At 47.6% G+C, this 500,232-nt stretch overlaps 2 protein-coding genes, 1 long non-coding RNA gene and 1 pseudogene across 11 annotated transcripts; 3 read left to right on the plus strand and 1 right to left on the minus strand.

Moving 5' to 3' along the window:
* The first annotated feature begins 47,689 nt into the window (after nt 1-47,689).
* On the plus strand, nt 47,690-54,039 carry Tnfrsf17 (TNF receptor superfamily member 17). 3 transcript variants are annotated; one of them, XM_052197035.1, is made up of 3 exons: nt 47,690-47,996; nt 49,034-49,192; nt 52,090-52,473. In XM_052197035.1, exons 1-3 carry the CDS (start codon nt 47,882-47,884, stop codon nt 52,266-52,268), a joined length of 453 nt encoding a protein of 150 aa, XP_052052995.1. In that variant the 5' UTR covers nt 47,690-47,881; the 3' UTR covers nt 52,269-52,473. The 3 variants fall into 3 exon arrangements, with proteins under 3 accessions (XP_052052995.1, XP_052052993.1, XP_052052994.1); XM_052197033.1 differs by lacking the exon at nt 52,090-52,473 and adding an exon at nt 53,611-54,039 and having other exon boundaries at nt 47,691-47,996; XM_052197034.1 differs by lacking the exon at nt 52,090-52,473 and adding an exon at nt 53,641-54,039 and having other exon boundaries at nt 47,693-47,996.
* Nucleotides 54,040-56,889: 2,850 nt separating this feature from the next.
* Nucleotides 56,890-454,871, plus strand: Snx29 (sorting nexin 29). Of its 4 annotated transcripts, none has more exons than XM_052197692.1 (21): nt 56,890-56,993; nt 73,675-73,736; nt 75,850-75,902; nt 97,060-97,184; nt 122,501-122,681; nt 125,982-126,052; nt 126,987-127,235; nt 128,811-129,183; nt 139,383-139,513; nt 144,029-144,104; nt 145,778-145,857; nt 172,923-172,986; nt 174,145-174,273; nt 237,216-237,298; nt 290,444-290,550; nt 342,704-342,820; nt 365,441-365,496; nt 369,255-369,336; nt 414,496-414,636; nt 436,069-436,208; nt 451,641-454,871. In XM_052197692.1, the coding sequence occupies exons 1-21, from the start codon at nt 56,987-56,989 to the stop codon at nt 451,768-451,770; spliced, it is 2,457 nt and encodes an 818-aa protein (XP_052053652.1). In that variant the 5' UTR covers nt 56,890-56,986; the 3' UTR covers nt 451,771-454,871. The 4 variants fall into 4 exon arrangements, with proteins under 4 accessions (XP_052053652.1, XP_052053653.1, XP_052053651.1 ...); XM_052197691.1 differs by having other exon boundaries at nt 56,891-56,993; nt 145,775-145,857; XM_052197693.1 differs by lacking the exon at nt 365,441-365,496 and having other exon boundaries at nt 145,775-145,857.
* Nucleotides 176,368-176,681, minus strand: LOC127695493 (40S ribosomal protein S27-like; annotated as a pseudogene).
* LOC127695494 (uncharacterized) lies at nt 293,314-294,670 on the plus strand. Of its 4 annotated transcripts, XR_007979991.1 has the most exons (4): nt 293,318-293,454; nt 293,765-293,888; nt 293,920-293,950; nt 293,982-294,670. It is a non-coding gene; the product is annotated as an uncharacterized LOC127695494 (long non-coding RNA). The 4 variants fall into 4 exon arrangements; XR_007979989.1 differs by lacking the exon at nt 293,920-293,950 and having other exon boundaries at nt 293,314-293,392; XR_007979987.1 differs by lacking the exon at nt 293,920-293,950.
* Nucleotides 454,872-500,232: the final 45,361 nt, after the last annotated feature.

Here is a 500,232-nt window from a genome sequence, read left to right on the forward strand (position 1 = left end):
ACCACAGTAATACCACACTGCACCAACACAGCTGGCTTCCCTACACTGTCTGCGCTGAAGGCAGCCGGGCAGTGAACTCCTGCAAAAACCAGTTGTTCTGGTTTCTCCAGGGATCAGGGAGGTTTCCCACAGCAACCCTTTCTCCTCACTTAGCATGCTTCCTTTCTATAATAATGATGAGATGAAGCGATAGAACCGCAGTGTCATCTGGGGCTAAAGTACAGGCAGTGTTAAAACAAGTACCTCTCCCTGGTCTTTAGTATTTCAAAGGACCGTAGCTCTAAAATAGCATCTAGGACGAGCTATGCCAAGCTCTGACCCAGTATTAGCAGAAACGAGCTCTTAAAAGATATCTAAGGGTGGGAGATGGCTTAGCAGTTAAGAGCATGGACTGCTCTTCCAGAGGTCCTAAGTTCAATTCCCAGTAACCACATGGTGGCTCACAACCATCTGTAATAAGATCCGATGCCCCCTTCTGATGTATCTGAAGACAGCTACAGTGTACTCATATAAAATAAAATAGGTAAATCTAAAAAAAAAAAAAAAAAAAAAAAGCAAGATGTCTACGGAGAACATTGCCGCCCTGTAAATAGTGTTCTGGAAATAGCCGTCACCATCACTGTATGCGCTGTACCCCTTCTTTACACGTACAAGCACTTAGAGAGCACAGAAACAGCCTGATAGTCATTTCTGAGTCATTGGTGTATTGCTTGTCATGTTGTATGCCCAAGAGCCTGGCTTTTATTCTTCTCAGGTATAACGGCCCCAGACCTTAGCACGACTGACTCCATGATGGAAGTACCATTCAGGCTGTAACACTCAGCACATGGGCAGCAGCACCTGCCAAAATGAGAACAAAGGCCTAATCCATCAAAATCCATGGCTCTGGGTAAGTCATGTGCCAACCCTGCTTTGTGAGAAACCCACCACCACCAGTCCTGCTCCCCTCTTACCTGAGGGCAATCCGAAGGTGCTCATCCATGACTGTCACAGATGAAAGATGAAACCAGGTATGTGGGAGTTGCAGTATTAGTTTAACTGAAATTATTTGGGCCCAAGCCCAACTATTTCAGCCCAGAAAGCAGAACTGATCAATCTGACCCAAGTTCTCAGATAGGGAAGAGTAAAGTCCACCATCATCATACACATGGACAATCACTGTATTTCTACTACTGGGCATGCCCATGGTACCATCTATATAGAGAAACTGAGATTTTCACTATTGGGAAAAAGGACATTAGGGAATCTTGGTCTTCTTAGATTTGGCTTCCCCCACAAATTTCTGCCCTCCACCGTGGAGGACATAAAAAAGATGACTCTCTTGAGGCAAGGGGTAATGGGCCACTGACCTGGCTGCCTGACAAATGGCCCTGAGACCAGTGGTCCTATCGATATCCTGAGAGTTTAGCCCAGCCTGGTGCTGCTGAGGCTCTATGGTAAAGAGGATAAGGACAGCTTAACCACAGGTTATGGAGGACACCAGAGGGAAAGCTCATCCTCCCAGATACAACTGGCAGGACACTGGTAATTGACTTTCACCAGGCTACTCAGCTGGGCTCCACAAAACCTTCTGAGTTGCTCATACCAAGGTTTGTTATGCCGAGACCAGACAGCCTAGTTCAGGAGGTCTCAGCCAGATTCCAGGTTTCTTTTTTGTTTGTTTGTTTGGTTTGGTTTTTCAAGACAGAGTTTCTCTGTGTAGCCCTGGCTGTCCTGAAACTCACTCTGTAGACCAGGCTGGCCTCAAACTCAGAGATTCACCTGCTTCTGCCTCTGCCTCCTGAGTGCTGGGATTAAAGATGTAAGACAACACAACCCAGCCAAGGGCAAGGTTTGTGCACAAGTAAATTCAAAACAGAGCATCCTCACCCAGGAAGGGGCCTGGATGAGAGAACAACACCCCAGAAAACTCTGAAGACTGACTTCACTGAGATTGGCCTGCCAGGGGAGGATAAAAGTACATGCTAGTTTTTATAGCTACCTTTTCTGGGTAAGTAGAAATGTTCCTCACCTGAACTGAAACTGCTAAAATAGTAACTTAAAAGTTCTTCCAAAAACTGGTCCCAAATGTGGCATTCCCTTAGCAATGGGGTTCAAAATGGCCTATCTTTCGTAGTAAAACCTGTCAATAGTTAAATCTTTACACATGAATTGAAAAATTTATTGTGCAAATAAACCTCAGAGTTCTGGACAAGTAAAAAGAATAAATAGGACATTAAAAGAAATTTTAATAAAACTCTTATTACAGTTCAGGGAAGTGTGGATACACCTTTTTCCTTTGTTTCATGTCCACTGTAACCCATCTGTCGCAGTCAGGATTTCTATTCCTGCACAAACATCATGACCAAAAAGCAAGTTGGAGAGGAAAGGGTTTATTCAGCCTACACTTCCACATTGCTGTTCATCACAAAAGGAAGTCAGGACTGGAACTCAAGCAGGTCAGGAAGCAGGAGCTGATGCAGAGGCCATGGAGGGATGTTTCTTACTGGCTTGCTTCCCCTGGTTTGCTCAGCCTGCTCTCTTATAGAACCCAAGAATACCAGCCCAGGGATGGCACCACCCAAAAGGAGCCCTCCCCCATTGATCATTAATTGAGAAAATGCCCCACAGCTGGATCTCATGGAGGCACTTCCCCAACTGAAGCTCCTTTCTCCACAGTGATAACTCTAGCCTGTGTCAAGTTGACGCACAAAACCAGCTAGTACACCATCTATATCGGATTTACCCCTGATCTTAGTTAGGGTTTTACTGCTGTGAACAGACTCCATGACCAAGGCAAGTCTTATAAAGACAACATTTAATTGGGGCTGTCTTACAGGGTCAGAAGTTCAGTCCATTATCATCCAAGTAGGAGCATGGCAGCATCCAGGAAGACATGGTGCAGAAAGAGCTGAGAGTTCTACATCTGAAGTCAACTAGGAGAAGACTGGCCCTCTTGTGGTTAAGAGGAGGGTTTTATTGCCCACTCCCACAGTGATAAACTTCCTTCAAGACCACACCTCCTAATAGTGCCACTCCCTGGGCCAAGTATATTCAAACCACCACACCCCCTGTGTAGTTATGTTTGGAATTCCCCACTACTTCCAAGGCTCAAAGACCAGCAGTTGGCAGAACTCTGTAACCATTCCTTTCTCAAGTCCTCACAGGCCCTCCAGTTCTCCATATAGGCTATTCATCGGGCTATCTGAGAAACCCAGCTTATTTGAGTCCATCTGGGTTAAGTGGGTAGCCACAGGGACGCTGGGTCTAGCCTGGAAAGGACCCCATGGTGATTCTCCCCACACCTACCCTGTGGCTCCAACACTCCATGGCTTGCACCGTGGATCCTCCACACCCATATTAAGAAAGTGAAAGCCACAGATGCTGCTGCCAAATGGACTATCTGCACTATGGACCCGTGGAAATTAAGGTTTCCTTGGACTCTGGGCTCTTCCACCCCCTCCTCTTCTACCTCCTCAGCCTTGTGTTTTATATGAATACAGGGTTATGGTCCAACCCCCACCCCTTTCAGGCCTGGACTGGAAACTGGGGAGACAGATACAGGGAAGTTAATGAGGCTACTGACCAGCAACCCATATTTATCTTGACCTTTGCACATTGATGTCTACTTTTAAGTGTGTGGTTATAATGAAGAAAAGGTTTATGAAACTAAGGCTTCCTGAAAAGATTCTGGCCTTTGAGAAACAGGAAAACCCTGGGAACTCAAACTCTATGCCACAAGAAAGAACCCTAGGGATAAAGTTAATTATCCCCAGCCAGAAGTCAGCCAGGATTGCTGGTTATACTTAGATACCTGGCCTCTGTCCTACCTAGGGATAGGAACTAACCAGACTATCAGCCCATTGACTGACAAAACTCACAGTGATTGGGGGCAGCCCATATTATAAGAGGACCATAGGGGCTGAAATTTGTCTAATAACAAACCTTTAACCTAGGCATTTCCCTATATTCTGATGCCTTGCTGATTAACTCATCTGAAGACAGCAATATTACTGAGCCCTGAGACTACTTGGTGGGCATGCACTAATGGCTTGCTACATGTTCCTCTTCTGATGCTTTCCAAACTAAGTAGACAGGTTGATCAGGACCCAGAAATATTAAGTTTTCCATTTCTGAATTAAAACAACAGTTAGATTCCCTTACAGAAATGATCCTATAAAATTGGAGAGGCTTAGTTACTTCTCACAAGATAAAGAAAACTATATATGGCTTTGAGAGAAATCTGTTGTTTCTATTCTATTCTAATTGATTAGGAGCAATTTAAAAAATCTTGCCAGTGTTGGAAAAAAAGCTGAGAGAGAAAGAGAGAGAGAGAGAGAGAGAGAGAGAGAGAGAGATCAGATAATTAGTACCAGTCTTAAACTATATGGTTAATTATATATCAATTTAGTAAATTAATGGTCCTTTGGACCAACTACAGCTCTTTAGAGCAGGCTAAGTACACTATTTGACTCATTCGCTGAGACCAGTGACTCTGATAAAAGTACCATCCAGGCTGTAAAACCAGGTTCAACAGTGCCACCCTACAAAATGAAAACAAAGACCTAATTCATCGAAGTTCATAGTTCTGGGAGAGTCTCCAAATGGACTACCCTTGCTTTTTAGCTTCTGTAGTTCTGGGACTGGCTGTTCTTGTTAACTGAGGTATGTCAACACAGAACATGTGCTCCAAAGCTCACCTTGAGAAAGGCACAGTGACATACTGGGACCCCAGAGATCCAAGTGTGCTCACTGACCAGCTAATAAACACTTTCTGTTGGCTGGCACCCACATGCTAGCAGTCTTCTCTGGCAGCAACCCCACAATACTAGGGCTCCTTGCATGTTTTCATAGACCCACTGTCACCACTCAGCTGAGCCCAGAAATGACTGATAGCTTGTCGTGTCAACTGTGCCACTGCCTTGCAGAAGTTTCAGCTGTAGCCAGGAGTCTTTGTTACATCTGTAATGCCAGCACTCATGAGGCCAGGATAGGAGGATCGCAAGTTCAAGGTCAGCTCCATGCATGTAGCTAGATCCTATGAAAATAAAATAAACCTCACAATTGGATACAGCTCTGAATTATTACCTATTCACAGTTGCTCAATCCCAGACTTTCTTGAGTTGGCTTCTATAACATTTTGACATGCTAGATGGACTTTGGGCTCATTATAATGTTAAAACCATACCTGCCAGTGCCATATGACATATGAGCATACCCAAATCTGGGAAGAAAAGAGGCAGTGCCCTGATTCCTCACAACACCTTTGTTCTCTATGAAACACCCTGGTAAGAGCCACACCTGGGCGTGGTGCCTCACACCTGTCATCTCAGAACTGGGGGAAGCACAGAGACCAAAAGTTAAAGGTACCTATGCTAAGTATTCTGTTCAAGGGCAGTCTGGGCTACATACTTGGGAACTGGCTTAAGAAATCAAAATATGGCAGACATAGTAGCACCTCTCTTTCATCCCAGCACTTGGGATGCAGAAGCAGTCAGATCTGTGAGCTTGAGGCCATCCTGGTCTATGAGTTGGGTAGCCACCAGAGAAGACTGCCTGGACGTGGGTTTAAGCAAATAGAAAGTTTTTATTAGCTAGCCAGCAACTACATTGGGTGTTCCAGACCCCAATGCACCCTGAGCCTTTCTTAGGCAGAGATTTTAAGCACAAAAACCATGTTCTGGGTTGACATACTTCAGTTAACAAGAACAGTTAGCCAGCAGAAGAACTACATAAGCTAAAAAGCAAGATTAGTACGTTAAAAGACTTTTACAGAACTACGGCTGTGGGTGGATTAGGCCCGTGTTTGGTTTTGGCAGGTGGTGCTGTCTACATGCTGAGGTTTACAGCCTTAATGACCGTGACTCCACCATGGAGTCAGTTGTGCTATGGTCTAGAGCCTGTTAGGATGGCAAGGCTACATAGCAAGACTTTGTCTTAAGGAGGGAAGAAAAGGGAGAAAGAGAGGGAGGAAGCAAGCAAAAATATGGCCTGTAAGATGGCTCATTTGCTAAGGACACTTATAACCAAGCCAGATGATCTGAGCTCAATCCCTGGAATCAACCTGGTGGGAGGAGAAAACTGACTCCCCCCAAGTTGTCCTCTAACTTCCATACCTTCACTGTGGCAGAAGTGTAGCCCCCATTCAACAGGAATAAATAACAAATAATTTTAAAATTAGTTTAAAACACGCATAACAGCTGTGTGGTGATGGCACATGCCTTTAATCCCAGCAGTCAGGACACGGAAACAGATCGATATCTATGAGTTTGGAGCCAGCCTGGTCTGCACATAGTTTCAGAACAGCAAACTACACAGAGAAAACTTGTCTCAACACACCACCACCACTAAAAAATAAACATAAAAAAAAAGACAAATGCATAACATAAAATGTACTGTTTCATGGGTTTTTGCTGTTTTGTTTATCTTGTTTTGTTTTAAAATGGATTCTTCTGTTTCCTGTGTGTCTTAGGTAGGTTTCCATTGCTGTGAAAAGACACCATGATCAAAGCAACTCTTATATATACATATTTTTTTGTTTTGTTTTGTTTTGAGACAGGGTGTCTCTGTATATCCTGACTGTCCTGGAACTCACTCTGTAGACCAGGCTGGCCTCGAACTCAGAAATCTTCGTGCCTGTGCCTCCCAAGTGCTGGGATTAAAGGCGTGCGCCTCCACTGCCCAGCGACCAAGGCAACTCTTATAAAGGACAACATTTACTTGGGGCTGGCTTACAGGTTCAGAGGTTCAGTCCATTGTTAGGGAAGAAGGAAGGATGGCAGTGTCCAGGCAGGTATGGCAGGCACTGGAGGAGCTGAGAGTTCTAGCTTCATCTGAAGGCCACTAGGAGAAAAGTTGGCTCCCATGTGGTTAGGATGAGGGTCTTATCGTCCACCTTCACAATAACACACTTCCCCTAACAAGGCCACACCTACTCCAATAAGGCTATGCTTCTTAATAAACTGCCAAGTCTGAACCAAGTATATTCAAACCACTGCACTAGCATAGCCTGAAGCTGTGTATCTAAAAGTGGTCTTGAACTCCTGATGCTCCTGTGTTGAGTGCTAGGATTACAGGAAATGCTGGGGTTGAATATAGGGTTTTATATATACTAGGCAATCACTATCAACTAAGCTACAAAAGCCAGCCTCATTTTACCTATATTTGTTACAGTTCAGTGGTATCAAGGAAAGCTGGGCCTGGTGACTTACCTAGCAAGAAGCCTGGGTTTAAACCCACAATATTGCCTTCCAAAAACACAAGGGCAGTCTGTGCAATTTATTGAGATGCTGCTTCAATAAGGTAAAAGTAAAAACAGTTCAGATGGTATAGCTCAGTGATAAAGCACTTATATAAGACCTAGGTTTAGTATCAGGGAGATTAAAAAAAAAAACAGAAGGAAGGAAGAGAGAGAGGAAGGAAGGAAGGGAAGAAGGAAGGAAAGGAGGGAGGAAGGAAGGGAGGGAGGGAGGAAAGAAAGGAGGGAGGGAGGGAAGGAAGGAAGGAAGAAGGAAGAGAAGAAGTGAGGGAGGAAGGAAAGAAAGGGAGGGAGGGAGGGAAGAAGGAAGAGAGGAAGGGAGGGAGAAAGGGAGGAATGAAGACAATTCTCAATCAATCAATCCAGGTTTGGGTCTTTTCTGCTGTCCTCTCTCTGTGTAAACCAGCCTTTGCTCAGGCCTTGGGGGACACTTACTCTTTTTTATTTTTTTTGAATACAACATTGTTTAGAATCAAAAGTAAAACTATAGTGCCAGAGAAATAAATGGCTCAGTAGTTAAGAACATTTGCTGCTTTTACAGAGGAGCAGAGTTCAGTTCCCATCACCACTTCTGGCAGGTCACAACTGTGTGACACTCTGACGCTCTAAGGGATCTGACACCTTCTTCTGACCTCTGAGGTCTCCACACTCATCTGTATACAAAACTATACACAAACCCACAGACATGAGTACTATCAGATTTTTTTTACTCTGCAGTGGTAGAGAACAGAGCCTAGTTCAAGGACCTAGGTCCAACCGATAACACGTCCCCAACCAACAACCCCCCCAAAAAGGGCAAAACTTCTGAGCCAAAAAAATGCTGACACATACATGTAATCCCAGAATTTGGGAGACAGAGACAGGCAGATCTCTGTGAGTTCCAGCCCAGCCTTCTCTACAGAGTGAGTGTCAGTCCAGCCCAGACTGTATAACAAGTCTGTATCAAAAAACAAAACAAAGAACAAACAAGAGCTTGGAAGATGGAGGTAGGAATGTTGAGTGTCCAAAGTCATGCTTGGCTAAATATCAAGTTGGGAGCCAACAGGAGACTCTAGTTAAAATAAGCAATGACGGGCCGGGTGGTGGTAGCGCATGCCTGTAATCCCAGCACTCTGGGAAGCAGAGGCCAGCCTGGTCTACAGAGTGAGTTCCAGAGAAACCCTGTCTCGAAAAAACAAATATAAAAAACAAATATAAAAAAACAAAACAAAAAAAAAAGCAAGCAATGACAACAAAACCCAACAATTGTGGATCAGTAATACTATATTTCTATATGACTATATTTCCAGGTACTTGGAAAGGTGAGGCAGAATAATTACTTGGAAGCAACAGAAGTTCAGGCAGAGCCTTGTCAACATCAAAAATGTGAACTAAACTGGGTGGTGATGGGACACACCTTTAATCCCAGTGCTTGGAAGGCAGAGGCAGGCAGATTTCTGAGTTTGAGGCCAGCCTGGTCTACAGAGTAAGTTCCAGGACAGCCAGGGCTACACAGAGAAACCCTGTCCCCAAAAAAACAACAACAACAAAAAAAAAAAATTGTGAACTAGGATGGGTGAAATCTGATCCAGGTTGTAACCCATGCCTCAACAAAGTCAGGGGCAGCATGGATTCATAGTCAGCCTGCACAATAAAGTTCCATTTCAAAACTCAACCAAAGGTAAAATGTGTGAGGACTGGCCCACCTTTATAATCCCTGCACATGAGAGGCTGAGTGTTAGGATGAGGAGTTCAAGATTACCCTCAGAGATGTAACCAGTCGATACCTAAATGTGAAAATATTTGTCTTTTGACATTGGGTGGGGGGGGCTGCATCCTGTTACAGAGCACATTCGTTATAGCTCAGCCTCTTGGGACTGTGATTGAGGTCTCATTATGTGTTCTTAAAATATTTGTTTCTTTATTTGCTATATGTACATGTATGTCTCTGTATGAGAGTTTATATCCATCATATGTTTGCAGCAGCCTGCAGAGGCATAATGTGGGCTCGGATCCCATAGGACTGGAGTTAGAGATGGTTGTCTGGGGATGTTGTCAGTGCTGGGAACTGAATCCAGGTTCTGCTGGTTAACAGCCAGTTTTCTTAACTTCTGAGCCATCTCTCCAGCTCCATCACTATGTGTCTTTGAGACCTGTGTAGCATGAGCTGGTCTTAGTTTCTTTATCTTTTCCTTCCTATTTTTTTTCTTTTAGTAATAGTGTTTCCATTTATTATTTATTTTCAAATTACAGATAATTTCAAATTCTTCAGTAGGCAGATACTCCCATTGTAAACATTGTATACATTGTAAATTTTAAAAAACCTCAAGGCACATAAGTGACCCCACGTCAGATGGGCGGTGGTGGCGCACACCTGTAGTCCCAGCACTTGGGAGGCAGAGGCAGGTGGATTTCTGAGTTCAGGGTCAGCCTGGTCTACAGAGTGAGTTCCAGGACAGCCAGGGCTACACAGAGAAACCCTGTCTTGAAAAAACCTAAAATCCAAAAAAGAAAAAAAAAAAAGTGACCCCACGTGATGAGCTCCAGAGGCCAAGCCCTGCCCCCCAGACTTCCCTAACGGCTTTAACAGCAGAAGGCAGGAGAGTGGTCAGGCCTGACCCTGCAAGAGGAAAAAAAAAATCCCACCAATCCCTGAGTGCCCTAAAATCAGGCCACATAATCCCTCCAATCCCAGGCCGCACTGGAAAGCACACACACACACACACACATCCTGCCTCCAAAGAAAGACTATATAAACCCCGCCTGCATTCTGTTCAGTTCTCTGCTGCTTCTCTCCAGCAGAGGCAGCTGCCAGCCTGGGTTTTTTTCCCCTTACAATAAATCTGCCCCGGGGGCTGGAGAGCTGGCTCAGCGTTTAAGAGCACTGACTGCTCTTCCAAAAGTCCTGAGTTCAAATTCCAGCAGTCACATTGTGGTTCACAACCATCCATAATAAGATCTGACACCTCTTCTGGAGAGTCTGAAGACAGCTACAATGTACTCACATATAATAAATAAATAAATAAATAAATAAATAAATAAATAAATCTTAAAAAAAAAAAACCTGTGTGAGGTTTGCTGTACTGTGTTTTGTTTTCCTTGGCTTTTGTCAGGAGCCTTTCCTACCTGCTCTGTAACGCTTCCAAGTGGGACCCTCAGTTCTAACCTTTTCAAAAATAAATAACAATAATACAAATCATAATGCAGTGCTTAGGGTCTGTCTTAGTCAGGGTTTCTATTCCTGCACAAACATCATGACCAAGAAGCAAGTTGGGGAGGAAAGGGTTCATCACCAAAGAAGGTCAGGACTGGAATTCAAGCAGGTCAGGAAGCAGGAGCTGATGTAGAGGCCATGGAGGGATGTTTCTTACTGACTTGCTTCCCCTGGCTTGCTCAGCCTGCTCTCTTATAGAACCCAAGAATACCAGCCCAAACGTGGTACCACCCACAAGGGGCCCTCCCCCCTGATCACTAATTGAGAAAATGCCCCACAGCTGGATCTCATGGAGGCACTTCCCCAACTGAAGCTCCTTTTTCTGTGATAACTCCAACCTGTGTCAAGTTGACACACAAAACCAGGCTGTCTAGTCCAGAAGATTTTTTTGGTAAGCACCAGGCATGGTGGTGCATGCCTATAATCCTAGCACCAGTGAGGCAGAGAGGCAGAAGGATCAGGTGCCCAATGTTGTTCATGACTATACAGTAAGTGTGAGACTAGCCTGGGATATCTAAGACCTTGCCTGAAATGGAGAAACGAGATTACAGTAAGAACACTTAGCTTTTGCTACTTTGCGAGTTCTTCCTTTTTCTACTCCTTTTCTACCCTCTCAACCCCCTAACACTAAATAGGAGAGAAAAAGGATAGAGGGGAAAGGGGGTGACATCACCATTAGACCACTTCTTGAAGTGGAAATTTCTGATTTCTTTGGAAACTCAGTTATGTCAAACGATGTTTTGCTGGAGCAGACAGATGGGAGACTGTTTTGATGAAACTGACACAGATGAGAAGCTGTTTTGCTGAAACAGACACATGAGAGGACACATGATGTTTAGAAAGAATATAATTATGATTCACAGACAGTGGGAGGAAGCTACTGCATTGGTTCACCTTGCTTTGCTTTGCTAGCCTATGATGACGACACTCTTGTTGCTGATATTTGCTTGTTGTGACTGATGAATAGCCCCAAAGATATTTCTAAACAGGTCCACATCCCCTTTTGTCCGATTAACCTTTTTTCTCTAGTACCTCTCCTGGGTGGTGGGCTTTAGGGGAGGTTGATGTTTTTAAGAACCTTTACTAAAGAATGTTTTGAAAAATCTAAGCCAACAACTTCCTCCTGATTAGCAGCACTGAGTTCCTTGGGGCAAGTTTGATGTGTGCTGTCAGAATGTCTACTTCTCTATTCTTTGCAAACAATTACTTAAAATCTGTAGCCAACAGCAAACAAACAATAGGCCACTTCTCCTCTTGGGTCCTTAGCATTCATATACCCTCTGAAAAGTCCCCAGAATTCCAACTGTCACTCAATTGCAGAAACTATCTGCACCTGGCAAAATCATGCCCCTACCAGAGCATGAGGCAGATCATAGTCAGCTGCTGTGGGCAATCTGAAGCAGCCCCATATCCCACACCTGGGATTAAAACAAAAATATATTCTTATAATATTTCTGTGGGGTTTTCTTGTTTCTTTTTGTTTGTTTGTTTGTTTGTTTGTTTTTAAGAAACCAAAATGCCAAAATTGTTGCTACAAACACAGGCCATGAGAAGCCTTCCTGAGGACCCAGCAGCTTCTGAATCTTTAGTTCAGTGCACTGGCTGTGCCCTCCTCAGGCCCCATAAGGATAAACCAAGGTGTTCACTGTGCAAAGAGGAAGTAAGGACAAATCCTGAGGTACAGAGGAGGTGGTTATAGATCTCAAGAAGTGCTGGGCTCCCCATGGAGCTGAAGGTTGAGAACCTGACCGTGCACTGTGATGCAGAGGATCCTATGGAGACTGGAGTGGATCCTACACCTCCAGGCCTTGAAGTCAGACAGGGATCTTGCAGTCTCAGAACTGAGAGGCTTGGATGTTTGGAGAAAAAACTATTCAAGCAACTATGGTGAGAAGAGCAGGGGAGTTGAAATTAATCCATCCATCCTGCCTATCATTTTTAAATAAGTGTGCCTTTACTTAAAATGTGTGACAGAGTCAGGATAGCTCAGGGTAAAATGGGCAGACCCAGACAAGCCTCAAAGGTAATAGGAGATAAATATGATCAAAATATATGTGCATGAATATGACATAGTGAAAACCATTATTATGTATGATTGATATAAACTAATAAAAGTTTGAAATTTCACAGCTAGAGAGATGGCTCAGCTGTTAAGAGTGCTTTCCAGGTGTTTCTCAGAGCTCCCCCCTGGCCACACAGCCCCAGGAGCTGCCTTGAGGTTTAGCTGAGTTTAGCTGAGTCTGCCTGCCTTCTGGGTCCCTGAGAAAGGTACAGCTTTCCCTTTTCCATCCTCTCCTTCTGCCTCTCTATTAGATGGCTGCCAGAGCCTGCGTTTGCTTCTGCCAGTCCTTTCTGCTTCCTTCCTTCCTTCCTCTAACCCTCCCCACTCACCTTGTGGTGTTTGCCCACGTGTAGCTGGCCTCTATGCTGGCTCGCTCAACTGGCTTGGCTTTTTTCTTTTCAGTCTTCGCAAAGTTGCTGACACTTACTACCCTGGGATCTCTCTCTCTCTCTCTCTCTCTCTCTCTGTCTCTCTCTCTCTCTCTCTCAATTTTAATTAAAAACTCTTAAGTTTGGTGCTGATAAAATGGCTCAGTAGTTAAGAGCACTTTCTGCTCCTACAGAGGACATAGGTTCAAGCCCCATGTCAGGGGCTCACACTGGGCTGCGACTTTGGCTCCATGGGGTCCAGGGTCACCACAGGGACCTCAGCCACAGGCTGCAGACCCTCGGGATACACATGTGCATACGTTTAAATGTTTTAGATTTATTTTATGTGCATAAATATGCACAGGTATGTCTGGGAAAGTTTTTTTCTTTCTTGTTCTTTCCTCCCTCCCTCCCTCCCTTCCCCCTACCTCCTTTCCTCCCTCCCTCCCTCCCTTCCCCCTACCTCCTTTCCTCCCTCCCTCCCTCCCTTCCCCCTACCTCCTTTCCTCCCTCCCTCCCTCCCTCCCTTCCCCCCTACCTCCTTTCCTCCCTTTCTTCTCTCTGACAGGGTCTGTCTATGTAGCTCAAGCTGACCTCAATTTCAAGATCCCCTGGCTTAAGTCTCTGCTACATAGTGATAATTTATTATAATTTCAGAAAATGTGGCTTTCCAATCAGAATGGCTCCCTGGAGGTGTGTGTGTGTGTGCTCTGCTGTTTAGGAGGTGGGAATATATATATATATATTTAAAGGAGAAGAAGAGGGTGGAGAGAGCCAGCATGTGCATTGATATCAGGTTCAACAAGCACAGTGAATTATCTTAGGCAGAGGGCTAAAGAGCTGTCAATCACTCAGCAATATATACTCTGTGCTGGGCTGTGCTGGGCTCGCACCACTGTTTTCAAAAGCCTACAGTCAATGTAAACTAACTGCTTGAGTGTCAAATACAATTACAAAACAAGACAAGTAAATAAATAACAAAAAATTAAAAATGGAAAAATAAAATAAAACCCCAAAGTCAGGTTGGAACTATCGCTCAGCTACAGAGCCCTTGCTAACATTCAGGAGGCCATAGGTATGATCCCCTAGCACTACAAAAACAGCAGAAAAACTAAACCCAAGAACAACACCCACAAAGCCCTAGGGGACAGGAGAGAGCGCAAAGGTGGAGATTGTGTGCTGCTTTTGCAGAGGGCTTGAGCTTAGCTCTCAGCACCTGTGACTCCAGCTCTACAGAGACCTCCGCCCCCTTGGGCATCACACTCACATACCCTCCCTAGACACATACTTAAAAGTGTAGCTGTCCATCAGCCATGGATGAACTGGGTACCTGAAAGGGAGGCTGGAAATGAAAAAGGACAGAGTTGGGGGTAAGACGAAGGTTTCTGAACAAGGCTGAAAGTTTAATTTTCAGCTCTGCTTTTGTATAGGGAACCCCACAGATCCATCCTTTGTTTCAGCTGGATTGAGTAGCAAAGCAAACTCAGCAGGTGGTCAACTCCTCAAAGCTCCTGAAGAAAATTGCAGAAATTGCAAATGCTTTGAGGCCAGGCAACTCCACCTAGGTTGTAAAACTGAGTGTGGGGAGGGGGCTGGGGGTGTTTAGCTTACTCAAGTCTCAGGAATAATTTCCCCTTTTTTGTTTTTTAAAGATGAGCTGGACAAGGACACACGTTTTTTTTCCCTGATCCGGTCTAGGGTAGAGTGGCTAGGCGGCTGTGCTGTCCTCCATCTGTGTCTATGTTGCTCCTTCTTACCTGTCACACGGAGGGCAAACGCAGCTTTTTCGTGTTTGTCTCTGTTTCAGATTGATAGGAGCTCAAGAACATGGTTACCCGTCTCTGACCACGGCCTTCTATAGCACACTCTTTTCAGTTCAGCCCAAAGCCCTGAAGGACGTATGAAGATGCACTTGGTGCACTTCTTCATAGCAGTGAATAACTGTCACGGTGAACTGCTGAGCTTGCTGAAGGCTCCTGTGTGAAGGCAACCAACCTGTTTAAGACACAAAGTCAAAGGTCAAAAACAACAGGATTAGAGTTGTCTGCAGGGATGTCCCAGGTATTCAATTCAGCTGCTAATTCGCCAAAGACCAAACACAAGGTCTGGCCACCGGGTGTATGGGAGGTGGCTTTGAGAGTCGATAGAAAACACTCTCCAGTAAGAGTGGAGACTACACTCCAGGTTAACTCAGCTGGCTGATAGGGATTTTGAGCCGTCTTCATCATTGGTATCATAATCATTAGAAGGTTCAGGGTCTGTGTCCACTTGACGAACCTTCAAGCAGCCATTGGGCTCCATATTCTTTTTGTGAGAAAACACAGACAGAACCTTGCCCCCATATTAAATACCTGATTAGGATCATGCCATATAAGTGGATCCTTCCATTTCACCTAGGCATAAGGATGCCTAGTTGTAGGGTGCCATAGACACTCAGCAGAGAGTTCCTTGGCATGCACATTTTAAAATTTTTTTTAAACCTTTTCTTTTTTATTTATTTATTTATTATATGTAAGTACACTGTAGCTGTCTTCAGATACACCAGAAGAGGGCATCAGATCTCATTGTGGGTGGTTGTGAACCACCATGTGGTTACTGGGATTTGAACTCAGGACCTCTGGAAGAGCAGTCAGTGCTCTTACCCGCTGAGCCATCTCTCCAGCCCCATTTTAAAATTTTAAAAATAAAAAGCGCATGATTTAAATAATGTGGTATATGGGGATATAATCTCCCCTTTTTTGTTTTTTATGAAGATATTATTTAAAGTTCTACGGTACCTTGCCCTTGAGAATTATAAAGAATCCCAGTAATATGGGTAACATTAAATTGTTGACAAAACATCTCAAATGCTTGACTGTAATAGCCAGTTCCATCATCTGTCTTAATCTGGTTTGGAGCACCAAGCATAGAAAACCAATGCAGGCAATGACTGATTACATGTTTAGTAGCTTCTCCTGTTAAAGCAGTTGTAACTAGAAAGCCTGAAAAGGTGTCAATAGTCATGTGTACATATTTTACTTTTCGAAAATCAGAACTGAGTACCATTCATTTGCAATAATTGATTAGGTTTAAGTCCTCGAGGACTAACACCATAGCTGGGCGGTGTTGGCGCACTCCTGTAATCCCAGCACTCTGGGAGGCAGAGGCAGGCGGATTTCTGAGTTCGAGGCCAGCCTGGTCTACAGAGTGAGTTCCAGGACAGCCAGGGCTACACAGAGAAACCCTGTCTCGGAAAAAAAAAAAAAAAAAAAAAAAGAATGAACAGAGGACTAACACCATTATGTGCTGTAGGTAGAAACTGAGATCATTGAGGACAAGTGTTTACAATTTGAAGTGTACATTCTCCAGAAAGACCAGATTGTTGTCTCAAGCTATTACTGTTTTGATGATGTAAAGAATGAAATTGTTTGCCTAATTGTTCCTGTGTAAGGCCTATAATCTGCCTGGTGTACAAATCTGCTGTGGCATTGTCTAAGAGGGTCTGTCCAGGCAACCCAGTATGAGCTCTTAAATGTCCTATAAAGTTAAGGAATAGTATGTTAACTTAAATTGAGTTGCTGCATAAATAATTGAGAAATTTGACAATTAGTATCTAAAAAAGGAACAATTTCAAGCAATTGTAAGCCATGAGCTATATATTGGCTATCATTACACAAATTAAAGCTTGATTTTTCAACATTTTTTTTTTTTTTTTGGATTTGTTTTTTTCGAGACAGGGTTTCTCTGTGTAGCCCTGGCTGTCCTGGAACTCACTCTGTAGACCAGGCTGGCCTCAAACTCAGAAATCCGCCTGCCTCTGCCTCCCAGAGTGCTGGGATTACAGGCGTGCGCCAACACCGCCCGGCTGATTTTTCAACATTTTAAAAACAGTGACTATAGCATGTAATTCAATTATTTGTGCTAAAGTGGAGGGAAACTCAAGAGAATAAACATGTGATCTAATTGCATATACTGCTTTCTCATTAGATGAGCCAACTGCAAGCAAGTGTGTAAGCACTTTCTTTATTAGCTATATATGCAAACTTACAGGAAATACAAAAGCATGCATAGAAGCAAATATAATAACTTGTCTTTCAGATGATGATTATCAATTTTTTTTTTGGTTTTTTGGATTTTGGTTTTTTCGAGACAGGGCTTCTCTGTATATCCCTGGCTGTCCTGGAACTCACTCTGTAGACCAGGCTGGCCTCGAACTCAGAAATCCACCTGCCTCTGCCTCCCAGCGTGCTGGGATTACAGGCGTGCGCCACCACCGCCTGGCAGATGATTATCAATTTTGCCTAAAAAGTTTGCCATGCAATAGGCCAAATATCAGTATGTGCATGTACAAACTCTCTCTCTCTCTCTCTCTCTCTCTCTCTCTCTCTCTCTCTCTCTCTCTCTGTGTGTGTGTGGGGGGGTTGTGAGTGACAACACTATACAAAGAGAAATCTGGCTTCTGGCCTTTTCATTTTGTTTGTTTGTCCTGACTGTCCTGGAATTTACTCTGTAGACCAGGCTGGCCTCGAACGCAGAAATCCACCTGCCTCTGCCTCCCAAGTGCTGGGATTAAAGGTGTGCGCCACCACTGCCCGGCTGTCTTTTTCATTTTCTTGTTTTTCTTTTCTTCTTCATCTAGTGTTGGGGACTGAACCCAAAGTCTGCCATATTCTAGCAAATGTCCTGCCTCTAATCAACCACCACCCTCTCTTTCCTGTCAGTTTTAGGACAGGGTCTCTAACTTGTTGAGGCTGAAGCTGAGTTTCTCCTGTCCCCAGGCACTGGGACTATAGGCCTGCACCATCAGACCCAGATAGTCCTACTCTCAGACTAAACTAGTTACACCTGCTTCACAAATCCCAAGCAAGTGAATCAGGGATCTAAATTGGTTGAAATTTTTGCTTTATTTTAATTATGATGATGATGATATCATAGTAATATCATACCACATAGTCACTATGTAGCCCCGGGTAATCTCAGACTTGATATGTAGACCAGGCTGGCCTTGAACTCATATAGACCCACCTGCTTCTGCCTCCTGAGTGTTAGGATTGAAGGCCTATATCACTGTGTCTTGCTGCCTTTTAATTTTTAAGTGTATAGCGTTTAATTAGTTAAACCTCTTTGGCTCTCTCTGGCGCAAGAACTCTCTGGATTCATGAACACACACACACACACACACACACACACACTCACACATACACACCAGCTAATTTTGATATGTCTTGGTTAGCTTAATGGTTGGGCACTTCTAAACTTCCCTGTGGTTAGCAAATACTCCCTGTTGGTTTTTTCCACATAAGTTGTCTGCCTATGGCCACAGCACAAGTCACCTGTCTGCCCACTGTGTGGGCTACAGGGATGCGGTGGACATGTGGGCCGCAATGAGATTCACCAGGCCAAACAGTTCCACGTGGGGCTGTATTTAAGATGGGGAAAGGTGTAGCAGGTGGGAAGAAGGAAGGAAAAGAAAGAGGGGGGGGGGAGAAACACTACCCAATTATATACAGGTGATGACATAGATTACAGGTAAAGGTGGGCCATTGAATTCTGGGTATATGACGTGTTGCCTTGGCAACAAGCCTATAGTTACACTGTCCTAATTGTCACTTATATGATGTCACAGGTTTCGCAGGTCTTGGTACCAACACTCCCCCCTGACATTCCTGAATTAACATCTTTTAAAAATCTATATTCCATCTCTGCTACCCCAGACCCAATCGGGGGAGTGGCCCCTAGAGCCATTTTCCCCGGATTTTTTTCATGACATCTGGCCTTTAAATCTGTTCTCTTTTCTTCCATGTCATGGTGAGTCTCCTCTCTCCCTTGGTCCCTTGCCTGTGCAATCTAAAGGTCCCCGCTACCATCTCCCTGCCCAGCCATTGGCTTTACAGCAATTCTTTATTACCAATTAAAACCAGCTGGGATTAAAATCCCTGGACCCTCAGGCCTGGAAGAGTGGCTTTTGGGATCCAAAATAAAACAAAGCATTAGAACCAATTCCCAACAAAGTGCTCTACTAAGACATACATTCCCAGCCTGAAAAAATTGTCTTTTTACAGCTATTAGAACACAAAACACCTATCTGGAAGATGGAGTGCATTATTTAAATTGTTCCCCACAACCTGCTACATTGTAGCATTACACCTGTGGAAAGTTCTATCTTCTCCAACTTCCTGGCTACTAGTTCCTATCAACAGGCAAATTACCCTAGGAGTTCATGAATAATACCATGTCTGGGTCAGGAAGCTGCCAATGGGAAGGCCAGAGTTCTGCTTATTCATGCTGTTATTGTTAATTTAGGTTTTGGAACTGAGACCTTCACACATACTGGGGAAATGCTAAAAATCCACAGCCCCAAACTCTACTTTTCAAAAAAGCATCCTAAAGCATTCCAGGCATCCTCCCCTGCCTGCCCCTTCACCACACTTGGGTAAACCATATCCCAGAATGCCAGCTCCCGCTTTGAAAGATGCTCACCCAGATCTACAAGGCAGTTAGGGATTCCAGTCACTCACGGGGACAGATGAGGAGCAAGCAATATAATCAGAGCAACCAGGAGGTTTTTCCTCCTGGTCACGAGAGCCTTTCCTCAGCAGACTGTGGTCCAGTTCTAACAGCTGTTCTTGCAGTTGAGTACCTGGCATCTGTTAGTGATCCCTGATGCTTTTTAAATGCATGTTTGTAAGCCAAGGAGGCATCCTAGCACCTTCGGCAGCGATGGAATGTGACAGATGTGCCAGTAGCCACATGGACTGTGGCTACTGAGTGCTTGAAATGTGGCTGAAGACTCTGAAAAACCGAATATCTATTTAAATGAATTTAATTTATTTAGATTGTTAACGCGTGGTTGCCAGTGAGAACGTCGAAGGAGTCCAGCAAAATAGGAAAGGCTCCTTGGATTGAGGCGGCTGGAGGGAAGTGTAAGCAGATGTGCTCCTCGACTCCTCCTCCTCCTCAAACTTAGGGTTCTACTCAGGGGCCTGGGAAACCCTGCATTATTCAATTGGTTAGTCCCTGTCTCTCTGCCCCTAACCTATGCTTGTCATTTTTCTTTGGGGGAGAACAGTTCCATGTCTATTCAGAAGCAAGCAGTACTAATTGAATCCAGACTGTTATGAAGTTAAAAAAAATACAGGAAGGTGGAAGGAGACATGCAGGTGAATGGGGAGTGGATACATTATATAAATGCATGACATTGTCGTAGGATGAAATGTTACGGATGTAGCTAACTTGGTTCTTTCCATTCAGACAGGGAGTTCAGTTCCCAGATGCTTATAAAAAATTGGTTGTAGCAGCATGTACCTGTAACTCTAGAGCTAGAAAGATCCCAGCAACAGGATTGCCTAAGAGACCCTGCCTCAAGTAAATAAGGTGGAGAGTGATATGTGAAAGAAACCTGGCCTTGCCCTCTGGCCTCCACATGCACAGAGTAGTTAAACTGGACTTGGACATACAGGTCAGTAGAGTGCTTACCCGACGTTTATGAAGCCCTGGGTTTCATCTCCATTGCTGCACAAATAGGGTGCGATGGTGAATGAACGTTGTCTTGGCTCTGGGGAAGAGACAGGAGGTTCAGAGGTTCAAGGTCAGCCTGGACTGCCTGCAACCTTCTAAAAAAAAGTTTTAAAGGTAAATTGTGTGTTATATATTTTATCAGCATATGTTTTTTAAGTCAGGAAGAGTTAACACTACTACCAAACTTTTTTTTTTTGTTTTTTTTGTTTTTTTTGTTTTTTGTTTGTTTGTTTGTTTTTTGAGACAGGGTTTCTCTATGTAGCCCTGGCTGTCCTGGAACTCACTCTGTAGACCAAGCTGGCCTCGAACTCAGAAATCCGCCTGCCTCTGCCTCCCAAGTGCTGGGATTACAGGCGTGTGCCACCATGCCCGGCTCACTACCAAACTTTTTCAGTTAGAAGTTTTTACCCTGTTCCTTGAGGAAAAGGCCTGAGAATGAGTCATAAGGGAGAAAAGATCTGTCACGAGTTCCTGACCAGAGGAGGGGAAGCTGTGGGGAAGGATGGCAGAGTTGCTAGTAAATGCTTCTGGCTTGGTGCTGTGAGGCTGGCGGCAACCTGGCTCTGTCTGGTAGACAGTATTGGCTTCCAGTTTTTCAGGTTTTGTTTTGTTTTTAAGGAAGGACCTTGCTATGCAGCCCAAACTGGCTTGAACCCACAGTTCTTTGACAGTGAGAAATTCTGGACATAAAGAGTCCAGAGACTGACTGATCTGAATGAGACTAGGAGAGGTTGGGATGTTGCAGGTCAAGGGGACAATTTCCTTATTTTGGGCTAGCCTTAGACCCTTGAATAGCTTTAGATCCCTGAATATAGCTTTAGACCCTGCACAGCTTTAAACTCCTTGTCTACCTCTGTGTCAGAATATCCTGTAACTGGTAGACACATCCTTTGGAATATATTAATTTAGCACATCTCTAGCTTCTACTACCTTAGAAGGTGAGAATGTCATTAGATAACGTCTGAAGCCCACGGGAAAACGTCCCCATCTTGCTGTAACCACCTCTCTCATGTTCCAATGTATTTGGAATGTATCTTGATTTATGACTTTCTTTATTCTGTCACTATGAAAACTCTATGGACTGCTTCCACATGAGAACATGAAATGTGTGGTACCAAGATCTGTGTTCCCAGGCCATGGTCACTCAAGTTTGGCTGTAGAACAAACTCTGTTCTCTTTGAGGTGGGAACTGTGTTTTCTGTTCACTTGCTTTTTATTTTTCTGGTTGATTCTTCCCAGCCTCCCACCACATCCCACCTTGAAAATAACATTGTGGCTGGGCGCTGGTGGCACACGCCTGTAATCTCAGCACTTGGGAGGCAGAGGCAGGTGGTTTTCTGAGTTTGAGGCCAACCTGGTCTACAGAGTGAGTTCCAGGACAGCCAGGGCTACACAGAGAAACCATGTCTCGAGGAAAAAAAAAAAAAAACCAAAAGAAAATAACATTGTGACCTGAAGATGAATCTCAGTTGTCAGAGTGCTTACCTGGGAGGCACAAGGCCCTGATTTCAGTCCCCAGCACCACAGACACTGGGTGTCCTGTCAAATGTCTGTCACTCCAGCATTTGGGGAGTGAAGGCAGCAAGATCCTTAATTCAAGGTCATCATCGAATATTCAGTGAGTTTAAGGCTAGCCTGAGCTATTGCATGTTACCAAAGAAAACAAGGAAGGAAGTAGCATGTCTTGGAGCTGACACATCTTATTAACTACCTAGATAAATAATGTGAATCTGGAGTCCAGCATGGTTACATCTTATAAGTTAATCATAAATACTTTGAACGGGGTCCCGCCTTCCTTCCTTCCTACCTGCCTTCCTTCCTTCCTTCCTTCCTTCCTTCCTTCCTTCCTTCCTTCCCTCCTTCTTATTTTGATATAGGATTTCACTATGGAGGCCTTGCTGCCCTGGAATTCTTTATGTAGACCAGACTAGCTTCAAACTCCCAGAGATCTAACTGCCTCTGCCTCCCAAGGGCTGGGATTAAGACCATACACTACCATGCCTGGCTTGGTTTTGTTTTCTGGTTTGTTTGCTTTTATTTTTGGTTTTTGAGACATGGTTTCTTTGTGTAGCTCTAGAACTCATGCTCTTGACCAGGGTGACCTTGAAGTCAATGCCTGCCTCTACCTCCTGAGTGCTGGGATTGGTGACTGTAACACCACTGCCCTGCAAATCCAATGGGTGGCCTCCAACCCCTCTCTCCCTTGTGACAGACAGGGATAGTTACCATTTTACTTATGAAGACTAGCCATGTTTTATTTAAAAAACCAAAAAAAAAAAAAAAAAAAAAACAAAAACCCAAAAAACAAAAAATAAACAACCAAAATCTCCCTGTGTTAAGGCCTGGGTAAGTGCTGCCTATCTAGGCAGCCATTTTATGCTGTTACAAGGGAACTTTATCATGTACTATTACTAGGAACTTCTTCATGCCAGACTTAACTGTTAACCCAAATTCTGTTATGTTCTATGCGTCGGTGTTCTTGGAAACCAATCACAATAGAGGTCATTTAGACCTGCTTTGTATAGATAGCCACAATAAGCTTGAACCCAATACCTCCCTGGGATTTGACATCCTACTTGGCAGGAAGAGATATGTTCCTAGTTGGCAAGTTGGGACATGAATACTAGGCAAGTCAAGTTGCCCAGCCACAGCTGAATAATCTAATCAATGAAGACAGTGTAAGTGTCCCACAAAGACAAGTTCCTAGGGAAGTCCCCTATCCCTAAATCCTGATTGGTGGAATAACTTGGCACAGATGTTTGTGGATTTCAGGCTTAAAACCTCTGTGGGATTCTGGATTGTGGTCACAGTCTAGCTTCTGAGTCCAGGAGGTGTCCATGATCAACCAGTCCTGGGATGAGTGCTCAATAACTACCCCTGTCTGAGTGAGATAGTGTTCGAGTGGTTGGGGGGGCAACTCCTGGACTCCCACACCCTGTGTATCTCAAACTCATGATCCTCTTGCCTCGGCTTCCCAAGGGATAGGATTTCATGGATAAGCCAGCATACGTAGCCATGCATGTGGTTTTAGTTGATACATGTTACATATGTATGTATTTATGGGACACAGTGTAGTATAGATTAATTGGTTTATTCCTATTCCTGTTAGCTTCCAAATGAATGCATCTCAGACTATGACTTATTTGTTTAGCTTTTGCACAGTTACTGGGGGATTGCCCCTAAGTCTATATTTCTATTGGCTAGACTGTCTACTTCCCAACTGCCTTGCTCAAGTACCTGCTGTTTGAATCTAACCCAGATTGCTTCTGCTCCAGCAGTCTGTCCTGTGTGTGTGTGTGTGTGTGTGTGTGTATTTCACTTGGTTGCATGCTCCCAGTCTGTCAAGTTTAATGGAGACTTCCTGTCCTCTCCGTCTTCCTCTTTCTTCACTCCTCTTTTTTTCTCCTTGTGATCCCTACCTGTGACCCCAGCCTAGTAACTCAAACTCCACCTCTTCTGTTCTCCCCAGGAACTGGCTATAGCCACCTTTATTTAACTAATAGTTTTAAGTTGAGGAGCAAAGTTTACATAGCATCGCTTGGTGTCCATAATCATAGTATTTGGATACACAGCAACTCCAGACCAGTCCCAACAGTGTAGCACTTCAGTGCATGTATGACATGTGTAACGACCAGATCAGGATAAATTAGTATAGCTGTCCCTCAGACATTCGTTGTATTGTTAACATTAAAAATACTTTTTGTTTGTTTTTTGCTTTTTGTTTGTTTGTTTGTTTGTTTTTTAAGACACAATTCCTGGAACTCAGTTTGTAGACCAGGCTGGCTTTGAATTCATAGAGATAAACCTGCTTCTGCCTTTTGAGAGCTTGACCTAAAAATCTCTTTTTAAAAATTCTATTCAGCCAAGCATAGTGGTGCATACTTGGGAAGTACTTGGGGGGCAGAGAAAGGCCGATCTCTGAGTTCTAGGCCAGCCTGTTCTACAGAGCTAGTTCTAGGACAGCCAGGGATATGCAGAGAAACAATATTTCAAAAATCAAAAACAAAAAGCTATTCATTTATTGTATGTTGGTGTGCTGCATGCGCATGTGCTAGCATGTGTGTGGAAGTAGGATGGCAGCTTGTGGTGTCCTCCTCCTTGACCGTGAGGGTGCTGGGGTTGAATTTAGGTCCTCTAGCATTGCTACTGTTGAACCATCTCTCCAGGGCTCCTACACATTTTTTTTAGACAGGGTCTCCTGTAAAATAGTAGTAAAAAAGCTCACTACATTTCTGATCTTCCTGTTTTTGCCTCGCAAGTATTGAGATTGCAGGTACGTACCACCAAATCTCTTCAATGTGGTGCTAGGAATCGACCCCAGGGTTACAAGATGAGCCCTTTACCACCTGAGGCACACCCCCAGCCCACATTTCGGGGCCTTTCTGTCCACACTGTCTAATACTTCTTAGTGCTAAAGCACGGCTTCACCAACCATTCCCAATGTTGTTAGGAGGTGGCGTATTAGTTTAGTGCTTAGAAACACATTTTTACTTTTTACTTACCCCCTACAAATATAATTACATTCTGTTTCTTTGAGGTTGAAATTGTGTTGTCAGATTAGCCCAGCTGGTGGCTGCTAATCCTCAAGGCTGTTACTAAATACTGCTAATGTTACTGAGCTAATAACAGCACCACAGTGAGACTAAGAGCTGATCGCCTTCATTTCCAGCAGGGTGATTAGAAGTTGTTAATAATTGCCGGGCAGAAAGACTGGCTGATTTCCAATTAAGAGACTAGACAAACAGTATTCATTGATACAGTTTGTTTGTTCATAATAAATGTACTGCTTCTATAATCTAATTTCTAATTAAACCTAGGTTTAGAGCATGGTCATTTCTGACACGGGATCAATATTTGCATAGTTGTTATTCAGTGGTTTTTTTTTTTAAGAAGCATGGGGTGCTTGTCTTCACTATGCCATCTGTCACTCTCGAGGGGTTAGAGATGGATACAAAGACTGTAGGGCTGGAAGTTGGGTCTCACCTATCATGTACAAGGGCCTTTGTTTGATTCCCAGCATCACATAAATGAGATATGGACATTCATTCCTCTAATTCCAGAACTCAGGACATGTGTTACAGGTGACCCACTAGAGGTAACACTCAGACCCAGTTTATAGACACATGAAGATCTTCAGTCCAGCTGATTAGGAGCACATTCAGGTATTTGGGGACCTACGTGTGGCCCTGAATGTCTAGAGCACAGGGTTTTAGAAGGCAAAGTCCCAAGTCCTGTCGTCTCTGTCAGAAGCTGCATGGAGGTTCTGCACAACCTGCAACAACCATGCAGTTTAACCGAAGCTGAGAAGAGTTAACTGGGGCATCTTGACATTTGGCTCCTAGAATCAAGGTGGGTAGATTTCCGTTGGCTTCTCCATCAAGGAGATCCAATTCTAGTTAAACCTTAAATACCCTCAGCAAGAAGTCAAGATGGAGGAACCTCTGCACTGTCTTTCCCTATCACATGCGCCCTCAGGAGGACCAAAAGTTCAAGACCATCTTCAGACACAGAAAATCTGAGGCCAGCCTGGTCTACATAGTGAGTTCTAGGACAGTCAGGGCAACGCAGACAGAGCCTGTCACAACGGCAGCAGCAGCAACAGAAATAAACAACAACCCCTCTTGTCTGTGGAGCTGGGCCCTATGTCAGTGCTCCTGGCTAGCCAGGATGAACCAGAGAGCCCCATGCTCACCCAAATGGACTGCCCTGCAGCCTTGGCCATCGTTCCCTTCCTTGTCCATGGCTAATGTGCCATCCTGCCTCCTGACATCAGGACCTTAGACATATCACTGCACGTGCTGGGCAAGGCAGCGTTTCAGGAAATGTCTGCAGGGGCTCCAGCACAGCTTCATATGGGATCTGCTGACCCTCCGTGTCCAATCACTGACAGATTCACACCCTGGACGACATTTACCACTCTCACTGGCCTCCCAACATCATGACATTCCTCTCAAATCTTCCTTGTCTGACTGGGATTCTCTAATTTTTCCTTTTTTTTTTTTAAGCATGGTGGTGGTTAGTTGTTGTTGTTGGTGGTGGTTTTTTTTTTTTTTTTTTTTTTTTTGGATTTGTTTTTTTCCAGACAGGGTTTCTCTGTGTAGCCCTGGCTGTCCTGCAACTCACTCTGTAGACCAGGCTGGCCTCCAACTCAGAAATCCGCCTGCCTCTGCCTCCCGGAGTGCTGGGATTACAGGCGTGCGCCACCACCACCCGATTTGTTATTCTTACTTATTATCACCATCATCATTAATTAGTTTGGGGGCTTAATTTTTTTGTTAAGTTTGATTTCTTTTCTTTTTTGAGAGCTTTCTATATCTGCACTATTCCTGTTCCCTCTCTTCCTTCCAAACTCATTTTCTCCATCCCAAACTCAAGCTCACGGTCTTGCTGGGTGGTGGTGATGATGGTGATGGTGATGATGATGATGATGATGATGATGTACACCCACCTTTAATCCCAGCACTCAAGAGGCAGAGGCAGGTGGACCTCTGTGAGTTCGAGGCCAGCCTGGTCTACATATCAAGTTCTATGCCAGTCAAGGCTACATATTGAGTCTCTCTCTCTCTCTCACTCTCTCATATACACACACATTCATGCTTTCTTCTCTAATTATTACTCCTCCATGTATATACACACATATATACACAATGTAACCTACTGAGTTCCTTTAGTTTTATTTCTGTGAACGTGTATGCAGGGTTGACCTGGAAGAAGTTAATTCTTTCTCTCTCAGCAGCCATTGACCATCTGAAAGGCATGAGACTGTAGAATTTCCTCTGTCCATTTCAGCACCTCAGCTGGTGTCATCATGTCGGTCTTGTACAGGCAACACACTGTTGAGATTTTAATGGGTGTGTTTTTCCCATAATTCCTAGGGGCTCTATCTAGCAACACGTGTTCTAGGCTTCTGGCTCTTAAGTCCTTGTACTCCTCCTTCGATGATTTTCCGTGAGCCTTCTGAGTAGGGCTTGCACTGCAGACCCATCAGTTAGATTTGGGTATTCCACAGTTCCTTACTCTACATTTTGACTAGTTAGGAATGTTGGCAACAGTCTCCATCTGATTCTCTGATTAAGGACAAGAGCTACAGACTGGGCCAGTGCATAGGGTGTAAACATTTTTTAATTTAGATTTTTATTTCTTTGTGTGAGTATGTACATGCTTGTGTGGGCATGTACGTGCTTGTGTGGGCATGTATGTGCTTGTGTGAGTATGTATGTACTTGTGTGGGTATGTATGTACTTGTGTGGGCATGTATGTACTTGTGTGGACATGTATATGCTTATGTGGGCATGTATGTACTTGTGTGGGTATGTATGTACTTGTGTGGGTATGTATGTACTTGTGTGGGCATGTATGTACTTGTGTGGACATGTATATGCTTATGTAGGCATGTATGTACTTGTGTGGGTATGTATGTACTTGTGTGGGCATGTATGTACTTGTGTGGACATGTATATACTTGTGTGGGCATGTATGTACTTGTGTGGACATGTATATACTTGTGTGGGCATGTATGTACTTGTGTTGGCATGTATGTACTTATGTGGGCATGTATGTACTTGTGTGAGTATGTATGTACTTGTGTGGGCATGTATGTACTTGTGTGGGCATGTATGTACTTGTGTGAGTATGTATGTACTTACGTGAGTATGTATGTACTTGTGTGGATATGTATGTACTTGTGTGGGCATGTATGTAATTGTGTGAGTATATGTACTTGTGTGGGCTTGTATGTACTTATGTGGTCATGTATGTACTTGTGTGAGTATGTATGTAGTTGTGTGGGTATGTATGTACTTGTGTGGACATGTATGTACTTGTGTGAGTATGTATGTAGTTGTGTGGGTATGTATGCACTTGTGTGGTCATGTATGTACTTGTGTGGTCATATATGTACTTGTGTGAGTATGTATGTACTTGTGTGAGTATGTATGTACTTGTGTGGGTATGTATGTACTTGTGTGAGTATGTATGTACTTATGTGAGTATGTATGTACTTGTGTGGGCATGTATGTACTTGTGTGGATATGTATGTACTTGTGTGGGCATGTATGTGCTTGTGTGAGTATGTATGTAGTTGTGTGGGTATGTATGTAGTTGTGTGGGCATGTATGTACTTATGTGGTCATGTATGTACTTGTGTGAGTATGTATGTACTTGTGTGGGTATGTATGTACTTGTGTGGGTATGTATGTACTTGTGTGGGCATATATGTACTTGTGTGGGCATATATGTACTTGTGTGGGCATATATGTACTTGTGTGGGCATGTATGTACTTGTGTTGGCATGTATGTGCTTGTGCGAATATGTATGTACTTGTGTGGACATGTATGTACTTGTGTGGGCATATATGTACTTGTGTGGGTATGTATGTACTTGTGTAGATGCGCGTGGCCATAGTGCTCCTGTGGCCAGAGAGAAACCTTCTCTTTCCACCAAGTTCCACCAAAGTCAGGTATTCATGTTGAGGACAGCACCTTTACACGATGAAGCATCTCACCAGCTCCTGGACATTTTAGCGGGGCAGTGGTGGTGCACGCCTTTAATCCCAGCACTTGGGAGGCAGAGGCAGGCAGATTTCTGAGTTCAAGGCCAGCCTGGTCTACAGACTGAGTTCCAGGACAGCCAGGGCTACACAGAGAAACCCTGTCTCGAAAACAAACAAACCAACAAAGACATTTTAATATAAAGGCTTAAAAATTTAAGCCCTCTGGTTAAAAGAAAGAAAAGCACTTAGGAAAAAAGTAAGATTTCAAGCAAGAAATGTGAGACAGGGTTTCTCTGTGTAGCCCTGGCTGCCTGGAACTCACTCTGTAGACCAGGCTGGCCTTGAACTCAGAAATCCGCCTGCCTCTGCCTCCCAAGTGCTAGGATCACAGGCGTGCGCCACCGCCCGGCTGAGTGTGGGCTTCTTAAACGAGGCTCACCCCTTTAGTCTCCCTGCCCTCTCTGTGTGCACTTTTGATGGATGGTTGATTTAAAAGAACTCCGACACAGTGGGTAGAGGCTTGCTTAGCATGTGGAAGGAAGCTCTGGGCTCCTTCTCCATCCTGAGTACCTCATAAAGCCAGGCTGTTATTTGCTATAATCTCAGCACTTGGGAGACAGGGAGGCAGGAGGGATCAGAAGTTTCAGACCCACTGGAGATATGTCTTTGTCCACATAACTAGACATGTCTGAGCTTGGGTTTGAACCCTGTGATGGATTGTTGAAGAAGGATATAAGCCAGGATATAGTTGTATTCTTGCAGCTTAGATGATAAAATATGTGTGTAGAGAGCCTTTAAAAGACAGAAACCATTCAGGAGTAATGAGGCTCCCCTGTAGTTCCAGCACATTGGAGGCAGAGGCAGAAAGGTCAGGGGTTCGAGGCCATTCCCAGCTACCTATTTCAGTGTGGGCTACATGAGACTTTACCTGAGAATACAACACAATAAAGGTTAGAACCCTAGTTACGGGCATTTCTAAGAGCAGGGCCCTAGGTTTTCTGGCACCTCCCATGCTCTAGGAGGGCTCTGCTTCTGGACATGGGGTTATCAGTTTCACTTCCTGACAGCTAACTACAGTACAGTACAGGCTCTCTAGACTTCAGCTGCCTCTTCTACAGACAAACATAAACAGAGCTCTCACCGGCACCCAAAGCTGGTGATCTGAGAGCTATAAATAATAGAGTTGGGGTTCTGCTTAGAGTGAGAATTCTCATGAGAGGACAGTGCTAACAGCCCAAACTTGTCAACCTTCCTCTTTGCTGATGTCCAGACTTGGTTTCTGCTGACCCTTGTGTCTTGGCACAGTGAGTGGGAACAATGCCCTCCTGAGCCTCTGGCAGAGATCAGCAAACTCATTGTCCCCATGGTTAGGCAGAGCCAAGAGTCAGATTTCAGCCTTAGGACTGTGGCTTACAGAGGCAGAGCTAACTTTATGTTGTGCCTGTGTATGTGGGGCTCATCACAGAACCCCTCAAGCAGGTTGTCATGAAGGTCACAGGGTCCTGTATGTGAAGGCTGCTGAGTATAGTCTTCAGTAATGCAAAAGTGTTAAATGAAAGCACTTTATGATGTGATTCAAGGAGGGTTTATTGCTTACAACTTTAAAATAAATGATTTTATTTGTTTTTATCGTATGTGTATGAATGTTCTGCTTGTTTGTATGTATGTGTAGCACATGTATTCTTGGTGCCCTTGGAGAATTCTCACTCCAGGCAGAACTCCAACTCTATTAGGGGCCAGATCCCTTAGAACTGTCAAGGACGGTTGTGAACCATAGGAGTTGGTCCCCACACTCTCCCTGGTTGAGAAGGTTTCTGTCACCATGCATGTTCTCCAGGTTAGCATCCTGTGAGTTTTTGTCTGCGCTCTCGAACACACACACACACACACACACACACACACACACACACACACACACACACACGCGCGCGCGCAGCTCACTGTAAGAGTTTCGGGTTTACACATGTGTGACTCTGCACAGGTCTTTTACATTGGTTCTTGAGACAGAACTCAGGTGTGAGGCTTGATTGCAAACACGTTTTCCTGCTGATTCATCTCCCTGGCCAGTTTGTTTTTGAGATAGGATCTCATTACAGAACTCTTGCTGGTCTGGAACTTGCTATATAAACCAGACTGGCTCTGAACTGCTGCAGCCCTCTTAGAATCCTGACACTACAGGCATACACTACAATGCTCAACCCCAGAGATACACATTGGAATACTTCCACTTAACAGACGCAACCCTGGCACGTGAAGAGGGAGATTGCTTGGCTGCTAAAAGAGTACTTGCTGCTCTTCCTGAGGACCTGAGTTCTGTTCTCAGCACCCAAGCAACACAGTTCACAGCTGCCTATAACTCCATATATAACAACACACACACACTTACACACTCCATAGCATACACATACATATACACATACATACATATTTGTTCATTTGTTTGTTTTTGAGACAGGGTTTTTCTGTGTAGCCTTGGCTATCCTATAACTCATACTGTAGTCGAGGCTGGCCTCGAAGTCACAGAGATTGGCCTGCATCTACTTTCTGAGTGTTGGATTAAAGGTATACACCACCAGAACCACCCAACAAATTTAAAATAAAAGCTCTCAGGCCTTTCTTGGAAATAGTTTTAGGAGTGTATCTAGAAGTAATGAAAAAGTGAGCTTGTCCTTGGCTGGTCCTGAGGTGTGGGATAGGAGGTGAGGCTCAGGTTACTTTGCAGGGTGTTGACGCTGCTACTGCCTGGGTAGCACAATGACCTAATGGTATTCTCCCCTTTTCAAAGGGCTGCTATTTATCACAAGGTCTATGATTCTGAGACTTTCATGGATCAGTGAATGTCCCAGTCGTCCGAGTGAGGAACTGTGGTGGTTAATCTTGGTTGTTGGCCTAGAAGAGGGAACTTCAGTGGAGGAGTCACTTTGGCCAGTGTCCTGGAGGCTTTGCAGGATTGCTAAGTGATGGAGGAGGGCCCTGCCCTCTGTCAGCGGGGCAGCCCTTGAGCAGGCGGTCTTGGGTTGGATAAATTAGGTGTGAAAATACAGGGAAGGAAGCCACTAAGCTGCCTTCCTCTATATTTAACTACTTCATAATTCTGTCTTGATTTCCCTGACCAGGGATTATAGACCATAAGTCAAATAAACCCTTTCTTCCCCTAAGTTGCTTTTGGTCAGGGTTTTATCACAGCATCAGAAGGCAAACTAGAGTAGAAATAAAGTTAGTTGTCGATTTTCAGCTGTGCATGGTGGCTCATATCTCTAATCCTAGCAGTTACATTGTGCTGTGGTTCCAGTGTGCTGTGGTTCCAGTGTGCTGTGGTTCCACTGATAAGTGGATATTAGCCTAGAATACCAAAAACATAATCCACACAGCAAATGAGGTACAAGAAGAACGGAGGAGTGGCCCCTTGTTCTGGAAAGACTCAGTGTAGCAGTATAGGGCAAAACCAGACTAGAGCAACACACAGCGGGAGACGGCCATGTTCTGTGGCCTGGTTTAGAGCTTTCCAATGTTCCATGGTCTGCAGCACCACCTCCATCTCAACTGCTACTGTCAGGGTCTAGTGCTGTCACTGCAGTGCTAATGGATGGTGGTAGCTCGGACTTGCAAGGTCAAGACTACAAGACACAGAAGCAAGCTGGGTATGATGGTATATACTAGGTTTGTGGGACAGAGACAGGATTGACAGTAAGTTCAGGCTGCCTCCTGTGTCTAATAAGATCTTGTCTCTGAGACCAGCCCAATGAAAACAGCAGTTAGGAGCTGGCTTCTTGGGTAAAGTGCTTACTTCAAAACCTTGAGTACCTGTGCCACCAATATGGCTCCTCAGGTAAAGGTGCTTGCTAGGACCCATGGTTGAAGGAGAGAAAGAACAAGTTATCTTCTGACCTCCACACATGTACAAAAATAATTAAGTATGATACGAACACCAACAACGAAATGAAAAGCTGAATTTGAATCCTCAGCACCATAGAAAGGCTGTATGGTGGCACCTGGTGCTAACCCTAGTGCTGTCAGGAGGACACAGGACAGTGTTAGTGGTTTGCTGCCCAGTCAGGCTAGTCCCTACTGTGAGCCAAAAAGATAAGTAACATACATCCCTGCACACACACACACACACACACACACACACAGATAGAGAGAGGGGGGAGGGGAGAGGGAGAGGGAGAGAGAGAGAACGCAAGACCAAAATTCAAACAAGCTAGAAAGCAAACTGTGAAAGACTTCCGTGTGCCACATATGAACAGACCCATGGGGACTCACCTTAGGCACTGCTGCCACCAGGAGTCCAAATGAGTAACTGTCTGTACTAAACCCATATCTTTCCCAAGACTCACTGAGATTCCCTGTAAACAGAGTTAGGGACCAGTCACAAAGCTCTCTGTGTTCTAGCATATGGTGTGGCTATCATAGGACATTCCCAGATGACAGATGATCTCTCTCTCTCTCTCTCTCTCTCTCTCTCTCTCTCTCTCTCTCTCTGTGTGTGTGTGTGTGTGTGTGTGTGTGTGTGTCTGTCTCTGTCTCTCTGTCTCTATCTCCCTCTCTCTCTTCTTTTCTTTCTTTTTCATTTTGGTTTTGGTTTTTTTGAGACAGGATTTCTCTGTGTTGCCCTGACTGTCCTGGAACTTGCCTTTTAGAAGAGGCTGGCCTCAGACTCAGAGATCAGTCTGCCTCTGCCTCTTGAGTGCCAGGCTTCCCAGTGGTTTCTTACAACACCACTTTTAACAGATGGTTTGTGACCTGACCACAAATGTTTGAGGTTTATACTTTCCCTTTTTTGTTGTTGTTGGTTTGTGACAGGGTCTCATGAAGCATAAGCTGACCTTGAACTTGCTGAGACTGGCCTTGAATTTCAGATCTTCCTGCTCTATGGAATCTTTGCTGAGTACAGGAAATACATGATGAGCCAGTGTAATTATAAACATTATCAGTGATTAGCTATACCTCACTGGAGTGGGGAAGTGGAGGTGCACACCTTTAATCCCAGTACTCAGGAGGCAGAAGTAGGCAGATCTCTGAGTTCGAGGGCAGCCTGGTCTACAGAAACAGTCTTAGGATAGCCAGAGCTACAGAGAGAAACCCTATCTTGAAAAACCAAACCAACCAACCAACCAATCAACCAATTAAATACACTTCATTGGCCTGACCACTCCATCTCAGCTGTTCCATTTTTCCCCCAAACCCAAGGTTTCAGTCTGCTACCCTCAGAGTCATGGAAATCCTGCCTCAGCCTCCTGAGAATTGGAATTATAGTCATGAGCCAACATGCCCAGCCACCATCATCTCATCTAATATTTAAATTAAAAACATATCAATATTGGATGTGTGTATTTACAAGTTGTATCCATGTGGGACTGTATGCAGGACATGCATCTCTTTCCTTTTTTGCTGAAAATCAAAATCAGGTCAATGACCCTGCAAGACAAGCACCTTTACCCACTGACCCCCTATCTATCTATCTATCTATCTATCTATCTATCTATCTATCTATCTGACTGACAGGATCTGTGGCGGTTTGAATGAAAATGGTTCCCATAGGCTCAAAGGAAGTGTCACTACTGGGATGTGTGGCCTTTTTGCAGGAAGTGTTTCACTGGGGATGGCTTTGAGATTTCAGAAGCTCAAGCCCAGCTTAGTACCTCACTGACTCTCCCTGCTGCCTGTGGAAATCTCAGATTCCTCTCCAGCACCATGTCTGCCTGCCTGTTGCCATGTTTCCAACAGTGACGATAATGGACTGCACCTCTGAACTAAACCAGAACCAACTGAATGTTTTCCTTTATAAGGGTTGCCATGGTCACGATGTCTCTTTACAGCAATAGAAACCCTATCTAAGACAGGGCCTCTGGTAGCTTAGGCTGTGTGATGGTTTGTATATGCGTGACCCAGGGAGTAGCACTATGAGGTGTGGCCCTGTTGGGGTGGCTGTGGCCTTGTTGGCATAGGTGTGTCACTGTGTGTGGGGGCTATAAGATCCTCACCCTAACTGCCTGGAAGTGACTCTTCTCCTATCAGCCTTCAGATGAAGATGTAGTACTCTCAGCTCTACCTACACCATGTCTGTCTGGATGCTGCCATGTTCCTGCCTTGATGATAATGGACTGGACCTCTGAACCTGTAAGCCAACTCCAATTAAATGTTGTCCTTATAAGAGTTGCCTTGGTCATGGAGTCTATTCACAGCAATAAAATCCTAACAAAGACAGGCTGGACTTTTAACATTTAAGATTTATTTATTTATTTATTTATTTATTTATTTATTTATTTATGTGTGTCTCTGTGTGTGTCCGTGCATGTATGTGTATGCATGTGTTGTTGGTATCTGTGGTGGTCAGAATAGGGTGCCAGAGTCCCTGAAACTGGAGTCACACACAGCTGTGAACTGACAGATATAGGTGTTAGGAACTGAGGTCATCAACAGGAACAGCAAGTTCTAACTGCCATCTTTCCAGCCCTAGCAATTGTTTTTAAAGAAAAATCATCTTCTTGAGTGAATGAGCTAGATGGCTTAGTGGATACAGGGGCTTGCCACAAAGTCTGATGACCTGGGTTCAAGTCTCATAATTTATATAGTAGAAGGAGAGACCCAATTCCTACAAGTTGACCTCTGACTTCCATGAGTATTGTGGTACACACACACACACACACACACACACACACTTTAAAACTTAGAAAGAAAGAAAAAAGAAAGGAAGGAAGGAAGGAAGGGAGGAAGGAAGGAAGGAAAGGTCACCACAAGCTAACCATGATGAAGCTCACCTGAGACTCCAGCACTCAAGAGCTCAGGAGTTCAAGGCCATTTTTAACTACATAACAATTTGAGGCAAAACTAGATTCAAAGACAAACACTGAAGAGTCATCTGCTTAAAGAAAAGGTAAAGCCGGGTGGTGGCGGTGGCGGCGCACACCTTTAATCCCAGCACTTGGGAGGCAGAGGCAGGTGGATTTCTGAGTTCAAGGCCAGCCTGGTCTACAGAGTGAGTTCCAGGACAGCCAGGGCTACACAGAGAAACCCTGTCTTGAAAAATAAAAAACAAAACAAAAAACAAGGAAAAAAAGAAAAGGTAAGTGTATGTGTGTTTTTTTTACTTTCTTTTATTTTATATTTTTTATTCTTTGAAGCCTCCATACATTTATACAATGAATATTGATCATGTCCACCCACCACCTCCCTCTTCCTTCATGTTATTGTTTTTTTGCTTTAAAAAAAAGATTTATTTATTTTATGTGTATGAGTACACTGTTACCATCTTCAGACACACCAGAAGAGGGTATCGGATTCCTATTGCAGATGGTTGTGAGCCACCATGTGGTTGCTGGGAATTAACCTCAGGACCTCTGGAAGAGCAGTCAGCTCTCTTAACTGCTGAGCTATTTCTTCTGCCCAGTTTTTGATTTTCAAGACAGGGTTTCTCTGTAGCATTGTCTATCCCAGAACTCTCTCTGTAGAACAGGCTGGCCTGCAACTCACAGAGACCCATATGCCTTCTGAGTCTTGGTATTAAAGGCATGTGCTGTGGCACCCAGCAAAAAGACAAGTTTCAGTCTGGCATGGTAGTGGTTCATACTTCTAGCCCCAGAACTTGGAAAGCTGAGGCAAATGGACTAGCCTGGGCTACATAATAAGGCCCAAGCCAATTTAGGCTATCATGTAAGATCCTATCTTGAAAAAGAAAGGAAGGAAGGAAGGAAGGAAGGAAGGAAGGGAGGGAGGGAGGGAGGGAGGGAGGGAGGGAGGAAGGGAGGGAGGGAAGGAGGAAGGGGAAGGCACCTATTCATTCTGAGAAGAGCATCAGAGGCTTCATAGGTTTTGACGAGCCCAGCATTCAGGAATTCCTGGATTGAAGCCCCAGCACCACACTTAAGGAAACAAGTAACAAAGGCTGTTATGTTTTTAAAAGCTGCTTTTGAAACAAGGTTTCACTGTGTGGTCCCAGGGGTGGGCTCCTAGGGACCAGAGCCACAGGCTCCGTCTTGTCTCGCCTGTTTCTTTAGAGTTTCAGCCTTGGAGTGTTGGTTCAGAAATTAAAAAAACAAAACCAAAGTCTACTGAGGCTTCTCAGGGCTGCCGTGGTCCCTCCCCTGTCTCAGGGCTATGATATGGTTTGAGTGTGTCCCCAAGGGTTCATGTGTCAGAAGTTTAGGAAGACATAGGGCTCCACTGGACATCACTCCGTCAGTGGACGTGTGCTCCGGAAGGGATTACGGTAGCCTTAGTTATTTCTCTAGAATGCTTTGGAAGCCTGGCCCTAGCATTCTCTGACGTGTCTCAGCAGCGCTAGTGCTGGGCTTGGCCCCGTGCTCAGTGCTCCTCTCCAGGGACAGAACTACAGCGCCTCCAGACTCATCCAAAACTGACGCCCTAGAAACTGTATGCCCTGTTTGGATCAACTTTTGTGTTGTGGGTGGGCCTGGTGCTGTTTGTATGTTGATGCTAATTCCGCTCTCCTGGGAGGGGCTGCGGACAAGGAGTGGGTTATATTCAGGTGACTTCTTGTGAACCATTCCCCTAATGAATAAGAGAGTCAATCACTAGGTGAGTAGGGGGACTTCCGGGTTGGACAGAGAAAGAGAGGAAGCAGGAGAGAAGTCTTTTTCGGACAGGCATAGCATGAGGACAAGATGTACCTATAAGTGTCTCTCCCTTTCAATGGCGGATCTGTGAGGATTCGCAGCCACGGGAGGATTTAGATTTAATAAGGCTTACAAGATAAGGATCTTAGTTGTGCCCAGCGATTGAGTTACCATTGTTTCTGAACTAAGTTTGTGTTGCATTTTCCTTCACACGGGGGCTCGTCTGGGTTCAAGAGAGAAAGGAATGGTGACAAAGCAGGAGTTTGCCTGAGGTGCACCTCAAGATCAGGGAGGATTTGAAGCTTGGGGCTGGCGGGATAGTGACCTCCCAGTGGGAACTTAGCAAGCTGGGTGGGAGCTCCGGGCCAGACAGTCTCCATGAGATAAAAACAGGTCCGCCATTGCCTGCCAGTGCATGACCAGCCAGGTTGCAGGGGCAGAGTTGCCAGCACGAGCCCAGGAACATTAGGGTTTTTATTTTTTAATATTTTCCCGCAACAATTTTGTGTTTTGACTTAAGTTGTTTGTGTGTGTAGGGATTGTGTGCGTGTGTATGTACAGATACATGTGTTCATGTGTGTTTGTATGTGTACAGATACATGTGCTCATTTGTATATGTGTGCGTAGGGATTGTGCATTTGTGTGTGTGTAAGCCAGAGTTTGACCAATGTTAGGTGTCTTCCCCAAGTTTTTTCCACTTTGTTTGTTCTTCAGGACAGGTTCTCATTGTATATTCCTGGCTGTTCTGGAACATGCTCTGTAGACCAAACTCACAGAAAAACTCTTCTCTCTGCCTCCAGAGTACTGGGATTAAATGCGTGCACCACCATGCTTTTAAAGATAATTTTTAGAGATTTATTTTTAAATAATTTTTTTTAAAATTTTTTTTGTAATTTTTGGTTTTTTTCAAGACAGGGTTTCTCTGTATAGCCCTGGCTGTCCTGGAACTCACTCTGTAGACCAGGATGGCCTTGAACTCAGAAATCTGCCTGCCTCTGCCTCCCAGAGTGCTGGGATTACAGGCGTGCACCACCACCGCCCAGCTTAAATAATTTTGTAAAAATTAAAAATGTTTTATTTTATGTGATGAATGTTTTGCCTGTATGTATGTATATATGTATGTATGTATGTATTATGTATGCATGTACACCACACACACATGCAGTGTTAGCCGTGGCCAGAAGAGGACAGTGGATCCCTGGAACTGTAGTAACTGACAGCTGTGAGCCACCCTGTGGGGACTGGGAATTAAAACCTAGGTCCCCTGAAACTGCTGAGCCATCTTTGTAGCCCCTTTAAAAATTATTTTTAATTATGTGTATTTTTTGGTTGTGTGTATCTGAGTAGTAGAGCCCACAGAGGTCAGAGGTCAGATCCCCCTGGAGCTGGTACTGAGATCTTCTGGAAGAACAGCAAGTACTCTTGGTCCGCATCTCTATCCTCAGAGCAACACAGTTTTATAAACAAGGTGGTGTGTGTGTGTTTAGTTGATGCATCAGGATGATGATATAATGATATTGCACAAGGATAGATGCACCTCACCACTCTCAGCCTGAACAGAACATAGTAGAATCCACTCCAGAGTCATTCTCAGGTGTTAGGTGTCAGCTGTCATTCCCAGCTCTAGCAAAGCCAAGTGATGCTGTCTGACCCTCTGCAATGGGAGAACATCCAGAGGATGCTGGTGTTTTTTTTTTTTTTTTTTTTTTTTTTGCACCCGCAGAAGTATTGCATTGAGAAAGCCAGTGAAAGACCATCTATGGGTCTTCTCAACGGGAGCAAGGAAGTGTATTAGTCAGGGTTCTCTAGAGTCCTTTTATGGGCAGTCTCTATACAGTTAGGGAATTTGTTGATGACTTACAGTCTGTAGTCCAACTCCCCAACAATGGTCAGCAGCAGCTATGGACAGAAGTCCAAGGATCTAGAAGTTGCTCAGTCCCACTAGGCAAACAGGCAAGGAAGAGTGAGTCTTCCTTCTTCCAATGTCCTTATATATCTCCAGCAGAGGGTGTGGCCCAGATTAGAGGCGTGTGCCTCCACGCCTTTAGATCTCCATCTATGCTTCAACATCTCCATGCTAAGATCCAGGTCAGAAACTTGTATCTCTGAACCTCCAGATTAGGATCATAGGTGAGCCTTCCAATTCTTGATTGTACTTCATTCCAGATATAGTCAAGTTGACAACCAGGAATAGCCACTACAGCAAGGCAAAGGATTTTAAGGTGAAGACCTTAAATGTATATGATTACACAGAATAGTTTGAAACACTAACGGTTGGCCACTAATGTTAGTAACCACCAAGTGCAGTGGCATGCTGTAATCCTGTGCCCTGCAGAATATAGAAAGATTTCAAGTTCAAGACCAGGTTGGGCTCCAGAGTGAGACTTTATTTCAAAAAATCAAAAGTAGGATTGATTGTGGTGATACACCCCTAATCTAAGCACCCAGTAGGCTGAGGCAGGAGGATTGCCACATGAAGAAGGTAATCCAGGGCTACACAGCAAGATCTTAAGAAACCAAGAGGATGGACCCCATGGTGGATTCCAGGCTGACCTCAAACTTGAGATACTCCTGTTTCAACATCCAGAGGAATGACATAAAAAATGTCTTTATAGCTGGGCAGTGGTTGTGTACACCTTTAATCCAAGCCCTCAGGAGGCAGAGGCAGGTAGATTTCTGAGTTTAAGGCCAGCCTGGTTTACAGAGTGAATTCCAGGCCAGCCAGGGCTACACACAGAAACCCTGTCTCCAAAAACCAAAAGCCAACCAAACCAAACCAAACCAAAACATAAAACAAAAACAAAAGCAAAAAAACGAAAAAAAAATTGAAAAAAAAAAACCCAAACCAAAAACCAAAGAAAACCCCAAAGCAAACAAAACATACATACAATAAAATAAAAATAAAACCCAAAAGACACAAAGACAGCTACAAACTTCTTTATGGGTTTGAGAAAATGACTCAGTTGTCAAAGATACATGTGGCACTTGCAGAGGACCTCAGTTCCAGTGGCTCAGGACCATCTGTAGTTCTAGATGCAGAGGATTCAATGCCCTCTTCTAGCCTAGAGTATATTGCAGTGCTGACACACACACATACACATACACACACACACACACACAGAGTTTATTTAGACAAGGTTTCTCTGTATAGCCCTGGTTGTCCTGGATCTACTCAAGCTGTAGATCAGGCTAGACTCGAACTTACAGAGATCTGCCTGCCTCTCCCTTCTGCGTGCTGGGTTAAAGGCATGCACCCACCATGCCTGGCTACATACATTTTTTTTTTTTTTTTTTTAGGGACAGAGAAAGGCAGGGGGGATGGGGAAGGAGGGAAGAGGGGAATGGAGTAGGAGCAAGAGGAGGAGAGAAGCAAGCAAGAGCTACATACATATTTTTAAAATCCTTTCTTCATAGAAGGGATTTTAGGAAGACAGCTCAGTGCCATAAGTACTTGGGGCGGGAAGTAAAGACTCAAGTTAGGGTCTTTAGAACACACAAAGCTAGCATAGTAGAACACATGTGTAACCCCCAAACTCCTATAGTAAGATGGGAAGCCGGAGATATCCCCAGAGGGTTTGGGGCCACCTAGTGTTTATCCCAAGATTCTCAAGAGAACCCCAGTTCTACAATTTTGAGCCAAATTTAAAGGAAGCTTTAACTAAATCCTGACCATGATGGACCCTGGTCAGGTCCACTCTCTGGAATCCCATCAAGTAGTGACAAGTCACATGTTGTAGGGGTTTTTTAAGGGCAAACTCACATGACCACCATATTTCCTATGTGTCTTTTTCCAAGAACTATAACTCCCAGCATTCCAGGAAGCTATCTTGCCCTTTGGCAGGTGGGGCTTACAAGTTGAGTTTCACTTCCACATTCCCCACTTGAGTTACATCCTTGGTTAAGTCTTCAACTCTATGATGGGTACTTGTTTATATCGGGATCTAATAACCACCAGCTTCGTGGTACCGAAATAGGAATTCTCATTTAGTTAAGGTATCAATGATGCAAGATCCAACAGTAATTAGCAGAAGCTGGAGGGCCACAGGCCCTGTGATAGCTGACACATAGTATTACTATGTAGGAAGAGCCTGGAAACAGAGGCAGAGGGGGCACTAGTCATTTATTTCATCTCTTTTCCTTTTCGTTGTGGGCTTGACCAGAGTCCATCCTGGTCAGAATTTAATTAAGGTTTGATCTAAATTTGACTCAAAATTGTGAAACTGGTTTTTCTCCCGAGACTCTGAGGATTAGCACTAGCCTGGTGCACACAGCTGTGAACAAGGAAGCATGTCTCAGAGCAGAAGAAGGTGGATTCTGCCCAGGGTTGCTTGCTGACCTCTGCAGTTGTGCCACAGGACATGCACATCCACACATTTTCATTTTTTCAAGATAGGGTCTCTGTAGCCCTGGCTGTTCTGGAACTCACTCTGTAGATCAGGCTGGCCTCCAACTCAGAGATCTAGCTGTCTCCGGCATCCAAATTAAAGGCATGTCCTGTTGTCGTCCCACATATGCACACTCCATTATGATACATACCAAAACATTTTCAGGGAAGACTTTTTGGTAGGTTGTCGTCCAAAAATAAAATTAGTCTCAAAGAACCCAAAGCCTTGGCCTCCATGGGCTGCTAACCCCTAGACTGGTTAGCTTCTTCAGCTTCAGGCTTCGGAGAGACTCGTGGGTCTGGAGTTGGAGGAGATGAAGTAGATAGGTTGGGATCCTGGGTAGGGAGGGAGGGTTCTCGGAAGTTCTGCTGAGCCTCTCCTGTAATGTTAAGTCAACCTCCAAGACCTCTTTCTCCCTTTCTTCCTGCTTCTCAGATCTCGCCTGCCCCTCCGAAGCTTGGCTTGCTTGTGGGTCTGGAAAGGCTAACTGGTGCTGGAGCCTCCTCCAGGCTCTCTCCAGTTTCTGCAAAGCTTCCCTTTGAAGTTCAGCTGCTTTGAACTTCTCTCTGCATCTGAGGATGTGCCATGTTCTATCAGCCCTTTAGAATTTGTCAAAGTGCTTCATTTTGATCTGCAGGATGCCCCAATCGTTCCCAGTTATGAAGGCAAACAAATCAGGAAAGTTTGAGTTTCTCTTTCAATCACTGACTTCTCCCCATGACTCTTCTTTCTCCCACTGTAAACACCACAAGACCATGCGTGGATGCTGAGAACCACATTGGCATCATCGGGTTATCTGACAGGTTGAGAAAAGCCCTCCCATCTAGTATGGACCACTGTATTCTATGCATGAGACACCATGGGACAAGTGAGTTCTTCTTAGATGTTCTTCCTACCATATGGAGTCTTAACATTAAAATAGGGCTGGTGGCCGGGCAGTGGTGGCGCACGCCTGTAATCCCCAGCACTCTGGGAGGCAGAGGCAGGCGGATTTCTGAGTTCAAGGCCAGCCTGGTCTACAGAGGGAGTTCCAGGACAGCCAGGGCTATACAGAGAAACCCTGTCTCGGAAAAACCAAATCCAAAAAACAAAAACAAAAACAAAATTGTAAAAATAGGGCTGGTGATGGCTTAGTGGCACTTGACCCCAAACCTGATGAGCTGAAACACACACACACACACACACACACACACACACACACACACACTCACACACACACACACTCATACACACAATCAATCAATTAATGTAAAAACAACATTAAGTAATAGCTAGGCTTGATGGCACAGGTCTATAATGTAAATAATTGGGCGGTTGAGGCTTATGAGTTGGGCTACAGAATGAGTTTGAGACTAGTGCAGGCTACACAGTGAAAGCTGATCTCCGACAAACAAAAGCCTAAAGACGCCCATGGTAACAGGGAATCATGAAAATGCAATTAAGGAGCAAATAGGCTAAAGTGGACAGAGAGAAGGATGCGAGAAGGTAAGAGGTACGGAGACTCCAGTATCAGTGCGGTCCTCTAAGGAGCAGTTGCCATGATGGAGCGGTACTGTGATGGATTTATAGAAGGAAACAGCCAAGAAGAAGGATGAAGGGAAGAAGGCAGTGAGGAGGAAATGGTCCTCAGATCTCAGTGAGGAGGGGAAGGAGGGAAACTGGGTTGCACTGGGCTAGGAACATAGCTCAGTGGGATCATGTTTGCCTAATTTATACACAACCTCAGGTTCAGACTTGGCATTTGCTATCAGACAGACAAAGGAAGATAAACCTGGGCCAGGGCTGAGCTCAGTTGCTAGAGTGCTTCTTGGCATGTGGGGTGCCCTGGCTTCAAATCCCAGCACCACAACAATCTGGCATGATGACATAGGCTTGAAGCCCAGCACTGGGAGGTGAGGTTAGAGAATTAGAAGGCAGTAGCTGGGGAGAGTGCTTAGGGGTTAGAGCGCTTGCTCTACAAGCCTCCAGTTCCAGTCTTGGAAGGCAGAGGACTGCCAGGGAAGGCTTGCTGCAGAAACTCTCTTCCAGCTCTGGGATTGACTGAGAGACACTTCCTCAAAAGAACAAACAATATGTTGGAAGCAATTGAGAAAGATTTCTGGCAGCAACCTTAGGTCTACACATGGTCCTACACACATGCAAACGTGCATACACATGCATATATGCTCTATACACATACACATAATAAAGAAGGGGGAAGAAGAAGTTTAAGGTCATTTTTGGCCACACAGATATTTTAAAAACCAGCTTAGGGGGCTGGAGAGATGGCTCAGCAGTTAAGAGTACTTACAGGGGAACCACATTTGGTTCTAGGACGTACATCTGGAAGGCTTCCTCTTTTTTCCGCAAGCACACATCACATGCCTCCTCACAAGTAAATATAAAATTAATCTTTAAAAATAAAATTGGCTGGCTGGTGGTGGCACATGTCTTTATTCCCAGTACTTTGGAGGCAGAGTCAGGCAGATCTCTGAGTTTGAGACCAGCCTGGTGTAAAGAATGAGTTCCTGGATAGTCAAGGCTATACAGAGAAAGCTTGTCTCTAAAAACAAAAAGGGGGTGGGTATATGGCTCAGGTGGTAGGGTATTTGCCTCGGGTTCATGAAGTTGGGCACAGTAGTACATGCCTGTAATCCACATGGAGGTGGAGGCAGGAGGAGCAGAGGTTCAAGGTGTGATGGCTTGAGTACACTGGACTCAGGGAGTGGCACGATTAGGAGGTGTGGCTTAGGTGTGAGCCTGCTAGAGGAAGTGTGTCTCTGTGGGGTGGGCTTTGAGGCCACCATGCTCAGGCTTCTCTCAGTGTGGAATGAGAGCCTCCCCCGCTGCCTGTGGGGTCCAACCTTTTCCTGACTGGCTTCCTATCAAGACGTAGAACTCTTGGTTCCTCTAGCACCATGGATGCGGCCATGCTTGGATACCGCCATGCTTGGATACCGCCAGGCTTCCCACCATGACAGTAATGTGTTGTAATAAGTATTTAAATCCAGGCCCGAGGTTTCTATCCTGCCTTAGCTATTTAAGTTCCCAGATGAAACACACGCACAAAGTTTATATTTTCTATAAGCCTTCAACAGTACAAAAGTTCGGCTATGCTGTTAGGATCTACTTTCCTATCAATAACCCCGAGTTATTACTTACTGTGTTCATCTGGGCAGCTCTTAATTCCAATTGGACAGCCCATAGGTCCACATTTTCTTTACTCCTAACCCATGGCAGCTTCTTCTTCTTCCTCCTGCCTTCTTCCCCTTGTGGTTCTCCTCCGATCCCAAGCCTGGGGAACCTTAAACCTCACCTATGTCCCTTCTGCCCAGCTACTGACTATTGGCATCTTTATTTACCAATCAGAAATAACTTAGGGGCAGATTCTAGGTCTTAGGGGCCTGCACTTAGCATTACAATAGACAGGAAAGACAAAACCTCAACAGTAATGCACTGAACCTCTGAACTGTAAGCCATCCCCCATTAAATGTTTCCTTTATAAGAGCTATCTTAGTCATGGTGTCCCTCCACAGCGATGAAACCCTAAGACGGAGGTCGTCCTTAGCTCCATAGAGAGTTCAGGGTCAGCCAGGGATACACAAGGCATGTTCACTTTTTTTTTTTTTTTTGAAATAATGATTTAGAGAGCACCGCTCAGTGGGGAGGAAGTCTTCCTACAGACCCCTCCCCTTCCCTGAGAGAGCAGCGACTCCCAGGCTCATTGCCTTCTTCCAAGTGAAACCTTGGTTTGCCTGTCTGGCTGTAAACAGAGCAGGCATCTGGTTGGCCATGTTCAGTGCCTTAGCCTTTCAGTCACTGACCACACATGCCATGCTTCTTCACGGCTATGTTGTACTTCATGGCAAGGTCCTGCTGATGGACTCCTGCTCGTTCTAGGCTTCTGTGAATGCATCTCACTGAAGTCAACATGCTCATACACATTACTTCAGTTCCCTAAGCAAATGCATGGCAGACACAAGAGAGCTTTCTTAGTTTAGTTTACTTTTGAGTGTGCTTGTCTCTGTGTGTATGCACACACACGTGCAGATCATCTCAGAGTCCATACTGGGTGCTTTGGGGCTAGAGCACTAGGTGCTTGTGTGCTGCCTGAGGTAGTTGCTGAGAACTGAACTCTGGTTTTCTGAAAGCTGCTACACTGAGAGCTACAACAGTGCTTTGATCCCCTGCCTTAGTTAGGTTTACTATTGTAAGGGTTCATAATTCACTGAAGAATGATTCATTGATTCCCTGACTCAAACAGTATGAGACAAAGATTCTCCCTTAGCTGAAGCCCTGGTTCTATCAGCTAGGCTGTAAGCCCACATGTCCCAGCTGGAGTTCTGTATTCTTATGAGGGTATTGGGATTCTAACACTGGTCCTCACAATTGCCCGAAAAGTGTCCTTAACCATCGAGTCATCTTTTTAGGCTTAGTGTACACTACTCTGTCCCACAGAGTACCCACCCAGGCTTGCCACAGGTAAGCCACACAAGCCCTTCAAGTTTCCAGGGTAAGGAGATGGCACAGATACATCTATTTATTTACTTATGCTTCTCAAGCCAGGATTTCTCCAGGAAACAGTCCTGGCTGTCCTGGAACTTGCTCTGTACACCAGGCTGGTCTTGAAGTCACAAAGATTCGCCTGCCTTGTATTTTTAATTTTTTTAATTTTTTTTTTTTTTACTTTATGTGTGTGGGTGTTTTTCCCACATGTAGATCTGTGACCTTGTGTGTGCCTGGTATCCACAGAGGCTAGAAAAATGCAGTGGATCCCAAGGGACTGGAGTTACAGATGGTTACGAACTACCGTGTGGGTGCTGGAAACCCAACAGGTTCCTCGGCAGAGCAGGCAGTGTGCTTGCTGAGCCATTTCTTCAGGCCCTAAGGTAGTCATGACAAGGTGGCTTCAGTGTAGTTCAGTGGGTCTTGGATGTATTACCCGTGTGCTTTTACCCCATGCTTTGGTGGAGGCACACACCTTTAATCCCAGCATTTAGGAGGCAGATGCAGGCAGATATCTGTAAGTTAGAGACAAGCCTGATCTACAGAGTGAGTTCCAGGACAGCCTGGGCTACACAGAGAAACCTTGTCTCAAAAACTAAAACAAAATATATATGTTTTGTTTTGAGACAGCATCTTGCTGTGTAACCCAGGTTGGCTTTCCACGTGAGACCTTCTTGTCTCTGCCTCACAGGGTGTAGGATTGGAGGCAAGGCTCCATGACACTCAAGCTTGAATCCTTAACCCTGACTTCACAGATCATAGATGATACGACATATGTGAACAAGTCATCAACTCGAGTCTCTAAGCACTTTCTAGGGCATGGTAAAGGTTCACTTCTTTTTGAGGATGTATAGTGGATTGTTGTTTTACTTTGTTTTTGAAACAGGGCTTTTCTATGTTGCTCTTATAGATGAAGCTGGCCTCAAACTCACAAAGACCCACCTGCCTCTGCCTCCAGAGGGCTGGGAGTGAAGGTTGCACCCTCACGCCTCTTAGGATGACGCTGATTGTCATGACACACTGCCCTCAAATGATCCTCCTTTCAAGCTCCTGCTTTAACCCCAACTTCCAGAGCACACCTGGTAGTCATCGTTGACAGAGACCTCCTGTCTTTCCTCTGTTGTCAGCCGCTGCCTCCCACTGGTTCCAGCCTATAGTTTGTCTTCCCTGTTGACATTAAGTATGCAACGGATGCAGTCCTCATCTTGCCTGTCTCTTGTCTCATGATACAGCCCCAAAACAGATGATCTATAAATGGCTACCGAACTTTTGGCTTGATGCCCCAGGGTAGTCCACATTGCAACTGTTACCTGGGTGGTAACTTTCCTCTATAAATAGGTGGTTTCTGTTTCAGGAATGGTTTGCCGTGATATACCCCTCTGCTGCCCCACCCAGGCCTCTTAGAAACAGAGGATCAGAAAGAGGTATTCAAATCCTCCACCACAATACCTACAGCCCTCCTAAGAGCAGTCAGGGTCTTTCTGTCCACCTGACTTGCCGTCCACGCGGAACTCACGGAGAGAATCTGCTGTCCTTCCTTGGTTTTCTGTCCGCTCTTCCTGTTTTCGTTGGTGATCCAGTCCCTCATGGCTCATCGGTGCTTCCGCAGTGAATATTTTGACAGTCTGCTGCATGCTTGCAAACCGTGTCACCTGCGATGCTCCAACCCTCCTGTGCCCTGTCAGCCTTACTGTGATCCGAGTAAGTGCGGCCCTCAGCAGTGGCTTGTTGTGGGAAGCAGTCTCCTTAGAGAACACTGTTAGAGAGGAGATGGGGAGGTTTTTTCTTTTTCTTTTTTTTGTTTTCCTGAATCAAAACCAGAAAAGATAAATAATCTAAATGTCTCCTGGAACAAAAGAATTATTCAGAACTAGACTCAATTTTATTCTTCAGCTTTGAATTAAGAATTTAATTTAAGCCGGGCGGTGGTGGCGCACGCCTGTAATCCCAGCACTCTGGGAGGCAGAGGCAGGCGGATTTCTGAGTTCGAGGCCAGCCTGGTCTACAGAGTGAGTTCCAGGACAGCCAGGGCTATACAGAGAAACCCCGTCTCGAAAAAACCAAAATCCAAAAAAAAAAAAAAAAAAAAGAAAAAAAAAAGAATTTAATTTAAAATTCTTTAGTATTTAGAATTTAAAAGTCAATCTTGGAGAAACCAGGAATGGGTAGTGCATGCTTCTAATTCGGTGCTTCTAACTTTCCTAATGCTGCAGCACTTTAATAGTTCATTTGTGGTGACCCCCCCCCAACCACAAACCGATTTTCATTGCTACTTCCTAACTAGTTTTGCTACTGTTATGAATCATAATGCAGGCTATTTGATATGTGACCCCCATGAAAAGATTGTTTGACACCCCTCCCCAGAGGTGCCGTACCTGACAGGTTAAAAACCAAACAAATTTGAGGTGTGCCTGGCCTACGTTGTGAATTTCAGGGCAGCTTGGGCTAGAGTAAGGTCTGGTCCCATAAACAACAAACGAAGTTGAGCTGTAGGTGAGTTGGTAGAGCGCCTGGCTAGCACAGCCCTGGGTTCTGTCCTCAGCAGTGTGTGTGGTCACAGTGCTGCAGATCTGGAACTGCAGCCCTTACATAGGAGGTGGGGAAGTCCAAGGTCATCCTTGGATATGGCTGGGTTTGGTGCCTGCCTGACTGTCAGGAGACGTTGAGTGTTGGAGAGTCCTACGTGGTGTGAGTCCTGAGCTCTGGCTGTGTCTCTCTGTGACATTCTTTTGATAAAGGCATGGCCAGTTCAGTGAGAGAGACGTACACGGTGCTCTGGATCTTCCTGGGCCTGACCTTGGCCCTCTCTTTGGCACTTTTCACACTCTCGTTCTTGCTGAGGAAGATGAATCCTGAGATGCTGAAGGACAAACCTCAAAGCCCAGGGCAGCTTGACGGTGAGTCTTGGAAGCTATTTCTGTAAGGGTGGCTCTTCCAAGTTTCATTTCCTTTTTTTTTTTTTTTTTTTTTTAACTTTGGCTGTGTTGTTGTTAAAGCACTTTCAAATGTGTTAGTGGGTAGTTATTTGAAATTTAGAGCTGGGAGTAGTGGCACACGCCTGTCATCTTAGCACGTGGGTAGTGGAGGCAGGAGGATCAAAGGGGGAAAGGGGTCAAGGTCATGCTTAGCTATGTATTGACTGTGAGCTCAGTTGGAGTGACAGAAGACCATATCTCAAAGCAAACATCGGCAATGACAACAAACCAAACCCACTAACTGTCCCCCAAACAAAACAGAACAGAGAAATTGTAACATCGACACCTACTTTGCAGTCTCCTTTCAATGCCTGCTCCCCCTACCCCCCCCCCCACCCGCCCCACCCAGTTCTCTTGAGACTTCTTTGGAAAGTGTCTTTGACTGAACTTAGTGCACTGATGAGATACTGTGTTATCACAACTGGACCACAGCCAAGGACTTTCAGGCTAAGGGTATTTGGCAAGATCTGTGGTCTTGGTTTTAATAAATTATAAGCACTGTTTGCCTGTGTTTTACTGCCCAGCATGCTAAAAATGAATAACCTGGTTCACTAACCATCTCAAGGATAATTATTAAGCAACAGAGTACCAGTCTCAGGGAAGTAGATGCTTGACTTGAGGGCCTCTTAGGCTAAAAACATTTTTATAGCACTGTTCTCTGTGATTTGCTTCTTAGACACATAGCAGCCACGGTCTTGAATTCTTTTTTTTCTAACTTTTTTCTTTTGGTGTGTGCGGTGCATGGGTGTGCACATGAGGTGAGAGGAGGGCTTTGGGTGTCTTCCATGGGTGTGCACATGAGGTGAGAGGAGGACTTTGGGTATCTTCCTCTATTGCTCCCCTCCCTGTTGCCATGAGACAGGGTCTCTCAGAGAGGCAAAAGAAACAAGTGGTGTCAGCTTTGAGGCCTCGCTCCTCCTCCCTCTGCCACTGGGAGGTTACAGGCATGTGCTTGTTACCATCCTGCCAGAGACTTAAGCTCGGGTCCTCACGCTTGCAAGCGCATGCGTACCACTAAACCGTGCCCTCAGCCGTGCTCTGTGTCTTAGACATTTGCTTCCCATGCACGATCTGCAAAGTGCCTTCCGTTTGCTTTTCCTGAGCCGCAGGAGTGGCTAAAAAGGTGCTCGCTCTTTCCCCAGTGCAGTCTAGTTGGCAAAAGAATGCATTTTCACTTTTTTTTTTTTTTTTTTTTTTTGGTTTTTTGGATTTGGTTTTTTCGAGACAGGGTTTCTCTGTAATGCCCTGAACTCACTCTGTAGACCAGGCTGGCCTCAAACTCAGAAATCCACCTGCCTCTGCCTCCCAGAGCGCTGGGATTACAGGCGTGCACCACCATTGTCCAGCTATTTTCATTGTTTTTAAAGTTATGTATGTGTATATGTGTGTGGCTGAGAGTGGTTTAACAAAAGCAGAAGCCCCGTGGCCGACTGACCTGGAATGGCCAATGGGTTGATACAGAACTGGACCACAGATTAGATGTCATCAGGAGGGGCTTCAAATCTAGGGCCAGGTTTTGTGCATGTGAGCACAGTGCCTCTGGTTGGCAGAAGAGGGCATCAGATCCCCTGTAGCTGAAGTTATAGGTGGATGCTAGTGACTGAATCTGTCCTCTGGAATAAAGTTACTGACTCTTAACCACTGAGCCACCTCTTCAAACAGAGAATGAAAAAAATTTTTTAACATACAAATTGTGCATATAAAAAGTACCTGACATAATGTTCTGAATCCAGACACAGGGAAACAGTGCCTACAGTCAAAGGCATCCATACTTTGACAGTTAACCTTCTGGTGATAGGGTCTCTCGTATCACACGCTGGCCTTGGACTATGTATCACAGGGTTACCTTGAGCTTTTCTGATCCTCAGGCTGCCACTTCTCCAGGGCTGGCTTTGCAGGTATGCACCATCAGGCCTGGTCTGTGAAGTTCTGGGGACTGAATCCAGAGCCTCTGGTGCATGCTAGGTGAGGGAGCACTCTGGCATTCCCGGCCCTGCTCCACCTCACCCTGCTGTGCTCCACCTCACCCTGCTGTGCTCCACCTCACCCTGCTGTGCTCCACCTCACCCTGCTGTGCTGAGGGCAGTTGGGATCTAACCCTGCTACTTGAAGTGCTCCAGTGCTATCCAGTCATCTTGTCACGTACTGGCTCTACAGACTGCAGCTCTGGACTTCCGGTCATCTGCTTCTCATTCCCCCGCCTCCTTGCCTCTGGTAACCACCACTCTGCTGTTGTTCTCTAAGTGGCTTCTTTCTCTTCACATGGAAGTTAGGTCAGGCAGGCTTTTCCTTTCCACTTTTTGCGTATTTCTAGAGCAACTCTGACTTATTTATTTTTATGTATGTGGGTGTCTGGCCTCATATGTTTGTGTACCGCTTGTATATGCATTGCCCCCAGAAACCAGGGTCCCCTGGGACTGGAATTACAGATAGTTGTGAGCCACCAACTGAGTGCAGGGAGTTGAACCCATGTCTTCTGCAAGGCCGGCAGAGCTGTTAGCAGCTGAGCCATTTGTCCAATGCCCGGAAGATGCTTTAGAAGATAGTTCCACAGTGAAATGTTGAGAAGTAGAAACTTAATCATCTCTGTGTGAGAGAGGGTGGTGCATGCCAGAGCATGTGCACGAGGGGAGAGGGCGGTGCACACCACAGCGTGTGCCTGAGTGGAGAGGGCGGTACATGCCACAGCATGTGCCTGAGTGGAGAGGGTGGTGCATGCCACAGCAGGTGCATGAGGGGAGAGGGCTGCGCACGCCACAGCATGTGCACAAGGACAGCTTCCAGGAATCAAGTTTCATCTTCTCCTTTGTTTGAGGCAGGCTCAGTGTCCAGGACGGCTGATTTTCAAGCTTCTGAGGTGATGCTCCTGTCTCCAACCTACCCTCACTTCAGGGCTGGGGTTACAGATGCCTGCTGCTGCACCCCATTTTTTGGTGTGGGTTCTGAATTCAAGTCGTCAGGCTTGTGCAACAAGTCCTTTGTTTGGTTTTCCAGATAAGATTTCTCCATGTAGCTCTGGCTGTTCTGGAACCTGTTTTGTAGACTAGGCTGGCCTCAAACTCAGAGATCTGCCTGTCTCTTTCCCAGGGGCTAGGAGTAAAGGCAGGTGCTACCACAGCCAGCAGGTGCAGCAAGTGCTGTTAAAACCTATTCTTCACAGATGTGTACTGGAGACAAACTGTGCTTCTATATAGAAATAAAAGGAAATTCATTTAAAAATGACGCATCTAGGAGTCTGGTCTTCACCTGTAACATCAACACTCAGAGGCTGAGGCAAGCAGCAGTTCGCCAACAGTTTGAAGCGTGTGCTGGAGAGATAGATGGCTCTGTGCCTGAGAGTCTGTGTGGCTCTCTTCTCTCAGGGTTTGGCTTCTAGCATCACAACCTTTTGTTACTTCAGTTCCAGAGGATCCAAGAATGCTTTCACACCACGCATATACATGGTATACACACATACATGCAACAAACACTGACACACATTATAGAATAACACAAGACAGAGGCCAGCTGACAGTGATGTCTAGGCTACACAAACACAAACAACATGCTGAGAAACGCTCTGAAAGATGCCATGCTAGGAAAAGTAGGCCACAACAGACAGCAGGGCCCATCTGTAGGGCTGGCCAGGTGTCCAGTAGATAATGGACCCTGCTCCAAGCCTCTTTAGGTTGCTGCGTTTGAGCCACTCCCATAAGCTCTCCTAATGTTCACAGGTGCACTGTGATGTGACCCATCCCCTCACAGCAAATGAACTTAAAAAGTACCTTCCATATTCTTTTGCCCTCTGGTATTGGAGACTGACCTTGGGGTCTTTTTGAACATGCTAGCTCCAAGCTCTTCCTGCCATGGCCTCCTGAGTGGCTGGATTACAGGTAGATGCCACCATGCTCACCAGTGTCACTCACGGGATGATGACTCTGCTTGTGTAAGATGAGGTCAGCTCTCATAACTTCCAAGAGCCGAATGGGTAGTATGTACATGACTGATCCCGTTTGTGGCCTTACCAGCAAGGGCACCTGTCATGTGCTCAGAGCACTCAGATGGTAGCAATGTCCTGGACTCCAGCCCACTGTCTCCATGTCCCTCCTGATGTCACATTTTGTAGTATTTATAAAGTCTGGTTGTGTAGATTCTCATGTGATATATCCTGAGACTTAAACATGGTCAATGTCAGATTTTAAAGCTCCTTATTCCCGCACGGCTGCCTGCCTGAGGGCCCTGCTTGGCTGGAGCTCAGCTGGTGACTCCCGGTGTGGGCTGCACTCGTTCTTGGTCTTGTGCTGCTTTGGGTCCTGCTGTGTCCTGCCATGCACGGTGTGACAGTCCCACTGGGCTTTCAGGTGAATGCCTACCTGCTTCTGTACCATCAGGATCCGTTCAGATGGACAAGGCCATCGATGAGCTGACTAGAAGCAGGGCTGGTGAGCAGAGGACTCTTCCCCGCAGCCTGGAGTATACAGTGGAAGAGTGCACCTGTGAGGACTGTGTCAAGAGCAGCTCCTACGGCGATTCTGACCATTTCTTCCCGCTTCCAGCCATGGAGGAGGGGGCAACCATTCTTGTTACCACGAAAACGGGTGACTACAGCAAGTCAAGTGTGCCATCTGCTTTGCAAAGTGTCATGGGGACAGAGAAGCCAACTCACACAAGATAATGAGCTTTCTAACCGGTGTGAAGTTGCTTGAGAACCTTCTGTCAGGAGAGCTGATGCTTTAGATGTCTTTACGATGACCATTTATCAACCAAAAATACAGCTTTTTGTCCTTTAATCCTGGTTTTATAGTTGAAATTTTGTTTATTTTTATTTTATTTGCATTGGTTGTTTTGTCTGCATGTAGATGTGAGGGTGTCAGATCTTGGAGTTATAGACAGTTGTGTGCTGTCATGTGAGTGTTGGGAATTGAACCCAGGTCTTCTGGAAGAACAGTCAGTGCTCTTAACCACAAAGCCATCTTTCTAGCCCATGGCTGAATTTTTTGATTCTCTAAACCAAAACCAGGTGGTGGTAGTGAATATCTTTAATCCTAGCACTCAGGAGGCAGAGGCAGGCAGATCTCTGTGGGTTTGAGGCCAGTCTGGCCTAGACAGCTAGTTCTAGGACACCAAGGCTACAGAGAGAAAGCCTGCCTTAAAAAGAAAGAAAGAAAGAAAGAAAGAAAGAAAGAAAGAAAGAAAGAAAGAAAGAAAAAGAGAAAGAAACAAAGAGCTCTCCACTATCTATAGCTTCCAGAGTATCAAATTTTACGGAGGCACCCACAAACATGGTAGGTATATTTGAGGACAAACTCGATTCTCCTGATGGCCAAAGAAAGCAAAATTGTCCCATGTTTTTCTGTAAGTAGAAGCCAGACTAATTCTGTGTGCAATGCAGCAGGTGTTAGCATGCTCATACAAATGCATGTGTTACTGCTAACTGTGACAAACATGAACATGTGCAGGTGTGTGTGGGCTTAATGGTGCCAGAGACTGATATAAGTCACTCTGCACATACAAAATACTATAAGGAAGCTAGACCATTATTACCTCCACCTTATAAATGTTGTCAGGACTGAGGGTTGTCTTAGTAGTAGACAGAATACTTGCCTAGCATACTCAAGGTACTAGGCTCAACCTCCAGCTTACACATACACAGACACACAGGCACACACATGGGGGGGGAGTGAAGAGAGAGGAGAGAGAAGAAAGAGAGGAGAGAGAGAGAGAGAGAGACTTGAGTGAGTCCGAGCAGGGTAATAGCCAGTGAGTGAATGTTTTAATTTGTGAAACTGTAAGAAGACATTTGAGGCTTGGTAATGTGTGAAGTATCAAAATACATCATTTTCCTTACAGGCTGGCCTTAAGCTCTTGATTCTCCTGCCCCAGCCTCTGGGTCAGGAACGCAGGAATGCATCACCTATTCCACACTTGGTCTGCCTCATTTGTGGAGTTGGAGAGTTCCACATTAAGATGAGAGAGTGCTGGCTGTGTCCTCACAGGGCGGAAGGTGGAAGACTTTAACTGAACCTGTGTGAAATCTCTGTGGGGCTGGAGACCGCTGGCGAGGGGCAGCCTGCATGGCTCAGTTACCTCCCTGCCCTTTCTATCATTGGACTCAACTCCAGGGTGGCACAGGTGTTCTTCCGCTGAGCTGCAGCCTCTAGCTCTTCATTATTTCTGACCAAGAGTCTAAGTTCCCCAGGCCAGGCCACTCCAGCCTCAGCCTCATACCCAGCAGGGAAAATAGTCTTTCAACTCCAGCTTTAAAAGAGGGCAAGACCCTGGACTTCATAGTTGCTGTGAATTTAACTCTTGAGTTCTTTCATCATCCAACCACTTTTCCTCTCACTGTTGCCCAGAGCCCATTACAATTCATTCTCAATCTAGAAACACACACACACACACACAAACACACACAGACTTGAGGTCTCCCAAGTGCCTCAGGCCATAACCTTCTTCTGTGAGTGTCAGTATTAAAGGTGTGCACTATCAACCAGGATTGCAAGTGAAGTTTTTCTACACTTGATCTTAGCCAAAAGGCTGAGAAGCGATAAGTGAAGTTTTTTGTTTTTTTCGAGACAGGGTTTCTTTGTATAGCCCTGGCTGTCCTGGAACTCAGAAATCCGCCTGCCTCTGCCTCCCAGAGTGCTGGGATTACAAGTGTGTGCCACCACCACCCGTCTAGGTGAAGACGTTTTTCTTAAAGTCCAATTCTGACTGCATCACCGTGCTTAAATTCTTGCAGTGGTCTTCCATTCCTGCATCCATCACGAGGCAGGGACGAAAGTACAAACTCTCCTGCCTGCAAAAGGGCGCCCCCAGCTTTCAGCATCCCCAGCTTCTCAACACCCATTTCTCACTTATCCTGTGTTCCAATCGACCCTTCCAGGGATGGACTTTGACCTGTTCCCTCTGGAACAGCTATCCTGGGCTTGGCCTAAAAGGGATTGCTAATCTGCTACACTGGCCCATTACACACATACACTGAGACACACAGACTGTGGTGCTGGAGACTGAACCCAGGGTTTGTACATGCCACCCCAACTACTGGACCACTGTCCGCAACCCTGTTTTGACTTTTTATTTCGCGAGTATAGAAAAGTTACCCTGAGTAGCTTTGAATTCACCTTTTGTTTTTGTTTGTACAGAGTTGAAGCTTGGGCCTCATGCAGGCAAGGCACGTGCTCTGCCAAGCTACATCCCAGCTCTGGAACTTGTGAAGTTCAGCTCCTGACCCATCCTCTTGAACGCTGGGATTGAAAGCCTGTACCACCAGGCCCTGCTGGCCCATGACTCGTTTCCTCTCTCTTCTTTCTGAGGCAATCTCAAGCAGCCCAATCTAGTCTCGAACTCACTATGTAGTTCAAGGCTGACCTTAAACTTCTGATCTGCAGCCTTCTCCCGGGTGCTGGTTTGACCGACATGCAACACACTACAAGCTCTCGGTACACTTATCTCTTATCCCAGTCCGAACCTCAGTCTAAACGGATGTTTTCTTCCTGGCTCGGGGATTGGGAGGCATTTATTTTGTGAGGTGAGGGCGCTCTTCCCTGCCACCCTGGGGCCTCGATTCGCCGGAGTATTTTGGTTCCGGGTCGGGAGGCGGGCCCTCGGAGTGCTCCTACTTCCGGGGCGGGGCCAGCGGGCGGGGCGCGCGTTGTCCCGGCCTGTGTGGAGCTCGGCGGCTGCAGACGAAGCGGCGGCGGCAGCAAGGCAGGCGGCGGCCCCGGGAGCGGCAACATGAGCGGTGAGTGGCGGCCCCACTGCTGTCACCCGCCCGGTGGCGCCACTGCAGCCGCACTCTCCGGGCCCGGTGTCCTCACACGCTGCAGACCCCCGCGGGGTCGCTGGCAGGCTCGGAGCCCTGGCCCGGAGTCTCCGGCACCGCTCCCACTATCCCGGGGCTGGTGCTCCTGTCCCTCCGCCTCATCAGTGACAGCCAACTCCTAGAGCAAGGCTTGCTCCCCAGTCCCTCCCAGCTCCTCCCAGCTCGCCGATCCCTTTGACAGGTTTCCACACCCCGGATTCTCAGATCTCTGGTACTTGCCTTAGACCCTCTTTCTCCCGTGACTCTCCTGGGACCCAGCTCCAGTTACCAGCCCCTGGTTTTCAGTCATTCTCTGTTCCAGGTCTCTTTTACCCAGTGACTCCTCTTTTTCTAAAGGCAAAGAGCATCTCTAGATCCGACACCCCTGTCACACACAGCAGCTCCGGGTCCCCAGAGGTCTCAGTTAGGGCAGCTTTGTCTTCCTCCCTTATTCCCTACACCTATGTCCCCAGAGTTGGCCCATCAGCCTCGCAGGGTTGTGCCTTTTGTATTTGGGCTGTTGGTTCATGCTCCAGTTCTGTCCATTCGTCGTCTAGCTTATTATTTGAAGTCTCTGGTTGTGTCCTGCAACCCTTTCCTTCTTGCCCAATGCTGAACCTAAATGGGGCTGATGCGTTGCCCAAGCCAATACCACCAGCAGGGAGGTGGAGCTGATGGAGCCTGGAAGTGAGAGGCAGGCTTGTGCTCAGTGATCTGAAGTTTAGTCCCTTGATCTGTGTCTTCACGCCTCCCTCTGAAGAGTCCTGATGATGTTTTGGTGCTAAGTCATTCCTGGGTGTTGCGCGTGGAGATGGGAGTGACTCAGGAAGGGACTGTGTTGGCTGTTGCTTCTCCTGCTGGACACAGGAATCTGGATTCCCTTAGGAGGACCCGCCTACCCTCATAGTTTGTTTTTTTTCTCACTGTGCAGTTGAATTTTAATCTTTGCATCCAGTCTCTCGACTTTCAATCAGGTGTTTGATGGGGTAGAGAGGGCGCTAGCACAAAGGAGCACCGGGGCAGTCTTTATTTTCAGCTTTTAAATTATTTCTGTGCATCTTTTAAAAAATGCTAGATGGTTTTTGTTGTTCAAGAGCAAGGTTTAAGGAACTGTGGTCTTATTGAGGGCACTGATGGAGGGGTTTCCAGTTTACCTTCATCTGCCAAAGCAAATTATGGGGTCTAATTTAAGGTTTCAGATCCTTGAACACTAATGATAACAAAAACGTGTGTGCTGGCATCCACCAAAAGGTGATGGAGTCTGTGGTTCAAACCCTGGTTCTACCACATAAAGCGGTATAATTTTAACTAATTAATTTAGTATGCGTATGCACTTGTGTGCTCGTGTGTATGTGTGTGCAGGTATGTTTGCATGTGCACATGTGTTGGAGGGCCAGAAATCAGTTTTGGCTGTCTTTTTGTATTGCTCCCTTATTTGTTGAGATAGTCTTGCACTGGCCCCAGAGCTCACCGTTCCAGCTAGACTGTCTGACCCTAGGGTCTTGGAAGTCCTTCTGTGTCTGCCCACCAGTACTGGAGTTGTAAGATGTACTGCATGCCAGGCCTGGGTGCTGGGCCCCTGACTCTGGGCCTCACATTTGAGCAGCAGACACTTCAGTGACTGAACCATCTCCCCAGCCTTTAAAGCTGTGTAAGGTAGAACAACTAAGGCAGAATTTGCAACAAAGCAAGGAGACACAATAGCATCTGCCTCCCAGATTAGTAATGATTTTTGCTTGCTCAGCTAAGTGATTGGTGTTAAGTCTCTTAACAGGGCTCATTGTTACTGTTTCCATAAAAGCCAAGAGAAGACTGGGGACAGGCTTGCTTCTTGGTCTCTCTGGGACAATGGTGGGAACCAGGCAGTCTGAAATACTTTGTGATTCTGAGGGATAAACCTCATTTATGATGAGCTTGTGTCCTCTCAATAAAGATACCCTTAGTTTTAGCCTTTTCCCTTTAATGTGACCAAAGGGCCTGTCATAAACCCAGATGTCTGGAGTAGAAATTCTTTTACTTTCTTTAGAGGAGGAACTGAAATTGAGAAACCAAAGGAAATTGTCCAGTTTATCTTTCACTGAAACAGTATCAAAACTCTTAACTCAAGCATTTGCAGCCAACTGAGGACCTGTGTTTGGCCCTGGGACCCACGTGATAGAAGGAGAGCTGACTCCTGCAGGTTGTCCTCTAACTTCCACAGAAACGCTGTGGCATGCACCTGGATACACAAGATAAATAAATACAAATGTAATAAAAATTCAAAGGAAGTTTCAGGAAGTTTAAAAAAATCATTAGGTCTAAAGCATGTAAAAGAGACCAAATGGCCTTTTTGGAAAGAGTAACTGGAGGCAGGAGCCTCTCCTCCCTCCCCAGTGCAGAGTACACACCACTCTGGATTTTCCTACTGTGTGTTTCATGTAGATCCTTTGTCCCTTTGTAACTAAGTGCTGTGTCAGGGTTCAGCCTGGATTTGGAGTTTATTGCTTCTTGAAATAATTCAAGATTCAGAAGGGTGGGAAGGCTAGTGTGAGGTCAAACCCAGGCCCTGTTCTGCTAACATGTGCTTCATACTGTGTCCAAGCTCAGGGTACTTTTGTTTCTTGAAGACTATGGTTGAAAAGGACCCCATCCTACCTGCCTTGGCATTGGTAATTGATGCTTAATGAAATTAAGTGTAGGAGAATTTCCATTCTTGTCAGGAAGTTCCTCCTGCCAGGCGCGTGGCAGTGGCTCATGTCTGTATGGCTCCCAACACTGGGGTACGTTTGATCCCAAACACTGGTGTTTGAGGTCAGCCAGGTCTGAAGATCAGGCCCCGGGCTAGCTTCTGATGCACAGTGTATACCAGTCTCAAAACATCGGTGTGGGGGCGAGGGTGTTGTGGGGGAGGGTCACCTCAGACACTGCAAATGACATGACACTGTGGCATTGGGTCATGAACTCTTGTTACCTTACCCCTTTGGTAGTTATAGCTGGTTGCTACTTCATCTGTGTCCCTGCCTACTTCCTGCCTCTCTCCCAGGTACCATGCCACTGCAAATACATTTATATGTATTGCTTATATTATGTTTAAAAAGTAATTCATTTTGTAGTCCTGTTAGAAACCAGTGACGTCTCAATAACACTAACCATCTAATGTTCACATTTAAATCTTTCCTTTATAATTTTGTCTTATGGTGTAATCTTACAACTCAGATTTAAGGGTGGCTTTTCTCTTAAATAATTTAGCTCTCTTTGGAAGATAATTTAGTTTTGTTTCTTTCTTATTTTGGTTTTTAGAGACAGGGTTTCTCTGTAGCCCTAGATATCCTGGAACTCACTCTGTAGACCAGGCTGGTCTTGAATTCTGAGATCCACCTGCCTCTGCCTCCTGAGTGCTAGGACTAAAGGTGTGTGCTACCACTGCCCAGTGGGAAAGAGATTTTAAGGTTTATTTTAATGCTGTGACAGAACTGTTCAAACCTCACTGTGATCAGTATTAGAAACACTCTATTACTCTAGAAAGACAGGCTGGGCTCATTAGCAATTGCTCATGTCCCTCTGCTCAGTCTTAGACAGCTAATATATTTTTCTGTCTCTGGAATTTTTTCTCTTATTCTTTTGAGATAATATATTGTGTAGTCCAGGCAGGTATTGAATTTAGTATGTAGCCCAGGATAGCCTTTATCCTCTGATTCCCCTTGCCTCTGCTTCCCAAGTGTGGGGGTGCATGCCTGGCCCTCGGGATTCTCCTGCAGTTTGTATGTTATACAAATGAAATCATAGCACTTTTGTTTTCGTTACCTCAGTATAATGTCCTCAGGGTCCAGCCACGGAGCAGCCTGACCCGTAGTTTATCCTTACTGTGGCCAAGTGGTTGTGTTGCACGGGTATTGCTCCCCTTGTCTTCGTGCAGCTGCTGGGCTTTGGGGGGTTTGCACTTGGTTCTTAGACAGATGCTGCTGTGGAGCTCACATCCAGTCTTGTGTGAATCTCCACTTTCCATTCTTCTTGGGTAATGAGGGGGAGAGCGGCCTTGCATTGTATGGAAACAGCTGAGGAGTCTAATCTGCTCTTCTGTCCCAGGGCCCCATGGTAGCCCGAGTTGGCGTGGGTGTGAAGAGACACTTGTTTGTGGTTTTGATTTGCATTTCCGAATGCCTAGACTTTCTCAGCACAGCCTCTTGTGCCCATGTCTTCTCTGGAGAAATGGCTGTTTCTGTCCATGGAAGTTCTCATTTGAATAGTTTTGTCTGTGTACATGTGCACCATGTGTGTGCCTGGGTATGTCAGATCAGAAGTGGGGTCTAATTTCTTGGAGCTAGAGTTATAACCAGTTTTGAGCTGCCATGTAGGTACTGGGGATTGAACCCAGCTCCTCTAGAGGCTCAGCCAGTGCTCTTAACCACTGAGCCATCTCTCCAGCCCTCAGTCAGTACTCTTAACCTCTGAGCCGTCACTACCGTCAGCCCACTTTTCTTTCTTTCTTGTTTTTTTTAAATTCATGGGTGAGGCTTTCTTTCTTTCTTTTTTTTTTAAAGATTTATTTATTTATTTATTGTATATAAGTACACTGTAGTGGTCCTCAGACACCAGAAGAGGGCATCAGATCCCATTACAGATGGTTGTGAGCCATCATGTGGTTGCTGGGAATTGAATTCAGGACCTTTAGAAGAGCAGTCAGTGCTCTTAACCCCTGAGCCATCTCTCCAGCCCCGTCAGCCCACTTTTCAATTGAACTATTTGTCTCTTAATGTTGACCTGCCAGGATTCTATGTAATTTCCAGATATAATTACTTTATTGATATGCTTACAACGTTTCCCTGCCGTTCTATGAATTGTCTTCTTACTTTCTTTTATTGAAATAGGGTCTTATGTTGCTCAGGCTGGCTATGAACTTGCTGTGTAGCTGAAGCAGGCCTGGAATTTCTGTTCTTCCTGTCTCCATCTCTTATGAGATATAGAATTGCAGCTGTGAGCCTCCATGCTGAGCACAGCTTACTCTATCTATCTATCTATCTATCTATCTATCTATCTATCTATCTCTATCTTTTTTATTATTATTATTATTATTATTATTATTATTATTATTATTTTGGTTTTTTCAAGACAGGGTTTCTCTGTATAGTCCTGGCTGTCCTGGAACTCACTCTGTAGACCAGGCTGGCCTTGAACTCAGAAATCCGCCTGCCTCTGCCTCCCAAGTGCTGGGATTAAAGGCGTGTACCACCACCACCACCACCACCACCACCACCACCACCCCCCCCCCCCTGGCTCCTATCTATCTATCTATCTATCTATCTATCTATCTATCTATCTATCTACATATCATCCTTTGAGGTATAATGTCTTTGTGTATTTGTGTATATGGAGGTCAGAGTTCAACTTCTGCCTTTCTCAGTCCCTTTCTTCCTTTTATTTTGAGACCAGATCTCGTACTGAACCTGATGTTCTCCAGTTAAGCTAGACTGGCCGTCAAGCCTCAGGCATCTACCTGTCTGCCTCCTCAACACCAGTATTATAAGTGTCATGGCACTCACGGAGGTCAGCCTCATCAGTGCTGGGACCAAAGACTTGTGCCACCACATGTGGCTAGTTTTATTTATTTAAAAATGTGCATCCTCTGGATTAAATTCAGTTTCTCATGCTTGCACTTTACTGAGTGAGACATGCTTACAGTGTCTTTAAAAAAATGGTTTGTGTTTGTGTGTGTGAGTGTGAGTATGTGTATGAGTGTATAAGAAAGTGTGTGTGTGTGTGTGTGTGTGTGTGTGTGTTGTGTATACAGGTGCCATGGTACACATGCGAAAGTCAGAGGACAACTTTGTGGAATCGGTTTTTTTTTCCATTTACCTTTATGTTGGTTCTGGAGATCAAACCCAGTTTTTCAGACTTGCACAGCAAACACCTTTACTCCCTGAGCCACTCTGCCTGCCCCACAGTGTCTTTTTTTTGGAAGACAGTGTCATGCTGTGTAACTAAGGCTGACCTCAAAGTCCAGATCTTCCTACAGTTAGAGCCTTCTGTCTCAAACTTGCCAGGGAGGCCTGCTCAGAGTTCCCTCCTGTAAGCTCTTTGCAGTTGTCTTTGAAGGACAGGTGCCCCTTTGTCCTGTGGAATTTTTTTTTTTTTTTGCAGGATTTTTCTGATCGTTTCCTTTTGGTGTGGCTTAACATGGTTTTCAGTTTCTTGTCCATCCTGTAAATTAGCCATTAGACTCTGCTCTATTCTTGCATGTAAAGTGTTTGAATAGAAACAGAAGAAAGATGGTTCAAGGCAGAGAACATTATGTGCAAGTATCCAGGAAGTATAATGCACACACTAGGTAATATACACGCTAGATAGATTATGCACACACTAGATAATAGTTTATTACCAGTCCAAAAACAATGAAGATACCCATTGGTGCGTAATGTGTAAACACCATGTGGTATGACCTCACATAGAAAACCTCAGCATTCTTAAAAAGAGCATAGACTTCTTCACAAGTCACCGTGTATACTAGTTGAAATGTCAGTGTTCTGCTAGAACAGTATGATGCTGAGGATGCTGTGGCTCGACTGGTTTAGTGTGTATAGCATGAGACCCTGAGTTCCATCTCTACCTCTACGTAAGCCGGACTTGGTTCTGCACAAGTATAGTCCCAGCACTCAGGAGGTGGAGGCCGAAGGATCAGGAGTTCAAGGAAATCTGTGGCTACATACAGAGTTGGAAGACAATCTAGGTTACATGAGGCTCTGTTTTAAAAAGAAAAAGCAAAAAACTATGCAGGCTATACAATTATATGTAAAATATATGCTTCAGTGCAACTCACCATACATCCAGCACAGCCATTGTAGATTCACATTTGCCTGTAGAAATAAACAAAATGCCAGGTGAAAGATACCAGGAGGAAAAGACCCACTCTCGGGTGTCTCTTAGGGAGGGAGTGGTCAGATGGTTTTCTGGAGAACTCAGTAGGCAGAAGCCCTCCACTGCTGGCTTCTAGAAGCTAAAGGATTCTGACTTCTAGACTGCATGTTTGCTCTCCATGGGAGAGCAGAGGTCATTATTGTTCTCAAGCACTATCCTTTGTCCGGGTGCACGAGTGCCTTTCTCCAACAATAGCTCTCAGGAACCCTAGTGTTAGGAAAACGCTGGAATCCCAGTTCAAAGGGTGGGAAGGTCAGGGCCCAAGAAGTCACTGAACCTCATAGAGCAGTTTGCCCGAGAGATCACCGCTGCTCCTTATGTGTGTACATCTTGGCAGTTTCTTATTTTTCTGGAAAGTTGAAGGTCACAGGTGTCTCCTTGGTTGTTGGCTGAGCCCTGTCCAGAAGTGATTTGTTCTTGGAATGAGCTGAAACAGTGACTGGAAAAAGAATGTTTGTGGTTTCATTCAGAGGCTATTAATATCTTTCCTCTTCATGACGTCACAGGGATGGTGAATTATGGGAGAATGTTAGCACTCCAATGTCAGAAGTGTGTAACACCTCTGCAGTCCGTGGTCTGGAGTAGTGCTGATGACCACCCCTGCTGCTGCATGCCTCGTTTCTGAACGCCTGATGAGAGCCAAGTTGTTAGCACTCTAGAAATTTGGGGCTAAAGCTGGGCCTGGTGGCACACAGTGTAATCCCAGCAGTTGGGCAGCAGAGGCAGATGAAGCTCTCTGAGTTGAGGCTAGCCTGGTCTATGTATCAAGTTTCAGGCTAGTGCTACATAGTGAGAGAGAGAGAGAATGCCTAAAGGATTGTAAAAATGAAGACATTGGAAGGAAGGATGGAGGGCAGTGCTGTGGCTCAGTGTGTAGCGTGCTTGCCTAGCTTGCCTGAGGCTCTGGTTCCACTGATAGCATGGCATAAGCCACGAGTGGGGTGCACACCTGTAACCCCAGCACTCAGAGTGCAATACAGGAGGATCAAAAGGTCAAGGTAAGCCTGGAATAAACGAGACACACCCATTAAAAACAAAGGGAAAAAGAAATCAGATTGAGGAAACCCTTGATACCAGCCCAGGTCATTTTATCATTACCATAGAATTTAGTTTTACTTTCATCTCTAATGTTTCCAGATAAAACGTTGCTCCATGGACTGGACACTGGACAGGTTTATGGGCCGGCCGCACAGTCCTGCAGCAATCCGTTTTGCATGTCGCACACATTTAACTATGGATTGCATTGAGGCTTAGCCCTCTCCTCCTCCTTTCCTTTTCTTCTACTTTCGTGTTGTAAATAGTGGTGCGCAGGACAGGGAAACGGTCTTTTTTGTTTGTTTGTTTTTGTTTTTGTATTTTGAGACAGGGACAGGGTTTCTCTGTGTAGCCCTGGCTGACCTGGAACTCATTCTGTAGACCAGGCTGGCCTCAAGCTGTCTTAGGGTTTTATTATTATGAAGAGACAGCATGACCACAGCAACTCTTGTAAAGGATCACGTTTAACTGGGACTGGCTTACAGCTGGGAGGTTTAGTCCCTTACCCTCCTGGCAGGAAGCAAGGCAGCATGCAGGCCGGCACAAAGCTGGAGAGGTGGCGGAGAACTCTATGGATTCCCAGGCTGCACGGACAGAGTCTGCCACACTGGGTGTACCTTGAGCATAAATGACCTCAAAGCCCATGTCCACAGTGACACACCTACTCCAACAAGGTCTCCCCTCCTAGTGGTGCCATCCCGTTGTTCAAGCATGTGAACATATGAGTCTGTGGGGGCCATACCTATTCAGACCACCCCGGTGGCCTTCCTGTCTGCCTTATGTCTCTGACGTGATTTCCCAGAGCTGGCACTGATTGCTTCTGTGCCCAAGCAGTTGTACTAGTATGAAATGCTGCAGGGGGGGGTGAGGCCCAGTGGCAGTAGTGGCAGGCCATTCAAAACACTCCTTGGATAGCAACGTGGTCTGTCCCTTTTCCCTCAGCAAAGGGCTGTAGAGCGTTGGTGCCCGTTGAAATGGTGTCAGCTTAGGGGAAAAGACTGTGCTGGCTCTTGGTGGAATGTGGCAGAAGTTGTTAAGGTGAGGTCTGCAACATGGGACTATGTAGAGTTGTGTAATCAAAAGATTTAGGGCTATTTTTTTTCTGGCATCGGGCTTATCTGGATCCAGGTTCTTAGGGAGTCAGCAGGACAATGCTTCTGTCCAGCTCTCCTTTCGGAGGTAAGAGGACTACCAGTAGCTCTTGGCTGCCATCCTGTCAAAGTGACGCCAAGTCAGGAGTACTCCAGGGGAAGGCAGTGTTGGCTGACTGTGGAGCCATCCTGTGGCCCATCCTGTGAATCTGGTGGGCCAGATCTGTATCCTGCACTTAGCCTAGAGCTGTGTGTGTAGTCTGCCTTGGTAGACTGTCTGTGTGGAGGAAATACAAGTGTGTGGCATCAGCAAGACTTTGTGTGTGTGTGTGTGTGTGTGTGTGTGTGAGAGAGAGAGAGAGAGAGAGAGAGATGTCTGAGTAGACACCTTAATGGGACAAAATTTGCCTACATTTTACTCCAGAGAATCTGGAAGGGCTGAAAGATGCCGTTCACTCAGGTAGGAGAAGCTGTGTTTGGGCGAGAGATTGGGCAGTGTGAAGCCTGTGGAGGTGAGGTCCTTTCCTTGGCTCTGTCTGGCCCAGGTGTTTCTTCTGCCAGCTCCCCTGCCTGCCCGCCTAGGAGGGAACCTTTTTTCACTTTTGAGATTTATTTTATGTATGTGGAGTTTTTGTTTGGTTTTGGTGCTTTTATGTCTGCATCAGATGATTAAAGAGGCCAGAAGATCATCTAGATCTAGAACTAGAGTTACAGGTGGTTGTGAGTTGCTGTGTGGGTGCTGGGAATCAATCCTGGGTCCTCTGGAAGAGCAGTGCCCTTAGCCTCTGAACCAGCTCTCCAGCCCATTTATCTTTCTTTTCTGAAACAGTCTCAAGTGGCTTAGGCTGGTCTTGACCTTGTTATGAAGCTGAGATGGCCCTTGAATTCCTGATCTTCCTGCTCTAATTCCTAGAGCTGGGATTTCAGGTTGCACCTACAGTGTGGTACACACATGATGGTGATTGAGCTCAGAGTTTCCTGTGCGGAAGACATTCCCAGGTCCTCCATTACATTTTCTCTGCCTGTGTCTATATAGCTGAGATTCTGCCTTTTCTTCCCTCATCTCTTTTATTTTTATTTTTTAAAGCAAACAGTCCAAGTGACTGTGATGGCTTGAATAAAAATGGTCCCTACAGGCTCATATATTTGAAACTTAGTTACCACTGAGTTTGATGGATATGGAGGCTTTGTTGGAGCAAGTGTGTCACTGGCAGAGGCTTCGAAAGCCTGTTCCATTCCCCCCCCCCCCCCCCCCAGGGCTCAGGATGTAGCTCTGAGCTATTCCTCCCAGGCCATGCCTGACCACACTCCCTGCCGTGATAGTAATGGACTAAAAGTGTAAACAAGCCTTCAAGTAAATGCTTTGCTTTGTAAGAGTTGCCTTGGTCGAGGTGATCTCTTCACAGCAATAGAACAATGACTGAAACAGAAGTGTCTAATGGATTGGGGTATTGCTGTGACAGGCCTGACCATGCTGCTTGTTGGTGGAAGGTGGACTTTGCACTAGAAAAGCAGTTGAGTACTTTAAATGGACCTTACTGGGCCATCCTAGTAGGAGCATGCTAGTAGGAGACAGCAGTGCTGAGAGATCCAGCTTCAGAAGTTTCAGAGGGGACAGATGTTAGTATGTGATCTAGATGTGTGTGTGTATGTGTGTGTGTGTGTGTGTGATATTTTTTTTCCCCCCCAAGACAGGGTTTCTCTGTGTAGCTCTGGCTGTCCTGGAACTCACTCTGTAGACCAGGCTGGCCTCGAACTCAGAAATCCGCCTGCCTCTGCCTCCCAGAGTGCTGGGATTACAAGCGTGCGCCACCACCGCCCGGCGTGTGTGTGTGTGTGTGTGTGTGTGTGTGTGTGTGATATTGATATTTTGGTAAAGAATATGTTTGCTTTTTGCCCTTGTCCTAAAAATCTGCCTGAGGCTAAATTAAAGAGTTTTGGATTTATGGTATTGTCAGAAATGTCAAGACAGACTAGTATTAGTGGTCATTAGGACTTTCTCTCTTAGGCAGATCTGTAACAAAAAGGAGCAAAGAGAGTGTCTAAGGTTTGTTGTTTTTTGTGTTTTCTTTTTGTTGCTGTTTGTACAGTTTGTGGAGAAAAGGAATACTAGAAAGAATAAGGGGGTTAAGTCCAGGGCTCAAGGAGATAAAAGGTTGAAAAAGCCCCAATGCTAAATGAAATAAAGGGAGTGTTGACCTCAGGGCAAGACCCCACCCAACATAGCTTTACTTCTTAGTCATTCGACTGTTGTGCCTTTGACTCTTGGGATTGTCCTGAGCACTTCAAGCTCTTCAGCTGCAGGCTCAGTCTCCACTTACTTGTACTTGGGATGAAGAGGAAGAGGAGAGAGGGAGGGGACAGGGTTTTTCTTTGTAGCTGTAGCTGGTTTAGGACTCATTGTGTAGCTCAGGCTGACTCCAAATTCATGGCAATCCTTCTGGGATAGTTTACGGATTCAAATGTGCACCACCAAGCCCAGAACCTCTAATTCATGATGACAAAAATACAAGAATAAGGAACAAGAGCCAGCTATGGTGGTGTATGCCTTTAATCGCAGCACAGGGAAAGCAGAGGCAGGGGTAATCTCTGTGAGTTTGAGGCCAGCCTGGTCTACAGAGTGAGTTTCAGGTTAGCCAGTACCCCTGTGTCCAAAACAAGCAAACAAGTCAACAAAAGTGTCCAGGGGCCTGGGCATGCGTTTCACTGGACAGTACTGACCTAGCATGCAGGAGACACATCAAGCCTGCTATCCTAGCATGCTACAGGTACAGTGGAGACCAAGATCATCCTCTGCCCAGCCAGCTCCTGACCTACCTGGGCTAGATGAGACCACACCTCTAGAAAGAAGATTCCACCCCCTCCTGCTTTCCCTTGCGAGGGGAATTGGCCTTGGGTGTGAGGCATTACTGATGTCTACACAGTAAGGCCCCTCAATAGTTCCTGAACCCTCATACTTTAGCACTGTGTGCTTTTCCATAAGGACCCTGACCACCAGAGAGGCAGGTGCTCTCCCTAGGAAACCAGATGTGTTTAAGAGGGACTTGAGGGTACAGCTTACAGCACCTTCCTTGGGAACAATCCTCCTGTAGTAGTTTGATTGCATTGAAATCCCTTTGGCAGGCCTTCCCATAAAATATTTATCAGTATGATGCAGAGTTAGCTATTACTTTATGTTGAGCAACCAGCACCATTATAATGTGTGGCCAGCATGTCTGTTCTGTTCTAAAAAATGTGTTTATCACCTAAAGGAAACCCTGCATCCACAGAGACGTTGTTCCTAATCTCTGAAATCAGCCCTGGTTTATTTGCCTGCTCCTTCCCAGTTTGAGGAAGATAGCTCAAGCCCTCACTTTCTCATTCTTGTCACCAAGGTGGCAGTAGGACATGGTTTGAACTATCAGGAGTCTAAACAGGACATTAAACCTTACTTCTAACAGGACAGGGACAAGGAGAAGCCACAAGGTGCTATTTGAATTGGGTTGTGGCATTTCACATGAATATGTGACATGGTGTGTGGAGCTTTAGGGGCATTCTCTGGGGTGCCGGTGAAGGAACCCAGGAAAAGCGTTCCATCACTGAGCCAAGTCTCTTCATTTTGACAGTGATCTATCTATCAGCAGCTGCTGGCTGATGTTGTCCCTGGAGATGGCAGGAAGACCAGGGTTCACCTCTGGGGTGTAACTGAGCAATGGCTCAGGTTTGCAGTGGGCTGTTGTTACAGGTGTGTCATAGATGGATGTGGTGCCAATGTAAATGTCTTCTTCCTCAGCCTCAGTTCTGTCTCTTGAGTGAGCTCTTTCCTCTTCTTGGTCAAGGGTGGTGTAGACTAGTCATTTATTGTGGCCTACAGTTGGGACTTAACTCAGTACTCTTCCTGTGTGGTTGTGATCTGGGAGCTGGAGGGCTTTTCTGGGCTCTGGTGTGTGTGTGTATGTGTGTGTGTGTGTACACTCTGTATTCTCTGGTTTGTCACTGTAGAAGGTGAGGAAACACCTTGTGTTTCTGCCTGCCAGTCTGTGCAGGCAGACTGTTTGGATACTGTAAGGCTAGTGCTCACAATATCATGCAGGAACCAGTGTCCAGAGAGGGGAAGCGACTGCCCTGTCACATGGCCAGCAAATAGCCCAGCTACGATGAGGACTTGTCTTGTGACTTCCCTGCTGAATGCTACATTCTTCTCAGCCAGGGGCCTATCTCTACTTCCTGCTGCTGCTATGTGGCATTGGAGTCACCTGTTTGTCCTGTGTCCTGAAGACTCTCTTCTCATAACTTTTCAGTTATAAGATGGCCACAGGTGCCCTGCTGAGGTCAAGATAGTCTAACTGGGATTCATGCCTGGGGAGACCACAGGCAGGGAGCAAGTCCCTAAACTGAGACCTGCTCAGTCTCAGAGTGTGTTTTCACAGGGCGCATGAGGACCTGAGTTCCGGGACCTAGCACCATGTGAAAAAGCGAGGCATGGTGGAGTATACTCATAATCTAAGCACAGGGGAGGCAGCAGTAGGTGGAGCCCTGGCGCTCATGGGGTGGCCGACCAAACCCAACACTAAGGCCTATGGTCCAGTGAGAGACCCTGTTCAAAACAACAGACAGACTCAAATAGATGGCTCCTGAGGAATGACACCTAGGTTGACCTTTGGTGCCCAAATGCATATGCACACACACGTGTACTTGAACACGCACAAGCATACATACACAAGTGCACACAGTTAAGACACTTTTCTCCCTTTCTTTTTATTTGTTTTTAGTCTCATAAATTTTTGTTATGAGAAAAGCACAGTAGCAGCATTTTTAGGGCGAGCTGTCATTTCTAGTTGTTGATGTCTAGTGTGAGGAGTAGAGCTTGGACGAAGGAAGGAAGAGAGCTGTTCTTTCCTTCCTTGCGGTGTTGGGAGGGAGGGGCAGAAAGCAACCCTTCTGTTGAGTAAAGAGAGCTGTGGAGAAGCACATCTGTGAAGCATGTGCTGGGGCATCTGCACGGCCATGACCTGCGCTTCCAGATGCTCTCTTGCCTGGTGAGGATGTGGTGTAGGCTTGACCTTATCAAAGGCTCTTCCAGAAGAAGGACTTGTTTCCTTGAGTGCCTCTGCTTCACCTCCAGGCCTGGAGGCAGGCAGCCGTCTTGATGTGCTGAGTCCAGCACAGGCGTTGGGGAAGGGGGCAATGCTGTCCATCCAAATCACACTTGCACCAGTCAGTGTCCAGGTTAAAGCAGAATCTTAGCCTGGAGCCTGCTGCGAAGGACCCTCTGTGGCCAGTCTGTCTGATGATCCTCCTGTCCACCCTCACCCGTCAGCTTCCAGGGCTGTCTTCCGGTCTTTCCTGCCCTGCCTGCCCCTTGCCCTCTAGTCCTGGAAGACAGAAGCCGAGCTTGTCTTGCCCCAGCCTCTCTCCTAGCTGCTTGCTCTGCCTGGAATGGACCCTTCCATGTGTTTCCATGGCTGCTCCCTCCCTCCCTCCCTCCCTCCCTCCCTCCCTCCCTCCCTCTCTCCCTCCCTCCCTCCCTCTCTCCCTCCCTCTCTCCCTCCCTTCCTCCCTCCCTCTCTCCCTCCCTTCCTTCTTTTTTCCTTCCTTCCTTCCTTCCTTCCTTCCTTCCTTCCTTCCTTCCTTCCTTCCTTCCTTCCTTCCTTCCTTCCTTTCTTTCTTTTTCTTTTTTTGGTTTTTCAAGACAGGGTTTCTCTGGAATTCCCTCTGTAGACCAGACTGGCCTCAAACTCAGAAATCCGAGTGTCTGTGCCTCCCAAGTACTGGGATTAAAGGCATGTGCCACCACTGCCTGGCTGCTGCTTTTTTTTTTTTTTAATAAATGGCTCTGCTCACATGTGTGCAGAGACCCCCTACACTGTGCTGACCTCTGTGGCTTCTGTTTTTCTTCATTGTTTCTTCCTGTCTCTGTCACTCTCAGTGTGCTCATGCACTGATTCTTCCTAATACATGTTAGCTCCGTGAGAAGGTGACTCTACACCATTCCATGTTCATGTCTCTCACACACTTCCTGCTGAGCAGTTCCATCCGTGCTCAGTGCGACTGCTTTGTGGCTGGGGCATTGTTATCCATAGTCTTAACTTTGTTGATAGGTGCCACCCTGCCTCTTGTGGGCATCTATACCATCTGTTAGTGGTTTGTCTGTTGCTGAATGTCCTTTTCCCCAGACCTTTTAATAAAAATTCTGGGTGTATTTTGTTCTTGTGGGAATTATTTGGGAATTCATTTGACTGCAAAAAAATAGCTCAAGCACCTATGTAGGTTTGGGCAAACGTGGCTTTTGACTGGTGAGGATTATTTGTAGTATTGGCTTAGCAACTCAGCACACCCAGGAGGGCACCTTTGTGATTCTCTTGGCATTTCCTCCAGGCATGCGGTTTAATGGGTAAAGGACTGCTCTTCTTCGTCCAAATGCTTAAGACTCAGGTGTGAGGGTGGAGGAAGGCTCGAGGCCGTTCCTACCATTTTACAAGGTGCAACTTAACAGAAGCCTCCAAGCACATTCCTGCCTGATTCTCATTGGCCAAGCTATTGGTGCATGTTCATGTTTGAGATGGTCTCAGGTAATCCAGACTGACCTCCAACTCTGTGTGTAGCTGAGGCTGATCTTGAACTCCCATCATTCTGTTCCCACCTTTCAAGTCTGGGATTACAGGTGTGCCCACCATTCTGGTTCATGCATACTAGGCAAGCATACCAACCGGGCCACATCCCTAGACATCACTGACCAACTGTGTAAGGTCAGCCGTGGCTGCTGAAGAGGGGCAGCTAGGTAGGGAAAGGAACTAAAACTGTCTAAGCCTGGAACTCAGAAATCCGCCTGTCTCTGTCTCCCAAGTGCTGGGATTAAAGGCGTGCGCCACCACTGCCTGGCTCCAGGACACATTTAATAATGTGTGAAGCCAACTCAGCTTTGTGTGTGTCACTAACAGCACCCCGTGAGTAAAGGCCAGGGACACTTGAGTTTCCTGCAGTCCCAGTAGTGTCACAGCCGAGTAATCGGGACCATTCAGGACACGACAATTAAGTCTGGGGAAAGTGCTTTCTGAGATGGAGTGCGTTGCAATGATAATCATTGCTGTAGATTGTTGGTGCCTGGTTTGGCTACTAATTTTGTTAAAGATAAACAGACTGATCATGTTTATGGATAGCCATACACTATCATGTCAGATGTCAGAAACTTTTTTTTTTTTTTGAAATTAAAGATAGGGTCTTTCTATATAGTCTGGATATCCTGGAACTTGCTAGCTTTGTAGACCAGGCTAGCCTCGAACTCACAGAGATCTGCCTGCATCTATTTCTAATACATTTGTGGTTGTCTTTACTCTGCAACACTGTCTTTCCTTAAAATGTGATATTCGCACATATTCTTCCGAGAAAAAAACTGTACAGTGCATTCTCTGTGGAAGATACACGCTTAGACATACACGCAACACAAAAGCACATAGAATCACAACGTGTTGTTTAGGAAAAACAAGATAATTTCGCAAAATGATGATCTACCTTGTGAGTGCTGGAATTAAAGACACGTGCCACCATGCTCAGCATCTCATGCCAGAAAGTCTTAATCAGAGTCTAATTGTCAAATAGAAGTAATTAAGCCCCATTTATTCTAGGGTCGCAGAATGATGACAGAAGGCAGTTCCTGCTGGAGCGGCTGCTGGACGCAGTGAAGCAGGTAAGGACGCACACCACAGCCTTTGTGCGAGTGTCCAAAGCCAGCACAGACGTCAGCTCTTCCCTCTCATGCACACAGGCTTATTTTGTGTTTGGGAATGGTTTGTGTGTTTGCTTGTTTCAAGGCTGAGTATCAGCACCAGGTTGCGGAGGCTGGCTTTGAGCTCTTGTCTCAGCCTCGCATCCTGGGATTACAGGTGTGTACCACCACCATGGCCAGCTGTAGTGGAGAAGGAATGACAGAGCAGGGGAGGCAGAGAGAGTGGTGATGGAGGAAGTCGCTGGTGTGGGGTTCCAGAATTTTCAGGGGACTCCATCCTTCAGCATTGACAGGCTTCACTGCAGAGTGTGGTTCCCAGCAGGCTTGTTTTAGGGCAGCTCTTCAGAGGTGCTGGCTTGGACTTGGGACCCTAAAAGTGTGAACACAAGACCCGAGGCCTAAGCCACACCCAGGGGCCTCGGTTGCCAGCAGCTGTGCTGACTTCCAGCTGGGCTGCCGGACTGTTGGTGCTGGCCTGCCTGATCCTGTAGTGCTCGCTGTCATCACGGTCCACCTTGTGCCTGGCTCTGTGAGTGCTTTCAGTGATGTCTTTCAGCACTGCATGGAGGAGCTCCTGCGATTGTTCTCACTGGAGAGATTAGGGCACTGAAACTCCAAGATCAGCAGCTCACTTAGGCCGTCACGGTCAGTAAGTGAGAGAGCTAGCTCCAAACCTCAGATTTGAAGTGCCCCCTTTTAGGAAGAGAATATTGACATCTATTTCTCTGTCATTATAAGAAGGGAACTAGTCTAATAGCTATGGGGGAAATGTTGAAGTGGGCTCAGAGAATCTAGTGCCTGCACAAAACTTGAGGAGCCTGATGTGGTGGATGGGTCCGGGCAGTTCTTTTCAGCTGCCAGCCTTCTGAGCGCCACTTTGCTGGGTAGATTCTAAACTCGATGTGGGTTAGAGTCATCTGGGAAGAGGAACCTCCATAGAAAAAGATGTCTCCTTCAAATTAACTGTAGGCAAGTCTGTAGGGCGTTTTCTTTATTAATCATTGGTGTGGGAGGACCCAGCTCGCAGTGGGCAGTGCCACCCTTGAGCAGGTGGTCCTGGTGCCATAAGAAAGCAGCTTCAGCCAGTCCTCGAGTCCCCCATGGCTTCTGCTTCAGTTCCTCTGACGTCCCTCTACGAGGCACTGTGATATGGAAGCTGAGATGAGGTAAACCCTTCTCCCCTCAGCTGCTTTTGGTCAAGGTGTGTATAGGCCTGAGGCAGTCCTCTTCTTCCCTGGTCTGGCTTTTCCTCTGCACAGGGATGCTGGGTGAACTGCACTTGTGTCACGGATAGTTTGGTCTGTGTTTAATCTGGAAAATGAAAGAAGGGGCAGGACAGGGAAGTGGTTCAAACAGCTTCCAGGTAGCACTTGGACACAAACGGGGGCTTCTGCTCAGAGCCGCTGAGTTATTTTGATGAATTGAACTGTTGCATTTATCTTAAATAACAGCCATCTTTACTGATATTTGTTGATATACCTATCATTTACCAGTAATTAAAAAGTACACAGGGACACAGAGTGAGGCTAAGAGTAAACAACAATGGAAGAGGTGGTGGGTGATGGTGAAGGCTGGGGGGCGGGGGAACGGGGGATGCCAGGCTTTGTGGCTAAGGTGGTCAGGTCGGCTCTATAGATCTGCTTTTGAAAAGGTGGCTTTTTGGTTCCCTCAGCCTGGCAGAACCACTCAGCACCGAGTGGCTGGTCTGAAGGCCACCTAGGCAGTTGTCCTTTGACATGGCTTACCTACATCTAGGCTCTGTCAAGATCATCAGCGCAGAGGCATAGAGGTTCTCGGCGCCATCAGCGAGGGCGCTGTGATATTTAGCTGCTGTTGTTGCACACCTGACCCTCGTCCACTCACTTCTCCCAGTCAAGAGGGAGACCAAGGCTTCCTTATAGAGGAGCCTGGCGCTGCCATGCTGGCTTCCGACCTCTGAAGCAGCAGCGTCTGGGCCACTCTGACGCTCCCAAGGCCCTTCTGGCCCCTGTCTCTGTTGTATGTACCTCAGGCTCTGTAATGTCTGCCATTTCAGCCATCCATCGGCCCACCTCAGCAGTCTCTTTCTCCACAGTGCCAGATCCGCTTTGGAGGGAGAAAGGAGATTGCCTCAGACTCGGACAGCAGGTGAGTATGTCACTCCTTTGTCCTCCTCCTCCTCCTCTTTCTTAAATCTTTATTTAGTTGTCCTTTTGAGACATGGTTTATTATGTAGCCCATGCTATTTTTTTTTAAAGTTTAGTATAGTGTGTATGAGTGCTCACAGGCCACAGTCCATGTGAAAATCAGAGGACAGCTCTCAGGAGACGGTTCTCAGGTGCACAGGCCTAAGTGCCTGTACCTGCACACCCATCTCACCCTTCCCCTACTGTTACTGGATTCGACCTCCTCTGACTTAGCTTTCCCAGCCCTGGGTCTGCAGACATGTGTCACCATGCCTAGCATATAGGTTGTTTTCTAAACCTCTTCACCATTAAGGAAAAGGTGCCAAGAAATGGAGGCTGCTGTGCATGCCTCTGCAGCCAGGAGTGGGCTGCTGTCTATGCCTCTGCAGCCAGGAGGGGCTGCTGTACATGCCTCTGCAGCCAGGAGGGGGCTGCTGTGCGTGCCTCTGCAGCCAGGAGGGGCTGCTGTGCGTGCCTCTGCAGCCAGGAGGGGGCTGCTGTGCGTGCCTCTGCAGCCAGGAGGGGGCTGCTGTGCGTGCCTCTGCAGCCAGGAGGGGGCTGCTGTGCGTGCCTCTGCAGCCAGGAGGGGGCTGCTGTGCGTGCCTCTGCAGCCAGGAGGGGGCTGCTGTGCGTGCCTCTGCAGCCAGGAGGGGGCTGCTGTGCGTGCCTCTGCAGCCAGGAGGGGGCTGCTGTCTATGCCTCTGCAGCCAGGAGGGGGCTGCTGTGCGTGCCTCTGCAGCCAGGAGGGGCTGCTGTCTATGCCTCTGCAGCCAGGAGGGGCTGCTGTCCATGCCTCTGCAGCCAGGAGGGGGCTGCTGTGCATGCCTCTGCAGCCAGGAGGGGCTGCTGTCCATGCCTCTGCAGCCAGGAGGGGGCTGCTGTGCGTGCCTCTGCAGCCAGGAGGGGTCTGCTGTGCATGCCTCTGCAGCCAGGAGGGGGCTGCTGTGCGTGCCTCTGCAGCCAGGAGGGGGCTGCTGTGCGTGCCTCTGCAGCCAGGAGGGGGCTGCTGTGCTTGCCTCTGCAGCCAGGAGGGGCGGTGCAGCTTCCATTGTGGGTGGAGCCACCGCCAGCGACGTGCTTCTAATTCCTAGCTTCTCCTTCTAGAAATCTGTTCTACTTGAAGTACCTTTCTATGTAAAGTTATGTCCATGATGATTTACAGTTGGGAAAACTCAGAAACCTAAATATTCAGTGATTAGAAAATAGATGGTCAGGTATAGTGCATCTATAAGATGGAGTGATACTCAAGCCAGGCTGGATGGCTCAGCTCTGTAAGCTCAGCTACTTAGGAGGATCATGAATGCATGGGCTGTATGGCTATGTTGTGAGTTCAAGGCCAGCATAGGCAGCTTAGCCCCCGTCACACAAACCAAACCACCAAACCACCACCAAAAAATAGCCTGATGTTAGAACACATTTCTAGTCTACATGAGACCTTGTGTTCAATTCCTAACCCCACAAGTATAGCAAAGAAGCGAAAAATGATCTTCATAGAATTTAAGTAGGAAGTGCATGTTCTTAGTTAGGGTTTTCCTGCAGTGAACAGACACCATAACCAAGGCAAGTCTTATAAGGACAACATTTAATTGAGGCTGGTTTACAGGTTCAGAGGCTCAGTCCATTATCATCAAGGTGGGGGCATGGCAGCATCTAGGCAGGCATGGTGCAGGAGGAGCTGAGAGTTCTACGTCTTCATCTGAAGGCTGCTAGTGGAAGACTTCTAGGCATCTAAGGTGAGGGTCTGAAGCCCACGCCCACAGTGACACACCCACTCCAACATCATGCCTCTTAATAGTGCCACTCCCTGAGCCAAGCATATACAAACCATCACAGCACGCATATGTAGTAATTTAAAAATTCTGCATGTAGGGCCCATGAGATGGCTCAGCAGGTAAAGGTTCCTGCCGCACAGCAGATGACAGACACATCCTAAGGACCCACGGGTGGAAGGAGAGAATCAGCTGGTTGTGCTCTGACTGACACACACCATGGCATGTGTGCACCTACAGACACACAGACACATATGCACATAGTCAGTTTAATAGAATTTATGTTTGTAGTAACCATATCTATGCCACAGCAGCAGCGAGAGCAAGCTGTAAAAGTATCCGAGCACACATGGTGCTGAGCAGCAGTTACAGCAAGGCTCGCTCTCTCCACCCTGCCGCCAAGATCGGAACAGAAGTGTCTCTCAGGATAATGACAGGATTTTAATGTTTCCTGATATTTGTTCAATATATTAATATATTTAATACTTGTTCAATATATTTTGCCACGTGTCCCTTTAATGGTGAGAGAAAGCCCTTAAGCTTATCCGCGACACTTGTGGCCTGGGAAGGGCTAACATATTGTCCACATTTCTCATGTTGGTTAGTTGCCTGCTCTTGGCCCAGCTGAGGTCACAGGTGTCCAGTCTTCCTAGAATTGCTCTGTGATGTCCTGTGCCCTGTGGCCCGGGGAGAGGCCATGGGCACTCTTCCTCAGCCTCTCCTGGTTGAATGTCTAGTCCCTGCCCTGCGAGCCTGGTCTCCCCTTCCCCATCTTTCTTCTGTGAGACTTTACCAGCACGAGCAGTGCCCAGAGCCTGGTGCAGGTGGAGTGCCGCCTCCTCTCTCCCTCCCTAGGTTCCCCTCTGCTACACTGAACGTCTAACATCAGTGTATCTCCGTGTTTTCTTGAGTCTCTTACCTGTCTTCTTTCATCACACTGCCAGCTCTGAGCCCACAGGGATATTTGGCTGTATTGATTGTTGATATATCTGCACAGCCTGATGCTGTCATGATCCCTTCTTACCTCTCATGCTGTCTTCCTGGGCCCTGGAATACCTTGTCCTCACCTCACTCACCCATGGGATCTGTCCAGAAATGTTTGAGTAACCCATCCCCACAGCTGAGCTCAGCAGATTTCTTCATGCACAGCCATAGCACCTAAGGTGTATCTCAAGGAATGTGTGTCCTGTCATCCTGTAGTGGGTGGTCAGTGTCCATGACATCTCCAAGCCTGTGAGCTTTGAGGGTGGAAGGGTTGCTTCGTATTTATTTAGTGTGTGTAGTATGTGTGCACTGAAATTTGAAGACCATTTGTAGGAGTCAGTCTTCTTCCACGGTGGGATCTGGGAATTGAACTCATGTCGTCAGACTTGGTAGCAAGCATCTTTACTTGCTAAGCTATCTTTCAGCCCTTGTTTTTATTTATGTATTTTAAATTTTTGAAAATTAATTTATTTAGATTTATTTACTATATGTGAATGTTTTACTTTCATGTATACACGCATATCATGTGTGTGTGTGTGCCTGTTGTTCTGAGGTCAGAAGAGAGTTGAACTAGACTTAAGGCTGATTATGAGCCGTGTGTTGGTGCTGGGAACTGAATCCTCTCCTCTGTAAGAAAAGCAAGTATTCTGACTTGCCCCAGCTCCTGGCGAGCCCTTGTTTTCCTTTTATGATAAGATCTTGCAATGCAGCTCAGTCTGGCCTTGAACTTGTGAACTTTCTGTGTTCACCTGCCCCCTGTTGCACAGGCCTTGGGGCCTGCCAGACTGTGGGATGTGGATGTATGCTTTGGCATTGTACTGTTGCATAGTGTTAACTGATGCTTTCCTTTAAGGTTTGGAACTTAGGGTCTCCCTGTATCAGAAGGGCCTGAAGGCTTGTAAATTCATGATGGTGATTTCAGATTCCCACCTTGGTGTACAGACAGATTGAGCAGAGCGTGTTCGCTTGGAGAGCTCTTGCTTGGCTGAGCTCTGTCTCCTCCTGTCCCATTCTCCCAGTGCTGGGCTCACAGGATGATCATGGAAGCTGTAGTTTCAGTAAGCATCACCTTAAAAGTTTAAAATAACAGGAGAGCTGATGTGCTGATTCCAGCATGTGATCCCAGCGTGTGGGAGGTGGAGGCAGGAGGATTATCAGTTTAAGTTATTTTGCCTAGATTGCAAGTTCAAAACCAGTTTGGGCTACATGAGGCCCAGTCTCAAAAAACAAATAGACTAAAGAAACCAGTTAGAAACTGGTGAGTTTTGTGAACTTGAAGCTTCTGTCTAGTGGTTGTTCTGAGTCCTGGCCCAGTATGCAGTTAATTAATAAGTGCTTACCCCGCCCTGACCAGGGTGGCCTGTCTGTGTGATGTGTGCATGTGGTGTGCACACGTATGTGTATTTATTTTCTTCATCTTTGAGTACAATGTCCATTTGTAGGAGGTGATTGAGGACATTTTCTGAGAGGCATCTGAATACGTCAGATGGATGTGTGCCTATGTAACAGCTGCACCTTTTCTTATGTGAAATCTTAAATCTTTGCTGTCGGGAAGGCTCATTAGGGGAAGGCTCTTGCTGTGGCCCATTATGACCTGGATTTGACACCAGGAATCCACATGGTGAAAAGAAAGAAAGAACAAACTCTCATAATTGTCCTTTGATCTATATACATGCTCACCACGGCAATGTGTGTCTGCCTACACACACACACATACACACACACACACACACACACACACACACTCTGAAAAACAAAAAGTTGACTTCTTCTGTTCTAGCTGTTCCTTGTGGCTAGGTGTGGAGAATACTGGTCATCATGGGCTGTTGCTTGGCTGCTGTGTTGTTACTGTATCTTTAGGACAACCTAAATGCAATAGCATCTTGCCTTTTCTGATGATAAAACAGACCCAGAGAGGGAAAATAACAGTGCCCCAGGCAGTGTGTGTCAGTGTTTCAGTTCCTGTGACAGACTTTCCAAGAGAGAGATTCTAAAAGGAGACAACACTTTGACTCATGGCTTTAGAGGTACCAGTTCCCAGTGGCTGACTGTATCTGGGGCATGGCGGTACAAGCTGCTCACTCCTGAGCTGGGAAGCAGAAAGGGCTCCTGAGAAGGGACAAGGGACGGGGCGTGTCCTTCAAAGACTGCCCCAGTGACCTACATTCTCCAACTAGGCCCTGCTGCTGCCTAAGGTTTCTGTGACCTCCCAGTAGTGCTACCCAATTACATATCCATTAGTGGATCAATGCTTTGACAAGGTCACAACCCTTTTGATCCATTCATTTCCCAGAAGTCCTAGGGTATCTGCTGCCATGGGGATCAGGCATGAGAGTACTTCATGTCTAAACATGACACTTAGACATCATGGGTGTGTTAGGATTAGAGTTGGACCCAGGGTCTTGAGCTCTTCTGTATCTGCCAGCTCTCCATCTGTGATTTCAACTGCAGACACAAATATTAGAAAGGCAGGGGATACAGCTCAGTGGTAGAATATGTGCTTAGTTGTGTCAGGAACATAAGAGTTCTATGCCAAGCAACGCATCTGTACTGAACATGTCCAACCCTCCCTAGGCATACTCAGTAACAACTGTTTGACAGCATTTACATTAAGTGGGTATTATAAACAATTCAGAGAAGATTCGAAGTTCATGTGAAGAGGTGCAAAGATGTCACACAGACACTACACCAGCCTGTATGAGGGCCTTGAGTGCCATGCATTGCTACAACCACAGGGTCCTGGGAATGGCCCCTCACAAATACTGAGAGGTGACGATGTAGTATTGTCTCTCTGTAGCTGCTTGCAGGTCTCCACTGCCCGATGCCTTTTTGAGCTTTAATTCACAAAACATATCATTTCCTTTTTTCCCTTTGTAGCCAGATTCTCGGCATACTTGCTGGAAATGGAACATTGTCCGTCTTTCTCTGGAGGTCCTCCTTAACTGTCCAGTACCAAACATGCCGACTTTATTAGACCCCAACTCAGAGGGCTTGCCACCTCCTCTCCATCCTCCTCATCCCCTTCTTCCTGACATCTGCCAAGAGGTACAGTTAATGAAGCCATCTGAGGCTTCAAAACAGCCGAGTAGTTGACAGTGGGCTTTACTTCAGAACTCTGTCCAAATGTGGATTCTCTGCCACCTGTCTGCTCCCCTGTCACACCCCCAGCATCCTCCACCTGTCTGCTGTCCTGTCACACCCCCAGCATCCTCCACCTGTCTGCTGTCCCCTGTCACACCCCCAGCATCCTCCACCTGTCTGCTGTCCTGTCACACCCCCAGCATTCCCCACCTGTCTGCTGTCCTGTCTCACTCCCCAGCATCCTCCACCTGTCTGCTGTCCCCTGTCACACCCCCAGCATCCTCCACCTGTCTGCTCCCCTGTCACACCCCCAGCATTCCCCATCTGTCTGCTCTCCCCTGTCTCACTCCCCAGCATCCTCCACAGTCAGGGAACTCAACTAGATCAGTGGCAGTTCTCTGCTCTGTCCAGTGTATTTGGTCTGGGACTCCAGCCTATGAGACTGTGCACTTCAGGGTGGCCATTCCCTCCTAAATGACTGCTTGGGACACCTTCACAGGTACATTGAGGGGTGTGTTTCCATACTGACTGTAGATCTAGCTATGTTGACAGTGGGGTTAACCAGGAGTGGTATAGCTGGACTGTAGTAAGCTCTTAATTCCCTGCCTGAGGGTGTGTTGGCACTCAAGGTCCAGTTAGGAATCATGCCCCTTCTCTGTGCCCCCGGCGTCTGGCTTATCCAGCCTGAGCATTTCCTGGGCCTTGCTTATTGTGAGGAGGTGCCCAATGGGAAGATGTTCATTTCAGAGCACCCCCAGAGAACCCTTCCCCTTCGGGAATACAGGCTGTGGTTGCCCATTTGCCATTCAGCTTATGACAGCTGTCCATCACATATTGATGTAGAAAGTGGACCTCAGAGTGGTTGTACCAATTTGCAGCCCCACCAGCAATGGAAGAGTATTCCTCTTTCTCCACACCCTCTCCAACACCTGCTGTCTCCTGAATTTTTAATCTTAGCCATTCTGACTGGTGTAAGGTGAAATCTCAGGGTTGTTTTGATTTGCATTTCCCTAATGACTAATGAAGTTGAGCATTTTTTTTTTTTTTTTTAATTTTAAAAGAATCTTTAAATTTAATGGGGTTCCATACAAACATAAACCACAGTGTTATTAAAACATTATTTTAAAATATTTCATTGCTCAAGGGTCTTCCCCATTTTCTTTTCTATTAGCTTCAGAGTGTCTGGCTTTATGTGGAGGTCCTTGATCCATTTGGAGTTGAGCTTAGTACAAGGAGACAAGGATGGATCAATTCGCATTCTCCTGCATGCTGACCTCCACTGCTGGTGGGGTTGCAAATTGATACAACCACTCTGGAAATCAGTCTGGCGGTTCCTCCGAAAACTGGGCACCTCACTTCCAGAGGATCCTGCTATACCACTCCTGGGCATATACCCAGAGGAGTCCCCAGCATGTAATAAGGATACATGTTCCACTATGTTCATAGCAGCCCTATTTATAATTGCCAGAAGCTGGAAAGTACCCAGGTATCCCTCAACAGAAGAGTGGATGCAAAAAATGTGGTATATCTACACAGTGAAGTACTATTCAGCCATTAGAAACAATCAATTCATGAAATTCTTAGGCAAATGGATGGAGCTGGAGAACATCATACTAAGTGAGGTAACCCAGACTCAAAAGATGAATCACGGTATGCACTCACTAATAAGTGGATATTAACCTAGAAAACTGGAATACCCAAAACATAATCCACACATCAAATGAGGTACAAGAAGAAAGGAGGAGTGGCCCCTGGTTCTGGAAAGACTCAGTGAAGCAGTATTCGGCAAAACCAGAACAGGGAAGTGGGAAGGGGTGGGTGGGAGGACAGGGGAAGAGAAGAGGGCTTACGGGACTTTCGGGGAGTGGGGGGCTAGAAAAGGGGAAATCATTTGAAATGTAAATAAATTATATCGAATAAAAAAAAAAAAAGAAAGTGGACCTCAAATAGACAGAAGGACAGAAACCAATTGTGAGCTTTGAAGATGTTTGCTTTGGCTCTCAGAAATGATGGCTGTTGGAAGACTTCTTTCCAAGTGACTCCAGGCACTTTTCTGTGTGTGTGTGTGTGTGTGTGTGTGTGTGTTTTAATGGAAAAACAGGTGATCACTGCCGCTTCTTTCTCTAGTACTGGGTAAAGAACTCGGGGTTCCACATATGCCAGCAAGTACTCTACCTCCAAGTTATCCCCAGCCCTAACTCGGCTTCTAGCTTAGGTCTCTTCCCACATTAGTCTTCTCCAGGGCTTTAAGAGCCGGAGTCTTCTAGGGGACAGTAGAGGATTAGAAGAAACTTGGAATTTTAATTTTCTAATTTAATCTATTCTTTGACGGTTTTATAAAAGTATGAAATGGATTTCTTTCTTTTTTTTTTTTTTTTTTTTTGAGACAGGGCTTCTCTGTATAGCCTTGGCTGTCCTGGAACTCACTTTGTAGACCAGGCTGGCCTGGAACTCAGAAATCTGCTTGCCTCTGCCCCCAAGTGCTGGGATTAAAGGTGTGCGCCACCACTGCCTGGCTTTGAAATGGATTTCTTCTCTCCCTTCTTTCTTCCCTCTGTCCTTGCACTCCTCCTCCTCTCCCTCCTCCTCCCTCCCCTTTCCTCCTTCCCTCTCAGAGTCCTCTTCGTTCTGTTTTTTTTGTTTGTTTGTTTTGAGACAAGGTCAAGTTCTGGTTGGCCTAGGATTCTCTATATAGAGCAGGCTGTCCTTGAACTCACAGAAATCCATCTAACTTTGCCACAGAATGCTGCAATTGAAGGCGTACACCACGCACCTGGCTATTGTGTATCTTAAATTTTTAAAGTTTATTTTTCTCTTATGTGTATGGCTGTTTTGCCTGCATGTATGTCTATGCACTATGTGTATACCTGGTGTCTGCAGAGGCTGAAAGGGTGCCAAATCCCCTGGGACTGGAGTTTCAGGTGATTGTGAGTCACTATGTGCGTGCTTGAAATAAACTTAGGTCCTCTGGAAGAGGAGTCAGTGCTTGTCACTGCTAAGCCATCTCTCCAGCCCAGATAAGACGTGAAGAAGGCCAAGTACCGCCTCCATGTGACTGGCCCACCCTCTGATGTCCCAGGTTATTACTTACTAAGATCTGTATTCTCTGAATTCTCTGCTGCTGCCTCGGACCCGCTGGGCCTCTAGCAGCTGCTCCCTCTACTTCCACATTGTGACCGTGTTCCCTGCCCACACCTTCTCAGCATAAAGTCCCTCCTCTGTCTCCCTGGCCAGCCATCTTTACCAATCAGAACCAACTGGGGGTGGGACCCTGCCAACAAGTCTTTGGGGAACCTATTAGAACGAGAATCCAAGCAGCTACAGCTGGTGACCAGAGTTAAAACCCTGAGACCCACATAGCAGAGAATCAACTCGCACGATTTGTTCTCTGTCCTCTATGCATGTGTATGCATATACACACAATAAATAAATGTGATAAATAAAACAAACTTCCAGGCAAGACTGAGGAGTTCAGCTCTGCCTGAAGCATGAGTCCAGCTGGGTTGGGTGACCGCATTTGGAATCTTTGTTAGGACAGATGCTATGGGGTGAGTTTGTTCCCTCAGAGTTCATGTACTGGGGACCCTAATTCCTCAGTGAGAGTGTGTGGGGAGGTGGCTAGGCTGTGCGGGTGGAGCTGTCGGCCTCAGCCGAGGAATGTGTCTGCTGTGGGTTTCGGTCCTTTCTATAGGTGGCACACGCCTCCTGCCTTTCTTACTCTCTTCCTCAAGCTGAGGCAGCAGGAGGTCCTGACCTTGTTCTTGGATTTTCACCTTCTAGAACCATAAGGCAAAAATAAACTCTTTTCCTTTGTAAATCACCCAGTCTCATAGCAACAGAAGATGAACAGACAGTGCTGTGTCTGCCAGAGATCTTCAGGAGTAATTAGTAACATGACCTAGGGGATGTTTTGACTAATGAGAATTTGAGGCCAGGACCAGAAGGAGGCAGGTCTTTTTCCAATCCAGAGGCTGGCACACCAGGAATGGCTCCCTAGTAGGGATGGCCTGGATGGCAGAGTAACCGCCAGCTGTTCACTCAGGGATCTCCGCTCCCTGCTGGGTGCGGGCTGGAGGGCCTGGCCGAGGAGCTCCAAGACCCTGTTGGCTTTGCCTATGTGTTGGGATGACAGTCCATTTGATGGCACTATGCAGTCTGACAATGATGGTGGCAAAATTATTAGTTTCGCCTTAGGCCAGTGGTTTTCAACCTGAGATTCAAGATGTGTTTGGTGGGGGTGGAGGTAAGGGTGGGGGTAGGGCTCAATGACCCTTTTGTAGGGGTCACCTGAGACCATTGGAAAACAGATATTTACATTACAATTCATAATAGTAGCAAGTTTACAGTTGTGCTGTAACAATGAGCATAACTTCCTGGTAAGGGGTCACCACAACTGGAGAACTGTATTGAAGGCTTGCAGCACTAAGAAGGTGGAGAACTACTACTGCCTTAGGCTGTAGCAGGAAGGAGGAGGGATGGTTGCTTTGCCACAGACATGAAGGCTTCATCATGACCAAGATCAGTCTGGAGACTTGGCTAGTGGAGGGGAGAGTGGAGCCAGGCCTGGTTCCCAGCGTGGTTCTCCGGTGGGACACACATCTTCCCTCTCTAACTTCTCTGTGCTCCCCAAGTGAGAGGTTAGTGCCGCTGTGCTGCAGGCGTCCAGTGCTGCTAGGTTCCTTTCAGGTCCTTCCCAGGCTCAGTAGTGTTGGGGGGAAGACTTGGCTTGGTATGAAGTGGAACTAAATGAAATGGCAAATATTTGATCATTTCTGACCTACAAAAATGTTAGCTTGTTCAGAAGATTTCAGAATAAAATGTTTCTTATAGCTCAATCTTTAAATGGTGCAGGTTTCAGTCGTCCGGCCCTGGCAGAGTCAGAATGGAATCCTTAAATCACTTACATTTATGCATGGTCTGTAATCTGTCACATGGAGCTAGTCACAGCAGCAGTTCGTCAAACCGAAGAGAAAAATGCCAGTGAGTCCTCAGGTGCAACAGAAGCCGAGATGCTGGGCGGGACTTCCTGTGGCTCTGGAGCGCTCTGAGTTTGGAGTTGACTCAACACCCAGTGTTTACCAGTGGATCTGCATGTGTGGTAGGGACAGACAGAGGCAGAGGGGGTGGAGCTATCTGAGGGTTTGGTCTTCTGAGGCTGCCACAGCAAGATCCAGAGGGTCTCCATGCCAGCGGGAACAGCATTCGGAAGTGTAGCTAAGGCTTGCCTTTCCCTTCAGACAGGTCCTGTCCGAGAATGGAGCAGCAGCCACTGCTGGACTTCCTGTCCCAGCAGCTTCTCAGCCCTGTCTGTCGCTGCTGTTGGTTCATCTTTGTTTCCCCTAAGAATAGATGTGTTCTGTGGCTTTAAAAATGTCTCTCGTGTCCAGTCTGCCAGTCACACTGGTGGTGCGAGGCTTTAGTAGCTCAGACTAGTTTGCCTTCTTCTCCTCCTCCTGCTGGCTGGGAGCTCAGAGGCTGGGCCCATGGCTGTCCCCTGTGGACAGCAGAACACAGCTGGGAGCTTTCCCTTCAGATTGAGAAATGAGGAGTGCAGGGCACTAAAGAGCACGGTGTGGACTGCGGTGTGGACTGCGGTGTGGACTGCGGACCTGACCCAGCATTGCCCAGTCCACACCATACTCTAAGTTTGGGCGGCTGCTGATTTGCCTGTTTCCTCGTCTGGGGATAATACAGTAGTTAGGTGGGGACTGTGTGCATGCGGGATGTTCTCTCTACCTGTTGAGGAACTGAAAATAGCCGAAACAAAAAAAAACAAAAAGCACTTTGCGGGAGGCGGAAAAACAAAGCAGATGTTGTTCTCTGTGGTTTTTTTCTTTTTTAAAAAAGATTTATTTTTTTCTGTATGAGATTTTATTTATTGTTTGCATGCATGTCTCTGCTGTGTGTGTGTGTATGTATGTTGTGTGTGTGTGTGTTGCACAAGGAGAAAATGAGAGGGAGTCGCCCCCCCTGAAACTGGATTTATGGGCAGTTGTGAGCTGCCTTATGGGTGCTTGGTAATCAAACTAGGGTCCTCTGCCAGAACAAGGCCTTTTAATTGCTGAGCCATCTTCTCTCAAGCCTCTTTGTTATCTGTCTGTCTGTCTGTCTGTCTACCTATCTTCCTTCCTTCCTTCCTTCCTTCCTTCCTTCCTTCCTTCCTTCTTCCTCCCCCTTTCTTTCTTTCTTTCTTTCTTTCTTTCTTTCTTTCTTTCTTTCTTTCTTTCTTTCTTTCTTTCTTTCTTTCTTTCTTTCTTTCTTCCTTCCTTCCTTCCTTCTTCCTCCCCCTTCTTTCTTTCTTTCTTTCTTTCTTTCTTTCTTTCTTTCTTTCTTTCTTTCTTTCTTTCTTTCTTTCTTTCTTTCTTTCTTTCTTTCTTCCTTCCTTCCTTCCTTCCTTCCTTCCTTCCTTTCTTTCTTTCTTCCTTCCTTCCTTCCTTCCTTCCTTCCTTCCTTCCTTCCTTCCTTCCTTCCTTCCTTTCTTCCTTTCTTTCTTCCTTTCTTCCTTTCTTTCTTCCTTTCTTTCTTCCTTTCTTTCTTTCTTTCTTTCTTTCTTTCTTTCTTTCTTTCTTTCTTTCTTTCTTTCTTTCTTTCTTTCTTCCTTCCTTCCTTCCTTCCTTCCTTCCTTCCTTCCTTTCTTCCTTCCTTTCTTTCTTCCTTTCTTTCTTTCTTCCTTCCTTCCTTCCTTCCTTCCTTTCTTTCTTTCTTTCTTTCTTTCTTTCTTTCTTTCTTTCTTTCTTTCTTTCTTTCTTTCTTTCTTTCTTTCTTTCTTTCTTTCTCTCTCTCTCTCTCTCTCTCTCTCTCTCTCTCTCTCTCTTTCTTTCTTTCTTTCTTTCTTTCTTTCTTTCTTTCTTTCTTTGTTTTTTTCTTCCTTCCTTCCTTCCTTCCTTCCTTCCTTCCTTCCTTCCTTCCTTCCTTCCTTCCTTCCTTTCTTTCTTGATAGGGTCTTTTGTAGCCCAGGCTGGCCTTGAGCTCCCTATGTAGATGAGGATGACCTTGAAGCTCAAGCCTCTACCAGATGAGTGCTGGGATCCCAGCACTTACTAAGTGCAGGAATTGACCCAGGGACTTACATGCATGCTGGGCAGCACATCACTAGCCACATCCTAGCCCTCAGAAGGTGTGCAGGGGTATCCTCCATTTTATATGTCTGTGTTCATCCATGACTCTTTAATGTGTCACCTGTTGCCTACCAGCCTCTTTTAGTTGAAAATGTTAACTGGATGCTGTATTCTTGTTAGCTTGAGCAGATCTGCTGGGCTTGGTTAGTTGGGTCTGAGGTCTCCCACACATAGGCTTTTTATTTCACTTTGACTTTATGTCGATGATGGGACCAAGTGTGCCATGCTTGCCATGTGGGCACTCTGCCGCAGTGGTGAGCCGCTAGGCCTGCATGCTTTTGTCTTATTAACAAAATTAGAAGAAAATTATTCTGTACATACAGTACTGGGGTTTAATCCAACACCTTAGGCATGTTATGTCGGTGTCCTGAGTTAGATCCACAGCCCAGGCTAGTGTTGAACAAGTGGCTTCATAGCTCCTTCTCTCCAAGCTAGTAATACAGTAATACAACCATGTATTAGCACGCTCGGCTATGAGGTGATTCCTTCCTAGAAAAAGATTATTTTTAGCAGATGTAGAGCTCTTGGATATTTAGAAATCTGAGCACATCTTCACATCTAAATTTAAATAAACAAGTATCTCGGGTGTAAGGGACAAGTGCAGTGAGCAGGGTGTGAGCCGCAGTCCCTCCTCACCTCCCTGTCCTGCTGCTGGAGGTGAGAGGCAGTCAGCCTGCAGCTCTGGTGTCGGCATACCTTCAGGACCCCAGCACAAGTCACTGACAACTGGCTGTGTAATATGGACTGCGTTAGGCTCTCCTGTAATAGACAAATGGGAGGATAGCGATTCTCTCCCTTCCGAAGACTAGCTGACACTTAGCTATAGTGGCGCTTGCTGCTCAGACCTAGAAAGAACTTAATGGATTTGACACTTTTGCTGTGTAGATCAGGCTGGCCTTGAACTCACAGAGATCCACCTCCCTCTACCTCCTGAGTGCTGGGATTGAAAGTGTGCCACCATGTCCAACCTGCATTTTTATTTTACACCAAGGATTGCACCTCAGTGCCAATGAGAGGCCAGAAGACTGTTCATCACCCTGTTGTTGAGGGCTTTGTTGGAGGACATTGTACTCACTGGAGACACACCACATGGCAGGGCAGTTGTCCTCAGGACACTGAGTCTGGTCATATAAATTGTGGTGACAATCATAGTGACCTACAATAATAATTAGATGGTGTAGAAGTCACTGTGGTATTAGTGTGCAAACAGGTGGGTTCAGGGATTCTGGGTTATTCTTGGGCAGAGGTAACACACACTATGAAGGTGTAAGGAAAGGGTAAAGTGGATGGGCGTATGGACAGACATGTTGTCTGTGCGTCTCACCTGTTCTGGGTGCTGCAGCAGTTGGTTTTCTGTCAGATTGGCATAAGGTAGGGTTATCTGGGAAGAGGGCGCCTCAATTGAGAAAATGCCTCTATCAGAGGCAAATCTTTGGGCATCTTCTTGATCAATGACTGATGTAGAAGGGCTATCCCCCTGTGGGCACTGCCACCCCTGGGCAGGTGATCCCAGGTCACATATAAAAGCAAGCTGAGCAAGCCATGGGGAGCAAGCCAGCAAACATCACTCTCTTCCGTCTCCACGGCCCTTCTCTGGCTCCTGCCTTAAGGTCTTGCCCTGACTTCCGTTTCCAGGGGTTGCTGTCAGTCAGGGCCTTTCCAGGAATAGGACACAGACTAGGATAGGAAGTGTGGAGGTTAATCTCAGTCATCCAGCTGACAGGATCCAGGATCACCTAGACATGGACCTGGGGCCAATTGGGCTAATCTTGATTAGGTTAATTGAGGTGGGAATGCCCACCAGTTGTGTGTGGCACCACTCCCTGGGCTGGGGTCCCGACTGTGTGAATAGAATGGTGAGCATTTGCTGTTGTTTTCTGCTTCCTACCTTGGATGCACTGTGACCAGCTGCTGTAAGCCTGTTACAGTGTCTTCCCCATCATCGTGAGCTACACTGCTGAACTGTGTGTCCAGATAAGCTTTTTCTCCCTTAAGTTGTTTCTGTCAGGGTATTTTATCACAGTAACAGGATATGAACTAAGATAGGAACTACTCAAGCCCTTGTGGTAAGGGTATTATTACTATTATTATTGCAGCAGAATATTATATGGTCTGGACTTACTTTAACTCCTTGTGTGGCTAAGGATGACCTTAAACTTCTAATCCTCCTGCCTATACCTCCTGGGTGCTGTGATTAGAGGCATGTGCCAACATGCAGTTTATATGTTCCTGAAAATGGGTTTCATGCAACCGAGCCACATCCCCATTTTCTACCTTTGTCCACTGTGAACTGATTTTTTTACAATGATGTCATTTGTATGTACTGCTCGGAATTCCAAAGGCAGTGTTTATTCGGGTCGTGCTGTATTCTGGTCGTGCTGTAAAGCTGTTGGAAAGAAAGCCAAGACCGATGCGGTAGTAATCGGGTTCTTTGTTTCTCTTGGGTCAGTAAGATGGCTAACATGGTGAGGCTGGGATCAGCTCAGTCTGTACAAACATGAGGACCTGACTTCTAATCGTCAGTACTTATGTACAAAGCTGGGAATAGCATTGTGTGCCTGTGACCCAGCATTGGGCAGACAGACTAGAGGATCCCTGGAGTTTGCTGGCCAGCTAGCCTGGCAGAGTCACTGAGTTCTAGGTTCCGTGAGAAACCCTGTCTCATAAGGTAGACAGTTCCCAAAGAGTGACAACTCAGGTTGGCCTCTGGCATCTGTATGCATATAGATCTGTGCACATGTATACACAAACACACACACAGAGCACACATGTGCACACACATGTATGTACATAAACATACTGTACTGCCTGGTTTTGTGTGTCATCTTGACACAGGCTGGAGTTATCACAGAGAAAGGAGCTTCAGTTGGGGAAGTGCCTCCATGAGATCCAACTGTGGGGCATTTTCTCAATTAGTGATCAAGGCCCCTTGTGGGTGGTTCCACCTTTGGGCTGGTGCTCTTGGGTTCTATAAGAGAGCAGGCTGAGCAAACCAGGGGAAGCAAGCCAGTAAGAAATATCCCTCCATGGCTTCTGCATCAGCTCCTGCTTCCTGACCTGCTTGAGTTCCAGTTCTGACTTCCTTTGGTGATCAACAACAATGTGGAAATGTAAACTGAATAAACTCTTTCCTCCCTAATTTGTTTCTTGTTCATGATGTTTGGGCAGGAATAGAAATCCTGACTAAGACACACACAAACAAGCCAACATACATAGCATACATATGTACACAAACATAAACATATACATATATACACATACACATACCCACACACACAAGCACACACTTGCACACATATACATACATGAGTACATACATGCATTTGCTGTTGTTTTCTGCTTCCTGGGCATAGGTATATTTTCTCAATTGAGAGTTTCTCTCCCAAGTGACTCTATCTTGTGTCAAGTTGACATACAACTAGCCAATATACACCCTTTTTCTGTACTTAAAATAGTTAATCTTGGGCTGTTGAGATACAGCAGGTAAAGACACTTGCTACCATATCTCACAGCCGGAGTCTGACCCTTGCGACCCTTGGGAACCAATTGCTCCTGACCTCCACATGTGTGCTGTGGCATGGGTGGGTATGCATGCACACTAAAATAAAATGGAATAACATACCCTTTGATGTCTTTGATTGTGATAGTTTTATTTGGTTTTGTAAGCATCATATTGCATATTTATTTTGTGTGTAGCATGTGCATACTACAGCACATGCATGGAGACGAGCAGACAACTTTGTGGAGTCTATTGTCTTCTCCCTCTGAGTCCTGGGTATTGAACTCAAGTCTTCTGGCTTGGATTCAGGCGTGCTTCCCATTGAGCCATGTTGCTGGCCTGAAACATGTTATTCTCTATTGGTATGTTGTTTGTATATTTGCTTTTTTAAAAACCTCACGTAATTTATACATGTAGGATATGGCCCATTTCAAATGGTCATCATGTTTGTGACCTGGCTTGAGCAAGGGTGGTTGACTGACACTGTCTTGCCTCTATGCTACAGCTATATTGTTTGTTGGTTGATTTTATGGGTGCTATTGACTCAATGTTAATGTCCAATCCAACACATTGCATTAGGGATACAAATGGGGATAATCTTGTTCAGTTTTGAGGTTGCATTTAGTTTTCTCAAAAAGGTCCCAGTGTGAGTCTTGGATGTAGGTCAGTGTTCCTATGTAAATATGCTTGAGGCCTGTGGGATCATGAAAGGCAGCCTGTTTTCTGGTTAAGCTAGGTTTAAAACCCTGGAGACCCAGCAGATAACTCTGCACGGGACGGTAGGCATTTGCCACGCTCCTAACACCTGACTTGAGGCTGCAGCTCTCCACTCCATAGGTCTGTGGCCATCAGTCACATAAGGGCAGTGCCCCAAGCCCTCCACAGGTAGACATGACCACAGATCATGTAGCCTCAGGACAGATCCCCATCTTAATGAGGTACCTAAAGGCTTGAAGGGCTTAGCTAATTAAGTTCTCCTCCCTGCAAAAGGTATTTAACCTCAGCACCCCTGAGAGAGTGGGGTACGGTTTTACTCATCACAACTCTCCACCATGACAATAAATGCTTTAAAACCATGGCCAGCCTCTTCTCATCCAGACCTACTGTGGTGAGGAACAGTGGAGCAGGTCTTCCTCTGAAGACCTCTCAGCCGTCCAGACACAGTCTCCAGGGCTCCACCAAGCCAAGCCACCTGTTGAACAAGCCAAGGACTCTCTCATTCCCATGGGACCCAGCCGGAGCTCTTGTCCCCCCTCTTTTCCCTTCCGTCCTGGGCTAGAGCCAGCCCTCGGGCCCCCACTCTGTTCTCAGCTCTTTCAAAGCATCACAGCAGTGTCTGTGGTGTCCAACAGCTAGAACCTGCCTCCATGCAGCCTGGGGACCTTGAGCCAATTCCTGCAGTTCCCCAGGGATCCCAGACTGTGCTTCCCCACCTCCAGAGCTGGGTCCCTCGGCTTCTCACAGCCCAGCATCATTGGTGAGGGGTGCGTGCAGTCAAAACTTCCGTCCCACCTTGCCCAGCAACCCAAGCCCTGGGCTGGATGCAGATCACCATTTTAACCGACAGAGGCCTTAAGCTTGATTCCTAGTACTACTACTTGATTCCTCCACACCTCTACCTCCTCCACCTCCTCCACCTCTTCGTCCACCTCCTCCACCTCCTCCACCTCCTCCTCTACCACATCCACCTCCTCCACCTTCACCTCCACCTCCTCCACTTTCACCTATACCTCCTCCACCTCTTCCTCCATCTCTTTCACCTCCTCCTCCACCTCCTCCACCTCCTCCTCCACCTCCTCCTTTACCTCCTCCACCTCCTTCTCCATCTCTTCCACCTCCTCCTCCACCTCCTCCACCTGCTCTACCTACTCCACCTCCTCTACCACCTCTACCTCCTCCACCTCCTCTACTTCTTCCACTACCTGGGTATGTACCATGGTGTATCACCATGCCTGGTTTTATGTGGTAGATTGAACCCAGCTTTGCACATGCTAAGTAGTGCTCCATTGCAAAGCTACAGTGCATTTTAGCTTTTCATCCCATGAACAGGTAGCTCTTAAGTACAGAAGCCTGGGTGATGCTTTTGGATTTTTTGTTTTGTTTTTTGTTTTGTTTTTGTTTTTTTGTTTTTTTGTTTTTTTTGTTTTTTTTGTTTTTTTTTTTTTGATTTGGTTTTTTCAAGACAGGGTTTCTCTGTGTAGCCCTGGCTGTCCTAGAACTCACTCTGTAGACCAGGCTGGCCTCGAACTTAGAAATCCGCCTGCCTCTGCCTCCCAGAGTGCTGGGATTACACAGGCGTGCGCCACCACCGCCTGGCCGGATGATTTTTTTTTTTTTAACTGAAACATCTACTGTTATTAAGGACCTCACTCGTTTAGAACATGCCCCAACTCATTAACTTGGATGTAAATTGGGTGTGATAATTTCATTGAGACAATCAGCCTTCCACAGAGAAGTTAAAGAACATTTAGCAGAGTGAATTCTGGGAAATACAGACAGCTAAGCAGATGCAGCCTGGAGGGAAGCAGGTGCTATTTGCTGTTGCGCGGATTAGCACCTTACCTGAAGAGGCAGGGAGCAGTCAAAGCTTCCCTGATGTGGTTACATAGGCAGCTCTCTGTGTGCGTCCATGTGACGTGTTAGACACAAGCAGACATGTGCCTGGGTAGGTCAGACCGAGGGGCCCACAGGGCCTGTTGACATGGCCTGGCCTCTGACTTGGTGTCATGCTAAGTAATTACAGAGCAATACTACCTGGGTTTTTCTGCTGTGTTAACTTAGTTGTGACCTGTGTGTGTTGGGAGCCAGGGCTTCTGGTGCCAGTGAACCCTAGGATTGTTGCTTGCCTGCATTCCATTCTCCTCAGGGGCCTGGTTTTACCTGGAGCTGGCCATGCAGTTACTGACCTATGCTTTGGAGGCAAGCAAAGTGCTAGGAATTGTTGAACGGGTGGTTGAGTTTCCCGAGATTCATGTGAAGCCGGAGGCTCCACCTATAAACACTGTAGAGCTGTTTTTCCTAAGATTGGGTCCTGGTCTGGCTCCAGTTTTGGTTTCTGTGGATTTCAGGTAATTCTGTGTCTGCCTCAGCTTTCAGGAAGCCCTCAGATACTTGCATGCCTGCTTGAGTATGTGGAGGAGTGGCAGATACAGAGCTAATGTTTAGGAGTACTTCTGCCCCACAAAGGGATGTCTCATTGTGGGCGGGCCCTGAATCCTGCGCTTTGTAATCATGGAGAAGTACAAGGGGGCAGGGGTGGAGCACATAGTGGGTACCAAACCCCTGCTGGCTGCAGATGCTCCAGGAAAGACAAGCTAAGAAGCCAGGAGTTAGGTGTGGAGATAATAGAACCTTCCTAATCAGGTCTCATAATGTTGTTGGGCAGTTACTGAAGTAGGTGTGAAGATGTTTCACCACCCACAGGGTGATCACACTTGCACAGGACTGGGGCAGGCATGGTGATGGGTGGAGCTAAATGCTGGGTGGTCTAATGGCCTTTGCACTGGGCCCCTCTGTCTGCCTTTGTCACAGTGAGGTCATAACTCCAAAGTTATTACCATCTGGTCACAGAATGTTGGCCTGGGCTTACCCATTTCACTCCCCGTGCCACCCCAATTTAAAGTCTTTTTGTGTGGTCTCTGTCCTTACTTTTCCCCCTCAGAGCAGTGCAGAGGCTCTAGGATGGGGCCTCTCTGTCTCCTCTAGCCTTTGTGTTTGTTCCTTCTCTCTTAAAACTGTCCGTCCGTCTGTTTGTTCGTTCTTTACTTACTTCCTTCATTTTTGAGGCAGGTCTCGCTAACTAACCTTGTCTGGCCTGAAGTTTGCTATGTAGACCAGGTTGGCCTTGAACTCACTAAGATTCACCTGCCTCTGCCTTCTCAGTGCTGGGATTAAAGGTGTGCACCGCAGTGTCCCACCTTCTCTCCCACCTTTGTATTACCAGAGCTCAGAACAAGGCCTGCTACCTAGGAGCTCCAGTGGCTGCTCAGAGTGGAGCAGCTCAGAAGACCCGGCTGGGCACAGGCCCAAGAACTTAGGGAGAGCCTGAGAATGTGGTTGCTCTGCCCTCATCTCTTCGTGGGCATGTTCTGAATCTCCCATTTCTTTGCTTATTGAGAAATTCAATTAAATGCACAGCAATTGTAATTTAATCGAAAATGTTGTTAATTCTAGATAAGTATCCACGATATAATCTCTTTTAATACAATAAGGAACAAAAGGAAGAATTCGCATGGCAGTAAGTACCAGGCCATGAAATTACAGTTTCCAGTTGGGCTTGCTGGTAGATTCAGCCTCTGAGAATGTCATCTTTTGTGCTTTGTAAACTATGGAATGGGACTTAAGAGTTGAGACTTGTGGATTGGATGTTGTTAACTCCAGCCCTTCCCCACACGACTGATTTGTTTTTAAATTGGCTTTGCACCACCTCCTGGTTGGCACACCTCCTGGTTGGCACCCTTTCTGTGGTTCCTCCAGCACTGGTCCTGATGGTATGTATCCCTGACTTACGTGATTCATACATGAGTGGGGGTGGGGCTTTCAGAGCTCCCCAGGTCTGCACATCCAGGTGTCACCCAAGTCACACCTGCTGGCTCGCCTGAAGCTCTGGAGCCCACTGTGCTGCTGCTCCCTTCCCAGGTGGATTGATGAGTCCCTGCTTCTTCTCAGGGTGACCTGTCTGTGTGCCCAGTTTGAAGCCGTCCTTCAGCATGGCATGAAGAGGAGCCGAGGATTAGCACTCACAGCTGCAGCCCTCAAACAGGCAGCAGGCTTCGCCAGCAAAACCGAGACAGGTACTCAATTCCACTTCTGACTTGTGGCTAGTTTAGTCTCTCCATAGCAGGCTCGTGTGTGGGCCTGGGCATGTGCTGTGCCGAAAATCCCTGGAGTGAGACACAGAAGCAAAGTCACTGCTGACTGCTCCTTAAGTGAGCCATTCTGTGTACGTGATTCTCAGAGCCACGTTTCACCAGCTCCTCTGGGTTTGGTGGCCTACAGCCGTGGTGCTTATACTACCAGTGGGGCGGAGGGTAGCAATTATTGGGAAATTAATAATCTGTTTTAATTTGATGCATGGAGATAGTATGGCGTTGCATAATTAAATGTGTTCAGCAGCACCAGAAACCCTGCAGGTCTCAAAGCTCAGAGTTCTGCTGTTATCCATTTCAGTGTTGTAAAACACTGTCCCTGAAGATAGGGAACACTTGGTGCCTAGTGGGACCCTGCCCCTTGGGCGGTCTTAGATGTAGCTCTTTTCACTTCCTAGAAGTAGCATAGGTCTTCGCTGCTTCTGCTGTGTTGGTGAGGAAGCCGGCCGGCGAGGATTCTGCTCTGGCCTTGAACTTGGAAATTAATTGTGTTATACAGAGATTGCCAGGCCTGAAAGGCAGGTTTTTTGAGACCCTCCTTGTGGGCGACATCTCTAGTTCCTGATTCTTCTTTGTCCCCACATTGATGCACACATTACTGCTGAGGAAAAAACGTTAGCCCTCCTTACACCAGAAAGGCAGAGCAGGTGCACGTGGTGGGCGTGTCTGTGGGAGTCCAGCTGAAGCCTCTCTTCTCTGAGGCAGGGGTCTCCTGTGTCCCTTGAACACACATTCTTGTCAGCTGCTTTCGTGACACATGGCCTCACTGGAGGCCGGTGGGCTGCCTGTTGGACTTTCAGCCTCGGGCTTGGCCTTGCAGTCCTCTTGCCTCAGCCTCGCTGGTGTTGGTGACAGATGTGTGCCACCACACCTAGTTCTAGGCCTTCTTTCCTTCCTTTCTCTCAGCTTTTCAGCAAACCGTTGATTCCTGTTTATCTAATGAGTAGCTCATTTTCAGAAATGAATGTTCAAGATCAAGAGACTGGGTTTGGGGAATTCCTTTCAGTGCTGAATTTCACACCAGAATGCTAGCACTATGGAGTTGGAGGCTTGAGGATAAGAATTTGAGGCTAACCTGGGCTTTGTTAGATCCTGTCCCAAAAACCAAACCAAGACAAGACAGGTAAGGGGGAGGCTGATCCTAAGAATCTGGTGCAAAGGCCTCAGTGACTGTCAGTGGGCTTCTGCCAGCGGCCTCGCCCACCTTGTTGCTGGTGTCAGTAGTTTATAGTGTGGCCTGGAGCTCTCCTGGGATGCATCCTCTGCCGCCTATTCCTGCTTCCTAAGGGGGAATTAGTGTTTGGGCTGCTTGGTAAGATTTCCCTATGTCTGCTGAGCCTCCTTTTCTGGTTCCACCTTGGCTTGTTAGATCGTTACCTTAATCTATGGGGCAACCAGCGAGGTCAGCTGCTGGCCACAGAGGCAAGCTGGATCTGGGGTGAGTCTGACCTTGTGGGAGCTCAGCTGTAGTGCAGCACACAGGCAAAGCATGGGCTTCTGAGGGTGGTTGGCACCTGGGCTGGCAGGCTCCTTGGTAATGCGGACTTGCATTGCTCCGATGACCTGTCCTCCTCCAACACCCTGAGCTGTCAGTTTCCCTCACCTCCTCCCCCTGCTCCTCTTCCTGCTCCTGCTCCTGCCCCTGCCCCTGCTCCTGCTCCTCCTCCCCCTGCTCCTCTTCCTGCTCCTCCTCTTCCCCCCCTCTTCCTCCTGTTCCTCCCCTTCTCCTCTTCCTCCCCCTCCCCCTCCTCCACCTGCTCCTCCCCTTCTCCTCCTCCTCCCCCCCTCCTCCTCCTCCTCTTCCTCCTCCTCCTCCTCCTTTTCCTCCTCCTCCTCTTCCTCTTCCTTTTCCTCCTCCTCCTCTTCCTCCTCCTTTTCCTCCTCCTCCTCTTCCTCCTCCTTCTCCTCCTCCAGTTCTGACCTCTCAGCCACACAGGGAGAGAGCCTTTCCTGTCCCTCACACACTAGATTTTTTGCCTCTTGCTGGTAGACTCTGATAGCCAGGAAAGCCCTGAGGCCTTCGTAGCATCCCAGGTGTCCCCACTTGCTTCGACTTTGGCTTTGCATGAGTTCCCTTCTGTACCTTGGAAGGTTGGGGCACAGGCTCTGCTGTTTTATACTGAGTTGGATGCACAGCTGTGCCAACTAGAAGCTGGAGACAGAGCAAGTTGGCTTAGCCTTGGGGGGTGGCTGCCAAGGCTTCGTTGTCATCTCTTTGTTGGCTGCTTTAATTAACCATTCACTGGCTGCTAGACTGGCCTTGGCTCATTAAGACCTCTTTCCTTGCAGGAAGTGATTAAGAGCCTCCCAAGGGAGGGGGGCTGAGGTGGTTTCTCAGCTGAGGTCAGGTCAGTGGCTTCTTGTGGTTGGTTGGGGAGCCAGGGGAGCGGCCCTTTATAGATGTCAGTCCCTGCTCCCCAAGACAGAGCTTAGGGGTTGTGACCAGTGGCTGAAGTTTGACAGGGTTTGACATCTATCTCAGTGACTTGTCAGATGGGCACCAGTGGGGACATCTCCCAGACTCTTGTTTCCTCATTGTAAGATGAGGTGGTTGCAGGCCGTGCCTCACAGAGGGGTGGTCAGGCATGTGAAAAAATTCCAGGTCCAGGTTCAGGCATCCTGCATTTCAGTCATCTTCTGAGTATTTGATACTGTCCTTGTATTATGAATAATGGTGCAGGCTTAAGTTAGCCCATGAGGCTGCTGTATCAGCTCTGTTTACAGATGAGAAGCATGGTCTTCCCCTGCTGGGTACTAGCTCAGTGATGGCTGTTTGTCCAACATGTGCGAGTTCATATGTTCAATCCCAGCACCATAAACAAAACAAATTCATTTCCCTCTGATGACAGAGAAGCTCCACCTCAGAGTAATGACTGAAAAGAATGATCTCATTGGTAGAGAATGTAGTGTGCCTGCCAAGGATTTGGTCGTCTGGGCTTGGGTGTATGGATGGCTGGGCTTAGTAACTCATTTACATATGTATGTGTGTATGTGTGTGTGTGTGTGTGTGTGTGTGTGTGTGTGTGTGTGTATGTGTGTTCTATCATTTACTGTTTGTTTGTTTGTTTTTTGAGACAGGGTTTCTCTGTGTAACAGAGCCCTGGCTGTGCTGGAATTCAGTCTGTAGACCAGGCTGGCTTCGAACTCACCTGCCTCTGCCTCCTAAGTGCTGGGAGTAAAGTTGTACCCCACCACTCCTGGCTTACTTTTAAGTTTCTAACACTTAAAAATTGTGGATTTCATGTTGCTATAGAGATTTGTACTTTAACTTTCAGCCCGCTGTTCCGGGCCTACACTTGCTCTGTGGCTGGGTTGGAGCAGAGCACACTGGCTTCTGCAGGGTGGGTAAAGGTGCTTCCTCATTCTCACCATGGCCCACCTCCCTGCTGCCTCTGAAAGCTTGCTTGTGATAGTGTCGGTGTTGTCTGCTGTCCTCGCTGTCAGGATCAGGAGGTGGGAGCTACTACTGATCCCACAGGTCGGTAGTTCGCTGCTGTCTTTCAGATCATGGCCCAGAATAAAGGAAGTAGATTTGAGTACCTGAAGTTTCTGAGGACGCCTTCCAGATTCCCTCTGTGACCTGTCCTGAGGGCTGAGTGAGGATGCAGAAGCATTGTGTGTCTTCCTGTTCATGCATGTGTGGAGGACAGAGGTGGAGAACGGCAGATGTTTCCTCTATTGCTTTCTTGCTTTCTCTCTCTCTCTCTCTCTCTCTCTCTCTCTCTCTCTCTCTCTCTCTCTCTCTCTCCCCCCAAGACAGGGTTTCTCTATATATAGCCCTGGTTGTCCTAGAACTCACTCTGTAGACCAGGCTGGCCTGGAACTCAGAGATTCGCCTGCCTCTGCCTCCCAAGTGCTGGGATTAAAGGCGTGCGGCACCACCACCCGTCTCCTCTATTGCTTTCTATGTTACCAGTTTTCTTGTTTTTGAGATGGGGTCTCATTACATCTGGTGCTCACCAGTTGACTAAACTGGCTGGCTTAATGGTCATCAGGGATACTCCTGCCGCTCTCTACCAGTTCTGGGGTTGTAACACCTGGGTAGCTGCTTTCCTTTCTTTATTGTGTGTGTGTGTGTGTGTGTGTGTGTGTGTGTGTAGATGCATGCAATGGCTTCAATATATAGGTCAGAAGACAATTGTGGTAGTTGGTTCTTTCCTTTCATGCAGGCTCAGGGCCTGAACTCAGGCTCCTGGTAGCAGGTACCTTTACCTACTGGTCCATCTTTTCATGTTGAAATAGGTGTTTCAGCCCACAAATGACTTTTTTTGAGGTTGTTTGGGATTTGAACTCAGGTCTTCATGCTTGAACAGCAAGCACTCTTCTTACTGAGCCAATTTCCTACCCTCACGGTGTATGTTTATAACCTCAACTTTGGTGAAGGGTTGACTATAAGGTAGATACACAAACACGTAAAACGCTGCATGCAGTCTCGCTCTTCTTAAGCCATGTATGTTCCGACCACTTGGGTCATCACCCCAGCCTTGCCAACAGTGCCCCTAGCTTCTCACACAGGCCTTTGTGTTTTCTCATTTTGGAAGAAACATCATAGTCTTATTTGTGTGGACTTTCAGCATTGCTTTGTGAGTTCTGCTGGGCTGTGAATCCCATAGCTGATCCACCTCCCCCGATGGTCAGTGCTTTGTAGGCTATTGATCTGCTTTCCCACGGGATGCTCTGGGCCACTGTCACTCTGTAGCAGTGTCCCTGGGCTGTTTGCGTGTTTGTGGTTTTGGGGTTTTGGAGGTAAAGCGATGAGTCATGGGGCTCACATACCTGAGCTGGAGACAGAGGTTTTACTTCTGTCAGCAGGAGCTCTTGTACCAGACTTTGGGGGTTCTACATCCTTTAATCCCTGCACTGGGGAGGTGGAGGAGGTGGATCTCCGTGAGTTCAAAGCCAGTCTGGTCTACATAGTGAGTTTCAGGACATAGCCAGAATTTCATGAGGTGACCCTATTTCCCCTCTCCCCAAAAGAAAGAGAATCAATAGAAATCAGTTTATTCTACAATAATAGATGTAAAATATTAAAATCAAATCCAGTGATACATAAAAAGAACGTGCGTCATTACCTAGCTGGGTGTGCTGGGTGTGCTGCTGGGTGTGCTGCTGGGTGTGCTGCTGGGTGTGCTGCTGGGTGTGCTGCTGGGTGTGCTGGGTGTGCTGGTGTGGCCCAGTACAGTCCTCAGCTGCAGCAGATTCAGAAAGAGCATATGATAAAATGCAAGCTACCAAAGGACAGAAACTCTTAGCAGTGTGTTCCCCAGCAGAAAGGAATGTTCCCAACCTTATGAAGTCCTCTGAGATCAGGATCATGACACACAAGCCCACATTTCCACTGTAGTTTGGTGGCATATGGCAGATCTGCCCAGCACAACAAAGCAAGAGAAGAAAAAGGAAACTTCATTCTCTGCAAAGGCTCTGTGAGGAAGGCAAAGAAAGCCTGGCTGTAGAGCAAGGCCTCACCTCAGGAGAAGAAAGGCAGCCAGGTGGGAAATGGACTGTAAGTCACTTCTGTGCAGAAATGAGAGGACCTGAGTTCAAATTCCTGGGACTCACATGCCAAAAGGCCAGGTGCGGCACTCCTGTGAGGAGCTGGAGGTGCGACCAGAAAATACCCCAAGCTCATGGGTCAGACAACCTGTCACATACAACCTATCAGTCACACATAGCCTGTTGCACACAGCAGACAAATAACACAGTAACCCTGCCTCAAACAGGTGCAAGGCTGTTTTCTGACCTCCACATATATGCTGTGGCACATAGCATTCATACACACCTAAATACATGTGTCTGTGCACACGGATACATGTATATTACATGTAAATAAAATTTTTAAAAATTTTAGAGAAGAGGAAAGAAGTATAAATATAAAAACTCTATAAATTATTACAGTTAATTTAGTAAGGTTATTACATACATGATTAATAAACAAAAAGTAACTGCATATCTGGGTATCAAAAAAATTAAGAAGTATTTTTAGATGCTACTTTTAACAACATAAAAAAGTCTCAAATATCTAGAAATTCTCAAGCAACAACACTCATGGATGCCATAAAACACTAAGAAACCACAGGACATCAACAAAGCAGGGCTTCTTAAAGGTCACAGGCTGGAATGTTCACGTTTACAAGCATGTTAATTAGTCTTGTTTAGTTTTGGACCTGGGACTAGGGACTGAGCTGCATATTTTATCTAGCAGAGCAGAGTAGCCTGGCCTCCTGGTCCTCCCAGCAGAGCAGACCTGGCTTCCTGGTCCTCCCAGCAGAGCAGACCTGGCCTCCTGGTCCTCCCAGCAGAGCAGCCTGGCCTCCTGGTCATCCCAGCAGAGCAGACCTGGCTTCCTGGTCCTCCCAGCAGAGCAGACCTGGCCTCCGGGTCCTCCCAGCAGAGCAGACCTGGCTTCCTGGTCCTCCCAGCAGAGCAGACCTGGCCTCCTGGTCCTCCCAGCATCTCAGTCCCTGCCTTGTACACCCTGCCCTCAACCTTGACTTTTCCAGCCTAGGGGTTGGGCTGCTGTTACTCCAGAGGCTCCTTCCTATATGATCCAGATATTTTGTGCACTCTCTTCCTCCTCCTCCTCTCCCTCTTCTTCCTCCTCTTCCTTCTCTTCCTTCTCTCTGCACAGGCACCCTTTCTTTCTTTCCCTCCTTCCCCCCCAGCTCTCCATGGCCAACTCCTCTGGCCTCAATCCTTGGGGCCAGTGAACTCGCCAGAGAGCAGCTTCCCAATAAACCTGCCTTTAATATATTTTAATCTGGCTTGAGTTGGCTCCTTTCACTGGTGGAAAAATAACCTAGTCTCAGGTTGATCTCCTAATTTAATGCAATCACAACTATGGTTATAACAGTGATTTTTTTTGATGTATGTGGAAATGGACAAGATGATTCAAAATGCAGAAATCAAAGAACAGTCACAACAATCTGAAACAACAAAGTCGAAGATTTACACTTACCAGATAGAAAGACTTCTCTTAAAATTACAGTATAGGAGACAAGGTGCCATTGCTAAAATCACTTACTAGTAGGACATAAACATTGTGTGCTGGCTAGGATTATGTCAGCCTGACACAAGCTAGAGTCATCAGACAGCAGAGAGGAGGGAGCCTCAAGTGGGAAAATGCTTCTGTAAGATCAGGCTGTAGGTAAGCCTGTAGGGCATTTCTTAGTGATCCCTGGGGGAGGGCTTAGTCCATTGTGAGTAATACCATCCCTAGGTTGGTGCTCCTGGGTTCTATAAAAAAGCAGTCAAGCAACCCAGGAGGAGCAAGCCAGTAAGCAGCACCTCTCTATGCCCTCTACATCAGCTCCTGCCTCCAGGTTCCTTCCCTGTTTGAGCTCCTGTCCTGACTTCTTTCAATGATAAACAGTGATGTGGAAGTGTAAGTCAAATAAATCCTTTCCTCCCCAAGTTACTTTTGGTCATGGTGTTTCATTGCAGCAAGAGAAACCCTGACTAGGATATATGGTGTACCTCTCCTCCTAAGGTGCCAATGACAAACCAAGGCAGGGTTCTGCTAGATTCATTTGGGCCTCCTCACAGAGCACAGGGTATGGTCTACTTACAGGGGTGTAGGTCCTTCTCTCTTCACACCGAGGAGGCCATCCTGGAAAGCCTTTATCCAGGAGGGATGAGGGGTTCCTCACAGCTAGTGAGATTGAGCCCCCTTCACTAGTTTTCCTCCCCAATATACTGTAGCCCCTCCACATGTAATTAAGGCAGAATAATAAAGAACAGGTAGTGGGAGGCTGAAGACTCAGGTGAGAGGCTGCTGACCCTTCCACTGCGCTCTGAAGGGATTTAACAGTCAACTCCCCACGGTGCTAGTGTTGGCTAGGAGGACAGTCACAGCAGTGCTATTGGCACAATGGTTCAAAGACTATCAAGATATCATGTCCAGAAGAAAAAAAATGCCTGGACACTTGATTTATGACCAGAGGGATGTTTCACGGCAGTTGAAGAATAGTTAATAAATAGCTCTCCATCAGTTAGACGTCTAACTGATGAATGGAAGAATAAAATTTCAGGATTTTATTCTCACACACATGATTCTCAACCAACTCTGACAATCCTTAGCAAGGACTTGTTAAGCAGATCCAGCAGAAGCCAGCTGATGTGATGAAAGGTGAACTAGGCTGTGAACAGGGGCTACTCCGTTCATCAAAAGATTTTACTAATGCTGTTGGGTAAGCTTCAGAGTGGAGGGAGTGTGCAGAGCCTGTGTCCAGAGGGAAGGGTTGTATCTACAGTGTGTACAGAGCTCACGTAAATTACAGGAACGGAGCCCAAGAGGGAAATGGGCCAAAGTTTTAAAGAACGTTATAAAAGAGGGTCTCTGGGTGGCAGACAGGCCTAAGAAACAGGGTACAAAAGTATTAGTCATCAGGAAATGACAAAACCCTGAGGATAATAGTAGGTGTCACATGATTTTCTTAAACTTTTATCACTTGGAACTGTGGTTTATCTGGCTTTGTAAAACAAGGTGCAAAATGCTTGTTTATTTATTTTTCCTATATCTGGTTAAGTTTGTACACAGTGTGCATTTTTCTTCCTCAAGTTTAATAATTAACTCATAAAGAACTTGTGACTCCTCCCCCCTCACCATGGTTATGATTTGTTACTTCCAGTCGTGTGACTGCCTTTAGGCAGATAAGATGGCGGTGTTTCTCAGTGGTTTCCATTCTCGGCTGTGGAATGGCCTGTGGATGGTTTTGGATCTGAGTGAAGTGCTGCTGGACCTGCGGTTTCTTTGTATTAAGCGTCCTGTCGCTCTAGTTCTCACCTAGCTCTTTACTAGGTGGAGAGCTGTTCGGAGTTTCTGTTTGGGAGTTTGGCGAGTTCTATAAGGAAGATGCCTGCTGCTCTTAGCATTTCAGATCTGTTAGCTTGTAATTGCTCATCAAAGTTTTGAGGGCATGGCATTTTTAAATTAAAAATTGGCAGCTTGTTTATTTCAAATGGAAGAAGCGTATTGCTTGTAGTTCTGGGGTGGAAAATCTGAGGTCAGATTTTCATATTTTATATGAAAAAGTGATCATATTTCAAGTCAGGACTCATGGCCCTGGGTAGAGCCAAGTTTGCTTTTTATAACCACCCTCTCCAGAGAATTCACTTGGGGGGTCCCAAGAAAACTATCAATGCTTTCCAAAGACAGTGCCATCCATGACCTTACCTCCCAACATGGCTGCATTGAGGCCCACGCTCTCAAGACATGAGCTTTGGAAACACTCTCAAACCACAGCCAAGGCCCAGCCACTGCTTATAATCACGTCTCTTAGCAACATGTGCTGTCAGGCTGCAAGGTAAGTTGGCAGATAAAGGTGCTTGCCAGCCAGCCAGACAACCTGAGTTTGATTCCCAGGGACCTACAATAGGGGAAAGAACACCTAATCCCACAAGTTGTCTTCTAACCTTCACACGTGAGCAATTATTGCACATATGCCAACTACCTTCCTCAAGTAACCAGGTAAAAACTGTTTAAAGTATGATCCTGTTTGTCTACTAAAGGACACATAGCAAACAACTCCCATGTAGCAGAAGAGCCCTGTCCTTACAACTTCCTACCCCCACATTGAAACACACACACATACACACACACACACACACACACACACACACACACACCACAAAGCATAGAAAACATCTCTTCATAGAAGCGTAGTTTGTCAGAGTGTCCCACAGTATACCCTTTTGTCCACACATCTTTGCTTGCAAATGTCCATTGCAATGAGTCATTGATTTGGCTCCAGATCTTTGGCTTCAGTGACACCATCCATATTGGATCCCCATGGGGACTCCTCCTGGTTATCCTGTTGTTGCCCTGTGTCATGGAGATTCTGCAGCTTTGGATCAGTTTTCAAGCATCTCATTCAAGCATCTCAGTGGTTCAGAGATGATACAGATTCTGGGGTGGGTCCATTCAGAGCCCTGGACCTGGGCCTAGGTCTGGTGGCACTTAAGCAGCTCAGTATGGCGCTCCCTTATCCATATCAGCAGGGTGAGCTCTCCAGCACTGCTCCAGCTAGGCCACCCACCGTCTCCAGCCGCAGGCCGCAGCCCCAGCTCTCCTGCCCTCGTGGCCTCGGGGCCAGCTCCTCTGTGCTGCCCAGTCAAGGCTTGGGCTGCTCTCCCATGTGCTGTAGCCTGTAAGGGGCTAGTCCAGCTCTCCTGCTCTCACACCCCCGGGCTGGCTCGCCTGTGCCTTCACTGTCTGGGCCAGCTCCACTGTGTTGTCAGGTGAGGTGCAGGGCCTGCTCTCCTGTCCTCAGGTCTTCGGGCCAGCTCTCTCAACTACCACAGGTATGGAGGGGACAGAGGAGAGGCATCACCCCCACACCCATGCCACCTCATGGCTAGTTCTCTAATGCTCTCTCGGCTCCAGGCTGCCTCACTCGCACCCCACCACCAGTCCGCTCTGCTGTGTTGTCAGGTGAGGTGTGGGGCCTGCTCTCTTGAGTGCTGCATCTGGTGACAGACAGGGCAAGTTTTCCTGTGCTCCTGACCCTGTGAGCAGATTTTCTGACTGTTGGATGTGTCAAGGGGTGCGGCATCACTGTGTGTGCATGCTACCTTATGTCAGACCAGTGGAGGGTCACCCTCCCACAGTTACAGCCTTGGAGCTGGCTTATCCACGCCTGACACCAAGGCCAACACCACGGAGCTTCTCTGCTGACTGCTGTCATCAGTGAGAGTGGGGGGGGGGGGAGAAGAGGGGGGAGGGGCAGCTCTTTAGAACTCAAAGCTAGTAAGGGGTGGGGCAAGTTCTGCACAGCCCCTGGACATCCATGTGGTCCCCAGCCCAGCGGTTGTGCTGACTGTAGATGTTCTCTAGTTCTCTCTCTATGAGCTATGGATAGCAACATGGACTATGTAGCAACAGACCCAGATGTGGCCCTCAGTGGCAGCTCTGGCTGGGACCTCACCATGGCCCCAGGCGGTGGGCTGGCCACTCCCAACAGGCTCCGCCTCCAGGCTCCAGTTCCATCTTTCTTCTAAAGCTCCAGCTGCTCCACTTCTCTTTTGTTAAGGACAACACCACCAACAAGCTCTTTTTTTTGCCCGTTGCCTTTTTTTTATTCCCCCAAATTGTTCATTTATTTTTATTTTTTGAGACAGCATTTCTTTGCAGCCCTGGCTTTCCTGGTACTCGCTCTGTAGATCAGGCTGGCCTTGAATGTTCTGAGATCTGCCTGCCTCTGCCTCCTGAGTGCTGGAATTAAAGGCATGAGCTACCACTGCCTGGCAATTCATTTAGTTTTATTCTATGTACATTGGCATTTTAACTGTATGTAGGTCTGTGTAAGGGTGTCAGAATCCCTGGAACAGGAATTACAGGCAGTTAAGCTGCCATGTGGGTGCTGGGAATTGAACCTTTGTCCTCTGGAAGAGCAGCAGTGTTCTTAACCGCCGGAGCCATCTCTCCAGCCCCCCACTCACAGATTCTTAATTCAAAGTATCACATATATGGCCCCAACACCTCTTGCTTCGCTCTGAAGCCTCACAGGCCAGTCTGCTGGCTGCTTTGATCCTAGCATAATCTGCCATGTCCCTGTGGTAGCCGATTAAGCTCCAAACACTTATGGTTCTTCTAGTCCAGAGTTCAAAGTCACCCCCAGTCCTTGGAAAACATTATCAGGTCTGTCACAACAGCATCCCCCCAGTCTCGTGGCAATTTGAAATTTCTTTTTTTTTTGTTTGTTTGTTTTTTGGTTTTTTTTTTTTTTTTTTTTTGGATTTGGTTTTTTCGAGACAGGGTTTCTCTGTGTAGCCCTGGCTATCCTGGAACTCACTCTGTAGACCAGGCTGGCCTCGAACTCAGAAATCCACCTGCCTCTGCTTCCCAGAGTGCTGGGATTACAGGCGTGCGCCACCAACTGCCCGGCAGTTTTGAAATTTCTAACATGAGGGACCCAGAGTAGTGTCAATGAAGCCATTGAGGGTGTCTTCAGAACTGCAGCTCGGCGCCCCAGGAAGGGTGCTGCTCAGGTTTTGTCAGTTAGGGATGAGTTAAAGTCATCTGGGAAGAGTGAATCTCAGTTGAGAAAGTGCCCCCATCTTATTGGCATATAGGCAAGCTTATGCACATGTTTTTTTTTTTTTTATTATTAATGAGTGATTTGAGCAGGGCCAGCCCTCTGTGGGCAGTGCCATCCCTGGATGGGGCCTAGGTGGTATAAGAAAACAGGATGAGCGAGATTTGGAAAGCAAGCCAAAAAACTTTAGTCCACCATGGTCTCTGCTTGACTTCCTGTCCTGACTTCTTTCAGTGGGCCATGGACCAAATAGACCCTTCCTTCCCCGAGCTGCTCTTGGCCCTGTGTTTTATGACAGCAGTAGAACTAAGTAGGAACTAAGGCAGCCAGCAGGTAGCCGCTCTAGGAGTCCTGCTCAGGTCTCTGAGATGCGATTTTGAGGTTCTGGCACTGATTATTTGTGATGGCATGCATGTTGTTCCGGAAAGACGGCCTCCTGGTGATCAGGACTCCGAATTCAGGAGCAAGTTGGTTAAGCAAGCATATAGAGCAACTGTTGGCCACTTAGGGTGGAGATCAGCTTTGTAAATAATGTTTTATTGGAACACAACTCTTTGGGTCAGTTACTACAGAGACCTCATAGCCCATGTGTGAAGTGTTTACCTGTTGGCCCTTTGCAGAAAAGAACATCCCATGTGTGTCTTCTAGAAGAAAGGACAGGAGATCTCACTTTATCTTACAGTGCCATATTCAGTTGCCTGTTGTCCCTATTCCCCTTGAGATGGTAAGCTTTGTGAAGACAAGATACCATGTGATTATACTTTTTCTCGGGTCTTTGGCTCCCAGCAGAAAATACAGACTCTTCAGAAAAACTGTGCTTAGTGAGTGGCACTGTCTTGCTCGGTTTCTGAGGTCTGTTGTATCAGGATCGCTCTGGAAGGTGTAGTTGTTTCTTTCTCGTTGCTAGGACAGAGTGCCTGAAGGAAGCGCCTTAAGAGAGGGTGTAATTATTTTGGCTCATGCTTTAGAGTCCCTCAGTCTGTCATAGCGGTGAGAACACATCTCTGCAGCCTCTGTGTCCATCTGCTGGGTCCTGTGCCTGACAGGCTCCATAATCTCAGAACAGTGTCATAGCTGGTGACCAGGTGTTCAGACACACTCTGAATCATAGTTGGAAGTGATGGATTTTTGAACAAAATAAAAATTAATTAAAAGTGTTGCAGAACGTTGCAAAAGCCTGACCTGTAAAGGACTGGCCGCATCAGCCAGTTCCCTTAGCGCCGGGCTGTGGGGAAGCTCTGAGTCACCTGGCAGCTTTGGTGTTTTGCTGTCTGTGTTTATCCTTGGCTTAGATGTCCTCTTCAGTACTAATGGTCGCTTTGTATGGTAGCAGGTCACAACAGGGTGACACACACAATCAGACATGCTGCAGACACTGTTGCTGACTCTACCACCTGTTAAAATGTAATTTTCCAGAAGGGTAGCCTCAGGTGTCAAGGGCCTTCTAGTCTTGAAGCCGGACCTTGAAGCACTGTCTTGTCCTGCTCTGCAGCGTGGCAGCGGACGCATTGTCTGATTCTGTTTCTCGGCGCAGCATTCCCACATCTCCACACTCCCTTTCGTCAGTCTTCAGATTTATTGCCCCATGTTTCTACCTGTTTTGCTTCAGTTCTGTTTCTCTCTGAGACCAGGTGTTGCTGGGTAGCCTTGGCAGTCTCAGGCTCCATGGACCGAAGGCTGGCCTTGCACTTGTGATCTTGTTTCCTCTACCTGTTGAGCTGTTGGGATTTTGAATATGGGCCGTAACCTGACTCAGCTTGGATTCTTGGTGAGAACTGCTGTCTGCGCCTGTCCTGGCAGTGTTTTCTCAGGCACAGGTAATGTCTTGAGCTCTTCTCCAGAGTGGCTCTTTTCAGATGTACTGCAGTCCTATTAGAGCCCACAGACCAGAGTCCTTGTGACTGCATAAGTGGCCTTCTCCGTGGTCTCCCAGAAGCTTCTGGATCTATCTTCAGCCTTTTCTCCTTCCCCTTTGCTTCCAAACTAACTCCTTACAAAGCTGTGCTGTCTAACACCTCGTCCAGCTCCAATGCTTTCTGCATATATATGGCTTTGAGGGTCTTCTTAAACGTTCCCGCATAGCCCCGGCTCCCGGGACATAAAGGTCTTACTAGTGCTGGACAGAGCGTGCTCTCCTTGCTGTGCTTTAAAGGCCTGGCTCCTCCAGCTCCGCCTGCCTCTGGCCTCTGCACCTGCCCCCAGGCTGCTCTGCACAAAGAACAGGCCAGACCCTGCAAACTCCACTCCTGCTGCTGCTCCTGCCTTGGGACCCGAGTCTTTCCCATGGTGCAGCAACGGGAGTGAGTGCTGGGCTCTGTGAGGAACGACACACTAGCTTTAGGCCTACCAATGAAAGTGGTTGAATCCTTCACTTTTAAAATTGTGGGGTTTTTGTTTTGTTTTGGTTTATGTGTGCTGGCATTTGAGCCTAGGCCTTGTATGTTAAATAAGAGTATACCCTTATCTGTATTTTGTGTAGTATTTCTGATTTCTGTCTTGAAATTCCTTAGGTTTGGAAATACTTTCCCTACCTTTTTTATCCTTTAAACATACAGTTACATCAATACTTCCTGAGACTAGCTAGTAGGGTTCAGAACCTTTAAAACCATAGCAAGGAACACATCATTTTTCCCTTCTCTTTCCTTCAGCCTCTTCTATGTTATTCTTCCACGTGCGTGTGCGCACACGCACGCATATAAGTATAATTCACTGTGTCTGTGTAGTGTTACTTGTATGTATATGATTTCAGGGTTGACCACTTGGAATAACCAGTTCTGGTCTTGTCCCTGGGGATAGTGACTCTCTGGAGGGATTAGCAGCCTGTAGATCTTTGTCTTGATTCTTTCCCTTTCTGATATATTGTGTATATAGTGTTGCTGCTTGGGTCTTGTTTAGGCAGCCATTTTGTTATGGTGAAAATGTTTTTCCTGTCTTAGTGTCTTCTTTCCATCCCCCAGTCCTTTTCCAAATTTCTGATGGTTAATGCAGATGATCAATTTGACAGGGCCTAGAATCTCCTGGAGATGAGCCTCTGGGCATGCCTTGGGGGGTTTTCTTGCTGACCTTAGATGAGTTAGGAAGACCCACCCTACTGTGCATAGCACCTTTCTAAGAGCTTGGGTATAGACAATGAAAAGGAGGTAACTGAGTGAAGTAGTACCGCTGCTCCCCTAGTCCTGATGGATGCAGTGACCAGCTGTTAGACAGAACCCCCAAACTGTGAGCCACAATAAACTTTGCCTAGGTCTGACACACTGAGGACTGGGTCAAAATCAAAATGTCAGTGTATTTTATCATAACAACAGGAAAAGTAGAACACCCCAAGCCTAAGCTACACAGAGAAACCCTGTCTCAAAAAAAACCAAACCAAAACAACAACAACAACAAAAAAGTTGCTATGACCATGGGAAAATAAATATTTGTGCTTTTTGGCTTTTAGTTCTTTTAATATTTACCCAGAAATGGAATGGCTGGATGTCTGGGTAATCTTATGTTTAATATAAAATTTTGTTTTATTTATTTATTTGCATGCTGTGTACATACACCATTGTGCATGTGGAAGTCAAAGGGCAACTTGTGGGTGAGTTTTTCTCCTTTACCCCCTAGGTCCTGGGGGTCAAACTCAGGTCATCAGGCTTCTGCGGAAAGTACTTTTGCCTGTGGAGCCATCTCCACCTCACTGACCTTTTTAAAAATAAAAACATTAATTTGTGTGTGTGTGTGTGTGAGTATATGAGTGTGTAAATGTGTGAACGTGTGTGTGAGTGTGTGTGAATGTGTGTGAGTGTATGTGTGTGAGTATATAACTGTGTGAGTGTGTGTGTGAGTATGAGTGTGTGTGTATGAGTGTGTGTATGTGAATGTGTGAACGTGTGTGAGTACATGAGTATGTGTGTATTTGTGTGAGTGTATGTGTGTGAGTGTGTAACTGTGTGTGAGTGTGAGTATATGAGTATGTGTATGTTGTGTATGTGTGAACGTGTGTGAGTACATGAGTGTGTGTGTATGTGTGAATGTGTGTGAGTGTTTGTGTGTGAGTGTGTAACTGTGTGTGTGTAAGTATATGAGTGTGTGTGTGTGTGTGTCTGTGTGTGTGCACTCCTTCCTCCACCTGGGGCCCAAGGTTGTCAGGCCTGGCAGCAGGCACCTTTGCCATCTCTGGCCTCCCCGTGTTCAACCCTTTGTTCCCAGTGCGGCCTCACTTTGCTCCCCACCAGCAGTGCAGTGGCTGTGGTGCTCCACGTCCTCCAGACGCTCAGTTCAGGGCATTTCTGTCGTGGCTCCTGGTCACTTTCAGTGCAGCCCTTTCTGGAGAGACTGCGTGAAAATCTCCATGAGAGAGCACGCCACGCTCATTCCTTTCTTCTTATCAGGTCGCAGTCTTTCCTCATCCTGTCTGCACGTCATTTTCTTTGGCATAAAAAACCCCCACAAAAACTAATAGCCATACAAATGGACATCGTAGCGGTGAATTACGTAAACTGCTCTGGCTCCTGGCAGGTGTCCACTGGCTGCACCAGCCCAAGAGTTCTGGAGTCTCGAATGAAAGGCATACACACCAGCTAATTTTGATATGCCTTGACTAGCTCAATGGTTGGGCACTTCTAAGCCTACCCGCATTTCCCCTGTGGTATTCCTGGCTTAACACCTTCTAAATCTACATTTTATCTTTCCTGCCCTGAGACCTTCTGGCCAGCCTCCCCACCCCCGGACCCCCATAGAGCCGCTTTTCCTTTCCACCTACATTGCTGGATGAGTTTTCTCTTGTAGCTCTTAAATCTGATCCTTCTCTCTGAGTCATGGTGATTCTCTTGTTCTTCTCCTCCCTCCCCCCCTCCCTCTCTCCCTCCCTTCCTCCCTCCCTCCCTCCCTCCCTCCCTCCCTCCCTCCCTCCCTCCCCCCTCCACATATACACACACACCCTTGCCCACTCAATCCAAAGGTCCTGCCTCTATCTCCCTGCCCAGCCGTTGAATGTACCCCAGTCAATTCTTTATTGCCAGTTGCAGCCAGCTGTGGGCAGGGACCCTCAGGTTTGGAAGCACAGCTTTTGGGAGCTGAATTAAGACAAAGCATTAGAACCAGTTCCCAACAGGGCATGGCATGCTATCTCCAAACGAACATGATGTGCTGACTCACTGTGGCCTTAATGTATACTCCTTAGAAATTTCACGTTTCTTTCCTTGACCTCCCTACCCAGTTCCCCTGACTATGCCTCTGCAGTCCTGAACCTGACTTCTGTGAGGCTTCCCAGTGGTGTGTGTGGCCTGCTCTCCTGTCTGGTGCTTTTCCTGGAAGGGAAGGAGCAGGATCTAGGCTAACTTATTACTGCTGTAGCTTAGAGTCTGTACATCATAGAGATGACTGAGGACTGTGTCAAAATCGTGACTTCGGGCAAAGTGCTAATTTTCCTGGGAAGCTTTTCCCCACCTTTCTTTAAGATACTGACTTCTTAAGCCTGGGTGGGGATTTTTGAAAATGGTCCATTGCACTTAAATCAGAGTTTACATTTTGCTTCTCTGAGTCCCCCCATGGGCACTGATTTAATTTCTGTAGAACACTGTTTCTGAGGAAGGCGCATGTGCCAGGAAAACCTGGCGTCCTCTTAGTTTAATGGGGAAGTCCACTTTGTGTGTCTCTGTGGTGCTTTCAGTTCCTTCTTGGGGTTTAATTGTTATTGTTATGAACTTGTAAATCTACTTCTAGTGAAAGAGGCCTCAGAAGGATGTCTGCTGACTGTGTGGAGAGAATATCGAACTGTGTCCAGGGTTACTAACAGAAGTGGTTAGCAATGGTAAAGAATGCCTGGCCTTATTTTTTAAAATATATACCTATATACATATATATATACATATACACATATATACACATATACGTATATATGTACATATATAATGAATATATAATGAATCTATATGTGAATGAGAGTACACTGCTGCTGTGTTTAGACACACTAGAAGAGGTCATTGGATTCCATTACAGATGGTTGTGAGCCACCATGTGGCTACTGGGAATTGAACTCAGGACCTCTGGAAGAGCAGTCAGTGCTCTTATTCACTGAGCCATCTCTCCAGCCCCCATGGCTGGCCTTCTTGGGAGAGCTATTGGGATGCTGTCCCTCAACTCATGGGCCCTAGACTGTGAAGATGTTCATGGCGCCCAGGGAGGGGCCTTGCCATCTAGGTGGCATAGGGTCAATGCCGATGCAAGGAAAATGAGTGCGTGAGTGGGTTCCAGTATGTTATGTTCTAGGTGCTGAGGCAGGAGGATTACTAGTTCAAATGAGATCCTTCTTCTGTAAAGAGGAGTATACCTCAGTGGCATGTGCTTGCCTAGCCTGTGCCTGGTTCAACCCCTAGTGCTGAAGCAGTCTGTTATATCTGGACTAGTGTCTCTTGGGGGCTGTTGTGACTGCTGACTGTTTTAAAGGCATTTTTGATGTTTTATGAAGGCTCACATTTGATTCCTGACGTGTCAGTTTTGGGGGACATTACCAGCCTGGGTTCCTTGGATACTTTACTCCTCTCAGTATGACTATGTCTCTTCAGAGGTCAAGTACACATCTAAAAGGAGATGGTCACAAGCTTTAGAAGCCCTGCTTTTTGCGGCCAGGGATAACCGGTTAGGGGGGTCAGAGTGCTTGCTGTGCAAGCTTGAGGATCTGAGTTCAAATCTCTATCGTCTCTCTGTGTAAAATGCTGGGTATGGCTGTGCATGTGCCTGTCATGCTAGTACTTTGTTGGGCAGAAACCAAGCCCTGCTGAGGCTTGGTGCTGGCTACCTGCCTGCGTTGTTTCAAGTTCAGAGAGAGACTTGTTTCAAGGACTGAGGTCGAGTGTGATGGAGCAGGGAGTCTCTCTCCTCCTTTGGCCTCTTTGTGTGTATAATGCCACACCCACATACTCATATACAACTCACATGTACCACTTACATGTTGCACATACCAAAAATAACACACACACACACACACACACTCATACATACACACACACACACACACACACACACACACTCATACATACACACACACACACACACACTCATACATACACACACACACACACACACACACACACTCTTACTTTCTATAGAGTTCTCAACATGTCCCCATTTTTTCATAGCCATGAGAAGGAGTGAAGAGTTGTGTGTGGTGGCAGATGCCAGGAATGAAGCAGTGTAGATGCTCCGACACAAAGATTGTAAGTCTGGGGGCTGGAGAGATAGATGGCCCAGTGCTTCCAGAGACCCTGAGTTCACTTCCCAGCACCCACATAGCGGTTCGGAGCTCTCTGTAACTCCAGTTCCAGGGAACACAACACTCTCACACATACATACATATATATGCAAAACACCAAATGTACATGAAATTGTAAATAAATAAACGAATAAATGAATTTATAATGCAAGGCCAGGTTGGTATAAATATAGCAAGTCTCTGGGTTGTATGGGAGGCATATAGAGAGGAAGGAAGGGAGAAGGGGAATGAGAGAGGAGGGGGAAGGAGGGGGAGAGGGAGGGAGGGAGGGAGAGTATGTGTGTATACATGTGTGTAAGTGAGGGGGGGGGAGAGAGAGAATAGCTAGATTTGGTGATGTACTCCTCTAATTCTAACACTTGGGATGTAGAGGCAGAAAGATTAGGAGTTCAAGGTCAGTTTCAGCTATGTAGTGAGTTTGAGGCCGAGCTGGAATACATATCAAGTCACATACTAGCTAGGGCTACAGAGTGAGAGACAGTCTCAAAATAAACATAAAACAAAACAACAGTCAAGGAAAAAAAAAAAGGAATTAAGCTCTCACTAATATACATATTGTAATAGAGAAGAACCTTCTGAAACATTTCACTGAGTCATAAATGGTCAAATACCATATGATGCCACTGAGGGAGGCACCTGGAATAGGCAAATTACAGGCAAGCAGGCGAAGTTACCAAAGGCCAGGGAGGGGGAAGCTGGAGGAGTTATTTAACGGAGGAGTTTCTGTTGATGAAATAGAGAGTATTGCTGTCTGCAAGACCCTGAGTACACAGTGCTATAGGACATACACTAAAAGCGGCCACATGGGGCTGGTGAGATGGCTAGATGCTAACACTTCTTGCCGTGCAAGCCTTGACCCGTGTTTGATTCCTGGAATTTATGAGGTAGAAGAAGAGAACTGACTTTGTTTTGTTTGTTTTGATTTTTGAGACAGGCTTTCTCTTTGTAGCCCTGGCTGTTCTAGAACTCACTCTATAGACCAGGCTGGCCTTGAACTCAGAGATCTGCCTGTCTCTGTTTCCTGAGTGCTGGGTTCAAAGGCGTGTGCTGACAATAGACTCTTTTAAAAGTTATTGTCTTTTTAACACACACACACACACACACACACACACACACACACACACACACACACACACACACACTCAGTAAAATATAATAAAAATTAAAAATGGTTAAGAATGGTGAATTTTAGCCGGGCGGTGGTGGCGCACGCCTGTAATCCCAGCACTCTGGGAGGTAGAGGCAGGTGGATTTCTGAGTTCGAGGCCAGCCTGGTCTACAGAGTGAGTTCCAGGACAGCCAGGGCTATACAGAGAAACCCTGTCTCAAAAAAACCAAATCCAAAAAAAAAAAAAAACCAAAAATAGAATGGTGAATTTTATTATGTGTACTTTTCATGGATTTATAAAACTAACAAAGGATCAGTTTGATGTTGATAGACAGATTTTTACTATTTGTGATTCATATTTAAACTGTAGCCCCTCTGCTCTAGACACAGCCTTGCGGCCACCTGGAGGATGGTGGGTGACAAAGCTGTGGTCCCTTCTTGGGCGCCCTGCCTGCTGACCCCTGCTCATTGGTTGGGCCCATCCTGGGCATGAGCAGCAGTTCTCCCCAGCTCTTAGGCTGGAGAGCAGTGTGGACCCCCCTGCCTCAGCGTAGATGGCGTGTTTGGCTGTGTGCTGACTCCTAGTGTCGGATGCGCGCCTCTGAGTTTACACTGGGCTACGCCCTTCTTCCCAGGTACCCCAGGAACAGTCAGGCACGCCCCTGTTCTCTCCACTTCTGCTTCCTCGTAGCTTTCTAGGGTTGCCTATCCTGGCTTGTTCAGAGTCTTCATCTTCTGACTGTGAAACCCAGAGGTGCAACTGACCTTGGATGAGCCTTGGAGCCAATACCTATCCTGTCTAATCATGCAAGAGAAAGATGCCCTTTCCCTTTGTTTACAAGGGGCCAGGTCCTTTGGGTGATGCGTTGCTTAATTTGTACAGTGCTTTACCCTGCTCAGTGTACCCCTGCAGGTCTCTGTAGGAGAGCTGCTGGTCAGTGGGTTGTTCCATACGCCTGGAGGAGTGCTGTGATTCAGGGGTATCAGTGTAGGGCTCATCAGATGAGCAGAGACCAAACTCCATTTCATCACACTAGCTGTGTTCTGGTTCAAGTGACAACACTTTAACAAAGGACACTTTGGTCCTAGAGATTCAGCATTTGAGCTGTGGCTGACACTAATTGAGTCATCTTATATGCACATTTTACATGTTATTTCAGTGTGTGTGTGTGTGTTCATGCACATACATGTGTTTGTGCAGGCCAGAGGTCAGGTGTCTTCTTCAATTGCTTCGTGTCTTATTTTTTGAGAAAGAATCCTTCAGTGAAGCGGGAGCTCACCGATTGGGTTAGAATGGCTGACCATTGGGCCACAGGATTCTCCTGTCTCTGATTTCCCAGACCTGGGATAACATGGGCGCTGTTGTACGAGGTGTTAAGTCGGTGTCTCATTGTGGAGCTCTGGCTGGCCTGGACTTTATATAGAGACCAGGTTAGCTTTGACTCCCAGTGATCCACCTGCATCAACCTTCTAAGTGCTGGATTAAAGGCATGTACCACTACATCCAGCTGTACCTGGCTTTTTTACATCTGAGCTAAAGTCTTCTTGTTGTTAACCAAGCCCATGCAAGCCCACTGAGCCCATGCAAAGTATGAACTTTTGGCATTGCCAATGAAAGCCAAGACTTGTTAGAAACTTCCAAAAGCTGGTTCTGTTCGTCAGCTACAGACATGGTCTCCGGTAGCGGCCCCCCCCCCCCCCCCCCAGCGCCCTTCCTGGCCCTTCCTTGCTGCGGTTACTCTTGGCACTCTGGCGTGCTTCTGGAACTTTCCCCACACTTCAAGACAGAGCACTGTAGACTTCAAAATTAAATTATAGGCGCTGCTTGCAATAAGAGGCAGGTGAGCTGTACTTTAAATAGAGCATATTAATTCTGGAGTGGAGCCCTGCTGGGATAATTCTTATCATCAGTGGCATGCTGACTGGCTTGAAGAGGCTCCTCGTGGTAAGCAATTTGCAAACTGGAAAGGTGAAAACAGGCTTTACAGGAAAGTGTTCCAGTATTCAAGGTCACAGGGAGGGCACTGCAACTTTTGAGCAGAATGTGAGTTACTTGAAGGGTAATGTGCTCCTCAGAGTCCCCTGCCTTGTTAGCAGAGGGTACTGTGCTCCTGAGTCCCCTGTGCTGGTGTTTGAATGTAGCTTTTCTTGGATGCGAATAAATCTCTTGCAGATAGGGAAGTGCTGACAGGCCAAAAAATGACTCTACCTGAGTCCAGTTTGATGAACCAGTGAGTTTTTTGGGTTACTCCCAGAAGCATGGCTGGCTCAGGGGAAGCTGTATCACAGAAAGTTACCCCAGTATAGGTGATGACTCAACAAAGCTGCATCCCCGGGGCTTACTGTGCAACATTCAGGCAGCTCCACTAAAGTCTCCCTCCCCTCTCCCCTCTTCCCCTCATCTCCCCTCCCCTCTCCTCCCCTCCCCTCCCCTCCCCTCCCGTCCCCTCAGCAGGTGCTTGCTGCCTTCATCACTTTGGATGAGGCCCTGTGAATCTTGTAACTTTCTTGAGCTTCCTAGTCCTTGTAAGTCTTCAGTCTCGCTCCTTCCTGGACAGGATGGTTCAGTTTGTAGGAAAGAGCAGAGAGGCAGAGAAGGGTCTGCAGCCTTTTCTGTGTGGTTGTATAGTCCATGGGTTTCTTGTATGAGGGCTGAGAGTGAACTGCTCTTTCTCTTTCTTCCTGAGAAGTTTTTTCAGAAACATGAAGCCAGTGCAACGGTTCAGCGGAGGGCTCTGGTTACCAAGCCCAACAATCGGAGTTCTGCCTCTGGAAGCCACATGTTGGAAGGAGAAAACTTACTCCTGCAAGTTGTCCTCTGTTGTTTGCACACATATATGGTGGACACACACACACACACACACACACACAATATAAGTAACAAAGTTAAATATCCTAGCAGGGTGACTGGGTCCCCAAATCCTTACACATTTATATATCCACATTTAGGTGCTGCTGGTCCAGAAAGGGGAAGAGACGGCGACCCAGCACCTCCTCTTAGCCCTGGGCCTGGGTTATCTCATGTCAGGCTGCCATTGCTGGGCTCACATGTGGGCCTTGTGCTCCACACTCTACCTGCCCTTCTCTCCAGGCGGCCCGTAATCCCAGTCCGCCTATTCTGTGCTCATGGGATAGGAAGCAGGGTTAGCATGATTCTGTGCCTACCCAAGGCTGCATAGCTGAGTGATCGCGTCCCGTTTGTCCTGTGTGCTGGATTGGATGGAGTCCTGCTCTCTCTCCTCCACTGGAATGCCGCAGCTAGCCTAAGTCGGTTAAGCCGGAGCAGGAGACTGAGCTTCTTAATCCCGTGTAGCTTTTGCAGCTGTGCATATTTGCATTCCTCTGGCAGAAAACCTCAATGACTGCGTCTCAGTGCTGGAGGGATGGAAGGCTCAATGGTTAGGAGCACTGGCTGCTCTTCCAGGGGACCTGGGTTTGATTCCCAGTACCCAGCTCACAATTGTCTGTAACTCCAGTTCTAAAGGATTTGGCATCTTTTCACAGACATACATGTAGACAGAACATCAAAGCGCATAATAATAATAATAATATAATGATATAATGATAATTAAAAAATGTTAATAAAAAAGAAAGCTGGGTTTGGCCCTGGCTCTGCCCTGGTAGAAATCAAACAGTTGTAAGCATGCTCATTTTGAAGGTGGCAGAGACAGAATATGGTTTGAGTGGCTTCGTTTGGCACCACACTCCTGCTCACCTGTGCTACTTAGTAACAGTTACATTAACAAGGCGGGACCTGTCCCTGCTTTGCCTTTGCAGAGGCAGCCTTGGTTTGAGTGAGGTCAGTTATGGAATGTTTGGGCAATGGCTGGTGCAGTTAATACCCAAGAGCTGGTGGCCGTCGTTGCAGTACTGACCATAGCGTGAAGAAGTGTCGATGAGCCAGTGCTGTGAAGAAAGCTGACCACAAAATGAGGAGCACCCTGGGATTTCAACTCCCAAGTGATGCGAGCTTCTGGATAAGGAAGGTAGACCTGAGGAGGCGCCGGTAGGAATGGCTCCACACGCCTTATTTAGCCTTCCCATGGCCTTACATTTGTTCCTGTCCTAATTAATACCAAGTAGTTGGCCATTGAGGAAGCTCTCCTGAGGATCTAGAAAGGAGGGTGATTATTCATGTTCAAGGATGTTTTCTTTGTGAGAGGAAGCAGCACATTCTTTGTAATCAAGATAGAGCAAAATTGTATCCTACCAGGAAGCCGCCAGAAATAACACTCAACATTGAGAAGACTGAATGAATAAGTAATAATACAAAATTCTTCCAAGGACTTTCGAATCTGGGAAATGTTCATGATTTAGGGAAAACTGAATCAAGACACAGAATTGTACGAATGTATGTGTGCATATATAATAATATACCACCTAATGTAGTTTATTGTTGCTGAGGTGGGGTGGGATCTTGCTATGTTGCCCAGGCTCACTTTGAACTTGCTTGGCTCAAACTCCAACTCTTGCCTCAGCTACCCGGTTAGCCAGGGCTGCGGGCCCATGGCCTCCTGTGTGGCTTCCAGAGCTCTCTGCTCATAGTCCTGGGAGCTGCAGCTCCGGGCCAGTCTCCCCGGCCAGCATGTCAGGATGACAATGGCAGCCTGGTTCCTGCTGCTGCTGCAGGGTGGCAGCTGCTCTGTCTCCCAGCTCCAGCTGCTGGCTTCTTTAGAAGTGGCCACATCACTCTAGTCTTTGCTTCCCCAGTCACGTGACCTCTCCTGTGGCTCAGTCTCTGCCTTCTTCTGAAGACGCATGTTGTGTCCACAGGAATTGACATTTTCAGAGTTGCCCGGAACGACAGCTTGCAGGCTTCATGACACACTGCTCCTTCTCTCCCCAGAGCCCGTGTTCTGGGTCTACGTGAAGGAGGTGCTCAGCAAGCATGAGCTGCAGCGCTTCTACTCCCTGCACCACATCACCGCGGACGTCGGCCGAGGCCGGGCCTGGCTGCGCTGCGCCCTCAATGAGCACTCCCTCGAGCGCTACCTGCACATGCTGCTGGCCGACCGGGCCAGGCTCAGGTATCCGCACGGTGGCCCTAGAACCCATCCAGGGAGAAGGGGCCTCCCCACTGCAGCCCTGCTGGCACTCCCTTGGTAGGAGGGCAAATGCCACAGGACTAGAAGGGACCCTGTGTGGCACCAGGAGCCAGCACTGCATCAGAGCTTGCTGTGATCAAGGCTTGGGTACAGACAGCTGTTGCCTCAGGGCACAGACTGCTCCTCACTCTGCGGAATTTTAATTTGGGATTCTTTAGTGTACTCAATTCCAAACGGACCAAAAGATATGGAAACTTAGTTTATTCTTTTGTTTATTTCAAGACAAATTCTTACATGTAGTCCAGGCTAGCCTGGAACTCACTGTTATAGCCCAGGCTAGCCTGTTTCTCTAGTGATGGAATTAAAGGCCTGTGTGACCAGGCCTGCTCAGAGTATGAGACATCAGGGATGGAAGTACTTTGTTTTTTATAAAATGCTTCTTATTTTTTAATCATGTGCTATTTTTTTCTTAAGCATAAAGTTTACTCAGGTCAGCTTGTGGACTACAGTAAGCAACACTAGAGACAACTCAGGTCTGAGTTGGCCTCTTTCTTTCTTTCTTTCTTTCTTTCTTTCTTTCTTTCTTTCTTTCTTTCTTTCTTTCTTTCTTTTTTTCTTTCTTTCTTTCTTTCTTTCTATTTTATTTTATTTTATTTTATTTTATTTTATTTTATTTTATTTTTTTTGGTTTTCTTGAGACAGGGTTTCTCTGTATAGCCCTGGCTATCATGGCACTCTCTCTGTAGACTAGGCTGGCCTTAGACTCAGAAATCCGCCTGCATCTGTCTCCCCAGTGCTGGGATTCCAGGCGTGCGGCACCACTGCCCAGCGAGTTGGCCACTTTCATTTCTTCATGTTGTTACTTGCCTGTGAGGATGGTAGACATCAGTTTGTGTCACCTGATGACCCAAGGAGCTATGATCAGTCCTCTCTGGGGCCTGGGTAACTTCCATGTTAGCATGACCTAGACTTGACGCTCGGATTCTGTTAATGCAGTAAGCTGGCTTCTGAGCTCTGTGGCAGACCCTTGATCTCAATCCTGCCAGTTTCTGCAGGCTCAGGTCCCCCTTCCTGCTTCTGTGGTTCCCCACCCCCACCACCTTCTTCTCAGCTTTACTCTTGTCTTTCCTGGAACTCTGGCCACATACTCCTGCATGTTGGCAGAGGCTCCATCCTGTGCTGCCTGCATTCCCCTGTGATGTAATTCTACCAGGGATTCTGTGGGTGCTCTGGGATTAAAGACAGCTGGACATTGCTGGCCACACAGACATGTAACTCTGAGTTCAACTCCCGGATCTCATGGGAGTGGAAGGAGAGAGAACTGACTTCTGAAAAGTTTCTGTGGACCCCTACATGTGTGCCAAATTCACATACATCCTACATACACATACATATATAATAATAAAAATAAAATTAAAATAACAAAGAAGACAGTTAAAACCAACAGTAACTACAATCCACATAAAAAGAGCTAGCGCAGTAGTGCGTGCCCCAGTGATGAGGAGGCAGAGGCAGGTGGATCCGGGGAATCGTGGGCCACCCAGCCTAGCCTACTAGGCCAGTGAGAGACCCTGTCTCAGAGAAGGCAAATGGATCCTATGGAATTAAACGGGAGGTAGTTCTCCACCTCTGTACGCAAGCACATTCGTGGACACACACACATACACATTCTCTCACATACTCACACACACTCTTACACTCTCACACAATTCACACACACACACTTTCACACATGTTCTCTCACATACCCATACTCACACACATTTTCTTTCACACATTTTCTCCCCCCCACAGAGATTTTCTCTCACACATACTTACACATAACTCTCTCGTACACATAACACTCTCTCATATATACACACTCTCTTACACACAGACATGCACTCTCACACACTCTCTCACATACACACTCTCACAATCCCCTCTCTCTCACACACACACTCTCTTTCATTCTTTTTCACACACACACACACACTCTCACATATTCTCTTATTTTCACATACATCTTATATACAAAGTTTTCTCTCACATATACTTACACGCTCTCACACACAATTTCTTACATATACACCTTCTTTCTCACACACACACTCTCTCACACACTCTCTCTTCCCCACACACTCTCATACACACTCTTACATACATACACACTCTCATACACACACTCTCTCACACATATACACTCTACACACACAACACTCACATATATTTTCTCTCTTACACACTCATACACACTCTCATAAACACTCTCACACACATACACACTCTTTCTATACACACACATACTCTCTCAATCTCTCATACACTCACACTCTGACACACTCACACTTTCTGTCTTTCACACACACTCACACACTTTCATTCTCTCTCATACATACATACATACATACATACATACTTCAGATGGATTTACATGTACAAAAGCTAGTTCAGGGTTTTAGCTGATCCCACTTTGCTGTGGAATTGAGTGTGATGACAGTGCTGACCTGACAAGGTTTGTAACCTTGCTGTCATGCTCCCTCTCCTTGTCTTCAGTCATATCAGCAGCTTCTCTTCGCCATCTCTTGCTGGACTGTAGGCCACTCAGTACTGAGTGAGTACTGAGGCTGCATTTACAATTTTGTTACCTGGCATTGAGGAGTCCGGTGGTTTATTGCCTAACAAAGTCATATAAAGTGCTTAGAAATTAGACTTGGGAGATCCGCTTTTAAGCCCTGCTGTACTGTTGATTGTCTATATTGCCTTAGGTTCCTGCAGGCTTCCCTGACCAACCCCAGCTGCTACTGAAGGTCACAGGAGCCCTTTACCCTCCCAGCTTTTCCAGGACTAACTTGTGTGGTTTGTAGCCCAGCTGTTATTGTAAGTGGATGCCCTGTTGATGGAGCCCTGAAGCTCTGTAATTGCTTCTGAAATGATCTTTTCTTGCATTAGCCAGTCAGGGGAGCCCTGTTGTGAGCCTGGACTTCCTGTCTATCTCAGGGTACTTTGTTGAGTGAAGTCCATCCCCCAGCCCTCTTCAACTTTGCTTCTCTATAAATACAGCTGCACATGTCTATTTCAGTCCTCAGGGTCTCCGGGGACTGAGAAGGAAGTCAGGGTCTGTGCATTCAGACCTTTGTTTCTAGTGAGACGCTTCAAAGCGGAGAGAGACCAGATTCCTTCTGGGTGACAGACTAGGCCTGGTGCTTGTTAGGGAGCCAGGTAATGGCCTCACTGGCTAGTGACTGGGTGCTGAGAACCACCTTCCTCTAAGAGTCGTCCCCTTTCTTTTTGCTTTTGCAGCACATTCTATGAAGATTGGTCTTTTGTGATGGATGAAGAAAGGTCCAGCATGCTCCCTACCATGGCAGCTGGTAAGCCTGCTTGAGGCCAGGGGCACTGACAAGCTTGCTGAGGAGAAAGCTTCAGGAAGCAGACTCCGTGATGCTGTGTGTCCTCTTACAACTGTGTTGCTTTTTACGTTGGGCCAATTTATCTAGACTTTGATTTGACCCTGTGCAGAGATGCACATGGTTGAAGAGTGTGGCTTGTGGCCTGGCAGGTGAACTGTCAGGAACTGGGGATTGGCTGACTGCCTTGCCAACGGTTTTGCTGCATGTCAGCTGACTTGTGTCGCCTCTGTGAGGTGAGAATACTGCTGGCATTGTAGGAACCTTTTTGGGGCTTTGAGAGCCACAGAAGATAAGAGGCCTTGTATATGGCTTATCAGAGTGAAGCAATGCTGGGTTGCTGTGACTGTGGCTGAGAAATCACATTACACTCTTCTGCTTCTAAAACCTGACCTGGATCCTGCATTGAGGGCTATGCTAGGCTCATCTAGGGGCGAGAGAGTCGGGTTTTAGCCATGGTTTTCTCTGTAGGTTGTAGACTGCAGTGTCAGTCTCGGCTACAGTACCTATGATGCCTCGTTTGGTGCACTCTGAGCTCTTGAAGTGTTGGTAGGGAAAGTCTTGAGGACTCACAATCCTGAGAGGGTTACCGTTGTCACCATTGTTCAAAGAAACTAGAACTCAGGGAGATGACAAGCTGATAGGTGGCTTTCTGTGCCTCAGCCCAGGCAAGCCCCTCTCCAGACCTCCCACCATCAGCTTCTCCTAGGTGCCTCTTGATGTCTGTCTTCCTGGCTCGTTCACATGAACTTCTGTCTACCAGTGCAGGTTCAGATGGCTTTATAGGTGCTGAAGACGGCCACTTGTCCTCTTGTGTCCCTTGTAGACTGTCTTTTTGCTGGGGGTGTGACCATATGACAGCAAGTACTGCAATGTCCCCTCCCCACTTTTTTGACAGGTCTGAACTCCATACTCTTTGCAATTAACATTGACAACAAGGATTTGAATGGGCAGAGCAAATTTGCTCCCACTGTCTCCGACCTCTTAAAGGAGTCAACGCAGAATGTGACATCTTTGCTGAAGGAGTCCACACAGGGCATGAGCAGCCTCCTCAGGGAGATCACAGCATCCTCTGCTGTCTCCATTCTCATCAAGCCAGAGCAGGAGACTGACCCTCTGCCTGTCATATCCAAGAACGTCCATGTTGGTAAGCCAGAGGGGGCCCTGGAGGTGGCACAGTCAGTCGGGCCAATGAAAAGAAGATGAGAGGAGCAGAGAGAAACCCCTGATGCTGTCACTCCTCGGGGAGCGAAATCTGTGGGTGTTTGTTTGTTTGTTTGTTTGTTTTAATCATCTGTCACTGTGAGCAGGGCCTAACAGGAAGGAAGGGTAGAGAAGCCATATGTGGCACATGCATATGTGGGTGCAAAGGCCAGAAGTCAGTGTGGGCCATCTTTTTTGGCTGTTCACTTTGTTTTTTTGTTTTTTTGGTTTTTTGGTTTTTTTTGTTTTTGTTTTTGTTTTTTTTCCCCTGAAACAGGGTTTTTCTGTCCTGGAACTCACTCTGTGGACCAGGCTGGCCTCGAACTCAGAAATCCGCCTGCCTCTGCCTCCCAAGTGCTGGGATTACAGGCGTGCGCCACCACCACCTTGCTCACTTTGTTTTGTTTTGAGACAGAATCTCTGTCTGAACCCAGATCGACTAGACTGGCTGGCTGTTAGCTCCAGGTCTCCTTGTGTGGGCTCTTCCAGGGTTGGAGTCACAGGTACACACCTCCATGCCCAGCTTCTCCCAGGGTTGGGTCCAGCCTAAGTCCTTCTGCGTGCGCAGTCGCCCCCACCCCCGCAGCATGGCACCTTAGCAGCCACACAGCCCTGAAGAAGATTCACACTTCCTTCCCCAGCAGCCACCAGCTGCCTCCAGTCCCCTCCTCCTCAGCCCTGGAATGTTGACTGACTTGGTCTTAAGGCAGGTAAACACTGACCGGACAACCTGTCAAGTCCAGCATTGTATAGCACCCCTCCCTGCCTTCTGGCCCTTACACTGGTTCTGCTCTGTTGTCTGGTGTCCTCTGAGCCTCAGGACGTGGGGTTGGGGTTGAGGTTGGTAGGGTTCTGCAGCTGGTAGTAGATTGGGTCTCCAGTGCCTCTGCCTTCCCTAGCATTTGCTGCTTTTTTAGAGGGCCTGAGTGTGGCTCCTAACACCCATGGCTCACACACCCTACCTTTAAAAAGAGTTTAAAAAAATAAACAAAATTAAAAAGTGTTAAGCAGTGGGGGCCAACATAAAACAAACTCAGTGGTACTTTTTTTTGTTTTTTGTTTTTTGTTTAAATCTTACAATGTCATTTGCTAATTTATTTAGGTTTTTTATTTATTTATTTTTATTTTTTTGCCTTTGTGGGTTTTCTGTGTGTCTGAATGAGTATTTCTCCACGTCTGTGTGTGTTTCTTGTTCTTATTTTTTGGCTCTTCTTTTCCTATTTGTTTGTTTTTGTCCTATTCTGATTAGTTTTATTTTCTTTTATTATTAGATGCCTGTTTGCTTTCTGAGAGAGAAAGAAAAGGCATGGATTAGAGTTGGGGAGGATCTGGGAGGAGCTAGGGGCATTATAACCAGGGTATAATGTATGGGGGAAAAAGTCTTTTTAGAAAAACCGTAAAACCCCCACAGAATCTGATTTAGCCTTGGTTTATTCTTGGTGTGACAATAGACCTTGCTGCCCCATGGGAGTGAGGCTCGGTCTTCCTCTGTCTCTTACCACAGCTTTTCTTTTGCCAGACACCCGATGTAAAAGGGAGCGGAGAAGGAGGAAGAAGGTGACCAACATTGTCTCTTTTGATGACGATGAGGAAGAGCAGGGCCCTGGGGACACTTTAAAAAAGATGCCTGGGACTGCAGAAAGCTCGGAGGAGAACTCTGACCGATCCTCTGTCAACATCATGGCGGCCTTCGAAGGCCCGTTTGGGCCAAATTCCAACGGTAGCCAGAGCAGCAACTCATGGAAAATTGACTCTGCATCTTTGAATGGGGAGCTGGTGTACCAGAAGCTTGACGTGAAGAGCATTGACGATGATGTGGATGAGAACGAGGAGGATGTGTACAGGAACCCATTAGGGAGGGGGCACACGGACCACGCGGAGCCACCAGACAGGTGAGTTCTGCTTGAGCTCTTGACGAGGGCGGTGTATGGTGTTGTATGGTGTTGTACAGTGAGGGAGCTGTTTTCTGTGGAGGCAAGCAGAATGAGTGAGTGTTGGGGGCTGGGAAATGGCCCAGTCGGTCCAGCCCTTCTGTGCAAGTGCAAGCTGTGCAAGCCTGATGACAACCTGAGTTCAGATCCGAGCATCCCAGCTGTGTCCCACCTGTTATCCCAGCACGCCGGGGGATGGGAGGCGGGTACCACTGCACGCTTAAGTCAGGTAGAGCAGGACAGATCCTGCCTCAAACGTGGTAGAAGGACAGCATGGCACTGTGACCCTTTAATAGAGCGCCTCATGCTATGGTGACCCCAACTATAAATTTATTTTTATTAAGACTTATAAATGTAATTTTACTCTTTATATGAACCATAATGTAAGTATCTGTGTTTTCTGATGGTCTTAGATGACCTCTGTGAAGGTGTCCTTCAACCCCCAGAGGATTGGGATCCACATAGATTTAGAACCACTGACCTGAGAAGAGATAACTGTCTTGTGTAACAAAGACAGCTTCAGAACTGTGGCAGGGCTGGTGCTGTGGCTCCATCAGGAGAGTGCTTGACTGGCGTGCTCAGAGTTCTGGGTTTGTGCTCTAGCACTGCATAAGCTGGGTGTGGTGGTGCGTCTCATCAGGGAGGCGGGCAGGAGGAGCAGAAGTCCACCATCAGCACCCTGGCTCACGCGAGACTATGTCAAATAGAAAAACAAGGAATGCTGAGACCAGCGCTACATCAGCGACCTTCAGCCAGTGTGGCACCACTTTCGGTCAGTGGGCATCACTTCTGTCTGGTTTGCAGAGGAAAGAACCAAGCCGCACACGGAGTGGTGTCACCCAGGCCAGCTGTTCCTGCTGCCGGCTGCTCTTCACGGCTCTTTACAGCTGCACTAGCCAGTTAAGCACTGTTTCTTCTCAGCTCTAGAGTACATGTGTAATCATGACTGACTTCACAGTTCTTCCTGGTAAAGTGTGGTGTGAACAGGTGTGAAAGTGTCCTTCTATGGGACTGAGACGCCGCGTGCCCTTCATGCCCACAGGAGGCCTCCAGTGCTGTGCTTCTCATGTTCATGTTGGCATAATATCAACTTTTTTTATGTCTTTGGAGATTATTCCTGTTTAAAAAGTTTTTGGGGCTGGAGAGAGTACTCAGCAGTTAGTCAGACTTGTTGCTCTTGCAGAGGACGCACGTTTGATTTCCAGTCCGCATGTGGTGAGCTACATCTGTGAGACTGTTCCCAGGGGATCTGATACTCTTTTCTTCTGCTCTCTGTGGGTGTCAGGCACCATGCATGTGACACACATATACACATGAAGGCAGAACCATCACACACATAAATAAATAAGTGTAAACTGTGACAAGGTCATTCCCACGCATGTATCGGCCATCCACCTGCGCTCACCGCGGATGCTCCCCATGTCGCAAGCGCCAGAGGAAAGAAAATTTCAGAATTCAGATTGGCAAAGAGGTTAGCCGTGCTGGGAGTTACATCCACATACACTGCTTCCCAGAACTTACTATTTTTCATGTTATTACATAATTCAGTTGTTTTATATAAAGGTCACCTTTGCTGAACCATGAGATTCCCAGGTTAAATTCTTATTCTGGAACCTGGGAGAGCATTCAGGCTGGGATCAGTGTTTGGGTGGATTTACGCTGACAGGGCTGTCCTGTTAGCCAGGACCTGACAAGAGCAGAGGAGCCCATGGACTTGGGCTCACAGGGCTCTCCCACGTCTCAGAAGTGAGGCACTAAGGCTCCCGGATCTGAGCTCACACCCTGGAGCCTGTAGGAAGGCAGCATGCAGCCTTATGATACAGGGCCTCCCGGAAGCCTCACAGGGTCTGCAGGACCTCCCGTGCCCAATGGGTCTGCTACTGTCTAGCACTTACTCTGTTTGTTCTTGTTGCTGTTTTGGGGTAGGATGTAGCTCAGGCTGGCCTTAGACATATTATCCTGCCTCCAGAATGCCATCTGTATAAGGCTATTTTCTACTCCCAACTATTTGTCCAAGTCATTTCTCAGCAGCAGTGTTCACGTCCACAGACTATGGTAGTTTGAGCCTGGGAGCAAAGTCAGAGCCCTCTTGCTTTAATCAGTTCTGTGAAATAACTGGTGCCTTGTGTTCCTTCACCACGTCAACTCTGCCTATATGTCGCAGCCTCTTTGCTTCTGTTTATTTAGAGACAGGGTATCCTGTAGCCCAGGCTGGCCTGGGCGGAGATTCTGGTGTGTATCTCTATGCCTGTCTTGTTCTGAAATTTCTTTTTCTTGATTTGGGAAATTGACACACAGGATTATGGAGTGTGGGGAGTTTAACTCTATAGGTAGACTGGTAGAGGGAGTCTCAGTTCAAGTCTGGAGGCAGTTTGCTGCCAAAACTCCGTCTTTCTCTGGAGAGGTTGGTGTTTTTCTATTGCAGTCTCCGTTGTTCAGTTGAGGTCCATCTAGTTCAGCAGGACAGTCTTTTAGCTAAAACTCTACTGATGCAAATGTTAATTTTTTAAAATACCCTCACAGCAACTTCTAGCATAGTGTTTGACTAAATATCTGACAAAGTTTCCCAACCAAGTTGGCACAAACAATCATTGAAACTACCTTTAGTTCTGAGCACCGTGGAGTGCCACTGCATTCTGTGGCTCTGTAGATGATGGCTGGGAGTCGATGCCTGAGATCCAGGTATCTCTCTTCTTACCCCTGGCACCAGTGCTGAGCAGCCTGGAGGGGGAGCCCACCTTGTAAGAAAGGGTGGCTATTGGCATTGTGATGTGTAAAAGGCACAAAGCAGTGTTGGGTGACCTTGGGAGCTGGGCCTCCATGGACCATGGACAACCTCTCACCGGTGTACAGGGGCATCCTGATTGAAGAGTCTGCAGAGCAGCCTGGGGAACAGCTGAACAGTGATGAGTGGCTTATCGAGTAATGCTTGGCTTCTGGGTTAGGCTCATCCTCCAGGAGGCCTAGGGTCTGCACACGGTGGTCGTGGAGGGAGTGTGCCAGGCTGGGGGCTCAGCTAGGCTTGCCACGGCTTCTGGCAAAGTCTGATGCTTGCTTGTTTTTAGGGTGGCCTGGTGGCCCAAATTTGGGCTTTCTCTGTTGGTAATTTACCATTTAATGATAAAGAGGGTGCCAGATCCCTCTTTATCCAGTATCTGTCACACTTGTTGGCCTGCCTTGCCTTTTGTTTTTCTAAGAGATAGGCAATGGCTTTATTATGGAAAGGAGTGTCTTATTCCTCGTTTGTGCTCTGACACCAGTAAAGAGATGAGTTTGGGGGGTGTTGGGGTAACAGAGTTACAAGCATGAGCCATGCCCATCTTCTCGGGACTAAGCCCCTCCGACCTCCTCGGAGTGTACAGTAAGAGTGCCCTGAGCCGTAGCCAAGGCTAGCCAGCCGCTTTGCGCTGGACCCAGACTGGCTCCACAGGCCCCAGTTCCAGACTGAGAAGACACCTGCACAGGCAGGCCTGAAGGCTGTGCATGGGGCTGCTGAAGGCCCTGGGGGCAGAAGATGGTTAACAAAATATCTGAACCTGGGTGTGAATCTGCCCTGAGGACTTTGTCTCAGCTCCGGAAGAGATGAGCAGCAAGATTCCAAAGTTCTGTTCAGAGAGGCGGAACACCTGGTTTGACCTTAATATGCCCCAGGCCCGAGCCTGCGAGGACTGTGTCCTCCTGGGCCCAGAGCATAGACCCCAACATGGTTTTGTTCTTAGAACTGGTTTTGTATAATTAGTTAATTAATTTTTTTGGTTGAGGAGAGGCTCTTGGGCAAGTTTTGTCTTGTCTGTCTGTTTTTGCAGTATTAGGGATTGAACTCAGTTTTCTGTAGCCCTGGATTTCCTGGAACAGGACAGGCTGTTAGTAGACCAGGTTGGCCTTAAATTCCTAGAGATCTTCCTGCTCCTGCCTATGAGTGCCGGGAATGAAGGAGTGAGCCAGTTTGCTCACTGTGAACATCCTCAGTGAGGGGTGTGCTTGTCTGAGAGCATGGAGATGAACCCATACAGTGATATTGATTAGGAACCTGTAAGAAGCTTACGTGGACTTTCACTGCAGCCATGTAAATGAGGAGGCGTGGCCGCACTGTAGACCTAATGGTTGCCTGTTGCTGGGGTGATCTAGTGGCCCACATTTGGGCTTTTTCTGCTGGTACTTTAACCATTTCCCTTTATTCGGTATTTACCATGTGTTGGCTACCGAGCTGTGCTTGGACTTTAACATTGTCTAGATTTTGAAACAAGTATTTTGTTTTAATGATAAACAAGATTTTCTGTTATTTTTTTAAGTCAATCTTAAATCTTTTTACATTATTAGTGTGTGTGTACACATGTGTGAAGATATTTGTAAAGACAATTTTCTCCTTTCATCATATGGGTCCTGGGGTCAGACTCGGGTTATCAGACTGGACCACAAGCACCTTTATTTGCTGAGCCATTTTGTTGGCCCCTTTTTTTATGCTGAATTTATTCCCGTGCCATGAGTTTTTATTTCTTCAGTTTCTTTCTTCTGGGATATCTTTTTCTTCTGCGCAGTCTCCTCTTCTGGCTTTAGAACAGTCTGTCCTTCTCAGTGAGGATCACCTCGGTGTGGTAGGGGAGCTCATGTGTGGGTAATCCGGCCATGAGCTCTGTGGGTTTGTCGGCGTGTCTCAGGTGCCTTGTTCACCTGGGTGTGTTCAGTGACTAGAGAATCTAGTCTGAACCCTTAAGTTCAGCATCACTCTCTGCATTTTTAAGCACATGCAGCAAAAATTCAGCACTCTGCTGTGGCCACCGTCCCTGCGTCCAGCCACACCGACCATCTCCACCCACCATCATACCGCCAGAATGATACACACTGCTTCTTTAAAGTGACATCTTTCAGATACTTGGTGGCTTTGTGGATATGCATACCCTTGATGGCTTAGGCAGTATCCCAGGTGTTTCCCAGATGTTCTTAAAGTGAACACAAACATTTGAACCTCTTGATTTGCATGATTTTGTGGGGTTTTCTGGGTCAAGAGAGTAGTGACCATCTTCACAGGTCACCTCTGGCTGCTTACGGGAAGAACTTGTTGGCCCTTTAAAGCCGATCCAGGCATCAGCTGAGGCAGTGACCCTCAAGGCCCCCTCACAGCTCTCACTTTACTTTGTCTCACCCAGGCTGCTGGGTAAAAGAGTTGCCTTTGAAACAAGAAGAAAAGTCCACGTTTGGCCTTTTGGATGTTTGGAGCTAGGATTTATTGATCCCACCAAGTGAGAACAAGGCCGAGTTTGAAGCAAGCTTTATTAAATACTGGCCAGGACAGTGGACACTGGTCAGGCCCATTCCTGGGGTTCCCATAGGATGGCAATGAATTACGTTAGTCTGATACTTATGAAGGCAAAGCCCTCAAGCTGTGTGCTGCTCTCCTTCATCAAGTTGTGGGCAGCGATACGCCCTGATGTACTTACTGCTCGTGTAGCTAGCTCCTCCTACAGGATCCATATGTATGTGTAGCTCCTCCTACAGGATCCATATGTATGTGTAGCTCCTCCTACAGGATCCATATGTATGTGTAGCTCCTCCTACAGGATCCATATGTATGTGTAGCTCCTCCTACAGGATCCATATGTATGTGTAGCTCCTCCTACAGGATCCATATGTATGTGTAGCTCCTCCTACAGGATCCATATATATGTGTAGCTCCTCCTACAGGATCCATATGTATGTGTAGCTCCTCCTACAGGATCCATATGTATGTGTAGCTCCTGTACAGGATCAAGCATATCCTGTATGGTTGGGGCAGCCAACCTTGTTGATAAAGGGGAGAAGTCATGATTTGTCCTCTCACATGACAACAGCCCCCAGCATTCCAGGAAGTTGTCTGTCCTTGGGCAAGTGGGGCTCTTAAACACAGCAGTTTAAACTTAAAATCTAATTTTAGCTCTCACAGACTGGCCAGTACTGCTTCTCTCTGAAAATGTGCCCTGCCTGCATGCTACTTTAAACTGCATGCCCCTATATAAACTGAAAACAGGACCACTCCATGGTATCCTTAAGAGAAAGGTTATTGTAGTTGCAAGGGAGAGAATAGTCAGAGGCATCTGGAAGAGTTCAGACCAGAGAGAGAAAGAGAGAAACTGGACCTGGCTGGTTCTCTGTGAGGCGGAGGAAGAGTAAGGGATGGAGAAATCACATGGAGAGAAGCGGAAGCAGGAGACAGAACAGCCAGGTCATAAGAAGGGTGAGGAGGCGGGGGAGGAGCAACTCTGTTGGTGGCGTGCAGGTGGAATGCTGACAGGCGCAATAAGTATATGTTAATTGGAGACCCTTAGGTCCCTTTTGCTGAGGTAAGGAAGTGGCCTCTTTTAGTAGAACGGGCTTTACAGGTTCCTGAGGAACGCTGACTGGCTGCCAGAAAGCCTCCTATAGTCAAGGTTGAGCTGGGCCTGGGCTCCATTTTGGACTTGTCAGTTGGCTTTCCCTTTTTGGGAGCAACCACCTGCAGCATGAGGCAGGGGTCAGTGGCCAGGGTGAAGGTAGGAGCTGTCCCTCTTCCCCCCTCCCCCCATCTAAATGGCCTCATGCTGGTCATGGAAAGAAGCAAACAATTCACTCGCAAGACTCTGTCAGGACTGTTCCCTGGGTTTCTTGTTGTCATGAGCAAGAAGGTAGATATTCATAGTCAGTATAACAAAAGTTATACATTATTATGTTGCGTTTGGGATCGAGGCGAAGAAAACTCACTTCAGAGACAGAAGCTTAAAAATGAAAGCATTATTTTCTGTGCATAGGGAGGTGGGCAGCTGGTTTGCAGGGTCTGAATCCCAACCCTGAAGAGAGACTGACAACATTTTTAGAGGGTGGGGACAGAAATGGAGGTGGAGCAGGATGCATTGTTGCATTGACACATGGGATAAACAAGGAAGTTCAAGTAGGTGACTGGGCCTTATCCGGGTCACCTGGTTCCAGGATGCTTGAGTGAGCTTTGGCAGTCAGGTCCCCTCCTGGACTATGTTCCAGAATTCAGAACGATGAGGGAACAAGGAGCAGGCAGGCCGCATGAAGTCAGTCAAGTCAAGACAGCCAGCCCCCCGCCCCCCAAGTCAATCAAGTCAGACAGGCGGCACGTTTACTAACCTACACTTTAGCTTAGGTGATGGGATAACAACACCGACGACCCTCGGTGCAGCCTTCACTGGCTAACACACAATCGTGCAGCATCTGAGGAGCAGAATGGGATGGTTCTGTGGCCTGGGAACACGAACTCGGCTTTGGCCTTGCCAGCAAGATGGAACTTGTTCCTGAGGTGGACTTGTGAACGGTCTCCTAACAATCATGCTGAGGGTCCTCACCCAAGGTTCATACTCTACATTTCTAACCACCTGAGCCTATCGTCCCAAGGTTGCTCACCTGTGCGACGTAGCTTAGTGCGGGGTCAGGTCCAGTCTACAGCTGAAGTCAGGATCCCGAAGGAGACTTTCCAGCCACAGGGTAGATCAGGGTGGTGTCTCTCCAGATGTGCAAAGAAGAGCATTGCTCTTGGTCTCTGCTTGTATACTGTGCAATGGGTCTCTTGGGGTTCTAGGACTCTGTCATGTTGTCTTGAGTGAGTGATGTCACTGGGTTCTGGTAATCAGGTGCAGCCTTGGGTGTAGTAGATATCTGACTAAGTGATGTTTACTTGTCTAAAAGGCATTTTTACAATGCTTATAACACCTACCCAATGCTAGCCCCAGCTAGATTTGGTTGTTGGATTTTTAAAGGCTTGTAAAGAAACACTACCTATAAGAGTGTGCTACACAGTCTAAAGTGTTTACAGAGAAAATGTCTTGATAAAGGATGCACGTAGAGGCTCATGCAGGTGGGAGGCTGGGCATCATTGTGGTTTGCTTTGGAAGATCTCAGCCTGGGTGCTGTTGTACTTGGTCAACAGGTGATATTGTTTTGAGACAGGGTCTCACTATGTAGTCCAGGTTGGCCTTGAACTCATCACAGCCTTCTTCCCTCTACCTCACAAGCATTGGGACTACAGGTGTGAGCCACCATACCTGTGGTCAGGGTCTTTCTCTTTCTGTGCTGCTGCAGATTAAACCTAGAACTTTGTGAATGTGGACACTGCACCACTGAACCATGCGGTTGTGACTCAGGACTTTGTTATGTTTCCCAGGTTAGGCAGTTTCCTGAGTGGTAGAATTTTAGGTGTCTGCCACCAGACTCTGCTAAAGTACATAATTTGGGGCTGGGGAGATTTATGACTTGCTGGTTAAAAGCACTGTCTGCTCTTCTAGAGGACCCAACTTCAGTTTCCCGCACTCACTTAGCAGCTCACAGCTATGAGGAAAGAGTAACACTACTGAACTGAGCTACTCCATGGGTAGAACGAACGCTTTATTGGGGAAATTCAAGATTGCTGTGGTTATCTCATAGAGCATAGCAAAAGACTGGGAAAACATCACCAGTTTGTTAAGAGAAGGCTTGGGAGGGAGCCTGGAAGTTAGGGTGGGGGTTCCTGTAGGTCAGGACATCCTGGGAACTAGGAGGGGGATTTGATACGTGTTAATAGGGACAGAGAAGGGCAGTGGAGACTCTTCCTGACAGACAGAAGACTGCCTCACAGATTCGGAGGAGCTCTGCCTTTAGGGCTTTGCCTGCCCACTAGCAGATGGTGTGTTTAGTTTACTGAGATGATCCCAGACTGTCATTTTGGGGAATCCACTTTAGACTTAATGGCAACACTCTGTAACTCCAATTCCAGGGGAGCTGACACTTTCTGGCCTCTGGGTATTGTGTCAGACATACACACAGGCAACAGACCATACACATACGCTTTTTAAAAAGTTTCAATTACATAATTTGATTTTCTACCCCCCACCCCCTTACTTGATGTAGTAGTAGGTGTGGTGGTGATCTGCCGAGTTTCCTTTCATTCTCAGTGCTGGTGCGAGTGTAGACACTGTAAGAGGACCAGAAGACCAGGCCGCCCTTAGTTCTGTACAGCGTTCCCCGAGTCAGCCCGGGGCACCTGGCACTGCCTCAAGCAAAGAAGTAAACAGCCTTTCCCTGTTACCTCAGGCCCAAGTGGGGGAATGGCCAGGGGTTAAATTCTCACGTGGGTGGTTGGATTTCTCTCCTGCAGTTCCCATGTCCCATCCTTCTTCCCCGAGTTATGGTGGTTTTCTGTCTCTCCTCCTGTCTCCTGTGCCCTAGCTCACGGAAATCTAAGGGTTCCACCTCTTCTCCATTTGCCCAGTCATTGGCTGCTGACATCTTTATTGATTGATCAAAAACCAATTGGGGACAAGGACCTTCAATGTTTGAATACACAGGTTCCTGATTAAATCAAAACATTAAAACCAATATCCAACACACAGGAAAGGAATGAGATCCCTTAGTAAAGTCAGGGGTCTGAAAGGGGGCCATGTTGTCTACTGATCAGGGCATTGATTCCGTGGTGCATGTTTGATCTCAGCAATCAGAATATCTAATTTCTTCTTCTTGTTTCTTCTCTTCTCACAACTACCTAACAAACTGCGATCAACAACAACCAGCAACAACCTACAGCAACCAACATCCAACCAACAACCCACCAACAACCAACCTCACCTCTCAGGCCCCAGCATTTATACACCCTCTGAAAAGTTCCAGAATTCCAAACATCATACATTTGCAGAAACTATCTGCAGCTGGCAAAAATCACACTTCTGCTAGAGCAGGAGGCAAATCATAGGCATAGCCCCACATCTGAGATTAAAACGAAAACAGATTTTTGTAATATTTCTGTTTTTTAATGAAACCAAAATTTTAAAATTTTCACTATAGTGTATACCATCATGGTTGGCTACAAAACACCCTTTGTCTTAAGGGTCTTCCTTCTCGGCCTCCTGCTCTGCTCCACAATCCTGAGCTGAGCCTTCCGCCTTCTTGCAGGGTGATGTGACTGATGTCTGTGTCCTCTTGCAGACTATATGCTCCAAGAGCATGTGATAGCCATTGATTGTCTCTTTGCCCTTGTGGTGAACATAGTACCTGCTTCCAGGAGACACTCAGCAAGCGCTCGTAAACGAGTCCTTAAGTCCTTTCCGAGCTCTGTGGTCCTGAGTTTAGCCCCATCTAGGCCTTGAGAGCTGAGGAACCCAGATGCTGTAGTGTGTCCGGAGGCCTTGTCATGCAGCTGTACTCTCTCTCCGTAGGACGCTGGATGGGAGCGCCTGCCTTCCCCAGGTACATGGCTGGGCCCCGCTGCAGGTGCTCCATGGAGACGCTGATGCAGATCCTGACGTCCTCTTCCCTGTCAGTGGAGTGGGCTCCTATGGTGCAGCAGGTGGGTGCCTCTTGTCTTCTCCAGTAAGACCCGCCGCTCCAAGAACCCGACGGGGTTTGAGTTATCCTTACAGGTAGGAATAGGTAGGACACCCCTCCCCCCCAACAGTTTGTTGCTATTTTTGCTAAACTTGATCACATCAAAGTTAACCACAACTAGTGACCATTCTTTTGCACCTTCAGAGATGGGAGAAGCCACCGGAACTCTGTAAAGGCCCCATCTAGCACCTGTCCTTCTCTTTCTGTGTGTGCTTCTCTTTCTGTGTGTGCTTCTCTTTCTGTGTGTGCTTCTCTTTCCGTGTGTGCTTCTCTTTCCGTGTGTGCTTCTCTTTCCGTGTGACCTCTCCGGAGTTACTTCTTCCTTTGCAGCTGGTGGATTCTGGGGGCTCACACTGGGTTATCAGCTGGCAACAAATGCCTTTGTATACTGAGCCATCTTGTCAGCCGTGGCAGTTTTTATTTTGAGACAATGTGTCACTAAGGCCCCTCATGTTGCCTTTCAACTAGCTGTCTTCCTGCCCCAGCCTCTCTAGTGGCTGGGGTTGCAGTTTATGCTAACAGCTACGGCTTGGGGCTGTTTTTTTAATTACCCATGTGAAGAAGAAATGTGTAGAATATGTCTTCCGAAAGCGTCCATATCCCTAGTTTACCTGTTACTTCTTGCCAGTGCTGTTGCAAAATGGCTTCTCAACAAGCCTGCACTGGCTCCTTTTGCCACCACCAGGGTTTCTGTCTGTTCTTTTTATCAGCCAGAGCAGATACGGAGAACAGTCAGATTAAGTCACTCCTGTGCTCTGCCCCCCACCCTCAGGATAGTTTGCTGTTGTTACTGTAGCCATTAAGCAGCCTCCAAGCCGTGGCAGCCCACTCCCTCTCATTCCCTGCTCCCTCTCAGTCACGCCTTGCCTTCCCTCTGCTTCTGCTTCTCTCACTAGCTCGCTCCCCCACCTTCTGTACCCGAGGTCATCCCTCAGGTTGTAGCTTAGATGTCACCTTTTTTTTCCGTTTTCTTTTTGAGACTTGGTCTTGCTATGTATCCCTGGCTGGCCTTAACTTGTGGCAGTCCTCTTGCCTCTGTCTTCTGAGTTTTGGAACTAGAACACATGGCTTTCTTGACAAATAACACTTTTTAAAAAATGCCTTTTTTCCCCACTGCTCCCTTCTTGGACAGGTCAGGCTGCATGTCTCCCACGGTGTAGCCATGAAAAGCTGTCTTCATTGTTCTGATGGAGATATTGTGTATAACTAGACGGTGCCTGTTCTAGTCTGTGAGGGTCACAAGTCCAAGGCCATGCCTGTCTTCCAGTGTTACGAGTTTGACACTGGTCAGTTCTGAGTCCTCAGTTGGCACCATAAGTAAACTCCTGCCTGGTGGGTGGGTGGGTGGGTGGGCAATAGTTGCAGGTGGTGGAGAGAGGCTGCAGGGCAAGGATGCAGAGCTCCGGGAGAGTGACACCCACACAGGACACAGGGCAGACAGGGGCAGGAGAGCCAGGAGGTCAGAGGGGCACACTTGCGATTCAGTGAGCCTGCCTGCTGAAGTGAGACGGTCTTAGCTCGTGTTGAGCAGCTGCTTCTACTAACGCCGTGTTCCTGGTCAGTCAGCTAAGCCTTGGGGTCTGGGTCTTTTCCTACTAACGCCATGTTCCTGGTAAGTCAGCTAAGCCTTGGGGTCTGCGTCTTCGTTTGTGAAATTAAGATAATACCAAGCGCAGTGGTAGAGAATTTTCCCAGCTCCCGTGTTCTGTCTTATCACCGTACATATAATAAAAGCTGCCAGTGGCTGTTCGTGTTCTGAGTGCCAGCACATTTGGCCCACCACAGTGTTGGCTGTGTGTATGTTTGTCTGTCAGTCACAGAGGGTCAAGTCAGTGCTACATCTGGAATGACCTTTATTCCAGTCATGTGTGGTGTTGGACTCAGTCATGGCTGAATTTCAGCATTGAGGAGGACTGAGCTGAGGTCGCCTCCTGCTGAAGGATTCTTAGAAGACACTGAGCCTTCTTACCAGAAATTAGCACTTGTGCACAGTGAGGGATAATTTAGCCGACACCAGAGATTTTGGATATTTTGTTTGTTAGTTCCTGTGAACTGTAACAAAGTTCTTCGGGACAATCAGCTTACAGGAAGGAAAGGTTTATTTTGGCTTACAAGAAATTTCATCCCACGTGCAGTTGCTCCATTGTCTTGGGCTTGTGGTAAGGCAGAGCCTTATGTTTGGGAATGCAAGATGGAGGAGGCTGCTTACCTTATGGTGGCCAGGAAATGCAGAGAGCTAGGAAGGGACCTCGGTTCCAGTATCTGATTCTTCAAGGCCACATCCTGCCTCTTAGAGTCCTCACATGTGCACTATGAACTAGGGATTAACCACGGGCCTTTGCCAGGGACTGCAGCCTTAGCAGATTCACCTGGCTCTGTGGTGGGTGAGGGCGGGTGCCCCTGAGCTGAGAGTCCAGAGGAAGTAGGGTTATAAGGCCCAGGGGTTTTGTAAGTACAGGCAGCTGCTGGGCCCAGGAGGTCTCAGTAGAACTTCCCGATGAGCCAGAATTTAGGGCTCAGGTTTCAGCTAAGTGAGGGAGTTTGAGAGTTGCCATTTTGAGAGGTAAGAGTTATGTACTACACTTTGTAGGATTACCCAAAGGTGCAGGGGCCAAAGAGCCACTGGTGGTCACATATGTAATCCTTGGCCTCAGGAGGTGGAGGCAGGATTGTTACAAATTTGAGGCTAGCCCAAGCTACAGAGTGAAATCTTGTCTATGTCAAATAATTGTTAAAACGATAGATGATAGGCCAGACAAGTATCATAAGCAAATGCTTGTAATTCCAGCAGTCAGAAGGTGGAGGCAAGACCCTGTCCTCCAGCAGAGCAGAGCAGAGCAGAGCAGAGGAGAGCAGAGCAGAGAGAGCAGAGCAGAGCAGAGGAGAGCATAGCAGAGAGCAGAGCAGAGCAGAGCATAGCAGAGAGAGCATAGCAGAGAGAGCAGAGCAGAGGAGAGCATAGCAGAGAGAGCAGAGCAGAGGAGAGCATAGCAGAGAGAGCAGAGCAGAGAGAGCAGAGCAGAGGAGCAGAGAGAGCAGAGCAGAGAGAGCAGAGCAGAGAGAGCAGAGAGAGCAGAGCAGAGAGAGCAGAGAGAGCAGAGAGAGCAGAGCAGAGAGAGCAGAGAGAGCAGAGAGAGCAGAGAGAGCAGAACAGAGAGAGCAGAGAGAGCAGAGCAGAGAGAGCAGAGAGAGCAGAGGGAGCAGAGCAGAGAGAGCAGAGAGAGCAGAGCAGAGAGAGCAGAGCAGAGAGAGCAGAGAGAGCAGAGAGAGCAGAGCAGAGAGAGCAGAGCAGAGCAGAGAGAGCAGAGGGAGCAGAGCAGAGAGAGCAGAGAGAGCAGAGCAGAGAGAGCAGAGAGAGCAGAGCAGAGAGAGCAGAGCAGAGAGAGCAGAGAGAGCAGAGAGAGCAGAGCAGAGAGAGCAGAGCAGAGCAGAGAGAGCAGAGGGAGCAGAGCAGAGAGAGCAGAGAGAGCAGAGCAGAGAGAGCAGAGAGAGCAGAGGGAGCAGAGCAGAGAGAGCAGAGGGAGCAGAGCAGAGAGAGCAGAGGGAGCAGAGCAGAGAGAGCAGAGCAGAGCAGAGCACAACAAAACGGGAAGAAAAGCCCAGAGTGGCTGCATGGCCGGACTGCGGTGGAGGATCAGGGCCCTGCACTGTAGCCAGCAGTATCTGCACTGTTAGCCTCACTGCTAGGGAGCAAGGGTGAGAGAGGTAGTCACTTGGTTTCCCAGCTGATGCCTCACAGTCCCGGGATAGAAACTGGCTCGTGCCCTTAGGTTACTGGAGCCAGTGGGGGTTGACTGGGATGTGCTGCCAAAGGTGAGAAAGGATGGTCGTCTCCAGGCTCACATCCCTTAAGCCTAGCAGAGGCAGAAGCAGAGGCTCAGAGGGTTGTCTCATTCAAGTTTCATGAATGAGCAAGGGTTCCGCTGAGTGCTACACTCTTCCTGCACGTCTACCCCCAGGTCTGCAGGTCTGCAGGTCTGCACTGGTTCCGGGGAAGAAGGCCTGAGCAGCAGCTAATGCATCTGCAACAATCAGTAACATTCATTGCCTGTTCTAGGGATTCATGGCCTCACTTCCTTTCTCAAATGCTTAGTGGCTTTTGGCTTAGTAGAAAGTGTCAGAATTCGCCAATGATGAGACACTGCTGCCCTCTAGTGTCCACTACAAGCAGGAGCAATTTGCTTAACAAAAACCGGATTCTGCTGTGGACTTTGGGAATACTTTCCCTTGCTTCAAGGGTTTTTTGTTTGTTTGTTTTTTCTTTTGTTTTTCCCAAATCAACAAACAAGGCACATGTAGCAAGTAGTGCTGAGTCTTAATGATGCCTCCTTGAAAGAAATGGGTTGTAGATGAAGCCTGTGTGTGTGTGTGTGTGTGTGTGTAAGAGTTTAAAGGTGGGTAGTAGGCCAGCTGAGCACCTGGGAAGGAGAAATGTAGTTGAAAATAAAGCCTCACCTTCTCTGCGTGACCTCTGCAGATGCCCCTGTGGGAAGTCTGGAGAATGGAACAGGAACAGAGGACCACATAATCCCAGAGCCTGGCCTTCGGTACAGGTCAGTATCAGGACACCCTGCGCATTGGTGGATTGGGACTGCCGTTTCCGTCTCTGCCTTTTATTCTCATTTGAAGATAGGCGTTACCTGTTGGAACTGATGACTGAGGTTTAATCTCATGTTTGTGCTCAGATGCGCAGCTGTTGGGCTCACCCAGACAAAGCGCTTTATGATGCAGTGTCCGAGCTGGGTGGCCCCTTAGTGGCAGAGCAAATGTTCAATGTGCATAAAGCGCAGGGTTCTATTCTCAGCACAGAAGGGAAAACAGCAGCCATCGAACCTCATCGCACGCCCTGTCCTTGCCAGAGCTCTTCAGCCTTACTGAGTTCTCTGCCCCAGTTAACTAGTTCTTTCCCTAGTTAAAGTTTGTTAGTAGTTGATAATGGTGCTTATCAGCCCTAGTGTTAAGTGATGTCTAGGCCATGGGGAAAGAGGTACTAGCTGTTAAGTAATTAGTGTATTGCCTGGCAGCTTGTAAGTGCAGAAGGCTTTTCTCTTTCACATTTAAAAAAAGAAAAGGAACAGGAGAACCAAGTGTCCTGGCTGCGTGCAGGGAGCACTGGTTGCCCTGGGCTCCCTCACATCTCTCATCTCTGCTGCTCTTCTTCTCTCTCTCTCTCTCTCTCTCTCTCTCTCTCTCTCTCTCTCTCTCTCTCTCCACAGTCTTAACTTGGTGTCTTGAAGTTAGCCGTCTGTGTGCTCGACTTAGTTTCAAGGTCAGGGGGATCTCGCTGCCCCACACCTTGCTTGGTGCCATGTCACCCAGAACAGACAGGATTCTGAAAACGACACACGTGAAGGGCCTGACACCCCTGAGCCCAGTCTCATAAGGGATGGTGTCACTGCTCCCTTCCGGGCCTCCTTTCTTCTTGTGTTTTCTGAGCCGTTTCCAAGTGCAGCAGCCATCATGGAATGCGAGCCCTGGCCGTGGGGTCTCCCTGCTGCTTATGGACAAGCCAGTGCTGCTGTTCATTAGAAACTGGCTGTAGACATGCACACAGCCCGGTCACCTGCAGCATTATGCACTTCAAGCCTCTTTGAACACCAACCCTGATTACAGGGATGCTGGAGCCTGCTGTCATGACATTTCTATATCCATTGATTAATGCACAGCCTGGTTCTGTTTGTCCTCATTTAAAGGCATCTTATTTAGAATCTACAAGAGATGTAGCCTTGCCTAGCATGCATAGAGCTCTGAGTTTGATCCACAGCACCCTATAAAACTGGGTGTGGTGCTTGGGAAGTGAAGGCAGAAGGATCAGAAGTTCAAAATCATCTTTGGCCACATAGCAAGTTCCATCCTCGGATAGTCTCATGAGAGACTATCAGAAACAAATACTATTTAACTAGGAAAAGTGACAGCAAAAACTACAAGAATGTGAAAAAACAGGCCACTGAAAGAACGTGTGTTCACAGCTACAGCAGTTGCAACAGGAAGGCAGTGGTTTCTCGTCTGACCCTAGCTGCACTCATGCCCACTGAGTGACTCAGACTTTGCCCTTATGAGTGAGTGGCTTACAAGGGGTATTTGACTTGGTTTTGGAGTTACCCCAAAGTTCAGACCCCGTGGGGCAGCTGCGCTGTTTCCCCAATAGATTCCTGCGAGCGTCGTGAGCACTGAAGTTGTGTTTTGGGATGAGTGTAACTTCCTTCTGTCTACTTTCTCCCAGTAGGGAAGCCAGTTCTCCAGGCCGAGGAAGTCCTCTGAGCAGCTTGTTACCTTCTGCCTCGGTGCCTGAGTCCATGACAGTCCGTAAGTACTCTCTGAGGCTGGCATGTGTGCCAGCAGAGCATCTCTGAGGCTGGCATGTGTGCCAGCAGAGCGTCTGTGCTTGTTCTGTACAGGTGTGCACTTTGCAAGCAGGCATGAAGTTAGTGTTTACTTTCTGTGCACTGATGGTGGTGTCTGTAGGCTTGCAGACTATGGCAGATTGTGGTGCATGGGGGTGAGTCTGCTAAAGGATGCAAGGACCCTTTTTTAAAATTTTACTTGATATATATTTTTTATTTACATTTCAAATGATTTCCCCTCTTCTGGTCCCCCACTCCCCGAAAGTCACATAAGCCCCTTCCCTCCCCCTGTTCTCCCACTTACCCCCTCCCACTTCCCTGTTCTGGTTTTGCCTTATACTGCTACACTGAGTCTTTCCAGAACAAGGCCACTCCTCTGTTCTTCTTGTACCTCATTTGATGTGTGGATTGTGTTTTGGGTATTCCAGTTTTCCAGGCTAATATCCACTTATCAGTGAGTTCATACCATGATTGATCCTTTGAGAGTAGGTTACCTCACTTAGTATGATGTTCTCCAGCTCCATCCATTTGCCTAAGAATTTCATGAATTGATTATTTCTAATGGCTGAATAGTACTCCGTTGTGTATATATACCACATTTTTTGCATCCATTCTTCTGTTGAGGGATACCTGGGTTCTTTCCAGCTTCTGGCAATTATAAATAGGGTTGCTATGAACATAGTGGAACATATATCCTTATTACATGCTGGGGAATCCTCTGGGTATATGCCCAGGAGTGGTATAGCAGGATCTTTTGGAAGTGACATGCCCAGTTTTCTGAGGAACCGCCAGACTGATTTCCAGAGTGGTTGTACCAATTTGCAACCCCACCAGCAGTGGAGGAGTGTTCCTCTTTCTCCACATGCTCGCCAACACCTGCTGTCTCCTGAGTTTTTAATCTTAGTCATTCTGACTGGTGTAAGGTGAAATCTCAGGGTTGTTTTGATTGCAAGAACCCTTCTATGTCTTGTGGTTTCTAAGCTACCTTCTGTGTGCAGCCAGCGGTAAGACACTCTTCTGACTTGCCTTGTGACTCTGGACAAATTGGTTTTGCTGATGAGACAGTCTAATGACCAGGTGGTACAAATCATTTCTAGCTCCAGTTCCAGGAAAGTATTAGAGACACACAGGCACACACACACACACACACACACACACACACCAGCAATTGCTTAACAAGATGGAGGCTCCATGACTAGGTCAGCAGGTGGGGGTGGGGCTGTGCCCTGACGGGTTGGCAGAGGGGTTGGGTGAGACTCCATGGTCATCAGAGGCCAGAGTGCTTCCTTCCCTGAGTAGCCGCTGCACTTGTTTTCTGCGCTGTAGCCATCTCACCCGTATCCGTCCTGGCGGGAAGGAGAGGGGCAGGGGGCCGGCTTTCTGTTTCCATATCCCATTCAGAGATCCACACGTGGATAGTGTAGCAATCACTTCTCTCTTCCTCATCAGCCTTTGGGTGAAAATTAGCATTTCCTTCAAACACCAAAGTGCAACAAACCCTCAGCCCATAGTGATGGTGGCAGATGGAGAGTGACTTCACCCAGAGAAGTTACAGGCCCCTTTAACAGCACTCCAGGATGCCATTTCTGCTTTGAAATCTATTAGTTATCTGAGGTGACATAGAAACTTACATCTCTGTAGCCATGTTCCCTGTGAGCTGAGGTTTCCCACAGTCCCCTGCTCCAGTGTCCTCCCTCCCCTGGCTGCAGAGCAGGAACTGCTAAGGTGACATCTGTCGTGGTAGGGGTGAGCATGATTGTCTGTCCACTTCTCCTAGTGGCCAGGCATGGTTCCCAGGCCCTTCCCGGCCTCTCTGTAGTGCGGAGGATGGAGCAGGTGAACTGGTTCTCTGGGGGCTGCCTTGGGTCTTGTCTCTGAGCCTCCCAAGCCATTTCCATCCCTGACAAAGCCACCAGCTTGGCCTGTTCCTTCTCCATGAGCACACTCTGTGACATCTCTGAGCTGTGCCTGCAGCTGCGATTCAGCCTGTCTTGTTTATATTCATCCCCCCCCCCCCCCTTTTAGAAAGTAATCCTAGTTGTTTTGGTCATCTTTGGCTTGAGACCCATCAGGAATTCCCAGCCAGCCTTCTGAAGGAAAGGCCCACATTAGTGCGTCGTTTGACTCTGGGTGTCTGGTCCCTGTATAGGCTGTGTGGAACAGTTGTGGGTTGGTGGGGTAGCCTTTGTTTTCTGGGGGTAATTTCATGTGGGAAGGCTTCTCTTGTCCACTCTGTTCCTGCAAGATGAGGACCATGGTTCTTTCAGAGATGTGGTGCTGTTCCCTGCCTCCACCCACCCCTGCTTTATCTGTGAGAGGGATAGGAAGGGCCTCTGTGTAGCCCTCCAGGATTAGTCTGCCATAAGAGAGGATTACAGACCGAGATGTTTCTGCGAATTTCTTTTCCTGTGTGCTTGTGAGCATTGTCTCTGGCTTCAGTAGTAGCTGATGCTCAACACCTCTCCTTCTTGGTTGTTCCAGCAGGGATTCCCTGCATTGTCCTGATCCTTGTCTTCTCGCCGGCAGCAGGGCAGAGCCACCTGTTGAGTCTGTGTGCCTGTGATTACTTGGTTGCTCTTGGTAGTTGCTGTGATGCCAAAGAAAGGTGTCTTTGTCCCCTGCTACAGTCTTCTGTGCTCAGTGGGTAGCAGTAGTTGATATGAAAGACCTTGGTAGGGCAGTGTGGATAAGCACCCTTGGCCTTGGCCTGCAGCTTACACATATGTAATATATATATAGGAAACACTCAACAGCTGTGCTGCAGTCCCTGCCTGGTCCCTAACTCTTCCCACCTCCACTCGCATGGTGGCTGCCAAGCCTGGAAGCAGCAGAACCCTGGTGGGTCTTGGCTGAGTTTGCAGGGTTTTGAAATGTTGCCTTTCTTTGTAAAAGGCCAGTGTCACAATCACCCTTGGTGTTGAGGGCCCAGTAGTGCAGCCCTCAGCACAGACAGATAATGAGGGCCCTGGAGGATGCCCTGTAGATCCTGTGCGTGCCAGTGAGTTGAGAGCAGTCACTGCATGAATACACACACATATACATACACGCTGCACACTGAACACATGTGTGCACACACACAGAAAGTAAGGATTACAGGGATGCTCAGCATGTGGAAAGCACACTGAACGTTGGAGCCTCACTAGCAGGCACTGAAGGCTGTGGCTGTCGGCCTGTTGGAAAAGCCACCCAGACTGGATGCTTTCCTGCTGCTTAGACATTTCTTTATGTTTATGTCAGCTTTACTTCATTAGCCTCCTGTTTAACAGCCGAGTGTCTGTCTGTACATTTGAATTAATGTTTTTGTTGGAATATGTGATGTAAGCTGTGTTTAAGAAAGCACTCTTTTTCCTGGTTTATGGCTGTAAGCGGCCTTGCAGCACCCTCACCACCAGGGGGCACTCTGGCCCCCTGCTCACTAACTTCAAAACAAGTTCTGTGTTGGTGTTGGGCTAGCAGTGGTGCTTACTCTGGTGGGTTTGTGAAGGGTAAACACATACATACAAGAAACATACTCAAAAGGGTGTGTACATTACATTTTGAAAAGACAGACTGGGAAAATGTATCTCAGAGTTACACATGTTAAGTGTTTAGTAACGTGTAGGTGAGACTGTTAGTACCCTTAAAGGATTCATTACTGGACAATTATTCCAAACACAGTGTCTAGGCCTCCAAATGGGTGGACATGATTTATTTTGTTTTAATGGCAGTGTACCTACCATTACAAGCCTCTGAAACTCCCTTTCCTGGATGTGTACCCTGAATCTTCTCTATACACTTGAACAGATATGTTTCTTAGTTGGGGTGATTTCCACCCCAAGGGGATATGTGACCATGCCAGGAGACCCTGGACTTCCCTGCCTGGCATGAGAGTGCCTTTGGCAAGGCATGACCATGGTTATGCCACTGGCAGCAGGCTCTTGGCATACCCAGTGTCCTTGTGAGTGGGGGCCGGGATACCGTGTGTCTGCTGAAAAACTGAGGGAAAGAACGGACCTATTTGAAATGATAAGGCTCTAGGGACTGCTCAGCATTCCGTGGGTGTTTGCTGTCCCTTCAGCCCTGTCACGCCGGCTGTGAAGATATCATGGCAGCTGCAAATGCAGCAGGGTAAGCCCCTGAAGGGCCCAGAACGGGTGGTCTGAGTGTGGAGTCACAGAGACGGCCTGAGCACCGGGCTTCCTGCCTGGTGCCACTTGTCTTCCATGAGGATGCGAATGTACTGGGAACCCGCCCAGTGGCCACGTGCTGCTGTGCCCATCACCAGCTGCCTTTCTCCACTCTTGAATTACTTTCTTTATTTGGGAGCTGAGAGCTGTGGGGAGCCACTCAAGCTTCCCCCTGTTGTTGGTGGACAGCCCTTTAGCACCAGGGGGCGCTGTAGGCTTTGCTCTCCTCTGTCCTTGCTATCCATTCTCCCCTCCCCTTGCACAAACCTTGGGGGTTTTGTGTCTCGGTGTCTCAGTTGTGGGTGTCCAGTGCTGGTGCCTTATTTCAACAGTCAGGTGGGGTGGCAGAGGTGATGTGCACATAGCTTCCTGTAAGGCTATCACCATAGTGATGCCTTGCCCATGGCTTTGGGGGGGGGGGGTCTGGTCTCCTTTAGAAGGGAATAGACTGCTAACTACAAGTTGTCTCTCCATTGCTGCCGTTGCTTAGCCACAGATATTCACATGGCTTCTGGACCCTGACCACTGCCTTCCCGTTCTTTCCTGGGGTCCAGGTTGTCAGAGAAAGGGGGAGAGAAGCAACTCGACTGCTCGTTGCTTTGTCACTTTTGATGTGGAGCCATGAGAGAGGGGAAGAGAAAGACCCTTGCTTGTGCCCTATCTGTGCTAAGCAGTCTGCTTTCCCCTTGATGTCGTGGGAAGGGATTCCCAGTCTCAGTGAGGCAGTCTGGCTTGTTGCCTGGCAACGCTGTTCCAAACACTGGACAATCTGAGAAATGAAACTGAGAAGCACCATGGCACTCGGAAGCCAGTGGGAGGGCTCAGCATCCAGCCCAGGGCTCGGCTCAGAGTACATCGATGAGATCTTAGGATAACTGGCCGAATGGTGACCATTAAACCGGTCCCAGTCCAAGCCCTGTGTGCCTTAGTCACACAGACTGGGCCTGGATTGCTAACACTGGAGACTGGCTTTCCCTTCTGAATCTTGTTTCCTAGATTACAGCAACTGTCAGAAATTGGAAGGTTCCAGATATGATTTAGACCTCAGTTCTTCATAATTTGTTCGTCTGCTTCCCAAATGTTGACTAAATGTCTGTCACATAGTGGGCACTGTTCTAGGTACTGAAGGGAGGGAAAGCTTTGTTCGAGGTTGTGGGAGGGCTAAAGGAGCCTTTGGAGAGGTGAGGATGCTTACCAAGAAGGGTGGGGTGCAGAAGCAGCTGAGAGAGGTCATTCTCAGGTGTAGTACCATGGACACTGAGGGTGTCTACACCCTTGTCACTATTAGAAAGCATTGAGGAAATGTTAAACAGCAGAGAGGAAGGGGGTTTTCACTAGAGTAGTAGCAGCATAGCCAAAGGGCATGGGGTCTGGGTCTCACCCAATACCCTGCCCCGTCCCTCCATAATTATTTGAGAAAAAAGATGAACTGTACTTTAAACTTATACCTTTCTAGTTTCCTGGATGTGGCAATATACATCTAAGTATCTAAGTATCTTGTTTCAGATACTGCAGGAAAAGGAATCAGAGTCAGCTGGGACCCAGCTAGTGATGAACGTTGTTTGAAGAGAGTATTCTGTGACACTTCTGGTCCTTAGCTCAGGAAACTGTTCTCTGGGAAAACCCAGCTCAGGGTCACCCTGGCTAGACTTTGAGCAGGCCCAGGTGGTTTAAAGTGTCTTCCTTTTCTCCTTATCATCCCAGTGGCTTGGCACTGTATCTACAACCTCTGAAGGTGAGCTGTGGGCAGGGTCCATTCTCACAGACTGAGCTGAAATAGTCTCTATTGTGGAATACTTGGTGTGATGAGCTCTCAGAATTTTGGAAACATGTTGTTAGACTTTCTCACACACATCTGTTTGAGATCTTGAATGCAGTGCGCCTCATATTCTGAACACCTGTCTCCTTCAGGACATGCACAAGGGACCAGTTGCACTGAGGCACGGAGACTGCAGAGCATCATGGGCACCTGCCCTGTCCTGCCCTGCCCTGTCCTGTCCTGTCCTGTCCTGTCCTGTCCTGTCCAGTCCCGCCCCGCCCCGCCCCGCCACCTCCCTGTGTCTGCTGGTCTGTGTCAGCCTTGATGATGCTGTGCATGTGAGGGGCTGGCTTTTAACCTGCCTCTGCTTGCATGCTACTAAAACTTGTGTGTGCTTTCCTATATGTATGTTTATGTGTGTGCACACGTGTGTCAGGCTCGAGGACAGTGTCAGCTCTTGTTCCTCAGCCAGCCTTGGTTTAATTTTTTCTTTTTTTGTGATTTTAATTTAACTATGTCACTTTCTCCTTCCCATTCCTCCCTCCTACCCTCGACTCTCTCAGTTCATGGCCTCTTTGTTCACAATTGTTGCATGTACACACACACACACACACACACACACCTGAATAAATAAGTACATCTGTTTAGTCTGTACTGTTACTTTCATGTGTGTTTTCAGGGCTGGCCATCTGGCTTGTCAAGTAGCTAGACTGGCCATGAAGCAGATCTGAGGATTTCAAGTGTCTTCTCCTCCCCTGCACTGGGATTCACCACCGTCACTCTTGCCTTTGCTTTTAGGAAAGGCCGATAGCAGCTCATCCTCACATCCTCACTGACAGATGAACATTTAGTATGAAGTAGTCTTTTGTCTCCTGGAAGCAGGGGTGACTCACAGAGGGAAGATGTGCTGAGGTAATGATGGAAAGCTAAAGGGATGGAGATGGTGGTGTCCGTGGCTCTGAGGACAATTCCCAGAAGCCCCTGAGCACATCGGCATGGCCCGGCACAGTGATGAGCCTTATTACTTGAACTGGAGTAATTACCCAGGAGAAAGGATTTTGCAAATTTCATGGTGTTGGTGTTTAGTCAGTGACTGAATGGAGAACTTGGGAGCGAACCTTATTGCGTAGAGAGCTCAGCAGTGGGTGTCCTGTCAGCCCTGCGTAGGTGTCTGAAGACTGACTGCTCATGCCCTCCATTGTCTTCTCTAGTGTTCGGCCCCTCTGGAGACAGAGCAGACCGATGGAGGACGGAGGTTCGAAAGTGACTGTATGGGGGCTGGAGAGATGGCTCAGCTGTTAAGAGCACTGACTGCTCTTCCATAGGTCCTGAGTTCAAATCCCAGCAACCACATGGTGGCTCACAATGAGATCTTGCACCCTTTTCTGGAGTGTCTGAAGACAGCTACAGTGTACTTACATATAATAAATAAATAAATCTTAAAAAAAGAAGAAGTGGCTGGCTGAGGCCTGCTGCCTTCACTGGGGACTGAGATGCTTGGCTGGCTTACAGTTGTTTATCCCTGGCCAATACTGTTGCCCAGGCTGTCTTGGCAGACATTGAGTAGCACTGGCAAAGTAAGCTGGGATTTCTGTTTGGGACCTAGTCCCTGCCATTCAGGTTCTCCTACTCTCTGCTCTCGCTTTCCAGATGCTGCATCACCTAGCCCAATCTTCACCCTCAGGCTTTTTAGGGACACCCCCCTCTCTGCTCATGTGTGTACCTGTTTGCTGTTTGCTCAGCTTTCCTCACATGCCTCCTGGTTCTCTGAGGGCAAGGGTCAGAGGTCAGGGGTCATGTCTCATTACTCATGCTTTAGTTCACAGATGGTCCTTGAATTATGATCCTCCATTGTAATATCATAAGCCTAACTTAGCAGGGTCATAGAACAGTGGCACAGCTGCTGCCTAGCGGGGGTGGGGGGTAGGGGGGTGGGTGCAGAGATAGGGTGTTGGAGAGAGAGAGAGAGAGAGAGAGAGAGAGAGAGAGAGAGAGAGAGAGAGAATATCAGAATATCATATGCTGTAGTACTACCCCAGGAAGACATCAGAATTCAGACTTGGGCCTATACTTTCTTTTGGACATGTATTTGCTTTTGCACCATTGCCCAGCAGGGACTGTCAGCACCTTGTCTAGTAACAAGCACCCTGAAAGGGCTAGGGGATTGTTGATTGAGTAAATGAGAATCAGAGCCTACCCCTGCCTCCTGAGCGCTGGGATTAAAGGTGTGTGGACAGTTAGACCCCACCGCAGCCGAGGTGGCAGGAGGGTCTTCCCAAGGTTGAGCTCTTGAACAGTCCTGAGGTCAGGGAAAGCCTTTCCGCTGGCAGAGGGAATTTGTCCCAGTCTGGCACTCTTTGGGAAGTCCTGATGAAAGAGGAGACAGGGTGGGATTGAGGTTGGGACACTCTTCTTTCTCCTTGGGGCCAGGCTGCTGGACTCCACTCCCCTCGTCATTGGAAGCGGCCTGCTCACTGTAGGAGGTGTCATCGCGGGAAGGTAGATGAGCCAGCCAGGGGAGGCGAGCCGGCAGCAGTGCTCCCCCATGCTTCTATTCGGTTGCTTTCCCTAGAATCCTCTTGAGCTCTCGCTGTGGCCAAGCTGATGGGGGCAATGCCTGCTGTTACACACATTGCATTCATTTTCAGCCGAAAGCGAACGCCAAAGGGAAGAACTGGCACTTCTTCTCTGTTGGGAAAATGGACTCCTCTTTCTCTCTATTCACAGGGTTCCCTTTGCGCCTCACTGACCAGAGCGCAGTCCCCTCGCCCTTCTAGCTAAAGGTAAACTGGAGAGCAAGTACTAACCTTCTATTCTGTAGGGTAGCAGGCTGCAAAGGAGAACAGAGAGTCCCAGTGCTACAGTGTCATGTGACAGCTTTCACTGTCAACCGCTGGTTGGCATGCTGTCAAATGGCTTTAGACAGGAAACCCTGGTGAGTGTGAGGCCTTCCTGAGACCCAGTGATACAGGATGAGTATCTTGAGGAATCATGTGGGGCCTGGGAAACTGCTTCTCAGAAGCCAGTGGATGGATAGTCATTTGTTAAGGCATGGAAGGACTGTCACCTTATGACAGTAAGAAAGCAGTAGGGGTATTAAGTCAATACACACTAAATGCCATGAGTCAATTCCTAATTATATTCTTGCACCAACATGGCTGCCTCTGAATAACCTTCAGCCCTTAGCTGAGGAGTGCCCAGCACAGACAGAGGGGTGCAGGTGGTTGGGCATGGAACTCTCTCCTGCCGCACAAGGGGAGACCTGGGTATTCCCATAGTGGGCAGTCATCAGAGTGTTGGGGGAAGTGCTTGGTGCACATGGCTTCAGCCAGCGTTGTAACCCGTCCCGCGGGTCAGTTACTCCAGGGTTCCGAAGGGGTGCTACCTGCGGGTCAAAAGGGGGGGGAGAGAGACGGAGGCCAAGCACGAAGAATGACATGCCAATCTGAGTTGTGTCAAAGCCTCGTTTAATGTTCTGGGGTACACAGGTTTTAAGGCTTCCAGGAGGGGCGTACCCCAAGGCAAGGACAAAGAGGGGCAGAGGTATTCCTGGCATTTATGGCAGGAGATGAGGAGGTTATCTGATGAAGACACCCTCGTCGTCGATGTTGACGCAGACAGGATCATTCTGTAGTTATCTCAAGACAATGGCTAAACCAATACCCATGGGAGAGGCTCTTGTTTGCTTTTCTCAGGGACTTAGCCCTGTCAGCCAAAGTGAGGGTCTCTAATGGCTTCCTACATCTTCTCCTTTTTTCTTTCTTAAGTTGAGGGGTGGCTATGGAAAGAGGGTCGGTGGAGAGCCTGTCTTAGGCTATGTGGTTTTGCCCCCACGTCCAGCACCGCAGTAACTAGGCCCTTTTAGATCCTAGCAGGGCAGGGCCTCTGTCTTAGGCTATGTAAGTTGCATCCACTCCTGGCATCACATCCCACTCCAATGGCTTAATCAGGCCCTTGGTGGGTGTGACGGGCATCCAGGTAGTGGACTCACAATAATCCCGTCATGGAGTCACCCTGCAGCCAAGAGGCAGTGTGCATCTGGCTCGTGGCACCACAATATTTCCCGTCATTGGCTACTCCACAGCTTATGGCCCTCAGCCACTATTAGGAGCTGGAGGTCACCCTCTCTGGCATTGACGTTTCTACTGCTTAGGAACCAAGAAAGCTCTTTGCCTGCAGCAAGGGTAGAGAACTGAAGGCCGATGGTTGCTACCTCCATGTCTGTCAAGGCAGAATCAATCTGTGATTTAACAAAACTGGTTAATCTGTTAAAGGCCCAGGGGCCAAATGACAAAAGAAACAAAAGACCCAGGAGGGGCCCCAAAAGGCTGGAGAGCAAGGTGGAAAGTCAGGGTGAAATCTCAGCATCAGCATATTCTGGCAGCTAGCATGTTCCTTCAGCATCCTGTAGAAAAAACACAAACATACCTCTTCTCTACACTTAGAGTTCCCTGGCATTAAAATTTAAAATTTTTTATGGTATATAGAGATGTTATTCTCCCCTCTTTTATTATAAAAATATTGCAAGTTCTATGGGCTTGTTCTATAATATCTTGTCTTTGCGAATTATGAGGAATCTCAGTAATATGACCAATATCAAATTGTTAATAAGACATCTCAAATGACTGATTATAATAATCAGTTATAATATTTGTCTTAATCTGATTTGGAACATTTAGTATTAAAAAATAACATATGTAATGACTAATTTTATTTTTTATTTTGTTTCTTATGTTAAAACAGTTATAACTAGAAAGCTTGAAAAGCTGTCAATAGTTGTATGTATATTTTTGATTAATTTTTTGAATTGTATTTGTATAAATAATTGTAAAAGTTAAGAATTAGTATCATTAAAAAGAAACAACTTTAAGCAATTGTAAGCCATGAGCTATATATGTATATTATTAATATAAAAATCAAAAGTTTGATTTTTAACATTTTAAAAGAACAGCTACAGCACCCAGTTCAATTATCTGTGCTGAAGCAAGGGGACACTCAAAAGAATAAATATGTGATCTAATTATATGAGCTTTACTCCCATAGTAGATGCATTTTTATAGGATGCATGTATAAATCTATAACAATATAAAAACATGTATTGAGGCAAATTTTTAACAATTTATCTTTTAGATAACAATTATTAATTTTGTCAAAAAGGCTAGTCATGTAATAGATTAACCATTAATAATAATTAATTTGATTGTTTAAAATAAGAAGCAAACATTTTATCATTCTCTTAAAACATTCTTTTTTAAAAATATTTTTATGATTTTATTTTGCAACATTTTATTATTATATCAAATCTTTATTGGAGGATGTCAAAATCGTATTTGGAGAGATTTTACATTAATGTTCTCTTTGTTAAGGAATGGAAGTGAGCATATATCATAAACTGTTGTCAAATACTTATGGTAGCTTTCTCCAAGTTATGTCTCTCAGTATTTGTTTTGCATCTATCTTGAGAACATCAGACGCTTAAATGACAGACTTAAAGCAGTGTCTTAGGCAAAATATTTATCTTAACACCTTTTGAAAATCATTTTCTTAAAAACTTTAAAAGCCCATTGTTAAGAGCAAGCCATTTCTTGAGGAATAACTTTCTAATGAAATTATTTTACAGATCTAAATTTGAACTTTATTTTGAACCATATCTGTATGAATCTGTTAAAATGTTCTTTTGGCCAGAAACTCTCTAAGTGAGGCCTGCAAGACAAAACTGCATCTCTCAATCCTCTGCAGCTTTGAGCAGCTTTGAGGAAGCTCTGAGCTTTGTATTAACCCAAATGTAAATCTCCTGATTTGAGTTTGTTATCTCTAAAGCCAGACCTACACCCACCAGTCCTGTAAAGAGTAACCAGACACCATTGTATGAAGGTCAAATAACAAAAGGAACCTGTAATATCAAAGCATAACTACAATTTGTTGAAAGCAAAACCCAGTTTTAAATAATCTTTTCTCCTTAAAATTAATGGCAAACACATTTTTATATTGTAAAGTTTGTTCATCATTTTGTGTTTGAATGTATGACTTTGTAACTTATTGACGAGACATTATTTTAAATCATATTTCTTATAAGTCCAATCTCCAGGCCAAGATTTACACAAAATACCATGTCAATTTAAAAGCATCTTAGAGGCCTATATTTCCTGGGTTGCATCATGCCATGTGTAGCTAGTTAAGATGGCCCCAACACTGGATCACCAGTTTTAAACTAACCTTTTCTTTTTTTTTAATAACATTATACCTTTTAAATCATAACCAATTAATTTATAACTCTATCGTCAAGATATGTAAAACATTTATACCTTTAAGACTAATTAGAAATAGAAATGAAGCGATCATACAAATCTCATAAATTTAAACCAAATATATATTTTTTTCTAGCTGTAACTTCAGAGGAATAAAGCACTTTGAACCCAATCATCATCATGGTAGAAATTTTTCTAGGAGAATTAACCATTTCCACTTGTCCGGCACCTGGCCCTTTAAGAAGCAGCTTTTTTTCCAGTTGTCTTTGACTCCTATCTTAGAATGTGAGGCACCTCAAATTAGCCTCCTCTGTGTAAACCACAATTGGCAGGACTGCCAGCAAGATAACGCCTTTTACCATTTTTTTTTTACATAAAACATAAAAAACAACCAATCATTCAGCCAAACAAAACAATAGACAACATGAATTGACACACATATAGACAAGTTTTGGTGCACCAAAGACGTACAATAGACAGCGAGGGAACTTGATGTCCCCAAAAGATCCAAATATCTTAACCTGAACTAAGGAGATCTCCAGTAGGTTTCAGAGAGAAAACAGGACGTCTCCCATTTTCTTCTCCTTTCCAGGAGAGTTTTGAAATAGCTTCTAACCATTATTATTATTATTATTATTGATACCACGTCCTACACATGGAAAAACTGCTTTTCTGTAACCTGCTTTTTCTCTTGTTTAAGATTTAATAAGGGGGATGCCTAGTTGAACACACACACCTGTGGAGAGGGATGGGAGGAGAGTCCAGGTCTTACATGCTGCCCATGAGCAGTTTTTCTTCCGCCGCCTCAGCAGCAGTCTCTGACTTCTACCTGCATAGGTCTCCCCTGTCCATTTTTGCCTAGTCCCTGTCCAGGGAGATAGCCCTGGGAGAGCATTTGTTGAGCAATAACCTCATTGGGACTATACATAAGGACTTTCATTTGAGAGAGAATGTCTCTTCCCCAGAGGTTAACAGGCAGACCAGAAACCACGGAGGGCTGAGTAGAGCCAGTATTTCCCTCTGTCCTCCCAAGTCAGCAACTTTGAGCTCTGGAGAGTGTTTTTTTTTTTTTTTTTTTTTTTTTTTTTTTGATTGTCCAATCCCCTGCAGATGGGTCAGAGAGGCTTACAATAGGCCAAGCAGGGGGCCAAGCACATTGCAAGACCACAGTAGAATCGGCACCTGAGTCTAAGATGCCCTCAAAGCTTTTACCATTTATTTTAAGGCTGAGTATAGGACGATCTCTGGTTGTTGCCTGGGCCCAGTAAAGGTCCGAGGAACCTGGCTGAGAGGAGCCGCGCTGTATGCCTATCGACGGGTATAGGGTGGTGGGCCATGTGGAGGGCCTTGTTTTGGCTCTGGCTTTTTCTAGGCATTTGACTTGAAATAAATCTTGAAGTTAGAGTGACCATTTGTCCCTCGTAGCTCCTTTAAGAGGACTGCTTGCTCTCTGCTGCTTTTCTCCTCCAAGTTGGCTTTCTCCCCAGGGTGTCTCTTAACTTAATGGCATATCAGCAAGGGATGAGTCCCTCAGGAGCAGAGGATAAGGAGAAGTTACAGGAGCGGATTGCGGGGACTCAGACCTGTCTATAACGACCAAGGAAGGTTTTGGAGAGTTCTTTTTATGGGAAAGCAAGGTCACAGAAGCTGCCCGCGACAAAGGGTGGAGGCAATATTCAGCAGGGTCCTCATTCGCACTCTGAATGAGCCTCCAGTAACTAAAGAATGTATCAGACATTGGTTCACCTGTACCTGTTTTTAAAATCTTATTAATTTCTTTACCAACCTTATCTCAAGTTAGCGGGTGAATGTCAGGTCCACTTAAAATTAACCAAGGACATTTCTCATGACAAAACAAAAGAACTTAATTAAATCTTTTTTCTTAACTCTTACTCCTCTCTCCCTGAATGATTGCTTGATCTCTCCTATGAATCAAGCCTCTTTAGCCTCTTTTTTTTTTTTTCCCCAATGACAATCGGACGACAATGTTTGGCCACTCACCTGCCCCTCCAGCGACGCACGAGCGATGCGGTCTGTGGGGTCCTTGATTCCTTTTCCCGGGATTTCTCCTCCGTCGTCCGGTAGTTGACCGTACTTCGGGTCCCTGGTTCGGGCGCCACTGTAACCCGTCCCGCGGGTCAGTTACTCCAGGGTTCCGAAGGGGTGCTACCTGCGGGTCAAAAGGGGGGGGAGAGAGACGGAGGCCAAGCACGAAGAATGACATGCCAATCTGAGTTGTGTCAAAGCCTCGTTTAATGTTCTGGGGTACACAGGTTTTAAGGCTTCCAGGAGGGGCGTACCCCAAGGCAAGGACAAAGAGGGGCAGAGGTATTCCTGGCATTTATGGCAGGAGATGAGGAGGTTATCTGATGAAGACACCCTCGTCGTCGATGTTGACGATGTTGACGCAGACAGGATCATTCTGTAGTTATCTCAAGACAATGGCTAAACCAATACCCATGGGAGAGGCTCTTGTTTGCTTTTCTCAGGGACTTAGCCCTGTCAGCCAAAGTGAGGGTCTCTAATGGCTTCCTACACAGCGTGACGAGCTGGATGTGGAGAGTGACGTGGGCTCCACTGTTGCTGACAGCTGTGCTCCGAGCCCTTAGAACCCTGCTTCTGTGACGTATTCTCCAGCTCTCCTATCGTTGTGACACAGTTCCTGACAACAACCGTCTAAGGGACAGCTTACTTTGACTCACGGGCTAAGTCCACTGTGGAAGAAGAGGGATGGTGGCTGGGAGGCTGTGTCCGTGGTGTGGGAACTTGTGCACATCTCATCCACATCCTGGTGATCAGGAAGCAGTGAGCTGGGGTGGAAGGCAGAAAGTGGCCAGTTCAAGGCCCACCCACAGGGATTCATCTCTGCCAGCAAGACCATAGTCAAACAGCCACACTCCGGCTTCAAGCGTTCAGACACATCAGCCTGTGGGGGACCTTTTACCTCCAAACCACATGGTTTTTCTGTCTGCACAAGGCACATCACCACTACCAGGAAATAAGGAATTTGCTGTTTTTGTTTTTTTTTTTTCCCATCTCAACTAGTCCAGCCCTCTCCTTCAAGGTTATCTTGTTGTAAAACTGCCCTGTGCAGAGGTGTACCTGGAAGCTGACTCACAGCGTGCCCTTCTGCTTCTGCCGGGCAGCTTCATATTGTAGCTCAGATGTCGGTGCTGTGATTCCGGGGAGCATGTCTGAGCATGGCTTGGAGGGCTAGGGCTGCTTGCCTGAGTGTAGTTGGACTATGGTGTAGTTAGCTTTTCCTCAGGTACTGTGACAGGATACCTGAGCCAACCTCTTAAGAAAGAGGGTTGTTGGGGAGATGATTCAGCTAGGAAAGTGCCTCTGTACACGTGTGGAACCTGAATTCAGGTACTAGAACCCATAGACAAGCCATGCATCATGACACACACTTGTAATTCCCATAATAGGGAGCCAGAGACAGGCAGCCACCTGAAACTCACTGGCTAGCCAGCCTAGCTGATCAGCAAATTCAGGGACAGATTGTCTTAGGAAATACACTGGAATGCAGTTGAGGAAGATTCCCAGTGTCAGCTTATGACCTCTCTGTGTGTGCACACACACTTGGACACATATGTATTCTCACAATGCAGATACACAGCGCATACATAAAGTTGATGAAGGAGCCAGTGGCTCAGGGAGATGGACTTTCCACCTCAACCCATGGCCATATCCATCTGGAACTTTGAGAGAAGGCTCCAGCTCTGGTGACAGCTGCTGTGATTTATTTGAAGTCTTGGTTGGCCAATTTTAGCACAATGCCAAGGTATGGATATGAGTTTATATTGGCAAGGTCATAGGTAAACGTGGAATTGTTGGCTATGATATTTGAAGACCAATCTGTAACATCTGATTTTTTTCTTTTTTGGATATTTTTATGTATTTATATTTTAAATGTTATCCTCTTTCCTGGTTTCCCCTCTGGAAACCCCCATCTTCTCCTCCTCCCCCTGCTTCTATGAGGCTGCTCCCCCACCCACCCACTCCCACCTCCCCACCCTGGCATCCCCTACACTGGGGCATTGAGCCTTCTAAAGACCAAGGGCCTCTCTTCCCATTGATACCTGACAGGGTCATCCTCTGTTACATATGTGGCTGGAGCCATGGGTCGCTCCATGTGTACTCTCTGGTTGGAGGTTTAGTCCCTGGGAGCTCTGTGGGGTCTGGTTGGTTGATATTGTTGTTCTTCCTATGGGTTTCAACCCCCTTCAGCTCCTTTGGTCCTTTCTCCAACTCCTCTATCAGGGACCCCGTGCTCAGTCCTCAGAAGACAACCAACCATATCAGGCTCCTGTCAGCAAGCACTTGTTGGCATCTGCCATAGTGTCTGGGTTTGGTGTCTGTGTGTGGGATGGATCCCCAGGCAGGGCAGTCTCAGATGGCCTTTCCTTCAGGCTCTGCTCCACTCTTTGTCTCTGTATTTCCTACTGTGTTTTGTTCCCCCTTCTAAGGACAGACACACCCACACTTTGGTCTTCTTTATTCTTGAGTTTCATGTGGTCTGTGAATTGTATCTTGGGTATTCCAATCTTCTGGGCTAATATCCACTTATCAGTGAGTGAGTGCATGCGTGTTCTTTTGTGATTGGGTTACCTCACTCAGGACAGTATTTTCTAGTTCCATCCATTTGCCTAAGAATTTCACGAAGTAGTTTTTAATAGCTGAGTAGTATTCAATTGTGTAAATTTACCACATTTTGTGTATCCATTCCTCTGTTAAAGGACATCTGGGTTCTTTCCAGCTTCTGGCTATTATAAATAAGGCTGCTATGAACATAGTGGAACATGTGCCCTTGTTATATGTTGGGTATATGCCCAGGAGTGGTATAGCTGGGTCCTCAGGTAATACTATGTCCAATTTATTGAGGAACCACCAAACTGATTTCAGAGTGGTTTTTTTTACCAGCTTACAATTCCACCAACAATGGAGGAGTGTCTCTCTTTCTCTACATCCTCTCTAGCATCTGCTGTCACCTGAGTTTTTGATCTTAGCCATTCTGACTGGTGTGAGATAGAATCTCAGGGTTGTTTGGATTTGCATTTCCCTAATGACTAAGGATGTTGAACATTTCTTTAGAGGCTTTCGCTGGAGAGATGGCTCAGTGGTTAAGAACCCTGACTGTTCTTCTGAAGGTTCTGAGTTCAAATCCCAGCAATCACATGGTGACTTACAATCATCTGTAATGAGATTTGATGCCCTCTTCTGGTATGACTGAAGACAGTTACAGTACTTACATATAATAATAAATAAATCTTTAAAAAAAAAAAAAATAAGAGGCTTTCCTCAGTTGAAAATTTTTTGTTTAGATCTGTACCCCATTTTTTAATAGGATTATTTGGTTCTCTGGAGTCTAACTTCTTGAGTTCTTTGTATATATTAGATATTAGCCATCTGTCAGATGTAGGATTGGTAAAGATCTTTTCCCAATCTGTTGGTTGCTGTTTTGTTCTATTGACAGTGTCCTTTGCCTTATAGGAGCTTTGCAATTTTATGAGGGCCCATTTGTCTTTTGTTGATCGTAGAGCATACGCCATTGGTGTTCTGTTCAGGAAAATTTCCCCTGTGCCCATGTGTTTGAGGCTCTTCACCGCTTTCTCTTCTATTAGTTTCATTATAACGTCTGATTTTTATTTGAGTTCTTATTTGAATGTTCTTGTACCATGTATAATGAGACTGCTACTTGAATGAAATACTAGCTATTGAATTAAAAATGGTTAATTTGGGGTTACTGTTTCAAAGGTTTCATTCAATTCATGGTTGGTTGACTATAGTCCAGAACCTTCCAGCAGTTGCATTCTGGACCAAACCATCAACACTTAAGACTTTGGGGGTGAATTAAGGCCTGCTTGGGGGCTCTACGCCCTGTCTTACTAGCTGAACGACCTAGGGCCAGTCCCCACCCTGTATGGCCTCTGTCTCCTCCTTTGTGTTGTGCATATGAAGTCTGCCCTCCTCCCTGCTTCTCTCCCAGAAGAGATTGTCGGAAGCCTTGTGCATTGCTGGGCACACAGATTGTAGCCTCATCTGTGGTATTTCCTGGCCATCTCAGCACTGGCAACTGGCCTGAGATACTTTTTTTTCTTTCTTTATTCCCCTCCTTACTGAAGTAGAAGCTCTTGGTGGCACTCAGGGAGGGAAGGTTGCAAGAGGAAGAAACAGCAGGAAAAGGTGGAATGGGCCTGAGATTGACTTCAAGTTATATTTTGAAGCTTAGTATAGTTTATTCTTTCTCTGGTAGACAAGAAAAGGGAGTGGGAAGGAAGACAGAGATATAAAAAACAGGATGTTAAGTTCAAAACAATGATGTAGATTAAGTGTATGCCCACAGAAGAACATTTTTATTCATGTATGCATGATTTTGTGAGCCTTCTCTTTAAATATAACCAAGTATGGGCCTTGGGGGAGTGTTTATAAAAGCTCTTGAAAGTCTGTGGGAAAGATGTTTTCTAAAGCCAGAAATAACACACAGATAGGAGTATACATGTGTGTGTGTATGTGTGTGTGTGTGTGTGTGTGTATGTGTGTGTGGTGTATGTGTGTGTGTATGTATGGACATGTGACTGTGTATCTGTGCACACCTCCCCCCATCCAGAAGTGCTGTCGAAAGAGGGATCTAAGACCAGTTAGGCTCAGGGTTACCCCCTCCTTCACGCCACAGTTTACTCAGTAGCTATGGACTCCTTTGTGTGAACAGGCCAGTGGCTCTGGGCTGAGTGTCTCTGGCCGCTGTTAGGTCCCTGTGTGTTGAGGTGGGTTCTTGTTCTTGTAAGCCTTGTGAAATCATACCTAGGGTTCCGTGGCCGTTCTGGGTGGGAGTGCACATGGATTTGTTGGCTCACCCGGTTTAGGTTGTGGCAGTGACGTGTAGGATCGTCTCACCCCTTCCTGCTGCCCCACCTCCCTCACTGTTGCATGCCTCACACCCCACAGACTCATGATGGCAAACTGTTCTTTGGTCTGAATGCCTGTCAGTGGGGCAGGAAATTACAGCTTTGAACCTGGTGTTTAGTGTTCTTGGATGAGGCCTTGAACTTATTATTAAAGGCAGTTGACTTTTCTGTCCAGCCCATTTGACGCTCAGTTCCTGGAGCTGAGGGTGGGTTTTAGCAGTGGGCCACAGCGAGCCATCTACTCCTGGGTTAATTCACTTCTTCACCTGACCCGGGATCCATTCAGTAGTTCTCCATGTGTGCTGTGGTCCAGTGCTGCTCCAGGCATCCTAGGATGGCTTTTATTGAGTAGCTATAGCCACCAGACAATAGATGTGTGCGTGTGTGAGAGACCTTAGAGCAACAAGGTCCAGCTGAGGGTGGGAGGAGGCAGACCCTTTCCAGGTCAGAGGACAAAGGCAGAGAGCCACCGGGACCTGCAGGAGCCTGGCAGATGAGGAGGCCGTGCATGAGTGCTTTCCGTGGCTCCTGTAGCTGCATGTATGGCTGCCCTGTCTCCTCTAGCTGCATGGCCTCTAGCTGCATGGCTCCTGTAGCTGCATGGCCTCTTTAAGTCAGCCCGCACCTCTTGCTCCTGTCCCCTAAGGTAGCTGTCATAGCTCCTTTATCCATCAGGAGTCCCTGCCCCTGCTCAAGACAATCAATCCAGATGGTCTGCAGTTTGGGTGGTCTGTGGCTTTGCTCTGGTGTGAGGCTGCAGGGCTTTGACATATGTGTGACACTTTACCTTTTCTCTGGACTCCTGGTGACTCCTCTGTTTGGTGGCTTTGAGCCAGTGTTTGCATTTGTCCTGTTTAGATCTTTGTACCTGATGACTAAAGAAGCGTAGCAAGAATCCAGCCATTTAATTTCTTCCTTAAGGATGGCAATGCCAACTTGGCCTTTGAGCAAATGAGCTTTTAGCTCACAGACCTTGCTGACTGACTTCAGAACTAGGTATCCCTTGGCTGGATGCATCTATTTCCACCTACCTTTCTTCTCCAGGCATAGACAACGGCCCATTCCTTTTGTGAAAATTCTAGACGCTTGGCTCCATTGGAGTCAGCCGTCACCAGTGACTTCCTGGTGCAGATGGGCTGGAGGCTTGTGGCAGCAGAGTCTGGAACTGGATTGGAAATAAGCTGGGGCAGGTTTGTGATCTTTAGATCTGCACAGACCTGAGAGAGCAAAGGTGAACCAGTGGAGGACGCCTTGAGAGGAAGCTGGAAGGGCAACTCGGAGCTGGGGTTCAGGTAGGCCTTTCAGGAATATGTGCTGAAACAGACTGGCGAGAGGGCGAGCAAGTTGATACAGTCAGAAGAAGGGAAAGATCCTAGAGCTCTGCCTCTCCCTCCCTAGTGTGGGGTTTAAAGAAGAGGTCATCACAACTGGCCCAGGACTCTTTTTCTCTTGCTGAAGCTCCTATGTAGTCCCTTGTCTGGATGTAGCCAGAGTCAGGGCCACATGCACAGCTACAGAGAGTTCCCTTTATCTCTTATTTAAAGCAGAGGCAGGATTGAGGTGAACAGCGCGGGGATGGAGGCAACAGGTGCTGCCATGTTGTATGCAACTGGGTGTGTGGGCATGGAGGGGCAGGGCCCCACGGAACAGTCGTAGACCACGGCCCTGCCCCATCCTAAGGGGTCAGAGCCTTAGCCAAGATTATTCCACTAAGCAAGCTGAGAGGCAAAGTGTCTCTGTTCTGGGGGTCAGGGCCTGAGGCTTGGGTGTCCAGAGTGGCACCTCCATCACCTGGCTGCCCTGGGCAGGCTTGCTCTCCTTGCCTTCCGTATGAGGAGAACTGAGGAGAGCGGAAGGCGTGCTTGCTGTGTATTTATAACTTTGATTGCTTCATTTCCCATACTTAAGTGCTATTCTGACTGGGATTCAGTTCATAGAGGAAGTGGAGCCTCAAGTCTTGTTTTTTCCAAAATGGTTCCTTGCCTTGGCAGCATTTGTGGACAAAGCCATCCTTTGTGCAGTGATTGGAAATGCTTTTTATCCCAGATCAATTTCTGATGGTTGGCGCTGACATTTTCCTGTGTCTGACTGGATTTGCTGCTCACTCTTCTGTAGCCAAGCAACTCAACTGCTTTTGCGAGATGGCCATGGCCTTTGGAGAGGCACTGCCGAGCCCGCAGAGCCTGGTGGTCAGGGCCCTGCTTTGGGCTTTGTGTTTTTCTGGAGATTTTTGCCTCAATAAAGAGGCAGGAATCACATTGTTAGGGACTTACAGATAAGGAGCTATGCCATGCTGGAGAGAAAAGTACACAGGAGGGCAGCAGGAGTAAGAATGGTGGCTGGGGGAAGTCACATGGAAGCCGCACTCCCTCACTGCTGTCGGGAAGGCACAAGGGCAGCAGAGCAGTAAGGGTGAGCTTCGCATTCGTGTTCACGTCTGTCAGAGCGGTGGGCCGTTGCCACTATTCCGTCATGGAAGCCTGTGGAAGGCAGGAGGGGTGTTGGCAGCCCTTTGCTCTGGCATGGATTTTAAAAAAGGTTGCCACCACCAGCGTGTCACGTTGTCTGCCCTTGTGAGTCTTGTCCAACACTTTGATGTTTGTGTAAATGCAGGTTCCCTCCTGGAGGCTGGAAACAGTGTGTGGAGCAGGCATGGCCATGCCAGGACGAGGGGACTGTGCCTTCTCACAGCCAGCTTCGGCCAGGCTCCCCCGTGGCTACTGGAGGTGGCCGCCTCTGGTTGAGTGTGTGGTTCTGGGATGCAGTTCTTTAAAACTCACTCATGGAATATAACATCCAGCTGCAAACTGGGATGTCAGTATCCAGACTGTTCCTTTCTGGCTCCAGGAAGCCAGAATTCAGATGCTTCATTGGTCTCTTCTAGGTGGTACATCAGTGGTGGCCTGGTGTGCCCACATTGCCCATTGGATGGTGTTTGACCCTTGGAGGATCTCTTACCTGGTCTGCTGCTCTACAGCGGAGAGCATTTTCAAGTTTCCTTTTAACTTCCAAGATTGAGGAGCACAGGAGCTTAGTAGAGCCCACAACTCCTGCAGAGGGGCCCAGTATAAATGACCGGCACTGTGTTTCCACCTCTGTCCCCTTGGATTGAGGAAGGGACAGGGACAGTAAGAGCCATCAGTAGTCCCTGTTAAATGCCACTGTGTTCTGGGCACCTCTTCGCACATTACCTCACTTAATCCTTACAGGGTTTCTGTGAGACAGTGACTGGGTTTGGCTGGTTCTTGTTGTTGAGAGAGGGTCTTATACAGCCCAGGCTGGTCTCTAATTCCTTATGTAGCCAAGGATGGCCTTGGACTCTTGATCCTGCTGTTTCTACCTCCCAAACACTGGGGTTACTGGCACATGCCACCATATCTTATAAAACAGAGACTATTAAGAAGATCCCATTTTATCTTTAAGGTTCTCAGAGAAGGCCACTAAACCCTAGTGACCTTAGAAGGTCAAGCGGGTAGCTGGGGTTTGAGGGGAATACTTGACAGCAGAGACTAAATCCTTTTTTTTTTTTTTTTTTTTTGGGTTTTGGATGTTTTTTTTTTTCTCTGTATAGCCCTGACTGTCCTGTAGACGAGGCTGGCCTTGAACTCAGAAATCCGCCTGCCTCTGCCTCCCAGAGTGCTGGGATTACAGGTGTGCGTCACCACTGCCCAGCTCAGAGACTAAATCTTATACGTGCTGAAGCTGAGTGGTTGCCCTGTGCTTGAAACCCACCATCCTGGGGGCAATGAAGCACAGTTCTAGCCTGTAGTTTGCAAATGCAGAAACCTGCCAGGGTTGCCTGTGTTCAAGCTGACTGGGGCTTGAACTTAGGGCTGCTGGGCCCAGAGCCTGTTGTTAGCAACTTGCTGTGGATTTTCTTCTGTTTCTGGAATGGAAGCTATTAGAATCTGTATCTGAACTTCCTCTTGCCCTTCACATCTGCCCACCAGGATGATTTCAACCATCATAGGTGGTAGAGATTTGAGGTACTGGGTATTCTGAAGGAACTGCCAGAATCTGTTTCCTGCTCTGTGATTGCCCACAACAGGACGCTGAGACCAGAAACAAGGCTGGCTGGGTAGGAGCTTCATAGCTTCATAGAAAGCGCTGTTATTTATTTCTGTGTGTATGCATTATTTATTCACTTATAGTTAGCATATAATGTAATGAGTGTCATTGTGCCATTTGCATAATTATATATCATTATCTCCTCCACGTCCCCAGCTCCCTTTGCTGCTCTCCTTCCTCTGTTGAAGCAGCCCCTCTGCTGTACGCATTCATCACCTTCTCACCCTACTCATACACACACACACACACACACACACACACACACACAAATCTAGATTCCGCATATGACAGAAAACGTGACATTCTTCCCTTGTAGCTTTGCTGATGGTTTGAGAAGTATGGGTGTTAGATCAGAGTGGCCTCCCTGACCACTCTTCCTTCTGAATCAAACCAAACACTCCGGTTAAACATGCATTGAGAAGGGATCCCAGGAACTGACATGTGCAGATGGTATGTATTCTATTTTCAACATGCATGAGACAAGGTCTCTTAGTTTGGGTTTTATTGCTGTGAAGAGCACCATGACTGCAGTAAGTCTTCTAAAGGAAAACATTTAATGTGGCTGGCTTACAGTTTCAGAGCTCTAGTCCATTATCATCATGGTGGGAAGCATGGCAGTGTGCAGACAGACATGGTGCTGGAGGAGTTGAGAGTTCTACATCTTGATCTGAATGAAGGCAGCCAGGAGGAGACTCTGGGCATAGGTTGAGCTTATATATGAGACCTCAGAGCCTACCTATAGGGTGACATAGTTCCTCTAATAAGGCCACATTTCTCAGTAGTGCTACTCCCTGTAAGCCAAGCATTTAAACACATGAGTCTATGGGGGGCTGTTCCTATTCAGACCACCACACAAGGTTCCTCACGGTCTCACGCTGTAGCTGCTGCGGGGCAAGGACAGTCAGAGAGACCTCTCAAAAGAGGCACGTCCTTACCTGGGCCTAGGTAGATAAGTTCAGTTTTTATAGATGTAAGTGGGAGACCCTGACCAGGAAATCTGGATAACATCTGTGTGTAATAACTTCCATCTTCAAGGAAAGTCTGACGACAGGTTGTGTGTCAGTACTGCAGTCAGGATCATCTGGAGACCTAGGAGGCCTCTGAACCAGACACATGCTGTCGCTGAGGCGGAGCTGGGAAGGAGGGTGGAGCAGGACTGTGCTCACATCGATGAGCGTTCCCTCTGGGAGAGGCAGAGCAGCGTGGAGGGACCGAGGGCTTGTCAGTGGGACAACAGCTGACCTAACTACTCCAGGTCACTTGTGTTGTGCACACTGGTGCTGCAGGTGCCCCGCCATCTCTGGCACTCCAGTCCTTCCTCAGGTACCACACAAGCAGTTCATGAGTGTCAGCCAGCTTTGTTGCTGCAGAGAAGAGAGGAGTAGACAGGGCTGCAGGCAAACACGTGGGGTCCTGCGTTAGGAGAGTTGGTGCCTTGCAGCCCCAGACGGTGGCTGGGGACACCCTTCTCTTTGCTCATGTGCGGTTCAGGCTTAGCCAAGACTTGAGTGGGAAAGAAAGCGAGAGGAAAATGTGACTCCACAGCAGTCCTGGAGTGGAGGAGTAGCCAAGCCTGTGTCCACAGTGCCCACAGCACTGACCTGGCTGGCCTGAAGACTGAGCCCAGAATGCTTTATCCTGCCTGCTCTCCATAGAACAGTGCATCTGTTTCTTCATGTTTCTTCATGACCACAATGGCTGTACTGACTGGTTTTGTGTGTCAACTTGACACAGGCTGGAGTTATCACAGAGAAAAGCGCTTCAGTTGAGTAAATGCCTCCATGAGATCTAGCTGTGGGGCATTTTCTCAATTAGTGATTAAGAGGAGAGGGTCCTGCCCATTGTGGGTGGTGCCATCCCTGGGCTGGTAGTCTTGGGTTCTATAAGAAAGCAGGCTGAAGCCAGGCGGTGGTGGCGCATGCCTGTAATCTCAGCACTCTGGGAGGCAGAGGCAGGCGGATTTCTGAGTTCGAGGCTAGCCTGGTCTACAGAGTGAGTTCCAGGACAGCCAGAGCTATACAGAGAAACCCTGTCTCGAAAAAACCAAATCCAAAAAACAAAAAACAAAACAAAACAAAACAAAACAAAAGCAGCCTGAGCAAGCCAGGGGAAGCAAGCCAGTGAGTAACTTCCCTCGATGACCTGTGCAGCAGCTCCTGCTTCCTAACCTGCTTGAGTTCTGGTCCTGACTTCTTTTGGTGGTGAACAGTGTAAGCTGAAGAAACCCTTTCTTTCATCGTGACCATTCTTGGTCACGATGTTTATGCAGGAATAGAAACCCTGACTAAGACAATGGCACTAGGATAATTTACTTGTTTTTTGTTTTTCCTCTACAGATTTATTAATTAGAATAACATTCTAAGGGCTAGCAGCAGTTTGAATTCCTCCTGCTGCAGCCTGTGAGAGGCACTGCCTACCTGACACCCCAATCTCACACTCACCTGGTGCATCCGGCTTCTGGGATGTGAGGAGGGCACTGCTCCCTGCTGTGTGATCCTTCACACAGAGGCCACACAGAGGCAGCATTCTGGAGCTAGTCTGGGGCCAGCGTCAGATCAAAAATGAAACCTCACTGACTTGTCTTCACATGGCCTTGTGATAGTCATTGTTCCTTCCATTAGGAGCCTACCTTGGAGGGCCTCTTCCTCAGATCAGGTGGGACCTGATCTCTTTGTTTGGGAAGCTACATGATTCTAGTATGCCCTTGATAGATGAATGAGGGGATGAAGATATGAGCCCTGGGCCATTGTGTTTCCAGGCAGAGTGTGACTGGTGTTCAGTGGCTTAGCCCTGCCGGTTTTCTGCCCTAGGCCTTATCCTAAGTTTTCTCTCTGTTTCTCAGGGATGCTTGACTAGGCCACAGATTAACGTCCTTCCTCTTGTTCCTCAGCCTCTCCCTCTTTCTGTTATCTCTAATTCTTATTAATAACTTTTATGGAAAGGCATTTTCTAGCTTGTTTTTGTATTGTGGAACATTTTTAAATCGAGGACATTTGGTAGCATCATTAGTGCCTCTGGTCCTGAACCACGAAGCTGGCCACTGAGCCTTTGCGCCCCCAGTGGTGGCCTCATGGAATTGGTAATGGGCACGGTCCCCCCAGTGGTGGCCTCATGGAATTGGTAATGGGCACGGTCTCTATTCTTGGACATGGCCTCAGACGAGTATTAGATGTGTGATTTGGCCCCTATGCTTCCTAGCAGCCACCACATGGGGAAATCAAGGAAACATGGAACAATGCTGACAGCTCCAGCTCTGGAGATGCAGCTAGCATCTGGCCATGCCTTCAGCACGAGCATAGCACTGACGGAGAGGCATGGCGGGTAGGACATGCGGACGCGTACTGCCATTCCCTATCCCCGAATGCTTTCTGTGTGGAAAGGGTCAGCAGTGCGGCTTTCTCGAGTATTTGTCAGCTGTATGCTAACCCCAGAAGGCAACGTGGAGAGCCAGATGTTTACTAACGATGGACTGTCTTTATGCAAGAATGTAGTTCAGTACTGCCTGATCTGCTGTCTCGGCTGATGAACAGCTGTACGAGGCAATGACTCGCTGTTCACGACAGATGTTGTCCGGGAACAGAGACTTGGGAAAGCACACAGAAATTGCAAGCTGAGTGTGTTCCCAAGGATTTCACCCTTCCTCCCAACATGATATTAGTTCTCATCTCACATTGCCTTTTTGTTTGTGTGGTAGATGAAGGTGACAGTTGAGCCCACTGGGTCTCTGAGGCTGTAAAGGAATTCCCACTAGGGAACAGGGAATTTACCTAGACATGCTATATGTAATGGCATGGACTGCAGACAAGCTTCGGGGGGGGGGGCAGCCTGGCAGGGGTCATTTGCACATAAATGTTGTCTTTGCTTTCTTCCTTCAGATGAACTGCGCCAAGCCATCGTGGCCATGATGAACAGAAAGGATGAACTGGAGGAAGAGAACGGGTACAGTGATATTATGGCTGTGACTTTATTGGACACTCTGTCCCCAGTGGTGGAAAGAATGGATGCAGTCAGTGATCCCTTGCTGCCATAGCTGTGACCGGCGACTTCTTAACTTACTATTGCTTTAAATTCTTGTGTGCGTGTGCGTGTGCGTGTGTAGGCCAGAAGAGGGGACAGAATGCCATGAAGCAAGCTTTACAGGTAGTGCTGAGTTGCCTGACATGGATGCTGGGATCTTAGCAGATTTCTTACTTTTCTTGAAAGGAGCGTTTCAGTAGCCTTGCTGTGGCTTGCATATAAGCTAGGGGTATAGCTATGGTGCTGCTTTCCAACAAGAAGGATGTGGAAGAGGAGCCTCCAGTGACAGCGCTCACTGATGTGATACACACACACACACACACACACACACACGCACGCACGCACGCACGCACGCACGCACGCACGCACACACGCACGCCCTTAAGTGGTTTTTCATATATTCTCAGATATATGCAGCCATTACCATGGTTGGTCTTAGAATAGCTTTATCATCTCAAGAACATATGCCACACCACTTCTGTCTATCTCCCTGCCCATAAAACATCCTTGAAGTAACCTTTAGCTGAGGGTTTATAGTCTGTGCTCCAGTCCTATTCAAATTACGGATATTTGGGGCAACATGACATTTGGATTTTTTTAATTTGGCCAAAACCCAGTGGTCCACTCCAAGAGGTAAATTGTTTTCTTAATTTTCCTCTTCCTTCCCTATTGAAATCCAAATTAGATACTACCAGATGCCACCATGGGAATGTCTGAAGTTGATCATTCTCCCCTCTAGAGTCTATGCGGAGGCGGGGTGGCCAGTGGCAGGCTTGCACGAGGTTATTCACAAGGTGGTTATTCACGAGGAGGTCTTTAAGAGCACGTCTGTGGCCTTTGCTGGCTGCTTATTTCCCCTGATCTCACCTATCCCGGGACCAGCACCAGCGTCGTCCCACAGGGCTGCCCAGCTTAGGCTCTTGGCTTTGGTTTGCTGTCTGCTAACACTTGCAGCTCAGTTAAGGTGTAAGTGCATTGAGTTTGTGCAGAGCTGCGGGCAGCGATGAGCCCTGATCGGGTCAGAACTATTATACAGGTGGGCTGGATGCGCAGCCTCTGACCTGTGCGGGTCTTTTGCAGGTCACTGCGGAATCTCCTTGACGGTGAGATGGAGCACTCGGCGGCTCTCCGGCAGGAGGTGGATGCCCTGAGGAGGAAGGTGACAGAGCAGCAGGAACGTCATGCCACAAAAGTCCAGGCGCTGGCCAGGTAGATGGGGCCGGGCGGGGAGGCCAGCGTGTGAGCCTGTTCCACACACCTACTTTCCCATTTGTCTGTGAGAAAGGTCTTGCTGTGTATGGTCTCCAAGTAAAGGGATTACAGGCATGTGCCCCTCCGCTCACTCGTCCTTCTAACAAGACAGAAAGGGAGTACCAAACGAAGCTACATCTGTGCCTTTTCACCTGATGCACTGTCTGAATGAGGGACACATACTCGTGTGTATAGGAGTCGGGAGTCAACTGATGGGCGTTCTCCTTTTCCTGCCACTCAGTTTGCTCCCTGCTGTCTTAACCACAGCCCATCCTGGGGCTCTCTGTGTGCACGAGCCAATGTGTGCAATATGAATATCCCTCTCCCCTTCTGTACAGAACTCACTCCATCCCAGGCAGGGTCTGCATGGGCGTGTCCCAGCTCCCTCTCCTCTTCTGTACAGAACTCACTCCATCCCAGGCAGGGTCTGCATGGGCGTGCCCAGGCTCCCTCTCCTCTTCTGTACAGAACTCTCACTCCATCCCAGGCAGGGTCTGCATGGGCGTGCCCAGGCTCCCTCTCCTCTTCTGTACAGAACTCTCACTCCATCCCAGGCAGGGTCTGCATGGGTGTGCCCAGGCTCCCTCTCCCCTTCTGTACAGAACTCTCACTCCATCCCAGGCAGGGTCTGCATGGGCGTACCCAGGCTCCCTCTCCCCTTCTGTACAGAACTCTCACTCCATCCCAGGCAGGGTCTGCATGGGCGTACCCAGGCTCCCTCTCCTCTTCTGTACAGAACTCTCACTCCATCCCAGGCAGGGTCTGCATGGGCGTGCCCAGGCTCCCTCTCCCCTTCTGTACAGAACTCACTCCATCCCAGGCAGGGTCTGCATGGGTGTGCCCAGGCTCCCTCTCCCCTTCTGTACAGAACTCTCACTCCATCCCAGGCAGGGTCTGCATGGGTGTGCCCAGGCTCCCTCTCCCCTTCTGTACAGAACTCTCACTCCATCCCAGGCAGGGTCTGCATGGGCGTGCCCAGGCTCCCTCTCCCCTTCTGTACAGAACTCTCACTCCATCCCAGGCAGGGTCTGCATGGGCGTGCCCAGGCTCCCTCTCCCCTTCTGTACAGAACTCTCACTCCATCCCAGGCAGGGTCTGCATGGGCGTGTCCCAGCTCCCTCTCCTCTTCTGTACAGAACTCTCACTCCATCCCAGGCAGGGTCTGCATGGGCGTGCCCAGGCTTGCTGCCCTCTTTCTAGTAGCTCCACTTGAGTGTGCTTGCTGCAAGTGGCCCTGGATTGCGGGTCAGTGCAGGCGTGTGCAGTTGTGTCCTTCACAGGTACTGGGCAGTGTGGGCCTCACCATACTGTGGTAAATGGTGTTGCTCCCAGCTGTTCCTGCGGGAGCAAGGTTATGGGTCTTATAATATCGCAGGAGAAAAATTAGGCTGGTGGGTCATTTTTCAAGAGCATTTCTATAATTGCAAATACTATTAAGCTTATTTTAAGAGGCACTAATTATTTTTTCTGTGATGTCATTTATATCTTATTAAATAAAACATGATGAATTAAAATTCCCTCCTATGAAAGCACCCATTGTTTTCCTGAGTCATTCTCCTGTGGACATGCTTTATCCCCTGCATGTGTGACCGGCTCCCCACTGTTCCTCATCTTGCCTCCCCCTTACTGTAAGGCAGTTTGAGGTTAGCCATTTGTATAGACCTGTGTGTGGTATTAAATTGAATTAGCATATTAAATCGACCACACTAATTGGTCAGTTTAGCATTTGGGCTGTTTCCAGTTTTTCCCATTTTAGGAGATGTTCGACAGATGCCACTTAGGGAAGGACCTCACCCCAGTAGACAGGAAGTGGTGATGTGGCTGCTGACATCACTGCAGCAGACAGGAAGTGGTAATGTGGCGGTTGACATCACCACAGCAGACAGGAAGCAGAGGGCTCACATTGGTACCAGAAGTGGGTACCATCTTCAAGACCCACCTCTTTTCCTTAGACTGTATTCTAAAGGTTCCATAACTCCCCACACTTGCCATACATGGGGACCTAGTGCTAAACACATGATCATGTGGGGGACATTTCTTTCTTTCTTTTTTTTTTTTATATCCAAAATGTGTTTATTGGGAAGGTTCCCACTCATCTTGAATCAGGGGCTTTCAGTGCTGCTTCCTCCTGAAGGAGCATCCTTCTGTCAGCCTTGCTTTTCCACCTGTAGGCTGACAGAGGACAGTGGAGTAGCCAACACACAAGACTACCCTTTGTGCATGGCTAAAGACCGTGGTGATTTTATAGCATCCTGGGCATTTCACATCCATAAAGTAGGAATTGGGGCTCTCACCAGGCGCTTTTTCTTGTGTTTCCTCTTGTCCTCTTCTGGGGAGAGATGAAGGAGACCCTTTGCAAGAGGCATGTTTTTGTGGGGAGGTTGTCACCTCCGGAAAGGCCGGACATTTCATACTAAAGCAGTGACATTAGTTCTTTGAAACTGCTTTTGAATAAAGCCGGGGAGGGGAGGGCCCAGAGGCCGTGCTATGTGGTGCAGTGTGAGTGTTTTCAGCACAGTCCTGTGAGCTCCTCTTCACATTCCAGTCTTTGAACTTCTCTTTGCATCCTGACATGGTGTCTCCAGGAAGTAGTTCTCAACCTGTGGGGCCTTTGTTAGGGTGGTCTAACACCTTTCACAGGAGTTGACCAAGACCATCAGAAAACACAGCTGTTTACATTATGATTCATAGCAGTGGTGAAATAACAGTTATGAAGTAGCAACAAAAATAATTTAAGAGCCGTGGGTTTTTCCCACATCCTGAGGAACTGTAACAAAGGGTCGCGGCATTAGGAGGGCTGAGAAGCACTGCTCCAGGGCATCAGAGCGGCTCAGAGGCAGGCAGAGTAATTAGGTCCTGTTGTGGATTACTCACTGGCCTTCCATCTCTCCTGACCTCACTGGAGTTGTGTGGCGTGCACCGGCTCTAACCCTGATTTAAGTCTTCAGAGGCACTGGTTTGGAACATCAGTAACGGGAGGGCTCTGGTTCCTTCATGTGGTTGTTTGTGTTAGGAGTCAGCTTAGCCTTGAGCCCTGGCTCCATTCCTGGACGGTCTGTTTCTGGGTGACTTGCTCAGCGCCTGCCTGCGCCGGCTTCCCCACCTGTGTGGAAGAGGTCTTATCCACTGATGTGCACAGAGGAAGAAGGCCGTTGGAGGCTTGAGGCACTTGACGAGCCGCTGTGCGTGTTTTATGTTGAGCGCTTTTTTTTTAGCTGTAGTACTCTAGAGAAAAATGTATCCTATACATGGGATAGCGAGGCAGCGGTTCTACATGCCAAGCCTTTTCGGTTATGTGAGAACTGTTTAAGGTGCTTGGCAGTTGGCAGGTGGAAGGACATTTGTAAAACAGACACATTCCGTATAAAGAGAAAGTGGGGGAGACCCCCGTGAGCAGCTGGCCACATCGGTGGGCAAGTGGACCTGCTCAGGCAGCTGTTGCTTGGTGGCTGGAAGGGCTGTGTGGTACAGTCACACTGGGGTGGTGACTATCATAGGCTGGGCCCCCTCTTCTAACCCCTGACCTTAGCCTCCAGCTCAGGTGGCAAGATCTATACCGCAGGTGGCTTAGCGGTTTAAGGTACAGGTTCTGGCACTAGATTTGGGGGCCAGAGTGTGGTTTTGTTCCTAGCTAGTTAGGTAATCTTAGGTCTGATTTCCTAGCCTCTTGAAATTCCTTTATTTGTAAAATGGGAAAAAGAAAACTTGAATGACTAAGAGAGAGACCATGACAGACCATTTTTGCTGGTTCAGTAAGTACACTTTGTATGAAGATAATACATGTTAACTACCATCACTTTCTATTAATTAGGTTACTGAAAGCTTTTCTAATCAAAGGTGCATTCTAATAGCAACAAGACGAAGGATGAAAAGCTAGGCTCTTTCGGGCTCAGATGAGCACAGTCTGTTCTAAGTACCCAGTAAGAGTTCATGTGTGTGCACGCGCACGTGTGCATGTGTGTGTGTGTGTGTGTGTTACCAGCCCTGGGTGCATGGTGGTGAGACAGGAACACACTGAGCAGATTTAGCATTTGCTTATTCCTTTTGCTCAAAATTAACGACGTTGAGCATCTGCTGAGGTTCAACAGAGAGCAAGGACTGTGACCTGTGCAGAGCTTTCTTGGGCCCGTCTGCCACTCACTCCTGATGGGCAGCATTGCTGTCAGGTGCAGTCAAGGCTGTGGAGTCACATCTCTAAATAATTCATTGACTTCCTTCCAGCTGGGAGACAGATGTTAGAGAAGAGAAGACTACATTTACTTGAGAAGTCCCTTTGAAGGAAGTGTTTTGGGCTCTGGTATTGCAGAACACCACAGAAATAACTGCCTCAGAGTTCTAGGAGCCGGGAAGGCTAGGGTTGAGGGACTGTGCCTTCTGGCATGTCAGAACGCAGTGGAAGCCATCACATCACAGAGAGTGGGAGGAAAGGGGCAGTGGATCTGCTCTTGTAACAGACATGTTTAGTGCTACACCATGGATGAGGGCAGAGCCCTTGTAACCATTTAAAAAGTATTTAAATTTTTATGTGTCCAAATACTTTGCTTTTGTGTATATCTGTGCACCAAGTGTATTTCTTGTGCCCATGGAGGTCAGAAGAAGACATTGGATCCCTAGAACTTGAGTTCCTAAAAGTTGTAAGCCTCCACATGGGTACTGGGACCTGAATTTGGGTCTTTAGGAAAAGCCATAAATACCCTTAGCTGCTGCGCCATTTTGCCAGCCCCTGACCAGGTCCTAAGGGTGAACTCTCACCACTGCTGCTGTATCAGTCTCCCACACAGGAATTTAGAGAGACAGGGTCCAGGTCCTTGGGTCACTCTGGGAACACTTCTGTCTCTGCTCATCATGTTAGCTGTCTCTTGTGTGACAAATCATCTCCCAATTTGGTATTCCGAATCAACAAGTGTTTAGAATTTTCCATGCTTTCTATGTGAGCGAGGTGTCTGAGAATGGATTGGGGGTCTTTTGGGAGGTAGAGGTTGATTTGCTGGCCAGAGTTGTGTACTCAAAGGCTTGACTCAGACTGGGGGCTGGTGTCTTCTGTCTGTCTGTCTGTCCGTCTGTCAATAAGAGGCCTAGGGTCCTTAATCTGAAGGCTTCTGTAGGCTGTTCAGTGTGCCTCCCATAGAGAAAGAACATGCTCCAGACGGAGGTCTCGAGGTTTCTGTCTCCATGGAGAGCATGCTGTGTTCTGTGGATACACAGAGCAGTCCCAGCGGTATGGGAAGCAATAATACTAGGCTCCAGGGTCAGTGGAGACCATCTCAGAGGCTGCCCATCACCATCACCAGATTCAGCTTCCTCCTGAGGCTGCAGGGACCTTGAACATGCAGGGCCAATAGCACCTCTGTACCTTCCCAGAAAACCACATGGTTTTCTGAGGTCCTGAGGTATTGATTTCATATGACTTGGGTGCCAGGGAGTTTACCTAACCTGGTCTGCAAGTGGGAGCCTGGGAAATCCAGTGATGTGGTCTGAAGGCCTAGGTCCAGGTTGACAGCTAGGAGCCCCAGGGCAGGAGAGGACCACCCCTGGCTCCAGGAGTCAGGCTGAGAGACCACTGACCTTCCCTGGTTGTTTTGCTTGGCATCCTCAGTGCGAGGATGGCACCTAGTTGTTCTGATCAGGTCCCAGCCTTATTCAGATGCTGACTCTCCAGGAAACACCTTGGCACCGTGACCCCCGGTTAGACCCTCACACTCCACCATGGCTTGCCCTCTTCCACGCTAGTTTTACTCTGCTGCTTTATTCCTTGGCCACCATGATGGGGTCTAGGAAGGGTGAGTGGCTGATGTGTGTGGCTGATGTTCCTGACTGGACAGGAGGGACCTGGGAGTTGGCGGACCGCTGTTCCTTTGAGGGAATATTCTAACGCAGTGTGTAAGTGCACAGTGGGAGAGGGGCACAGCTCTTCCTGAGGATGGCACCCGAGCTGCTGAATCTAGCCTGCCTGAGCCGCTTTCACCTGCCATTCTTTGTTGCTTCATTCAGATTGTAGTTGGCTTTCTCTTAGTACTACCATGTTCTAACTAAGGGTTCATGCTTGTATGTTAGGGGCAAACAGTGGATTGTGTTTTTCTTTGGGCTTAAGTACTTCTGTCATCCTCTTGACAGTTAGCCCACGGGTGTAGACAAGCGTTCTGGAAGACAAACACAGTGAATTGTTTGTCAAGCATCATTTGGAGAGCTGCTTCCTGTCTCCTGTATAGGAGCTGCCTCTGACCCCATTGTCACTACTTCTCTCCTGTGCACTCCTGGTGCACTGAGGTGGTAAGGAGGTTAGCAGTGTGCCAGCTTCCCCAGCCTGCTTCCGCCTCTAGCTCTTCCTTCTCTCAGGAGTTTCATGGAGTGACACACAGCATCCACCTGTCCTCCTCATGTGGGCAGTGCCCCTCAACCAGGGAAGCATTAGCCAGGGGACTCTGCTCCTGAGGCTGTCACCTCCCATAACTTCTTCCCAAGTGATGTCAGTGTGCTCTGGCAGACAGAACCCAAGCTTGTTGCTATAACAGGGAGATCTGAGAGGGAGTCACTTTCCTTCCGTGCTGTTATTAGCCCTGGGCACTCTGGTAGCATCAGCGGGTCTCTCCATGACCTTCACTTTTTGAACGCCAGTGTGTTTCTCCTGTAGGCTTTCCACACAGAAGCATGGTGGCGTATGGTAGCAGCAGCCTGTGTAAGTCCCGAGGGGAAGAGGACTTACACACTCACTGCTACATTTTATCCCTGGAGGAGTCAATGGCCATGACCCAGAGCCCCACCAGGTGACTGCAGCAGGCAGTGAGCCTGGATGTCCCTGCCCTGATTTGCATTGCTAGGAGGTGTGACTGACTCCTCTTAGGTGATTTTGTCATTGTTTTGACCACATGAGCACCTAGAGGGAGGACGGGTTTATTGTGCTCACAGTTTCACAGCTCATTACGGGGAAGGCATGGTAGCAGGATTTCTCTCTTGTCCGCAGCAGAAGGGGCTGAGCCCAGACTCTCCTTCACCCATTCGCTAGCTGGGATCTACCTCCCCAGTGTCATATAGCACCGTGCACCCAGCCGGCCGGTAAATATTCAACCCTATCAGCCTGTGGGGCTTTTATAATTGGGTGTAATGGTGCTGTGTCCTCTGGCATCTGGCCTGGCATGGCTCATTCTTCTTGATGAAGTACCTTCCTTCTTGGTTGTTGCCTTGGTGGTTGATAGTTCTTGATTCTGGGGCTGATCTGGGTGTTGGAGTCCTTTTTTTGTCCATAGCATCTTGAAGCCTTTGGCATTGGCCTCCATTTGGAGGTCAGCTTCCTTGGGTGTTGCCGCCCTGCTTAGTCAGTATGTACCCTCTTATTTATTGTTTCTGCTGGGCTGGTGGCCAGTGAGATCTTCCACAGTGGTGTCTATGTGTGAGATTGAGGTCCTTATGACACACCTTACAGGGCATAGGCGTATGCAGGAAAGACAGACCAGGGACCTCAGAGCCCTGCTCAGATCCTGTCTGGCATCTCAGTCTGGTGAGATTTTGGGCTTTCAATGAAAGCTCTAAATCTCATATTGTCAGGAAGGCTCAAGCTCTGCCTTTTTCTGTTGGTCATTGGAGAACTATAGACTCTGATGTCTGGGACAAGGACATACGGGATATTCTGTATTGACACGTATCTGCCAAGCACTTAGTCCAGCGGGCTGACCTTCTCCTCCTTTTGGCTCTGGCTTGTGTCTATCAAAAGATACAGACTTTTAAAGCCAGGTATAGTGGTGTACACCTTTAATCCCAGCATTCAGGAGGCAGAGGCAGGTGGATCAGAATTTGAGGCCAGCCTGGTCTACAGATCAAGTTCCAGGACAGCCAGGTGAAATGGAAACTTAAGGGTTCTTTGGAAAGTCAGTTGTGTTGCTAAGGCAAACACGTGAAGGAATGTTTCATTGATGTGGACACAGGTGAAGGGCTAAGAAAGAGTCATGAAGGAAAGTTTAGCTGAAGCAGACACAGGAGAAAGGATGTTTTGCTAAAGCAAGCGTGTGAAAGGACACATGATGAAAGATTCTTCACTAACAATATGCATGTATTGGTTTGCTTTACATTGTGTAGTTGAGCTCCATTTGTCAGGACTTCATAGAGAGAAGTGCACCAAAACACTTCTGGTGATGTGCTGTGACTGCTTGAACTTCCACGGACTTGAACTGATTGGCAAGAGTGATTTTTGAGACAGAAGCATGGCTGAGCACGTGGAGGACACGTGCTGTTTGGAGGGTATAGAAAGGACTCACTTGTTCTTCCTTTGCTGATGTTCCCTTCGCTGAGAGAGGCACAGCTGAGAACTTTTCCTGGTGTTCCTGTTGGCCCTGTGCCTCCTGCTGACTTGTGCCCAGGCTGAGGCCTGGCTGTCTCTGCACTGCCGCTGACTGTGTTTGCTACCCCAACTCTACCAAATTGGAGTGCTGGTCTACCTGTGAAGTGTCTGTGAGGAGATCAAACTGCCACTGCTAACCTGTGAACTGAACTGCTGATTTCCAGATAACACAGATGGGAGTTGCTCCAAAGAACCTTTCTAAACAGGTCCATAACCCTGCCCCCCTCCCCCCCATATCCTTTCCTTTTTACTACCTCTCGTGGGTGGTGGGCTATAAGGGAGGTTAAAGTGTTTAAGAACCATCATTAAAAATAGGATTTGAAAAAATTAAAGTTATACAGGAATGACGGAAACTGAACCAGTGAGCAGAAAGGCACCAGCTCAGGTTTAACATAGCTAATTTGGTCAAGGTAATCCCATCTCCTCCCCAGCATGAGTGCTGCAGGGTTCTTGGACTTGCTTGTTACCTGACCCAGGACTGTTCTGCTCACCTTTTGGGAAGTGAGGCTTTCTGGAAATCCTTCAGCCTTCTACTTCAGCTTCAGTTAGTGAGAGCCATTATTCCACTGCCTTCCCTAAGGGCAGTGAGGTGGCCATGGCACTCCTGCTGTGAAGGAGACCTGTTTCTCTACATCTCCCCCCTTTCCTTGCAATTGGCTTTATTATCAGGCTTGATCTTCTCTCATGGTGACTGGTGGGTCTGTAACCACATAACCATGGCTTTGCTGTGCCCAGCCCCTTCACCCCATCTCCCCAGCAGCAGGCATCTCTTGCTTGCAGGCCTGGCTCACACACTCCCTGTATCCAGGAGGTGGCGTCCTTTCCTTTCTGAACTGCAGGAATGAGGGTGGGCTGGAGAGGATCTCCCTTGATGGGCAGCAGTGACTGCAGATGTCCATGGTGGTTCCTCCCCATCCCACTTTGGTTCTTTAGATGTCCGAAGTTAACGTGTTATGCAGTGGTGCTGGGTCGACAGCCCTCAGTGGAATTGATGGGATGTGAGCCGCTGCGCTACTTCCTCTCAGCTCTCTGTGGTTTTATCCCACAGACTGTGACCTCTAGTGACCTTGTTAGTCATCTATTTTGCCATCTTTGGGCTTCATGCTAGCAGATTGGCTGTTCCTTTTTTGTAAACATTCTTGGTGACACTCCTAATGTCCATAGCTAATATAACATACATATAACACAGATGATTTAGGAAGCTAGTCCATAGTTTATGTGAAAGAGAAATGAGCAAGAAGCCATTCTGCATTGGCTAGGAACTTGCTAGGAAAGAGTGACCCACAGCTTGTAAAGCACTAGAGAGGGAGGACCAGAGTGGTTATTTATAACAAATGTGGAATGAAAATGCAGAGTGCAGCAGACCCCAGCGGAGAGGTGGGGCCTTCAGCATCTGTGAGAGGAGACTGCAGGGTCAGATTCTACACCAGTCTTCTACAGATGGCCCTGTGCACTGCCTCAGCCTCTTGGAAGGGATGGTGTCTTCAGCCTCCTCTACATTTTGGCCTGACTGATGCCAGGCATGCCTACTTATGCCACACCTGAAGGGGGCAGCACTGTCACGGAGAACCCTCGCCTCAGCCCTTTCCCTTGTCCCTTTTCTCAGGACCATCGGCCAAAATGCTGCAGAATGTCTACTTAGTCACCCTGTTGACCTGACCCCACATGACCTGAGCACCTGCTGTGTGTCCAGTCCCCTCCCTCTGCCTCCCTCATCCAGGCTACTGGACGCTTTACTAGTTTGATGTGATGAGCCGAGGGTCCTGCCTTTGCTCAGCTGCAGCCCCTGGTCCTTCACTTGCAGCAGAGAAATCCACGTATAAGTTGGGACTTGTGTGTTAGGCCCAAGCATCAGGACAGAGGAAGATGCCCTAGTGGAAACTGGTCACCTGCAGTCTGGTGCTGCCCGAGTTCTTCCAGTCTCCATAGTTTACCTGTTCACTTGTTGACTCTTCAGAGAGCAGCTGCTTTGTGTTAAGCGTTATTGGTTAGAAATAAACAGCATGGCTGAGTGAGCCTAGATGCTAGAATTGAAGAGGGTGGGTGGGTGAGGGTGTATAGGCACAGATGTTAACCGTTTGGCTGACTGTTTCTGTGCTTCAGTTATGGTTAGGTGTAGGTGTGGCATGATGTAGGGCAGGGGTGGAAGAGTTTTGCCTCAGTTTACTTTAGTCTTTGGGTTTTGTTTTTTGTTGTTTTTGTTTGTTTTTTGTTTTTATTTTTGGCAGAAGCTTGGTAGATAGCCCAGGTTGTTCGTAATGTTGTTGAACTAGTGTCTAGCCCAGGCTGGCCTTGAACTCAAGAGTCACATTGCCACAGCCTTGAAAGTATTAGGATTCCAAGTGTGCGCTTCCATTGTCAGCTCTGTGTGAGGCTGGGGTAGAGGGAGGCACCCCAGGTACCCATTTAAGGAAATACTTATTCACACAGCAGCCTCTATTCTGGGTGGATGTGGGATTCCAGATGGCCACTTGTGCCTAATGCTTCTCCTCTGGAAAGCCAGGGTGAAACCGTCTCACCCTTGTAGATTTTTTGCAAGAGCTAACGCTGATATATGTCAACCAGAGGCCCCTGCAGGTGTCCTTAGCCAGAGCTGGCACCATGAAAGTAATTTCTTCCTACATCTCAAGGCTACAGTCACTTTTTGGAGTTCATCTGGCTTGTTGTTGCTCAGGCATAACTAATGTTCTAATAAAGAATTCTCTGGGTTGAAGTGCTAATCGTGCTGCTTAGCCCTGTTTAGTCACCAGGGGAAGCTTATAGAACTAGTAGGTCCAGGCCACCTTCCAGACTAGTGAGGGCAGGCTCTCTCCAGGTGATTCCAGCCTGCAGCCAAGATCGACAGCTGGTGCCCAGATGTTCATGTGCTGCCGGGTACCCAGTGCTGGAGGTGTTCATGTGCTGCCGGGTACCCAGTGCTGGAAGTGTTCTCATTCTGCTTCAGCAGGCTGAGCTGATTGTGGGCATGTCTGGGGTTCTCCTGGGGACGCTCATTGGTCCCCATTCCAGGAAGGTGAAGGTGTTTGGTATTTTATTTTTTTCTTTTTTTGTTTTTTTTTTCTTTTTTAGTTTTTTGAAACAGGGTTTCTCTGTGTAGCCCTGACTGTCCTGAAACTCAACTCTGTAGACCAGGCTGGCCTCGAACTCAGAAATCCGCCTTCCTCTGCCTCCCAAGTGCTGGGATTACAGGTTTGCGCCACCACGCCCGGGTGGTGTTTGGTATTTTTATTTTAGAACCAAATAGAGAGTCAATTTGTTATTGTAATTTCTTTCGGAAGCGTTGGCATTTTTTATTTTTGCTTAAGTTTTTATTTTCAAGTAAGCTATAAACCACTTGAGGGATGGCTTTTTGTTTGTTTACTGATATGTGTGAACTTCAGCCTGTGCCTGCTCATGCTTTGCTCTGTCAGTACTGCATTGCATGCTCACAGGTTAAAGTTGCACACCTGCATTCTGTGGTGGAATTCTTTTTAAGGCAGGTTCTTACTATGTGGTCTAGTCTGGTCTTCGATTCTGATCCTCCTGCCTCAGCTTCCCCAGTGCTAGGATGACAGGTATGTGCTGTCAGGCTCAGCTAGAGCAGAATTTTCTGTCATCTCAGGCTAGTTGACACTTCTTGAGAAAGTTTTTATTTCTGTGTTTTAAAAAAATTATCTTGCAATTGTAAAAGCTGTGGAACAAACCCCAAATGGGAGGAGTCCCAAATCCCACGGACCCAACATAATCACTATCTTCATTCTTAGTCCATTAATTTTCTAGGCTTAGATTTTACCACCTTTAGTTGTGTGTTGCAATTTCTCTGTCATGTGTTTTATATTTTCTTCTGTTTCTATGCCGATTTCAGATTGTGTTTAAGTAGTCCCCTCCCTAGCATATGAAGAAGGCAAGTGTGACTGATAGTCCTTACATGTGAGGACAGAAGATTTCCTAACGACACCGGTGCACTTGGGTACAGTCTCTGCTAGCGCTTTAGTTTGTATTTGGAGGGGACTGGCAAGATGGCTCAGGTGAAGGAGCTCTTCGTTGAGCCTGGTGACCTAAGCTTAATCCCCGGATCTCATGTGGTGGGAAGGGAGAGTGAACTCCCACATGTTGTCCTCTGACCTCTACACATGCTCTGGCACACATGTCTTCACACACATACATACAGATTATTGCTGATGAGGCATTTATGTCAGGTGTCTTCAGGTTCATACTCACTTTACAGAATCTGATCCAGTAGTATACAGCAGCTTTGAAGGAAGTCAACAGTGTTTCTCAGAGTCAGCTCCAGTTACTTGCACAGGGGGTTGCTGTGTCTGGATACACCCCTGTTTATCACCATGTTATTTTACTTCTTCCTGAGTTCTTAGAGTGTATCACAAACATACTGGTTTTCATAAAGTTGTTCATTTATTAATTTTTTCCAAAAATATTTGCTTCCACTTGATTCATAGAGTACAGTTGCCGTAGTAGAATGTCCGAGCATTTCTGAAGGCTCATGATTTGTGCTACAGTTGGGATGGAGTTTTCCCTTGAGGGGCCATACATAGGAAATGGGATCCTCAGTATGGTAGTGTTAGGAGAGGATATGTTTGGAGGGGCCTGCTGGGAGGGCCCTGCTTTGCTGAGCTGCCCCTGAAGAGGTTAAGGTAGCTTTGTAGAGACTCCCTCCCATCTCTATCTCTCCTGACACTTTTAGCAGGAAGCTACCCCTGAACTTGCTTTAAGATATGATTTCCTAACCAGGCAATGTACATCTGCAATCCTAGTACCAGGAGCCTCAGGCAGGAAGATTGCAAATTCTAGGCCAGCCTGGGCTATATAGTAAGTTGATCAAACCCGGGATATGTGATATCCTCTTTGAAAACAACAAAACCAAAAAGCAAGTTGAACGGTTAGTGGTGGCACATACCTTTAATCCCAGCACTTGGGAGGCAGAGGCAGTCGAATTTCTGAGTTTGAGACCAGCCTGGGCTACAGAGTGAGTTCCAGGACAGCCAGGGCTACACAGAGAAACTCTGTCTCGGAAAAACAAACAAACAAACAACAAAAAAGAAGGTACTTGCTGTGTCACCTCAGCGCTGTGTCACCACAGAGCTGTGTCACCTCAGAGTTGTGTCACCTCAGCCCTGTGTCACCTCAGCCCTGTGTCACCTCAGAGCTGTGTCACCTCAGCCCTGTGTCACCTCAGTGCTGTGTTGCAGCAGTGCAAAGCAAATTAATACAATCTTTTTGCATAGGGTCTTACTGTAACCACAGTCTCAGAGCAGGCTGTGAGCGGACTTAGTTCACTGTGAGGCTAAAGCTGTGTGGCATGCCACAGTGTTTGCAGTACTTTGCAGTCACATGAGTGCTGAGTCTACATCCACTTTCATGAGATGGTCGGTGCCTTCTGTAACTAAGATCCTTGTGTCACAGTTTCCTCTGTTTCTTTGGTGTGTAATCTCAGGGATGCCATAGTCAAGGCCCAGGGCTGTAGTGGTTCAATCTGTATAGCTTCCTTAGCCCACCAAGTAGGGCATACTCACTACAGCCTGTGCTGGCACTGCCTGCTTCACCTCTGCTTGACTCCTGATCTCGTGTCTTAGAAGGTGGAGTTTGCTAAGATTCCCTCCGAGGAAGGACGGTGGAGAGGCCAAACTCTTGAACATTGTCTCTTGACCTGAAAATTTGCAAGTTTCTTCTCAAACAAAAGAAGCAGTGAGGCTCTCTCGGAGGGGAGGGTCAGTGTGGGCTTCCTGGGTTCTTCTCCATGTGAAACAATGGAGCATAGCGTTGTCGGGAGAAGGGCAGGTAGGCACTGCCCAAGCAGTCTCAGGCGTGGAGAAAGCAGTGTGATGTCTGTTTGTTTGCTGATTCTAAATTGTTCTCTCAGACTCAGGCTTTGTTGAAGAACTGGAATTCGGGGGGAATGAGCCGGAAGTTGTGTTTGTGTGAGTGTCTGCCTTTGGATGCATGTCCTCACGTTATGTATGTGAGCATCAGACCTGTCAGTACCCAGTACAGGTGGTCCCCACAAACGCCACACCAGCATCTAGTCTAGGCAGTTCATCAAGACCTGGGAAGCCTGCAGCTGTTCCAAGAGGAGTGGGAGAGTTGTTTCTGAAACATCTCTGTCCCACGCGAAAATGCAGACACAGGGGAGAGACAATCACTGGAGCCGGAGATACGGAGATACGAGCCAGCCTCATTAACAGCTTGTGCTTGTTATTCTCCGGGGAGGGAAACTTGGTCACTTCATTAGTGTTTCATTGAGATGCCTTTCCTAACGGGCAGCAGGGAAGATCTAGAGGATGGAATTAAATGTACAGAGCAGTGTGGAGGGATGACAGAGATCCCTGAGAAGGTGACCCATGGGGTGATGTTGCTGCTGCAGAAACAGTGAGAACGAGGGCTGGAGGTTCTTGCTGGGACCACTGAGCTCTTCCTCTGCCCCAAGAGAAGGCAACATATGCAACCTGCTTTTTCTCAGAAAGTAATTTTTCAAATCTTTCCAGTACAGTTTGGCTCACAAGGTGGCAATTTCCGTGTCACTGACATGAAGCCTGGGTCTTAAATATAGTCAGCATGTGAGTGCCCTGCAGGCAGTGACAGTGGCAGTATGACATCACTGCCAAGCCGCTTCTTGTTATTTTGGAGCCAAAGCGTGAGCAACAGGAAGCCTGGCAGAGGGAGAGATTTTTGGGCACAGCAGCCATGTGCTTTAAAGAGGGACAACTGTCAGGTCTAGTGGCTCTGGAATTTTGCAGACTTTGTGTGCTGCAAAGTTTGCATTCACAGCTTTGCATGAAGTGGAGCTGAGGCTCAGACATACTAGACTTTGCTCTCCCGCTAGCGTCCTCCAAGTGCGGTCTGCTTTCTTTGACACAGATGGACCTTTCTTCAGATGCTTTTTCTTTAGAAGATGCAAACTTAACCTCACTGAATGCTCAGCTCCAAGGCCAAAATCAACTTGGAGGTCCCAGAAAATTGCCTGCTTGGCTTTAAAAATCCCAGTGAACCACTTGGGAATGCCAAGGTGTGTGTGTGTGTGTGTTTGTGTAGATGGTCTGCTAAGGAAATGCTAAGGAATAACTTGGGGACTTGAGGTGCCCTCTTCTGTGGGCTCTATAACTTTCTAGTTCCCAGAGAACCGTGGCAGCATCACCTGGGAGAGAAGGGTCCAATACTTCCTGCTCTTTGTGACTTATGAACTTTAAGTTTACATCATACTGCAAATGGACCATAGCAATCTAGTTCCTAACAGACCTTCACATGAGCTCTCTGGCACAGGCATGCATGCATGTTCATACACATACCCCACATAAATAATAAGTGTAATTAAAAAAAACTCACACAGGGCTGGGCATGTGGTGAATGTCTGTAATTCCAGTACTTAGGATACTGAGGTAGGCGGATTCTGAAATTGAGGCCAGCCTGGGCTACAGAAGAGACTCTGTCTCAGAAATCCAAGGACTATGAAGAGTGCTTGCTCCTGTGGGAGTCAGAAGTCTGACGTGTAGAGAAGCTTCACCCTGGAACCCAGCCTCCTGGGTTTCTTGTGATGGGCACCAAGGAGCTCTTCCTCATGCACTGAGCGCTCAGACACTCTGCTGAGGCAGATTTCGCTGCACCCTTGCGGTTTTCCTCACTGTTTCTTTGTCTTTCAAACTCCACAGAGCAGCTCCTCCTCACTGCGTCTTTTGTGCTGCTCTTTTTGGTCTATGTGGTATTTTTCATCTTGTACATTTCTGCCTTTGTGCTCCCCTGGTCAGGGGCTTTGTCTAATTTGGTCAGTGATGAGCCTTCTCAGGCAGGATGTCGCATAGGCACTGGGACGCTGGAGGAGTTGTAGAGTGAGTTAGCATCTGAACACTTGTCCCTTGTTTGTTGTTCTGCTCTATTTTGGCTTACATTTCAGGTCTAGGATAGCTGCTGAATTCCCTGATACTGCATCTGTCTTTAGGCCAAAGGAAGACAGAATCAGAGGTGGGAAATGTGTCTCAGAGCTGGAGATTTAGTGCAGTGAGAAGTGCTAAGCATGCATGAGGCTCTGGGTTCAAATCTCAACACAGCATAAAAAAAGTGTTGTCGTTGTCATCGCCGCCACCTCCTCCTCCTCCTCCTCCTCCTCCTCCTCCTCCTCCTCCTCCTCCTCCTCCTCCTCCTTCTCTCTCGTTTTTTGGATTTGGTTTTTTCACAACAGGGTTTCTCTGTATAGCCCTGGCTGTCCTGGAACTCAGTCTGTAGACCAGGCCCTCCTCCTCCTCCTTCTCATTCCCCTTCCCCTTCTCCTCCTTTTGTCTTCCTCTGTAAGGCTCAACCAGTCTTATCTTACTGAGTGGACCACACGGAGATGGAAATTGATGCAAAATGCACGAGGAATTTTTATTAAAATAAACTAGCATGCTAGGACCGCTTTGCATAAGAAGAGAGAGCGACCCACACTCCGGGCTGCACAGGCCTTATATTCTGTTCTCGGGCAGCCACCATTAGGCACAGTGTGATTGGCAGAACAGTGTTACCTTTAAATTAATTGGTTGATAGGGATGAGGTAGGTGGCCAACGTGGTCAGTCCTTCAGAATGCGTCCTTACCCTTAGGTCGGTCTCCCCCTCCCCTTTGTGGTCTGAGCCACTGACCTTAGCCTCTGACTTTTCTAAAGTTCCAGAGTTAACTCTTTGACCTCCTCTCCCTCCTCTTCCTACCTCCTCCTCCTTCTTTAGAAACATATTTACTTTTATTTTCTCTATATTCGCCTGAATGTACATATGTGCACCATGTGAGTGCCCAGTGCCCAGTAAGGCAGAGGAGGGCATCAGATGCTCTGCAACTGGAGCTACAGATGTTGTAAATCACCACGTGGATGTTGGGAACCAAACCTGAGTCCTATAGCATGCGCAGCCAATGGTCTTAGCCAGTGATCCATCTCTTTAGCACCAAGTTCTTTATGCTAAATTTAAAAAGTATTGTGTATGCATGCATGTGTGTGTACACATACCTATGTGTGTGCATGCATGCGTGTATGTGTGTACACGTGTATGTGTGTGTCTGTGTATGTGAGAGAGCACATGTGGAGGTCAGAGACCATCTTCCTGGAGTCAGTTCTCTCCTTCCATCACGTGATCCTTGGCAGCAGTCATGGTTGCACGTGCCTGGTGATCCATTTCATTAACCCACATCATCTTTTGAGGAGGTTGCAGTTCTGCTTGTCTTCCCTTCTCAGAGGCCTGAGACTGCCTGATGGGGTTACTGCTGTAGAGTAGAGAATGTCAGTGTAAATGAGAAGGGGATTTTGGTGGACAGTGATCTGTACCCTCTGCCAGGCACATAGCGACTACTCATGCGAAAAGTTCACTTGGCTGTGATGTAGTACTGGGAACAGTGCTGTGAGTTCTGTGTGTAAGATTGTCACCACAATGGCTGTCAGGGGTTCACAATCAGCTTTGCCTTAAATGTTTGCTCACTTTGTGTGTGACCTTGTACAAGTGAGCTTGCCTCTGTTTATTTATGTGCCAAGACAGGGTCTTGCTGTGTACTCCAGGGGAATGTGTGATCGTGTGGCTTCAGCCTTCCAAGTGCTGGGGTCACAGGTGCTCAGCACCATGCCCATCCTTGGTGCTTTAAATTTACAAAATAGGTTCAGCAGTCAGAAGGAGTGTCACCCATGGTGGGAAGTGAAGTGAGACCCGCAGACCGTGAGGCTGGTTAATAGGTAATATGTCATCCACGAGTCTTCACTGCTGCCTTTACTTGAGGATGGCTTCTGTGTAAGGACATTCTTCGAGAAGGCCAACAGGAACATTCCAGACAGATAGGGCAGCCTCTGAGAAGGAGAGAGGCACAAAAGAAGAGGCTATCCTGAAGCCACAGGTAGCTTCTAGGACTGTAGCACAGAATACCAGGGTGCATCTGGGGAGTGAGGAAGGGGACCTGGGGACAGTTCCACATGTCCTAGTGAATAGTTGGGTGTGTGTTAGTGAGCTGTGACAGACACTAGAGAAAAGGAAGAAGGGAGATCTACCTTGGCTCCTTGGTATCAGTTTTGTCCATGGGTATGGCCCCATTGCTTTGGGTCTGAGATGGATGTCTGAAAGCAGAGAGGTAGTAGAAGGCTGGGCACAAGGTATAATCTTTAGGGCCATGTCCCCTGTAGCCTGACTTCTCTACCCTGCCCTTGTCCCCTGGTTTCCACACCATGCCCGGGAGTGCCATCAGATTACAACTCTATATGAGAATCAGTCAGTAACAGAGCAGGGCAGAGACTTGGGCTCTGTTATCTTCAGAAACTCCCCAGACAGCACTCCAGGAACAAAGCCTTCAGCAGTGAGTTTTATGGGGCCTTTCATATATAAACCATGGTGGGATCTGGGTCTGTGAACAGTAGGAATAGTGAAGGCCTTCAAAGAGGCATAACAGTGTTCTGATCTGATCTGAGCCCAGGTCTCCCTCTATACATTCCTGGTCCTGAATGGAAGGAAGATAGTCTAAGGGCAGAAGAGGAGGTCGGGCGGGACGGTGAGTAACTCCCACAGGAGAGTCCTAGCTTAAAGCAGGATTGAAGCATTCTAGAGGATAGGGGTGGAACCTACAGCTAAACCCTGGTTTGGGTTGGGTGGCTCTTGGATTAGGCTCTGTCTCCCTAAAAGATCTGTTGTCTGAGTTAAACGTGGGCTACAAAGCATAGGAGGCAGTGCCACAACTTTAGAAGCACAGCCCCTGCGGCATGGTGTTACGGCCAAAATGGTGGCTGATGAGCGAGTTTTTGCTTGATTAGCACCTCTTCTGCCATAGTCAGACCTTTGTAATTGCTAAGGTCACAGTGCAGTGCCAGGAGGCCCCAGGCTGTGAGGAAGTAGCTGTTCCTGGGTCACTGGCTGGGCCTTAGCCTGTGATTTGGGCTCATTTGTGTAAATTGAGGCTAATTTATCTTGACTACTTTATCTACAGGAGGAATTACCTGCCACATAAGAGATGATGATGGGAAGGTTGGATGGAAGATGTGGCAGGGCAGACTGTTTCCCTCATTGCTAACGGGCATGCGACTTTGGCTTGATCCAGGCCAAGATAACTTTTCTTGACTACCTAGCTATTTGGTTACTTAAAAAAAAATACTTGGAGAGTGCGAGATGCTGGTTATTGACACTAGGGCCTAAACATGATAGGTAAGCTCTCTCCTAAGGAGGAATATCCCTAACCCCCAGCAGTTAGTATTTCTCCCTACTGCTTGGGTTTTTGCTGAGGACTGTCTTCAGCACATTCGGATGGGCTGGCTTAACAAGCCTCCGTGGCCCTGCCTGTGGAACTGCCTTGACCCACATTGCCATTGGCCTGGCTTTGCCTGGTTTGTGTTTTGCTTTTTTTTTTTTTTTTTTTTTTTGTTGTTGTTGTTGTTGGTTTTTTTTTTTTTTTGCTTTTTTTTTGTTTTTGTTTTTATTTTGACTAGAGAACCTCATTAGTTATTTTTGTATTGCTTTGGCCAAATTCCTGACAGAGGGCTTAAAGGCAGAAAGGCTTATTTGGGTTTTGGAGGATTGTGGTTGTGCGGCAGGGGAGGAATTGCAAACCACCTCTGTCTGCGCAGCAGAAGCCCGTGGCAGTCGGCCAAGAAGCAGAGAACAACTGGGCTTGAGCTATCGGAGGCCTGTCCCTAGTTCCTTCCAGCGTCCTGGCTCTTCCTCTTAATGATTCCAGAGTCTCCCTGAAACAGTACCACCAGCTTGGAGTAAACATTCAGAACATGAGCTTGTGGGGGGCACTGCAGATTCAAACCATATCAAGAACCTGAAGAACAACCTAAATATGTTGCCTTTAAATTATTGGTGATATATGAATTTTGAGACATGGTTTCATTAAATAGCTTTGGCTATCCTGAAACTCACTATGCAGACCAAGTTGTCTTTGAACTCACAGAGATGTGACTGCCTCTGCCTGCCGAGTACTGGGCTTAAAGCTGTGGACCAACAAGCCTTGCTGAATGAGAAATGTTTTATTATCCTTATTTATTTGCAGGTGTACATGTCATAAGTGCATATGTGGTATATACATGTATGGTGGTGCATGCACATTTGGTCCTCATATGTATGATGCATGCATGTGTGGTGGCACATGCATGTGTGGTGCATATGTAGAGATCAGAGGATAATTTCTTGGAGTCAGTTTTTTTCTTCAACTGTGTGCATCTCAGGTCGTCAGGCTTGGCGACAAGTATCCTAACCTAGTGAGCCATCCTGCTATCATAGTTGCATATGAAAACTAGTAAGGGCTGAAGGGAGGCCCTAATGAGCAGGTAAAATGGAGGCCAATGGTACAATTCTTTCTTAGAATGTTTAAGGCTCTGAGTTCAATTCCTACTACTATCAAAACAGAAGCAAACAGAAGAAAATCTCTATAATCATATTCCATACTACTGTATTGTCAATAGTAAAGTTAGCAACTATTCCCTGATGCTGTCTGTGTCACAGTTTCATAGCGATTCCACTCAGTTGCTTCTGATGTTGCCCTTTAAATGTAGATCAGCCCAGGCCACTTTCTTCCTTCCCCTGACCTGTACATGTGGCCTGGCCCTGCCTGCTCCCTGCTCACTGTCAGTAGCATTTCCTCTGCCTCGACTGGGCTCAACTGTGGTGCCCACAGACCTAAGTGGAGAATGTTCTCAGCCCCCAAAGCACCTGTGCCTTCTTCCCCATTTGTTTTCTCTTCTTAGATTGCCTTTGCGTTTTGTGATATTGTCTCCTTTCTTCTCCCTGACCTCCCGTAGACTTCCTTCCTCTCCTGATGTCAGCTCTGCTTGGCCACTGCTGTGTCCCCAGTGCTCAGTGTGTCCTAGATCCTCAGCCACTGTTGGCTGGGCAGTTGTTTGTGCCCACCTCTGTGTCTGTAGTCTCAACAGCAGCAGTTTAGACTTAGATGCTGTGCAGGTAGCAGTGTGGTGGATTCTTCCCTTTGCTGATGTCATGTGTGCATCACCGTATCCCTCCCTCACTCTGACCAAGAGCTTGTTTACAACCCAGGAAGGAGGGATACGTAGATAAGAGTTATACCAAGGTTTTCCTCTGCTTCTGTGGAGGAGAAAGGGGACACCTTTTGGAACCCCTCCCCTTTCCTAGCCATGCAGCCATGTGTCCATGTCTCCCTTTCTCTGACCTTCATTGGCCAATAGGGCTTCTCTCAGGCTCTTCCTACAGTGTGTTCTCCATAGGGAGTCTGACCTGTACCCACCACGACTTTGTCACTCGCTGCAGTAGGCTGAGGTAAATGTAGCTCACACATACTACAGCACCAGCGATCCCTAACAGACAGTATCTGCTTTAGACTTAATTAGTGTGTGTACGCATGGGTACAGTTGCTTGTGGAGGCCAGAAGAGGATGATGGACCCCCTGAAGCTGGAGTGAGGGGTGGACATGAGTTGCCTGAAGTGAGGACTGGGACCTGAACTTGGGCCCTCTGCGAGGGTGTGATGCTCTGTTAAAGGCTGAGCTGCCCCTCCAGCTCCTAAGAGAGTGTGTGTGTGTGTGTGTGTGTCTGTGTGTGTGTCCATGTGTTAATTTTTTATGTCTTCTGTGCTCCAGATTCTTCTGTCTCCTGTATGTCACTTGGTTAGACCAACAGCAGCAGTGAACCAGGGCTGAGGTTTCCTAGGGTCATGGGAGGTGTCAGGCTAAGTGTTAGGAACAAGGTCCTGCACCTGGAGGTGTGGCTGTGCACCTGGTGGTGTGGCTGTGCACCTGGAGGTGTGGCTGTGTACCTGGTAGTGTGGCTGTGCCTCTGGAGGTGTGACTGTGTATCTGGAGGTGTGGCTGTGCACCTGAAGGTGTAGCTGTGCACCTGGAGGTGTGGCTGTGAACCTGAAGATGTGGCTGTGTACCTGGTGGTGTGACTGTGCACCTGGTGGTGTGGTTGTGCACCTGGAGGTGTGGCTGTGCACCTGGTGGTGTGGCTATGCCTCTAGAGGTGTGGCTGTGCATCTGGAGGTGTGGCTGTGCATCTGAAGGTGTGGCTGTGCACCTGGAGGTGTGGCTGTGCCTCTGGAGGTGTGGCTGTGCACCTGGAAGTGTGGCTGTGCGCCTGGTGGTGTGGCTATGCACCTGGAGGTGTGGCTGTGTACCTGGTAGTGTGGTTGTGCCTCTGGAGGTGTGACTGTGTATCTGGAGGTGTGGCTGTGCACCTGAAGGTGTAGCTGTGCACCTGGAGGTGTGGCTGTGAACCTGGAGATGTGGCTGTGTACCTGGTGGTGTGACTGTGCACCTGGTGGTGTGGTTGTGCACCTGGAGGTGTGGCTGTGCACCTGGTGGTGTGGCTATGCCTCTGGAGGTGTGGCTGTGCATCTGGAGGTGTGGCTGTGCATCTGAAGGTGTGGCTGTGCACCTGGAGGTGTGGCTGTGCCTCTGGAGGTGTGGCTGTGCGCCTGGTGGTGTGGCTAAGCACCTGGAGGTGTGGCTATGTACCTGGAGGTGTTGCTGTGCACCTGGTGGTGTGGCTGTGAGCCTGGTGGTGTGGCTGTGCACCTGGAGGTGTGGCTGTGTACCTGGAGGTATGACTGTGCACCTGGTGGTGTGGCTGTGCACCTGGTGGTGTGGCTGTGCACCTGGAGGTGTGGCTGTGCACCTGGAGGTGTGGCTGTGTACCTGGTGGTGTGGCTGTACACCTGGTGGTGTGGCTGTGCACCTGGTGGGGTGGCTGTGCACCTGGTGGTGTGGCTGTGCACCTGGAGGTGTGGCTGTGCACCTGGTGGGGTGGCTGTGCACCTGGTGGGGTGGCTGTGTACCTGGTGGTGTGGCTGTGCACCTGGAGGTGTGGCTGTGCACCTGGAGGTGTGGCTGTGTACCTGGTGGTGTGGCTGTGCACCTGGAGGTGTGGCTGTGCACCTGGTGGGGTGGCTGTGTACCTGGAGGGGTGGCTGTGTACCTGGTGGTGTGGCTGTGCACCTGGAGGTGTGGCTGTGCACCTGGTGGGGTGGCTGTGTACCTGGTGGTGTGGCTGTGCACCTGGAGGTGTGGCTGTGCACCTGGAGGGGTGGCTGTGTACCTGGTGGTGTGGCTGTGCACCTGGAGGTGTGGCTGTGTACCTGGTGGGGTGGCTGTGTACCTGGAGGGGTGGCTGTGCACCTGGAGGTGTGGCTGTGCACCTGGTGGGGTGGCTGTGTACCTGGAGGGGTGGCTGTGCACCTGGAGGTGTGGCTGTGTGGGTCTGTCTGCCTGCTGATTGTCTGCACAGTCCCTGACATCTGCTCTTCGTGGCCACCAGGATGCCTTTGGTGATCTGTGACTGTCACAGACTATTTCAGTGGTCATATCCCTTACTGTGGCCTTTTCCTTCCTTTTCTTGGGGCTGTTTGCAGTCAGGGACAGTGACTTTGAAAGAGGCCACTCACTTCATTTCCAGGGCTGGAGTGTGTTCTTCCTGAGCCTCCTTTGTAACTCCTCTCTGGGTTTCCATGGTCTCGTGCCCTATGGTAGTGCGGCAGTCCCTAGGCTCCTTCCAGAAGCTTCTGTTCGCTCTCAGTTGTTGCGATGAGCGTTTAAATGTGGCTTTAAGATGTTTTTAATGTGGTTTCATGTAGTCAGGCAGTGTGACAGGAAGACAGACTGTTGGGCTCTGAAGGAGACAGACAGAAGGCGACCTGTCTGACTGTTGCAGTCTTACCCTCCTGCCTCCTCAACTTTTGACTGTTGACCATGACTTCCTCCAGCTAGAAGCCTGAGCTACCAGGAGAGCTCTTACTCAGGAATGTTCTAGTAAAGTGTCATGCACAACTAGATGTAAATATTTCTTATTTTTACAGATTGTGCCATAAATCTCCCTCTCTGCTTCCCCTTGTAACAATTCAAAAAGCACTGGAATTCAGCATTTTTTTTTTTATAGAAAGTTTGGCAGTGTGCTTACTGTATAATTGCCCACAAAGGGAGGGAAACCCCTCCACATTTACTTCTGAGGATGAAGAGAGATTTTCCAGGTCTGAATGGCTTTGTTAGAGTCAGCTGTCCCTGTTCCTTCTGAAATGGGAACTGGCTTTCCAAAACAGAGCAGAGTTGGTTCTAGCAGGCTTTTCTTTACAGTTTTGTTGGATATTTTTCTCCTTGCTGACCAGGGGAACAGAAGACTTGCTCTAGTTCCTGGGTTTGGAGGGTCCCAGACATCACAGCAGAGAGGGTGTGACTGTGTGTGTGCGTGGAGGTGGAGTAAGTCAGGGGCCAGGAAATGTGGGTAGCACCTGGATAATGTATTGCATTTAAAGTCCTGCCCCCTGTGGCCTTCTGCTGCCAGTGAGGTCCTCCAGTCTTCAAGTTCCCAACATTCTTACCCTGCACCACAGGCTAGGGAAAATGTAGTTAAAACAGAGAGGCCTTGAGACCTGCAGGCTCTAATCATGACAGTGGCACTTACTTCATGTCCTGTGTATCTGGTTAAAAAAAATGAACCTCCTAGCTAGTTCCTGGTCACCATTTCCTTATCCTCAGGGCATGAACCCAGAGCCTAGCGTGTCTCAGGCAAGCACATGGGGAGCTCATGGGTGTTCGCTTGAGTGAGTCTTGCCTTCCTCCCCCACCCCACCTTGTACACATCCACCAGTGGCTCTCTGGCTTTGTGCCCCATCTCAGTCTCTCCTGGTCCAGCCCCTGTTGAGCCCACTCTCCACTCTCCATCCCTGCCTGGCTGATTGCGGCTTGCTGCACTATGCTAATCAGAAGCGAGAACTGAATCTCAGGGGGATGTATTTGTAATAGTGTAATTTCGTGGCTCTCTGTACATGGAAATACAGCTTAGCCCGCCACTAGGGGGCAGCTCTGGGCAAGACCCAGAGAATGTGTTCCAGAGAGCACAGGGAGGTGAGCCCAGGACATGGTTATTAGCAGGTGAAGGAGACCTGCCACAGTAATAGACCCAGACAGCTGTTTGCAGGGTGGCAAGCCCCATTCTTGGGCAGTGAGATTATCATTAGAGAAGCCGAGGACTTGGATGGGGCGGAGTGCAGGGACCAGTCGGTGAGCTTACTGCATAAACATGAAGTACCCACGTAGAAATCTGGATATAGTGCCCATCTGTAATAGAGCTGAGATGCAGAGGCAGGGGCATCCCTGGGACTGACCAGCTAGTCTGAATGTGCTGATGTACTCTAGACTCAGTGGGAGACTGCCCCTCCTCCCAAATAAAAGGGAAAAGGACAAAAAAAGAAAAGAGGTGGGAGAAATGTTCTATGGGGTGTGGTGAGGTATGAGGGAAGGGGGTCCCTTAGTGGGCCCATGCTAAGGCATCTCTTCCCCCTGAGGCGCCAGCCACAGGACGGTATGGTATAGAATAGAGTTTATTCAGGGCATGGGGAGGGGAGTTAAGAGGGTAGTAGAGGCAGGGAAAAGGCGGGGGGGGGGGGGGGCGGCGAGAGACAGAGAGAGAGGCCGGTCATGAACATGTGAAGGGGGGAGGGGGAAGGGGCGAGGGGACAGAGAGCAAGAAGACAAGAGAGCAAGAAAGAGAGAGGAGGCAAGCAGCCCCTTTTATAGTGAGTCAGGTATACCTGGCTGTTGCCTGGTAACTGTGGGGCAGAGCTTAGACAGGATGTTAACAAATACTGAAGTTTCACTGAAACTTGGCCATATTGTCTTTTTGTAAATCTTGGGTGTGGGCCTGCACATGAGGTCAGAGGAAGACCTCAGGCATGTTTTCCACACCTGTTCCTTTAAGTTAGAGTCTCTGGGTGGGCGAGGCTGCCTGGCCAGTGAGCTTCTGGGTTTTCTGGGGCCGCTGCAGCATCTCACAGTGGCTCCTCCCCCGTCGTTGTCTGTGTCTTACTAAGTGCCTGGCTGCTTTGCCATTCTGGGCCCAGGCCCACTGCTGCCCTTAGCTTTGCATGCCTGCCGTGCCTGGGGTGTGGGCTTTCTGCTTGGGCATCTCCCCCATCCCTGGCTCTCCTTCCTGTCAGCACTCCTGTTAGGTCTTGCCAACTCCCTCTGTGCCATCTGCTTTCTTCTGGACTGTGGCTGATGCCAGCCTGCTCTGACTTGATGGTTCCCCTCCCTAGTGCTGTCCCCCATATCCTGGCACAGCTGGTGCCATTTCAGGCCCAGCACAGATGTCACTGCCTCAGAGGTGTCTTGTCAGTCCACTCTCCCGTTTCACTTTGGTACCCTGCCTTGTTTTCTTGATAGCAACTATCTGAAATGTTCATCACTTTGACTTGGCCTTAGGGCTTGGCCAGGGCATTTTGACTTTCCCAAAATACCAGAGGTTGGCATGCATTTTCTGTGAAAGGCTAGAGAATGAATACTTCCGGCTGTATAGAACATATGGTCTCTGTCATGACCACTGAGGCTGTCCTAGTGAGAAGACGGCTACAGACAATACATCAGTGAACAGACCCGTCTGTGCATTGCTAAAATTTGGTATATAGAAAGGGGTGGGGGAGTTTATAATAGGTAAATTAATGTGTGGGTAAAGTCACTGAAAACAAAGGCCTAGGAGGCCCGAGCTGGCCCAGAGGCTTCTAGTCTCTGATAGCACCTAGCTGCAACTGCTTTGTTGAGTCTGGGCTGAGTGCTTTAAATAGTGTGTCTGGCGCATGGTAGGTGTGCCCTGAGTGCAAACACTCCTGATGCCTGTTCTGTGCTAGTGACTGAGCTGAGCAGCAAAGTGAAAGGAGACAGTCTTTTTTGGGGGTCCTGGAGGGCAAAGAGCCTGCTCTTCATGAACTTGTTGGTTCTAATGGCAGATGGAGACCCTTAAGCTTCTGAGGAGGCCCTTAAGCTTCCTTTCAGAAGGTGAGAAGACTCTTAGCCATTTAGAAAGGTGATATAGGGAGGCAGCCTTATTTATGTGTCTGTTTATGTGTGTGGGTTCAGAGTTGGTCCTCAGGTGTCTTCCTTTGTTGCTCTCAAACTTAGTGTCACGAGACAGGGCCTCTCAGCACAAAGCCAATGAGTTCCCAGGACCTCCTGTTCCACAGTGCCAGGATGACAGGTACACACAGCCACACTGTTTCCTCCTCCTCCTCCTCCTTCTTCTTCTTCTTCTTCTCCTCCTCCTCCTTCTCCTCCTCCTCCTTCTTCTCCTCCTCCTCTCCTTCTCCTCCTCCTCCTCTTCCTCTTCCTCCTCCTCCTCCTCCTTCTCTTCCTCCTCCTCCTCCTCCTCCTCCTCTTCCTCCTCCTCCTCCTCCTTCTTCTTCTTACTGAGATTTAGACTCAGGTCTTCTGCTGGGAGGAGACCTTACTAGGAATGTGGGAGGGCAGCTTGTTGAAGGTGACAAGAAGAGGCTTGACAGGACAGAGTCCAGCTCTCCCAAGCCTAGACATTTGACTAATGTCCTAGACAGGTGGAAGGTCACTGAGGGTACAGAATTGGAACTTACAGAGTGAGAGAAGCATTTCCCCCGGGTGCAGTGTGGACCACAGAGATCAGAAGATTGGAAGGAGTCAGTTCTCCCAGGATCTGGGGGAAGGGACAGCAGTCTAGACAGTAGGGATGACATGTATAAAGATGCTGAGGATGCTGATGGATGTGGCTGTGCAAGCGATGCAGTCAGGACGAGTGCAAGCAGTGGGAAGAGAGAGGTCCAAACGGAGCTGCTGAGGCCTCTGCAGAAACCAATGGCTCAGTGCTGAGAGCACTTGGCTGCTCTCCCAGAGGATGTGGGTTTGATTCCCAGCACTGCATGCTCACAACTGTCTGCAACTCCAGTTCCAGGGTATCTGGCGCCTCATCTAACCTCGGACTTTACGGCAGGTGCAATGGGTGGGCTTGAGAGATTTTGTAAGTCGGTTCTTTTCTTGCATGACTGTGTGTGGTGTGCTGTGTAGGTATGCATGTCCCCAAGGGTGGACATGTGCACATGCATGTGTGTGAGGACTAGAATTGATATTGGGTGCCATCCCTGATTGCAGGGTCTCTTGCTGCACACACAGCTCTCTGACTGTGACAGTGTAGGTAGATGGCCCTTGGGGTCCTACATCTCTGTCCCCTCAGTGCTCCCCCACACAGGCAGCTGCCATGCCACTGGCTTTTCTGTTTGTGTAGGTCCTAGGGAATCTGAGCTCCAGTCCTCATGCTTGCTAACATTGGAATTATTCACAGAGCCTCTCCCCAGCCCAGTGGAAGTTTAACTATGATGTTTCCCTCTGGCCTGACACTGTCATGACATTTACTGCTGTTTAAAACTATGTTCTTTTTTGACTGATAACTTCTCACTTAGAAGTGAGCAGGCTTCCAAAGCTGAGGCAGCAGCCTGAGCTGTCCTATTTGAGCTGACTTATTTGAACCACAGCGTTTTCTTCCAGGCAGTGGAACTCACACGGAACACATTTATCCATATCAGCTCCCCCCACTGCTATTCTTGAGTTTTCCCTGCCAGGGTATGAATGAACCAAGAACTGGCCATGTTCAGTCTTTTACAGGATGGGTCAGGAGTGTGCAGCAGAACTTTGAGAGGTACACGAACTTCTTGAAATGAGCGAGTGTTAGGAGAGACATTCTACACTTTGTCACTCTGGAGTGCAGACACCCTATCTGCAAACACCTTTTTCCTCAGTGTGCTTTCTAGTGACTAAGTGTCACATAGAGGGCCTGTCAGCTTGCTCAGTGAGCATGAAGAGACACCTCACTGCCATTGTTGCCTCAGGGCAGCTCACTTTAGCATAAGTGCAGGTGGAGCGAGTCCTTGGCTCCTGGACGCTCACTCAGTGCCATGCATTCTGGGAGTTCTGGGGTGTCTTTAAGCACTCCAACATTAAACTAAGCCTGGATTCTCCTTTAGAGGGCTCTGTGTCAGCCAAGGCCACACACTGTCAGCATCAGAAAACAGAATGAGAACTGGGTCGTGTAGGAAGGGTGAATGGGATCACATGACACAGGCACACTTTTTGTCAGGTGTGAGGTCCTCTGTGTGGTTCTTGGTCCGAGACTGTCTTCTCTGGGCAGGTGTGACATGGTCATGGTGGCTCGACTTGCCTTCTTCTCAGGTTTACAGCCAGTGAACAAGACAGAGCTCCTCAGCTTAAGGCCAAGAGCTTGGGTCTGGAGGTGCGGTCAGTCGGTAGAGGGCTTGTCTAGCACGCAGAGTGAGCACTGCATAGAACAAGCTGGTGCGTGCCCCTAACCCTAGTACTGGGGAGCCGGAGGCAGAGGATCAAAAGCTTGGGGGCAATTTTGGCTATATAGTGGGGTTCCAAGCCAGCCTAGGAGAGTCTCAAAAACTGTGTATGGAACAAGTGCAGGGGTTTCTCAGGACATTTTCTAAAGAAAAGGTTTTAGTGAGAGCGTGGCAGCACTTCCATTGTGTCGGGCTCTGTAACTCAGCCACTGATGACATACGGAGGAGCGTATGCATGCGTGTGCTATGCCATTTTACAGAACAGACTTAAGCACTCATATATTTTGGGTTGTGTGTGTGGGATATCCCAATCCTACCCCAAGATCCACAGTGACAGCATTATTAGTAGTGGGAAGAGCAGCAGTTGGAGATAGGAGCCTTGGTTGAGCTGTGGTTAGGGTATCACCAAACTGGAGGCCTCAACTCTCACTAGAACAGATGTTTCTGGAACATCATGTGTGTGACAGATACTGAAAAAGGTACTGGGGCTGCAGAACTCAGCAGGCAGCCCTCACTGTCAAAGAGCAGCCAGAGGTGACAAGGGGCCAGGGTAGGGTGCAGAGTAGCCTATTTCATAGATGTTATCCAAAGTTGATCTTGGAGTACCATGGAAAAAACATCCCCCAGTAGGGTGTGCTTGGCAGGGCATCCATGCCGCGGTATGAAGGAGCCGGCTGGGGAAGAGGAGAGGAGAAGGAGTTGGGGAAGAAGAGAGGAGAAGGAGTTGGGGAAGAGGAGAGGAGAGGAGAAGGAGCTGGCAGGTTCTTAGTTCAGTGCCAGGGCTGCACTGCTGAGGTTTGCATCAGGGCTGCTTTTGATATTGATCTACTTTATCAAAGCCTTTCCCTGTCTAATGTCCAGGTAGTCACTGCAGTTAAGAGGGGGACAAGCTCAAAGCCAGGTGTGGTGGTCATGACTTCAGTTCCAGCACGTGGGAGACAAAGACAGGTGGAGCTCTTGAGTTCCGGGGCAGCGGGGGCTACACGGTAAAGCTCTGCGTCAAACAAGAGGAGCTGAAGCTGGAAAAATTTGTAAAGACAAAGGCCAGAGAATCCGAGAATTGTACATGCTTTTTCTGCCCCAAGTTCTGTTTCTGTTGTTTGTGTGGTCACTCCTACTGTTAGCTGTGTCCAGCAGTGTGTATGGAGGTGTGTGAACTGAGAAGGGCCATGTAGCCGACAGCATGGACTACGGCATAAGTAACGTGGTGGAGGTGTGTACACTGAGAGAGCAGTGCCGCCGAGCAGTACATCATAAGTAACGTAGTCCGAGGCCAACTGCGAAGGTGACAGTTTCTGTCCTTGGTCTAGGATCTCTGCTTTCGGGGATCTGAAGTAGTGAAGGCTGTGGTACGTAGGGGACACTCCTGACATGGCATATGATACCTCATCTGCCTCCAGAGGACCATTTTACTTTTCCCAGGACCCTGCCATGGAATCTCAGTCTCGGCTTACAGATGGCACAGTCACTGTTTCCATTCAGGAATGGAAAGACTGTTTCCCCTTGTTGTCCTGCATCTTGAGAGGACTGATCCCAGTGACCTGTGACTCGTCCAGCTGGCTGTCTTGCTCAGAACAGGAGTCACTGCACAGTTCTTGTCTGAGTTCTGCCAGACACACAGATGGGTCATTCACAGAGAGGGATGGAGGGTCACCTGCCTGGCCATCCAGACTGTCCAGCTGTCCTGTCGTGGAGCTTCTGTGGGCCTTATGGAGGTCTGTGTCCTTCTCGTTCCTTTCTGGGCTTGCTTCTCTGCTTTTGTCCTTGTCTGAATTGCCTCTGTGACCATGACTGCCACCTCTGTCACCTCCACTTCCACCTCCACTACCACCTCCAACACCACCACCTCCACCTCCACCACTTCCACCTCCACCTCCACCTCCAACTCCAACACCACCACCTCCACCTCCACCACCACCACCACCACCTCCACCTCCACCACCACCACCTCCACCTCTACCACCACCTCCACCACCACCTCCACCACCACCTCCACCTCCAACACCACCACCTCCACCACCACCTCTACCTCCAACACCACCCCCCCCCACTACCACCTCCACCTCCACCACTTCCACTTCCACCTCCACCACCACCTCCACCACTACCTCCACCACCTCCACCACCTCTACCTCCTCCACCTCCACTACCTCCACCACTATGACAGTATTTACTACTTGTTAATAGTCTGGTGTTGGGAGGTGTGTTGATTCTGTCACTACCATTAGCAATGCATTTTATGCTTGTGGAGACTCATGGTTATGCAGTGCCTCAGCATCTGTGTTTCAGACATTCGTTCAGTCCTTCCCAAAGCCCAGTGAGGCATATACTGGTGCCAGCATGTTTAATTCTTGAGAGGACTAAAACACTAAGAAATGGAGTCTGTTGCCAGGGAAGTGGCAGAGGTTGGGTGAGCCAGTAGCCAGGGCTGGCAAGCTAGGGTCTTCAGGCTGTCACTTGATTTTTTTCTTAGTTCTCTTCCTCTTATTATTTTGAGACAGGGTTTCACTATGTGGGCTGGGCAGCATGGAACTGACTGTGTAGATTAGATCAGATTAGCCTGGAACTCATAGAGATCACTTGCTTTATCTAGAGAATGCTGGCGTTAAAGGTGCGCAGTACCACAGCCAGCTTCTCATCAGGCTGGCCTTCTGGTGTGTCTGTGTAGATCAGGCTGGCCTTGGACTTTTGCCCCACCTCCCTTTGTTGTTGTTGTTTTCAAGACAATGTTTCCCTGGCTATCCTGGAACTCACTCTGTAGAATAGGCTGGCCTCGACCTCAGAGAGATCTGGTTCTGCCTGTTTCCCGAGTCCTGAGACTAAAGGCATGTGCCCCCATGCCTCCTGGCTCCCACTTTCTTTTTTATAGGGTTTTATCACAACACAAACACATGTGTTGCTTTTTGAATGTCTGTGATGGCAGTGGAGTTAAGTGACTGGCCAGGGGCTCACAAACCACCTGCTGCATCTGCTGCCCTCTCAGAAGCCACTGCTCTCTGCTGTGACATTGCACAGTCACTGTCCAATGTTGCCTTCCTTCCTTCCTTCCTTCCTTCCTTCCTTCCTTCCTTCCTTCCTTCCTTCCTTCCTTCCTTCCTTCCTTCCTTCCTTCCTTCCTTCCTTCCTTCCTTCCTTCCTTCCCTCCCTCCCTCCCTCCCTCCCTCCCTCCCTCCCTCCCTCCCTCCCTCCCTCCCTCCTTTCTTTCTTTCTTTCTTTCTTTCTTTCTTTCTTTCTTTCTTTCTTTCTTTCTTTCTTTCTTTCTTTCTTTCTTTCTTTCTTTCTTTCTTTCTTTCTTTCTTTCTTTCTTTCTTTCTTTCATTCGTTTTTTTTTTTTGGATTTGGTTTTTTTGAGACAGGGTTTCTCTGTGTAGCCCTGGCTGTCCTGGAACTCACTCTGTAGTAGACCAGGCTGGCCTCAAACTCAGAAATCCGCCTGCCTCTGCCCTCTGCCTCCCAGAGTGCTAGGTTTACAGGCATGCACCACCACCACCCAGCCAATGTTGCCTTTCAAGACAAGGTGGTCCACATACCTTGGGAACACCACAGCACTTGGGAGGCTGAAGTGGGAGGATATCTGTGAATTCAAGGCCATCCTGATCTACTTCAAAAGTTTTAGGACACCTAGTGTCTCAAAAAAAAAAAAAAAAGAAAGGAAGGAAGGAAGGAAGGGAGGGAAGGAAGATGGACAAGAGAAGATACTGGGAAGGAAGCAGAGCTAGAGAATCCTGGTGAGGAAGGGTGATCAAATCTCACCTCTCCTCACACCCTCCCCCTCTGTTTCTCATGTACACACACACACACACACACACACACACACACACACACACTCTTCTTATACCTACTTTCACACATACTCTGATATATGCTCTAGAGGAAGCCCTGAGACTGCTACAGCAGGAGAATGCAGAGAAATTGAGTTCCCAAGTGCAGGGCATGTGGAAGACAAAGACCAGGAAGGCCACTGTGATAGAAATGGTATACAGGCTGCCAGGGTGGGAGGAGGAGTCTGTAGGCCTGAGGAGCTCAGGTCCATGTGCTTGCACCCGAACTCTGGAGATAAGTATCTTGGAATCAAAAGACCTTATTGAGCAACCATAGGTTCCAGCTAAACAAAGAACCAGCTCCCTAGACCAGCAGTGCTCAACCTGTGGGTTGTGACCCCTTACAGTCGAAAGACCCTTTCACAGGTGTCACCTAAGACCATCAGAAAACACAGATATTTACAGTAGCAAAATGACAGTTATGAAATAGCAACAAAAATAATTTTACAGCTGGGGGTCTCCACCACTCGAGGAAACCGATTAAAGGGTCGAGCATTGGGAAGACTGAGAACCACCAACCTAGACTACCGTACAGTGCCAGCAGCGGGGCTGGAGCACTGCTGGAAAAGGCCAGAGCCCCCAAAGGTGAAGACACTTCTGAACTTCAGTGAGGGAGCCCCGCCATGCCTAAGAGGAACACCATGAGCGGGAGCCAGCAAAGGAGTGGGGCAGAAGGGATCTTCAAACAGAGGGTGTCTCCGTTCTTGGGTTGGTTGGGAATGAGTCTAGATAATTTATATGCTGTGTGGGAAGGTATGGAGCTGTGTATGTGGCAATGAGATTTGATATTTATTTTTAACATAAATAGATATGTGTTTGCATGTGTGTACTCACGTGTGCATATGCATGCATGACATAGGAGGTGTCAGGTGACCTGTTCTGCTGCTCTTTCCTTTATTTCTTTGAAATTGTGAGTGTTTCTCACAGATTCTGGTTCCCTGGCAGCTTGCAGGCCCCTGTGATCCTCCTGTCTTCACTCCTCAGTGTTGGGACGGCATTGTGCTTGGCCACACCCAGCTTTTGATGTGCGGGGGATCTGAACTCAGGTCCTCGTGCTGTGCAGTAAGTGTTCTTAATGAGTCATGTCCCCAGCCCATAAACAGTATTATTTTGCTTTTGCCTAACACCATTAACTAAATTATCTCCCTTAAGACTCCTTTTCCACCCCCATTCCTTGGCCTTTGTACTTAAATTTAAAATACCTCAGAATTTTTTTTATTGGTATGGAAGCCCCCCCACACCCCCATTCAGGGACTATTAGGTTTCCTTGGTTTAAGTAGCTCTATTGGCCAGAGTACCACAGGAAGGCTACACGGGGAAGCAAAGCATTTTGGGCTGGGTTTGTGCCCTGAACTGCCTCCCATCTCTGTGCTGCTCTGCTGCAGAGTCCACACATCCTGGGCTTGACACAGTCGCCCCAGTCAATGTTGCATTCCTGTGCCGTGGTAGACTGACAGGTCCTCTAGTAGTTTGTGGCTTGAGACCCAGACACCTCTTGCTCTGTTTCCTCCTCAGAAGGGACTTCTCAAGGCTGCATCCCACCCTCCACCCTACCACATCCCTGCTTCATCTCAGCTGGTAGAACTTTGTGGCAATGACATCTTGAGTTATATTTAGAGGATTACATAGTCATCTCTCTGACTTGGTGGATTGCTGTCTGAAGTGCTTCTTTAGGAAGCTGAGCAAGGCACAGAAGTGATGTGGATGCTTTCACAGTAGACATTGACATTCTTTTTTTTTTATTTGATGTATTCTTTATTTACATTTCAAATGATTTCCCATTTTCTGGGTTCCCACTCCCCACAAGTCCCATAAGCCCTCTTCCCTCCCCCTGTTCCTCCATCAATTCCTTCCCACTTCCCTGTTCTGGTATTTCCCTATACTGTTGCATTGAGTCTTTCCAGAACCAGGGGCCACTCCTCTGTTCTTTTTGGACATCATTTAATATGTAGATTATTTCTTGGGTATTCCAAGGTTCTAGGTTATTATCCACTTATCAGTGAGTGTATACCATAACTGATCTTTTGAGACTGGGTTACCTCACTTAGTATGATGTTCTCCAGCTCCATCCATTTGTCTACGAATTTCATGAATTCATTGTTTCTAATGGCTGAATAGTACTCCATTGTGTATATATACCACATTTTTTTGTATCCATTCCTCTGTTGAGGGACACCTGGGTTGTTTCCAGCTTCTGGCTACTACAAATAGGGCTGCTATGAACATAGTGGAGCATGTGTCCTTATTACATGCCAGGGAATCCTCTGGGTATATGCCCAGGAGTCCTCCAGAAGTGCCATGCCCAGTTTTCTGAGGAACTGCCAGACTGATTTCCAAAGTGGTTGCACCATCTTACAATCCCACCAGCAGTGGGATTTCTCCACATCTTCGCCAGCACCTGCTGTCTCCTGAGTTTTTGACCTTAGCCATTCTGACTGGTGTGAGGTGAAATCTCAGAGTTGTTTTGATTTGCATTTCCCTAATGATTAATGATGTTGAACATTTCTTAAGGTGTTTCTCAGCCCTCCGAAGTTCTTCATGTGAAAAATCTTTGTTTAGTTCGGTACCCCACTTTTTAATGGGGTTATTTGGTTCTCTAGGTTCTACCTTCTTGAGTTCTCTGTATATATTAGATATTAGTCTTCTGTCAGATTTAGGGTTGGTAAAGATCCTTTCCCAATCTGTTGGTTGACGTTTTGTCCTTTTGACAGTGTCCTTTGCCTTACAGAAACTTTGTAGTTTTATGAGGTTCCATTTGTCAATTCTTGATCTTAGAGCATAAGCTATTGGTGTTCTATTCAAGAACTTTTCCCCTGTGCCCATGTCCTCAAGGGTGTTCCCCAGTTTCTTTTCTATTAGTTTCAGTGTGTCAGGTTTTATGTGGAGGTCCTTGATCCATTTGGAGTTGAGCTTAGTACAAGGAGATAAGAATGGATCGATTCGCATTCTTCTGCATGCTGACCTCCAATTGAACTAGCACCATTTGTTGAAAAGACTATCTTTTTTCCACTGGATGCTTTCAGCTCCTTTGTCAAAGATCAAGTGATCATAGGTGTGTGGGTTCATTTCTGGGTCTTCAATCCTATTCCATTGATCCACTTGCCTGACATTGTACCAATACCATGCAGTTTTTATCACTATTGTTCTGTAGTAAAGTTTGAGGTCTGGGATACTGAATCCCCCTGAAGTTCTTTTATAGTTGAGAATAGTTTTAGCTATCCTGGGTTTTTTGTTATTCCATATGAATTTGAGAATTGCTCTTTCTAGCTCTATGAAGAACTGGGTTGGGATTTTGATGGGGATTGCATTGAATCTGTAGATTGCAGTTGGCAATATGGCCATTTTAACTATATTAATCCTGCCAATCCATGAGCATGGAAGATTTTTCCATTTTCTGAGATCTTCTTCGATTTCCTTCTTCAGAAATCTGAAGTTCTTGTCATATGGGTCTTTCACTTGTTTGGTTATTGTCACCCCAAGATACTTTATATTGTTTGTGGTTATTGTGAAGGGTGTCATTTCCCTAATTTCTTTCTCAGTCTGCTTATCCTTTGAGTATATAAAGGCTACTGATTTGCTTGAGTTGATTTTGTAGCCAGTCACTTTGCTGAAGTTGTTTATGAAGTTGTTAAGTAGGAGTTCTCTAGTAGAGTTTTTTGGGTCACTTAAGTATACTATCATATCATCTGCAAATAGTGATAGTTTGACTTCTTCCTTTCCAATTTGTATCCCTTTGACCTCCTTATGTTGTCTAATTGCTCTAGCTAGGACTTCAAGAACTATATTAAAAAGATATGGAGAGCTGGGCGGTGGTGGCGCACTCCTGTAATCCCAGCACTCTGGGAGGCAGAGGCAGGCGGATTTCTGAGTTCGAGGCCAGCCTGGTGTACAGAGTGAGTTCCAGGACAGCCAGGGCTATAACAGAGAAACCCTGTTTCGGGAAAAAAAAAAAAAAGAAGAAGAAGATATGGAGAGAGGGGGCAGCCTTGTCTAGTCCCTGATTTTAGTGGGATTGCTTCAAGTTTCTCTCCATTTAGTTTGATGTTGGCTACCGGTTTGCTGTATATTGCTTTTACTATGTTTAGATATGGGCCTTGAATTCCTGTCCTTTCCAAGACTTTTAGCATGAAAGGATGCTGAATTTTGTCAAATGCCTTTTCAGCATCTAATGAAATAATCAATGTATGTGTTTTTTTTCTTTGAGTTTGTTTATGTAGTGGATTGCATTGATGGATTTCCTTATATTGAACCATCCCTGCATCCCTGGGATGAAGCCTACTTGATCCTGGTGGATGATCGTTTTGATGTGTTCTTGGATTCGGTGGGCAAGAATTTTATTGAGTAATTTTGCATCGATATTCATAAGGGAAATTGGCCTCAAATTCTCTTTCTTAGTTGGATCTTTGTGTGGTTTTGGTATCAGTGTAATTGTGGCTTCGTAGAAGGAGTTGGTTAGTGTTCCTTCTGTTTCTATTTGGTGGAATAGTTTGAAGAGTATTGGTGTTAAGTCTTCTTTGAAGGTCTGATAGAATTCTGCACTGAAACCAATCTGGTCCTGTGCCTTTTTTGGTCAGAAGGCTATCTATGACCCCTTCTATTTCTTTAGGGGTTATGGGTCTGTTTAGATGATCTATTTGATCCTGGTTTAATTTTGGTATTTGATATCTGTCTAAGAAATTGTCCATTTCCTCCAGATTCTCCAGTTGTGTTGAGTACAGACTTTTGTAGTAGGATCTGATGATTTTTTGAATTTCCTCCGTTTCTGTTGTAATATCTCCCTTTTCATTTCTAATTTTGTTCATTTGGATACTTTCTCTGTGCCCTTTGGTTAGTCTGGCTAAGGGTTTATCTATCTTGTTGATTTTTTTCAAAGAACCAGCTCCTGGTTTTGTTGATTCTTTGTATGGTTCTCTTGGTTTCTACTTGATTGATTTCAGCTCTGAGTTTGATGATTTCCTGTCTTTTCCTCCTCTTGGGTGAATTAGCTTCTTTTTGTTCTAGGGCTTTCAGTTGTTCTGTTAATCTTCTAGTGTATGCTGTCTCAAATTTCTTTTTGGAGGCACTCAAAGCTATGAACTTTCCTCTTAGAACTGCTTTCATTGTGTCCCATAGATCTGTGTATGTTGTGCCTTCAATTTCGTTAAATTCTAAAAAAAATCTTTGATTTCTTTCTTTCTTTCTTCCTTTACCAAGGTATCATTGAGTAGAGTATTGTTCAGTTTCCATGTATATGTGGGCTTTCCTTTGTTTTTATTGTTATTAAAGACCATTTTACCTCCATAGTGATCTGATAGGAGGCATGGGATTATTTCAATCTGCTTATAATTTGTTGAGGTCTGTCTTGTGACCAACTATATGATCTATTTTGGAGAAGGTACCATGAGGTGTTGAGAAAAAGGTATAATCTTTTGCTTTGAGATGAAAAGTTCTATATATATATCTGTTAAATCCAATTGGTCCAAAGCTTCAATTAGTTTCACTGTCTCCCTGTTTAGTTTCTGTTTTCCTGATCGGTCCATTGGTGAGAGTGGAGTGTTGAAGTCACCCACAGTTATTGTGTTAGGTGCAATGTGTACTTTGAGCTTTAGTAAAGTTTCTTTTATGAATGAGGGCGCCCTTGTATTTGGAGCATAGATGTTCAGGATTGAGAGTTCTTATTGTTGAATTTTTCCTTTGACCAGCAAGAAGTAACCTTCCATGTCTCTTTTGATGACATTAGGTTGAAAGTCAATTTTATCTGATATTAGAATGGCAACTCCGGCTTGTTTCCTGAGACCATTTGCTTGTAGAATTGTCTTCCAGCCTTTTACTCTAAGGTAGTTTTTGTCTTTGAGGTGTGTTTCCTGTATGGAGCAAAATGTAGGGTCCTGTTTACGTAACCAGTCTGTTAGTCTATGTCTTTTTATTGGGGAATTGAGTCCATTGATGTTAAGAGATATTAAGGAGTAGTGGTTATTGCTTCCCATCATTTTTAATGTTAATTTTATACTAGTGTTGTTATCTTCTTTTGGATTTGATGAAAGAAGCTTAATATCCTGTTTTTTCCAGGGTATAGTTTCCCTCTTGATATTAAAATGATGGGAAGCAATAACCACTACTCCTTAATATCTCTTAACATCAATGTTAATGGGTGGAGAGCATCCCTGCAACTGAGGATGGCTCTGGAGGCAGGCTCTGAGTGTTAGGTTGTTTCTAAGGGGATGGGACTCCCTTTTAGGCGATGGAAATGATTTAGATGGGATGGCTGCATAACTCCATGTAGGTGCCTGTGTTTTTGTTAAGTTGGCACAGGGCCATCTGGGAAGAGGGAACTTCAGCTAAGAAAATTCCTCCAATGGGTTGACCTTTCGGCAATTCTGTGGGGCATTTTCTTGATATTAATTTCTGTGGGAGGGCACAGCACATCGGAAGAAGTGCTACTCCTGTGCAAGTGGTCCTGGGTGGTACAGCAGACCGAGCCAGCCGCCGAGATGAAGTTGGCTGCTGCCAGGTTCCTTCCTTGACTTGCTTCACAGATGGACTGAGGGTGAGAAATCTTCCTTTACCAGGTTGCTTTTAGTTATGGTATTTATCACAGCATAATCACAATGTGTATGGTGATGCTACTGCCAGCGGAAAGCAATGCCTCTTCTTTAAAGGACATAGGAATAGTTTATTGTGAGCCAACTGGGAACGGAAGCATTCATGCTGGGCACATGAGAACTGGGTTACCTTACACAATGTACTCCACTCTGGAAGTCATCACAGGGCAGAAGAAAACAGGAGTCAGTGTGTGCGCACTGTCTATCTGTAGGGCGGCAGGCAGGCAGGCAGAGGTCTTTTCCATGGGCTTGGGTACTGGCACATTCTTAGTGTATACAATTGGTAGAAGTTGGAGTTCTTTCAGGCTTTGTGGCTATCCTGAGAGTTTCATGTAGCAGTTATGAAGATCTTAGGACAGATATAGCAGTTAATGATAAATGGCTATTAAGTGCAGTAAAGACCCCAATAGCTCTGCCTCCTGGTCTGCAACATTCAAACCCCTTCAGTCAAGATATCCTGGTTAGCCAGGGCCAGACAGTCTGCAGGCTCTTCTATACAGCCGTGGCTTATTTCAAGAGCTTGGAACAGTATTGGGACTGTTGCTAAGATCCCTCCCTGGACAAATGCGAGCAACATCTGCCCCTCTGCATAAATTCCTAACCAGAAAGAAAAGAACAATTCCACCATGCCTTACCCTGGGAACCAGGGAGTTCATCGGGCCCCCTGACAGAGCAAGCATTGGTGAAGCAATACTGGAAGGAGAGTGGGTGACCTCAAAGTGTCTGCACCAAGCATGGGTGGCTTCCCCATGGCCATCCCAGAGCCCCCTTCCTTAGTCTTCTCCATGGTATGTCCTCTACTTAACTCGTCTGCCATGTGCATGTGGGGGCAATTGAAGGCAAATGCCTGGGAGGAGTTGCTGGTTACTTAGAAGAGGGTCCTTCTGAGCTGGAGAGAGCAGTTATCATACCTAGCTACGGAGGTCCTTGGCAAGCAGACATAGCCATCCTTCTGAGGACAGCAGTGGGTCTATCCGAAGACTTCATTACAGCAACAATACAGATTACATCTTGGAAAGCTGTGATCTTAAAAAGTCAGAAGCATTCATATAGTTTGGAGATGCTGTAGATCTTGTAACTGTAGCTCTCGATGGTACCCAGTGTTGGAGAGGCTGCCTGACACAGCGGTGTAGGTGCAAGCTAGCACCTTGAGGGAGGCCGAACCAAGGCAGGAACCAAGCAGGAGCAGAGACAGCAGCCATGGAGGAAAGCTGCTTACTGGCTTGCTCTCCATGGCTTTCTTTGCTTGATTTTTCTGGGATAGAGTCTTACTGTGTATCCCCCTGCAGTAGGCTGGGCCCTCCCCTCCATATCATTAATAAGAGAATGTCTCACTGTATGGCTGCAAGACAGTTTGATAGAGGTCATTCTTTCCAGCTGTTTTTTAGTTCGTGTCAAGTTGACAGACTAGCACAGGGAGACTAGGCAGTAGGTAGGTGTGATGTGGGCTGCAGACTGATGGGACTGGAAACATGGCAAGTGCTGGGTTCCAGCTTGAATCTGTGCCTTTCTCAGTCTGAGTGTAGCTTCTATTAAGTCTTATGTGCACAGGAACCAGACATTCCGTGCTTCTGGAAAGGCAGGCCTTTAACCCCTGTGAGGCCTGCGAAAAGGTCGTCTTTGTGAGTTTGGGTCCCTGCCACTCTCTGGTGGTGTCACTGCCCTTCTGCTGCTGCTCGGAGTCAACAAAGGGCACCTGAGCTCCTCTCTCTGCTGGCAAGGGCAGGCTTTCCTTACCCTGCTCTGGTCACATTAGCAGCCTTCCCTCGCTTCTCTGCCAACATGGTGCCACCTCCCTGACTGGGGTCATCCCCCAAGAGGTATCCAGAGCATTTCTTCTGTGCTCCTGAGCTGCTGGAATTATAGGATCTGCATGGTAGGGAGTGGCATTTCCCCATCGAGAGATCCCATTGTGAGGACTAACAGTGGGGCCTGAAGAAGGTTTGTCCTGGTTGGACGAAGGCCTTTAAGATTTTCAGGCTTGACCTCTGTCTAGAGTGAAAGAATGAACACCACACAGGCTTGAAGTAGAATGGTTTGTCATTGGATTCTGGCCAGCTCTGTAGCAGTTTCAACTGCAGTTGACCCAGGCTGGGCTTGGGAGAGTAATTAACATGGGCAGATAGACCACCATGTAGGATGCAGGATGATGGACCATAAGGGGTTGATTTCCCACACACTAACACTGTGGGTGCTTTGTGAGTAGTAATGTGTAATGAACAGGCCTGGAGAGAGTATGTGTCATGTGGCCCATCGGGAAGCAGCATAGGACTCTGGTCCTCTTCAGTAAGCAACATGTTGTGTTAAAGAGACTTTTGTGTCTGGCTCTTTTTCTCTTTGGAGGGAGGAAATGGATTCTATAAATCAAAAATATTGTTAGTACTTTTAAAAACCCAGTTCTCTTGGCCCTGAGGTAAGGAGGGCCAGTTATAGCTTAGTGGGTTCTCTCGAGGGATCTAAAAAGAAATTTTAATTTTTTAATTCGATATATTTTTATTTACATTTCAAATGATTTCCCCTTTCCTAGCCCCCCCCCCTCCCCGAAAGTCCCGTAAGCCCCCTTCTCTCCCCCTGTCCTCCCACCCACCCCTTCCTACTTCCCCATTCTGGTTTTGCTGAATATAATTAATTTTTATTTAGTGCTTTGGTAACTTCTAAAAAGAGCCTGGTTTGGGAATATTATTTGGTAGTTCCTCTGTTGAAGGGTACCAGGGCCATCTGCATTATCTCTGTCGTGTTACTAAATTGCTAAGTTTCTCTTGTAAGTCTCCAGCAGGCATTGGCCTCTTCTGGAAGTCGGTCATTATTTGTTATGAACTGAATTCTGCCCCCTATATATTCAAATGCTGAAGCTCCACTTCCCAGAGTGAATATGTTTGGACATAGGACCCTTAATGAGATAAGGTAAATTGAGGTCATAAAGACAGGGGCCGCTGATCCATTGAATTGTCCTTACACAGATAGGAAGAGATGCCAAGGACTCACACCCAGGGAAGAGTCCAGGGGGACACAATGAGAAGATTGCTGTTTTTAAAACAAAATCCAAATGCTCAGTTTACCAAAGGAAGACTCGGGAGACAGAGAATGTGGTGAAAGCCTGCTAGCTCAGAGAGACAGAGAAAGCACCCAGCTTCCTACTCCACTGATGTCCCAGAAGGAAAAAACCTGCTCCTTCATCATGCTGTCTTAAATACCCTTTAGCTCAATGTCCCTCCTTTCTCTTTCCTGGATTTTCCTATGTTCAGTCTCTGTCAACTGGTTGCTTGCCCCACCTCCTGACCTGTGGTTGATCTCATTTACAGAAAGCTCTTGTATTACAAGTGTGGGCTAAGGCCGAGCCACACTACAACAAGAAACAGATTTTTCCAGTTCATAAAATTGGGGTTCACAATGTGATCAAATATCCTGCAACAGAAGATGAAGATCTGTAAGTCAAAGAGAGAAGTTGCAGGATGATGCTTGAGACTTAGACTTCAGTTTTTAGATCTTTGTTTTGTTACAGCAGTGCAATTGGACTGATAGCTCATAGATTTTTATTGGGTTTGGGTCCAAAGCACTCTTCTTTATTACCTTGAGTGTTGGGATAAGCCATAATCTTTCTATGCTCTGATATCCTTTTCTATAGTACCGGGTATGTGTATGTCCCAGGAGTTATATATAATGTATGTCATACATAATATAATGTTTTCTATACAATAATGCACACATTGCTTCAGTCTTAACCATGACAGGGGATTGACCACACTAGGTCTAGATCTCAAGTGCTGATGCTCAGGGTCTGTGACCACGGCAGTAGTTGGTGGGGAACATCTGCTGACTCTAGGATAGTCTGTGTGGGGATTCATCTCAGTTCTGGCTCTTTTGGGTATCGCCATCGCTAGATGATCATAGCACAGTTTAGTTGTGCACTGGGATGGAGTGGAGCTAGGCTGGGTGACTTGTGTTTTTGTAAATGACACCCATGGTTGGATCCTATCTCTCTCTAGTTCCAGGCATGATTACCTTGTGCTCTCTCTCCTCTGGTGTGGGCATATGTTGGGCAGGATCTTACATAAAGATGTCCATCCCAGAAGCAGCCCTCACTGGCCTTCTTCTATCTCATCCCTAGTAGCCTGTCTTGTTTTGGTGCCTGGGATGTGGTGGTGCACAATTATTGTCATTTTATAAACAGCTTTATCAAGATGAGATCTGCCTATATTACAAATCAGCAATGAGGCTAATATTTTAAAACACATTTATGGTGCTAATACATTATTTTTCCTCCTTTTCCTTCCTCCCCATCATTCTCCTTTCCTGTTTTCCTGGGGTAGAGCCCACAATCTTGCTCATGCTAGTGAATGCTGTACCATGCTGGGCCACAACTCTAGCCGTGCTTTTGGCCATTTTTCATTTAGTGGTGCTTTCTAACTTCTGTACATTCAGTCAGTCATGGCGTGATGAGTGCCTGTTGTCAGAAACCCGGAAGCATGGTGGCACAGCACTGGGATAAGCAGCATCACGCGGCATGTTGGCCTCATTGTCAGGACAGCACTGTGTGGCCAAGCTGGTCTTCCCTTTCTCAGTAGGCTGTTTCCTAGCTTCTGAGCAGAGCTCCCAGTGATTACCCACAGTCTGTAGCCCAGGCTCCATCTTCCTACCATCGTGGAGCTGCTGACTGTATTAGTTCCTTTTCCTTGCGGCTATGCCAAAACTCCTAACACAAGCAAGTGTAGGCAGGAGGGCTTGTTTCTTAGATGTAACTGCAGAGATAGTAGTCTAATGGTGGCCGCTGATTTGTGTAGACACCACGTTATCAAAGTTTGTGAATTCAGTCGAACTTGAATGGTGCTTTCTTCTCACTGGAGAGTTGTGTTTGCAAACTGTGCTTGAAATGCATTTGGCTAGATAGACACACTAACTTTTTAAGTTCTTGCTGCAAATCATCTTGAGTGTTGTTATTCTGAGAACTCCTGTGTGTATGGCTTAAAGCAAATGAGTTGGTTAGTTATGTCGCCATCATATCATCCTGTGAGTCCTAGTATGAGGGGAACAAAATATGCAAATACAATATAAAAGGTTGAGCTGGTGAGGTGACTTGGTGGGCAGAGGCACTTGCACAGTATTAGTGGTTAAGCAAATAACCCTATCACCCTGAATTTGGTATTCTGAATCCCAAACCATTGGATATTTTAAGTATGGGTTCCCATGTGTATATATATTCCTGTGCATACATATCCATAAAGTCTCAGAAAAACAGTTTCAAACTTGCTACCACCAACGTGTTAATGAGTGCCTGGAGGTGCCAGGTCCCGCTCGTGCCTGTCCTGCCCACCTCAATCCACACAGCCAGTGCGTGTGTCTCTACGCCAGCTGTGGTGTGCAGTTGCCCAGTTTGCTGCAGGTTTACTCTCTGTGGTCGCATCACTTACCTCCACACGTGTGAGGTTTTTTCTCCCTTCCAGCTTATCTGTGATCGAGTTTGCAGGGGAGGCCTCCGGCAGGCTTGAGCAGGGTGCTCTGTTGATTTCCAATCTGTAGACCCCATTTTCTTGTATCTAAAGTGCCAGGGCATTCATTTGAAGTGTTGCTGTTGGAGGAGGTTAATCTAACTCTCCTTCCTCAGAGGGCACTTGACTCAGAATTGTTCTCTCTCTGAGGCAGGGTGGTTTTCTTAGAATAGATCTTGGCGTTGTCCCTCATGGTCAATATTCCTAGGTATAGCCCCAGCTCTGGGGCAGGTAGTTTGAAATGTTTGCATCTTGTAGGGCGGCCACTCCTGCTGTCTTCTCCCAGGGCTCCTGTCTGTGTGGTAGGTCTTACTTGCCTGTCTCGAGTTTGAACCACTTAGTGGAGAATGCTCATTGTCTGTGCCTTCCTAGTGACCCTTCCTTGCTGCTGTTCATTCCCCAAGTTGTTTCTTGGTTTCCTATGTTCTTCCTCAGTGCCGTGCTTTCTAACCGTGGTGTGCTCTGAACTTCCGTAGCTTGCATCATCTGTACCTTGTCTTTCAACTTGTCTTGAAATAGAAGTCTGCAGTCACATGGTAGTTTTGATATATTTTTATTACCTGTAGATGATCCTCCCCCCTTCTTCTCTTCCTCCTTCCCTTCCTCTTCCTTTCCCTTTTCCTCCTCCATCTCTTCTCATTTTAAGTCAGAGCCTTGCTATGTAGCCCAGGTTAGCCTGAGTCTAACCATTGTAATCCACCCAGCCTTGAATCTGCTATCTTCCTGCCTTGGCCCTCTGAGTGCTGGTCTGCCAGGCATGAGGACCATGGGGACGGGGACCAGAGCTCTGTCTTCTGTCATTTCCAGTAGCACAACCACTCACTCCTTGGACCTACTGGGCTTTTCCCTTCTCCCCCTTTCACTCACTGGCTACTTCTCTCCTCCATGCTTAGCACTGTTCTTCCTTGTTCAGTCACAACTCCATCTCAGTGGTCTTTTCTTATTATGGGACTCTATTACCATGGAAGGGATCCAAGGGCAGAGGGGTTCCCGCCAGTCTGCACCCCACTGCTTTCTGGAGAGGAAGGGCCCTGGTTCCCAAGCAGCCCTTTCCTATGTGCTGATTTGGGGACCTCTCAGGGCTTTTCAAGTAGTCGCCCCTTTTAATCCATCTGTACTGGTACTACCTAGGCCTGTGGCTGCCTTGGCCTAATTAAACTTCAGGGTTTGCCTGGGGGCCCTGCCTCTAGTCCTACTGCAAACACTGTCCGTGGGCTTTGGTCTTACCCATTTATTCTCTCTCTCTCTCTCTCATTTATTTATTTAAAGACATTTTATTTTATTGTGGAGACTGTTTTTGAGGAGACTCCATAATGGGGCAGTGAGGCAGGACTTTAAGCTTTGTTCTGTTGGTCAAACTGTCCACAGGACCTTGCAGGATGCTGGAACTACATAATTACAGGGGTGGTGGTGGAAGAATGGGGACTCTTTGAGGAGAGGGGGCTGTTGTGCATGGACTAACACACTCAGTCTTTCATGGGGAAGCCCTGGGGTTTGCAGTGGGCCAGCAGCAGGTTCTCTAGACACAGGTTCCATGTAGGATCCCATGCTCTTCAGGGTCTCAGGCTCTGCCGGGTGTGGGAGGGGGGCTAGCGTAGATTCCTGCACACAGCTGGAGGCTGACTGCTGAGGCGCCTCCCAGTTGATGAGCACCACACAGTCCCACTCCTGGGCAGGGGGTGCAGTCGCACAAGGCCCTTGCTGCATATGTCATGGCTGGTGAGCATGCTGGAGGCCACAGAGGCCATAGAGTGGCTTCAGTTTTGCTGGATGTTTGAAGTGCATGGGCAGACCAGCTGCAGAACAAGATTGATTTGGCTTCTCAGGTTTTGCAGATTTTCATAGCAAAAGTGTTGCCAGAGGTCTCAGAGTAGGTGGTGCAGTAGCAAATTGCACCCCCCCCCCCACGTCACAACAAGGCTCATTGCATGTCAGCTTGAAGAGTGACCAGTTATTCGTGAAGCACAATTCCTTTTTCTGGCCATGCATGAAGAGGTCTTCATGCTTGGTCACTAGGTGGGCCAGGGATGTGTGTAGAGGCTCCCAGGGACTGTGTGCAGAGGCCTCCAGGGACTGTGTGCAGAAGCCTCCAGGGACTGTGTGCAGAGGCCCCCAGGGACTGTGTGCAGAGGCCCCCAGGGACTGTGTGCAGAGGCCCCCAGGGACTGTGTGCAGAGGCCCCCAGGGACTGTGTGCAGAGGCCCTCAAGCTTGGCATAGGTGCCCTTCTTGCTGCTGATGCTACTCAGCCGGCTGTGCAGCTGAAGCTGGGTGCTGCTGGAGGAGGCCTGGCTGGACATGCTGGGCTGGGAAGACAAGGTAAGGTGGCTGCCTGCACTGGAGACTGGGGCTCCCACAGCCGCCTTTGCTGCTTGTCGTCCCCAGAGCTGGAGCCCAGGGGCACTGACTTTGAAAGCTTTCTCCAAAGGCTCAGAAGGGGAGAAGACATGATGGGAATGGTTTCCAGAGCTCAAGGACCAGCTAGAAGGAGGCTCGTCATGGGCACAAACACTAGTTTCTGAGTGGTGTAGATTCAGGTAGGACTTGCTGTCCGTGGCTTAGGGGAACCTTGGGTTCAGAAGAAGCCATCAGGAATAGGCCGCACGGCTCGCTGTCTTTCTCTGGGGCTGGAGGAGGCTGCACAGGACCACTGGGGCACATCATTTATGGAGTCTGAAGGGAAAGGGACGGGAGCAAAGAATTTTTCCTGCTGATTTGTGGGTGAGTCGGTGGGTTCATATCTGGACCTCCATTGTTGCAGGTCCTGGAGTCCAAGGCTAGCTGTCCATGCAGCCAGTGGTGAAGCTGATGTGAGCCCTTTGAAGGATGGGCTGAGACTTTCTGTAGCGCTCTGACTCCTTCTCCAAGTCAGAGCTGCTCTTGTTCATTTTCACCAGGTGCCTTGAGGTGGGAGGAAGTGAGGGTGCCTCTGTCCTGCCAGTGTCCCTCCGGAACTCATAGGTGGAGGAAGCAGATTTGCTCATCCCAGCGTTAGTTTTGCTCTTCTGCCCAGAGGGGCCACCAGTGAGGTGGAGAAGGAGCTGATCGAGGAGTTTGAATGGTCCGCGTATCAGTTTCCGCCTCTCTCCCCGCTTTCACTCAGCAATTTCTCCTCCCCTCCTTGTCCTCTATCTAGCACGGGTGGCCCCTGTCATCAGTCTGGTGTCTTAGCTGCCCCTGGTCCAAGGCTGAAGAGGAGGTGGTTGGTGGGGGACAGTTGACAGAGTCACCAGCGGCAACACCATTGGTCTGGCAGGATGTTAGATGAGTAGGGACAGGGCAGGGCAGGGCAGCTGGGCTCCACCACTGTTGCTGCCAGTGTCCAGTCGCTGACTCAAGGCCCACTGTAGATGCCATCCATGGCTGTAGTTGCCATCCGGGGATTTGCTTTACTCCTTTATTTATTTTAATGTAGGAATTTAAGATTTAAAAATGCTGCTGCTGTCACTGCTATCTTTCCAAAATCCTTTTCTAAAGAGGCATTTTAAATGCTACCACTAAATCCTCCCTTAATATTAATCCTACTGGACAAAGCACGATGCAAGGAAACTGCCAGAGGGGGCACTGGAAGGCAAGTAGGCAGCTGGTAATGGTCCTGCTGACTATTGAGGATTAGAGTTAGTGTGCTGCTTGGAAGGCAGGTCTGCAGGCCCAGAGCTGCTGCCCAGCCAGAGTGGCATGCAGGGACCCTGTATGCCCCCAACCTGGGCAGGTTCCCCTGCTCACTTTTGGTGGGATAGAAAAATGTCATCATGAGTCTTGCATGCAGATTTTCCTTCATAAAACATGTAAAAATTTTCCTTAACTTTTTTCTTTGGAGACTTTAAGCTGACACTTAGGTTTACCAGATATTCTGGTTTGACTGTGACATTTCCCTGTAAGCTCATCTGGGGGTGCTTTTCCCCCAGCAGGTAGTGGGTGACCCTTTGGAAGGTTGTGGGGCATCTAGGAGGTGGGGTGTGGCTGGCGTGGGTGGGTCTTGCAGGATGTCCCTTTGAAGGTTCTGCTTACCACTGTCTTTACCTTGCTCTCTACTTCCTGCCTACCTCGATGTGAGCAATGTCTACTACATGTTCCTCCAAAGTGAACCTCACCATAATGTACTGAAATTCCTCAAACTGGGAACCAAGTCAGAGAGCCAAAACTAGCTGTCCCTCCGGCGGGTGGTGTTGTCATTACATGAAGATTACCCGTGCTGGAGGCGTTTATATTTTATACATTTGAGTTTATTTTCAGTGTTTTTTTTCTGTATAGACACATTTGGGCACACTTATTACAATGTGGATGTTTGAAGGGTTCCCCACAACATCCTAGTTTGCTTTCTATTGCTGTGACCATGGCCAAGAGCGACTTGGGGAGGAAAGGGTTTATTTCAGCTGAGGGCACATTCCCTCATAAAGAGAAGTCAGGGGGAACAAGGCAGGAACCTGCAGGCAGGAACTGAAGCAGAAGGCATTGAAGTATGGTGTTTCCTGGCTTGTCCTCCAGGGCTTACTTAACCTGTTTTCTTACATAACTCACGACCACCCACCATGGGTGGCCCTGCCCACAGTGATCTGGTCCTTTCCATATCCATCATGAATTGAGAAAATGCCCTCGCTGACTTGCCTACAGGCCTTTTCCCCAAATGACCATGGGTTGTGTTGACAAACAAGTTGACAGAAAGACTAAACACACGTTGCCATTCTTGATACCTGACCCTGCCAGCATCGATCTCCAAGAACAAAGGTGGTCTTGTGCATCCCCACGGTATCACTCCATGCCTGAGATAACCCCCTGGCAGCAAGTCTGTTGTTCAGCAGTCACAGTCCCTCAGTGTGCCTGAGGTGCCTTGTATGGTGATTTCTCACTCAGGAGCTGGACAAGGTTTATGCACTGCCCATGTTGGGCTGCCCTGAGACTGATGCCTGAGCTCCTTTGGTGCACCGTGCTTTGGGTTGGGAGAGCAGGGTTGGGAGAGCCTACGTTCTTGCTTTTAAAGAGGCCGTGACTGGGAGGTAGCAATGTTATGATTTAATATTAAGGAGTCAGAATTCATGGGGCCCTCTGCGGGCAGCCTTATTCCAGAGTTTCATTTCGCTTTATAACAGATGCCATGCAGTCTCCTGGGCCGCATACTCACTGTGCCCAGCTGGCTGCCAGGCGTCCTTTCCATCTCAGGCATGTCTGAAGCCCATGGCGCTAGCTCTCTTTATGCTGGCACCCTGGAGTCCAGAAGCTTGCATCGCTCTATTTAGGAACATCTAGCATACTTTCTCAATAATTTGTCTTCAACTTTGGGGGTTAAAGGGAACACAGTGGAAAGGGCTCTAATTATGTGCCAACCAACATTAGTGACAAACAGATGAAGGAGTCTGATTTTATTTTGCTGTGTCAATTCTTGCAGTCATTAGATGTCAAGGGAAAAGTAATTGTTCTTTAGAAATGTGGTTCCTGTGGATAGATCCCTGGGGCTGAGGGCTGCAATAACAATGAGTGTATCTGAGTGGCTGTGCTGTGATGGCCCAGCTTAAGCCCCCACAGGGAACTGTTTGCATGCACCTGTGCTCCAGGTTCTGTGCTGACCTACTTTTGTATCAAACCCTTGCTTTATTTAGTCCTGAAATTCCAAGCCCAAGACTGTTTTTGGAGCTTGTCACTCTGCAGAGTTTCTGTACAGTAGATGTCCCAGACTGGAATGCCTATAGACAGGCTATCAGAAGTGAGGAACTGTGCATTCTGGGAGATGAAGAAGGGTGTCTTTGGAGGAGGAACTAGGGGAGGCACTTTCCCAGTCTACAGGGGCAGCAGACACTCCAGTGAACCTGGTCATTGCAAGGCTTCCCAGGCAGCTCTTGCTTGTGGCTTTTTCTTTTTTCTTTTTTCTTTTTTTTTCTTTTTTTCCTTTTCTTTTCTTTTCTTTTCTTTTCTTTCCTTTCCTTTTCTTTTCTTTTTCTTTTTTTTTTTTTTACCATTTGTTGTGACCCTATATTCTTTTTTTTTATTCGATATAATTTTTATTTACATTTCAAATGATTTCCCCTTTTCTGGCTTCCCACTCCCGAACGTCTCATAAGCTCCCTTCCCTCCTCTTTTTCCCCCATCTACCCCTTCCTACTTCCCTGTTCTGGTTTTGCCCTACACTGCTACACTGAGTCTTTCTAGAACCAGGGGCCACTCCTCCTTTCTTCTTGTACCTCATTTGATGTGTGGATTATGTTTTGGGTATTCCAGTTTTCTAGGTTAATATCCACTTATTAGTGAGTGCATACCATGATTGATCTTTTGAGACTGGGTTATCTCACTTAGTATGATGTTCTCCAACTCCATTGTGGCTTTATAAAAAAAAACCTGGATCTTTTTTTTTTTCTTTTTTTTTTATTCGATATAATTTATTTACATTTCAAATGATTTCCCCTTTTCTAGCCCCCCCCCACTCCCCGAAAGTCCCGTAAGCCCCCTTCTCTTCCCCTGTCCTCCCTCCCACCCCTTCCCAGTTCCCCGTTCTGGTTTTGCCAAATACTGTTTCACTGAGTCTTTCCAGAACCAGGGACCACTCCTGCTTTCTTCTTGTATCTCATTTGATAAAAACCTGGATCTTTAAGTGAAGCAGCCTTGGCTTGTTTGCACCTAGTTGGAAACTCCTTGCTCTCTCTGAAGCTTACATCAGCCTGAGAACCTTCAGTCCATGGTTCCAGCTCATGCACTGCAATAATATACTCTCTTGAGTAGCATTTCTGTGTCTGATGTGTGGCATCAGACAAGATTGTTGCATCTTGTTGTTGTTGTTGTTATTATTGTTATTATTATTATTATTATTATTATTATCATTTTAAAATTATCCCTCCATTCACAGTCTAGTCTGCTGCCTGTGGTCTCAAGAGGAGGAGATTTGATGAGACTATTACGATTTGTTCCAAAGCCAAGTTGAGTTTTCAGCTTGGTGTTCAGATAGTACTTCTTAGCCTGCCACCACTGCATCAGTGTGAGCACTGGAGAATGAACTCAGGTCATTAAGCTTAGGTTGCAAGCCTTTATAAACCAAGACATCTTCTGAGCCAAGAGATATATTTTAAATTTATATTATGAAGTAATTTTAGATTTACAAAATAGTCATAAATAGAATAACTCCTTTATTTTTTGCTTGGGTCACTAGTTGCTAATAGTATTTTATAATAATTGGGACACATATATCTGTCTACATATCTGTGTCTTATTTACCCACATAAGTGTTTGTAGTGTATGTAGTGAAGTTAAAAGCAAACATCATGATTTTTTTTTCTTAAGCACTCTTCAGACATGGACACTTTCTTACATGGCTGCAGTGTGGTAGGAAGTGAGCGCTGTGCACTATCATGACTGCATATGTGTGTAACATACAGGAAGTGAGCGCTGTGCACTGTCATTATGACTGCATATGTGTGTAACATACAGGAAGTGAGTGCTGTGCACTATCATTATGACTGCATATATGTGTAACATATAGGAAGTGAGTGCTGTGCACTATCATTATGACTGCATATATGTGTAACATATAGGAAGTGAGTGCTGTGCACTATCATTATGACTGCATATGTGTGTAACATATAGGAAGTGAGTGCTGTGCACTATCATTATGACTGCATATGTGTGTAACATACAGGAAGTGAGCGCTGTGCACTACCATTATGACTGCATATGTGTGTAACATACAGGAAGTGAGCGCTGTGCCCTGTCATTATTGACTGCATATGTGTGTAACATACAGGAAGTGAGTGCTGTGCCCTGTCATTATTGACTGCATATGTGTGTAACATACAGGAAGTGAGCGCTGTGCACTATCATTATGACTGCATATGTGTGTAACATACAGGAAGTGAGCACTGTGCACTATCATTATTGACTGCATATGTGTGTAACATACAGGAAGTGAGTGCTGTGCCCTGTCATTATTGACTGCATATGTGTGTAACATACAGGAAGTGAGCGCTGTGCACTATCATTATGACTGCATATGTGTGTAACATACAGGAAGTGAGCACTGTGCACTATCATTATTGACTGCATATGTGTGTAACATACAGGAAGTGAGCGCCGTGCACTATCATTATGACTGCATATGTGTGTAACATATAGGAAGTGAGCGTCATGAACTATCATTATGACTGCAGTGTGGGTGTCACATACAGGAAGTGAGTGCTATGCGGTATTATTGTGTAAGATGCTTGGTATATGTTCGTCAGTTTTTTGTGACTGTGAGAAACGTCTGGAATACACAGGTCAGAGGAAGGAAAATGTACTTTGGGTCACAGTTTCAGTTGTCTCAGTCTGTCATTGTCTGGCCCTGTGGTTTCAGTGTTGTGGAGAGATAGAAAGGGTCCAGGGAGCCAGAGAGAGGTGAAGGACATGGGATCACAGATGTGTCTGTCCAGAGCATGCCCTCTGTGACCTGCCTCTTCCAGTGAGGCCTCCAAGAATGCCATCAGGGCTCAGTGTGTTGGCTCCTGAAAAGCTCTTAGGACGCAGCGCCTTCTAGAAGTCCATCTGCTAGCAAGCAAGCCTCTAACACGGAGCCTTCTGGGGCCCTTCCATCTAAAGCACAGCGCTGCGTGCCCATTCCATCAGCTGAGCTGTCTGAGCCGTGAGTGGCAGTGTTCTCCGCCAGACCCAGTGCTTTAGCGTCTTATCCTTTCTGTCTTGTACTCTGGAAACTCATTGTTTTTCTATTGTTTGTGATCTTGGTTTTTCCTGCTCAGAGGCACATTTTTGGTTTGTCAGCTGTTTCTTTATGATTCCATTTAGGGTGTTTGTTTTTTACAGGCTCTTAAAGGTTCTTCATTTTCTCTTGTCTTAATAAAGGGACAACAACTACCAAGTAGACTTCAGGTCTCACAGGTGGCAAAGCTACTGCCAGAAGGTCAGAGTCAAGGACAGATGTGGCATCTTCTGGCTAGGAGACTAGCACTCACATGTTAAGACAGCAAAGCCAGGTTTGAAGGCCTTGGCACTGCCTGAGAAATGTGAACTTGTCAGTGGAGCCGCCAGAGCAGGGCTGAGTTCATGCAGCCCTGTATGTAATGAATGTGCTGTAATGGATGGCCCTCTGGACCAAGGTGTACACCATGGCTCTGGCTTCTGTAGGCTGTGGCTTTGAAACTATTTTTGGGTGGAGTGTCATTTGCATATCTCTTCTCTAGTTTATATCTCTAGCTAGCAGAATTACTGTTTTTAGCAAAGATAGGTTGCTACGTGGATGTAGTAGTTTCTAGAACTGTATCCTAAGAAAGCCTTGTTCAGCAGGAGACTCCTGGTAGTTTCTAGAACTGTATCCTAAGAAAGCCTTGTTCAGCAGGAGACTCCTGGGACCCCCAGCTGATCGGATAAAGCTGATTCCCTAGATGCAGGGACCTGGGTCAGCCCCAGGAAAGGTGACATATCTGGGGAAGAGGGTTCAGTGCTCAGGATACTCTGAGGTGTGTCATCTACTGTTAGTTACCTTTGTGAGTTACTGGAGCTATTTGGTCTGTTTCCTTGGCTGGAATCTGGAATGGAGGACCCAGCATGCCATTCTGAATAGAATGTACCAGGCTAATGAAGTGAGATGGGTTTTATAGAAGGAGTGGGGAGATGCCAAGGAAAAGGAGAGAAGGCGTTAAAATCCAAGCATGCTTTCTTAGGCCCTCCCCCTTCCCCAGTCCTCCAACCAGAGACGATCCTGCACAGATCAAGTCACAGAGCAGTGGAGAAATTAGAGTCTCCAGGAAGCCCTTGAATGTTATCTTTTTGGGGGAACTAGAAAGAAAAGAAAAATACCCCAAGACTTCTTATATTCAAGCAGGCACTAGATTGTTCTGGGCAGCAGTTGAAGAACAACACTGCTCCTGCTGGGTGTCTGTCCCCATCGTGGTGTGACAGGAGGGCTCGTGGCAGTGAGTGGATGGATGCCAGGGTGTGCCATGGAAGTGCCCTGCAGCTTGGTCCAAGTTCAGACGCCAGGTTCTGCTCCAGGAAATGTGACTCCAGGAGGGCGTGGAGCCTGCTTTCTTCTAGCCTCTCCCCTTCAGACACCACATGTGCTTCATTCTTCTCGGGCAGTGCGGTCCAGCACGGAGGGCCAGAGGTCAGCACTTCCGCACACTTGGGTACTGCGGCACAGTGTGTGGCACTCACTGTCTGTTGTAGATTTCTCCTGTCTTGCAGAATGATGACCACCAGAGTGACCCATGCAGTTGTCATCTCTCCTTAGCTTTCACTCTTATGACCTTGACATTTTTAAAGATGGCAACCAGTTTATTTTGCAAAACTGTTTCAATGGTCAAATTGTCCTAGCCTTGTCCTGCGAGGGCATTACTATGTTCTTTTGTGACAGTCTCTTGAGTTCACAACAATCCCTTGAATTTCGGCAATACCTTTCTTGAGTAGCAAGAGCCTGGCTCCAACTGTGTGATAAATTTGGTTACATTTTTTTTTAATTTCAATTTTTTGAGACATTTTTTTCTGTGTAGCCATGGTTGAACTGGAGCTCACTCTAGACCAGGCTGCCCTCAAACTCACAGATAATCCCGTGTGCTAGGATTAGAGGCTTGTGCTGCCACTGCTACCTGGCTAAATTTGGTTATTTGGTCAGTTCTCCTTTAAGTAATTCACCTCTCCCAGTGGCCTTGGAGCTGTTCAGGAAGGGAAGGGCTTACCTCCATCACACCCCTCACAGGAGTTGGAGGAGTTGGGTTGTCTGTTCTTGGGTGTCCTTGGCCAGTTATCACCTGTGCCGAGAATGTTCTGAGATGATGCCATGGGTGATCATGTTCTGATATGAGGCTCATGGGTGTTTGACAAGGTGTTGAGTTGCAGACAGAACATCACGTATGCCACAATAATGACACAGGTGTCAGAAGGACTGTGATAAGCTAAATTCTACAGTGGTGAGGGGCTTAGACAGCTGCTTGGCTGAGCATCCCTGACAGCTACAAGGCAGGGAATGTGAGGGGCCAGCGGAGAGCACATTTATGGAGGAGTGGGTAGCAGCGTGAGTAGAGCATCCTCTGCCTTTATCTGAGCTTGTCTCTGAGATGGAAACTGGCTGGAATCTATGGCCCGCTTAGGATTGCTCACTGTATTGCAAAGGCAGTATGGAGGGACGGGTCCCTTGTCTGCAGTCACAGCCAGTCTGAGCCCAGCTCTTACCATTTCCCAGGAAAACTGCTTAGCCTCTCTTTGTCACTTAAGCCTGTAGGTATTGACAAAGCCTCCAGGACCCTTCTCTGGCAGCAGCCCTTGCTTCTTATAGGCTCTGGGTTGTCCCAGAACAGTGCAAAGGTGTGACTGCAGCAGTTGAGTAGATTCCAGAGTTAGAAGGCCTTCCTGGGGCCGGGTCTGGAGGAGACTAGCAGTATGCGGCAGTAGCGTGGATAGCATAGTTTACAGAGATCTTGGGCTGCTAGGACTATCTCTTAGCACCATTAAACTAGGTTCCTGCTGTTAAATCCAAAGATGGGAGGAGAAAGACTACCAGGCCAAATCATCATGGCCAAATTAACTAAAGCAAGCAATTAATTAAAGCAAGCTTTTTAAATTCATGTACGTGGGCTAAGGCAGGGTCGCAGAGGTCAACACTGGGTCTGAAGAAGACAAGGCTTATATAACTCAGGGGTAGAGGGCTTCCAAGTGGGTACTTTGGTGGGCTAAATAGTGGGGTTAAGGAGCAGAACATAACAAGGTAGTCAAAACAAGTTATAACAAGCTTTTGAAAGAAAGGTGGACTTGCAAGACATTCATTAGAACTTGAAACAAAGACATGATTGCAGGGTGGTTACAAGGTAGTTAGAACAACCAGCAGTCATAACAGAAGGTGACCTTTTGAAACACAAACATGGCTGCTGTTTCCTGGAACAGGCTGTACAGAGCCATTTGTAGTTAATGTTACAGGTGGGGCATAGTCTAGTCCTTGAGAAACAGGTTTAATCATACACAGGAATGAGCCTTCCATCTTTATTGTAAGGTATTTTGTAAGCCTAAGATGGAGGCAGGCTGGTTCATTAGTGGTTCCTTTGAGGTAGTCCTCATGACTTTGCTTAGCTAGGCCTCTCAACCACTGTCTTCTAGTAGTTGGGTGTGGTTAGATGTTGTGTCTCCTTAGTATCACTGGCTAGTAGAGTTGAGGCACCCTTAAGACAAGCTTTTGTCTGGCTCAGGAGAGCAGATTTTTGTAGGTGTGTCTCCTTGTGGTGTTTTGATGCTAGAATTACCAAATGCACTTAACAGGTTCATTGGTTTTGTTTTGAGTAATTATTCTTTGAATGGTGCTGTCTGGGGCTTCTGGTTGTTTATTCTGACATCCGGCAGGCATAATTGCTTTGACTTGCACACATTAATTACTGTAGTCACTGGGAGCTGGAGGAGAGACACTTGCTGCCACCTACTCCATGATTTACATCTCCCCTGAGCTTTGGAAGGAAAATGCAGGTGGGCAGCAGGCAGATCAGGGCTGGCAGCCAGCTGGCAAGATGGTCTGGAATCCTGTAGATGAAGACCCATGGACTTATCCACCTCTGTGGCTACTGCCCAGTCCTCTCATCCTGGCCACCATCATTTCTTGGCTGGTTGCCTTTTAGAAGTCAGCTGGCATCTGCTGTGTTCACAGCCACTCTGGGTTTCTCACACAGCCCCATGTCCTCCCTTACCCCCTTCCTTGGTTGCTCCCATTCCTTGCCCTGGCTCAGGGACCTTTATGACTCATTCTTGGCTGCAGTCCTTCCAGCTTCTCGGGGCTTTCCCAGCCCCTCCCTCTAGTCTAGTTTTGGGTCTGGCAGCCTGCCGAGAACACTGTTGGAAATGCAGACTTCCAGGCTCTGCTCCACTGCTCTGAAGCAATTTTGCATTTTAATAGACCCAGAGGTGACTTCGTGCACCCAGATCTCCATCCTGATTCTGGGAGTTGTGTTTCTTCTACCTCCTTCAGGTTTGCCAACTTCCACAAAAGTCTTGTAGACTCCTCTCTGAAACATTCTCCCACCCTATATCCTCCTAGACCACTCCTTCTCCTCCTTCCTATCCCCCTCTCATTTTTATAGGGTATATCATAATCTGAAATAGTATTTGGTGACCTGTAAGGCCACAGCTCCTTTGTAAATGTCACCTCAGTAAGTATGGGGACCCATTCTGTCTTATACCTCTAAACCCATGTATGTGAACACTGTCTGGCACTGGCATGACGTCCCAAGAAGTTATTAAAAACTGTACATGTTGCACCAATCCTCAGGGCTCCTTGATCTTTTGTTATTTAGAGAGGTAAACTGAGGCACAGAGAGGACATCTGTCTGTGCAGATAGCTAGATGTGAAGTTACTGGGCTTTGATAACACTTGGACAGGAGGATGGAGGGTCAGACAAGCCTAGTAAACCTGGGCAAGTTGTTTGACTTCTAAAATCCTTACCTCTGTTTCCTATGCGCTGTTTCTAGGCTCAGCATCAGGGGTAAAAAAGCTTCCTAAGATTACCACGAGGATTGTGTATACTAATACATACTACTATACAACTATACACAAAGTTCTGTGGATCCACTTAAATTTAGTCAATTAGGGTGACACTGAGGCTTAGTGGTAACATGCTTGCCTGATATCTGAGACTCTGGGTTCCATCTAAGTACTGCCATCCCCAATTCCTCATAGTTTTAGAGGGTCAGAGGCCTGGACTTGGCTGGCCCCTTTGCCCAGGATCTCATGAGGTTAGGCAGAGTATGGGATGGAGTTGTAGTCAGTCAAGGCTTGCTAGGGCTAACAGGTATTCTTTCAGGCTCAGTCATGGAGCTGCTGGGCGGCCTCTTCCCCTATGATGTGGCTTCCCACAGGCTAGCTGGGAAGCAGAGATGGGAGCCTTCCAGAGAACTAGCGACTGCTGCTCTTTGCTTATAACTGGTCCTAGAAGTGGCGCATAGCACTTCTGCCACTAGAGGGGATGAAGACGTCCACTTGAACCCCAGAAGCATATGTTACGGTTGTTAATAATGGGGGACGTTTGTGCAACACTTAAAATAGCACTTGACATCCAGTGAGCATTGTGTGAAAATTTGGGGACAGCTGTTGTCACTGTCTTCCCTGAAGGACGAAGAGCTGGTGAGAATAGGAGCTGAGGTGTGAAGCCCAGGACGGCCCACATAGTGAACGTCAGCTGCACTGATAGCCAAGTGTCAACCATTGACATATGGTAATCCGAGTAAGGACTAATGTACTGAGCAGAATGATACATTCCAAATGGTGTCTCTGTCTAAAAGTTAAAGTCTTCATTATGGCTGACAAGGCAACTCAGGAAGTAGCAAGCAAGCCTGGTGATTCGAGTTCTATCCCCATGACCCACAAGTTTGTGGCTCATGTGTGTCTACACATATCCATAAAAACAGATAAATATGTTATATGTTATAATAACTTTAAAAGTCATTGGATTTTTTAAATTTTTGTAAATTAGTTGTTCAAACTATGGGAAATGTTTTCTTGGGCAGTGACGTGTGAAGTTTAAAGAAAAAGAAAAAAGAAAGTAAAGAAAAGATGAAGAAGATGTACTCATCAGCTTTCTGTTAGTACAGCAAAACCTGAGACAGTCAACACTAAGGAGGAGAGCAGGTCCGGCCGGGCTCGCGTCCCCATCAGGTTAGGTTTCAGTCATGGATTATTGGTCTCTGTTTTTGAATCTGTACTGAGGAGGTGTTCTCTTGGGAGTACAGCGCAAAGCTGGTCACCTTAGGGCTAGGAGAAAGAGGAAAGGTCTGGAAGGTTCCACTATCTCCTCTAAGGGCACGCTGCCAGTGAGGAAGGCCATCCACTAGCCTAGTGGTTCTGGCCTGCAGTGGTTCTTAGAACTGCAGAGTTCACAGCTCTCTGTGGCGTTAAATGACCCTTTTACAGAGGCCTCCAAAAGCCCATTGCGGCTTGAACAATAGTGAAGTTACAGCTGTGAGGTAGTGATGAAAATCAGTTCACAGCTCAGGATGCTAGGCCCACAGCTCGTCTCAGTTACAGTAGTGAAGATGGTCCAGCCATGCACTGTGTTCACAAGTAGGGATGTGGTCACATTGGCACACCCTCTGTGGTTATGTAAGGTGTGACTACCAGGGAAAACTGAGCCAGGGCTGTGCAGGGCCTCTTGCAATTATCTCCTAACATTCTGCAAATCTTTAACTGTTTCAAAATAAAAATGTAAAACAATAACTGCATCTGGTCATTCCTAGGGGTCAGTAGCCAGTACCCCCACACTAGGCCTTTGTCCTTTCAAGAAAGTATGAGCATGTTCTCACTTGAGACCTCTCATGTCCTAGAGATGAAAGTGTACATTTCCCACCAGGGCAAAGCTGGCTGGATTAAACTGGCATCTGTCAAAGATTTCTATCCAGTGAGCAGATATGTTCACATTGGTATCTCATCATTTGATGGAAATTGGATTTCTATTAAAATTATGTATATTACATTAGGTGCGATTTTTTAGATGGAATCTTAACATGTTGTTAAATAAATGATTCAGTGGCCACTGAAACACTTTAGTGCTGGCCAGAGATTGGATGAGTAGGGCCTGTGTGGGAGGCAGGTGGGATGAGAGTCAGGGGACCAACACTGAAACGGTATCTGCCTGCTCAGCCATCTGTGTGAGCCTGTCCACCCCTGCCCCTTGAACGTGGTCTTTGGAGAGCAAGTGTCAGCTTTCTCCCATACAGATGTGTATATATTGCTTCCTCCCCTAGTCTGAAGATACTATGTGATGTCACGCAGCAGTGGGTGAGAGTGAGCGGTGTGGTGAGGCTGTGGTTACAGAGCCTTACTAAGCACACAGCGAGGTTGGTACATATCAGGGCTAGTTCTCCTCACCCGCCTTTTCAGAGCTTGTTGTTTTGTTTCAGACAATTGCTATGGCTACTTAAGCTGAAGCAAATGCAGTAGCTGTGGACAGGTCCCCGGCAGCCTGACACAGGGTAGTGGGAGGGCTTATTTGTGTTTTCCTTTCTCAAGGCTTCTGAGATTTGTACAAAGTTCTTAGGTGATTCTTGAGTGTCTGGTGTTTCATACATTTGAGCCTGGTGTTCTCTCTTCCAAAACTGACTGCAAAGAACATTACAAAGGAGGTGCTGTCTTTATAGACTGCATTGTAGTGTAGGGCACTGGAAACAGAAACAGGCAATCTCAGGTTTTACAGCTAAGTAGGTGTGTGGCATTGCACTAAGGAATGCTATTTCCATCTGTCAATAGACTGAGTTAGTGTTTGCTGTGCTGCAGTTAAAGAAAATAGCTTGGGTGAAGAAAGTGTGCAGTATGGTCCTACTGTGTACACTGAGCTCTGCAGGAGTGTGTGTGGTCAGGTGCATGCTAGAAGGCATGGCAGCATGCGCCAGCTTTGCTGTTGATTCCTGGAGGACGTAGAGATGAAGCAGATGACAAGGAATGTGATTTTACTTCCAGGCCAAAATGTGGGCGGAATGTGACAGCACTCTTCCCTAGGATGCCCTCACCTGCACATGCCCATGTAGGATAGGGTGGAGAGGAACACACTAATGGCTTCATTCCAACACGTTAGCTTTTCAGCTAATTTTATCTTCTTAAATATGTTCTAATTGTTGGAATATTTTGAAATGAACCTTTTTATTTGTTTAGTCATAGAAGAAATCTAGGTTCAGCCCTTTTTATTGTGAAGCGGTGCGTTTAATGAAACCCTGAAGACCTGAGATGGGAAGTGAGAGGCAGAAGTAGAATACGGACAAGGATCCTCTTGTGCTACAGCTGCTGGGAGACTAAGTCTCCAGAGGGACACAGGAGAGTCTGTCTTGGGGACAGAGAGACCTAGGGTTTCCTGGTGATCCTGACCACGTGATCTTGTTCAGAGACATTATCTGTCTAACTCTTCTCTTACTCAGCTGAGAAAATATAACAGATTCACTGAATTTGTCATGAATGATGGATGGATGAATGCGCATGTGTGTGACTCAGTGGGTCTCTGTGGGTCAAAGCTATGTGGTGGTAGGATGAATAGATCTGTGCATGCATGCGTGTGTGATTTAGTGAGCTGACCCGCTCAAGGTCAAAGCACTGTGATGGATAATAAGGAAATGTCCCTTTCTTCTCCTGGAACCTCATGTCACATGATGAGCCAGTGTCCCTGGGGAATAGATTTGGGAGGTGGGTTGTGGCTGTATCCCAGTGTCTGTTTCCCTTTGCGGGGTTGGAGATGGATTTGGTCACTGGTTCTTCCTGGTGTCCCAGTTCTCCATCTACAAAGTGGTAGCTGTGCTAGTTTCTGGGATGAATGTGTGGGCACACAGTACAAGGCAAGCTGTGTAGTACACAGGAGCTGGTCTCATACGAGTCACCCCAGCTGAACTGTGTTGTGTGTGCCTCTGTCAATGGGGAACTATCCAGCAGACGCGGGGTAGGGGGGAGGTGGATTCCCATAGCACATGCTTACATTCCAAGTCTGTAGGCACAGGAACCAGTTAGTGTTTACCAACATTCCAAAACCAAAGCTCCAGAATGCATTCAGAAGCATGCCCAGTCATTTTCAGTGTTGAGCTGTGAACAGCATAGCACATTAACATTTATAAGATACAAATTGTGTGCTTTTTTTTTTGGTTACACAGATTTCCTTCCCTGATTAGAGTGGAAATTTTTAGTTTTTAAATATGTTTTTTTTAAACATTCTTATACCTGCAGAGAAAACGAGGTGCTCAAAGTCCAGCTGAAGAAATATGTAGGAGCTGTCCAGATGCTGAGAAGAGATGGTCAGACTGCGGAAGGTGAGGCGGAGCTGCGCCCCTGGGGGAGGGGCTGGCTAGTCGCTGGGCAGCTCAGAGTGTATCTACTATATCTGACTTAATAGACAACTGGTGCTGGCGGCATCCAGAGTCACACAGAAAATTTTGCTATATATTCTTGCTAAATGAAAACTGAGTCACATGGCTTAGTAACAGCTGCATGATATTGGGCACTTAGGGACTTTAGGTCTAGAATATTTGTGGGATGGCTGATTGGCATGAGGCCAGGGGTGTAAGCAGCAGAATTCACACAGGTGAGAACTCAGACCTCCCTGGTCTCAGACTTGCCAGGATGCCATTTCAGCTCTCCTGTAGTTTCTTAATCTTTCGCCGTCTCAGTTTTCTCATGTATAAAGTGGGATAGTTGGCAGCAGGCAACATGGATTAGCACAGGATAGGTACTGGGTAATGTTTGGCTGTTACTATTATTCATTATTTTAATTTTGACAATTTTATGCATATGTGCTGTAAGACCCCTGACCTTTGGTAAGTGGTACTTACTTCTAGAAGCCCCAAGTGAGACACCGAGACATAAATCAATTCAAACCCAAGAGGTTTATTTTCCATCACATCAGGGTCAACCCTCAAACAGTCCCTTGAGGCGAGTGACGAGAAGGCGACCCTGAATGGCTATTACAAGCAGCTTTTATACATTTTAGGGGCACAGGTTACATCAGCAAGGTTACAGTTCGAACTTATTGGCTAAGCATATTGACCTTTAAATCTCTTGGCTAGCAAGCATGACATGTGTTTGAGCTCTACCTGGGACTTTCCAGAGGGTCAGGTGACTATCAGTCAGTACATTCTGAGAATTTTTCACTCAAGACTGTTCTTATGGGCAGAGAATGGAACTTGGCCTAGTCTTGACCCCGGGTGGGAGGGGGAAGCTGTAAAGAGGGTGTGGGACTGGAAAACTCCTTAGGGTCCCACCTTCCCCCCTTTCTTGTACAAGCTCCAATCCTGGCTCAGCTGCACTGATCCTATTCTCTCTTTTATGAAGGCTATAAGGTTGTTCAATATACAGGGTATGAAGGTCAACAATAGCAGGAGAACAATTAGGGGTCCTAACAAGGTGGATATGGGGGTGGTTAACCAAGGGGAGGAGTTAAACCAAGACTCGAACCTGTTTTAAGGTTTATACAACTTTGGTACGGTTGTAGGGAGTGCTAAGACTCAGCTCTGGAAGGAAGATGCACCATAGCCATCTCATGGTTTGTCTGGCCTTGCAGAAGAGGGTTGCTCAGGTGTCTGGCTGCTATCCAGTTGGAGTCAGGCATAGGTACTGGTCTGACATGAGTTATGTGAACCCAGGCAGCTGCTCCATCCACTTTAACTGAGGTCGGGGTGGTCAAAGCACCAGGAAGGGCCCTCTCCACTTTGCTTCCAAATTTTCAGCACAATGCCCTAAACATATACCCAGTCTCCAACTTGGTACTCATGTGGAACCTCTGCTGTGTTAAACAGGGTACTAAGTGTAGGCCACAATTCCTGGTGACTGATCTGCAAAGCTTGCAATCGAGCCATAAGATCCTGGCCAGCTTGAAAATTCACTCTTGGGGGGAGGGAGTCAAGAGTCGGGGTCAAGGGAGTGGGGGTCCCATATAGCATTTCAAAAGGGGTCAGGTTAAACTGGTAGGGTGTGGTCCAGGCTCGGAGCAGGGCCAGGGGAAGGAGCACCACCTAGTCAGCGCAAGTCTCCAAAGTCAATTTAGTTAAGGTCTATTTTAGGATTCTATTCATTCTCTCTACCTGCCCTGAGCTCTGGAGATGGTTTGCACAATGGAGCTTCCAATTAGTCACCAGCTTCTCTGCCAATCCCTGACTTACTTTAGAGACTAAAGCAGGACTGGTGTCTGACCCAGTTACCTTGGGCGTTCCAGACCTCAGGAAAATTTCCTCTAATATCTTCTTAGCTACCATGGTAGCTGTTTCCTCCTTAGTGGGGAAAGCCTCAACCCATCCAGAGAAAGGATCCACAAACACTAGAAGGTGTTTGTGACTATATTTTCCTGGCTTAACTTCTGTAAAATCAACCTCCCAATATACTCCAGGCCGTTTTTTCCTAGGTCTTTTGTCCTGTTTACTCTTGGCCTCATAAGCATTCATGTGCTGGCATACCCTACACTGTTCTACTATCTCTCTGGCCCAAAACCTGAGGTCCATTATATATACTGTAGGTCTCTTAACTGCTTGGACAAACTTTTTATTCCCTAAATGAGTCCATCTGTGCATTTGGTCACGTGAGTCCTCAGCTTGTTTTCTGGGGAGTATAGTTTTTCCTTCTTGTGTGCACCACTGCCCTTCCTTCTCTAGGTAATAGTTGGTAGGGTGGCTAGCAATCTGAGTCTTTTCTTCTTCCATATTTTAAGTGAGGCCATCTCTTAGTCCAGTCCCATTTCTCAGTAGGTGTCTCTTGTAGGCCTGTAACTGGGATAGGCTCCTGCATAGTCACTTGATCTGCCTTGTTATTGCCTTGGGCCACTGAGTTTCTTCCCTTTTGATGTCCTGGGAAATGAATAATACTCACAGTCACCAGCTTCATCAGGGCATCCAAGAGATCCATGATTTCCTGCTTGTTTTTTATTTATTTTTCCCTCTGATGTGAGCAGTCCTCTCTCTTGATATTTAGCCCCATGGATGTGGGCTGTGGCAAAGGCATACCTGCTATCCATGTAGATGTTAATTTTCTTGTTGGTCCCAGGTTCCAAGGCTTTGGTGAGGGTAATTAGTTCTGCTTTCTGTGCTGATGTGCCAGGGGGTAGAGGTTCAGTCCAGATGACATTTGTTCAATCCCCCATAGAGAAAATTGCTCCGTCTGTAAACCAAGTAGCCTTGGCTCCTGGCAGGGGTTGGTCAGAGAGGTCTTTCTCTACTCATGGGCTCTTCTTTTGGGCCAGTTAGTTGTGGCCCATCATGTAGGAAGTGTATCTGGACCCCACCCCACCCCCATCTTGGAGAGTAAGTCTTGCCCCAAGAAAGGGTGGAGACAATCTGGGATGACCATAAATGATACCCGGCCCATCCCTATGTCCACTGTTCTTGGGTAGTTCATGAATACATTTGGTGCCAGTGGCTCCTTAGACCCAAGAGTTTTTTTTTTCGGAGGAGGACCGAGTATTGGGCTCCAGTATCCACCAAGAATTGGGTGAGTTTCCCCTCTACTTTCAATTTTACCCTGGGCTGGGGGAGGGGGTCCAAACCCATTTCCCCTAATCACTGTCCTTACCCAGGGCTATCACCTTAGACATTTTGGGGCACTTTCTCCAAGGCCTGGGATTTCCTGCCCCTGGCTTCTGTTTGTTGGGGCACTCTTGGGCCCAGTGGACTCTCTCCTTGCAATATGTGCACTGGTCCTTTTCAAGGGGTTTTCTGTCTCTCTTTGGTTGGAATCTCTCTTCTCCACTTTCCCTAACTACTGTAGCTAAGATTCTCTATAAGCTCCTTTCCTATAACCTTTTTCCCCATCTCCCTTCCATCTTCTTCCTCTCTCTTTCTTTGCTCCTTCTCTTCCTCTGCCTCCCTGTTATGATAGACTTTCTCAGCAACCTACACTAAATCCCTTAATATCCTGTAGTCCCTCTAGCCTCTGAACCTTTTCCTGATATCTCTATTAGCCTGGTTTATAAAACCATAGTCACAGTAGCTTTCTGCTCTTCCTGCTGGGGTCATAGGATGTATACTGACCTAATGCCTCCATGAGTCTCTCTAGAAAGGCTGCGGGTGACTCATCTGATCCTTGTCTAACCTTGGTCAAATTTGTGGGCTGCAGGGTGGCTCCCTTGTGACCTGCCAACGAAGCCTGGTGGTAGACGTTAAGGTGCTCCTTACCTTTGGCTGAATTACAGTCCCAGTCAGTCGGGTAAGGGGCAATCCATTGTCACCAATAGCCTGGTCAATCAGTGGTGGCCCCTTGTCTGAGGGGACATTCTTTCTGGCTTTCTGCGTTGTCCTCTCTCACTCTTCGGTCATGAGGAGCACTCTCATGAGTTGTTGCATACCATCCCAGGTGGGCTGATGAGTAAACAAAACCGTCTCAAGGAGACTCATCAGCCCCTGGGGGTGTCTGAAAGGGGCCTTCTGGTTGTGCAAGTTGAAGAGAAGGGTCAGTATTGCGTAGCCTGACTCCTTTATTCTCTGGAGGCTCATATGCCCTCAACAGGAGAGCCACCATGGTATCAGGGGAGGTGGCCCTCAGACTTTGGGTCTCCGTGGTGGGACCAGGAAGTTGGGGTCTTCTCCCACTTCCATCTCCAGTAAAGGTGGGTATAATGGTCCTGGTCCCATATGGGCTGGGAATCCTGGAGCCGGTGTTGGTGCTGGTGGGGCCATAGGGGCAAGGGTAGAGGGATATGGAGGAGTGTCTTGGAGGATCGATTTCTTCTCAGGTCTGGATTCCTCCTCCCATGTATCCTTCTTTTTTCTGAGGGCCAGAATCTGTGAGGTGGGTCTTGGGTAAAGATAGTCTTTTATCCGTGTGTGTGTGTGTGTGTGTGTGTGTGTGTGTGTGTGTGTGTGTGTGTGGTTATCCTCCACTAGATCCTTCCAGGTAACTATATGGGGCACTTGGTCTGGGTGCCCGAGGGATCCAGGCCTAAAGACTCTTTCCTCTACTGCTTTGATCACCTGCAAGTCAAAGGTGGGCCATTCCAAGGAGCAGAGAGTAACTAACTTGCCCTTCTTTACTATTACTGACAAGTTTTTTCCTCTTTACCTAACTTCCCTCTAGTGGTTAACTAGGATGTTTAATGGGGTAGATTCAGTCTGTCCTGTGTCCAGAAATAACAAAAATAATATCAGTCCAAGTCCAAGAACACAGAGAAAGACAATCATCACACAGACAGTTTGCCCCTGCCCTGGCACAGAAACTGAAGAAGGTTATAGCAAGACTCTGTTGGCTATTGCTGATACCGTGTCTTGCCATTTTCAAAAGGATCAGAGTCCTCCTGACTCCCTCTGAGGGCCTGAAGCATCCTCCAGACTCCCCACGATCACAGTGTTAAGGCACATCTGTCCACCACAGATGACTGCACCAGACCAGAGGCTTTCCAGCTGACACAGTGCTCGAGAGCTAAAAGCGAAAGCAGGAGACAGACAGACGAACACTTAGGCGCCTGTTGCCACTGCTGGCCTCAGTCTTTTTCCCTCTGATCAGCCTAGTCGGTGGTCACTTGGGGGGGGGCTCCTCAAATCCTGGATGAGTCCCCAAATGTAAGACCCCTGACCCTCGGTCAGTGGTATGTACTTTGAGTAAGACACTGAGACACAGATAAGTGTAAAAGCAAGAGGTTTATTTTCCTGCATGTTGGGGTCAACCCTTAACCAGTTCATTGAGGCAAGTGACGGGAAGGTGACCCCAAATAGCAATTACAAGCAGTTTTTATACTTTTTAGGGGCACAGTTTTTTTTTTTAACTCAAGAATGTTTCTGTGGGTGGAGGAGAATGGATCATTGACCCATGGTGGGTGGGTGTAAGGCTGGCAAAAGCCCCTGGGCCCTTCAGTGCTCTGTGTTGGGATTATATTCATCCTTACTTCCTCTCTTAACCCTCTCACTTCCTTCTCTTACCCACATCACTTCCTGATAACTCCTTTCTTCCTGCCTTGTACCCTCTTCTGTTTATGGACCTACAGAATCTGCCTATGCAGAGGCCAGCCTCTGTGGTGTTCCTCAGGAGCTGTTCACTTTATTGTTAGTGGCATGCTGTCTCCCTGAACCTGGGACTCCCCAGTTGACCAGTCTGGATGGCTAATGGGCTCCAGGATCCATTTATCTCCTCTTCGTCATCATTGGGATTACAAGCATAAGTCATGGCACCAGCTTTCTCACACAGATTTTGGGGACTGAACTCAGATCCTCAGGTATGCATGGCAAACCCTTAAAGACCAACCACAATTTCTCCAACTCTGGGCCTGCTTTCAATTTAAAAAAGAGCACTATGAGATGCACTTCTGAATCAGGATTTTGGGAGCACTTCTCTTCAAATGCATGAGCAGAATCCATAGTGTGCAGTTTGCAGCCGAAGTTCCATTTCTCAAGATATAGCTTGAGTGCTCTGAAGCAGAGCTGCATGTGAGCCTTTGGAACATGCAGCCTGCTCACCCTGGTTGAGGTTCAGGAAGATGACCTGCATAATCCATTGCCAAGTAGCAGCACCTTTTCATGCTCTCCTACTGTGTTAAGACACACTGTGTACCTGGGTGTCCTCTCACACTGTAGGATTTACAGGGATGAGCTCGATCCTTGGCAACACCATTTGCCCTGTTGTTGCTTATGGAATCCTGTGAGACTCTATAAGCATCAGCCATGTGCCAGCGCCTGAAACAGGCTTGCACCATAGCCTAGGCTGTAACCCTAACACTCAAAGTTAGGGCAAAAGGTTTGTTAGTTCAAAGCTATCCTGAAATGCATAGTGAGACCCTGTTCCCTGCCCCCCAGCCCTTCTTCCAGATTTGGCCTTTACAAATTGCACCGTGTAGGTACGTACTGAATAGTCACATGGTACTCTATAACTGTGTGTAATAATGTGTTTGGTTGTTTGTTTTTTTTAAAATAGCTGTAAAAGGCGGTGCTTCCAAAGTTGCACAGCAGCTCTCTCCCAAGTGCGTATCTTCCTTCTAACTAATTAGAACTGTCTCCTCAAGCCCTGCTGTTCTTCGCTTCTTCACTGGATGGAGACCCAGACTCGTCCAGTCTGGGCCTGGTGCCTGCAGGCTTATAGGAGTTGGAGTCCCTGAACTGAGAGCTTGGAGGAAGGGGTACCTTGCCCATCTAATCTATGATACCCCTTGGCTTCTGGTATTAGGGAGGGACACACCAGTGTCTGTTTCCTGAGTTCTAGGAGGAAACTGAGAATACATTTTAATAGCATAAGCAAATTTAGTTGCAAGTAAAGTATCTTTTTATTTGTGGCAAAACTAACTAATGCAAATGTGAGCTCCTCAGAGGGAAGAGACTGAAGGTCTTGTCAGCCCCAGTGCCCTTGCACATGACAGCAGGCCTGAGGGCTGACTACACCCTTCATCTTCATCTTTATAATCTTGTTTTAGAAAATGCTTTCAGGATTAAAATGTACATAACACAAAATTAACTATGAAATGCAGTGTCAAAAACCTTTAAATTTACAGGCACAAATCCTCTCCTGCTTGAACTTTTGGCTCCTGTTGTGGTTGTGAGGGGGGTGGGGTGTTCTCCACCGACCTTCATTTCCTAGCCAGGTTGGGAGCTTGTGAAAGCTTGTATCTCCCCTTGCTTTGGCTCTTACTCTGGAGGTCACTTTTGTGATCTTCCTGCAGTGTTACAGCTTTGGCAGGAGGGCCACTGTAACCCCTAGGGACCAGCTTGGCAATTAAGCACCCATTGTAACTTCTCTCGACATTAGACCAACTCTGTTTGTGAACTTGGATTCCTTCCTATTCTCCAGGGACCATGTATGACTAGAGAGCAGAAACTGAACTCTCCATGCTTGTGAGAGTGGGGAGAAATGCTGAGTGAGGAAAGTGCCTTGTGAACGCTGAGCTCGGTCCCTAGAACCTAGCTTTCCAAGCTGGCTGTGGTGGTGCAGCCCTGGAAAGGTGCAAGGCCGGGATGGGAGTCCCTCTGGCTACAGAGGCAGCCAGACTAGCTAACTTGGCAACCTCTAGGGTGGTGAAATGGTTTTGGCCTGAGAATACCTAGAGGAGGCCTTAGGTCACATACTGATAGATAAATCCCCAGCCAGGGTCTGCCCTGTGGCCTGGCCACTCTTTGGACACTGCAGAAGGTGGGTGCTGCTGTCATTCTAGGCACACATAGAAGCCAAAGCCCACAGGGGGATGTGTGCCAGGCTACACACAGTCAGGTTCTGCTAGGAGCCAGACTGACTATGTGCATGGCTGGAGGTTATTTTGGGACTCTGGTTCCTGTGACTGTGGCCATCCATCGACTTCATCAACTACAAGGCATCCTGCAGGCTAGAGACCTGGGAAAAGTTGATGTCCCCACTCGACTCAGAATCTCATGAATATCCCTTTTCCATGGACTGTCTCTTCTCTTCCATCTTAAGGCAATCAACGGGATGAAACCTAGCCATCTTATACAGACAAACAGATTCACTTGGTGCTTGAATTAGCATTTAATCAAATATCTGCATACCTACCATGTTTAGCCATATCGTCAGGCACCAGGTGGGACATGAAACTGAGCATTATTGCCCTCTATCCAGAAAGTAGAAGTCAAGATTCCTGCTCAAAGCCAGGCAGTGGTGGCACATGCTTTAATCCCAGCACTTGGGAGGCAGAGGCAGAGGCAGAGGCAGAGGCAGAGGCAGAGGCAGAGGCAGAGGCAGAGGCAGAGGCAGAGAGGCAGAGGCAGAGAGGCAGAGGCAGAGAGGCAGAGGCAGAGAGGCAGAGGCAGAGAGGCAGAGGCGCAGAGAGGCAGAGGCGCAGAGAGGCAGAGGGGCAGAGAGGCAGAGGGGCAGAGAGGCAGAGGGGCAGAGAGGCAGAGGGGCAGAGAGGCAGAGGGGCAGAGGGGCAGAGGGGCAGAGGGGCAGAGGGGCAGAGGGGCAGAGGGGCAGAGGGGCAGAGGGGCAGAGGGGCAGAGGGGCAGAGGGGCAGAGGGGCAGAGGGGCAGAGGGGCAGAGGGGCAGAGGGGCAGAGGGGCAGAGGGGCAGAGGGGCAGAGGGGCAGAGGGGCAGAGGGGCAGAGGGGCAGAGGGGCAGAGGGGCAGAGGGGCAGAGGGGCAGAGGGGCAGAGGGGCAGAGAGGCAGAGAGGCAGAGAGGCAGAGGCAGGTGGATCTCTTGAGTTTGAGGCAAGCTTGAGTTTTAGGATAGCCAGGGATACATAGAGAAATCCTGTCTTGAAAAACAAAACAAAAAGTTTCCTGCTTACACCCACTAGGTCCAGCAGGTTTTCATTTCCTCCAGGCTTGATCTTCCAGGTGGTTTTTCAGTCATGAGATGCAGGGGTCCCCAGCCTGGGCATCCTGCCGAGCTCAGAGGTGCTGGCCTGGGTGCACAGGCTCTGTCTTCCGCAGTGGTTTCACTGGTCCATATTACCATTTCACTTTATTATGAGAAAAAAAATACATGTTTGGGGGAGGACATTTTTCTGGAGAGCCAGAACCAGTCATAGTCCTTCTCTATAGACAAGGAACAGGGTAGGTGACCTCAAAGAGCCAACTTCAGACCCTTTTGCTCACCCACTTCTTAGCAGTGCTGTGGATAGCCATCCTTGCTATGGGTGGTGGAGAGAGCAGAGTATGCCCTTTCCCCTCCCTTACCTGAGAACCCTCCTCCTTCCTTGGTAAAGAGACACCACTGCCTGAGGAGGGAGCCTGGAGCGGTGATTCTGGAGAAGGGTAAGGCAGGGTTCATTCACGGTGCTGTCTGCCTCTCATGGCTCCATGTTCTTGCTAGAAGTGGTTTCCGAGCCTCTGACATTCATTTGGGGGCTGAAGGTAATGATGATGACTTTCTGGACTGCTGTGTACTCGGGACAAGCAATGAAAGCAGTAACAGGTGCTGGCCGAGTCAGCAGGCGGGCTGTTTCCATTTTAAGGTGGGTTGGGGATGCTTTGAAGCTCCAAGTTGAGGTGGGTCAGGTGAATTAGCAGATGTCTGTCAAATAGTTTCTGAAAGGTGAGTTATTATGGTGATGATGTCTAGTGAACTTCTCTGAAAGCATTGCAGCCATTATCCAGATGAAATTGTGTGTGTGTGTGTGTGTGTGTTTGCGCGCGCGTGTGTGCAAGCTTCCTGTCCTGTAAACAAACCCTAGGAATCAGTTTTACCACCTGCCTGAGGGATCTCTCTCTCTCTCTCTCTCTCTCTCTCTCTCTCTCTCTCTCTCTCTCTCTCTCACACACACACACACACACACACACACACACACACAAACACACACACAGTGTTAATATATTATAATTGCCTGCACTGACTATGAATCTGGACTCTTATTCTGATTCTTTTGCCTTAGCCTCCAAGTGGCAGGGACCACATCCTCCCAGAGGGTGGAAATGTGTGCACAAGTTCATGTGTGTGCGCCCCATATTATTTTTAAAACTTATATTATTACTTTGTGTGTAGGTGTGGGGTGTGTGTGCCGTGACACACGTGGAGGGTAGAGCACAGCTTGTGGAGTCAGCTCTCTCCTTCCATCTTTATGTGGGCTCCAGGGATTGAACTCAGGTCACCAGGCTTGCTCAGCAAGTGTCCTTACCTGCTGAGCCATATTACCCCCATTCACCTCAGGTTTTGAGAAATGCTCTCTCACTGAACATGGAACTGGTTTGGTGAGGCTGGCTGCCTAGTAGGCCTGCTGGATCTTCATGCCTCAGTGCCCCCAGTGCTGGAATTATAGGTGTGTTACTGCGCTCAACTGTTTGCATGAGTATACTTTACTAAGTTCTGTTCTCAGACATGAAAGGGTTGGGTTTCTTTTTTTTAATCAAATTTATAAAAAAAGCCTAGGGAGTAAAACAGCTAATACTGTCTGTATTCACCTCTGGGCATTGGCACATTCGTATTTTCCATACATATTTCAGATTTTATAAAAAAGATTTGTTACAGTTAGATTTATGTTGCTGCAATAAAACACTGACTAATAGCACCTTGGGGAAGAAAAAATGGTTGGTTTGGCTTTTACTTTCTTGTCTTGTCATAGTCCACCTGGGTGAGGCTAGAGCAGGAAGAGGCAGGAACCCGTGTGCAGGAGTTGTGTGAGACCATGAACAGTGCTGCTTCCTGGCTTACTGTCTGCGGGTCACCCACCAGACCTGCTGCGGAGGGGGGGGAAGGGGGGCTGGACATCCCACACCAGTCATCCACCAGACCTGCTGTGTGTGTGGGGGCTGGCCTTCCACACTAGTAATCCACCAGACCTGCTGGGGGGGAGGGGGGCTGGACCTCCCACACCAATCATCCACCAGACCTGCTGCAGGGGGAGGGGGGCTGGACCTCCCACACCAATCATCCACCAGACCTGCTGCAGGGGGAGGGGGGCTGGACCTCCCATACCAATCATCTACCAGAAAAGCTGGGCTGGTGGTAGTGGTTCTTTGATCCCAGTACTTGGGAGACAGGCACGAGGATCTCTGTGTTTTAAGACCAGCCTGGTCTTCAGATGAGTTCCAGGACAGCCAGGGTTACATAGAGAAACCCGGTCTCAAATGCTCCCGTCTGCCCCTGTTACCCCCCCCCCCCCCAACCAGAAACCATCCCACAGACACACCTCCAGGCAGTCTCGCGGAGGCAGCTCTTCTGTTGTGGATCCCTCGTTGGAGGTGACTCTCATCTGTGTCAAATTGAAAAGCTAACTAAATTCCAGTGTAACTGAGAGTGCCTTATGGGTTGTTCTACAGATGTGCCAGGCTCACTCTGGCCCACCTTAGATGCTGTGCAGCTCTTACCTGGGACTTGGGACTTGGTGAGGTGGCAGAGGGATGGGAGAGGGGTCAAGCCAGGGTCGCATGAGGAGGCGGGAGCAGCTCCACAGCAACTGGTGTGAGCACAGGGCTGAGCCATGCCAGGGCTCAGAGACAAGGGGACAGATTCTGATGGAGACGGAGGGGTGGATGGCAGCAGGCCCTCAGCTGATTGCAGTGGACATGTTCAGGAAGCCAAGGCAGCTCAGCACTTGTGTTAGGAGGTTAGATGTTCATTGGCAGGGTGGCGTGGACGTAGTATCTTGACCCCATCACAGCATGGGTGTCATTGACTGGGGGATACACATGTTGGGTTGGACAAGGCTTGGCTATATTAGAAAGAAAACCCAAGCCGGGTGATGGTGGCACACACCTTTAATCCCAGCACTTGGGAGGCAGAGACAGGCGGATTTCTGAGTTCGAGGCCAGCCTGGTCTACAGAGTGAGTTCCAGGTCAGCCAGGGATACATAGAGAAACCCTGTCTCGGGGGGAAAAAAAAAAGAAAACAAAACCCAAACAATAGCAACTTCCACAGTTTCCTCTTGCACAAGCTGTCTGGAAGTAGCTTGGGCTACTGTGTGTGGTTTCTGGCCACAGGCCCTCAAGCTGCATCCCTTATGTCCCCTGTAAGCCGCATGTCCCCTGTAAGACAGTTGTTGCTCTGCCACCACAGAGATGCTTGAGCTCTGGGGTAACGGGCTTCCTTTAAGGAGCGTTCAGACCCTTTCTCCACAATTTCTACCTGAACCTATTTGGCTGGGAAATGTGCTGTCTCAGAGTGCATGTGTGGAAGGAGGGGCGATTTCTAGTGTCAGCAGTCCCTGCTTCTGGTGGTTTGGGGGTCTGGTGGACATTACTTGCAAGGGACGGGCCTGGCTCCAAGCCACTCTTCGTGCCATCATCAGTGAGAAGTTTCAGCATGGGCCCAGGGTCAGTCATACTTGCTCAGGAAGCCAGCTCCCAGTTCCAGAAGCAGCGCATGTACCCTGGTGACCTGGTGACCTGGTGACCTGGTGACCTCGGGGAGTGTGGTGATTTATTTGCTGACCTGATTTTAGCTACAGTTAAAAAACACTTTTCTCTTCCAAGTCATAGCAGAAGCAGTTGCCAGGAAATAGCCAGGATCCTTTGGCTTTTCTGCTTTTCGTTGTTTGTAAGAAAGACAGCCTTGTTCAGCCTGTTCATGCCCCTGAGTGTTTGCCAGTGTGACTGGGGTCTGCCACTTGTGGGTCAGCCTGTCGTCTGGTGGCAGATCCTCTCCTTGTTGGAGGCTGACAGGTGGCTCGCTTTGTTAAATGCCTCTTTGGTTTGGAAACCCTGCTCAGCTTTAGTTCTAATCACACTTTTTCTAAAGCAGCTGGTCATTTTGCTTTGCTTGCGTGTGTAGAGCCTGCACCAGCAGAGTGACTTGTCTCAGCGCTTTCCTTGGAGTGAATGAAACCATTTCTGTAGAGACATGGGTCCGCAGCCTGCGTTACTTCCTCTGCTTGCGCTCTTATTCTTGTGCCCTGCACTTGAGAAGGAGCACACTCTTTCCGCTAGAACTTTTCTACTGTCTGGCACCCCTGTACTCCAGACAGCCAGCCTAGTCCAACAGGCCCGCCCTGCTTCTTCTGTTGTCATTTCCCAGTTTTTCACTCTCAGAAGTTTGGTCATGCTGCCCAGGTGGAACATATTTTAAAAAATTTTTTACATGTGTGTGCCTGTGTGTATATATGTGTATCACATGTGTGCATGACTCCATGGTGGTGAGAAGAGGGTGTCAACCCCCATGGAGCTGCATTATAAGCAGTGGTGAACCTACATGTGCATACTGGGACTGAACCTACGGCCTCTTCTATATCATGGGTGCTCTTAACCACTGGACCATCTCTCCAGGGCCTGCCTAGTGACTTGCCGAAGTCTCGTTGTTTTCCTTCTTGACATATTTGAGAAATCCTTGCCAAGAAGAAAGCTGCTTCAGAGCAGGGCTGTTGTGTTGTTGTGTTTGTTTTTTTCTGTTATCGGGGATTGAACCCACTGTCCTGCAAGCACTCTATTATTACCCAATGCAGCCCCTGACTTGGTTTGGTGTCTTTGGGTGCTTTCTGGAATTTGGGGAGCAAACAGTGAACATGCACTGGCTGCAGAGCATTTTGAAAAGCTACTGTGAAGCAATCCATGGCCCAGGACCTTTGCCAGTTTCCACACAGCCAGTGCTCCTGCCTGCTGGGGCTTTCTGCTCCCTGGGTCCTGGATGGGGAGGCAGAGGCAGCTGAAGGTTGGAGTGAGAGTAGACAGTGAGCTAGCCTGTACTCAAGCCCTTGTCTTGCCTTGTGTGCATGCTTTAGGCTATGTTGCCTTAGTACATGTGTGCCCAAGTGGGAAGTGAGTGTTTGTGGTGTCTGGAGACAGGATGAGGGAACTCACACTTGCTGCCAGACATCCCAGGCCTGGGCTGGACCCAAGCTTCCTCAGTCGCTGAGCCTCTCCTTACAGTGTCATGGTTTTAGGGACCCAGTCTCTTTAAAACTCCTCCAGATGTGCTCAGGCCCTGCACACATTGCCTTGAATTCTTCATGCCCACATTGTGTATCAGGGGCTCTCATCACACTGTTAGCTTCATGTGCCTCCCACTGCTGGGGTGTAAGGAGGGCTCAGTGCTGCTGGGCAGTCGGCCTCTGCTCTTGGCTGCCATCTGTGTAAAGGTCAGAGTGACAGCCAAGGGCGCTCACTGTTAGGTCTCATGGTGGAAGGGGGCCTTGGCAGATCCAGGCCGAGGAATGCTGCAGAGATTGTACCACACAAGAGACCTTAGGCAAGAGGTGTGTGGCGGGGAGGGCTGTGAAAGGCCACCTCTAAGGGAGGGAGGGAGGGAGGGACAAAGGGGGGTGCGCACGAGAGAGAGAGAGAGAGAGAGAGAGAGAGAGAGAGAGAGAGAGAGAGAGAGAGAGAGAGAGAGATAGGTACAAAAGGTATGTCACTCCTAGAGACAGTAGAAATGAGTTGCATTTGGTGGCTGCTGATGACATGGCCGCTAAGTTGCTGAAGGTGGACTGAGGGAGCACCTGAGGGAGCACCTGAGGGAGCACCCGAGGGAGCATCTAGATCTCAAATGTGAGATCCTAGCATTCTTCCCTTTTGTGTATTATAAAAGGTGGGGAACTAGGAAGGGGTGGCTGCTGAGGCAGGAGTGAAGGCAATGCACTATTTAGACTGCTGAGAAGAGGAAGGCCAAGTAGAGGAAGAGCAGGCTGTTTCACTTGATGTCCAGGCTCTGTGGGACCTCTGGGGCTAGGGACATACAGTGGATGCAGGCTGGACCACCTGGAGCTAGCCACTTTGAAGCTGTCCAAGATGCAGATTTTGGAGGAGCACCTGGAGCTAGCAGGTTGGGCGCAGAAGGTAAAGATAGGAGTGTAGGAGGAAATTTTTTTCTTAGATATATATGAAACTTTTAGGCCCATGGTCCTGGTAGTTGGGAGAAGGGGGTCTTAAGATCAGGGAAAGTAGAGGAGATCTCACCCTCAGGAGTAACCAGAAAAGGCAGGTGGGGAAACAGGCTGTTGATTGACAGTACTTATCTAGAGTTCTTTTGACCTATGAGAGGTGGATTCAAGTTGATTCCCTGAGGCTTACAAGAATTTCTGAGTTTACAAAAAGAGATAAGCTCTAGATATAGCAGCATCACCACTGTTTGTAACCTGTGTTGAAATCACATTGTAGAAAAGGCAGTAGACTCACACCTTTGAGTCATAGTAATAGCTTGGGGACACAAAATGATTTTAAGTTAAAAGAATGAACACTTTCCCCTATCCGGAAGGCTCAGTGTGTATAGAATGGACAGGTGTTTTTAGCATGATGAGAAGCACTTTCAAGTCTATACTTAGAAGACAACCAAAGGAAATTTAAAATCCTGCGCTTGTGATTCTAGTAGTCGTCAGTGCTTACAAGAGCTAGGACAGCTCATCAGAACTCCACTGACTGATGTTAAAACTGAACTTCTGAGGTCTTAGTGAAACAATAGCATAGAGAGGGAAAGAAACCCAAAACATTTTTCATTTTTACATATATCTTTAATCACTTATACATTTATGAATTGTATTTATATACCTTACTCAAGACATTTTCTTGGACCTTTATATCTTGCATTTACATATCTTAAAGTATTTTTCTATCCAGTCATTTCCCATGAGGCAGCTGAGGTCTTGGCTGCTGCTGTTAAACTGACAGAGTGTTCACTGATTACTGTCTACACCATCAGGGGTCTGAGAAGGTGAACTTTACCTGAGTGTAGGAAGTGCAGAGCAAGCAGCTCTCATCTGTTAAACAGAGACTCAGCAGCCCTCTGGACACTCACCCTAGGTTCCTGTGTGGCAGTCTTGGTTTCAGTGGTGACAGAGGCCTTAGGCAGCATGAGGGCTCAGAAGACCTAAAAGGCTTTCCTGTAGAGGAGGAACTTGGAGGCCAGCCTGCCTTGTCTTTGTAGAGCAGGGCAATCAGCTTTCCAGTGTCTTGTTTGTCTACAGTTCGGAGACAATCCTGGTGACTGGTAAGGTGAAGGGCATTAGCCATGCTAAGTACTAATATAGTTATAGTAATAAACTTTATGTTTTCATAGTTATGGTTTTAAAATTAAGCTTAAAACAAATAATTAGGAAATGGCCAACTTTGTTTCGTTTAAGTATACTTAATAGATAATGGCTCTCAAGCTCTTTGGAGATCTGCTGAATGTGGCATTTAAAATTGTTCTATGCCAAGTGGTCATCTGAAAATGGTGGTTAACTCACATGACGTGTACTCTTTAACATTAGGGAAGATGGGTGCCAGCCACAGGCTGCTTACATCATCTTCATGAGGTCATCAGCCAAGATGGAGGCTACTTAAAAACATCATTTGCTATTTAAAAATGTTTTTCTGGTAGCTTTATTTTTTTTAAATGAGAGTTGGACCCTAGTTACATACACACACATACTTACATGCAGAGTTGAATCCAAGTTACATACATATATATACACCGTTGAATCTAAGGTACATATACAGTATATTCTAGACAAGAGTTGAAACACACACACACACACACACACACACACACACACACACACCCCTGTTGCTGTGTCATTTGGAACGGGCACATACTAAGCCTACCCCGTCACATACTCTCTCCTCCCTCCTCCCTCCTTCCTCCTTCCCAAAGAGCCTGATGCTAACTGCCGCATAACAGTGGGTCACAGGCCTAGGGGACACAACTTTAAACTCCTCTTTATCTTTTGTTGGCTTGCTTTCTGGAAGACAGAATAAAATTTATCTTCTTGGCTTCTCAGTTATTCTTCTCCTTTCCCACCTGAATATGAATTATGGAAGGATGTTTTTGGGCATTTGACTGTATCACAAGAGCACTAAGCCTAGTGGGAGCAGTCATGAGGTAGCTTGTATCTCATACTCTTTGTTGTATAATTGAATATTTTATCAGGATTTAAACAGCAATATGAGGATCCACAGTCCCCCACCTCTTCTAGTGCTACCCTTAAATGACTAGACATGAATGCTACATGTAAATGCACACAGACAGACCTTTAGGCTCTCTGACACTTGAGCATACTGGGTTGGCTTGTAGACAAGCTGCCTTGTTTGTAAACCCAGTTTTTTAACAATTTATTTTTATGTCTTTTTGCTTGGCTGCATGTTTACGTAGCATGTGCTTGTATCTGTGTTTTGCAGAGCATGTTAGACTACTCAGCCTGGAGTTTAAAGGCTACGAGCTGCTATCTGGGGCTGGGATTTGAACTAGGGTCTTCTAAGAGCAATGAGGGTTCATAGCCACTGAGCCTCTTTTGCAGCCTCTGTAAATCTAGTTCTGTTGTGACATGCCTGCCCCTACAGAGACGGGGGTGGGGGGGGGTGGGGGGGTGGGGGGGTGTCCTCACACCCTAAAATAGATATCATCTAACCTTTGAAGGAATTAGAAGTCCCAGACCTGCCTTGTCTTTTCCAGGTAACACTCAACAGAACTTCTCTGGGTCATCCTTTCCATATCAGAATATTGGAATCACCATGGGCGTGCCTTCTGCATGCACAGGATGGCTACATAGTGCTGGTTATCTGTGAGCACGAAGACCTCAGAGCCTCCTCTAGGGACAGACCATAGCCCTGGAAGTCAGTGTCATCTAGACCTAGACCTTGACTATCCTTTCAGGCACACTCCCACCCACCAGCCAGCCCGCAGTCTGCCTCCTTGGCTTTAGCCCAGACTAGACCTGTGAGGCCTGCGGCTTTACTCTAACTTCCCACACCTTTAGCAGGCAGTTGTAACCAGCTGTGGCTGGATCTCACAGGGCAGAGCCGGCCCTGTGTGCATTCATTTTGTTTCCAGTGTGTTCTGGTTGGTCAGGGGAAGCAAGGAGGGCTGGTACCCTAGACTGGAAGCCCTGCGGCTTAGGGGTGTGGGCAGCAGGAGCAGGGCTGAGCTGTGCTGGAGAGGTAGGCAGGGCCAGAAGAACTGGTCCTATCCAACCTCCATGTTGCTTCCTCCCCAGTGTCACTCAGCCTTGGATTTCCAAGCTTGTCAGACTCTGCCTTTAAAGGGATAGTGACTTTTAGGTACCTAAAATATTTTTCTTTTCTTTCTTTCTTTTTTTTCTTTCTTTTTTTGAAATTTCTGACATTGTTTGAATTTAATGATTCATATTACGAATTATTCATGAAAATGATCTTTTAAGTTTCTTATAATAGCTGAAATTATCCTTCATTAGATACTGACAGTTCCTGTGATGGGTGTAATTATAAAAAATATTCTTAGGCTAGCTATATTCTGCAGTGTTAAAATTACGCAAATGAGCAAGGGACAGGAATAGAAGCTGAGTAGGATGGTCAGATTTCATGGGAGAAGGGGAGGGCACTGCAGGCTTTCTAAAAATGAATACCTATGTGCTTGAGTGTACAGCGAGCATGCCTCCCGCAGTCTGCCGTGCTGCTCAGCGCGCTTCCCTGCCAGTGACTGGCTGCGTGCCACTCTTGCCCACCCATGAATCGTCAGACGGAGAAGGTTCTCTTTCTCTCTCTCTCCCCGCCTTTAGCTCCGTTCACTCAGCATTTTCTGCAAGGCACACTGTAGTAATCTTAGGTCTTGAAGAGTAGCAGTTTGCTGCTAACAGATAGTGTAGGGAAGGGAGAAACAGAACAGGAAGCAGGGCCCTGGGGCTGGGCAGTCACCTGCGTGACAGAAGCTCATCATGTCATCATGCTTAGGGCGCAGGTTCACAGTGCATGGAGACCACCTGATCTGGGGGGATGCTCTCTGTACGTTCTCTAAGGTTCTATATATCTGCCTGTCCTTGAACTTTTGACCCTCTTGTCTCAGTCTCCTGGTTATCTGGATTATTAGACCTGCCTTCTGCCTGTTTTAGATTCACATGTTTGATTCTCAGTGCTGGAGGTAGACATCAGGGCCACATGGCACTCCCAGATGTAGAGAAGCACTCACCACTGGCCACATCCCAGCCATCTGCACTTATTATGCAAGTTTCACAAAGTTGTCTAGGTTGTTCTCAAACTTGTTCAGGCTGGTTTTGAACTTGAAATCATTCGTCATTTTCCTGAGTAGCTTGGATGACAAGTCTGTACCACCATGCCTGGACTTCTCTTGGTATCGTGGAGGATTCGTAGAAAAGAGGAGGAAGGGCTCATTCAGTTCACAGTATCCATGTCTTCACGCCCCATTCTCTGCTTCTCCTCCCAGAGGAGGAGAGGAGAGCTGTTACTGCAGCTGCCACCCCTGGCCCTGCACTCGCATGCGCAGGCACCAGCTGTGCAGTTGGCTCTCCATCGTCCCAGTTTTGACCTAGTCCACTTAAGAAAACTTTAGATAGAGAGGGTGATGGGAAATGGAGGAGGCTCACATTGAAGTATGCCAGCTGCCAGGCACGGCTCCAAGTGTGCTATGGAGTAATCAGTGTTTGTCCTGCACTGCCAGGTGTGATGAGGCTCTTCACTCAGCCAAGGAGGAATAAACTTAGCTAAACTCTCACACACAGGTTAGGGAGTGAGACAATGGTGTCAGCGTCTGGGGGGTGGGGGGAGCTGGTGATGGATGCTTTGGGTAAGGGCTTTGTTTGCCCTTCAAAAGGTTCTTCCTTCCTTCCTTCCTTCCTTCCTTCCTTCCTTCCTTCCTTCCTTCCTTCCTTCCTTCCTTCCTTCCTTCCTTCCTTCCTTCCTTCCTTGTTTTTTGACTCATTTATTTTTCCCTCCCCTCCTTCCTTCTGACAGGGTTTTATGTCTTAAACTTCCTTTCTAGTAGAGAATGACCTGGAATTCTTGTCTGCCTCTCCTCAATACTGAGGTCACAAGCATGCACCACTGCACCTGTTTTATGCAGTGCCGAGGATCAAAGTTAGGGATTCATGTATGCTAGGCAAGTACCTGCCAGCTGAGCTGCATCTGAAGCCACTGTTTGTATTATTTGGATTCTATTCTGTGTGTCTTTTAGATGCTGGACAGGTAGGTGAATTCTGCACGTCTTTATGACATCACTGAGCTGGTGGTAGAGCACAGTTCTGACCTGTGTAGTCTCCTTCTAAAGGGTGCACAGCCCTTGCTGTGTCTCCAGATGACAGTGTCATCTGTTCATACCTCAAGGCCAAAGGCCAGAGGTTGGCAAACATTTTTCTCAAAGTTTCAGGCACAAGTATGCCAGGTAAGGACTGAGGGATGATGGGAGAACCTGGAGGCCATATCTGCATTAATATGTAAATTATGCACATCCATCCCTTGTCCAGGTCCAAAACCAACAGATTGTGTTTGAGGTGTAAGAGGCACTTGAGGTTTCTGTCAGCAGAGAAAGGAGAGATGTGGATGCTTCTTTTTTCTCCTGTGTCCATGCAGGCATTACTAATCAATCAGGATACCTTTCCCAGAATCCCTGTTTAAGCTTGTGAATATTTCTTAGCACAGTGTTCTAGGTGATTGCTTTTAGTTGCTGAGAACAGTAGCTTCTCAGCCTTTTAGCAAAGATTCAGTGTAGTGCTTGAGATCAGGCTCAGTCACTCTATTGACTTCTACCATTGGCATTCTGGTCTCTCTGATTCCAATACTGTAACTCTACATATCCAGTCTTTGCAACAGTTTCTCATGCAAATATGGCCGTGTCGATTCTCTATGTAAAGCTCTTTAGCAACTTTCTTTGCTTTCCAAATAGAATCCAGACTCATTACCAGGACATACAAGATTGTGCCTGACTTGGCTCCTGCTCTTATCATCAGCCCTGACTGTGTCTCTTTTCTGACCTTGCTTTCCTGTCTCTTTGCTTGTGTTACCTCATTTTCATTCTGGGAGCATCCCATATTTTTCCCACCCTTGGCTTGAACAGACCTAAGTCTTGTCTTTCCATCACTCTTGGGAGAGAGCTAGGAGCATAGAAAAATGATCTGGAGTTGGAGAGATAAGTCATCTGGAAAACTGCTTATGTTTCAGACACAGATCTAAGTTCAGTCTTGCACAATAAAGCAAGATAAAACAAACAAACAAACAAACAAACAGCATTGGCTCTTCTGTTAAGAGTACTTGTTGATGTGCCTGAGGCTATAGGGAGAGGCCTGCTGTGTATTCTTCTTCATCTACAGGTGCTTACCTCTCCCTAAACTAGCTCCTCCTCCTCACTTACCAGCTGAGCTTGTGTCACTTCCTCACAGAGCCCTTTCCTGGCTGTCCCTTGGGCCTTGCTTCTGACAGTTCCTTCCAGCATCTTACCTGTGTTCTCTGTAGCACGTGTCATAATGATGTGGGAATCCTGGGTGTCTTTGGGAGCAAAGGAACCTTTCAGTTCTTCAGTGCTTAGTTTGAGAGACCAGGATCCTGGAAAGCCAATGGCCATCAAAGCCAACCAGAGTTTGAGGCTTTCGGTTTCATGCCTCCTAGGTTCAAAGAATGAAATTCTGCATCACAGAGGGTGAGTTTTCTTTAAAAATTATTTATTTTTATTCACATTATAGGGTACTTAAGGGATGAAAGGAAGGTAGCACTCCTGTAGTGGGAGGGACCCAGTATGTACCATTCTCTGCTGTGGCGCTTGTAAGGCTTACTGGATGGAGGAGGGCATGGGGCTGAGCTGTCTAGTTCACTGTTCAGTGCAGGGTTGAAGTTCTTGGGGTTTCTGCAGCACAGCTTCCAGGGAAGACATAAGGAAAACCAGCTTTTGTCCATGATGAAACCAGAGACGTTTCTGGTACCTCTGGCCTCTGGTAAGGATGAGTCCTGGACATTTTGAAGGGCATTTCCAGCTTTTAGCCAACAAAGAGGCTGGTCATCTTTCTTTTTTCTAAGCTGCCAACTTCTGCCCCCGTTCTCATCGCTAATCTGCAGTTATTTAATTTAGTCTTTGACTGGTTTTCAGGCTCTTAGACTCTGAGCTCCATGGTGGCGGGATTCTCATTTATGTAATTTGTGTCCACACACAAAGTACCCAAGCTGTGCCTCACACACAGTGTGTACAGCATGTGTGTTTGGCTGTGTGCTTATCATTTAGGATATAAGTGGTACGTGTAGGGAAGGGACCTGATTTGGACCTCAGAGCACGTTGCCTGTGCCCGTGTTACACATAGAAATGCATGAGTCTACAGGAAAGTCAAGAAGACTTTGGTGGCCCAGGGTCAGTGGAGAGTCATGGGGTCCAGAGTGCATCTGCCAGTGCACAGATGTGCTATATCAAATGAATCACATGACCCTGAGATAAATATTCCTCATATCACTTAAAAACCCCAGAAATTCTCTTTGAGAAATGATGTCTTTTCAGACTGTTTTATGACCTTTCACAGATTAAAGTATGTTCTGTGTTCTTAGTGACCTTTGACCATGGGAACTTAGCAACCTGTGAAGTGGGGATGGTACACACACTATTCCCAAAGGATAGTGTTTGTGGTCAGATTCCGAGGGGCATCCTGTGCTGGTTAGAAGGTCCTCTCTGCAGCCGTCTTCATTGATATCTCAGGCAGCCCCCAGCCTACTCCATAGTGGGCTTGTTGGCTCAGGCAAATGCTTAACTTTTTTTCTAGGATAATGTCCAACAAACTTCATCTAAAAGGGACACAAAGCAGGTGTTTTTTTTCTAAGTTGGCCAGATAGTTCTTTGTCACATTTTCTAAACTCTGTTGTTAAAGGGCCACAGCATTATGTTAACAAACAAGTGTAGCTGTGTACCAATAAAATTTTGTCAACAAAAACTAGAATGAGCCCAGATTTTGCCCAAAGGCTGTGGTTTATATGCTCTTGTTGAAGGTTTTTAAATTAAAATGAAAACAAAAACGGTGTAAGCGTGAGATTTACCGTCCATCTTTCCAATGTGTATTGCAAAAGATGGCTTTTAAAATTGGCCAGAAGCTGCTGTAAAATCTGAGAAATAATGCTAGGTTTGGCTTCCTGTTTAGGCAAAGTCAAACTGTGATTTATCACTCTCCCACCCCCCAAAAACCCTTTTATTTGTCAAGTAAGCATAGCAATATGTTTTAATTAATAAATCCCTCCCAGCAGCAGTTCGCTGCCTACCTCAGTGCTTTATGGTTCCTAGTGAAAAACACAATCCTTGTATTCTAATACGCCGTACCCAACACAGCAGCAACACTATCCTTTGGGAATAGTGTGTGTACCATCCCCACTTCACAGGTTGCTAAGTTCCCACGGACCTCCATGTGGGTTAATCCTGAGTTAGTACTAACGTCTGTGTTCTGTCTTGGCTGGCTGGACCCAGTTGGGCAGCTCTGCTGGCTCCTCTCCCATAGCAGCCGTGCCTCAGGCATGGCATCACCCCCTCCACACTCTCCCAGCGTGACAATTCCCTTCTCCTTCCCTCCCTCCCAGTCCCAAGCCTGGGAACCTTAAAGTCCCACCTCTGTCTACCCTGTCCAGATATTGGTTGTTGACATTTTTATTACCAATCAGAACCAACTGGGGGCAGATTCCCAGAAACTAAGTGTAGACATTCTCCTATAAACAGTTTTGGGGGAAGCATCCTTAGCATTAGAATATAAGTAGCTACAAGTAAGCATATGTGTTCTCTCTGTTAAAGCCTCTTCCTGGTCCCCAGAGGCAAAGACAGGAGCCATCATTCCCATAGCACCAGAATCATAAAGCCCAGGTCCTTGCTTTAGTGGCAGCATGGCTTCTTGCCTTCCACAGGTGCTAGAGAGGTGCATTGATCAGCAGCAGAAGTTCTAGTTTACATTGGGACAGATCAAATCAAGCTGCAGAATGAACAGTTTAAAGAGCTTTATTTAAAGAGGTCAGTGGATCCCCTGGAACTGGAATTAGCTTTGACTTGCCTTTGGATGCAAGGACCTGTGCAAGAACATTAAGTTCTCTTAACTACCAGATCATCTCTCCAGCCCCTAAAGTAGACAGTTTTAATAGGTTTGTAAATTAATGTACAAATGATAGGTCTTAAGTATGTAAATAACCTTTCTTACCATAAGGTAAGAAAAAAATGCAAATCCCAATTCAAACTGAAGTAAAGTCTCAGTGGCTTCAAACTGATTTGGGTTGTATCTTAATTTTTATTGTCAACTTGATACTAGTCTAGGAATCATCTGGAAAAAGGACCCTCAATCAAACTACCCTGTGTCCAGGTGGTCTCTGAGAGATGTTCTTGATTGGCATAGGGCAAGTGGGCCTGGGGTGTTTAAAAGGCTAAACAGCAAGCCAGTAAGCAGCATTCTTTGTGGTCTCTGCTTCAGTTCCAGATGGCACTCTCATCCTGACTTCCTTCAACCATGAACTGTAACCTGGGAAGTGTGGCCCAAATAAACCCTTTCCTCTGCTAAGTTGCATGTGGTCGGTGACATTCATCATTAAATGGAAATAAAAACCACATTAAACTAGTTGTATGTGTGTGTGTGTGTGTGTGTGTGTGTGTGTCTGTCTGTCTGTCTGCCGGTGTGTGTGGTTGTGTGTGTGTGTGTGTCTCTGTGTGTGTGTGTTGGTTCTGGTGAGAATTTACAGGAGAGGTCACTGGGGATGTAAATCTCTATCTGTATGGAAATCATTATGAAAATTCCACATAAATGAAAAGTAGAATTATACAGTGATTTACAGTCCCACTCCTGGGTTTGTAAGAAAAATAAAATCTGTATTGAGGGCTCTCCGCAGGTGTCAGACCGGGAATCAAACCACGAAATGAAATGAGAATAAAAACCCAGTGCAGATTGACTTCATCAGCCTGGATCAGACTTCAGGGAGTCTAATGCCAGGCGGCTCATTGTCAGCATATTTAAAACACGGTGCAATTTAGGAAAAGGTTTCCAGGCAACCGTTAGTCCAATTGCAGGTTCATAATAAAGCTTAAGGAGTGACTGCATAGAACCGTCTTTACAGAGTTCATGTGACTATGAGGGTGCGTTCTATGGCTACAAGGCCTAGAATCCAGTGTGGTCTCTGATGGATAGCACAGAGGTTAGCAGGCCTTAAAATACATGTGTCCTCTCTCCTAAGGGTGGATAATGGTCTAGGGAGGGAAGTGTCTGGGATGAATTTGGGTGACGTCTGTCTCTATAGCAAAAGGTGGGTGAGGTCTGCCTCTAAAGATAGCAAAAAGGTCACCGGGTCATTAACAAAGTCCACTCTCGGGCTTCCGGACAGGAAAACAGGCGTTTTATCTCCTCCACTGTAGGGACAGCTAAGTAAAATTTATGTATTCACAGTGGATTGCCATTCTGCCATTAAACAAAAAAATTCTGTCATACATGACAGCATGGACAGAATGAGAGGACATTACAGTAAGTGAAATATGTCAGTCACCGATAACCTGAGTGTTGTGTGGTGCTGTGCATGTGGCACCTACAGTTTGATCTCAGAGAAGTTAAGAGCAAGGGTAAGACAACTGGGGCTGAGGGGCGAGGAGGGGCTGAGGAGCGAGGAGAGGTTGAGGAGGCTGAATGTAGACCCCAGCAATGGAGCATCCATTCCAAACCCTGGAGAAAATGGTTCAAAGCGTTGTGATCATAAAGAAATGGTAAACATTTGTGAGAGCTGATATATATACACACACACACACACACACACACACATATATACACACACACACACACATATATATATACACACACACATATATATATATGATAATGTTTAACATCAAGAAGCATGCCCATATTGAACATCATATCCCATTAACATATATAATTTTTTATCATGCTTGTTAAACATAAAGGAAAAGGAAAAAAATGAGTAAAAGACCAAAAAAGAAAGGAGAATTCGTTTCCCTCTTAAGCCAGAATGTAAATTGGCTGTGACACGTGGTGGCTAAATAGGATGTTGAATTCAGTGTCATTCAGTGCCAAAGCTTAGCTGTGTCACAGCAGCTCCCTAGAGAAGACTGAGGACTCAGTGCCTCCTTCAGAAGATCAAGCTGTGGACCCCTCTGTAAACCTGTTTAGCTCCTTTATATGTCACGAAGCCTCTTCTATTGCTATGTGGCCATGTGATAATTAAAAGTAGAGTGATATTCTGTCAAGAGTTTTCTTAACCGGGTTCCTTTCTTTTTGTTCATTAGTTTTTTGGGGGTGGGGGTGGGGCTGGGGGCCATGACAGGGTTTCTCTGTGTAACCCTGGCTGTCCTGGAACTTACTCTGTAGACCAGGGTGGCCTTGAACTCACAGGGGTCTGCCTATCTCTGCTAGGATTAAAGGCAGGAGCCACCACTGCACTTTGTCCTACTGTTGTTTTTGCCTGATAAACATTGCAGGGAATGCCCCTGCATGCGTAGTGCCCCCTGCAGTTCATCTAGAGATTGGCATGGGGTTCCTACTCAGAAGGGACAGGTGAAGGCTATAGCTTTCCTGCCTTCCCTTAGGGATTCCCATCTTGCTCCCCAGAAAGACTGTGTCTGTGAAGTGCTGCCCACAAGCAGGGCTTCGGACTGCTCTCACCAAGCCAACCTGTGGTCTGTGTTAGCATGCGCATGGCAGTAGGAAAAGCTCGCTTTTTATAGTTCTAGTTCCTGAGTTGCTGTTTTTTTTTCCTTGTTGTGAATGGAATTTTGTCTTAGTGAAGAATTTGTTCTTTTCTTACATACACTTTTTTTTATTTCTCCCCCATCTATCAGGCATCGTTATCTTCTGCTGTCTATAAAGTAAGGACACAGTGAAACTCTGGAATTAGACCATGGGTAGGAAGAAAGGTTTAAAGTGCTGCAGCTATCTGGGGCCAGGTCAGGTGGCAGAGAGAACCACAAAAAGGAGAGCCTTGACACTATTGAGAGCTTGTGGCAGTGAGAGGAAACTGGAATAGCCAGTGGAGTTAGAGTGTGGGGGTGGGGACTCAGGGTCAGTGCAGCCTGGGACTTCGATCTGTTACAAGTGGATTCCAGGGATGGAAGCCAGGTTATCAGGCGTGGTGGACGGCTGTCAGCCCCAGTCTAGGCACCTTAACAATCCACAGTTTGAGAGTGAAGCCTCTTTGTCTTTGAAGATACCTTAAAAGGGCTTAAGGGCCTTGAGAGGAAAGGTGGTCCAGTGGAAAGCCTCTTGATATTTTTCCTATGGCATAATTACTTCAGTAGTGGATATAGTTTAAAAGAGTGAATCCCAGGCTTAGATTTTCTTTGGAAAACAAAAGAATGGCTTTGTTTTATAATCTCCTAGTGAGCTTCACGTGGGGAGACAAACTTCAGGAAGCCTGACTGCTGAAGAGAGTCCAGTTCTCTACACAGCTACAGAGACTGTTAGGATGAGCGTGGCGTTGATCATGGTGAATTACAACCGCAGGTGCCAGGAAGCCTGTGTGGAACCCGTCTGGTGGTGGTTCACAGTGGTTCCTCTGTTGAGTAGTTGCCAGCGTTAGTCTGGCCTGTGGGACGTTTTCACGATTGCTGATTAGTGTGGGTGGTCCCCTCCCAGGGCTGGTGGGCCTAGGCTTTGGGAGAGAGGCAGGAAGAGCACTCCTCTGTGGCCTCTGCTCGGCTTCCTTCAGTGATGGACTGTGATGGGGAGACAGAGGCGGAACAAACTCTTCTCTCCCCAAGTTGCCTTTTGCTTCTTGCGTCACAGCAGCAGAAACCAAACTAATAGGGAAGGCTTTGAAGCTTAGGCATTCCGTCTCACTGGGCTTTCTATAGTAGTCTCATAGCTGCAACCTACTTTTCCAATCATGTTTTTCCTATTTTAGTACAATTTTATTAAGTTTGAGAATTTTATGCAATGTATTTTGAGCACACTCCCGGTTCCCCGACTGGGAGTACTCTACCCTCACCTTATCTTTTTCAACTCTGTGTCCTTCTTTTCCCTCTGAAAATAACCTGTCCTATCTAATTTGTACTATCCTTAAACTCCTGAGTGTGAGGTGAGCCTGTGGAGTGTGGTCCACCAGCCTCGGGTCACACCCATAAGGAAAGCTGAATCTCCCTAATCTAAAAGCCAGTAGTGGTCAATAACTTGATAGCAAGACGGAGCAGCTTGTGAGCCCCCTCCCTTTCTCTGCGGGAATGTTAGCTGGCTTGATCTTGTGCTGATTTTATGCATGCGGGCACAGGTGCGGAGGCCCATGGGTGCAGCGGTCCTATCCTGTCCTATCTTCCCTAGATTCTCACGTTCAGTTCTTCTGCCCTCGCCACCTCTGTGATGTCTGCGGCTCCTTGGGGCTGGTGTCATGGACGTCTCATTTATGCCTCAGTACTCTGCCGTCTTGTTCTCTGTGCTTGCATAGTTGTGAGTTTCTGCCTTAGCCACTGTCCATTGCACAAAGACATTTCTCCAGTGAAGTCTGGGAGCTGCACTGATCTATGGAGGGAGGTACCGTTTGACAGCTGTGTCCATTTAGCAAAATAATAACAGTAGGCTCCCTCCTGGGACTGGTGTGTGTTTCTAATTTTAGAGTAGGCCTTAACTCTAATCACAACCCAGTTGGTTACCCATTGCTGAAGATACCACACACTTTGGTCACAGAACTTTTAAAATTTTTATTTCTTTTTATGTGACCAAAAAAAAAATCACTGCTCATGAAGTGTAACTGGAAGTCTCTGGTAGCTCCAGAGACTTAGTCCATGTCACCATGGCAGGGAGTGTGATTACACTCCGGCCAGCGTGGTGGGAGGAGTAACTGTGCTTTACATCTGGGTCTCTAGGCAGCGGGAAGAGCTTCAAAGCCTACCCTTCCTCCAACAACCCTGCATCTCACACTCCTTTCAAATTGTGCCACTCTGTGGTGAGCAAGTATTCACATCTATGAGCCTGCGGAGGCCATAGGCTCCCACTGGAAGTGAGGGACCCCCCAACCTGAACAGGAACACCTAAGATGCATGGTAACTAAACAGATACTCCTCCCTCTGCTGGGCTTGGTTCTCCTCATCTGAACAGTCCTGGCTGGGAGCCATGCATAGTCTTGTCTGGGGGGTGCTTCACCTCCCCTTGCCCCCTTGAGCCCCACCCAGGTCAGGTAGTGGTGGGCCGTACTTCTCTGTATCCAGTTCCGCGCACTGGGTGGAAATGTTCTGTGAACTTCAGAAAGCCAGCTTTACTGGGACCTGGTTCTTATGTGGCACCATTCACCTGGATGAAGAACAAGGTCTGATGGCCTGATATGGTCATTGTACCACATGTCTGTTGTTACAGTCCACTGTGAATCATGTCACCATCCTCGAAGGAAACCCTGCCAATCAGTAAGTAGTCACTGCTACCATTCTACTTCCTGTCTGTGATTACACCTGAATATTTCCGGTAGTTGGGATTAAACAATACACTTTCTGGGACTGCATGATTTCATAGCGCATTCACACCGTAGCATGCACCAGGAGGTCAGCTTTCTGTAACTGAACCTATTGTGTTATGGACACATCTTGATTCTTCCTCTTTTTTATTGGTATTTTCTTTATTTACATTTCAGTTTCCCCCCTTTACAGATCTCCCCTTCAGAACCCCCTATCCCCTCCCCTGCCTCTATGAGGGTGCCCACCCGCCTACACTGGCATCCCCTACACTGGAACATCGAACATCCTCAGGCCCACAGGCTGCTCCTCCCACTGACGTCCAACAAGGCCATCATCTGCCACATAAGCAGCTGGAGCTATGGGTCCCTCCTGTGTGCTCTTTAGTTGGTGGTCCAGTCCCTGGGAGCTCGGGGGGCGGGGGTGTCTGGCAGCTTGACACTGTTGTTCCCTCCATGGGGCTGCAAACCCCCTCAGCTCCTTCAGTCCCATTCTTCAATTTCTCCATTGGGGACCCCGAGCTCAGTCTACTGGTTGGCTGTGAGCTTCTGCCTCTGAATTTGTCAGCCTCTTAGGTGACAGCCATATCAGGCTGCCATCAGCAAGCACTTTCTAGCATTCACAATAGTGTCTGGGTTTTGTGGCTGTGCATGGGATGGATCCCCAGGTGGGGCAATTTCTGGATGGCAATTTCTTCAGTCTCTGCTCCACACTTTGTCTCCGTATTTCCTCCTGTGAGGATTTTGTTCCTCCTTCTAAGAAGTACTGAAACATCCACATTTTGGTCTTCCTTTTTCTTGGGCTTCATATGGTCTGTGACTTGAATCTTGGTTATTCCGAGCTTCTGGGCTAATATCCACTTAACAGGGAGTGCATACTGTGTGTGTTCTTTTGTGACTGAGTTACCTCACTCAGGCTATTTTCAAGTTCCATCCATTTGCATGTGAATTTCATGAAGTCATTGTTTTTAATAGTTGAATAGTATTCTGTTGTGTAAATGTGCCACATTTTCTGTATCCATCCCTCGGTTGATGGGCATCTGAGTTCTTCCCAGCTTCCGGCTGTTCTAAATAAGGCTGCTGTGAATGCAGTGGAGCATGTGTCCTTGTTACGTGCTGGGGCATCTTGATTATTCTTTGCTCCACTGATGGGCGTTTGAGTAGTCTACACTTTGAAGTGCTATAAATAACATTACAATCAACATTTATCTATCCGTGTGTAGGCATGCTCTGGGGTTCTGTAGGGTTCTTATGCAGTAGTAGAATTTCAGCCTCACACAGTAACTGTATCCAACTTATTGATGTTACCAGACAGTTTTCCAAAACAGCTCCACCTCTGTACTAGCAGTGGATGAAGGTTCAGGCTGAGAATCCAACCTCCAAGCCCACACTCATTGTCTGCCTTTCCTCTCCTAGGCATCATTGGATGCCTCATTGGGTTTGGTTTGTATTTTTCTTTTGACTGACCATATTTGTTAATCCCAAAGATTTGAGGAGAAAGACCACTTATCGAAATAAATCACCATGGCAAATTAATTAAAGAAAGTAAATCATTAAAGTAGGCTTTTTATCTGTATCTTTCCCTAGAGTGGGGTTCAAGAGATCAACAACATTAGACTTAAGGAAGCCAAGAGTCATAGCTCAAGGGTATGGGGCTAAAAGTGGGAAATAGACGGGGGTACAGCAGCAGAGCAGAGCAGAGCAAGGTAGTCACAGGGAACCCCTGAAACAGAGGCATGGCTGCCAGGTCGTCATGACAATAGGTGATCGTAATGAGTGTTTGAGACATAGGCATGTTGTTGTTTCCTGGAACAGACAGTACAAAATCATGCGTAATTAAGGTTACTGGTTGGACATAACCCACCAGTTTATAGAAACGAAAGTTTAATCAAAACAGAAAAGAACCTAGTTTCTCTTTACTATGAGATGGCTTTCAAGCCTAAGATAGAGGCAACTTGGTTCGTCATACTGAGCACCTTGTCATGTTTGTCATTGCTGTAAATGTTGTTTGTCTTTTTTATTGTTGTGTCTTTTTTTTTTTTTTATTGACTGGCAGGAATAGAGTAATGTGAGTACAAGATAAACAATTTACAGATCTTGACTCTAATCCTATGGGCTTCTCTCTCTCTCTCTCTCTCTCTCTCTCTCTCTCTCTCTCTCTCTCTCTCTCTCTCTGTGTGTGTGTGTGTGTGTGTGTGTGTATGTGTGTGTGTGTGTATGTGTACAAGTTTGTATTTATGTGAATTCACATGTCTGTGGAGGTCAGAGGTCATCTTAAGTGTCACTGCTCAATAGCTTATATCTTGTTTTATTGTGTTTGTGTGAATTGGTCTCTCACTGGGACCTCAGGCTTGTGGATTAGGCTAGACTGGTTGGCCAGTCACCTCCAGGGATTCTGTCTTCACCTTCCCAGCTCTGGAATTCCAGGCATGGGCTCCACGGGTCCCTAGGATTGTACAGCTATTTATGAAGTTGCTTTTTGCCAGTTCTAACATCAGAATGAGTTGCTGCTTAGACATAGAAGCCAATTGGCTTCAGCCTAAATATTATGGGTTCTATGTGAGTTTCTGTGTTGTCCTCCCTGGACCATCTCTCCAGCCAGGACAGAAATCACGGAGGGAGTTGCAGGAAGCTGACTCCTGCTCATTTCTTCCCTCCTTCTGATTGTTGGGTCTCTGGTGTTTAATAAGCCAGGCAGATAGACACAATGTTGAATTCCTCCTCACTGGTGTACCCCAGAATTAGCAGAAGTTCTTAGAGGCCGACTGGCACTGTTCACCCTGCAGTCAGTGTTCATTGTTTCCTGTGTAGGGTGGTCCCAGACCTGCAGTACTTAATCCAAAATCTGGCCAGGGAGCATGATCCAGTTTCCGTATGAAGGTTTGTGGTTTGTGGTGGCCATGTTGAGAGCAGTGTGGACATACAGTATCGTGCACTGGCTGGAATGCAGGGGCCATGCTATGGAACTCATCATCTCTGCCTCCATTTCCTTGTGCCCTCCTTTACTGGTAGATTTCCCCTGCAGAGTCCTGTGATACTCCACAGAGTTCCAGCTCTCAGGTTTCCATACCAAGACTCCACACACAAGGGAGGAATGGGAAACCTCTGGATGGAGAGACTGGCATGGCACACTTCTGTTATTGAAAGGAAAATTAATCAGTGTTCAAAGCAGAAAACTTAAACATAATAAAAGGCGGCTGGCAACATGGGTATGGATATGATCCTTGTATACCTGTGTGCGTTTGGAGTATAGATTCTGACTCACAATCACCGCTCTCTCAGCAGTGTGGGAACCTTAGGGAACCAAATAGTAACAGGTGAGGATTCAGAAATAAATAACAATTTAGGGTTATTGGAAAAGTACAATTTTTTGTTCTGATGGGAATTGTTCCTGCCTGGAAGGGTAGAATATATATGATTTAAGCCTCCATCTCTCACTTTCTTCTTAATATATGCTGCCTCTGGTTGCACAGATGACTCAGAACTGCTTTTCATATTTATTTCCCAGTTCTGTGGGTTTTGATTTTATATCCCTGGCTTCCCCACTTCGCTCCAACACAAATCTCATTAAACAAATACCTTTCCACTGTGCTCTCCCGGTTAACACAACTGCTTGCTTGGACCAAACACCGTGCGGTCGGCTGCTGTCTTAGGGGATACTGTGAAGGTTTGCTTGAACACCGGTGCTTGGGGGTGGGAAAGCTGCCGTAGTCTTCTCAAGTCTCCTCGTTCCTGGCCTTGGACATGGGGCCTTTTTTGTGTGTGTTTTGAAATTGCTGTAAATGTGGATGTTTCCAATTCTTTTGGCTGTCTGGACATTCTTAAATTTTAAATTACCTGAAAAACCTTCAGAACCTCAATTGTGATGAAAGCAAGCAAGAAACAAGAAGCCACCCTCTTGCTTACCATGTCTCAGAAGCCTTATTGATGGATGCTTTTGAGGCATGCAGTTTGTAAGCCACCACAGCAAGTGTGACAATGGCATATGTGTGGGTCCAGGGTTTGGGGACATGGTTTGGCTGCTAGTAACAAGGATATGGCCCTAGTAGCTTAGAACAGTGACGTATTCTCCATAGAGAGACAAACTCATGTAGGCTGCCCAGAGCCGGTGAGCAGTTCTGGCGCTTCACCTATGTTCCTGCTTTATCTTCCATGCCGCTGTGGCTAAGACCCTCACCAGTGTATCTGTGTTTGGTGCACACACAGGAGAGAACAGAGAGGAAAGGAGCTAGGGCTGCACTGGCAGTGCACTGAGGCTCAGAAAGTCACTGCAGATGCCCTCTGCCCCAGGTGCATGGGCTGGTGTCTGAACCCTCAGACTCCAGCAGGCAGTGGGGAGTTAAACCCTACCAGTGCTGATGTTCCACCAACTCTATTTCTGTTCCAAAGGTTGGACTGAGACTCAGAGAAACAGAAACCACCTGACATTGCCAGGCGCTCTGCCTCCAGAGCATGGCGCTCTAGGGTGCCAGGCCTGCTCCTGGTCTTGGTTCTGAGTGCAGGGTGCCTCCCTGGGGGGTGAGGGTTGTCCTGGGCTGCCGTTTGCATTCGTGCATTTCAGTGGAGATTCTATCCTGGACATTTTCTGTCATCAAACACTTTTCTCTTAATAGTCTTAATGTCCACACAGTGAGCATCTCATGCTTCCCTAGGTAGAGGCCGTTCTGCCCGTGACTGGATTCTTGGTGCTGGTGCAGTGGCTCCCAGGCTCTGCTTGTGGACGGGTCCTGATTAGTTCTCTGGGTACAGCAAGAGACAGGGCAGACAGTTCAGGGCTCTTCTTCACAAAGAAAATAAGCATGTTTTCCAGAAAGCAGCATCTACACAGCAGCCATGTTGGCATGCTTCTTACCTCTGCAAGCAGTGTGTGCATTCCCTCAGTTCTTAATAATTAAACTTTACCTTTGGTTTTATTTCTTTTTTTTCTAAATATATTTGCTGTTCTGCTTCTTCTCTTGGGTTTTAGAGTTGAATACATTTTTGTCAACCTCAGTTATTCTAATAGTAATTAGTTTTATTTATTTTCTTTTTAAGATAGGTCTTGTTATTTAGCACAGGCTAGTCATGAACTAAACATTCTCCTTTGTCCTACTAAGTGTTGGGATTATAGGTGGGTGCTATTGTGCTTGTGACATTTAAAAAATGTGCTACTTAAAATTAGATATTTATATTATATACTTTTTATTTCTGATACCATTTCTGTGCCTTTCTTGTGGAAAATATCTTTTTTCCTTAATTTTTCTGTGCAGTATGTGTGAGTCCCTGCTTGCTTTTTTTAAATGTCGATTTTTCATATTTTCCACTGGGTTTTAAAATTAGATCAGATTAGAAAAATTAATAAGGATTTAATTACTATTTTATAAACTATGTGGGTCCTCAAGAGGATTTGATAGTTATTAAACATAAGTGCTTGTCTGTCTGTCTGTCCCATACAATTCATTATTGTAAACAAAACAAGATGTGTGGCTTAATCCTGAGTAGAGAAGCTCCGCAAACAGCTAATATGGTTTATATGAGAGGAGTGTTTCATGATATAATATTTGATAAGAGGTTTGTCCAGATCAAGACGTGGATGGCCAAGGATCTAGTCTTACAAGGATCCAGTCTGTCTCTGGATCTGTCTGTCTATTTTGATTTTTCACCTTTGTCTTCATTTCTCTCTCCTTCCATGTCGGCTGTTACTAATGGGTCTGCTTCCCTTCCTTCCTAGCCAGTGGCAGGCTGGGGTGTAGGAGCCATAGGAGGGCTCCACCTCCAGGCTCACCTGGGAGCCCTGTTAGCCCTCATCTGCTGGCCTGATTCCCTGGTGCTGGGCTGGACTTGGTCTTGGGAGAGTCAGTGGTGTGACAGAACTGGGCACAAATGTTCCAGACAACAGATTATTTTGTATAAGCGCTGTAGCAGGAGAGTATCATGTGAGTGGTGGAGATTGTGTTAGACTCGGGTTTTGGGAGGCAGAGGAAGCTGTCAGAGCTCTGGAGGCACCTTCAATCTTGAGTGTTGCCAGTGTTGGAGATGGTAGTGTATACCTGACTTTTACCCTGGAAATGAATGACCTTTCTCCTTCAGTGGTTAGAGAGCATTAGTCAGCTCAGCCCCACGGGGAGAGCATGGGTCCCAGGAGTTGTGTTATATCTGATTTTGCTGGCTTTTGTTATTACTAGTGAATCCGAATCAAATCCGGCCCAGCAGAAAACGAGGGCATTCTCTCCTTTTGATTGCCTCTTCACCAGCTGATCTCACTCAGGGAGGAAGCAGACAGACATTAGTATGTCAGTGCGGCTGCTGAGCAGGTCGTGGTGGATGTCAGCTACAAGCAGCAAGGGGAGGAGGGGCAGACTTGAGCAAGGCAGTGGGAGTATACCAACATAATAGCTCCCCTTCCCCCCATTTTCGTGTATGTTCAGGCACACATGTACATGTGTGCATATGCATGTAGAGGCCTGAGGTGGATGGTGGGAGCCATCTTTGATTGCTCTGTCACCTTAGGCACTGAGGCAGGGTCTCCTTTGAATGCCGATAGTCTAGTCTTAGTAGCCAGCTCGCTCTGGGGCTGGTAGATTTAATGAAAACAGTGTATCAAAAAGTTGTATTAATCTCCATATTTATTTCCTTGTTCACTGGTGTTTTCTAGTCCTTTGTTTTGAGTGGTACTCTGTATTTCTGAGAGGTCTTGCCTAGCTTGGAGTAAACGGCCATGTGATTGCGGCTTGCTGGGCTGAAGAAAAAGATTCATGGGCTGGGGAGGTAGCTCAGACATTAAATCACAAAGGAAATCTTCCTTGCTGCTGTGAGGTCCATAGGAAACCCAGTTGGCTCGTGCACATCCTAGTAGTGCAGAATAAGAGGCAGGCGAGTCCTTGGTGCTCACTGGCCAGCCACCCTAGCATTCCTGGTAAGCTCGGAGCCTGTGGAAAGACCCTGTCTCAAAAAAGAAGTAGCTAAGATGCCTGAGAAGTGATAGCTAAGGCGATTTTCCATATGCAGGTACATATTCATGCAACTCCCAGACACCCCTATACAAAGAAAATATATAGATGCTTCTGATATGTTCAGGGATGCTAGTGCCCTACTTGAGTCCTTTATTTTGGGGAGACACATGTAGGGCATTAGACTAGGTTGAATAGCTATGGGGTTTAGTTATAGGTGATCTCTTTAGAAGAGTCCACAGACTTGACTAAGGCCTGATTCTGCCTTCCCAGGACCTGAGTGGGTTTATTCAGTATCCATCACAGTAGGGTGCTTCTCTGTGAAACAGGAGAACCACTGTGCAGGTGTGCTGAAGAGTCAGATGGGTTATGTAGGACATAAAACTTTGTCACTGCACAAGCCTGTTCCCAAGGAGGCTGTTCCTGTAGGGTTCTGTCCAGGATGGATGGTGAGAATCACAGTAGAACACTCTTAGTAGGGTTCTGTCAGGACGGATGGTGAGAATCGCAGTAGAACACCCTGGGGAACCCCTAGGAAGGTGCTACTTTGCTCACCTCCAGGCCAGTTGGCTTTGAGTCAACCTCAGGTGAAATGGCTGATGGGTATTTAATAACTATGTTCTTTAAAAACCACACATTGGGCTGAGGGGATGGCTTAGTGGGTAAAATGTTGCTGTGCAAGCAAGCATGGAGACCTGAGTTCAGATCCCCAGAACCCAGGAAAAGCCAGCTGCTGTATCATGTATTCGTGATTTCAGCATTGATACAGACAGGTGGGAGGTGGAGCTAGGAAATCCCCCAAAGGTACCACCAGGCTTGCAAGCGTGCTCAACAGCAGCAAGCAAAAAAAAAAAAAAAAAAAAAAAAAAAAAAAAAAAAAAACACCCATTTCAAAGGTGGAAGCCAAGGACCAACACTCGTGCTGTGAAACATGCATATGCCATGGCACTCAGACGCCAAACACACACACACACACACACACACACACACACACACACACACACACACGATTCTTTAAAACCTACAAGTCTTTTGCTCACCTGTCACATGACGCTTTCCCTTACGTACCTGTCCTGCTATCTTAACCTTAGAGTGGTCACTCGGTATGGCAGGCTCTCATTCTTGGAGAAGCAGGTGTCTGTGAGAGCCCAGGGGAGTAGCAGCCCTGTACCCGTCACCTCTCAAATCTTCTGGGCACAGACTCTATGAATGGAACATGGAAATACACTCTTGACATTTTTTTCCGTACCTTTGGTGCAGGTATACTCCTTCATGCATGCATGTGTCTACACATGTAGTTGTAGGCAAATAAGTTAAATATTTATTTCTCCTTCTGAAACTCATGCCCCTATGTGCCTGAGCTCAGACCCCGAGACTGGTGGGGTTGTCACAGAGCTGTTATGGTGTGCTGGACAGGCGGCTTTGCCGATCCTCTCTGAGCTCTTGTTGCAATAGCTCTACCACCTGCTGTCTGCCTCTTGTACACCTAAAGTCTCTTTTCATGCTTGGTAATGTCACTTACTGCAAGCAAGATTTTGCTATTAGAACAACACATCAGGCTGTTGGGGCACTTTTGTTTGTTTGTTTGTTTGTTTGTTTTGCTTTTTAAAGATTTATTTATTTTATGTATGTGAGTACACTGTAGCTGTCTTCAGACACACCAGAAGAGGGCATCAGATCCCATTACAGTTGGTTGTGAGCCAACATGTGGTTGATGGGAATTGAACTCAGGAACTCTGGAAGAGCAGCCAGTGCTCGTAACCTCTGAGCCATCTCTCCAGCCCTTGTTGGGGTACTTGTAATTAAATAGTAGCTTTTCTTTTTCCTTGTCCCCTTGTAAAAACAGTTTTCACTGAATCTTGGGTTTGTTTAGAGTTCTTTAAAAAAAAAGTTTTTAATTACATATATTTACTCATTCTTGTGAGGGGATGTCAGACCATGGATGTAGAGGTCAGAGGACACTCTGTAGGATTTGGTTTTCTGCTCTACTCTGTGGGTTCAGTCCCAGGGACTGAACTCAGGGCATCAGACATTAGCAAGTACCCTTACCCAGCGAGCTGGCTCACTAGTCTCCATCAACTCTGGTGCTAACTGACATAATCATATATAAACCACTTGTACACAATAGAGGGTTTCTTGGAAGGAAAATGAAGTTTTCAGTGCAGACTTGGACCCTAGCATATGATCTAAATGGAGACTGTCTCTGAGCACTCTGCAGCAGGAGAGTTAGCAGGGAGGACTGTGCGAGCCCTGGCGCTCACCCTGCCACCCCACTCGCCTTTCTCACCATTCGCTCCTGTTAGCTCATTTGAATAGACAGTTTTCGGTTCTCAGAGAGAACAGTCCTGGTTTCCCTTCCAGAGTTGTAGTTTATTAGTGGCTCTAATTATAATGCTTGCTTGATGGGGCCTCAGGTAGGCGCCACCTAAGTGCTCCAGCACAGCTTCAGAATCAGTCAGAAAGCCATGCTTTCCTTACAGGAAAAACTTGTTTTGCAGATCTCACCAGACATGACCACTCAGACATAGTTCATAGCCAACTGAAAGTCTTTATTATAGCTGGGACTGTACTCAGGTATTCAGAGCCACCCACAGTGGGCTGGGCCCTGGCACATCAGTCATTAATCGGGCAAACGCCGCACAGAGCTGTTGCTGGGTTGTGCTTACTTACATTTCTTCAACTGCAGTTCCCTGTTCTCAGGTGTCTCTAGCTCGTCTAGCTTTGGCAGTAGTAGCGTTGGCAGTCTAACCAGTAGTTTTGCAAACCTTGTCAATAGAAATTGTCGCCTTATCTATTTACTCATTTGCCACCAACCAGATGTAACCGGGTAGTGGGCTAGCAGGCTCCCCACTGGTCCAGGGCAGCCTTCTGCTGGGGAGCCTGCTGTGGTTCCCATGGGACCCATGACACTGACCTACAACAGCCAAGTTGATAAGCCAACATAGTGATACATTGGACTTACAGAGATTTTTGGCTATGAATTATATAAATGGCAAACTTATGAAGCAGTTACATCCAAATAGAGCGCACCAGGCTTTACAGCTTAGCCGCACTGTACTGATGCTGTCCCCCTTTCTCTGGATCTTTAACCTTATCCAGAACTTTGCTTACTGCCACCACCCAGCATGAAGAGAAGGCCACACTAGAGGGTAGTGTGGAAAAACATTCAAATTCAAATGGAAAGTATAGCTTCTGTTGAATACGTGCTGTTCTTGTGCCATCATAAAAGAATACATTGTGGGGGAGCCTCTGTAAGTCAGGAGCTGTGTATACATCTCTGCTGTTGTGTCCTGGTCGCTGAGGAGAGCTGCATCTCACCTGTGCACCCTGTCCTGTGAGATTTAGACCCATTTGGGAGGAAATGGCCACACCACACGTGGCTTCAGGGTTTGAAGGTGCTTAGTGTGGAGATAGTTGTTGTTGTTGTTGTTGTTTTTTATCTAACATGTAATACCTGAAGTCATTTCTTTGCCTGTCAGCGGAGTCCGGCTGGTATTCACGTGCTGAGCTTGCATTGCTGCAGCAACCTACAGAGACTGGCAAGTGGGTGTCAGGTGGCTCAGCACTGTGGCTTTTGGTGTGACACAGACCCCTCCCCAGATTCCTCCTGTTTTTCCTGCCCTCTGCTTCCCCTAGGGCTCTGCACTTTGGGTTCCTAGACATAATTAGGATTTTTAGGGAAGAATATCTCTGTGGGCTTTTTGAAATAGCCTCTGGCTTGCCATCTATCATGGTACTGTTCCCAATATGTCACAGTCCTTTTCTTACTGCACTGAGATCTTGAGTTTATGTGGGAATCATTCAAAGCCCAGAATGGCCATGGTGGCTCCGACCTACTTGCCCTGACTTGAAGGAGCAGTGTTGGTTCTGTTGGCTTAGTTGACATAGGCCAAGGTAGAGTCTTCTTTCTGTCTGTCTCAAGTTGTAATCACCTCTAATTATGCTGGGTGGTTTGGAGTGTTCCCTCATCCATAGACCCCCAACATCCGTCCATCAGTCCATCCATCCATCCACCCTCCATCCATCCATGGTGACCTCAACTTTCTGACAGCCTTGCCTCAGCCTCCTGAGTGCTGTTAAAAAATACAGCTTGGTCTTCATGTGGGTCCCCTAACAGCAGGATCAGGGGTTGTCTCTGACTCTGCTGCCTACCTTTGGGTCCCTTCCCCTAACTGGACAGACTTGCCTACTCTAGGAGATGCCCCTAATCCTAAAGCAACTTGATATGCCAAGGGGAGTTGATATCTGTGGGAAACCTCTCCTTTCTGAGGAGAATGGGAGGTGGATGGAATGGGGAGAGGTAAGATGAGAGGGAGGGGCTGGGAAGAGAGGAGGGAGGGGAAGATTGGATTGTTGTGTAGAATAAATAGATTATTAAATGAATGAAAATATAATTAATTTTTTGAGAATTCATGTAATATATTTTGATCACATTGACCCTCCAACTCCTCCCAGATCTGCTCTCTCCACCTTCATCTCCCTCTCCATTCAACTTAAATCTTAAAAATACAAAACAAGAACCCCCCCCCCCCAAAAAAAAACAGCCTAAAGACTATTAAGTACAATTCATGTTGCTTTCTCCTGGGGACAGGGCTTACCCTGGAGTGTGGCTGACCAACCACCATTCAACTGTTAAAGAAAGCTGACTTCTTCTCTCTCCAGAATCTATCAAGTGAAAGTAACTCCTCTCCCCTTTCTGCTGGAATCTTGCCTAGTTTGAGTCTTATGTGTATGTTCACTATTGCTATACGTGCAGCTACCATATTGTGTCTAAAAACCACTATTTCCTTGAGGTCATCCCAGCTCTTACAATCTTTTTGCCTCCTTCTGCTCCTCAGCAAAGATCCCTGAACCTTGGGAGAGGAGTGTGATATGTACATCCTGTTGAGGGTTGTGCCTGACTGCTAAATTCCCATTTTATTTATTGCTGTGACACTGTGGTGGTCTATGCTGAGAGACACCAGCAGTGACAAGGTGCAGGACCATGGTCTCTCATCTCCCTTGTTGCAAGCTTTCTCATAGAACATAGTTAAGTGGGTATATTTGTCTTTTGCTGTGACCAAGCACAGGAGCAAAACAACTTAAAGGAGCAAGTATGTGTTTAGGTGCATGATCTCAGAGGCTTCAGTGCACCATGGCAAGAGGGCTTGGTGGTACCAAGTGGCTCACATCATGGTGGCCGAGAAAAGGGACAGGAAAAGCCCAGGATAAGTTCAGCCCAGAGTCACAAACCCAGAGCCGTGCCCTCTCCAGATGACCCATACTCTAATTTTTTACTGCTTCCCAAAAGGTTGTCATATGGCAAACCCATCAAGGAGTTATGCTGATAAGATCAGGACACCTGATAGAATTCGTTCAGGAATACCCATCACAAACACACCCAGTGGTACTACTAGTCTAACCAAGCTGACAAGTCCAGCCACCATGGAGAACACTCTTAGCTGGTGGATTCTGCGGACCACAGGTGTCAAGGCATGCCCAGCATACCCTCCTCCTGCTTCCTCTGTTGTAAACCACTATGTCAAGGACATGTATTTGTCCCCATCTCCCAGTGCATTCCCTAACTTGGTTCTTTCTTCCTCTACTTTTGTCCACTGATAACAGGAATACCCTTACACATAAGCAGAGACCACTCTGCTTTGGTGTAAAATGTAGATCATATAATCTCCATTTTCACAGAGGATCAGCTCCAACTTCTGTGGCCACACACATCTCACACAGAATGGGAGGCTAGCCTCCAGCAGCCACTATCTGGTGGCTAGTAGCTGGCAGATAGCTTCCTTTCAGAGCACACAGTAGTCCAGGAGACATGAAGGTAGACAGCACAACTTCCACATGCGCTAGTCACCAGCCTCACCACATTGCCTGGAGCCATAATCATGACTCTGCCTATTTCTGGAGTATTGACTAGTAGGCCTACTCCCAGGTTTGTTTGTTTTGCCTTTGGGATATTTTTTTTAAATCAGGTTCTGCTCCTGTACTGTGTGTGTAGAAATCACCTTTGATAGTAATTACAGTGCTGCTTCTTAGACCTCCCCTCAGACCTACAAATTAATAGCCAACAAGTAAAGCCCAGGATTCTGCATTTTAGCACCCCGTTCTTCCCTCTGTTTCTTAGTAGTTTTCATGAGGGTGTTCACAGTTCATCTCGAGAGCCACTGATCTAACAGAGCTCTCTGGCCAGGTCACCACTCTACAAAATGCCTCCCACCACTCCCCATCCTTTTTCTATATCCACTTGGCCTCAGTCTCCTTCTCTGGAGCCACCATTATCTATGCTGTCAGTGTGGCCGCTATGGTCTAGCCTTCTCCACAGGAACCCACCCTCCTTGACTCTATTCTTGGGGCCCTCTTAGGAGGCACAGCTACATGGAACCCACCTTCCTTGACTCTATTCTTGGGGCCCTCTTAGGAGGCGCAGCTACATGGTACTGTCTTATGCTGTTCTGTGATGCCTTGTTTTCTTTCTGCTGTGACCTGACCCTTTGTCATTCTTAAGAATTCATAAGGAAGAGCTTTCAACAAGATTTCTTTTTCTAAATGTATCTTTTCTGCCTTGAAGCGCAGTATACTTTGCCATGACCTTGAGTTTCATGGCTATTTCTTTTTCCTATCTGTGCTGTAGGCATCTCTACAGTTTCAGCCATTATACTTGTCCTTGGACAAGTCCCTGGACCAGGGACATATTTCATAATTTTCACATTAATTATGTGAAGTTCTTTTCACCTTTCTTCTGAACAAAAATCATCTTTTTTAACTGCAAAACTTCTGTAAGGCAAAGGAAACTGTCAATAGGAAAAAATGGCAACCAGCAGATTGGGAAAATACTTTACCAGTCCTACATCCAGTAGAGAGCTAATATCCATTGTATACAAAGAACTTAAGAAGTTAGACTCTAGAGAATCAAATAACTCTATTAAAAAATGAGGTACAGAGCTAAAGAGGGAATTCTCAACTGAGGAAACTGGAATGGCTGTGAAGCACCTAAAGAAATGTTCAGCATCTTTAGTTATTAGGGAAATGCAAATCAAAACAACACTGAGATTCTACCTCACACCAGTCAGAATGGCTAAGATGAAAAACTCAGGGTGCAGCTGGTGCTGGAGAGGATGTGGGGAAAAAGGAACACTCCTCCATTGTTGGTGGGATTGCAAGCTGGTAAAACCACTCTGGAAATCAGTTTGGTGGCTCCTCAGAAAATTGGACTTAGTACTACCTGAGGGCCCAGCTCCACCACTCCTGGGCATATACCCAGAAGGTGCTCCTACATGTAATAAGGACACATGCTCCACTATGTTCATAGCAGCCTTATATAATAGCCAGAAGCTAGAAAGAACCCAGATGTTCTTCAACAGAGGAATGGATACAGAAATTGTGGTATATATACACAATGGAGTACTATCCAGCTATTAAAACAATGAATTCATGAAATTCTTTTTTTGGAGGGGTTGGATTTTCTTTTTTTTCTGTGACAGGGTTTCTCTGTATAGCCCTGGCTGTCCTGGAACTCACTCTTTAGACCAGGCTGGCCTCAAACTCAGAAATCCACCTGCCTCTGCCTCCCAGAGTGCTGGGATTACCGGCGTGCACCACCACCACCTGGTCAGAATTCATGAAATTCTTAGGTAAATGGGTGGAACTAGAAAGTGTCAACCTGAGTGAGGTAACCCAATCATAAAAGAACACACATAGTATGTACTCACTGATAAGTGGATATTAGCCCAAAAGCTCAAAATAAGCAAGTTATAATTCATAGACCACAGGAAGCTCAAGAAGAAGGAAGACCAAAGTGGGGGTGCTTTGGTTCCTCTGAGAAAGGGAACAAAATACTCACAGGAGCAAGTATGGAGGCAAAGTGTGGAGCAGAGACTGAAGGAAAGGCCGCCCAGAGGCTGTCCTACCTGGGGATTCATCCTAGAAACAGTCACCAAACCCCAACACTATTATTAATGATAAGAAGTGTGTACCAAAAGGAGCCTGGTATGGTTGTCTCCAGAGGAGCCCTGCCTGAGTGTTGAAGATACAGAGGCAGATGCAGCCAACCATTGGACTGAGCACAGAGTCCCTAATAGAGGAGTTGGAGGGCAGACTGGAGGAGCTGAAGGGGTTTGTAGCCCCATGGGAAGAAAGATGATGTGGGCCACCCAGATGCCCCAGGATTCCCAGAGACTAAACCATTAACCAAGGGGTACACATGGTTCCAGCCAAAAGTGTGGCAGAGGTGCCTTGTCGGGCATCAGTGGGAGGAGAGGTCCTTGGTCCTATGAAGGCTCAATAGATGCCCCAGCATGGGGACACAAGTGGCCCATTTGGGACTACAGGGGATGCTGGCTCAGAGTAAGTAGGACAGTGTGGACATTGGAAAGAGCTGAGGTTCCAAGATCAGGTACACAGGGTCAGGATTAGGGTTTGGAGTCTCTAGGAACTCCATTTAATTTATTTTAATCTCTTAAACAGCCCCACAAGCCTCCTGTATATGTGCTCTGGTTCCTTAGCTAGCAGGGGAGGGAACACTTGAAAACCTTGGCCAAACGTTACACTGGTGAGTGGAGGAGCTTAATCTTGAACCTCAAGCATCTAGCCTTAGCCCTCTGTGCCTCAGTCTCCATTTCCATCTCTGAGGGCATCAGATCCCCACCACAGATGGCTGTGAAGCCACCATGTGGTTGCTGGAGATTGAACTCAGGACCTCTGGAAGATCAGTCAGTGCTCTTAGCCACTGAGCCATCTCGCCTGCCCTGATGATGTCATCTTGACATGACTAAAAGCAAAGCAATAATATTGGATATTATATTGTAACTCCATAGGATACATAACTGGCCTCACCACATCCCAGCTTGGGCGATAGGGAGGTGAGTGGTGACTTATTACTGCAAGGCCTTTCTATACCCACCTTAGCTCTGAATGACATGGAGACTGGAATTTATTTAGAATAGGTTCAGGCCTTTGGTTATTCTAGTCCCTAACTAGCTCTTACTTAGGCTTATTCTGTCTGCCACATGGCTTGTTGTCTTGGTCTTTAGTATGGGGCCAGCTTCTTCCTCTTCATCTGATCAATCTCATCTACACACACACACACACACACACACACACACACACACACACGCACACGCGCGCGCGCACACACACACACCTTGGTGCCTTCAGCCTCTTTCCTCTTTTGCCATAGGCCATCAGCTTTTTATTAAAACCATCATAAGTTGAGAGAGACTGTATATTTACAAAGTATGATGCAGGCGCTGCTTAACAATTGGAATAACAGTACCAAAGTCTGGATTGTAATTAGATCTCTGCTGGAACAGAAATCAGTATTTGTTCTGATTTGAACAGAGACAATCTTTACACAGTGTACAAAAAGATATCCATTCAATAACTAACCTGATTAGTGACTTCTTTACTGTGGATGCATGAGTCCTTGTACTTTAGAGATGTGGTGTGTTAATTGCTGTGAGGTCTTCTTATCTCAGTAGAATTTAAGGTCTATAGTGTTCTGTTGTTGAGTAGTTTAAGATGCCACATTAGTGGCTATGGCTGATGAGAAAGGCATGGCACACTGGGACTCAGTTTATATGTTATATTGCACAAAGAAGTAAAGTATCTGACTTGCTTGCATAGCTGTAGGAGTTAAACCAGGCCAGCAGGAGGCTGGAACATTGCAGAAGAAGGTCACCTGGTCTATGAGAAATCTTCATGGCTTTTCAGAGTCTACCCCCAGCCTTGAAGGTCTAGACCATGGCAATAGCTCAGTGCGTGAAAGTGCCTGTCACCAAGCCTGGTGATCTGAGTTCATTTCTCAGGACCCACATGATGGAGAGAGAACGGACTACCCCAAGTTATCCTCTGACAACACTCACACATGTATGCCTGTGCACACATGCATGCATACATGTTCTAAACAAAACATAATTTAACTTTTTATTTTTTGTGATTTTTATACAAAATATTATGATCATAATGTTTCTTACCCACCTCCTTATTCACCCAGCTTCTATTCTTTCTCGCTCATAAAAAAATTAAAAACCAAAACCAAACACACAAACAGAAACCAAAAAGGCCAACATTGACTCAAATTTGAAAAAAGCTTATTTTCATGTCTGCCTTGCCCAGCTGAGTATACTCAGTCTTGAACCCCGAGGGAGTGGGGTGAAGAAGGCCAGTGGCTTCATGGCTCAGATGGGTTAGGGGCATATCTTAATAGGCAAGGTCTTGATGTGGAGAGAGATACCTCAGGCAAAGACCTAAAGGGCATTTGGGGTGCCAGACCCTAGGGGCTGTTGACTACACACACTGGATAGTTATCAACAGCTCTGGATTCTGCTCTGCCGCTGGCATTTCTGCTGTTAAAGAATGGAATCCATTTGTAGGTGGAGACATGCCCTTGCATCCTTCATTTAGAGTTAGTCCAGTTTGGTGGACCCATGGCCTGCTCAAGGGGCCACTACTAGAAAGATGGGTTTGCTGTAAGCCACACCAAAGAGGCAGAGGAACAATTCTTTAGTGAGATGATAGGCCTTTCTTCCCAGAATTCCTATCCCTAGTTCAGTCTCTTAAGGAGCTCAGCCATGCTCCTTTGTAGAGTGGCCTGCTTCTTTTGAACTACTCAGAAAGTGTAACTTTTCCTTTCTTCTATTTCTGTTGTAAGCACCCCTTCCTTACACCCGTGGCTTTCTTGTTCTCTAAACCATTCCTCCCACACATGTTGTCTGCCTGCAGCCTTGTGTCTGAGCCCTGCCTAACTCGGGGTGTTTGTCCTGCTGTCCTTCTGTCCCCCCACTCTTCTCTGGGTAGCTGCTGAGATGAACAGCCTGCTCATCTCACCAGCTGCTTTTCTCTTAATCTCTAATAAGATACCCCTCTCACTTCCAATTCAGTTGACAAATGCTTTTATTCATGAGACTAAGAGCCCCAAGAGGGGCCCTTGACTTTTCCAGTAATAAGATCTGCTCTAACTCTGTTACTATTTCAGTTTGTGTGTGTGTGTGTGTGTGTGTGTGTGTTCTGTAGGGCTCTGCACTCCTCCTGTCATGTGGGTTCTGGGGATAAACTCAGGTCAACAGGCTTGGCTGTGAAGTCATCACTCAGTGAGCCCCTTCACCTGCCCTCTTTCTTGTTTTGAGACAGTCCTGAGACAGTCACCCAGCCTCAACTGCTCTGTGGCCAGAGGTGAACTTAACTCCAGATGTGCTTGCCTCCACCTCCTGTGTGGAGATTGCACGGTGCACCACCTCCTGTGTGGGGATTGCAGGGTGCACCGCCTCCTGTGTGGGGATTGCAGGGTGCACCGCCTCCTGTGTGGGGATTGCAGGGTGCACCCCCTCCTGTGTGGGGATCGTAGGGGTGCAACACCTCCTGTGTGGGGATTGCAGGGGTGCACCACCTCCTGTGTGGGGATTGCAGGGTGCACCGCCTCCTGTGTGGGGATCGTAGGGGTGCAACACCTCCTGTGTGGGGATTGCAGGATGCACCACCTCCTGTGTGGGGATTGCAGGGTGCACCGCCTCCTGTGTGGGGATTGCAGGGCTGCACCACTGCCAGTGTTTCCCAGCTTTTCCAAGTCCCTTTTCAAAGTTAAGTGTTTGTATCTGTAGTGAGTACAATCCCACATGACTTAGTTTATAAGAATTGAGTCTGTGTTTCATAGCAAGTTTAGAAACACAGGTTCACTGTAATTTAGTATTCTTTAATCTTATCATACAAAAACTAAAGCGGTCTTGCCCTACCACACTCCTACACTTCTTACTCCCCCAAATACTCTATTTGAATTTTATGTTTTACTGTTTCTTTTAGTAGTTGCCTCATATCTGTGATCAAGACTCACCAGCTACCTATACAGTGATCCTAGGTTCCTCCACGGTCGTGGGGGCAGAAGTCCCAGGGTAGTTAGTGTCAATCTTCAGCTGCCAGGCCCACAAGATGTGACAGATTCTGCTGTGGTGGAGGAACTTGGGGAGAGTAGCCTACTTTGTCTAGGCAAAGTGGGGAATCAACTCTCCAATGTCCTGCTTGTCCACGGTTGGGGCAGGGTCCTGGTGGCAGGTAAGGGAAAGGGCAGTGTTTTGCCCAAGGCTGGCCAGCTCCAGGTGGAGTTCTTCTGTGATCACCATTTTCTTTGGGGAAGACCTAAGGGCGGCTTTCCAGGCGCTGGTATATCTCTGTCACAGGAAGCTTTTCTTAAGCATTACAAGCCATGTTCCCTGAAAAGTTGGAAGATCACTATCTATTAAGTATATTTAAACTAAAACTCTGCTTGTTCCTGTTACTGTTTTAGGCATAACTTTGGAAACATACATACATAGGAGGCTAAATAAAGCTTATCCTGTAATCAGGTACATCAGTCCTTAGCATGACCAGAAGTGCAGCACTAAATACATTAAAGGCTTCTGTCATTTATAAGGCAATTGATCATTAACTTAAATGTTGTAATCATCTTTGACAGTTTACAATGAGTTAGTAGTTTTTATTAGATTAGGATTTTAAAAAATATCCCTTTTAAGTTTGAGCTTTAAAAATAACACTTTTTGAATTGAAGCTTAGTATCAAACTAAAACTTTTATTCATAGATACAGTCCTTAGGGAGACTGGCAACTTTACTGATCCTTTTATACCATTATGGAATACTGAGGTTTCCTTCCCCCCTCCCCCCTCCCCCTTCCCTCCCCCCATGGCTTAGTTTATAACAAATCTCTAAATCTTAAAGTGAACAAAGACAAATATTACTGTGAACCTGAGTAGACGTTAGGAACTTATAAATCTTACTTATCGAACATAGTTTTACTTTAAGCATAAAGAAAGCTAGAGCACGGAGCTGGAGTCAGGGCACAGAGGAAAGACTCCAGGCTGCTGCAGGCAGGACTACTGCAGTCCTCGGGAGGGGAAAGAACTGGGCAGAGCAGAGAAAAGATGTCTCTGGGTGCAGGCCAGAGGTACAGCAGGGCAGGAGCCAGAGAAGCACATTGGTGTCCACATGGAGGGCACAGCAGCCCAGAGGACATAGCAGCTCAAGAGTCAGACTCTGGAATTTGGAATCAAATCTCCTGGGAGGCAGGAGCCAGCAGAAGCAAATGATCCAAACCTTAGGAGAGTTAGATCGCAGCTTGGCTTGGTGTTGAGTGAGGCTGCAGATGGGGGGGGGGGGGCGTGCAGGTGAGTGCATTCTGTGCTCCCCTGCTGCCCTAGCCTACTCCTTTGCTTCCCCACCCCTCCTGCTAGGTCTGGCTCTCACTTTGCAACAAACTTACAGATCCATCAATAGTAACTTAAAGACAGAACATTCACACAGTATATGGGGGAGACCAGTCAAAAATCTGTACAGGGCAGCTTGCAGTATTTTTATAGATTCCAAATAATACTGGGATCTAGGATACTGTTGGTCACCTGAATTAAGATTGAGTATCTAAAGGATTTTGAGGTCAGAATTGATTGCAAAAGTGAATTAATTTGGAGCACTTCAAGTCGGATGCCAGGAGAGGCTGGAGGTTTTGTATGGAAGACAGCATATACCATTCCCATGAATGGAGAAGGGGGACTATCTGATGCCTGTAGTCTGAGGGCTTCCCAGGCCCAGGGAGGACTGAATGAGGACCACACAGCCTTTTACTGGGTCTTCACCTCACTAGACTGGTGATCAAGGTCTAAAAATCCAAGGAGAGACAATAATGCCTGGTATCAGTAATTTCAAATAAAGCCAAAAGGCGAAAACTGAGATAAAAAGCAAAACCTCACCCAAGAGAAAGGGTCAGAGTTGGGTTGCGCAGCCTGCAAGAGTACTAGACTCAGGAAGCTGTTGATCTGCCTCAGGGATCACTTACTGATTGCCAGCTATAGATGGAAGACCAAGCAATAGATTGAAAAGCGGATTGATTGCAGTGGAGATAGGGAAAGCCAGGCTGACAGGGAGCCTGGCGGCAAGGCCTTTATAAGGAACAGTGGTGACAGTGGAAATGTGTTGTGTTTGGCAGCTGGTGTAAGACCCCCAAAAACCGAGGGCGCCCAGCACCCCACACCTTGGAAAGCAACACCCAAATCACTCGCGAGAGACAGTCTCGATGCAATAACTGGAGGATTTCTTTATTCCAGAATTCTGGACCCCGAGTGCCGAATTGCGACAGCTTTTATAAGTTTACAATAAAGCCCGTGAATCACAAACCAATCATTCCTTAGCATGGAGAGCCTGCAAAATGCGAGCCAGTTGATTTGTCCCACTCCATAGTTTTTAGGCCAATCAGTTTAAAATTATCAGAGCCTGCGCTCAGTGGACCAATTAGTTTCCTATTTTCTTGGAGTCTATAGCTTTGTGCACTCCTGGATAGGGGTAATGGTGTAAGCAGTTTACAGAAACAAGATAAGCTTAGCTCATTTCCAGTTACCTTGTGAGGATTCAAGGCCTTTTTGCCTAGCTCAGAACAACGGGTGGGCTCTGGAATGTGACCTTTTACCTAGTTTCTAACAAAGAGCACAAAGAGCGGGCTCTGGAATAGGAAGTGTTTGGGGCTCCTTAGAAGGCTGCAGTTAGGCTGTATTTTCTATTCTTTAACTGGCACTGAGTGGCTGGAGACTGGCTGTATTCTGGACTGTGGGTAGATCATTTGTAAATACTTTTGATGACTCAGTGTGAAGATGAGGAATACCTTTGCTTTCACTCCCTCAACCCACAAAGCACACATCTGCAGCTGACCTCCAGCCTTGGCACTGTCATATAGTAGTTTTGTGGCCGTGTTGTAGTGTCTGTAAATATGCTAAGGCATCAGATAAATGGCCTCATCCACGCGGCAGCCTGTTTCCACTGGAGATTGTATTCACCTTTTCCTTCTGCTTCCTGTTGTTTGGTGTTCTGCTTATTCATCATTTTTGAGTTTCATGGGCCTTGTCCATAGGGAATCCTGCATTCAAACACTAGCTTCCTGTCATTTACTTCCTCAGGCGAGCTCCCCTGCTGCCCGCTGCTAACTTTAGGAGTCTACTTGTTTCAGGAGTTTATACCTTCTCATACAGACTTTTATTTTGCCTTTAAACTAAGAGTTGGGAATACTGCTAACAGCTCCTCCTCCTCCCCCTGCAGCCCCTCTAAGAGCCTGGAATGCTGGGATTGCATACAAGTTCACTGTGGACTGACCCCAACTCCCTGTTTTCAGTGAGGCACCGTAACTCACTCAGTGCAGACCTACCCACTGTTAGCGTCCAGAGCCCTTCTGAAGCCACTCTGACTGTCTTTGCCCGTGTGGGCTTTGATCTCTGTTTGCCTCTCAGGCTGCGGGTTGGTCGGTTGGTTGCCTGGCCGGCCCTGTGGGAGTTACTCCACCTGAGTCACAGTGCACTCTGCTGTGTGTCACGAAATCCTATCCAGGGCTGGGATTCCCTGACTTCTTTGCTGGCCTGATGCTCAGCTTCCGTAGTTTTTGTTGTTTTGTTTCCTCTACAACTTTCCCTTTTCTTCAGGACAAAGATAACTCACATTTTAAAGGAGACGAATTTAAATGAACATGTTCTGTGAATCATCTTTCACTGGAGCCTTTTAGCTTTCCTCAAGTCACTCAAGTGTTAGGTGTTGCTGGTCACGCCTGTGGTGGTTAACATCAACTTAAAGCTCCAGAACCCAGGGCATTTCATTGTCACCTACGGCCTTGCTTCTCCCGCTGGCTGCCCAACCATTGCTGAAGGCCACGTATGTGGTCACTGACTGTCTGAAACTCAGCCATGGGTCACGTGAAGTTAGAACTCCCGCCCATCCCCCCCCCCCCCCCCCCCCCCAGCTTCCACTTCAGCTCTGCAGGCTGCTCCTTGTCACCTCAGCTACCTCAGGCCTTGCCCTGCCTCAGTATAATGGCATTATGGTTAGTAGGCATTCAGGGCTTTGACCTCTCAGCTTGTGCTGGAAATGGAGCCTGGTCCGTGTTTGTGAGACAGGCCACTGAGCATTTTCTCTGTCAGCACTGCGCTCTTGTTCTCTGGGTGTCACTGAGCTGCCCAGCTCAGTCCCAGCTTCTTCATTATTGGGTCTTAAGTACAAAAATGGTGCTCATGGATAAGCATGCTTGGGCGCCATACGCCCCTAGCGTGGCCTTGCAACAACGATGCACTAGTCTCAGATTTTCTCAAGGCTGCTGGATGTCCATCTAAGGAGCCTTTACAGATGGCTCTTGGTTCTGCTTCTGTATTAGGTACTTTCCTGTTGCTATGATAAACACCATGAGCACAGCACCTTAGAAAGGTTTATGGTGCAGAGAGATGACAGAGTCCGTGATGGCAGGGCAGAGGCATGGGCACAGAAATAGTTAAGAGCTCACACCTGTCGCCGGGTGGTGGTGGCGCACGTCTGTAATCCCAGCACTTGGGAGGCAGAGGCAGGCGGATTTCTGAGTTCGAGGCCAGCCTGGTCTACAGAGTGAGTTCCAGGACAGCCAGAGAAACCCTGTCTTGGAAAAAATCAAAAAAACAAAAAAAGATCTCACACCTGCATCTGCACTGAGGAGGCAGAGTGCACACTGGGATTTGCTAGAGCCTTTTGAGACCTCAAAGCCCATCCCCAGCGACACACCTCCTGAACAAGGCCACACCTCTTAGTCTTTCCCAAACAGCTCCTGCAGCTTGGGACCAAATATTCAAATATATGTGTCTAAGGAAGGCATTCCCATTCAAACTCCACAGCCTGGGGCCTGGCACTCCTGTTCTCAGCACAGCCTGGGGCTTGGCACCCCTGTTCCCAGCACACTGGGTAGGCACCACCTCCTGGAATAAGTTTTCTTTTTGTGTGAGAACATGTTTGGCCACCATGGAAGCTGTATGCACAAGCTTGTGTGCTGCTAAGACATTTCTTCTTCCCCCAAGGCTTCTAAGGTGAAACAGTCAAGTCTCCAACTCTGCAGAGCTCCAATAACCTTACACCTTGAAGACCCTAACATTCCTTGTTTTGATGCATGTGTATAAAAGTGCTGTAGTGCTAACATAATTACTAATTGTAATTTCTAATTGTAATTGAAATTATGTATTTCTTATTAAGACCTTTCTTTCTGGAGAAATTATACATATGTGCACATGTGTGTATAAATATTAAATAAATGAAATAAATACATGTATTAAAATGAGGGAGTGTAGTTTCCAATGTATGTTAAAACACTTACCTGAGTGTCTTTCTTTTCCCAAAGTTGTACCTAGTCTTTGGAATGTTGATGCAGAAGTCACAGTCCCTGAACAGAAGCCTGGGGAAGTTGCTGAAGAACTAGCAAGCTCCTACGAGAGGAAGCTCATCGAGGTAAGGTCTGGAATGCTGACTGCTCTGCTGTGGGCCAAGGGAGGCCCCACCTGCTATAGCCAGAAAGGCGGAGCACAGAGAGATGACCCAGAGTACTTGGGAGAGAAGGAAAGTGGCTTCTCTGGACAGCATTTCTTAGGAACACTTGAGCTCTGTGGCAAGTGAGTAGGAGCGGGAACATGAATATGTAGGATTAAAACAGAAGGACTTGGGCCTGAGAGAAGCTCCAGTCAGAGAGAGCTTGCTGGATGACCCTCATGAACAGCCTGCATCCTAGAACTCAGGGAAAAAGAAAAAGCTGGGCGTGGCGGCTCGCTCTTGCAGACTATTGGCAGGGACAAGGGGCCAGAACAGCCTGGCTGGTAAGCTCCGGGCCAAGGAGAGAACCTGGCTCAAGAGAGCATGGCCTTCCTAAAGTCGTCATTCAGGGTTGTTCTGGACCCCACACTTATGCTCAGGTGAGCACAGGAGCAGTTGAAGAAAGATGTAAGGTAGCAAAGAAGAGTGGCTTCTGAGGAGGCGGCAGAACTCGCTGGTGATCCATCAGACTCCCCACCGAGCCCTGCCTGTTGAACCTCTTTAAAGCTGGTGTCTTGGTTCAGCTGTGTGTTCCCCATAGAAGAACATGACAAAGATAACATACAAAGACTGGTTTACCTATGGGCCTGAGGCATACATGCAGATGAAGTCTAGAGTGATACTACCTGCCATTTGCATGTTATCTAGGTAATGAATGGTCATTTGATAACCATATCAGATAACCATATCAGATAACATTGAGTCAATTACAAGCCTCTTGTGGTGGTGGTGGTGGTATATGGTATGATGTGATGTTGTTGTAGTGTGTATGTATGTGGTATATGTGTGTGTTGTCTATGTGTGTACACATATGTGTGTGTACACGTGTGTGTGTGTGTGTGTGTGGTATGTTGTGTTATAGTGTGTGTGTGTGTGTGTGGTGTGTGGTATGTGTGTGTTGTCTATGTGTGTGGTATGTTGTGGTGTTGTAATGTGTGAGCGTGTTTGTGGTATGTTTTGTTGTAGTTTGTGCGTGGTATGTGGTGTGCAATATGTGTGTGTGTTGTCTGTGTGTGCATGTGTGTGTACACATGTGTGCGTGTGTATGTATGTGTGTATGCAAGCATGTGTGTATGGTATGTGGTATGCAATATGTGTGTGTTGTCTGTGTGTATACATGTGTGTACATGTGTGTGTGTGTGTGTGTGTGTGTGTGTACAGGTGCCAGTTACACATGCCACCACAGCATGGGTGTCAGGAGAGCAGCACAGCTTTGTTGCTGAGCCACACCTCCAGCTACAAGTCACCATTTTCCTTGTGCTTTTTTATTTGGTTCCTAAGTAAGAGAAGGGCAGTGATGATACACACAGCTTGAGTTCTAACTCTGGTGAGCTTGGGGGAAGGCAGCTGCACTTTGACAAGACAGCTGTTAAGGAAGGATCGAAACCAGGTCCAGGACAACTCTGTGCAAATGCTTTTCCCAGCGGGGTCTTGAGACAGAGCTGGGTGGTGGCAGTGAGCCCAGGTTACTGAATTCCTAGTTAGTCCTCAGTGGGAACAGTTCTCCCCTGCAGGGTCGTGCAAACCTGTATGGGTGCAGTATTAGTCAGGGATCTCGGGGGAGCAGACCTGAGTAAATAAATGAGTGAATGAGTGAATGAATTTATCGTCTGTCGTAAGTAGGACTTGTTATATATAGTGACTTCAAGTCTTTGTGGGCCAATCTAATAATGGCTGTCTACTAATGAAAAGTTCAGCAATCCAGCAGTTGCTCAGTCCACAGGGCTGGATTTCTTAGCTGGTCTTCAGGATACACCAGAATGACTCTAATGCCAGAGAAGGAATGGACTTGCCAGCGGGAGAAAGCAGGCAGAGCAAGAGTCTTCCTTCCATGCCCTTTCTATAGGCTGCCAGCAAAAGGCGTGGCCAGATGTAAAGCAGGTTTTCCACTTCTAAAGATCTAAAGGTGGATCATTTCACTTCAAATGATTTAATTAATAAAACTTCCCTAAGCCAGGTAGTAGTGGTGTATTCCCAGCATTCAGGAGGGAGAGGCAGGCGGATCTATGTGAGTTCAAGGCCAGCCTAGTTGGCTACAGAGTGAGTTCCAGGACAGACAAGACTACAGGGAGAAACCCTCTTTTGTAAACAAAACAAAACAAAGAGAAAAATCCCTCAGGTGTACCTAGCCACTTGAGTTTTAGTTAATTCCAGGGGTAGGCAACTTACCAACCAAGAATAGCTAGCCTGCCAGTGCATACCAAGTCTCGGAAGGCAAAAACTATGCCCTACCTATGTCAGGAACTTTTTATTGGCAAGTGGTAAGTGAGCTTTGAGAGAACATATTTTTAAATTCTCCCAGGACTAGGCTGTGTCAATTTAGTAATGAATGGAGAGTCCATAAGATAGGGAAAAAAAGGGTTATCAGAGTGGAAGTGGATGGAGTGGGGTCATCAGAGTGGAACTGGGGGGTGGACCTCCTGTTGGGGCTGGTTAGGAGATGCCTTCCTGTACCCACTGATCACTGGTACATGAGTTGCTTTTTTGTTACTATGGTAAAGTACCTAATGGAGGCATGTCAGAGAGAAGAGAGTTATTTTAGCTCAGAGATCACCATTGCAGGAAGCATGGTGGAGTAGCTGACACTCCTCACATCTCCACCAGTTAGAGTTCTTGGTGGGCTGGCAGGAGGTAGAGGTAGAATACTTCTATGGAGACTTTATCAGACAATTGAAACAGTGGACGCACACATGCTGTCTCAGGTTCTCTTCTGACACACACATGCTGTCTCAGGTTCTCTTCTGACGCACACATGCTGTCTCAGGTTCTCTTCTGATGCACACATGCTGTCTCAGGTTCTCTTCTGACACACACATGCTGTCTCAGGTTCTCTTCTGACACACACATGCTGTGTCAGGTTCTCATCTGACACACACATGCTGTCTCAGGTTCTCTTCTGACACACACATGCTGTCTCAGGTTCTCTTCTGACACACACATGCTGTGTCAGGTTCTCTTCTGACACACACATGCTGTCTCAGGTTCTCATCTGACACACACATGCTGTGTCAGGTTCTCTTCTGACGCACACATGCTGTCTCAGGTTCTCTTCTGATACACACATGCTGTCTCAGGTTCTCATCTGACACACACATGCTGTCTCAGGTTCTCTTCTGATACACACATGCTGTCTCAGGTTCTCTTCTGACGCACACATGCTGTCTCAGGTTCTCTTCTGACGCACACATGCTGTCTCAGGTTCTCTTCTGACACACACATGCTGTCTCAGGTTCTCTTCTGACGCACACATGCTGTCTCAGGTTCTCTTCTGACACACACATGCTGTGTCAGGTTCTCTTCTGACACACACATGCTGTCTCAGGTTCTCTTCTGACACACACATGCTGTGTCAGGTTCTCTTCTGACACACACATGCTGTCTCAGGTTCTCTTCTGACGCACACATGCTGTCTCAGGTTCTCTTCTGACGCACACATGCTGTCTCAGGTTCCTGCATGGCTTCCCTGTCATGATGGGCTGTGAGCCATGAGCCAAAATGAAACCTTCCTTCCTTCCCTATGCTGCCCTTCGCAGGCATTTTGTCACAGGTAACAGACATATAAAGGGAGGGCTGTGGCAGATGTAGGGTGATCAGGCAGGGGAACACCTGGGGATGCGACTGTTGCCATTATTCTAGTATCCTAGGGGTTAATGTGGACTCTCCAGTGTGTTCTTTAGCCTATAGCTCCAGGCAGTAGGCTGAGATGTCATGGCCATGGCTTGTGGCCTCCAAAGAGTTACCTGAAGAAGGCCCAGTGCTCTGTGGGTACTGATCACAGCTTTGCAAAGTTAATTGATTTGCTAGATTCTCAGCAAGGAAGAAGCAGAAAACCATATTGCAAACCTATAGCCTCTGCTTGTGCTCTGGGAAGCTGAGCTCACTGAAGGAAAAGGGTTCATGTGACAGAAGAGAAGGGGCAGTCACTGATGGCATTCTAGAGTGAGATGGGAGGTGGGGGAGCTGGCACATTGTATGACAAGCAGTGGCAGCTAATGGACTCTGTGCAGCATTCATGTTTGAGATGGGCCTAGAGGAAGATGAGGATGAGTAGGGGAAGGAGAGGGAGAAAGAGGAGGGTGAGGGGGGTGGCATTGCAATGCCTAGCCCTAGAAGAGAGTGACAATATGTGTAACGGATATTTTGTGTTATTTTATGCTCCAGTGACCTGGAGTGGACGAGACTGGGAGCTCCTTGGGGTTAATGTGGACAGAGCTTTTCTGGCCATAAATCTGTTAAGTACCACGGCTTCAACGTGCAGTTGGTGCTCCATAAATACAACAGCAGTAAGAAACTAAGTGAGTCTAGGTACCCTGTGGAGTATGTGTAAGATACTCAGTGTGGAGCCCCAGATTAGGCTGATAGAGAAACCCTAAATATGGCTTGTGATGGCAGGGATGAGATGTGTAATGGGAGCCTGTGGCTCAGGAGAGTGCACTTGCCTGGTGTGGCTGAAGCACCAGGTTCAATGCCCAGTATGACAATAAAAATCAAGAAGAAAGACAAAAGACTTCTAGGGAGAAAAGGTGCCCTGTAGAGGAGGCAGGCTCTCTTGATGCTCAGGGTTGAGGGAAGCTAGGCTTAGGCTGTAGAGGGCCCGGAGCAGCAGGCTCTGTGTAGGCCTCTGTGTGGGGCTGGCTACATCACAGCTTTGCCAGCAAAGAACCATCTTAGCCAGCCTGGCCTCCTCTTCTGTGCTGTCCTCTGTCCTTCCATTCCCCCTCAGCCTCTGGTGGAGCCGGTGGTGGTAAAGAGGAGGTCCGGATGATCCTTTAACGGCCCTTACTCCTCTAGATTGAGGTCTGTTTTCTTCACTGCATCGTGGCTTTAGTGACAAAGCCATGGAATTTCTTAGATGTGGAGAGAGCAAGCATTCATTCATTATCCTAAAAGCAGGCAAAGATTAAGGAGGCGGTGACCCTGGGGAAGCTTCAGGGCAGAGGCGGAGTCATGCCCTGTCTGGAGCAAGGCTTTGAAGGCAGCTCTGCAGAGGTTAGCCCCTCTCTACAGCTGGTTTGCGTAGTTCCTCCCTCCTCCTCTGGACCTCCAGTAACGATGCTCAGACTTTTCTTTGTAAACCTTCCCCTCTCTCTTGAAGATCTGAAACTTCAGATTTTTTTCTCACTAGAGGTTTTGAAGTTCAAAGACATTGGATACATCCAAGATACATCTAAGACTCTTACTTCTTTCTCTCTTTTAAGTAATTCCTGTGGTTTCACCTAATCTCCCTAGAGCTGGCCAGTCCATTTTGGCCTCCAGGAAATGTAAGATGTGGGTAGCATTCAGATTTTGATCTTTCTTCTTCTTCTTGACATTGACTTCTGGAGTCTGGTGGCTTGGAGGACACTTAATGTCACAAAGTCAGAGGAGTTCTGGTCCACCACTTCCTGTTGGGTCTGTCTGAGCCTCAGGCTCTCAGTGGAGTGTGGCCAGTTGCCCTTCTTGAGGTCTACTCTAGGAATTCAGTAGAGCCTGGTTCAAGCAGGAGGAAGCTCTGTGTCCTCATCGTGGCCGGTGTCTTGGAGGGGCAGAAGTTCCAAGCAGTGATCCACAGGCAGGCGTGCCGCCTCTGCTCAACAGCCGGCAGCAGTGAGCACTGATTCCCAGCTCACCTTAGTCCTGGGGAGGCCATGCTGCTCCGCCTTGCCAGCGCGCTTCTGGTTGTAGCACCTCATCTGAGCCAGATGCACCCACCCTCCTCATAGCTGATCTGCTTTTTTGTCTCATCTGGGTGTGGTGATCCTAGCACCTGGGAGGCAGAGTCAGGAGGATCCTGAGTTTGAGGCCAACCTGGGTTATATAGTTGAGACTCTGTCTTTAAAAAAAAACAAAAACAAAACCAAAAACCAACAAGACATGGAGGAGGCTGCTCAGGTGCCAAAGTGTTGGTTTTGCCTGTGTGGAGGCCTGGAGTCTGGGGCTGCCTCTGACCTGGAGTCTGGAGTACTTAGTACTTAGGAACGAACAGATGAACTTCCACAGAGACACACTGGGAAGATGATCCAATACTTCACTTTTGGACAACAAATAAAAATATTTGTAATTATAGTGACTGATTTCAGCTCCTCAGCCCTCCACTATTTTGAGTCTCTGTTAGCTTTCTCCCTTTACGCAGGAAGAAGCTTCCTGAAGCTACTTCTAGGCCTGTAGCCGGAGTGTCCTGGTCTTGATGTAAGAGGTTCAGGAGATCCAGTGCTGTTGTGTTGGTGCTGGGCGTGCCTGGGGAGGGATCAGAGCTGTGTGAGCGCTGGATAAACTGGCCCTTCTCTACTTGAAGTCTGCTGCTTGAGGGTAGGTCTACAAACTTCAGAGAGAGTAGACAGCTGATATGACCACGGAGTCCTTGCACCAAGAAAGTCTCTCTTGGCTAGCCGGCTCTGCAGTGACTCACCTGTGCCCCAAGACATCTGAAGAGCACGGAAAGGCTCGCTGCCGTCTTCAGCCTCACTTCTCACCTCTCCTAGAACTTGTTCCATCTTCCAGATGCGCATCCTTGCACAGGGGCTGGCGCAAGCTGTCTAACTTGACAACTAACTCGGACCTTGTTCTCACACACACACACACACACACACACACACACACACACACATACTGAAGGCAGGTTTATTGGGAAGCTTCTTGTATTAGTTTGGGTTCTCTAGAGTCACAGAACGTATGGATAGTCTTTATATAGTTAGGGAATTTGTCGATGACTTACAGTCTATAGTCCAACTCCCAACAATGGTCAGCAGCAGCTGTGGATGGAAGTCCAAGGATCTAGCAGTTGCTCAGTCCCACGAGGCAAGCAGGCAAGGAAGAGTGAGTAAATCTTCCTTCTTCCAACGTCCTTATATATCTCCAGCAGAGGGTGTGGCCCAGATTAAAGGCATGTGCCTCCATGCCTTTAATCCCAGATGACCTTAAACTCGGGAGATCTCCTTGTCTTAATCTTCTGAAATTCATAGCCACTATGCTTCAAGATCTCCATGTCAAGATCCAGGTCAGAAATTTATGTCTCTGAGCCTCCAGATTAGGATCATAGGTGAGCCTTTCAATTCTAGATTGTAGTTCATTCCAGATATAGTCAAGTTGACAACCTGGAATAGCCACTACACTTCTTTCAGCCAGGAGAGTTCACTGTCCCCAAGGATTGGGGTTGGGAAGTTGCCATGGGAAAAGTGGGGGTGGGTCAGAGAGAGAGAAAGAGAAAAAGGGAATGCACACAGGGAGGAGGAGGAGGAGGACGAGGAGAGAGAGACAGAGGGAGGGAGGGAGGGAGGGAGGGAGGGAGGGAGGGAGGGAGGGAGAGAGAGAGAGAGAGAGAGAGAGAGAGAGAGAGAGAGAGGGAGGGAGGGAGGGAGAGGGAGGAGCAGGGAGAGAGGGAGAGAGACTTATTTTCACCTTTAAGGTCTCATCTGAAGATGGGTATGGTGGTGGGTGCCTGTAATCCTGACACCAGCAGGCTAGGGCAGGGGCATTATAAGGTTGAGGCTAGCCTGGGCCACTTCTCTGCTCTTCTGCAAACTGGGTTCAGTCCCCAGGTGTCCTTGGCATCCTGTGTCCTGTAACCTGATCCTGATGGGGCAGCTTCTCTGTACTTGCCTTGACTGGTTCTCTGTTTGTCCTTTCCCCAAGTCCCCTCTGCAGCACGCCCAGCAGATGGCAGTAGACGTGTCCCCATCACCAGCATTCTATCTGTTATAGCCCGAGCATCCAGCAGGGCCCCTGGCATGACTGGTAACGCATTTAAACAGCATTTTTGTTGAAGACCACAGGAAAGCTGGATCAAACTGGCTGTGACAGACACAATACATTTACTTATTAAGTCCTGTGTGACTTGCTCAGGCCACTGGGTTATAAATAGCACTGCCATGCCAGCCAGGCTGGAGAAGAGAAGAACTGGGTAATGAACATTTCCTGGTTCTTGTTTTCCTTGCAGTACCTGTGAGCCATGGATTCTGTGTAGCACAGTGACAAGAGGGCAAGAGTCTGGGTCCCCAGGCCGCCGCTTGGAAGGCGGCTTTGCAGTTTTGCTGCCGGGCCCACCATAGTCTTTGTGAAAGGGGGAGCAGGATTTCATCTGTTCAGCCAGGGAGCTGTTGGGGTGCTTGTTGCTGTCTTGCTTATCTTCAGTCCAGGACAGTCTGATTTTAGGCATGGCTAGCTGACTCCAGGAATGTGAGCTCTGCCACTAGGCTGCGGTTTCTTTTCCATCCTTGCCTCTATTATTTCTGGGGTGAATTAATAGCTCTGGGTAATTCCCCTTCTGTTCATAGATGGCTATGATCTCCTGAGCAAACATTTTCTTCCAGATTCACATTCAGAGGAGACAAGGCTTTGCCTCTTTCTTTCCTGGCCAAAGCTTTGATTTTATGCTGGCAACCCAGCTGGGGCTCCGTTCTTACTCTTCATCTGATCACAGGGTCTGGCTTCTGCACTGAGACAGCGGAGAACCCTGTCCAGATGTGGGGAACAGAGCGTAGGGAATGAATGGGCTGTACTCCGAGGGGAAGGGTGCTGTGGAGACTCTGGCTTACGTAAGCTCACAGCGAATGAGTTAGTGAGCAAATGAGCCCTTAGCCGTGAATAGACCTTCTCCCTTCTCCGGTGCTTTTGGGCCTCTTGTCCTACCAGCAGAGTACGCTTCATCCAAGGGTCAGTGAGTGCAGAGACGGGTGGGGGGCAGTATTTGAGACTTTGCCATGGTGTGCCCGTCAGCTTAGGTGGGCTAGGGCAGTCCTGGCTGCAGGAAGAACATGCGCAAGTGTGACAAGCTGGCTGAGAGACTTAGCAGTGAGACAGGGACACTTCACTTCCTCACTGGCAGCAATGGCTGCTCTAACATTACTTTTTAGTCAGCATACAGAGCAGTTGTTTTATCACAGCGTTGTCAGAGGTGTGTGCCACTACCTTGCACACAGTCACTCCTCCACGAACGCTCGATCCTCTGCTCAGCTGTCCTCTGCTCAGCTGTCCTCTCATCTGTTTGATAGGCTTTAGATATGATGTTTCCTTTTAAAATGCTTGTGTGTGTGCTGTGAAGCCAGAGGACTTCCTGTGCCACCTGCCTCCATTGAGACCTGGTCTCTCACTGGCTTGGAGGTCACCAATAGGTTAGACCGCCTGGCTCTGGACGCCCCTCCCCCATCTCCTCCTCTCCAGCCCAGGAATTCCATTCCACATGCCATTCCAGCTGGAAGTTTCCCCGAGGGCTCCAGGGATCACACCTGGCTCTGCGTGCTTGCAGGGAATGTATACACTTTACTGACTGAGCCATCTTCCCAGCCCTGGTTAATGTTTTTCTTTTTTCTTTTTCTTCTTCCTGAACATGCTCTGGTGGGAAGCTCTCCCTTTGCATTCTCTTCTCCCTGCCTCAGTCCTCCCCAGCACAGGCCGGTGGGGACCATGTCTCCACTGCTTCCTGGCTGTTTTCTGCCACTTGATAGAATTCCTTTCTAGACCCAGCCAGCTGTTTGCTTCTAACCCATTTAGGAAGATTTCATTTGTCAGGCAAAGCTGGTGATGTCAGAGTAGGATGGTTGTTCTCTCTGGGTCCTAAGGGCTGTGTGGAGGCTTCTGCCTGCAGAGTTGGCAGCGTTTGGCTTGGGAAATGTCTGGGAAAGTGTTGCCTCAGGGTGCCTGTCATTTCAGAAGTGGCCCTTGATGTGTGACCCTCAGACACAAGCTTGGCTTCTGACAGAGCAGAGTTTGCTTTATCAAAGGGTCTAAAACCCTCTGACATGTGCTTGTCTCTTTTACCATGAGATTGGCACAAAGTGCCGCAGCGTTGGTATTAGTTTATAAAAAGCAGAGATTTGACTGACCATCCCAGGTGTATGTGTGTGTGTGTGTGTATGTGTGCCTGTGTGAGAGACATATATGCAACATCAGGCATGTGTTCAGAAACCTACTCACCTCTAAATGAATGAATGAATGAATGATCTGAGCATAAATTAAATGTGATTGAGACCGCCTGCTTGCCATTATCCCTCTTTTGATTTTTTGAGACAGGGGCTCACTATATAGCCATGGCTGCCCTGGAACTCACTGTGTAAACCAGGCTGGCCTTGAGCTAATAGAGATTCACTTGTCTCTGTTTCCCAAGTTCAGGGATTAAAGGCCTGCACCACCACAATCAGCCACTGAGTACCTACTGTGTCAGCTGTTACACTGTGTGTGCCATTTGATCTTTATACCTACAAGCACAGAGGGTAGGGGTAGAAACTAAGGTTTAGAATGGTTGACTGGATTTCAGGGGTATAACCTTTGACCCAGTTCTGAGGTCCCATCATACCCCAGGTTATCCAACCATTTGGTTTTGTAAAGCTATCACCATAGATGTGAGGACTGTCCCTGGAGGTCAGGCTGTCTTCCACCAGAAGACCTTCCTAAACTACAAGAGATTCAGGCTTGGACTGGAAGCGACTTTTCTCAGTTTATTATAGAGCAAGTTAATCAAATGGATTATGTAGTTCGGCTCATGGCTTGCTTTGATCTAGTAGTTTTGTAGAAAGAACAAATTGAACGTTTTCGTTTAATCCACTTTGGGTGTGTGCTGGAGTGGGTCTAAAAGCAAAGCGAAGCAGCACATGCCTGTGAATCCCAAGTCCACTTCTCCTTCAGGAAGCTGTGCTGTCCTCGACACCCGAGCGAGGTCTCTGGTGGACTGGCTGGTGCACTTTCCCCATGCTTGTTTACCCCACACATGCTTTTGAGCACTTGATGTGTCTTGTTTGTCCCTCACACTCTACACAGTACTGCTCTAGTCCTTATATAGAAGGGACAAAGATACTCTAAGCTATATAACTCCAAAGCTATATAAGCACTCAATGGCAGGAGACGGGGTCAGAGTCCAGACTTGAAGCTCATAGCCATTCTCCATTGGAAACATCCTGTGTCCATATTGCTGATAGTTGTAGTCTGACTCTACATTGGTCATGGTGGGAAGATGTGACATCAGGGCTCTGGGTGTGTACCCAGCCCTGCCACTTCAGCTGCCTGAGTCTTCTCCCCCCCCCCCCCCCCCCAGACAGGGTTTCTCTGTGTAGCCCTGGCTGTCCTGGAACTCACTCTGTAGACCGGGGCTGGCCTCAAACTCAGAAATCCGCCTGCCTCTGCCTCCCAAGTGCTGGGATTAAAGGCGTGCGCCACCACCGCCCGGCCCCTGAGTCTTAAGCACCCTTAATTATAGCCTGAGGATGATCTTTGCAGTTCTCATCCTTTCTCTCCCACTTCTATCTTTTGTCAAGATCTCGTGTAGCTCAGGCTGTCCTCTGTAGCTGAGGGTGACTTTGAACTTGTTGTGCTCTCATGTGCCACCAACAGGGAGTTAAACCCAGACCCTCATGCCTGCGGCAAGCGTGGAAGCAGCTGAGCTTTTCCCCAGCCCCAGGGGAGTCTCGTATTTAATGCTCATCTGTAGGTAAACAATTACGTGCGAGGCTTTCCCCTTCCGGGCACATTCTGGGGTCCTTTTGTCTTATTACTTCCTGGAATAAATTTAGTGTCACTCCTGAGGTGACTGGTCCTGGTTCTGTCAGAACAACCCAGTTGTACCTTTCCCTTGTGCCTCCCTTCTCTGGTAGACTAATGGCTAACCATTCCCTCTGGAGAACAGGTCACCTATGGTTTCTGCAGATTCCCTGTTTTACTCAGGTCTTTCTCAGTTGTTATGGTGCTTCCTATGCTCTGCCCTCTGTATGGGAATTTGGATGGTGCTAGGCTGGGCCAGTAGGAAGCATCTTCCTTTTGTTCCCTGCCACTGCCTGAGTGCCTGCACTCCAGGATGAGGGATAGTTCTAGGCCCCTTCAACCATGACCCAGACTTGCCTGTACCCCAGACTTGCTCCTTTCATTTCTTGGCTTGTAGTTGAGGGCAGCCTGCCCCACCAAGAGCATGCTCTGACCTCTGAACCCAGGCATGGAAGGTGCACAGGAGAAGGGGCTGTCATTCCCACGCTTGCTTCTCCGCTGCTTCCATCCACGATGGACTGAAGGATTCTGAGCACTAGGAACACTGGCTTTGTTTGGACCACGTTGTACTCTGTCCACTGTCAGAACTTGGCGAAGAGCCTGAAGTTTGCAGATTTGTCCCTAGACTTGGTCGTAGAGGCTTCCAGAATTCCTGCATGTTTCTCTCCTCCCTGCTAACCCCAAAACTTGAGCTTGCCAAGTCACCTGAGATGTTTCATTTTCCAGGAAATAACTGCCTCTCACAGCCTCCTCTGTAGTTGATTTTCCTACCATTCTCCTGCCTTTTGTGCAACTTCTGTTGATGGAGGCAGCTGAGTCTCCTGGTGTTCCTGGGACTGTAAAGCCAAATAAACCCTTTCTCCCCTGTGAGCTTTCTGTCAGGGTGTTTGTTATGGCAACAAGTGGAGTTAGGGTAGTAGATTTCTACTTGTTATCACTGTGTTGCAGTGTTGTCTGCTGGTTTGGTTGAGCAGTTTTATCAAAGTCATAAAATTGGCAGTTTAGAGAAAATAGAACCGGTATCTCATGAGGGTTCACTGGATCACAGAGGTCCCTTTTTGGATGTTCTCAGGGGGCAGGGGAGAGAGGGCTCTTTTGAGGACTCTTCACTAGGGTAAAATCTTACTTATAAGTGCTGTCTTTGTGATCTAATCTCTCCCAAGAGGCCCCACTCTTCTCAGAACTTCTCAGAGCTTCAGTGTGACTTCAGTGTGGTTCTAACCACACTGTGCTCTCTCTGCTTGAAAGCATTTTGTTAGGTGACACCTTTTAAGTTATTGTTACTGTTTTTATTGCATGCATGTATGATGTGTGATTGCCAGTGCACATGTACCATAGCATGTGTTTAAAGGTCAGAGGACAGCTCAGGTCATCAGGCATGTGTGGTTGGTTTTGACTGTCACCTTGAATCACAAGGGAAGAGGGAGTCTTAGGAAAATACTTTCCAGGTCTGCTTGGCCTGTGGGCATATCTGTGAGGGATTGTCTTATTTGATGAGGGAAGATTCAGCCCACTGTGACTGGCATTAGCTCCTGAGACTGGACTCTGGATTGTCTGAGAGTGGAGAGGGTTTGAATCCACTTTCTACCTTTGCATGTAGTTGAGACAAGCATCATGGTGGAGTTCCTGTTGCTTTGACCTCTCTAATGTTGACTGTAATCTGGGACTGTGAGCCCAAGGAGACCCATCCTCCTTTAAGTTGCTTTGGACAGGGTGTTTACCACAGCAACAGAGACAAAACTAAATAGATGGCAAGCACTTTTCCTTTTGAGCCATTTTGTTTGTGCTACGTAATCCCTTTCTAAAAGGAACGATAGAGTGTCTCAGAGCCACATTAGAGTGAGTAACTGTTAAATGTCATCTTCCCAGTGAGTACTGTCTAAAATCTTCGCGTGTCAGGGAGAGTCTCAGGCATAGCTGAAGGCTCTGTGTGGGGTCCACAGGAGCGTGTTAGTGCTCCCACTCATCTTTTATACAGCTGTGTGCTGTGTCGGAGGGCTTTGCAAATGGAAAGTCAGACTATCTGGAAGCACTGGACTCCTACTCCTGTACCATAGGTGCTGCCTAGAGCCATGTCATGGCCGATACAAGTACCTTGAAGTTTACAGCCCTTAGCTACCCACACCCCATTGTCTCCCTCACCCAGACTGTCTGCTGTCTTCAATGGCATCAGAAATCTGAAACTCTGGCGTTCTAGAAGTGCTAGGGGCTACAGATAGAAGTATAAATAAATGTATGTAAGCACATATAGAATGCATACATATACACACACATGCATATACATAAAATTATGTGTAACTACTGGTCATATTACCATCTTTGCCTGGCTTCTAGAAAGCACATCAGAATCATTGACTTTTAGCAGGAGTGGAAAACATTTTGCTACCTTCATCTGTTTCCTGTCTCATATTACTATAGCACCACACAACAGTGTTACTGTGTAATCCAGTTGTTTTGAAATGATCACAGACATTCACCTGCAGTATCGAGGAGTGTGGTTTTGTGAGAACATTCTGAAAATCTCCGCCTTATTCAGAATATTTTACTCACAAAGCTGCCTAGATCATCTGTTTCAGCCATGTGGGTTACTAATGCTCCAAGAATGAGAATATAATTAAAATACACTTAATGCTAAAATGCAACTGAACATAATTTTATCTTCAATAATTTAGAAGGCAGTTAAGGAGCGTGCCATGCCTCAGGGCCATAATTATGAACATCAGTAATCTTAGCATGACACTATAAAAAATGTGGTTATATCAGCTTTCTGATGATCTGAAATCTGTGGAAAGTAGAGTTTGCGCATGCAGTGTATATATAGGTCTTCTGAGCCACCACAGAAGTGCTTAATATATGACTTCATAGCTGATGAGCATCAAAAATGGGAGACAGGCAGTGTAAAGTTCAGTTGTCTGAACATTTACCCCCGTGCACAGTGTTGGGGTGGGGGGAAAGACTCTGCCTTTCAGTGTAGTGTGAAATAGAGACATGTAGATAGAAGGTATATTTTTAAAATGTGCTGAATGCATGAGCAGCCAGAGGGAAGTTAGGAGACAAGCTGGGATGCCAGGAAGTATCTCTACTGGGAAGGAAGAGTGTGGCGGCTTGGGGTGAAGGTCTGAAGCAGACTCGGCTGAGGGTGTAAATTTTGTCATATCATCTTTATGATGACGTAGGAGCCAGTGGTGGTAGACTTGATGAGAGGAAGAAGGGATGGAGTAAGGAAATAATGGAAGAAGAAATGACAGAGAAGAAGATGGTAGTGACGGGGTGTAGAAGAGGAGATGGTGAAGACGATATTGTGGTAGAGAACAAGGTGATGGCAGGTGAATGGTGAGGGGCAGGGTATGAGGAAGAAGAGTTGTTTGGGAGTAATAGAGTAATGCAGGGGAGGTGATAGTGATGGTGGCAGGAGATGGAGGAGGAGGTGATGAAGGTGATGGTGGTGAGGTGATGGAGGAAGTGATAGAGTGAGATGGAGGAGGAGGTGTTGGAGGTGATGGTGGCAGGAGATGGAGGAGGTGTTGGAGGTGATGGTGGTGAGGTGATGGAGGAGGAGGTAATGAAGGTGATGGTGGTGAGGTGATGGAGGTGAGATGGTGGAAGAGGAGGTGATGAAGGTGATGGTAGTGAGGTAATGGAGGAGATGATGGAGGTGATGACAGCAGGAGTTTGGGGAAGGGGTGATGGAGGTGATGGTTGCAGGAGATGGAGATGACGTGAGAAAAGACAGTGATAGAGGTGATGGTGCTGGGGCAATGGAGGATGGGGTGGTTGGAACTTACGGTAATATGAGGTGGAGGATGAGGTGATAGAGTAGGAAATGATGGAGATCATAGTGACATGGTGATGGAGGTGATGATGTCAGGGTCAGTGCAGAAGGCTGTGGGAAGGTAGTGATGCTGGTCTCAGCACTGTAGAGTGTTTATTTCTGTGGGGACTGTTTCCATGTAATACTGTTTCATTTAGTCCTCATGCCGATCTGATCATTTAGTGATTGCTGCGTTTATAGATGAGGAAGCAAAGGAGTGAATAAAGAACACATGCTGCAGAGGACGGGAGCGCCGTCTAGGGAGATGGCTAAGTGCGTGAAGTGCCTACTGTGCAAACATTTGGTTAAAGGCTCCTGTCTCTGCTCGCACTCTGTGAGTGATGGCGACACACACTTGCTGCTATGCCCAGCTCTGAGCAGTCAGCCTAGCTGAACTGATGTGGGTTGGGTTTAGTACCTAGAATCTCAAAAAATTAAGGTAGAGAGTCTTAGAGGAAGAGACTTGGCATGCATTTGAGGACTCCACATGTATACATACATGTGCACATTCCCACATGAGCAGATACATACACACACTGAAACAGGCTTTTACAAGACAGGAGTGAGAAGGAACTTTGGGCTGGAGAGAGTTCCCTGCCTTTGTCATCCCAAGAGCTTCAGCTTTGGTATCCTGCCCCTTCAGACATGTTTCCTGGTCTTCACGTTTCCTTTTTTTTTTTTTTTTTTTTTTTTTTGGTGTTTTTGTTGTTGTTGTTGTTGTTGTTGTTTTTTCCGAGACAGGGTTTCTCTGTGTAGCCCTGGCTGTCCTGGAACTCACTCTGTAGACTAGGCTGGCCTTGAACTCAGAAATCCGCCTGCCTCTGCCTTCCAAGTGCTAGGATTAAAGGCTTGTGCCGCCTCTGACCAGCTAAAACTTTTTATCTTTTTGAATTATTTACTTATTTTAGGTATATGACTACATGACAGCTGTCCTCAGACACACCAGGAGAGAGCATCAGATAGGTCAAGGCCTTTATAGATGGTTGGGAGCCACCTGTGGTAGCTGGGAATTGAACTCAAGAGCCATCTGAGGCATCTCTCCAGCCCCCGATCTGCATGTTTCATAGCTGTGCCCCATTCATCCTTTTCTGTGATGTTCTAACAGAGGACTTGTATTTCATTTGCTTTGCCGTCACGTGTCCCATGGGGGTCTGCCATTGTAGAGGCTAGTGTTCCGTCTACTCAAGCATCCTGAGGGCCACGCGTGGCAGGGCCGGGGGCAGGAGAGCACAGGTTGCTCTTTCTCCTCAGCCTTCCTTAGTAATGTTGTGTGGGGCATATTCCTGCTGCCCTAAAAGCGTTCTTTTGTTAAGAAACCATGTTTTTTATTTGAAACTTCAGTTCTGAATTGTTAGCAAACCTATTTTAATTCAGAAAAATAATAATCTTGTGATTCAAGCAGTTCGTTTACTCGCTGCATTCAGTTTGCTGGCTGTTCAGGTGCTGCTGGCTTCAGATTATTTACTGTATTGTGTGTGTCTATGAACATGTGTACCCCTACATGCCTGAGGCCTTCAGAGGTCACAAGAGGACACTGGATCTCCTGGGACTGGAGTTACAGATGGTTGTGAGATGTCATATAGTGTTGGGAATTGATTCCAGGCCCTCTGTAAGAGCAAGTGCCCTTAAGAGCTGAGCCATCTCTCCAGCTCCCCATGTGTTTTTTTGTGTGGGTATCCATCTAAACAAAGGGGAGACAAGATGAGGTGTCTCGTTCTGAGGGCCACGCTGGGCTGGACCTGTGTGACAGGAATGGAGTGGGTCAAGTTGCTACTGTGAACCCTTCCCAGGGTGGCCGGAACCTAAGCGGCGCAGCCCTGGAAGCCTTATTATGTAGGAGTGACTCTGCAGTCTGCTCTTCTGAATGTACTTTGAGGAAGAGCATTGGTGTGGAGACAGGCCGCAGCCTAAGGCAGAAGGGACTCAGTAGAGCTGAGCCCTGTGGGTGAGCCTGACGTGGCCTTGAGAAGGACAGGCTTACCTTGCCTCCTTCATGGTCTTCCCCAAGCATGGTTAGAGCAGGCATTCTGGAGCAGCTCACTTCCTGGAGGTCAGGAAGCAGAGAGACAGCACCTGGCTTGTGGTCCTCTCTCTCTCTTCCTTCCCCAGCTTCTTGGATGGTGCCTCCTGAACTTGAGAGGAACACTCAGAGAAGAGTGCCTTGCCAGTCCCCTAGGTGCCTCTTAATCTGACACATTAACATTTAAGATCCACCATCACATTTTCTTTGTTTGAAAGTTTGCTATTTTCTTATCATAATTTTTGGCATTTGTACTGGTTGGTTTCGTGTGTCAGCCTGACACTTGCTGGAGTTATCACAGAGAAAGGAGCTTCAGTTGGGGAAGTGCCTCCATGAGACCCAGCTGTAGGGCATTTTCTCAATTAGTGATCAAGTGGGGAGGGCCCCTTGTGGGTGGTACCACCTTTGGGCTGGTGCTCTTGGATTCTATAAGTGAGCAGGCTGAGCAAGCCAGGGGAAGCAAGCCAGTAAGAAACATCCCTCCATGGCCTCTGCATCAGCTCCTGCTTCCTGTCCTGCTTGAGTTCCAGTCCTGACTTCTTTTAGTGATGAACAGCTGTGTGGAAGTGTAAGCTGAATAAACCCTTTCCTCCCCAACTTGTTTCTTGGTCATGATTTCTTTGTGCAGGAATAGAAACCCTGACTAAGATAGCATTCATTTTTATTTTCTCAAGGTGCTTTATGAAATGTTACTGTTCTCACTTTTAGTCACCCTCTTGGTGGTTATGCCATTTGCTTGACTTGCTTTTGACACGGGACTCATTTGCTCTCTGAGAAAGAACCATTGCCACTCTGGGACAGGGACAGCCTTTTCATTATTTTCCTTGGGTTTCAAACAGGAAAGGACAACATTCCCAGGTGAGGTCACTTGTCCCTTTAGTCTGTCAAAGCATAGTATTGGCAGCTGTGACCTGTTCAGATGTGACACAGACTTGAATGTATTTCACAGTTTGTTGGATTAGCAGAATCTTGGACCAAAGAGTGCTACACCAGCCTTGGAATCCCTGCTCTGTTACAGCTGAGGCTGAGCGTGGCCATGTCTCAGAGAGACTGCTCCACACTTTTGCCTCTGTATGCCTCAGGAGGGATTGAAGGTAATCCGTGTGTGAGGGTGATAGCTGCCTTGGGCCGCTGTAAGGCATGGCCTGTGAGGAGAAAGGCAAGGCTTCCACATGGCTGCCGGCACTCTGCCAATCCTCCCCCAGAGTTCTATCTTCAAATAAATGAAGGAAGGGCGGGGTGAATAAAAGAAGGGAAAATAAAAGGGAGCAAGGACTTGATAGGGGAGCCCCCACTGGACCTGCTGCAAATGCCAGCCATAGGATAAACAGTAATTGTCTCTGTGCTCATCAAAGCTTTGGGTGAGAGAGCCATGGACACCCAGGAATATCTCTGGGACCACTTATCGCCTCACCGCTGCGGAGTTGCATCCGAGCACCGCATGGCGCTGGGTAAGACTGGAGTTGTGGCTCTGCTCCTAGCACAGAGGGAGTTCCCAGTCAGGCTCTTCTCTTCTCCTCAGCCTTAGCCTTCTGCTCCTGATTGGATGGATTACAGGCAGTCTCTTCTGAGGATGGGTTTCCTCTGTAAGGGTGTGTGGGGGGTGTCATAAGGAAAAGATACTCAGGCCATGCCAAGTCCACAATTTCTCATTCAGTTTGCAGCTGCATACTGCCACAAGGGGTGATGCTGAGTATTGTTGTAGATTGTGGGATCATCTACACCATGCGCCTTGCAGTTGACAGCCCCGGGTACATGGTGGTCCTGGGGAGGACAGACAGGGTCCTTCAGTATAACATATGGATGTGGTTTCTGACATCATGACTGGTTCAGGTAGCAGGGGGATTCCCACCACATGGGTTTTGTGAGTGTTAAGTGGAGAGTGGGCACATGAAGTCCCTGCCTTATAAGGCTGCTCTGCAGTGTTTTCTTGTCCTTTCCCCATGTGTGGTACAGAGTCACAGAGCTTATATATAAACATCTGCTGTGAAAGCATCGAGATCAAGAGGTGGTGTAGACTTTATCTGTGGGAGAATGTGGGGGGACATGTGGGGTCCTGCATAGTCTTGCATCTTGGAAACCTAGAGGATTCTGCAAATGTCTCAAGGTCAGTCTGAACAGCATTCTCCCCCAGAAGCCTTTTGTCAGTGCATGGGTGTACTTGCTATATGTTGATATGGTTTGCTGGCAGTCGAAGCCATTACACTGTGCGTGCCCCGCCAGCCAGCAGCGTGCTGCCACCCTGAGAGTCTCTCATGGTAGCCCTCACTTCCTCCATGACCTTGGCCTTGGACTCCAGGACCAGCAGCTACCTCTGCTCTGAGTGTTGTCCACGTGGTTTTACACTCACTTGCCTCAGCTAACGCCTCGCCACAGTGACGCCATGCAGGGTGTTCTGCTGCCTTCCCGCCAGCTTGCGTGCTTCCAGGCTACTTGCTCAGGACGGCTTCTGTGACCTATATCTACTTCTGTATGTGGCTGTGGTTGGTCACTGTTTTAATCACTTCCCTTTCGAGGCATACAGGGCATTCTGAGGTTCATTCTAGGCTCTGGGATGTGTGTGAGCCCTTATAGGGATCAACTCTGCACCCAGCTCCTGCAGGGTAAGTGGCACAGCTCAACACTCACTGGGCCCTTACAGAAACCAACTTTAGTGCTCAAAGCAGACCTACTAGGTAGGTGATGCTGTCATTGCTGCTTCATGCTGTTGGCTTATTCTGTGGGTGCTTGGTGATGCCTACGCTGGGCACTGCTCTGGGTGCCTGGCATAAACAGCAGTCATAAAAACACATTGGATCCTTGGGGAGATGGAGGTTGCTGCGGTGCCTGTGTGGTAAGGGCTGCTGCAGCAGCAGCAGCATGAGGAGCAACACTCTGGAGACAAGTCCCTCCTCTTCCCAGCTGCAGGGTCTTTGACAGTGCATACAGAATGATTGACTTAATGAGCTCAGAGTGGTGGGGGTCCTAGGCTTGTGAGACTGTGTAGGCAGCCTGCTGTGCCTACCCCATAGCAGACCTGTTAAGTCTGTTGCTTGTAAAAAGGAGAGTGATCCAGTGAGACACAGGCCATGACCTGCTAAGCTTGTGGGCCAGACATGCACAACATTAACCCATAAGAATAGCTGAAGAACCTTGATTTGAAGAGAGAGGAGTGACAGAAAGGTGTCTCTTGGTGCCATTAGTAGAGACAGAAGCTGCATTAACAGAGTTCCTGACTGATATGATTGGTATATCACTAACCTGAAATCCTATGCAGGCCCTTCAGCTGTTTGATGCAAGTCCCTGCTCTGTGCTAGGTTATAGAGTTGCCTTCCTTTTCTAGAGCCAAACATAGTAGGCAGGGGCTAAGCAGAGAGGCAGTAGAGTCAGTGTAGATGTGGCAGGGAGACAGTGGCTTCCCTATGCCCCTAGTGTGTTGTCACAGCACAGGCCCTGCTTTTAGAGAGGTGTGTGTGTGTGTGTGTGTGTGTGTGTGTGTGTGTGTGTGTAGGAGGCATGTAGGTCCTTGTGCTCACAGATAAGCACTAGGGAACCAGAAATGTTAAACACGTAGGACTGTGTCTTCAAAGGGTTAGATGTATAACCTGTTTTCCACCCGGAAGGCTGGGAGTGGAGGTGATTTATAGCCTGGTGACCTTTGCACTATTGTGTGGCTGAGACTATACCAGGTCCTTCCCCAGACCTTTATCATGAGCTCATTTTTCTTGACCAATCTATAGAACTCATCTTTATGGAAGATATCACATATATGTTACAAAAAGTTTGATGTAATCATGTCTTAAACTTTATTGTGAACATGGAGTTATTTATCACCAGGAAGATTTTCAACCAAATTGTGCTGTGCTTTGATATTCCTAAAATAAACTACTTGGGTTTAGACTCTTGATGTTTAAACCAGCACTGGTTACTGAGTCCTGTAGACCCAACTGCCTTCTTCTCTCTCTGAGACTGACCCATGAATGTGTCACAGTCATACGTGCACTTTACTGAGTGAGTCGTCTTCCCCCGGAAAAACTTCTAAACAGACGTCTTAGGCACTCTACCTTCAAAGGCTGGGCTAGCATTCCATGCCTGGGTATTTGTCTGAGAGAAAAGAAAACACATCCACACAAAGACCCACATGCCGGTGATCAGAACAGCTTTACTTGTTTGGGTTTGGGGAAGAGACAGTGTCTCTGTATAGTATTTAAACCTTTTGCCTTGGCTCCCAAGGCATCACAAAAATGGACCCCTGACAAGCAGCTACTTATAGTTGTTGTTGTTATGTGTATTATTTGTATTAGCCCCAAACTAGAGAATCCTAAATAGTCCATGGTGTAGATATATGACTGCTGATTTGTCCATATGATGGGCCGCTCCTCAGTAATAAAAAGCAGTGGACCATTGGCACACACCACTGCAAGATGGATTGCCTAATAGTTATTCTGCTGATGAGTCAGGCCCAAACTAGTATGTGCTATGTGATTCTGCTGATAGAGAATTATAGAAAATACAAACTACTCTGTACTGATGGAAAGCACATCACTGGTTACCTGGGATGCATCATGGGAGGATGAAATTACCAAGAGATCTTTGAGGAAACTTCGGGAGTGATGGATGTGTTCACTGTCTTGATTGTGTTGGTGGTTTCAAAAGCATAGACACATCAGCAGAGAATACTTTGAATATGTGAAATCTGTTGTGTGCCTGCCACACCACAGTGAAGCTACTTTCAAGCGGCACGGTGAGGCTATGACTGCCTTGGGATCCTGGGTATGCAGGAGCCGTGCTTCATGGTAAGAGACACTCACTCAGAATCGTCAGTTCATAATTGTGAGCAAGCAGCGCGAGCTTCACAGGGAAGTGTGTTCTTTCCCAGATAACTCCTGTGGAAAATCGGGAGGTAGGAATGAGATGAGACATCCCTGGGAGATCACAATCCAGTTATGATTTGTAATTTAGTTGAATAGGACTTTGTTTGAAAAGACAGATGTGAAGACTGGTCATATAGTCAAGACTGTGGGACAGGCTACTGGAACACAATCAAGCCTTTTATTTGAAACCCATGTTTTGGGGAGTCCTTTCTATTTTCCTGAGTGTTCTGAGCATGGGAACCTTTTCATCCCGTTAGCTGTAAGGAGGTATCAAGATGGCTTTCAGCAGATTCCAGATTCCATTCTCAAGGGCCAGGGTAGATGGCCAGTGAAAGCCCTTGCCTTTGCTTATACATCTTTCTTTCCAACCTATACATCAGTGTGTGTGCGTGTGTGTGTGTGTGTGTGTGTGTGTGTGTGTGTGTGTGTATCTTTGTGCGTGTGCATGTGCGTGTGTGTGTGTGCGTGCTTACAGCTCAGTGCTTTCCCACAGTCACTGTAAAGGTCTGTAGTAGGCATCTTGAGAAAGTATTGAAGACAACACACACTAATCCTTCACAGGTCTTGTTTCCTGTAGCATTCCTAGACTTCCTGTATGCTTGGGTGTTGTCTGTCTTCAGTTAGAGTGTGAGCTTTGTGGAGGCAGAGACTAACAATTCTGTACCTAGGATAAAAGCCAGCCAAAGATGGGCGCATTTCAGTGAGTGTGTTAGTTGAGCTTAACATTGCAGCTTATCATTGGGATTCACACAATAGAAGAGCCATGCTTTCTTTGCATACAACTTCCCGAAGGTTTAGGCAACGGGGTGGGTGACTCTCCTCAATGAGATCACTGAGAAGCATAGGATTCAGCTTCCCCCTATTTCTCTTGTTTATACAACTGCTTGTCACACTCTACTGTCTTAAGTGTAAGGTCACAAAAGAGTTACTAGGGAATCTGGGAAGTGTAGTCTTTAATTAGTTGTCCTATGTCCAGCTCTTGCTTACCAAGTTTTATTACCCTAAAGCTAAAGGAGCATGGGTGAGGTGGGGTGGAGGGCTTAACTGTCTCCATTGCTGTGCCTGCTCAGTAATTGTGAAGATATTAAGTGAATGAATGTTCCCTGTCTTAGCCCTGTTATCCCTCATTTTATCATAGCATTTACCGTAAGATTAATTTCAGCCTTAGTCATCTCAATTTCTGATGCTTATCCAAGGCTGGTATTGAACAGATGCTTAGAGGAAGTTAACAGGAAAAACTAGCAGCTGAATATCAAGGTTTTTCCTTCTGTCTTAGCCATGGGTAAGAGGGTATTTTGGCAAAAATTATATTCACAAGAACATCTGGCATAAATGTATATGCAAATGAAATGTCCCTGGAGGCAGGTTTTTTTTTTTTTTTTTTTTTTTTTTTTGCCAGGAACTAAGACCCACCTTTCAGGGTAGGTGAGTTGTGCAGTGTAGGAGAGCCCAGTGGGCACCTAATTCTTTGAAGCTTAAGGCTTTGTGTTGTCTCCTTCAAGGTCTCCCTTTGTTGAGAATCAAGTGGTTCTGCCTGGTTTGGAGTCTTAGATGATATCTTTCCAAATTGTCCTATTGTGTAAAACCGTGTGGGCCTAATAACTTCCACAGTAGGGAAAAAAATGGTTCTCTGGATGTGTTTCTACACTCAGAGGATGGAGATGAAAGAGGCTTTGTGTGTTTGCTCCAAGACATTAGAGCTACCTTGGGGTTCTTGTGTCTACTAGAGACCAGCTCAGACATCCAGCCCTGAGAACTGAGCAGATACTGGATTCCTGGACCTTCCATTGTTGGACCAGGCTGGACTACAGCCTGTAAGCCATTCTAATAAACATCTTCTGTCTGTCTGTCCGTCCATCATCCATCCATCCATCCATCCATCCATCCATCCATCCATCCATCCATCCTAGATTTTGGTACCAGAATAGTGTGGTATTGCTGTTACAGACTGTGGAAAGCCTTTGGAACTTTTGGCTAGAAAAAAGAGCACAGCGAACTGTTCTGTAGGAGCTTAGAAGTAAAGAGTGTTGAAAGAAGTACAGACGGTGGAGGCCTTACCTGTGATGTTTCAGAAGGAGACAAAGAATCTACTGGACATTTTGTGTGAAGAATCTGAGGTGTCCAGTCAACTGGAGCTGAAGAATCAGCTGGTTAACAAGAGACCAAAACCACTAACTTAAAGCCTTTGCTTTGCTGGGTCAACTGGGGAAGAATCAACTATGATTAAGAAGAGATCAGCACATTGAAATGAAGTCTTCTAAGAAGTGTTTCCTCAGGGTCAGCTCACAGTTGTCCTCCAGAGAGGACAACGCTGCTAAGGTTGTACCGAATGCTGGCAGCTGAGCTTGTTAATATGAGTCACCCAGGCGGTACTGATTTTGAAGGGGTCATGGAGAGGCTTGGCACTGTGTGGCAGGACTGGAGTTCCTGAAGAGAGGCTAGGAGAGGCTATTTATGAAAAAGTTATCCAGTTGCTGCAGGGTACCCCAGCAATTTTGGAGATTCAAGTACCATGGGATGACTGTGAAGATTAGCAGGAGTGGTGGAGTGGAGCCATCTGGAGCCCAGAAAACAAGTTGTGTGTGCTCCAGAGGGCAGAGCCAGGGAAGTGACCCAAGCTCCGTGGATGAGCACAGAAGATTGTGAGTGAATCCCAGTGAATAATTGGACATTGAGTTATTTATACTTTTAGAGGTTGGTTTTCCTTCGTTCAGATTGTAACTGCGTCCTGGTTCTTCCCTCTTGAAGTAAGAAAGTTTATTTTTGATTTTACAGAAGTTCACAGTTGAGAGACTTTGAATTTCAAAAGACTTTGGATTTTAGAGAGAAAGTGTTTTAAAAGTATTTTTAAAGGCTGTGGGACTTTTAAAATTTGGAATGTTTCTATTGTAATGTTGATATTAATGTGTGATCTTGAAGAAGAAAAAGAAAGAGAAGGTTATGGATTAACAATGATATGTTTGTGTGTCATGTTGACAAGAGGTCATTTGTGCTGGCTGGTTTTATGTCAAGTTGATAACAAGCTAAAGTTGTCTGAAAGGAGGGAACCTCTAGTGAGAAAAATGCCTCCATAAGATCAGGCTGTAAGGCATTTTCTTAATTAGTGATTGATGGGTCGGACCCAGCCCATTGTGGTTAGTAGTCTTGGGTTGTATAAGAGAGCAAGCCATGAGGTACAAAAGCCAGGAAGCAGCGCCCCTCCATAGCCTCTGCATTAGCTCCTGCCTCCAGGGTCCTACTGTGCACGGAGTTCTCTCAATTTCCTTCAGTGGTGTTATGTTACCTGAAAGTTGTAAATCCTTTCCTCTCCAGGTTGCTTGTGGTCATGGTGTTTATTCACAGCAATAATAACCCTAACTAAATAGGACACAGGACTATGGCCTGGTACTTTCTTACCAGGTGGCAAGAATCCTTGCACCTGTGAGCCTAGACAGTACCTAGCACATCTCTTGTGACATGCTGTTTGCTCCCTGAGGCAATATTGTAGTGTTACTGCTCTGGTTATTTTTGCAAGACTTGATTGTGTTTCACTGTGTGACCAAAAGCCTAAGAGGCACGGGTCAGGGATAGGCATTTGTTTGTCTCTTGCAGTTCAAGCAGTGAGTAATAGATGCTCAGGAAAATGGTGCCACTCTCATGGAGTCCCTTGACAGTGCCCTCCAGCACTATAGAAGACTCTTGTGACTCTTGTACAGCTAAGGCAGGGTCAAAGGTGACTTCTTAGGACTCAAGCCTAGCCTTATGGTTTCTAAGCTAATTATTGTCTTAATATCTCATTGCTCAATTACTTCGGGGAGTATCTAGCTAGTGAATGGAGCATGATGTGACTTAGCCCTGTATTTGAAAGAAAAGACACAGGGGCTCAGGCTGGGTGTAGATTTATAGTGGGGGCTCAGCTCCATCGCTCACTGGCTGTGTGGCTTTGGCTGAGGTGCTCAGCCATGCTGAGTCTTGGTTTCCTCATCTGTTGAATATTAGCTGAAAATGATGATGGCTCCTCCCTCTGTGTGTGTGTGTGTGTGTGTGTGTGTATGTGCGCGCGTGTGTGTGTGTGTTTGAAAAGGTGACCATGCAGGAGGATTAATCCAGTGGATGGGCATAGAGAGGCTAGAGCAACAAAGTAGGAAGCACTGCTGAAATCTGTACTCAGAAATCAAAATCAGGGCGCAGGAGAGAGGCTCAGTGATTAAGAGAGCCGTTGCTCTTCCTGAGGACCTTGGTTCAATTCCCAGTACCCACATGGCAAGCTCAAGGCAGTGAGCCACGCTCCTCCGTGGCCTCTGCATTAGCCCCTGCTTCCAGGGTCCTACCATGCAACAGTTCCACTCGGGATTCTAGGGGTTCCAGGACCTTCACACAGGACACATGCAAACAAAAGAAGCAATAGGAAAACTCAAACTGGTTCTTCAGCATTTCCTTCTCTGTGAGCTCTTGAGACTGAAATTCTTTGATTCTCTTTGAAATTGTTGCTTTACCAAAGGGAAAGCAAGAAGATGAATGAAAAACAATGGTGTCTTTGCTCAAAGGGGGTGTCAGTGAGAAAAGCCTGAACGCAGGATGCCAGTCTGTGGAACACCAAACTCCAGACCTTCTGAATACTCCCTGTGTGGCCTCTCAGTTATTTATACACAACACAGCGTTAGCAAGCCATGTTTAACTGAACTACTGTGGGGCTGGTGTCTGACAAGCAATGTGGTCCCTCATTTCCGGCATGTGTCTTACTCATGGATTTGTGGGCTGCACTTGTTAATCTCTGTTTTTCTGCTCTTGGGAAACTGGGTTGGCTGCTAAGAATTGGTGCAGAGAATTAACATTGTCATTGCAGGCTTCCTGAAGCCTCCTGGTGCAGAGTTTTATTAGCCTGGGATGCTCAGGGTGCAGGGTGCAGAGTGGAGAGTCCGCTCTTCAGGCTCTCTGTATTGGATGCTGTTACAAGTTCTCAATTCTGTTGCCCTACACTGGAGCAATGAGTGAGACTGCATTTTGAAATAGCTTGATTTTTGTCCCTCTGATAATTCATATTCTGCAGTCTGACATCAATGTGACTGTGTTTGGAGATAGGGTTTTAAAGAGATGGTTTTAGTTTAACTCATCATGGGAGCCTGGAGGTCTTAAACTCATCACGGCTGGTGGCTTCATAAGAGGGAGAAGCCAGGGGATGCAGAGAAGAGGCCGTTGAAGGTAAAGGGGTCTCAGGAGGAGTCCACTCGCTCTGCACCTTGACCTTGGGCCTCCAGAGCCAAGAGGTTTGTTACAGTAGTCCACAGACTATTTTATATCTAGTAATCCAGGGTTCCAAAAGAAGACAGTAGGTGGGTTTGGTTGATTACTCATAGTGTGTAGAGCCTTGCTTTAGAAGATTGTCATCATTGAAGAAAATTGATCAATAGGTATTTTTGTTTTCTTTTGTTTGTGGCAGGGTCTCAATGAGTAGCCCAGGTGGGCCTTGAACTCACAGTCCTCCTGCCCAGCCTCCTGAGTGCTGGGATTATAAGTGTGTGCCACCATACCTAGCAATGGAATTTTTGGCATTTGTTCTGAGTCAGGTAAAGAACTGGACCCTGCTCCTAAGGAAGGTATATGCTAGGGCAAGATGGACAGCCAGTGCTTAGCTATGTGGACAGCATGGCTAACGTCATCAGGAGCTGGTGGTTTGAGCTGGCCCTGTGGGTGGTTGCTATGGGAGGTCTATCCTCCCAGGTAGGGTTACATCAACACATTTTCAGCTTCAGTGTTTTCAGTGTGTGAAGGGCTTGTGAACTATAACCCCATTGTATCGCCATCTGAATGTGCGGATGGTGAATTCCTCTCCCATCCCTTCTAGAATGTTCTGAAGCAACTACTGTATGCCAGGCACTTATTCCTTCCTAAGATCCCCTTTCAAGAATCCATTTAGAAAACTAGACTGAGGTGAAGAACCCATGCAGGACGGTTCTTTCCAAATGCTCAGATTCTTGATGTAACCAGGGCTATGTCGCATTTCTTTGGATAAAAAGGCTACTGGAATTTTTGGCGATCCTGTACACATTAGCAATAGCAGGTGCATGCAGAGTTCTGTGGCAGCTACTCAGTATTTACAAGGGAGAGCAGGAAAAGCAACAGTTGTACTCTTCCCTGCGTCTGTGCCTCTGCCATGTCAGAAGCAAAGAATCAGGACAGGAGCAGGACTGAATTTGGAATTCTCAGCTTGCTCGGAAGTGTGGCTACCCCCAAAGAGGCCCAGGTAGCTTGTAGCAATGTGGGACCACCCCTACTTCTTCTGCTAGGACACAACTCTCCTCCCTAAGTCCATTTGTAATCTGCCATAGCAGTAAGTATAGTACAATAAAATACCAAAACAGTTGCCCTGGACAAATGCCAGAAACCACGGGCCCTCCCAAGCCTCACTGATTCTGTGTGAAATGTGCCATTGGCTGGCGGGTTAGCCCAATCTGCAGGTCTGCCCTAGTGGAAGAAAGAATGAGGACCATTCCAGCCTGAGTTCTTGAAGCCCTTAGGGAATTCCCAAGAACAAGCATGTGCTAAGGTGTCACAGGCATCTATTTGCATATTATCAACTGGTTTAATTTGACACAGAACCTCTGCTGAAGAGGAATGATTGGAAAGCCAATACATGGATATCAGGAAAGGTTTGCCTCATAAAAATTCGTTAAATACATTCTGGTAGCTCTTCTTTGAAGGTTAATTCTGATACTGACTGTTAAGAAAAAGCCTAATTAATAATAACAGGAAAAACCTGCATTTAAGTAACACCAAGGTTGTGACAGGCTCTTACAACACCAAGAATTCAGTGTGAAGGTTTAGACTTGAGCTTCCAACCTCTGGCCCATTGTTCCCAGGTGCTGAAGCAGATAAAACACATTAATTAAATATTTGGAAGGAACCTTCTGGTTCTTCTTATTTGTTATCTTATATGAGGTTGACATCTTGGCACTTTCTGAGTACAAATGAATTAGATTTACTTTTTTAAAAAATCAGTGGGATTGTATTCTAATTTAATTTTTGTGTGTTTTTTTTTTTTTTCTTTCACGTCTGCCTAGGTATAGGAGCAGTCAGGGCGGGCAAGCCTGGAAGAGTTGGGCAGGAGTAAGCGTCAAGGGCCATGGAGTAGCGCGTGGGCATCTCTCTGGGGCATTTATTCTCACTTGTTCCTGATGGTTCCTGGGTGAATAGTGGGGAGGTGTGCTCCACATCCAGCCAAGTGTCGTGGTGACACACTCTTTAGTGTCTTCATGTGTGAAATGCATGGCAGAAGGACTGTTGCAGAGACTTGTTTTGAACATTTGATAACATGGTTTCCCTGGTTACTGCAGAAAGTTCTGTAGTGCACTGAAGGGACCTGTAGTGCACTGACTTGGGACCTGACACTGTGTTCAGGGAATGGTGGCTCCTTGTGGCCCAGGGCAGTAACTCATCTTCAGTTACCTAGCCTTGGAAGTGCACAGGAGCAGCAAGTCTGTGAGCCAGGGTTGCAGGCGGGTACTGGTTTCTAGAATATGTGGTAGCCAAGTCCCAGAGAGTTTGAGTGGTAACTGAAGGAAGCATCCTGGCAGGTGGCAGAGCCTGGCAGAACTTCGGGGTTTGCCCAGCACATTGTCCAGGAATCTTAGAACCTGTTGCAAGCAGCATCCTGGTAGCAGCACCTCACCCTCCAGGAAGTCACTGAAACTGTGTGGACTCATTCTCTCTCAGGCAGTGTAGTCCACTGGCAGGCGAGTGTGGGCAGTGTCATATTCACAAGGAAATGGTGTCACCTCCCCTCGCCACCCCAGGTCCTGGGGGCTAAAGTCCACTACAGAACACAGCTGTTGCATGTTCACCCACGTAGGGCTTCCTCTTTCCACACCACTGTGCTCCCAGGGCTTCTTCCTGGTCTGTGATTTCTGTTTCCTGTGTGCAGCCATGGGGAGATTCTAGAGAGCAATTTCAATAAGAATTCTAAAGTAATCTTTGCAGAAACTCTGCCTCCTTATAAGTTAATCTTTATTATATTTGTATATTTACAGAATAAAAATAGGTTTACCTCTATCCTGTGTTCCAACCAAAGGAAAGTTCTAGAACACACCTCCCTTCCACCTTTATGGAGGGGGATTACTAAAAAAATACAGTGAAATATTAGCTACTTCTCTCCTTCCCTGTCTGTCTCTTTCTCCCAGCCTGCTTTCTGCTGTCCATGTCCTACCTTTATTCCTCTGGAGTCTGTGGTGTCCTGACTCATCCTCATGACCCACCTGTTCTGTCACTCCCTCCTCTTCCCATCACCTCAGCTCTTCAGACATCACCCCCACTTTTGCTCCCCTTTTGGGTTACCTTTCAGACCCCAATGGTCAGCTATGTTCACATGTCTAGCATGTGTTTGTAAAAGTCTTTCTAGTTGGCCAGATACGCAAGAGGAAGGAAGAGGGAGGTGACCCTTCTGAACCTGTAGCTTCTGGAACCAGACTGTGCTAAACTGGGTCATTCTTCACTACTCTGAGCATGGTGACAGAGTTGTCCCCTGTTCAAGAGAAGAAAAACCCAAGGTTCAGAGAAACCAGATGATGTGATTGAGAATATCTGGCCAGAATTCATCATGGAAATCCTGAGTGCACTGTCTCTTGCTCATTCTGTCACTAGTGTGTTGATGGGTCCGTTTGCTCTCCTAGGTTCCCACTTGGCTTCTATAGTACTGCCCTGGAACATGTGACTTGGTGAGGCCCTTTTCCCAAGCAGGAGAGAAGGTTGCTCTGGGACCACTGTCCACATTCCTTTCAGACCTGTATCCTGGGGTGGGGGTGGGGGGAAGGAATTCAGTGGCAGAGTCTTTGCAGTGCTGCCTGGCTGATTGAAGTGATTTAGGAAAGAATGTGTTTTGCCCAGGACAGTGATAAGCACAGCTACCAAACCAGACACGTCCAGCTTTTGTGTATTTTTGTTGTTCCATAAATGTCCCTTCGTGTGACTTGCTGTTCCTCTCTGTAGCAGGTGGGTTTATTTACAAACCACTGGTTGAATTTTTGGATAGCCTCGTAAGAGAAATGCTGGTTCATCTCTGAGCTCTGAGAACTCTTCAGAAGCTGCCTCTCTGAAGCCACACACTCTAGGGGTGTGGGTCTTAAGACAATGCAGTGCCAAATGCTGACTATTTGGAGTGGTGCTAGGTGGGATACTTTAGAGCAGAGATACAGATGAACTGTCACAGCCAAGGCAATGGCACCTGTCATTTACTGTTGGAAAGACGTCGGGACAGGAAGCCTCAGCACGGCTTTCACAAGCTCTGCCTGTACACATGGGGCTCACTTCAGGGGAGACAATCATAGTGGACCACATGGGAAGTTTCCTGAGTGACAGGCCTACCTTCAGGGATTGTCTCAGTCCCAATTTATAAAGCAGACAGGTGAAGGGATGACTCTAACTTTACCATCCTCTTAGCATTTAGGATGTGGGGAAAATGAGTTCCAGATAGCCCATGGATCTCCTTTGTTTGGCTCAAAAGATTTTATTATTGAGTTTATTGCCAGTGTCAAACAATCAGGGTATTTCCTACTATGTTCGTCGTTGATGGCTCCCTCTCCACGAGCTCCCACTCCCACCTGACATACTCTTTCACTTGCTTTTCCTGCAGGTGTCCCAAGGCATCACTGGCCCCTTGCTTCACATTACCACTCATTTAGTTGTTTTATAACCATGAGGTCTCTTATTTGATTTCATAGGGAAATGTTTGCACATACCATCATCCATTCAGAAGGAAGCCTACTATGATGGGTGTTTTTTTTTTTTACCATGAACTTCTTGTGGGAGAGGGGCCCCTGAGAATGTCTGTGAAGGATTGTCTTGATGACATTTATTAATGTAGGAAAACTTGTCCTAACTATGAGTCAGATGTGGCTGTGTAAGCAGGGGTGAGGGTGGGTGGGCGGGGCTAGGTCCTAGCAGTGTATATTAGTTTGTTAATCTCTGCTCTTGTCTGTGGAAAGAATACAATTGTTGTAGAAATTATTTAATCCCTGCCTGGGGTTTCCACCCTGCCTTTGACCCTTTATTTCCCAGATAAAAGACACACAAAACCTTTATATTTATAATAAGCCTTAAGCAGCACAAGAGCTGGGCAGCTATCTACCCTCTGTGCTATTAGAGTCTACTCTCCTGCAGATAACCCCAAATTATTAATTGCTATGTTTCATCTGGGCTGCTCTTAACTCCAGTTGGCCCTCAGGGTCATGTTCTTTACTCCTAACCCATGGTGGCTTCTCCTCCTCTTCCTCCTTCCTTCTTCCCTCCTGATCTTCCTCCTCCCACCCCAAGCCTGGGAAGCCTAAGGCCCACCTGTGTCTCTTCTGCCCATCTAGTGGCTGTTTGTTGGCATTTTTATTTACAAATCAAAAGTAATTTGGGCAGGGTCACTCAGCATCTATGTGCAGACTCTCTTGTCTCTTGGACAACCTGTCTTGGGGACCCAATATTAACATTAGAATATAAGCAGCATCAGGCCAACCCTCTGCATACAGTTAGCGACTTCAGCTTCCTGACACTTTGACTGCCACACACTAAGGGACTGTGACGTGGAATTTAGGACACTTCTGTTAGGGTGTTCATCAGAGCAACAGGAAACATAACTAAAACACCTCCATGGACAGTGCTATGAGGGGACAGTGCAGTTGATTTATTGCTGTTCCTGTAGGAAATGACAAATTAGAGCAGGGGACGGGCAGGCCACCACTCAGCTGTAGCCGGACGTTAGCTACTTTGTGTGTTTTTTTGTCTTCTACCCTTCTCTTCCCCCTTTTCCACCCATTCAAGCTCCTAACACTAGATAGGAAAGAAGAATGGATAGAGAGGACAGGGGGCAAAGTTATTGTTAGAGTACTTCCTGCTGACTAGGGGCATCATGTTCCCTGGGGCAAGTCTGATCTGTTGTCAAGATATCCAATTTCTTCTTGTTTCTTCTTTATGCATGACTACTTAACAAACCATGACCAACAAAACCAGTCAACTTGCCTCTCAGGGCCCTAGCATTTATATACCCTCTGAAAAGTGTCCAGAATTCCAAACATCACACACAGAAACTATCTGCAGCTGGCAAAATCATACACCTGCTAGAGCATGAGCATCATAGTCAGCTGATGTCGACAAGCTGAAGCAGCCCCACATCTCTGGGATAAAAATGAAAACACATTCCTATATTTCTGTGTTTATCAAAGAAAACAGAATTCCAAAATTGTTCCTGAACTGGGTGGTACTTCCTGTGCTACCTGCTAGGGACCTGCTTCCGAAGAGGCTATCCATCTTTTGTGACTTAGGATGACATCTTTGAAGGCTTTAGACCTGCAAGGGGGTGATTCTGGTTCATGTAACATCCCAAACATACCTAGCTCACCTGTGGTGATAAAGCCTGGGATTTACAGGGTTACAGCCTGCTCAAGCCTGTCCTGTCTGGTACTGGCAGGGTCAATACTTGGTCCCAGGCAGCCTGGGCTTCCTGCTTCTGCCTTCCCCTGTTGGCCTGTGACAGACATTCATAATGACAGTTTGTAGGACTGTGTGTGTGCAACAGTGGGCTAACACTGGGTGTCTAAGAAACCATTATCTAACAGAAAAACTGCGAGTGCCATTTAGACAGGGAGAAAGCCATAATATTTACATTCTGAATAAAATCAAATTAGGCCATCTCTACAGACCCAGAGGCAGTGCTTGCTCTCAGAGTAGCTATCAGGAGTCAACACTGCTTCAGCTTTCAGGGAGAAAGTTCTGGTGTGCAGCTTATTGTGACACGGGCAGAGCCAAGGTATTGAAAATAGAGCCTCTGCCCAGCCTCCTGACAGCAGAGAGCCCAAAATAAATCTGATTGTAGAGCACTTCTTGGCAGGAATTAAAAAAGAAAAGAAAAAGCTCCTATAGCAGGTGGTACAAAGACTCTTGTCTGCCCTGCATCTGTGAGGTTGTTCGGGCTGGCTGGGCCTGCTAGCTTCCACAGGCACCTTTTGTGTTGTCATAAAACAAATTCCTTAAAATCCTGTCGCCTCAGAGAGCAGTAATAGGAGCGACATGTTATCTTTGTCCAGAGTTAGCATTTAGAGTGGTGACATTTGCACCTCTTTGCCTGCTCCTCAGAGACAGCAGGCCATCTTAGAGAAGGGCCAGGGGTGCTTTCCTGCCAAGCTATGCGGATGTCTGTGCTGCTTGAGGACAGCAGCCAGAGTCAATGTCACCTTTTAACCACCTCAGCAAGCTGCAGGTGGTTAACTCCTTGCTCACAGAGGACATGCCTGTCACCTGTCCAGTGTCATCCACCTGATAAAGATGGAGCTGACATGCAATGCAAGGTTTGTCTTCCGTGTCACATTCACCTCACCCGAAAGTTGCTGCATGGAGTTTTTTTTGTTTTGTTTTTTTTTTTGTTTGTTTTTTTGTGAGCCAGAGTTTCTCTGTGTAGCTATGGCTGTTCTAGAACTTGCTCCATAGACCAGGCTGGCCTTAAACTCGGAGATCCAGCTGCCTCTGCCTTCCAAGTGCTGGGATTAAAGGTGTGAGCCACTACTGCCTAGCATTCATAGAGTTCTTTGAAAATAGGTTTTTTTTTTAATTCGATATATTCTTTATTTACATTTCAAGTGATTTTCCCTTTCCTGGATCCCCCTTCCCGAAAGTCCCATAAGCGCTCTTCCCTCCCCCTGTTCCCCAATCCACCCCTTCCCACTTCCCTGTTGAAAATAGTTTTTAACCATGAGCTTTATCAAGGCACAGTACACAGTGTGTCTGTAAGGCACATAGCCTGATATTTGATATACATTGTACTATAAGTTGGTAATTTTGTGGTCACTTTGGGAAATTGGAGAGATTAGGGTAGGCATTCTCAGACTTTTATAGCAATCTTCCTCTTTTATTTTGGAAACAGAGTCTCATGTAACCCAGCTGGCTCCAAACTTCTAATTGTCCTACCCTGAATCACCATGCCTGGGTCAGCAGTGATCTTGAGAACTAGGGTCTTGTGAGAAAAACCTTACTCTATTTCAAAGCCATGCTTTTAATTGACTGGACACTTAACTAGGTCCCACCTCTTAAAGACACACATTTCCCAGAATGCATCCTTGGAGGACAAAAGATGTCTGAGCTGAACGAAGGAACTCACAGATCCTCAGTCTTAAACCAGAAGGGTCTTTCTAGAATGCTCTTAAAGAAGCAACTTCAGATAAAGTTTGATCTAGAAAGTCAGAACTGGCCCTGGAGGCCCACGTGCTTCTTTCTTCTCTGGCCTGATTCTGTGCCCTTCCTCTTTTATGAAGTTTAGCAGCTGCAAAGCTCACAGCCCTTGGCAGTGATATCCCAAGGAAAGGGAGCTATTGTTTTCCTTCCAGCGTCCAGCCAATGACTCATCCTCATGGAATGTCCTGGAAGGATGTTGTGGGCTTAGATGGTCGATATTGACTAGGAACTAAGCATGGGGTGCCCTGTCAAACCTTATGGCAGCAGACAGCAGAGGCCTTTGCCCTGAATAGCTTGTGGGAACTTTCATAGGGGTTTGGCAGGTCTGCATGTTGTAGGATCTAATGTCAGCTGAAATGCATTTAGAATTCTGGGTTTGGGATGGCTTAGTGGATAGAGTGCTTTTATAGCATGCTGACAGCCATGTGCTTAATTCTCAGCACTGTACAAACTGGATGTGGTGATGTGTGCCTGTAATCCCAGCACTTAGAAGGTGGAGACAGTTGAAGCTCAAGGCCACCCTGGTTACTTAGTGAGTTTGAGGCTAGTCTTGGATACAAGAGACTGTCTCACAAAACACCTTTAACCTCCCCCCCTCCCATTTTCTATTTTAAATCCCTTTTAGTTTAAGGACACTGATAAATGTGTTCCCCAAAGGCCTGTGATGATCTAGTCAATGGAATGACACAATGGAATGCCTGCTAGAGGCAGAGAATGACAAAGCATTGGAGAGACACGGGCAAAACTTTATCTCCTCTCTTCACACCCCCTCTTTTGTCTTACCAAACTTTACTCACAAACTGAGTTCTGGGACCCTGTGTGATTGGGCTGACCACATGTTCATAAAGTCATCACTGGATGAGTGAGTCTGTCTGGCCATGGCTGCTTTCACTACCAACATTTTATTAAATATGATTATCTTGTCATGTCTGAGTTTCCAGGCCTTTCAAAGGCAAGAGTAGGTTTTGTTGTAAGGGGGAAGAGAAAGTGTTATAGCGGCCATTGCAGGAAGGCGTGTGGTAAAGTTAGAGACTCTGTGTGTGTGTGTGGGGGGGGGGGGAGGCATGTATATATGCTTGTGGAGTGTGGGGGGTGAGGGGTGGTGCATATGCGTGTGTTTATGTGGTGTATGTGTGTTGTGTATGTGTAGTGTGTGCATATATGTATAGTATGTGTGTGGTGTGGTGTAGATGTATTGCATGTGTGAGTGTTGTGTGTGTTGTGGTGTGTGTATGTGTGTGTGTGTGTTTATATGTGTATGGTGGGTGTGTTTGTGTGGTATATGTGTGTTGTGTCTCTCTCTCTTGCACGCGCGTGCGCGCGCGCGCGCGTGTGTGTGTGTGTGTGTGTGTGTGTGTGTGTGTAGATGAGAAGCAGGAATATGACAGACCTTCCAGTGATGTCTCTGTTGTAAACCCATGTCTGCCATATCTGCTTATTGACTAAGGTCAGCTCTGGACCTGAGCCTTGTCCATGCAGATTTCTTTGCCTGCAGCCATCCCTCCTAGGCACTCCACCAACACTTTGAGAAGCTCCTCCCTCCCTTTGTAGCCAAGAAGATGGACAGCTCATCTGGTTCAGCACACTCCCCTAAGTGACAATACCCGCCCTTCTAGGAAGGACCTTGGTTGAAATTGAGTGTATCTTATGTCCTTCCCACTCTGCTCAGCCTGGGCTTAGCACCAAGGCATGGATGATGTGAGACCCTCTCCAGCGACATGCCATCTCCACCACCTATCTGGATCTCCATTTCTTTTTGACATCAGAAACCAGAATGCTAAGCATTCTCTTTCCACAAGTTTCTTTAAAGACACGTTTTATTGTGGCTCTGTGGCTAAATTTGCAAAGCAGCATATGCGTGTATTAATCTGTCAGTTCTGAGTCATGTGCTAGTTCTGTCCCCAGAATAGATGCCTCAGGAGAGAGACATATCTACAGCTTCCCATGACCTCTGCTGGCATGTTTGTCCATGCCATGGACTCCAGCTTGGATAGGTTTGGGGAGCAGATTGACCTGGCCGTCAGTCTGGCTGGCTGTGTGGTTCTTTCTTTTGGGCCTCAGTTTCTTTGCTATGAAGTGAGGAAGAGCTATGCCATCCTGCTTCACCATGAGGGGCTGAGGTGAGAGTCCTTGGCACAGCTAGTATAGCTCAGCTGTTCTCCTAGCCAGGCACTGACCAGATCCAACTCTGCTTAGCATCTGAGGTCAGACAAGACTGGGTGTGTTTAGAGTATGGCAGGCAGGGACTAGGGTATGGCTCAGTGGCAGAGTACCCCCTAGGTTGTGTGAGGCCCTGGGTTCAACTAAAACCAAGACAAAACCTAGAATGCTGTGACTGTCAAGTATGTCAGCTCTTTTTACTGGCTGGCTTTGTACACCTTACTAGTGTGTGACATCCCACTGAAGAACCTCCTAGGGATATAGTTTCATAAATGGCTTCTAGCCATGGCTGACTTTAATTTCACAATGTAAATACTTAGTTTCTCTGCGAAGAACGGGTATGTGTGTGGGGTGTGTGTGTGTGTGTGTGTGTATGTGTATGTAAAACGGACCTGGCCCTGACTTTGTAGAAACAAGTAAGTTAGTGAATGTGAATTGGTTATCTGTTTCTGCTGAAGTCTGTCTAAAAGTTAGTACTTTCAGATAGTATCTTGCTATGTTATTGACTTGTGGCAGAATTGTCAAACCAGCATGTGGGCGTCAGGTTTTTGCTAGCTACTTCTTGGTTCCTTGACACAGGATGACTGACAACAGAGCTGGCTCCGTTAGAGTGGAGCAGTGGAGTGCTGTTGTGTGGAGAACACAGACAACAAGCAAGTGCAGGAAGGAGGGCAGTCCGTCTCACAGTCTCTAAGTAGCAGCATCCTGGTGCCTTTGCCATTTGCCCCTGTGCTAGAAGCAATGGGGAAAGGTCCTGCCCATGCTCCATACTCACCAGTGCAGGGTGTGCACGTCAGGAGGTGGGGGGCGGATATCACTGTGTTGTTTTAGCAGAGGCTTCCCCCACAGGCAGGGAGAAGATGCTCTCAGTCAACACAACATAGTGCTGGGAGAGACTTCCTCAACCAGGGTTTTTAGGAAGGTCCCTCTGCAGAGGACACTCAGGAAGAAAGCAGGTAGAATGGAGCATGAAGGGGCAGAGTCAAGAAAATAACAGAAGGATAGCAGTGTGGACTTTAGCCAGGTGACAGGGCTCAGCCTGCATGGGTGAGCCTGTGGTAGTGAAGTGTGCTGCCTATTCTGTGACAGGCCTGTCCTATGGAGGGCTGAGAGCTATCATTGGGAGTTTTGCTCTGTTTCATTTGTTTTTCTGTAAGGTTGGTTCTTGCCATTTACCCAGGCTGGCCTTGAACCTGTTGTCCCCCCTTTTTAGCTTCTGGAATGCTGGGATTACAGGTGTGTGCAACTGTGCCTGGCTTGGGGGGTTGCATTTATGTGGAGCTGGAACTGGTCTTCCAGGCACTGGGTATCATGGAAGTGGACTTGACATGAACCATTTGTATGCAGTGTGAGGGATTGGCTGCCCAGGGTTCACAGTGAGATGAGAATTGGTAGATGGCAGGGAGCTTACAGGGTGAAGATCAGGGCAAGGTGCAATACGGTGGGTAGAAGCCATTCTATATCAGGAGTTAAAGGCAGGCTGCTCATGTTCGTTAGGAGGGGATACGGAGAACTGTGGAGGAAAGGGCATTGAAAGTGACAGGTTATATTCACTAAATGCTGGGGACAGGTCCTCTGTGGTCAAAGCATGGAATCTTGACAAGACAGAACAGCAGGCCCCTTTTCTTCATTATAGAAAAAAGAGGTAGAAAGTGCCTCAGGCATATCAGGCCACCATCTGAGACCCCAGAATGTTGATGGTACATCTCTCTGATCTCAGGAATGCTCAGAAGGTTCATGACATATTTGAGAGCTCCTGGTTGCCTCTGCTGAAAAGCATTTCATTGGCTTTAGAGCTAATTCTCCCTGTGTCACATGCTCAGGGTGTTCAAATGCCTGCATGGTCAGCAGCTGCTCTGGTGTGCCTCTTCTTATGGCCACTGTTGTGTTTCTTCTCACCTGCCCTCCCTTTGGTAGGCTGTGTTATAGCCACTGTCCCTAGAAATCCATGTGCACAGTTATAATCTCTTCTTTATGACTCCCATCCCTCTCTGGCATGAACACCATCATCCTCTTTTACAAAGTGGAACTTCAGGTCCAGGAAATTTAGCTGACTGTCCTGGATTTCAAAGTTGGGAATGGGTGTGTGTGTGTCTCCATGAGACCCATTTGCTTTCATGGCTTGTGTCCTTTTTCCCCTCACACTAGCTTTTCTTGTCTTTTAAAAAAGTCTTAGGGTGCGGATGTGTCTGTGGTGTCTATTCTAAGATCCCCCAAAGAAGATTCCGTAGGTCTGTAGAAAGACTGCACAGTGGGCTTCATGCTTTGTGTGGTCAAGCATCCTGGAGACAGACAGGCTAAGGCGCAATGTCCTAGCCACTTTTCCATGCTGTGATCTTTTCATGCTGCCTGCAGTGCCTGGCTCTCTGGTCATTCCGTGAGTGAGCATGGATGGTACCAGGCACTGTGTAAGTGTGCCACAGACGTGGTGCTGAACACAGCCAGAGCCCTGGTCTGCACAAGACCCTGCCTCATGGGAGACATTCTTGTAGAAAGAGCTACAAATAGCCTATGCACAGCTATTTCTCCTCTTGATTTTTGAGAAAAGGGTGCTCCTGATGGGTGAAGACTATCCAGTGGGTGTAGACTCTCCACTGTATGTAGAACATCACTGGGTGTAGAAACACTGGGTGTAGAGTATCAATGTATGTAGACCTTTCCCTGGGTGTAGCTCCTCCACTAGGTGTATATTGTTATTGGATATAGATCAACAACTATGAAAATAGCCTTGGAGTTCTGTTGACTGTGTTTAGCATTTAAACATACCTTTAGGTCAAATCTGTTTCTGTTGTGTTGTACTGCTCTAAATGTGAAACCTGTGAGAATGGAGCTTCAAAATGAGGCAGGCTAAAGTCTCATGCAATAGTCAACTTTATTCAGAGCATCAGACAGTTTATACTCTGCCAACCAGTTAAGAGTCACCTGAATAAAATGTCAATTAGAAGGACAAGCCACATGTGGCAAAACATGCTTTTTTTCTATTGAGGCATATGAATATAACAGTAGCCAGTTGTAATGAATAATCTGAAGCAATCTCACTCTTATCTGCTATACCTGGGAAAGGCACAAAAGCATAAGCCAAGAACATTCCTTGTTTTTGAAAAAAAAATAACTGAGGTCACAAGACTTGTCTTTTCTTGGCGTTTTTTCACAAGCACTCCGGACTCTCCTCTCAGGACTCTATTCTAGGACCCTATTCTGTCATCTCCCCCTTTTTTGTTTTTTACTAGTAGGAGATCCAGAGCTGTTTTGATTTGAGATGTTGTAGATGGATCTAATTGTCATTTGATACATGAGTATCCTGTAAGTAAGTAAATTACAGTATTAGAACAGTGAAAGCGTTGTGTGTAGCACTCTGCCACCAAGAGCAGGGATCCAAACTATGCCCAGTACTATTGGTTACATTATTATACTGATCATAAAAAACCTAGAGAATGACCTTTATGGTCTCTTGTAGAATGTAAACCCATACCTTTCATAGGAATATAAATGTTATGATGTCCTATATAAATAGGAAGTGATTTAAATCCCAAGGAAAAACTAAACACAATCCTTTCTCTAGATGAATGAAACAGTCTCTTAGAGTCCCACAGCCCATTCATAAAGACAGAGTTAGTAAAATAAATTCTCCCTTGGTTTGTGGGGACTTAACATGACACCCAGGTGGGCAGGCTTGACCTCTGATGATATGCTTGTGTACTGGTTGGTTTGGTGTGTCAACTTGACACAAGTTAGAGTCATCAGAGAGGGAGGAGCCTCAGTTGAGAAAATGCTCCCATGAGACCCAGCTGTAATGCATTCCTCAATTAGTGGTCAATAGGAGGGCCCAGCTCGTAGTGGATGGTGCCATTCCTGAGCTGGTGGTCCTGGGTTCTATAAGAGAGCAGGATGAACAACCAATGGGAAGCAAGCCAGTAAGTGGCACCCTTCCATGGCCTCTGCATCAGCTCCTGCCTCCAGGTTCCAGACCTGCTTGAGTTCCTGTCCTGACTTCCTCCAATGATAGACTGTGATCTGGAATTATAATAAGTTGAATAAACTCTTTCCTCCCCAGCTTGGTTTTGGTCATTGTGTTTTGTCCCAGCAAAGGAAACCTAAGACAGCTCGATGTCTCCTTTTGCCCGTTATCTGGAGGTTTGTTATCTTTCTGGTGACTCCAACTGTCTCCTCATCCTCTGTCATTGTCCTTGATGGCCCTTGGCTATAGGAGCCAGAAAAGAATTCATAGTGTTTCAGAGGATCCATCTGTAATGACAGATGTATGCCCCTTCCCAGTTTTCTTCTGGAGAAGTAAAAATAGTGCAGGTTACTGCATCAGCTTGCTTATTTCCTTCTGCGATAGGACCAGGGAGGTTAGTGTGTGCACAAATCTGAATTTATTGCCCGAAATAATCCTTCAACATAAGCAGAATCTGAAATGATATTTAAGAGTCTATGAATTAACTATAATAGATGAACCAAAGCAGTCAGTTCCTCCTGCTGGGCTGGGGAAAAGGAAGTATTAATGGATTGAGTATCTGAACCATGAATCCCTCTTATACCATTAGTTTAGCCATCAATAAAATAAGAATCTGTCTGTGGGATGGGAGAAGGTTGAATAAATTTTATAGTGACAAATTCAGTTCATATGAGAAAATCCCATAGCTTTCCAGCTTGGTAATTATTTCCTATCTGTCTGAGTGACTAGTGCTGCCACCTGAGGCCATGGTGATATCTGTGGTCTGTGGTCTGGGCTGCCTTTGGGGACTTGTCTGGTTGTGTGATCCTCTTGCAGGCAGGATCTGTGTCTGTGGTCTATGCTGCTACTAGACCTGTGTGGAAGCCCGTGCCCCATGCTCCTGCTGACTGCAAAGAACAAGGAAGTTACCTTTGCAGTGACATCAGTAGTTGCAGACAAAGAGTTGAGAAAGAGGGACATGGAAGGCTTCTATGACAAACCCTACCTCCTGCCCCCTGCCACTAAAAGTAGCAGCCTAAACAGGAAGCCTTCAAATTTACATGGCCATTTGTGACATCGACATGGTCCCAGGCAGTGGCACAGACCACTAGGCCACTCGGGGTTTCTGGTAGTAACACAGGCCATGAACTAGCATGGACCTCAGCTCCAGTAGAATCATAGACCCACAATGGTCCCTGGTGGCAACATGGACCACAAACCTCACCATGGTTTCTGGTACAAATATAGAACATTGGCATCAACGGGGCCCTTTGCTGCAGCATGGGCCATTGACACCATCTTAGCCCGTGGCAACAGCACAGGCATGGCCCTTGGTGGCATCACAGCCCACAGCCAGCCAAGGCCTCTAGAGGGTGGTGACATGTGCCATCAGCATGCCTCCCAGCTGCAGCAGGCCCTCGGGCCCAGACGTGTGCTGTGGTAGCGCATGGATCACAGACATGGACTCAGACCTCGCCATGGTCTGCCTCTCTCCAGCGCCTGCGCAGCACTTTGTTCCTCTGTCTTTCCCACCTCTCCACTGCAAACTTGTTGTCATAGTGGATTAGAAACTGCAGTGTTACTCAATATATTTTTTCTTTGTCTAAACATCTTTACATGCAAATACCCATTGCCCTGAGTATATTTCAAGGATTCTGGATTCTGAAGCGTCATGAATAACTATCACAGAGACTCGTCCTGGCTTCCTGTCATCCTGGCTTCCTGATGTTGCCCAGAGTCAGGGTGATCTTGCAGCTAGGCATGGTGTCTGGGGTCAGGATCCGAGTGAGCTGCAGACCACAGCACTCCTTGCCACCCTCGATGCTGGCTGCCTGAACGACATGGGGCGTGCCTGTTGTCCTTGCAGCCTGTGGGCAGTGCCATAGCCCTGCACTCTTCTCCTCCCACCATGGTGGGCAGTAGAGGCAGGTCCACACTGCAGCAGGCCTGCAGGCTGAGGACCAGCCATGCTGTGCTGTGCTCCTGTATCATTCCCATCACTCCTCCACATCCGTAGCTTGCCGTTCTCTCAAGCACGTGGCTCTGTTCTGCCATCTTTCTTTCCAATATCCTGAGTCCACTTTTTAAAGGCATCTTCCCATAGGATCTGCCTGTCCTTTTTTCCCCCTTCCCCCCACTTGTCCCAAGGATACTGATGGCTCTACAGGACCTCCATGGTTCTCTCAGGCTCCTCATAGCTGCTCCTTGGTCCTGTGGCTGGGTGGCCAACGCCATTTTCAGTCACAACCATGCTTTAGGTGTTCATCTTCAGTGGCGATGATGTGCTCCCAGATCTGGTTGTACAGCACTGCCTCCTTTCAGTCCAGAGCTTGTGCATAGAGTAGGTGTTGGAGTTGACCGCCGTGAAGTGCTGGATCTGAGCCTGGATGGTCAGGCCGCCGCACATGAACTCTTTTGCAGTGTTCTTTGACTCTGTAAATAGAATACATCTACAGAATTAAGAGCGGAGGACAGAACAGGGGAGATCAGGGGCTGGGCTTCTCTGAGGGGATCAGCCCAGCAAGGTAGTGTTTTGTTTCTGGTAAAGTATATAGTGGTAGGGTGTCCTTTTGTGAAGGAAGGTGCACATGCTGCTCAGGGTAAAGGCCTGTTCAGTGCTTAAGTAGATAAGACTTCAGCCATGTTCTGCAGGCCCCAGTGGTAGGTATATCTCTGTTTTGCTGATGAAACAGAAGTGTCATGTCCTCACATAGACAGAAGAGCTGGTCTTGGGCACAGGGCACAGTCTACACATGTCCCAGATTTGAAGCCAGGCATTTGCACATAGACTCCATGTTGGTTATTTGGAAAACCGCCCCATCTTGCCTTTCCAATGTGATGTCCGTGGAGCTTGGCCTAAGAGAGTTGTAGCTACTGACTGCATTCGAGCTGTGAAAGGGAAAACAATGCCCTTGTTTCCAGAGCCTTAGTTCAAGACATGTTTATTTAATGCTAATAGCAACTCTGTCGTGTAACTATGCACATGCTATTAATAGCTAGATGTAGAAGTCAAGGCACACAGTGGTTACACAGCATGTAACTGTCAGATGGGGCCATCCAGTTTCCTGTCAACCCTCAAAGCAGCGTCCCTTGCTGCCGCCTATGCTTGAGTGTACTGTGCACCTCTGTTCCTGTGTATAGGTATTTGTGCCCACAGATTACAACTTACACAAATAAACCTACCCTCTTCTCCTGAAGGCGAGAGCCTTCTTCACCTTAGTGGCTCTGCTCACATGTACATGAGGGCTGTTTGGTATCAGGAAGGGACTCTCAGGGGAGGAAAGCAGTCTTTACGTTCATAAAAGTTAATGTTTTTTATTTAGTATCTCTCCTTTGACACTTAGGCCTAATTTATTGAGCTGCTGCTGAAATATTCAGGAGGTCTGTGTGTATTCCTTCCAAAGGAATATGATTAAAAATGCACACCAGCCTCTCCCAACTTCTGGAAGACAGTCAAATATGACAAAGAGCCACATGATTTTAAAGTTTTCATCTTTTTATAAAGAGCCTGAGCTTTCCAGTGTCCTGCAAAATTAATGTGTAAGCAGTACTCGAGGGTGAAATATTTTCTAGAGAAGTCCTGGAATTCAGGGGCATGTACAGTTTACATAACACCCTGGGCCTGGGAACTCATTCCCTAGAATGGTAATCAGTTGTCCTAGGTGGACCCCATGTGGGACTGGCTTCTCTGAAGACCTCTCTCACCTGACTTAAAACCTGGTCAGCAGCCGGGCGGTGGTGGCGCACGCCTGTAATCCCAGCACTCTGGGAGGCAGAGGCAAGTGGATTTCTGAGTTCAAGGCCAGCCAGGGCTACACAGAAAAACCCTGTCTCGACAAAAAAAAAAAAAAAAAAAAAAAAAAGGCCAAAAACCTGGTCAGCAGGCTGGAGCCCATACCTTATAGAATGAGACCAGGCAGGAGGCATCCTGGGGAGTGGCCTAGGGTTAGCTCTATCTCTGTAGGACAGCTCTTGTCCTGCCCTCAAGGCTCAGCTTATTGTCACATTCCCTGGACCCTTCCCCATACTAATTGAGTACCTCTCTTCAATGCTGCCAACCTCAGAGGTTTTGCTGTGCCCTTGGACACACTGCATGCCAGCACTCTGAAACAGGTTCTGATCCACTGAACTGGGCTTAGCATATATTTCCTTAGTAGATATTTGTTGACTGAAGGCCCATGAATTCATGGCTGAATAAGTGAATGAGAAGATAGTTCCAGAATGGAGCAGCATGATACATTGGGCATTGCACTGCAAGGGAGTGGATGAGAGGAGGTTCTGGGTTCTGCTGTGCAGTATTCCTAAGCCATTAGTTCTGGCTTTCTTATGCCTCTACGTTTATCCCCACACCTGGTGGGTGGAGCTGAGAGCCAGAATGTAGATGTCCAAAGAGAGAACAACATGGTTGCTTCCTAAAGCCCATCCTGATGCTCAAGGCCCTCCTGTGCGTAAAGCCTTTGAACAGTGTCAAACATGATGAAATGGCCTTGGCAGTGAACTTCAGAGTGACAGTGGTGGGGTTGGGCTCACCCGTGGGTTGGAGCAGACTGGAGCTGAGCAGCCCTGAGCTCAGCAGCTGAGCCAGGCATACAGAGGGACACTATTAGTCTAGCCACATTCAAACTGCAGAAATCCTCCAATAGTTTCTTTTTTATTTCCTTGGGTTGTACGGAAGCAATGAGGCATCAAGGGTGAGGAGGGGAAGATACATTCCAATTAGGGAAGGGTTGTGGCTGACCAGATGAGGGGCCTGTATCTCTTCTTCATCTGTATGTCTCCCCATAGCCTTCCCCAGCAAAGCTCTACTCAAATTGCAGTTTATTTCCCTCCAAACTTCATCCATCTGTCTGTCTGTCCATCCATCCATCCATCCATCCATCCATCCATCCATCCTCTCCCTAATACTATTTCTGACCCCTTAGTAATAGTAGCTGCTGGGCTGTAGCATTTGCTATATGTCAAAAATGGCAGGCTCCACAGAGGCTATTTTGTGCATATAAGACACTGTTGTGTGGCAGCCAGCCCCCGAGACCTCAGATATTACACTGGATGCCACTAGTGCTGCTCTTGCTTTACAGGGCAGAGATCAGAGGTCTGAAACCACACAGGGATTGCTACAGTAGTAGACACTAAGACCCATGTCACACAAAGCTTGCAAACAGAGATAGGGCACTGTGCTGGGTAGCCAGTCATCATGCATGCCAGTAGACAATGCCCCTTCTGGACTGTTCACAGCCCTGATATAAAGCTCAGAGGTTACCCAGCCACATTGGCCTTCCTTGTGATTGCTTCTCAGGGTCCCAAGCTCTTACAAAGTGTATTCTTACTGGAACAATTTTGGGAGGGTCAGTAGAGGGGAAGGGAGAACCCTTCTGTTCATTCAGCACACAGTTTACTTAGCCTCACACAATGGTGGTACTTAGAACCCATTACAAGCATAAAACACCACATTCAGCCAGGCCTGTGAAAATGGGTCAAGAATTATTTTAAAAGCTGTGTCTGGACTTTCCTTTCAAAAGGTCTGCCAGCCATTCTGGGCTTGTTCACAAAGAGCTGCTATTGATTTCTAAGGATCCTGGGATGATGTTGGCTCTGCTGGGCCTCACCTCCTTCCCAGCACAGAAAGCCTTTTCAAGCCTGAGGAGCTGGTGGATCAGGAGGAGGAAGGGGAGAAGGCAAGGCTTCCATCAATAACAGAAGCCCCTGGGCATGTCTCAGCTAGGCCCAGTCCTTTAACTGGTTTATTCACTCGGCAGCCGACAGGCCCACCCTGGCATTAGCTCATTCTAAAGACTCCTTCACTCCATAAATACATATTGACCATCCTCCAGGCTCTGTTACAAGTACTGTACATCAGCTGGAGGTTCGGGGTTAGCGTTATGGTTTATATATGCTCAGCCCAGAGAGTGGCACTGTTAGAAGGTGTGGCCTTGTTGGAGTAGGTGTGTCACTGTGGGTGTGAGCTCTAAGACCCTCATCCTAGCTGCCTGGAAGCCAGTATTCTGCTAGCAGCCTTCAGATGAAGATGTAGACCTCTCAGCTCCTCCTGCACCATGCCTGCCTGGATGCCGCCATGCTCCTGCCTTGATGATAATGGACTGAACCCTTGAACCTGTAAGCTAGCCTCCATTAAATGTTGTTCTTGTAAGAGCTACCTTGGTCATGGTGTCTGTTCACAGCAGTAAAACTCTTAACTAAAACAGGTAGTAATAGCCAGCATTTATGAAATAACCCCAACTGTAGCTTTCTGGAAGATTAACTGATTAACACCTATCAAGCCTTCTGAAACGTGTGTTGTTATTTCCCCTGTTTTACAAACAAGACTCAACCCCAATAAGAAGAAAGTAAGCTGTCCAAGGTCACAGCATGCGAGGGGAGAGGACGGGTGGGTCTAGTTGGAGCTGCAGATGAGCTGTCCTGGCAGTCTGAGATGATGGTCCTTTGCCTACTGCGGACCCATGCAGCTGTATGGAGCCTCCTTCATTCTCTTGAGGAAAAAGGCCCTGAGGTCAGCACAGTGCTGTAGCTCCTGGCCATTTTGGCTTTCTTTCTCTTGATCAGTTTCTCAGAAACCATGAGGAAAGTATGAGTCTTATCTGCTACTTTGCTGTTGTTTTGGGGTGCTTGGATTTTGCACACCACCAGGCATGCGTGTCCTCTGGGCTGAAAGAGAGGCTGCTCGTCACCTTTTCACGAGGCATGCTCGTGGATTCCCCATGAAGAGTGAAGGTCAACACTGGGGACTCTGTGGCAGCATTCAGACAGCTAGTGACACTAACACCTGTGCCTTAGAGATCTCTGTCTGTCAAGTTAACCGTACAGCTCAGCCCAGGCCCCTCCCATTTCAGTTGGGGTGTAAGGAGGAATAAATCTGCATTTCTCAGAATGGAGCATTCTGTGTAACCATGATCAATTTGGTCATGGGCTATTAGAAAGACAAACCTGCATCCATACCATGAACGGGGTTAGCTTTCTATTATACTTCAACTATCTATGCAGGTTTCACTGCAGAGGTTACCCAGACATGGGTTCAAATCTCCGCCCCGCCTCTTCTGACCCTGACACTGAGGTTTATTACCTTGTAGTGGTCTTTTCTGTAAGGAATGGTTGTCTACCCTGTAGGAAGGGGCACTAGGTACCTAAAGCCTCTCAGAGGCTGGAATACAGGTCTGCTGGGACAGCTGGCACTGGCTGGGTTCATTTTAACTAGGCTGGTGCCGTGTGCCGCTGCTCACAAAGAACTCCAGTTTTCCCAACAACTGTTGCCGACAGAACCAGAAGACACAGCATGTGAAGTTCACTTCAGATGGATCCTGAGGCATCTGAGACGTGTTCCTTGTTGTCACTAAAAGAGCTTCAGTAGTTGCTACTGAAATTTGGGAATTCAATAGTTGCTACTGAAATTCTCAAGCTTAATCAAGAAGTATCTATTTTGCTACTTGAAGGAGGGTAAGGCATTTACTTGACTATGACGAGACAGAGAGCATCGAGGTACAAAAAGGAGCACCAGAGGCTTTTCTTACATTCATAATCCTTTGTGGTTTGTCAGGTAGTTATGGTGCTTTTGGGATCCTCACAGATTTAAGGTCCCTCATAGCCCTGTTGTGTTTGAAGATCATTGTCCTTGATGCTCCAACTTGAAGGAAATGCTCAGCTTCCAGCAGTCCTGAACGTGGCATCTTCCAGGCTCTCCCCTTTCCTCCAAAGTACAGTCACGGTTCATCTGGCCTAGAGTCTGAGGAGACAGTTATGTGTCCTGCAGTCCGTGCTCCAGGACTTATGTACGGCCTGGCCAGCAGGTGCTTACCACGGCAGTCGCCCTGTGAGGGATAGCGAGCCTCCAGACTGCAAGTTCTGGTTCCTTCTGTGACACTTCCCATTTGACTTTGCTGACCCCTTCTTTCTCCATGTTTCTTGACCTGTTATACAGAAGGCTCTCACGTACTGAGCATTTACCTTGCCTCAAAACTGCCGCCATGCCTAAGAACAGGTGTCTTCTCATGAAAACACAGTAGGCCGATTAGGAGATAGTCTGAGTTTCCATTTCGTGATGATTAGCTTCAGGTGTGTAGGCCATTCTCTTTGTCTGTGGGGTGGCTTCCTATGTGTCTTCGTGTCTGTGGACTGCCAGAGTCTAGTGTTGTAGGTAAGGGACCAAGAGTTAGACATGGGGAGAGAGAGAGAGACAGGGAGAGGGAGAGAGGGAGGGGGAGAGGGAGAGAGAACATGGATTTTATCCTGGGCCTAGTAGATACATTGGGGGTATCAAGTAGCAGGTAAGGGTATATGGTGGGTATCAGTCTGCGTGGAGCAGGTGAGAAGATGTCTGCTCTCCTAAATCCAGTCTTGTAGTTCCATTGTGCTGTGATAGATATGGTGCTGTCTGCTAGCCACACTTTCAGGAGGACATGGTGAATTCATGGGCTGCTTTTAGTTTTGTGACATTGGAATCTGTTTGTGACTTACATTCCTTTTTTGAGATTCTCCGAGTCCTCAGAAGTTGCTTCTAGTTTGGAACTAGTTATTTGAGAATCAGTAAGTTCATGTGGCCTAGGTAAGATTTAAGCTGTTTATCTGACTGTTATGTGTAAGAATATGCTCTATGAAGACGAACATGTGAGCTGGAGAGCTTGCCTTCACAGATTGGCCTTGTAACAATGTACATCGTAGCTTATTCCAATCAAGCTCTCTCTCTTTCGCTCCGTTGGCTCCTCACCCCACCGTTCCCCAGTGAAGACCACCAAGCTTTGTGTGATACAGACCACTGCAGTGGCTGCAGAAGGGAGCCAGGGTTTGGCAGCCCACAGTGGACACACTGGAGCCCAGTGTGGTTTGATGTTGGAAGCATTTATGGGACATTATTGCAGCCCTGACTCCCGCAGCACCCTAGGAAAAGACAGTGGTACCTGTCTGAGGCTCGAGTTCGTGGGATCGTATTAGTAAGTCCATCAGCAGAGGTGTGGCAGCTGTGGACTTCCTGCAAAGTCCCAGGAGGTCACATGACTTGCATGTGGACAGTCTACAGGCATTACTGTGATATTGTATGTGCTTCGTGTGAGAGTGACTTAAGCTTTTGTGAAGAATGAGGCAAGTGGGGAATGACTTTCTGAGCGAAGAGATGCTGAGAGACTCGCCGACGTCTCCACCCCTGCCTTGCACACTGCACTGTTTGACAGCATCCTTGCTGCCATTTGCACGTTGTATTTCATATTCATGGTGAGGCTGGCATGTTGGGGACATTGGATATGTGTTGGATCCACAGAGCAAGCAGATGCAAGCATCACGTGAGCAGAATGTGTTCTCTGTTCTATGTGCAGAAGTGTCGAAGAGTAAATAAATACACGCATAAAGTACTAAAAACCCATCATGGAAGTGTTTCCTTCTGCACATTTTGTCTTTGTAATAAAAAAGGGAAGCTCCCCTTTTCTCCTTTATGTGAGATTCATGTCATCACTTCAGTGCACCCATGCCTTATGTCCGTCCTCTAACAGTATGCATACTTTATATATCATGTTAAATACCTGTGACATCATTACGTGCATCCTAACATGTAGTGAATGCTGTGTGAATCCAGGAATGGGAGGAGTCTATTAGGAGGCAGCAGTCAGGCCAAGTGAGGCTGCTTGCAGAGGGGTCTTCCTGAAGGGGTCAGGGACAGTGTTTGAGAACACCCTCTCATGGTTCACCGAATCACATACTTGAGTGGCCTTACATTGGCTACAAACTACCTTATAGCACTTTTATCTTTGTTTCTCCGGGAACCAGCCAAACATGTTGAATAATTGAGTTTGGAAGCTTCTGCGGCTCACTGCAAGCTTGGCCAGCTGCATGTGGGGCTGGTGCAGTCTCAGAGCACCCAGCCAGGGCTCTGATCTGCCCTCCAGCAACTAATTACACAGCCTGGAACAGGCTCTTGAAGCTCCTGTGTTCAGAGTACTGACTGGAAGGTGGGATCAATCCATGTGTCCCTCAGAGCTTTCCTAGGAAGCCGACTGAGAGCATGGGAAGGATTTATTGTGATGCAGATAGAGTCAATGGTGACTGGAGTGTGGCACTTGCTGGGGTGTGTCCTGCCCTGCTGCGAAGGAGCTTGCTGAGGTGTGAGCTGCCATGGCTGGGAAGGTGCTCACTTCTGTTTTCTCACTTGAACCCAGGGACTCAGTGAATGGAATTGCATTTATTCCCATTGCACCACTAGCTGGGGCAGCATCACCACTGACTAGCTTAGGTTTGCAGTGCTAAGTATTGAACCCAAGGTCTTATGCATGACAGGCAGTCTCGCTACCTGAGCTGTGTGCACCTCCAGCCCCAGCAGGAACTTTCTCAGCAAGCATAACTTAGACTACCAAACAAGGCAAACCTTGTACGAGTGTGGCTAAGGTGGAATGGTCCAACGTTGTCATCTTCTGACCATAAACGGCCAGACTCACCCAACTCAAGGAAGGTTGCATGCCACTGCTGCGTGCACAGTGCCATGCACCCAACTCAAGGAAGGTTGCATGCCACTGCTGTGTGCACACTGCATGCCACTGCTGTGTGCACACTGCATGCCACTGCTGCGTGCACAGTGCCATGGTCCCTGGCAGGAGGGCGACTGCCAGAAGCAGGGGGCTCAGCATGGGCAGGGCCACTCCTGACTGACAATGTCCTGCTTGCCTTTCCAGGTGGCCGAGATGCATGGGGAGTTGATTGAGTTCAACGAGCGTCTGCACAGGGCCCTGGTGGCCAAGGAAGCCCTGGTGTCGCAAATGAGGCAGGAGCTGATTGACCTCCGAGGCCCGGTGAGTGCTCCCCACCAGCAAGCAGGCCGAGCCCTGCCACTTCACTCTGCCTGCTCTTCCTGGCCTGCTCTCCCTGCGGCTCCACCAGGTTTCTGCTACCCAGAGGCCCACCTTCTGAGTTAGTTCATTCCTTCTTGGGTCAGTGACCTAGGAAGGTGCAGGAACCAGACAAGCAAGCACATACCCGTGTTGCACCGTGCAGACTGTATCATTAGAGAGTCATGCAGTTGTATGTGCAGTCATGCAGGCACATACCATGTTCTTTCCACAGTGCTGTGCTCTCAGCTGACTTAGAGCCTTCCTCTGTGTGTCTGTGCTCTGCTGCACGGGCAGAGTTCCACAGTGAGGAAACAGGCTTGGGTTTGTGTTCTTGTTCCCATGTGGTCTGCTGGTTTGGAACTTTTTACTGCTTGTTTTTGGTTGTTTTTGTTCAGTGGTTTGGTGAAGAGCATCTGTATAGGACGTGTCACAGGGCTTTTTATGCAGGCTGACATTTTTGCTCGTGCAGTTGTTTGTTGTTGTGGGCTGACTTAGGAATGCTGGGATCCCTGCTTTTTTTTTTTTAAACTAGAGGGTACTAATTCCATCTCCCCAGACACCCCTGGTTAAGAACTGCTTGATAATTTCCTTGGCTCAGTCGTTCTGTATCTGATGAAACAACCTATGATCATTCATGCCCTTTAGATATTCACTTTTTATAACATTTTGAGCTGTGATGCTGTCAGGTTGGATGCTGGTCCTTCCTGCATGCCCATCATAGCTTCATCTTCATAAAACACTTCCATGCAAAATGCCACGTCCCCAAGGTCGGCAGGGAAGTAGTGTGCACGCCCAGGCTCCACTGCCAAGCTCAGCACTCCCCAGCCGTCCGCACTTGGATTTCAACACGCCACTTCCTGTTTCCCCCTTCCGTAACATTTGAGTCAAATACTAAGTAGTGTTTTATCTCTGGACATCATACTTATATGCCTAAAATAAGAAAATGTTATTCTAGCTTGTTTGCATTTATTTGGTTGATGTCCCTGGGAGGCCTGTCCTTTTGTGAGGGGAGGCAGAGGTGGGTTGGTTCTGGGCCACAGGGGGAGGTACAGGATAGAGACTTGGGGAGGAGAGAGAGGGGAAACTGCAGTTGGGATATAATGTACAAGAGAGAATTCTAAAAGAAAGGGGAAAACCTTTTTTATATAAATATTTTTTATTATTTTTATACACTCCATATTTTATTTCCACCCCGCCAACCCGTCTATCCTCAGACTTTTCCACATCCCGTATCTCCTCCCCTTCCCCTGTCTCCATGTGGATGTCCCTACCCCCAACCCCACCTAAACTTCCTGGGGCCTCCAGTCTCTTGAGGGTTAGGTGCATCATCTCTGAATGAACACAGACTTGCAGTCCTCACTGTATGTGTGTTGGGAGCCTCATATCATCTGGTGTATGCTGCCTGTTTGGTGGTCCAGTGTTTGAGAGATCCCAGGGGTCCAGATTTATTGAGACTGCTGGTTTTCCTACAGGGTCACCCTCAGCTTCTTTCAGCTTTCCCTGATTCAACAACAGGGTTCAGCTGCTTCTGTCCATTGGTTGGGTGCAAATATCTGCATCTGACTCTTTCAGCTGCTTGTTGGGTCGTCCAGAGTGCTGTCATGCTAGGTCCCTTTTTGTGAGCACTCCATAGCCTCAGTAATAGTGTCAAGCCTTGGGACCTCCCCTTGTGCTGGATCCCACTTTGAGCCTGTCACTGGACCTTCTTTTCCTCAGGCTCTTCTCCATTTCCATCCCTGTAATTCTTTCAGACAGGAACAATTATGGGTCAGAGTTATGACTGTGGGATGGCCCCCCTCTCCCTCATTTGAAGCCCTGTCTTCCTGCTGGAGGGGGGCTCTATAGGTTCCCTCTTCCTACTGTCAGGCATTTCATCTAAGGTCCCTCCCTTTGAGGCCTGTGAGTCTCTCATCTCCCTTGTCTCTGGTGCATTCTGGAGGGTCCCCTAACCTCCTATCTCCCCAGGTTCAACAAGCTCAAGTGCCCAAGTGAAGACACCTCAGTCCCACTTGGGAGGGAGAAGAAAGCAATCACAAGTGGGGAGGGAGGGACCTGGCTGGGGCTGGGGAGAGGGGTTTACAGCAGCAAGTATCAGTATTCAGATGTCCAACTCTCCCATTTTTAAATAGGTTCCTAAAACTGGGATCCACATGAGGCACACACTTTGTAATTCATTGATTGTCTCTTAGGTTTTTTCCCTCACAATTTAAAAATGAAGGTAAAAGCACCTACCTCATTCCAAGCCCCTTAGCAGACAGCTCAGCCGTGTGTTTTCTGTGCTGTGCAGCTGTCCCCGCCATGATACCATGCTTCTCTGGAGACTGACCAACTCTCCACTCGTAGCAAAACACTAATCCTTTCCTCTCCCTCAGGCGTTGCCAGCCACCATCCTGCCTTGGGAATCTGGCTCTTTTCTTACATTTTGTCTGTTGGGTCCTCCCTCCTCTCTCCCTTGCAGTTGATGGACAACACTGGCTTGTTTCCATCTTGGAGTTTTACACTGGCTTCCCTGATGGCATTGCTGGATGTTGCTTGAGCTTCCTTAAGCTGTTATCTGAGTCTAGATGTATGGGATTGGTTTCGTTTCACTGACTGTGTGATTCTGGTTGAACTGCTTCCTGTCAGCTGTTCTGAAAACTCTGCTGTCTCTCTCCATGATGGTGGCACCCATCTCTTGCCACCCCTAGGCCGGTTATTCTGTGTCTCCGTCGGGTTAGTAGCACCTCTTCTTGATGTTTCTGTAGTGCTGTGAATGAGAAAGAGCAGTGGGTGGTGAGTCTAGATGTCCAGATGCTGCCCATCATCTCCCGTGACTAGAACAGGTCCTCGTGATGCTGCTGTTTCTGTGTCTAGCTCTGAGTGTTCCAGCTCTCAGGGATGGCTGAAGAGGGGACCATGAGCAGACAGGAAGTGCGCACTGGCCCATTTCTTAAAATACTCTCAGTTTGAACTTAGGTAGTGCCCTTGTGTGTCCTTTATGCTGAAAGAGTAAATGGCTAGTGTCACTGTGGATTCTTTCACAGAGAGCTACTTTCACACTTCCTTCTTGTTATGACAGATGAAGACAGTACAGATTATAACTGCTGATCTGAGAAGCTGGCAGTAACTAATTGCTTGTTACTTACTGCCTGTCGTAGGGTTTCCATTGCTGTGATGAGACACCATGGCCAAAGCAACTGCTATAAAGGACATTTAATTGGGGCTGGCTTACAGTTTCAGAGGTTCAGTCCATTGTCATTAAGGTGGAGCATGGCAGTGTCCAGGCAGACATGCTGCAGGCAGAGCCAAGAGAAGACTGGCTTCTTCAGGCAGCCAGGAGGACCCTTCCACACTGGGTGGGCACTAGGACCCCTCAAAGCCCGCCTACACAATGACACACTTCCTCCAACAAGGCCACACCTCCTAATAGTGCCACTTCCCATGGGCCAGCTGTGACTTCCATACTACAGAAGACAAAACAGGCTTACAGGGAGAAGGGGCAGGACTTCATCTGATCTTAGAGACTGGATTTTATTTAACAGTTAAAATTGCCAACCCTTTGGACTCTTTAAAACAAACAAACAAACAAACTTATTTTACAATGTAAGTTACTTTTCTCCTCATTTGTTAAAATGCCTGGATGGGCTAGGGAGATTGCTTAGTGCTTCAGAGCACTTGTTGCGGAGGACTCAAATTTTGTTCCCAAAATCCACATCGTGGTTTATAAACACTGGTAGCTCCAGTTCCAGGGAATCTGGTACTTTTGACCTTTGAGGGCAACAAACATGTTTATAGTGTGCATCCATGCATGCATAGAGGCAAAATGCTTATCCATGTGCACTAAAATAACCAATCTAAAGTAACCTGGATGGAGTAGCTGAGAGGAGGGAAGAATTTTTTTTGTGCCTCAGTTAAAGGGGTACGGTCCATCATGGTGGCAAGGGGGAGGGGCTGAGGCAGAGAGAGGCTGAGCTGTAAACTTCAAGCTCCCTCTCCCACCCGGTGACCTCCTGCTAGACTCCACAGTCCAGAGCTTCTCCAAACAGCCAGGGACCGAGTGCTTCCACACGAGGGCCTGTGAGGCTATTTCACAGTCAATCCAGAACTCTTACGAACTCAAGCATCTTGATGCTTCCTCTTCAGTCCACACACAAAAGTTCCTGCCCCGGCCCAGCATCCTCTGATGAGCCATGTCCTGGGCACAGCACCCTGGGCGGTGTAGACACTCACGGACTCTGGTGTGGCTCAGAGGTCCCCCGGTGTGCTCAGCACTCTGCTGAACCTCCTCCTTCCTTCCTTCCTTCCTTCCTTCCTTCCTTCCTTCCTTCCTTCCTTCCTTCCTTCCTTCCTTCCTTCCTTCCTTCCTTCCTTCCTTCCTTCCTTCCTTCCGGCACTATGCACTCAAAGGCTGCTGCTACTGCTGCTGCTGCTGCTGCTGATGATGATGATGATTTAGTTTCTATTTTAAAAGCTTACAAGCCTCTGTAATTGTTTTGATCACACTGGTTGTTCGGCCTTGGAATTAGAAGCGGCTCTTTGGAAGCATCAACTCAGAGAAGGCAGACGTCGTGAAAACGAAGGAGCTATTCCTTCGTGTGAGGAAGACTGATGGAAATGTGTCTTAGGGAAAAGGCAGCACAGTAGCTGGTGTTCGCCTCAGGACCTCCCAGAGCGCTCACCACAAACCTGGCCACACACAGTGTTCCCAGAAGTCCCTTCTCTAGGGACAGGGTTTCTAGGAAGGAATTCACAACTCTTTTCTGAGAAAGGCAGTGGAAAGGCTCTGAGAGTTCCTCATGCTGCGCTGCAAGTCCTGATACATCCCTCCAGGCTCATCAGAGGTTGCTATGCCCCAGGAGCATGGCCTGGCCATGAGTTGTGGGGCCAAGAAAAAGAGCTCTCATGTGTGACCCCAGGTCATCGGGATAAAATACGGGGGACACTCCTTGCCAGGCCCTCCTGCTGCAGCCTCTGTCCTCTCCTGGGGCCCCTGGGGCCCACTGAGCAGTCTGGCGGTGAACAGCTCACAGAGCTCCTTCTTCTCTCCCTCTCTCCTCTTCTCCCTCCGCTCTCCTCCTTCCTCTCTCCTCCTCATTGCTTCAGTCTGTGTGCTTTTCTCTCCATTTCTCTCCCTACGGCACCTCTGCCTTCCCATGTCTGTCCCTCTTCTCCTCTGTGGCCAGTTCCCTGTCTCTGTCTTCATCTTCCTCTGTGTGTCTTTCTATGTTCATCTCTCTTTGGCTCTGCTGTCTGTCTGTCTCTCCCTTTGCATGAGTGCCCTAGGCCTCTTGCCTATCCCATCCTTTTTGTCCTCCTCCTCCTCCTCCTCCTCGACTCTCGACTCCTGCTTAATACACTTTCACAAGGCACTGTGGTACAGCAAGAATTTCTGTTTAACTGAAAACCCATATGTCCTTCCTCTTCCTGAGATTACTTTCCATGGTGTGTGTGTGTGCTTGTATGTGGTGTGTGTAGTATGTATGTGCATGTGTGTGTTTGTATGTGGTATGTGTTTACATCTGTGTATGTGATGTGTGTCTGTGGAATGTTTGTATGTGTTTTGTGTGTGGTGTGTGTGTATGTGTATATGGAGTGTTTATATGTGTTTTGTGTGTGGTGTGTGTGTATGTGTATATGGAGTGTTTATATGTGTTTTGTGTATGTGGCATGTGTGTATGTGGAGTGTTTGTATGTATGTGTATGGTAGCAGGGTGTGTGTATTTGTGGTGTGTGTGTGTGTGTGTCAGTAGGGTGTGCCAGTAGAGAGGGCATGGTTTCCTTTCCTGAGCTTCTGTGAAGCCCTCTGTGGATGCTCCGGTGCCCATCCCTGTGACTAGCTGGGGCCCTTACCTAAGTGCTTGTGACCCTTCGTGTGGCAGTTATTCTTCTGACTCATCCCTTCATGTCTCCTTTCCCCTGTGGACTGAGAGCTTTTGTGTGACAAGCACTATGTCTTCATGAGTATCTGCTCAGAGCCTGGAGCATATATCATGTGTATGTGACCACACATCTATGGTAGCTATGGTAACATCACTAACCAGGGTCTTCCATTGTCCTGAAAAGTGATTTCCCATCCTGCCACATCACGGACTTTGATAATCTCTACTGTGCGACGCACCAGTTTGCACAGGACATTCCCCCACTGTTGAGATGTCCATCTGATTCCAGAGAAACATGATTAAAATCCAGAGATGACCCATCCCACAGTGTGTAATAAGGTTCACTTCAGAGTGGGCCTATTTCTGCTCCTTTAAAATCTTCAGAGGGACTGACTGTTAGGGTTGGTGCTGCATAAGGACAGAAGCTTAATAAGAAATTCACTTTTTGGCTTGGTGGCAGTTGGCAAATCTCTAATGATATAGTGCCAACTTGTCTGCTGCTGTCCCTCGAAGCTCTGAACATCTAGGTTATAAGAGGCTTTTGAATTCTGTGCTTGGGCATGTGTGTTTTAGCCATCTGCTGCTCTGCAGATTATTCTGAACAATGCTGTTAAGAAAGGCTTCTAAAAGTGTATCCCACATAGAAGCTTAACACAGAAACAGTAGTTTTCGGCCCAAAATCATCTTGAAAAATGCTTGCAGGACCCTCTCTAAATTTCTCCATTTGAGGGAAAAAAAGCCCCTTCTTAGGTAGAGCTTTGTTTTCCTGTCGGGAGACGGGCAACTGCCCTTGTGTTACCATGACTTGGAATGCATAGCAGCACACTCTCCACCAATGGGGTCATTCTGGCTCAGCCCTTCCTCACCTGAAGCCTGTGGTAAGCCTGTGTGCTTATCAGGCATGGGGGGCTGGTTGTTGATGGTGGCAGGTGTGTGAGACCTGACCACTTCAGATAGTGTGTATAGAACCTTGGAAATGTATTTCCATTGTGATAGGAATCATGTGTCTGCTGGCAAGGTGTGCAGCGTCACAGAGCTGTGCCAACTCTGTGCCACCTCAGCTGAGACTGAAGGATGGACTTCTTGCCCTGGTTTATGCTGCAGTCAGTCTCTCACAGTTTCAAATGGCTGCTCTGTGTGGAGTGAGGTTAACTTCAGAACATGTATTGTCTGGTGTGCATCTGTCTGCTTTGACTGTGCTGTTGCTTGTCATAGACACCAAGATGATTTTATCACCCAAAGCTTGAATGGAACACTCTCGGATACTAAAGAATAAAATAAAATATGCCAGCCAAGCACTCGAGACCTATCTTCTTGTTCAGGGATTTTGATAAACTTAGAAAGATCCCAGCTTGTCTTATTTTTATACTTTATTTTTTCCCAACTAAGTGGCGTTCTTTATTTCTACTGTTGAGGAATATCACTGCTGTTGCCAGCATGAATATGATGCCCAAGTCCAAGTTGCCACACCCATCCTGTAAGAGCCAAGCTTGCAGCCAGTGCTTGCTGCCCATGCCCTCTAGGGTGCAGGTATTTTCTTCCTGGGCTATATGCGTGTCTCTGTGTATTTGTGTGTGTGTGCATGTGTGTGTGCGTGTACACAGACACCACAGGCTTGAGCCAAGAGCAGTGGAAGGGAAGCATTCTTACTGAGCTGTATTCCCAGCCCTCTGTTGAATTTTCATTCTGAGGCAGGCTCTCACAACGTTGCTTAGCCTGCCTAGAGCTTTCTTTGAAGCCCAGGCTAGCCTGGAACTTGTGCTCACCGTGTCTTGGCCTCCTAAGTAAGTGGAGTTATAGGTTTGATCAGAAAGCCTGGGTTAATTGCCTTTTGTTAACGTAAGGCTTTATTAAAAAGCAGTTATGAATACTTAAAGATGGAAAATTATAGTCACAGAGTATGATCATGGTACTTATACTCCATAATTTTTTTCTGGAGACTTGATTAATTTTGAAATGTGAAATGTTTGGCGTGATGCACCATGTACATTTCTGTACAGAAAGTAACTAGGAAGCCATATATTTAGGTTTGTTCAACCTAGGCTGGTAGCTGCCAAGGCGGGACCGGCGACTCTCGCATGCACTCTCGCATGGCTTTACCACCTGCCCTTGCTGTTCCTGTCTGCAAAGCTTTTCTTTTCAACCCTTGTGTCTTTTAAAACACTTTCAAATTTTTCCAAATAGCACAATATAAAAAACATATTCTGAAAGAGTTTCAGTAATTTGGAGGGCAGGACACAGGTTCCTCTCTTCCAATGGCCTTGCTGTGGGAACATCAGTGCACATACTTCAGGATGTCTTTCATGCACACACATTGCATAGACTTACGTGCACATGCATATAAGACGTGCTTGCCTATTTTTAACATCTGTGGGATAATGATGCTGTTAGGTTGTTCTGACACTTTCCTGTATCCATTCATTAGCATGTGCTTGCTGCTCGGCTCTGTGCTTTCTGAGCATCCTCGAGGGTCTAAGCCCACCCTCTGAGGCACACCTCAGTGGCAAGGTCTAAGCCCACCCTCCGAGGCACACCTCTGTGGCTAGAGCTGCCTTGATGGCTTCTTACACTTGCTAGTCTTATCATGAAATCTTTTTGCTTCCCTGGGAGATAAAGAAACCCTTAAAAGTGGGTTTACCCTTTTTACACCCTGCCTACCATAAAGGACAGTGTCTACTAACCATGCTTGTGCTGCATGCCACATGCCAAGTGCTATAATAGCAATCCTGTGAGACAGACAGGGAGGCCAGGTGAGGTAGTTGCCCATGACTACCGAGGGAGGGAACCAACAGGCCTCTTGGTTTTCCAGAGCTGTCCTCATCTTTAGATAAAACTAGTACCGCCCACCAGGGAGAGTGGGGTGAGGTGTAAGTTTACAGAGGGTGCCTTCAGATCAGCCGTGTGGGAGGCCACAGCCCTGTGTGCATGCCCGTGTTCTCGCGGAGCATTCTCCTCGTGACACGTAGTGCCACTCAGCACAGAATTGGTTGGTTCTTCTCTGCTTGGCTGAGCTCCTGGCACCTGCTATGGGCTATTAAATATTTATTGAACAAGTGACTATTAATTTCTACTTCTTACCAAGCATCTTTACTCTGGATGCCCAGAACACGCTGACTGAATTTGACAGATACTTAGAATTCCAGCCCAGCGCTGTGTATCAGTCTCGAGCTGACTTGTTCCTCTTGTCATTTTTTTTTACCTTGCTGTCAAGTGTAAGGAGCTATTGCAGCAAGTATTGCCCATCCCTGATTTCTTTGATACCTAAATCGGAACTATTTCTTTTTTTCTTTTCTTTTCTTTTCTTTTCTTTTCTTTTCTTTTCTTTTCTTTTCTTTTCTTTTCTTTTCTTTTCTTTTCTTTTCTTTTCTTTTCTTTCTTTCTTTCTTTCTTTCTTTCTTTCTTTCTTTCTTTCTTTTTTTTTTTTTTTTTTGATTTAGTTTTTTCGAGACAGGGTTTTTCTGTGTAGCCCTGGCTGTCCTGGAACTCACTCTGTAGACCAGGCTGGTCTTGAACTCAGAAATCCGCCTGCCTCTGCCTCCCAGAGTGCAGGGATTACAGGTGTGCACCACCGCCCGGCAATCAGAACTATTTCTATTTGGGTAAGAAGTTGTCCATCAGTCACAGAAGAGCTTGAACGTTTTGTAGTGGCTTTCAGAAAACCCAGAGCTTAGTAGAGGAACCTATGGAGGAGGAAGGCATGGAAAATGGAAACCGCTCAGCCTCTGATCTTGACATCAAGAGCACATGTCAAAGCTGCCCTAAAAGCTACAGGTTAGCTGGCTTGATGAAGGATTCTGGACCTCAGACTCTGAGGCATGCCATCTGATGTCAAGGGTTTCTCTCTTCTATCCTGGGTAGCATGGCTGGACACAGGATCCATGATTTGCTTTCCTCAGACTCAGTGTTCATATCTGTAAATGGGGTCTATTGTGTTAGTCAGGGAAGACTGTGTTGTGCTATAGTAACAAATAGTCCCAATATGTCACGATGAGAAACCGCTGTTTCTGTTTCCATCACGTTCCTTGTCCTTCATGGGTAGCAGGGACTGTGCTCCATGGTTTCCATATGCCCTGACCCAGACCTAGACTAGCTCAAGAAACAAGAGACACTGTCTCTCAAAACTTCTACCCAGAAATGGAATATAAAGCAAGCCCTCTGAAGTCAGAGAAGGGAGGGTAGAATTACTAAGGAGTATCTCAAGGCCTCCAGGGGTGGTGTGTAGCTCCCGAGGGTGTGGCTGGAGAATCCAGTTAGATGGCGCGCCAAGTGCTTGGTTCTTGGGCACTGGGCCATGGTACTGGGGTCAGCAGGAATGATGCATAGTAGGGAATTAAGGCTTGTTTGTTTTGTTGATCTGCTTGTGCTGTGCACATGAGCCGTGCCTCTCAGTTACCCGTGTAGTAGGTCCTGACAGATGACAGAAGAGTCAAGGCAGATGTGGTCTGTCTTGAAAGAGTGCTGCTCTCCTTGGATGGAGGGTTGAGTGCTTTCCTTTGGGATTTGTTTTCAGGCTTTGGCCTTGCTGTGAAAACTTACAGACTGACATAAAATAGAATGTAAGCTGGGAGAGCTCTCTGGATCTGTGGTGTCCATATCACTGAGAATGCCTCCAACAGAAGACCAAGAGAAAGCAGCCTAGACAGGCCTAGACAGGTGGAAAGCCAGCCACCGAGCATTAGATAAGAACTGTGGAGTCTGTATCAAGAAATAGCCCATCTTACATCTTTCTGTCCTCACTGTCCCCTGCCACAGCTGTCTTATCCTTCTCCAGGAATAGCCTAGTGTATCATTGAGAGAAAAGTGTATCTCAGCTGGGATCACTATGGCAGAGTTGGCTTAGCCCACCGCACCACCTAGAACTAATCTGTATGGCCGGAGCAGGCTGCACTGGCTAGCTTGAGTGATTTGGTGTCCATCCATGGGTTAAATCAACCAGTGGGATGATGTCCCAGGAAACAAATGGATGGCAAGCAGCAGGCAACAATAGTTGGCCCCTTTTTCCTGCATCTTCCTTTCCTCAGGAAATGTGGGAGCTCTGAATAGCAAAATGACTGTGCCTGCTGTCTCAGCCGCTAGACAAGAGTAGAGACAGGTAGTTGTCTAGCAGAGCTCGTTTTTGCTGCTTTGCCTTGTGTCAAAAAACACCTTGCATAACAGTCACCAAGTTCAGAAGTGAGGTGTGTCACACCTGGAGAGGTGGAATTATCAAGGGGCTGTTAAACATCCCCATGCAGCCATCTTTAGCAGACCTCACTTTCTGATTGTTGACAAAAGAGATAAAAAATTAGGTCAGTTTCTTCCTGGAAGGGACGTTATTTGTTATATCTGCAAAAATTGTTTTTGCACGTAAGGTCACATTGATAAGTTTTGAGTTTTCTGATGTAGATGTATTCTTTTAGTGGCAACATTCAACCCTCTGTAGCTACTATTCCAGAAGAAAAGAACCCATTAAGTGTGTGTGTGTGTGTGTGTGTGTGTGTATGTGTGTTCATCTTCTCAACACAAACCACCAGACTTAAATTAGATATCTTCTTGGCCACCATTCTTGTCTCCATGCAGAATATCTCCCAGTGAGCTTCATGCTTCCTTTAGGCCTTACACTAAGGATAGAAGGATATTTGTGATTGTGGAGCGTCCCCCTGCCAGCAGATGCCACTGTGTGTCTTGGCGTCTACATGAGCATCAGGTGTGTGGTTCTGTGGTCGTCTTCTCCCCTTGGGATGTCAGGTGCTGCTGCACACCAGGCAGGGATAGAGCAGAGCAGAGCCTAGTTCAGGTACTGATGCGCACTGGGTAGGGAAGGATGAAGCAAAATCCAAAATAGGCCAGTCAGCAGGGTCCTGGTGCAGCAGTGAGGGCCAGGGAGGGAGGAGCTTCTCTGAAGATGTCAGCATTGCAGCTCTCTTAGATGATATGCATGGAAACAACTCATGCACATACGCTTGTTTTGGAGTGAACCTGGCGGGAAATATTAAAAATGAGCCTGCCAACTCTCTGCACTCCTGCTTCTGTCAACCCACCAATTCACTAGCAGGGCTGGACTGTACTCCCAGTGAGTCTCTCCAACTAGCCCATCCCCCCCCCCCCCCCCCCCCAGTGTCTGGCTCAATATCTCTGGAGCCGATAGTTCCTTCTCTTCCATCATTGGTCCCACATTCCAGTAACCACGTAAAGCACTCTTGAACCTTATAATCAGATTTATGTATCAACAAAATCACAACTTACAAGATGCCAATATAATAATTTCAGAACTAATTGATAATGATGAAAGCTTTATCCCAATTATTCTAACTTTATGGTATCATAACTACCTGTGGCTGGTTAAATCCACACTGGTTCATGCCTGCCTCCATTTTCTTCTTCTTCCCCTCTCTCCGCCTCCCTTTTCCCTGTCTAACCACAGTCCTCCTGAAGTCCTAATATAATTGGACAGGGAAAATCCTGCAACATGAATATGCACCTTGGAGAGTGGGAAGGGGTGTTGTTAGGGTGAAGTTTCATTGGCTGAGGTACCTCATTTTCGTGGAGAGGCATTCCAAGTTTAGTCTGGCTTGTGTGAGGCTATCCTTCCTGACAGAGAGGATCTGATTCCAGCTTAGAACTGGATATAACATTTTTGGGATAAGTGCCAATAACGGGCAGTGTGTGGGTTTGTGATATCATTGCTGACTCTCCAAATGTGTGACTGATCCCAAGGCCACACCTCTGGGTCTGAATCCTTGATGCTGCAGGTGACTAGTCACCCCTGAGTGGTAACAGCTGGAAAGAACAGTGCCTGCTGCTGGCTGAAACCAGCTCCGCCCTGCTCTCAGTGGGCAATTCTCATGCTCCATACCAGCTCTGCCCGGCTCTGGGTAGACAGTTCTCCGAAGGCCCCACACCAGCCCTCCAAGGCACCTTTTGCCTCTGCTTCCCAGGACGAAAGGCTGTAACTTGTGCACGGCAGCAAGCTGAGTCTTAACTGGCCTTCATAAAAGCAAAACCAAAGCCAAACTTATTTAGATGAGGAAATAAATCCAAATAGATTATACCAGAGAGCTAATACATACCACAAATACTGCAGAATTTAGAAAAAAAACCCACAAGAGTTTTATTGATTAACCACCTCAAAAATAGCTTTTCTCTTCCTTTTGTGTTCAGGCTTGTTCTCTGTTAGACAATAGTAACATAGTTCAGCTATTCCTCTAGCCCAAGTGAATAAAACCTTTCAAATACTTTGTTTGAAAAAAATTGTTATATAAAAGATATTTTTTTCTGTTGAACAATGGTGCATTCACCACTAAAGTTGTATCTCTAGCATCTTCCTGTACCTGTTTTGTCACTTGTCTCTCCATTATCCATCAATTACCTGTCCATCATCCATTATCTACCTACCCACCCGCCCGCTGTCCGTCCCTCCATCTGTTGTCCGTCTACTACTACCCAGTTTGTCCATCCGTCATTTATTACTCATCCATCCACCCGTCTATCACTTATGCATGTTTCCCATTAACCATCCATCCACCTTCATTTGTGTTTTTGTTATTAGTTTTTAAAAGTTGCAGACATCACCTCACATTTCTTCCTAAGGTTCATGTTGAGCTCTAGCTCGTCCCAGAATGCTTTTCCCAGAATGCTTTTCTTTCCCTGCTCCTTCCTGGTCTCTCCATGCTCCCTACCCAGAGGCATATATTTTTTATTTTATTTTTTCTTCTGTTTTTATGCATATAAAACTGCATGATTATTAAACTTACATCGAGAAAGTTAACAACTTGCATTATACATAGAACAAGTATGAAGGTTCCAAGTTTTACAGAATGGAAAGCTTTTTCTTTCTTTCTTTTTTTTTTTTTCTGATCTTTGTTTCCAATGAGTGTCCTTGTTTCCAAAGTACTCAGTCCAAATGCACAGGTGCAGAAGCTCACTCTTTCATAAAGACAGTGGTTTCCCTGCAACCTGTTTTGTGTCAGGCCTTGGCTTTGATGTTTTGTTTTAGGCCACTCCTCATTAGTGGAGGAGGGTTGCAATTTTCTTAGGAGCTGTGTGGTCTCACTCTGACTGTGTTTATATAACTATTCATGACTTCCTCCCGGGCCCTTGTTACTGGGAGTGGCACTGTAGTATGTTCTTGTATATTTGGATTTATGCAAATGTTGTCTGAGCAGTTTAACTGCACAGGAAGAAGCTAGTGCCCACTCTAAGTAAACTGGATCGTTTACATATGCTCCTTCCTTCCTTCCTTCCCTCCTTCCTTCCCTCCTCCAGCCATCCACTTATCCATCTCTCTATTTGCATGTCTACTCCTTGTCTATGCAGTGCAGACATTGAGTGGGAAATCTCATACATGCCTAATGCCCTTGGGAGCCTGAGAATGCTGCTCCTGAAACCGGCATGATCTTAGGAGGGAAAGTGACCCATCAAAAATACAAAACGCTTCCACTGAGGCTTTTGGGGCTGCACAGAGGATAAAATAAAAAGGCTCTTAGTTGCCACCTCTTTAGTCTTTGGTCTTGAGTATTTTTTAAACCACAAGCATCTGATACCTGTAATTGTCTATTTGCAAACCGGGTAAATTAACAAACAGGCAAGAGCAGAGCCTTGCATATGGTCCAGCCTCTCTGAGTCCTCCTCATGGTTGTGAGAGTGCAGGTCAACATCATGGTCCCTTCTGCAGCCACATATGCCTGCCTGGCTACCCCAGCCAGAAGATAATAGCTGTGCCCTTTCACATTTGCTTCCATAGTCTAAAATGAAGTAAGAAAGCAGAGTGTCAGAGGATTGAAAAATGGTTCTCATTTTTGGCTGAAAAAAAAAAGAGCTAATTGCTTAAGGGAGATTATCTGAAAACCAATGTGTAAGAGAATGACTGCACATAGAGCACTGTGCCAGTCCATGGCGGGGAGAAATGTTCACTGTGGCTGTCACATTTTCTTCTTACCTTTTCTTTTGAGTAATGAACCTGAGAACTTTGAAACTGAAAGACAAATAAACTAGTTTTCTTTGGTTCTTTTTTTTTTAATCCCCAAGCTAACTTATCCTAACCACATATGAAGAATTTTGAATTGCTGCACAGCAGCTTAAAAATTAATTGACATTTCAGAGTGGAAATATAGTTTATATTATGATTCATTCATTTAGTCAGTACCTGTGGTGTGCCAGGTGCTAGACCAGGCTGGTGGGTGTCATGTGAACTGGTTGATATGGCAAACATGGAAATGCAGACTGCTTTCTGAGCTTACCGAAGGGAGAGGGGCAGTCGTAGAAAGCCAGTGTAGAGTGGTGGCACTCTGGGACAGGTGGATGGTAGAGGGTGGCAGTGGAGCTCTGTCAGAGACACTCCACATCAAAGCTCTGAGTACAAACTATGTCAGCCTCTAGGCTCCTGAGAGGCAGAGTGTGAACAGTGAGGGGCAGAGGCGGCAAACCTTTGTGGTATTCTTTGTGCCTATTCTAAAGCCAGGTGCCTGAGCTCAGATCCTGCTGTTGGCACTTAGTGACTTGTTGCATTTTCTTGGACAGCTTTTATGGGCTTGTGTTACTATATGTAGAAGGTAATTGCTTTACAAAGCATAACTGGGACTGGAGAGATAGCTCAGGAGTTAAGAGCACTGACTGCTATTCTAGAGGACTAGGATTCAAATCTCAGCACCTACAGGGCAGCCCACACCTGCCTGTAACTCCAAGATCTGGCACTCTCACACACATACAGGCAAAACACCAAACACCAAAGGCACATAAAATAAAGGTTAGAATAAAAAAAGTGTCACCAAAGCTGGGCATGGGGCAAATGCCTGTAATCCCAGCACTTGGGAATCTTAGACAGGAGGAGTCCAAGTTGAAGGACTCATTTTCTCTGATTAAAGAATTAAAAACAGGCAAAATTTAAATCTTATTGGCAATCTTGGGGAGCCATGCCAGAATTACCACATGATACTGGGGAATGGGGATTCTTTCTTGGGTTCTTAGTTTCATAAATGAATTTAAGAGTGGAGTCAAAATGAAGATCAAGGACAATTTACTTGAGTTTAAAAGAAAACAACAATAACAAAACCAAAACCCTAAGGCAGGCTAGCTGAATATCTTGAAGCTGCCCAGAGTGCGGGGTCCCTGCAGGCTCCACTGCGTGCAGAAATGATATGGGTGAGAGCCAAGAGGGAGACCCACTGAGCTCAGAATGACTCCTTCATCCAGGCTGCTCCACACTTCTGGCGTCTAACCCCCAGGGCACTTTACTTCTTTAGACATTTAAACATAGCACAAAAAGGTTTCCTCATCACAATGATCACAATAAAGCCTAACTCATGTCTACATGGAAATTCCTTGGCCAAAAGCATATCTTTTGCAAGGTACCTGTGACCTCTTCCACAAGAATGGTTTCTGTTGACTGAGAAACAGTGTTCAGGAGTCTGGGGGATTCAGGTGAGGCCTAGCACTGATAGCAAAGGTTATTAACATATCCAATCCCAGTCCTCTGGATGGAAAGAGGCATGCACATTCCTTCCCTTAAAGAGAAAAACCTACACATTCTGGTTTCTATATTGCTATCTATGAGCATATGGGCCCACTTAGAGCATAGGAGGAGAATGGAGAAGAGAAAGGGGGGAAAAGCTGGCATGGAGGTCAGGTATATGGCTGCAGGCATGGAGGTCAGACATGTGGCTGCAGGCATGGAGGTCAGGCATGTGGCTGTAGGTATGGAGGTTAGGCATGTGGCTGTAGGTATGGAGGTTAGGCATGTGGCTGCAGGCATGGAGGTCAGGCATGTGGCCCCAGGCATGGAGGTCAGGCATGTGGCCCCAGGCATGGAGGTCAGGCATGTGGCCCCAGGCATGGAGGTCAGGCATGTGGCCCCAGGCATGGAGGTCAGGCATGTGGCCCCAGGCATGGAGGTCAGGCATGTGGCCCCAGGCAAGGAGGTCAGGCATGTGGCTGCAGGCATGGAGGTCAAGGCATGTGGCTGCAGGCATGGAGGTTAGGCATGTGGCTGCAGGCATGGAGGTTAGGCATGTGGCAGCTCGCAGCCCCATGGAACAAGCTTTTTAGAATGAGTAAGGAAGGCCAAAGTACAAGGGATTGCCCAGACTTAGGCTCTGACAGCATCAGAAAGGGATAGAGCCTCAGGAGGAACAGAGAGGCCTTTCCAAGGCAGAATTATGAACAGTGGGCAAACCCTACTGAACTCCATAGCAACTTCTAGGGACTGCACCAGGGACAGAAGTGATCTCACTGTGAGCCAGGTCCTTGACCTGCTCAACCGGATTAACTTTGAGGAAAGGAGACAGGGCATGTCTCCACCTAGAGGTGGATTCCGTTTTTTACTAGTGTCTGGTGCTCTGTTCTCAAGGGAAGAGTTGAATGCATGGAATTCCTGGCGCTCCTGAGCAGGTGGGCCTGGGCTGTGCTCCTGACACCTGTGCTTCTTCTTGTTTGTTCATGTGAGTCCTCAGAACTTCTCTGGGGATAGAGATGACACTGTGGCCACAGCTGCTGGCCGGAGGTATCTGGGGTGGGCTATGTGAGCATGCTTTGTAGTACAGGGAGCTTTTGCTGGATGGTGATTTCTTGTTATTTTCCCCTTATGACTGTGGGTATGGGTTTGTTTTCTTATTTTGAGGCAAGATCTGTCTCACTCAGTTGCCTGGGCTGGCCTTGAACTATACAGCAGTACTCAATTGAGTACTCACATTGATCCTGGTGGTGTTCCCCGCCACCTGCCTGGATGTTCTAGGTTCCCAAATGAACTGAATGAAACACACACACACACACACACACACACACACACACACACACACACACAGTCTTTATATTTTGATATGCCTAAAACCGTTCAATGGCTGGTTCACTTCCTGACTTCCACATGGCCAGTCCACCTCCCTCTGATATTATTACTTACTAACACCTATATTCCATCTTGGCTGCCCTGGGCCCAGTCGGGCAGCCCTCTTGGGGCTGCTCTGGTTCCTACATAGTGGCTATGCTCTCAAACCCTCACCTTCTCAGGTGCAGTGCCTCCCCTCTCTCTCTCTAGGTATGGCAAGATCTCCCTTGTCTTTCCTCCATCCCTTGCCTGGGGACCCTAAAAGTCCCACCTCTGTCTACCCTGCCCAGCCATTGGCTGCCGGCAACTTTATTTAGCAATCGAAACAAACGGAGGGCAGAGACCCTCAGTGTCTGTGTGTAGACATGCAGATTGTCATGCAATTTGGGGACCCAAATTACCACAATACAAGCAGCACTAGCCCAAACCCACTGCATTGAACTTACGATCCTCCCGTCACCCCCCTAGACACCCTCTGGCATAGCTCCCCCATCAGTCATGTTTTCTGTCCACCCTTCCTGTCTGTACCTATGTCCTGATTCTGCCCAGGGGAGATACTAAAGGAGCTGAGGAAGCTTCTAACGGTCGCCCTTCTCCTTCCCCCTTTCCCCTTCCTCCCTTTCTTTCAGAAGCATATAGGGAGCATGTAGTGGGCACTTGGGGCAGACTCTCTGGTGTCTTCTTAAGTCTGGGAACTGACATGTCAGAGTGACAGGACTCTGGCTGGAGTTCCATCGTGACAGTGAGGATAGAGTGTAGTGCCCACTGAGCGCTCTGGCTCTGGGCTGCCCTGAGCCAGGAGACCTTGGGAGTGGGATCTCCCACCTCATCTCCCACTCTACCCTGCTGTGCATAGCACTGGGGGCTTTTGCTCCAGGAAGACCCAAGAATCTATCTGGTCTGTTTCTCCAATGATGGGTTTTGCCTATTCATGTACCCCATCATTCAACCACCTCATCACTGCCTAGCTCACAGGCCAACAAGGAGCAGCCCCTTTCTGGGCTCAGTGAGGAGGCCACAGCCCAAGCTGGATCTCCTTGGATTCCCCAGGTTTCAGGACGTCTAAGATATGCTTGTGGTTACTATCGAAAGGAAGCCGATTTTTCTTACAAATCTCTCTGTTTGCCTGAATGTGCTGTGGAATTAGCATTCTGGCCAGGCCTGGTAGTACAGACCTACAATCCAGACTATTTGGTGGCTAAGGCAGGAAGATTCCAAGTTCAGGGCCTGCCTGGGCTCTAGGTAAGTTCAAGGCCATCTCTGTAACTTAGTAAGACCTGTCTCAAAATAAAGAGACTGGGCTATAACTTAGTGGGGGAGTGTATGTGGAATCTAAATGGTATCCCCAGCACTAAAAAAAGAAAGAGTAGCTTTTGGCGGCCTAGGGGAGGTTTGGCATCACTTTAGACAGATAGAACAGGTAAACTTTATGTAGACCTTGACCTTGACCACTATAGTTGGTACAGAGCCTGACCTGGTCATCAGCCTGGCTCCCCAAAGGTTCCTAAGGTCATACACAGCCTTTTTTGCCCAAATAGCCTCTCCAGGATTCAGGAAGACACATAATTCCTGGTTTCCTGATCCCTATAAAGCCACAGAGTTAGAAGAAAAGCCTTTAAGCCTGCAGGACTTAGACTCACTGGATGTTCCCAGAAAAACACTGTCCCTGAGGAACTGTCTTCTCTTTCCTTCCCTCTGGTTTGCCCTTGGTGTCTGCTTTGTGGGATGAGCACATTCAGAGGTTCTTCTGAGGTAGGCCCTCTGGGGATGCTGCCTTTAAAACTGTAGCTCTGATGCACAGGTACCTATTATCCTTACAGCCTATGAGCCCTTCCTCAGTTAAGCCTGAAGAATTGTCCCTAGCCTCAGGTGCCGCGGGAAGATACTGGAGGAGCAGTGGCTGAGAGCTGTCCCTCCATCGCTGGAGCTCTGGTTGTGTCTGTCTGCACTGGGGTGAGAGGCAGGGCACATGGCTTTAGAGCCCATCCCACATGTTCCAGTGACTCTGGAACTGAAGGCAAAATCTCTCTCATCTGACTTTCTGCAACTTAGTAAGCTACAAGAGGCCCAGAAGAAGCTGGAGAAAGAATATTTACCTTAATAATATAATAGGTACACAGATTGTCCTAGAATGTGTATCAGTAGAAATATCATTATTATAGAATACTACAGAAATGCTTAAAATAGGTAGTTCAGCCTCATTTGAATTTGCTGTCATCTTCTAGTTGTATTTTGTTCTAACAATATTGACACATAGATATGCTTACACTTAGGGACCACGCTGGCCATATGTATTCCCTCATTGCTTTTGAAAAAGGCCAAGCTTTTATGTATGCTATTAAACTTTTATCAAAAGTACACTTTAAGTAGCTACCACAGTTTTATTTAAGGTTTTAATTGGAAGTACTGTTATTCAAAGTGAATACACTAAGAGGCTGGAAATGTAGCTCACTCAATAGAGTGCTTGCGGAACAGACATCAAGGCCTAGTGTCCCTTGCCAGCACTGCATAAATCTGCAGTGGTGCATTCTGGTAATTCCAGCACCGAAAGGTAGAGGCAGGAGGATCACCCTTGTCTATAGAGAGAGCTCAAGGCCAGCGTAGGCTACTTGAGAGCCAGTCTCAAAACAAATGACACAAAATGGGTGCAGTGATGAACGGCAGTGGCCCAGTTCCACCCCAGCTCCCACAGGGCACGTCCACCATCAATACCTTGAGTTTCACATCTGCAGGGTTTGGATGCAAAAGCAGGCACGGGTACTAGGTAGGTCTCGCCTCTCCACGTTGGTGCCCTAGTTGAATTAGGCTTGCATTTGAACCAGGATTTTTCTCATTTGCAGATCTGTCATTATGTAGAGAAAGTCAACTTATTCTTGAGAAGTATCGCAGAAGATAGCTTATTCTATCTTACAGAAAGTTGAGTCTCTCAAGCTCACTCTCCACCTGCTGTGATAGCTCCTGTCAACTGCTTATTGTGTATTATCTAGGATAGTGCATGCGCTCGCTCCCTCCCTCCCTCCCTCCCTCCCTCCCTCCCTCCCTCCCTCCCTCCCTCCCTCCTCCCCCCCTCTCTCTGGCTTTCTCTCTCTGGCTCTCTCTCTCTCTCTCTCTCTCTCTCTCTCTCTCTCTCTCTCTCTCTCTCTCTCTCTCTCTCTCTCGACATTGTTCTCAGATGCCTCCTTACATGGCCCTTTTTCTGTAGCTAACATTGTTAAGATAGTTCAATAGCTTGCATATATTTTAAGTTCTATAATCAGGAGCACCTGAGGTTTGGTGTGGTGTATGCTGGGGATGGGCCTTCCCCATGCTGGCAAATGCTCTCCCACTGAGCTATCACCTGCTGCCTGAGAGATGATCTCTGGCAAACATTTTGACATAGGGTTGTTGCTTCTAGGTTAATTTTGGCAAAAGGTTCCCTCTTAAAGGATGGCATTTTTTAGGGATCTTCTGCCTTCTGCATATGTTATATCAGCTTTTTCCAGCCACCTACAGAAAGTAATAGTCACAAAAACAGTAATGTGACACAAGAGCCCAGTCCAACAAGACCTTGGATAAGTGAGGAACTTGGTGCTGCCCTGTGAGAGTGGAGTCTGCCTGGCGACAAGGCAGAAGTCCGTCTGCTTCCCGAATCTTCTGAACACAGAGCTCTAAGCTAACTGCCCCCAGAAAATTCCTCACAAACATACCCTCCTCAATCTCCTAGATGAGTCTGAATCTGTCCATCACAGTGTATCCCAGAGAACTGATTGATCAGGACACTGGAACCAGGAAGAAGGCAGGCTAACATTTGGTGTAAAGCCACTTAGGTCAACCAAGGCTTCCACTCACTCCTGCTCCTGACTCCAGAGCTGGGCTGCACCTTCTGGTCTCTTCCAGCCTTCCTTACACGAAAGCCTTGGGACTTTACTTTTTAAGTGGTTTCATTTTCGTTTTCATTAGAGGACTGAAGTGGGCAGACCTGGCTTCCTAGATGGAAGCTCCAATTCTTCATTTCACTTTGAGGGAAACAGCACTAACTTGCCTCAAGTTGTTGTGGAAATTGATGGGCATTGTTGATAATTTCCCCCTCGCATCCCCATGCTCGTCTCTGGTCTAAGTGTATCCCCTTTCTTTGTCTAGATTCTTAAAATCCTAGTCAACTTCAGCCAGATGGTAAGAAGCCCCACCCTGGATGGTGGGATAACATCATCATCATTATCTTAGCAGCTCTCAGCAGCAGGGGCATCAGGCAGTCAGGGCATAGCTATTTTAAGTCCTTGTGCCAGCCCTGATGACTGAGTCCCCATCTCAGTCCAATGTTGGGGGCTAGGGGATCACTGGAGGTCATGTGCTGTCAATGCCTCCTGGGCTCATGGTGTATGACTAGGACCCCAAGCAGTGTTGGTAAGGACCATCATGACACTGTCTGATTTTCATGTTAAACCAACCATGTTTTAACATAGCCCTTGTCAGTCTGGAGCCTCCATGTTCTTTCTGCCTGTAGTTCCCACATACATTATGGGACAAAAGGACAGTCATTTTGAGAGGGCAATAGCTTCTTTTGCTCATATACTGGGTGTGACATTAGTTATACTCCTCACACTGACAATAGATATTTTTTTCATTGTATAGATGATATCTTATATTACCAGTCCTAATTAGTCCTTTATAGCTCCAAAATTACATGCTTTTATATGCCTGTGTTTATCTCAATAGGATTAACAGTGCTTTTTCTGTAAAAATAATTGAGATCATGCGTGACAGCATGTTTTTATGACTGCAGCATCATCCCCAGCCAGCCCTCCATGAAATCTGATTGTCTTTCAGTAGTGGCTTTCCCCCTCTCTCTGAGAGGAAGTGTTTGAGGACAGGAGAGACAGAAGTTTTTGGTGAATGTGCAAACTGGTAACCTATGCATTCCCCCCACCTTACTTTCCCCAACTGCAGGTGCCTGGAGATTTGAGCCAAACATCTGAAGACCAGAGTTTGTCGGATTTTGAAATGTAAGTCCGTGCATATGCTCTTGAGGGGCTTGTAGAGAGTGGACCCTGTTGCTGCCCCACATCCTGAAGTCTACAAGTGATGTCAGAAAGGCCTATGAGATCCACACAGGGTCCATTTGATTGTAGACAGTTTTCTGAGGTCCAGGACGTCTAATATGCTTTATTCTCTCTTGGGCCTTACCATCATTTTAGTTTTGACCTGACACTTCAGATTGGGAAGGTGTTACATAGAGTTTTTACTTTTTACCCCCACAAGGCCACAGTCAGCTGAGCAGGCCAGGGGGTCCTGTGGCCCAGGGTGCACACTCTACTCTTCACCTTGGTACAGCCCCATGCCCAGCCCACGTCTTTGTCTGTGTCTGCACTGCTCTGGTTTTGACTGGCCCTGATTCTGTGTGAATACTCTACTGGGAACTCCAGAGGGAGCAGTTACAGTTAGTCTTTGGACTTTCTGTTTGGTGATCGATAGACTCCTCAGGTCCCTCAGGAACATGGGCCCAGCACCAGGAAGGTCTTCCTCCTTCTCTTCACCTAGGTGTAGTCAGTGGATGCATGTCCAGCCTCTCTAGTTTCAGACCCAGGAATTCAAGGTCCACCAGACACAGCGGGCCTTTGTCTCAACCACAGATGTCCTGCCTCCCTAGGCAAAGAGTCATTCAGAAAAGCTACTTTTAGAGCATGGGAGAGGCAGTAGGTTGGAAAGAACATTTTGTTTACAGCCAGGAGATCTGTGTTAAAATCTTTTCCACTAGACTTACAACATTGTGATCTCAGATAAGCCCCCCTCTCTGAGCTTTAGTGATCCCTTTCATAGGGTGAAAGTCCTGGAACCAGCTTTGTGACGCACGCTAGCAACTGGCGTTAGACTGGTCAGCGCAGGACATTGAGAGTCCCATTTGAGGCTGCCATAGAGGCTGATGTGGTAGAGGAGAAAATGAGGGGAGTGGGAAGAATGACCAAAGTCAAAACTGAGCTTGATCCTCCAGTATATATGCCCCAGCCACAGTTGGAAACAAAGCCAGTTCTATGACTGTTGGGGCTGCATATACCATTTCCATAATAGAGCAGCTAGAAAGATCAGTAATAGCAATGCTATAACACAGTGAAACACAGCATAAGTCGATGCAGATATAGAGGTAGAGATATAGTTATATAGATAAGTAAGTATATAGATGTGGCTACATATCAGATGGGGCACTTTACCAAATAGAATACACCCTGTGTTAGTCAGTTCTTTATTGCTATAACAGTATTTAAGGCATTCAGCTTATAGAGTGAAACGGCTTGTTTGTTTAGAAGGTTTCAATCATTAGTAGGGTAGAACTGTGGTTCTTGGGCCCGTGCAGAGACAGGGTGTAATGGTTCACAGCAAGCTGCCTACCTCATGGTTCTGGGAAGCAAAGAAATTAGGGAAAGACTATGTATGACCCCTAATTCTCTTCCACTCTGCCTTACCTGTTAAAGGTCCTGTGACCTCTTGTTAGGGCCACAAACAGAAAGAGGACCAAGTCTTTAACACATGGGCCTTTGTGCATCCTATGAGTCCAAGCTAGAATAGATGTCTTCCCAAATACACATGAGACAATCTCCAGGTTAGACCATGCCTCAATAAAACTTTAAAACTGAAATTATACTGTTTCCTTTGGCCATGTAGAATAATTTGTGTGATTTTTACCCTTTTGTGGGGACCAACATACTCCATGAAGGAGAGAGATACACCTGTTTTCTTATGCTTTGCATTGTATCTGCCACATTGGAGGTCCTCGCTGGATGCTTGTTTTGTGAACAGATGAATGATAGACGGGAGGAGAACTAGAGGACTGGCAGAGCTGATGTGCAGGAGAGTCACATAGGCAGTCGTTTCCAACAGTGCAGTAAATGATCTGGAATTAGAACATGTGACCCAGTGTAGGTTCACCTACTTTGGCCCTACAGGATTCCTGGCCTTAGCAGTGTGGAGAAAGGAACAGAGGAGGGCGTTGCTGCTCTGGGTTGGGACCTCCTCCTGTGGAGTGCCACTGGATACCCATACCAATGTGATGGCTCAGAATTGTTGATTGTACTTTGAATCCTGATCACATGATCATTCAAGGTGGGGTGCTTGTCCCCCGGAAGGAGATCATCACTTGGCCCAGAGTATACAAGTGCCAGGGCTGCTTACCTGAGGCTTAGTTTGTGTGTGTGTGTGTGTGTGTGTGTGTGTGTGTGTGTGTGAAGATAGAATGCTTTTCACTCTGAAGACTGTAAGAACATGAAGGTCGTGGAATCTTCCACAAACCCCTGGATTATGCTGCAAGCCCAAGAAGCTGACAAGTTCTGAGCAGGGTGCTCAGGGAAGGTTCCTCTCCCTGGAGAGCCATAGGCCCTGCTTTCAGGTTAATGGAGCTGTGGCAGGTTGGGCATTATGTACTCTAAGTCGTACCATAAGGCAGAGCTGTTAAATGACCCAAATGCCCTCAAATGCATCTTAAATAGTTCTCATGGGCATTGAGTGAATTAGTGTACATAAAACGTGGAGCTGTGCAGATCATGTCCGCAGGAAGTGGTTTTAAACTTGAAGTTTCCTGCTCTGACAGTGCTGCAAATGGAGCCCAGGCACCGACTCATGTTGGGCAAGCACTCTCCCACTGACCCGTGCCTCCATGTAGTTCAGCTTACATCTTGCTTGTCATAGACTGCTTGTCCTGGTGACCTTCTCTGTTGCTATGATAAACACCATGACCAAAAGCAACCTGTGGAGGAGGGGCTTACTGGCCTACGTGTTATTGTCCATCATCCAGGGAACTCAAGGCAGCAGCTTGAAGCAGAGACCACAGAGGAGCAATGCTCACTAGCTCGGTCCCCTCCCTCCCTCCCTCCCTCCCTCCCTCCCTCCCAGACCTGTCTACCCAGGGAAGATGTCTAAAGCATACTGGTTCTCTTGCTTCACTTAGCAATTAAGAACATGCCTCTTAGACATGCTCCCAGGCCAAACCGATGGACACAGTTCCTCAACTGTGTCAAGTTGAACACTGAATTAAAGTATGAATGCATCATATACGGTGTTTTGGAGAAGTCTAAAGAGGGTACCTGGCATCTGAGCTTTCCTAATTTATTATTTTCCATTGTCTCTCTCCCAATCCCAAGTCACCTTCAAAACCACAGGTATTGCTTTTGTGAGCTACTGTTTAGAAATGGAGATCAAGGTCAGAAACCAGGTAGTTTGGAGGCAGGTGGGTCCATGGGGTGCTTCAGGAACTGGGTGTCACTGCATATGGCTTCCCAGGCTCCCTGTTACTGCTCCTTTATCAGATGTAACTAAGTTTCAGCTGCGTCCTAGGTCAAGGTCACTTAGCTGGTAAGAACGGAAGATGAACCATTTTATTCTTGAGAATACACTGCATATTTATGTTTATATATACATATTCTTTATATATATATAGCCCTCATATTCATATATATATATATATATATATATATATATATATATATATATATATATATACACACACACACATACATATATATGTATATGCATATATGGATATATCCTTCCTGGTATATTTTCTCTTCTTTTGATCATTCTTTTCTATGTTTCTCTAGAAATTATCTTGAATCTTAGATAATACATGTTTATTTTTTATAAGTATCTTGTTTGAAATGTCTTTTACTGGAGAAAATAGTCCCTTGACCTGATTTTTGTTTTTTGGGTTTTTTTTTTTTGTTTGTTTGTTTTTTGTAAATAAAAATAGTCCCTGTCATCTCTTTATTCCCGTCAGATCAAATCGGGCACTGATCAATGTCTGGATCCCTTCTGTGTTTCTCCGAGGCAAAGCAGCCAACGCATTCCACGTGTATCAGGTAAGTGCCTGGGTTTTGTGTAGGCATCATGGCTGTGAAGCCATGGTGCTCTGCATGTTGGTACATTTGTGTGACTGCAGGAGCTGCCCTGTGAGATGGTGTCTGGCCTTTGGTCGGCAGGGAGGTTTTGCATGGCGTCTTGCCTAGTGCTAGTGGTGCTATTGATCGGTGTCTGTGACTTGATGGCTGTTTCCCAGCAGCCCCATACACTCGGCCTTCAGCATGGCTTCAGCCAAAACCTGGGCCACGTCGTAGTCCACCTTGGGCCTCCGGTCTGTGGCTGAGTCTTGGGGCTAGGTGAAGGATTTGATTTTCATGGCTGGCTTAGTCTGGCTCCTTGTACCCATTGCCACTGCATGGGTTGGCATTGATCTCACTCAACCACATGTCTGAGAGTGGGAAGATAGGACATGATGCCCCAAATGAAGCAAAACTACTCGTTTGTTGTTGTTTTAAGGATATTGGTATATAGCCTAGGCCGAACTTTCAAGTGTGTGGATTACAGGTTGTGCTACCATGCCCAGTTAGGTTGGCCATTGCAAAGAAAGGGCTCTAGATGCTTGATAAGCAAAGAGTGCAGATGTCTCCACTCAGTGCTTCTCAGTGTCTAAGCTCCGTTCACATGACTGCTTCAGGTTTCAGCTCTGCAGGGCCGGTGCATTTGGCCAGATTTGGGGGAATTTTTATGTTTGTGTTTTTAGTTCTGTGTATACCATGGGTGTTGGCCTTTGTCTTACAGTGCTTCTGGTTGGTGCTTACCAACAGTTTAGGAAGCTTTGTGTAGTGTTTTCCAGGGCACTGATAATGGATATAAGTGACTTATTTAAATAATGGTACCACTAGGCATTGCTTATAAGATTTTTTTAAAATCCATATTATTTAGATTCAAGATAATTTATTGAGAAACATATAGAAAAGAATGATTTTTAAAAAGAGAAAAATATGCCAGGGTTGAATAAAATGTAAATTCAAAGGTGTAAAAAGAAAAAAAAAGTGGAAACTGTATTTATTCTGAGGACCAACATGGTCTTCCCAGTGATTTACGCTTCCCGAGGGCTGCCAGCCATTGTGAAATGGAAATGAAATTTGTTATTTTGAGTAATTCCATTGCTAACAACAAGAAAAGATGCTAATTCCTCACCAGAAGCTAAAAAAGAAACCTCCACGTGGGGCTTTACCAGAGAGGAAGGCTGGAACAGACCATCTTCTGTTACATCTTATGGCAGCTTGCTTTGCTTTTCTTTTTTCTTTCCTTTCCTTTCTTTTTTCTTTTTTTTTTTTTTTTTTTTTTTTTTTTTTTTTTTTTTTGAGGCAGGGTTTCTCTGTGTAGCCCTGGCTGTCCTGGAACTCACTCTGTAGACCAGGCTGGCCTCGAACTCAGAAATCCACCTGCCTCTGCCTTCACAGTGCTGGGATTACAGGCGTGTGCCACTACCACCTGATGTGGCAGTTTTCAAGGGAATCTTTTTCAGGCAGCTGAGGGTATAAATGCACATGGTCCCATGCCTGTGAGGAGTCCTGTGCAGCTTTCTCAGGAGAACTGATCCGTCCCCCACCACAGCCACACGCCACACACAGCTGTTTAGATTGAAATTATTTAAAGCCAAATAAACTGAGCTCACCTGCTCCTTGGTCGTACAGGTGTGGCGTTTACTAGCTGTACCTGTGGCGGCCATGTTGTTGCATGGCAGGGAAGATATTTCTGTCAGGGCGGAAGTTTCCAAGGGGCCATGCAGTTGAGAACTGTGCCTCCTAGGGAGGGGAACAGCAGGGTGTCATGTGCCCCTGGAGTTCAGATGGCAGAGCTTTGGGGAGAGTCTCTCCCAAGTAGTGCTTTTGCAAGACCCCAGGGTTAAGAGCTGTTGTTGTCCAGTGTGGGACCTGACTCTCCGACATTACAGTACGATATTGTTATCTACAACGTGTGTTGGCCACTGTCATCACTGCTTTGGAACTCGTGGCCTGTGAGCTGCAGGTAAGAGATGCCTGTCTAGTCTCTGGAGGACAGCTTTGAACCTTCCTGTCTCCAAATTACGTAACACAGGAGGCTCATGATTGAAACTTCACCCAACAGCAGGTGTCAGTCGTTTCACTGTGTATATTTGTACATTTGCCCCTCAGTTATGACACAATTCTGTTTTCCCATGTACCACGACGAGGTATAATTTCTTTAAAAATATAGTTTAAGTAACTAGGAAATGAGTCAGCTAAAAGAATAATACTAAATCCACAGTAATGAAAAGAGCGTCAGGTCCAGGGTGATGCCAGGTGGGCTGGTAGTAATATGAATAGTAATTACCAGCCGCAGGTCCCCTGCCCCACGCTGATTTGCATGCTGTAGGCACTGGCTCCTTCAGTGCTCATAGCAACTAGGTGAGGTAAGACACTCTTATCCCTGTCTCACAGTGAGAGGACAGACAGGGAAGTGTGCTTTACAACATGATTTTGTTGAGGAAACTGCCGCCCTGCCAGATTTTTAGAGATCCGGTTTTACTATTTTAGCTACTTTCCTGGTGCTGTGATCAAATACCCTTCAAAAAAAAAAGCAATTTAGGGAGAAAGTATTTCTTTTGGTTTACAGTTTCAGAGAGACATAGTCTATCAAGGCAGGGAAGATAAGGTGGCTGTAGCACGGGGTGGCTGGTCGTAGTGTGTCTGCACGCAGATTGCAGCGGAGTGTTGCCCTGCTTTAAAGCTTCAAGGTCCACCCTCAGGGACCCACTTCCGCCACCAAGGCTCTCCCTCCTAAGACTCCACAGTTTTCCCAAACAACAAACATTCTGGAGCAGGAGTTCTGTGTGTGCCTACAGGATATTGTTTGCATTCAAATCACAACACCGACTGTGGGTAGAATCTAGCTCTTTAGAAATGCCTAGAAAAACAGCTGGGACAGCTCCCCTTATTCCAAAGGAGGGGTCCTAGCCTGGCTCCGATTTCCTGTAAACACAGTCACCTGCATCCCTGAGGTGATGGGCAGACACCTGGACCTTTGCAGTGTGCACTGTGCATACATGCATGCACACACACTCATGTACTCTCTGCAGTATGCACTGCGCACACATGCACACATACATACTCATGTACTCTCTTTCAGCCTGCTAGGCAGAAAGCCTGCCAGTCAGAAGCCATTGTCTCAGAAGTTGTGTCAGCTGTCCCCCAGTCACCACTCCTGTCATAGCAGGACTTCAGACTTACTCCCTCAGGACATTTTGTTGATGAAATGTCAGGTGTCCGAAGCCTGCTTGGTGGGATGGCTCAGAGATTCTCCAATGCCAGAGACTTGAGGACAGTTTACCTATATCACACACTCACTCTCAGCCCATGCACTCCTGCTAATGCTGGAGAGAGTTCTAGCAGGGCTGGCCAGTCCTAAGGAGAGTGGCAAAAGGCTCCTGCAGGGCACTGGAAGGGAGAAGTGGCACTGTGGCAATTTTCAGGATGGGAATAACACTGGCTTCCGGTGTGTTCCCAGTTTAACGCTTTTTATCCTGAGGATTTCTTACACTTTGGAGCCCACTGATGTCTGGCTGCCAACAGGCTGTAGCCTGAAACGAAATGCTGACACAGCAATGAGTTGGAACAAATCCACAAGAAGCCACCTCGGTGTACTGTGGTTTCTTGTCCTCCCTCCCTCTCATTTTTAGGATATGGTTGTGTATGTGGTTTGATTTCATGTCACTTTCACACAGTGTAATTAAGTTTGCTATCGATCAATAAATTTCTAGCTTATGCCTCTGCAAATGTTTAATTTGATTCTCCAGATAACCCATCTTCCAAACAAGTTGGCCAACTGAGAATGTTTGGAGAATAATCTTGGAGCTTAAAACAACCCACCATCCCCCTCTTCCTTCGGCAAATGATACAGCTACTCAAATGATGCATATTAGCACATATGTTCCAGGCCCCTGAGTCCCTCCCTTTAAAAGTACCTTTCCTCTAAGTGCACCTGGCATCTGTTGTCTCTGTGAGATTAATTTCAGCCTTTGTATCTACTCACCAGAAGCGTGACCCACTTAGGTTTTCTTTGTCCAATGTTGCTTTGTTTCAGCCAAGCCCCTTTCTTCTAGAATAGCTGTCTTTCCTAGAGGCCACAGGTATTGTCATGACCAAGAGGAGAGGTGGTACCCTAGAAAGACTCACTCAGTGTTTGAGATCCCCACTACTGTCCCAGTCCTGCCAACGAAATATGTGTAGCCAGAGTAGTTAAATGTTTATCCAGCTGAGCATGTGTGTGTGGAAGATGCTGGGAAATTGTATTTTTCCCCTATCAATAATAGATCACAGGCACTCAGTAGGCTAAGTGGGGCCTAGGTGGCTTGGAGGGGTGATATTTTTATATTCCAGGCCTTGGGTTTCTAGGCTCCTCTTTCATCTGCTTTCCTAAGATGGTGTGCTTGTATGCCTCAAGTTATCTTTTATCTCAGGCTCCATCTTTGTGTGGCTCTGCAGAGAGAGAGAACATCTGCTAAGTAAGAAAGACAGCAGAGCTGTACCTGGGGATGAGGACTGCAGTGCAGAAGGACAGGCTGCAAGGACCCTCAGCCTCAGCAGCCTGAGAACACGGCATTGCCCACTGGGGGAGAAGCACCACTCAGTCCCATGGCTGAGGCTACTTCCTCCCCCTCGGACCTGGTCCCACCTGTTGCATCTGCTGTGAGTGTATGGCGACATGTGAGCGTATGTGATTTCTCTAGGTAGTACTGGCTAACTTTTCATGGCTACAGGCCATGAGAAATCGCTGTGCAGTTTCCTTTTCTGGAACATTCCCTCCCACAGCACTAAGTGTCTGGGGATTGCCCCAGCCGCTCTTAGAGCACCCACACCTCCTGGAGAGTCTCTCTTGGCTTCAGGTGTCACTGTGATTCTCTCCTGGTTTTATCTTTACAAATAGGGATTATTATCCTTTCTTTGTATAATTTACTTGTCCCTAAACTAATGACCAAGGGCCTACTATATGCCATGTGTTGCTTAAGATGCGCAAGAGCTGGCAGTGAGCCAGACTTGACAAGACTTGAACTTTCCCCTCATGACCCTACATGTCAGTGGGCCGCAGGAGGTAGCCCTCGTCTGCAGAAGGAGAGACAATGGCAGTGACAATATGTAAAGGCTGAGCACATGTAATGTCTGTGGACATGACCCTTTACAGTTTCATGTAACCTCATGAATTTGAGCATGTTCTGATATTGAAAAACTTTGATTGGCACCCAGTGTCAAGCCTTGTATATGACCTGCAAGAAGCGAGGCCCCTTATCCCTGAGGGGCCTCGGGTCTGCAGGGTGGGCTAGACAAACAGGACCCACATGTGGGCAGCTGCAGATGAGGGGCGGTGTCTGGGGGGAGGTTTAGAGGATCCCAGGAGGCTTTATGGGAGGTAGGACGGTGTGATACCTTGAGTTCACTGTCATCTCACGCATGCTCCAACCTGAGGCCCGTGTGTCAGGTGGGGTGTGGGGAATCATGGGTTGAGGAACGTCCACTGGGCCAGGATCTAGATCTGACCTTGCTGGCCTCATCATCCGCCTGTGGCGCGCTCTACCCACATACCTTCCTCATGGGCAGGTGCCATGGAAAGGTTTTGGTTATGCAGTCTCGTGAGCACAGTTCCCCAGAGTCTCTGACCACGCTCCAATTCCTGGACTACTCACTGTCCTTGCTGGCATAGCAGCTGGTACTGGTGACGGAATATTTTCACAGTCTCAGCACAGCAGTGACTGGAGTGTGGACTCACTGAGCCCCAGGGTCAGGAGAAATGAATAAGGAGGACTTCCTTGGCCATCATGTTTAAGAAGATTTAGTCATTTTGGAAATCCTAAGGACACCTGTAAGCAGCTACAGTTAGAAGCAGACACACATGGGGAGGTTTCAGACTTTCAGACTTAACTCTGTCTTAAGGAAGTGAAATGCAATATGTCACATAAGATTGGGTCCCCGGTAGTGTGGAGTGGGAGGTGGAAGCGCCAGGCTCCCAGAGTCCTCTGCTGCCCCGGCTGCCTCTGCACCCCACAGCCTTTTTTCCTATAGAGCTGTGCACACAGATGTCAGGCTAGTGACCTGGCAGCCAGGGCATGGAGCTGGCACAGGGCTTGTTGTGGACACCACTGCCTGCACTGTTTGTTCCTCTGTGCTCTCGGTTGAGTGCGCTTCGGGGATCATTTGCTACATATGTGGCTTGGGTTGGGAAGTTGGGCTTGGGCTTGGACTTGGGCAAGGTACAACTGTGTAATTATTAAATAATAGATATTAGGGGAATGTCTTCAGGAGAATCAAAAGCATATCCAGCCACTGTTGGGGATATGGAAGCGGGAGTGGGCAGCAGGGACATGGCCGTCACTGAGAGATCCCAGGGTGAGAGGTAATGACAGCTTTGCAGCAGCAGTGTCTGCTGAGGGGAAAGAGGCTTCAATGCAGGGACTTCACAGAGGGGCACTAGGGCACCCGAGGAATGAGGACGGGGTGGAAAGCAGAGCTGTATTCACTAAGGTTTTCTGAGTTCTGGTTCAGATTGTATAGTCCATCCTAGAAGGGAGGCATGGCAGTCGAGGTAGCTGGAACCTCTTAGTGCTTGGTGGAGGGAGCTGGCGGTAGCTAGTCACACAGGAAACATAGGGCTGGACAAGAAGGTGTGCCAGGCTGTAACCTTCCCAGTCTCACTCCTACCTACAGAGGTTCCTGCCTCCTGCCTCCAGAGGGCCCACACCCTCCCCAGATAGTACTGCTGAGTATTCAGATACCAACTCTTGTACAAGGCTGGTGCCCTTCTCCAGACCTAAAAGGATCCCGGCTGCAGGGTGGCAGGCAGAGCTGCTGTCTCCTGGGTTCCCTAAATGTTCAAGCACATAGCCCAGGAGTCACTTTCCATCTGCGGGGGTGACGTGTCACTGTGGTGGTGTGTCACTGTGGTGGTGTGTCACTGGGGTGGTGTTTCACTCCCAGCTGAAATGAAGCCTCCTTAAGGTGACTTCCCTAAAAGCTAACTCAGTTATGGGAATGTAGCCTGTGGTTGTGTCCAGCACACGCTAGTCTCAGACCCAGATACAACACTGTGGCGTATGTTAGAATGACGTCCTGTAGTCCCAGGAGGAGTGGGGCGGGACCCCAGCTTGCTGTCTCTTCCTCCATTATCCACCCTCACAGCACCTCCTTCCCTCCTTCCTTTCTGCTCCACCCGCCCCAGTCCTTGGCACAGAGAGAGAACGACCAACTCCTCAGTAACCTGGACAGAGGCGAGCGGCCCGCTGGCTTCTTGGTGTCCCCCTCTCCTGCTTTAGGCTTTCCTGCAGACCTCCTGGCAGCGGGAGCATGTAGGAAGAGCTTCTGGGCTCTTGTTTCTCCTGCAGCCTGAACAGCGCATGAACACTGCACACACTGCCTGCTTGTGAGAGTCATTTTACATGCGTGCATTGCCGTGTGCTGGGAAGATGTTTTCTTGTGTGATTACTTATTTGTTCCTGTTAAAAATCACCTGTGTATTTTTTAATGACTATACTTGTCCTTGTACAGATTTTAACCAGTGTTTGTTTAGCTGGTGACACCTTCACTTTAAGGCAGAAGTACCTTTCAGTGTCATGTTTGGATGACTGCTATAAACGTGCCAAGGTTCCCTGAACTGACCTAGTGAGGAGAGCAAAGGAGTCTCAGGCTACAGCACACAGCAGATGCTTTCAGTTTCTGGAATCTCATCGTTCATAGAAACTTGTTTTGCTGGAGAGTGGGAAGGGGAGGAGTTGTTCCTTTTGGTTGTGGTCTTGGAGTGTGCGGTGTGACACCTACATAGCTTCTGTCCTCTAAGTTTCAGGGACTCCTCTCTGCTTGCTATCATTTCTGTTCCTGAGACTTGGGGCCTCCTTACAGTCAGCTCAGAAGTCGCCCCTGCGCCCATGAGCAGTATTTTAAAAAGCCTGCATAAGCTTGTCTGATGTCTTCCTCATTAGGCGGGCGTTTGGGAGAGCGAGAGGCCGGGGCTGATGCTGCTCATCGTCTGTGGCTGCAGAATAGCACCCACCCCAAGGAGCATCATCAGAGTCCCTGCACCTGCAGTCTGAGGGTGGGGGCTGCAGAAGCAGTGTGGGTACCCGTTAATCCATTGTCCTCCTTGGTGGAGGCTTCTCTTGGGAGCTGGAGTTTGGGACAAGGGTTGGCTGTGGGAACAGGAAACTCTTTCAAATGATACTCACAGGCAGCCTAGTGGAGAAGGTCTAGGCAGTGTGGTAAGTTTAACAAACTCAGTGTCATCAAGGCTCCTGTTTTCTGTGGAGCTGCTGAGGACTCTTAGCTGTGCCACTGGACAGCCAGACTGCAGTAAATCTTGATGTGCAGGTGTAGGCCAACACCCCTCCCCTCAGCTGTACCATGGCCAAGGCCCCTCTGGTCCATGACTGGCCTCACTCAATGTGGGCATGGTACTTTCCGGGTATGTGTCTCCTATACCCACAAGTCCATGGGAGGAGGAGCTCTTTCTGGGCTCGCCATAGGTGGCAGAATGGAGACTAGAGACTGAAGACGTTTCCACTCAGCTAAGAGCAGTTGAATGGCGTCCACAGCCTCTCAGCCTATGCTGAGGTAACCTGGCTGCAGGGCACAGCCACTAGGTTTAGGTTTCTGGTCTGGCTTTCCCATGGTTTTTTTCAGGCACTGAGTATGTATGTAATCATGTGGGCCTAGGCCTGCTTCCTCCAGGGAGGCTCACCTAGATGGTCGACATTGAGGTTCCGCTGTGTGCCAGCTGTTTCCCGTTGACCCTAGTGCCCAGTACAGGCTGGGTTGTTGCACATTTGCTAGACTGGTGGATGGATGAAGTGTTGTAACAAGAGCCTGGGTCTCTATCCACATCGTACCCTAGATTACACGTCTCCTATCCTTGTATGTCTGATGCACTGCCCCCATCAGAGCTGATCTTTTTATCAAATTCTTCATCCCCCAAGGTCCCATCTATCCGCTCAGGTGCCCACTCTTTCCACTGGTTCTTCAGACCTTGTTGCATGCTTGTAATAGGGCCTGCCCTGACTGGAAGGGCTTCCTTGTCCTGGGTATTTTCCTGTCTAGTGATAGCAGAGTGGTTTTGTTTCCATGGAGCCCAGCAAAAGGGGAGGCCCACAAATCAGCTGCTATCAGCAGGCTTTCCCACCATCATCTTTGCACACTGAAGGTGTAAGACCCCAAAAACCGAGGGTGCCCCAGCACCCCACGCCTAGGAAGGCGACACCCAAATAACTCGCGAGAAACGGTCTCGATGCAATAGCATGAGGATTTCTTTATTCCAGAATTCTGGGTTCCACAGCTCTGTAACACGCAGGGGTAGAGGACTGAGGACCCTGTGCAACTGAAGTCATGGGTATTTAAAGGGGAAAAATCACAAGACAAGGGTTGGAGGACACAATTCACAAGGCAAGGGGTGGAGGACCAAACATGCACGGAATGGGGACGTACAGAATGAGGAAGTAAAGAAGGTTAGAGATTATCTGGAGCAAATGTCCTTGGGGCATTGTATAGTTAAGCATTGGAATTAGAACAGGGTGGGCTATCTTTCTCAAGCTGAAAACAGAAAAACAAGTTACTCTGTGCTGGGCTAGTTGTTTAGAGGTCGGAAAACATTGAGTTGGGGGGGGTCTCTCAAAGGCGCCGGACTCCACACCTTACATAGTTGGGCATGAGAGTTTCGGCCAAGTAGGAGTTTGTTTTTTTTTTTTTTTAAGATTGATTTTTTATTTATGTGAGTACACTGTAACCTGTCTTCAGACACAGCAGAAGAGTGCATCAGACCCCATTACAGATGGTTGTGAGCCACCATGTGGGTGCTGGGAATTGAACTCAGGACCTCTGGGAAAGCAGTCAGTACTCTTAACCGCTGAGCTGTCTCTCCAGCCCCCAAGCAGGAGTTTTTATGACTGTCAGAATGTAAAAGTTAGAGAAAGACCTTCTGTTTTTTAGGCATATACTGGGTCCTGGGGACACAGCAGTGAATGTCCAAAATGTGGGACTCACGGTATTGTCCTCTTAGGGTGGGTAGAAAGGTCAAGAACAGAACCTGCCGAGCTTTCTGCATGCATGGAGAGGACCCAGTTAGAAGAGCTGTTGCAGGCATTTTCCTCCACGGCATTCATAACTCATGTAGTTGCTGTCTGAGCTCCTCTGCACCCACAGGTTTGTTTGTGTAGACGCATCATGGTGTGATAGTCTACGCTTATGATAAAAGTTTTCCAGGAGCTCAGCTGGTGGCGAGAATGTTGAGAAGGGATGTGTTGAGGGCCCGAGTTCTACCCTGAGAACCCATCTAAAAAGGCTGGTGTGTAATGTGCATTGTGATTCAGGTGCTGGGGAGCTGGAGACAGGTAGGTCCCTGGGAATTGTTGGGCAACTAGCCTCGCCTGCTTGATGAGTTCTGTGCCTGTGAGAGATTCTGTGTGGGAGGGGGGATGGAACACCAGCTGACTTGTTTATCCTCTGTCCTCCATGTGCACATGTGCACCTACGAATGCACATGAGCGTGTAAACACAGGCACACTTTCCTCTCCAGTCAGGAATTCAGAACCTGGGCTGCCCTGGCCCCAGGTCAGATAAAATTCGCATTAGGATTCAAGTAACTGCCTGTCTCCTGCCTAGCTAGCTATAAGGGCTCATGGAGCCAGATCCTGCTGCTCTGGACCGGATGACCCCTGGTCCGCAGCTGCTCACTGCTGGAGCCCTTGCTGCTCAGCAGATCCTAAAGTTGCAGGAGGCAGTGTGGTGCTGTCTCGAGGCAGCCGCAGGCTGCTCAGATGTCAGCTCCTCCAGTTTGTGTTTATGTGGTGAATGCTTCCTGGGGGCATGCGGCACTGGGGTAATGATTATTTTATTTCTGGGTTTGAAGAAACAGACATGTGGTGGTGAATAGATGCCTTCTGGCTCAGGAGAGCTTCCCTGTGGTCAGCCTTTGAACCTGGAACGGTGCCAGCCTCAGGAGGCCTTCACACTGTGTTAATCTCTGAGCCACCACATCAGACCAGGAGGGCTGGGCACTTTTAGGTTTTGTTGTCTGGAGCTGGGCTTGGAAAGTCTTGCTTTCTTAATGAGGCAGAGGAGGTGGAGCTGTTGCTCCTAGCTTTGCATCTCTGCCTCACCCGCCCTCTCCTAGATACAGAAAAGCTTTTCAAGCCTAACCTTGAGAGGTTATCTCCTTGTGCTGGCAGCTGCCTCCCAAGAGGTGAGCTGTGAGTCCCAAGCTCTGTGCCAGGCTCCCCAACCGTGGCGACTGTCAGACTGCTCTACTGTCTGGAGCCAGGAGAGGCAGCCTGACGTAGCAGCCCTGTGGAAACTGTTTTCTAGGGCCAGAGAGACGAGGCTGTGGAAAATGTGACCTATGCTAAGGACAATGTGACACTTACAGTCCCGGAATGGTAAAGTAGACAGGTACAAGGAATCTCGGCTTTAGGGTCGGAATGCTGCTGGCCCAGCTGACAGGGAACAGGAGCAGGGCAGGGAGCCCAGGAAAGGTGTAGGGAGAAGCGGGCATTAAACACCTTGGGTAGAAGAAGTCAAAAGGAAGACAGGCTTAGCGAAAGGAAGTCATCTGGAGGAAAGTGTCAGTGACTGAGTCGTGTCACCGAATCCACCTCTTCTGTGCTCACTTTTGCACTAATGTACTCATGAAGGAAGCACCAGGCCTTTCACGTATGCAGCCCTCTGTGCTGTCAGACTCTACTTCCTAGCGACAGTCCCAAGTTACTACTATTTCCTGTGTTCCATCTGGGCTGCTCCTAGCGCCCGTCCCTTATCCCATGGCTTCCTCCTCCTCCTCCTCTCCTGCATGTTCTTCCTCCCTATGGTCCCAGGCCTGGGAAACCTAAACCCCACCTGTGTCTCTTCTGCCTAGTCATTGGCTGTTGGCATCTTTACTTATCAGTCACAATTATGGGGTGGGGGGCAGGGTTACAGGGCCTATGTGCAGACTCCAGGCCTTGGGGGCCTGTACTTAATGCTACCATCCTCAGGAAAAGACAAAAACCCTCAACAGAGCTCCCAAATAAAGGAGAGGGACTCTGATGATGGTGGTGGTGATGGTGGTGATGATGATGATGGTGGTGATGATGATGATGATGATGGTGGTGGTGATGGTGGTGATGGTAAGTGATGGTGGTGGTGGTGGTGATGGTGGTGATGATGATGATGGTGGTGATGATGATGATGGTGGTGGTGGTGATGGTGGTGGTGATGGTGGTGATGGTAGTGGTGGTGGTGGTGGTGGTGATGGTGGTGGTGGTGGTGGTGGTGGTGGTGGTTATGGTGGTGGTGGTGGTGATGGTGGTGGTGGTGGTGGTGGTGATGGTGGTGATGGTGGTGGTGGTGGTGGTGGTGGTGGTGATGGTAGTGGTGATGGTGGTGATGGTGGTGGTGGTGGTGGTGGTGGTGATGGTGGTGATGGTGGTGGTGATGGTGGTGGTGGTGATGGTGGTGATGGTGGTGGTGGTGGTGATGGTGATGGTGGTGGTGATGGTGGTGATGGTGGTGATGGTGGTGATGGTGGTGGTGGTGGTGGTGATGGTGGTGATGGTGGTGATGGTGGTGGTGGTGGTGGTGATGGTGATAATGGCAGTAGCTACAGCTGTAGTATTTTCTAAATGCTTCCCATGTGCCAAAAAAGTCACCTCTGTTCTTTCTTTATTTAAACTCTGAGAACACTGACAAGAAAGTCCCTTCTTTGTTTGTTTTTATTGTTTCTTATGTGTGCATGGTGTGTGTGTGTGTGTGTGTGTGTCTGTCTGTCTGTCTGTCTGTCTGTGTATGTGTATGTGTGTGTGCGCGCGTGCGCGCGCGCGCGCGTACGTGTGTGTGTGTGTGTGTGTGTGTGTGTGTGTGTGTTGGAACACAGCTGTAGAGGCCAGAGGACAACTGTGTAGACTATGTCTTTTACTTCCTTGGATCCTACTGACCTAGCTTGGGTTGTTGGGCTTGAGGAGTGACCATGTCCATGCACTCGGATCGTCTCTCCGGCTCTGACCAGAAAACATCACTCACAGCTTCAGGAGGTGAAGACAACATGCCCAGACTCTGTTAAAAAAAATTCTATCATGAAAAATTTGGGAAGCTCCATTGTTGAGAGAAAATTCCGTATCCAACCCAGCTATTTGTCTGGGTCAGGCAGACCTGGGGCCAACAATCCATTTAGTTTGCAGATTCCTTTGGGATCTTACTCTTCCCTCTCCCCTCCACTCTCTTCTCATCCCCTAGACACTCCCAGGTTTGAGACATTGCCTACCATCTCCTTCCCTTGCTTCCCGCCAGGTGCACTTGCTTAATCTTTATAGCACTTGCCCTTTCTGACACATCGAATTTGCTTATGTGTTGAATACTGTTTATTGACTCTGTAAGCATTGCTTTTTCCCCTAGGGCCTTGATCAGTTCATATCACTAAATATTAAATGAATGGATAAGCAGGCATGCACAGATGCATGGGTGAGACTTGGGTTGCATATGCCCAATCACAGGCTAGATGCATGATGGGAAAGATTCTCTTTTGAAAGGACTACAGTGCATTTCTCAGCAGCCAGGATCCAGGATCCAGGATCCAGGGCATGTCTGATCCTATGTTTCCTTCAGACCCCGAGGATAGAGTGCGGCTGCTCTGCTAGCACCAGCCTGCGAGACCTCCCAGGCTCACTTTGCCTTCTCTGTTTTGCACATGACTTTGGTTTTTGTTTAACTGTTTCTCTTATTCCCTCCAAGTGTATATTTTACAAAGAAATTGAAAGTGATCATTTAATTGAACAGAAAGGTTTTATCTCTTGAATGTGGTTCTATCACAGTGATGATGTGGAAGCTGGGACCCCCGGCACCAAGACTTACTAAGCAGCCTTCTCTGATGGGCCTAGAGACCCTGGTGTCTGCACATTATGACTGATGGCATCTAAACATCTTAGTTGGCATTGTAAGTCAGGAATTTTTTTAAGGACCTAGAGGCTGAATTAGAGTCGAAGGCACATGTAGATCACAGCAAGAAGGAGCTGGACATGGTTTATCTTACTCAGGAAACTTTGTGCTTGGTAGGAGGTCCCACCTTTGGGCCATGATTCAATGTCTTTTCTTTTTCTGTCTGAAACTCTGCAGCGAGGAGAAAGGTATACTAAGTTCTTGTTACTAAAGAGTTATATTTAGTGAAGGAAAAGCTATCAAGACATGAAATAAGGCAGGATATCAACTGTGACTAGCATGCATACAGAAAGATAGATGTGTGAGTTGTCTGTCATCCAGTGGAGTACCAGGTAGAGAACCTAATACAGATTGAAGATCTGTATTTAGGGGGAGAACCCCTAAATATGTATTTAGTGGAGAAAATGTATTTAGTGGAGAACCTAATACAGATTGAAGATCTGTATTTAGGGGAGAACCCCTAAATATGTATTTAGTGGAGAAAATGTATTAAGTGGAGAACCTAATACAGATTGAAGATCTGTATTTAGGGGCAGTAATATGGATGAGTCTCCTGGACAGTGCTGAAAGTCAGAGATACGACCAAAGAAGACCAAACCCCACCCAGGTACTCGCATCCACCCAAACCCAGGTGCTCACTCTGTGGGTCGTGACCCGTATGCAGGGGCCTGAAACTATGAGAAATTTGGCAGCAGGAAAGTACTTGTGAATAGCACAATGACCAAAAATTAATTCAGAGCCCCACATGCAATGTGTCCAGTGTGTTTCTGGCAGCATTGCCTGTCACATACACAGGTTCATGTGCCTCAGCCTTGAACACAGCATGCACGTCTGTACTGTGTATGTCACCACTAACTCTGCTGAGACCCAAGACTGTTATATGTTATGAAGAACAGTGCTTTCAAGGCACACAGAAGGCGTTTTGCACTCATAGATACATAAAGGCTTCATCCAGAAAGACTTGTTAACTCCCTCCCAGAGTCCTCAGTTTAAATTAGATCTTTGAATTGTATTGTGTTAGAATGTTTAATTTCAAAGGTTGCTGTTTGGGTTGCTGATGTGAGCTTCATGAAGAACTCTCATGAATTTTAGGTTGAAATTAGGATTTTCTAATACTTATCGAAATGACTCTTGTCCTGCTTCTGCCATTCTGTATGGTATATTTGGCCTGGTCTTGTCAGTGTTCTTATTCATAGTAGCTAAACATTGGTCAACTCTGAAGAGTGTTGAAGATGTTCTAGGCCCTGCTCTATTGAACATTCAGAGAGGATCCCAAGCCTTATGTAAATGCAGACAGCAAACTGGCTCATTAGCAAGTTTGATTTTATCTTTCACAAATGGGAAGATTTTATGTATATTAAAGAATAAATGTTTTTAAATAGGTTTTAAAATATTTCGTGCAAATGTTTAATCTGTAAGTCTATGTTATGTACCTGAATGTTTTGGGTCATGTAGAAAATTCTCAGGCAGATAAGTTCTGCAGATAGAGAGCTGGGGAGCTAGCCTTTATCTGATGCTGGAGGTGCTGCTAAGCTCTCTCAGCAGGTAGTGAGTGCAGTGGGGCTGATGAGGCTCAGGGAAGGCACCAAGACCACAGGACCAACCCTTGGCACCGGCTAGAGACCCATTGCAATGTTTGAATTGTTTCTCACTTTAACACCCCAGTAATCAGTGGCTATGGCCACTTCTGATGGGCCATAGCATCAGGGACCCTCAGACCCTCCAAGCTTACCATGGTTTTAATACATGTCTATTTCCACCTTGGGCTCTACCCCCAAGGGTCACAAGGTCTCTCTGCCATCATTTTAGAGCTAAGGGGAGGTCCTCAGCTAGCGCATCCTGTTGTCATGGTGAAGGGAGAAAAGAAGTTAGCAAGCCATGATTAGGCATTGGAGGCCTCTGCTCAGAAGTGACAAAGTAGCATCCCTCCACAGAACTCATTAGACAATGATAACAAGCCGGCAGGCCCGATCTTCCTAGAGCAGGGCGCTCCTGGAAGGAATCCGAGCCACCAAAGGAACCTAATATAATATAATCTACCTCAGCAAGCAATGCACACTGTAGATGGGTAGATATTATATAGCCATTAAATATAGTTGTAGATCTCGCAGACTAGCTTACAAAGTTATTTATTACACATGCCAAAATAGAAAAAAAAAGTCAGTTGGAGAATTTGTAGTCTACTCCAAGTTTTTCAAAAGTTAAAAAAAAAATGCTTGTAGTAGCATAGGAAATCAAATGGAAAAATGTAGCTATGTGCGTAGCTCAGATGAAGGAGAATCGCTTCTCAGGGTGACCAACTGCCAGCACATAAGACTTCAGTCTGCCTGAGTCACACAGAGGGATTTCTCATTTTAATAACAGCCTGGATTTGAATGTTAAAACTACTTCCCTTTAAATGTTAGAAGCTAAACAGGCTTTTAAAAAAGTAATATGATATTTAAGTTTACAACAGATAGGAACCAAAATATTTCACCAATCAGAGGAAGTATTTTGGTTCCTATCTGTTGTATTTTCTTGATTTTGTTTTTGTTTTGTTTTTAAATATTTATTTATTTTATGTATATAAGTACACTGTAGCTGTCTTCAGACACACCAGAAGAGGGCATCAGATCCCATTACAAATGGTTGTGAGCCACCATGTGGATGCTGGGAATTGAATTCAGGATCTCTAGAAGAGCAGTCAGAGCTCTTAACCGCTGAGCCAACTCTCTAGCCCCTGTATATTTTGTTTTTTGTTTTTAAAGTAACTAGTTTGAGGATACTCAACTTTATTTTCTTACTTTATCCTCAAACTAATTACTTTTTTTAAACAAAAAAAATAATAAAGGAAACAAGATACTAAGCAGCTCAGAATGGCAGCTCTGATCTGTATTTCCAGTACTAAGGCTGACACTGACACAGGAGGATTGCCATGAGTTCTAGACCAATCTGAAGTACAAAGTAAGACCCACATGGGCTTTGTCCCCAAATCAGTTAACTAATTCAATCAGTTTTCATTATTTAATGAAAGGTGAGACTGCCTTTGCTGCAAGATCAATGTGAATCTCTGTCAGTTGATCATGGTGATCTTGGCAAAGCTTTGGTTCCACTCGCACTCCATAATGAAGGGAAATGCAAGGACCAATCTATGCCCACGGTCACGAAAGACAGAACCAACCACAGTGAAGAAAAGGGAGGAAGTCCTAAGGGCTCACTGACACAGCATCAAGTGACTCTCTGACACACAGCCACATGTGTCCTCCTAAAAATGCCCTCTTGTCTGGAAGAAGCTAGTTAATTCCCATAGCAGTGGCTCAAGAATCCCAGGCCTGTGCCAGTGTGGGTCCAGTGCTCGTCCAGCAGTTAGCCACAGTGTAGCCCTGCAGCAGCTCCCTGCCCAGTGAAGACACAAGTTTGCATGTGGAAGGGGCTGTGAATGGGAGTGGGGAAGGAGTTTGGGTTTAATATGCCCTGTTGAATATTCAGGTTTCTTTCCCTTTCTCACACAAGTCTGACCCCCCCCCCCCCCCTGCACCATCATGGGAATGTGATTTGTCCACATTCGCAGCCTTGCCCTACACCAGACACATAATCAAAACAAGGTTTGGAGCTACAAATAAGTTTAATAGAAAATGAAATTAGTCGCTTCAATAAAATCAGCAGAGACAATTTGGACATTTGAAAGTCTTGGGTTAGCTAGCCTTAATCAGCCCCCAGCAGTGCCCGTTCCCAGCGTGGAAGTCTGGTAGGGTGCAGCCCTTGTTGGCAGCAGACAATTTTTCAAAAAGAAGAAAAGAAAGTCAAAAGTTAAAACTGTCAAAATTAGTGTGTGGTTGTCATACAGAAACTGGGAAGTTGGAAGAACTTAGTTCCTTACAAAGAGAGAGTTGCAGTGAGCGCCTGCAGGTCTCTCTTCATTTTCCTCCTGAGATGATCCCTCATCTGTGAAAATGTGCACCCTCTTCTTCACATAGAAATTGCCTCACCACACTGCACCTCATGTCCAGGCCACCACTCCCAGTGTGTGTGTGGCACAGCGGGTGATGGAGCACAGCCCCACCCTGTGCACTCTATTCTGCAGCCTTACTGTCAGGGACGTTTCTGGGAGCCAGAACAACTTTCATGCCTATTCTGGGTTTTTCCTCCTTTCTTCCTATAGATAGATTTCTAGCTGGGGGACCGGGCTGCTGTGTGATATTTTAGAAAGTCAGAGTTCTGGAGAAGAAAGACACAACCCCCCACCCTCAACTCTGTCACAGTGGGCTGTTTATTTATTGACACTTAAAATGACTGCACACGTTTATCCCATGTGTGCAGTGTGTACTGTGTATGCATGTGGAGGTCAGAGGAGTGGGAGCTGCTTCCCTCCTTCCACTGTGTGGGTCCCCAGCCTTGGCAGCAAACACCTTTACATATTCTGTGTATCTGTTTGCTTTATGCGCACAATAGGAGCAATGCTACTGATTCTCCAGGGTCATTATCTCTGTGAGTCTGAGGTGGGACACTCACCTATCCCAGCACTCAAGAGACTGAGGCAGGAAGTTTCTAAGTTCACAGCCAGTGGGGGCTGCACAGCAGTTCCAAGCCGACCAGCTACCGGGTGAGATCTGTCTCAAGAAAGCAAAGTGCTACTGATTACAATAGTAGTGACTGTGGTTCCCGGCTCTGGAACGCTCATCAACGGGCGTGTACTTTGCTGTCAGGAGCTTAGGAACTGAGCAGCAGTGGACCTGGAATCAGACACCTATTTGGAATCAATCATTTCTGAGTTCACGTCTCAAATTTGTCCCAAGATTTGCTCTCTGATAAGTTAACATTTCTGAGCCATAGTTTGTTTCTGTAGAATGGGGATCAGCCACAAAATTTATGGAGGCTTGAAGAAATGACCAAACTGTGATCTGGAACTCACTTACCTATATTGTTATCTGTGTTCTGTACTTATTGTAGCTAGCTATACTGTTGTTCATCACGTTTTGTGTATGTTTGTGTGTGTGTGTGTGTGTGTGTGTGTGTGTGTGCAGACAAGCATATTTCTATATGTGAGCATGTGTGTATCTTTCTCTCAATCTCCACTTTGTATTTAGAGACGGGGTTTCTTCCTGAACCCAGAGCTCATTTGTTTGGCTACATTGTTTGGTTAGTGAGCCCTGGGGATCCATAGGTCTCTCCCCGCTCAGTGCTAGATGGCCATGCACCGCCACACCCGCTTTTGCGTGGGAGAGTGCTGCAGAGCACACCTCAGGGCCTCATGCTCGTGCAGTGGGCGGTTTACTACTGATGCAGCCGTCTTCCTAGCCACACACTTGTTATCTTAATCAGTCCCCCCCCCCAGGAGCTGTGCAGGAGCTAATGTAGATGAAGTGAGGGCTGCCTCACTCTTGGAGAGCAGTGGTAGTGATTTCAGGATACCCTGGGGAAGTGCTCCACGCCCTGCCTGTAATGCTGGGTTGGGACCAGTCAGCAGAGGACACAGTATGGTCCTGTCCAGAGAAAATGGCAGGGCTGGGACCAATGGCAGGAGTTGGAGGAATGACAAGAACCAAGCTATGGTGTCCAGGCTGTGTGGCCAAGAACAGCATCCAGTTCCCTAAGCCCTGGGGCCTATGAGGAGAGGAGGGTGGTAGGTTATTAGATTGTTGTTTCCTTGGAGACTGAAACTTTTATTGTTTAATGTTGAAATATTGATCTACAAGGTGGGAATGGTGATCCCGGCTTTGTGGTATAATGAAAAAAAGTATAACTTTGATGGAACCCATAAAAAGTGAAATAGACATTCTTTCTTTTAAAAAAACAAAACTTGATCTTTTATAAAAACTTCTAGAAAGTGAGTCTGTCCATGTTTTATAAAGAGTAAGTTTTCTCTTCTGAACTGAGCCAAGCCAAGAAGTGGTCAACACAGACCTCTGCCATGGGGAGTGTCTGCAGGCAGTGTTAAATAGTTTGCATCCGTATCTTCTAAGCTCTGCCCTTGTCTTCTGAGCATCTGAGGAGCTGATGATGTTTGGGGGTCGTTGCCATCATCATAAACACCCACAGCTTGTGGGAGCACATACTGGGCCTGTAATAGTACAGGGCCTTAGCCTTTAACTCGGACTCAGATGACTGGAAGGGGGATCAGGAAGGGAGGGTGGGCTCCTTCTAGAGGGACCGTCACTACAGGCCAGCTCCAGCAGCAGGGCATTCTCAGCTGTTAGCCTCTGATAGACAGGCCAGCAATCAGCCCTGCTGTTACTGTGAAGTCCATGTCTAAGACCTGCTTAGTCTAATTCCTCCCTTGACAATGGCAGGACCCTGGCTAGTTCATTGGAGGTCGCATGGAGTAGGATTTAGGGTGGGCTGAGAGGTGAAGGGAAGGCCAGCAGCTCACACAGATGAGACTACCATGCAGACTCACAGGCCGGCAGCTCACACAGATGAGACTACCATGCAGACTCACAGAAAGGCAGTGGTGGAGGGTCTGGCCTTGGACGTGGTTGGGACACAGGGATGCCTGTCACCATTCCTGGGCTTTTGTCCTCTTGTTTCTTATGGATTCTGCATTTTCCCTGAGGAGGAAGGCCCTGGGCAAAAAAGGAGTACTTCCCAGAACTTTTGACTCTGTGCTTCTTGTGCAAAGATCAGTAATGGACTCCATCTGTATTGGCTGGGCCATCCTGCAGTGAGACCCCCTGTGCTTCACTATAGGAGAGAAAGTAGGTAGGGTGGAATGGGTAAGATGCTCCAGTGTACAAGGATGCTGTTAGCCAGCCTTCCATCAGTACAACAGAGAACTGGGGGCAGTCAATTCACGAAGGAAAAGTTACTTGGGCTCATGATTTTGGAGGTTTCACTACATGGTCAGTTGGAATGAAGGAGGAAGAAAGAAGGCGGTAGGCCCTCATCTCGGTTTTGAGGGCATGGCTGGATGCCTCAGATGCCTATGTCTGCCCCACGTCTCCAGAGCTCCATCGGCCATAGTACGACCAAGCCTTTATGTGTGCATTCTAGATCTGAGCTACAGCTCATGAGCCCACTGTGTTCTTCTGGGAAATTGTTTCTCCCAGCTTCTACTGGATAGATAGAGGTCCCAGGATGAGCAAACAATGCGTTGAACCATTAGAAGATGCAGATCTGCTCTCTGGGTGAGTAGTTTCTTCCATCTCCCCACTGTGGTTAGCTGCAGCTCTGAGAACTTTTTGAAATCACAAAAAGAAAGAAAAGGGAGGCGCTGGAGAGGCATGATGCAAGTTAAGAATCCGGCCCCTGTTGCAAAGGACCCAGGGTCAGTTCCTGTCGCTCCCTGGCCTCAGTCCTCTCCGGAGTCTCCTCCTCCTGACTTCCACAGGCACCAGACATGTATGTTGCGCGCACGCACACACACACACACACACACACACACAGGCAAACACTCAGACACATAACATAAAGTAAACAAATCTCTATTTAAAAGTAAAAAGGGGGCACTGGAGTCTACATAGATGAGTCTCCTGCCTCAGCTTTAATTGGAGTTATATATCCTATGGAAAGTCTTCAGATAGGAGGAATGGGCAGAGAAAATGACCCGTTGGCTTCCTTGTCTTTTCCGCAAACAGTTCTAAACCCCAGAGCTGATGAGGAGGTGCTTGGCGCCCCACACCTGCCTCAGTTGTTTTTAACTCTTTCAACTGTTTCACCCTGAGTTTGGTCTGTGCCCCAGGGCCTCTGCCTCCTGCATTTCTTGCTTGCTCTACCCTCTGCCTCATTCCTGGGACCTTGGCTTGGGTGTCCTCACAGCCACTTCCCATGCCTGTCCCCGTGTCCTGTGCCACTCGATGAAGCCTGATGGTGTTATTTCATGCTCTTTGACATGCTACAGAGCAAGAGTTTGAGCCCTGGACTCAGATGCTGTGGCTTCCAGCCCATACCAACTCTGGCTGGGCTTGGGCCTCAGCCTCTCTGAGCCTCTCTGAGCCTCTCTGAGCCTCAGTTTCCTTTCCTTTCAAGTAGAAGCAATCATGGAAATAAGATAATGGAGCTTGCTGACCAGATCACTGCAGCACAGTAAACATTAGGCCGCTGCTTTCGTTTCTCTGTTTCTCTAAAATAGGAAGTAGAGAGACTTGGGCTTTGAGGACAGCTACTTGAACCCTGAGAACTTTAGATCAGGGTGTCTGGTGACCTGGGATTAGGTGTGGTCCAGGCCTAGGAGAAGGAAGAGATTCATCCTTTCTCTTAATCCTGTCTCAGGGCCAGGGAAGTATGCCAAGAAATGACCCCACTCCAGCGGAACCTTCTGGCAATGCTTACAGTGCCAGCTCCTTTTATAACAGCCCCTGGGTGCCTGACAGTGTGGTGCACACCTTTGATCCCAGCACTTGAGAGGCAGAGGCAGGTAGATCTCTGTGAGTTCAAGGCTAGGCTGCTCTACAGAGTAAGTTCCAGAATAGCCAGAGCTACACAGAGAAACCCTGTCTCAAATAAACAAAACCCAAAACAAAACAAAATAAAAACCCATCACCACCACCAACAAAGAAAAACCAAAAACCAAACAGCCAACGGGGCAATTGGACTTTCTCTGCTACCTGCATCTGGTGCTGACCAGCACAATTACAGACAGGCCAGGCAGACTCCCGGATGCAGTGCTGTGGGCCCTTATGCTTGTCTCTGGTGAAGAGAAGTGGGATGTGTCTCTCCCACATTCGGAAGTCAGTGTGGGGGTAGTACCTGGAAGGACCCAGCTGGTACACTGCAGGGTAGAGAACCAAAGCTCTTGTCAGGAGCATACTTCAACCTGGCATGTGTTCCTTAACATCTCAAACTGTTGTCTTTCCAGCTTAAAAAATGACTCCACTTGCTAGAAGGGTAGCAGTGGGATAGTCAAACCATTAAACTGAACAGCACTCTTGACCCCAGGCCTTCTTGCAGCACCCTTGGGAGCCTCTTTGAGCAGAGGTTATATGCTGATGTCTCAGGGATGTGGCAGAGGGATCTATCTGGTCACGGCTTTGGCCACCACATCCTTACAAACCCTGTCGACCTCCTCTGGAGTTCATTGGTTCAGAACCCAGCACAGTCATGAATATTTCTCCCTTGACTGACAGATACTTCTCCATTTGGGGGAAGCAGGATCTGGGCAGTCTGTCTTGATTGCCTTAGGTTTTGAGTCCCCATAACAATGATAGTGTGTCTTTGAGCTTCTGCAGTCGTCCACAGTCTACGGTTCTCCGAACAGAGAATGCCACCTGCAGTGGAGACACTAAGTGCCAATCCCTCTGCCCTCTAGGCCTGAGCCAGTTGGGCTGATGGCTGAACCCAGGACTATTGCGCCCAGTTGATCACTGGGTTGGAGTTAGCCTCAGCCTTGCTCAGGGGGTGGCGGCTGCGGTCAGTTGGGAGCTGGAATGAGGTGCTCAGCCTCAGCCCTTCTTGGTCCCAAGAGTTTTATTTTAGTGAAGCAGATGTGACTCAATTGATCTTCCAGAGCAGCTGACTGTCTCCTTGGCACTGCCCAAGAGTGCTGCCATACCGTGCTAGGAGCCACGCTGGCACAGGCTTTCATGGAGAGCGCACAGACAGGCATTTCTATTCTAGGAAAGAGAAAGAAACAAACAGAAGAACACAGCGCTGTTTTTAGTACAAGGAGTTAGCAGCAGCTTGGCGAAAGGATGGCGCGTGACATTTCCGTGAGCAAGGTGTGCTGCAGCCTGGGAGTGGGGCATGGGCACCTGGCTGCTGGCCTCGCCAGATGCCTTCTCAGGAAGCCGTCATTGCTGCTCAGACAGACCTTGGTCGTCCTGACTGCTCACACAGCACTCGGGCTCAGGACGCAAGGTGGCCGGGCAGCTTCTCAGAGTCCTGCTTTTCCTTGGAAGGACTGTAGACTTCCAACAATTTGCTACTTTGTGAGTTCTTTTGTCTTCCACCCTTCTCCACCTTTTTCCCACCATTTCAACCCCTAACACTAGATAGAGAAAAAAGGAAAGAGAGGCTAGACTGTAGCCTACAATTTGCTACTTTGTGAGTTCTTTTGTCTTCCACCCTTCTCCACCTTTTATCCACCCTGTGAACCCCTAACACTAGATAGAGAGTAGAGGATAGAGAGGCAAGAGGGCGACATTATCATTAGACTCCATCCTGCTGACTGGGAACTTAGAGCTCCTTGAGGCAAGCTTGATATTGGCTGTCAAATTTTCTTCTTTCTTCTTCTTTGTGCCTGACTACTTAACACACCACAACTAACAGCAACTAACAGCACCAGCTAACAACCCACAACCCACACTGCCTCTCCAGGGCCCTAGCATTTATGTATATACCCTCTGAAAAGTCATAGTTGCAAAAACTATCTGCTGCTGGCAAAATCACACCCATGGTAGAACACTAGGCAAATCATAGTCAGCTACTGTGGCTAGTCTGAAACAGCCCCATACCCCACACCAGAGACTAAAACAAAAACACTTCTTATTTCTGTTGTTTTTTTTTTTTTTGTTTTTTTTTTGTTTTTTTTTTTAAGAAACCAAAATTGTCACTATAGCAGACAGCCAACCCCTGACCTGCAGGCATGTCCTCCTCCGGCTACACTGCCTGTCTCCTGACCTTAGCTCAGGCTCTTGCTGCTCTAGGTCTTGCTTCCCTGTCATTGAATACGAGGGGTAGAACAGGATTTATCAGCATCCTACTCGGGCCTGACAGCTGATGTACTAGAGGCTAAAATGCAAGTGGGCAGATAATAAGTTCAGCAAAACTGTGCTAGATGTGGTGATGCCTTTAATCCCAGCACTCGGGAGGCAGAAGCGGGTGGATCACCGTGAGACTGGTTTACATAGAAAGTTTCAGGCCAGGCATTCAAAATAAGTCATTGTCTCAATAAAACAAAAAAACAAAAAAAACCCCACCAAAATCCCAAATAAACAAGACCACGTGTTTGCTGAAATCCTATAACGTAACCAGAACTAGTGTTTCTTCCTCTCTGGTCCCTTTCTCCTGCTCTCCTGCTTTGCATATCTGCTCCACTCCCTCCCGCATTCACTCTCTTACCTCACCAGGGCGGCCACAGGGTGCCACATCTGTGCCCAGTGCCAGGATGCAGCAGAGGGTCTGCGTCCTGTACTCCTGTCTGATGGGGAGAGGATCTGTGCTCGGGCCATCGAGAGGCAGGCCATGCATTGGCAGTGTATGAGGAACCTTGGGACCATGAGCTGCACAGCAGCTTCTGCCTGGTGCTTGTAAGGAGGGCAGGCTCTAGCCACACATCTGAACTACTAGGCAAAGAGCAAGGGGCAAGGGAGGCTGGCAGTCATGTGCAGGTACTGCTCTTTTCTCCCATGTGACTCTGCTGCCTCCCGGAGACAGCATTTCAGCTGCCACTCTCCGTAACTGTCACTAAAAGCACCCGTTTCCACGTCAGGAGCAAGCCCACTTGCTGCCAGTGTACTTGCTGCGAGCATGCTCGCGTTGGTATGATAGATAGGCCTTCACCCATCTTGGGGCACACCTTCCTGGGATCCATGCTGGGCTTCCTTGGGGCTGTCCACAGCTCCACCCTTCAGCTCAGTCCACCCACTGTCAGGTGCAGCCCTGCTCAGTGTGTTCCTCATTCTGTGGTGGTGGCAGCCACAGGGTCTGAGACTGAACCAGTTGTCTGACCCCGCCTGAGGGGTCAGACAGAGAGCCTTGGAGGCTCAGATCTGCTAGTTCCTTCCTTTCCTTCGCTTTGGATCGGTGGCTTCAGAACAGTGGCTGCTGCTGCATGCCCCTCCCCCGGTTCCCTACAGACCCTTGCATCCTTCCATCTCCGCAGTGTGCTTACCTGACTTAAACCTGGCTGGAGTGCTGCACTCTCTCCTCTGCTTTGTCGTCATCATTGTCGTCGTCCCTTCTATAGACCCCTCTCACTCTGTCAGGCCCTGGCTTCTCAGAAATCATCTGATGCTCAGTACCTTTGAGATGGATTTTGAACCTAGCAAGCAAAGGAATGTTTGAAACAATGAAAGGGAGAGGGGAATGGGGAGAAAGTACTTCTCTGAGCCTAGGCTCAGAGTAAAGGCTTCTCTGAGCCTCTTAGCTTCTTCCCTGACCTTTCTACCATTGCTCATATATCATCCACTGGGCGGTTACTGGACACAAACCCTTAAGCTTAGGGAACTACACAAGAGTACCTGATGCTTCCACTATAGAGAAGGATTGGAACCTGGAGGAGTGAAGTGCTTTGTGAGCATGTATGCGGAGTGCTAGCCATCTAGACAGGCAGACTCCTCACTCTTCTGTCACAAATCCTGCCAGCTGGAACCCCTGAGCATGCAGCTGGAATAGCGTCTTCTCTTTGAGATTCTATGCCTCTTGGTCTGTAGGTCCCCTCGTTGATTGATTGACTCGTGGCGCTGAGGGTGGAACTGAGGACCTTGCACACACTAGGCAAGTGTGCACTCTGCCCTCAGCAGCACCCAGTCCTTTCTCCTCCCATTCACTGAGACAAGGAAAGGCCTTTCAGCAGCTGCACCTCACATCTCGAATGCACAGCACAGTCAGTAATTACTGCTTATTATCAGGTGGCATATTTAATGTATTGACCTCCTTTAATTGAATGGGTAATTCAGGATTGATCCAGCCCTTTAAGAGCCACCATTATGTGCTCACTGAGCAGAGAAGAGAGTCAAAAGAGATCACCAAGAACATTTCCCACAGCAGTGCTAGTGGGACTGCTCTGGTTTACAATAGTCGACTGTGAGCAGGACTCCTTACAGGCTTCTGTGGGGCGGGGGTGGGGGGAGAGAGTCCTGGAGACTGTCCCCTGATTGCTGTTGCAAACATTAGGTCAAACCATATGATATCTTTGCTGTCCATAGGGCAGAATCAGCCACATGTGGTAATTGCATGTGTCCTGCCTCTCACTAAGGAACAGTCAGTACCTTTGTCCCCTCATGGTAGGCTTGCAGTGCTTGCCCATCTGCTGTGTTTGCGTGCAGGTGTGCACATCAAGCGCAATGTGTTCTCTGACTCCCTAAGTCCAGTGACAAACCAGTCAGTGCATTTGATCACGAGTGCTCCCAGCGGTCCTGCATACTAATGTGAGCCCCCAGGCCAGCAGGATGGGTGGTAGGTCCTCTGTTCACCGCCCGTTCTTTACCCTACCTTTGTGATATTCTTAGAACTTCAAATTTTATTCTACCTGGATTCTCTCTCCTTCCCTATTCCCAACCCAAGCCAGCTTTTAAGTCCCAATGGATGGAGTATCTCCTCTTCCCTGTCTCCATGGCTTGTTTGTTCCTGCGTCGTAGGGGCTTTGGTTTGGAGAGATACAAGGTCAAGTGTGGTTTGCATCATTTACTGCCACAGCCCCCCCCCTTTGCTGGCAGTGGACCTCAGACAAATAACATAAGAATCAAGTAAATAGCCTAGAGACCCTTAGAGCCAGCCCTGGTTGAATTGGGCTCTCAATGTGAAAGAGATAGCATGTATTTCTTCTGCTTTATTCCATAGGGTCTGTGGATTCCTGTGATCTTTCTTTTAGTAGAACAAGGTTTAATGTTTAAATGAGTACCAGAAACCAGCCCATTCCCTCAAAACTTTGACTCCCAAAGCATTGGGGTAGCTGAATCCAGCCTGTGGAGGGAGGTGTCCATGTGGTCTTTGGGTGCATCCCCACCTTGCTATCTACTGTCAACAGGCACAGACACACATCAATGGGGATCCTAAAAAATACAAAATATACTCTTTCCTGGCATCCATCAGGGAATGAGAACTTTACAGACTAGTTCTTACCTCTGCTCAAGTCTCTGTTTATTAACTATGGAAATGAAAGCCCAGAAAAACCACTGGACAGAGTAGAGATTACACAATTGGGAGGGAGTGGTGTTCACTAACAGCTGGATTGCCTGCCTCAGAAAGTAAATCAATTTCATCCTGTTAGCACCGGAGAGCAGTGGCCCAGGGCTCTAATTGGATGCGTTTTGAAAGCTGCCTGTCTGAGCGGAGGTGCAGCTTTGTGTTTAAGGCAGTCCGCTTGTGCTCCAGTTTTCCAGGAGGTTCCTGAGGTTGCTTTCATGATGTAAGCTTTAGGGTACTTCATTTTACTGAACAAAAGCTAAAACAGCAACTCCTGCATAGGAAAGCCTGCTGCTCCCCTCCCCCTGACCCTGACGAGGGCCCTCATTACCGGCATGCTTGTGAGGAGGGTGGTGGGGAGGGCTCTCTGCCCAAGATTCACGATCCCAAAGTTAGTTACTCATCTCATTGCTGTGCCTAAATCCGGCACAAAAACAGCTGGAGGGATGGTTGTCTGTCTCCCAGTTCCAGGGCAGGTACAGTGGCACAGGTGTGAGGCAGCTGGTCACCTGGCGTCTACACTCTGGGAACAGAGATGGAAACTGTGTTCAGCTGCATCTTGAGTCCTCAGTCTTAGCTCCAGCTCATGGCATGGCGCCACCTGTGCATTTAATGTATATCCCCCACCTCAGTTAATTACTCAATAAGATCCCTCCCAGACTTTCACAGAGATGGGCTTCCGGAGTAATTCTAGACCCTGACAAGCTGACAGTGTTACCTCTCAGGGCATCTAAGATAAAAGCTCCCCAAATCGAATGAGAATGGGAGACCACTGTTATGGAAGGCCAGCATGTGGGCACCGTGAGGAGCAGGCTGCAGCAGTGATGCCATCAGCATTTCTAATAGAGGGACAGATCATCTGGGGTGTTACACAAGCCACCATTCCCGTACAGGCACACCTCCCTCCCTCGCCCTGCTGTCCCTCGCCCCAAGCCCCAACTCACTGCTCTCATTTCCAGTACTGTGGCCTTCTTGTGGCCACAGTGGAGACACCAGCATTTGTCACTGTTTAATATGGCTTAGAAGTGGAGCTCAGAAGCAGAGCTCAGGGAAGGACCCACACAGCCCACGGAAGCAGGTACATGGCTGTGATCTGTTTGTCCAGTAAAGAGACAGTTGAAGAGGAACCGGACAGCCACATGGGGCATTAAGTGTCACGAATAGCAAGGCAGCTGCCATTTTAAACAGAACGTCTACCTTCTTCACTGGGATAGAGGTGTATCTGCAACGTCGAGTGTGGCGTCCTCTGTCGTGGGTAGGAGCACTCCAGGAGCACTGACTGTTGTACTCATTCCTTCAGTCCTTGTAACCCTTGCCTGCCACATGCCTAGCTTAGTGTCATGAACATGGGACCCCAGTATGATAGGAGCCAAGGCTCCCAGCTGCCTGCTAAGCTCAGGCTTCCTTTTCTTAGATGGCAGAAGTGTTGGGGTTTGTAGCTGTGTGGCCACTGTGTGGTGGTGCGGTAGTCAGTGGTGGCCATTTGTCCAGTTGGTCCTTGATGAGCTGGGGGCTGCTAGAGTGTGGCTGTGGCCTGCTCAGTGGTATTCACTGCTCACGACGCCCTATACCACAGCCTTGAAGGCCTGAAAGGCTGCTATACAGCGACTGTATCACTACATCCAGGATGACCACAGCCAACCTGGCTTTGCTGTCTGCCTCCTGCTCTTCCTTAATAGGGGCATAATGTGTCACTGTGGACAGCCACCCACATGGTCTTTCTGGGTTTACTTCTAGGAAGGGCCAGTCCCCAGGTATCGGGCTTTGGGAAGTTCATGAAAAGCCTCTCTTTTGTCATCTATAATATAGGATAATTGCACCTGCCCCATGAAATGGTTAAACAATCTTAAGTGAGATACAACATTGATGAGGTACTTCCTAGGCAAATGACTGAAGCTCTCTGAGACAGTTTCCTTCAGTGATTCTCAACAAGGGTTGGTTTTGTGCCCAAGGGGATGTCTGAAGACAGTTTTGGTTGTTACAGAGGGTATCAGTGTTCCCAGCACCCAAAGAATCCTAGGAAGGGATGTTATGAATACCCTACAGTAATATGAATCTATACCATAAAGAATTACCCCATCCACAGTGTAACAGCGCTGAGTCAGGAGGTACTGAGTGTCCTCTAAGGAACTGCGGAAGGATACGGCTGATGCCATGGGCCGAGCTGTGCAGAAAGGCAGCGGACATGGGCACATGCCCTCCAGATGGGACAATGAAGGCCTTCTCAGAGCACACCCTACCCTGCTTGGAGGCAGGTGAATAACAATAGAGGGGCAGTCAAGGGCAGTCTCTGGAGTGCCCAGCCAGGCTTCGAGGTGCCACCTGCTTCACTTCCCATCCTACGGTGGACTGAGGCGGGAGGAGGGCACCTTACCTGGGACATGGCTCCTGGATTGCTCCCTATATAGCTGTTCTGGCGCCAGGGTGGTAGTGAGGATGTGGTCAGCATGTTTAGGGTGGGCACTGTTGATCCTGCTCCCATAGGTGCTCACAGGCCTAGCCTTCAACATTGAGTGCTTAAATAAAACCATGTCTTATTCTAATGTTGGTTATCATTTCTTTTATTGCTTCCGAGCCTTTTTACTAGTAAGAGTGCTGCCTTAACCTTGGAAATGGCCTCCGGTTTTGCAAATGGCTTAAGTTTTATCCTTCCTAGGGCCCTGAGGGGCATAGACATTGGAGATCCTCAAAAGTAAAGCCCAGATCACGTGACCCAGAGGCAGTGTGTGTTCCCTATAGGAAAGGAAGTGAGAGAGCTGGCGTCATTCCTCTCTGGGCCAGCATTCCTCTGCACTCTGGGAAGCCTGCTCATTCTCTGGAGCAGCTGTTCCTCTCCCACCCCAAAGCCACCAGTTCATGAGACCCTCTGACTCACTGGGACCAGCAGCCAGCTCGGGGGCCAGAGTCGAGTCTTCCTCAGTGGCTGGTGAGACTTTAGTCTACACCCGGAGCTTTCTTTTTTCTGTTTTCTTCTGTGAATGTTTGCATGTATATATTCTCGTACATTCGTGTGTGGTCTGAGGAAATCCTTGGCTTGGTTGTGCCTTCCACTTGATTTGATCCAGGGCATTACTGGTTTCCCACTTCATGTATAGACTAACAAGATTCTGGGATTATCTTGCATGTGCCTCTCGTCTCCCCACTGGAAAGTGCTGGGTCTAGGAAGACTGTGCGTACCTGGCTACAGGCTCTGGGTATTTGAGCTCATGTGCTTTTACTCACTGAGTGATCTCACCAGCTCTACATCTGGTAATTTCTAAAGCACCCACTGCTCTTGGCCTTGTGGGCTGGGCCTTCATACTCAGGCCTGCCCTAGCCAAGGCCACTTCTGCTTGCCTCATGCCCAGTGGACACCATATCAGTTGTGCTATGACTAACCTCTAGGTGGCAATGGCTGCCTGCTCTGTAGGTTCCTCTACCATCCCAGAAAGAACTTACCTGTCTTCTACAGCCCAGTAGCCAGCACCCTCTGAAGTATTCCCTCTCTAAATCTGGGTGCTAGTTAGCACCCTTTCCTCCCTTTGTCTCAAACGATAACTTTCAAACTCCTAATTTTCACTGTGTGAGTGACAGGTGACCTCATCCACTTTGCTGTATAAATTCTGTGCAGAGGGCTGGGGGAGGGTCCACAGGATCTCCTCCCTGGCAGACAGCATCAGAGGGGCAGGCATGGCTTCGGCAAGTAGGTACCAGCAGGGACCCTTCCCATGCCCTCTGTCTGCTTCCTGCCCACCTCCTTGTCCTCCTCAATCCCTCTCTCATCCGTTCATCCATCTCCCTTCCCACCAACTACCTCCCGGGATGTAGAGCTGCCAGGAGCACCAACCGCCAGTCCTTCTCCCAAGAGCTTACTGTCTGACAGAGGTCAGAGGCATTTGCACAGTCACACGTGCCGTTGATGTTAGCGTACCCATTTGTTCATTCACGCTGAAAGGCATCCGTTGAATATCTGTGACTGGCCAGGTATGGCCAGGGTTCTGGGCGGTGGAGAATAAAACTTGTAGACTGGCATTTTAGAAGAGAGAAGGCTGAAAATCCAGTAAATATGCATGGTGCTGACTCATGAAGCCAAATGGAAGATAGGGGAACACAGAAGGAGTGTCGAGGGGAGTGCCACAAAAGCTTCTGCAAGGTGGAGGAATAGGGTGGGGAAGAGCCACGGAGCCACGTGGGCTGAGTTTGGGGAGTGTGTTGGGTTTTGAGGCAAGCTGAGGCTGGAAAGGACCTGTAGGCACAGGGCCCTGTATGGAGACACAGGCAGCAAATGCCTTGGGAAGAGTGCCTAGCAGGGGAGCGGGCCCGGGGGCTCAGTGGACACTTAGTCTGGGCATGACCAGGTCCTGGGCTTTCAGGGCTGCAGGGAAGGGTGCCGAGGCAGGCTAGGGTGAGTGAGGTTGGTGCTGATGCAGAACTCTGTTAATATAACGGGATTGAACCTGGTATACGTGAGCAGGCAGGGATCTGTTGTCCTTGACTTTAGCTAGAGAAACTGTGCTTTCCTCTTTTAAATGTCAAATATTCATATAAGCCATGGTTTGAAAAAGGACTTGGTTGCTTTTCCAAGTATAAGGCACTGAGTGAGGTAGGGCATTTGAAGATTTCTGAAGCTGAAGGTAGCTATTAAATGCATGGCACTTTCTGTCAGAGTTGACTCTCTGGGCCTTAGTTTATTCATCTGCAAAATGGGGATAGCAGTTGTCTTTTGGGGTGTGTGTGTGTGTGTGTGTGTGTGTGAGATTTGCATTTCTCATCCTTCCAGCCCAGGACCCCATAGAGAGAGAAATGAAACTCATTCAACAATATGGAGTCTAGGAGGAAGACAGCATAAACATAGATATAAACCCTGTGCTATGAGATCCACAGACCTGAGTATAGAGTCACCAGAGCAAGTGTTGAGGCCTCTCTGAGCCTTGGTCTCCCCTGGATCATTCTGTGAGGATTATATGAGACACGGGGAATGGCCACATGGCAAACGAAGAGCATTTCACAATCAGGTGGGCACACTTTGGCTTTATATACTTACGCCTAGTAGAGCACCGTGTATCAGTCCGCTACGGCCATAGTAATGTGCTGTAACAAACAACCCAGAGCACTTTACGTGTTCTTGTTCAGATATGTGTGTACTCACTAGGCTGGGTGTGTCTCTAGGCTGTGGCGGAATGAGGTCTTCCCACCTTCTCTTATCCTTTGTGTCTTGGACCAGGAGCAAGTCCTCTTTGACAACAAAGCCGCTTCCCAGTACTCTGACATTCTATGGGCCAAAGCAGATAACATAGCCAATGTCAAATGCACATTCTATTTCTACTAGGAACCCCAGAGTTGCATGCAAGCAGCCTGACTATGAGCTGATTGGGTGTGGTATGTGTGTTGGGGACCAGCTGTGGTTCCATGTCCTTTACTCCCTCCGGGTGTCCAAGTGCCTTTGCACACCAGGCTGGAAGGATGAAGTGGAGTCTGGAAAAGGTGGGGTCTGCAGGATCCTGGTCTGGCTGGGAGTGGGGAACTTCTCCGAGGAAGGCCTTCTCTGAGGATGTTAGTGTTCCTCTTCTTTTAGATAATACTCAATAAAACACCTCTCTTAGATAATCGTAAGTGAAATAGCTTATGCACATACACTTTATTTGGGGGTGACAAGGCTATTTATGAATCTTGGGGAGGGAAAGGAGTTTTCAGGGTGAATGTAAGAGTTTAGAGGACTGGGAATGCTTCATTTGTAGAGAGAGGCATCCCAGAGATTCCAGGTACTTCCTAGGTGGGTTCTTATCAGGAAAGAGGAAGTGGAAGGTTTTCCAAGAGCTACTTGACCTTCCTTAGGTGGTGGGTGTGTGTGTGGGGGTCCCCAAACAAGGTCAGAGAAGGGGAAGCCCTTCTGGAAAAAGGGGTCCACCATTGCACTAAGCTCAGGTGAGCTATCAAGATGCAGTAGTCTTCAAACTTATGTAGAGGATTTCCCACCAACTGGGAACCTGCTTGTTAACTTATCCATCATAGTAGACAGATGAGAGTAAATCTACAAAGTGTGGCCTTCTTGCCCTACTGTCAAAGGTGCCTACGTGATAAGATGTAAGTAGCATTTCTTTCAGAATGATAAGGATCTCTCTCTCTTTCTCTCTCTCTCTCTCTCTCTCTCTCTCTCTCTCTCTCTCTCTCTCCTCTCTCTCTCTCTCTGTATGTGTGTGTGTACACACGTGTGCATACATGTACGTGCTTGTGCATGCATGTGACATGTTTAGCCTTCACAGGGAATCAGGGGCAATGCTGACACTTTCTCTGTCTCTCTCTCTGTCTCTGTGTGTGTGTGTGTGTGTGTGTGTGTGTATGTACACACACGTGTGCATACATGTACATGCTTGTGCGTGTATCGGACATGTTTAGCCTTCACAGGGAGTCAGGACAATGCTGACTGTCATATACTTTCACTTTCCACTTTTTGCAGTAAAGTCTCTTACTGAGCCCAGAAATCACCAGTTTGATAGAGTGGTGGGTTATGCTGGGATCCACCCATTGTCTCCTCATTGCTAGTACCAGGGTTGCCACATGTGTGCTGGGGATCCTGGGTCTTCATGCTTGCACTGGTGGCAGGCACTTCTCTCTCTGAGCTGTCTTCCTAGCCCCTTGTTTCTTCACAGTAGGGAAGTTACAGTGTAAGTGCAGACCAGACATGTGTTTACTGTTCACATAGATTTGATTGACAGGACCTCAGTCTCATGCTCAGAGCTGGACAGTATCCAGAGATCTCAGGCAACAGAAGTCAGGCTGAGTCTGTGTTCATGTCAGCCCTTCTGTAACTTAGGGATTGGCCTTTGAGTAATGTCTCAGTCCACAGGCATCCATCGCAGGCTCAAAAAGTAGAGAGAGACAGGCTGCAAACACACAGCACGTCGCGGTCTGTGAGGACGGCTGGCCACAGGCCCTCGGCCAGCACCACGGAGAGCTTTTTGCTTCCCCACATAGCCCCGGGGAAGGTTTGATAGCTTGTCTACCCTGGCCTCTCTGAGAAGCCTCAAAAATGCCTCCAGGAATCCTCCTTTCCATCCTCCAAAGCTACAGGTCTTCTTTATGATAGTCAGTGTGGGGCAGGAAGGAATAAACGGGCCAGGGACCCCGGCACCATCACGTTGGAGCAGTTTGTCTCTTTCTCTCATGGAGAGAACCCAGAAGCTGATCTGCACGGACTGAAGGCTCTGGATTCGTGTGCTGAGACAGAGTGAGCACACTGGAAGGAAGGCTGTGTGTGTGTGTGTGTGTGTGTGTGTGTGTGTGTGTGTAGGGAAGGCCAGAGCCTCCCTGAGGGCAGCAGCAGGGGAGGAAGAATGGGGCCATTCTTGTTGCTGATGTGGCAACATCAGAGACACTGCCTCCCGGCCCAGTGGACCTGCCCAGAGTGTCACACTGCCTTCCTCAGCCCACTGCCCAGGGTCAGATGCAGCCCCATGCTCCCCTGTGGTTCCCTATGGCTGAAGCCAGTCGTGTGGACGGGAAGTCCTAAAACTGTTCCGGATGGGCAGCCATTTCTTTGTTTTCACCATCTAGCTGCTGTCCAGATGTGCGAGGCTTGCCCTGCGCAGGGAACGTGGTTTAGAACGTATGCCCAGCAGGCAGCTGCCTGTTGTCCTGGCCTGCCCTGGCCCCTCAGTTAGCTTGCTTCACCTTTCAGGCCTGCCTGACTCGGGTGTCATTTCCTCCAGGAAGCCTTCCATGATGCACCATTGCACTGTGCTGCACGCAGAGTCCCTGGCTGCTCACCCCCGCTGCTCTCCATTCTAATACTTCCACCACAGGATAGTTTTTGTCTGTTTGCCTTTGTAAGTGGTGTGTGGGGTCTTTAGAAAAGATGGACAGCTTTGCTGATGGCAGCAAACTTGCTATGTGTTGCATGCCAGCTGGAGTGGCTGGCTCTAAACAAACAGTCTTCGCAGGCAGCTGCCTTCATCCTGCCATGAAACGACTTCATAAACTTGTGAAGGTCATGAGGCTAATAAAAATATCCCCTCTAGTAAGAATGTGCAATTGGGATTACCCCAGGTATCGCAGCCCCAGCTTGTACTAATAATCACTGTTCTGGCCCCCTGGGCCACCTGCTGCGTGTCCTCAAGGCCAGTAAGACACTTGGTACCTAGCAGATGCTCACTCAGCAAGTGCGGGGCAGGCTGCAGTAGGTGAGATTGCCGGCAGAGCACTGCCAGGGGAGTCAGTCTTCCTGCTCCTGTAGACAGAGTCTGAGCTTCTGTCACGTTCTCCCTTTCTCCCCAAAGCCGAGAGAAAGGTGTCTGCTGCTAGACTTCTCTTGCACCTGGAGCAGCATCCAGGCTTTGCTCTGGGGTACAGGGGATAGTTCGCTGTCAGCTACAATAGTTGTGTTTGGGCCTGAGAATGGGGGACCGTGAGATCTTCTGAGGGGAGGGGGCTTCTTTCACATGTCTTCTCCGGGAACACGGAGGCACGGTGCATGGCCTTGTGGCAAATGGCCCAGGCTCTGGCTTTGCACAGGTTCTCAGCCAGTTCTCTCACGGCAGGTAGGCTCTTTGGCCTGGTCCCCAGAGAGCCCTGTGCTAGCCCTGTGCTAGCCCTGTGCTAGCCCTGTGACTGTGGCTGGCTCTGCACTCCCTGTTCACTCTCGGACAGTGGCTCTTTCTTCCTGAAGCTCAGTGACAGTCTTTTTATTATGTGGCCTTGTGAATGTGATATTCTGGTGATCCTTCAGTTCCCTGTGAAGATGGAGGAGGAGACGTGCCATCCTTAGGTGCTGAGCAGATGCCTGACAGACAGAGTAACACTTTGCTTCGGTGTCACCAAAATCATACAGAAGAAGGAAATCTGGAATACATGAAAACGTCATAATGAAAAGTCATAAAGCGTGCAGAGCCATCTTGGTTACCGTTTGGTTGTTTCCTGGTTTTATTTCTGGACTGTGACTGTGCTCCTACATATGTCATTGGAATCACACCTATCATGGATTATAATTGTTTCTTATTTCAACAAAACAAAACACAAGGTCTTACTCGGTAGCCCAGGCTAACACAGCACTCACTGTGCAGCACAGGCTGGCCTGGGAAGTCCTGGCTTCTTGCCCCTGCCTCCCAAATGCTGGCCCCAGGCATGTGTTATCTTGCCCTCCTCTTTGCTCTGCGAGCTTTGATCTGGCAGCTATGCCCCCTGCTGTCTCAGCACTGCTCACACCCTGCTAAATCCTGCCCCCTCCTCTCCTGACACCAGGCCAAGTCCCTACCCCATTGTCTCTCTTGTTCCTTTGTTGAGATAGGGTCTCTGCATCCAAAGCTGGTTTCCAAATTGAGATCCCCTTGCCTTTGCCTCCAGACTTCTGAGCATCCGTATCTAGCTTGTTATCTCTTGGATTTTAAAAAACTTCCTCATTAAAATATAATTGATATATCTAGTATTATTGTTGTGTTCAAAGATACATTACTTAATTAGATATAAATGACTCAATACATTTCTCACCACCTGAATTTAGTATGTATTGGGGTATGAAGGCACTTGCCTTACCAAGTTTCTAGAAGATAATAGACATTAGCTGTAGTCACTGCCACAGGGATTCTCAGAACATACTTATCTTATGGTCTCCGCGTGAGTTCCCTCACCTCAGCCCGGTGTGGCAGCCTCTTGGTGTGCTCTGCTTACATGTTGTCACAAATGGTAGGATCTCTTTTGTGTACATGTTCACAGGCATGCCTCTGCATGTTTGCATGCTGGAGGCTAGAAGTTAATCTGGGATGTCATTCCTTGGCAGCTGTCCACCTTGATTTTTGAGAGCATATCTTCTTACTGTTCTATTGCCAGGAGAAGACACCATGAACAAGGGAACTTATAAAGGAAGGTGTCTGGGGGCTTGCTCACTGGGTCAGAGGGTTAGTCTGTGATCATCATAATGAGGAGCATGAGGGCAGGCTTGCTGCTGGAAGCCGAAAGCTTACATCCTGAGCACAAGCAAGCGGCAGAGAGAGAGACTGGGTCTTATATGGGCTTTTAAAACCTCAAAGCCCACTCACAATGACACACCTCCTCCAACAAGGCCACACCTACTCTAACAAGATTACACCTCCTTGTCCTTCCCAAGTAATTCCAAACAGTTGCACTCACTAGGGGACAAGCATTCAGAAGTGTAAGACTATGGGGGACATTCTAATTCACATCACCACAGACAGCAGCTCTCAGTGACTTAGAACTTGGCAAGAATGTCATTCTGTCTCCACTGCCCTCAAGCAGATTCTATAGATATACTTCACCATACCTAGCTTTTTTTTGTGTTTTGATACTTTGGGTCTTTGTGTACATCTATCAATCCATGGACTCACAAGGAATTCTGCAGCGTAGGATCCTCTCACAGAGAGAGCATGCCCTGGCTGGGACAGCCAACCTTTCACTAAACCAATGCCTTGCTCTTTGTCTCTCCCCCACCTTTGATCAGTTTTCTTCACCTGGTAATTTTTCGTAAGAGTGCTTAATGCACATATTATTAAATATCGTCAGAGTGCTTAATACACATGTTATTGAATATTGTCAGAGTGCTTAATACACATGTTATTGAATATTGTCAGAGTGCTTAATACACATGTTATTGAATATTGTCAGAGTGCTTAATACATATGTTATTGAATATTGTCTTGCCCTTGTTGTTCACAGCAGTGATGGCAGCATTCTGGCTGATGTTGTATTCTTCCAGCTTTGCCTTGGTAATATTTACAGGATGCTCCTTTCAGCATGGTACCTATTTCCCTGATGTCTGTCACACTTCTCATCCTTCTTGTTATAGTTGCGTGTATATGATAAAGCATATTTTCTAAAAGGCCTAGAGAGTGTACATCAGATGCCCCCCCTCCCATATCCATCGTTTTATACATCGTAAGATGGCGCTTGTAGCCGACAGTGACGCCTTGCCTGTTTACATGGGTTCTGGACTTGAGTTAAGGTCCTTTTACTTAAGCAAGTACTTTACTTACTGAGTCATCTCTTCAGCCTTTTGTTTTTTCCGTGCGCAGTCAACCATTAGCCTTGAGCTCAAGTCACCATGCCTCAACACAGACGTTCCTTACCCCGAGACTTTTTCAGGCTGGCCTCTGCTCTAAGCCGAACAACCCTCAGCTGATTCCCCACCCAGCCGGAGACACCATGTCCCTCCCCTGCAGCTCCTTCTCTATTGGAATTCATCAAGGTTCTTTGTACCTTTTTGGGCAAGCCAACTAATTTTTCTTTTTTCTGGCTTTATTCTTTCTGACTCCCTAGTGCCTACCCACAAGGGGGACAGAAAAAGCCACTAGGCTCTCTCTGAGCTAGTAACAGCACATCATGACCAGGGAAAGAGCCCTGATGTGAATGGGGGCTGGAAGGTAGGGCACATGTCTGAAACACAGTGCTTTCAAATCTGGTCACCTCCAAAAGTGAGCCAACAAGCCAGCAGGAGGGCCAGTCTTGGGGACCGGCTGGCCAAGCTATTCTGAGGACACTCAAGTGGTGTTGAGTGTCTAATTGGAGTACAGTGTGTAGACCTGGGGCTGCACTTCTGCCCCTGAGAGACTGTGCTGGCCCATTCCACTCCCCAGGCCGCTTCTGAATCTCTGTTAGAGACCTGTGGGATGGTGCTGGCCGTCCTCAGTAAATAACTGTCGCGTCTCCACCTCCTCTTTTTGTCTCCTTCGCTTACATAACCCAGTGAACTGGAAAGTCGTTTGTCTTCAGCTAAGTTGTTCATCTTCTGCAGCATTTGGCCTCGATAATATCGCTGTCAGTGTGGCCCTATGGTAATTTGGGCATTTTGTTCTAGCACTGAGGACATTACACGTAATAACACATGAAGCCATTTCATTAAAAGGAAAGTTGAGCGAGGATGCATTAACATGGGCTGTGAACCAAAACACAAATCATCTCACTCACTGCCTATTAAGGAAATAAAATGAATTAGGAACCTCAAGCCGTTCTGAAGAGCATCTACTGTCATCTGAGTCTTTAGCATGTGACAGTCCTCATGTCAGTGTCCAGCTGTCTCTGCTTTCCTCTGTGATTCTGGGGTAGCTCCCGGCCCTTCCTTCATCGGCTCTGAGCTTGGTCTCCTCTGGCCTTTGTATCATGTAATAGTGCTTACAAGTCCTCCTTGTTTGCGCCATGGCTTGACTTTAAGACAAAGAAAATCACTGAGCTTTAGAGAACGTCTTATGCAAAATGTCTGGAGCCATAAGTCATTGTCCATGAGTTCCAGGAAGTGAGAGTCAGACTTGTGTTTTCTAAGAGAAACAGGACCTGTGTTTCTCTGGGCCTCTTTGCATGCTCTGGGCTTGGTAGTGTAGAGCTGTCATCCCATATACTTGGGGGTGGGATAGGGAGGAGCTGAGGTAGGATGTCACAAGTTCAAGGCCAGCCTGAACTACAGAATGAGATCTCTGAAAATAAGAAATGAAAGTTATGTCTGGGGTGTGGCACATTGGTTGCCACTTCCTCAGCACGTCTGAGGCCCTAAGTTAAATCCCCGGTACCACGGAGAGGAAAGAACACCGTCATACAGAGCTAAGCATTTGCCTGGGGTCAGGACTTCATATGGGGCAGAAGTTGAGTGAGAAGGGGGGTGTTTAGTGACTGCCCGCAAGCAGGGACAGTATGGTGTTTTGCTTGCAAACCCATAGTTTGTATTTGTGAATCCCTGTCGCATGTGGGCCAGACTCTACATTCTGCTCTTTGTCAAGGTTTACAGCAGTCATTAACTTACCCCCATGAGGTCCCCATCCTGAAATAGCTCTCTGATTTGGGACTCTGGGTGTGTTTGTGACAGGGCTGTATAAATGCCTCGTTGGCCTGCAGCCAGAACAGAGGGTGCCCAGCTCAGACTGAGTCAGAGCCCAGTGTGCATCCTGGGCTTATTTTAGTACTTGCAAACCCTCCCAGGGGGGTTCTGACCTCTGGGGTTGCCGCTGAGCGTCCTGCAAGCAGAGGGCATCTGGAACTGCCCGACCCACAGCAACACTTTCTGTTTGTATTCTCTTGTCTGCCTAGCATTTGACAATTAATTAGGCATGGTAATTACCTGCTTTAATTCTGTGATTGCATATCCTATAATTACCCCTAATTCTGTAATAGGGAAGTTCATGTACACAAAGGCAGAGGATGACAGAGGTGACAGGGCTTGCCATATCTTCAGCTGCCACTGCTCAGCGTCCCTGTTAGGCATGGCTTCTTGGGCCCACCCAGTGAGGCTAGCCTCCACCCCTTCTGCAGGGCAAGGAGCTGAGTTTCCGGGTGAGGGGCCATCCTTCCTGCTACAGTAAGTGCACTGGGGGGCAGCTAGGGTGAGCCAGGCATTCCCTGTGCACAGCTCTGTACCCCATGTCTCTGCCAACCTGCCCGATGTCCCTCATGCTCTGGGCTAATGAGGCTTGTGTTGTGCTTGGCAGGCATTTGACCTGGAACTTCGACCTGCCAAATTAAGCTTGCAGATCTTCATTCTCTATCCCTGCCCAGCCTGCCCTCCCCCACTGTGTGTATGGCTGGTTGTTCGCTGAAAGAAACAACTGACACTTGACAGATGTGTTGATGCAGGTCCTGGACACCATGGTGATCCTGAAGTCACTCTGCTCTCCCCACATCAGCATCACTCGCATTTACCAAACAGAAGATGTGACTTAACTTATAAGAGGTGGCACTGGCGTTCAGACCCAGTGTCCGGGCTGCTCTAGCCTCACCTTATATGTAAGTGGGCATAGCCCCAGCACTGCCCACAGGCTGGGTTCTGGACAGGAAAAAGGCACGGCTTGCTCAAATCCACATCATGCAGGCCCCGCCTTCCCACTGATTCCTACCCTTATCTGTTGCGTGTAGCCATTGCGCTCTGGTGGAGATGCAGGACACTTTAGCACCATCCTCTGCTTAGGTGGGAGGCCTTGCTTCTCCCTAGCTCATAACAATATTGACCATGATTTTTTTTCATAGTAGCTTAGTTTTGCCTCCCACATTTAGATCTGTGTACCCTAGGAAACAGGTACAAGCACATCCAGCTGGAAACACCTTAAATGCTACTCCCTGAAGAGCAGGTAAGCGCTGGTGGCATGTTACCACAGTAGGATATTATGCAGCCGTGTCAAAGCACTAGTGAGAGGGCATGTAGCAACATGGATGCATCTCACATACGTTAACTGAGAAGGGCCAGACATGGTGGATTATCTAAGTATGACCCCACTTATACGAAGTTCCAGAAAGAGAAAAAGAAATACAGGGTGTGTGCACAGCCTTGCAGACGGGTGGTGCTGACAAGTGAGAGGTGTGAGGGAGCCCATGACATTCTGCAGCTGTTCTTGTTTTTAGAACTAGAATGGTAAGCCTCACCCTGATCTTTAATATATATGCAGCAGATACCTTGATAGCATTTGCTTTTGTCACCCTATGCTGTCCTTCCACCCAATGTCCAGCTGGGTCCCTGGGCTTCAGACATAGCCCCTCTTCATAGCTTCATAGATAGCCCCTCTTCTAGTTTCATGTCTGATGTGCGCATACGTGTATGTGTGCCTGTGTGTGCGTGTCCACATGGTATGTGTGTGTGTGAGAGAGAGTATGTTTAAAGCTAGACACCCATGTGAAAGAAAACACAACATTTTTCTTTCTGAGTCTGACTTATCCATTTAACATGATGATCTCCAGTGCTATTCATATTTCCACAAATGACATGATTTTATTCCTTACAGCTAAACAAAACTGAGTTTTTATAGTGATGATTTCATTATCCGTTCAACTTTTGATGGGTATCTAGCTTGGTTCCTGAAGTTGGTTGTGGTAAATAGTGTCTTGATAAAGCAGAGTACACATCTGTGTTGGTAGTGTGCTGGCTTCGGATCCTTCTGGTGTGTCATCAGCTGGGCCATTCTACCCGAGCTTCCGAGGGACCTGCATCTTGCTTTGCACAGTGACTGTAACACTTTCTCTGTCTTAGACTTTGTTGTTTGTTCACCAGGCAAGCCTCTTCTCTCCTTGCCTAGCATTTGACAATTAATTAGGCCTCACCTCAAGCCCTCCACATACCTGTGCCTCCTTGTGCTGTGTAGGCCTTTCTGGGGGCCATGGACTTCCGCAGTGACGGGATCTCAAGTCTGCATTTTCTTTTCAGGCAGTGGTCCTGATGCTGGCCCCAGAAGCACCCACCTATCTTATTTCTTTCCACTGGGGTGAGATGAGTTACTGTATCCATCCTTTAGAAGGGCCTTGTTTGTGTAGAAGAGCCTGGCTTTTCATTCCACCGAGGAATGATTTTCTTGATGGCTCAAGCTGAGGAAAGTTGAGCCAGTCAAACTTAACCTGGGTGGAGGAACCCTTGAAAGTAATTACTAACATAATTGATTAATTAATTAATTAATTAAACAAACCAATGAGTGAATGACTCTTTAACAGTTCTCAGCGTGTATACTCAGTTCTGTGGTATAGAATTCATGAGGGAATCATTTGCACCTCAAGTCTCGCAGGTTTGGATGCCAAGCAGGTTGTTGGGGACCAGCTCTTAGTCAGCTGTTAGAGAGGTTTGATGGTATTTGATTCTATCAGATCAGATCCTTAGATCTAAGGAGAAAAGTGTGAATGGGGAGGTGAAGTCGGGGACTTGTTAGCAAGGATGAACTTGGAGGTCACATTAAGTGCTCAGGAAAGGGCAAAGGGAGGTACCTCTCCCTGCTGCCTCACTGCTGGTTTGTGGTTTCCAAGGGCCCTGTGCGGGAGGCCTTGCAGGGAGTCCTAGAGGAGGAAACATGGGACACTGGGGAGAAGGCAGCTCTGGGCTCAGTCTTCGTTTCCCGGGAAACTGACATTGCCTGTCTGAGCCCATGTCTCCATCTGAAGATGGTCTGTTCCCACCTCTGCTTTGCAGCTTAGCCTGAGGACAGAGGAGAGGCGTGTACCTGAGCAGTGCCCAGCTTGTGGCAGGTGCCAAGTGCTGACGGCCCTGTGATTGGCTGAGGTGTGTTATCTTTGTTCAACCTTGGACCTCCCACGTGCTGACGTCACAGAGGCTTATTTCTTTTAGAGTGGGAGTCACAGAGCTGAGGGCTTCTTCCACATCTGTGTGAGGTAGTGCGGTGGACCTGCCATGGGTGACCGTGGAGCCTTGGCATTTCCCTGCTCCCTGGCTAGCCATGTATATCAGATATAGTAACAGTGGGCACCAAAAATGCACTCTGGATACCAGCAAAGGCAGGAGTGTGGGCATGCTGCTCGTAGCAGGTCGGCTCTGCCATGCTACCGTCGGCCTCAAGCTCCTTGTTCCTGAGACTGCTGCCAGCCTGGCCTGGAAATGTGCAGGCAAGGAATTCCGAGCGACAGTGCCAGCAAGGGTGCTTTCTGTTGTCTTTACTCTTGATGAGGAGTCAACAGCCCAGAGAAAGAGGCCTGGCTTCAGATTTAGGCACGTCTAAGGATGTGAGCATGCATACCCAGCCTGCAGCTCACGTCTGAGGTCTGCAATAGACAGATTGCAGAGTCCTGGGTGGAGACACGGGGCCTGTAGAACTGAGTGTGTCTTCCTGTGGGAGAGGAGGGACAGAAGCCAGGCATCCTTGTAGACGGCTCAGGAAGAACAGGGGAATAGGAAGCACACCTTGCTTCCACTGAGTAAAAAGAGTTAGCTTCTAAATGTATGTTATGAAGACTGCAAACTGTCACTAATAGTAGAGAGGTTTGTCTACATCTGTCTGTAAGGAGGTCTTGATGTAGGGACCCTTGCTTTATGTGAAGTACAATAGTCATTCCTCAGAGACATTGCCTTTCCTGTGATTCTTAGGTGGGATGATATTTTAAGATATCATCTTAGAGCAGCAGCAGACAGAGCAGTAGGATCTTTGTAAGTTTGAGGCTAACCTGGTCTATATTATAGCAAGGTTCAGGCCAACAGCATATGCTTAAGGAGACCTATCTCAAAACAAACAAACAAACAAACAAACAAACAAACAAACAAATAAAAAAGAGCCTCCCATTTCTCAGGTTTCCTTGCCTAGTAGCTGTGTTCTGGAAGGTGCTGGACCCGTAACACAGCACCATCTTGCGATACTCCGGGCAGGGTCCCAACTTGGCTGAGATAAAGTTATGTCCCTGCATGTGCTTATACCATCCAGGTGTTGACTTTCTGTCCTACCAACCAGGCCCTTCGGCAGCCTGGGAGATCTTGGCCTCACTCTCTTTTGCCTCAGATCAGCTCCCCTACTGTGCACTGATCAGTGTGACCCCAGTGTGACTTACAGAACTAGTGTCCCCGGGGCAGCTGTAAGGGCAGTGCATGTGCAACGGGAGCTGCAGCCCTGCTGTCACTCAGGCTGGTACGGACACACTGTGCAGCTGGGCTTGAGTGTCATGTGCCTCTCTGAGTCTTTGCTGTGCCCACTGGTGCTCTCAGTGCCACCTGTCAGTGTGTGAAACAGATGTGGCCCCTGTGTGCACAGAATGATGTGGCCCCTACCTTTACAAGGGTGACGTCAAGAGCTTGGGCTCAGCCTGTCTTCCTCTCCCCATCTTCGGCAGGTCTACATTCGGATAAAAGACGACGAGTGGAACGTGTATCGGAGGTACACCGAGTTCCGGGGGCTGCACCACCAGCTGCAGAGTGCTTTCCCGCAAGTAAGGGCGTACAGCTTCCCTCCCAAAAAGGCCATCGGAAACAAGGTATGCGTCCAGGGGCCAGATCACCGTGTCACTTTTGTCTGCCCTTGAAGACTGCACTCATCACAGGAAAACTGTAATGTTAGGGGAAAGGGGGAAGGGAGCTACCCATGAGCCTCCACCTCAGGGAGGGCACTAGCTCTTCCTGTGGGCAGGCTCCCCCTATTTTGCCAGTATAGCTTCCTATAAAGCACCAGAGAACTAGTGTGCCTGGCTCAGTGGGGGCTGTTCCCTTCCAGTAGGAACTTGACATCACCATGTTGTGTAAATGTGTCAGAGACAATCTGGATGCAGGCAGGCTCGGCTGTGGCCTTCAGATAATAGTCTTAAAAACAGGTCAGTAAGGGCTCAGCGGGTAAACGTGTTTGCTGCACAAGTTTGTCGCACTGAGTTTAGTTCCTGGAACTCATGGTAAGGTGGAAGGAGGTTTGCTGGCTCCCACATGTGCATGTGCACACACAAAGATAGATAATTTACAAAATCAAAAAAGTTTTAGAAGGCCTGGGGAGCTGGCTTGGTTATAACAGTGCTTGTGTTATAACAAACCTGAGGTCCCAAGTGCAACTCCTCAGCGCCTGTGTAGGAATGTGACGCATACCTGTAATCCCAACACTAGGGAGACAGCGCATTAGCTAGCCAGACTAGCTTGTTCACTAGTTCCTGGTCAGTGAGAGACCCTGTCTAAAAATCAAGGTGGATCAAAGGTTGTACAGTGGTATCCACATCACATGCACATGTGTGCACACAAACCACACACACACACATACACACACACTTACAGAAGCACACATATGCAAATACACACATATGCAAAACATGTGCACACCCCCCAAATGCATGTATTCATACACATGTACATATATGTACACACACATACAAATGTGCAAACATGTACATACAAACACAGAATAAGTTGACAACTTGTTTGGTCATGCCTGCTCAGTGCTGTTCTGATTCAGTCTGTTTCAGTCACTGCTCTTGTCATACTCATTTGCATGCATGCAAAGACCGGACTTTCTCAGAGAGGCTTCTTTTATTATGGCTGCTTCTGCCATGAAGGCGGGGTGGCCTCTATTGAAAATGTGTTACTGTTTAGTCGCCATGCAAAAGGCCAGGTCTGGGCCTGGTGCAGCTGCTCAGTCAACTGACTGTCCCAGCAGTTGCCCTCATCCCCCCTCCTGTTAGTGAACGGAAACATTTCCCTACCTGTCTGCACTTTGAACTGCCAAGGGAGCTTGAAAACCACTGTGCCCATAGCCTGTCCCTGGTTTCCTGGTTTAACTCTCCTGGGCACTAAAGGGTCACATGTGGATAGTTCCACATCATAGCCATCAGAATTGAAGTTCAGGACCCTTTGAGCACCTGACAGTGACTGGGGAAAGTATTGACAGGAACCCCTCTCTAGAGCTGGTTCTCGGCGTGTGCTGCCAGCTGGAATTGCTGTATTCTCAGCTCTTAGTCCTCAGAAGACAGAAGCCACATTACTCTGACCCTTCATCTGTCACATCCTCAGGTCTCTCCTGATTTATATACTTCCTCCTCTTGTGATGACAGTGGGCCATGCCGAAAATCTGCAGTGGTACCCCAACTGAAGATCCTTAAGTTAATTGCATCTGCCAAGGCTATTTGCCACCAAAGTTCTAGGAACTAGCTCCTCCTACCATGCATCTTACATCACTAAGAGGATTCTCTGAGGCTGAAACAGCCCCTTCTCCACCCTTGCTTTCTCAGAGACCCCGTCCCCATTTTATAAGTCTTCACTGAGTTAAGTCTGCCAAGAGTGCCAGTCCCATGAGCCAACCTTGCCAACCAAGGCTCTGCACTGAAGAATGAGGCTTCTGCAGTTCAGTCATTTAGAAAGAGCAGGTGGCAATGCTAGGTCTGTTCTGTGTGTAGTGGGGATTGGGAGTGGGTTTCCTCTTTGCCTCTCCACGCAGAAGTCCCCCATCTACAGTGAGTCACCCATGGTCCCTCCATGCAGGAGAAGCCCCTCCCACACCCATTTCTATAGAACAGACTCTTACTCCTTATTTGTGCCTAAATGAACTTGGGGCTGAAGAACACCACCTTGCATAGCTTGGCTCACAGTAGACCAGCTAGGTGGCAACCAGATAGCCAGGTCAGTTTTATATGATGGACACATGGACCTGACAGCTGCCAGCGGCAGCCTCCTCCCTCACCTGCATCTTGTCATTCCTCAATGGATGAAGGACCTTGATCTTAGCCTCACATGAGGTTGAGGTATACACACTCTCTCTTCAGTCCCCTTTGAGTGAAGACTAGGACAGAATTGGGCAATTGCTTCAATTTCCAAGAGTGGACTGAATCAGGTGCCCATAAGGACCTTTTATGATCTCAATTAAAGGCCAAGTGTTTGTGGATTCAGGTGGGCCTATGACCTTAGAATCTGCTTTGGTGTCCTGATGGCAAAATTTCTAGAAAGCTTGAATACAGATTGTCCAGGAAATTCACTATGCTGGGATCTTCTCTTTGACTGGTGTACTTCAAAGGTGACTCACTTGTCAATGAGTAATGAGGGAGAATCCATACATGGCATTTTTGGGGTGGCTGAGTCATGGACACCCAGTCACTGTGAGCCTTGGCTATTAACTGACTCACTCCTGAGTTGCCTGTCACGGGCACCGACCATGGAATAGGCTACAGAGTCTGTTTTTGTGCCACATGAGCGTCTGTATACTTCCCCTACAGTGCTTTTAGTTGTAACAGTGACTGGAGAGTGTGAGGTGGTGGGTCTCAGCAGGAAATCCCCAATTGAGTTCTAACAGCAGAAACCTTGCTGGTCCACTGGAGGCTGCTCTCCCTCCTTTCTCTGCTGGGTAGGTTTTTTCCAGATGTGCTAGAGGCAAGGCAGACCCAGGCCTCATCTATGGCTCCAGGCGTGGGCATGGACTCAGTACTGTCTTGTTACTGTTCAGTGAGCCAATGGGAGCTAAGAACTCTGGGCCTTTCTGAATATTTGATTGGCACTGAGGCAAGGCCCTTAAACTTCTTGGAGAAATTATTCCTTTGAGTGCTCATTAAAACACACAGGAAGGCAGCGGTGCTTGCTGAGCTGGGTGTGTCCCCGTGCAGCACCTGGACCCTGACAGGGAAGTCTGAAAGTGCAGCTGGTGGCTTTTCCAAGGATACTTCCTTGTAGTGGGTGTGTCCCAGAGTATGGGCTGTTGTGCTGCATGGTGGGAGCTTACAGTAAGAGAAATGGTGCCCAGAACCCAAAAGTGCTGGAGAGAACCCCTGTGGAGTGGGAATGTGACGGGGACCCCCAACATAGGCAGTGGCCAGTGTGCCAAAGACAAATCCAAAGAGGAGTAAAAGGAGCCATGCCCAAACAAAGCCAGCTCTGCAGCCCTGCGTGAGCCTGGGGCATCCAGCACAGAGCGGGCCCAGAGGGGCCCAGTCTTCTCTCACATCAGTAAAAGGCACCAAAGGGACTTTAGAGTAGATAGCGTCATCTTGCCAGGAAAGCCATCTCAGGACAGTGACTCACGTGAGCTGAGTCTTGAAGTAGAGGAAGTGAGGTTCTTGGGGGAAACGTCTCAATATCAAAGCTAACACAAATTTTGTAGTCACGTATAAAGAAACAGAAGTGCAGGTGCCCCTGCCCCACATGTCCGCTGCCTGATGCGCGGAGAGGTTAGACTCAAGGCTGTTCTGTCTGTTGCATCTTCTGGCCTGTAGCACCTCCCGGAAGTCTTGTCTGATCTCATGGCTTTCTTTCTCACACTGGATACTAGCTGCCTACTTTGCATTTCTCTGTCCTGTGACGACATGGATAACATGGACAACTGACTGGCTTTTGTGGGCAGAGGAGCACAGAGAATGAACCCATGACAAGTCCCGAGCTTAAGCAGTGGAGAGTCCCTGCATGACAGCTATTTTTCCATCAGTTTCCTTTTTCTGGTTTTGTTTTTCATTTGATTGACAGGTGCTGGCATAGATGCACAGATAGCATTCATTGAAAGGGATGATTGAGTCCCGGGTAGCACTATCTCACCTGCCCAGTATCCTCTGAACACTGGGAAGCTAATGTTAGTGGGACAGTCGATATCTTCAGCAGGCATGATGCTCACACCTGTAGTCCCAACATCTTGGAGGCCTAGTCTACAGGATCCTGAGTTTTGAGGTCAACCTTAGCTTCATAGCAAGTTCCAGGCCAACTGGGCTATATAAAGAGACCCTGTCTCACAAAGCCAAACCAGTTCTGCCTGATGTGGCACTTGGGGACAGCCTTCCCAATTAGCTGGCCATATCTAGCTGTCTTCCCGCTTCACCCCTGCCTGGCTGAGCTAGAGAGCCTTGTATTTATGCCAAGCCTGCTGCTTTTCTAATTGACACTTGACTCTCTACCGGGCATCTGATCTCGTCCACAATGTTTTTAGGCCATTAGATTGCTTGTATATCATTATTTAATCTCCCCCTCCAGCTTAAAAGGCCTTCAGAATATACTTAACCTGTGTTCCATCTGCTGGTTTGCATGTGTTTTTGGACAGCTGATTAAAATGGCACCAGAGAAGAGCCCTTCTAGGCTCTTACTGTCTTCTTGAGTAATTGAGAATAATTGTCACCTTCCCCTCCAGTGTTCCCATTCATACTGAGGGCTGGGATCACAGTCTTTGGGGGAAATATGTATATTTCCAGTGTCTCTGGTCCCCGGCATGTTAGTTATTTTTATTGGCCCTAGCTTTCTGGGCTGCTCAATTGCTATCTTTCTCTGTAGCCAAGGACTCTTTCAGAAGCCATGACATCTAGGGGCAGAGAGTGAAGGGCTAGTTCTACTGGGAAACACAGGCCGAGTGCCTCTGTGTGAATCGGCTGCTTGGCAGTGTCCTGACACCGCAGGCTCTTGTGGGCATGCTGTCAGTGCAGGCTGGCTGCTACATATTGCGCCCGGCATAGCTCAGTACCCTGCCCCCATTCTAGCTTTAAAACAGGTTCAAAGGGAACCACACTAGTTTGGCTTCTCTGGTGGGATGACTATGAACCTCCCCGACACACCCAGGGCTCCTGTGTTTGAATACTTGGTCCCCAGTTGGTGCCGCTGTTCTGAAAGGTGGTGGACTCTTTAAGAAGAGGTAGGTTCCTGGCACAGATGTGACACTTGGAGTCTGGCTCCTGTGCACCTCCTGCTGCCTAGCCTTCCCCACCCTTTTCCTCAGTGCCAGTGTCTCCCCTGTATGTGATCCCAGTAAGCACGGCAACTGCTGGGTCTGAGTGGTGCCTCATACCCTTACCCTTTATCTCCTGACCTCCATGAGGAGAGGCTTTTATTGTATTTGTTGAGGCAGGTCTCCCTATGTTGTAGAGCCTGGCCTGGCCTTACTCTGTCCCAGAAGCTGACCTGGAGTGATGCTTGAGTCTCCATCCTGAGTGTAGGCTCTGGTTTTGTTTTAAACTGGGGTACAGCTTCCAACCTGAAGGTGCTATTTGGAGTATTTCCCCATAGTAAACACACCCCAGCACCCCTGCAAGCCAAGACAGACCCCAGCACCAGGAACATCTTCCCGGCACTCTCTCCACAGTGAACCACAGTCTTGCTCCTGATTTCTAATGACAGACTATCTGAGGCCTGAGAGCCTTATGTGGAGGAATTCTGAACTTGAACTCTCTTGCTTTTTCTTTCCACACCATAGCAGTCAGATTCTTCTCTGCTGCTACATGGGATACCTGATGGTTCTACTTCCTTGCTGTATAGTATTCCCCTCTGTAGAGACCCCCACAGTTAAATATCTTTTGTGTTCCTAGAAGCGTAGGCAATGCTGGCTACGTTTAACCATCTGCTATCATCTATCTGCTCTCTGGGGTCTGCACCCAGAGATGGGACTGCTAGCCATAGGGTGTGTCAGTCTGCCTTTCTCATTTTTGGTTTTGAACTAGAGTATTCTTCTATAGCTTAGGGTGGACCGGGACTTGTGATTTTGTGGCCCATGCCTGGTCAGCACTGAGTTCCTTGATATGGTTCCTTGAGGGAAGAAAAAACGAAGGAACTCATAGAATAAGAAAGCCACCCATCTTCCCACCACCTAGAATCAACAACCATGCACAGTTTGTCGTATCAGCTTCTAAGCTCCTAAAAAAACAGTGCAGATTTTTCTGATAGTCCCCAGAGTACACAGAAAGCTGTAATGAGTAAGCATGTAGCTTCATCCAGATGGAGCGAATGTTAATGTGTAGAACTTAGGCATCATAAATACAGCTGTGTGCCCGAGGGAAGCAGCCCAGGCTGTGGGCTCCTGTGCTCCCCGCCTTTGTGCCTTTATGGCGGGATCATAAACGTGTCATCCTTTTATGACTCCGCATGAATGGCGCACTCCGTGTGCCCTTCCTCAGCTTGTGCTCTTCGGGGGTTACGGGACTGTGAGATGAAGTCATTGCGACATTGTCCCCTCTATGAGATAGTGCCTCACTGTGTTGTATTTTATGTTGCCCTTGAACCCGTGATCCCCCTACCTCAGCCTCCAGCTGCTGGGATGATAGGTATCCCCACCATGCCTGCCCGATCATTAGAGCACAAGTGCCCTGTGCTGCCTCACAGCCTGGGTCGGCCTGGTGTGAAGCCTACTGTGTTCACTTCCGGTGGTGGCAGTGGCTCTGGCCTCTCAGCAGCAGGCTTTGTTTCTGTTTGCCAGCACTGGGTCCTTGCCATATTCCCAAGGACTGGGGGACACTAGCTGTTATGTTGGCCTGTTCTTTGTTTTGTGAGCCTGTGAGCCTTTTCCTGCCTGAGAAGCCTGAGAGGCCTTCCTGAGATCATCACATTGTTTCCTGAGATGTGACTTACCTCCTTGGACTCCTTTTTCCTGGAGCCTGGGCCTTGCCTCCTCCCCATGTGTGCTGTGTCCACACGACCTCTGTTGTTGTAAACACCTATTTACATCTCTGCTTCTCTGCCTCCCGGTCAGTGAGTCCAATTGAGGCAGCCCAGCTCTTGCTAGGATTTCTCAGGAGCCCATGTGTCCCTGGGAGTTGTTTATGTCTCATATAAGCAGAGGCTAGATTTGCACTTCTCTGCATGGAAGAGAAGTCTCTGAATTGTGCTCTTTGAGTGTGCACATGTGTGCAAGTCCATGGACACCAGAGGTCAACCAACTTTGGGTGTCATTGCTCAGGTACTAAGCACCTGGGTTATTTGAGAGAGCGTCTTTCCAACTAACTAGCCAGTGAGTGCTCTAGGGATCAGGCTGTCTCCACCCTGGAAAGATAAAGGTATGCCACCAGGCCATGATTTTTAACTTGGGTCCTGGGGATTAACTCAGGCTCTCATATTCCTGAGGCATTTCTGCCCATAGCAACAGCCATCTCTGCAGGCCCCAAATCATGTTCTGTAGTGATCATTCTTCAAGGAAATACCTTGGTGAATATCCCCCTGTATTAGTCAGATTTCTCTAGAGAAACAGAACTTATTGAATGTGTGTGTGTGTGTGTGTCCATCTATTGATCATTCCAAACATCATGTTATACACAATTGCTACAAAGTTCGACCAGCATACAACAAACAGCTGAAGAAAATCTTTCTTTTATATCTCTCTGGGGTGGACTGGGGGTGTTAGAATGGCTTCAGGGTATGGGCCAGCTAGTACAGTAATGGCTGCCTACCAGCGAAAGGTCGAAGAACTCAGTAGTTGCTTGGTCCATGAGATTGGCTGGGCATCTGAGCTGGGCTTCTGTATACGCTAGTGTCCTTAGGAAGCAGGTTCTAGTGTCAGTGAAGGAGTGAGGGCATGCAGGTACAGAGCATAGCGATCTCTATTCTGCACACAGGCTGCCGGCAGAAGGTGTGGCCTTGATTAAAGGTGTGTCTTCCTGCCTCCAGATCCAGGTTAGAAATGGGCCTTCCCATTTCAAGCGACTTCAAGAAAGCATGGCTCACAGTGTGCCTGGCCATTGAGTTTTAGTTGAGTAGCCATCGCACCAGCCTTCAGTTTGCATCTTGAGGAGCAGAGAGGCCTTTTTCTGGAGAGCTCTCTGTCTCCAGGTTGCAGAAGTGTTAGGCTCAGTCCCCAGAACATTCTCCTCATTCACTTTCACGGGACTTCTGCCTTCTGAGGGAAGGCGAAGTTCTTTTTTTGTGATGAGTTTTGAAGCTCTTTTGAGCCAAGTGCCTGATCCTCATAAAGCCACTGAAAATGGAACTGTTTTGAGTCACAAAGGAGCCTTTGATCTGGCTCCTGCTTTCCCGTGGACCAGGCAGTCTCCTTCCTATTAGCAGGAAATAAACAGAACCCTGGTCACATTTGTAGGGCTGTCCTGCTAAGAACAGCAGCTCTTTGTTGTTAACTATGCACAGGCGCTACATACAAACCATAGGCACTGCCTCTGTGCATACTCTCATTTAATCGTCTCAGCCTCCTGGTGGCCACACCTCGGAGGAGAACATCTGTCTCCCTCCCTGCCCAACTCCTCCCATAATGGTCTTTCTTCTCTGTCAGGGTCAGCTTGAGTCCTCCCTGCTCATAGAGCTCACCCTTTGGCTCCTTTTTCTTAGCTTTGGTATGACTCCAGGGTTAGTAGTTTGTTTCTATAAACGTGGGTACCTCTGTGTCAGGAGAGAGGCACCAACACTTCAGCAAAGGATAATATACTAATAATAATGTTTGCAGTTTAGAGGTGTCACCTCTATGGAGGATGAGGTCAGTATGCAGAAGACATAGGAACACATGGCAGAGCAAGGTCGCAAGAGCCCTTGACGGCCGGAAGAGGACTGAGAAGGCAGGGGGAACCTGGCGGAGCTGAGGACCCTCAGGAGCGTCAGACTCACTGAGGTTGGTCTCCATGTGAGGCCTAGACCAGTGCTGTGGACATAGCCCCAGAGCCAAACTTGTCAGCTGGTGACCCAAAGGCCACATTCCTCCTGAGATCTGCCTTGTGTCTCACAGTAAGGGCTGGGACAGTGATGGTTATGGAAACTATAATGACCGCTGTAGGGACAGAGCAGCCAAGCAGGGCTTTCTCTTGCACTTAACATTTTCTGTGGCAGCCGTTGGTCTATGTCTAGTGCAGAGGGTCCTTCCCTAGCATGAGCCTGTCTGCCCTGATGCTTTCACAGACAGCACCCTGCTGTAATGAGCACATCAGTCCTCACACAGAGGATCTTCAGTTATTTCTGAATGACATAAAGTGGCTAAGTGCTGTGTTGGAAGGGTGGCCCAGATGATAGTGTTGTCTGAAATGGCACAGCATCGAATTTCTTCAACACAAATACAACATATATACACGGACTCACACACGGACTCACACACATGCACGTACGCACACACGCACACACTCACTTTCGTTTGTTGTTATCCAGAGTGGAATTACTCAGCCCTTCTTGAAAGATAGGAGTAGGTATGGAGGTGGCAGGGCTAGCTAGCAGTAAAGTGCCCTTGGGCCTGACCTTTACCCACAGGGCAGCAAAAGTGGCTCTGTGCACTGTGTAATGCCAAGACCTCACTTGGGACAGACAGGTCAGTCTTTTTTGGGGGGAGGTGTTATTTGATATATTTTTATTTACATTTCAAATGATTTCCCCTTTCCTGGCTCCCCACTCCCTGAAAGTCCCATAAGCCCTCTTCCCTCCCCCTGTTCCCCCATCCACACCTTCCCACTTCCCTATTCTGGTTTTGCCCTATACTGCTGCACTGAGCCTCTCCAGAACCAGGGGCCACTCCTCTGTTCTTTTTGGACATCATTTAATATGTAGATTATTTCTTGGGTATTCCAAGTTTCTAGGTTATTATCCACTTATCAGTGAGTGCATACCATGAGTGATCTTTTGAGACTGGATTACCTCACTTAGTATGATGTTCTCCAGCTCCATCCATTTGTCTCAGAATTTCATGAATTCATTGTTTCTAATGGCTGAATAGTACTCCATTGTGTAAATATACCACATTTTTTTTATCCATTCCTTCGTTGAGGGACACCTGGGATCTTTCCAGCTTCTGGCTGTTATAAATAGGGCTGCTATGAACATAGTGGAGCATGTATCCTTATTACATGCTGGGGAATCCCCTGGGAATATGCCCAGGAGTGGTATAGCAGGGTCCTCTGGAAGTGACGAGTCCAGTTTTCTGAGGAACCGTCAGACTGATTTCCAGAGTGGTTGTACCGATTTGCAACCCCACCAGCAGTGGAGGAGTGTTCCTCTTTCTCCACATCCTCGCCAGCACCTGTTTTCTCCTGAGTTTTTGATTTTGGCCATTCTGACTGGTGTGAGGTGAAATCTCAGGGTTGTTTTGATTTGCAATTCCCTAATGACTAATGATGTTGAACATTTTTAAAGATGCTTCTCAGCCATCCGAAGTTCTTCAGGTGAAAATTCTTTGTTTAGCTCTGTACCCCATTTTTTAATTGGGTTATTTGGTTTTCTGGGGTCTAACTTCTTGAGTTCTTTGTATATATTGGATATTAGCCCTCTGTCAGATGTAGGGTTGGTGAAGATCTTTTCCCAATTTGTTGGTTGCCAATTAGTCCTTCTGATGGTGTCCTTTGCCTTACAGAAACTTTGTAATTTTATGAGGTCCCATTTGTCAATTCTTGATCTTAGAGCATAAGCTATTGGTATTCTGTTCAGGAAGTTTTCCCCTGTGCCCATGTCCTCAAGGGTCTTCCCCAGTTTTTTTTCTGTTAGTTTCAGTGTGTCTGGTTTTATGTAGAGGTCCTTGATCTACTTGGAGTTGAGCTTAGTACAAGGAGATAAAGATGGATTAATTCGAATTCTTCTGCATGCTGACCTCCAGTTGAACCAGCACCATTTGTTGAAAAGGCTATCTTTTTTCCACTGGATGTTTTCAGCTCCTTTGTTGAAGATTAAGTGGCTATAGGTGTGTGGGTTCATTTCTGGATCTTCAATCCTATTCCATTTGTCCGCCTGCCCAGATAGGTCAGTCTTTTGGGACGCTAGACCCACAAAGGCCAGGTAGCTTTCTGTCTGACCCCTGCCTTTGCTTTGTCCTTTCTCCCTTTCAGAGAGCCCAGTTTAGAGCACTTCCTGGAGAGTCTCATGGAAGGCCTCCCTCAGGAGCAGCGGTAGACTGGGGTTCTTGGCCCTCTCACTGGGGCCACAGCAAACCCTGCTGTCAGCTTGACTTTGCAGTACTGATCGTACCCGTACCTCCCATACTTCGAATCCAGAGATAGTCCACCCCACCCGTCACCCCTTTCCAGTGGGTGGTGCTGTGCTCTAGTGCTCTAGAGAGCCAGTAGGTGTGCTGCTGCTGAGACAGTTCCCAAGCTGGGCAAGTAGTGGCCATGTCTTTCCCAGACTCTCTTGTGCCACCTCCAAGTCCTGCTGACACCTGCCCCAGGAGAGGACTGTGTCCTATGTCACCCTCACAGGCTGAACCAGGCAGCTTCTCAGAGGCAGGCAGCACACAGGCCCTTCCAGGGTGCTGTTCACTTGTGACCATTCAGCAGAGGGATCTGAGGTAGGAATGAGGAGCTCACCCCGCCCGTGGAGTGTTCAGCCCAGCGGAGATAGGAGGCTGCAGTGATCAGGGGTGGCTCTTGCAGAGGGTCTGAGCTGGCCAAGAGTCAGCGTGAGGACTGCTCAACTGGGAGGCAGTGAGCATGTCACCATTATCTGGGATGTTACACAAGGCTAGGCGGGTTAACACAAGACCTGCGCTGGTCATAGGTTTCACACCATGCAGTGGGTCCCCTGTCCTTTCTTGCCACTGAGGTGAAGAAATGCCTGCCCTCTGTGAAGATTTGAGTTTCTGTGTCCAGGCTCAGGATACCAGTGACCCAAGCAGGCAGATACCTAAAGGAGGTAGGCAAGCTCTTCTACCAAGGCTAGAGGTGGAACAAGGTCAGACCAAGCTGCCCAGGAAGTCTCCCTTGGAACTCTGGTGGCTAGGGCATATAGTTCAAATCCCAAAACCAGTTTAAATTAAGCATCCTGTGGTACTCTGATGTTCTTAAGTAGAAAGATAATGTCATCTCGCTCTTGAGGTCACTGGTGCCATAGAAATTATTCAGAAACCTCTGGTACCAGTGTCTGCCAAGCCAAGACAAAATGTGCTGTGTTACCTGGCCTGTTAATGTCACCCATTCCCCTCAACCCTCGTTAGTTCTCCCTAGTGGGGCCCATTTTACAGATAGGAAAATTAAGAACCTTGGGGCCCAGTCCAAGGTTCAGCCTAGGTTACCTAGTCCAGGGTTTATCCTGGAGTCTGGAACAGAACTATACTTGTCTTTGTTAGCCATTTTTGGTCAATATGGCACTAATGGGACCAATAACTGAAAGAGGAAGATTTATCAGGTCACATGGGTCAATGGGCCTTAGACCATGAGTTCCATGTGTTTGGACAGAACTTATGATAGGAAGACCATGTGAAGGAGGCTTGACCATCATAGCAGACCACAGAGCAGAGGGCAAGACCTGCTGTAAGGCAGGGTGTGTAGCCTGTATAACCCCAAAGACCTGACCCAGTGATCTACTTCCTCTAGCTGGACCCCACCTCTGAAAGCTTCCACAGCATCCTCAAACAGCAGCCGGGAGCCGAGGGTCTAGACCTAGGAGCCTGGGAGGGACATCTTGCATTCATATCAGAGCAGTTACTCCTCTCTGGATATAGTAAACTTTACCCAAGGACTATGTGGTGAGACCTGACATTCAGCCAGCGCTGTAAGTCACAGGCATTTGCTGGGTCTCAGCACCTTCAACTACTGCCTTGTATCCCTAAGTGTATGAGTTTGCAGTTGCTGTGGGCATGGCTTTGCCATAGACCTTGGGATTAATGAATCAGCACAAAAGCCCTCATAAGTGCTGTCCCGGCTCCAGGGAATGTGTTCAATAGGAAGGGCTTTCTGTTTGTTCCTGCATAGCTGTTCCATGACTTAACAATCATTTCTCTGAAGAGGGGCTGATGGGCTCTACTATGGCCATGCAGTGCTCTGACAGTGCCCCTACCCAAGACTTCAGGATCATTAAATGGCTAAAGGTGGGCTAAAATCCCTGGATTGGGATTGAATATTTCTACAACACATGGGCCGATAACTGGGGTGATCACCATGGGAAGATCAGGGATATTCTAACATCTGGGCCTGGCATGTGTGCCCAGCCCATTCCAGGAGCAGGTATGCCTTTTTCTGACAGCGTGGGCTGAACACGGGACATGAAAGCTGTCTGAGGGATCATACTGTGGCGTCGTCAACAGCGTCATGTGGGGCAGAGTGAGTGTTGGGCCGGCAGGCAGGAGTTAGATGAAAAGGTTATCCACCCAAATGGAGGCTCTTGGGTCTGGGGTTGGGCTTGGTGGAAGAGGGTTTGCACAGCATGTGAGGACCTGAGTCAGAGCCCTGACTTTTGGATAAGAAAGTGACTACTATTAAATAAGTAAATAACCAGGCGTGTGTCTTGGTCACTATTCTATTGCTGTGAAGAGACACAGTGGCCAGAGCAGCTCCTATAAAGAAAAGCATGTAATTGGAGCTGGCTTGCAGTCCAGAGGGTTCGTCCATCGTCAGCATTGCAGGAAACATGGCAGCACACAGGCAGAGAGAGTACTGGAGAAGGAGCTGACAGTCCATCATCATCCAGGTCCATAGGCAGCAGAAAGAGGCCCAGTTTGGGCTTTTAAAACCTCAAACTCACCCCCAGTGACACACTTCCTCTAAGGAGGCCACAACTAATCCTGTCAAATAGTACCACTCCCTAAGCATCAGTGCATATGAGCCCGGGGGCCATCCTTACTCAAACCATCACGTGTGCATACGAGCAGTGCAGACTTACCAGAGCCCAAGAGCTACGCCCTGCTTTCATCTGTTTCTCCTGTTACCTTGAAGAGGTAGCTTGGACTCTTTAAAGTATTTAAGAGAAAGCAAGTTTAAGGGCGCCCACCCTGGTCCTCAGCAACCAAGGCCAGGCTTCCTCATTACTCATGGGTTCCTGTGCCTCAACTGTGGCCCACCAGGGTTCGGCCTGTGACAATTTCTGAAGGGGAGTGGGAAAATCTTGCACACGGGCTTCTGCCTGTGGGCAGGCAGACCACCATATCCAACTTGCTTCCAGGACTTCCGTGCCTCTCCTTCATCTGACCAAGGTGACAGTGTTTGAACTGGGCATGTGGTTCACTCTGCATGGACCGCGGGCCCAGTTGGTGTCTTATTTCTGTTCTTGTCAGAGCTGCAGGTGTCAGTACATTGGTTCTCAAGGCAGGTGCCTGTTGGAGTCAGGCAGATGGCCTTCACTGCTAATCTCAGCTGTGCAACTTGGAGGAGTGTCTCAATGTTTCCTCTGCAGTGTGGGGAGCTAGCGCCCTCACAAAGCTGCCGTGAGGGAGGGTGTGCTGAGATAACGGCTCACCTGTGGAATAGCGGGGCAGGTGTAGCTCCGTGCAGTTGGATCTGGTTCCCATCCTTGAACAGAGCAGATGTGCTCTCCATTCTGTCTGTCTATTGAGTGTGGTGCTTAGCACATACCACTGATCCCTTGGGACTGCCGCCTTGCATGTGCAAGCACTTTACTGCCTGTTCTGTCCTTGTGCTGCCCAGCCCCAGGCCTGCAGTCTGTCATCTCTGAATCTGAGAAAAATAGTGGGTCTGGGGTGGAGCATCTGTCCAGACACCAAGCCTCTGGCTCTTCCCTCAAAGGCATATGGAGATGATTTGAGGGATATGGTGTTATCTCGAATCTTCCCTTCTTCTTTCTATCCCAGGCAACATTTACCAGTGATCATCCATCAGAACCTAGCTAGGGCGCTCTCAGCCTAGCCACCAATTTCCATGTATGTGATGAAAGAAGCCATATTCCAGGCTATGGCACGTCAGGCTGTAGGTCTTTGGTATTGCCCTGACCTTTCTTTTAGGAATATTTGAGGACCTCATTCAAATTCCAATGCCATAAAGATCAGCTGAACGAGTGTGTGTGTGTGTGTGTGTGTGTGTGTGTATGTGTGTGTGTGTGTGTGTGTGTGTGTGTGTGTTTGCTTCTGTCTCAGGCACCTCTGCACTCCCTGGAACATAGGGATGCTCCTCTGTGGAAAGAATTCTGTCAAGTCCCAGCGGGCTAGTGCTCAGCTCCTGTCTTCAGCAGCATTCGTTTCCTTTAAGTAAATATCTTTGCACATATATTTGAGATCTGTAATGAGGGTTGTGGCCTTCCGAAGCTGATCTCAGAGCCCAACAGCATATTCTCTAGAGGTGAACTCTAGGTGTGGTGTATGACACTGACACCTCATAGAACCACTTGTAGAATGGGCCTTCTCCCTAGGATCCAGGGCATCAAAGCTGGCCCTTGTCATGGGGCCCTGTGTTGGCCATGATCTGCCTGCCTGTGGCTCTGGTCTAATGTTGACATGCTGGGTGGTTTGGGCTTCCTTTGTGCTCAGAAGGCAGAGATGGCCAGGTCAGATAGTGCCAGAGTTCACCACAGTGGGCACCGCCATGGGCACAGGAGGCCAACTCAGGCTTCTTTAGGATTTGTAAACTCTCTGGCCACCGACCTGTCTTAGATCTGCTGACTTTGAAGTTCCTGCCTCTCAGCAGGGTCTGGCCTATCTGCTGCTCCAGCCAGACCGGACCTACCCTGCTGGCAGGGGAGATTCCAGGTTGTGCCTGGTAAGAGTGAGAGGAAGCACAGGAAGTGACTTTTCCTCAAGAAAGGCACTGCTGCAAGGTGGAGCTCTTCCTGTCAGAAACTGCCTGGAGATGGGTGGGACCCAAGCACACTCTGAGCACAGCCTGTCTTAACTTCACCCTCAGTTAGAGCGATGCCTAATTTAATACTATCCTTCTTTTCTGAAGCTCTAAGTAAAATGGGCCTTTTGGAAGGAATAAATACTTCCATTAAAATATCCCTGTGTGCCCTGCTTACTCAGTGAACTGCTCCACCCATAATTGATGGTGGTGTTCAGACACAGACACCTAAAGACAGCAGCAGACCCATAGGCAGCACCAACTCATTAGTGGCCAGCAGAGATGTCTGGCATTTTATGTGCTGGACTCATACCCAGCCCCTCCCTCCCTCCCTCCCTCCCTCCCTCCCTCCCTCCCTCCCTCCCTTCCTTCCTTCCTTCCTTCCTTCCTTCCTTCCTTCCTTCCTTTTATTAAACTAATAAAATTTATTTTAAGACCACATGAAGCTCAAGAAGAAGGAAGACCAAAGTGTAGATACTTTGATCCTTCTTAGAAGGTGGATCAAAATAGCCATGGCACACAGCCAACTAATAGGCTGAGCATAGGATGGAGCAGCTAGAGAAAGGACTGAAGGAGCTGAAGAGGTTTGCAGCCCCAGAGCTCCCAGGGACTAAACCACCCACCAAAGAGTACACATGGAAGGACCCATGGCTCCAGCTACATATGGAGCAGAAGATGAACATTTTAGACATCAGTGAGAGGAGCGGTCATTGGTCCTGTGAAGGCTCAATGCCTCAGTGTAGGGGAATGCCAGGTCAGGAAAGGGGGGAGGGTTGATAAGCAGGGGTAGGGGGTAGGAGGTTTTTGGAGGGGTAACAAGGAAAGGGGATACCATTTGAAATGTAAATAAAGAAAATATCTAATAAAATTTATTTTAAAATATACAACTTAGTATTGACATTTTTTAAGTTATCAAAATAATTTATTATAGTTAAATGCCTCTTAAATATATATCATATCTTCTCAAGCTAAAAGTAGTATGCACTTAACCAGTTTTTTAAAATCTATTTAGAACATTAAACATGATAGAAATAGAAAAAAATCTGTTATGAAGTCCTCTATGAAAGGAAATTGTGAAAAGTTCCTGATTAGACAGAAACTGTTCCATCTCCAAAAGAGAATACGCAGCCTAACTGTGGCTTCATAGAATGAATTGGGGAGTGTTCCTTCTGTTTGTATTTTGTGGAATAGCTTGAAGATTATTAGTATTAGGTCTTCTTTGAAGGTCTGATAGAATTCTGCACTAAAACCATCTAGTCCTGGGCTTTGTTTGGTTGGGAGACTTTAAATAACTGCTTCTATTTCTTTTGAGGTTATGGGAATGTTTAGGTGGTTTATCTGATCCTGATTTAACATTGGTATTTTGTATCTGTCTAGAAAATTATCCATTTCATCCAGATTTTCCAGTTTTGTTGAATATAGGCTTTTGTAGGAGGATCTGATGAGCTTTTGGATTTCCTCAGTTTCTGTTGTTATATTTCCCTTTTCATTTCTGATTTTGTTACTTTGGATACTGTCTCTGTGCCCTCTGGTTAGTCTGGCTAAGGGTTTATCTGTCTTGTTGATTTTCTCAAAGAACCAGCTCCTGATTTTGTTGATTCTTTGTATAGTTCTTTTTGTTTCTACTTGGTTGATTTCAGCCCTGAGTTCAATTATTTCCTGCCATCTACTCCTCCTGGGTGTGTTTCCTTCTTTTTGTTCTAGAGCCTCCAAGCTGCTAGTGTATGCTCTCTCCAGTTTCTTTTTGGAGGCACTCAGAACTGAGTTTTCCTCTTAGCACTGCTTTCATTGTGTTCCAGTAAGTTTGGGTATGTTGTGCCTTCATTTTCATTAAATTCTAAAAAATCTTTAATGTCTTTATTTCTTCCTTGATCAAGTGATCATTGAGTAGAGCATTGTTCAGCTTTCTTTTATTTAAGATTTATTATATATAAGTACACTGTAGCTGTCTTTAGACACACCAGAAGAGAGGGCATCAGATCTCATGACGGATGGTTGTGAGCCAACATGTAGGTGCTAGGATTTGAACTCAGGACCTCTGGAAGAGCAGAATGTGCTCTTAACCACTGAGCCATCTCCCCGTTGTTCAGTTTTCATGTGTATGTGGGCTTTCTGTTGTTTTTGTTTCTATTGAAGACCAGCGTTAGTCCATGGTGTTCTGATAGAATGCATGGGATTATTTCAATCTTCTTGTATCTGTTGAAGCCTGTTTTGTGATCAATTATATGGTCAGTTTTGGAGAAGGTACCATGATGTGCTACGAAGAAGGTATATTCTATTCTTTTGTTTTTAGGATGAAATGTTTTACAGTTATCTGTTAAATCCATTTGGTCTGTAACTTCTGTAGTTTCAATGTGCCTCTGTTTAGTTTCTGTTTCTGTGATCTGTCCATTGATGAGAGTAGGGTACTTAAGTCTCCCACTATTATTGTGTGAGGTGCAATAGCTGCTTTGAGCTTTAGTAGAGTTTCTTTTATGAATGTGAGTGCCCTTGCATTTGGGACATAGATGTTCAGAATTGAGAGTTCTTCTTGGTAGATTTTTCCTTTGATGAGTACAAAATGCCCTTCCTTATCCTTTTTTTTTTTTTTTTTTGATAACTTTTGGTTGAAAGTTGCTTTTATTTGATATTAGAATGGCTACTCCAGCTTGTTTCTTGGGACCATTTGCTTGTAAAATTGTTTTCCAGCCCTTTACTCCAAGGTAGTATCTTTCTTTGACACTGAGGTTTCCTGTATGCAGCAAAATGTTGAGTCCTGTTTACGTATCCATGTCCTTTTATTGGGGAATTGAGTCCATTGATGTTAAGAGATATTAAAGAACAGTGATTGTTGCTTCCTGTTATTTTTGATGTTACTTTTATGTTTGTGTTTTTTATGTTATTTTTTATGTTAGGTGTTTGTTGAAAGATTACTTTCTTGCTTTTTCTAGGGTGTAGTTTCCCACCTTGTGTTGGTGTTTTCCATCTATTATCCTTTGTAGGTCTGGATTTGTGGAAAGATATTGTATAAACTTAGTTTTGTCACCGAATATCTCGGGTTCTCCATCTATGGAGATTTGCTATGTTTAGTAGACTGGGCTGGCATTTGTGTTCTCTTAGGATCTGTGTGAGGTCTGCCCAGGATCTTCTGGCTTTCATAGTCTCTGTTGAGAAGTCTGGTGTAATTCTGATAAGTCTGCCTTTATGTGTTACTTGATCTTTCCCCCTTACTTCTTTTAATATTCTTTGTTTTGTGTATTTGGTGTTTTGTTGGGAGGAATTTCTTTTCTGGTCTAATCTATTTGGAGTTGTAGGCTTCTTGTATATTTATGGGCATCTCTTTCTTTAGGTTAGGGAAGTTTTCCTCTATAATTTTGTTGAAGATATTTACTGGCCCCTTAAGTTGGGAATCTTCACTCTCTTCTATACCTGCAGTCCTTAGGTTTTGTCTTCTCTTTGTGTCCTGGATTTCCTGGATGTTTTGGGTTATAAGCTTTTTCCATTTTGCATTTTCTTTGACTGTTGCGTTAATGCTTTCTATGGTATCTTCTGTACCTGATAGTCTGTCTTCTATCTCATGTAGTCTATTGGTGACGCTTACATCTATGACTTCTGATCTCTTTTCAAGGTTTTACACACAGAACACATACACACACACACACACACACACACACACACACACACAGGAAAGCAAGCAGTTAGACAATGGTTGCCCCTCAATTGAATTTTATTTTTAATCAAGACAGTGTGGGTTCCTAGGTACTAGATCTCAAGATGAATGGGTGCTAGGAAAGTGTTGGGAGTTCCTCCAGGTGAAAACCCCATCTGCCAAGTCACTGCGCCTATAGGACCTGGGAGAAAGCAGACACTGTTTAGGTGATATCTGATGGATGGGGTGCCCTCTGGCCTCCATTTGGGGCACTTACCCTCCTTGGGCTCTGTGGCTCAGCAATGCTACTTATGCACTACAAAGGACCATCTCTCGTTCTTGTGGCTACAGTATCTCTGTCCAAGCCCAGAACCCTCCACAGTCCCTTCCAGAGCTAATAGCTCCTGTCTCCTTTTGCTGCAGAGCCTTTCAAGCTTGCCTTAGGGGTTTCCCATGCAAATTAGAACCCAGGCCTGAGGAGGTCCATTCACCCTCACCTGACCCATCACCCCTTTCATGAATGCTAATCGCCTAATGTGGAGAGCAAGGAGCAGAACCAGCATCTAGACCCAGGGAGCACAGGTCTAGTGGCTCTGGCTTGGGCTGGAAGATCCTTTCCGTCTTGATCCCACCAGGCTGTGGAAGTTTAGGCCTAGGGCAGTGCTGGCTGTGCCCATCCAGCCCACAGCACTAGGGTTGCACACTGGGAAACTCTTGGACAAGACCTTACTTCCTTTGTGGTAGCCCAAGGGGAGCCCTGCTAGTAGATTCTCCCCAGTTCTTCCTCCCACATAGTACCTGGAGGAGACTTCCCAGAGCACACACATGGTATTGTAAAACTGAAGTCTCAGAAAAACCACAGGAATATCTGTAACTAAGAGTGTCAGTACTGCAGAGCCCTCTTTTCTTTGAGGGATGGACTTAGAGGGAAATAAGTCTTCTGTCACCAGGCATCCTGTTCACGCATGCTCATCCCAGGCTGCTTGGGGGTTCTCCATTGGAGAGTGGAGCACAAGGAGGATTGTCTAGGTACCATCCAATACAAGGCCCCCGTGGGCAGAGTATACCTAAGCCCCAGGTAAGAGATGCTCCTCCTGGCTCAGGAGGAGTGGAGAAGAATCCTTACTCTGTGGTCCAGCAAGGGTGGCACTCTGCTGTAGGCACCACTTTCCACAATTGCTGTGTGTGATCCACCAGACCTAGGCTACGAGTCTCTACCCCTCCACAGCCTTCTACACACCCAGCTTCCACTTTCCCAGAAAGGCCTCAGCTGGTATCCATGCTGCCCACATTTCTTTATCATAAGCCAGGACCCACCCTGGGCAGGAGAGGTAGGCAGGGAATATGAAGAGGAAGCATCAGATCATCACACAGTTCCACGCACAGGTGCAGTGGTGTAGGCCGCTGCCTAGGGGAGCTAACCCTGCCTACCGTGGCCAGACAGACAGGACGGAGTAAGCCCGGGTGAGGAGTGTGGAGCCGTTGAGCCTCCAGTGCACACCCAGGGTGCCACTGTGACTTGGACACTGCCCATTCAGGGCTGCGCCATACAGCTTTAGCCACATGTTGAACCTTTTGTAATCAGTGACAGGTTCCTATTTTGAAAAACAGTGTGAAGATGAATTAATCATGTACTCCAGAGGATAGCAGTGTGGTTACTAACCTTGTATGTCTGTGTGGTTACTAGATGAATTTATGCTGACTTCGTGAGCCATTGCACTGTCAGAGCCAGTGCAATGATGGTCTGTGTTTATTGCTCTGTCTCTGGTCTCTGATGCCGCACTTGGACTATTGTGGCATTCAAGAAATAGCAGCCACACCTGGTGACTCATTCACTCACTCAGTCATTTTTGGAAGCGTACTATACAAAGGTTTTGGGCTACCTTTCCTATTCTTAATAAAATACTGCCCCAGTCATCCTCCCTATAGCACAAGTGAAGCCATGCAGACTGTGCGTAGGTGTGCCCCTTGGCTCGTGCGTTGATTGATGCCCACCCACCTTGGGCAGTGATGGACGGAGATGGAACAGTCTTGCACATAGCAAGTCAGCACGCCGTTCTCTCAGCAGCCCCTCTGCAGTGTCATCTGATGGGTGCATGTTGGACAGGGTTCTCTCTGCGCTTAGGGAGTACGTATGCTGAGTGTACACCTTCTACCTGTGTTCCTAGGATGCCAAGTTTGTAGAAGAGCGACGAAAGCAGCTCCAGACTTACCTACGCAGCGTCATGAACAAGGTCATCCAGATGGTGCCCGAATTTGCTGCCAACCCCAAGAAGGAGACCCTGGTGCAGCTGGTGCCCTTCTTTGTGTGAGTACCTGGCCTGGGGCATGCTCCCCCTTTGCACCTTTAGAAAGTTAGGAGACTCTGTGTGGTTTCCGGGTGCTCTGGAGCCTTGGCCCCTGGGAGCTGTCAGCGGTGCTGAAACACGAACTCCACCCTGGGCGTGGCGCCCGGGAGCTGTCAGCGGTGCTGAAACACGAACTCCACCCCGGGCCTTACCAACCTCGCATCTCGACGCGAGAACATCCTCGATGGTCCTCGATGGTCCTTCGTTCAGGACTGAGTTTACATTTTTTTATTACATGCTTCTGCGTGTGTGTGCATGTGTATTGTGTGCCACAGCTCATGTCGAGGACAACTTGCATGAGTTGTTTTGCGCCCTCTGCCATGAGGGTCCCAGGGTCACCTCAGGCCGTCAGGCTTGGGAGCATGTCCCTTCCCCAGTGAACTGGCTGCAGCGAGGTAGATCCAGCCAAAGCAAAGATGCCTTTCCCTTCTCAGTTTCCGAGTGTTCCCAAAATGGAAGTCCCAGCTCTGAAAAGCCTCAGAGAAAGGCCTGTGGGCCTCCACAGGTGGGTTTGCGAATTTCACTTGAGAGGCCCCTGTCTGAGTCTGTATAATTTGCTAGGACAAAACGAGAGTGTCCTTCAACTGACACTCTTTAAGATAGTGTGCAGAAAGGTACCTGGGCTGCGCAATGCTATAACTAGAAATGGGTGGATTTCTGCTCTGTGGGCTGTGCCCAGAGTTTCCAGGTTGAGCTTTGACCAGACAGACAGAGAGCTACTCCCTGCAAAGATCCTTTTGTTGTAGCTGAGAAGGTCACTCACTGATTTTAGTTCTATTGAAGTTTTGTGAAAAGACATAAGTCTAATGCATTGTGTATTGAAAGATGCCTTTTCCCCCTATTTAAAAGAGATGAGTTGGGACACCGCATCTTCCCACTCTCCAGTTATTAGTAGTTCTATCTTACATCATGAAGAGCGCTAGCTCACCTCTCAGGCAGCTCCAGCCCGGGCATCTGGTGGGAATTAGCCTTTCCCTCTGAGCCCCTGAAGTTTGGGCTTTATAAGGGAGTTCCAGGCCAGGTCCAGAAGGACTGATGGCAAGGAATCTGAGAGAAGGACAGTCCCCAAGGACACCAGGGTACCCAGCTCGCTCCAGCAGTTCAGCGTTCATTCCTACATGCTGGGCTGTAGCTTGTGACAGCTATATGTCAGTGTACCCAGCAGGGACTGCAGGTCCAGGTGTTAGTGCCAATCAGTGCCGAGAGAGAAGTTGTCTATTCATGACTAGCACACAGAACACAGGGTCCAATTTTGTGGGTTTAACGAACAAAAGAATTTCAGCAGAAGATTTGGGGAAGTGGAATTTTGAGTAAGCACTAGGCTAGACTCTGGTCAACTCTAAATTGGGTTTCTTTGAAATTGCAAATTAAACTACCTCTCCTGTCTTGTGAGTAGGTGAGATTGCAGGCAGTTCTACAGGTTGTTCTCATTTTGGAGTTCAGAGAGGCGATCTGCAGCCTAGTCTTGCGCATGTTGTCAGGGATCCCAAGATGTTTTCTGTCTGTGTTACCATGAGTTCAGCATCCTTAATGAAGAGCCTAACCAGAGAGTTCCAGTTACACACACACACACACACACACACACACCTATACACTGTCTCTCACACAGTTACAGATATGTACATACACAGATACACTACACTGACATACACAGACAGATATGTGTGTATACACAAATGCACAGATACAGAAGCAGGCACATATGCACAAAGACACACATAAATACACTTGCATACACATATATGAATTTGTCAACTTAAGAACTAGATCCCTTAAAGCATCACATTAATAAATCTCTGCAACTTGCTCCTTGTTTTTTTTTTTTTTTGTACACACTGTCTTGGGATCTTAAAGGTCCTGTCTAGTGAGTGAATGTCCATGGATACATTTCATAAGACAGCATCACGGTAAGCTGGACCAGCCCCATGCTGCACCTGCCTAATCTCATCGTCCTCTAGGTTCTCATTGGCTGGCTGTTGTGCTCATTTTACTGGTGGAACTGTGTGAAGGCGCCATTAACATGTCAACCCCACAAGGATTTGTAGCAGTTCAAGATATTGCAGTGTGATTACATATGTGAACTATTTTAGAACATGGAAGAGCACAGGTCAGCCAGAAAGGAGACATGACTCTCAGGGCCCCTCCCAGCACATGGGAAGCCTGGGCAGGATGGCAGCCTCATCTAGGTTGGGGACATAGTTGGGAAACCTACAGCCCATGGACAGACCTAATCCTTCTGCTTTTGATGTGAGCAGACAGTGGGGCTTCCTTGTCTGTTTTTTAAATAAAGCAGTCGCCATTGTCAAACAACTAAATACATCAGGTTAAGACATTGAAATAACGCCGGGTTTCTCTTCAACATAAGATTGATCTTGACCTGTCCCCAGCATACGACACTCAGCGTTGGGCACTGGTGACTCTGTACCCCTAGATCCTTTTGTCTCTTAGGTGCTAACCCAGCCTCCTGGCACATACATGGTTCTCTGGCTGGTTTCTTACATGCCCACAGTCTTACACTCACAGGGCCCACCTAGCTCCACAGAGACTCAGAGGTGTGGTCCTGGGTCTTGACCACTCTTCCAGCAGCCCGTCCACATAGGTGATGGACTTGAGATACCCTGTCCCACGCTGCTGCCGTCGTCTGTTCTGCATCTGCTTATGTCATGAGTTTGTCCATCTGCCCTGTGAGCCAGGCTTGGTTTACTCCCTGCTCCAGTGGCCTGTGCCATCTGGAGATGGGGCGGGGACCAGGGCCCATCAGAGCTTCTGAGAGGAGCTGGCTGGTGAGTTCCCTCCTGAATGTGCCTTTAAGTTCTCAGGGTTCTGCAGTCTGGTGTGGGATGGAGGCTGCTGCCCCATATCCTTTGCAGTTGTCAGTGGCACAGCACCCACTGCTGAGGCCGAAAGTAGGACAACAGGAAGAGGGCATTTCTTCTCAGTTTTGGCTTCTGTGCCAGTGTGGCTCATGGGAGTGCTAGAGTTCCCGCCTCCGGGTAGGAAGAAGAAAGACCGCGACTCTCACTGACCACTCAGGAGCCCCACACTGTGCTCTCCTGGTAGATCCCAAGGACTGGGACCTGCTGCAGAGGTTTGCTCAGACCCTGGGGGAGAAGGTGGTGCCCCTAAGGAAGGGAGCCTGGCTTAAGAGTTCTCTGAGGAAGTGGGCGTCGATCCCATGGCACCTGCGATTTGCTAGGCTGTCACTTAACATATCATCATTAAAATGTTTCTTTGCAGTGTAACTCATCCCTTGGAAGCTGCCATGCCCCTGGGAGGGACAGATGGGGGAGACAGGATAAAGTAGGCCACAGCACAGACCCCCACATAGACGTTCAGCAGAAGTGTGGGCCGTGTTTCTCCATCCACTGTCTCTTTTACTCCAAACGTTGTTAAATATAGTTTCTGCTGAGATGAGAAGCCACACTCTCCCAGAGAGCAACTAAGTTTATCCCAGGGTCGCAGGAGACTGCCGTGTGCTCTGCCAGGGCCCACTTGAGCCCACATGGAGGCTTTTTTGCTTCAAAATGTGTTACTTGTACAACTCAGAACTTTTCATCTTGAGTTGGTATGGTGGGTCATCAAGAGCCCTCTAGGCTCCATGGTCCTCAGTACCTCAGAGTTGTCCAGGGCGTCACTGATGCACAAGCTACATGGCCCCAAGTGGAGAGGGTTTAAAAATAAGTGTGCCGGCACTGGCACTGGCACTGGCATTCGGGGTGTGAAGGCTCATGGCTCGTCCTTCGGCAGCACTCCGGTCTCCATTCTTTCCTGGGTAGCTCCTGTCTGACCTGGGCAGGGGCAGCCTCTGTTCTAGGATCTCTAGCTAGTCAGTAGGCACTGGGCAGCGCCTGCCGAGGGTGTGACCCTTGCAGCCAGCCCTCCTGAGTCGCTGTGCTGCAAGACTCCTGTTGCTCTCCTCTCCTCCTCTGTTTTCATCCCCCCCCCCACCCCGTTTGCTCATCCTGCATTTGCAGATGCTGAGTGAGCGGCTTGCAAAGACTGATGTGTCTGTCTGCATAGGATGTGTCCCAGGAGCTGTAAGAAAGCATGCTGTAAAGCACGAATCTGTGCTTATAGCCTCCCTAGGAGGAAGGTGGGCACAGCACGTACCACCGCAGCAGTGCTGCTGGTATTGGCTAGAGTCCTCTCTGCCTAAGGAATTCACTCTAGGCTGTTGGGATGTCAGTCCAGCCCAAGCTAGTATTGCCATTCACTGCACTGGCCACTGTGAGTTACTATAATAGTGACTAGACAGCATAGAGGGTATCCTAAGAACACGTTCTTGTTGGGCCAATCTTCAAGTCTGACTTTGGAATTGAAATCATGAAGACTCCTCTCATTTAGGGATTTGGAGCATCCTTCTTCAGGATGCAGGTTCCTGGGACACTAGTGAGAACGGCTGACTTGGGAGTCACTGAGGTGGTGGTGGTGCCCAAAGAAAGGGGGAGGAACATAAAGCAGTGATGGCCAACGCTGGGCACTGAGACAGGGTATTAGCACCGGTCAGGCCGAGGGGAAACTGAAAAGAAACCATCAGGGTTGAGAGGAGTGTTTCCAAAGTTTCTCCTTTGTATGAAGAAGCTGTGAGACATAGTCTCAGAGCATCAGGATTAGCAAGCTGTCCGCTCCGAGGCTGCCAAGTTGGCAGAGGCCCCCACAGAGCAGATGGCATGCCACAACTGTGGTGGCATCCCTGCCACCACATCACTGTAATGGTGTCCCGAGTCAGCCATCAGGGCCAACGCAGGGGAAGCAAGAACAGGATTGGGCCAACTTGCTTTGGGGCGTGGCCTTTCTCACCCTGCACCTGTGGGAAGCCCTCATTCTGCAGTGAACAGTGTATACAGAAACAGGACCCTTTGGCTATGGGGCCGTGTTGCTGTGTTGAAATGGTCTGTGTAGGCTCGTTGGATCTCGCCGGACGCCCTGAGCAAGGCTGGGGCTTCTTCCCGTGGGGTCACTGAGACCCCCCTGTGCCCTTTGGTGTTTGTGTTGCTGTTACTTCCCCAGATGAGGAAATGAGCAGTGAAGAAATGCAGTGGTGTGCTGGGGGGAGGGGCGGGGAGCGGGGAGCACGAGGCGGGGCGGGCTGCAGAAAGCTCTCACGCTTCTTGGACTGGTTCACCGCGGCCATGCTCAGGGTTTCTGTCAGGGGTCCTCCCGCCACGTCATATAAAGCCTGGTGGGGGCCTGTGGCTGCTCTCTGTCTCCTGGGGAAGGTCCCTGGGGACAGACTGCACTGCTGCAGCCCTTCCAAGTGATGCCCACAGACAGCCGCCTGGCACTGCCCTAGGTCCTACCACAGCAGTGCAGGTCTCAGAAAGAGAGGTTTGGAAAATGAAGCTGAGGAAGATGCAGTGAGGAACTTGGGTCTGGTATTACTGTGGAGCATGGTCCTAGATGTTTGCTCCACGCTGCACCTGACCTGCTCTTCCTAGCTGGCTTGCTTGGGAGCCATAGCTCTTTCATGTCCCTTGTGTGTCCAATAAGCCCAGAGTATGCTAAATGGTCCTAGACCATCGAGACCCGTGATCCGCCAGCCCAGCACTGTAGCTCTGGATCTGTGTGGCTCCGGATAGGTATAGCTCTGGATCAGTGTAGCTCAGCAGCGATATAGCCCAGGAGCGGTGTAGCCCAGGGGCGGTGTAGCCCAGGAGCGGTGTAACTCTGGAGCGGTGTAACTCTAGAGCAGTGTAACTCTGGAGCGTTGTAACTCTGGAGCAGTGTAACTCTGGAGCGTTGTAACTCTGGAGCGGTATAGTCCAGGAGCGGTGGAACTCTGTAGTGGTGTAGTTCAGGAGCGGTGTAACTCTGGAGCGGTGTGGCCCAGGAGCAGCGTGGCCCAGGAGCGGTGTGGCCCAGGAGCGGTATAACTCTGGTGCAGTGTAACTCTGGAGTGGTGTGGCCCAGGAGCGGTATAACTCTGTAACGGTGTAGTTCAGGAGCGGTGTAACTCTGGAGCGGTGTGGCCCAGGAGCAGCGTAGCCCAGGAGCGGTGTGGCCCAGGAGCGGTATAACTCTGGAACAGTGTAACTCTGGAGTGGTGTGGCCCAGGAGCGGTGGTAAGCCACTGCCTGGGGAAGAGAAGTGCTGCTTGGGCTCCTCTTGTTCATACTTGGGAACTTGCTGCAGCAGGGCTGCAGATGGTTTTCACCCACTTGTTCTGGGAAGGTGAATTGAGAACCACAGGAAGCAGCTATCCTGTTGCCACTTGGTAGAAGCATTTAGCACCTTTTCCTTTCAAGGGCTCCATCTGTGGAGATAGAGGGCTCTGGGCTGGGTGTGGCCTGAGGCTGTGCCCTACTCACTAACATGGTGATTGTGGACTTGCCCCTCTACAAGCTCTGTGCCTCCATCTCCCCTTCTGCAGATGGTGTTGTCAGTTGCTGTGCTGAGGCTGAGCCGCACAGGAACCACAGAGCTGCAGTCGTGATGGCACTGGGGTCACTAGTGGGGGCATGCACAAAATCCCTGAGCTCTGTAGAGACAGGGTAGAGAGTGTGTGGCATTCTGAGATGTCCGGGCACAGCAAGCATGTTCACTACAGACTGCAGTATGCGGCTCCGGCCAGGCCACACTGCAGCCGTGTGAATGCAGAAAGAGCGAGACTTGGTCACACAGACCTGCAGTCTGCTGTTAGACCTTCATAGCCTGTGGCCTGGCTCTCTCTCTGCCTCAGTGTCCCTACCTGTAAAATGGGCTGAGTCACAAAGACCTCAGAGGCTTGAGATTATTAAAAGAAATGCCACCGAGTATGTGCCTTTGCAGTTACACTCTGGCTTCTGTGTTCAGAGTCTCACTTTAGTCCCCAAAGGATATGGCCTGGCAGCGTAGGTATTACTACAATTGCCTGCCCTACTTCCTGGCTTTCATTCTTAAACATTGAAGCCTCAGAAAATCCAGTTTTGAGAAAGGGAAGCAGATTAGGTTATTTTTGGCACAAACCCCTCCATCCAATTTAGTGTTAGTGAAAAAAATAAAAGAAAGGAAGTAGCACCCCCTCCCCCCCGCAATAGCGGAGGTACGGTGACAGCAAAGGTGCTGGGCGCTGAGGTGACTCGTCGCACTGTGGTGCCACCCCATCCTGGTGACAGCTTTTCTGTCTGTGGGTCAGGTAGCCACACAGTTTTCCCTCCCAACTTTAAAATGTGCTGTCTAGGGTGACCATAAGTGGCTATCTTACTGGGCTACCAATGCGATGCCTACTCCTGCTTTGACACTGCTGTGCGGGAAACGTCAGTGCCAGGTCTTGATGGCCCCAGGCCCGAGCACTGCTCCCACTTCAGATGGCAGGCTAGGAGGCCCTGCAGTCGACTGGTCTCTTGGTGGGGCCCTGGGTGACTGTCCTTGCATCACATATAGGGAAAAGGGGGAGGGTCAGACAGCCCGTATGAACTCACAGGTTGAGCAGGGGTGATGTGGGAGGAAGGGCCAGTTCGCTGTGCACTGGGGCCAGGCGTCCTTTCTCATAGGTTGTGTGAGGAACTTGGGTCACCTTCGTATTGTGTTCTGCCCCTGCTAAGCCTCCTGGCGTATATGGAATGCCCACACAGCCTGGCTTGCCATCCTTGGCAGTCACCAACCCCATCAGAGTAAGACGTGTCTTAAAGTTCCACAGAGAGGCCTTCAGACGTACTTCCAGCCTGAGTGGCAGAGTCAGCAATAGTAAGAGACAGGCTCGGGGCACACCTGGTGTGCCAAATCAGCTCAGTGGCCAGGCTGCTGCTCCTGCAGACCTCTCTAAGCCCAGGATGGTGGCCGGGGGTTCTGATGGTGTGTCCTGATACTCGGCTGCAAAGAGCTGACAAGGGAGAGTCGTGGAAACTTCTGGTCACCTTTAGTAAGTTGCTTTTCCTGGACTCTTAAATCTTACCCAAGAGGTCAAGTTTCACACCAGGGCCTTAATTGAATATACTTATGGGACATGGTGTCATAGAAATGGTCTTGAGACAATCATTGGTTCTTTGAACTTCTTCAGCTATCCATGAAGCGGGTTCCGCTCACCCTCTGGTAACTCTGGGGATTACCCATAATGGCTCGCTTCTCCAGTCACCTCTCAGCACAGATGGCAAGGTGGGAAAGCCGTTGGTGGATATGACTTGACTGAGTACATAGCAGACAGCTGCAGCCTGGATGTAAGACTCCACGGCTAGGTCCTGGTCCTGGGGGGCTCCTTTCCTGCCATTAGAGAATGAAATGGCAGTCAGGCCATGGGACATGTCAGATGGGAAAGAGGCGTCCTGAGAATGGCGACCGGTGATTCCCACGCGTGTGGACTGTGGTCAGCAGGGAGGGAGCCCTCAGGTCCCCAGCCAGGTCTCCTCATTGGCTCCTGTAGTCTCCAGACCATCCAGGGCTGCTGGACCACTGCAGTGAGAAAGGGAACCCTCTCTGGCACAGGTAGCTTCTGAACCCCAGGACAGTCTGGGATAGTTACTGTCTGACAGTGAAGGGCTGATGTGGGCCTCTCTCAGGACTCTGATTTTTGGGGTCATCCCCCTCAATCCCAGTGCATAGGATGGGAAACAGTGAGGCCATGGTGGGCTCAAGTCGTCCATCTGTCTGTGTGCTGCTCTCAAAATCCTCACGTGTGCCCGCAACATGGAGACACTAACATGACTCAGCATTGGTGCCATGACTGTGGAAGGCACATAGTAGGTGCTTTTATCATGCAATTCATGTTTCCTTTCAATCCCATGAAGGAGACACTGAGGGGAATATGAATACTAGATTGATCGATTGGTAATTATAAACAATTACCACAAATAAGAGGGAAAAGTATTTTCCATTACCCACAGGACTGCTGTGATTCAAACTGTTGTTTTGACTAAAAAATGAACAAAACATGATGAGAAAATTAGAGATGTTTAAGCAGCTACCTTCCTTGCTTAAAAAAAAAAAAGGAAAACTTCACACATACACAGTTATAGAATCAAAGGTTCATTTTAGTCCCAGTACTCAAAGGAGGGCCAGGCTCACTTAGCTTGCCCTAGGATCTGTCAGCGTAGTAGCCCAGGCTGTCCAGGAGCACAGCCCAGAAGAGCAGCTGCCCTCCACCAAATGCAGGGCGCACACCTGATGCATGTCAAGCATGCTGCAGTGCTAAGGCAAGGCAGGTCCCCACCTATGGCTGGGGACACAGACAGTGAGCCCAGGACAGCAGGTCATGCACGCCAGCTGGGCATTGCTTCAGAGACAAGTGGGAACGGGCCTGATCTGGGTGTGTTACTGTGATTGGAGAAGCCCGCTAAGGTAATGGGGCACAGTATCTACCCCTCAGAGGCAGATCCGGGCAGAGGAAACCACACGTGCAAAGGCCCTGTGCGCAGAAGTGCCAGTGTGAGGAAAGCTCGCGGTGCAGGGAACGGATGGGAGACCCTGGGGCGGTAGAGGGTGGGCACAGCTGTCAGCCCCTGGTGTGTTTAGAACCAGTACTGAAGGTCTGGGTGTGGCTGAGAATGTGCATGGCGACACTGCTGGCATGAGGGCTGCCATTTAGTAAATGGTGACTCGGAGATGCAGGAGATGGACGTTGTGAGGCCTTTGGACAGTCATGTGGAGCAGGTGGTGCATCCAGAGGCCTGCACAAGGTGCATACTGAAGAGCTGTCCATGTGTAGGCACCTGAGGTCAGTAAGGTCGTTGAGGGCAGAGTAGCTTAGATGACAGGCCTCGTGGCTGTGCCTGGGAGATGTCAGGTGGAGAGGAGCCCGTGAAGGAGGCGTGTGGCACGCACTCCCAAGTGGTAGGTCCTGGGGGCCGAGGGGCCCAGCAGAGAATGCAGTGGCCATGGAATCTTCCAGATTAGAGCATCCTCTGCCTCCCTGCTGGCGAGGATAGACGCTGCTACGCGGGAAGCAGGTGGCCCAGGCATACACCTCAGCTGGGAGGGGCCTGCCCTGTGATGCTAGAGTGGGCTCTGTCCAGCAAGTGCAGCCCAGTGTCTAGATAAGGGACGTGTGGCGTATTAGAAGGACTGGCGCAGCCCCACGCCCAGGCGGTGACTCCTCATCCTCTGTTACCTCTGCCTACTATCTTCAGCCTAAGCTGGTCTCCATCTCGATTTTTAGGGCTGAACCCTTGGCCTGTGAAGCCAGTGGCAACATCAATGCAATTAAGTGTTGCCACAAATGGAAGTCTTTCCCTGGGGCCATTTTCTGCCTTTATAACTCAGGGTCTCAAAAGGTTTCATGTGGAAAGTTAGAAAGCAAGGCCTGGCAAGGGTTTGTGCTGTGCTTAGAAGCAGCTGCTGTCAAGGCAGCCCTGTGTTGGGCAGGAGAGGGCCAGTAGGACACAGGAGACGGGCATTTAGATGGTTCATCTAAAGTAAGAGCCTAGATCCCCGACACTCACGTGCCCTCTCTGAACTCTGGTTTCCCTCCCTCGACCTCAGACCTCCTCAGCACTGTCAGTGGGTCTGCCCAGGGAAGGAGCAGAAGGGCAGCATCTTTGTTGGATGTGTGACATGTCCCCAGCTGACTGACAGGCAGGCTGATGTGACAATGGCTGTAGCTCAGCCAGACTACTTAAGTACCCACAGGTTTGTCCCTTTTGATGCAAATGGAGGTCACTGTGTTAGGTGTCACTGCGGTGACCCCCAAGCCTGCCAGCTGAGCCTGTGGCAGCCCTGGAGATGCCAGTGGAGCAGGGAGGCTCTGAGACTAGGCACCTGCTGCTTATAAACACCTGTGGTACTGCTACTAGCACTCCTTAAAAACGGCCACTGAGAGCTCGGAACACCCCATGCCTCTTCTGCTCTCAGTGCCATCGAGTAGGGGAACCAAACTCTGGGGCTAAATGTAGTCCCATCTGCCCTGCTATGAGTCCTTTGCATGGGGTGGTCTGCTGCAGGGTTTCATCCTGTCCTGCAGGCCCTATAGCTTGGAGATGGTGACAGAAAGCCCCAGTCCCAGGCCAGTGAAGAACAAAATCTGTGCCTGGGTTCCCTGTGCCTTTGCAGAGTAAGAGCCACTGCGGCCATTTGTCCCCTCACACACATGATTACAGTGGCGGGCACTGTGTCTCAGGGCACACTGGATGGTCCTTGCTTTGTCTGCCCCGTGTTAAGAGCTGTGAGTGTGAGCCAGGCTGCAGGCATTATGCTAACTTGGGTGTCTGCATATTTGTTTGTTTTTGCCGCTGCTGCTGGAGATCTGGCTCCTTTGGTTTTTATGGTGCAGGAAATGGGCATTGCACACAGGAGGCAGGTACTCTGCCCTTTTGCTACAGCACTGAATGCACTGGTGGATGGGCTGAGGTACTGATCCATCTCTGTCCTGGCTTATAACCAGAGCCCCTGCTCTGAGAGTTTGAAGATGTGAGGCCTGGCCACTCATGTCAGAGGAGGGAGAAGAAAGTAAGGAGTGAAGGGCGGGGCGGGGCTTCAACCTTAATTGCCATCTGGGAGCACTGGCAGTGGCTGGGACACCGATGTGAAGATCCAGTGATTCCACAAGACACAGGCAGAGGGGAAGCTTGGGCACAGGGAAACTGCTTGTCCTGGGCAAGGTGTAGCCTGGATGATCACTCCCTGATTCTGGTTCCCAAAGGAGCCCCAAGGGAGTCTAACTCTCATGAGAAGATTGGTTCTGCTTCTGAGATCCTACTGTGCCTTCCAGGGTGGGCTGTCCCTGCGATCTAAGGTGGCTATAGGTTTAGGACAGTGGCTGAAGACGTCGAGACTTTCTTGGAGATCTGACAGAGGCTGTAAAAGCAGACTCTAATCTCTATGCCCTGTGCCTAGAAGAGGGTAGCTTAGGTTAGCTGTCCCTGGTCGCAGACACTCCCCGTCTGCCTCCTGTGGCTTGGCATGAACGGTGCAGAGTGAAGCAGAGCTGCCTGCAGAGAGCAGTTGGTGCCTAGTGGGGTGACACGTGTACTGGGGATGTAGAGGCAGGTGGATCTGTGAGTTTGGAGCTAACCTGATCTACATCGTGGGTTCAGACTAGACAAGGCTAAGAGTGAGGCCTTGTCTCAAAAAACCTGAAGTTTGTAAGAGCCTGATTGTCTGCTCCGTGGTCTTTGGTGTTCCCTGTGCAGCCTGGGGAAGGGTGGCATGCAGTGGTCCCATGAGAAAAAGGGCAGAGGTCAGCGTAGTCCCACAAAAGCGAAGCCTCAGTCATCTTGGACATCTCATAGCAGTCTGCCCTCACTGCCTCCAAGAGAGAGGTGGGCCCCTTGCCCCTGAACAGTTCTGTCACCAACCATAATGCTGGAGGACACCTGCTGGAGGCAGGACTCCTGCAGTCATGAGAACACATGCTGTTGGACGTTTACAGTGCCCTGGGTCACAGTGACCACTGGTTGGCTCCCCTGCCCCTGAGTGCACTGCTTTCTCTGCTTGACCCCTCCCATGATTCCTGGGAGTCCTCTACTTTTCAAGTCCATGCCTTGGGGGACAACACTGGTGTCTAGGGAGTCAGTTGTAATGGGTGTCCCTCTTCCGGACCTCTGGTACATCTGATGGGTCTCCCTACAGGCAGTTTCCTCTTGGGCTGCACAGAGTAACTCTGCCAGAGCATGGAAGAAACAATTTAGGGAGCCCATTTGGTTTCAACTCAGAAGGAACCTCTTGTGGTCAGAGTCAAAACACAGCAGGACGAGGTGTCCTGGGAGGGCAGAAGTCCTCCCTGGTTCTCAGCACATCGGTGGGGAGCCTTACCTCCAGATTTACCCAGATGCCATCCCATCTCTGAAGCAGCGCAGAGAAGCCCAGTGAGTATTGCCGGGGTGAGCAGCAGAGGCAGTGTGGTGCCTATTGCCCATTTGTAGAATTGACAAGCAGAGCAGTATGTAAGTTACACACACACACACACACACACACACACACACACCAGTAGGTAGCTCAAGGAAGGTATGTTCAGAGCAAAGGCGGGGGGGGGGGGGGGCTGTTCCCTGGAGGCCAGGGCCTGGGGACGCACACATGCCACTTACCTCTGCTTTTCTGTTTAAATTTGCTCCACTTTCTGTGTTAGCTATTCTAGGACTTAATGAAATAGGATTCCACATTTCAAAAGGCTCGAGGCTGAAATGCTGAGCTAGTTTCTTTGGCCACATCTCCTTTGCCTTGCAAGGAAAGTGAGAGGTCTTTTTTACAGGCCATCTTCTTCTGTCTGAGCATGCTTGATCTAATGGTCTCCTTCTGCGAGGAAGCCAGGGAGGGAGGCTGACGTCCTCACTACAGTTAACCGGAAATGACCCCTGAGGTGAGCGGTGCCGCACTGAGCCACAGAGCGAGCGAGCAAGCGAGCGCGCCTCGGTGGGCCCTGCCCTGCTCTGAGGGCCTCCTCTGCTCGGCTCTGGCTTCCAGCTGCAGTGAGCTTTGTTACTGGGTGAGGCCTAGTCTGGATTGAAGAGAGGTGTATAGCTGCTAGGAAAGCACTCTAGAGCACTCAGTGCACTCCTAGTGTGGTGTGCACGCCTCCTAGAGACAGTCTGAAATTGCGTCTCAAAGTTCAGTTTACTAGCCCACCAAAAAGCCACCTTCCCCTCAGCGATTAGTGGATTTGGTTTCTTATACTGATTTGCACTTTGGTTCTTCTGCGTCCTGGTTCCTGCCCTGGACCTTCCAGCAAGCTTTAAATGAGTCTTGAGCTTGGCTTGAGTCTGGAGCACACCCGGGCTGAGAGCCGCTTTTGTGAGCCCAGAACAGACAAGTGTCTCATCAGTTCAGCATGCTCCTGTGTGATGCAGGCTACGGCCTTGCAAGTCTGTTCTCACCTCTCACCTGGCAGGGCTTCCCGGGTCTGAGTGGGACAGCTTAGGGCAGTAACAAGGTCTCTTCCCTCACCAGCACCTGAATAGCACATGGGCTTTGGGGCTTGCCCTCTTCCCAGCTGGATGATGGAGCCCTGCTGCCAGGCTCTGCCCCTGCAAGGAGCACTGTGAGTCCTGCCAGCCTCTCTGGAGAGCAAGCTGGAGGCAGACTTTGTCCATGTGGTTGCATGCCCCTGCCGGCCATGTGGAATAGATTGGCCCAGGCACGTGCCCAGAGCCCAGGCCGAAGTTGTAAACTTAGGGGTGATTTCAGTGGATGGATTTGCTGCTAGACTTTGAAAACTACTGGTTGAGTTACACTGAAGCCTTGGAACTGAGGGACCAGGCTCAGCATCAGCACTGATTTTATGAGAAGGGACATCACTGAGAGTCACCCATGTGAGGCTGGAATTAGGTCAGGTAGCCATGTTTCCCAGACTGTCTGGCTTCTCCTCTGTTTTCCATGCCCAAATGTATATGCATCCTAGGGCTGCTAGGATAGAGGCAGGCACAGCACAGCCACAGCAGCTTTAGACTGCAGTGTGGCTCCACACCTCACGCCCCTATTCTGGTACCCTAGCAGCTGTCCCCATTCCTCACTCTCCTTTGCTACCCCCTCTGCCAGGAAGACTTGCTGGAGCTGATACCATGATTGTTTTGATCCCTCATGTCAACATATCCCCACCGTGTGCGCATCCTCAAGGGCCTCTGCCTCCTCATCCTTTATAGACCATGATGGAGAAAGGCTCTTGCTGCTGGTTACAGAGATGCAGCTAAAGAGGAGAGATTCCATGATCCACTCAGAGTAGGGCTGAGTCTGTGAGGGAACGAATACATTTCTCCCATACTTTTATATACATAGTAGGTTATGCCTTTACCACTTTGCCTTAAGTGGTAGCCATCCATTTCCTCCAAGACATTGAAACAGGTTGCATTACTGTTTGCTATCCTGGTGGGTAGGTGTTTGATAATTAGTGTTATTGGACTGGGTGAGGAGGAAGAAAAGCTTTGAGACTGTACCCCACATACATCCCTCTTCCCAAGGGGTCTCCAGAGCATCCTGAGCTATGTCTGAGAATCTAAGAATAGATCCGTCCACTGAACACCTATCTGCAGCCTGGCTCTGGGCCCGTCCATGTCATGTGGCAGCCTCCAGCCCCACCCCCCAAGGCCGTGAACCATGCCTTGGCCACCAAACCCTGGCAAATGCCCTGACTATCCTCTTGGGTGGACACCGGCAGAGGACTCTGTTGAACATCACTGCACGGCTGCTGCAGCCCTGGATGCAGGCGTATCAGAGCAAACGTGTTACCTTTGGCTCTGGGATGAGGCTTCGCTCCGAGATGGAGGGATGTGTGACAGAGCACTTGGCTGGTGAAGGCCTCAGAACAGGGTCATGCCTGCAGCCTAGAGCTAGCTCAGACAAGGCCCGGCTGAGTGGGCCTTCCAGGCTGTTTAAAAAGTGAGAAACATATACACTGATGTGATTCCTCATTTCCTCCAGTTACCCTGACCAGTGGGAGCTGACCAGACACTCCTCCCTCCATGTGGTCTCTGTGGGCTCACGTGGCTCCATTCCCTGCCTGAGCCATTTGCATTTAAGCTCTGACTTCATCCAGACCTCCTCCTGTCTTGCAGGGACATCACCCCACCTGGAGAACCGCTGAACAAGAGCACCAGGCCCAAAGTAGTTACCCGCTTCCCTAAGCTGTCTCGAGGCCATCCCAGGGAGGTGCGCAACGTGGAGCCTCAGAGTGGTGACCTCTGACCTCAGTGGACTCTCAGCCCTCAGCCACTTTGTGCTCAACCTTGCCGTGGCCGCTGGCCCTGGACACCTTGGCAGGATGACCATGTCCCCAACAGAGAACACACCCTTCCTGCTGCCACATGCCACCCAATTAAACTGCTCAGTTTTAGTTGCTGGGTTTCTGTCCTTAGAGCAAGGCATTGCTCGCTGGACAGACACAGATGGGGGCACTGTCACTACCCCCAGGGTGGCCGGGGATGGTTGTCTCCTCCTCCAGTTCTGCCAACAGGACAGTGGGTGCCAGGCTGGGCCCAGACCCCTGGCTGAGATGCCCAACACATGGCTGAAGGATCCTTCAGATGCCTCCTGTGACGCTTTCCCACGTGGGAACTAGAATGACTGTTACACTCTGGAATTTCCCGCTGCAGCTGCCTGCTGCAGTGGGGGATGGGGTCTCCTTCCCTGTCCTCTTCCCCCTGTGTGGACACCAAGAACACTGCCACATGGCATGTATGGATATGATTTCTCCATCTAGTGGCCTGGCAAAGGCAATTGGCAGTGACTGGCTCGTGAGGAACTTCCCCTTCCCTCCTCGTGCTGGCTCCAGGAAGCAACGTCCATACAGGAAACCGGACGCTGCCCCAGCAAGGACAGCGAGTTGGACCAGCACAACCCTCAGCAGCAGCCTGAGAACTCTGACCTGAGAATTGGTGGCTGTAACCTCAAGTCACTAGAGGTTTGGCTCTGGGCATTACTGTGGAAGGCTAGCCCTCTAGGCTCTCAGACCCGGTGCCAGAACTGAAGAGAGAATGATTGTCCCCTAACATCTCAGTGGGAGCAGAATGCTGTGTCCCCACAAGATGTAGCTCTATCGCTCATGTCTCAGGGTCCCATCCTGGAGTCCAGGGCTCGCAGGCATGGGGTGGGGTAAGACCCACAGCTCTGCCTTCCTCTGCCATCAAGGCTGCCCCGCCCCCATTCTCAGAAGCCACTTCCGTGGTGCTCTGCCTTTCTAGGTCAGAACCTCCTGGCTGTCTGCGTGCAGTGTGGAGGGGCTTGCCAAAGGGACCATGTACCAAGCAGTGTGCACTTCTCTGCCTGCCAAGGAAGGAGTACACAGTGGCGTCTACCAAGGGGTGGTGGAAGGCAGCCTGAGCAGGAGATGTAGGATCCTGCTACGCCGCCCACATGTCCCACAGCAGCGTCCTGAGCACCAGGTCTTTGGGACACCTGGCCTAACATGTCACTAAGAGTCTGGGCTCTCTCTCACTGCAAACAGGGCATATATAGAGCCATCTTTCACATTCAGCACCGGCAGTTAAATCAGGGAAGGAAGGAAGGAAGGAAGGAAAGGCAGTCAGGCTCCCAGACTTCAGGCATTGGTTTTCTGGGATTAATTATGGGGAACTTGCCTGACTCTGCCATAATGTGAATACAAAGGCTTGGTTCCAGGGACTCTGCAGGCCCTTTGGTTTGGTTGCTTGACATCGGCCTCCTACCCAGTCCATTTCCCCATCTCGGGGATTGACACTAGGGCCTTGCGAGTGCTGGACAAGAGCTCTCCGGCAAGCCTCACTCTAGCCTCGCCCACTCACTGCTTCCACAGAAACCCAGCAAACTCCTGGTTCCAGGTTGCCTGACTTATACCTCACAAGAGCATGTCTGCACTCAGACAGAGCAGGGCAGGGCAGGGTCAGGTGATGGAAGGCCGTTCCCACAGTGCTCCTCAGATCTGAGGCCCAGTCCAGAGGAGAATGCAGAGTCGTAGCCACCTGGTCTGACACAACCTCAGCTGTTCAGGAGCCAGTTTCCTAATTCTCCCCTGACTGTGGCCTTGGCATTCTTGTGGCTGTTAAAACTTTGTTTCTATGAGTTCACATGTCCTGAGGGCAGGTCACAGTGTTCTGGGTCTTGCTTACTGTGTCATCTATTCCTGCTCCATCTGTCTGTGTAACCTGTAGACACAACTGGCCCCTGAGGAGAGGCTGGGCCCTGTTCTCTTAGGTCCACCACCACACTCCCTCATGGTGGCAGCCTGTATGTGCATTCACCCACCCAATATGCTCAACTGAGGGACTCCTGAGAGACTTAGATCTTCTGCCAGCGGGAAGACTCAGGAGCAGGCAGTCTCTCCATGGTGCCCTGCCCCTGCCTGCTCTATTGTCTGAGAAGCATGCAAGAAGGAGTGGCCTCATGACCATGGCAATAACAGTCCTGATTGCCCAACATTCCCACTTAGAGACATTGCTACCCACCCCAGAGCCACGTCCTGGCCTGGGAGCTGTGTCCAGAAGGCAGGTGCCTCCTTACGAACAAGGTCTATTGTAACAAACATTCTCCAAACTATCGTGCATTATTTCACTAAAGCTAGTGTTAAGTGTTTGCTGTTTAGGTTGGTTTTGCTAACTTTGCACAACTGTAGCCCTGTATATTTTATCTAATATTTCTGTGCCAAAAAGTTCAGGTCCTGTTGCTGTGATGTGTGGTCTCCATTATGCATCTGAAGTAAAGTCTAGGCAGTGGATAGGGAGGGGAGAGGGCACAGCGGCTGGGCTAGAGTGGCTGCCGTGTGGGGGCCTGGGGTTCACTTGTCCCGGGGCCATGTTCTCCCGCTCTGAAGACATCTCACCTCCTGTTCCAGTGCCCGCCACCCGCTGCCTGCTCAGCTCTGCCTCACCAGGAGGTGCCCACTTGACCACAGGGAAGTTTGGTTTTTTGTTTTCTTTTTCATCAGTAGGACAGATTGGGAAGACCAAGCAAGAATTGGGACATGGGCCACATGACAATGGTCTGCACAGGAACCAGGGTTGCTGAGAACCTGGGAAGAGGGCCTGAGAGCTGGGACCTCCAGGGAGTGAAGGCCTTGGTCTGTTATCTCATCCACCCTGCAAAGGTCTCTGCGGCTGCTGCAGCCCTGTCTGGAGCCCAGAGATCTGAGCATGTGCTGTTCTGTCTCCCCTCTTATGTTAAGGTTTACACAATAGAATTTTTAAACAAATATGTTTAATTTTCTAAAATCTCTTGTATTAAATTTTTCTTTTGGAATAAGCTGTGGATTTTGTTACAATCTGGTTGAGAGAAGCCTTTTCAGTGAGGGGATTAAAATGGCATTTTCTAAATTAGACTCTCTTCTCTGTGGTTCATTTGTCTAGATCCTTTATTGACAGCTGGAATTTTAGTGAACTATATATACATCACAAGAACGCCTCTAAAGTTTAGAAGGTTCATTTATCACTTCAGGCGACGCTACATATCAAGATGTGGTTCAGCCAACACAGCTTTGGTGAATTAAACATTGGGAATCACTTGTAGTTTTAGACTGATCTTGGTAAAGTGGAATGTAGAATAATAATCTTACACAGAAAAAAGACTCATCCCATCCTCATGCCAGGCTCCTTTCCACACCATGTAGACACAGGGACGTAAGGAAGGGGCGCGTGCTCCCTCTGAGTCCTCACGTTCCCTGCACAGCTGTGCTTACTGCTTCTCACGGCATCGGGGCGTCATGGAAGGGAGTGAAGAGGAGGCAGTAAGGCAAGTCCTGCTTGCGTAGACTTTTGAATATGTCAATCCAGGAGAGGCCAGGGGCATCCTGGGAGATGAGCCAGACACACACAGCCTTCTCTAGCTAGTCTGCCTTCAGCCCGGGGAAATCCACACCACCCTCACCACCACCACTAAAAAGCATCAGAAGCTGAAGTCCAGGAGCCACCTTGGTCATTGGAGGAAGTCTGGCAGTGGTGGCTTCAGGTCCCAGTCTGATGGCGGTAGCTTCAGGTCCACTGTGTTGATGGCCTCTGCTTCAGATCCCAGTCTGATGGTGGTGGCTTCAGGTCCACTGTGTTGATGGCCTCTGCTTCAGATCCCAGTCTGGTGGTAGCTTCAGGTCCACTGTCTTGATGGCCTCTGCTTCAGATCCCAGTCTGGTGGTGGTGGCTTCAGGTCCACTGTCTTGATGGCCTCTGCTTCAGATCCCAGTCTGATGGTGGTGGCTTCAGGTCCACTGTCTTGATGGCCTCTGCTTCAGATCCCAGTTCCTGGTCTTCAGTGTGTCCTTTAAATGAGGGCACAGTAAAACCACTGCACCAAACCACTTGCTGGGTAGAAAGTTTTGCTGGGGATCAAAATGCCAAGGCTATCTCTCAGTGTGGGGGGGTTGGGGGGTAAGCAGCAAAATGGTAGAAAAGTCAAGTAGATTTTCTAAAATAGCAGGTCTGGACCTTTGTTGGGACTGACTAGATGCCCTTGCCTAAGGTATTTGACCTTTGAGGGTAGATTAGCAAGGTCTGGGTAAACAGAAGTCTGCCTTCAGAAACTCCTAATGCTGAATTTAGTCTACTATGTATACAGTAAGAGCCTTCTGTCTACCCAGTCAGAGGCCTGCTTAGGACACTGTCCTAAGCACAGTACAGTCATGTTGGAAGACTCACTCTGGCAGCAATAAGGTCCTAAATAGCATCACCACCTTTAGAAGACGTGTTTCAACCAGTCACTGTACCCCTTACAGAGCAGCTGCTCCTGAAGTCTAGACCAGGCCTTCCCCATACGCCCTCCTGGGATGGGTCATGTTGAGAAGCTGAGGTGGGAGGGGGGACCGCAGCAGTAGGAGCAGCAACATAAGTATTACACACAGCAGATTCATGGGCCTTGAGCTTCCAATGGGGACCTGCACCAGGTGCTGTGAGGAGCTATGTGGCCCTCCTGGCTCTACTGAGGCCTTCAATTCTATCTCAGATGTTGGACTGAGCCTGCTTTTCCAACTTACCTTCGGTCTTTCATCCCTTACTCCCTTTGCCCCCAGATTCCTGGTCTCATTCCCAGGCAAACCACATCTCTATCTGCCCCAGGCCATTTGCATGTGCTGGTCCATCCCTGCTTTCTGTGCCTCATGCATTCATCTATTAGGTCTAACTTCAAGCTCATTCCCAAAATAAACCTTTGACCCTCCAGGTGACTATTATTCCCTCTACAACAGTCTCTCTCTCTCTTTTTTTAACTTTTCATTAAAAACAATGTTTTTCATATATTTGATGTTTTTCCCTTCCTTTGATTCATCCCAGATCCTACCTCATTACATACCTAGCTTTATGTCCTTTCAATCTCTAAAACAAAAACAAAACCCCACAAAAATGAAAATCAAAATAAGTAAAAAACCAACCCTTAGCCAGATTAACCAGAGGGCACAGAGATAGTACCCAAATTAAAATCAGAAATGAAAAGGGAAGATATAACAACAGAAACTGTGGAAATTCAAAACATCATCAGATCCTACTACAAAAGTTTATACTCAACAAAATTGGAAAATCTGGATGAAATGAACAATTCTCTAGATACATACCAGGTACCAAAGTTAAACCAGGATCAGGTAAACCATCTAAACAGTCCCATAAACACTGAAGAAATAGAAGTAGTCACTAATAGTCTCCCAACCAAAAAAAAGCCCAGGACCAGATGTGTTCAGTGGAAAATTCTATCAGAACTTCAAAGACGACCTAATACCAATACTCTTCAAACTATTCCACAAAATAGAAACAGAGGAACACTACCCAATTCATTCCATGAAGCCAAAATTAACTTATACCTAAACCACACAAAGACCAAAGAAAGGGAACTTCAGACCAATTTCTCTTATGAATATCGATGCAAAAATACTCAAAAATTCTTGCCAACCGAATCCAAGAACACATCAAAATGGTCATCAACCATGATCAAGTAGGCTTCATCCCAGGGATGCAGGGATGGTTCAATATATGGAAATCCATCAATGTAATCCACTACATAAAGAAAAAACCACATGGTCATTTCATTAGATGCTGAAAAAGAATTTGACAATATTCAGCATTTCTTCATGTTAAAAGTCTTGGAAGGATCAGGAATTCAAGGCCCATACCTAAACATAGTAAAACAGTAGCCAGTATCAAACTAAATGGAGAGAAACTTTAAGCAATCCCAGTAAAATCAGGGACTAGACAAAGCTGTCCTCTCTTTCCATATCTATTCAATATAGTACCTGAAGTTCTAGCTAGAGCAATTAGACAACAAAAGGAGGTCAAAGGGATACAAATTGGAAAGGATGAAGTCAAAATATCACTCTTCGTAGACGATATGATCGTATACTTAAGTGACCCCCAAAATTCCACCAGAGAACTCCTAAAGCTGATAAACAACTTTAGCAAGGTGGCTGGATATAAAATTAAATTAGTGGCCTTCCTCTACTTAAAGGATAAATAGGCTGAGAAAGAAATTAGGGAAACGACACCCTTCACAGTAATCACAGATAATATAAAATACTTTGGTTTTCACTTGCTCTAACCAAGCAAGTGAACGATCTGTATGACAAGAACTTCAAGTCTCTGAAGAAAGAAATTGAAGTTCTCAGAAGATGGAAAAATCTCCCATGCTCACAGATTGGCAGGATTAATATAGTAAAAATGGTTATCTTTCTGAAAGCAATCTACAGATTCAATGCAATCCCCATCAAAATTCCAACTCAGTTCTTTATAGAGTTAGACCAATTTGCAAATTCATTTTGAATGACAAAAAACTCAGGAAAGCAAAAATATTCTCAACAATAAAAGAACTTCAGGGGGAATCACCATCCCTGACCTCGAGCTGTACAATAGAGGAATGGTGGTAAAAACTGCATGGCAATGGTACAGAGGCAGGCAGGAAGATCAGTGGAATAGAATGAAGACCCAGAAATGAATCCACGCACTGATGGTCACTTGATCTTTGACAAAGGAGCTAAAACCATTCAGTGGAAAAAAGCATTTTCAACAAATGGCGCTGGTTCAACTGGAGGTCAGCATGCAGAAGAATGCAAATCGAGATTCTTATCTCCTTATACAAAGCTCAGGCCTAAGTGGATCAAGGAGCTCTACATAAAACCAGATTCACTGAAACTAATAGAGGAGAAAGTGGGGAAGAGCCTCAAACACATGGGCACAGGGGAAAAGTTCCTGAACAGAACACCAATGACTTATGCTCTATGATCAAGAATCAACAAATGAGACCTTATAAAATTGCAAAGCTTCCGTAAGGCAAAGGACACTATTAATAGGACAAAACGACAACCAACAGATTGGGAAAAGATCTTTACCAATCCTACATCCGATAGAGGGTGAATATACAATATATACAAAGAATTCAAAAGGTTGGATTCCAGAGAATCAAATAACCCTATTAAAAAAGGGGTACAGAGCTAAACAAAGAATACTCAACTGAGGAATGTTCAACATCCTTAGTCATCAGGAAAATGCAAATCAAAACAACCCTGAGATGTTACCTTACACCAGCCAGAATGGCTAAAATAAAAAACTCAGGTGACAGCAGATGCTGGAGAGGATGTAGAGAAAGAGGAACACTCCTCCATTGCTGTTGTGATTGCAAGCTGGTAAAACCACTCCTCAGAAAATTTGGAGGCTCCTCAGAAAATTTGACATAATACTGAGGACCCAGCTCTACCCCTCCTGAGCATATACCTAGAATATGCTCCAGCATGTAATAAGGACACATGCTCCACTATGTTCACAGCAGCCTTATTTATAATAGCCAGAAGCTGGAAAGAACCCAGATGTCCTTCAACAGAGGAATGGATACAGAAAATGTGGTATATTTACACAATAGAGTACTAACTACTGAGCTATTAAAAACAATTAATTCATGAAATTCTTAGGCAAATGGATGGAACTAGAAAATATCATTCTGAGTGAGGTAATCCAATCACAAAAGAACATACATAGTATGCACTCACTGATAAGTGGATATTAGCCCAAAAGCTCTGAATACCCAAGATACAATCCACAGACCACACGAATCTCAAGAAGAACGAAGGCCAAAGTGTGGGTGATTCGGTTCTTCTGAGAAGGGGAACAAAGTACTCACAGGAGCAAATATGGAGATGAAGTGTAGAGAAGAAACTAAAGGAAAAGCTATTCAGAGACTGTCCCACTAGGGGATTCATCCCATAAACAGTCACCAAACCCCGACACTATTCTGGATGCCAAGAAATGTTTGCTGAAAGGCCTGCTATAGCTGTGTCCTGAGAGGCCCTGCCAGAGCCTTGCAAATACAGAGTTGGATTCTTGCAGTCAACCATTGGACTGAGCATGGGGTTTCCAATGGAGAAGTTAGAGAAAGGACTGAAGGAGCTGAAGGGGTTTGCAACCTCATAGAACAATATCAACCAACCAGACTCCCCAGAGCTCCCAGGGACTAGGCCATCAACCAAGGCGTACACATGGCTCTGGCTGCATATGTAGCAGAGGATGGCCTTGTCAGGCATCAATGAGAGGAGAGGTCCTTGGTCCTATAAAGGCTTGATAGATGCCCTAGTGTAGGGGAATTGAGGACAGAGAGATGAGAGTGGGTGGAGGAACACCCTCATAGGAGCAGGGGGAGGGAGGATGGGATAGAGGGTTTCCGGAAGGGGGAGAACTGGGAAAGGGGATAACATTTGAAATGTAAATAAAATATCCAACAAAAACATGGAAAAATCAAATTTGCAGGAAAATGGATGAAACTAGGGAAAAAAAAACCCATTCTCAGTGAGACCCAGAAAGACAAGCATGGTGTGTACTCACTTAAACGTGGACATTAGCTGTAAAGGATAACCATGCTACAGTTCACAGACCCAGAAAGCCCAAGAAACAAGGAAGGTTCAAGGTTAGGATCCATGAATCTCCCAGAGATGGGGAAAGTCAATAGTTATTGTGGGTGGATGGGGGCAGGGAGGGATGGGAACTGGAGGGATCAGGTCGGGGAAGATGGAGGAAGAGACTACTGGTGAGATAACTGGAATTGGGTGATTCTAGCTAATACTCCTAGTGACGGGGGTACAGAGCCTGAACTGGCATCTCCCGTTCAGCAGGCAATGGTTCCAGTGGAGGGATTGGGACACCAACCTACCTACACTTTTTCCTGCCTGCAAGATGTGCAGGGGAACAGGTGGCTCAGACATTGTGGGAGTGGCCAACCAACAGTTGACCCACACCGTGAGGGGAAGCTGACTCAGTGGCCTAGAGGGCCAGACACATAGAGTGGATAGCACAGCCGCCTAAGATAAAACCAAACACAACTGGCCGGGAAAAAAAAGTCAAAAAATAATAATTTCAACAATACTCTGCTGTATTTGCCGACTGGAGCCTAGTATAATTTTCTTCAGTGAGGTTTCACCCAGCAACTGATGGAAACAGATGCAGAGACCCACAGCCAAACATTCAGAGGAGCGCAGAGAATCCTTCGGAAGAGGGAGAGGAAGGTGTGTAGGAGCCGGAGGGAACAAGGACACCAGGGAAAACCAACAATCAGCTAACCTGAGGCCATAGGGGCTCACAGGAACTGAACCACATGGTTGTGTAGGGTGGTCTTCTTGTGGGACTCCTAACAGTGGGAGCAGGAGCTGTTTTTGATTCTTTCGACTGCTTTTGGTACGACTTTCCCTCCCACTGGGTTGCCTTGTCCAAGTTGTGTTACCACAACTTGGTATGCTATGGCTGATTGATACCCGGGAGGTGGGCGGAAGGGGGTGCTTTTCCATGGGGAACCAGAGGAGGAGTGGGTGGTGGGGTGGAGAGGAGGGAGGGAAACTTTGGTCAGGATGTAATATATGAGGAGAATAACACACACATATTCACACAAAACATACAAGATGGTCACCGTAACCAACCAGAGAAAGCTCCCTGACAGCTCATTTTCCCTCCAGTGAGACCGCAGTTACCAAAAAGATGGAAAAGATGGGCAATGCATCTGCCAGCAGCTGGATATGCCATTCAGTCTTTGAGTGGAGGGGCATGGTGAGACCCCTCCCCCAGGGCATGCTGAGATCCCTCCCCCAGGGCATGCTGGCACCCCTCCCCCAGGGCATGCTGGAGACCCCTCCCCCAGGGCATGCTGGCATCCCCTCCCCCAGGGCATGCTGACACCCCTCCCCCAGGGCATGCTGGCACCCCTCCCCCAGGGCATGCTGAGATCCCTCCCCCAGGGCATGCTGGCACCCCTCCCCCAGGGCATGCTGGCACCCCTCCCCCAGGGCATGCTGAGACCCCTCCCCCAGGGCATGCTGAGACCCCTCCCCCAGGGCATGCTGAGATCCCTCCCCCAGGGCATGCTGGCACCCCTTCCCCCAGGGCAAGCTGGCACCCCTCCCCCAGGGCAAGCTGGCACCCCTCCCCCAGGGCATGCTGAGACCCCTCCCCCAGGGCATGCTGAGACCCCTCCCCCAGGGCATGCTGAGATCCCTCCCCCAGGGCATGCTGGCACCCCTTCCCCCAGGGCAAGCTGACACCTCTCCCCCAGGGCATGCTGAGACCCCTCCCCCAGGGCATGCTGAGACCCCTCCCCTACTTCAAAACAAAAGAACCCAGAAACACTGCACTATGGGGAAATGAGCCTGGTACGGAATGAAAGCCTGATGATCCCCTTTTCATTAGAAGCCTAGACTCAGATGGCAGGTTAGAGAGGAGGCCAGCGGGGCCAGGAGTTACTGTCCAGTGCCTTAACTAGATGGAGGACCATGGGGTTGGGTGGCACTGTGGGCACACAATGTTGTGAATGTGCTTATACCACTGGACTGCATCACTTGTAACAATCCAGATGAACTTTATGTCATGTGCTTTGTCATAACTATTTGTTATTAAGTGCAACAATAAAATAAGTTCTTTGTGCTGAAAATTAAAAAATATAGCTAAGAGGAAGCAACCAAAATAAATGGGGTGCCCTAGGGCTGGCAGCGTGGAACATACAACAAAAATCCCGTTACTGTTTGCTGTCTGCTGAGAGAGGCCCTGCAGAAGAAACCACACTAACTAGGAGTGGACAGAAGAGGGTGAGAAAATGCCTACAAGCCAGTACTTGGAGACACAGTGCTCTGAGGCTAGGGAGGGAATGAGGTGGAGCACCACTAACCCAAAGCAGTCTGAACTTGAACAGCTTGAGTTCCGAGCTGAAAGAACCCAGGGGCCTCAGCAGGATGGAGAGTCCCTGATCGCTCTCCCTCAGACAGGGGCGTGTCACTGCTGCGGCCCATGGGTGGTGGGACTGCAGGGTAGGGACTGGGACCGGAAAGACTTGGTAGTGGGAAAGGGGGTGTTGGCTAGTACAGAAGGGTATGGGGGGGGTGGCTGGAAACAGTGGGGGTGGGGGAGGACACGGGCTGAGGGGGGAGGACATGGGCTGAGGAGGGCCCCCTCCCATTCTAAGGACGAGCACCAGGGACAGCTGACACCAAGATTTTGCTTTAAAAAGCAATGGCCAGCCTAGTGGTGCACTCCTACTAAATTCAGGACTTAAATCCCAGCACTCAGAAAGCAAAGGTAGGTGAATTTTTAGGAGTTCAGGGTCAGCCTGGTCTTCATTATAAGTTCTAAGACAGCCAGGGCTACATACAGAGACCTTGTTTCAAAAACAAACAAAACCAACCCATGCATGGGTTGGCAAGATGGCTTAGTGGGTAAAGGTACTCACTGCACAAACCTGAGGAGACCCACGGTGGGGGGGGGGGGAGGCCACAGAGCTGTGCTCTGGCATCCACATGCCACGCCCCACTCCATCACCTCCACACAAAAATAATAAAAACAAAACAACTTTTAAAATCTCACTTAATATTTTTCCATTCATTTATTTACTTATTTATTCATTCATTCATTCTCTTTATATCCTGACCTCAGCCCTCTCCTCCTCCTGACCTCCCCCACAGCCTCTGAGAAGAGGGGGGCCCTCCTTGGGTATCAACTCACCCTGGCCATGTCAGGTTGCTGCAGGACTAGGCACATCCTCTCTAGGGCCAGACAAGGTGGCCCAGTTAGGGAAAGGAAGGCAACAGAGTCAGGGAAAGTGCCTACCCCAGTTGTTTGGGGTCCAGCATGGAAACCAAGCCGCCCATCTGCGACATGTGTGTAGGGAGCCTAGTTCCCGCCCACGCCTGCTCTTTGGTTGGTGGTCCAGGTCAGCTGACTCTGCTGGTGTTCCTGTGGGACCCTAGCCCCTTTGTGTCCCTCAATCCTTCCACAAGACTCCCTAAGCTCCACTAGCGTTTGGCTGTGGGTCTCTGCATCTGTTTCCGTCAATGCTGTGTGGAGCCTCTCCGAGGACAGTTATTCCAGGTTCTTGAGGCATGGCAGCGGATCATTAATATCATCGTCAGGGACTGATGAGTCCCATGAGATGAGTCTCCAGTTGGGCCAGTCACTGGCTGGCCTTCGCTCAGTCGGCTCCATCTTTGTCCCTGCACTTTATAGGCAGGACATATTTTGTGTCATAGGTTTTGTGGGTGGCTTGGTGTCCTTATCCCTCCACTATGGGGGTCCTGCCTGGCTACTGGAGGTGGCCACTTCAGGCTCCATATGCCCCACTGCTAGGAGTGGCAGCTAGAGGCACCCCCATAAACTTCCTGGAGCCTCCCTTGTCTTGGGTCTCTGGAATGTCCTAGAGTTTCCCCTGTCGATTTCCATTCTCTCCCCTGTGCTCCCTATGCACACTTCACCCCCTCCCTGTTCTATCCCACTCAATCGTAACAGTCATTGGAAATGGGCGAAGCCATTGGATTTCTACAAAAGCCCAGGCTTGGACAGATTAGAAAAATTAGAGTTCATGCTCAAGACTGGTTTCTATTCTGGTCTGGAACTCAGACGTGCTCTGTGTGTACTGAACACTTACAGTGCCAGGACGGTGGGTGCTGCTTGTGTGACCACACATGCACACAAGCATACATACATGCAGACACACAGAGAGACACACAGACATACACACAGACATATATAAACACACACACACACAGACACACACACACACACACACACACACACACACACACACACACACACCGTTCACTAACAGTGATTATTCCTTGTTGGAAAGTTTGGCCACCCGAATAAAGCATCTCTAGTCCAGACTGAATAGGCTGAAGGCACCCTAGGAAGAAACTGCTGTCGTGAGGAGCTGGCAAAGGCCATCGGACTGTATTATAACCATCGATCTCTGAGGTGGGTGTGACTGTGATCCAGCTCATCTCTGGGTTAGCAGCGGCACACTGGATCTGGTCCAGCACCAAAGTTTGTTGACTGGCGCTTTCTATCAGCAATTTATTGAAACCCGGCCATGGATGTCACTGTGTGGTCTCAACTCACGCCTCTCGCCTCAGCCTCCCAAGTGCCGCCATCACAGGTGCAACTAGGCTCGTGGCTTCTCTGGTTCCTTTATAAAAAGTAAAGAAGATGAGAGGCGTGATAGGAAAATAAATGACATTAACTTCATGTGTGTGTGCGTGTGTGTGCGTGTGTGCATGTGTGTGTGTGTGTGTGTGTGCGCGTGTGTGTGGTGTGTGTGCGTGTGTGTGTGTGTGAGCGAGTGTGTTGTGTACATATGCTGGGTTTGATAAGAAAATTTCAAAACTCAAAAAAATCAGTAAGACTGTAAACCATATGCAAATATGTTCTTTATGGAGAAAACTGCAGATCTTTACAAGACAGCTGGTTAAGTGAAGCATATGCCTTGTTCATGAATGGGAAGGCATAATAAATGGACGGCAGAGATGGTCAGCGGCTAAGAGGACTTACTGCTCTTGCAGAGGACCTGAGTCCAGTCCCCAGCCCCTCACCGGGTGGCTCATGACCACCTGTAATTCCAGGGGATCCAATGCGCTTGTGGCCCCCTCAGGCACCCACACTCGTGAGAACATGTGTAGACACAGACACACATATACACATAATTTCAAATAAAGATAAACCTTAAAATAAGACCTAATAAAGCTGCCTGGCCATCCTCCTAACCTGTTATGCGAATGTAATGCGCCCCATGCAAGCCTTGTCTCTCTAGAATCTGAGTCTCACTCTGAAATGCAGAAGAGCTGAGCATGGCTGATGGAGGGAGACGTGTCCATTCAGTAGTGACACAGCCAGGGACACAGAGTGGGACTACAGCCTCAGTGGGGGACCAGACCTTGTACAGACAGAGGCGGAATGTGTGCTGAAGGAGTATTTACAGAAGCAGAGGCTCCTATCTCCCAACAGTTGTGTGTAGATTTAGAAAAAATTGAAAACTTGAGCTATTATCACACAAAATTTAAAAATTGATTTAAAATCTTAATATGACAATAAAAAATGGGCAAATATACATGCCTTTGAGAAGTTTTACTTAATCTGCACACAATACTAACTTTGACTCTACAGATTTTAAGATTCTGGAGGACAAAAGTTAGAAGAGAAGTATGTTCTAGAAGATTTTGAAACATAACAAAATAATTAGTGTGTGTGAGTGTGTATGAGAGTGTGTGTATGAGAGTGAGTATGAGTTTGAGAGTTTGAGTGTATGTGAGTATATGAGAATGTATGAGTGTGAGCATGTGTTAGTATGCAAATGTGTGTGAGTGTGTGTGTTAGCATGTGAATGTGTTAGTTAGTATGTGAATTTGTATGAGTGTGTTAGTATGTGAATGAGTGTGTAAGAATGTATGAGTGTGCTAATGTATGTCACTGTATAGGTCTATGTCAATGTGTGAGTGTGTGTGAGTGAGAGTGCATGGTTGAGTGTGAGTGTGAGTGTGTGAGTGCATGTCAGTGCATGAGTCTATGTCAATGTGTGTGTGTGAGTGTATGTGAGTGTCTATAAGTGTGAGTGTATGATTAAGTGAGTGTGTGTGAATGTATGTTAGTGCATGAGTGTATGTTAGTGTATGTGTGTGTGTGTGAATGTATGTCAGTGCATGAGTGTATGTCAATATGTTAGGTATGTGAGTGTATGTGAGTGTGTGGGTATATGAGTGAGTTTGTGAGTAAGTTTTGTGAGTGAGCATGTGAGCGTGTGAGTGTGTAAATGTATGTCAGTGTATGTGTGTGAATGTGTGAGTGTGAGTGTGTGTGTGTGTGTGTATGGGTGTTGTGAGAATGCAGTTTAGGGATTGTTGTCTTCTCACATTGCCTACAAGAGAATGATGAAGAAAAGGGACCCACAGAATTGAAGGGTGGATGCCAACATTCCCACAGAGTGTGAGCCTTGCTGAGGACAGCCATCTACTGAAATGCTGTTTTTACTTATCAAGGCAATAAGACTGCAGACTAGAGAGCTGGCACAATGGTTAAGTACACTGCCTGCTCCGGGAGCAGGCCCCAGTTAGGTTCCCAGCACCCACAACGGGGTGGCTCACAGCTGCCTCTAACAAGAGTTACTTGAGATCTGCTATCCTTTTCTGGTCTCTATGGGCATTGAACAAATGTGCACACATGTGCATACACATACACACCCAGATTAAAAATTAAATTAAAATGTCACCAAGACTTCAGTATGATTGTTTATCTTGAAGGGGTCAACTCGACAACTTAGCATACAGAAAGAAGCACCAAAAAATGCAGCATTTATTTTTTCAGTATCTTCCCTCAAGACAGCATTTCCCAACATCACCAAGGCGCCTCAGGCTGCCCACTGCATCGCCACATGCAGTAGCGAGCCCATGGCGGGAGACGAGGTCGGCTTTGGTTCATCTGTGCAGTAATCTCTGGGCTGTGGCTATGAAATCGGAGACCCACCTAAGCACAATGTCCCACTCAGAGACACTGAAGAAAAGGGAGCTGTGTGGCCAGGGGTTCATCCCGACTCTGTTTACACCAAAAAGCTAAACCTCGGATTGGACAGACGGTCATCAGTTCACTGCTCTTTAGGGGACCGAAGTTCAGTCCCCAGCAACCACATCAGGTGACCTCAGGGATCTGATACCCTCCTCAGGCTTCTACTTGTCCCCACATACATGTGGTGCATACTCACACACAAACACATGCATATACTTAAACCAAAATAGAATAAAACTGGAAAGGCCCACAGCAAGCCTAACCCCTGCAGGGAATGGCAAGCGAGAGCAAGCCTTGAGCTCCCAGCCGGCAGGCACTAAGGGTGAAGCCAGAGCATCATGTAGGCATACATTTTTTGCAACCTAATTTGGATAAGGGTTCAGCCTCTCCTCTAGTCCACTAACCAGCAGAGATATGGAAGAGAAAAGTTATTAGGACATGGGGGAAGTGGACCTGTTAGCAACAGTTCTTTAGGGGTGAGCTCTGTCTTCTTTCTCAGCAGTTCAGTCCCATAGCAAACACCAAATACAACCCAGCAGCGGAGACCAGTCCTCTCAGCAGGCTGACATCAAGCACAAACCAGCAGCTACAGTCCAGTCTTTTAGCAAGCAGACACCAGGCACAAACCAGCAGCTGTAGCTCAATCCCAAAGAAACTGCCAGGCTTGCCAAGTGGCCTGAGATGAAGCCGCAGAAGCAGCAAGCTTCCTCAGGAACCTCAGGAGCAGTTCTTTGGCAAGTTTCTCTCAAAGGCAGTGTTACCACAAGTTGAGCTCAACAGCACCATGTAAGGTGAACCAATACACTACACGTGCGTTATCAAAGAGTGGTGTGAAGCAAACCAAAGCCCAGTGCCCCTCCCCTACTGTCTGAGGGGTCGTGTTTATACTCCCTCATCACAGGCCCTTCTGTATGTCGCTATAGCCAAACATCCTTTCATCTGTGTCTGCTTCAGGAAAACAGTCTCTCACGTGTTTGCTCAGCAAGACATCCTCTCACCCGTGTGCTCCAGCAAACCATCATTTGCTGTAACTGACTTTCCAAAGCCAGAAGTTTCCACTTCAGCCGCAGTCTTCTAAAGGCCAGGCTATAGCAACCTCATGGGCTGAGTTATTAAGCTCATTGAAAACAGAAAGCTTTTTTTCTCTCCACCATTTTCCATGAGTTTTACTGCATGTTTTCCCATGTCATACTGCAGCCCGAGTGAAATAGCAACCTGACAGAAACCAAACCAAGACAGCCACATAGCCAAACTTACAAACTTGTTTGCTTAGCAAACAAACAACAAAAGGAAAAAAAATCACAAAAACCAAAACAAACAAAACAAAACAAAAAACAAACAAACAACAACTAAAACCCAAAATGCAAAGCTGCAAGCACCACATTTACTATGGAACGCACGCCCACAGGCCACTGTGAGGAACCCTGCCAATCACATGACAGAAACCGAGTTTTCACAGAGAATCATAAATGGGGATGGTGAGGAGGTTCGTCTCTGCAGAGGTGCTCCCGGTCTGGGCGTGCTTAGTGGCCAGGAGACTCAGGGTTAGCAAGACCAGAGCCTGGAGCCCCTCTTAGTAAGGAACCAGAGCTAAGGAGTTGTTAGTCCTGAGCTAATGGTTCCTCCCCAGCGCCCTATGGACAGAGGACCAGGATGTCTCCGGGGAAAGGTTTCTTCTTAGCTGTCACTAGATGCAAAGGGGGAGGGACCCTGCCCATGGGAACCCACTGTAAGGTAACACAATGCACTGTAATTTCCTAGGCATTTTTTATTTCGTTAAAACAGTCTTAATATATTTGTGTGTATATGTGCGTGCACATCCTTGTGGATCTTGGAGACTGAACTCAGGGCACTTGGCTTGGTGGAAGGTTCTTTTACCTTCCGATCAATCTCAACAGGTCCTCTGCACACTTAAAAAATGTGTAAAATTTATTGTTGTGGGTGTAGGTGGGAACATGATATTATTCCATGTATATCTGCAGTATGTGGGTAGGTAGTTCACATGTGCCCCGGCACAAGCATGGAAACCAGAGAACATCTCTGTGGAACTGGATTCCCTTTCCTCCCTTTGTGTGGGGGCACAGGGATGGGAGCCAGGTGGCCCAGCTTTTGAAGCAAATGCCTTTACCTGCTGAGCCACTGCTCCTGCCCCTCCCGAGGCACTCACAATTCTCACAGAATCCTGTGAGGTAGGAGCGGTCCTGGGAGATCTACAAACAACCCTGGACTCTCCCAAGGACACTTAGCTGGGAAGCAGCAGGCATGAGCTTCCAGGGTGACTTGAGGTGTGGGAAAGGTCACCAGGCAGGGCATAGCCTCTCCTGCCTTAGCCTTCCCTGGAAAATGATTTCAGGTGACCCCCCCAGGGTCTATTGTCATGATGGAATAGTCCTCACAAGTCAAACATACTATTGTTTGTGTGTGTGTGTGTGTCTGTGTTGGTGCACACGTGTGTACATGTGTGTGGAGGACAGAACACAACTGTGAGTACAGTTCCTCAGGCACCACCCTCTTTTTGTCTTGGGGTCTTTCACAGGTGTAGAGCTGACTGCATAGGCCAGGCTGGCTGGCCAGTGAGTCTAAAGGACAGCCTGTCTGCTGTCTGTCTCCCCAAACCTGGAAATCCACTCGTGTGTCACCAAGTTTAGCATTGTCACATATGATCCGAGGACTGAGCTCCGGTCAAGCTAAGTACTTTACCAACGGAGCCGCCTCCTGGGCCCTGCCAGAGCATCTGACCTTCTGTGTGCACTGCACGAGCACGCATGCCACCAAGGGCAGCTCTGAGGCAGCGCTGAGTGGCTGGCACTCCCCCGCAGGCTGCTCTGGGCATTTGACACGCTGATCTCTAACAACCTTGAAGGCCTGGGCCTGCAGCATTTCATGTCTTAGACAAGCATACATGCCTGTCCAAGACCACAGAGTAATCCATTTGCAGACAAGGGCTGTCTCTGAGTTTGACAGTCATATTAAGGAGCCCATCTTGACCAGGGCGAGAAGCGGCTGTACTTGGGGTGCATTCTGAAACTGACCACTGCCTTCCTGTCCATTGGAGGTGGACTGCAAGTGAGTCTGATCACATTGTAGAGAGATCGGCATTGTAGGTACCGAGACCTGCGAGGCTTATGACGTCATATGAGCGGCAAGACAATATATAGGTCTGTTGCCAAGGCAACAGCCACCGTTTACCCAGAATTCCATAGCCTACCTTTACCTGTAATTACATCACCTCCAGTATATAACCAGGCAGCGCTTCTTCCCCACTCTTTTTTTCTTTTCTCTTTCTCTCCTTCCTTCCCGCCCGCTACCCTTTCCCCACCTTAAAAAAAGTCCCATGTGGAACTGTTTGGCCTGGTGTATCTCTTTGCGGCCCACGTCTCCACCGCATCCCGCGCCCTTTGCAGCGCGTGTGCCAGCGAACTCAGCGAGCAGACAGGACATTTTGCGCAGAAACCAACAGGCATTATGTAGCCCAGGCTAGCTTCAAATTCTCAGCCCTCTGGCCTCATCCTCTGCAGTGCAGCAGTGTGTGCTGATGTGTTCTTACTCTGCTTGCCCCTCACTCTGGGACCTCACACAGCTAATGCTGGGGTCAACGCTGAGGCCACACCTTTCTAGGCCACCCACCCTAAGTGAGCCTGATCCCCCTCCTTCTCCATTTTAAGCAGTTATCAGCCTATTTTCTCACCCTGGAGACACACTGAAATGATCTTGTCCCTGCCCCCAGCACAGCTTGGAACGCGGTCTCATCCTCCTGCCCCCTGTTTGGGTGTGGCTCATGACACCCATGCCTCACCCGTCACCCAGGCAGGCCCCAGCAGATGGCATCCCTCGTCGGGCTCCCCCAAGAGTCGTCTTTACAAGGTGACTTTGTGTGGATTCCTAAGAGGGGGCCATGTTTTGCCATGTACAAACAGGGCCTTGCCCTTGAGTGGCTGGATTGCATTGTTACCTGGAACCAGCATCTGCCCTGGAACAGCCTGAGTCTCCGGAGCTGCCTGCTAATTGGGTCACAGCCTTCGAGCAGACAAAGGGAGGACAGTGGGATTGCTGCAGCACACCCAGGCCCTCCTCTGCAGAAAGGGCTGTCCGGACATCCTCACTCACAAAGGACAAAAAGCCTTCCTAGACACTTGCCCATTGCCGCCCTCCCTTGGCTCTCACTGTGCCCAGCCCCCACCCCTCCTTGTCCCTTCTGTCTCCTCTCTGCCTCTGTCTTTCTCTGCAGGCTTTCCCCAGGCAGCCCTCTCCCTCAAAGCTATACTTTCACAGACAAATAGATTCTCAGAGCTCAGTGAGACAGCAGGAGCCCACTCCTGGAGACTAGACCCACCTCCTCTGAGCATCCCCTTAGAGGGAGGAAGAGGGAGGGAGGGAGGGAGAGGGAGGGAGGAAAAGAGGGAGGGGGAGAGGGAGGGAGGGAGAGGGAGGGAGGGAGGAGAAGGGGGAGAGGGAAGGAGAGGGAGGGAGGGAGGGAGAATAAGGGAGGGAGGGAGAAGGAGGGGGAGAGGGAGGGAGGGAGAGAAGAGGAGAGAGGGAGAAAGGGAGGAGAGAAGGAGAAAGGAAGAGAGGGAGGGAGGGAGAGAAGGAGGGAGAGAGAGAAGGAGAGAGGGAGGGAGGGAAAGAGGAAGGGAGGGAGGGAGAGAGGGAGGGAGGTAAAGAGAGAGGGAGGGAGGGAAGGAGAGAGGGAGAGAGGGAAGGAGAGAGGGAGAAAGGGAGGGAGGAAGAGGAAGGGAGGGAGAGGGAGGGAAGAAGAGAGGGAGAGAGAGAGGGAGAGAGGGAGAGGGGGAGGAAGGAGACAGGCAATTCTCTTATTCACACCATCACAGTGTACGTATTGAGGGGTGAGGCATTGACATCCGGTGTTTCTCCATAGCTGCTCCACCTGGGCCTGCTGTTTCAGGGAGACTGGTGACCCTTAGGTCCCAGATCTTTATGTATTCCCAGCACTGGGTTACAATTGTGCGCCACAGTGCCGATTTCCCACTTAGGACCTGCACTCAGGCCCTCGTGCCTGTGCAGAAAGCACGTTCTCATGACGCCATCCTCCCCATTAGGATGCAGGTTAAAATAGACTTATGATCAGCTTACAACAGACTGAACGAACTTGGTGCATATGTTGTATGTCCAGACATTCTCTAGACGCAGAAAACCACTGCAGCAATCAAGATGAAATTCCTGGTACCCTCCTTAACTTTCCAGCGGCAATTTTATTTTGGAATAGTTTTCTCTCTCTATGAAAGCTGCAAAGGCTGTGTAGAGAATGCTCACACACCGCCACTCCGTTCCTTCTTGCCTGACCATGGTATGTTGTTAATTAATGCCCATACTCATCAGGAATGAAACGACAGGCTTTGGAATTTCGTCAGCCCGTTGGATGCCAGGGCTTGTGCCTGTGATGCTAGCCTTCTTGAAGACACAGGGAGAAGACTCAGAGGTTCAAGGCCTTCCTGGATTACTTGGTGAGCCCTGTAAGGAGGAAGGGCGGACTTCACAATGCCCTCCTCGACCCAGGACCCCTGTTGCATTTGCCCCCACACAGTTTGCCATTTTACCCTCCACATAGCACTGAAGGATGGAAATTGACCCCTGTATCCTGATAGCAGTTTCATGTGTGGCTCAACTGTGCTAATCGTAGGTGTAGTGCTGGAATGTAAATCTTTGGGTTGGAAGCTTTGTTCTGCATGTTTCCTTCGGATAGCTTTTTTGAAATAAAGCCAGTAAGTCAAAGAGGCCCGACACATGCATACTTGTAATCTTCTCAGTTTGACCTTTGCAGCTACCCCAAAACACAGTGTTCAGTGGAGCGCCCTCAATGAATCCAAAATTAAAGGGTGTCTATAGAAAAGCAAGACATTTATGTGGTCCCAAAATATCTTGCTACGTAGTGCTCATTAGAAAGCAACAGCAACGGAAGAGAGGAAAATGCCGGCAGTAGGGTTACCGGGCGGCTGGGCGCCACCTTAATTAAGTGATCAGAAGGAGGGCGGCAGGAGACAGAGCGAGCATCCTTTGCCTGGCAAAGAGAGCGCAGATCAGCTCTGATCTTCCCGCTGGAGATGTGAGACAGGAATCTAGTAATGAGGCAACAGCAGGCCAACCCACAACGAGGGACACGCAGCTCAGTAATTGGCTTGGAGCCTTCACAAATGTCAAGGTCACAAAAGGCAGAGTGAGGCCAACGAACATTCTAGATGAAGGAAGATTAAAGACTTAGGCCCCCGAAAGAAGAGGAATTCATTGTCCTGGATTGGAGCCTGACCCAGAAAAGAATTTGTAATCTCTGGCCTGAGAGATAGTGTCAGGAAAGGTGATCTGCACGGGAGATGCTAATGCTGTGTGCCTGGTAACTTCCTAGCTGATCACATGGAGAAATCACAGGTGGAGGGGCCTCGGCCCAGCAAAATATACACTAGGCAATTAAACAAGCAGAGATTGGTGGGCATCTTAGTCAAGTGGCTCATAACATAACTGTACATTTATAAAGTTATAAATCACACTTAAGTGTGTCTGGTGTGCATTTATATTACATGGCACGTGTCTTTCTGATAAAGCACAGACAGTAAACATCTCATGTTGGAATAGGCTTTCAACAGAATCCCTTCAACTCTTTGCTAGCAGAGAACCATTTCACAATGAAGACCAAAAGAAATCACACAGAACTGAAGTTTTTGGAGCCTGAAAGCTGTCCTCCAGATGAGCACAAACTCAAGCCTCCTATGGCCACTCGAGGAGGAAAGCTGTGTTGGCTGCACTGGGACAGCTTTTCTGGGGTGTTGGTGCTGAGCGAGGGTAGTCTCAGGAGGGGGCGGAAATGTAACCCCAGAAGAAGAGGAGCGTGAAGAGTGAGGGGTAAGCCCGCAGCTCCAGCGTTTGAGAGACGAAGGTAACGACCATCATTCCAGGCAGGTTTGGTCTACAGAGTAAGGCTCAATCTGAAAAAAGAGAGAGAGGAAGGGGAGGGCCCAGCAGGTAAGGTGCCTGTTCTACAGGAGGAAGACTCAAGTTTAAACTCCAGCGCCACTACTGGGGACAGAGGAGCTGATGCAGACAAACAGATCGCGGCAGTAAGTCTAGCCAATCCGTAAGGTTCAGGTTCAGTGACAAACTCTGTCACAAAAAGTAAGCTGAAGATCCATCCAGGAAGGCACAGGACTCTGCCCTCTGATTCTGCACTCATGCACATATGCCTACCTAAGCCCCTGAGCACATACACACCCTACACACTAAGAGAGAGATGGAAGGGGGCAGGGAAAGGAGCCCCAGTGTCTGCAGGCTAGGAATAGCTGGGCTCTTGTGCGGACAAACTCTGACAGTAGCATTGATTGATATCAAAAGCAAGCGTATAGCCCTTGACCCGGTTACTCTAGTCCTGAGAATTTGCTTTAAAAACAAAAGCATCGGTCCACAAGAATAAAGCAGTTGATGTCATGGAGGAAGAGAGAAGACACGGGTCTTCAGAAGGAAGGAAGGGCAGGGGTGAAGGAAGGATAGAGAAAATGGATACCAAGCCTCAAGGGCAGAGAGACGAGGACTCAGTCCCACAAACCAGTGCAGCTTGTGGAAGGGGAAAGGTCATTCACCTGATACACACACAGTACTCATGTATCCAAATAACAGTGGGCTCCATAAATATGCATATCTATATATCAATTAAAAAGCAATTCACAGCCGGGTGTGGTGGCACACGCCTATAATCCCAGAACTTGGGAGGCAGAGGCAGGCAGATTTCTGAGTTTGAGGCCAGCCTGGTCTACAGAGTGAGTTCCAGGACAGCCAGGGCTACACAGAGAAACCCTGTCTTGAAAAACCAAAAAAAAAAAAAAAAAAAAAAAAGCAGTTCACAAATATCTACTCACTTGACCGTGGATTATTTGTGTGCTGTAAAAAGCAATCGAACTGCTCACCAACAGCTGCATATATCTTACAAGACAAAGATGTGGGTACAATGGTCTATTTGGGAAATGTTCCCAGTGGGCATTGCAAGGCAGGATGGGAGTTGGTGGAGTAATGGGATGAAGCAGCAGCAGGCACGGGACACTAATTTGTAATGGGACGCGAGCACCCCCAGCCGTCACCATCATGGCGGGCGTTTCTTTAGCTGTCGGTCCTCCCTCTTGCTGGATCACCCTGTGCTGGGAGCTGTGACTACAGAACCATTCTCAGATAATGGATCCAGGCAGAGAAGGCGTAGAAGCTGCGGCTGTTCGAGGCAGGAACAGGAGGGAACAGACACTGTCATATCCAAGCTGTGAAACTTAGTAAGTTCACTTACTCGGAGTGAACTCCTACTTGTTGGCAGAAGCAGCTGTGACACACCAAGGGTGAGGGACGTTCACAAGAGACACTTGGCATGAGCTCATTGTTATAAAAATAAAGAACGGTAATGACTGCAGTGTGGCGGGCTGCGTTCACTTGAGGCCAGCTTCTCCATTATACCTAGTAAGTACCAGGCCAAGGTCTACAAGGATGTGAAAAAAAAAAAAACATGAACTTTCAGCTCCAGGAGAATGTTTGAGTGTATAATAATAATTTTGTTATGCCAATTTTATACTAATAGTATATCAATGAGATCATAAAGTATTTTAAGTCCTTTTTCTTTTATGGAGAAAGGGCATAGGGCTGCAACAAGACATGCAGAGAGGTCCAAAATTAGACGAGAAAATGAATCTTTTGAATGTGCATTACATCATTATTTTACAGGGCCTGAAACAGAGTCAAGTGCAGACAGCTGCCTCAGAGACATTCCTCAGAGCAAAAGATGGAGGCGTAGTCAAGTGGTGGGATGAGGCCCGAGTCTCCGGCCCTTCCCGATCTGAACCAAATTAGAAGAGGGGGCAACGAAGGGAAGGAACAAAGGGAGGGAGGGAAGGAGGGCAGAAGGAGGGAAGGAGGGAGAAGAGAAGAAAGGAGGAACGAAAGGGAGAAGGAAGAAGGGAGACAGAATGAGAGGAGGGACGGGGACTGGGAAGATGGAGGGACGGGGACATGGAAGATGGAAGTGAGGCTTTAAAACTTTCTAGAGCATCTGTTTGTTTTCTGAACATCAACATCTCTGCATTAAAATATAAAAACAAAACAAAATTCTTAGCGAGCCTCTGTTCTCAGGGACTGTTTGATCTGACGGGTTATTTTTTTCCCTTCATCACATGGGAGCCTAGGAGTTCATGGAGTCTCTTGGCTTCCTGGTACCTCCCAATGTCTTATTTTTGTTTTGTTGTGAAAACCTGGCAGAGACAAGGGAAGAAAGGGCATTTGGGTTCTTGGTTCCAGGATGGGAGGTGGGTGTGCTGGTCTGTCACCACAGAGGAGGAGGTCATCATGGCGGTGGGAACACGTAATGGATGGAGCCTGGCTTACCGAGTGGTAGGAACTGGCACCAGAGTACAATGCCAAAGCCAACTAGGGTGCACTTCCTAAAGATCCCCCAGATATCACTGTTACTGGGAAACAAGCACCCTAAACATGAGCTTGTGGAGACATTTCTGATTCAAACCGCAAGACTTAGTGAGCTTGCTAAAACTAAAGAGTATGGGGCTGGAGAGATGGCTCAGTTAGCAGAGTGTTTGTATGCATGAGGATCTGGTCTGGTTAAAAACTGGTTTCTCATGTTAAAAGAAAAGCCAGGCATGATGGCACATCCTTATAATCCTTCTGCTGCCTACTGCTGAGGAGCCGGAGACAGGCCGCAGGCCGCTGGGGCTCGCTGGCCAGCCGGCTTTGCTTAGTTGGTGAGAACCAGGCCAAAGAGAGACTCTGCCTCAGCCAACAAGGTGGGGGCTGGGAAGATGGCTCAGTGGGTAGAAGTGCCTGCAATGCAAGCATAAGGACCAGAGTTCAAATCTCCAGCACCCCTGTAATGCTGGGCATGGCCGTTTGTGCCTGGAACCTAGCTCTGGGAACAGCAAGAAGGTATACAGAGGCAGGAGTACATTAGCACTCATTGGCCACCAACAAGTCCAGCTCTAAACCACAAGGTCCAGGTTTAATGAGGGACCCTGTCTCAAGGGAATAAGATGGAGGACAACAGAAGATACTGGCAGTCTCCTCTAAACTGTATGGGCATGTGTGCCTGGACACGTGTGCATGTGTGAGTGTTGTGGGGGTCACACAGTAACACTAAATAAAAAAGGAAGGTGGATGGTTCCTTAGGAAGCACTGGCCTCCACGTATTCCTGCATACATGTACACACACGCTGGCATACACATATGCACACAAGCACCAACACATAGGCAGCCACACAAGGCAGGCAAACAAACAAACAAACAAACAACCCAGAACAATGGTCTCGCCTGTGCATCCCACATTTATTGCAAATCTAGTGTCGTCAAATCTCCTCTTTATTTTTGGGCACTTGTTTCAATCACTGATGTGAGCGTGCATTATTCATATTATCCACATTATCCACATTATCCACATGATTTTCTTTTCTAAAAACGCTTTTGGCAGTCAGCCTCATAATTCTGACTTATAACTCATGGGTGGGCTTGTGCCTGGAGGAGGGCGCACTGCAGAGAGCTAAAGGAATGTTCAGACTCTCAAAGACAGTTGGGTACCCCACCCCTGGGAACTGAGCAGGCAGGAACCTGCCCTGACAGTCTACACAGTTTCCAGTGGTAAGTTGCTGACACTAATTGAAATTAAAAGTAAGCGTAACATTTGACCCAGCAATTCTGCTACCAGGAGCTGGCTTTCTACGAAGCTCCCTGCATCCGAAGCAAATCCAGGTGATGTGAAGTGCCAGCAAGGCACAGAGTATAGGACAAGTGGGTGGGGCCACCACCCACCCGTGCAATAGCCAAACGATATCATACAGTCCTGGGGCAGCACAGGAAGCACTCTCTCCACCAAGCGACACTGAGAGGGTCTCGCCATGTCTCCTTAACTGAAGAAAGACGTGTGTGCCTGTGTTTTTAAAATAGAACCTTAGACTTGGGTATGCATAAAGTTTTTCTGGAAGGCTAAGAGACTGAAGTGGTGACGGCTCTCGGGGAGGTGGCCTTGGAGGACTGTGATGTTAAGGAGCGTTGAGGCTGTGTCTGCATCTACATCTGTCTATATCTTCTGCTGCTGTTTGAGTGGTCAGCCGCGGTGATGAATCACCTGCTTTAATTACAGTAAAAGCAGCAGCAAGCAAGGCGATGCCCTAGAACCTCGGGTGGAATGGGGGGCAGAGGCTGAGTCTACGCAGCTGGCAGGTGGCGTCTGCCCCATGTGGCATCTGTAGGTGATCATGATGGGGCTTGGCACCTCCCCTTGATTAAACTGGGTGAGCAAGAGGCCTCTGCACATCCGTGGGAGGCTCCTGTCACCAGCCCTTGCTGTAAAGCAGGGCTTGCATGCCAAGCAGGTGACATGTTGAGCTCCTGTCCCATTCCTGGTTTCCACATCAGCTCCAGCTCTAGGGACATCCAGGGAGCAGATGTAGGGCAGGCAGGAGGCTCAGCCTGCTGCTCCCCGGCAGCCCATCTGCTCTGCCAAGAGCTTCAGCTCTGCCATTGCCTTGCAGACTCAGAGCAGGCCCTGAAGCTTGCATGTGACTGGTCTGAGGTGAGCGCCTCTGGGGGCTCACAGGGCAGAGACAGCAAACTGCAAACCTGCTGCTACCCAAAGTTGTGTGGCTTTGAGGGACACACAACTCCTCTAAGCCTTGGTTTCCTCACAGGCAAGGAGTTGATAGTAATATCTGGGCGGAGGAGACAACCCAGTGGATAAATTGCTTGCCATGTGTCGTGGTTTGAATATGCTTGGCCCAGGGAGTGGCACTCTTAGGAGGTACAGTGTGGTTGGAGGATGCATGTCTCTGTGGGATGGGCTTTGAGACCCTCCTCCTAGCTGCCCATGAGCTAGTCTTCTCCTCACAGCCTCCAAATGAAGATGTACAACTCTCAGCTCCTCCTGTACCATGCCTGCCTGGATGCTGCCATGCTCCTGTCTTGTTGATAATGGACTGAACCTCTGAACCTGTAAGCCAGCACCAATTAAATGTCCTTATAAGAGTTGCCTTAGTCATGATGTCTGTTCATATGGGTAAAACCTTAACTAAGACATCGTGTAATTGAAATGTAGAACAGGCAGTTTGAATGATCATCTAGTTTGAATCACCAGAATCTATGTAAAAGCCAATCACGACAATGTATATCTGAAACTTTGTTGTTCCTAAGGTAAGATGGGAAGAGGAGACAGGAAGTTTGCAGAAACTCATGGGTGAGCTAGCCTGGTATAAGACAGCTAACAACAAAAGGACACTCTGCCTCCAACAAGCTTGCAGGTAGGGAACCACATCTGAAGTTGTTCTCTGACCTACACACACACACACACACACACACACACACACACACACACAATTGCTATTAAGTAATTTATTTTCTACCCAAAGATGGGTGATATGTAATAAGAGTTTTTCTATTCTTGCAGAATTATATCTAATTTAACTTGCATCATAACCCTGTGCAGTAGTTATTACTGTCCATATTTTATTGATGAGGAGATGAGACTCCCAGGAGGATGAAGGCTGTCCACAGGGCTATGGAGGAAGCTCAAGACTGAGGAGGAAGGAAGAAAATCAGCGGGGTCCTCAAGACACAACGTGAATAAAATCCCATTACATTAGTGACTGTTCTACGTTGATTAAACACGAGACACAAAGAAACAAGGAAGGAAGGGTCTGCTTTGCTTTACTCACAAAGACGGCCTGGAGGCAGGGCTTGAGGCAATTGGTAGCATTGAATACACAGTCAGCAAAAAGAGTTAACAGGAAGTGGGGCCAGGCAATCAAAGCTCAAGGCTCACCCACTTCCTGCCAGGACTCACTTCCTGCAGTGAGGCTCCACCTCCCAAAGGCCTCCGAAAGCCAGCTGGGGATGAAGAGCTCAGACACACCTCAGCACACTAGTGGCTCACATCACAGGTCCACAGAAGGGTTGGGAAAGGTTCCAGACTCCTTCTGTCCGTAGCTCGCCAGAGCCTTTATCCCTTCAGAGCCTGCTCCGCTCACCTGGTGGGTGGGGAAGTAACTGAAATATCATGAGGGAGAAGAGTTTGAGGCAGGTCAGGTTGTATTCTAGCTCAAGGCCTTTTCTGTTGGAACTGTTATCACAGTGTCTTAGTTTGGGTTTTATGGTGAAGAGACACCATGACCACGGCAACTCTTAGGAAACAATGAATTGGTGCTGGCCTACAGTTTCAGAGGCTTAGTCCATTATTGTCATGGTGAAAAACATGGCGGCATGCAGGCAGACTTGGTGAGAGTTCTACATCTTCGTCTGCAGGCAGCAGAAGATGACTGAGACACATCTGTCAGACTTGAGCTTCTTAGACCCCAATGCCCACCTCCAGTTGACACACTTCCTCCAACAAGGCCACACCTCCTACTAGTGTCACTCCCTCTGGCCAAGCCTTCAAATACATAAGTGTAAGGAGGCGCAAGGGATGTTCCTGTTGAAACTACCACAGTGGAAGATGAGAAAATGTCCAAGCACCCAAAATAAGAGGAGGTGGGTTGGGTGACTGCTGGGGGAGGAGGGTTAGGGCTGCCTGGCTGGAAAAGACTCTGCAAGAGGAAGGGGCAAGTCCCATGGAAAATTGCTTGTGGGGGAGCACGGCAGGCCACACCATCCTCCAAGCCATGTCTTCCTGGATGCCACCATGTTTTCTGCCACAATGACAATGGACTTAACCTCTGAAACTGTAAGCCAGCCCCAATTAAATGTTGTCATTTATAAGAGTTGCTGTGGTTATGGCGATTCTTCACAGCAATAAAACCCCAACTAAGACAGCAGTGGTTGCCTAGTGCTGAGGCAGACTCAGAGGTAGGTGGTGCTCAGACACACTTTTTTCAAGATTTTAATTATTTTTATTTCATGTGTATGGGTGTCATATAAGGTCAGAAAAGGGCATTGGGTCCCCTGGGACTGATATTACAAACATTTCAATCCACTGTGTAGGTGCTGGGAATTGAACCCTGATCCTCTGGAAGACTGACCAGTAGCTATCTCTCAGCCCCGCTGAGGTAAAATTTTAATGTGTGGTATGTATATAATGTAGGCAAGATGGTGTGTGCTATCTATTGGCTACCTTTACAGTAGATTTTATTTTATTTGTTTTGTTTTATGAGACAGGGTTTCTGTGGGTAGTCCTGGCTATCCTGGAACTAGCTTTGTAGAACAGGCTGGCTTCAAACTCAGAGATCCACCTTCCAAGTCCTGGGATCAGAGGCATGCTCCATCATACTCAGCATTAAAGTGGATTTTCTTAAAATATCTTTTTAGTTCTAATTTTTACCTTTCCTCCCAAGGCTTCAGTGGAACGTTATGCCCAGTTAACAATCCTTGAATGGAAGTATTAGTTTCTGGCTCTTGTGCTCCTGGTTAAACCCTGTATTATCTGTTTCTTCTCAATGCATAGGGCATCAAGGGGCAGGGCTGACAGTGACTGCAGTCTGCTGAGCTATGACTCACATCTCCTCTGCTCAAGAAAGACGCCCAGGAGTCACCTATTGGGAGGCAGGGGATCATTACTGACAGAAAAGGAAGAACCCCCTCTGCTTAGTGAGTGGCTAAAAGTGGGAGGCGGGAAATAGCCTTTTCATGTCACTGCAGAGGCGGGGCGAGCTGTCAGTCACTGCAGAGGCGGGGCGAGCTGTCAGTCAAGGGCCTAGGCTGTCTTGGAAAGGAACTCACAGGTTCTGCTGGAGATAAGAGTCCAGGCACAGCACAGAATGCCTCCCCCTCTCCCCACACATCCAGAATCTGAATGTCAGGAGGTTGATAGAGTTTCTGCAGATCCTGCCTCCTGTCCTAGCGTCCCTGCCAGGCATGGAGGGACAGGTCATTGTGCTGACCCTGGCTGGCATTTCCGACAGCTTTATAATTACACTGATTTCAACTGCCAGTGACCTTTTGGTCTTCTCATCGGGGAGCATGAGGTGTTCCCACGCAGCTTTTATCTTAGTCCGATTCTCTAGTCGGCATTTCCTCCTCCTTTCCTCTGGCCCTGCTTAGATTTAGACAGCTCGGGACCATCTGGGCAACCTGCGCTCTCTTCAGCCTCCATGAGAATCCCTAGTGTCCAGGCTTCACTCTGGCCACCTGGACCCTCGGAGGGACAGTCTCGGCCTCCCTGCAGCTAAGGCTTCCCACTGCGGGCCAAGCTGTGGGTCAAGAGCTCATAATTCTCTCTTCCCCTTCCTCATCTCTGGCTAATTCGTCCACTACTTTCCTCCACGTGCTGGCCCGTACCCAATCTCCTCTCTCCTACAGCCATGATCTGCCCTCGCAGAGCAGTCTCAGGCCACAGGTGTGTCCATTTGTGTGGTAACTGACTAATCAGTATCTCTCAGGTTATAGTTGTGTGTTCAGATGTGTGTTAGTTGGCTAATCAGTATCTCTCCCTGGGTAGCCAGCCCTCAGGATGGTTCTGGATCTGCCCCACCTCCTGGTAATCACACTCTATCTGATCTCTTCCCATATTGCTTGAGAGTTTCTGTGACAGAGGCGGTGTGTGGCACTTTGAGATCAGGTTTGAAGGACTATGGTTTTATGAAGAGTCTCTCTTGGATCCTTGGTTTTGGGGACACCCAGGCATCCTCGCCAAGACATTAAGATGCACATGCTGGGGATACCTGACAAGGGCCATGTGGGTGACCACAGGAAGGCCTTGAAGGCTTACAGAAGCCTTCAGGAGACTGAGCAAAACAACACGAGACACCCTGAGCTAGAATTTCTCAGTGGTCGCTCTGAGATCCTTCACCTTCAGAAGTGTGAGACGTACTTGAAAACAGGCATAACGTTACACGGTGGTGTATAAGAATCATCTTTCACCCAGGATGCTCCATTAAAGCAGAAACACACACTACATACACATTATATATATATATATATATATATATATATATATATATATATATATATATATATATATTCATGTAAATATGCACATATATACAAGAATGTATCTTTTGACTTTATCAACCATCCAACACTTCTTTTTGTGTGTGTATTTGTCTGTGTGCATGTCACTAAGTTATATACAGGCACATGTGCATGTGTGTTTGTGCTGGCATGTGACATGTGTGAGGGCAGAGGACAGTATGATAGACCAGGGAGGCACTACTTGGCTGCTGAGTTCTTGCTGTTGCTGGTGTAGCTGGAAGAGCTGTCACTACTGGCCTTGGGCTTCACGCCTTCAAATCCAGGGCAGGAGAAACAAGAACACCGAATTCTTGTGCAAATTAAACAGGCTGTGGAGGAAAAGTTCAGAGTACAGCGCCTGCCGCCTGCCGCTTGGCAAATGCCACCGATGGCTGTCACGCTTCTACACTGGGGAGAAGCAGATTTCTGAGTCCAGGTGCCCTTTTCCTTTTCAACATTTTAAATGAAACCTCAAACTTGATGGCGTGTAGCAAAGTGTTCACAGTGCACCGTCAGGACAACCCTGCCTGCGCCTCTACTCCACTGCAGGCCCGTGTCTGGTCAGCCACACCTTTCTTCTTCACCTTTCGTTCTGTCGTCTATGCTGGGGTGTGCACTGGCCACACAGCTGCCTGGGACTCATTTCCCCTCCTGGGAGTGACCGCTGCTCCCTGAATTCCTGTAAAGAGCCCCAGTAAACCCACGTATTCGCCAACTGGACATCGGTAGTTATGTGTGCCCGGCCTGTGCCTTGTTCCCTATCTGGAATAAGTAAGTGCTGGCTTACCGGTCCCCAGGAAGTGTCCCATAGCAGGTCTCAGCACTTGACTCTGAGGTTCCTGGTCCAGCACACTGAGGATTTCTCATGTCCACACACAGACATCTCTGCAGAAGCCACTGCTGAATCAATAAGGAAGAAACATTGACTGTGTGGGCAGCTCAGAAGCCCAGGCATCAACTCACACGCCTCAAATGCCCTCAACTTTGAAAAACAGGAGAGGAGATTCTATCTGACAGAATAAAAAGCCACTCAAGTGGCAATCTCCTGATATGATCAAACTGGGATGTGTGTCATCTTTTTAAACAATGAGATAGGAAGGGCAGGCTCCACCATCTATTCAGGTGTATATGCTACAGGTTTTCATCAATGCCTGGCCTAGGAAGCCCATCTTTACTGCCCATCGCCTTGTCTCTGAGATCTGGGCTATAGTCACAGCATCACAATTGTGCTTCCAAGTACCACATCCACCAAGGAGGGCAGTCCTGGCTTCTGCCACCTCCCCCGTGAGTCTGCGCTATCTTGCTTGGTGGGCATTGCTTCCACCCCATGCTTACAGTCTCCGCACCCGGCCTCCAGCTCCGCTGTGAGGACGACTGACGTCAGAATGGAGAGGATCACGGAAGCTGAGGAAGACCTGCCAGACTGGGATCAGCTGGGGCTCTTTGGGTTTGGAAACATTTGATAACAAGCTTAAGCAAAGGAGGAGACGCTGGCTCAGCTGGTAGAGCTCCCAGACTGTCTCTGGGAAGCGTCAGGCACGGCTGCATGCGGGCACTCCTGCGGTCGCTTACCTCATCTCCCTCTCTCCCTGTGCTCTGCTCTGGTCTCCTCCGCAGCATCTTCTTTGCTTACTGGCACACTTCCCAGGCACACTCCAGCCGAGAGTGCTCATCCTCCCCCCACTCAGCCCAGGACAGTGTCTCTGTGGCTGGACCAGTCACATTGCCATCACGGCTCTGCTGGGGTGTGGTCCGATGGTAGTGAAAGAATAGAAAATACAGCCTAACTCCAGCCTTCTAAGGAGCCCCAAACACTTCATATTCCAGAGCCCGCTCTTTGTGCTCTTTGTTAGAAACTAGGTAAAAGGTCACAGTCCAGAGCCCGCCCTTTGTTCAGAGCCAGGCAAAAAGGCCTTGGATAGGTAATCCTGACCCCACAAGGTAACTGGAAATGGGCTAAGCTTATCTTGCTTCTGTAAACTGCTTACGCCATTACCTATCCAGGAGTTCACGCAGCTATAGACTCCAAGAAAATAGGAAACTAATTGATCCACTGAGCGCGGGCTCTGATAATTTAAACTGATTGGCCTAAAAACTATGAAGCACTACAAATCAATTGGCTCGCATTTCGCAGGCTCTCCATGCTAAGAAATGATTGGTTTGTGATTTGAGGGCTTTGTTGTGAACTTATAAAAGCTGTCCCAACTGCACTCGGAGTCCACAGTCCTTTAGCCCTGTGCAGTGTACAGCTGTGGAACCCAGAATTCTGGAATAAAGAAATCCTCATGTTACTGCATTGAGACTGTTTCTCACGAGTGATTTGGGTGTTGTCTTCTGAGGCATGGGGTGCTAGGACACCCTCGGTTTTGGGGGGTCTTACAGTAGCACTGTGATGCATCCCACTTTCCACCACCAGAAGCCTAGGGCAGAAGGAACCCATCCAAACGACCCAGACAGCAGCAGAGGGGTGGGGAGGGAGGCATCTGAGGGGGTGTTACAAAGGTCATCCCGAGGACTCCTGAGATGGTCAGTGTCCTTGAAAGCTAAGTCACTTTGGATGAAGATGGGACTTGAGGTGGATAGAAAGGCAGGCTGTTAAGTAGCTTCCAACATCTTCCACAGAAAAGAGCTGCCGGGAGATTGGCAGGTGTATGTGTGTATGTCTGTGTGTGTGCATGTCTGTGTGCACCTCTGTGCATGTGCCTGTCTGTGTGTATGCATGTCTCTATGTGTGCACATGTGTGTGCATGTATGTATGTTGGTGTTTGTGTGTGTGCATGTGTGCATATATGTGTGTCTGTGTTTATGCATATGTGTGTGCATGTCTGTGTGTGGGCACATGTATATGTGTATCTGTGTGTATGTGTGTGTGTGCATGTGAGAGAGAGGGAGAAAGAGAGAGAGAGAGAGAGAGAGAGAAGGGGGGACAGGGCATTGTTTGCTGAATAGTGGCACCCGTGAGTGCCAATGGTAGAAAGGTGACAGCTAAGAAGAGAACCTGGTCCAGGAGACCCCAGCTCCTCCATGGGCACTGTGGGGGTGAATGTATGACAGCTTCTCAGGAGGCGACCGTTGGCAGATGTGGTTGTGTAGTGTGTTTAGTCAGGGTAAAGGAAACGGCTGTAAATGTGGGAAGATTTGTGTAGCAGGAACAGGATAACACTGGAGGTCTGAGCTGGGAGTGGGGGCACAGGCTGGTGACCCCAACACTCAGGAAGTTTAGGTATGGGGGTTATGATCTGGAGGTCAACCTGTGCTATAGTGAGGGTCGGCCGTGGCAATAGTTACAGTCTGTCTCAAAAAGGGAAACTGAAAGCAGGAGAGAGGCCATGCTGACAAGCAGAAGGCGTTTTAGATGTTTCCATTGCTGAGAAGTGACACCATGACCGCAGCAACTCTTACAGAGGAAAGCATGTAACTGTGGCTGGCTTACAGTTTCAGAGGTTCAGTCCACTATCATCGTGGTGAGAGCATGCAGGCAGACACGGTGCTGGAGACGTACCTAAGAGTTCTACATCTGGAGAGAACATACATTACCAACTTAATGACACACCTGAAAGCCCTAGAACAAAAAGAAGCTATTTCACCCAGGAGGAGTAGAAGGCAGGAAATCATCAAACTCAGGGCCGAAATCAATCAAGTAGAAACAAAGAGAACCATACAAAAAATCAACAAAACCAGGAGCTGGTTCTTTGAGAAAATCAACAAGATAGATAAACCCTTAGCCAGACTGACCAAAGGGCACAGAGAAAGTATCCAAATTAACAAACTTAGTAATGAAAAGGGAGACATAACAACGGAAACTGAGGAAATCCAAAAAATCATCAGATCCTACTACAAGAGCCTGTACTCAACACAACTGGAGAATCTAGAGGAAATGGACAATTTCCTTGACAGATACCAAATACCAAAATTAAATCAGGACCAACTAGACCATCTAAACAGTCCCATAATGCCTAAAGAAATAGAAGGAGTCATAGAAAGTCTTCCAACCAAAAAAAGCACAGGACCAGATGGTTTCAGTGCAGAATTCTACCAGACCTTCAAAGAAGAGTTAACACCAATACTCTTCAAACTATTCCACAAAATAGAAACAGAAGGAACACTACCCAATTCCTTCTACGAAGCCACAATTACACTGATACCAAAGCCACACAAAGATCCAACAAAGAAAGAGAACTTCAGACCAATTTCCCTTATGAACATCGATGCAAAAATACTCAATAAAATTCTTGCCAACCGAATCCAAGAACACATCAAAACGATCATCCACCATGATCAAGTAGGCTTTATCCCGGGAATGCAGGGTTGGTTCAATATACGGAAGTCCATCAATACAATCCACTACATAAACAAACTCAAAGAACAAAACCACATGGTCATTTCATTGGATGCTGAAAAAGCATTTGACAAAATTCAGCATCCTTTCATGCTTAAAGTCTTGGAGAGAACAGGAATTCAAGGCCCATACCTAAACATAGTAAAAGCAATATACAGCAAACCGGTAGCCAGCATCAAACTAAATGGAGAGAAACTTGAAGCAATCCCACTGAAATCAGGGACCAGACAAGGCTGCCCCCTTTCTCCTTATCTTTTCAATATTGTACTTGAGGTACTAGCTCGGGCAATTCGACAACATAAGGAGGTCAAAGGGATACAAATTGGAAAGGAGGAAGTCAAACTATCATTATTTGCAGATGACATGATAGTCTACCTAAGTGACCCAAAAAACTCCACTAGAGAGCTCCTACAGCTGATAAACAACTTCAGCAAAGTGGCAGGTTATAAAATCAACTCAAGCAAATCAGTGGCCTTCCTATACTCAAAGGATAAGCAGGCTGAGAAAGAAATTAGGGAAATGACCCCCTTCACAATAGCCACAAACAGTATAAAGTATCTTGGGGTGACTCTTACCAAACATGTGAAAGATCTGTATGACAAGAACTTCATGACTCTGAAGAAGGAAATGGAAGAAGACCTCAAAAAATGGGAAAACCTCCCATGCTCATGGATCGGTAGAATCAATATAGTTAAAATGGCCATTTTGCCTAAAGCACTATACAGATTCAATGCAATACCCATCAAAATCCCAACTCAATTCTTCACAGAGTTAGAAAGAGCAATTATCAAATTCATCTGGAACAACAAAAAACCCAGGATAGCTAAAACTATTCTCAGCAACAAAAGAAAATCTGGGGGAATCAGTATCCCTGACCTCAAGCAATACTACAGAGCAATAGTGTTAAAATCTGCATGGTATTGGTACAGTGACAGGCAGGAGGATCAATGGAACAGGATTGAAGATCCAGAAATGAACCCACACACCTATGGCCACTTGATCCTCGACAAAGAGGCTGAAAACATCCAATGGAAAAAAGATAGCCTTTTCAACAAATGGTGCTGGTTCAACTGGAGGTCAGCATGCAGAAGAATGCAAATTGATCCATCCTTGTCTCCTTGTACTAAGCTCAAATCCAAATGGATCAAGGACCTCCACATAAAGCCAGACACTCTGAAGCTAATAGAAAAGAAACTGGGGAAGACCCTTGAGGACATCGGTACAGGGAGAAAGTTTCTGAACAGAACACCAATAGTGTATGATCTAAGAGCAAGAATTGACAAATGGGACCTCATAAGGTTACAGAGTTTCTGTAAGGCAAAGGACACCATCAAGAGGACAGATCGGCAACCAACAAATTGGGAAAAGATCTTCACCAATCCTACATCAGATAGAGGGCTAATATCCAATATATATAAAGAACTCAAGAAGTTAGACTCCAGAAAACCAAACAACCCTATTAAAAAATGGGGTACAGAGTTAAACAAAGAATTCTCACCTGAAGAACTTCAGATGGCAGAGAAGCATCTTAAAAAATGCTCAACTTCATTAGTCATTAGGGAAATGCAAATCAAAACAACCCTAAGATTTCATCTTACACCAGTCAGAATGGCTAAGATTAAAAATTCAGGAGACAGCAGGTGTTGGAGAGGGTGCGGAGAAAGAGGAACACTCCTCCACTGCTGGTGGGGTTGCAAATTGGTACAACCACTCTGGAAAGCAGTCTGGCGGTTCCTCCGAAAACTGGGCACCTCACTTCCAGAAGATCCTGCTATACCACTCCTGGGCATATACCCAGAGGATTCCCCACCATGTAATAAGGATACATGCTCTACTATGTTCATAGCAGCCCTATTTATAATTGCCAGATGCTGGAAAGAACCCAGGTATCCCTCAACAGAAGAGTGGATGCAAAAAATGTGGTATATCTACACAATGGAGTACTATTCAGCCATTAGAAACAATGAATTCATGAAATTCTTAGGCAAATGGATGGAGCTAGAGAACATCATACTAAGTGAGGTAACCCAGACTCAAAAGGTGAATCATGGTATGCACTCACTAATAAGTGGTTATTAACCTAGAAAACTGGAATACCCAAAACATAATCCACACATCAAATGAGATACAAGAAGAAAGCAGGAGTGGTCCCTGGTTCTGGAAAGACTCAGTGAAACAGTATTTGGCAAAACCAGAACGGGGAACTGGGAAGGGGTGGGAGGGAGGACAGGGGAAGAGAAGGGGGCTTACGGGACTTTCGGGGAGTGGGGGGGGCTAGAAAAGGGGAAATCATTTGAAATGTAAATAAATTATATCAAAAAAAATAACAATAAAAAAAATTATAGGAAGAGTCATGAACCATCTTTGAACATAGTGATTTGACAATGGGAATTTTTTTCAAATAAATTGCTTCATTGGAGGGAGGAAAGGGAAGAGAGAAATGATGCAATTGTATTTAAAAGTCATCTACATTAAAAAATAAAATGCTTCATGAAAAAAAAAAAGAGTTCTACATCTGGATTGGAGCACAGCAGGAAGAGTGAGTGACACTGGGCCTGGCTGGTGAATTTGAAACCTCAAAGGCCACCCCAGTGACTTACTTACTCTAACAAGGCCACACCCCTCCAACAAGGCCACACCCCTCCAACAAGGCCACACCCCCTCCAACAAGGCCACCCCCTCCAGCAAAGCCACACCCCCTCTAACAAGGCCATACCTCCCCCAACAAGCCCTGCCTCTAATTCTTTCAAATAACCTTGATGGCACCCTGCTGTGTGCCTTGTCTCCTACTGAGATACTTGGAAGCAGCAGCAATGCCTTGAAACTGGACAGACTGTCAGTAATTAACTGTTAGAAATCTCATTCTCTCAGAGGCTCAGAGAAACCCTGCCACAGGAGAGTCAAGATAAGCCTTATTCTCTCCGTTCAAATGGTCTATTGTGGACGTTATTAGTAGCAGCTCACATCTGTCTGCTGTAAGCCACCAGACACCTTTTCCTCTTCCTCTGGGTGCTCTGATGCCACAGTGATGGGCAGTATCCAGGGGCTCCAGGGACAAGACAGTTGGAAATGAAGATGTATTCTAATTTCTAGGTCCCCAGGCCCTGGTGCTGCAGGCTTTTCTTTGGAAAGCCCCTCCCTGGCTGGGAGTGTGTTAACAGTTATTTGCCCTGTTGGGGAGATGTTGACAACTGTCTACACAACATCAAAAGGCTTGTTTTCCTAAGTGGTAATTAGAGCATCTCAGTGGGAGCCCAGTTCAGACTCTCTCTGCCCACAGAGCAGCCAGTCCACACTGTGACCAGGCCGTCAGGGGCCTCTGCTAATTACAGATGACATCAGTGTTCGTCCTAGGCTGGCCAACTATGCTGGGTGAAATAAATAAACTACCCGCACTTTCTTTCATCTCCGCAGTCTCTGCAGGTGAGAGCGTGGCCCAGAAACCCCTCTGTTGGAGGGCTTTCAGGGAGCTTGTGACTTTGTTGCTTAAAATTCCTTGGAGAAGGAAAAAAAATACTTAACTGAATTGAATCATTAAAAAAACTTATCCTGGATGCTAGAGACATAACTTCAGGAAACAAGCTTGCTCTCAGGGAGAAGCTGGGTCATCTGGTGACTTTCTAACCCTGCTCACCCTCATCCAGCACGCACGCTGGGTGGGCAGCTTGCCACCGAGCACGACGCCCAAGGGTCACAGTCAGAGGCCGGCTCTGTCACAGTGATGGCTATAGGTGTTGGGGCTACACTGCCTGGTTTTGAATTTCATCTCTAGCTGTTTATGAGATGTGTGATGAGTCCCCGTTTGTCCCTCCATCTCAGCATCCTCTTTTGAATACAGGTTCAATGCAAGCCCCGACCTGGGGAGGTTTGTGTTCATGCTTCAGGGAGCTCTTGCTGGTGACACATTTAGAAGAGGATTTGGACACTAACTAACATGCCCTTCACCCGCTAGTAAGAGAGGTTTGCTCCTGTCTGTTTCCCCCGTGTCTGTGTGTGTGCAGTCAGCGTACCATATTGAGCAGCAGTTCTACCTTTGTTGCCACCTCTGTCTCCAAAAATATTTACATTACAATTCATAGCAATAGCAAAATTACAGGTATGAAGTAGCAACAAAAATAATTTTATGGTTGTGGGTCACCAGAATATGAGGAACTGTCACATGCATGAGTCGCAGTATTAGGAAGGAAGAACCTCTGCTCTGGGGTGATATCCTAAAAAACACTATTTGTTGTCTCTGAGGCAGGGACAATAAATAATGTTACCACTATGCACTTAAGTATGTCCCACTGAGCCCACTTTATGTGGGTTGAGGTAACTCAGGTCCTCATGCCTGTGAGGCAAACACTTCATCTACTAAACTATCTTCCCAGTCTCAAGCAGTCTGATTGATTCTTCTGAGGTTGAATTATAACAAGCTATATAGCTGAAATACAACCCACCCATGCACGCACGCACCCACCCACGCACGCACGCACCCACGCACACACGCGTCTCCTCCCTCTTCAAGTCACCCACGGGTGGGCCTCCTGTGACGTCACCAACAATGCTGACCTAGGCGTTCAGGCAGATAAGTGTTCTCAAGAGCAGCCTGGAAGCCTCTGCTTTTGAGCCGCGGTGGCAACCATTCCTGCGGCTGTACTTCTGGGTCTTTGTCTGAGCATCAACCACCAACGCCATGAAGTGGGGTGGTGACAGGGGCCAGTATCTCCTGTTAGGAGCAGGCTGCGCACTGACAGGAGGGCTCCACACAGAACAAGAGGTGACATGTGCTCATGAATAAACTCCTGAAGATCTTACGGGATGGTTCTCTACAGTTCAGTTCATGGAAGATCTCAAGCCCTGGAAGCAGGTCACCACTATCTCAAGGCCACCGCAGGGCCACCAAGAGAATGCCAGAGCTGGAACTCAACTCATGTCAGGTGCGCCCCACTCCTCTTTACTTTTCTATCAGTTTCTAAAGGTCTGCTATTAAAAAGAGGCCACTGGTGGCAAGGCTTGTCATAGTTTCAGAAACAACAAGATGTAAAGAAAATTGTACACCTTCCCTGAGTTAGGAAGACAGCCCGTTGATGGGATGACGTGGTGTCTGCTGTGGGAGCAGATCTGAGCTGGGCCAGCTCTTCCCTGTGTAGTCAGTCTGTGGCCCTGGAAGAGGGGTCTGGGTAGCTTAGGGGGTGGCAAGTTTGGAACTGTAGCTGATCCTGTTGTCCCAGCTACTGGAAGGCTGAGGCAGGATTGCAACTTCAATGCCAGTCCGGGCTACAGCGTGAGTTCAAAGGTACCCAAGGCAACTTAGGAGGCTTGTAGAAAGATGAGGTTCAACAGTGAAGGGTTTATCCAACATGCCAGGCATGGACGCAGTTCCTAATACCACAAAAAAGCTTTGGATTTGTGGGAAGAGACTGCCATTTAGGTGGGTACTGTGTAGAAGCTATTCTAACTCAGAACGGACTGCAATCAGGGAAGGCCAAGGAGGCTGGCTCAGAATGGGGCAGGAGACCCGAGGCCACTGCCAGCTCTGCCTTCTACTCAGTTCAACTTTCACGCTCGTGTGCAGTGCGGAGTCCCGCTCCGTCGGTGTCTTCTCTCTGTGCCGTGGCCTGTCTCCGCAGTCCCCTTTGGAACGCCCCTCCCTGCCTCATCCTCCTGGCTAATCTAACCATCTTGAATTCTTAGTTCAAGCTGAGGCTTTCAAAGCTTTCTGTAGCACTCCCCGTTCCCGCTCCTATGCTCCTGCTGTCAGGGAACTCTCCTGGTGTCTTCCCTGAGCCAGACTGCTAGACGGACAAACACAGCCTCTGGTTGACCAGATCATGGGGTGGGCAAGACAGATGTGCCACCCACGATGCTTGGTGGACATCTGTGGGCTAGTTCACGGTGTGAGAGGGACGGTGTCACGCGAGCATCTACAAGTGCTCACACTCCTCTCCGCCAACAGAAGAGAACCTGCAGGACTTTTCAGTAAACTGTGACAGCCTGGGCATGTGTGTGTGTGTGTGTGTATGTGTGTGTGTGTGTGTGTAGGGTGGAAGATTACTTACAGGGTTCTCTCCTTTCATCCCATGGGGTCTAATTATGGAATTCGGTGGCTAGACTCAGCAGCAAGGGACTTTAACTAGGACACCATTTTACCAGCCTAAGTTTGCTAGTTTTTAACTTTTACTTTTATTATTATCTTTTTAAATACCACAAGTAAGTCTTTTAAAGGTAAGCTGAGATGGAACCATCTCCTGTCTCCAAGGGCTTAAGGGAGTTGCTTGGAGGACCGAGGACTTACTATGTGGTGACTTCCAGCAATGCTGAAGCAGTCAGGTGCTCTGGGTGCAGTTGGGATTGGAGGAAAGCCAGATGTCACCAGTTCTGTACACGCGGTGGCTTCAGCCTCATGACAGGGAGACCTGTATATCAAATTCCTGCTTCCTCACAGAGTAGAGTGCCTTTGAGAGGTGACACTGCAGGGGCTGTGAGCCAGCTGCTGCATCATCTGGCTACCTCTCCGTCCACACTCAGTACCACCACTCCTGTCCTACCTTCAAAAGGACATGTGTCCTCTCCATTCTTTTGTCTCCAAGTGGCCCTGTTCCACCAATGAACATGTCCCAGAACACCCTAGAACCAATGGATTTTAAAAATTCAGGTGTTGTATTTCTTTCAGTACAAAATTTTCATTTCTATTCCTCAGGTGAGCACCTCCATTTGAGTGTATGTTCTTTACATCCTGGAGTTCTGGCATTCAAGGTGTCTTGGGATGACATTTCCTTTAAGTATGACTTGGGTTTCTCTTCTCTTCTCCTTTCCTCTTCCCCTCCCCTCTCCCCTCAAGCACTCAGAGTTGTCCTAAGCACTGTGATGCTGTTCTGCTCAGCATCCGGGGTCTGGTACCTTCACAGGTAACACTCACACTGTAAGTGACTCCCTCTTGCTTGCTCTGGACAGTGGTCAAGTCGTGTCCCAGTCTTTTTAGCTTTTGCTGTTTGGCCTGTTTGGCTTACACATGCTTTGGGGCAAGGCAGAGATCCGTGGGACATACATAATCAGGGGCTTCCATGCCTCTGGGGCGCCTCACTTGCTCCTCAGTGCCCTAAGCTTATCTCAGTTCTTTGGTCTAAGCAACAGCAGATATTTGCAAACATATTATTTTTCCCTGATGCACCGCTTAACAGCAGCGGCTTGTCCTCAGGGCAAACTCTCGGTGAGAGGGAAGGACTCTAACTCATTCCTGTGCCAATTCTTCTCTAAGTTTGAGTTAAAAATATGTTGTTTCAAAATAAGCTCTCTTGCAGTATTTGAGGTATCTGAAGGGATATTATCAGGTGCTATTCTGCTGTGGCTGAAAGAGATGTGCCCTCAGTGTGCCGTGCACACTACTCGTGTACTGGATGCGTGTTCCCAGCTAGTGACACCACATTGGGAGGTCACGGAACCTTTGGGAGGTGGGGCCCAGAGAGAGTGACTGCTCACTTTTGAGGGTTATGCCTCACCCGTCCTTTCTTCTCTACTGCTGGGAGCTTCTGCTCGCCATGCGCCCAGACCCAGCAGCACGCAACTGTGGACACTAACCCAGGAGACCATCAGCTGAAAACATCTTGCTTTTCTTTTTGAAAACTTTTCTCTCTGTGTGTGTCTCTCTTTCTCTCTCTCCCTCCCTCCCTTCCTCCCTCTCTCTCTTTTTCTCTCTCTCCCTCCCTCCCTCCCCCCTCTCCTTCCCTCTGAGAAGTGAACCTGTCCATCATTTCAGTTCCTTTCCTCCCACAGTACAAACAGCTGTAACCTATGCAAGGGCAGATGCCCTCATGTTTTACCTGAGATTCCGATTTGTTTATTCTACATGTTAGCCCCTCTGAATCCCTCAACCCACATCTTCATTTTCTCTGCCCCTGGAACCACTGTTTATCACCATCCTTATGTATCTTATATAAAGACGTGTGTATATCTTTATACATATAATGTAAATCTCATACATATATATATATGTCTTCCTGTGTGTGGTGTTTATGCATGCGATGACATGAGTTTTCTTCAACTGTTCTTCCCTTTTATGCTGAGGCAGGTCTCTCAGTTCAGCCAGAGCTCCGTTGATTCCTCGCTTGCTCCGGATGCTCACTGAGCAGGCTCGGTGCTCACCTGAAGTTTTAACCGGGTTCTGAGGATCCAGACGCCAGCCCTCATCCTGGTGCTTTGTGGCAAACACTTAAATGCTGAGCCATCTCTCCAGCACAATTTACATTTTTTTGGGGGGGGACAGGGTTTCTCTGTGTAGCCCTGGCTATCCTAGACTCACTCTGTAGACCAGGCTGGCCTCGAACTCAGAAATCTGCCTGCCTCTGCCTCCCAAGTGCTGGGATTACAGGCGTGTGCCACCACCGCCCAGCTAATTTACATTTTTTAATATTTATATTTCTCATAGTGACGTCAGGCAACATTTTCTGTGCTTGGCTTCCCCTAGTATAATGTACTTTAGGTCCATTTGTTTTATAACATGGCAGAAACTCATCCCTTTAAAGGCTGAAATATGCACACATACACACATATATACGTACATACATACACACATAATATATACATACACAATACATACATACATATATATATACACAATACATACATACACACACACATATATATATACACAATACATACATACACACACATATAGACACACATACATACACAATACATACATATATTCATATATACATACACAATACATACATACATATACACATACATATATACATACACAATACATACACCCACATACATACACACACACATATATATCGTGCTCAACCACTCACCCATCTTTCCATCCCCCCTGCACACCTGCATGGCTGTAACCTCATGAGGACACCTGTACTCTCATTTCCAACGTAGCGCTATTGTCTAAGTTTTAAGTTCTTTTATTCTGTCCATTTTCCAAATTTCAGGGGTTGCTTAGGGGCGCTCATGGAGGGAGCTGGTCTGCGGACACTTAGCACATGGATCTCTGGTGGCACCAGTTGCCCTCCTCCCTGCTCAGGTGCAGTGTGACATTCTGTCTCAGCCTTCACTTACACTCTGCCTCTTCTATTGGTCCAGCAGCTGCTGAGCCTTCTGCGGAGCTGGGCTCGCTGAGCGGCACCTGCTCTATAGATCTCACTCTTCTGCAGTTTGCTGCCTGTGGCTGCCAGGCTGGGTCAGCGCTTCTCTGGTTCTGCAGCTCTGGTTGCTGCCCCATATTCATTCAGGAAACCAGGCACGGAAGAACTGGAGTCTGAGATGCCCACATTGCTCCCTCCGATATCCACTGTGCTCTAGGACCAAGGGTAAAAGTGGCAGTACTGGTTATTTTCTGACTCCTGATGACATCTAGCTTACATGACAATTTGAAAAGAATTAGGGTGAACATCCCTGTTCTGGATATATGAAATCCAAAATGGTCTAAGACAGGAAAAGGCAGTTTTGGGATTAGTGACATGCAACCATGTGCAGCATATGCAGATATTAAACAACAAACAAACCCAAGAGCTCGGTGTGGTGGCACACGCTTAGAATCCCAGCATTGGAAGTTCGGAGTTATCTCTGGCTGCATTGGTGAGTCTCAGGCTAACCTGGGCTACGTGAGGCCCCATCTCAACAAAAACAACAAATGAAACATAAAAGCTGAGATCTGGAACAGCTACTTTAGGTAAGGGCCACTCCACCTGCAGCACAGGCTGAGGTTCCTCCAGTGTCCCCTCTTGGGCGCCTGCAGGTGCTCTGCTGTGTAGCTTTGCCCCCACCCCACTTTGTTCTGTGAGCAGTCAGGCTGTGCCACAGCTCCAGGCACAGTGTTGGCACTGGGAACAGGTGGTAACAGGAGTGATCCTGGTGTCCTGCGGCTTGGGGCCTGGTGGAGGTGACTTAATGGTCTTTGTCAATCCAGCACATTTGTAAATTTGCTAAAAAAGCAAAACCAAATCAAACAAATAAGGAGACTTGGCTGTGTGGTGAGAACCACTCTCAGGAGTGACTACTGAACTGAGGAAAAGGTAACAACATCCCAGTGCCCGTCACAGCAGAGCCAATGCGAAGCAGCGGCTTGAGAGGCAGACACGGGATGCAGTGACTCGGGCCTGATAGCGCAAAAGGACTTTGCTCTAAAGCACCATAAACGAGGGAGATCACTGTTAAAGATGCCCGATGGAATAAAGAAAGGTCGCATCATGATTTGATCAAATTTGTCTATAGGCCTATGAAAGCAAAAGGGAAGACTCACCCAGTAAGTACTGTGAAGTCACGGAGTTTTCAAATAAGGAAAGAGAAACTGACTGAAGGAGACTCCAGTCAGTGGAAGCTTTGCCTAGAAAATGCCGTGATTATTAGAAAAAATGCACATAGGTGTACACATATGCATGCACTCGTATGCACATATAGCCCCTCTCTGGTGACAAACGACAGCATTTTATGGATATATATATATATCCATATATATATATGTGTGTGTGTGTGTGTATGTGTGTGTGTGTAAAATCACCAGCCACATAATTTTTCACCTGTGTAGCCAAGTTGCTATGTTTTGAGAGAAGAACATCCCCTCTGTGTCTGTTACAGAAAGCACTGACAGAACCTGCTGCTAGTTCATGACCATACCATGCCTACCTCCATGGCTGCAGAGCTGTGGCAGCTGCTGCTCAGGGGATAGGAATGAAGACTTCAGGTGCATGCCAATCCTGTGTCTGTTGCCTCTTCTTCAAAGACTTTGCTCTACACTCCAGAGTCTAGAACTATTTCACGCGTGTAGCATCTGCAGTTGTGAGGCCAATGTCCTAGACATTTGCTTGGGCTTAAAAATAGTCCTTTGCCTCCCTGGCAATGGGAGAGGAGACAGCTTGTTGTTGGTGGTGGTTTTTAATCTCACCCAGGAGCAGGGCAGTATGTGTGCCTGTGTGGTGATCAGAGGGGAGGGAAGTGGAGCAGCTCGAGCATTGTGAAGAGAGATGGAACTGAAGAAGGGTGCGGGCAGGGAGGCGGAGCCTGTTGGGAGTGGCCACTCCCCCCCCCCCCCCCCGCCCCAGCCGTGGTGAGGTCCCAGCCTGTGCTGCATTGAGGGCCACGTCTGGGTCTGTTGCTACACAGTCCATGTTGATATGCTTAGCTCGTATTACCACTAGAGAGCATGGAGATGTTCTGTGCTGGAACAGCCATGAGGTACCTTGTGAATGCCCAGGGGATGTGTATAACCAGCCCCACCCCTCACTAGATGTGCTGTTCTGGAGACCTGGCCCCATCTCACATCTGTGGCAGCACAGTGGAGCTGGCCCTGGTGGCAGGGGTGTGGGTAAACCAGCCCCAAGGGTGTGACTGTGGGAGAGCTAGCACTGCCACTTGTGTGCCGTGGAGGGGCACAGGCACAGAGATGATGTGCCACCCCCATCCCCTCACCACCTCTGGCCGGTGCCGGCAATGAGCTCGGGAGAGCTGGCTCTGCCCCTCTGCAGCTGCAGCACTTGGGAGAAAGGGCCTGAACCTCAGTTGGACGGCACAGCTTCACTGGCTGTTGGCAGGGGCACAGCTGAGCGAGCCCTGAGGATGAGCCCTACACCTGTCTTCCATGGGGTTTTGTGGGTGCAGTGGTGATGTCTTACCCACCCTTGCCTGTCACTGCCTGTGACTGTCAGGAGAGCTGGCCCTGGGGTCTTACAAGCAGGAGTGTTAGCGAGCCCTCTCCCTCACTGGCAGAAGCACTCAGGAGAGCGGGCCCTGCACCTTACCTGGGCAGTGCAGTGGAGCTGGCTATGAAGGTGTGGTGAAAGGGTCAGCTCAGGAACTTTGGACAGGTCGTGGAACACTTGCCCCTCCCAGAAGGGAGAGGCTAAATTACATTCCTCAGACCACAGGGAGGTCCTTGCAGCTAGGTGAGGCCCAGAGACTGTTGGCCACCTACCTCAACCCTACCAACATTGTGGCTAATGGTGGCTTCCCTGAGAACTGTATAAAGACCTGCTGTGTGGGCTGCGCATGGTCGTTCTCTCCCCACGTGCAGGGCGACCCCAGCATGCTGGATTGAATAAAAACCCTCTTGCCTTTTGCATCGATTCCCGTCTCCACGTGGTTCACTGGGGGGTCTCTCCGGTAAGTTAAGGCTCCCCAAGTCTTAGAGTGGGTGTTGGTGATCCACCTCCAAGGGCATGAGAATAAGAGAGCTGAGCTGCCTCCTGCCAGTGGCGGCACTGCGCAGCCTCGCTGGAACAGTGCTGGAGAGCGCACCCTGGTGGTGTGGGTACGGGAGGGCCAGTGGGCTGGCCAGCGCGGCTACCACCCAGGCTCAGATCCAGGGCTCTGAATGGGCCCACCCCAAACCTATATCATCTTCAAATGGTTGGCCATGTGAAAGGGCCAGTCCTGCTGTTCCAAAGCTGCAGGATCTCATGACACAGGGCGACAACAGGATAACGAGGAGGAGGCCCAGTGAGCATCCAACACTGTCGGTGTCACAGAATCAGACCAGTGACTCACTGCAATGAACACCTGCAAGGGAAGCCGTGTGGACAGTGGGACATACTGTGGTACACAGTGACACAATACAGCCCCATGAGATGTCTCCTGTGCTTTTGTTGTTGTTTGTGTATTTTACTTTTTAGGGGAGGTTGCAAGAGTGAAGGGCAGATATGAGGGGATAATGGGGTGTATGATGTGAACCGCACACAAAGAAAT

The sequence above is a fragment of the Apodemus sylvaticus genome, chromosome 10 (genome assembly GCF_947179515.1).
Source record: "Apodemus sylvaticus chromosome 10, mApoSyl1.1, whole genome shotgun sequence".
Lineage (NCBI taxonomy): Eukaryota > Metazoa > Chordata > Mammalia > Rodentia > Muridae > Apodemus > Apodemus sylvaticus.

Bases quoted from the DNA above. Each gene is read 5' to 3' on its own strand.
- Tnfrsf17 (XM_052197033.1), top strand. From the start codon at position 47,882: ATGGCTCATCGGTGCTTCCGCAGTGAATATTTTGACAGTCTGCTGCAT. The intron at 47,997-49,033 runs GTAAGTGCGGCC...CTTTTGATAAAG, and splicing joins TCAGCCTTACTGTGATCCGA to GCATGGCCAGTTCAGTGAGA. The intron at 49,193-53,610 runs GTGAGTCTTGGA...CTGGGCTTTCAG, and splicing joins AAGCCCAGGGCAGCTTGACG to GTGAATGCCTACCTGCTTCT.
- Snx29 (XM_052197691.1), top strand. The intron at 127,236-128,810 runs GTAAGCCAGAGG...TTCTTTTGCCAG, and splicing joins ATCCAAGAACGTCCATGTTG to ACACCCGATGTAAAAGGGAG. The intron at 129,184-139,382 runs GTGAGTTCTGCT...CTCTCTCCGTAG, and splicing joins CACGCGGAGCCACCAGACAG to GACGCTGGATGGGAGCGCCT.